Raw genomic sequence first — 497,340 nt, forward strand, 5'->3', positions numbered from 1 at the left:
GAAATAGACTGTCTGTCTGTCCCCTCCTTCCTACAGACTAAATTTTCGCTTCTAGTTCCGGCCCTGGAGTGGGGGTACCAGTGAGCCCGAAATGTGTGAAAATGACAGTTTTACATATGGAATAACATTCTATTGTTCTAACAATTTAGTTCCTTTCTACCGAAATACCTGTGGTCACCCTCCAAAAGAAATTTCTGGCTACGACCCTCATTCTATTCAATCCCGTGTCAAAACTCATTTCTGCCCTCCCCCCCCCCCCGTCTCTTTTTTTTGCAAATGTAAATAAAAAAGTCCATATTTTTCGATTGCCAAAATTGTTTGACTTGGACAGTTGATATTAAGGCGCGTATACATTAGCGCGCGGATCATGCAATGATAGCATTCGAAATTGGTTGTTCAGTAATTTGTACAGTGTTGTGAACGATTCTTGGGCTGTTTTAAAACTGGACCCACCTGGAATCGACTTTTTCGACGAACACAAAGTAAGTTTGCGTACCCACAAACGGATTAGAACAGCTGCACGGGGTCGTACGTTGCAAGATCGGCGCACAAATGTATATATACGCGCCTTTATAGAGGATTCGTTACATAAGAGCGTGCACATAATTAATTGCTACAGTTTTATTATTTTCTGATGCGTTTTCATTGCGGCTGCTTAAATTATGAATGAAATAAATAATTTATAAATAAAATAATTTTTTTTCATTTCGTCCAAATAGGAATTCTTTTGAAAAGATATTTTTTTTCAAACTTTTAATGTAACGACCTGTCAAAATTCAAATTCATTTATTGCATTGGCCCTTCGGCTTTTTGCGCAGTGACAACAATTCCGTATAATTCAGTACAAAAATTCAAAAAAATTTCAATGTACTGTATGTGTTTAAATAAAGAAAAGAAAATGGAATATATATTATTAGAGATTGAAAGAGCACGTTATTTTGATTCACCGACACAAGAAATGGGGGAAACAAAACTCAGGAGTTTTAATTACTACGTTTTCAGGCGTGTTTATTGCTTTCTGTGAAGAAATGTTTTCCTTCGCTTGGTAAAACGTACCGAATTTGGTCAAAGTGATATATTCACGGAGATGTGTGATCCAGAAGCTGTATTGTTGTCAGAGCCAGAACCAGACAGCTTCGAGGGGGGAGGGGCATGTATGTACAGCCAGGCTTAGCCAACACCCACCCAAAGAAGATGTTTTTTAGGAGTGTTGACTTAGTTAGTCCCCTCCGAACTTATCCAAGGCGGCAAATGTGAGGAGTAAATTTCATTTCCAAATAGCAATAACTCCGACGAAAATGTTAAAAAATATTGAAGTTAGTGTTTTCTTCATTATACTCAAAAAACTTGAAATTATTTCGAATGATACACCCTGAGATATTTCTTTGGACAATCAGCGATTACATAATATGCGGGGTGTTTAGCAAACAGGAGATATGGCATTTTACTGGCGAACTGTTGATCCTAGACGTATACTTCCAGTTAGAAAAAGTTTACAAATAACGTGTAGTACTCAGATATGTCATTAATATTTCAAGGGGTTGCGTAGTAATTAAAATAAAAAAAATTAACCTTTTTTTTATATATATGGACGCCCTACGTTCAGAAACCCAATTGGAAAGTTGTTGCATTGACTCTCCTGTTGCCAACAAAAACAATTACACATTCCTCACTGAAATATTCGAAAAATGGAGGAAATTTGGTGAAAAAAACCAGCGTTAAATGCGAGTAAAACGTTTTTTCCGCATGTAAAGATATTTTTTCAACTTTCCTCCGTTTTCTGAATTTGAATATCTCAGTGAAAATTGCACTTAAGCTTGTTCATAATCCGCCACGCTAGGCAGTGTTGGCTGGAGAAAAACCATCCTCCAAATCTCTCTGATTATAGCCTCTTGAAATAGCTCTAATAAGAAAACAAACAAAGGTACCTATATGACGTCATTGACAGGCCGTATTTGTTTTCACCGCCCCCTCCCATTTCGGTCAATCTTTTTACCCCCCCCCCTTTCCATGCCATTACTAATAAATCATAAACAAAAGACAAAAAGTGGTACTGTATATAGTTGCTCCTAAATTTCACTTTTCTGTCCCGTATTCGTATCCTACTCCGATTCTTTGAAAAGTTAATTTAGCACTTAAAAGGTCAGAATAACACATATTTTATAGATTTTCTTCTTTTATACCGAAATCAATTTTTGCGAAAACTTTTTACATGATAGTCAAAAATGAGCCGTGTTTAAAATCAGTGACAAAAAAATGCATCACGAAACTTGTCACGTTCATCAGTTTCCAGACAATTTTCCAAAATTTTAATTCTACAGGTCTCAGTAATCAAATTTGTTAGATTAAATTGATTCTAAATCTACTTCAACGGCAGTCTGTGTGGAAAAAACAAAAAATAAATAAAAATAAACAATATGGCTTAATAATTATATAAGTATATTATTTTACGATAGAAATGACATGGCATTTCCACACATTTACGAAACGTGAATTTGAAAAAAAAAAAAAATTCTCTCCCCTCTTTCTACACCACAAAATTGGCCACCCCTCCGAATTTGCTGGTTTGGACTATAGCTCCCCTGTAAATACACTACTGGCCATAGAGGGAATATAACGTTTGAAATGAACTGGACATGTCGTTGGGACAGGACAGCAGACGCGGAGTCCGGCGCGTCTAAGTAATTTCGGGACACCTAAAGTTTTGGAACCCCCTTTGCCTTAATTTTATAAATTTTGTGGGAGGGGAATCGCCTTCTATTATTTCAGAATATACAGGAATGTTAAGAAATATCCATACAAAACACTTTAAACACACAAATGTAGCTTTATACAAAAATTGATGAAAATTCATCCTGAAAGTAATTTTAAACTAATGAGAGAAACAAGTGTGTGTGTGTTCCCGAAAATTTTTAAAATTTATGAATTAAAAAATAATTGCAAGAAATAATTTCAGCACCAATGAAAATTCAGAATTAACGGAAGAAATAATTCCAAAATTAGTGCAAGCCTCCAATAATTTACCGTTAATGCCTCCCAACCAAGCGCGGGACCCTTTTCGACTGCACCTATCGCATACCCCAAAGAGCGACTCTGCAGCAGATCACGAATATTCCGAATTCTCTGAAAAGGCATTTCTCCAAACGAGGGAGTGATGAGATCCTAAAGTTTGATGGAGTTTACTGAACAACCAACGGATCAGACAGAGCAAGATTAAGAAATTTAGAAGATACTAAATCATGAATGGTTAATAATACAATATGCGTATTTACTGGGGGAAGTAGGACGATTTAAAGCGATCTACCATTGTTCTACAAGTGTCTAAACAGTTGCGCATACCAATATCCTTGACACGGCACATTTTTTTTTGCAGACACATGCAAAAGTATACAAATAGAAGTGGCTCCAAGAAACAATTGTCCTTCCTGGACTTTTTTTTGGGGCATTGTGTGCCCGAATATGGAACGTAATTTTATCTATTCTGGCTGGTGATTTGCATTCGCACTCGTTGTTAATTGACAGTCGCATTTTAACAGCTAAACCCCAACACCGAAGTGAGATCGCGTGACGCTACAGATTGAAATATTCGAAAATGTGTGACTGTAATGTGTTTGTTTGGTTTTTTTAGCACTGACCTTGTCCTTAAATTACGAGACGCGATATGCTGAAAGGAGTACCTATCCAGTTACTGCGATGGTGTCTTATGACCTCCGCACATATATAAGCGCTCGTGACGTTCGAGAAAAAGAAGTGCTATTTACTGCTGTCATTTTAGACTGAAGCACGAGCATCGTATTCCAGAAATACAGATTGAGGAAGTCACGCTTCCCCGAACATGGACGCCAACCTGTAACCAACCACCGCTCGCTCTGCTTCCCTCTCAGTATAATAATGATAAAGCCAAGCCACGTTCAACAAACCAACCGAATGCGTAAGCTTATCCGAGGAAAGGATCGTCTCACTGACACATTCCTCCCTTGATGATGGTGGTAGCCATCGACGTTTTTCTCTTCCCCGACTCGATACTATGTATGTTTGTGATTTCATTTTTGCGAACGCCGACCTCCTCGTACGAAGAGTGGTCATGGTCTGCGGAACCGTGAAACTTTCTCCTCTCGAGTGGTTTCGATCCACCGACTTCATAACACATAACTGGGTCGTACGAAAAGTAAAATGACTTTTCTCTCTCTCTACATTAGGGATAAAGTGTCAATGATAACCCATAAGCCCATCCACAGCACCCCCCCCCCCCCCACTGCAACGTTTCTGAAGTTCCCAGAAGAAATCGCTGTCGACTCTGCGAGAAATAGTGTAGATTGGCAATACAAATACAGTCGGACGAGGCCGCAACTATATATTTTGTCAGCCGGGACAAGTACGCATTTTGGCGCTCCCGTGTAGCCAAAGAGGAATTCGGCACGCCCAGGGCAACAGACCCCTCCCCCTGTGGTAGCCCTGTAGTCGGACCTCGTTTAAGACGAACTCGCTTAATTAAATTGTTACTTAAATCATAATTAATTACAATCATCGAGGATAATTGATTATGAATGATAATTGGATCAAGGTCCCGCCCACTGCCGCATGCGCATGTGCCTAATGATCAAAAATGATAAACCGGAGCCTATTCTACTTAACCACTTACTGTTACCAACACGGTCAAGGACGATATTTCTCGGCCAAACATTAATATTTGTTTATTCCACATTTATTGTTTTTCCGCCTGTGGGCTACACGAATTTTGGCGCCCTCCTTCCATTATAGCCTAATTTTCTTGACTAGTCTTTCCTCGAATTTGCCATCCTATTCAACTCGCTGGGCCTCCACTCCTGCAAGCACACCTGTCACTCTTTTAGTCCTTCCCATGCTTCCACACTGGTTTGGTCACTCACGTACTTGTTCACGCTTTAAATCACTCTTATGCCCACTCACGTGTTTGCAAACTCCCTAGGCAGGGCCGGAACTACAGGGGGGGGGGGACTGTCCCTTGCAAAAAAAATTTAGGGGTGGCAGTTTTAGGTAGGAACAAAGAACACCGAGATATAAGATTATCGGATTTTAAAGTTGTGGGGTGGCAAAAATCCTAGTTACGGCCCTGACGTGACAGACGTGCAACCCTTCCGCAAATTGCTGCAGATTTCAATGCTGGGCCATCAACAAGTGTCAGCGTACGAACCATTCAACGAAACATCATCGATATGGGCTTTCGGAGCCGAAGGCCCACTCGTGTACCCTTGATGACTGCACGACACAATGCTTTACGCCTCGCCTGGGCACGACAACACCGACGTTGGACTGTTGAGGACTGGAAACACGTTGCCTGGTCTGACGAGTCTCGGTTCCAATTGCTTCGAGCTGATGGACGTGTACGGGTATGGAGACAACCTCATGAATCCATGGCCCCTACATGTCAACAGGGGGCTGTTCAAGCTGGTGGAGGCTCTGTGATAGTATGGGGCGTGTGCAGTTGGCGTGATATGGGACCCCTGATACGTCTAGATACGACTCTGACAGGTACGTAAGCATCCCGTCTGATCACCTGCCCCCATTCATGTCCATTGTGCATTCCGACGGACTTGGATAATTTCAGCAGGACAATGCGACACCCCACACGTCCAGAATTGCTACAAAGTGGCTCCAGGAACACTCTTCTGACTTTAGACACTTCCGCTGGCCACCTAAATCCCCAGACATGAACATTATTGAACATATCTGGGATGCCTTGCAACGTGCTGTTCAGAAGAGATCTCCACCCCCTCTTACTCCTACGGATTTATGGACAGCCCTGCCGGATTCATAGTGTCAATTGCCTCCAGCACTACTTCAGACATTAGTCGAGTCCATGCCACATCGTGTTGCGGCAATTCTGCGGGCTCGCGGGGGCCCTACACGATATTAGGCAGGTGAACCAGTTTTTTTGGCTCTTCAGTTTATATCAAACATAAAATATACAAGGATGACGTCACTCTCCGCTACCATACGAAGGTGTTTTTTAACAAGTGGCTGTTGCGAAGACGAACCTACGTCCTTTCACTTTCCGGGTGAACGCACTAGACTGCAAAGGCAACGAATCTCTCAATCTTTCCTTGGAGCTCGTGTACACTGTGCGGGACCAGACTCGGGCCAAGCTCACAACTACTGATGCTGCCACCAGATGGCAACTTCACGAACTCCAAGGAAAGATTGAGCGATTCGTTGCCTTTGTAGTCTAGGGCAGTGTTTCTCAACCTGGGGCCATATGGCCCCCTTGCGGTCCTCGGATATTCTAAGGGGAGTCGTGACAAGCGGCGAAGGGGCCCCGCAGAGAGATATGAAGAAATCAAGTTTTCAAATGTTGGGGGGAAAAAGTGTGCCCAAACTTTCAGAATCCAGCAGAGCTGTCCATGAAGCAGGAGCCATCTAAACCTATGTGGGCATGGCTTGCGGTGCTCATGGAGGCCCTTCATGGTCACATATGGTACTATAATTTTTGAGTGTAAGTATGTATAAGCTATTTCGATTACGTAAAGGGGCACCCCAGAATTTTGCCCGGGGAACCATGATAGTGAGACGGCCATGCATAGAACCACAAAAGAAGGAAGTTCACTGAGCTATTTCGCACATACCTATTATTCCCATTTAATTTGTCCCTTAAGGAAGGTGACAATCTTCCCCCCCCCTCCACCCACTTTGATTGAACTTATCTATAAAATTTTTGCTCATTATAAATTTAGTTTGGATTAAACTAAATTCAGTAAGTTGGAAGTGTTTCGCTCCTTCATGAGGGTAGGGGGGGGGGCCCTACGTAAGACGAGGGGGCCACGAGAAGAAAATGTGGTTCAAAGTGGGCCATAAGCTAAAAAAAGGTTGAGAACCACTGGTCTAGGGCATTCATCCGGAAAGTGAAAGGACGTAGGTTCGATTCCCCGCAAAGACAGTTGAATTTTCTCTCTTTCCAAAATTCCTCTTCGCAACAGCTAGTGCCAGTTGTTAAAAAAAAACTTCGAAACATGAAATAGCGTTCAACATATGTTGAATTGAAAAAGATGTGTGTGTGACACTGCACAAAGTGATGTGTACATTGCATAATATTTCTGTTTGGCAAGCGGTACGAGTTTTACAGTGCATCCATGTTATGCCAAACAACATAAGGATCCATGTTTAATCGCTTGCTTCGAAATGTAAGACTCGTCAGATTAAAATAAACACTCTTTATCATTAGAACTTTTTAACTGTCCGTTATTATGAAGTTCTATCTATATGTATGTACACTCATGTCCATAAATTAAGGATAATGCCAGCTCCTGCAAATAAAGGTTCAGAAACAAAACAAACGTTACTTATTCATAAAGCCCATTTATTAAACAAAAGATAAAGAACAAAAACGATGGTGTATGTATGATACCATTCATAAAAACTACGATTTTTGCTCCCTGGAGCAATTGTAAAAAATATCTCCTTTACAAAAGCTTTCTATTACATGGTTGGTATGATGGTTAATACATTGTATGTCTCCCATGCGATGAAATACAGTCCGTACAACGCCTAGGCATGCTGAGTATCAAATTATCGATCTGATCTTGGGGAAGGTCACTCCACTCAGCAAGCAATGCTCTCCGAAGTTCCGGTACACATGTAGGAGGTGGTTGACGGGATGCAACTCGTCGGCCAAGCATGTCCCACACATGCTCTATCGGATTCAAGTATGGTGAGAATGCTGGCCATTCCATACGGGTTATATCCTCAGATTCAAGGCATTCGTTTACGATGTTTGCTCGGTGAGGACGGACGTTGTCATCCATAAACACAAATTCTGCGCCCATGGCACCCCTAAACAAACGTACATGTTCTTCCAGAATGACGTCCGTATAAATTTGGGCTTTCATGTTCTGGAACACAGTATAATTCCACCCCAAACGAGCAATGCTGCACCACCGTAACGGTGTCGTTCAATGATGTTGTCTTGGTGGTAACGCGGTACCTGGCGTTCTCCATATGAAAGTCCGACGTGAATCAGACTGCAAGCTAAACCTGGACTCGTCGGAAAACATCACGCAAGCCCACTGTGACGATGTCCACATTGCATGTTCTCTACTCCAGGCTAATCGCTGCCGACGGTGAGTTGCCGTGAGCGGAACACATCTGACAGGCCTGCGAGCATATAGACCAATATCTCCCGAACGTCTGTACACGGTTTGTCTTGAAACTGTGGTACCCGTGGCTGCAGATAGCTGACGAGACAGGTCGGATGCTGTGCCCCGTCTGCTTCTTTTGGCAGTTACTGCCAAATACCGGTTTTCATTAGGCGTTGTAACTCGGGGGCGACCTGTACTGTAACGTCTACTGATATTTCCGTTATCTTGGAATCGTTGCCAAAGCCTAGAGATGGCACTTTGGGCAATTCCAAGTTCCTCGGATACTTCCATCTGAGTACGCCCACATTCCAGACGGCCGATAATTCTACCACGTAAAAAATCATCCACATGCGTCCTCTGTGTCATAACTATTCGCTTATGGCACTGAGCGCCTTACAGAACTCTTGTGAGCAATTTCACTTCTTTGCCACCATTCCTTATATACCCCCCTCTTACACTCTCGTCATTGTGACGTACTATCGGCATCATCTGGTGGCTTCCTGAAATTTGCATATCATTCTTGCAGATGTGTGTGATAATTCTACAGATGAAATTTTTACTTTAGATTTCGATCTCCGTGTGATTCTGAATTATCCTTAATTTATGGACATGAGTGTACATTAGATCAGTCGACTCCGTCATTGGTGCTTGGGGAGGGGGCATTGTATCTTTGCCCATGTGTTTAAGTCAAAGTATATTTGTAGTGGTCTCCACACATACGGAAAAATGTAAGAAATTTCTTTGTAACTTGGCTCATAATTTAGATTCTGCCGCTGGGGAATGAAGGTTTTGTAGAATTCTGTTGGCATCTTACCAACTTCATCATGAAAAAAAAAAAATCTTATCACTGCCCCCAAAACAGGAAACATTTCCCGAATGTTCTAAACATTTTTTGTTTTTCCGAGAGAAATTGTGATGTTTTCCTCCAATAACTCCACGCAGAAAAAGTTTAACATGATTTCATTTCTTCAATCACCGAAGCTCGGAAAAAGAAAAGTATAAATGGAATCGCTTCACAAGCATGTTTTCATCTCACCATCGCCAACTAATTATAATCGATAGCGTTTGCCTCTTCGCTGGATGGACGAAATAAGATTTCTTCAGGCTCTCGTTGCCACTCCCCCCCCCCCACTCATTTTAGTCTAATTTTTCAGACCTAGAGGCACCCAGGCTCATCACGCAAGGGGATTTCAGCGCATTGTACCGTGAGAACTAATTCTTTTCACCACTCATTCCTCAAATCTTCCGCCCTAAACTAAATTCCGCTTCGCCCCACCTTGTAAATTGAGTCACTCACATGTTCGTTTCACACATTCTAGGTCACTGTTTTGGTCGCTCACTGACGTGGTTCCTTTCTTTCTAGGTCACTCCCATGCTTGCATACTGTCTTGCTTGCAGGGAATGCTTACACATTCTTTAAACTTCTTTCTGGTGTGTGAGTAAACGATCACACATTCGTTGTGATCGCTCATCGACCTGGTCCTCTTTTTGTCACTCACATGCTTGTGCACTCTCTAGTCGGAACCGTAATTAGTCTGGGGCAACCGGGACACCGAGCCGAATGAGGGCCCCTCACAAAAAAAATTACTTATTTTGCATAGTAATAACTTTTTAGGGGGGCCGAGAGCAGCACCATTTTAACAGCAACATGGGCTCCCGGGCAAAGTAATATTCTGGAGGTAATTATAGCTGAAAGTACCTGCTTATAAATTTCCATGCTCTCTCTTGAGAATTATATAGCACTGAATCTTATTATCACGAGGCCCCTTGTGCATCCCGAGTGGGCCCATGCGTTAAGAGGGCACGCTACGGCTTTGTCTCCAGGTCAGTGACGTCTGAGCAGGAGTTTAGTGGGTGCTCGAGCATCCGCAGTATTTTGTAGTAGTAATATTAGTAAATTATTTATTAGATATTATTTTGTAGTAGTAAATAAATTAGAATTATTAATAATTAATTAATATTATTATGCAATTGTTTATTAATTTTACAAATTTAAAGCTAGGCTCGCGCTGAAAATTTACACAGGACTGTGTAAAAAACGTCTGATGTTAAAAAAAAGGACTTTTATGTGAAATAGTAAATTCCTCAACAAATTTATTCCAAGGTTTATCCCCTCCACTACTATTCATAAAAAGTTTCCTGATGCAATTCAGAAATATTTTTTTCTTATTGCTTTTCTGTAATTAAATTTCCCATAATTCTTTTATTGCTTCAAAGTGGAAACTAGTCAGCAAGAATCCTGGTCTGTCCAATTGTTCGCACAAAAGAAGGAATGCCGGGAATGAATACGAATCATTATCATAGTTTCCGATAGCGCAATGCTGATTTCATTTTTAACTAATCGGTGTTTTGGTGAGCCACGGGTTGAAGACTCTAAGGACTCTTTTAAACCACCAATTGTTGTCGTTATAGCCAAGTTGTAGATAAAACCGAGATTCGACTGTACTGTATTACATATTCACCACGAAATATGTTAGTTAACTAACTGCTCCTCTAATGAGATAAACGTAATTCATTTTCCTGATATGCTCGTTTGTTTTGCATCGCTTGCCTCCCCGTTAAATACAAATATGTACAAAGCCCACAACAGACAAAATGACCAACGAGGTAGCTAAAAAAAATGTGGATGTCAAATATATACCTAAATTATATCAAAAATACAGCAACCCAATACGAGCAATAAAAAAGCAATAATTATGATAAAATATAAATACACTGCCCATTAAAAACTATAGTTGTCTCATCTAAGTACGGATAGCTCTCGATTTATCCCAATATGTCTGTCGCATTTCTTTTTAAACGTGTCAATCGTGTTAGAATTAACGCACCCCGGAGGTAAGCTATTCCATTTATTCTCAACCCTATTAGAGAAAAACTCACTTCGACACTACAGAATATAATTGTCCCTTACCAATCGATACTGATGGTTCCCTTGTCGAAGCAGTTGATTGACGATGTATATAGTCCATTTTATCCATCCCGTTGAAAATTTTAAGCTCTTCGATCATATCCCCCGAAGCCTGCTCTCTTCCAATGTAAACATTTTCAAAAAATCAAGTCTCTCTTCATAACTGGTCTCCAAAACTTAACGCCATACTTCAATCCAGGATAAACTAAGCCTCTGAAAAGTGGAAGAATCACTTTGGGAGAACGGGAAGAAACCGAGTATTCTGCGCTTTTTTAACTACCTACTGAATAATGTTCAGAAAACAGAAGACGCTCGTCAACGAGGATTCCTACATCGGTGATCCTAGTTGCATCCACAAAGACACCATCATCAAACTCGTAAGTGAAACATGGATTGTTCGAACCAAAATGAGTGACCAAAGGTCATGCTCCAAGCGTTACCCCATGCTGCAATCATATTCAAGTTCGCCTGAAGCATTAATTCCCGACCCTGTCCCTTTGGCTTCAATTCCCGATTTCTCCGTAAGCTTCACGTCATCTGCGAATTTGCTCACAATCCCATCGACCCTGATCGAGCTTATCGATAAAAAGTGAAAAAAGAATGGCACCGAGGACACTTCCTTGAAGGACTACTACTAAACCACACATGCACCTCGTCCATATTCCTCTGCGGAACCTCTAACGAATTGGTACATGCGGGAATGTGGGTGTACGTGTAGTGAAACCTGACGTGAAGTTTGTTTGTGTGTAATGCTTGTTATGTGTATTGCTGCCATCTGCCACCAGTTTTTCTAACTATGAGTGAAGTGTAATGATTGAATAATTTATCGTTGTAGGCCTGTTGCTCTTTGTGGCGAGACTTTTTAATGGGGAGATTCCTTGAAGAACTCCTGTGCAATCATAAAATTCCCCGTTCACCATAACCTGTTGTCACCCATCTCTCAACACTACGATTCTATCCGATTCAACAAGTTGCCCAAATCCCAATTCAACTTCCTTTTTACTATCCTTTATCGCTTTCTTCAACGCCCTTCTTTTTTCAGTAAATGATGACAGGTCACCTCCTCCTCGTTTGTATTTTCTGAATGCCCTTCTGTTTTCAAAATAAAGATTATGCACTTCATCCGTGAACCACAGAGTTTACGATGAACAAACCCACATTTTACGAACAAAGGGTATGAAATCATGCAAAACAGAGAAGTTTCTTTTGTTCTGAATGATCTCAATGATACCAATCGGTCTTTAAAAATTAATCCTAATCTTTCCCTCAAAAGTTCGAAGTTGGTTCTTCAAAAACAAGGAACAATTCTTTTGTTCTTCGGTTTATTCGCGGAGAAGCCACAAAAAAAGTTAACAACTCAATGATCACTAGAAGAAAAGTTGTCTCCAACCGAAACATGTTCAACAAGATCCTCGGAACTACTGAGAATCAAATCCGAAATAGAAGTACCCCCCGGTAGATTCTGATGAAAGAAATTAACGATCACCAACTTAAGAAAATCTCTCTCATATTGATCTCTAGCCAACAGGTTCTCCCAATCGATGCCCGGATAATTAAAATATTACTATCCTCTTATCTTTATACATGTACGAAATTTCTTCATGAAGCTTCGGGATGTAGTTCGGATCCCGATTCGGTAGGTTATAGCCAATGGCATATTTACAGAAGGGCTTAGCCCAGGGCGGCAAGTTCGGAGGGACGACAAATTTCAGGAATGATTTGCTAAGAAAATTAGTACATAATGGGAGAAGGATGGTAAAAAATTATAACCATGAATCCACCTCTGCCCAGAAAGCGAGAGACTAAGTCAGTGAGTGTGACATTGGCCTAGAGCGTGCGCAAGCATGTAACTATGTAAGTGACCAAAAGAGTATGCAAGCATGCGAGTGACGAAAAGAGTGTGCAACAAGGGCGTAGCGAGGGGGGGGGGGGACTTGGGGGTCTGCCCCCCCCCCCGAAATGTGAGAAAATTACCCAAAAAAGGGGAAAAGATGGCCAAATCCACTGTTCTGTCACTTTGGTCCCCCCCCCCCGAAATGAGAGTGGTCCCCCCCCCCCCGAACGAAATTTCTGGTTACGTCCCTGGTGTGCAAGCATATGAGTGACGGTGACCAAAAGAAGACACGGGCATATTTACAGGTGCAGGGGAAGGAACAAGCGTGTTATACTACTGAGCGCCGAATTCAAGGAATGATTAGCTAAGAAAAAAATAAGTACATAATGGGAGAAGGGCGGCAAACTTCACGTAGTCCACAGACATCAAAATCATAAATGCGCCTCTGGTTATAACAAACTCCTACAGTAAGGTTATGATGCTTTTTGTTTTGAAGCTCAACTCTCATAGTTTCAATATCACTTGTCTGTACGTTACACTCTCGAGCTTCAAACATGATTTCACGTAAATCAAGACTCCACCCGCTTTCCTATCAGATCTATTTTTGAAAAAGTATCGTATCCCGAGATGTGCAAGAATGATTCATAATGATTTTGTAATGGCTACAAGGTCTAGGCCTTCCACGGCTATCATAGTTTCTAAAAAATCTTTCTTATTGCCCAAGCTCCTGCCGTTAATTATTATACATTTTAATTTGCCTTGAGATTTATTTTCAATCCAGAAGCCATCCAAGTCAGAGGTGGGTAGTTCCCAAGGTTTCTAGAATGTATAGTAGTTCCCTGTCAATACTGCTATCAGTAACTATAACCCACATTCCCATCTACCATGTCTGGGAGTAAAAAACCTGACCTATATAAGCCTATCTTAAACCTCCCAGAACCTCCCTCTTATTCAGGAGAATCCCATCCCAACAAAGCCACCTATCAGTGAAACCAGAAAGCTCCAAAAACGTGGACCTAAGAGAGTAGCAAATGTCTTTCAGGCTTCAGTTGAAATAGTCCATTTGCTATCCATGCACACAGTCATAATCCATTCGCACTTAACATGCGATTCTGAAGAATTTTATGAATTTTGAACTTTTTAACCTTTCGATGATACAGTACATCGCTCTCTCTGAAATGAGCTAGATTACTTGGAACCCCCCCCCCCCCCACCGAACCTCTATGATTAAGAAATTGAGAGTATATAGAGCTGGAGCTAAATCAATAGTTTGTTTACATCACTCGGCGATGAAATTAAGTTTCATCGCCGAGTGATGTAAAAAACAAACTTACAAACAAACAAAGATTTAGTGATAATATCACTAAATCTTCCTTTTCCGACCAGAGAATATGAACAGGGTGTTTTTTCTTAATTCAAATATTCGGAAGACGAGCGAACAAACACCTCTTTCTTATGAGAATACACTCGACCAGTATTTTCAGCAACGTGCGAACATATACAAAACTGGGAGCAGAGCCGTCTTTACAGGGGAACTAAGTGGGATATGAGGGCTCAGGGCGGCAAATTTGAAGAATGAATGGCCAAGAAAATGAGAGTAGAATGGGAGAAGGGAGTGGGGAGCGAAACCATATATATATAAATACGCCTCTGCCTAAAGAGCAAGAGACCAGGTCAGTGAGCGACTAAAAGAGTGACCTAGAACCGAGGCGTCGGAAGTGCTTCAGACCTGTGTGGGTGCTCAACTTTGCCTTTATATATATGAGATTTTGATTTCTTAATCAATTCTGTGGATGAAATTCTTTGCGCTTCGCCCCCCCCCCAAGCCTTTTATGCTTTTCAAAGGGCGATTCTGCGTTCGCCCGATTGGAATTGCTCTCGAGATACATACATAGTGATCATTCTACCACCGTCTGATACTGCTGTAGTGAGCTTTGCTATTTAAGCACGGAGATAATTTTTCACGTGATCACAGACTGAACACTATATTTTTAGCTTGTATTTTCATCTCAGTTTTGAGCATTAATTAGCAGAGTGGCATAGATAGGTAATAGATAGTAAAGATGAAGAATATCTCATATTTTCGAAAAGGGTGGCTGGTGACGTGATCATCATTGAACTCTTCCCTCCCTCCCCCCCCCCCGTCATAAAAAAAAGTAAGCAAATCTGAGACTCCCGCCCCCCTCGATGCTGACGTTTGAATATAGCCCCTTATTTATATTACTCGCATACGGGACATTAATGTATGTAATTATGTACGGGACATGCCGTAAGGTTTTGAGGACCAATTCCTACATAGGCACATAGACTTGGTGGAGGGCGCCCTCTACCAAGTCTATGTCTCTCGAGTAAGCCTATAAGCCCCAGTAGCACACCGATATAGAACGACGTATAGATTTCGATACCGTCCGACGTAGAAATGGCATACATTTGTCGACGTAGTTCGTCAGAAAATCCGGAGAAATTCGGATTATTTCAAAAGAGACTAATTACCGTACAAGATATTCTCCTCCGAAACCAAATGAAAGTAAAAATATTTTAGAGGGGGAAAAAAAGTAGTAGTTTGGCGTTTATTGAGTGAATACATTTTTACTATATCGTTCGTTATCGGACACGTAGAAAATTTTCGACTTTTTTCCGACGTTCGATATTCATTCGATATTGGACCGGGGTCTGTACAATATTTTAACGATATCGTCGTGCTGCTGGAGTGGGGAAGTGCATAGAAGAGCTGCGCGTGTGCTCTTATTGGTACCAGGGCCGTCTTAAGGGCATCATGGGCCCCCGGGCTAAGTGATTTTCTGAGGCCCTGCCTGGCCAACTTTCGAAAATTTTAACCGTTTCTCGTTTTTGTGAGGTCCCTTTTCTCTTGAGGCCCCCGGGCCGTGCTCGGGTGGGCCCATGCGTTAAGACGGCACTAATTGGTACACAAGGCTTGAGCTATTTAAAACTTTTAGTGGGATGGATAGGATGAGTTAATTTGTCATCCAATCAACTGCTTCGACAAGGGGTCTCTAATAGGGTTGTGAATGAATTGAATAGCTTACCTCCGGGGTAGTGAATTCTAACACAATTGGCATGTTTATAAAGAAATGCGATAGACCTAGTGGGATGAATCGAGAAGCTAAAGCTTAGATAATAAGACAACCATATAATCTTTTTATCGGCAGTGTATTATATAGTAGGTATTACTTATTGGTCTTTTTCTTTCGTTGATGTATGCTTTATATTAGGTTTCTGTATTTTGGTTATATTTGACATCCATGTTTTCCATAGTCACCTCGTGGGCCAATTTACCCGATGTGTTTGTATTCGTGTAGCCCATACATACGCAGCAAAATTGTTTTGCTTACGCGTCCGTAAAATGCCTCAAGTTCGGCAGATTCTTTCTAATGAAGCTGGATTTGTGTGTTAAAATGAGCAGCGTACGCGCGCACGTGGAATGAATCAGGAAGCAGCTGGAAAAATCCTACTGACCAGCACTGATTGTAAATAGTAATGAAAGCGATAGTCATCGCACACTCACTCTCACTCGCTGCTGCTTCAAAAAAACGCTACAGATGCGACGTCGATAAGAGTTAGCCCGTAGCGAAAAATGAGTCTGTAATTACGTTTCAGGTCCTTGTTACCGACACCAGGGAATGTTGAACCGCGTACATCGAACCTACCTGGCTGTCAAGTCAAGTATAGCCGGGGAAGGGAGGAAGGAAAGAATCCCATCTCCTCTCCTCCGCGCCGTGATGTGAGAAGAGGCGCAGCAGAGCGCCACAGTAGAACACAAAACATCCGCCGAGGGCGCATCTGCTCTGGAGCGGGAGCAGAACCAACGAAAAAGCTGTCGATCCGCGTCTTCTTCCTTTTCTTTTTGTGGAATTTTTGTTCGTTTTCTCTGGATGGAAGAATAGTGCGAAACGATTATGCCGATGCTGCAAAGATCGGTCGGAAAAATATCCACAATTATGGGAATCGCACCGATTCGACTCGATTCGCGAGTATTATGATTGCACAGTGGTGTTGTTTGATGGTCGGCGCATTCTTCTCTGTGGTACATCGCGATCTGCTCAGGTATCAGTACTTGGGACGAGACGCGCTTTTCGCAGGTAGAAATCATCCCGGAAAAGGGAGCAAAAATCGTATTAATTTGGCTATTTCGTATTGCGAGGAATAATGCGAACTCGATGAGCTGCGAATCGGTTTAAAACTACCGAAACGACATCAAACGTCTTCTCCATTGAAGGATTTCTCTGGCGTGATCGATTCGTGCGGGATCTTCTCTTTTTCTTTTATTTATTTATTTTTATTATTATAATTGAATGCCTTGTGAGATCATCTCGGTTTGTTTTGAAAGATATGCTGCTAGACGGTAAGTTTGTGTTTCGATTTCCCCCCCCCCCCCATTTTATTTAGGGTATTATTTTTCTATTTAGGGGCGAATTGATGCGTATAATTTTCGACAGTTTATCAGATCGTGTTTTATGTACTGTAACGTAGGAAAGTTCATTGCTTTCTCGAAAGGGGGTGTGGTAGATGATTTCGGCTATGGCCGTTTCTGTTATGCGTTTATATTGTGTTAAATGTTTCTAAATTGTTAGAGTTCGCAGATTGTTTTGTATCGAAATTCACATTTCTGTGATGTCCTCTTCTTCCTTCTCCACATCGATTTCTTCGGAAATCTTCGGAAATTCGTGCCCGTGTACGAGTGCATGCACCACCGGTTTTATTTATGGTTGTTTTTGCTTGAGTGAGGAAAATTAAGAATAAATTGTGTGCGTGTAGAAATGACGCGGAAATTACGACGGATGCACTCGCAAATCCAAACAGAATGTTTTATGTGAAATTTTCGCGGAAACATTGTTTGGTTTGAAAAATGTTCGAATCTCTGACAGCTATTTGAAAATATAATAATGTTATGTAAACTAATTCTTTTCTTTTTTTTTTTGATGAAAGACGGTTGAGGGATTTCGAAACTCTTTTTGAACAGGACACTTGGATTTTACTTTCAGAAGTGTCTAAAATTGTCTTAAACTGCACAAAACCTCAAAAGCTAAGTGTACAGACTCGTTTTTAAACCTGCAATTGTTTTTTTAAAAATGATATATAGGGTTGACAAGTTTTTGCCATTGTGTAAATGACCATGTTTTTAGCAACTAAGCTGCTAAAAACCACTTGGCAAAAATTGTTTTGCCATATTTTTGCGCATGAATAAAATTGCTAGAATTTAAAATTTGAAACTTATACTTTTATGGAACAAGTTCAGAGGTTGAACTTGTCTTAACTAACAAAGGTGCAATATTCTAAACTGGAATTTTTCCTGGTAATCCGCTATTTTTCTTATGATCAGACAAAAGGAGGTTTGGGATAAATATGAATAAAAACTGCCAAGAATTGTTTGTAAACAAGTTCATAATCACGCACTTGTTTTTTTCTTAACCCATTTTTGACTCCTCTTACAATTCGTGACAAAATTGTGACCAATTTTTTTTACATACAATGACTGATTACTGGAATAACATGTTTTTGAAGTTTCAAAAAATTAGACATCAATTTACCATGTTTTTCCTTGTAATTAATGTAAATTTCCAATTAATTATGGTTCTAATTAATGTAAATTAATTATCTTATAGTTTAACAAAAATAATTAAAAATCTTAATTTTGGAAAACCTCATGACCAAAAAAAAAACTTTGGGGGATAATATATTTTTAAAACATGTTCGTGGTCAGGAAAAAAAAATTTCATTTTGAAAAATCAAATTTTATTGTAAACAAATTTTAAAAAATACTATGACACTCATTGAACCTCTTAGTTCCCTCCCAAAAAATTTTTAATTTATTACAAAAATTTGAATGAAAAGTATTTGAAAAAAAATTTTAAAAAAAACCATTTCGCAAATGTATCGTCAGTCAAAAATTGGTTAATGAAACATCTACTAACACAGGAGTTCAATGAATATAGAGCAGTTGTTTCTACCTAAGCATTAACCTTAGGACCCCCACCTGTTCCTGGTGAAACATAGAAGGAACCAAGGACCAATGCCACAGCTGCATATATTTCCATTTAAATTTCTTTACTCTAAAACATGCTGCAGACAATCTTTTAAAGCCAACTAATATAGATGTAGAAAGAAGAAATAGTTTTCAAAGGTTGTATCACACAGAAATGAGGGTGTGGGAAATTCTCGCGCATTTTATTAGCTTTGATAAAGTCAGCGAAATTAGTGCTAGTTGCATTTTTAAGTAGTGATCTTAATCATTGACTGAGCGCACACACAGTAACTTTTTGTAAAGACTTTTGTTTAGAAGTTAATTTTTTGTTTTGAATCTTTCTAACTAAAAGAGTGAAGATCACACAATAGCTTTCTATTCTAAACTGATGCAAAGAAAATTAGATAATGTGATAAATGTATTTCTAAGGATTAAAAAGAGATGACAAAATCTTTTCAAAGTGCCAGAAATGTAGCCCATATAGGCTTACAAGGCAACAGAGCTGCTATAGCCAAGATGAAAGTAAGAAGCACATGGCTTACAACATTAAACTGAGTAGGTATTTGATATTTTTCAAATATTAAAATAATTTCCGTTCTGCTTGAGTTGATGATCAATGACAACTAAAATTCAAATTTTCCATCTCGTAAGAAATGTTTTGTACAGCAAATTATATATACAAAAGGTCGACTGATATTGAAAAACGAGTGATACACCTCTTCAATAATATTAATAAGAAGATGAAAAAACATACTAGAAACAGTATCTGTTAAAATTTTTGTTCCAACACTTAATAGTGTCATAACTAGGGTTACCATCCATCTTCTTTTAGGAGGACACTTTTTTATGTCATTTCAAGCATACTCCAACATTTTATAAAATTCATCCTTTTGTCCTTTTCAGGTTTTTGTAATCACTTTCTTTTTTTTTTCAGGGAAATTTTTGCTCACTTTGAGAAACATATCTCTTCACTGGCATGAGTGCTTGTGTGTGATTGTTTTTTCTCACATATTTTTACCCACTTTGAATAACACCCTCGAAATAACCACTGGGGCAGTCCAATGGTTAGGGAGCAGGTCTGGGCTCGAATCCCAGTTTATAAAATCCAATTTATAAAAATTAGGCATGAATGTCTACTAACACTAACAAATTTCCTGGACAGATCTTACGGGTCTCTTGGGAATTCGTGAAGCTCACATAAAAAAAAAATTTCGAACGAATCCAAGTTGCCTCCAACAGGGCAGATGTTATTCTAATCAGGGTTGGTAGATTTTTGACACATGGCAGTTTTTGACGGTTTAAACTGTCATGTCAAAAAACCTTTGTCAAAAACCTCAAATATTGCTTTTCAATATAAAAGTTCCTATTGGAAATGCACACGTTAATTGCATGTAATGTTTAAAGTGACTGTTATACAAAGAATCAATATTTAATATGATTACAAAATAATTTTCTGCTCCCTACAGAATTATATTGGACAAAATATATATGGTTTTTTTTAAATATAAAATATACAATTTGAATAAAGCATAGCATAAACACTGAAGGGAAAACTATGGAATGATTTGACATTCTCTGATTCAAGATGATTCTTGAGCTTCCAAAATTTCTTCAACTGCTTATTATATGTGCTATGATTATATAAACCATCTGCTGTACTCTTTTTACAACAGATAAGTGTTTAAAAAGTTTATTATATCATATGTGTAATGTTGATTTCTGTTATTATTAAATTATCTAGATTATCACTTATTGTGCATAACATCGAAATATATCTAGTGATCAAAATACTAAATTTTAGAACTAAAATGTCATTTAATTTGGCAATGCTAGCTTGTACATGATGCTTAAGAAACTCCTAACTTATTCTTAGTCAAACTTAGTTTTATTCTTACTTCTGCACTATGATATGGTATATTTACTAGCATTTATAATGGTTTTCCAATTGAAGCTGTATTTGATTTTAAATGTGCAAAACAAATGCTTTGGGTATCAAGTCCTGTTGGCTCTGCTTTGGTTGAAAATACTCTTTAAAGCTCTGTGAATTTCTACACCCTGGGCTCTAAGAAATTTTTAGATGAAAATAAATGAGTTTAATTAGTGTATTAACAGATTCTGTGTGAGAATTTTTACATGAAAATAAAATTTGGGGCTGATCAGAAAATTTTAATTATCAAAATAGATCCTCAGTAATTATAATTCCTAATATAAAACCCTTTAATCTACATAAAAGTAAGTGTTTTTTTATTTAGCATATCTATCAGATTAAAAAAACTATTTGACAATAAGTTTTTTTACTGTTTTAATACTGATTTATAGTTTCTGAAATCTAAAACCTAACTCAGTGATGCCCCTATCGTACATATTTTCAATAAGCAGCTCTATTCCACTTAGCAAATTGAACACAGGTAATCAGTAGCTTAGATAAAATGAATCACAAAATTATATTTTATATGCTCTAGACTTTTATGTTGAAAAACTCAAAATTGCAAATTATAATTAATATTTTGTTTAAATTATTGTAATAAATTAGTGTTTAAAAATAAAATATTGTAATATGCAAAAAAGTAAGTTTTTCATCATGTTATATACCTGTTGCATTCAAAAAATTATCAAAAAGCATTCATTTAGGTTTTCGACAGTTTTTGATGGTTTAAACCAGTTTTTGGCAGTTTAAAGCTGTTTTTGATGCTTGTCATGTCAGAAACCTAACCCTGATTCTAACCATGGCCCAGCTTTCTCCAAGATAACATGAAAAAGATGGTTGAAAAAACAGCTCCGGAAGAAGAAAACCGTAATTTACATTTTAAGAATACTGTTGTTTGTTCACCAACAGCAGATGTTGTGTACTGAAGTGGGAGGGATTTGCCTATTCCATTCAGAAATATAGAAAATAGCATGCAAACAATGCACAATGCTGATTCCTTTGGCAAAAGAAGAAAAAAACCTCTCAAAAGATAAAAAAAAAACTTCTGTGGTTATAGAAAGAAAATTCCCTCCTTGCTCCAGGAGAAGTAGTAAAACTGACCAGGAGGTGGGCGCAATTCATTAAAAGCAAGACGTGACAGAGCTTTTTTTTCTGTTAACTCATAATGTCTATGCTAGGCATATAAATCAAAATGTCAAGATATTTCAAGTCCAAGACTATTGTAAGCTTTTTGGTCATCATCATCCTGCTCCTTTTTCCACCTTGTCTGAAATTCTGAAGGAAAAAATATTAGCCAATGAACCATAGGCAGTCTGGGGGGCATGATGATGATGATGTCAATTCATATGTACATATATACATTAGATCAGTCGACTCCACCTTTGATGCTAGGCCCCCCCCCCCCGTATCTCCACCCATGCAATGAACGGCAATGTTATATAATCTCAATTATGCATAACCACTAATCGTTTCTGTAAGTTTGATACATTTTTCTACATTTGCCACTTTCACTGGTAATTTTGCATAATGCCCAATTGAAGTTGGTAAGTATGAAGTATGGATGAATATGGATGAAATCATGCAAAATATGTCTTAAATTCAACCGCTCATGGGTTTCTCCTGTAGGTGATGGGGGCCTTACACATATTTTGTCGTAAAAACTAAATTACTGTACATTAACGTGTAAAAAATTTGGAAAAACGTTTAAAAGATATATAATAATCCATATCTATAATAAACCATGTATAAAAAAAACCTCTCCTATATATTTTAGGAGACAATTTTTGGCAAAAGGGTTCCTTACGTTAAGATACAATAAATGAAAATGCGTTATGTGAATGAAAAGCGTATCAATTATTGTCAGCATTGTAATGTTATCTATCTTCACATTTGTTAACATAAGCAACATCACTGTTCGAATCCATCATCTTAGACTGAAATTTGAGCAAAATTTCCAGTAAACTTAAATAATTTATTGACGATTTATCATATTTACCAATATGAACTGGGAATTACACATAATCACTGGTAAATGTGAAAATCCAAAATTTATTAAACTCACAAGAATGGTTGGTGATTATAAATAATAGCCAGATTTATCTAATTTCTTAACATAGTATAGTGGTTCTATTTTAATTGGGGAAAATTATTGTGGTAGTTGGTTTATTTTTTTTGGAAGAAAAGGTGGCATTATCTGTTGTGAAGATGACGTCATGAATGTTGCGCACGCAGGCATTCACCTCATCCTCCTTTCTCAGTTTTCAAATCTGGTAACCCTAGTCATAATATTCACAATGTAATATGTATTTTCAACCATTTTCCTATTTTTTTAAAATATGAAATGAAAAGTGATAGTTTCTTTATATATATATATCCTCGCGTATTTCCAAGAGATATCTGTAAGTTCTGCTCAAAGAATTTTTGGTAATTCAGTTCTAAAAAAACATCCGCTCACACAGGTAAAAAAAAATATCTGAAGCCATCTTATATAGTAGATCTTCAAAGTGCCCAAAACTAAAAACCCCAGTGACAAAATATGCTTTCCCTAAGAACTACTAGTAATACTTGAAAGGTTTCGCAAACAAATTGAAAACAGTCTGAATCAGAAATCTGTCAGAAAATCCTAAAACTGTCTGAAAGTGTGATTTTGTCTTTGACTTTTGTGTTTTGTTAGCCTTTTTGTCAAGTTGATGCAGGGCCGTCTTAAGGCATGGGCCCACCCGTGCAGGGCCGGGTGCCTCAAGAGAAAGGGGGGCCTCACAAAAATGGGATCTGGTTGAGATTTTCGAAAATTTGCCTGGTAGGGCCTCAGAAAAATCATTTGGCCCAGGGGCCCATGATGTTCTTAAGACGGCCCTGAGTTAGTGTTGTTTTTCGCTGATAAAATCTGTTTAATTAATTAATAGCAGTTATATATCTTGAGGAAATAGACATTTTCTGGACATTACGTTGCGGCAAACTCAGAAAAAAAGTTACTTGGTTTCTTCCGTAAAAAATTGTTTTTCTTTCCGAGTTCACCTCAGCATAATATCTAGAAAATGTCTATTTCCTTGATGTATTGGGCTGAAAAAAGGTTGTCTCACTCTCCCCAGTTATATATCTGTTTACATTAACTACTTCATACTAACTTCACAATTTCAATTTTTCATTTAGTTATAAATATAATTTTTACTTTAAATTTGCATTTTTCATGTATGTACTGTAACGGTTCTCATGTTTTGTACTAGCAGATGGCCATGAAAACACTGTAGGAAAATTCAAAATCTACTTTTAGTTTTTGAATATTTCTGACTAAAAATAAGCATTCAATTAAACAGTTTCACCTGCTAAAGAGATAGACGTGTATTTAATTTCTCTTAATGTATGCAAATGGATACTTCTTTAACCCCAACAAAATCTTACACTATCTGTTCCCCAGTGCCACCCTTTTTTGACCACAAAGAGTGAAGATCTATATATACACCCGTTTCAGTTAAGAGATTAATGGACCCTAAAGCAGAATGTTTTGCGTTGTTCTGCAACGATCTCTCAGCTGGCTTAAAATGTTCTGCGGTAAAAATTTGTATCTACATAATAGCATTTTTCTACACTTTTCTTAAAATTCTTCCAGATTGTTCTGCAACAGCACTGGTTGTTCTGCGACGTACGTCGCACATTTTGGCATATTTTGCTTTGTGGTTAATGGATAATACTTAATTGCAGGCCTACACAGGTTTCTCGTGACAGTTTTAGACAGTTTAAACTGTGATGTCAAAAACCTCAAATATTGCTTTTCAGTATAAAAATTGCCATTGAAAATGCACAAATTGATTGCATGCAGAGTTTAAAGTGACCATGTTGTACATAGAATAAATACTTATTATGATTGTAAAATTATTTTCTGCTCTCTACAGAATTATTGTGAACAATATATGTGTATTTTTCTTGTAAAATATATTATTTGAATGGAGTATAACATAAAACTGAAGGATAAATTATAGAGATATATTCTTCAATTCAAGATGATTCTGGACCTCTTCCAATATTTCTTCAACTGCTCATATAGTATATGTGTATTGATATAAACCATATGCACTCTTTCCACATAACAAATAGGTGTTTAAACAGTTCTTTTTTACGCCATATATGTAATGTTGATTTCTGTTGTTATTAAATTATCTAGATAATCACTAATGCTTAAAATTATACCCTTATTATGCATAACATCAGAATATTTCTAGTAATCAAAATACTAAATTGTCCTTTAATTTGGCAGTGCTGATTGTATATATGATGCTTAAGAAACTCCTGTCCTGTAAGAATTACTAAGTTTGACCATATAGTATATTTACTAGTATTTATAAGTTAATGAAATGGTTTTCCAATCGAAGCTGTATCTTTGGGTGTCAAGTCCTGCCAGCTCTGCTTTGATTGAAAATACTATTTAAAACTCTGGATTTACATAACCTAAGTTAAAGAATTTTTAGGTGAGAATAAATGAGTTTAATTAATGTATTAACAGATGCTGTGCGAGAATTTTTAATATGAAAATAAAATTTTGGGCAGATCAGAAAATTGAAAATACCAAAATAGATATCCTATACTAAGTAATTGTATAATTCAAGACATAAAACACTTTAATCTGTATAAAAGTAAGTTTTTGTTATTTAACATATTTATCGGGTTACGAAACTATTTGACAACATTGACAATAAGTTTTTGACTGTTTTAATACTGAGTTGGTTTCTGAAGTCAAAAACCTAATGCTGATCTGTTCTCACACATATTTTGAATAGACAGCTGTATATCACTTGGTAGATTGAACACAAGTAATCAGTAGTTTAGATAAAATCGACCATAAAATTATATATTATCTGTTCTAGACTCTTTCTATGATTAAATTAGAAATTATAATTAATATTTTGTTTTCTTAATTATATTGTAATAAATTAATGGTTAAAAATAAAAAATTGCAATATGCAAAAAAAAAAATAAGTCTCTCATTATGGTTATATAACTGTTGTGTTAAAAATATTTTCCAAAGGCATCTATTTAGGTTTTTGATGGTTTAAATCAGTTTTTGTCACTTTGACATCCAAAACCCAACCCTACTGATAGATAAAAAAACTGCATTAAATGCGGGAAAACCGTTTTAACTGCATTTAATGCTGTTTTTCCCCCAATTTTTCTCCGTTTTTCAAATTATAATATCTCAGTGAATATTGCACTTAGAAATGTGGAATTTTTTCAGTTCTCATTAGGAGAGATAGGGCAATAACTTTCTAACTGGGTTCTTGAGCACAGGGTTTTCGTGTAAAAAGTTAACATTTTTATTTTCATAACTATACAACCCCTTGCAACATGAATGGCATATATCTGAGTACCACACGTTACTTGGATACTTTTTCCAATCGGAAGTATGCCTCTAGGACAGTGTTTCCCAAAGTGGGCAATATCGCCCACTGGTGGGTGATGGAATGGTCCAAGGGGGCAATAGAAGCTACAGACTTAACATAGGATCCTATGGGTTCGCTTGAGTTGGGGGGGGGCGATGAGAGGAAACAAATTGCTGATGAAGGGGGTGATGGAACAAAAAGTTTGGGAGACTATGCTCTAGGATCAACAATTCACCAGTAAAATGTCATACCCCCTCCTACTCGTTATCTATGCACCCTGTATATGAATTGCCATCATCATCAGGGCCACAAATAGGTACTTTGTCAGCCCTTACTTTTAGTAAGCACACATTTCGGTGCCCCATGTAATGCAGAAGGAGCAATCAAAAGTGGGAATTCTATACCCCTTTTGGCCTAGTGCCCTGGGCACTAGGCCCAGCTGCTCTCCCCTAGTTGCAGCCCTGATTATCATTTTGCCCCTTCTCCCAACCTTTCAAGTATATCTCCACCTATGGTCTAATTCTTGGTCTATATATCTAAGTATTATGGGAATACATTTTGCAACATCTACAAAACAATTTATATTTGTTGTTTCATTTGCTTGAAAAAAACAATCTTCATGATTTTCCAAAGGGGTCATTCATGTATTACGTCAGCATCAATGGAGGGGGGGTGTGGTTTCTGCTTTGCTGACTTTTGATGACGGTGGAGGGGTTTGGAACGATGCTTATATCATCAACCACTGTTTATGAAGATATGAAATATTCTTAATTGCATCTTATTCAGTGCGCCAAAAACGGAAAAAACCTTTTCGATAGTTATTGGGCACCTGAACTAACATTCTCCGTATTGATAAGTCCCCTACAGAGCCACTGTAGTGATCTCTAAATGTTTCATGGATCCTTCAAGTACTCAGGAAATGTGCTGCCTAAGTGCTATGCAAATATTTCCAGACCGCTTAAGTGTTCTGGAAATGTGACTGGGTCACTTAAGTGCTCTGAAACTGTGCCATGAATCACTCAAGTGCCTCAGAAAAATCATTTGGCCCAGGGGCCCATGATGTTCTTAAGACGGCCCTGAGTTAGTGTTGTTTTTCGCTGATAAAATCTGTTTAATTAATTAATAGCAGTTATATATCTTGAGGAAATAGACATTTTCTGGACATTACGTTGCGGCAAACTCAGAAAAAAAGTTACTTGGTTTCTTCCGTAAAAAATTGTTTTTCTTTCCGAGTTCACCTCAGCATAATATCTAGAAAATGTCTATTTCCTTGATGTATTGGGCTGAAAAAAGGTTGTCTCACTCTCCCCAGTTATATATCTGTTTACATTAACTACTTCATACTAACTTCACAATTTCAATTTTTCATTTAGTTATAAATATAATTTTTACTTTAAATTTGCATTTTTCATGTATGTACTGTAACGGTTCTCATGTTTTGTACTAGCAGATGGCCATGAAAACACTGTAGGAAAATTCAAAATCTACTTTTAGTTTTTGAATATTTCTGACTAAAAATAAGCATTCAATTAAACAGTTTCACCTGCTAAAGAGATAGACGTGTATTTAATTTCTCTTAATGTATGCAAATGGATACTTCTTTAACCCCAACAAAATCTTACACTATCTGTTCCCCAGTGCCACCCTTTTTTGACCACAAAGAGTGAAGATCTATATATACACCCGTTTCAGTTAAGAGATTAATGGACCCTAAAGCAGAATGTTTTGCGTTGTTCTGCAACGATCTCTCAGCTGGCTTAAAATGTTCTGCGGTAAAAATTTGTATCTACATAATAGCATTTTTCTACACTTTTCTTAAAATTCTTCCAGATTGTTCTGCAACAGCACTGGTTGTTCTGCGACGTACGTCGCACATTTTGGCATATTTTGCTTTGTGGTTAATGGATAATACTTAATTGCAGGCCTACACAGGTTTCTCGTGACAGTTTTAGACAGTTTAAACTGTGATGTCAAAAACCTCAAATATTGCTTTTCAGTATAAAAATTGCCATTGAAAATGCACAAATTGATTGCATGCAGAGTTTAAAGTGACCATGTTGTACATAGAATAAATACTTATTATGATTGTAAAATTATTTTCTGCTCTCTACAGAATTATTGTGAACAATATATGTGTATTTTTCTTGTAAAATATATTATTTGAATGGAGTATAACATAAAACTGAAGGATAAATTATAGAGATATATTCTTCAATTCAAGATGATTCTGGACCTCTTCCAATATTTCTTCAACTGCTCATATAGTATATGTGTATTGATATAAACCATATGCACTCTTTCCACATAACAAATAGGTGTTTAAACAGTTCTTTTTTACGCCATATATGTAATGTTGATTTCTGTTGTTATTAAATTATCTAGATAATCACTAATGCTTAAAATTATACCCTTATTATGCATAACATCAGAATATTTCTAGTAATCAAAATACTAAATTGTCCTTTAATTTGGCAGTGCTGATTGTATATATGATGCTTAAGAAACTCCTGTCCTGTAAGAATTACTAAGTTTGACCATATAGTATATTTACTAGTATTTATAAGTTAATGAAATGGTTTTCCAATCGAAGCTGTATCTTTGGGTGTCAAGTCCTGCCAGCTCTGCTTTGATTGAAAATACTATTTAAAACTCTGGATTTACATAACCTAAGTTAAAGAATTTTTAGGTGAGAATAAATGAGTTTAATTAATGTATTAACAGATGCTGTGCGAGAATTTTTAATATGAAAATAAAATTTTGGGCAGATCAGAAAATTGAAAATACCAAAATAGATATCCTATACTAAGTAATTGTATAATTCAAGACATAAAACACTTTAATCTGTATAAAAGTAAGTTTTTGTTATTTAACATATTTATCGGGTTACGAAACTATTTGACAACATTGACAATAAGTTTTTGACTGTTTTAATACTGAGTTGGTTTCTGAAGTCAAAAACCTAATGCTGATCTGTTCTCACACATATTTTGAATAGACAGCTGTATATCACTTGGTAGATTGAACACAAGTAATCAGTAGTTTAGATAAAATCGACCATAAAATTATATATTATCTGTTCTAGACTCTTTCTATGATTAAATTAGAAATTATAATTAATATTTTGTTTTCTTAATTATATTGTAATAAATTAATGGTTAAAAATAAAAAATTGCAATATGCAAAAAAAAAAATAAGTCTCTCATTATGGTTATATAACTGTTGTGTTAAAAATATTTTCCAAAGGCATCTATTTAGGTTTTTGATGGTTTAAATCAGTTTTTGTCACTTTGACATCCAAAACCCAACCCTACTGATAGATAAAAAAACTGCATTAAATGCGGGAAAACCGTTTTAACTGCATTTAATGCTGTTTTTCCCCCAATTTTTCTCCGTTTTTCAAATTATAATATCTCAGTGAATATTGCACTTAGAAATGTGGAATTTTTTCAGTTCTCATTAGGAGAGATAGGGCAATAACTTTCTAACTGGGTTCTTGAGCACAGGGTTTTCGTGTAAAAAGTTAACATTTTTATTTTCATAACTATACAACCCCTTGCAACATGAATGGCATATATCTGAGTACCACACGTTACTTGGATACTTTTTCCAATCGGAAGTATGCCTCTAGGACAGTGTTTCCCAAAGTGGGCAATATCGCCCACTGGTGGGTGATGGAATGGTCCAAGGGGGCAATAGAAGCTACAGACTTAACATAGGATCCTATGGGTTCGCTTGAGTTGGGGGGGGGCGATGAGAGGAAACAAATTGCTGATGAAGGGGGTGATGGAACAAAAAGTTTGGGAGACTATGCTCTAGGATCAACAATTCACCAGTAAAATGTCATACCCCCTCCTACTCGTTATCTATGCACCCTGTATATGAATTGCCATCATCATCAGGGCCACAAATAGGTACTTTGTCAGCCCTTACTTTTAGTAAGCACACATTTCGGTGCCCCATGTAATGCAGAAGGAGCAATCAAAAGTGGGAATTCTATACCCCTTTTGGCCTAGTGCCCTGGGCACTAGGCCCAGCTGCTCTCCCCTAGTTGCAGCCCTGATTATCATTTTGCCCCTTCTCCCAACCTTTCAAGTATATCTCCACCTATGGTCTAATTCTTGGTCTATATATCTAAGTATTATGGGAATACATTTTGCAACATCTACAAAACAATTTATATTTGTTGTTTCATTTGCTTGAAAAAAACAATCTTCATGATTTTCCAAAGGGGTCATTCATGTATTACGTCAGCATCAATGGAGGGGGGGTGTGGTTTCTGCTTTGCTGACTTTTGATGACGGTGGAGGGGTTTGGAACGATGCTTATATCATCAACCACTGTTTATGAAGATATGAAATATTCTTAATTGCATCTTATTCAGTGCGCCAAAAACGGAAAAAACCTTTTCGATAGTTATTGGGCACCTGAACTAACATTCTCCGTATTGATAAGTCCCCTACAGAGCCACTGTAGTGATCTCTAAATGTTTCATGGATCCTTCAAGTACTCAGGAAATGTGCTGCCTAAGTGCTATGCAAATATTTCCAGACCGCTTAAGTGTTCTGGAAATGTGACTGGGTCACTTAAGTGCTCTGAAACTGTGCCATGAATCACTCAAGTGCTCTGAAACTGTGCCATGAATCACTCAAGTGCTCTGAAACTGTGCCATGAATCACTCAAGTGCTCTGAAACTGTGCCATGAATCACTCAAGGGATCTGTAATTATGCCACAAATCACTCAAGTGATCCGTAATTATGCCACGGATCACTTAAGTAATCTGGGAATGTTCCATGGGTAACTTGAGGGATGTAGAACCACACTGGGGGGGGGCCACTTAAGTGCTCTAGAACCGTGCCACATGTCACTCAAGAGGTCTCTAAATGTGCCACGGATAGTTTAAGTGTTCTGGAACTGTTTCGCGGGTTACTTAAGTGATCTTTGAATGTGAAAGTGATCCTTGAGGCCTACTTCAGTGAACTGAAAATGTGCCACGGGTAGTTAATTAATTTCACTTAAATGCTCTGGAATTGTGCCATGGGTCATTTAAGCTATTTGAAAATGTGCCACTTAGTTCATTTTTACAAAATTAGGTTTGAGGGGTGCAAGCCACATCAGATTCAAGGCCACATTTGGTGTGCGGGTCAAGGGTTTACCTTAAAGGGAGGTAGCAGTGAATTTCTTAAAGAGAAGTTTTGAGTTCTTAGTCTTCAAATAGCATTGAAATTAACAGAAATTTATTATAATAACATATAAAAGTATTTTCTTTCGAAATTTTAATTTAAAAAATATATATTTTTTGCTTTAAAAAAAAAATTTTTTTTTCATCTGGGGGGAGGGGGTGCAGGAGCTCCCTATGACCCCCTCCCGTGTACATTTCTGATCCCACCAATATGCGTTAGAAGGTAGGGGTCAGTGCTGATGGGGGGGGGGTCAGTTTTGCTGACTGGGAGTGTCAAAAATGGCTAAGCATTTACCGATGTAATACTTGAACGGCCCCAAAAGTTTATTCAGTTCTTTGTAGAAAGACTTATCTTTCAAGGAAAAAAAAAAGCTCCAAAGTAATTAACACCCTAGAAACTAAAGGTTAGTAGGCCAGTAGTATGAAACAAGTATCTAAATATCAGGAAAAAAAGTGTGTTATGGAATAAAATAAAGGTCATTTAGATGATAAAAAAATTTTGGCCATCATTATTTATTTTTGTATGTCTTTATCTATTTGTAATAATAAAGATGTGTGGGGGGGGCGATATCCCCCTCCCAATCTTTCACCATGAATAGATAAGATCTATTGATGAATAGGGATTATTAAATGTTTTTTGATGAATAAGCTGATAGGTCAGCAGATCCATCTAATACTTACTGAATTTAATGTGCGTAATATCTTTATGAGTTCGTTGAGTAAACTGTAGTTTTTTAATTAGAGTTTTTCCCTTTAAGAAAGAAGAATCTTGTGTGCGCTCGCTGAAAATTATCCAACTACATACAAAATTTCAAATTTTGAAAATTCTTTTTTGTTATAAATATGATTTCTGTGTAAAACTCTTGTCTGACCATTCTGTGTTTGTTGATAGCGATCTCTGCGACTTGTACAATGTTGCTGTTGTTAGAGTCTTTTTGTCATCCGCATTTTCTAATAAGAGAGACTGTGGAAAGAGGTGGCAGCTCGATCATCTATTTTCACAGCACGATGAAAAGATCTAACTGATGTCTCAGATGCCCAACTTCTTTTGGGAGATGCTGTTTAGGAAGTCATGCTTTCTTCTCGTTTTCGTATCTGTAGCGTGTACGTGGGCTGTTCCCTCAGGTAAGTGAGGTTATTGGAATTTTCTATAATTTCGGGAAATGCATTTGATGATTTTCATATCTTAGGTTTTAGTACTAGAGATGGGACGAATATTCGGCTGCTATTCTGTGTTCTGCCTATTCTGCCAAATATTCGGTTTGATCGAATAATGCTGAGGTATTCGGCCAAATATCTGTGTAAATCTAATTACATCAAGCTAATTAAAAAAAATTATATTAATTAGATATTTCTCATAAATTAAAAATTTACTGATTATATTTTATTGTGTGGTGTATATCCTCTCCGTGAAAAAAGGCTATGCCAGGATGAATTTCTAGAATGAGAAAAACATGGAACTGAAAATAGAATCCTATTACAATAAGGTGGAAGTTGGCATGAATATACACAAGTTCACTAACTGAAGAAATGTACCTACACAAGATATGTGTATTGAGCTACTGAAATAGGCAAAGAACGTCTAAAGAAAAACAAGGAAATAACTCATAAATGTTATGATGCATCACTAGTTGAGAGTAAATAACTGTTGACATTTTCTCTTAATTAGTTATAAAATTGTATTAAGTGTTGAAAAAAAAGATCCTGTAAGTAATATTAAAATGCAATATATCATCTCTCGTTAAATTTGATTGTCAATATCATGGCAATTAAAGTCTTCCAATTGCTATTTTTTTAATATTTATTTAAATAATAAATTGCATAATTAAAACTCAATTTCAGTCATTTAAAATTACCAATAAATGTTTTTAATTAAAAACATCAGTTTTAATTATAATTGTGATCAATTTTAAAAATTGATATTCGGCCAAAACGTTAGTTGAATATTCGGTTTAGAGAGATAGATGGCTTTTTCTCAGCCCAAGATATCAAGGAAACATTTTATTTTCTGGATATTATACTGAGGTGAACTCGGAAAGAAAAGTCATCTTGTCTCCGCCGGGACACGAACCCAGGTCCTCTTGCATACTGGGCAAGAGGATATTTGTTATATGCAAACTTTGTTATATCTCTACCAGCTTGAAAAAATTATGTGTTTAAGCAAAATTCAGTACAAGTGCATTAAATGCATGCATGATCTAAACATACACTAACAATAATACAATAATTTGAGCATTCTTAAAATAAGTAGAATTAAATTAATATGTTTTAAAAAAAAGTACTAAAATTTTAATTGAAATCTTATGTGATGTTTTTTTTCTCTGGTATCACTGTGAACGTTCAACATTTTGTGTTAAAATCATTTTTGCCTAATAAGCATGCCAAAATGTGTAGTGCTGTGTCTTTTTCCAAGAAGCTGGTCAGTGAAACATTTTTCGTCCTTCTCTTAGAACCATCTAAAAAGACTCCATATCACTATGAGCTTCTTTTCCAAATTTCTTCTTGCAGATTTTCAGTTCATCTCATCTAAAAACTTTCCCTTGCAATTTGCAATTCTTTTGTTCTACAAAATTGTAGATAGTAAACGTCTAGGAATCCCAAATTTCCGTGATACCTCACTTTTCTTACTAATTTTTGGCTTTCAACCAACTGTATCAAGTCTTTTTCAACATGTTAACTGGTGAAATTTTCGACTCACAGCCATTCGGCTCTCCAATAAAGAGAAAAAATGTTCTCTCATGATGGAAAAAACTCTCTTTTTTTTTTCCTGTCAAGGATTATGACTCCCACAACACTGTTGCATACCTCAATTTTTGTAGCAATGGATAGCGTTTGCTCTTGACATTTGTTAAAGTTCACTCGCACACAATAATACTGTATTACCACAACCAGCGCCTGAATCTGGCTAAAGATTGACAAATGTGCACTGAAGGTGTTTTGAAAGTTTGATTCCTGGCTGATATAAATAACCTCATATTTTCTTCCTAATAAGGTTTTCGGCAAGCAAAATAGGATTATACAGTAGACTCTCTGTAACTCGACACGTGGATAACTTGACTATCCGGATAACTCGACATCTATTATTCCCTTGGTTGGCACAATACTAATTTCAATGTAGGAAAACCTCTCTAACTCGACACATGTTTGGCTGAACTCCGCTTAAGTCGACTACGATTTTTGTCTCTTCACCACGACTGGTTTTTACAATTGGTCTTCTATTATCAGTTATAAGAATTTTTTTACATTGTTCATGGGTACTTTGAGAATTCTTTGTTTCTTTATTCTCTATGATGGATCCCTTTTTTGCATTGGGGGCAGAGGGAGGTCGTGTATGTGAAGAATGAAATGTTTGAAATCTGTTGGCTGGCTTATCATTTTAGTGGAGTTTCTAAAAAAGGTCTTTCATTCTTTTCATGGTCAAAAACACGTGGATATTGTCAGCATCCAATAGGGATGAAAATCTTATCAATTGGGAGTTTTGATATCGTTTGCTGTAAAGAATGTTTTCGGTGGAACTCAGTTTCACGATTTCTTCGAAAAAGAGTAAAAGAAAAAGAGCTAAAGCCTAGTAAGACACTGAATATGTCATTTGGTTGTCTCTTGAACTCGCCAAAGAATATGGAGTTGCACGGAACACTATTTCAACATTTGCCAAAAATAAGGAAAAAAATTTTGTCAGCATTTGAATCTTATGAAGCAAGCAGAAAATGCATAAGAAAATCAGACTTCAGTGACGTAGAAGCAACTCTTTTGTGGTTCAAATCCACTCGATCTCACTCAATCCCATTATCCAGACCAATAATTCAAGAGAAAGCAAAGGATTTTGCAAAAATTCTCATTCAAGGTATTTTACTGCGAGCAGTGGATGGTTGACCCGATTCAAAGAGCGCCATGGCATTGTTTTTAGGAAAGATCATATCTGCATCTCAAGAAAATGTTGAAAATTGGAAGAATGATATTCTGAAACAAAAAATGATAGAAGGGTATAAAGATGCAGATGTATTTAATTGTGATGAGACAGATTTATTTTTTCGCCTTTTGCCTAACCAAATGCCTTCGAAGGCGAAAAATGTGAAGGAGGTAAAAAACACAAAGATCGTTTGACAGTTCTTTTGGCTGCAAACTAGAAAAATTGAAACCGTTAGTTTTTCTTATCGGAAAATCAAAAACCCGCAGTTCAGATTAAGATGTATCTACACCATCTCACCAGGATGCATTGAAAGCTGTGATACGTCGATCCCTACGCACTCAGGAAAAAGCCTAACAATCGCGGGATAAACTGAACAGTGTAGAATTTTTGTTTTCTCTGCGGAAAGAAAAACAAATATACTTGATTATTTTTCATGAGGTAAATTTATTTATATGTTTCGATTCTATTATGAAACAACCCCAAATTAGAATTAATGAGAGAATTAGCATTTTATTTAATCGAATTGTTTGAATGCGTATAATTATGTACACATAAACGATCTGACAAAAATTTAGAGCGAAACCCTGCTAACTCGACTTTTTTAGGGTGTCGAGTTACAGAGAGTCTACTGTATATATATATATATATATATAAACAGAAAAGAAAAAAAGTGCATAAAGGATTTTATACAGTACTCAAAAACTCCCAACTAGAATGTTTTTCAGGGAAAGAAATCAACCATTATCATTTGTTCCTCCACATTGTAGAAAAGTAAATTCACCAATAAAAAGATTCAGATGAGATTACAAAGAGATGCCCGAAAATATCCATGTTTGGCAACTAGTTGAAAATTCATTATAGGCATACTTTGCTAAAATCAGTGTTTATTATAAGCTATCAAGATTACATACAAAAGCAATGCAAAATTCACGGGATGTGAAAAAACTTCATTATATGGGAAAATTCAAAATATCCATGTTTGTTATTGGCAGGTCCAACTGTATTATTAATTAATTCATTACTATAATTTTATTTATATAATTCATATAATTTTTTTTATTATTTTATTAGTATAACTGATAAAATAATAAAAAATGAAGGTGAGAAATAGTCCCGAATTAATGAAAATGAGAATGTAATAGCACAGAAGACATAATTTAGAATAAGTGAAAGCTTTTTATAATTTCGGGGCTTTGTAGTTGACACAAGGCCCTAATTATATCTTATTTTATCTTATTTTTAGCTAGTGCAAACCAACTTTGTCATTCATTCATTTTCAGACCATGAATCAATGAAAGCACTGTACTTGAATTTTACAATTTTTTATAATAACATCGCAGTATTTTTAAAATCCATCAATATTGTTTTATTTATCCATGTTGTAAATTTTTTTGCAAGTTTCACTTCAATCGGGCGAGATTCTCACACTTTTTTTTTCAACAGAAAATTAATTGATTAATTGAGCTCATAGGCATAATTTAATACAAGTGAAGTTCTTCCTTCAGAATGAAGATGTGTATCGGCAACATCTGAAAAAAACAAAATACTATAATTTTTTACATGTGCAGCACATTCAATGATACTGGCAAACTGTGAGATTGTACATGAAGTCAGTTACCAAAAAATGGTGCAAATGACTTGTCTGGTCTGGTGTAAATGTTATGAATAAAGTAAGCAAATTTCTAAAATGTTGTTAGCTTAAAAGCCGCTGAATTTAGCCCTTTTACAGCCCTTGTAAATGTATTTACTCACATTCTAATTCGATTTTCTTATTTGGAATGGCGTCAGCTCCATTCATTTTCGATACAGGAGGTTCTTTATTGTTATTGATAAAGTTGTATTGAATTAATGGCAGAAATTTTTAGCTATTCAACCTTTTATTACTGCGCAGGTATTCTTCATTCAGAACCACAATATACAACAGCCTTATTAGGTGAAGATGTTATTCTGCCATGTACATTCTCCTTCCCAGAAGAAACACCAGTTCCATACGTTGTGCAGTGGCAGAAAGAACATGTGAAGATACCAATATACATTTGGTACGATGGCTACCCGCCGCATGCAGGGGATGGGTATGAAGGAAGAGCATCTCTGAGTGGACTTGCATCACTAAATCTTACCGGTGCGAGGGAAACTGACCAGGGATGGTATGAGTGCAAAGTGTACTTTTTGAACAGGCCTCCGGATTCACCAAGAAATGGATCTTGGGTTCATTTGGATGTTTTAGGTATTTAAACAATGTTGAACTGTTCTTGTTGTGATTCTACACATGAAAATAAACATATTTATATATACAGTAGAGTCTTGATAACTTAAGGTTCCAGATAATCCAAGGGGCTGGAATTTTAAGTTCTTCCTCAAAACTTCTCTTCTTGTTTTCACCTGGGATTCCCCTCCCCCATCTTGTTTCATTTTTTTTATGATTGAGAGTATTTTCAGTTTGAAGGTGGTTTTGACAGGGGCTAAAGAAGTCTTGATGTCAAGACAGGAATCTTCAGTGTACTTCTGAACCAGAATGTTTTGCAGGCTCCCTTTATAGGAAATTTATAAGGCAAACAAACAAAAAATAATAATGTTCCTATCAGGTCTCAGGGCTGGAGCTCCTGTTAGCTTCCCTTGTAAAGATGCCATGGGTCTTCGCAGTCCTAATCTGTAATGACATTCAATTAAGAACTAAGCGGGAAGAGTATGTCCACATATATAAAAAGGTCCAAAGAAAAAGTTATTTTTCAACGTTAACTTTGATTAGAATGGCCATGTCTCATAGTACACAAGTGGGATGCTGATAGGGGTTCAGCCCCGTGACCCAAAAACCATAAAAGCAATATAGGAGGCCCTGGCCCCATCTGAAAGTTGTTTTCTATTTTATTTATTTTATTTTTTATTTTTTTGGATAATCAAAGTTTTCAGTGATCTGAGGAGGTCTTGGCCATGCTCTCACCTTGGATAATCAAGACTCTACTGTGTTTATTATTATTATTTTTTAATTTGGTTTTTTCCTGAATGTTGCAAAATGACATCATAGATGATAACCTGTTGTGAAGTTATTCAGTTTTAGTAAATTTCCTGGGTTTTCTTTTTCTTTAATTTACAGTAGATCTGCAATTTTAGAATTTTCAGGGAAGAATACTTTAATATATTACAATATTCAAAATAAAATTTTTGAGTCAGCAATAAATCACTAATCATCTTCTGATTTAATGCTCGAGTTACGTTGAACCAAACTAATGAACTGACTCTAAATATCATCATTAACATACAAACCCCAATTAATATACAAACCTAGTAATCATCATCACCAAAGCAGTTTTGCCAAGCATATGCCATTTTCGACATCTTTTCAAGTTAGATGTTAACTATATAATATAGAACAGGGGTTCTTGAGCTATGGGTCATGACGCAAACTTGATTCACAGGGGCTTTCAAGATGGGTCATACAAATCCACTAACAGTAAGGGATTCTTGAGCTATTGGTCTCAACCCAAACTTTTTTTGCAGAGGCTTCCAAGATGGGTCATACAAATTTGCTTAGTTCTTTTATAAATGTACTTTTTGTTTCATCTGTTTCACTAAATTCGAAAAACAAAAGTTCCCATGGGTCACAAAGCTGATTTCGGGTCACGGCTGAGAAAGGTTCAGAATGAACCCCTGGTATAAACAGTGAAACCTAACACTGTTGTTGTGCATGTTTGATAAAGTGCTGTCTTCTGCACCTTGAGGGCAGAGAAATCATAAAAACAATATAATTAATTCTTTCATTTTTTTTAGGAACAGAATTGAAATCAATATATGTTTAAAAACAACCCACTTTTTTACACCTGTTTTTAGCTAACAGACTTCATAGTGTTCTAAACTTTAGATGAACTCTTGATTAACTATTGCTTACTTTTTTGTGTTGAAAGAACTCAGTGCACATTTTTTTGTTATTTTTAGCACCTCCACACTTCAAATTGAAGCCTCCTGATACAGTGTATGTCAAAGTCGGAGAGTCTGTCACTTTGAACTGTGAAGCTGTTGGCACACCTCAACCCATCATATCCTGGTTTAAGGTGTGATGTTTGTTTCTTGGACGTAAAAAAATTCTTTCCCGCATGAGGAATAATTAAATTTGCATTCAAATAACAGATTGTTTTTGTCTGCTCCTCTCATTGTTATGATGAAGCAGTAATGAAATGTGATAATTGCAGTAGGGCTGTGATAGAAAAGTTTTCTAACAATTAATAGTCAATTTCTCCAAAAATTTGAGGTGATGAGTTCAGAACAAAATCTTCAAAAAAAATTCCATCATCTTCTGAATTTTTTATTCTCTGATTTTTCTCATTTCCATTGATATTAAGCTGATTAAAATTTAAAACATGGGCATTTATTTTTATTCTCTAATATTCATGGCTAATTAATTGCAATGGTGAGTTAAAGAAATGCGTTATTATGTTATTCCATTGATTCTCAAACTGTGTATCACAGCTTCTGAGGGCATCGCTAACATTTGTCAGGGAGCTGGCAACATTAATGTGTGTCTATTCAATATATTGAGGTGGTTCTTTCTGAGACTCTCCCGGTGTATCAAAAAAAAAATGTTCTTTTGACTGGTAGGAACCATTTTTGAGAGAAAGATTCACATAAATAGAAAATAATAATTTTCACTTCACTTAAAATTAGATGCAGTCACTTTTTACTAATCATAATTTCTTAATTTTTCATAATTATATTGACTTTTATCTTCTTTTTTTTTTTTTTTTTTGTAGAAAAAGATGGCCTCTCCACTTGTTAATACAAGATGTACGAAAAAATTAGCTATGTGTAGGAATTATGATTTTTTGTAAAGACAAAATATGAGCCGTTAGCAAGCATTTATGATTATTTTCTCATTTACGAGTCATTAGCTGATTGTTGTCATTGTTCATCGCATGGTGCCATTTACCATTTACACGCTTCAAGGTAGAAATATTCTATCTGCTTTTATAGCTTAGTGGTAGAACACTCGCCTGGCATACGAGAGAGCATGAATAGAGGCAGAGATGAATTTTTCTTTCTAAAAAAATCAGTATCTCTCTCTCTCTCTCTCTACATACAGCCAATTTTCCGTACATCTTGTATTTTTTTTTAAAACAAAATTCAGTCTCAGTTTTTAATAATAATGAGATCATAATTTTTAAGATAATAAGATAGATAGTTTTATTCATTTAAGCAAAATACAGGTACAAAATACTTTGGGAATTTAACTGGCTTGTGTTAACGTCCAGCTATGGCTGTGGCTAAAAACAATCTATTCTGTTTTATTACAAACTTAGTACGTCGAATCTCACTGCCGACTTATTCATATCCCTCTCACTACAACTACTCAACAGCTTCTCTATAAGTTGCTACACTTGTGAGCTCTGAGTGTTTCTTTCTCTATGCTTTTTTTTTGTCAAATGCTATCCAATGATGCAAACATTGTTTAGATAATTCATTAGGAGGTTAATTTAGGATTGAAAGGGTTAAAAAGTTAATTTGCTGTGTTGTTGAAATCAATTTTTTGAAATTATAAAGGTATTTAAAATCAGCGGCCAAAAATACATAGGGATCGGTGAATGGATTTCAGACAGTTTTTCTTGACTTGAAATTTGCAGAATGGCATTATTAAATTAGAATTTTTCATGAATTTTTTGTACATATACTCAGAATTTTGTTTAGTAAAATGCAAACTAAATTTAATAATTAAGCTTTTTTACCCTCAAAAGGACAATCTTCCTCTGCAAGTAGCTCCAAATGTGCAGGTCACTGCAACAGATCTACGCATCAGCAACATACAGCAAACAGACATCGGTGACTACCTTTGCATTGCCAAGAACAAAGAGGGCAGCGTTAGCGCTTTAACAAAAGTGATTGTGGCTGGTAAGGAAGCAACATAAGAAATTTGTTAATTACGAAAACTCATTTGTTTTAACTAGAACATTAATATGTTTACACAAATTAGGATTTTTTGCTGATTTCCTTTTGTTCTCTCCTATATTTATTCGTCTTTTTGCACAAAAATCTTGTTGTCATTCTTTTTTTTCATGTCATGAACAAAATATAATGAAATAATGTTATTATGATTTATATTTATTTTGCATAGTACTAAGAGAGTACTAAGAGATTATTCCCAGAGTGTATCTTCCTGATGATCTTGCTAAGAGTGACGGTAGCGCACCTGACTCTATATTGATCAGCCAATTCCACGAGTTTGTCCAGGTCATTACTCGATATCGAGAGGACAGTTTGGATTTGAGTGGGGAGACGTTGCAGCTACAATGTCTTTAAGAATTGGTTAGTCGAGATCCCGAGATCTGGCGCATTTGCCGGAGCAGCTGTGATGGTTTATCTTCTGCGAGTTGAATTTCTGTCAGCAACCTCTTGATTTTGGCTGACTCAGTTTCGGCAAACTGCTATATCAGCCAGTCCGAAAGAGCCTGGAATTTCCTGGTCTGAGGGGGATTGACGACAATATCAGCAACCGCATGTAGTCTCTCTAAGCCGATATTAGCGACAAGAGTGGCAAATTTGGTATTGTCACTAGTAGTGTGGCTGAGGAGGAAGGCTTGCTCACATTGCCTCACCCAGAGAGAAACGTTGGTTTTCCAGAAGGGGGGGGGGGGTGGGAGGCAGAAAGTAACACTTGAAACTTGGGAAGCGGTGTTGTCCCCTTCTGCTGACATCATCCTGTTGCTGGGAAGAGTACCAAGAGGTCAAGCAGAAGTGACCTTGTAGTGGAGGATGCTCCATGGTTTGCTTTTGCTGGGAAAAATATCCTCCATTGCTGCTGCTCTCATCTAAATGGCAGCTTTCACAGAATATTCAGATGGCATTATTATTTGCGTTAAATCGTCTGTCGTCACCAATGCTAAGGGTGACGGTAGCGCATCTGACTTCGTATTGATGAGGCATAGTTTGAGGTACATGATATTTAATTATGTGTGTGTGTGTGTGTGTGTGTGTGTGTGTGTGTGTGTGAGGTTATAAAGAAGATATTTACAGGTACATATTTACATTAGATTAAGATAGAGAAAGACAACGGGGATGCATCTTGTGTGAGAGCTGGAGCTGATCTGGTGTTCTCACACACATGGTCCCTCGGACCCTCTGAAGGGGCATCCGGTCATGTGATCATCTTGTGTTTCAGTACAGAATGCACTGAGATTCTGTCACGTGACCAGAGCATGCTTGGTAAGAGAGCCAATATGCAAAGTATAATAATAATAATACATATAAGAATATTGAGGCTCTACAATCTAAAAAGCTAACAATTTTTTGATGTTGGAAAACAGGGTTCTTCAAAAGGAAGTTTTAGGATTTTTTAGCTGTGCTCTTAAGTACGGTAAGCTCTTAAGATAAAAATTTTGGCAGAGATTGGTCTGAAATTGTAAATTTGTAAAGAAAACATACACACGCTTGCAGATATGTGGAAAATCAATTATATGTATATACATAACATCGCTTTTGATGAATATTGGATAAATTTTAAACATTAGAAGCATTAAGTTTAGCATAACTGTTGATAAATCAAATGATGAGTTTCCACTTTATGCAACCAGAAATTCCTAATTTTTTCTTAGGTAATTGAATTCATGGTATTTTGACATACATATAAGCAGTATAACTATATGAACAATGAGTTATCGAAGCAGATTTTTTTTTACTATTATGCGAGTGAATTCAGAGACATGGTTTTATTCATTAACATTCACATTTTCAGGCCCTGCTGTGATTACCGTTCCCCCTAGAAACTCCAGCAAATTGGAAGGTGGTAAAATTGAATTTGTTTGTGAAGCTAAAGCACTGCCAGCCAACATAACCCACCGTTGGTATCATAACGGTATAGACATAGCCCAGTTGTCTTGGCTGGAACCAAGAACTTTAATTAGAAAAGATGGCTTGTTATTTATCAATCCGTTGAATGCAGAAGACTCTGGTTGGTACACCTGTGAGGTCTCTAATGGAATAGGCAGCCCAGATTCGGTATCAGCTTATCTCAGTGTGCAATGTGGGTCAAGTAACACAATTTTTATACATTTCAGTTATTGAATAAATCATAATTGCTTGTCATTATTACTCATTGTTTAATGGTAAAATGGTTTGATCCTAATTGTTAAAAAGTTAAATTTCATTTTCAATATTTGATTTGTTTTAGAGGATAAATATCAATTTTGACCCTATATATGTTTTCAAAACAGATCCAGCTCGAGTGACTTATTCGCCAACCATACAGTATCTTCCACTTGGACTGTCAGGTATTTTAAGGTGCTATGTTCAAGCTAATCCACCTTTTCAGTTCATCAACTGGACAAAAGATCGAAGGCCTTTTGATCCAAATGCTAATCCTGGTGTCGTCACGTTAAACAATGGATCTCTTTTGTTCCAACATGTGAGTCACGAACATCAAGGAAGGTACAGATGTACTCCATATAATAGCCATGGTACAGCCGGCACGTCTAATGTTATGGAGGTATTGGTTAGAGGTGAGTTTTGAATTGCTCCTCTTTTTTTCTAGCATCTTTTAGGAATTATGCAATGGTTTTGTCATTATATGCAAACAAAATCACAATACTTCATTTATACATTAGTATTATATATTATATTTAGAGCTGGAAATTGAATGAAATTTTTAACTGGTTAAGCAAACCATTTTAATTGATTTATCAACTGATTAATCATATTTTAATTTCATATTTTTAAATGCTAACCATTCATAACAAACATAGTATTGAGAAATAGACAGTTTTTTCTCATCCCAATATATCAAGGAAACAGATATTTTCTGGATATTATGACGAGGTTAACTTGGATAGAAAAATCATCTAGTCTCCACTGGGACTCAAACCCGAGCTCTCTTGCGAATCGGGCAAGCATGCTACTATCTACGCCACTGGAGATACGACCCTGCCTTTCTTATTTTGAGTTTCTTATTATGGGTTCGAGTCCTGACAGAGACCAGATGACTTTCCTTTCCGAGTTCACTTCTGCATAATATCCAGAAAATATGTTTCCAGAAGAATAATATTGGTAACTATATAACATTAATTTATGTTATAAAAATATTTTTTATTCATATTGTGCACTTATTCACTATATGTAATAGAAATTGACATTAAGAAATTAAGGCCATCACCCTTTCAGTTCTGATGGTACTTTAATGGTACCACTAACTTTTAACCCCATAACACCCCTTACATGCATTGTTGGGAGTTGGTATTTTAAAGTATGTGAATAACTACTTTACAATTTTTGGATCACAGCAAAAGTGAGGGACAACTAGTTTTTTAAATTGATGAAGATTTATAAATAAAAATTCACATTCGCAGTCATCATTGCAAGCAGCTATAGCTGCAACTTTGAAAAGATGTAATGCTAAAGAAATAGTTCAGGTTGAATACGTAATTTTTCCCCCCTTACTCATTATTGATCCATTCTTTGGTTTGTGTCACCATTTTTGTAAAATAATGCTTACGTTTCAAATACTAAGCAAATTTGTGTGTGACTGGTATTTATAAGTACTGTACATGGTGAAGATTGTATGTAAACAACGTTGAACTCAAATTTAATTATAATTTGAATGTGCATCTTTTTTTTATTCTTAGAACTAATCAATGAAATCTCGATATAAGGATACTCTGCAGACTAAAAGAAAATCCTAAAAAAATCTGAGCTAGAGTTGTACTGGGAGGCAAACCATCATCATAGTGCACAATCAGATTTATATTGTTCTTGATATATTTTCTAAATCCAAGTTATTAGTACTAACGTTGGTATTTATCTGTGACCAAAAAGATTATAATTAATAGATTAATTAATAAAATTCAATTAAATGTTTCACTTCTGTGAAAGTGTTTACTGCATTACGCTACACCCCCCCCCCCACAAAATGCCCCCCCCCTACAAATGTATGAAACAAATTATGGTTTTCTTCATGGCGAAGGGAATAAATATTCCTAAAACTGTTCATTCAACACATTTGAGTTTTTTTTATTATTATTGTGAGCCTAGGGTGCTGACGGTACTTTAAACTACCGCATCAATTAATTCGATATATACCAATGGTTCCCAACCTTTTTTTCCTTCCTGTACTCCCAGAGCAATGTGACTTACCTTCTCACACTCCCTTGGATAATATGTTTTTATCTGTTAGAAAATTCTGGTTTTTTCTTCTGCAATTGAATTACATTAATTATCCAATAATTCATTTCTGTGAATTTTTTTACTTATTGTTTAATATATTTTCACCTATGGCTAATATTTCATTTTGGCTTCATTTTTTTTTTTTTTTTTTTTTGAAAATTTAATAAAAAATGAAACAAAAAACATTTTTTTTTAGATTTAGACAAAAAAAGATTCATTGTTTTTTTTCAGTTCTTCACTTATTGATTCCAGCCGCAACAACTATAAATTAATATTCCTTTGACACTTGACTGAATTTTTTTATGTTTCGCTTGATTCGTGTGTGTTCACAACAGTATCAAATCTAAGCAAAACATGCTAATAATATGAGGTGCCAATGTAAACAAACCACAAAATAGTTTAAGTAAATAATGGTATTTTTTCTCAACTGAAATAGAAAACAAGTACAAACGCTAATCGAAAAAGGAACTTTTACTACACCAAATTCATGGGACACATTTCTGCGAGCAGAAGTCAAAATATTGGTATGATTCATATTTTTTAGGAATTGAAAAATTCAATTTATGTGATTTTAATTTTCCAGAATAATCAGTCAATGTGTTGTAATTTCTTTCCCATCTCGCACCCCCCCCCCCCCGGTTGGGAACCACTGCTATATACTAATTTTTAGGGAAATTTTTTTTTTTTTTTTAATTTATTTCTTGGGCCTAATTAGAACTAAATCGACCTACCAAAAAAATTCACCTGATAATTATTCCCTTTTTTTTATTTTGAAATGGTTAAAACGATTTAATGTGTTAAAATATTTGTCAAATCTCCTAGAATTGCTTCACTTGGATCTTTTTCCTTCTAAAAAGTCAGTTATTTTATGTCAGTCACTGGTTTTGAAACTACTTTCTATCTTCATACTGTTGCTTGTTTCCCTTAAAAACTAATTCTATAGGAAAATCTGAGAGTGAGTTTTGCTCCCACAATGGTACTGGGAAAGGGGAAGTGTAATTCCTCCCGAATACAAATAATATTGCTTTTCACAGTGATTTCAGTCTTGTCTTCTAAAACTTCTGTCAAACTCTATTTCAAATTGAAATCATTGTTTTCATTGAATCAACTTGAACTTCTCCAGGCCAAATAATTTTTGATTTAAAAATATCTGAATCAATAGTTTAATTTGGTCACCAGTCTAAAACGTTATGTATTGGAACATAATTTAAGACATCTAATCAGTTCGATCTCTGGTAAATCAAGGTAATTTACAAACTTTTAATAACAAATTTTAGTCAAATTTTAACTGGATCGATTGAGTCGATTAACTCAACGAAATTGTTTAACTGCAATTTACAATAGAGTGATTAACTGACCCAATTAATCAACTAATCAGACAAGCCTTAATTATATTATTATTTTATGTAATCATATTATTATATAATTATTATGTAATAGTACCAATAGAAGTTGTTCAGTACCAGTAGAAGAATGTTTATATACAGTAGAAGTCTGTTATAATGACAACTCACAATAGCAAGAAAACTTGTTATTATAACAGACTTCTTATTATAAGTAGATGTTTTTTTGTAACATTAGCTCTTGGACAATCACCTTCAAATCACTTGTTATATCAAGATTGTTGTTATAAGCCATACTTGTTATGACAGACTTTTACTGTACATTGGCTTCCTGAAGTTAAGTACATGGGGCTTACATGTAACTTACCGGCACCACATTATTCTTGCTCCTGTGGATTTGATGATCAGTGGAAAATAAACAAGTGGTACTCGGGCATACAGTCCCTGTATTGTAAAGTCTTCTAACATAGTACTGGCAGATATTGGTTTACCAAATGATGCTGCAACCATGGATGTAATGGTTGTGGAGGTAGCTCGTCTATTCTGCTTATCTTCTAATACAATATACTGATTGTGGAAACAATTCCAAACTAGTCAAACAGTTTTCCAGATACCTTTGCCTTGTTGACTAAGGATTACCACTCCTTAATCGGTATATTGCTATAGTAGTCAAGCAGAATCGACGAGCAACCTTCACAACTGTTACATCCGTGTTTGCAGCATCACTTGATAAGACAATATCTGCCAGTATTATGTGCCAAAGGCTCCACATGAACAGACTATATGCCTGAGTACCACTTTTTGTGTTCCACTAACCAATCAATCCAGAGGCAACATTAAAATGGTGTCATTGTGCTATGTAAGCTGATGCATGCTTAACTTTTGGAAGCCAGTGTAAAATATAATATGCACTGAAAATGCACTGCCATGGCAACCTGGCATATGGGATTTGTCCAGCCCTGCTGTAAAATCTCATCAGCATTTTGAATATTTGAATATCATTTCATTTCTAAGTAATTTTTACTTTAATCCGAATTTTCTTCCTGGTGGAAACAGAGCCTCCTATGTTCACAGTAAAGCCAAAGGATACTTATCAGCGACCAGTCAACAGTGAGGTCAAAATGCCCTGTGAAGGATCTGGTCAACCCAAACCCACAATAGTATGGAGAAGGGTGAGCAAATTTGTGACTTTTTTTGCTTTATGCGCAATTTTCATGATTGTTATTTTGTAATATGTCTACTGCCACAAAGTGCACAGTCACAACTAACACGCTTTCATGAACTAATCCTCCAGTCAACGATATGTCATTTCATTTAACACTTTTCCCATTTAAGAACATTCTATTTTAATAACAAACTGATTGTTCAAGTCAATTCAACTTTCTAAAAACAAGTGTTTGGCTGTGCTAACACCTTTAAGCTTAGTATTTATTACTTAGCTGCAAATGTAGCTTTTTCAGAATAGCATAATAGATTATATAATTCGTAGGCTGATGGTGAAAAACTTCCCAGAGAAAGAGCTACAATACGAGGTGGGAACCTCACAATAAAAGGCCTTCGGAAAGAAGATCATGGAAGGTATGAATGCGTTCTGGAGAATGAAATCGCCACCCTCATCACAAGTACCTTGCTTCTTGTGGAAGGTAAGCAAATTTTTTTCAAAGTTTAATTTTTCAACACAGTCTTGGTGCTGCCACCTTCTGAGAGACATGGAATTGAATGTATTTAGGATGCCATGAAAAATTTCTTTCTAACAGTTAAAAGAAATAGCGTTTTTAAATATTTTTCAGCCACCTGATTGGGCATTTTGCCTGTTGTGGCCTTGTATTTATATTTGTGTAATATGTGTTTTACGGGATATGAAATTTAATTTGAAATTTGTGTTACAAAACTTTTTGTTCATTTCTGGGAGGTTTTCGTATAGCAATATCATTATCTTGAGTGAAATGTAAAATGTTGTAGCAGTTTCAAGGTGAATGAAAAGGTTTTTTACTATTATTGCAACAAGATTTTTCACACTAATAATATGTAATGACATCTCATCTGTTGATTTCCACTCATTTATCTTTCTCCCCCCCCCCCCCACATTTATTCAGGTACAACTCCTCATGCACCAACAAATGTGACTGTAAACACAAGCTCTTTTGATGCAACCCTGACATGGCTGCCCGCTTATGATGGGAATTATGAACAGACTTATGTTATCTGGTATCTTAATTGTTCTTGTTATCTCTCGCTCTCAGATATTCATTTTAGATATGGCAGATAGATAGTATCCACAGTGTTTCAAAAATAGAAAAAGAAATACAATGAAGCCACAATACACTCTGCAGACCGAGAAAAAATTGTAGAGGAGTTATCATTGTGTGTATCGAGAAATAGAATATATATTATCAGAAGGCTCTTTCAAATTTATCCTTTTTTTGGCATTTCTTCTGAACCCGTGCTATTAGCACTACATAAATGACATTTATGCGTGTTTATTTGCAGCAAAAATTCTGATAGACTTGTTGATGAATAAAATTCAGTTGCATAGTTGTTTCATCCTGAAAGTAGTTTTCCTCGCAACACTTTTGTGTGTGCTACACAAGAAGTAGCTGTACAGTATCTTCACCAACACTTTCGGAGTGTATATAGTGCAAAATACATTGTTGTTAAATATCCTCGAGAGAACAAACACTGGTGATATATTTAAAATTATATTGAAGGTGATTTTGAGGGAAATATGAGTAATATTTTTCTGGCAAAATATCCTCAAAAATATTGTTATAGAGAGATTTATATCATAGTAAAGGATATCGTTGTATTTTGAAGAGTTTAATGTTAGACTATAGACAATTCTAAACAAGATTAATAAAATATATTGTTATAGAGGAATTTATTATTATATCAAGTATCTTTGTAGAGAGGTAATTCAAATAGATAAAAATAAACCTAATTGGCATTCTTTTTTTCAAGAATGGACTTGTTGCTGTGCCCCTCTGTGGTTCTCTGGCTATCTTTTGTATTGTAAACTTGGCCCTCGCATTTGTCTTTTCTCCTCTTTTTTTCAAAAATAAGATGGTATTTTTTATTAAGGTTTTGCATGTTGAGGGTGACCTTGAATGTATTGAGAATTGTATGAGAATTGTTATTAAGAAATTTTTTCCTGTATAAAAATGCAGGTATCGCCTTGCTGACCAAGGAATAAGTGAATGGAGAACCGTACGAGTAGTACCTGAAGGTTCTACTACCATGACATTGTACAATCTTCAACCTGATACTGAATATGAGTTCCAAGTTTTGTCTCGCAACATTCTCGGGGATGGTTTGTTCAGTCCAGTTGTAAAGGCAAAGACAAAGAGTATGAAAACTTTTCTTTTTTGTATGGGTATAATTTTGTCAAAATTGTTTAAAGACTCTAAATTCGGATGTTGTATTTAACCATTAAAGAACTGTGCTATATAAAAATTTACTGTTAATTATTAGCACATCCGTGTCTGGATCCCAGATGTGTCACACACAGACTTGCCAATCTGCAATAAGTTCTAAATCAATGAACCATCATATGTATAAAATGACTGTGGTGTGACCAAATGAAACAGTCATAATTTTCTTATAAAAATGTTGTATACTTTTTATCCAATGTTGCTCACCTTCATTATTTGTCTTTTTCAGCCTGGGACTACCTTGGTGGTGTCTATCCCACAGATGCTTATGGTGCGACTTACATTCCAACAGTGCAAAAGCCTTCAGGTGAAATATGTTACATAACTATAGGAAATAATTGGACTTTACTTTCAAAACATTTTCTTTTTCTAGCAAGAAGAAAATTCGGAGGAGGTGAGCTAAAAAGACTATGTAATGGAATTAACTATGTGACTTCATGGAAATCAGTCATTTTCTAATATTTCAGGAGAATCTGAACCACCTGCAATTTCCCATCCATCACCGTCTTGCTTGAGTGAATGGATCAAGATACATCCTAGACAAATCCATAAACAGAGCTTCTACAATTTAAGAGTTAAGGAAGGACTTCCATGCCCCTCACACAAAGTAGAGTAGCCAAACTGAAATGGCCAACAAAAGAACGAAGGTGCCAATTTAGAAATCATATCCAACTAGTGAAACACTTGGGGCTGGACTTTGAATTCCATGAACTATGAAGTCCCGATTGAAGGGGCCGCTTTCAGGGTGCAGACTGAAAGGGGGAATGATTTTTTTATCACCAAAATATTCGCTTGCACTTGAATAATGTACAGAACTGTGGCCCTGGCAATACCCACTGTCGACAGGGCTGTCTTAATGCATTGTGCATCCAAAATAAAGAGTGCTTTGTTATCTCGGAGTCTCCAAAATGGTGCTTTTAAAAAGTTAGACATCTTGGCATTTCTGATGGAAGGGTTACGCAGAACTTGTTTTAATGAAACTTTAATTATTAGGGTTTCATCGTATGCTTTTTATATAAGGTTCGTTGAGGTAAATGGAATCACTATTTTTGAAGTCAACAAAACTTCTTGAAAACATGGGACTAGATTTTTCAAATCATTCTTTTTTTTAGGACTAATGTTCTGCAGTGTTTATTTTTCAAGATTAATTTTATTGCTAGTTCGCAAAGAGTTGGTTCCATTTGCCTTTATGAGTGGGGGCGAGTGGCTGATTGTGCTTCAGAATCATTCACAAAATAATGATCATAAATTAAAGAAGTTTAAACAAAGGGAAAAAAATGCATTTAAACCAAGGGTGGCCAATCTTTTCCAAGCTTGAGATTGTTTTCTATGTACGTGCTACTTTATGTATTTTAACCAGCAGGCCATACGTCCCGTTTTACGGGACACGAGCATTTTTTGTGTCTGCAAGATATATCGTTCATCTGTCCTTATTTTTGTAAAAATTTTCAGTTCGTCACTCATTATTTAGAAATTGTTTTTATTTTTGAGTCATAAATTCGTTTATCACAATGCAGATTGTGTATGTCTATCTGTAGAAGTTCATCTTATCTTCACCATGTTGGGCATAGACATTGGAATCTGAGGACTCCAAGAGTGCTTGGGCCCTAACCTTTTTCCTAATAAACTTTGTCATAGAGCTTAGTCTTCCCCCCCCCCCCAAGAATTCATGGATATACATTGTAAATTGTATTATACAATGCATGTCTCCTATGAGGACAATCCTGAGTCTTGTACACACACGAGATGTTCAGCAACTATGTCCAAAGATGAAAAACTGAAAAGAGTCATATTGAATGGAGAAAAAGAGTTATCACATATCAATTATTTTAAAATGGCTTAGCATACTAAAAATAGGTTTGGCCGCCCACAAGACAATCATTAATAAGATAAGGATTGTTTAAAAGTGGAAGGGAATTTCTTTGATTGAAAAAATGGAATAGAATTTCTTTAATGCCTTCACAAATGTCAGTCCTGATACTATGGCATGCCGCGGATTGGCCACACTTGATTTAAACTGTAAGAAGCCCAAATATTTTATTATTCTGGTATACAAAGCAAATTAGCAACCATAGTATTTAAAAAACTCAATGTTAATTAACAAGTTTGGTATGTCAAAAACTCACAATGTAATAATACACACCACCCCCTGTAAATATTAATCAAAATTAGATGAGACAAATGAGAAGAGAAAAGTGAATTTCTTCCGTAGACTAGAGACATGAAGAAAATGACGCAGCATTATCATTTTTAATCATACTTTTATCTTGACTATTGGGCTATTTAAAGGTACAGTAGTCTCTCGGTAACTCGACATCTATTATTCCCTTGGTTGGCCCAATACTAATTTCAATGAAGGGGAACTCTCTAACTCAATACATGCTTGGCTTAACTCCGCTTAAGTCAACTACGACTTTTGTCCCTTTACTATAACTGGTTTTTACGATTGCCCGTGTTTTACCATTCTAAGAATTTTTTGACATTGTCCATGGGGCTTTGATAATCCTTTGTTTCCTTTTTCTATATGATGGGTCCATTTTTTGCGCTATGGATGGGGGCATGCATGTGAAGAATTAATGTTTGAAGCCTCTTGGCGGGCCTATGATTTTATTGGCATTTCCAGGACAGGTCTTTCATTCTTTTCATGGTCAAAAGAAGTGTGGATGATCCCTAAAGTGTGGTGTGATCCCTATTGTATGTTGAAATTGTCAACATCCAATAGGGATAAAAATCTTATCTATTGTAAGTTTTGATATTGTCTGTTGCGGAGAATTCTTTTGGCGGAACTCGGTTTTACGATTTCTTGGAAAAAGAGTAAAAGAAAAAGAGCTAAAGTCATTGTGAGTATCAACGGCCATGAATGCAATGGCTCCACGTGAACTTCATACTTGAACTGTAAAATCAAAATTTGAAATTTTCAAAAAATTAGAATCAGGAAAACTCAGAGTGAACTCGCCGGAGAATATGGAGTTGCATGGAACCCATTTCAACATTTGCTAAAAATGAGGGAAATTTTTTTTCAGCATTTGAATCTTATAAACCAAGCAGGAAATGCATAAGAAATCAGAATTCAGCGACGTAGAAGAAGCAACTCTTTCATGGTTCAAATTCCTCAATCTCACTCAATCCCATTATCAGGACCAATAATTCAAGGAAAGCGAAAGATTTCGCAAAAAATCTCAATCAAGGAAATTAGGAATTATCCTAAGTATGAAAACTTTTTACAGAGAATTACTGACAAAAATTTGTGAATTTGTGGATGTTAGAATGGACGCAAAAATTTCTGTTTTAGATGCAGTTGAAATGATTGATTCTGCATGGAACTCAGGCACGAGTGCCACGATTCAGAACTGCTTCCGTCATGTTGGTTTTTGTTCTGAGTCTTTGGAGAATGATTCCAAAGAAAATTAATTAATTAAAATAAAAAGATTATTTCTCTTGAAGATTCCTCCCAGATTAAGTGTGGAGAAAACATAAATAGCACCTCGGATGATTGTATCGACGATGAATTTATGAGTATTGACTCTGATCTTGTAACTTCAGGACTTTTAGCAGACGACGATATTCTAAAACCAATTACCCAAAGCAAGTGCTTCATGTTTCGAAGAAATAGAATCACACACACACACTCTCTCTCTCTCTCCATGATGCACTAAAAGCTCTAGATGTGATACGTCACTTCCTACACAGTCAGGAAAAAGCCGAACGACCGCGGTATAAACTGAATAGTGTAGAAAAATTTGTTTTCTCTTCAGAAAGAAAAACAAGCAAATATACTTGATTATTTTTCATGAGGTAAATTTTTTTATACGTTTTGATTCTAATTTGAAACAACCCCGAATTAAAATTAATGAGAATTGGCATTTTATTTAATACAATTGTTAGAATGTATATAATTACGTACACAAAAATGATCGGACAAAAATTTAGTGAAACCCTGCTAACTCAACATCTGCTTAAGTCGACGCGTTTGTCGATACTTTTGGGGTGTCGAGTTACAGAGAGTCTACTGTAGATGTAGTACCGATTCTTCTTTTTCAAAATTTTGCTTCCAGACGAGTTTTAACTGCGATTAGTTGCTCGATAAATATCTTTACTGACTTTTTATTTGTGAATTTGATGAAAACCCGGTCACCAACCTTTGCTTCTGAAATGGTTTTCACCACTTATACATTATCAAGTTCCATTATTCCTCTATTTCTTGACACTCATCTTTAAGGTCTATAGAAGCTACTAACTTAGAGGTGTGAATGTGAGTTGATGTTCCTGTTAAGAGGTTTTGCCACAGACAGCAGCAGGCCTACAATGGTACAAATATTCAGTCATTGCACTTCACTCATAGATTGAAATATAGATGGCAGCACTATAACAAGCATTACACAGAAACACTTCCCATTAAGTTCACAACACATACATGCACAGTTTCCAGCATGGCTCAGGTCTTCTTCGACCAACTGCTAAAATCTCTTCATTGAGACAGAGCGACAGGCCATGATCTGGTGAGGAGGAGGAGGTCCATAGAAGCACCTAGTGCTGACTCTGGAGCTTTATACCTTTCTTCACATTCTTACCACAGTTGGTGCTGGTCGATTCACTGCCGTATTGGTCGAATGGTCATAGTGATAGACTCTCATCACAAGGTCCCCAGTTCAAACCCCACCCTCACCACAGTGGTGGTCAGCTGAAGATAGTTTTCTGTGGTTTTCAACTTTGAGACATGAATGCAAGCCGATCTCCCCCATTAAAAAGTCTTGCAACAGACCTACAAACAGTACAAATGTAATTCAGTCATTGCACTTCACTTCTGAAATGCAGATAGCAGCACTGAAAAATCAAATTCAACACTAGATATGCACACAGACTGTTAAGTAGTGTGCACTTACACTTCCGGCACAGCTCACTAGGTAGTAAATTGCCCATAGATGGCGATAGACCTGAGTTGTGCTCAGTTTGAAAGAAATAGAAAAGTTGGCAAAGCCAATGCAAGTAGATATTTGGTTAGCGTTTATTCATTGATTCCATCTGTCCCGACACAGGAAGAAACCGGGGGGGGGGGGAACTTTAATTAATTATTCCTAGTTTAATTCCTACTTTATCTAAAGAGATATTTGAAATTTATTACACACATCACAAATAGTACACACAAAAACAAAATATGCATACAATACAGACGCAATACACAAAAAAAAATATGTTATTATGTATGTATTAGCCCAAGGGATTACATAATCCGTCCAGGGCATATTGATACTATAGTATATATTGGGATTGACAACAGACCAATGATGCATATTTCAAGAAGTAATATTCAGTCCTCATTTCATTCGTAAAGAGAAAAAGAAATGCATGTGTAGATTATTATTCAATTTTGTGTGTGTGTGTGCGCACGCTGATTTTGTTTATTATATCATGATCATATTCAAATGACAGACTAAATAATAAGAAAGGAAGAACTTGATGCCAAAATATTGATATTAGATCAATTTGAATTTTCAGAAATAGTCGGAAACAGGTAACAACGTGATCATAAACCTAACTTCTCCATATGGGAGCTCCTTGTATGAACTTTTACTGAAAACTAAAGCAAGTACAAGAGAAATATTTGATAAGAAACTAATCCCAGAAGTTTACAGAATTTTACAAATCATGTGTAGAGCTCCACTTATACCTAATTTCCATGAACCTCAGTGTGTGTGCCTTATTAAATATATTTATTATATTGATGTATTTGTTTTTTGGATCAGGTCCGAAACCTTGGCCACCAAAGAATGTAACGGTGCAAAGTAGTTCTAAAGGAGTTGTAATTTCATGGTTTCCCCCACTAAACCAGACAGTTCCAGTAGCATTTTATTTTGTTGAGCATCGCACAAAGGATTCTTCATGGCAGCGCTGGGGTCCAATCAGGGATGAAACATCTTACATAGGTGAGATACATTTGATTTGAGGTATATTTTGTAAGGTAAAACAAGATGTAACTAATCTTATACGACGTGTGTCTTTTGAATGTTTTAAGGTGATAACATTTTCTCTTTATTCTAATTTCAGTGCCATCATTAATAGGGGGCCAAACTTATCACTTCAGGGTTTACGCCTATTCAATAATGTCAGTTGGCTCAGCAAGTCCAGAGATCTCATATGTTGCTCCAGGTAAAAAAACGTGTACAGTTGTGATCATTATAGGTGTCTCTGTGATAAATTTGAAGAATTCACTTTCTTTTAAACTCAGCTGTTGAATTCTTTTCAAAAAATCATTTTCCATTCGATAAAGGTCAGCTTTTTTATTTATTTCAAAATTTAAAAAAAAATTCATTATATGAAAGTACTGATTCAGCCTAAATTTGTATATTTATGCATAAATATAAAAACGACTGTTACGCAAACCCGTTATCTGAGTATATTCAAGATAAAAACTTTAGTGGTTAAAGGAAATGTTCATGAAGCAAATTATAATGTGTGCTCTTTCAGTAACTTGCACAATATTTTCTCACTGAAGGGGGGTGAGGTACTTATTACCCCAAAACACCCCCATTGTGTTAGCAAGTGCTGGTTTTCGATTTCACCTAAGGGAATGTGGCCACTCCCCCCCCCCGCCAATAGTGCTTTTCCGTATTTAAGACTATTGACTATAGAAATTACACAGGAAACCTACAAGAAGATAGAAAATTATGCATGTACATTAATGCAGGTCTCATGACGGTTGTCAGAAGGAGAAAAATGAGCAAGTGCTTTGCCTGCATCAGGGCAGGCAGTGCATCTGATTGTTTTGAAATCATTCATTTTGAGATACACAACCTCCTGCCTGTGTGCCAATAGTGGCCAGCAAATATGTTCTCAAAACACACAATAATCACTTCTGTTGATGGTCTTCAAGCGATCTCTCATCAAAATTCATCTCCTATCCAGTCATTTGTACGTGTTACAGTAAATGTCTGAAATTCAGGCTTTGGCGATCCAGTTTGTGGAGTGGCTGGAGATCCTCAGCCAAAGAAAAGGCATGATTTGGGATCATCACCAAGTTGGCATATTTTTTGTGATAAATGACTACTTGTAATTATGGTTAACTATGGCAACCCTTAACTATCAAAAAAATCGAAATATCAATATCTTAGAGCAGCAGTTCTCAATTGGTGTTCCACGGAGCCCTTGGGGTTCCATGTGCACTTCTCAAGGACTTTGCACCTGCTCAAGAAAAATAAAAATAAATCAGTAAATTTGATAAATTAAAAAAAAGGGACCTGCAGATTCTGTTGTTGGAATCGGGTTAGATATTAAAAAGGACAGTGAGTCAAAAAAAGTTGAGAACTGCTGTCATAGGGGATCTCTAGCAACTTTCTTCCTATGCCTGAAATTCCACAAAATATTGGAAATTGGGATTTTGGGCTTTGGCCAGAACATATATTGTTCTCAGCATGCCAGGAGCACGAATGTGTAAATTTTCCCTTTTTGGATTTATCAGCTGGTTGGATCCATTATTTTGCTATCTAAGTTTTATCAGAAACACAAATGTTTAACCCCTATCAAAACACATGTTACAAGGCATTTTTGGGAAATGACACTCATACAGTAATGCAGGTAGAGTAAACATTTAAACGTCATTTCCCATGTTTTGGAAATCTGCACATTCTTGCTTCTGGCATGAGGGGAATTGTATACTTTCCATCTCACAAGTTTGACCTGCAGACTGAAAATCAGGCACTGCTTTACGTGTATTTTATCTATAATTCAAATTGCTCTATTGTATGGAATTATTTCTCTTTCCCTCCTAAATTCAGCATAGATCTGAATGTGTAAAGTTTTCTTGTATATTTCTGGAATCGAGGTTATAGGATAGCGTTGTTCTATTTTTTAATGTGAAGTTAAACATTATTCACATCCAGATTTTTGCTCTTGTTATTGCAGAAGACGAACATCATGGTCAAAATAGAGCCATCACAGCAGGCGTTGTTGGAGGCATCCTCTTCTTTGTAGCTGCTATTGTCCTGTCTATTTCTGCTGTAAAAATATGCAACAAACGAAAAAGGAGAAAAGCTGAAAAGGGTAAAAAACATTTATTTGTGTTAAAATTTTAACTGGTCTTTTTTTCTTCTTCTGGATTGCCAATTCATAGCGGACAAATTAAATTTGTTTCCTCAACTATATATATATATCTATGTGTATCCTATTATGATCTTTTCATTATCTCTTTATCTTATTCAAATGGTAGAAGGCGATTAATCAAACTATATATTTTGTACTTTGTAAGATTGTGAGCCGTACAAATAATGGCATGCCTGTTTTTTTTCCAATGAGGAGACAGTTATTAAGAAATTTAATAAAATATCATTCTCAAAATTTGTAGTTTTAATTATTATTTTTATTTATTTACTTTATTATAGAGGGTGGACGAGAAGTCTTGGGGAAAACATTTTAAAAACTAACAACAAATCAACCAATAGATATAGAAAGGTGCGATTTGCACTTTCTTATCATGCAAATCTTCGTGCAAATTCTTATCATGACCTAGAGCAGCGTTTCTCAACCGCCGGGCCCTATTATCAGCCGAAACGGACCATTAGTAATTCACTGTTTCATTTTTCCACATTTTCTGTTAAGCCAGGGCCACACTCATTTCAGTTCCGGCCCAATACGTTCAACAAGACATACGTTCCCAGAACAACCACAGTACCTCCCAGCTTCCAACCCAAGTCAAAGGTGCCACCTTCCTATCCGTTTTGGCCACACATTGGTTGAAGAATACCAACAGTCACAACGCAGTGTTCTGGTAGCAAATATTTGCCAAGGAATACTGGGCCAATATGTAGCCAGCCTATGCTGCTGGTGCTGTGCATCAGTGGAAGGTGAATATTAAAAGCAAATATTTGTGAATGACTATTGGGCCAGGCTTAACACAAGTGTGGTGTGTGTGTGTGTAACCAGGTCTTTCCATGACTAAAAAAAATAAATCAACTACATCATAGGCTTCCAAAGGTTAAGAACCACTGACCTAGAGGTGTTTTTTTTTTTTTTTTGATAAAATTTAAATTCACTCACAGGTGGCGCTGTAAATAAAATGAAAAACTCAATATATCACACAAAATGCAGCACAGACAGTACATAATTAATGTTTATGACAATTTGCATTATATAAAATTATCAAATTTCAATATGAGTGCTTTTTCAACTTCAGTTACATCTAAACAGGCGGAAACGTGCTCATGTTGAAATATGGTAGTTTTATGTTGCAGGAAATTGTCATGTACTGTTTGTGTTACATTTTATGTGTTATGTTGAGTTTTTTGTTTTGCGTGTGTGCGTGCGTGGGTGGGTGGGACTTCTTGTCCACCCTGTATTTTATTTTATTTTTTTATCTTCGAGTCGAGAACTTTTGGGGCACACACTTTTTTTTTATATGTGCAGTATTAATTTTTTAGGCTTTCTTATAAATCAATGAAACATGCTTGAAAAAAATATACATCGTTCCCAACATGGTGGGACATGCTAAATTTCTTGAATGCCACTTCTTTTGGTTTTAGATTCATAAAAATGCTTCTCACTTATCAGTGTAATAAACGATTCATGCATATATGATCTATCTTTCTTTGCTTATCTCATATTCTAGGGAACAATTTCAGATTTTTTCATTTGAAAGATTTTTTTCCCTTTTTTCGTTTAGTCTATACATCAGATATGGTTTTTTTCAATTTTTTCCATTATATTTACTCGAATCTTATATGTACATGTTTCCACCAAAATTAAACTTGTTTATCTGGGCACGAGTTAGCGTCTACATTCGATTTAGAAAATAGAGTACTTTTTGCTCTATTTATACAGAGTGCATAGGCACCAGGGCGTACAACATTTTACTGGGGAATCATTGATTCTAGAGGCATACGTCCAGTTAGGAAAATATCCAAATAACGTGTATTACTCAGATATGTCATTCATGTTGCAGGGTTATATGTTAATATAGTTGTTGAAATACAAAAACTAACTTTTCATACAGTCCCTGTGTGCCCAAAAACCCAGTTAGAAAGTTGTTGCCCTGATTCTCCTGTTGCATACAAAAAAATTCCATGTTTCTAATTGAATTCACAGAGATGTTTAAATTTTAAAAAAAATGGATGCAGGAAAGTTGGAAAAAAGAGCATTGAATACAAGAAAATTGTTTTACCCACATTCAATGCTGCTTTTTCCCAACTTTCCTCCTTTTTTCGAATTCAAATATTTCAGTGAATATTGCATTTAGGAATGTGAAATATTTTTTGCTGGCAACAGGAGAGACAAGGCAACAACTTTTCTAATTGGGTTTCTGAGCACAGGATGTCCATATATAAAAAAAGGTAATTTTTTATTTCAATAGCTATACAATCCCTTGCAACATGAATGCCATATCTGAGCACTACATGCTATTCAGATATTTTTTCTAATGAAGAATTCCTAGAGGAAGTATGCCTCTAGGATCAACGGTTTGCCAGTAAAATGCCATACGCCCTGTTGCCTATGCACCCTGTATATTTTTTTTTGTATTGGACGAGGGACACTAAGGTTTTACCTTTTCGTATGGTGATATACTGTGTTGAAAATATGCAAATTAATAGTTAAATGTGTAGGTTTAAAGTTTTCAGTTAATGAATGTTTGCACCAATTTAAATTATGTACCTAATATTGCATGTGTGTGAATCATTCTGGATCTAGCTTTGGATAACTGTAACTATTTTTTAAATAGATGAACAGCAACTGATGTGTTTCACTTTAACATTTCTTATCCATCTTCGTCCTATGTTATGTTTCGTCTAATGGTTTCTCTGGCATGTGTTGTTATTCATAAGTATGTCCCAAGCTTTATTTAACCCATTCCATTGACTAGTTCATCTTTTGCTAATTCTTGTGTGTTGGAGCCTCATCATCTTCTTTTCTAGTATGGTTACTTGGATTTCTCAATTTCACTTTATCAGTTCAAATTGTTTGCGGAGAAAAGTTTTTGTTTTTAAAAATGAAAATTTCACATCATTGGTCAAGAACGGAACTTATTCAATTAAAACCATTTCACAAAAAACTTTTAGAACTTATTAATTTATAGAGAGTTATTTCTACAGCTTACATGATGGTTACTTGTTCTGTGCCGCCAGATGCCAGAAACGGAGGTCCTTCCCATGTCAGCAGCCCTCTACCCATGAAAAAGTAAGTGACCAATGGTATAACCCATACTTTCTGTGTTTTATATATGCAAATGTATCCGAATCTGTTCCGCAAGTAACTTAGAATTCATGCCACATTGGCTCAGAAACACGACGTAAATAAATAGCCTTTTTACAGGAATATTTTGTTGAATGCAGACAATTCTGTTGAGCATGTTTTGAAATAAATACGGTAGCATAAATCTCTTGATACAGTCAAACCCTGCTATAGTGAACTTGGTTTTTAATGAACTTCTGAATATAAAAACAAACAAAACTTTAGGTCCTGCCCCATTTTTTCTTTACAAATACTCTGCCTGACAGTGAAAATGCAATGCCATGAAGGAATGCATTAAATATGATGAAATTTTAAACATTGATAGAGCAACTTGTTGTAGGTGCATGTGATCCTTCTTATGAAATCTTACATTCGTTAAGAGGCAGAATATAACAGTTGTAGGATATGGAAGTAATGGAGCATCGTAATGTCAGCTTGATTCTATGGCTCATCCGGGGCCTTCATGATTTTTTCCTTCTTACCGGGCCTGCTCCAAGGGTTTGTGACGTCACACAAGGGATCTGACTGTCCTTTCACTTTGCTCTGTTCGGAAGGGGAAAATGTGCCAAGTACACACAAAACATTCGAATCACAATTTTTAATACCTTGTAAAAACCTGCCAAAAAAAGAAAAATAAACCGAAGCAAATATTTAATATTTGCTAATTTCCACCTTTGTCAAGATGTGCATTTAATTTTTAGAATTTTCAATTTTTTTAAATTGTGCAATAAATTATAAATTTGAGGTTCTATTTCAAAAACCACTCAAACCAATTTTTCAAAATTTAGTTCCTACTAATGACTGACCAATTAAATCTTTAATTCAAAGATTCATATAAATGCATCATTCCAAATAAATTTTTAACAAAATAAAGGGAAATAAATTTAAACACAAAACTACAAGCATAAAAAAAATTTATTTACAAGAACAGACACTGCAAGATCTCGGTGACAACATAGCCCTGAGAACAGTCAAAATTCATTGCAAAAAAGAAATTTAGTATTCAATAAACAATTTTTGGTTAACCAGTATTATCAATATTTAGGACATGGTCATTATATGACAAATAACACATTTCATAAATTGGCAAGTATAGATAATTTTCTTTTTCTCTGTTTGTTAGCTAGTCTGTTGTCATTTTTGGCTTTTGTGTAGTTATTCATAAGAATATTTGTAATTACACACAAACGCTTTTTAATAACACTATAAAGAGTACTACCACAACTGCATTGTGTAGCAAAATTGATCCCCAATATTTCCATTTTTCTGTCGTTAGTTGAATCAGTAGATTTTTTTGTTCAGAAAAATTCAAAAATGCATTTTCATAATTTTTACCAATAAGCTTTTGAAACAATTGGAAAGATGTTACCACGACATGTATTAGTAATTTCTGAGGCCATTTAAGTTGACCTCTGTCAGTCAACAATAAATATTTGAAAACTTCATCGGAACATTGCAACTCAAGAGTTTTTTCTTTAATTAAAAAAGATATGCACTGCTCACATTTTAAATTATGCGACACTTTGAAGACTATGTAACCAGCAATATAAATTAGAACGGACATTGTATCTTCTGAAATTTCATCATCATCATAAGTGTTAAAAACATTGTAAAAAGATTCTGGTATTTCTAAGCTTTTCGTATAGTTATTAAGTTCTGAACAATTGAGGTCTTTCAATTTAAAATCTTCCTTTTTCTCTGAGTGCAAGCTAATCGTGCTCATAATCCTCAATTTTTTTTCAGCCTCCATTACCTGCAAACAAGAAACATTGTAATTCCTCCACTCATCTGGCGATATTGCCCAAAACGTGCTTCAAGACTGTCGGTCTGAAATTTCCCCAGCAATATATAGAACAGCCCAATGTGTCAAAAACATATTTGACAACTTCAATTAAGCTTTGAGTTGTCAACTGGAGTGCAAAAAATGTCTCTTTTGATAGCATGCCACCTCTTCCGGGAATACCTAGCTTTTTCTTCTCGGGAGCTTTCAAAGCAGACAATTCGTACCACCTTTTCAACCATGAATTGAATGCTATTAAGGTGGTTACAGTATTATAGTTTACTGATTTAATGGGGTATGGCATCTCATCATTAGTTTGTTTTCCCTTTGAGGGATGTTTTACATTAACTATTTTCCACCACTTGGAAACATAATCTATGAACAATTTGGTATTCATTGCATTATCATTAAAATTTTTGTATACTTCTAAAGCCACACAGTTGCTGTCATGAAACAAATCTAATGCATACTTTACATTCTGCTTCTCAATTGAGTTTGGAAAAAAAATCTTATGTGAAAGTTTCGGAGCTGTTTTTACAACTAAGCATTTCTTTTTTTCGTAAATACCCTTCCTTTAGTTTTGCAGACAAAATTTTCTCACCATCAGGACAAGGAAATATGAAAGTTTGGTCCAAATTTCTTAGATTAAGCCAATTGTTTCTAATAGCTTTTATCAAGTGAACACTGTCAAATAGAAAAAACAATTTTTTATCTGGATGGAAAGGGTTGGGAATAAATGGTTTTGTTTCCCCACCACACATTATTTTAAACATATTTCTATTGACTGAGTTATTATCAGATATCAATGATAACACAGTAAATCCACATTCATTCAATATAGACAGAATACGATTTGTATAGATATGCAACAGATCTGCAGTGAGCTTGCAAACAGGAAATAATGCAACTACGTCTTTATATTTAGATAGCAATGAATTTATCATAAACGTTTGAATAGTTGTTGCAGCGGAATTGGTGTGTTCAGAAATACCAACAAGACTTCCTGCTTTGTAAGAAATTGATGGATTTATATAAATCTCATCAAGCATTACATTGACAATTTTTTCATTTTCATTCAAACTATCAGCTTTGTTTTTTAAATAGGTCAAAGAGCATTATTTCATTGGCATATGTGGGGCTACATAAATGAGTTAACTTCCTTAAATAAGATGGATGTGGTAATGTTAACACTTTGCTGTTTCGAATTAAGAATTATATGCAGAAGGACAGCTAAAATAAATTTTGGATGCCCACAAAATCAAATTAGCAGAATATCTAACTTTTTTCGTACATAAAAGTATAAGTTGTTGTTGGATAAATTCCAACTTAATTTGCATGTCTTCATCATTACACTGATCTAAATTTACAATACCATTTAAATATTCAAGCAAAAAACACAACTTTTGTTCAAATGTTACATTTTTTTCATAAGCATTCAAAATATTTACTATGGTTTCGAATTTAGTCCATCTATCACATATATGACTCGTTCCCAACAACCAATGGAATGAACTCATATTCACGGGTACTTCACCATGAAATACTTCAACTTTGAGATTTTTATATATTTTAAAACTTGCACAAATTTGTGGACAATCTGTTTCTTTCAGTTTGAAGAACCCAACAAACTCGTCACGAATCACTCGCATCCAGTCTGGTTGCAGCTTATCCACACATTGTGAAGCGAGATCTTCGAACGTCCGTATGATGTCATTTGTACACTACAGTTGAAACTCCTGCTCCTCTCTTTCTCTGGCTCGTTCAGTTCGCTCACTTGGATCCTTTCGCTGAGGAGACAGAGGCTTCGAAAAATACTAACATTTTCAAACTTCGTAGGATATGCTTCTGATGTAAGCGTAACTTTTTTCCTTAGAACTACCAGCTCTGTTCCATCACTACGCTTCACTCTGTCCTCACGAACAATGAACTGTTCCTCAAAGTGCTTTATACATAAAACTGCTGTTTCACTGGGGGGAAAATCAGCTCGCTTCAGTGCTCTTGTCCATAGTTTCCTTCTCTCAGGATCAGAAGGAAAAGTGAAGACACTTGTGTATTGGTCTTATGAATCGTAATTTGAAGTGCATCCAGGAGCACAACATTCGCGCCCCATTTGTGAAAAATGACAAATAAACTTCTTAAGTACGTTTGACAAACACAAATAAGGCAATGTTTTAAAGCTGGAACTGTTTGCAATTATTGTAAAAACACACTAAAAAATGATAAAATGTTTAAATTTTTTTATATATGTTTTAAAAACTTTTGGTTTTTCCTCTTCTGATATTGCCTTGAAACTATGTAGACCTACTTATTTGTAATGTAATTATCTGTAAAAATTCTAGGGCTTCGGCCTAAACGAATAAATTATCATAATGATTAGAAAAACATTCTCAAAAATGTAAGATGCGGTTTACACATTGAGAAGGAAAATAAGCAATTTTTGCTATGATAAATACAGGAGAATGAATAAATAAAATTATATCCATCAACATAACTTTTATATATCAATTAATAAAATATTACTAGGAAAATTTTATTAGAAGTTGGCGATTTCTTCACGAGTACGCTTTAAATTCCTGATTCTTTGCAAAGTGGATTCACGATTATTTTTACTGGGTTTGATTAATTATAAATTTGATCAAAGAAGTTAAATGGAACAGCTTCGATATACAGCCCACGGCAAGTTCGCGAGGTTTTTTTTTTAAATTTTATTTGATTTCGGGGGGGGGGGGGGCAACAAACGAATCTTTACTTTAATGTAAGATTGGAGCTATTTCGTACATGCAAAGGATATACTTGATAGTTAAGAAAGATTAATTCTTTCATACAAATAAATATATATATAAGCAAGTTAAAAAAATGAAAATAACACAAAAGTATTACTTACCAGTTCGATAGAAAAACTATTTGACGACTGAGTTTTTGTAGGGTGGATAAAATAAATTTCACTGAACTACTTGAAAAGTATGTGCAAAACTTCACTCATCAACATGGCTCCTTGCAAAGCACGTGAAGCTGTCTCCTTTCTTCCTGCAGTCTCGCGAGGTCAGATCTCGTTTGTGACGTCACGGCTCTCTCATGCTTGTTAGAGCAGGCCTGGTAAGAAGGGAAAAATCATGAAGGCCCCGGCTCATCCTGGTTTTGTGGGCAGGCGAGCAGTACCTCAACATCACATTAATATTCTCACTTAATCAATGTTACACAGAGTAGCTGCATCTGTAGCGCATTATGATGATCCTTCACGTATCACATTGTACATTTGGCTTCCGGACGAGTGTATGATTTCAAAATAAATATCACATGCTTGTAACAAGTTCAGTGTTTTAAATTTTGTCATATATCATGCACTCCTTCATAGTGTTGCCTTTTCTTCTATCAGGTAGAATAACTGCCTTTCAGAATTGGCAATAAATTGCAGACCCCGGTCTAATTAGCTCTGAGTGCAGAAAATGACTGGTGCCATAAAAATAATCAATGATCTGTAAGGTAGAATAATGTTACTCTGCTGTAATAAACCTCAACAAGACTGAAAATCCAATACTGCGAAACCTCGCAACATCGGCCACTAATGGGGCCATTATTGAGAGGTTGCTGTTGTTAAGAGGTTCAGTATTTCTGAGGAACAAATGAAGATTTTTGATTTTACATAAAATTGTTACAATCTTTACTATAATCAATTAAAAGAGAAGTTGTTTTGTATAATATTTGTAATATTTATGACATGTTGAAAGTTTTCAAATTCAGCATGTAGATCTTGGGAACCTGTTAGCAACTACTTGTTTGACCCCCTAGGGCCATGGACCACATTTTGAAAATCCCTGATGCAGCAGTGGATAGCTCTTGGGCTGTACAACCCATGCAGCCATATGGGCATATATAGGGAGGATGCCAAATCAGTGGTAAAGAGAAAAAATAATTTCAGAAGGAAATTAAGCGTAGAAAAAAAAATTTTTGTCTGTGAAATTTGAACTTTCAGTGTAGTGAGAATTTGATCTTGAGTCACCCCTGTGATGTAGGGAAGAATTCATACTTATTTTTGTTTGTAGGGTTCAAGGAATAAAAAAATCCATTTTACAAAATTCCAGAGCAAGTGTTGAGGACTAGTTTTTTTTATGATATGCATCATTTTTCTTTTATTTTCATGTTTTAGGTTTTCAGGTTTTACATTTTATAGTATTTTTTTTTCTGAGTGACCTAGGAATGATTATTCTGTACCTCTGAAATACTTGCTACACATTAATTTGCATGGTTGCCACAATGCTAAATTCAATGGGGGGGGGGGGGGAGAAATCTCTCTAACTTGACGTAGGATGACCACATGCCACTTAAGTTGAGTAGAATGTATACTGCATTTTTAACTGCTCATTTTCAGAAATTGTCCTTGTGTTGATCAATTCGAACAAAAAATTTATATTTTGTCTCATGTGTTTCAAAAATTCTATGTTTCGGTCGTTAGTTTGTTGATTGATATGTGTCAAAAATTCCCCCCTTTCCCCCCCCCCCCCCCACACCTTTGGATAGGGTAACTTTCTTTTGCTCACCTGAAACCTGAAAACTCATCTTGTCAAACTACGAAAGCCACAGATGAATGCGAATGATTTTTGAAATTTTTGAGCTAGAGATGGGGTTGAGAAAGCTAGATCAAAAGGTTTTAAGTGAGGAAGAACAAAGTCATATTTTGGACAATAGCACTGCTCATTCACAAAAAACAGATTGCAATTGCAAATCAAAATATTTTATGAATTTATAGGTTATGGAATATAGAATTATTCAACAATATACAGCAACATACGCATACATAAATGGTTTTTTAAATTATTAAAGATGAAATAAAATAAAACTTGGCTAACTTGGCAACCACTTAAATCAACATTTTTTACTACCCTTCGGGTGTCAAGTCATCGAAGTTCCACTGTATGTTATACCCGGGGGTTTAACTGCAGTTTTTGGTTTCTGTGATCCTCTTCATTGTTACCCCAGATAACCAAGGTTCTACTGTTCAGGGTGATTTCAATCAGATTTTTTTTCTTTTCAAATTTTAACTATTTTATGTAAGTTTTTTATGGTAGGTGGGACTTTGGTCCGATGTATTTATGTAGTTTTTTTTACACACATGATGATTCATATTTTCCCATACGATTAGATGCAAATGGACCTCTGGATTTTGTGAGCCCTTGGATATTTGGTTTTTGAAGTTCGTTATAGCTGAGTTTTATTTATTTTAAATGGAAAAGTTTTGAATTATTCACAATTTAAAATTTTCATTTGCTTTGAGACAATGATTTAAAAAAATATATTAGGGTAGGCTGTGTCCTACTCTAATTTTTAGGTTCTGACTTGAATACATTCTTTGGGGGTAGGTACTGACATACTTTCTTTGTGTGGTTAGGTACCTGACATAATGAAATCGGTATCATCACATTTATCCTTGGAATAACTAACAGATGATACCAATGTTGTCTATTTGTGTTGCAAATTTCTCAAGATATAGCGTAAAACAATTTTGTTACGAATGTGGACCGCTGATCTAATGTCAAGACCGAAAGAGGCATTAAAATCAGAGTAGCATCATTAGATTTGTCTTGATGAGATCCAACCCACAGACATATACTGATGTATTCTGAATACTTCCTGAGATATAAGAGTTTAAATTATTTTGCTAAATGTATAAAAGATGAGTTTTTTAACAACACCAAGGAGTTGTTATAAAAAAATAATGTATAAAGCACTATAAAGTAATAAAAATTGTCAGAAATCTGAGATAAACTTCACAATTGAATGAAGGAGAATTTAAAGGAAGATGAGATATTGGATTTTTCATTTTAGACTATGTACACAACCCAGTCGGGCTCATGGGTGTTCTCTTACGAGATGTACAGTCATCGACTCTACATGCAGATAAGCTTCCAGAATGTCCAGACCATTCAGTTTGTTGCTAAGAGTGTTCTCGTGTGCACAGGAATCGTTCATGTCTAGACTCCATTTTTTTTAAATAAATTTTCTCTTAGCTTCATCTTTTGTTTCACATGAAATGGGTCAAAAGTTGTTTTGACTTCCTTTATACAGTCCTTTTTTTTCAATGAAGCTCATTTGCATTTATAATCACTTAAATAGTAAATGGAAACAATTTTCACATAACTTATAAATTATACTTTCATTATGATAATCATGGTTATAATTTATGCATACTCGTCATATATATTTGCATTGTTTGAATTTCATTTTCCCCCAAACTACATTTCAATCACTACAATTTTCAGTAGCCCATCCATCACTGCTTTTTCAGAAATTGGTGAATTTGTCTATTTAATGCAACATTTTTAGTGATAATTGACAATGTACTTTTTGTCGTTATTCAGATCCCAATTTTCAGTATTTTTCTTTAATGAAATGTAGCCGTCTTGTCATGATAAAAGCTTTTTTTCATGAATACAATTTTTTTTTTTACTTTGATTCACTTCATTTCCCTGTTTCAGTAATAATTTGGGATTGATGGGATTGCAATTTCGTGTAGTTTTCTTGATCAGACATGGTTACCCAAGTATAAAAGTTAAATTTTTTATTAGGATTCCATAAGGTATTGCATGCATCAATTATAACAATTGGATATCATTTCATTCAATTAGAATTACTTTATCAAGTCTGCCTGCGGACCTCCTGTGCCATTGTTGCAGACCAGAGGAGGTCAGCAAACCATATGTTGAGAGACACTGAACCTTCATTAGTGAAATGTGTTAAGGTTTGTTTATGGAAATTAGTTAAGGTTTGAAAACCATGAAAAAAATCTTAGCTAAAAATTTCCAAGTGTGTTCATTAGCCGAAGTTTATCACTGTACAATATCATTGATACAAGTATCTAGAATTAATGAAAATGCGTAACTGAGAGAAAATGGGCAAATGAAATACTTGTCAACAGTTTGTTTCAATGTTTAATTGATTGATATTTATTTTTTACGATGTTTATAAACATGCAGCCAAAAATGTTTGAAACACATAGTGAATCATTAAATGAGCCATTCACATACTACAGGTTAGAAAAGCTTTCTTAAAATAATTAGTTTTTTTTATAGTTTTTTGGACCACTGGAAAAAAAATTAAATTCCATCACGTACAGTTTTGTAGATAAAGTGAAAATTAAATTTCAACACAATAATGCATAGGCAGGCAGCCTACAAATCCCATTAAAACTGTGCATTATTGATAAATATAGTAAATCATTGCCAAAAGATATTTCATTGATTTTAGGACCTGCCATTATAGTGAAGAGCTAGGATATATCCCAATGTATGTATTTATGAGGTAATAAAAAATAAAAATTTCAAAATAGTTGGACTTTGATTATTTCTCCCAAAATATAAAATCGTTTTGTAAATAATGGTGCTTGTGGGGGAAATAGATTGTATGTTTGGTATCAGCGCTGAAGGAATACAAAAAAAGTTATATCAAAACTAAAAAAGCTTTCAAAAAGTATTTTTTGTAGACCTGTGTAATCTGAGTTAATTATTAGATCAAATCGTATCAAAACAATTTGCCGGATTTAAGCAAAATCTTCAGTTTCTAATTTGCTATTGAAATCAAGTGGATCTTAAAACAAATAATCGCTCAAATAATTAGCAGATTTCTACTATCAGGTGAAAATTTAATTTCAGTATTTCTTTATGTGTAGCACCCATTTTGGAAATAGCTTTCTTATATCCTCTCAAGTATAAATTTATTTTCTATATTACTGCTGCCCATGTAAAGGAGAACAGGTAGGCTTTTTCTCTCTCTTTTCTTAGTTGCTTTAAACTGTGTGACTCGTATTCACTAAATGTGTTTTGGTAGCTCTTCGGTTCTCCCCATACACACACACACACATGCTTGTTTTCATGAGTAAAATATACTGCCACATTCAAAAAATTCAGAGACCTATTTTAAAATGGAAGAATGAATACAGATAGAACCTGTTTATTTGTGTTTCCTTCAAAGCAACTACCCTGTGCAATTACACATTTTTGCTGTTGTGCATACCAAGATGTAAATGCTGATTGAAATTATTGTTTTGTCACTCCCTCCAGTGCCTTCGTCGCTGCTGTTTTTCGGAATCTGAGAATTGTTGCCCCTTAAACAAATTTATCTGAGAAAAAAGGAAAAGTCACATGGGGCAAGATCGGGAGAGAATAATACAGATAATCTGACACCAGGAGGGCCTGTGAGCTGGCACATTGTCGTGATGGAACGAACACCCACGACTTGGCTCCAAAGATATGCTGGTCGCTTTCTACCTACCGAATCATGCAGATGTTTATGGACTCTTGGGTTCGTCCTGGTGTCAGATTTTCTCGAAAGATTACCTCTCTGCAAAACATCTAATTTCGATACTTTCACAACCAGCTCTTGCCCTATGTGACTTTTTCCATGTGACAATAATTTGCTTGAAGGGAAATTATTCTCAGGTTCCGAAGAAATGCAGTAAGCAGCAACGAAAGCACTAGAGGGTGTGACAAAAAGAAAACTTGCAATCAGTATTTACATCTTTGCATGAACAATGGCAAAAAGCATAATTCAGAGTTGCCAACTGCTACGGATTGTCCGTAGTTTCTATACGGATGGTAGTTTATACGGACAAACGCAATGGACTATGGAGCTACGAGAGACACTCTCAATATTTCGGAAATAGATTTTAAAAAACTGGGTCTTTGAGTTTCTTGTGGTGTTTTACTTATTTTTATTATTTTTATAAAATTGCATCGATCTTTACCGTAACGATGAATTCGTATACGCATGTGAGAGAAGACAAACTCGGAGCCAATCTGTTTTGTCCGTGTGCGAAGGGCAATCTGTAAAGCCACGTCTAAACCCGCTGCTCTACCAACACCTATAGCAGAAAGCCTCTGCGCGAAGCTCGTGACGTCACTGAAATCGTCCATTTCACCTATAGTCATTGCATATACTGTAAAAGAAGGTAAAGATTTTGCATACGTCCGTCTGCCTGCTTTATCCAATTATTACTGCAGGTGAAGTGGACAACTTCAGTGATGTCAAAGCTTCGTGCGAAGGCTTTCTGCTATAGAAGGTGTTGGTTCTACTCGATGGCCAAGCGCACAAAAACCTGTTTTCCGTCAAAACCGCCCCACGCTGTGGTCTAAAACGGGTTTGTGAATGGTTCAGCGTGGGGGGTCTGGACCCAGCTTCATTTGTATAGTGCGTGGTTGAGCTTGTGGAACTTGTTTCGGAAAGAATGTTTCGTCGTAGGTACCTTAGGAGCTCTGAAGAAGATGGGGGTATCTATGGTTGCTAGACGTCCATATATACGGCCCACAAGGGCGTATGCAGGTTGGGATTACATAGAATATTCATGAATTATCAGGGGACTCGGCGACCTCAGAACATTTTTTCGGTAGATGGAGGGAGGCTCATGTGGCCCGAGCCCTCTAGGTTCCAGTGCCACTGAGGTGCTGTATTCAATGAAATTCGAATTAAAATTAAAAAAAAAAAATTATCCACACTTCATATTTTTTAATGAATCACAGAATATAAAATGTACTGAAAATATTTGCCGTGGCTGTGTATGTCTGTGATTTCCAGCCTTTCAGTACAAATTTGAGAGAGTTTTCTTTAAGAAACATTTGCCACAGCCAACAGCAGCGTAATAAAATTCAAAACATGTATGCTGTAGTTTTTCCAACAATCACTACTACCAATTTAATGCATAATTATATATAGATGACCCATAATATCTCTATCATACAAGTCATATATTTAAGCCTGTGTCAGAAAACCTTAAAAGTATTTGCAGTTTCTTAGAGCAAGTCAAAGAAACACCTTGTACTGAATGAATATTTAAAGAAATGGCTTTGCGTCCGTTGAAATCTCAAGATGTCTAAATCATATATGACGAGTAAGGATTTTGGTTATCGAAGGATATGCGGTGAAAATGACAGTATTAGTTGGGAATATTTGTAGGTATGTCCTGGGTCGTTCAGTGAATGAGTTCAAATTCTGCTGTACTTTCATTACACTATCCACACAAGCACAAGCTTTATTTTGACTTATTTAGAGCGCATGTTTATCAGCAACAATTAGTTCTGGAATTGCTATATTTAATTAGGATCCCGGCTGGCTATCAGCCATTGTTGGAGCAGTTGGTATGACATAGAATAGAACGTACCGAAAGGTTGATGGTTCGAATTTCGCTCGTGTAACGCTATTTTTCCTACTCATCTGCTGCAGAAATAACTTGTCATGTTTGCTTTGCAGAAGGAGCAGAGATACGATGAAGTCTATTATACAACTGTGTTGTGTTTACAACTTGAAATCTGCTTCCTAAGTTCAGAGAAAGATGCTGCACTGATTGATCAATAGAAAGGGAACTGCTCCTTCATAGTAGCGCTTGGGCCCATTCCATTTTATTGGCTCTGTGTTCCTTTGGTTCTGGACTTGGCTGTATGATTGTGCCATCCATCTTACTCGCCTGATATCTCTTACCCCCTTCAGACTATCGTCTGTTTCTTTCACTTGACAATCATTTGCATGGACAGGTTTTTATCCAACTTTCACAAAGTACACAGTTGCTTTGGAGCTGAGGCCCCTAGGATGCAATCTTTGGATTTTGGGCTTTCCATATACTCCTAGGTCATTATCCAGGAGAGGTGCCCTCACATAAGCTCTCCCGAACTGAGCTGGGACCAAGTTACCAGGAACACCACAAGGAAGTATACAACTATATACTTGGCTTATTTGATTTTGGATGGTGTAGCACCCTGTGGCCTGAATTTTAATATAAAAATAATATTTGTTCTGGGCGGGAACCGTTTCAGCCTCACCCTTACCCTTGTGGACCCACGGTATTTTGTAGCGGGTCATTTCTACTGTCTTTAATCGTACACGCTCCCATTTATCTTTCTTCGAGCCAACCACAGAAGGATTGAGTAATGGTGGCCATCCGAAAAGGCTGTCTAAAGACTGTCATACCCCAGAGAGAGAGCAGGTTGTCTTTACCGCACAAGGGGTTTAGCCCTCACCACCACACTCATGGCCCCCACAAGGGGTGGCTGACAAGGCTCCAGCCCTGGGTACCATGAGGATTTTAATCATTTTTTTGTTTTTTCACGCTATAAATTCATCATAATGGGAGCCCCGTGAAAGTCTGGTCGGGGGGCCCGTAAAAGATCCCAGCCTAGGGGCCCTGCTTCAGGATGTGGGGGCCATGACCACACTACAATGAATTCTTCTCTTTTTTTTCTGCATATTGCAGTAGGTGGTTGATAATTACTTCTTTCAGCAGAATTAACTGAAGATGTACGATAAAAGATGTCTTTTTATGTCTTTCCATTTGCAGATGCCAAAAAAAAAAATTAGCGTGATGCCCGTAAAGAAAATCTGACCTATGTAATGAAATGCATGTGCTGCCTTTTTTGTTTCAGACATTTCGTATAGTTACGGGTAATAAAAATTTTCACCGAACCCCATGAATCAATAAATTTGAAATCTAAATTTGCGCCGTAACCAACACGATTTTCAATCGCTTGATTTATGTTTGAAAAAAGACACTGAAAAATACGGAGCGATGTACATATTGTTTTATTTTTCTTTTGCAGAAATGAAAGTGGAATACCGAATCTAAAATTCCCTTGTTTGACCAGCTTAAGTAGATTAGATGTAGCGGCAGGTCCAGATGAACGAACAAGGACCTTTCATGGATGGTCGGGCCAAGTGCGTAACCACAGAGGACTTCGGTACAACGTGCAGATGGAATATTCCCAACCATTGGGCTGGATAAGTAGGTCGGCTGATGGCAAGTTTGTTCTTCGTGGCAACGCTGATGATGAAGAGGGAGGGTTTGCGAGAACACCTATTGCTGCCCATTCCCTGATTCCGTCCAATCATGCTGGTGCCAGGAGCAGCGTTCGCAGCGATGGCAGTGGACAGAGCAGCCACCATCACTTGCATCTAACTCCTTCGTTGGCTATGCCGTACACATCGTACACGACTCTCGGTTCGAGATTTCACACAAGTAGCCCAGGATTCAGCGGGACCTATTTTCCCGAGGATTTGAGTTCGGTTCGTCAGCCATCTTCAGTTGAGCGTTCGTTTCCAAGTACAGCATCTAGCCACCCGACTCCGCATTTTCCGTGTAGCATGCATTTTCGTCCCATTCACAGGGCGCAGGACGGCCCTCCCTCGAATTGGCACTTACACCAGCAAGTGTTGAATTCAGCGCAGCAGTCCACGTGGCATAACGGATGGCCTAGCTCCAGGCGCTGGCTGCCTATGCAGGCTTATCCGCCTATGTCCTCTCTTTCATCGAGAGTGTGTCCTTATCCTCAGGGACCTATTTCTGCTTCCCAACAGAAAAGTTGGACGAACTATCAACGCCCCCTCGCCACGAGCAGTCCTCCAAGGTTCGATCACGGGAATATTGGGTATTCCACTTTACCTGTCAAGATATCCTGCAGTCGTGAATCCAGTGAGAGTAGTGGAAGCGAGCGACAACTTACATACACTAGGGATCGATTGCTCGGAGCCGTAGAGAGAGCTCGGAGTGCCGCCTTGTATCGACAACACGCCAGCGTACCCGAGTTGCCATCTGCATCAGCTGTCGACCACGGTCGTCACGCCGCTCCGAGTCGAACTAGCGTAACAAGTGGCAGCTCCGGGCACGGAAGCAAAGCCGCTTCGTTGGCACACTCGAGTCTCCAGGGCGAACTCGACATGAACAACAGGAGCGGCAGCAGCAGCGGTTTCGCCAGCAGAAACCACTCGGCTTTCGCCACCACCCTATTGCCCAGCAACGGCCATAACCTTCTGGTCGGACTGTCCTCGTTCGAAGCCGATTCGCCTCATTCGGAACCCACGTTACCTATGCACGGGCACCTGCGGCAGCGGGCCGCCAGCAGGATGCCGAAACATTACGACGGAGGCAGCGAACGGGGCCTCAGTGACAGCGAACTGTACATGGGCCTCTACCCATCGTCGAGCAAACCTCAAAAATACGAGAACACGGAAGCCCGGTGCGCGGCTCTCAAAGAGGAGTTCTTGAGATTCCGCCAAAAACAGAAAGAGCGCCAGCTCTCGGTCGAGCTCGAGAGCACGTGTTGATTGATACGTTGTTTAATTAATTAAAGAAATATTGTACAGTTCTCTGAAGAAACCGCTTGACAGAGTACAGACTTGTTGCCAGTGTCATATCTGAGAAGACATTTTCTTCACATCGCACACTTTTTACGATACATTCCGATTCTGAATTGCTGCCAAGAAAAACCTATTTATTTTGCATCTATGTACAAATTTTTATTTCTACTAATTCTATGTACTTATTGTATGTTTTCTGTATTTTATTTTATATTTATCCGTGTGTGTGTGTGTATGTGCTTCATCATACAAGAAATTTCATTTTTAGTAACGTTTTGTTTTTTACTATCATATAATATACATATAATTGTTGAGTCATTTTAATTTTTTTTAAAGATATAGTTGTTCATACATATATATTGGTTTGATGGTTACATTAAAATCTGAAGTTATGGAGGAAAAAATAGGTTCTCTTTTCATTTCTGAAATGAAAAATATTCAATTTTCCAGCCGCGGGTGGTTTTTCAATTTTTCTGTACAAAATCGAGGGGGTTTTTAATTCGCTATGTATATATAGAACGCAATAATAGCGCACCTCGCGAAATTTTATAGAATTCATGTTTCTCGCGGCTAGAGGGTAAAACCTCTCGAATCCGGACTTTTCAGGATTTAAGTCAGTTAACCAAACGTTTTTAATGACGCGAATTACCGTTTAGTGAGATTCAGTAAATCGCGGACCCCCTACAGTAAAAGTAACTTTGGAGCACCATCTCCCCCTCCCCCCCCACGTTAAATCGAAAATTTATTATTTTGTGTAAATCTGCATATCATAAAGTTGTTATAAATTGCAATTTCACAGCACTGAATGCTATTCGTGCAATGGTTATGAATTAAAATTATACCGCGGCCCCTTAGAAGTACTTAGTGGGTCTGCGGGCCACTGATTGGGAAACACTGGGTTAAGCGAATCCGAAATAGGGAATCTTTCAGATTATGGGGATCAACTTTTGTTTATTTCCCAAGTTTTTAGAAGGTAAGAAGGAGGGTAATATGGTTCATGCTGAGCTTCAGTGATTTTTGCTGAGGCCTGTGTATGATAAATTCTGAAAAACAGATAATGTTTAAAAATACTCTGAAATGTAAAAATAATGAGATCCACGGTAGATCTCAACGGAAAATATGAAAAATTTGTTGTTGTTGTTTTCCAAATAATCTACCTCTTGGCCATATTTCCAACAAATAAAGGTAATACGGGCAATGAAGTCATCTACGTAAATTATTTCTCAACAAATTGACTGACAATTTTTTTACGAGAACTGAATTTGATACTGGCACTTGCGCAGTAAATACTGGCTACAAAACCAATTTGTCAGATATTCAGAAGAAACATACAGGGGAGACAGACAATTGACTGTTTATATGGATTTCAGTTTATACGGATTGAAATTACAATGAATCCAGTTGAAAAGGCATTCAAAATTGCGCGCGTCATCATTAACGAATAAAAGTTGTGGAAATTTGTATTTGTCTACTGCATCTGTTCTCAAGTTAACAAATACAAATGTAGCGTGAAAAACAAACGAGATTTTTGGAATGGCACTATGAGGCGAACTGGCGCGAAACTACGTATCAATACTACGCGAATAATTAAATTAATCTATATATATAAAAACGAATGTATGTCTGTCTGTCCATTATGCATTACTATACTATTCATCCGATCGCCATGACAACTTTGGGAAGTTGTTGAGTACAATCCCGGGTAGGTTTCTGGCATAGTATATCTATCCTACGATAGGTGTCGCGCGTGTCGAACGTTCCTGGCATAGTTGTGTTGCGGGTGCTAGACAACGGCGATTTATGTTTTATTTTTATAATCATTATTTAACGGTTTTAAATCTTTTTTATTGATTTATATATTATATTTGATTATTATGTATTATATACATATTGATTTATTTAAAAAAAAGAAATATTTAAAATATAACAAAAATCATCGAGCTTGGTGATACAACAATAAGATAATCAGTACGAAAAAAGTAACTTCCGAAGAAATCAAGTTGAGGTGTCAATAAATATTTTGTTTATAAACATAAAAGGAGTAATAATTAATTATGACTATCATGTTCATCCAGCAATAATACCCCGTGCTACCCAAGTTTTCTTCAGTTACTTGGAGGATTGGAAAAGTGACAAACCATTACAAAGGAATAAACTGTTATACTGGCAGCATTAAAAAAGAGGCAAACAATCGTAAAGGCATACGTGTGTCTGAAACGCATTTTTTGAGAACCACAGTAACCAAAATAATTATTGGGGGCCCAGGATCCATTCATCATGTTACTATCATTATGTTCGTTATCATTATAACGAACTGTGTGGCATATCCATGAACTTTCCCATTTATTTATTCATCGAATTTATTTATTCGATTTTTTAGCGATTATTTATTTTCAGCGAATTTGCGAGCATAGTCGACAGTTATGCCCCCCCAAACGGAAATCGATTGGTCGATCTACATCTGAAGCACGAAAGAAAAAGGCATTACGAGCTTCAGAAACAGACGAACAACGGGAAGCAAGATTAGAAGCGGTTCGAATACAAACTGCTCAAGCCCGTTCTTCTCAAACGAACGAGCAACGAGAATCAATATTGAAAGCCGATTGAGTACGCACTGCACAAGCCCGTTCGAATGAAACAATTGACCAACGAAGAGCAAGACTGGGAACCAATCGAGAACGCAATGTTCAATCCAGACGGACACTTCACGCTGATTTGAATCTTGCTGCGTTACATTACGATGCTGATTATGATTACAGTCTTCATCGAAGTATCGTTATTGGAAAAATGGCAAGTTATGCGAATTTTGCCGTGCATTGAAATTCAAGAATGAAACTCCAGGAATGTGCTGCGCAGGTGGAAAAGTGAAATTGCCAGAATTGCATTTACCACCCGAACCATTTTTTTGTATATACTTATTTTTTTTATTATTTACATAGTATATACATTTTTTACGAGGCGGGAAACGTCGCCGGGTATCAGCTAGTAATTAAATATAATCCAAGGGCGGGGAAACAATCGCCCTTCCCGAGAACCACGAATAACATGGGGAAAATTGGCCTGTCCTTTAAAATAAAGGACAGTCCAACGAGCCTAAACAATATATCGCCCCTCTCGACATACTACTCTGGATCCGCACCTGACTACTCCCACACAAAAAAACTAGGTCATATGTCCAAACAAATAGCTAAACAGCATAAGAACATCAAATTTCAATTAAAGCAGTAATACGCATGGGCGGAGATACGGGGGGAAACATTGCCCCCCCCCCTCCCAGCGTCAAAGTTCGAGTCGGCTGATTTAATGTGTATGTGTATATATGAATTGACATCATTAAAGCGTCTTACAGTATGACCCATCTCAGAATCCCATGCAAGCTAGGTTAGGGTCGCGACTCATAGGTTAAGAACCAAGGACGTGAACTTAAAAATGTTCACATCTTTGAGTCATTAGCGAATCGATTGCATGGTTTCAGGTGTTTTATCTTATAGTTAATTATTATTACCCGTGCGAGACAGTTCGGCGCCTCTCTGGCGTATAAGATGCACCAGTAAAATAACCCCGAAAACTCGCTGCTGTGTTCCCAGACAGATGAAATACGTCAAAAATTGTCGCCTGGCAGTCTAGCGGTTAGGGAGATTGTGCAGGTCAGGGTTCAAATCCCGGTTTTTCCATGTCTACTAACACTAACAAATTTCCTAAGTTTTTTTTGACAAAAAAAACCAATGTCAGATTCAGAATCAATGCTCCAAAAACACCCTAAAATCACTGAAATATCCTTGAGAGAAAAATCAGAGTTGAATAGTGTGAATCAACAGAAAAATTTGAAACCAAAAATTATTTTGAATACTCCGTCAATTCGTAACGTAATAAGTTTGATTAAAAGTTTCTGATTGAATCGTTGTTATTATTTTACTGTTTTTACTAAGTCACACCGTCGTCAAGCTACCATTTTTACATGCCTCGTTGAAGCTTTTTACAAGTAACAGTTTCGATGAAAGTTCAAAAAAAACCAAAAAAAAAATAAAAAATACTGCCGTTTTAGTGATCAACATTGTAATCTAATTAAAACAACAACGTAAAATAATGATCGCGCAGTAAACATGTACGCACTGTATGCACCTTCCCTCAGAAAATTAGACTTAATAGTGAAGGTAAAAAAATTGCACATTTTGGCAAAATGTGTTAATTTGGCTAAAAAAGTTTTCAAACAGATCTCATTGATAAATCTCGTGATAAATTTGCCAACATAGAAGACGCGAAGCTAGACCAGACCAGCATAAGAGTTTTACCCCATGCCCAGCTCCAAAATGGGCTGATAGTGGGATTACAGACGGACTCAAGGCGAGCCTATGAAGAAAGGAAAAGTTGGAAGTCAGTAAATGAGTGTGTGTATGTGTGTCTGGGACGAGATGGTAATGTCCTTTGCAAGCTGAGTCGAGGGTTTACGGGATTTTCGAATTTTTAGGAATTCGGGACACTTGCGATAATTTGCAGGGTGTGGTCCGAGACACAGGACACAGGTCGGTGTATCCCGTCCTCGCACCTTGCCGCATTGCCCGGGCTCATGAGTGTCCGTGCATTTGACACACCTGTAGGCATTGAATGTAAAAAAAAAAAAAATAAAAATAAAAAATAAAAATCCGGGAAGCATGGTCAAATTTTGGTCTTCGAGGCAAAATGCCGCCAATCACACCTCAGGAATCGCGACTTCTCGGCAGGAACACCCCGATTGGCCCAAAAACAGATTGCTGCTATCTGATTGGTTGATAGCTGTTGCGCTTGAACAGACATGATGCAAGCCGAAAATCTTCCCGTTCAGGATGGAAAAAGGGGAAAAAACACCAGCCCTTGCGGGCTGTAACGCAAAAAACCCCTAGTTTTCTTGAAATTCAGTCTTTCTGGATGACCGGAAGCGACTTCATGATGATAGAAGCCGATTTCTTGATGCTATCTTGAAGCTGACGAATAAGCCTATTTAGGCTTAGTTCGCTGTTTTCGCCGATGAACTTGAGAATAATCGGCTCTATTTCCACAGCTAGTTCATCAACTGGATTAGCACAACTGTCAACACTTGTTCCAGGAGAATAATCTGGAGATAGGAGCTCCGTCCTATCTTTTTTCTCCTCTCGAGACGAGGCTTTCGGCAGTTTTCCTATGATACTCACCTTGGGCTTGAGCTTAATAGCCTGGCTCAGCTTGACTTCTTTTCTGGCCTGTTTGTGATGCTTGCTATACGGTGAGAACCTACAATTACGGTAATTTGCCGTATGAAACTGCAAGCAATTACAGCACTGAGGTGTATCCACTCCGCGGACATTGGGACACAGTCGTGACGGGTGTGGAATTATACACTTGACGCATCTTTCCTCAGCCTTGCATCCCGAGCTGTGATGGCCCCATTTTTGACAGCGGTAGCAGATAATGTTCCTCTGACCATTGATGTTCTTAAACTTTTCGACCTTGATCTTTAGATGGTCAATGACTTTAAGGTTGAGGATCCTAGAAGACTCCGGGACTTGCGGGAGGTCGACTCTCCAGATAGGTAGCTTCCTTCCGTCTCGACGTCTTCTTAGCTGCTGAACCCTAGTTGCCTGGAAACCTAAGTCCTGTAAAGAAAGTAAAACATCCTCGTTTGAGGAATCAATTTCCAGTCCCTTGATGACATACGAGTCAGGTTTATCACAGTCCAAAAGATATGTGTGAAAGACAATATTATTTGCCTCACAATATCTAGTGATGAGGCGGTGATCATTAGCACATTCTGGAGTTACCGTGACTTTATTATTCACGATCTTGGCTTGAAATCCAGAGGGGCATATGGCATCCAGTTCTTTGGATATCTTTCTCCAATTTCCCAGACTGGAGATGTGAATGGGCGGAATTTTCCTTTTTTGACCTCGATTTACCACCATCGAGGGTAGCGGATTGTCGATGTTGCCGTCACTCTTCTCCATGTCATGATCAGGAACCGCAGTAGTCAGCTCCAATGGTTGAAGAGGGATGGTTAGATCGCTTTCGCTAGTCTCAATTCTTCCTGGCGAGGGAAAAGGTACAGGAGAGAAAATCGGCGCCACCGATTTGTTTTTTAGCTCCAACCTCTGCTTGGACTTCTTTCTTCGGGCAATATTGCATGAATCATCCGGGCAGACCGTTGTAAGCGTAATGAAGTCCTCAAAAACCTGATTTTTGGACCTTTGGTTGCTCACAGGTGATCCCAAATTCTTCAACTGCATCGCTCTCTTGAACGTCTGTCTAAACAGCAGGTCATCCTTGCATGTGCGTCTTGTTTGAGGTATGTCCATGATGACTTTTGCGTCGGCGTTTAACGACTGAACTAGCCGCATCACCAAATCGATGATACCCGCTTTGTCATCTTCGGCCTCTTTTGTATCTGCATCTCGATGAGAGAAAAGTTTGCATCTCTTGGATAAAATAATCCAATCCTTCGTATGTCTAGGAATTAGTGACTTATGGAGATAACAACAATTTAATATATTGCCGGCCATAATCACAGCAAGATTTTCCAGGAATTACCTTCTTTAGACGCGAAGCTAACACGTAAGCGATACGTAATAGCAAGGTTATAGTATCACACTACATGGAGAGAAAAAGTACCAATCGTGAAGGAAGAAGGCCGAACTTGGCTACTAATGGGATTGAATATTTCAGTTCATTTTTAAAAAGTGACAACCCGCTGCTGGCGGAGAAATGCACTTTGGTTCGGTGTTTGGCAGATAACTGACCGTTAGAAAAATGACACGTCACAAAATTTTAAAAGCTTATAACTCACTTAATATTCGTCCGATCGAAAAACGGAAAACACTTTTCTATATTAGTTTTTCACAAGGAATCACGTGTGTAATTATTGTGCGGTCGATAGTTACCGCCCTGTATATCAAAAAATGTATTGACCAGAGCAACCTCAAAGTTTTTGTTATTAGTCCAGTATCTTTGGAAATGGTCTGGTTATATATATATGCATATGATAAAAATTGTATTAACATCAGAATGCATAATATGTTATAAAGTATACAAACATCAGAATGCATAATATATTATAAAGTATACAAACATACGATTATCATAAAATGGACCAAATCAGCATCAAAGTTCGTGTTGCAGACTAAAACTTCCTATTAGCAATGATTTGGTCCTGAAAATTATTTATACGTGGCGAACAACAATTTTTAATACATTGTGTGTTCTATATTAAGATTATGATAAGCAATATATAACGATGTATGCAAAAATACAATTAGAATGATCACCATAGATTATAGGGCAGTGGTAATACAAAGAACTTCACTGTTTTTAGAATGTTTGTAAGATTACAATGCGATTTTTTGCAATGCAAATTCCTGGTAAATTAGTGTCACGGCTCGAAGTCTGATTCTACATTTGTCCGTTCATTATTCTGAGTTGGAGGTTGTCTAGGAATTATAATACTATCCTGGTTATTTTCCAGGAAGTTGATGAGCTGTTTGATCTTTTCATACAGGCGAGGATTCCCAAGGGTGTTGATTTTCCAAGTCCTCTCATCTTCTGATGGCGCTGCCACATGTTATTTGCTTGTGATCGAACACGATGTAGCCAGATGGTATACTGTCCCCCCTCCCCACTTCTCCACATCTACATCTTCCAGTTCTTTGTGAAATCTAGCTAAGTATACAGGAAATGGACCGTGTTCTGTGAAAAATATTATCATTTCTCTGATCCATTTTCCTCATTTTGCCCTTAACCTTAGGTAGAAGAGCATAGATCTTTCGGGCCGTCTTTCTTTCTTCCGTCCATCGTTGTTGCCATCTTGTGAGTAGTTCTTCATGAACTACCCAGGATTTTGGGAAGAATAGTGAGAAATCAGAAGCTTCTCTTGATGTCGCATCTTTTGCCAATGTATCTGCAATTTCATTTCCTCTGATTCCCACATGTGCTTTCACCCGCGAGAGTCTTATTTGTGGGTGTGTGTATACTAGTATCTTCCGAATTTGTCTGGCAACCAGGTGTTTGGATAGGGAATGGGATCTCTGACGGCGTGGATTGAAGAGAGAGAATCTGAGAAGACTATTGCATTCATTTGTTGTTCAGATGCTTTCCTCATGGCCATGTATATCGCAAAAAGTTCTGCCTGGAAGTTGAGAGATGGCGTGCTGTATCGCTAATGGGAGTCGGAGGATGTAAAGACGTGGAAACTCGTCCTGCCAAGGAGCTGTGTGAAAAAAGTGCTGAAAGAATATCACGAAAGCCCGACCGGTGGACATTTCGCTTCAAGGGGATCACGGAAGGAAATTGAAAAAATGTCCATGACAGGTGGTTTGGAGGGCTGCAGAGAGCTGAGAAGAAAAATTAAGGGGTGAATAAATAAAGCTTTTATATTGGTGAATGGACACTTACAGAATCCAACAAAACTACACATAACCAGGCCATTTTAGGGAATCGACCCACCCGTCTCTCACCGCCTACATTCTGCATTAGGTTCAATAGGATTGGGGTTTTTCGCAAGCCCCCTTTATATTAAATTTATAGTGTGAAAAAACAAAAAATGATGAAAACCATATCAGGGCACCCCCCCCCCCCCACCGGGCTGCAGCTCTGTGAGTGGATCATGTGAGGGGGGTCTCATTCCAAAAAAGACCCCACCTCATCATATTTTGTATAGCACAATAAATTTTGAAAATAAGTAGGGAATATGTAGGCTGTTTATTTCCACCTAAGTCTGGGACTACCATAGTATCATTTTACCTAGAGGCCAATGATGTTGAGACGGCCCTGAATAGAACTCAGACTAGCTAGCGGAAAGTTCAATAAATTCTAGCCCAGTGGTCGGAGACCAATCTTATTTTGAAAATTTTCGTTCAGTATAAATTCACTGAAAAAATCCAGTACGTATAAACGACCTTGCGACTTATAAAGGGAGAGAATGGCCGGTTCAATGTTACAGATGTCAGAGATTTTTTCATAGCCAATCTTCACGCAATAATTCCTCGAGGTATATGAAATGTAACCAGGGCCATTTAACAAGACAATGTACTAAAAAAATTGGAATATGGTCCTGGTGTATGCGTCAATTGCGTAGGAGAACGTGCATGGGCAGGTTAATCCTTGAAACAGGGGTTACGGGTTTACGGCGTGGTCGGCAAGAGCTTACTTGGTATATTAACCGAGTTAACTCGGCCTGGTCGGCGAGAGCGTATTTGGTTTGTTCGATGTGTTAACTCGGCCAGGTCGTCGAGAGCGTATTTATTAAATCAAGACCCGAGGCTTGGCTGCTACTTGGAATCTCGCCAAACCTTTTGGAATCTGATTTAGAAAATACACATGCGAACTTTCTTAAATATTTCATTTACATATGTACTTATTTTACACGTACAAAACATTTTTGTATGCCTCTTATAGTGAATTCACCTAATCCAAATTCTTTACCAAGAGCCGTGGATCCTTCACCTTCTGCTATTCGTTTTAAAATCGTAGTCTTAGTTTCTAAGGAAATTGCCTTTCTCTTCGCTTTGTTTTTGCCCTTATTCATTTTTAGGGATTATGTCTAAAAATAAAATAAAAATAAAAAAAATTTATATCTAAATAGAAAAAATAATAAATTTACCTTCAATTTTTACACTTTGTGAAATGAATCTTATCTTAATAGTCCAGGAAAATGAAAGCGCTTTGACTGAAAGCACCAGGAAATGAAAGTCAATTAAATAATGCGATTATATAATTCAATACATATGTAATGTAATTGGCTGAAGCAATACTTATGTAATGTGATGAAATATCAAAAATCGAAAAAACTAAATGGCCGATCAAACCTACTAATTTTTTTTTATTGATAACTTCGTCAATTATGTTCTAATTTGATTGAAATTTTCATGTACCGCACAAAAACAGGTTTGAGTGTATATTTTAATTTAGCCAAGTTAAACCCGGATAAATGCGAACTGATCTGGCTCACAACGAAGAGAAAGACTATTAATACTTCATTAAGTATTATGGGACACAATATCACACCAACCCAAGAAATAAAATACCTTTTAATTAAGTTTGATAATAGGCTATTTTCGAAATCACACAGTAAATAGAATCAAATCAGCAACAATAACAATGAATCAGATTATAAAATTCTGTTACCCAAGTTCCAAGTTAAGCTTAAAGAATAAGCTAATGATGTATACCAGCGTTTCTCAATCTTTCAGTATTTGCGACCCAATTTTCAATCATAATTTTCATCGCCCCCCCCCCACAAGTGCAGTACAGAGGGGCACCCCCCCCCCTCATGAAATTTTTGGAACTTTCATATGGAATATTACATTCAAATAATTTGCTGAAAATTACTTTTATCAACTTATTTTAAACGAAAATAAAACAATCTTTCCTCTGAGAAAGTCACGAAAATACTGAACAATATGGGATGTATTCTAATTATTAAATACATTGTGCAGTACTGATAAAGTCCTATTTGAAGTGTATTATATCAGTGTAAATGCGAATTTTATTTTTTATTATCTTATAATGCATTTTGTTTTGCTTTCCTTTCATAGTAAAATAATCATTTTTTTAAATAATACATATTTCTTTCGATATGCTAGCACCCCCCCTTTCAGCCCCACAGGTTGAGAATCGCTGATGTATACACAGGTTATAAGGCTATCACTTCTTTATGCAGCTTCACCATGGATATATGCATCTAAAGAAAATAACTGCTAATTTTTCAAAATAAAATTCTTACATGAATCACTGGTGCACCAAAATTTTTTAAATCATCAGATCTTCAGAAAGAGCTTGGAATAGAATCAATCTTCAAATTTGTAAAGAGGACTTCAAAGAATTTTTAAGATACACTGGAAAATTCAAACTTGAGACATCTCCGAGAGATAGTAATGTATGATGAAAATGAAAGACTGAAACACCTCAAACCTAAGAATGTTTTGATGACTTGATACAGGAAAGAATTCTGAAAATTTGGAAAAGGAGTAAGTATTCAAAATGTAAATTTGTACATAGTATATATAGTAGAGCAATCAGGAAGATTCTCATTAATAACCCCGGTATCGCCCTATCCTGGGTTAAAGCCCACGAGGGGAACTGGGGTAATGAGGAAGCTGATGCTCTTGCGAAAGCAACGACAGAAAGAACAGAAGTCGATCGAAACATACCATTTCCGAAGTCTTGGGCGAAGGCAAAGATCAAACAACATCTTCTAAGGCAGTGGCAGGTGCAGTGGGACAGCAACACCAAAACAGGGAGAAAGATTCATCAGGTACTTCCGAGGGTGAGGCTCCAGGATCAGGGGTGGTCAAGAGCAATGATCTTGTTCTTCACAGAACACGGGCCATTCCCATAGGCGTAAACTTCTATATGGCCCATGGGCCCGAGCCCCCCCAACATTTTTGAAGACGCGGCTCAGCCCCCCCAAAAATTCGTATGAATATGGCTTATTCATTTTGCAATGATGAAAATTTTTTTTTTAACCAAAAGTTGTCCTAATTATGAATTAGTTAATGGAAACAATCTGCTCAAAATTTTAGTTCTTTTAAAAAATCTGGATGGTCTTTGGCTTTCTTGTTCCATGACAATACGTTTATCTCATTTCTTCCCTGCCGTTCAATCCCCAATCGCACCCTCCATCGGTTCCAATCCTTACTGCCAGAAGGCACGGCTGAGAGGAAGATTCTTTGAGGTGTTGAGGGGGCTCTTTCTTCTTTGCCTGTGGCAAAAACTGAGTGTCTCTTCTTTTGTTCACTGCGACCGGAGGACGGCCATGGCGCCGACATGAAAATAAGCCCAAAGATGCATGGTGGGGGGGAGGTTGAACATTGGGAAGCAATGATATTGAAACCGAAATAAATTGCACTCTATAAAGAATAGGTGCCAGAACCTAGAGGTAATTACTGAAAAAAACCATTGTGCAATGCATTCTCCCTCTCCTTCGTACACGCTTGAGTCCCGTATATGCGGGAGGACCAATAACTTTTAGGCCCCCCCCCCAATGTTTTTTTGAAAAATATTGGGGAAAAAAAGCACATTCATAACAGATCTTGAGGACCGATGCCGAAACATTTTTCAAGCCCCTTTACAACAAAATTTGACTAGGGGGGGGGGGGTAGAACATAGAATCAAATAAACAACAAGTGAATTATAATATTGATTTTAAAAAAGGAAATGAAAAATAAATGATAATTTTTCAAAGGTCCAAGACCAACCCCTCGACCGGGCTTTTTTGGCCCATTCGTTAAGTCACCACTACATTTTAACAATTAATACAAAATATTATCTTTATAACTAAGGGATTCCTGAACTATTTACGTTCGCAGCACTCATGGAAATTTTAAATGTTGCCCAACACCTCAGCCAACGTCTTCCTAAAGAGTGTAGTCAACACCATAACCCTTGTTTTGTGGAACAGATTTGCACCCTCCACTAATATAATTTGACTGGCTCTTCGTTTTCGTAAGAATGCTCATTTAGGAAAGAAAATTAGAATTTTTTTTTGAATTTTTGAGTAGGAAAACTGAACATCCTAATCTAAATTGTGCATGTGTATCAACAAAAATTGTACAAACTGTATAATTTTTATTGATGAGGTGACTGAAAAGGCAGTGACAGCAACGCCAATGAGGTATGTGATATCCCCGCCCCCTCAACGTTTTCTCCCCATCAAAGCTGCATTAAGATTATCTTTCAAGCGGCTTTGCTCCCCATCTGGTTGGGAATTTCGAAGATGAGAAACGAAACTAAAACTAATTCAATAAAAAGTTATTAATTAGGTCATTGCAAAGATGGCCTACTACACATTATCGGTGGGGGGGGGGGGAGGGAGATAGCCTACAAGTTTGCTACAAGACTCATTCATTCATAAGAAAAATATCGCTCACAAATTGAAAAGAATTTCTTCAATTTAAAAAGTAAAAATTAATCTTCAATTACCTAAGGAAGCAGGTTGGCCACCCCTTTATAAATAGTGAAATGCATGCACAATATCGGTATGTAAGTGCCGCAAAATGTATCTATTTAAAATTCAATAAATCATAAATAGTCAGTCCTCGGGGACCAAATAAAAATGACCGGAAGCTGCGATAACTTGATAACGAGTAATCCCATTTCACTAATTTTGTTGGCAAGGACTATAAAAGAGATGTTATAGGCATCCCCTATCCTGCATCAGGGCCTTTGGTGGATACAGTGAATTTTTCGTGTGAAAAACAAAAAATGATAGGGGAAGAATCGTCCCCCCGCACTGGAGCCCTGTTAGTCCAATACCTTCTAAAGCAGCTTGCTCTAGAAGGTGTTGGTTAGTCCCACCGTTGAGCGGGGGGGGAGGGGGCATGTTTATAGTGCAATGTATGTCTGATGATAATAGTTATGACTTTACAACGAGATCTTTGGTCGAGAGATCTTTTCAAGCCTCTCTCTCGGTCGGTCATCCGTTTATAAGATTTCAAATTGAAAATTAATTCAACAAAGAAAAAAATTATAGGTTTTCTTTCCATGTTTAGCGAGAAAATTCTTTTTCTATGAACACAGGACCATAGCGTGCCTTTTCGGGAGCCCCAGGGCACACTTTTTCTGGGGGCCCTTGGAAAGGATTATTATTATGCAAAATAAATGTACATTATTTTGTGGCGCCCAATTAGGCATGTGGCCCTGGTGCAATGCCCCGGTTGCCCCAGCCTAGTTAGGGGGCCTGTATGACCATATAGTAGTTATTCCAGACAACCAGCTTTCGCGGGTAGATAGGACAAGGCAAATCGCTTTGGGACAAGATCAAAGAAAAGCGTTGGGTCGCAATCAGCATTAACCATTGAGGACAACAAAACCCGTACTTCTGACACGGGCATCAGAAAAGAGCAATCACTAATTTATTTTTTCTTAGGATTTTAGCTGAGGATTGTTTACTGTCTCTGTAGATCGGCTGGCGACAGAAGTAGAAAATGCCATCAGTGAATCCTCTTGAATGCACTTCTGTACTATGCCTGTGACAGATACCCATTATGAGTTAAGAAAAAAAAAAGGAGAAAACTGTTCAACAGAATACACCCCAACTCCCCCCTCACTTGTTAACTTGGGAACTGGTTGACCGGTCTATATCGCTTCCTGTACGATCTCCTTCCTCATTGTTTGTACACCCCTCTGGAGGTAGCAATGTATTATATGATAGCAATAACGAGATCGATGTTGTAGTTTTCTTGTCAGCGGCGCTTTGACTATTTTTGTTCCACTGTAGAAATTTAGTAGCCTTTCTAGAATACAACTGCCCTGAAGCGAGGCGGAGCATACACAAACACACACATATATATAGGCGAATTCCGAACAAAGACGCACACGAATGGGCAGCCAGATGTATTGGAAATTTTTCCCTGAGGAAGCGTGAGAACTTTCCCGAAATTTTCAGTCATGGATACCGCCATCTAACTGAATCATGTGTTTATAGGTGTTTAAGTAACACACATCTATGTGTCCCTCCTTCAGGAAGCTAGCACAGTGTTACATTTTTATGTTGTCCAGATGTACTAACCATGAGAAAAGAACGAAGAATAAAAGACATCCGAAATGGTCACAAAAGATGAATTCGGCTGGTCAAATTACCATTTGACCAGCAGAATTATAGTAGTTACAAAAGGTAATTGCCGACAAATGGTTGCGCACGAAGACGTGAGAAATTTTTCTGTACAGAGTTGACAATACCGAAAACAGGATTGTCATATTAACTATAGCATATAAGAAGAGGAAGAAACATCCAGTTGTTTTTGAATCCAAGTGTCATCGTTGAGTGTTCATGTTACAAATTTTCAAGTCAACGCTGATCGATCGTTGCATCCTTACTCATCCTTCATGATGAAGGAATCATCATCAAAGCCCAATTTGTAGCAGAGCAACAATAATCTTGGTAAGTACAACCTCATTAGCAGTTTCTCTAATTTTTTGGGAATTTTGCGATTGCATAAAATGTTTATACAGATATTCTTGAGGCCAAAAGCTTTTACGACAAACATTGTTTGGAACAAGATTGCTAAAGAAATCTAAAGTACAGTAGAACCTCGATTATCCGAGCGTGGATTATCCGGAGTTCAGAAATTACAAAACTACGAAAGGTGAAAGAAAACCGACCATGAAATTATTGATCAGACAACACAAGAGATTTTGGTAATAATATTCGGTGATAGTGATTAGAAGAATGGGAACAGAGATTGTTATTGAAGTTATGATCAGTTAGATCAGAGTATCCTATAATGGGCAATATCGCCCCTTGGGGGCATGGAAAGGTCCGGGGGGGGGGGGGATTGAGAAAAAAACAAATTCTGAAGAGGAGGACGATGAAACAAAAAGTTTGGAAAACTGCGAGTTGGATTATTCAAATTTGTTTTGCTTAAACAGTGGTCTCTAATAACAAGGAACAAAATAAGTCGAAAATAATTTGTGTAAAAAAAACATCTTATGACACCCAAATTTTTTGGTTTGATATTAATAGCAACTGATCACCTATGTTGGCCAAATAAAATCGAAACCAATGTTTTTATACCCTCTATGGTTCTCCTCCATAAAACGTATTGAAAATTATTTTTTTTCCAGAAACCGATGCAAATTGGCACTGTTAGCATATGTTAACAGCAATTTAATTAATTATACTGGATTTAACTAGCTAAAATAATTAATTAAGGGTAAAATATAGTCTGCCTTAATTTTAATGTTATCTATAAACAGATAGAATTTTGCTCAGCAAAGTTGAATAGTTTCGTCCTTGAATTTTATTTCCATTTCCCTCAATTTGGTGCTATAATATAAATCTCAGAGCATGTAAAATTGGGACAGCTCTCAAATACGACACCAACAAGGAATCAGCTTTTTCTAGATAGATAAAAATTATTGTACTTATATAGCTGTACCTTGTACTGAAATGACACTAAAGGATGTACTTTCTGAAATACCAAAAAACCTGTTTGTGTTTTTTGACCATTTACCATGTCTATTGAAAAATCAACGGGACTATATAGGGTTAATGCGCAAAAAAGTTGCTCTTCCTTCACATTTTTTTAATTGATGCAATAAAATTATTGCATCATTGATTTCATAATGAGATTATCACCATATCCGATATTATCTACACCGAACTTTTGTCATTAATTACGCAATAATAATTTTCTCATTATTAATACGTGAAAGCTCAGTATGTATGTATTTTAATATTTTTGTTTTGTTTGTTTATATTGAATTTTTTGCAAATCAAATACGGTACTCCTGTACTATATTGAAATGCACATTATTGAACACAAATGAAACGAAATTAAGTATTTCTGCTCGAAGAAATGTCGACCAACAAAAAACCAAAATATCAAATCGTAATATTTTCAGTGATTTTGTCCTCTTCACCCCCCCCCCCCACCTCTAAAGCGAAAAGGAAATGAACATGAAGTAAAATCATTTGTCAAACATTTTATAGGATAGCGGCTCTGGCTGCATAAGCCTATATGACCATGCTTTTTGAATTTTTCATCGAGTATAAATTTCAATACTGTTTTAAAACATTGAATGATTCCTGTTTTGATGTCATTTGAATATAGCCGATCTTGACAAATCAAAAACTATGTAGGAAACAGCCATATTCCTGAAGAGCCATGCATGGTTTTTGCTGAAGAAAAACGGTCCGAAATGATGTTTTTTAGATTGTTTCAGGACTTACGGAGACCCCCCTCCCCTCCCATGTTGAAAGCCACACTGTTTTCGTCATCCTATGATTCCACTCTAGCAATCACATGCAGAGAATGTTTGGTGCCGATACCGATTTTCTAGTCGCCATGGTGACCTGGAGCCCGAGATTTGTCAAGCCCTGATATATAGGGACAGGGTTCGTACCCTCCTTGAAAATCTTTCGAGAAAAAGTTCATTTTCAAGTCTTTAAAAGTCCTTGAAAAAAATTATAATAATTTTCAAAGTGTTCCTGCGGATGTGACCACGGAATGGAGGTGGCTTCAACAATATCTGTTGCAAGTTCCGAAATGAACTGACTGCTAACGGAGGTTGATTGTTGACCGTAGATGCACGCAAAACAGTTCTTTAAAACAGAACTGATTTTTTTTCAAAAGAGCTAAACTCGATGCTTTATTGACTTTTTTCTTGAATATAGAAATCGAACAACACAGACGAATTTTTTGTTTAAGTTTATAAATAACGCATTTTTGTATTTCAAATCTTGAAAGGAACATCATAAGAGTGCTTGAGGTTTATGAAACAGCAATGTTATATCAATCTTAGTGCTGTATTTCGAGTAATTTTTTTTGTAATATAATTTTTTTTTCTTGATTTCAATTTCATGAAATATGGTTTTGAATTACAATAATTTTTAGTTTTCTTAGGGAAATTTTTGCGGAAGAGTAAGATAGAGATAACGTTTCAGTTATACGATTTTTGCATTTATACGACGCTTTGACCCGACTGTTCGGCGACGTGCTTAAAAACCTCGTTTATACGACGCGACGAATAAACGAGGTTCCATTGTATGGGGCTTGAGCCCCCCCAACATTTTCAATAACTTTACGCCCTTGGCCATTCCCTACATACCTCAAGCGATTTCACCTTCGGGGTACAGACGCCTGCAGATACAGAATGGTGGGAACACCACTGCACTATGCCACTGAATGCCCATTGACCACCAAATTTCACTTTGGAAAGCCTTCTCAAGAAAACTTGGCCCTTTGGAGAGCTGAGTTACTAAAAAGAACCGACCGAAAAGAAAAAATTGGAAAGCTGATGGAGCGGATCACAACAGACGAGAAGAGGTTCATCCCTGATGGAAAGCCGCCTCGGTCGGGGAGAGCAAGATACTGCAGGGCACTGTCTACAGAGGAGGAGTCCTCGGATTTCGAAAACTGACAGAATACACAATAAAGACACCGCGCCCCACGGGGGCAATTGTATATTTTTTCTGTAATAAAAATCCAGGGGTTTTTGGGGTTGGGTCTCGGGGGTTTGGGTGGGGGTGCTCCGGGCTGTTGATCGGGTTTGTGGGCCCCTCCTGGTGGCTGGGTGGCTGCCCGGGGGGGGGGGCTGCTTATCGTGGGGCCCCCTGAGGACCGGGCCTTGTGCTTGCGACTGTAGTCTTGGATAGAGGGTTGAGGGCGCCTCGGCCCGGCGCCCCTGACTCTTGCCCAGCGCGACCCAACCTGCATGGGTAAAAGGCTTATATCCCGGGAGGGACAGAGCCTGGGTCGTGTCTGGTTTGTCGGAGCAACAATAAGAGAACATACACATTTGCGATTTCGATCACCCATATTTATCTCGAAAAAAATATGGTCAACATAACCCTGTGATATAACTCGGTTTTTTTTTTTTTTGTTCCTTTTCTTTTTTCCCCTTTAGGTAAAAAGACCTCAAATCACTGCCTACCGTAAAAGATATAGTTTAGGGGCGGGGACTTGATTTGTTTACGTATCGGAAATTAATCGGCAAAAATTACTCGTGGTTGGAGCAGTTGGTGAGTGGAAGAGATCTTAAACTCAAAAAACTTTCTTTCAATGTTAAAATCGACTCTGATTATTAATATTTATTCTATTAGGTGTAGAGGGAGATCTTTTTTTTTTTTTTTTTTAATTCATCAAAGATATAGTGTCCAATCATCCCCCTCCCCGAGGGTAAGGCTGCTAGGCTCCCCCCCCCCGGGATAAATAATATTATTTTTGATTTATTACACCATAAATTCACTACCGGTTCTATGATGTGGGGGGGGGGCTCATATGTGTCCAATGATGAAAAATGATTGTAAAACTTTTAATTGAATTGATTTTTCATTATTAGTTTTCAAATTGGCTTTCTCGAATTCTTTTTCGTCGTGAATGGTGTTGCAACTTGTGAGTTGCGAACGCGAGCCGATTTCCGAGGGGTAAACTGCATTTTTTCACACCAATTCTGAACAAGGTGTGGCGCTAGCTCGATCGTGATTATTCCAATAACAGGGCACGCATTTTTCATTGATTGGGTCTAATCATGGCCCCCACATGCTAGTGCCGGGCCCCCTGTCCCCCCCCCCCGAAAAATTGTGTGCACTTCCCTTGGGAAAAGATTATGATGTATTTTTTCAGTAAAAAAAAAAAGAAACTCCTTTCGGGAAGAAGAAAATGTTGAATGCCCCCCCCCCCCATGAGGAAATCCTGCATATGATACGGCATTTGTATATGCAGCAAAACATCGCTACAACGATAATCGATAATAAATACATCTACAATGATATTTTTTTTCAAATCTTGTTTGGAATTGCCTGGTTTAATGTTAAACTCTCGGTACACAACGACATGATCTACTATGATAAACGCCTCTATAACCCGATATTTTTAGGAGAATTTTGAAATCGCTACAACAATATTTTTTATATTTTGTTTAAAATCGTTTTGAATTTAATTTTAACTTCGCCACTTGTTCTCGTTCTTTTGAAGACGTCTGATGACATCAATATTTTGTACTAAATGATCACCGAAAGATAACGTTATTTGTATTGCTGCACTATGTGTACGACACACAAAAGCACTATGTGGTAAGCTTCTGTACAGGGACAATACACATCTAAGTGAATTTTATAAATAAACTAATCAATTACAATTTTTTGTAACGAATAAATACATAATAGCATATTTTCCGATAATATTAACAATGCCGATATAGAAAAAATGACAATAGCATAAATTTGATCACACGTGAGGATAATGTTACCTCTTTAATCTCTCTACCACAATATTTTTTTTTGGTCCGTAGAATATTGTTATATCGAGGTTTCACTGTATATTTAAACTAAATAATAAAATATAATTGTGTGTGTGTGATAAATATTATCACATTTCGAGATATGGTTATGTGATTTGTATATAATTTTACGCAATACAATAGAGCTCCCCTATGAGCCAGTTAAAAGAACGAATTGGTTAGGCGATATGGTTTTCCCATAGAAACTTGTGATTGCCATAGGCATATTGTCATTTTCACGAGGGTGGGTGGGGTTACGTTCTTTTTTCCTGCAATAATTTTATAATAATTTTCCCTATAATCTCGGCTCTGGGGGGGGGGGGGTTAGAACCCTAAACCCCTTTGCATACGCCAATGGTGATCGTGATCCATGGTCGGCAGGGCCGCTACTGGGGGAGGGGACAAGCAGGTATCTTGCCCAGGACCAGAAGAGTGCGCAAAATTCACCTTTTATAGCCTCTTCTTCAAAATTACAGGGGAAGGGGGGAATGTCAATATATGTGCTTACCTTAGCTGATCAAGCATTTAATTGTGGCCCTTATGTCTAGTGTTCAATGTCAAAGTCTCTCGATTAACGATAATACTTCTATTATGGTATTTTTCTTCGTCCGCAGAATATCATTATATGGAGATTTCACTGCAGTTTTATCATGCATAATACTAGCTACAATACCCGGCGCTACCCGTGTTTTCTTCATTTATTGGGAGGATTGGAAAAGTGACAAACCATTACAAAGGAATATATATATATATATAATACTGGCAGGATTAAAGAAGCGACAAGCCATTGTAAAGGCACGTGTAAAACGCATTACTAGGAAACCACGGTAATCAAAGTAAACATTCCGAAAGTGATAGTTGAGGCCCAGAAACCATTGTTGCCCGACGATTTTTCGTCCATTTCGGGTATCTGCCCTTCTCTGACAAACTTTTAAAGTAGCCTATCGTTCAATCCGGGCCCTGTTTGGTATATATCCAAATATTGGCAACGATCGATCTAAAATTGTGGATTTGTATAGAGAACATACACACAGACAGAAAATCAATTATATATAGATATATATGCACAGTATCAAATTTATCCTTAGTTTCTCTCAGATAAGATATCCACCGCATCTCTATAGTTTCGTTGTTCACCAAGCAAGCAAGTATACTCATACTACACCAAATGAAACTACTGTAGAATCTCTACACATGACGAACCAGTTTGAAACGTGTTTTACACAAAACAAAATTTCTATTCAAACGTTTAACTTCAATTTAGAATATCAAAGATTATTCCTATAACGCACGGGTTCTCAAACTGTGCGCCTCCAACCTTTGTCATGGCGTGAGGTTTTCGAAAATATTCTTTGCTAAACAGCTCTGGAGAGCCGGTGGAGCTCGCGGATAAGCATTGAATAGGGGATAAGGGCGCCTCAGGTGGAAAAAGTTTGAGACGCCCTGCTCTAACGTGAAGTTATTCCATGCAATGATTTTTTTGATAAAACGAAGCGATTCCGTTATGCCAGGCGATTTACTACAGGCGTGCAAAAAAAATAAATAAATTTAGTGAATTAAAGAGTTAAAGTAATAGTACTGAAAACTATTTTCATTGGCCTTGGTTGAAGCACCGGCCTGAAAAATTGTGTGTGTGTGAACTGAAATAATTCAAATATTTATGTTCACTTCATCTATTCAACTGAGCAACTTTACAATTCTGTTACAGTCGTTTATACGACGTTCAAAAGGCCGAGTCAAAACGTTTTATAAAACGTTTTATGTATAAGTCGAAGTGAATAACTGCCTTTTTAAAAAATTATTCCCCCCCCCCCCTCATACATATAAAATGTTATAAAATTTTATGTGTTTAATTGCATTCCAATTCTGTTCTAAAAATCATTTCATACTTGAGAGGAAATTAAATCACATTTCAAATCATTTAAAGAAATAAAATTTAGCACAACATCACCTTTGGGACACGACATTGGGTACAACAAAATCTCCTCAACTTGCAAAAATTTCCCCATCTTGGACTTTTTTTTTGGCAGTAGATGATTTTCAATCAGGAGCTTGCTCTTTGATTGTTTCTCTACTTTATAATTGTTTCAAAAAGTTGAAACGAACATATTCAACTGGTTTGCAAGCAGGGCCGTTATTTCAACTTTTTCCGGGGGGGGGGCAAAATTTTTCCAGGGGGGAAAACACATGTACTCAATGTATGTATATATATATATTTGTATATATATATACCATTTTTAGTGTATTTTCTAAAGCCGGGGGGGCCGTTGCCCCCCCCCCTAAATGACGAGCCTGTTTGCAAGATGAACTTTCGTTATCAATTTAAAATTCTTGTTGAATTCTTCCAGAATTTCTAGTTTTTTTAGAAAGAGCGTTTTTTGTTTTTCCGACATTACGAACCCCGAATCACAGTCAGCAAGCAGTGCCGTCTGAACGCATGGACCCACCCGAGCACAGCCCGGGGGCCTCACAAAAATGGGAAGTAACTGAAATTTTCGAGAATTCTCTAGGTTGGGCCTCAGAATAATCAATTGGCCCGTAGGCCCATGATGCTCTTAAGATGGCCCTGTGAGCAAGCAAAGCACCACATCGAAAGAAAGTTCTACAGGAAATGATTGAAAGAACTTGCTGTGCATGTGTACCTATTTTCGGCAGACCTGTACCCCCCAAATGTTTACAGTAGACTTTCTCACCCTCTCGGGATAACGTTGAAAACATAGGGAGAGAAAAAATTCTGAAAGGTCATATGGCCGTCAAAACAATTGAAACCCATTTCTTCGGGACTCTCCACATCTGCGTATTCTCAGAAAGAGGCAATAAACAAATCACCTAAGTGTCCACTCTAAATGGTCATCAGCCATCTCACTGGCAATTTTCATATACATCAGCAATCACCCTAAAATTTATGTTTTTTGCGGTGACAATATGCAAGAACTGTTGCAGCAACGCTTTTTCGCTACATACAAAAATTTTGTGCGCATTTGATGGATATAAATTAAGTTTTTCTTTTTTCAAAAGTTTCAGAGTTTTAGTCGAAGTTAAAACGTCGAATAATTGAGGTTTTACGTTAAATAAATGAATGAAATATTTTAACGTTAAAATGTATTTGTTGTATAAAATGTATTGTTACCACAATTGCTACCCAAGTTAAACGTTGTATAAACATGAAAGTCGTATAACTGAGTGACGTATGAACGAGGTTACTCTGTAATTTGTAGATATGCCCTATTAAAAATAATCGTTTTTAAACTTTATGAAACACAATTCAACAAATATCGCAACTGGCCTCGATGCAGGGCCAAACTCTTCTGACACAGATTTATTATAGTTAACTCTTAATGCTCAAAATAAAAATTTAACAAAAATTCAAATTTTTAGCTTTGCTTACCGTTCTTTTGGGCTAGAACCGTAGGATTCATCTATGTGGGAAAAAAAATTAATCCTTTATGTACGCAAACTCGTTCAACTATTTTACTAAAATATTTCGAACAACTGTATTTTTGCAGACGCGAACCGTAAATATTTTTCTGTGTCACAATATGTCTGTGAATAGAAGTTTTGAGGGGAGATGTGTCCTCAAGACAGTACAGTGAATAGAAAAGGCTGATGCGGAATGTCACCTTTTTTTTCAGAAGCAATGAAAAAACCCCTTGATTTGTTCGGACTGGGAGAGGGAGGGGGTTACTAGAGGGGCCGTGAGTAAAATCACGTGATTTAGTACACACGTCATTACTGTCATTTCGTACAATACTTTTTGTGGGAAAACGCTTTAAACGAGAAATCTCGATGAGTATCAGTAATAAGAGTTGGCACCAGAGAGTCGCAGGACCCAAGGAGGAAAAAGTAATGCGAAATCCACTGTATACAAAAGCTTGCAGCAAAGCTGTCTCAGTATCGTAACCAGCCCACGAGAGTGGGGCTGGCGGAGCTTCAGGCCTGGGGCCTGGCCCATTTTTGTCTTTTTTTTCCACACTATTAGTTCACTATAGAGGGGGTCCACTGAAGAGCGCAGCCTATGGGCTCCTGTTCCAGGATGTTGAAGGGGGGGGGGGAGTTCATGTGCTTTATCGGCACCCAGAGGCAATTTCATTGTGGAATACGACGTCTGTTTACTCCAATTTTCATTCTATCGAGACATTATGGCCTTCTACGAACTGAAACAGCAGGGCTCACGTGGTAGCCCTGTAGGTCCCTACACATGTTCGACGACTAGATAAGGATTATTCTAGTGGCCTCCCTTATTCTAGTGGCTATAGCTCTGAGGACACACAAAATGCTGGTGTCCTTGACGTCTCAGTAGCCATGACCATCACAATGTCTTTTCTTCCTTCCTAGGGGAACGACTGCCATGAGAGCCCGGGGGGGGGGGGGGTTTCGTTTACTTGTACATGTGTATAGTTAAAAAAATTTCAATGAGATCTAAGGTATGTAGTTCAAGATATCCGTCCATACGCGTACAAATTGATATGATTGATATTAAAGAGTCCTGTCTATTTTCCTATGGGATGTATCTGAAAGAAAAAAAATCAAAAAGATCTTTCCACAGGCCCCCCGGACTCCCGGGCCCAAGGGCTGGAGCCCTGTCAGCCCCCCCCCCCCCCATGTGGGGGCCATGGGTCTAATGCACCCGATGAATTAATTTATTTATCACACATTTATTGGATATCAGGTAGGCGAAAGTTTCACAACTGTTAAACGTCTTAGGACATATATGCTAAACTCATGGTCCGGGGACCAAATTTAGCCCTCTGAATCATTTGATGTGACCTACGACCTCAAAACAAATTTTTTATAAAGGAACTAAATGGCACATTTCCAGATCAAGTGCTCTTGCTGCGCAGTTACACATCACTTGAAGTAGCCTGCAACACATTCCCAGATCACTATGGTGATCCGTGATCCATTTACATATCAATTAAGTGATATGGAGTGCTGTTACAGATTACTTAAGTGGCCCAAGAAGCATTCAGGCTTTGATTAAGTGCAATGTATGAAAGCCTGGATAACCAAGCAGAGTTCGAGATGTAGTTCGGAAAGAAAATTCACATTCCTCTTTGGCGAATCTAACCACTAATCTCTCACTGTCTGGGCGAGTGTTCTAACCATTGAACTACAGAGGACAGACTTCCTTAGAGCATATGTATGAATGCTGAACGGGACTGTGCATGGACTGCCTCCTAGCTCAACCAATAGCTCTTACGATCTCGATCTCCGCTTGGTTATCCAGGCTTTCATACTTTGTATGAACAGTGGAGAGTGACATAGTTTCTCTCTATTTGTAGCCATCTGTGGGCTAACGTCATAAGAGCTATTAGCTGAGCTAGGATGCTGTCCATACACAGTCCCGTTCAGCATTCATACATATGCTCTAAGGAAGGAAAATGTCTGTCCTCTGTAGTTCAATGGTTACAACACTCGCCCAGACAGTGAGAGATTGTTAGTTTGATTCCCCACAGAGGAATGTGAATTTTCTTTCCAAACTACATCTCGATCTCCGCTTGGTTATCCAGGCTTTTGTACTTTTTATGAACTGCGAAGAGTGACATCATTTCTCTCTATTTGATTAAGTGGTCCGTGGCACATTCTAACTTCAACTAAATGGTCTGCAACACATTTACAGATCATTTAAGCAGCCTCCGAAAAATTTCCAGATCACTTTATTGACCCGCAGCGCATTCCTGCATCACTTAAGTGGCCCATGGTCAGTTCTGTACTTTGTGGAAGTGATAACATTATCCATGACTCTAATAAATGGTATCCACTGTATAATTTCAACCTATCGTATTGAATCCTTCCCAAATGCTCGTTCATTAATCTTCTTTCTCTTTCAGAAAAACAGCGTGGCTGGTGTTCCTCCAGATGGATATCAGGACCTGGTTGATACTGGTTTTTCACTTGTCAGCTTGCTGCATATATTTTGCCGCAGACATAAGATTTACTTTTAATCCTCTTTGGGAGCAACTGGGAAAACTCACAGTGTGGGACATGGTATGATTCTTTTATCCACATTCTGTATTTAGCCTTATATTTAATGTCGACTAAAAATGAAAACGTTGTTTCATCTTTTGTTGGTTTTCATTTTTCTTAATTTCTTCCTTCCCCCCACATAAAAAAATTAAAGCTAAATTTTTTTTGTAGTCTTACTAACCGTAAACTTTTCAATTTCAATTCATCTACAAATTAGAGCTAAGATTCCATAAGCAGGGTAACGGCGAACTAGCGATTTCCAATTTTGGCAAGGCTTTGGAACCCCCTCCTCTCCCTTAGCAACACAGAATGTTTTTGCTCGCCAAACAACTTCAACGTAATAAAATTTCAAGATGGCTGCTATAGGTTATGGATAATTTCATGAGGAATGCAAAAACAATAGCGAAAATATTTCAAGGAGGAATTCTGGAACCATCAAAGAAAGCATTGACCACAGAATTCATTGAACCATTACATTTGGATTAGAATTCATGAAAAATTCATGATAACAAGACCTATGACCCTGGTGATAAGAATTAAAAATGAGGTGCTTATATAGATAAGGATAGCATGTTGGCTTGAAAAACATTCTTGTTGCCAATAAAAATGAAAAAGCCAAAATGTGCCAAGATAATCTATTGGCAGGAAAGAATCGCCAAACTTGCCCCAACTTCATTTACGGAATCTCAGCTATTAATTGTATTATTAAATAATTATTTAGCGGAAGTGAAATCTTTGGTTATGCCTCCATGTTCCAATGAAAGCGCTATGTCAATTTCAATAGATAATACAGTCGACACTTGATTTTATGAACCTCCAATTCACAAACTGCATGTTTTTACGAATTAATGTCCTGGTCCGAAACAATATACTATTCAAAGAAACAGATATTTTCTGGATATTATGCTGAGATGAACTTGGAAAGAAAAGTCATCTGGTCTGGGTTCGAGTCCCAGCAGAGACCAGATTCCCCAGCAGAGATCCTTTTATTCCATGTTAACCTCAGCATAATATCTAGAAAATATCTGTTCCTTAGATGGCTTTTTTTTGCCCAATATGTAAATCTCTCTAATATACTTTAAACTTTTTTCACAATTACGAAGTTTTGATTTTATTAACTGCAGGGTGGTTATATAGTAAAACTGACACTACTCAAACCTGTGTAATGCCCATTTTGGTGTGCGTATTTCATTTGCAACTTGGTAAATGAATCGGGGGGAAGAAGAAAAAAGTGCAATAAAAATAGTTCAATTTTAGAACAGTGGGTGAAAAAGTGGTGCTTCACAAATTTTAGTGTTTTTCTTCTCCATTGTCTGAAATGTGTCCACCAAAATGGGTGCTACACATAGGTTTTAGCAGTGTCCGTATAATTTTTTTCCTGTCCGTACTGGTTCATGAAAACAAGCATTGACTATATACGAAAATTATTAAGAAATCACCAACGAATAAGACAAATATATAAAAAATACAAAATTCCAAATGCATTTTCCACACACAGTGGGTGTCGTCTTCAGAGGAAAATCACGCTCAGCGTAATTAGTGTTTAAATATTTTTCCCTTTGAAGACTGCAGCCACTGTGTATGGAAATGCATTTTCAATTTTTTTTTTTCATTTGCCTTGTTCGTTGGTGATTATCTACTCTTAATTACTTTGTCTTGTGCCGAAATGGACTTCAGATAGCTCTTGATAAGCTTTAATTCAGTGAAGCTTCTTTCCCTCGTACTGTATTTCTTTGCCTGTCCGCCATGATGCTTATGGTGAAAAACTTTTTTTTCAAAAAGTTTTATTCTAACTCTGCTACTTACCCCATCCCCCTGCCCCCCCCCCCCGAAATTGTAGTGCATATAAATAATGCTCAAATGTTGATTCAGTAGGACCTCTCAAATCTGCACACTTTTTCCCCCTCAACCAGGAAATCTATTTTTTCTTTACCCAAATTCAATTTTGGCTTTTTTTCCCCATTACATTGGCCATTAAGTTGCCCTCAAAGTCCACTTCTCTTTTGCAACTAATGAATTCCTATGCGAATCCGTTCTATATGATCTGTGAAGTGTTGCTACAAAAAAAACAGTTTTTCAAACACAATATTCACAGCTAGGAAATACAGTCGAGTCCCATTTTTCAATGCCTAATTGATTTGAGTTGGTTTGAGTTATTTCTGAAATTTAATCACATTCTTTTTTATTATCTAGAACGTAAGTAAGAAATTTTTCCTTTTGAATCAAATTCTACTACAACGAATTCTTTTAACGAATGTTAAAATTTGTAAAATCAGAAATTCCTTTATGACAAAGTGATTTCTTCAATCCCTTGGAGTCCATTACAGTGGGATTTATCTGTATATTTTTTGTGGATACAATGCTGAGGTATTCTCGAATTTAGTGCTGTTTTTAAACTAATTACATTAGTTATTCAAATGTAAAGATGTAAAACATGAAGTGCCAGTTGAAACAAAATTGATGACGCTGTTTATAGAAAAGGTAAGCATTGTTGCTATCAAACTAGATGATAAATTTTCCAAGATATTATCAATGTTTGTTAGTTTTTTTTTTTTTTTTTTTGTTATTTAAATTTATAAATCTCCCTCCCTTCCTGCTGGGCTGTGATCTTTGGTGGGCCCCTCTATAGTGAACTTGCAGTGTAAAAGAAAGGTAAGGGTCATCCTGGACTAGAATCATAGGTGCCAGAACCTTGGGGCTAAGGCTATTTGAGCTTCCCCAATAAATTTTGTGTGAGATCCTCCCCCATGCCGCATTAATGTATGGGCCTGACAAAAATAAGATAGTTCAAATCAGTGGCTCCCAAAGTGTTGGTCACTACCCCCTGTGGGGGGGCTGCACGAATAAACTGCCAGGTCTTGAGAGATTCTCCAAAATAAAAATGTCCATATAAGAAATTTTTATATTCAGTTTTTCGCAACGTAAATAAAAATTACCAATCAATGTATCAAGTTAATAGGTAAGCTATCCATTCTTAGAATAAGACAACCATAAGTATTCTTTATGGGCATTGTATAATATTTTATCATGTGTATATATTGTTTGTAATTTGTGTTAATTGCATTTTTAATTGGGTTGCTGTATTTTTGAAACATATGACAACCATATTTTTATGGGCATCTTTTTATCAGCCACCTCGTTGGGCATTTTGCCTGTTGTGGCGTTGTATTTGTATTTGTATTTGTATTTGTATGTTCATAGATAGACGTACGCAAAATTTTCTCAAGGGGGAGTTTCAATTTTTTTTCTTCTAAAGGGGGTTTTTATGTTTTTTTTCCTGCAAAAATAACACTATAATCTCGACTTGAGGGGGGTGTTAGGAACCCCCCCCCCCCGTGTTTGTCAATAAATACTTATACAGTGTAACTTGGAAAGAATCATTTGATTTCAAAATTATACAGGCATTTTTCAGAATTAAGAAAACCAGAATAAGTAATATAAAGAGGGACTACTGAAAAATGTCTATGTATTATGAACAATATTATTAATGGTCGATTGCAAATGAAGAATCATCTAATTTCAAAATGAAATTAGATGATTCTTTTTAGAGATGTAAAATTCTCGAGAATAATCTTTTGGAGAATATTCTCTGGCATTACTGGACTACTATTATATAAGTAACTTGAGAATATTCTTATAAGTTCTTGATGAGAATATTCTCCTGTTATGTATAACATAGTTACATATAATATCCTTGAGAATATTCTCTGGAAGAACTACTTTCATAAATTACTGGGGAATATTCTTATAGAAAATAATAAGAATTATTCTGATGTTAATAATAGTCCTTCCAGAGAATATTCTAGAATATTCTCCTCGATGAGAATATTCTTCAGTTACCGAAATCTTTTCAGAGAATATTATCAAGAATATATGTAGTAACATGTATTATAATAATCAATCTCTATAAATAACTTGAGAATAATTATTTTTGATAATATTCTCTAGTAATTTGTAATAGTAGTCCTTTGGGAGAATATTCTCTGTCCCCGTCTCTCTTCTCGTCAAGAAGATGGGTATATTGAAGTTTGTAGACCACAATATTAAAGAGTTTGAAAGCAAGAAAATTAAACCAACAGGGCTGAATTGCACAACTTTTAAAGAAATGCAAGTGATACAGAATATTTAAATGTATGTGCATTGAAGAAGAAAACAGTTCTGTACCGAAAACCGAAAACCGTAATTGGTGAAACGGGGTTCCAATGGATAGTTATAATCCATCAAACCCCCTTCATCATGACTCTGCCAATTCCTGTGCAGTAGTGCGCTTTGCAATGATAGTTAGATTCTAATAAGGTGGGTGAAGACGTAGGTTCACCTGAGACCCAAGGGGTTTTTTTTTTTTTTTTTTTTCTTTCAAAAGTTTTCAAATGTTCATAGACCTGGCAACACAGGTCGAGGCATGTGTAGAAAATTTTTTGGCCTTTTTAATCGTGCTTTGTGTCTACTGTCGTATGATGAAATCTCCGCAAGGTGTGGAAATTCAGAATCGTTCAATTTATCAAATAAGTTCTTTGCCAGTTTCTTTGCATATGACGTTACATCAGCCACTCCGGAATCACGTCTGATATTAACGTTTCTAACGTACCAAGGTAGTCCGGTGTATCTCCTCAGAGTCTTGTTCTGAAATCTCTCCAGAGCGATGATATTCATTTTCTTCGAGAACAACCAGACAGGCGCAGCATACAGAAGAATCGGTCTAATTGCCATCTTATACAGAATAATTTTATTTCGAATTGAAAGACTTGAGTGCCTGTGGCTTAGTCTGTTGAGCATGACCGAGGCCACGGTCGCCCTACGGATGGTATCAACACACTGCCGGGAGAAACTGAATCTCTTGTCCATTATCACCCCCAAATATTTATTGTGAATGACTGGGTTGATTATAACTCCTTGTACCTCTATGTGTGCTTGTTGTGGTAATGAGGACTTGTTAGTGAACCACATGAATTTGGTTTTATCTGCATTCAGTTCAACACGGGTTCGCACACACCAGCGCTCGACCAATCTTACCATTTCTTGCAAGTTTGAAAGGGCCTTGCCAGGGTCCCTATCTGTGCAACAAAGGGCACTATCGTCGGCATAAAGAGCGGTGAAACCCTTAGGGGCAACTGGGAAGTCATTCATATGAAAATTGTGTAGGATAGGACCTAACACACTTCCCTGAGCTATTGATGAACGAATCTGTCTAGAATTAGATATTGAGTCATTTATCTGTACTCGGAAGGAGCGCGAGTCGAGATAATTGCTCACAAATTTTATGATGTTATACGGCATTCCCATGCGAATCATCTTAAACAGCAGCCCATTGTGCCAAACTTTATCAAAAGATTTCTTTAAATCGAAAAAGACTACTGCTGCAGTGTCTTTATAAATTTTGGCTTCTTGAATTCGTTCTACGAACCGCAATAATTGAGTGGTGGTCGAGTGCTTGCTGCGGAAACCGTGCTGCTCTGGACCGATGATGTTATTGTCCTCTACAAATTTGTGTAGTCTGATGGCTACCACTCTCTCAAAAAGTTTCCCTAATGAACTGAGAAGTGAGATTGGGCGCCAATTCTGTGGGTAGTGTAGGTCATGTCCAGCTTTGGGGATGACCTTAACTTTAGCGAGTTTCCATTCTGCCGGAAAGTGGTTTGTACGAAGTAATTCGTTGAATATGTTGACCAGCTGGCGAACCATATTTTCGGGGAGATTCTTGATAGTGTTGTTGGTGATGGTGTCCTGACCAGGTGCTTTTTTCTTTTTGAGGTTTTTGATAATGTTTGTTACTTCTTCAGTGTTCGTAGGAAATAAAGCAGAGGGTTGTTCTGGGGGAATATCCCTAAAGAATACTTGAACTTCTCTGTCAACACTAGCAATAAGCTGAGGAGGAGTGTTATCACATGGAGAGAACTGTCTCTCATATGTGTCAGCAAATATTTCCGCTTTATCACTGTCACTATATACTGTTCCGCTTGTGCCGACAATCGGAGGAATCCTCGAATAAGTGGGCTTACATGTTTTATACACTTTGTATAACGTGCCATCAGCACAATTTGCCTCACGTAAAAAGCTGAAGTAACGCTCACTCATAAATTCTTTGATTTCTCTGGATACTTCTCTTTTTATAGATCTGTATCTATCTTGGTAGTACGGATTTAACGTTCTTTGCCATTTCCTCCTAAATTTGTTTTTTAATTTGATGCGTTCCTTAATCCAGCGGGGAATACCCAGTGGATTATTAGTGGGAGCATCTCGGGTGGATTCCTTAGCAGTGTTAGTGATGGTTTCTGTGAGAAACAATAAGTCAGATTCAATTTGATCAATATTGCCACCCGTGAAGGAAGGCAAGGTGATTCTGGCCAGCTTTCGCTTAAATAATGGCCATATCACTATTTTCTTTGGTTTACATATAAAAGGAATATTGAAATCCGCTACCAGAAATATAGGGTTGTGATCAGAATCCGTGACAGGTTGAACGTGAACCGACATAGTAAATGTAAGGTTCTTAGCAAGCGCTATGTCAAGAATATCTGGTGACTGGCCAGCCTGGTCAGGAAAATGAGTTGGAGTGTATGGTGCATAAGGTTGAATGCTCTTTCTGATACAAAAATTTTCGAGCACCCTGCCTTGGGTGTTTGTAGAGTACGAGTTCCACAGAAAGGATTTAGCATTCATGTCGCCACACATTATCACTGGGTACTGACAATTGAAAAATTCGTTAAAAAGTGGAATGTCTATAGTATTTCTCGGAGGTTTATAGCACACTCCTATCCTAATTTTTTGATTGTTTACGTAGATCTCTATTGCTATTACCTCACATTGTGTCGAGGGAGGTAGCTGAATAATATCATAATTAATGTGTCGCTTTACATATATAGCTACTCCTCCTCCTGGACCAAAGCTTCTATCCTGTCTGATACAGTCATAATTTGCTACTTTGGCAGTGTGATAAGGACGAAGCCAAGTTTCCCCCACCAGTGCCAAGTGAACACCCTCAGTGTCAAGGATGTCCCTGAACTCAGTCATGCTAGAGACCAAGCTTTGGGCATTCCAAGCCATGATCTTCATGTTATGCAACACAACATTTGGTGTACTAGACATTTGTGAGTGTTGAAGCAAATAAGTGTTCAGCTGCAGTTAGAAAACAGTTGAAGAAGATTTCTATTTTCTCCTCGTTTGAAGTAGCTCTGAGGATTTTCAGAAAGCAGTCCTTCGTAATAGATATTAGTTGTTGAATCGGGAAAATTATGCTATTAGAGTTCATATTGATATCGTTATTTGCTATTTTCGTGGGTTCTTTTTCCACACGGTTGCCACCACACATGTCAGATCGTTGATTCGAAGCTGTTGGTTTCACCACATTGCAGTTTACTTTACTGCTATTGGAAGCTGCTTTGGAGACCCGCACGTCTCTAACAGCTGTTGCCGGTGATTCACTTCGTCGAGGAGGGGACCTCAGTATTTTGGCAAAAGGCACCATCTCGTCGGTACCCCGCTGGACCACGACACTCTCGTCATCATGAGTTGGCACTGCTTCGGCCGTTGGTACAGAAGAAGTCCTTTTAGGTTCGTTGAACCTTCCCTTCCTTCCTTTGGGCCAGCCTCTAGCTGAACTGACGCTTGAGCAGTCATCATCATGGTCATCTTGAGATTTATATTGAGATTTGTGACTTGGTCTCAACTTGTCGGATTGTCTATCATTTTCACGATTATGCATACCAATATTTGGTCTGTTTCTTGGTATATCTGGACGTCTTGTCGTGTTTTCATTTCTGGCCATTCTGCCTTTGCTAGTGGGGCACGATAAACAGCCTCTGTAATTTGCACTGTGTTTTCCTCCACAGTTGGTGCATATCGGGTCTTGCTCACCCCGCTTCAGACTGCATTCAGAGGAGTGATGTTCCCCTGGACACTTGACACAGCGTGGATCATTATGGCATGACTTCGATGTATGTCGCCAGGCCTGACAATTGAAACACTGGACCACACCCTGGCGTTTTCTATACATCTCAACTCGAATTCTGATGTAGTTCAAAGAAGTCAACTTATAAATTTCCTTACTCCGATTTTTTCGGGGCATTTCCACTAGCCAAATCGGAATTGGTATTACTATTCTGTCAGGGCCCTGTCCTCTATGGCTTTTTAACTGAGCAACATTTATGATTTCGAAGCCCTCGGCTTCCAGCGACTCTTTGATCACTTCACAGGGGGTATTTCTTTCTAAGTCCTTGATAACCACTTTTATTGTCTTATCTGAATGGAGCATGTATGTGCTATACTTTATGTTATTCGCATCGAACATTTTTGTAATCGCACGGTGGTCATTTTCACAGTTCAAAAACAACATCATATTTTTACCGGCTGTTTTTGCCGAAAAAGTCTCTTGGCAGGTGCTTTTAATTTTTTGCAGCAATTCCATCCAGTTCCCATACTTGGTAAGAGTCAATGGGGGAATGCGAACTTTCTTATGAGAGACTTCTCTCCATTGATTAGGATTATCAGGGTCTGGATCATCAATTTCTTCATTTTTTGAATTATTTCCAGAGTTTCCGATATTTTGTCCTGTATTTCCCGCATTTCCTACGGTACTTGTTGATGGTATAGCTTTAGTGACATCGCTCCTGCGCGTCTTACTGCTGGTTGAGTCCTGATTGACTGTAGCAATGACGTCACAAGTAGCTGTTTGCCCATTGGCTGGAGCGACTACGTCATTACTTGCTGTTACAGCATTGGCCAAATCGACCTTTGATGCGCTGGCCACAGCGTAGGCACTAACAAGTGGGGATTCGTTTGAACCATTATTACACAGGGTACCCTGGGGCACCTCACACCTTTCTACAATAATGGGCTCACAAATAATGTCCTTCGGGCCATTATCTCTCTTCTTTTTCTTCTTATTTCTCTTTTTCTTCTGACCTCCCTTTCCATTGACGCTATTTGCATCGTCATCAGATGATTGACGGGGAGAAGGGCTGTTTTTGCGAAATATACCACAAGATGATGCCTCGGCATCGAGCACTTCACCGAGTTTCCATATCATAGCATCCTCAATTTCGTACTTGTCATAATCAACTTCACAGTTTACGAGCCTAAAGCCCAGTTCAATAAGTTCACAGAAAGAATTGTTACCACTGCACGCGCCTCTTGAAGACGATTTAATCTCTGCATGTCTCGTACGGGACGAATGCATGTCGAGAGTTTTTAGTATGGCGACTATTAGGTCGTGTCTAACATTAGTTTCGTTAGGGGCCTCGTCGTCGTCACTACGTGCGTTCATATCATATTCAAGTAATGAAATATAAGCATTAGATACCTTGTCCCATGCCGCACGATGGCTGGCAAAAGAAATCCCATGCAAAAAACACAGTTTCGACATACTCTTACTTCCCATTTTCAAGCGCACTGACTGCCCAACAAAAATGAAATCGGCATAATCAGAAGACTCACCCCTCACAGCAACCCACGGCGACGAATATTTTCCGACGACGAGGCTGAAGTGAAGTAAAAGTCAACCACACCAGTCCTTGAGCTGCGAAAACGTGAAGAACAATACCTTTTGAAGATCCGCGGCTCACATCACATCACATCACACGACTTGTCTGTTTCCAACTCGCCGAACTCTTGAAATTGCCGAATCCCAAAGAAACAGTTCTGTATCTTAGAATGAAGGTAATTATATAAGAATAGCTTTCTTTATCAATCAACTTTGATTCAATTTCTTTTGTTGTGAACTTATTTCTGAAAATTTATCTAATTTTTAAATAATTTTTCAAGATTTTAATCTAAAGATTTCTAAAATCTTTATATGACCAAACTTTTAAAACCTCTCATCATGACCTGGAGAATATTCTGAAAATATTCTCAAACTAAAAGTTGTCATTGGAGGGCGATTATATCAAAAATTGTTATGTTGTAAATGTTTCAGGCAATGAAAACGGATTTATATTTCCTAATATAAACAAAATTAGTAAAAAAAATCTAAATTATTTAAAAGAAAAATGAATATTCTCAATTATTCTTCAATTTTTACATCCAGGAGAATATTCTCACCTCACATCTCTAGTTCTTTTTCAATCATATATAATATATGAATATAAAAATCAAGAAACATACACCTCCCCACACATTTAGTTTCATAATAAAGCAGCACTGCTAACTAAATAATGAAAAATAATTTGATTTCTTTCATCACTCACTCCGCATATTGAAAAAAGCGTTTTGAAAAATGCTTTTGAGAATGCATATACTAACCAAAAATCAATAATTTCCTGGAAAACAGGGACATACGGTCACCCTATGGGGGGGGGGGGGAGGTCCACAGATAAATATCTTGTCAAGAGGGGTCAAGACAATTTTCGAGAAGCATACATTAAATTTGCCTGATGGGCCTCAGAAAAATCACTTGACCTGAAGGTCCACTGTGCTCTTAAGACTGCTTTGCCTCCCACCCAATAACTCATGAATATACAATGCAAAGCACCACTCCGCCTGTGGCCTTAAGTACCATATATATGGGGAAATAGAGATTTTCAGTCTCCTCAATATTTTCTTCATGTCCGCACCTCTGGTACCCAGTTTCAACTGGGGCCCTACCAAAGATTCTGGCCTGGAGATAAAACTTCAGGATGGGGGGGGGGGGGGAGTGCATGAATACTTGGTGATAACGAAAAAATATTTATTAGCCTATATATAAACTAAATTATCATGGGGCCTCTTTTTTCACCCTAAACACAAGTTCTGGAGCAGGGCCCCCAGGCCATGGGCATCCTTAGATAATTATGTCCCTGGGCTAAATAATTTTTCTGAGTCCCCGACGGGCGAATTTGCATTCTTAGTATGGAAAATTTCAACGAGATCTTATTTTTTGCAAGGCCCCTCATCTCTTGAGGTCCTCGGGTTGTGCCCGGGTAGGTCCATGTGATAAGATGCCACTGCCCTAGGCCAGGATCTTTGGTAGGTCTCCCAAGCCAGACTTTTCACAGGCCCTTTTACAATTTGTAGCATAAAAAACAAACAATTATGGTAATTAACCTGACCTCTGTGGCTAAAGTCCTGTCAGCCCTGCCCCGGTGGGGCCATGAAGCTGGACCCATGAGCTATCAAGGCATAATTTTTTGTGGGGGTTCAGTTGTAAATTTTTGTGTAAAATTATATATATATTTTATATAAACATTTTTTTTTTGTATAAAAATTTAAGTGATTGAATTCTCTGTCAGCTCCTCCCACCTCCCTGCATGAAAGGGGGGTGGCGTGTTTAAAGTTGTTCAAAGAATGTACATAATAGATTAAATATGACCATGGAAATGTATTAATTGAAATCGGTATACTATACCTATTTGAAATTTTACATTCTATGAGTATGACTGAAACTTTAATATAATGGTAATTGGCTATACAACGATATTACTCTCTGGTCTTGGCGCACTCTATTCCATAGTATTAATATATTTCATCGATAACAATAAATTGTGTACAATAATAAACACTTTTCTCTCGATCCTTGAATACCATTTAATTAGGATTTCATTGTTTTTGATATTTTATTTGAAATGAAAGTTATAATTATAAATAAATTGAAAAACAATTAAAAAGGTGATTGATAACTTTTCCATATGATCAGTTATAAACTAGTCAGATGTTGTGCCTTAGACTAAACTTGTTTTAGAGTTGAGACTGATCACAATTATCCATAATCTCGCAATAAGAGATTATTCTACTTGATTAACGTAAAAATATGACATTATCACGTGTTCTAATCTGTAGAAACTAATGTTAAACTACCATGGTGCAAACTTGGATAAAAATGATAATTTTGTATAATTCATAATATATAGTACTTTTAATGTATATAAGGTTCATGCATTGAAAGGTTAAGCTCTAAGTATGGTTTGTGCAGCTTGTTTCTACAGGGATATCATAAAAGAAACATTGCTGGGTTGGAAACTCTCTCTCACATTTATGTTGTGCCTGTGCTATGTTAAAATAAGTTGTTTTTTTTTTAAATACAATCGCGTGTATAAATCCTAGTCTATGTTTTTACATTTATTTCGTAAAACCTTGACATGAAAAGTCCAGGCATAGGTTCCTCAAGAAAAACTAACAAAGAAAGTCATTTGAATTTTATACAATATATTTAAAAAAATTCATTTGTTTGTAACTTATATGAGCAATTGCAGACGGTTTTATAACTCCCAATACAATAAGTATAACATTTTAATATTGATTAAAACAGTTTTGTGAGGCCACAAATAGGTAGAGAAAGATCAAATTTTATGGAGCTTTTATAAACTCCAGAACGGGGGAAAAACTCCCGTAAATTAGGAACCTACTCAAATTTCATGATAAAACTAGAAGAACATTCATAAGTAGGCCTACAGTATAAAATGTTTAAGTTTTTAAAAAAAGTTACAGTATTTCCTGCTTCAGCTGTGCTTATATTTTTGAAAACATTATTTTGGTGTCTTGCTAAGCAAACGTTGGTGCAGCATCTACATTAATTTTTGTTTCATAAAATATATTTTGAGAAATTTAGTATGAAAACTAATTATCATATGACATTGTTTAGTGCAGAAAATTACTTTAAACTGAAAATTATTACAAATTCAAACAAAATATTAGAGATAGGCAGCATTTTCTCAGCCCAACATATCAAGGAAACACATATTATTCTGGATTTTATGCCGAGGTGAACTCAGAAAGAAAAGTCATCTGGTCTCCACCAGGATTTTAACCCAGGCCCTTTTGCATACCGGGCAAGCATACTACTACTAGAGATGCAAAAGGGCCTGGGTTAAAATCCCTGTGGAGACCAGATGACTTTTCTTTCCGAGTTCACCTCGGCATAAAATCCAGAATAATATCTATTTCCTATAATATCTGTTTCTCAGAGAAGGATTTAAAAGGATTTAAAAATTGGAGAATAATCGAGAAAATTCATTTTTCTTTTAAATAATTTAAATTTTTTCACAAATTTTGTTTATATTGTGAAATATAAATCAGTTTTCATTGCCTGAAACATTCACAACAAAACAATTTTTGGTATAATCACCCCCCAATGACAACTTTTAGTTCGAGAATATTCTCAGAATATTCTCCAGGTCATGATGAGAGGTTTTAAAAGTTTGGGTATGGAGATTTAAATCTAAAATTTAAAATTAAATAAGAAACCTTGAGATTAAAACCTTAAAAAGTTATTTTAAAATTAGATAAATTTTCAGAAATAAGTTCACAACAAAAGAAATTGAATCAAAGTTGATTGATAAAGGAAGCTATTCTTATATAATCACCTTCATTCTAAGATACAGAACTGTTGTTTTCTTCAATGCACATACACTTAAATTCTGTATCACTCACGTTTCTTTGAAAGTTGTGCAATTCAGCCCTGTTGGTTTAATTTTCTTGCTTTCAAACTTTAATATTGTGGTCTACACACTTCACTATTCCCATCTTCTTGACAGGAAGAGAGACGGGGACAGAGAATATTCTCTCAAAGAACTACTATTATAAATTACTAGAGAATATTCTTATCAAAACTAATAATTATTCTCAAGTTATTTATTGAGATTATTTACTATAATACATGTTATTACATATATTCTTGATGATACTCTCTAGAAAGATTTCGGTAACCGAAGAATATTCTCATCGAGGAGAATATTGTCCTCGAATATTGTCCATTCAAGAATATTCTCTGGAATGGCTATTATTAATAACTTCAGAATAATTCTTATTATTTTCTATAAGAATATTCCCCAGCAATTTGTGAAAGTAATCCTTCCAGAGAATATTCTCAAGGATATTATATGTAACTATGTTATAAATAACCAGAGAATATTCTCATCAAGAACTTATACGAATATTCTCAAGTTACTTATATATAATAGTAGTCCTAGCTCGATGATTCTCGCCGAAAGATTATTCTCGAAAATTTTACATCTCTAACTACTACTAAACCACACATGCATCTCGTCCATATTCCTCTGCGGAACCTCTAACAAATTGATACATGCGAGAATGTGTGTGTACGTGTAGTGAAACCTGACGTGAAGTTTGTTTCTGCGTAATACTTGTTACGTGTTGTGCTGCCATTTGCCACCAGTTTTTCTAACTGTGAGTGAAGTGTAATGATTGAATAATTTATCGTTGTAGACGCTGTTGCTCTCTGTGGCGAGACTTTTTAATGGGGAGATCGGCTCGCATTTTCGCCTTGAAGTTGGGAACCACATGAAACCAACTTCGGCCAACCATCACTGCGGTGACGGTGGTGTTTGAGCCCGGATCCTCACAATGCGAGTCCGTCATTATGATCACTAGACCACCACAGTGTCAGGCAAGCATACTACCATCTACCCCACTGGGGGTGGGGACCCTGCCTTCCTTATTTCACACACTTTTGCCCTGAATACAAAAGGGCCTGGGTCAGAGTCCCGGCGGAGACCAGAGAGAGAGAGGTCACCTTGGCATAATATCCAGAAAATGTATGTTTCCTTGATATATTGGTCTAGAAAAAGCCATCTATCTCTACCGTCCCACTTGAGGCCATTTGCTGAAGTTATATAAGAAAGACTAAAATGCCTGTACTTCAGCGCCTCATGCTACAGTATGTGAAATAAGGAAGGCAGGGTCATGTCTCCAGTGGTGTAGATGGTAGCCTGCTTGCCCAGTGTGTAAGAGGGCCTGGATTCAAGTCCAACTGAGACCAGATAACTTTCCGAGTTAACCTCGGCATAAAATCCAGAAAAATATGTTTCCTGTTTCCTTGGAGCAAAATATTGTTTTAAATTTCGACCTTGTGTAATAGAGACATTTTTATATGAAAATGGGTACAAGTTAAACAATCAAAGTTAAGCAGAATGTTATGCTTGTGCACATACATAGTTTATTATTGTCAATATTTTACTAAATATTTATCCATTTTTACTTCACAAAACTGAAATTATTTGGAAGAGAACAGAAAAATCCTGGGAGCGAGAAAGAAGAGTTCTGTGTTTTCTATATTTTTCATAAGCATTGGTTAGTTCTGGTGCAGTTTTCACAGTTGCTGTAATTTTTATAGCACTCGTGTAATTGTGTTCATGTCTCTGAAATTGTTTTAACACTACGGAATGTATTTATTCACATCCCCATATATGGGCATAAAGTTATTGAAAATATTGGTGGTTTTAAAATATTTCAATAGATACCTATTAAATACTATCAGGAATTCAACAAATATTGATTGTGGGGCATAGGCTTAAACTGCCCTATGGGCCCGAGTCCCACCCCAACATTTACCATCATCTCCATAGTAACCAATGGAAATATTAGGTTTGAAACCCCCCCCCCCCCACCAACCATTCTGATCCCTCCCAATATTTCTAATAAATTTACACCTATGGATGTAATTTAACCTATAAGCATTCTCTTGACAAATTTATTTTTAATATTGTGAAGGTTTTATCTGCTGTGAAAGCTTGCTGAAATCAATCTTCAGCTGTCTCTTCCATGGCCTGGACAGAACGAAATAACTGTGTTACCATTGAATACTGGGTGGAAAGAATGCTGATGAATGCTTTTTTCATGTTTCGCCTTTCGTGTAGGAGCTGTGACAATAGCTGCAGTTAGGGGGGTGTGCTTAAGTGGTCTCTAGGATCCAATACTTATATATAGCGTGTGTCTGATTATTCAAGAGTCTTGTGTAACTTTATGGACTTATACTGGACTAGAAAAAAGTAATGGAATTAACTTTTTCTGATAGATTCATGATAATTTCATTGCTGCAGCTGTATCAGCTCATATATTTGTGGTAAATTGGTTTTTTCGGACTTACTATAAGATTCGTTTTTGCGTATGAATTTTAATTATTTTTGCTACCAATTAGAATAAATTGCTTTGTTTTAAGCACGACTGTTGTGACTAAATCTTTAAGGAAAAAAATTATTTTTGCATTTTATTTGAATTAAATTATGCTGCAGGATGAAGAAAGGACTGCTTTTTGAGATACAATCGACAGTCATTTTTAGAAATTGGACGGACTTGAAATTCATAAAAGTATCGTAAAATTGGAAGATCGTAAATGGGAAAGACATTCAAAGAAATGATAATAATGTTCAGGACCATAGGAATATGTAGTTGGTAAAAGAGAATCAGTTCCCATGTGGACTGTAGAACCGCATCAGGTCCAGATATAGTTTGATGTTGGATTCGCTCTACATCGAGCTATACAGACTCTCCTAAATTGTTTGCACAGCTAATATCTCTGCAACCCTTGACTTTAGAAACGTGCATTACAATTATTTTTGCAAATGACATACAGTTACTCAAAATGTCAAGTTTCCCATTAAATAGAAAAATAAACTTTTTATATAGACCCAGAGTATGCCCCAAAACCCAATGAGAAAGTTCTTGTCCTGTCTCTCTTGATGCCAACAAAAAACATTTCATGTTTCTAAGTGCAATATTCACTGAGGAAGGAGTGAGGAAAAAATTAAGGGAAGTTGGGAAAACAGCTCTAAATGCAGGAAAAACCATTTTACCTACATCAAACGCTGTTTTTTTCTCAAATTTCCCCTGTTTTTCAAATCCGAATATCTCAATGAATTGCACTTAGGCCGGGATTACACTATAAAAGTTTGATAAAAGATCTTTTATAAAACTTGAAAAAAATCCAACCTATACGTGCATTGATTACATTTGAGCAAATGCAAATGGTGATCTTATTGGTTGAATTTTTCAAGTTTTATCGAAGTGCTTTTACAAAACTTTTATAGTGTAATCCTAGCCTTAAAAGCATGGAAATTTTTTTTCGCATCAAGAGAGGTGGCAAAAACTTTCTAATTGGATTTTTTGGCACACAGGGACTGTATAAAAGTTAATTTTTATATGTATACGGCCCCCTTGGGAAATTTAAGATATTTTTGAAAACCCCACATCATTCAAAAAAGAATTGTAATTGAAAGCATGTTTCCTTAAGTCAATGGTCGCAGAGACAGTTGGTGTGCATGCAATTTGAGACAACCTGTATAGAAAAAAAATATGCCATTTTTATATTGTTCGATACTGTAATATGATGTCGAATGAGATCGAATTTTCTACATCGCTTAACAAGTAATTTCTATATTTGATCAACATTGAAGTACCACATCGAATGATGTCGAGTTCGATCTAGTTCGACGTCAGATTCTCTATATCGAGCTATATAGAAAAAAAAGTATGCCATTTTGATATAGTTCAATATCAGACTTCCCACATCAAAATACTACATCGAACAACGTCGAGTTCGATATAGTTCGACGTCGGATTCTTTACATCAAGCTATATAACAAAATCTATGCCATTTGAATATAGTTCTACATTAGAATGCGACATTGAACAGTATCGAAAACTCTACTTTGTTCTATATCGCTGTGCTACTGGGGCATATACACCTCTGGAAACACAACCCTGCCTTCCTTATTTCGTACACTGTTCAGAAAGTGACAAAAAATAGTGAAAATGGGAGTGATAATAGAGCAAAATGAGTTCCAATTAAACAAGCTCTTTCTTCTTTAGATAGTGTAACTGAATGGAAAATAATGGATATGTTCTGAGCAATGCCTACGCCAAGTTTTCTCTAACTTTCATTGGTTCTCGCAACCCAAGGAAGATTGCACATCATTGAATAGCCTTAGTTGAAAAATTAATAAAAATGTTGTCACACTTTTTCAATCACAATTTGTGTCTTCTATGATCTTTGTTGTATTTCGGAGGATGAATTATATGATTGTTTTTTGTTTTTAAATTATGTACTTATTATTATTATTTTATAAAAATATATTCACAACGTAATGAGAGCAAATAACAATTTATAACACCCGACATATATTTTAGTACTCGTGGGTGTGTTATCAAGGTGGAAAAGCACATTCTATCCCAAAGAAAAACATGGTCAGAATGAGAGAGCGTCTGTGGTGGTCAGAATTGTTTTCTTCGGTTCAATATTTTTATTATCAGTTTTGATGTCATAGTTGTTGTCTTCTGTTGTTAGTGACATGATATGTCCAAGGGGCATATGTTTTTCCAAATGAAAATGTGGTAGGGCAATGGAATGGAGGGCATTGATTTTGTGTCATTTACTAATTGTGTTCATGAAAAGCCTTTATGTAAGTACCCTTAAAGAAGTCTAAAAGAAATGGTGATATATCAAACTTTTTGGATCACCTTAGCCTCTGGAAAATTACAAATTTGTGGTCTTCACTCCAGCAAAAAATGTAAGCTATGTAACTAAAGTACAATGTAAAGCTATTGTGGACCTCTTGATTTTATGTTCACTTAATCTACATTTCAGAGAGCGTTTGGTTTGACCGATGTAGCCTTGGAGACAATCTGTGACCATGTTTTCTGTTGGGACGGAATATGCTTTTCCACCTTGATAACAGCACCCATAAGTGCCGAAACATATGTCTGGTGTTATAAATTGTTATTTGTTCTCATCAAGTTGTGAATATTTTTCTCTAGTTTTTGGCAAAGTTATTCTTTTGATATTATTATTTTGCATCCAAAATTAGTGTCATGTCATTTCAGTGGCTGCAGTTCCTGTTCTTCGGATTAAGTGTCATCATTGACATTGGAACCCTGAGGAATCGAATTTTTCCCAAACTTATTTACTTCAGAGACAGGATTTTTACGTCTTTAGCTGTCCCACTTTCACAGGTTAGTCCAAATGAGGTATACCGCTATTTCCTGTGTGTGATTCATATTGAAAAGCATACAGGTTTATAGACCTTACTATTTGCTGCTGTATATGAATTTTATTTCTTTAGTCTCATATGGAATTACATTGCCAAATTAACTGAATCTTTATCATTTAGTTTGTTTTCATAATGTATTGGGGGCTCCTGGTCACAATGAGAAAGTTGAAAAATCCTCATGCGAAGATTAGCAATTCTTGGACAAACCATGTATCCGTAAGTGGATGAATTTATACTTTGTTTTACTCGTGTATGGGATGTATTCTCATAGAAGTGCATCAAATTTGTTCTGTCCTAAATTTTTCTTAACTTTTCTCGATACCTTAAATATATGGTTCTCAAGAGATTTTGCACCCGTGGCTCCACAGCACTCACAAAGCAGAAACAGTTGTGCAAATAGTCTAAGAATAAAGTCTGATTCCTCCTTAAATGTAATCACATGCAAACATACAAATATTCTCTGCTTGACATGAGACCCTTCAACGAAAAAAAAAGATTGGCAATCTTCATTACGAGAACTACTGTGTATATTCTCGTACAAGCTGACTCACTCACTTGTCGATCGCCAGAATGGAAAACAATCTGTGTTTAAACTGCCACTTAATTAGACACATTTTGAATGTATATTTTTCTCTAAGGTCTAAAAGTTTTAATAAAAAATAATCTCAAACCCTTCAAAATCTTTTTCAAAATCTTTTTCCTCTGCCCATTTATTCAACTGACATTTTACAAGACTGCGAGATGGCTACCGTCAAACCGAAAGTTCATTGGCCATAAACTGGCACTTCCCCAGGTGAGTCTATTCATTAAGAGCTTCTTGATTCATGGGTGGACCCAGAAGGGTACAATCGCTTGTGGTGATCGCCCCTCCCAAAAGCTGAATAATATGGGAAAATTTCTCTCTTCCATAAAATACAGGGTGATTCAACAAACCTACACAGTAAATTGACTCTCACAAGGCATCACCCTAGATCCGTGCCTGCCTCCGCTCCATTCACTGCTGAAAATGTGTGCCTTGACTTCCTTCACAGCTGAAGATGTTTTGCTTCATTCCATTCAGAGCTGAAGATGTAACAGAGCCTGCACTGCTGCATTTGCAGGTGAAGATGGCTGCCTCGACTTAATTCGCAGCTTAATATGTTTTCCTCTGTTAAGGTATGGATCTGAAATAGGCAACGAATATGATAGGCCCTCCCAAAAGCAAAATTATGTGAAGGTGAGCAATTTTGTCTGTCCTGTAAAATATGGTGTGATCCAATGAACCTATATAATAAGTCGCCCTCCTCCAACACATTGCTTTGGACCTGCACCTGGGGGGAGTGGGGGAAGGAAGGAAAGGTTAAGATGACTTTGCATAACAATTACCAACAATCAGAAGTGGCTTAAACAAGGGTTTAAAGGGTAAGGTGCAAACCTAGGCTTTCTTTTAGACAAATAGTTTTTTTTTTAAATTTCGAATAATAAAAATTCACAAGACACCTGCGCTGTCACTCTTTTGAGCTATACCTAGATAACAAAGATGTTGGGAAAACTTGGGCGAACAGACAGAGCCTGGGGCCATAATACCAGAAACAAGAATGGACTCTCACAAGTGTGCATTTTTGTGCCCAAAGGAGTTGATCAAATAGAGGCGAAGAAAGAATTCTCTAGAAAGAAGAAAGAAGTTCTCTCTTGTCCAGGACCTGGAACACCAAAACCCCCTCTTACTCCCCCCCCCCCAGTTTCTACTTTGGGAAGTTCTTAGACTAGGTATTTTTGCATTAACAAAATTCACTCCTATGCTGGAGATTCGAGATCTGTAACTGGAGGCGATTCGAGTAAACTGGGGTTAGCTTTGGGGCAGCACATTATTTTCGGTTTTCAAATTTCCAGCCAATGCCATGCATTTTATTAGTTTGCCACTCCGTTAAAATGTATGGCATTGGCTGGAAATTCAAAAGGTGAAAATAATCAGCTGCTCCACAGTTGCACCCCTCCCCCCACCCAAGTTCACAGTTATTAAAACCTTCAACCCCAAATGGGAGGAAGGAAAATATAATGGCTCATCATTGAGAGCTCCAATGAAGGAAAAGTTATCTGGCATAATTGAGAGTGGTGAAATAACTCTGGACCAAGAAAGCAGAAAAGTTCTGTTAAGCTGTGGTCGTTAACAGAAAGTGTGTGCTTCTGGGGAGGAAGAAAATAAATCAGTTGGCATTCCCCCCACACTCAACAAGGTCATACCTTCTTTCGTAGGAATAAATTTCTCATTGTTTATTTTATGCTGTCTTGTGTAAGGGGCCATTCAAGTATTACGTAAGCAAATTTTTAGCCATTTTTAACCCCCTCTCCCTTGTCAGCAAAATTTTGTCATCAGCTCTGCCCCTCTGAATCCTAACTCATATTTTCATAAAGGGTGGTTGATGACGTAAGCATTATCCGAACCCCCCCCTCTCCCCCTTGTTATCAAAAGTCAAGAAATCGGAACCCCCCCCCCCCCCATTGATGATGACATAATACTTGAATGACCGCTAACCAAAGTTGGTGACCCGGCATCTAACGATGTCCAATCCAACTGAACAACCAACAGAAATGTTTCTGGTTGCTGTCAAAGCCCCTTCATTTTAGGCCAAACACAATATCTATGGTTCAAACAATTGGATTCTCAGTTCCGGGCAAGTGGAATCACTGCTAATGCCACTAAATGCCACACAGCCGTTGCAGCCATGGATTCAAGTGTTTTGGCACATGTGAGTGACCTCATCATGAATCTGCCGGCAGAAAACAAGTACGATGCACTGGAAAGATGCCTCCAAGCTGAATTTACTGAACCAGATGAACGACGCTTGCAATGTTTGATGTATGAACTCGAGCTGGGCGATCTTCAACCTTCTGCATTTCTCAGAGAAATGCAGGATCTATCCACACACACACACAGTGGCCACCTCAACGATGAATTATTTCAAAGTCTATGGATACAATGCTTACCATATCAAGTTCTAGCAATCCTCTCCACAAGTTCAGAAACTTTGGAAAAGTTATCTGAGGTGGCTGACAAGATCATCAGCGTCAGTGGAAAGGCAGAAGTACAGAATATTTCACCAAATCTTGACCACCCACAGCAACTTGACGTGCAACAACTAACAGCAAAAATAGAGACATTGACATTGCAAGTCGATGCACTTCGCCGATCTCTGGAACAAGGTGGAAACCCACAACGTCCGCACAATCAAAATCGCCATGAAGGTGCCAACTCTGCGAGGTTTCAGAACCATCTCTACTGGTATCACCATGAATTCGGATCCTACGCCCATAAATGTGTTTGCAACCATGTGGTTTCTATTCTGGAAATGACCGAACCGACAACTGATGGCGACGAGGAAGTTGGTTCCATACAGCAGTCGCATTTTCATCGCAGACCCGCTAAGCAAGCTTTCTCATCTACACTGGTGCGGACATTTCCATAACACCCCCTTTTCTTCCTCTGATAGAAAGAAACCACAGTCACTACTTACGCAAATGGCAGCAAATGGTTCTACAATAAAAACATATGGGAAGGAAATAATAAAAGTAAGTCTCGGATAAAGAAAAACATTTTTGTGGGTCTTCACCGTTGCTGATGTGTCTTGGTCAATAATCAGTGCCGATTTTCTCAAAAGATTCTGACATACGGTGGATTTAGGAAGCAGTTTTGATCGACAACAGGGTTGAACGGTCAACAACCGGAGCAACAGTTTTTCCAACTGTGTCACCTATAGTGACGGTGATGTGTGGACATGAAATTTTCCACAATCTATTACAGGAATATGAAGAGCTCACAGAAGAAACGTCAAGTCCAATGCAGGCAACTCACGAAATGGTGCATCACATCGAAACTACAGGAGTACCGGTTTTATGTGAGAACTCGTCTATTAGGCTCAGAGATGCTGCAAGCTGCCAGAGCTAAGTTTGATAAAATGATTAGCATTGGTATATGTCGCCCTTCAAATAGTTAGTGGTCCGGTTCCCTCCACATGGTAAAAAAATCTGACGGTTCATGGAGATGCTGTGGCGACTATCGAGCTTTCAGCACGAAGACAGTTCTGCATTCGAAGACTGATAGATACAGCATTCGAAGAATTATGGATTTCTCTATGGATCTGTATGGTAAATGCATCTTCTCTACTATAGACTTGAAACACGCTTATCATCAAATACAATTGTCCACTTCTGATATACCAAAAACTGCTATTGTCACTCCTTTCGGACTGTTTGAATTAAATGTCCTCAGTTTCGGGTTGCAAAATGCAACACAAACATTCCTGTGCTATAGAGCAGACGAAATATTGTGAAGACTTCCATTCTGTTTCCCTTATCTAGATGAGGTGTTAATTGCTTCTTCAAATCTTGAAGAGCACATCTCTCATGTGCATGAGGTTTTGAAACGTCTGTGCCAACACGGACTAAAAATCAATATAGACAAATGTGTGTTCGCCTGCAGATCAATCAAGTTTCTCGGACATTCAATCAATACACGAGGCATTAAACCATTACCAGGCAAGGTTGATGGATGCCATTGACCCGAGACCCAAAACCGGCATGGTCAATTTCAACCGTTAATTTTTACCAAAAGTGGTGCCGACACAATTGCCACTGCATCTAGTACTTCGAAATTGTACACATCATGACAAAACACCTATAACGTGGACACCACATTAAAGCTTTCGATGACACAAAACTTGCTGCTAGAAAGGCAGTTTTATTGACGCATCTGAAGCCCTATTCCCCAATCACACTCGTGACAGATGCCAGCAACATAGCTATCGGCTCAGTGGTACAACAATGCATCAATGATAGTGTGCAGCCACTCAGATTTTTTTCCTGCACACTGAGTGATACCAAAAAGTGATACAGTGCTTATGACCGTGAACTCTTGGCCATTTTCACTTCCGATATTTACTAGAAGGTAAACCATTCATGGCTTTCACTGATCATCGGCCGTTGGTATTTGCCTTCAATCAGAAAGCCGACAAGCTTTCTCCTTGACAAATTAATCAACTCAATCTAATTGCTCAGTTTACGACTGATATTCATTTTTAATTGGGTTGCTGTATTTTTGAAATATATGACAACCATATTTTTATGGGCATCTTTTTATCAGCCACCTCGTTGGGCATTTTGTCTGTTGTGGCGTTGTATTTGTATTTGTATATTGAGGGGGAAAAAGCAATGTGGTAGCGGATGCTCTTTTGCGAGCAGATTTGACCTACTTTTTCCTTCTTCCATGAATTACGATCTCATCACCGAAGAACAGAGGAATGACATCGAACTGAAGCAGTTGCTCGACGGTAATATTGCATTTTCATTCACCCTTGAACAGCTGCCTTCCCCTTCTGGGGAGACTCAACTTCTCAACTTTTTCAACATCTCAACTTCTAAACCATTGCCGTATATCCCTAAACAATATCGTTTGCAAGTGTTCAAAATTATTCATCAACCAGTGCATCCGAGTGTTAAATCCACTGTTAAAGTGATCACCGACAGATATGTAGCAGAGCATGTAAAAAGAAATCCAAAATTGGGTCCAAGCGTGCATCACCTCTGTCAGAAGTCAAAAATTCATCATCATATGAACCCTCATATTGGACAGTTTGTATCTCCATCCAGACGATTTAGCCACATGCACATTGGCATAGTGGGATCTCTTCCATTATCAGAAGGTTTCCGATACTGCCTCACATGCATAGATTGCTTTTCCAGATGGTCGATGCCATTCCAATAGCAGATATTACTGCTGAGACTGTTGCTAAGGCTTTCATAAGCATCTGGGTTGCATGGTTTGGAGTACCAGAAGTGATCATTACAAATCAAGGCCAACAATTCCAAAGTGATCTATTCTGATCTCTCTGAAAACTACTGAGGATCGAACAAAATCGTACCCACTCCATACCATCCGGAAGTGAATGGTGTCATTGAAAGGTGGCATCGCGTCCTTAAAGTAGCAATCAAGTGCCATTCCTCAACAGATTGGGTGGGAGTATTGCCAATCGTTCTTCTCAGTCTAAGAGCGGCATACAAACCAGACCTGGAATGCTCCACATCTGAACTGGTATATGGTGAACCACAATCACACTCCCTGGTGCGTTCTTCTCAGGTTCCAACACAGATGTCACTGAGAAACAGTTGCTCACTGAGTTACGACAACACTTTTCGAAAATTCGGACTGTACCAGCATCTCACCATAATAAATCCAAAACATTTATCCATACAGAACATGATCATTCCATGAATGTTTTCCTTTGCAATGATTCTGTCAAGAAGCCGTTACGGTGCCCATATGATGTCCCCCTATGAAGTGGTCGCAAGGCGAAATAACACTACCACCATCAGATGCAAAGGAAGAAACATATATGTGAACATTGCACGAGTGAAACCAGCACAAATTGCCACAGACAGTGACAGTACATTGTGACTCGTTACGGCAGGGTAAGTCATTCCCAAATCGTCTCATTTTGTAAGTGTGTGTATAATTTCAACCTTATATATATATATTCCCCCAGGGCCGGTCTTAGACCTAGTGGCGCCCGGTGCAAAAACAGTAGTCACCGCCCCCCCCCCAGGCTCAAATCCAGAGTGATGTGTCAGAGGAGGCAGTTTTTGCTAGTCATTACTGTCCCGTAAAATACAGGACAGATTCATCCTACCATATTATCAGACTCTAGGCGTGGTGATCGTCCCCATCGCGTCCCCCCCACCTCTTGGTTAGATATTAAGGGACGATGAAGTCGGAAAAGCTTCTAGAATGGGATTACTGCTATTTAACTAGTAAACAAGCATAAAACCCCAACTTGTTTGATTTAATTACGAAATTTAAAAACATTAAAAAAACAAAACGTCACACATTCATGCAGGATACTCATCACAAAGGATCTATCTCCATCATACTTATTTTAATTGAATTTTATGGTAAAATTCATGTAGTGCACGCATCATGTACGGGCAAAGCTGATAATAAAAGGGGTTAAATTAAAGTGAAATTACATATGATTTCTTTCATATTTATAAGACTCATGAACTTCATTTGAAATTATTCCTTTCAGACCCAGTACTAAGAAACAAGGGGCAGACATACACCAGCTAAAGCACCGGGCCTTGCAACTTGGGCAGGCCCGTAACTATTCTGAGGCAACTTGTGCGGTGCCCCGAGCCAAATGGGAGGGGGGACGTGCTTGTAACTCCTCCTTTTTCTGAGCATAACTATTTCAAGGAGACTCCAAGAAAAGACTGCTCCCGAGAAAGCATGCTACGGCTCTGGGAAGGGGCAGGGCTGTCTTAACACCATCATGCAACCCGCTTCACGGGCCAAGTGGTTTTTCTGAGGCCTTACCTAGTAAATTCTAGAAAATTTTAACTAGATCTCATTTTCGTGAGGCCCCTCTACTCTTGAGGCTTCCGGGCCGCTCCCGGGTGGGCACCATGCATTAAGACGGCACTGGGAAGGTGTTGTTTTTTTCACTCTGTAGATTTTTTTTTTAACCTCAGGAACTTCAACTTTAATTTCAACAATAATGCACAATTCTTGAAGTTTGAGCTGAACATCCCTGATGTTAAAAAAAGAATATCTAAAGTGAAAAGAAGCAACGCACACGTTTGTGCATACAGGGTTTAAAAGGATTATGCATAATCACCAGTAAAAGTGATAAATGCTGCAAAATTTATCAAACTTACCGAGACTATTGGTGTTTGTGAGACTTGTACAGAGCGAACTATTCTCAAAAAGGAGTTCGATCGATGGTTCTATTATTTCGAATTTGTTCAGTTAATCTAACTTCCAACTGTTCTTCCTACATCTTTTAATGACAACAAAAGACCACTCACAAACACACACACACACACAATATACTCCTGGAAAATCTCACATTTCTCTCTTTCAGATGTTATCTTTCCATTTCCTAAAAACTTTTAGTTCCAGAACTTCTTTTTTTCTTGTTTCGTGTCGCCAATCCAAATGTTTTCCAATATGTTTTGTATCCAATATGTTTCCCAAATGTTTTCCATTGTGCCTCAAATCGTAATTAATATAGAAGCTTACCTTACAGTTACAGGCAGCTAGATTAAGTTCACACTATGATTCGTATTCCCAAATAATGTATAACATAGTGGAAAAATTACATGTTTTAATAAACTGGCACACTATTTAATTAATAGATCTATTTGGTGAGACATATCATCGCACACGCTCTTACACCTAGTATCTTACCAAGGTGCAAAACAATGCTGTGAAGCATATTTTAGGGACAACAATACCAATGGAATAAAGCAATACATATTTTGCACCTCAAACTGTTTTCTTAATTTCAAAAACAGAATTGGGGGGGGGGGGTCATGATTGTGTGTGGAATATTAGAAAAATCAAATTGAATTTCCAACATGCGTTCCTCATTAGTTTCTTGAAAGGGAAAATATGTCTTTTTAGAGTCCCATTGTGGCCACACCTTACCAAGGCCTCCTAGACAGAGATACTGTCTAGGAGCCAAGCCTCATAGGAGGCTTTACTGTTACTCACATATTTACTGTTACTTACATATCTGGAACAAGATCCGTGAAACTCCGAAAAGATGTTCAGTTGTGTATGTACGGTTTGTCACAATTTTCGACACACACACACATACTTTGCACTCGAGGGCGGATTGAGACAAAATCTCTACCCGAGCGGGACCCATTTTTGGGCCCCCCCCCTGACCTCCCCAATTAGAAAAAAAAACGTTTGTTTCAATTGCTTTGTTTTGATGCGTTCAAAGGAACAGGGATATTTTATGTCATAACACATCATGTCAAATGTTTTTTTTTTGCCCTTTTACCTTGGCGCTCCTTCTAGAGCGAGCAGAAATCATTTTCCAATTTTTTCGCCCTTTTACTTCAGACTTAACGCTCCTCCTAAAGAGGGCACAAATAAGTTTTCCTATTAATTATTTTGCATTTCTACTTTGGATATGACGCCCCTCCTAAAGCGAACAGAAATTATTTTCTGTAATTTCTTTCACCCTTTTATGCCAGATTTGGTGCTCCTACTAGAGGGGGCAGAAATCATTTCTTCTAACTTTTTTTTGCCCTGTCTGCCTCAGACTTGGCGCCCAACAGCGCTCTTACAGCGGGCACAAATAATTTTTCCTAATTTTTTTTGCCCTTTCACTTCGAATTAGATGCCCTTCTATAGCACACCCAATTGTAATACTTCTCACAACACAGGAAAACACTTTGGCTCTCGTTAGTAGAAAAATTGGGTGACCAAGGATGATTCCTCCATTATTTTTTACTGCACAACGAAAGAGGAAAGAAATTGTGTCTCCCCCAAAATCTCCTGCAGGAGTAAACGAAAAGAGCTCGAGAGAGAAAGAGCGTGTATTTTTATCTGACCAAAATATTGCTATGTACTGTACATATATAGGTGCACTGCCAATCGATTCTTTTCTTTTCGAAAAATAACCGTAATATTATATACACACACAAACCTCCAATTTTTTTCTCATCTCAGCCATTTTTCATGTATATTTTATCGTTATTTTTTTAAATAAGTACCTAAAGATATTTTTCTAGTAATGTATATTTAACGCGTTTCGGCACCCCTTCTTATTTCGCGCCCGGTGCATTTTGGTGGATAAAAAATTAAGTTTATCCCAGGGTTCCCTAGGCTAAAATCCTTTCACCCTCCCACCAGGATTGTATTTAGGGGCATCACATCGGGCTTTGGACCAGGGTAGCCGGTGAGTTTGAGCCGCCTCTGCCTGCAATCATGTCCGACATGTTGCATCACTGGATATGGGGCTACCATGATGCTGCAAAAACAGCTGTTTTCTTGGGCCAGTTGTTGGTAAAACTCAGGTTTCATTTTGACTTCTAAAAAGTTTACCTATATTATGTATATAAGCTGACCTTCCTTCTCCCCACTACAAGAACAAATTCCTGAACAAAAAAAAAAAAAAAACTAGGCCTGTATATATACTAGAGCAGTGGTTCTCAACCTTTTTTTGTCCATGGCCCCCTTTCAACCATTTCTCATTCCTGTGGCCCCCTTGCGAACATGAATAATTTTCTACTCCACTTCCTTTCTCCCCCCCCCCCCCCGTTTTCCCATTAGAAGATAATTATTCAAAAATTGTCTGAAGTGTAAATATTTTTTAATTTAGTTTGATTAATTTTTAATTTATGAAAATAACGAAAAAGCAAAATAAACACAATAGAATACAGTAAAAATAGAATAAATCCCTTGGGGTCACAAAGTGTCTGTATCATCGTAATGTTACTTTTTGTGAAGTTTATTGTTTTGTGTTTTTCTCAGTTTGATTTGTATGTTTTATGAGTTGTGTCAGTCCAATTGAAAAAAAAATATTTTTAATCAATGTAAACTCTGCGCTTGAAGACGGCACAATGTCATCAAGTTACTGTACTGGATGAAATTTTTATTATTTCCGAATTAGTTTTTTCGTGTAAAAGATTATGGTTTCATTGAGAAATGTCAGTTGTAGCTTCCAAAATACATACAGCATTCCAATACAGCGTCCAATACAGCATTCTTATAATGATAAAAATTGCAAAAAGTGGTAGCAAGCAGTTTTGTTAATTTTATTCTCTTCGTGCGGATAAAAGTAGTAATGAGGGAGTAGCCACACAAATGAATCACAATTGAAAAGTTCAACCTTTCACTTCATTTTTAACAATAATACATGTATCAAGGATATAGGTTCATGTTGTAGCCCTACTATGAATTTAAAAAAATTAACTAAAATATGTGTGAAATTTTTTTAAATATTTGTTTGAACCATTCATTCCAGAGAAATCATGTACGCAATGACAAAACTGTTCGTGTGAACATAATAATGATTCATTATCAGGATTTCAAGCCCATCGGAAAATATAAATAATCAGATTTTCAAATAAGAAAATTATCAGTTTGTTGACTTCAATTTTGATACGTGAAAATCTGATATTTCCTTGGATGTGTGACAAGCTACCTTCAAGTGGCTTTTTGGTTCATAATGTGACCGCTCTCTCGCAGGCGAATGAAGCAACGTGCTAGGCTTAAACACATGGCAATATTTCACATAACAGTCCGTACTATATTTAATATACAGGGCGCATAGGTAAAGGGGCATATGTCATTTTACTGGCGAACCATTGGTCCTAGAGGCATACTTCCAGTTGGAAAAAGTACCCGAATAATGTGTAGTACTCAGATATTTGATTCATGATGCCAGGGGTACATAGTTATTAAAATAAAAATGTTAACTTTTTATGCAGACACCCTGTGCCCCAAAACCCAATTGGAAAGTTGTTTCCCGGTCTCCCACAAAAAAATTCGACGTGTTTAAGTTCAAATTTTTACTGAGATATTCGAAGAAAGTTGAAAAAAAAAGCATTAAATGAGGGAAAACCATTTTACCCACATTTATTGCTGTTTTTTCCCAAATTTCCTCAATTTTTCGAATTCGCATATCTCGATGAATATAGAAACGTGAAATTATTTTAGTTTGCATCGGGAAAGACAGAGCAACAACTTCTTAATCGGGTTCTTTGGCACACTGGGACAGTATAAAAAGTGTTTTTTTTTATTTTATAGCTATACAACCCCTTACAACATGAGTGACATATCTGAGTTGGACACATGATTTGGATACTTTTTCTAGTTGGGTATGTCTCTAAGATTAATGGCTCACCAGTAAAGTGTCATACGCCCTGTTACACATGCATCCCCCAAATACACGTAAAAAAAATAGCTTGAGACGAAACACAGGCAACTCTAATTTTAACAAATACCATTATAATGGGAAAAATATAATTTCAGCGAAAACTTTTCTAATCCCTCGGATAGGTTTACATAGGAACAATATAAAAATCTGGAATTCCTTTGTAACGAAATTTCGTTATTACAAAGTGATTTCTCGGGTCGATTGGAGTTCCGGTCTAATGGGGTTTGACCACAGCGTATTAATAAAGGGTCTTTAATATGCTTTGGGTTTCACTGTATTTCCCGCCAAAAAAAATCTGACATTTTTGCAGTAAAGTAATTGAACTTCGGCCATTTGATCTGAAAACAGTCCTTTTTATAATGATTATGTCCTTTTAACTTTTATAAATTTAGGAAGGAAACAAAAGGAAGGGTGGGGAGAAAAAGAAAAATGGGCAAGAGAGATGGGCTCGGTTGTGCGTAAATGCCTTGAAATTCCACTTGTGCGCAAGGGGATTCGTGCCTCACTCTCAGTTTTATGACAAAATTTCACATTTATGAGACGTATGACTACGGGCACGATTAATCTCTATATATATAGCTCTTTCAATATTAAAATATTTCATTTATACGAAGCACAATTTCAATTATTTGACATTTTCATTTTGATTCGAACTCCAAATCTTTGGCATTTAGACATCATTTCCAACTATCAAATCCAAGCAGTTTTTGCAGATTGTGAAAACGCGTCGCTGAATTGGTTTTGCATGCGTGTTATCAACACTAAAAACTATAAATTTTAGGTTGACAAATACAAAGAGACGCATTGAGAGGGTTATGGACATTTCAAAGTGAAGACTTACGTGAGAATTTATTGCACTTTTTTTTAGAAATCAGCAGATGCAGTGAGTCTCTAATCAACGGATTTAAATTGCTTTAAAGGTAGTCATACTCCTTTTTAGAATTTTTTTTCTAATGTCCACAACATTGTTCTTGCAGGATAGGAAAATTGCATTGAAATTATTTGGGATGCTGCAGGCCAGTTAAAAGGAAGCATTACAGTATCGATTAAAAAAACTTTAAAGATGTGGTGTCAATCTTAGAGGAAGTTCCAATACAGGGGCGGCTCGAGCTTACATGCCGCCCGGGTGCGAAGCCTCATGTGCCGCCCCTACTGGCGACCCTGCCAGGAGGCTGATAGGGCTTCGGTGAAGGGCACCTGGAGATTAACCTGATTTTTTTCAGAAGAAAATCGCACATAATTGTTTACAGTGCAAAATGCGTGCAGGCCATGCAACCCATTGCGGCCACACGGGGCATCGCTTAAGAGGATGCTAAATCCGGGGTGAATGGGTAAAAAAAAAAATTCCATTGGCCAAAAAAAAACCTAACTATCGGCTCTGGAGGGGTGCAAAATCTGAAATGAAGGGCCGAAAAAATGTTTTGTTAGGAATTGTTTGGATAAATTGTGTGGGTGGGGCATGACCTTCTAAGGGTAGGGCTGACAGGGCTGCAGCTTGAGGCCCGGGACAAAATCCTTATAACTTTTCTTTTTTCACTATAAATTAACTGTAGAAGGGGTTTCGTAGAAAATCGGGCATGGGCCCCACGAAAGATTCCCTGACGCAGGAGGTAGGGGCTATGGAGGGAGCAACAGGTAGGAGGCGCAAAAAATAAGTTTCACACGGGTACGGATTTTGTCTCAAGCCGCCCAGATAGCTTACATTCTTGTTTCTGGTATTACGATCAGATGCCTTGTCTATTTTCTCAACGTTTCCGTTGTCGAGGTATAGTATGACTCAAAAGCGTGATGTCGTGAATTTTTACTGTGTTAAATTTTGTTGTCTTAAGTAAAGTCTACGCTGCCGCCCCTTACAACCTGCTGCCCGGGTGCGCCGCACCCCTCGCACAAACTGCCCCTGTCCCAATACATTATCACAGCAATGTAGTTTTAAAAAATTAAATTTTTCGCGGGTATTTTTCCTCATGTATGATTTGGTCTCTTAGAGTTCATTATAACTGAATTCGACTTTATTTCTTTTCAGCAGAGGTAATGGATTGGCACCCCCTTTCAAAATTCATAAAAAATACCCCAGAGCAATCATTCGCTCTATTCGATTTTTATAAATATATTCCCCATCAGACCACTCAGTGCTGGCTGAAGATAGCTTTGTTCTAAACTACATGGCTATCCCTCTGCAATTGCATGAAAACGATGGGTTTTTTTACAATTCAGCTTTCATTTTTCACCCATCTACTTCTTGGATTACATTTACTACCAGCACTCAAAAGAATGTCAATGAATGATCAATAAATCTTTGTCTGTTTTCTTTATGGCAACCCTCTTTTAATGAAAAGTCTGAACACACAATTTTCTGTCTTTACAGTTACTCCATTTTGCTTAAACCTCTTCTATAGTTTGTGTCAGGGCCTACTATCACCCCCTAGTCGTAAAACCACTGAGATTACATGAACAACTTATTTTATTTTCTTCCTCATGTTAATGTTACTTGGATGGAGAAAAGTTACGAAAAAGATATTCTATGCATTTTGTTTGAAATTAAATTTTTTTAGTCAGAGTGACTAAAAAAAATTTAATGTCACAAATTTCTTCGTGGCCCCCCGTATCAGTAGCCATGGCTCTCCCTTTTGCAAGATTTTCATCCGTGGCCCCCCTGGGGCCATATGGCCCCTGGTTGAGAACCACTGTACTAGAGTATACAGTGGCATCAAAGCCAGAGGTACTGTGGAATTTGTAGAATGTGTCCACACACACTTGTGTGTGTGCAATTCATTTGAACATCAAAATTTCCTACTTGAAACTCGCAATGAGCACCCACAGATTTGAAACACTTCCAATACCCCTGCAAGTGCATACAGTCTGCCCTCTGTATTCGCGGATTTCATATTCTTTACCATACTTTAGCCATTGCCCCTGTCGAGGAGTGGGACCGTGTAGAAAGTTATGATACTCTAATAAATTAACTGAAATGAAAAAGAAACAGCTAACAGACATTATAATATTCCTTCAGAAAATATCGCCGAGATCAGTGGACACTCCCTTCTACCTCTGCCACAATAAGGATGACTGTACAACATCTGTGTCCTCTTTGCTCGTTTCACTTCAATTTTGAGCAGAGCAGAAAAAAATTTGCATGCGAGTAGAAATTTTCATTTGTGAGAGTTTGAAACAGCCGGAAGCTTTTATTATTATACAAATTTAATTGTAACTGTAAAAGTTTAATATCTTCACAGTTTTTTCTCCATCTATAGTGTAAAACCTGTCAAAAAATTTAGTTCTCGAAACATGAAGGGTTTATCATGTTTTTTTTTTTCAGCACACAATAATTCTTCCGATTGCCTTCATCAACATGAGGCTGTTAAGACATCGTTATTCAAGGAGATCAGATGGTCTTACTCTGTCAGTGCTGTTCGGAATCATGTATCTTTCCATGTAAGACGTTCATGAAGCACTAATCTACCTGGGTTAGAAGATTCTGGACTGAAGATCTGTGGCCCAGGTCAATCGCAACCAAATTTCATAGATATTCTCAGAAAAAACAGGAGCAGAGTCGATGAAATCATCTCTGCTGTCTGAAGATGAAACTGGGGGTAGAGTGTTTTAGTATTTGAAGAACTAGCCCAACTCCACCCTTTGTCATCTCTGGATAGCAGAGAATATCTGATCAGCCCCACTCTCCTCTCCACTGAGAATTTATACTGCATACGTGGACAAAAACGTTTGGTTGTAATTGATGTGAACCTTAGCAAAGCAAAAAGATGATTAAATGATTCTGACCCAGAATCATTTAATCAACTTTTTTGCTTTGCTAAGGTTCTTAATCAGTCATGAAAGTCCATATTCTTCTAGTTACAGTAAAACCTTCTTAATGGACACCCCTCAGATGCGGTCACTCCTCTTTTACGGCCAAATAATATTTCCCCTTATATAATAAAAGCATGCATTTCAAAACCCTAATTAATAGCCACCCCTTACAGGCAATTCTTTTGTTCCACCGGTAACTGCAAAAGAGGTTTTACTGTATCTATCTATTTGTATATGTGTGTGTATACATAGGGCCACTTTTTCGTTGATTTTGAGGTGACTTTTTTTCAGGAACACTAATCATTTTGCTCATTTGCATGTAACCAACTTTGTGAATTCATCTACAAACAGTTTCTCTCAAAATATTCAATTCTGTTTTATGTTTTACTAGCTGATACCCGGCGACGTTGCCCACCCCGTAAAAAATTTGTATATGTATAGCTTATTAATTATTTCTTAATCAAAAACATTTCTGCATCAAGTAAGAAAAAATTACTTTCATTTTTAAATATTTTAATTAAAATCTTCAGGCAATTGCTTGTGGGTACACAATATTTTTTCTTTTTCCATCTGTTGTGTAGATGTACAAATTTTTGCTATTACCAACACGCGAACAGGTGACGAAAAGGTGTCCGTGTGAAAAACAGGGCTCAAGTAAGTTGATACCTGCCACTGCTAACGACTGGCCTTGTGCTTTGTTGATTGTCATGGCAAAAGCTAAAGGAATCGGGAACTGTAATCGCTTGAAAGTGAATGGCATTTCTTCATCGGTGGTAATTGGGATACGTGGAATGAAGACATCTTTTTCTTTGTAACATCCAGTTAGAATCGAAGAGAAAGATTAAGAAATTTCTTAAAAGCATTATAGGTGCTCCGACTTTGAGGGTCAAATTGTGTGGTGGCACTCCCGGAATATCCAAAGGAGTTCAGAAATTCTGCAGGATACAGAACTAAATGTCTGCGCCGTGTTTATGACAGTGTCAACCGATTTGTAAGATGTGGAGTCTCCTGGAATAATTTTTAGGATTTTTTCTTTGATCTTGTTCACACTGTCGTTTTTCGGTGCCAGAATCGCTCTCAGAAAGCCACTCATGGTTTTGGTCATTTTGTTGAATGTTTGGGAAGATTTTGTCTGCAAATTCTTGAACTGAGTTTAACAACTGCAAAATCCATTTGGGAACATAATCGGTCCAGTGCTTGGGTCTACTGGTTGTTCAACTGATGTGAAAATGATAGCAGTGCTGAATCATTTTGCATTTGAACTCGCATGTTGGTGGGTAATGATAATTTTTTTACTTCGTGCCAGAGTGTTGATGATTTGAGGCAAGCATTGAGTTCATCAGTTGGCGTTGAACATTTCTATTCCCAGTTTTGTCAGCGTAGTTGTTGTTCTCTGTTGTTAGCGACGTCATACGTCCAGCTTGTGGAGCGAATATTATTCAAACGCCTTTTGCGCATTTTTTAAATTGAAACTATATCTCTACGATGGGCGGTTGATGAGATAAAGGCCGCATTAGCACTTACAGGCCACCCTGTATATAGGCTAGCTGAAATACCCGGCGCTCTCCCCGGGTTTTCTTCAATTACTGGTAGGATTGGAAAAGTGACAAACCGTTATAAAGGAATAAACTGTTATAATAACAGAATTGAAGGTTTGACAAACCCCATTGTAAAGGCATATACTCACGTCTGAAACGCATTGTTGGGAACCACGGTAACCAAAGTAAACGTTCCGAAAGTGATTGTTGAGGCCCCAAAACCATTGTTGCCCGGCAGTTTTTCGCCCATTTCGGGCATTTGCCCAGCTCTGACAAACTTTTAAAGTAGCCTACGGTTCAATCCCGGACCTGTTTGGTATATATGCAAAATCTGGCGACGATCGGTCTAAAACTGTAGATTTGTATAAAGAGCATACATACATACTTTCACATTTATATATAAGATTTCACCAGCAGAGTGTTTTTATTGTAGAGCCAGTCTTCGTATTTTTGTCTCTTCATGTTAACTGGTCACTCTGGGTCTTCCACACAGGATGCTTTATAATGCTCACCACGTGCTAGCACTCTATAGATGCCTCACTTAAATTGATTTAATTCAATAAAAATTTGAGAAACATTTACTTTGTCACCTTAGTACCCATATTCAGAATACTTCCTTGTTTGAGGACTGGGTGAATTTTGACATGGTGCATGACTCACAAAAACATTCTGGGTTCATGTAGTAACAATGAGAAACACCCCTTTGTGATGTAAAATCTATGTGTCACATTGAAATTTGCATAAATTTGATTCTGTGCCAACACTTTTGAGGCACCTAAAATTCAATTTTTTAATTTTGTTTTCTTTGAAGTTTTACTTTCCATGAAACCTTTCACCTCCTATATTCTAGAATACGTAATTTCTGATCTTTGATAAAATTATTAACAAAATCTATCAGTTATTGAGAAATTGAATTTTCTGGATGTTAATGTGCCAAAACTGATATTTGGAAAAAGTGATTTGCCTCCTCCGGGAATCGAACCTGGGTCCCCTTGCATACCAGGCAAGTGCGCTAACCAATACACCAGAGACACACTTTCAATTCCTTATAACACGCATTAGTAGCGTGAAGCGCTGAGTGGAGACAGAGCAGCCTCCCTTAACTACAGCAATTTTCGCCCCGGTTGGCATTTTGTACCCGGGTTCCTGTTGCATAACCCGGGTTCGTTTCCCGGAGGAGGCAAATCACTTTTCTTTCCAAATATCAGTTTCGGCATTAACATCCAGAAAATTCAATTTCTCAGTATATTTCAGGCCAAAAAAATATCATCTCTTCATCTATCAGTTGTTTTTAATTTTATTAAAGAATATACTCTGTGCACCTATAGACTTTAGTGGCACACTGTAGTTACGAAGATCGATTCCTTTCAAGAGCAAAGTTTAGCCCTTACCTGTAACTGTTATGAGCATGAAGTAAATGTTAGATGTCTGAAATTATAACAATTTTCCTGTCTTTTCAGTGCTTTATTTCAGGGTCATACACAGGGATATTTCCCTTATAGTATTATTGGTGATCTTAATTATGGCACTCGAAGTCTGTTTTTCGTAGGCTGCATAGGACTTATTTGTTTGTTTTACTTGATTGGATGTTAATGTGCCAAAACTGATATTTGGAAAAAGTGATTTGCCTCCTCCGGGAATCGAACCTGGGTCCCCTTGCATACCAGGCAAGTGCGCTAACCAATACACCAGAGACACACTTTCAATTCCTTATAACACGCATTAGTAGCGTGAAGCGCTGAGTGGAGACAGAGCAGCCTCCCTTAACTACAGCAATTTTCGCCCCGGTTGGCATTTTGTACCCGGGTTCCTGTTGCATAACCCGGGTTCGTTTCCCGGAGGAGGCAAATCACTTTTCTTTCCAAATATCAGTTTCGGCATTAACATCCAGAAAATTCAATTTCTCAGTATATTTCAGGCCAAAAAAATATCATCTCTTCATCTATCAGTTGTTTTTAATTTTATTAAAGAATATACTCTGTGCACCTATAGACTTTAGTGGCACACTGTAGTTACGAAGATCGATTCCTTTCAAGAGCAAAGTTTAGCCCTTACCTGTAACTGTTATGAGCATGAAGTAAATGTTAGATGTCTGAAATTATAACAATTTTCCTGTCTTTTCAGTGCTTTATTTCAGGGTCATACACAGGGATATTTCCCTTATAGTATTATTGGTGATCTTAATTATGGCACTCGAAGTCTGTTTTTCGTAGGCTGCATAGGACTTATTTGTTTGTTTTACTTGATTGGCGAGAGAATAAACATCTGCATGTGGGGTAAGTTAACAATATTTATAAGTTGATACATAACTTTCAGGATATCTCGTGCTGAGATGGCGCAAAAGTAGATTCAATGAATAGGCGAAGACAATCTTCCTCCCCCCCCCCTATACATACCCTCTGTGATCATTTTACCACACCTAATTTCTTAAAATCAATTTATGAAAATATCTCAGATAACGAGAAACTTTATTAATTAAGGCTTTGATAATTAGGGTCCAACTTTTCTTTTTTTTTAGCTCTGCTCTCTGTTTGCCATCAAAAGAATTTAAAAATCAGAATGACAAATCCCATCAAAAACATTTCATGTAAAAATTGAAGCCAAGTCTAATGCTGTTATTAACTGTGACACTTCGATTCACAAATCAGCCCAAGTCTGTACACCTTTAGTTGAAGAACATTTTGGGACTTGGCAATTATGCAGCACGAGAATGTGTTGGTCGTGGTTACATTTTATTATTCACGCCATTAATCAAATTCCATCAAATACTGTTTATGTAAGGATATCTGTACTTTTAGCGTTGACTTAATTTTACATAACATAGTAAGATGTAATATGCGCTATGTAATTGCCAAGTCCCAAAATGTTCTTCAACTAAAGGTGTACAGACTTGGGGTGATTTGTGAATCGAAGTGTCACAGTTAATCACAGCATCAGACTTGGCTCTAAATCAAATATCACAACTTTTAACGGCTACATAATCTCGAGACTTGGCTTCAGTTTTTACATGAAATGTTTTTGATGGGATTTTACTTCTTTTTGTAAGTATCTTAGTCCTCTTTTTTGATGTTACATACTTTTTGGACACCATTTTATTTATTTTTTAAATTATATTTCGTACATTGTTTCATCATACAATATAAAAAAAAAACACGAGTTGAAAAGCCTTTTCACTATGGTGACTGCATGATCCGCATTTTAAAGGATATTCAAATAATTTTTCTGTCCCTACCCTACTTTTAAAAATGTGTTCAGGTTTTTCCAGAGGCGCATTTCTGGTTTTGCTGCCTGTTTGGCTACACAAATTTTGCCGCCCTTCTCCCATTCTAGTCTAATTTTCTTGACTACTCTTCCCTCGAATTCTCCACCCTGTCGGATAACCCGCTTACCGCCACCCCCGCTCCTGCAAGTACAACTGTGTCTCTAAGTCACTCCTTTGGTCATTCCCACGCTAACACACTCTCCCTCTCAGCCACACTTTTAGTCATTCACATGCTTGCACATTATTTTGGTCACTCACGTGCTTGCACATTGTTTTGGTCACTCATATGCTTTTGCACTGTTTTGATTACTCATATGCTTACGCCTGTTTTGGTCACTCACATGCTCTAGGTCACTCTTTCGGTTGGTCACTGACATGGTTCTTTGCATTATGGGTCACTCTTTTGATCATTTATACTTTTACACATGCTCTATATCATTTTTTTTGGACATTCACATGCTTTCACTCTCTAAGTCACTCGTTTGATCATTTATATGTTTACACATGCTCTAGATCACTCTTTTGGTCATTCACATGCTTTCACAATCTCTAGGTCAGTGTTTCTCAATCGCTGGATCGTGGACCAGTACCGGGTACTAGTCATACCGAGCCGTAAGTGATTCACGGTTTCAATTTTCTCATTAATTTCTTGTTAGTTGTGTGTGTGAATGGCCGAACTTTTCACTTACACAAAAGAGATATACCGGGCTGCGGGCTTCCAAAAATTGAAAACCACTGCTCTGGGTCACGCTTTTAGTCATTCACATGCTTGCTTATGCTCTAGGTCAATCACTGACCAGGTCCTTTGCTCTGTAGGTCATTTTTTTGGTCATTCATATGCTTGCTCAAGCTCCAAGTTACTCTTGCTCACTCACATGCTCGCAAACTCTCTAGGTCACTTTTTTTGGTCGCTCACTGATCTAGTCCTTCGTTGTCTGGGCAGATGTGGATTTATTGAGAGTTATACAAATTTTACCGCCCTTCTCCTATTCTACTAATTTTCTTGGACACTCATTCCTCAAATTTGCCACTCCTCTGAATTTTCTGCCCTGGGCTATAGCCCGCCTGTAAATATGCAACTGACATTTTTCATAGTAGCTCAGTTGAATTGGTAATATTTACTAAAAGTCATTGGACAAAGATAATATGCATAACTTATTATTATGATGACTGTTACAAAAAAATTTGTGTATGTTCATCTCATATTTTTGTCGTGCATAACAAATATATACATTTTAACATTTTACAGGCCAAATTCAAGTTTGTTTTCATTATTTTTACCCTTCTAATCCCCCTTCTTTAGAGAAATCATCCAAGAAATTCATAAGGAAAAAATATTTCCTGTATGTTTTTTTGGATTCGTCTTTGTCCATGAACCATAAAAAAATTTTTCAATCGGAAATAGGTGATTTTAGGAAAATATATCAATCATAACAGTGTAATGAATAAAATTTTTGTTTTCAAAATTAACACCGAATTTATATATTGACACAGCTCTAAACCAACGCCACTGTCGATATATGTAGAAACCATTTTTTCCGGTCTTCGGCAAATTTTGAACAATTTCAACTATATTTCGCAATCTTGCAATCATTTGGCATTGTTTTTGGTGACAATTGGTAATATCCCAAATTTTCCCGTATTTCCAATCCTGAGAGGAATTTTCCGGATTTTTTAATTTTTTCTTGCTTTGTATCCTGAACACTATTTTCATACCAAATGTCATGTTTCTAGGGCTGCTAGAAGTGCCTGAGAGTGATGATTGGTGAATGAGTCAGTGTCAAAATAACGAAACTTTGAGTTCAAATTTCTCAAGAACTAAAATTAAGATTTAATTGAATTTGTAAAATGCTCTAGATATGACAAGTTTCAAGTCTCTGGGCAGCTTCAATGTGGAGATATGAAGGTCTCAAAAGTGCCAAAGTTGCTTCCAGAAAAGGATGTTATGGCCGTGCTTGTTTTCCTCGACTTGGCGGGGGCACTGCGATGCCCACCAGATATACATTTTTAATTACACACTTATTATTTTTTTAGGCGTTGACGAACCCGAAGTCTTTGAAGATACCAGTGATTCATTCTCACACGATCAAGGTGATGACCTATCCGCTTCTGCTCTGCCATCGCATATAGAAATGACGGAAGTAACTGTCGAGAGTCATCCTCACGTTAGTTCTAAAAATGCTCACGGAACCGAAAAAGCAGAGTATAAACATGTTATTGTTTGACCCACTCTACCCAAGGACCTGTTGTTATGATTAAAATCACTGTCCTGGTTGTATCATGGTATTTATGGGTGGTAAATTGAGTTATTGCGGCACTTATTTATTCGAGTGTATGAAACCAAGCTAATGACACCATTTTACACGATCTCTATTCATTTTATTTATTTTATTGGTTTCACATACTGTTGTGCTTCTCTCATGTATTCGTCTGAAAAATTGCCAAAAATGCTTAAAAAAACTTTCATACAAAGAAAACCAAAGTATATCCATGCTTTATCAGTATTATATTTTTAATACAAATGTTTATATTTTTGCTACTAAGTACGTGTTGAATGTTTCTAATTTATAATGATTCACTTTACAATTTTGTGCTTCCTAGTCTTATATACTAATGTTGTGTATCTTACAATCGGAGCTAAATGTTTTAATATTATATTATTGAATATTAGCCTAAATACAATAATAATAATATGTCAACCTATGTTACACCTCATTAACATTGTCTCGTCCTAAATGTTTTTTCTCAATTAGACACTTTTAGATAACCTTGAAGGAGGCTTTTGATTGCATGGTCTTCAAATAAAATGTTTCCCAGCGAGAGTCACAAATATCAGAAAATAAATATGAATATACAAGAAAGAGTAAAGAAAATCTGCAAATTTACCTCCTTATTACCTCCGCATTACCATAGGAAACGTTTACCTTGACTTGGTTAGGGCATACGTGCTCAACCCATGACCTGTGAGCAAATGTGGCCCATGATCTCAAAACCTAATTTTGTTGAAATAAACAAAGTGGTACATTCTCGAATCACCAAAGTGATCTGTGATGCAGTTCCACAACATTTGAGTGGCCCATCATATTTGTAGACCACTCAAATGGCTCATGGCACATTCCCAGATCATAAGTGACCCATGACATATTTACAGATCACAGCAGCACAGTTCCAGAGCATTTTAGCTGCCTGTGGTGCAGTTTTAGATCCTTTAAGTGGTTTGCGTCACATTTGCAAATCACTTGACAGACCTGCAGTACGAATCTAGATCACTCAGACAGCTCACAGCACATTTGAAGATCACTTAAGTGGCCCACAGTGCTGTTCCAAATCACTTAATTTTCTAGCTCACACTACGTTTTCAAATCAATGAAGTGGCCCACTCTCCCTCTCCTAAAGGTGTTCATCTTCCTCTAACCCAAGAGTGTTCAACCCTTGGGTTAGAGGAACATGATCTGACTGGGACTCGTATGCTTGGAATGTTGCATCCTTCGAGGGACAGTAAATGGCCGACAGGGTGTATTCCAGGAAACAAATCTTGAAACTACGTAACTGCTCATGCAGTGAACTTCTTAGGCCCTGGACACATTAAAGGGATACAACCTCACACAACACAGATTGGTTAAAAACCTGAAATCAATACCAGTTTCATGTTTTTAACCAATTTGTGTTGACGTCAAGGTCATATCGCTCCAGTGAGTGATATAATATATCAGTAAGTGATAATAAATATCAGTAAGTGATATAATATACACAGTCGAGTCACATCACCACAGTAACTACCAGCTTATGTCCAGATTGTCGCTGTGCAGTCGTTTGGGCGTTGGTTCCAAACTTCAAGGCGTGAATATGAGCCGATCTTCCAGTTAAAAAAGTCTCGCCACAGAGAGCAACAGGCTTACAATGGTGCAAATCTTAACATGGCCACACACATTCCACACAACTAATTTGTTAGAAGTTCCACAGAGGAATATGAACGAGGTGCATGTGTGATTTAGTAATAGTCCTTTGGATATTGTCATGAACTAGCATGGCAAGGATCCAGATTTAAACCCTGTTGCTAGTACAGTGGTGGTCAATTGAAGTTGGTTCAGTCGAATCCGTGGACTTGACGGGAGCCTTCATGGTGGTAGACGAGCATCTTACCCCTACAAAATACATCAGCACGAGTAGTTAATGACAGAGAGCTTTCCTAATTATTTTTTGTAATATTTTTTTTGGAACCAGATTAGAATATAAAACATTTTGTGAGGCACTTTAATGGTGCAATAAAGAGTTCTGCAATGTACCTATGACGCTATGTATCTCCAAAAATTTTGTGCTGTTCCGGTTGATTTCATTGCAGTGGAAAAATATCTTTGTGATGATTGATATAGATATACACATAATATTTATTTTATAGATAAATTTACAAGAAATGTATTTATTTTCGTACCATAAGCATTATCTCAAGTGAAATGCAGTCAATGCTTATTATAATGACAACCCCCCCCCCCCCCAACAATTTTGTTGAAAACAGACATTATATCCAAAAAAGAAAAGATATAGAATATTTATTATAAGAAAACATTCTACCTTACCAGTCATTAGAATGGAATGGTCACCATAATGCATTTTCGTGAAAACAAGCATAGACTGTATTACATATTTTGGGGAGGGGAGGGTCTATTTCGAAGAGTGATAAATTATTGGATATATATATTGATAAGTCTTACTCAAATTTTATATGTGATGCAATGTTTCATTAAAATATAGATATATATATTGATAGTATATTTGTTACTTGATTGGTATATTTGCGACTTATGAATTTATGGATTGTCACAAATCTTTACGGCAGTGGTTCTCAAACTATAGACACCCTTGGCTCTAGTCTTTGTCAGGGCTTCCACTCAAAAAATTTGAAAAAGTAAGACAAGGAGAAGACAACAATCATAATGCCATAAAAAATTGCTCAATTTTTTTAAAATTTCCTAGCACTATTTCATTATCTAGTAAGATTGACTGGAGCCAAAGCGAAATGACAGAAATGACGATCACAAAAACAATTTTTGGCCAAAACAGTGTACAAGCAACCACAGATAATTCTTTTCTGTCTCTCCTCACAATATATATTGCATTATTTTTTTCAAGGAGTCTTCCTGGATGCACAGCAAATTATGAAGACATGCAAGTTTTTTTAGAATGACGCTCTTTCGAGACCACTTTCAAAAGTGCTGTGCAAATTAGTATAAATTACAAGGTCTAATGTAAATAATGCATTGCCCATCCTTTTTTTTAAAGGAATTTGTTTGCATTTTAATGTTCAATACAATCATTTTTGACAAATGTAGAATTTCCATTTCTAGCTCTTTGCAGAACTTTATAACGTTGTTTATGGCTCTGCATTTCCTAAAAATACAGAAGACAATTGAATGCTATTGGGTAACACCAGAATCACAAAACCTAGAATAGGCCCATGTACCCAACTGCTTTCTTATGCAAACTGTTGTTTCACCTATACACAAAATATGTGCACCATAATTTTGAATGATGAATGTTAGTTACTGTACAATAAATATTTAAATCATCATGGTCCAAGACCATGAAGTAATAAATGCGGTAGAACTTGGTTAATTCAAATTTTGTATTAATTTGAACTTCTCTACGAACTCCCCTTCAGTTTTCTATCGAATTTAATGTTCAAATTTCTTGTTTAATTCCAACTTTTTTAGATAATTTGATGTTGGAGGGAAAAAAAACATGATTTAAGTTTAAAAACATACAAGCAAGTTTAAAAAAATTTTACAAGAAGTTAGACTTTGTGCTTTTCTTGATCAAGTTGTTTAACAACACATTTTTAAAAGCAAATAAGAGTTTGAAAGTTCTGTTTTTTTCTCTACTTGATAACTAAATAATGTTAAAATTGCCATTAAATTGGGTAGTATCGAAACTGTGTACCACTTAATACCGATTTTATATATATATATTTTTTCAACCTTAATAGATCAAGGTGTACCATTCAAAACCTGTTTTTTTTTGTCTTCATTAAGAATATGGAAAATATCAGGAAGTTCAGATCGTAACATGTTAATGAAAGCAATATTTCCTTGGTAGCATAAGAATGATAAGCAAAATTTGGGAAAAAGTTTCGTAATGGAGATCATGAACTGTTTCCGTAAATCAGGCTTTGAACATGGTCAAGAAATTCTGCAGTGATGCTGATTCCAGAACAGTGGAATAATGTAGTAGCACAGATCAATTATTGAAATTCGGAAAACAGTTTTGTAACCGATGATTAAAACTTTAATAATTGATAATTATTTTCCTATGCAAATGTTGGTGATTAAGTTGAGATTTGTAGTCATTTTACAGAGCCGCTGTGGTGGTCGAGTGGTCATGTTGACGGACTCGCATCACTGTGGGGTTCGAACCCGCATTGTGTGTGTGTGTGTGTGTGCACACCCCACCATCACCACAGTGGTGGTCTGTTGAAGTTGGTTTCCTGTGGTTCCCAACTTCGAGGCGCAAATGAGAGCCGATCTCCCCATTGAAAAGTCTCGCCACAGAGAGCAGCAGGCCTACAATGATACAATTATTCAACCATTACACTTCACTCATAGTTAGAAAAACTGGTGGCAGATGGCAGCACTACACATAACAAGCATTACACAGAAACAAACTTCACGTCAGGTTTCACTACACGCACATTCCAACATGTACCAATTTGTTAGAGGTTCTGCAGAGGAATATGGATGAGGTAAATGTATGGTTTAGTAGTAGTAGTAATTTTACAGATTCAGGATAGATTAACTGGATAATTCAAACTTTTTTCTGGTGACTTTGAACTAACCAAGTTTGACTGTACAAAATTATTTTTCCCATCCAGTTTGAAGTTTTTAATGACTACTCAAAATATAGACACAAAATGAGTTTTTGAACCCTCAAACTAAGCAAAAGAAAAATTAGACTCAAATAACCTGAAAAAATGACTATTTAAATTAAAAAAAAAATCTACTTTGTGCAGGTCTGCTAAAAATAATTTATTACTTTTTCAATTTCAATTCTAAAATTTAAAAAAAAGTTATGTTGCAGTAAAATGCAATAAATTAATAGTTTTTATTGCATCATTTAAAACATTTTACCACCTGTGACGTACCACTTACTGAGATCTGCGTAGAGGGGTTAATTACAATTTGCATTTGTATTATTTGACAATATATCGATGATTCCCCCCTTTTTTTTTTATTTAGGAAAAATTAAATAAAATTTCGTAGAAAAAACTTCGAAGGTAGTTAGACAAAAGTAGGAAATTATACCAGAAACATAGGACAAGTAGTAACCCTGCATTTTTTATCCACAGCTCCCTAGATAATTCTAAAAAAAAATTTTGAAACATACGCAGCAATATTTATATTTTATTTATTTAAAATAACCCCAGAAGGCATGAAATGCACTTATACTGGAAGAAAAAAATAATAATAATAGTCAAAACGGGAAGCACTTCGCATACGGAGTCAGGTCAAAATCCCCAATAGCGGAAGCAAATAGGAGGCACATACAAGTTCTGATGGAAGACTGTTCCATATTCTTGCCACACGGCATCTATATCCGTGAAAGAAGCAATCCCTTCTAGCCGTTGGTATTCTTATTTGGAAGCGATGCCTACGTAGGTTAACTCGCCTGTCTATGATCTCAAAGAAATGCTCTCTCGATGGTAGATAAACAATTTGGTGGACTAGTTTGTAGCACATCTCCAGATCTGCAGCGATTCTACGGCATTCCAGTGAGTGTAAACCCAGAAATTGAAGTCTCTGGCAATAAGATAGACCGCTCATGCCAGGAATTCGTTTAGTAAACGACCTCTGTGGCTTTTCGAGGAGCTGTATGTCCTTGATTTTGTAAGGGCTCCATACTTGCGAACAGAACTCCAGAGTCGGGCGAACGTACACACAGAAAGCATATGACAACGTATGCGCATCACACTTACGGTATACCGTACGTAACATATATGAAATTCTATTAGCTTTGCAGACTATGCCATGATAATGATCAGTGAAATCCATAATGCGGCTCATTGCAATACCTAAATCCACGCATGTATCCAATTGCTGTAACGTTTCATTACCTAGTTGGTAATATTCAGGATCGGTGCGTCTACCTAAATGCATTGATCCACTTTTTGATGATGAAATAGGTAGCTTATACTGACAACTCCACTGGAAAAGTTGTTGGCATGCAATTCTTAGGCCCCTAGTGTTTTCCACTGGAGAGAATAACGTCATCAGCGAATATTGCCAGCAGTTTGCCACAACAACCTCTATTAGCCGCAATGCACATGTTGAGAACCACTGCTTTACAGTATTATTATTGTTTTGTGTGTGTGCCACGAAACAAATTTTATGTATATATTTTTAATTGTTACGTTAAATTTAATGTGATTGTTTTTTTAGCAATAATAGGTAATTGTTATTTTTTTTATCAATAACTTATCTCAAACAAATTATTGTCAACTTAATTACCATGGCTCATTTCAGTAGACGCGAGTTAACATTATCAACTTTTACCATCTACAGTCGATCCACTTATAACGTCTTCCCGCTTAGTACAACTTATTTTTGTGGGCTCAATTCTGAGTAATTCTCATTAGGATTGCCTGTTTGAATCATTTTTCCACTTATAACGTTTTTTGCAATAGTTTTTGAAAAATGTTATAAGTGGGATCCACTGTATATTATTTTATCTGCATTTATTATATCTTGCACATGTGTCAATATATTATTTTATTACTAGTTATATGGTAGCACCCCGACCAGATTCATTCATTTCTAGAAGTGTTACCAAAACTTGTATATCGAATCATAAAGCCATATAAAATAATGGGAATATCTTTTATTTATCTCACATTCCCTCATTATTGATACGCATATAAAAGGATGTTAACTATGCCATGTTGTATACCACAATTAACATGGTGTAGTTCATTCCACATCAAGGGATTCTCCGTAGAAACCTATAGGAAATCGTATTTCGGCTAATAAAGGTGATTTCAGAACGAATTATCTTCGTTAGTAGTGTGCATCATGACAAATTGGGATGTGTGTGCCTATTTATGCTTTGAAGTGATTCTTTTATACAACAGATATATGGAAAACTGGCTGAATGAAGAGATATAGGTGTTTCAGTCAAGTCGTATATGCTGAATGGCTCAGTAAAATGGGTGGCAGCAACATCTTGAAAAATTTGTAGTTTATCCCGCGATGGTACATTCTGCATCAAAGAAAACATATCAAACACATAAAAGGGAAAAACCGAGGATTTTTAGAAATTTCGATGGGCGACTATATATAAAGTCAGTTTTTCCAGGACGCATTTTTCGCTGTCCCGATTTTCTTAGCTATAGTTAGCCACTTTGCTTGCTTTTGGCATCATATTTGGCGATAATTACTAATTTTTCATACTTGAAATCCTGATTCCCCATATTTTTCCTGAGGAAACGGGGTCAGCCTGAAATTGCAAGGACTGGAAGAGTATTTTCTTTACGGATTTTCCATTCAGACAAAGCTCAATTTGATGACTTTTAGTGGTTTTTTCTATGAAGAGATGAAAAATCGGAAAAATTGGATTTCGAACTGGAAGGTTTTAATAAGGCTGAAAAATCGGAAGTCTTCCAGGTAAATCGGAAGCATTGCCACCTATGCAGCAACATTCTGCCTACAGCTCGAAAATAACATCAGGGCCACCAGGTGGTGGCGTATCTGTACAAAGACGTCTCCCTCCACTGTTAATACAGCAGATACAGGAAAACTGGCTGAATGAAGAGATATCGGTTGTTCGATTTTTTCATAAATGCACAATATCTATTAAAAAAGCCACAGATGAACCATGAATAGGGCTAGGAAGCCATGAGAGGAACAAAAGTTATAGAATCACTGGTGTACACCAATACCATGAAACATTGCGCTGTCCAGCATGTTTAGATTTCAGTAAAGAAATGAAGTTACTTCAGAAGTTTGCGCTCTGTATTGACAAGCAGAGAATGGCGGGTCATCTGAAGAGAAAGCATTTCTGAGTTGGAAAAAAAAGAAGACAATTTTGAATTTGATAAAAAATGTTGGACGTATCAAACAAACTTATTTTCTATCGAGCAATTTTATTCTTGAGTTAATATATATTTTTTTTCTATTGTCAGAAATAAGATCTAACGGTGACACCCCCCCCCCCCCAAATAAATAGGTTTTATAGTTTGCCATTTCGAGTGTGCTCATGCTCCTGATCAATTTGATCCCAAATTTAACGAATAAAATTGTCTGTTTCTTCTGATTTGTTAAATCAGGGTTTGATTGTATTTTTCAGCTTGTGGCCTTCATTTTATTGGCACAAAGGGTCCATCACCCACAAAAGGTCCCAAAAACCCTTTATACATACATAATGTACATTTACATCATTTCTTGAGTACAAAAACATATTTTTATCCAAGATCTTATTTCTAGTCTCTCATGATATTATGCACTGAAATCAATAGATTTTTGTTTATTACCTTCATATTTCATGATTTGTCTAATTGTTTCTTTAAATCATTAGCCATGTTGTAATGATTGTATGTTTATGGAGGAAAGGGCTTTCTGGATACACTGACCCAGTTTCTGCATCCAAAACAAAAAAAGTCATCTCTTATGTAATTTGGTGTGCTGAACACTAATTCGGCCATAAAAAAGCTGGGTTATGGCTACGGTTTTCCCTGAAATTACAGATTTGATTCTACATTTACATTTGTACCTTGGAACACAATATAAGTATGCAGAAAACAAAATATATAAATATATAGAAACCACCAATATATAGAGGTACAACATTAATATACATAAAAACACAACAAAATACACAGAAACACAAATGTATTACAGTTCATTCATCGGCGTCCAACACATTACTTTGTTTTGCACTGCGCTTGTAATGGACATAAGAAGTATCTATTACAATTAATTGTCCAACAGTAGTCAAGTCGAGGTGAACCATTTTCCCTTGTAACATTGTATAGTCCTTGGCAAAATACAATGTCGTTCAAAAAAGTGTTGTTTGACTGTAACCAAGGTAATATCTCAAAAATAAGAGCTGATAAAACTTTTTTATGGTGATATTGGTGTTCAGCAGGTCAAAACCATTCGGAATTGTATGTTTTTATGTCAGTTTCATTGTTGTTCAGAGATACCGATTTTAAAGCACTTTTTTGGCATTTAACATGGCAATACAGTGATACTGCTTGGCTAACAGAGATGATGCTCGTTGATGCTAAGAATCTTGCACTAAAAGAATGCGTGCTTTGAAATTATAGCTACTTTTTTTCAGTGCATTTTTCATTAGCCAAATTTTTTATTTTACGTGAAATGGTTCTAAAATTTTCAAAGTGAAGGTACATCTGAAAATGATTCCGAGGCGTACATGAGCTCAAGTGATCCTGATGATTATTGGCGCTAAAATTTAGCTCATGACGTAGCTGTTTCATGATGGTGCACGGATCTATATTGAAGAAAATGTTTATTAGGTAAATCCCCATTCGTTAGAGGAGGCAGAAAAAAATTTTTGTTAGCCAAAAAATTTGTAAGCTGAGGTATCATGGTGTCTTCAAAACGAGAGCCAATAAAACCTTTTTCATGTCGCCATTTGTGTTCAGCAGGTCAAAACCATTTGGAATTGTATATTTTCATGTTTGACACAACTTCACTGTTGTCTAGTGCAGCGGTTCTCAACCGGTGCTCCGCGGAGCCCTTAGGGCTCCTTGTGCACTCAAGAAAAATAAAAACGACAGTAAAATTGAAAAATAATTATAAAATATTCTTAAATAGTAAAAATAAACCAATAACTTTGATGAATAATTAAAAAATTTCCCTATATATACACACACAGGACTCCGCCATAGAATTATTTTTCTAAAAAGGGAGTCAAAAAAGGTTGAGAACCGCTGGTCTAGTGATATTAATGCCTAGACTTCAAAAAGAAAAGTTGATAGTCTCCTCCTCCTGTGTAGCTTATCCTGGTCCTCTTTTGATCCAAACAAGCACACTAAGCAAAATACCACAGACACACTGGCATATCTTTATAATGCACACATTAAGCACAGAATGGAGACATTTCAGCCTGCCTTACTTATATTATGAGGAATAAGTCAGTGTGTCTTAGTAATATACTGTTGAGTGCAGAACGGAAGAGGATTATGGGTTTGATTCCCAACCGAGACTACCAACTGTTTTTTCCAAGTTTGTCTCGGCACCAATATCCAGAAAGTCTCTTTCCTCAAAGTGTTATGACTGTGAATTGAGGGAGAGAAAACATCTCTCTTGATCGTTTGTAAAGTATTCAATAATGATTATATATATTTTATCAAATATCTGTATCAAGTTTAACGAGAGAATGATATGCTTGCATGCTTGATGTGCATTTACAGTTAAAAATCCAGTCAATTTGAATCACCATTATTTTTATTTGGTTGTTCATCGAAATATATTTGTACTGTTGAGCTTTTGTTTTATCAGCTTTTTAATTCCAAATAAAGTGATTGAATATGCTTCTCCAGTTTGGAAAAAAATTGCAATGAACATTCATTTTCTTGATGCAGATCTTTGTGTGCTAACTTTCCTTATTTTCATAATGGCAGCTGCTAATTTTGAAGAATGAGAATTAGGAGGTTTACTTACGGAGGCAACACATTTGAATGATCGCTATTAGAAGTATCAGCGATAAATCTGGTAGCCTTGTTCACACATTAAAAAAGGAAGAAAATCATCTTTTTGGGCCTGAAACAGGCAACCAAAGCAGATAAAAGTAATCTCGCCAATTTCAGATATTGAAAGGCTAAATTGATTTGCTGGCTGTTTGGAAATTTTTGTCTTTCTCCCTCCCCACTGAAAAGTAAATTTTGTGATTTGACACGATGGCAACAATTCATATTACGCTATTAACAATTTAGAGATTTAAAAAAATGAGTTTTTTTTTCAGGTAAAATTTTTCAAAAAAAAAAAACTTTCATTCCTAAAAGTAGGGATTTTTTACAATCATGGTTGAAATTTGGGTGTTCAGGAGATGGGGTAAAAATTTGAAAGCCTCCCTGAAATGGAAAAAGCCGAGGCCAAACTTGTCTCCAGCCCAGCCCAAGACATTCCAAGGTTAGTCATGGGCGAGTAGTGAATACGAGGTTACATACCAGGTTATTTTTACTTCAATATCATTAAAGTTATGTAAAGGAAAAACTAAATTTAAATTTTGAGATTCAAATCAATGATTTTTTAATTTTGATTTCCTTTTGACAAACAAAATCTTACAATATTGAAGTCATTTATGTACTGAGTTAATTTCAACTAATCTGCCAAACAAAAGAGGGTGATGAACGAGCCTAAGTGGAGCATGAAACACAATAGCAACTCTTTCTTATCTTTAACTATTTTCGAGTTATGGTGGATGTGTCGTCTGAAAAAACCCAAATTTGTGAAGTTTCTGAAAGACATACACAAACCAGGTACATTTAAAAAAAGCAGAAAAAATCCTATGTGACACCATTTCCATCTGGATTTAATGGTGAATTACAAGTGCTTGAATTGTTGCCAAAATCTGTAACTGCCAATTCTGCAAATGCGCTTCTAGATACAATTTACCAAAAACGTTCATTCAACTAGCTTTTGATAGTGCCTATAACAAACCATATCAGTGTTCTAGTTCAGGAGAAATTTAGCCATTGTTTGCAATGAATTGAATTGGTGTTCGTCAAAGTAGACATTCGACAAACATTGGTAATTGGCTCTTAAAGAATTTGGCCAAAATTTTGTATTTTGACAATTTCTCAGTGCTTGCAGCTCGCCATTAAATCCAGACATCCTGACAGAGGTGGTCTCTCTTTATAGGATTATTTTCTGTCAAAATCTGCATCAGCCAATTCCAAATGTTCATCAAATATTCGCCATACTTTATTTCTATTTAAAACCAACACATCGCAGCCTCACATCCGAAAACAATGCAGCAATATGTTGATACACAAACAGAATTCATTCCCGAATCTCAGCGAATCGGCTCCACAAAATAATCTCGTTAACTTTTGAGCAGGGCTTGAGAAATTGAAAATGTATTTAGGTGCCAGCCTATTGTGTTTAGGAGCTAAGCATTGTGCTCAAGAAAAATTGTCTCAAATATGTTTTCTTTTACTTTTCCCATGTGTTTAAAGACATAGCGTATTGAAGTCTGAAATTTTTGTGTCACCCTTAGGGTCCAATTCAGCAACCACATTTAGAAAATTTTAGACGCCAATAGAGTTTCTAGCTGATAGTCCAGTACTGCTTTAAAGTAAGTGTAATGGGGATTGGCAGGGAGGTTTCTTCAGAATGAGGATTTAAAAAAATTTAGATTACCCGGCAGTAAAAGAAATTTCCATAAATGAATTATTCTAAATATTGTAAATTAATCTTGAAAATTCAGAACCTCGCCAAATTTGCAGCTGAAAATTAAAATTTTCGTGTGGATCCAAATTCCTTGCAAAAACTGTACAGACAAAAAATATGAAAGCAATTTTTGAAAAACAAAGGAGAAAACAGATTTTTTTTGCCCATTGGAAAAACTTGAAATCATGGCACAACATCGCGAATCATTGTCCAACAGAGGGAGAAGATTTAACTCTCAAATAAAAATCATGCTAACAAAAAACCACAGATTTAACCATCAGATAATTGAAGAAAAATTCACTTCATACAATTGTCACATTGGTATGGGAAATCATGCAAGTCACAAAAATCAAATTTTACAGGACAAGCCAGTCTCTATGCCTTCCCCCAGCGTGGTCCAACCCTTCTGGGTAAATGGCTTACATCCCATCAGGGACAGAGCCTGGACCGCGACTGGCCTTTAAGTCTCTATGCCAAAGCCATCTTTGGAGAGCTAGAGAAACTACTTTTCTCTTAGCGACTTATTTGCTTTGTATGCCACTGTCATGGATTCTAATCACCTTATCCAAGAAATTTTTTTATATTTTTTGTGACTTGCATGCTTTCCCATGTTAATGCGACAATTCACTGACAGCAGTTTGTCACCAGTGAGTGAGTGAGCGAATATGTAAGTGAACAAGATGAGTTGGTGAATGAGCAACCATATAAATGATTATATGAATAACTATTAGTGATCAAGTGATTGAATGAAAGACTAAGTAACTGTATTAGTGATCAAGTGGGTGAATGGAATGAACGAGTGGGTAAATTACCGAGCATAAATTATCCCTGAGCACTTACTGCACCTTTGACTTACTCCTCGAGAACTAGTTGGCCAATCACATCCGACGTAAAGTACAGGCATGAAACATCTTACAAGATATACAGAAGACTGGATGTTGTGAAGATATTTATTATTTGAGATGTTAATTTTTTAAGGAAGGAAAAAAACTCATCTCTGCCTCTACCGGGAATCGAACCCGGGTCCCTCGATATGTTAATTTTTTAAGGAAGGAAAAAACTCATCTCTGCCTCTACCGGGAATCGAACCCGGGTCCCTCGATATGTTAATTTTTTAAGGAAGGAAAAAACTCATCTCTGCCTCTACCGGGAATCGAACCCGGGTCCCTCGATATATACGCTCTAGCGAAGGAAAATCTCCTCTGTAGCTTAGTGGTCAGAGCACTCGTCCGGCAATCGAGGGACCCGGGTTCGATTCCCGGTAGAGGCAGAGATGAGTTTTTCCCTTCCTTAAAAAATTAACATCTCAAATAATAAATATCTTCACAACATCCAGTCTTCTGTATATCTTGTATTAACAAGTGGAGAGCGACATTCATGTCATATGAAACATCTTGCATGCTTTAGGAAAAGTCAGTGCTGCTCCTCCTATTGGTGAGTGGAATGTCACGCTGGGTGTGATTCACGTTCAGACCTGCCAACCTTCAGAAGGTAAACAATCTTGTAACTTATGAAAATCCAGCAATTTACTTAATTAATAACCCAATAAGTGTATGACCTTCAAATGTTGAAAATTTTCTACGGGAATACTAAGTGGAATTACCCATATTTTACGAAACAAATTCATTTTAAGCGTCAAGTGAGAAATTTAAATTTTTGAATCAATGCTGCGGGTGCTCGGACCCCCATGGCTGTGACGCCACTGCTGGACATTTTTGCTATGTTCTTTTTTTCCCCATGAAATCATAATTCACAAAGATTTATAGAAGGCCTCAATTTGCTGCCCCATTGGCAATTTTAAGCAATAAATTAAAATTTTTGCCCACAACTGGCGATGTTTTGTATTTCCCAGTGTATGCATGACTTTTTGTAATTTCCTAATTGCTATGGAAATATGGTTAGTATAGTAATACAGAGAAAGGTGATTGAATCATTAACCAGCAGTTTTACGATTAAACACGTACATAAAAAGAGTTTCATGTGAGCGGGCCATCATGTTTGTTTACATTCATACATTTAGGTGGTACTACCTTTCATACAGGCTACCTTGCCAGGAGTCTAGGTAATGCAATTGCTTTTTCATGTCATATGGACAAGGGTAGCTTTCTAAAAAAATAACAGCAAACTTGATGTTTATTTTCTCTCATGTTTTTTCTTTCTTTTTATTCGTTTTAAGTTGATAGCAATAATGGAAAACTGGCAATATGAATTCAGGAGTCAGAGAATGATGTAAAACCAGCACTGCTGGGCTAAATCCCGAAAGCTGGCAGCTTTGCATGCAACACAAAACTACTCCAAGGAAAATGGCTAAAGAGTGGAAATCTGGGACTTGGCAGCTATGAAATTCACACACACATATATATTTGTATCACATTTACCTTATCATTCACCAGTCTTTAGATTTTAATTCAAAAAACTTCACTAAAACAGAAATGCATCAAACAAGATCTTTCATTTTATTCTTTTAAGAAAAAGTTTTGCAAAAGAAATTAAAACCCTAACACAGTTTTAGAATATAGCCGCAATAATGACAAGAATTAGTACATTACGTATACACATATATATATATTTATATAAATATAAAAGACTCGATCAAAACACCTTATTCAATCTGGAGAAGGAACGGGATTGTGAACGCCCGATTCCATATTCTGATAAACCAGGAATACAATGAAGATGACCAGAGCAAAAACCACAGTCTTAAAGAGGAATGATTTTGATCCATCGGCTGAATCTTCTGGCAATGGCTGGGCTTGGGTGACTATATTATCAGCAAGACGGAAGGTTTCCCAACTAGACAAAAAAAAGACAATTTTTTTTTTTTTTTAGTTTCCTTTTCTCCTATTTTAATCGCAGAAAAATAACATTTATGACCTCTCAGTCAAAAAAAAAAAAAAAAACACTCAGAAAGAATAGTCAAATCGCTTCAAAAATTAACAGGCAGTTATATCACGCGCAGGGGTCTGTCCATTTTTCCGTAGAGTCCTGTTTTTGTGAAAATTTTCCTTATTTCTGAGAAAAGAAATCATTAACTTTGTGAAAATAATTTTGTGGGAAGTTAAATAATCTAGTTAATTTATCGCAAACGAAATGAAATGCTAAATTTATGGTTTCATTAATATGTATTTTGTAAAGGGACCATTTTTCAGATCCAGAATTTTGTGAAGGGTCAGTAACATGAACCGAAATTTTGGCTGGACAGACCCCTGATGCGGTGTGCAAAAAAATATACAAATATTCCTGCCACAAGAGTGTGTGAAAGTATTTCTCCCATTTGTTCTTCAAAACAGTCTCAGACTGCTCTCTCAAATTGTACATTTTTTGCTGATAAATTACTGTTGACTGCTGAAAATGCTTCTAATACACATTCATGGACTTCTTACGCCACTGCAGGACTTTAGATGAGGTCGTGTCATTAGATCGAGCCAAATAGAATTGAAAAATCAATGTTTTGCCCTCAACTTGTGTGTGTGTGTGATTGTTTTGACCAAGCTGTTAGGAGATACTGGGAGCAGTGGACGTGTGAGGCATGCACAAGCAGCAAACAGGCTCTGGGCTTGTTAGACAGCTCAACATTGGAGAGAATCGCTTCATCTGTACGCAAACTAGAACATCAAGAATGACTGCACAACCATCCAATCGCAGATGCTGTATTCTTCAAGGAACCTTGTGTCGCACCAAACTATTTTCAGATAGGAAGGAGAGTTGTTTTCCACACCGCCCGTTCAATTTGTGCCATTTAAAGCCAGACACCATCAGCTTCGTTTTCAGTGCTGCTGTGTAACAGTACAGACCCGCAGCAGGTGGAAAAGGACCACCTTATTTAAAATAAGTGTTCTAATAGAGAAATTTGTCTTTAATTGAATAGTTCTCACCTAAATATCAAAAGTCAGGTCATTTGGTGTCAGCCCAAGGTCAGATGTCGTGGTGTACATCGATCCAGTATGATAGATAAAACGGCAAACTTACTGTTTATGACCGCTGCTGCCACATCACAATTCCATAGCGATGAAAGAAATATATGCAAATCAGTGATATGGTGATTGGTCGCCTCTTCAGTAAAAAAGCAGCAAAAGCACTGTCTCTTTGTATTTGTATTTCACTTGCATTCAGCTGTACTTTACTACCTCGTTGGTTAATTCCACTTAGGGAGTCAGTCTTGGAATACTTTTCCAGCCCATGTTCCTGAACTCATAAGGTTACTTCTTCATCACGTAAGGCCTACCGAGGTAAAAGAACAGACGAGTTGACTCTTCAAACATCAAGCTACGATGAACTGACTCCATGATTGGAGATATGGGCTGACAACTTAGTGATATCAATTTTGCCAAAATTTGTGTAAAATTTCTACATCTAATTGTTAAATATTCTATGCAAATCAAAAGTAATTGTATGGAGTTCAGTTCTCGACTCTTGCTGTGTTGTCTCGTGATGCTCATTCATGATCCCGGTTGTGGGACATGTGGTCCACAGTTGGCAATGACAAACCTGAACAGTTGTGGATTGGTACCATATTATCTTCAGTGATAAATCATGATTCTCTTTGGCGCCCAATCATGGTATGCTTGACAATGGCTCCCCCCCTAGTGGTCAGTGGATGAATAGTGTGCATTCTTTGGAAAGGCACATGACCACAACTGCAGGTGTGATGGTCTGTAGGGGGGCAGCATGACCCAACCCAACAGTGTAAGGGGCTTATATCCCTCAAGAGACAGAGCCCTGGTCTTGGCTGGTCTGGAGAGGGGGGGGGGAAGCCATTTCTTATCAAAGCCAGTCATCTCTAGTCATGGTACAAGAAACGATAAAAGATAGACAATGTGTCCAGGAAATCTTACAGCCACACGATTCACCTACTTACTCACCCGATGAATAGAGCATTCAGAAACCAGCTGAGATGAAGACACCCATGTGAGTGCAGGAACTAGAGGCCCATTGCAACAAGCATGGACAAACCTGCCTCAGATTAACGTACAATGTATGTGTACTGATATTGTAATCATTTACACAATTTACTACAGCAATTACACATGCAGAGTTTCATTAAAATCCAGTATTTTCTTCTTGGCGAGTTCTTTTCTCCCTTGAGCAGGAACGTATGTCATATCCCTTGTGTTGAAATTTGAGATTGTTTTTTTTATTTAAAAAAAAAATCAAAATCCCTATCTGGCAGGAACAGGACACGCCTCTTCAAAAATATCCAACACACAAGTCATCCTGCCGATTCATCTCTTGAAAAGTTGAATTAGCCCGGACTATTTGTTGAATTTCATCTTTTCTTTGCCAAAATGAACTATTTTGTTATGATTTTATGTAATAACATCTAGCAGTATGCATGTGACACCATTTTTTGAGAGAAAACAGTTCACTGAATTTCCTGGGTTAGGAACAATTCCTTTTCCCATTTGGGTAGAGGTTTTTTGCGAGCCTGGCAGACAGGGTAGAAATTCAGGAGACTTGGCAGCTATGATGTGATGATCAACACTGTTCAGCGAAATCTTTTGATAAATTTTCTGTGAACCGATTGCTACAATAAAAAATGACAGATAGGAATCCTGGACAAATAAGTGAAATGTAAAAAAAAAAGAGTGATTTTTATTTTTTAAGTGATAAATCGACAGCGATCAACCTTAAACAAAATCTAGACCATTATTTTTATCTATTTTGGTAGATGTCACATATTCTATGAATCCCAATTTTTGAATTCATATCAAATAAATATTTATTTTTGCTCACCTATCTCCTTGGGCGCGTGGAAGAGGGCGTCGCTTCAATTCTTCATACCTATAGAAAAGAAATATACTATTTCAACATTGCACCATCATCAATAAGAGGTTGAACCACAATAAAGTCGACGCTCGTTTTTACAAACCCATACAAACTTGATAAATAGTTCCCGCAGTCTGTGATTCCACAATTGATTCTGATTCGTGGGAATTCTATGATATGGAAATGGCATTCCCATGTCACAGAATTCCTCCGAATGTCATATCAGAGTAGAGTGTAGCTGCCTTTAGTCACTCACCTCTATTGATGATTTCCAAAATAAATTGCTTATATTTGTTTGCTTCATTGCAACATTTTGATAAATTTAAAAGTCCATGGAATTTATATAAGATAACATTTAAATTTTTCTGACAGATCCATAATGCACAGAGTGAATTATGTTGTCTTCATTATGTGAATTATTCTTCATAGAGTGAATTATGTTGGTTACTGCTGCAACACACATCTTCACTTCATGGTCACCCTCACCAACAATCCCCTTCACTTCATGGTCACCCTCACCAACAATCCCCTTCACTTCATGGTCACCCTCACCAACAATCCCCTTCCTGGAATGTGTGCGAGATACACCCCTCAAAAGATAAGATCTTATCTTTGATGGGGTGGAGGGAGTTGCACATGCTCACAAAACACCTGCATGTTGGTGATGGCAAAATGTTTAACTTTTTGACCCCCTCCTCTATAGTCTCTTAAGACAAGTAGAAAATCCAAATTCATTGGTTACAACGAACTCTGGAGGTGGCTGGAAAAACAAAATATAAAAAAAAAAGCTTCAGAAATACAGAGTTAGTAAAATAAAAAGTTAATAGAAATGATAGTTTGTGAAATACAGCCAATGTTAAAATCTGCTCTATGGCATGCTGTTTGGGACAGAGGGCAGCCTAGTAAAAAAAAAGAGTGTGTTCATAAATCGGAGGCTCATAAAATTGAGTGTTGACTGCAGTATGAATTCAATTTATAATCATCAAAGTGAAATATCAAGTCGCACATTTTCTTTTCATTCAATAAAAAATAAGGCTGATGTTCTAAAATTGAATCTGAACAGAAATTATACATTTTAATAAGCCTATCTTCAGTCCTTGCACCAAATAGATGGCAGCACGATATTCATTCTGAAGAGGAAACCGGCATCAAAGGCAGACACCACTAATTCTGCCTTTCTTCCCTCAGCGAAACAATTTCTAAATGTTAGAGAACTCTTCCGAAAAAAGGATGATAAACCAAGAAAGGTGGTCCTGATATGCCTTTAATTTCTGGTACAGAAACCAGTTCATGTAGCAGACATTTTTCTTGATACAAACATAATGCAGGCAGATTTTCCGATTCCAACCGTGCCATTCACCCCACCCAAGGTAACACTTAGTGGATGTGAACACTGTGCAAGTAGAATTTCGGCCACACTCATTTTTACTCTGATCACTGTGAACCGTCCTAATTAAAAAACCTACCTGCACTATGTTCATGCCCAGAATATTGTCATTTACATTGCTTTGCCACCATTTCCCTTCAATGGAATAATAGTTTTCCATGTTTTGGTGGTACGCCCCCCCCCCCCCACAAGATAAACACAGTAAAAACGTGAACTCAAAATTTGCCCTCAGTCATCTATATTCTCCATTGATTGGCACTAAAACCAATCATTGTTGATTTCATGGATCTAAAACTGCCTTTACCAACCAAGGGGCCCCTCCAGAAGATGGATTTTAGCATATTCTTTATACTTTTTCAGATTTTTTAAAGGCTGATATTAGACGATGCTTGTTATTTGCTCTACCGTCATGCTCTGGTGTTGGCCTGGATTACAAATTTGTTACCATATCCCTTTAAATTCAGCCACAATGAGTCACAACACTCTTAGTGGCGAACGATTCATAAATTTGATTACGACCCTATTCTAACCAAATAGGTATGTCTTTCACAAACTCTCTCATTTTGTCATATGCGTATATGATTTGGTCACAGAAAAAAAACAAGTGACAAAAAAGAGTAAGTGAGAAAGTGACCAAGTAAGCAAGAGGTTAATAGATCATGTAGCTTCTTTACATCCCTTCTCACTTTTTTCGCACCCAAATTTTTTGTCAACTTTTCTGTGGTCCCTTAGTCATCTGTCATGGCTCCCCTTCAATCCAATTTTCCCTGTGGTCCTATTAGAATATCCTGGTACCACGACGGTACCCTCAGGTTGAGAAACACTGTTCTAATGTATTCAAAAACTTTCATATCATTTTTTGCATAATCACTTGCTGCCTAATGATGGGAAAAAACAAGAAAATCAATCAAAAGACTAATTTTGAAAGCACTGTAACCTCACAATTTATTACTAGCATGAATGAGAAATTTTAAAAAGGGTATTCACCTGAAAGCTGCTGGAGAATTCAGGCCAAGAACAGATTTGCTGATGTTACATTCTTCTCCTGAAGACTTATCTCCTAGATCATCATCCTCTTCTTCCGGTTCACTCATATGCAAATCTTCACCTCGCATAAATCTTGCCAGTTTTCTCTGGTACACAGTTCTTGTCGAGTCTTTAGATTTAAAAAAAAGGGATCTTATAGTGTACATAATTCTAATAATGCTATTTTTTAAATAATTTGTATAGTGATAGGGGAAAAAACTAGAAAAATCATTACTTATCAGATTCTGCAAGTATAATTTTTGTTTGGAACTATTTATTCATAATCAAAATATTTTCTGTCAAGATGTCAACGGAAAATTAAGATTTCAATGTCTACCACATACTGAAAAGTAGATTCACTTCTAGCATAGTTGCCAACCTAAAGCCGGGTTCCCACAACACCAGTCACACAACACGATTCTGAGTAGAGATGGGACGAATATTCTGATGCTATTCAGTATTCTTTTGCAGAATATTTGGTCCCGACAAATAATGCTTAGGTATTCAGCCGAATGTCTGTAAATCCAAGCACAATGAAGTACTTTTAAAAAATTATAATTGGAATTTTTTCCATAAATTAAAAGTTTACTGATTATATTTTATTGTTGTATGGGTGAGTATATATATATATAGCCCTTCCTCTGAAAGACATTATGTCAGGGCGAATATCTAGGATAAGGAAAACACTAAACTGAAAATTAAATCCTACTGCAATAAGGTGGAAGTGAACATGAATTACACAAGTTCACTAAGGCCCCTTTCACACGGAGCAGACGCGGGTTCGCATGCCCTTTCACACGAGCACTAAAGATACGGGCGATCATCTTTAGTTTGAAATTCGTGCATAAAAACTATTTTTTTTTCACAATATTTGTAATTATTTTTTCCTTTATCCCTGATTCAGTGCCCTTAGGCAGCCACGAACTATTCTTTGGTGGTTTAATCTAGAGCCCATAGAATATGGGTATAAAGATGCCTTCATTCCGATCCTGACAAGTAGTCGATGGGAGAAAATATCTTAAAATATTTTCAAGATTTTGAAAAAAAAAAAATCTTCTTTTGGAAAATATGATAGAAAAATTCCAAAAACATCCAATGATGTTCCAAAAAAAGAAGAAATTCAGGAGATATCAAAGACTTTGCAAGTAGAAAAAAGGGGTGGGGGCGGAGGTTTTCAAACTGCCTGTGCTTAGAAATATTCGCATCACAATTCTGTCTTAGGCTGGAATTACACTATAAAAGTTTTATAAAAGCTCTTTGATAAAATGTGAAAAATTCAACCAATAAGATCACCGGTTGCATTTGCTTGAATGCAACCAATGAGAGTATTGGTTGAATTTTTCAACTTTAATAAAAGATCTTTTATAAAACTTTATAGTGTTATCCCGGCCTTAAGCCCAGATTACACTATAAAAATTTTATAATAATTATTTTGCAAATGCAACCAAACAAATTGCAAAAAATACATTAAAAGAAATCATCATACCAACAATCGGACCGTGAGAAAATCCAAAATCGTGAAGCCTTGACGCCAGCTCATCATCAGACAATTGCTTGATGTCTACGCCATCAACAATCATACTATGATCCATATTTTAAGCCTAATAAAATAAATATAATTAAATAAAGATCAGCGGGAAATGACGGAAAAAACACAAATGAACATTTCCACAAAGCTATAGAGTAATCTTTTTTATCATTGCCAACTTGTTTTTTGGGGGTTTTTTCTTCAACCTGTTGTCGCTTATTTTCCTTCGTTGGCATTTTTTCCTGTAGGCTATTATTGCACATATTAACTGCACATATTTAGATTGATTATTGCATATTTGGTTGATTTCATGTTATAATTGAATTTTTTGTGCAATTGTATGTGTTGTCAGCCGCCTTGAATTAACTGCCACAAAAGCCACGATTGCTTGGAGCGAAAAGAAGTTGCCAAGTTGGTGATGACCATGCTTATAGAAAAACTGACCATATCCAAGGCCGTCTTAAGAGCATTATAGGCCCCAGCCAAGTGGCTTTTCCGAGGCCCTAACAGGTAAACTAGAAAATTTCAACCAAATCTCATTTTTGTGAAACCCCGGGCACATGTGTTAAGACAGCACTGACCATATCGTCATATGAAGTCAATGTACACATACAAAGCACTGTCAAGGTGAACTGTGTTCCACTGCAGTGGAACGGAAATGCAGCAAAAATGTGATTGCCACAACCACCCGCAAGACCTTCAAAATCTCATAAAGCAGGAACTGTCGACCTCATGCCAAGTGTGATTATGGCAAACAGGCATAATACCATTCGATGAGTTGCACAACGAAACAGGATTTGTTCTAGGAACATTGCAGTCAATTATCCACAGCAGTGTATCCGAGGTCAACAACTGCAACGCGACGGGAAATTACAGGCAATAGTCAGTGGATGGTGCAACAATATACCCACGGAATGGTTCGCACAGTCATTCGGAAACTCCCAGAAGTGCATAGACTTAAAATGGGAAGTTTGTCTAATTAATGTAATATTGTTTTTGTGAATAAAAATATTTTCCACCCACCCCCTTTCCGACTGTATTTGTGTCTAAATAACATAGCCCAAAAGGGAGGGAAGGAGCTTGGCTTAAGCAATACTGCAACAGAGAACCGTTTTGTGTACAACATGCAGTTTTTTCTTCTCTCATTATTTTGACATGTCGCGTCAATCTTCGTTGAGATGATTCGTGGACATTTGTGGCACTGCCGCCCATCGCGAATTGCACATCAATATTAATAGCGTTAAATAATCAAAGGCAATATTGATTATGTCAAAATGACACTTGAAGAGTTAGAAACACAAAGACACGAAATACAAAGACAATATCAAAAATTTGAGGAATTGAATTAATTTCGAAAGACCTTGCACTACTTAATTATGAAAACGAATAATCAAATGGACGTTCCTCCGCTTCGATTTCAAAGGTCTTTGAATGAATCACTTTCTTTTTCTTATGCGTCTTCTTCAGCTTCTACTTAAAAAAAAGAAATGCTTGTTGAAATTTCATATTTCGTTGTACATGCCAGAGTTGTTATCTTCATAACTTTAAAAAATACGATATCAAACTACTTGACCATATTTTAGAGAAACAAATACGGGTTGCCTTAATTCCTGATAAACACGTCATAATCATCATCACTTGGTTACTTATACACTCATGTCCATAAATTAAGGATAATGCCATCTCCGGCAAATAAAGGTTCAGAAACAAAACAAACGTTACTTATTCATAAAGCCCATTCATTAAACAAAAGATAAAGAACAAAAACGATGGTGTATGTATGATACCATTCATAAAAACTACGATTTTTGCTCCCTGGAGCAATTGTAAAAATATCTCCTTTACAAAAACTTACTATTACATGGTTGGTATGATGGTTAATACATTGTATGTCTCCCATGCGATGAAATACAGTCCGTACAACGCCTAGGCATGTTGAGTATCAAATTATCGACCTGATCTTAGGGAAGATCACTCCACTCAGCAAGCAATGCTCTCCGAAGTTCCGGTACACATGTAGGAGGTGGTTGACGGGCTGCAACTCGTCGGCCAAGCATGTCCCACACATGCTCTATCGGATTCAAGACAGGTGAGAATGCTGGCCATTCCATACGGGTTATATCCTCAGATTCAAGGCATTCGTTTACGATGTTTGCTCGGTGAGGACGGGCGTTGTCATCCATAAACACAAATTCTGCGCCCATGGTACCCTTAAACAAACGTACATGTTGTTCCAGAATGATGTCCCGATAAATTTGGGCTTTCATGGTTCCGGTTTGAACATGCAGATCTGTTCTGGAACCCAGCATAATCCCACCCCAAACGAGCAATGCTGCACCACCGTAACGGTGTCGTTCAATGATGTTGTCTTGGAGGCAACGGGTACCTGGCGTTCTCCATATGAAAGTCCGACGTGAATCAGACTGCAAGCTAAACCTGGACTCGTCGGAAAACATCACACAAGCCCACTGTGACGATGTCCACATTGCATGTTCCCTACTCCAGGCTAATCGCTGCCGACAGTGAGTTGCCGTGAGCGGAACACATCTGCCAGGCCTGCTAGCATATAGACCAATATCTCCCAAACATCTGTACACGGTTTGCCTTGAAACTGTGGTACCCGTGGCTGCAGATAGTTGACGAGACAGGTCGGATGCTGTGCTCCGTCTGCTTCTTTTGGCGGTTACTGCCAAATACCGGTCTTCATTCGGCGTTGTAACTCGGATACTTCTATCTGAGTACGCCCACATTCCAGACGGCCGATAATTCTACCACGTGAAAAATCATCCACATGCGTCCTCTGTGTCATAACTCTTCGCTTATGGCACTGAGTGCCTTTGAATACAAAGAACTCTGTGAGCAATTTCACTTCTTTGCCACCATTCCTTATATACCCCCCCCCCCTCTTACACTCTCGTCATTGTGACGTACTATCGGCATCATCTGGTGGCTTCCTGAAATTTGCATATCATTCTTGCAGATGTGTGTGATAATTCTACAGGTGAAATTTTTACTTTAGATTTCGATCTCCGTGTGATTCTGAATTATCCTTAATTTATGGACATGAGTGTACATTAGATCAGTCGACTCCGTCATTGGTGCTCGGGGAGGGGGCATTGTATCTTTGCCCATGTGTTTAAGTCAAAGTATATTTGTAGTGGTCTCCACACATACGGAAAAATGTAAGAAATGTCTTTGTAACTTGGCTCATAATTTAGATTCTGCCGAGAGAGAATTTGCATATTTTATCAAATTTCATGAAAAGAACTGAACCGAATGTAAATCCACTGCTTCTAGACAAAAATGCAAATCTTGTACGTCAAATACGGAAGCGTACACATGTGTGTAGGCGGAGCCAGTAGAGAAAGAGGCTTTATAAGCGCGCGTAAGTTAAGACGCATTTCGTTCGCTAGCACACCTCCGCGAATTTCTTGGTGTTATTTTGCAGCAATCGGTTAATTTCAAATTGTAACAGTAAAAATGAGTAATCACCAACGTTTAGATGATGGAGTGGGGAGGCTAGAAGCAGGCCAATCTCAAGTCCAGATTTGTAGAGAGTTCAATTTAACGCCCAGCGTCGTGTGTAACTTATGGAAACAGTTCCAGGATACCGGATCCATCGAGAGAAAGCCTGGGCAAGGTCGTCCAAGAGCCACGACGGCCAGAGAAGATCGTCATTTGTCGATTATAGTGAGGCGTAACAGGAGTGCTACAGCTTCTCAGCTCTCTCGTGACTTGCATGCAGCCACAGGAACCCGTGTATCAAGGGTGACTGTTTCCAAAAGACTTCGTGACAGAGGGTTGTTTGCAAGAAGACCTGCTGTTTGCGTCCCGCTCACTTCTACGGACAGGAGAATCCGTTTATCATGGTGCAGAGAGCATAGAGATTGGAGTATGAATCGATGGGCAATCGAGCCTAAGCACCAATTCTCGCCGTACGTTCATATGAAGAGAACCAGGGACCCGCTACCTATCCTTCAATATCCGCGAAATCGACCATTATGGCGAAGGAGGTTTAATAGTCTGGGCAGGCATCATGTTGGATGGCCGCACACCTCTCCATGTCTTTGAAAGAGGCACTGTGACTGGTGTGAGGTATAGGGATGAGGTCTTGGAGCCCTATGTTTGCCTTTTCAGGGGTGCAGTTGGCCCTGAGTTCATTTTAATGGACGATAACGCGAGGCCACATAGAGCTCTTCTGCTCGACGATTTTCTAGAAAGTGAGGATATTCGCCGGATGGATTGGCCAGCCAGATCTCCAGACCTTAACCCTATAGAGCATGTCTGGGATGCTCTGGAGAGAGCAATTGCAACTCACAACCCCACTCTGGGAACCATCCAGGGAATGAAAACAGCGTTGCTGAACAAGTGGGACCAATTGCCACAGGAAATGATAAACTGCCTTATTTCAAGTATGAAATCACGCTGCGAGACCTGTATATCTGTAAGAGGGGGCCATACCCTCTATTAACCCATTTTTTTGTTTATTCTGCAACCGCTGTTTCATACCTTTCAGACTCCAACGAGTGTTACGCACGATCATGCGTGTGTATTACAATTATTGAATGGTTATTTGTTTTGTATTGTATCAATGTATGTACATATCAAATTTCATTAAAATCGTTACAGTAGTTCTAGAGATAATCGACCAAGTCTACAAATTCTCTTAATTTCTTACACCAGTGTATTATAGTGGCTATATAGTTAGTTATTAACCGAAACGGGGTCCCAGTTTATCAGCATCCCTTTGGATGATCCCCAAGACGCAGGATCATCCCCACAGAATAATATAAAATTTTTACTGTACAAATGCGGAAATTCAATAGGACTCGTCACGACAACTAAATTTTAAAAATTTAATTTAATTCTTGATTTTCGAAACATTGAGTTCACCAGAGACATGACGGGTTCTCGTTTTAGAGATGTGAAATAAAAAAGAGAAAAAATTAACCTCTTTACGATCAGGGAGTCGTAATATTGCGTCCAAACGTCAGCGCCAGTGAAATAAATTCATCTATTCCTTCAACCTCTTTTTTCCTCATCGTGAAGCATGCCCGTAGCCAGAAATTTCGTTCGAGGGAGGGAACACTTTCATTTCGGGGGTCGGAATTAAAGTGACAGAACAATAGATTTGGCCGTCATTTTCTCACATTTCGGGGAGACCGGGCCCCGGCCTGGTCGCAAAGAGTTACTATAAACATATGAAACGGAGTTGTGTGTGTTTTTCCCATATAGAGGAGAAAAAAATTTATATTATATTTCTCCTCAATGGTTTCCTCCTCCCTTGTTCTCTCCCCACCATCGTGATATCTCAACGGGTCAGCTGATAACGATGGTGGTGGTCCGCCTCACGAAATTTCCCCCTTACCCTCACACACACACACGCAACGTACTCCTTCTATTATATGATACACATAGAAGTGAGGAAGAGAACAAGTAAAAAGCAAGGCACTATACTTTCTTATCTCTAGTCGCTCACGTCGTTATTCAACGAGGTCGTTAGTGACGTCACGCCCTTAACGCAAATTCTCAACGAGCCTAATAACGCAAATCTTAGCGACCATCGTCAAAAACTTGATTTTTCTCAGCAACCCGCGGTATGTCGTTATCTATTTTACGAAAAACTCCCTGGTCTGAGAGTTGCGTTAGCTCCGAAAGGGATGGACCAATCGGATAATTTTCTCCGCTGCTGATAATCATCATCACTATCAACGAGTGCTGCAGCACGTGCGGTATTATTATTTTATTATTATTTATTTGTGCGCGTTTGTGTGTGTTGATTGTCCCTAATTTTCTAAGCTACATTTTTTTTTTACTTCATCCGGATTCTTTTTATTTTCATCAAATATTTGAGAAAAAGGTAGGCTATGCACGCACATGAAACTGGCGCGGGTAAATTTTCTAAATTATTACATTTAAAAAATTATTTTCTATTGAAGTTCAATGATATGAATTTCCAAAACGACTATCAAAAATATCATCATATATTATCATGTTTTTAACAAATTTATCTACCGCCTTGATATTAAGTCCAAATCAAGGACAATAACCTTTTATTTACATCATTAATTAGAAAATTGGTTTCCTTGTTTCACACATGGAAAATGTGCCACCAAATTTACACTGTTGTTGACATCTTTTTATACTCCGATCAGAAAATGCACTCAAGGATTAGAAAAAATTTATTTGTTGATTAATAAAATTTACTTTGATTTTTTATAGTGTACTTTTTTAGTGCGCAGAGTATAGTGTGTGTAATGGTGTTTACTGCACAGAAAGTAGCAATACTTAATTGATATCACAAAATATCAATGTTATTAAACGAATCAAGAAGGGGAAAATTTGGAGACGTTTAAATATATATTGACGTCGATTTTGAACGAGATGTAAAAAAAATATTGAGAGAATTTCAAAATGTCTTGAAAACATCGCGATAGAGAGATTTATCAGTTAAATAATATTCTTATACTGAGATGAGTTTAAGATTAGAATAAGGCATTTCTATGCAAGATTAAAAAAAAAACCGTTTTGTAGAGTGATTTATCTTTGTACCGAGTATAATAATTTATAACGATTTATCACTATGAATAATTTTTTCCAATCAGTATGTGTACAGATAACATTTTAAACAATAATGCTGTAATAGACCCCCAGTACAGCAGTGAGGAAGAGAACAAGTAAAAAGCAAGGCGCTATACTTATACAATTATCTCTGTCTATTACGCTCATGTCCAATTTTTTCCAATCAGTATGTGTACAGATAACATTTTAAACGATAATGCTGTCTCTGAATCGTGTTACTAAATTAAGGAGCGTAATTCAGAGAATTATTATTCATTATAATGAACAACTTGATAAATTAATAATGAATGAATAATTTCCAATTCTAACTAATTTATCTCCGTTGCTCTAACCATCGAAAAATCCTTGAGTGCATTTTCTGATCGTATTATAAAAAGATGTCAACATCAGTGTAAATTTGATGGCACTTCATTTTCATGTGTGAAACAAGGAAACCAATTGTCTAATTAATGATGTAAATAAAAGGTTACTTGTTCTTGATTTTGACTTTATATCAAGACGATAGGTAAATGTTTTGCTAGTCGTTTTAGAAATTCATAACATCATTGAACTTTAATAGAAAATCATTTTTTAAACGTAATAATTTAGAAAATTTCCCCGTGCCAGTTTCATGTGCGTGCATAGCCTACCTTTTTCTCAAATATTTGATGAAAATAAAAAGAATCCGGATGAATTTAAAAAAAAAATGTAGCTTAGAAAATTAGGGACAACCAACACACACAAGCGCACACAAATAAATAAAAATAAAATAATGATAACGCACGAGGGGGGCACCCCCCCCGCACCGTTCCTTCCAAAGCCTCCTAGATACTACTTCTAGGAGAACTTTGTTCCTTCCCGTTCTCATTTCTTTTTCTCTTTTTTACCCTTTTTTCCTTTTTTTTAACATGGAATAAGGCTACCACATTTATAGCCCATGCGTCTAAGAGGCCTTTCACATGGAGCGGATGCGGGTCCGGAAGAAGTTTTAACAATTGGAATATTTCCTTTCAGACGAGCCGAAAAATCTCCGCACCTAGGAAATGTTCATGCGGGTCCGCATGTGTCAAAACCTAAGTGCGGGCTCCGCATCCGCGCATAGAAGTTTTGGCAATAGGTTTATTCGGCGCTATTCACACGATGCGGATGCGGAGCGAATTCGTCCGCATCTTTGGCTACTTTTTAACGGAATTTTGCATGGGATTTTTTAAATTATTTTGCCATAAATACCCTTAAAAACACCATATGAAGGTCCCTGTTCATCAAATATTATGTACCCACATACATCTATCCCTTTGTTGCAACTTTAACTGCCTTTTGTCCATACTTTACAATTTTATACAACAAAGCCTGCCAACCACGGCCACTGACGGGACCAAAATTATAAGCCGTTCTGTTCATTACGAATATTCAATTGACTACATACTTTAATAACTTTTAAATTTAATTTAAAAATTTTAATTTTTTCTTTTTAAAATTATTTAAAAAATATAAATATTTGAAATATTTTTTTAAATATTTAATCTTTTAATATTTTTAAACTTTAAGAAAAATACTTTTATTAAACAATGTTACCCACGTACGGTGTTCACTCAGGGCCGGATTAAGACGTTTGAAGACCCTAGCACTTGGATATTTTTGGTGGTTCCCCGATACCTACAAGTATATTTTACTCAATATTCAGTCTATAAACTGAAAAAAAAATGAAATTTTATATTTCAGAAGTGACTAATCTAAGGATGGAATTTCACTATAACTTTCAATAACTTTATGAAAGTTATTTCATAAAACTTGAAAAAAGAAAAAGAATTTTAAAAGAATCATTATAAAATTTTTATACTGTAATCCGGACTTAAGGCCAGGATTATACTATAAAGTTTTATAAAATAACTTTTATAAAACTTGAAAAATGTAACCAATAAACACGTTACATTCAAGCGAACTTAACTGATCCGCCTATTGGTTGCATTTTTCAAGTTTTATAAACGAATTTTTATAAAACATTTATAGTGTAATCCCGGCCTAACACAGAATTGTGATGTGAATATTTCTAAGCTCAGACATTTTGAAAGTCTCCACCCCTCCCCTTTTTTTCTACTTGCAAATTCTTTGATATCTCCTGAATTTTTTTTTTTTTTGGATTTTTCGAATATTGGATGTTTTTGGAATTTTTCCGAAAAGACAGATTTTTTTTCAAAATCTTTTGAAAATATTTTAAGACATTTTCTCCCATCGACTACTTGTGAGGATCGGAAAGAAGACATCTTTAGACCCATATTCTATGGGGCTCTGGACTAAACCACCAAAGAATGCCTCTAGGCTCTGAATCAGGGGTGAAGGAGAAAAATAATTACAAAAATTGTGAAAAAAATAGTTTTTATTCACGAATTTCAACCTTAAGATGCGGGCGAAACACCCTCGTCTTCAGTGCTCGTGTGAAAGGGTATGCGGACCCGCGTCCGCTCCGTGTGAAAGGGGCCTAATATAGAACATTCAAATTTATTGCCAACAGCATGTACGTAAAGAGGTTAAATATTCAATAATTATCCGGAGTTGGATATATTCATTCAATAACATTGATTTCAACTTTTTATTTATACCTTCTCAAGTTATGGTGAAAATTTACGTCTCTGTATTGTTTTTTGATATTCAACTGCATCAATGCATATAGTTTACGTCTTTTTTTTATATTAACAATGGCTCATAAACTAAATTGAAATAATTCCGCAGCCAATTTAATTGGACACAGCCAGATCGACAACTTCAACTTAAAAAAAAATCAATTTCATTTCTACATTTCTTTGATCTAGATTTGTTTTTTCATAAGCTTGCCGAGAAAGTCGCCATGTTGGTTACCTTGGATACGGTTTATATGCCGAGCCGCCTTAAGAGCATCATGGGTCCCCGGGCCAAATGATTTTTGTTAGGCCCTACCTCGAAAATTCAACTACTTTTCGTTTTTCTGAGGCTCAAGAAGGAGGGAAATATGTTACCCAAAAGAGGACCGTAATCAGGCTGAGGCAATCAGGACACTGCCCCGGGGCGCCGAGCCCAATGGGAGTCTCACAAAAAATTCCTATTTATTTTGCGTTAATTTTTTTCCTTTTTAAGTGCTTCAAGAGAATGTCTGCCCCGGGAGCCCGAGAAGTTACGCTACGGCTCTGCAAAAAGCCTCATTGTAGACAATAAAGTTGCCCGATAGTATAAACATCCGGTGCTCCAGATCCACTTGCTCGTCCCTCCCCCATTTGCGGCTCTGAATATTTAAATAAATTTCATTTGCCACAAAAATTATAAAACAGTTCTCGAGAAACTGAGTATGTTCGAATGTCGAAATTTTTTCTCTCTCTCTCGTTTAGATTTCATCAAAAATAACTATTTTTCTAATAAATGCGTTACAGTTCATGAATCGGTGGGCCTGGCAGGGCTCCGACTTGGGGGGGCCAGAGCACGACCACCTAGATAACCTGGTTATATAGGAGGTCGTGGCCAGAGACGAATCTTTTTTTTTTTTTTTCCACAAGAAATTCAGTATTGAGGGATCCGTGAAGAATCTGATCTTAGGGCCCTGTTGCTAGATGTGGGGACCATGACTGGCATACTGGGAAGAGGGTTTTTCCAGTAAAAAATGAACCCCCAGAAAAGACAATCCTGTGTGATGAGCAGTGAAAAAGCATCTTTTATTTTCCACGAAATTCAAGCACATTTTTTCATAAGGTAATTTGTTTCCCTATTTTTTCTGCCACCTCATTCGGTAAATTTCCTAATTTGCCAAAATAATAATTTAAAAAAATTGGAATGTTTCATTGGTGAGAGGAATTCAAACTATGAATGGGCAATGAATATTGTTTTGAAGATGAAAGAGAATATAATGTTCACAGTGTAAAAGCCAAATCGAAACTGAATTTTTTTTTTAAAGCTTTTTTCCTTCCCGTCGGTTTGGCGAGGGAAAAATACAGTAAAAAGTACCGAAGCGGAAAACTGGCTGGCACTAACTCCTGACACAAGTAAACTACCTGATTCGGAAACCAGGATGCACTATGTTGATACCCTACGAAAGGTGGTGTGAGATGAATAGACTTTGACACTGAAAAACATTATAAAGGGTGTTTCAAAAAGAATCATCCGATTTAAAAAAATCAAATCATACTATTCAGCTTTTAATCCGTTTTGATCAAATAATGTATAGATAGAAAGAGGGAAATCTCGAGTTTCAGGCAGTTGCCGACAGGCAGTGCTAACGGTCTTCCTTCGGCTGCCACTTCAGTGTTTGTCAAGATTGTGACTGCACAACACAAATTGTTTTGTGTTGCAAGCTTTGCGAAGTGCGAGTCCGTAACAATTGTTCGTGCTTTTCGTCGACAATACCCTGGGTTAAACTTCCTACCGCTCAGAGCATTAAGCGATGGTATAAACAATTCCGAGACACAGGTTGTCTTGTTGTAAAAGGAAATCCCCTGGCCGTCCCCACATGTCAGACCAAAATGTGGAGCGCACCCAACAGTTTCGCACGTAGTCCACAGAAATCCTCTCGCAGTGGATGCAAACATGCTCGCAAAAGTTTGGGACGAATTTGACTACCTTATAGACATATGCCGTGCATCCCAAGGGGGACATATTGGGCACCTTTAATTTGGTTTGAAAACGAAACTTTTATGATTAGCCATGTAATATAAAACTAAATTTAACCGTCCATGTGTTCAATATTTTTCGTAATATACGCATTTCAAATCGGGTGATTCTTTTTGAAGCACCTTGTATTTACCTGCGTTTATATTTTCAACTCACTTTCCCTTCAAAATTATTTAGATGTGTAAAAATTTCCGAGTGTGAAAACAATGTCATAAGAAATCTTCGATAAAAAGAAATGTCATCCCTGTAATCATGCCATCCGTCTCGTTGTCTCCTGCCTGCATTCACACTTCTGGCACAATCCACTCGGTAGTAAAATGCCCATAGCGATAGACCAGAGTTTTGTTCGGTTTGAAAGAAAAGAAAGGCCACTAAAGTTGTGTCTCTTGAGTGACCATTAAATGTGCCGCAGGTCACCTAAATGATCTATAAATGTAGATAAAGAGCTAAGGCCCAGGACAATACACAACATTGTTTTTCATGATATAAATTCACTACAGAGCCCCCACTCCGTGAAAACTCTAGCTTGAGGACCCGTCAAAAGATCCAACAACCTTTCGCCCACATCGTGTGGAGCAGAACTGTGACCTTTACTCAAATTTTGGGACTTCTGTGACCTTTTTCTCACTCTGACTTTCCCATGATGGTAAACACCATGGTCAGCTCTGCAATCAATTAACTTCTATATTCACAGAACTATTGCACCACACAATCAATTATTTCCACCAAACGTAAGTAACCTATCATTTTAAAAAGTCCTCACTTTAATAGAAGAGTTACTTCCAACCTGCATCCAGAAATGAACAACATGGTACAGAAAAATGAAAATTTATTCAAGTACAAACATGATTGCTTTTATTTTTGCTAATTTTTTCTTCTTTTTTTCCAGTTAGCCAAATTCCTACTACAAAAAACACAACTAATATTTCAAATAGATAAATTGAATTTTTTTTTAAAGATTATACAGAAAAATTGGTTCATGATACGTGAACATGTCAAAGTATTTCAAGAGCTTCTGTATAAAGGAAAGCCTTGGAAGAACGAAATTTGTTTAAAAACTGATAGCTGATTTGAAAAATAAGCAAAAGATTTAGATTCATAAATTAATTTCATTTCAACTTGATTTGAGGGGGGGAAAACACAATCAAATAGACATCACAACATACAACATTCATCTCACGCACGTTCTTCTTTTTTACCTTCTTCCTTAAACCAGACATCTGCCAGCAGAGCTTTCCCCTTTTCCGAAACTGGATGCCAACAGGTCTCACTTTACATAAGAATGAGTTTTAAAAAAAAGGAGCCGATCGAATGCAAAAGCTCGTCCTTGACTTGTCTCTCAAACACACAGACTCGTGACTTTGTTCAATTATTTTTAAATTACTTAAACAGCACTGTGCATTAAAACGTTTTGGCATAAAATAAGTTTTTTTAACGAGATGCAAGAGGAAGAAAAAGAATACACATGAAAGATATGATTTTTTTTGCCTTGACCTTTTCTTTTCAACAGCTAACGTTTAGAAACCACGATCCACAAATACCAGCTGCTACTGTTCAATTTGATACACGCAATGGTCAAATGGACAAAAAAAAGGTAAGAAAGAAAAAAATGTTGATCTCTTTCTCAGATAAAAACTCGCAGCAAGTCGGGGTAGGAAGAAAAAAAGGGGAAGGGTAATACGCAGTTACGCATGCAGACAAAAAAAAAAAAAAAAACAACCACACACACACTTAAATGTAGGGGAGGTTAAATGATTGGGAAAAAAACAACTAAACCCATAGTTTTATGCTACCACATTTCCCAGGCATAACCAATAAATCCAGAAAAGTTCTTGTATATGAATTCGCCATCTCCTAAAGAAGTTGAAATTGGCAAAAGAAATTATGGAGAGAAAAAAAAAACACTCTGCACCACTGATACAAATGAACATCAGTTTTCGCCATCATCTGAACCTTCCTCTTCTGCTTCTTCCAACCAAGTTAGCCACTGGTTCACCTAGATGAGGCAGAAAAAAAAAGTCAAGATTTTCACAAGGATTTTTGTAGTATTCCATAAGGATTTTCAGAAACAATGCTAATCATCAAGAAAAAAGTTACCTCTACTGCATGTTAACTCCCTCTATAGCAGGGTCCATACAAAATTTTCAAAATGAAAATGAGTATTTAAGGAGTCATGCACTCCCCCCCCCCCAAAAAAAAATGATTACATCACTAGATTAAAAACAAAGGAATGGCCCACATGCCAATCGATTCTTTCTAATGTCATTTTTTTTAATTTCTAGTTCAATGATTCCAAGATTTAAACGTTCAGAATTAAAAGTATATGATATGTAGGAATTTATTGAACAGCTGTTGAAAAGGAAGAAATATACCATGACTATACGCTAGTACCAAGCGACTGTTTGAGAACACAAATTTGAACAGTAACAGAGCATTATGATGAGAATTAGGTATTGAGAAGTTGAGTAAGAAAGAGCGAGTTGTGGTAGTAGTAGTATTGAAGTGATTTAAAGTAGTCGGAAGTGAGGTTTTAGATGTACTGAGTTTGCAGTCATTTTTATTGTAAAAAGACCTGGATTTCATTGATTCAGCCACGGCCATTCCTGAGAGAGAGAGAGAGATGTTAACCAAAAATGAAAGTTAAATCTCACTGTAAACTGTCAAAAAAATATCCTCATAAGCTGCAAATTAACTAAAAATTTCATTTTCATTCAAATCTTTTCATACACGTTATTCTTTTTACGGAGCCACAAAATGTATTTCTTCTACAGAAAATGTATTTCTTCTCTTCTGGAACGTTTGATGAAAGAAAATTCATCGGGGAATAAGTATCTTTAAAATTGATTAAATATGTTTCTGCTTATCAGTATTCGTGCTTTGTGACGGACTCGCGATGCGAGGATCCGGGTTCGAACCCCACAGTGGTGGTCGGCTGAAGTTGGTTTTCTGTGGTTCCCAACTTCAAGGCGCAAATGCGAGCCGATCTCCCCATTAAAAAGTCTCGCCACAGAGAGCAACAGTCCTACAACGATGAATCATTCAATCATAACATTTCACTCATAGTTTGAGAAACTGGTGGCAGATGGTAGCACTACACATAACAAGCATTACAGAGAAACAGAAAACTTCACGTCAGGTTTCACTATAGGTACACGCACATTCCCGCATGTACCGATTCATTGGGGGTTCTGCAGGGGGGTGTGGGTGTGGGCGGGGTGCATGTGTGGTGTAGCAGTAGTAGGTAGGGCCTCCAAAAAATAGCTCGGGGATCCATGATGTTCTTAAGTCAGCCACCTCGTTGGGCAATTTGCCTGTTGTGGCGTGGTATTTGTATTTGTTATATCGCACATACGTAACTTCAACAAAAGAAATTTTGACCATATGCGCGTGACTATAATCTTCAATTATTATCCAGGACTATTGGCTGCTAAGCCATTTCCCTGCACAATAAGACAAACAACTTTCTTGTTACCATCAGAGGGTTTGTAAAACTTCCTTAAAAAGGGAATTTCCCCATTTACGACGTGTGATGTCATTTCGAAAGGGAAAAAAAAGAGGCTTCATGCCCACAAGAAATTCCTTAGGGATTGTTTTCATAAGCGGGGATTATTTTTTATGAAGTAGGGAATTTTTAGGGATTTTTGTGATTTTCGTAAAAATTCGGGAGACTTGGCAGCTATGACTTCCCCAGGGGACCCTGACGGAGGCCTGTCAGCAGGATTGGTATAAACCAGTTTTTTTTGGTTTTAATAACATTTACATCAAAAGCAATAAAATTTCTGAAAAATCATTCAAACTTGTACTAATTAAAATAAAATGTTTGTTAATGTAATTAACACAATTCCCATATTAGTTAATCTATAAATATTTCTTACATTTAAATAAAAAACTTTTGCAATTTAATTATTTTATAGCTTAACTCAAGAAATTATTTTGTGTTTGAGAATTCTAAATGTTATTATTAACCCTATAATAAAGATGTTTTCTTTAGTTACTTTCTCTCTCCCTCTCTCAATACGCTTAATGAGGACGCTATTTTGCAAAAACTATGATAAAAACTAGGCAATTACAATGTCTTTAATGAAGCCTAATTAATGCAATTTAATTAGCAATGATTTACAATATACAGGGTAATTGTAACTAAAGTTCTGATTTCAAAACACTGTAAAAAAGAGGAAAAAATACTTAAAAATGTAAAATAGATGACACTGTACTCATCCGAACATGGGAAATTTGCTCGCAGAATGGATATGACAGCCAGTCAAGGCAAAATGATAATACAATTAGCATGGCACGATTTCGGAATTTATGGAAACATCCCAAAAATGAAGTCATTTAAACAACCAACTACAACTTACACAAGAAATGTTAAATATGTTGTCCACTGTGTTCTGACTGTAAGGTGAAAGAACAAAAGTGCTTGTTCAACAACAGATCAGAGTAGGCCTATGCCATCATAATTATGTGGAACTGCTTTCAGTTAACCAAAGTTTGGAATCGGACCACTGCACATAACATTTTTGGGTATTCCCAAAGTCAAAAGTTGCATTTTTGACTTTGTATCATTCACCTGTCAGGTGAACACCGGTGAACATGATGGCCAGGTGTCATGTTATCTTGTTATTGTCAAAATGTATTCTCAGGGGGTCTTGTCCAGCCAAAATTTGAGCCTGTTTTCCAGATCCTTAACAAAATGAAAATTAATGAAACCATAAATTTGGAGAAGTTCATTTATTTTGTGATAGATTTAATTAGATTACTTCACTTCTTACAAAATTACTATTAATTTTTCCACAAAATTGATCCTTTTCACAAAAATAAGGAAAATTTTCACAAAAAGTCTAGGATAGACCCCTTGGTTCTTCAGCAACTGCTTCACTAGTGTTGCAATGTGCATCTTGATAAAAGTTGTGCTATCCACAAGGGCTGACGAATAAAAAAAAATTATGTGCCAGCCAAATTCGTTAAGACCAAAGCATGTTTTTTCCCCCAGAAAAACAGTCCTGAGTAATGTTTTTTTTATTAGGACTTTATGACCCAGTCTCATGTTGGAAGACACATTATTACAAAATCAAAAAAAAATTGTCTCATACTTGCACTTCATTTTAGCAATGATGCATATAAAATTTTAGGTGCCAAAACGGATTTTCTAGTCACCCTGGTGTCTGAGATTTCTCCAGCCTTGCTATTCACACACTGATGCTGTTGAAGTGCCGAAATGATGTGGTTGCACAAAATAAATTATACCGCTGGCCAAGTACAGCATCATCTACTAGTACATTTAAAGTGGTTTTTTTTTTTCTTCCGCCACAGAAAATTCCATTGCTTCATGCAATGGATCCATGCAAATTTTCAAGCCATTCTGACCATCAGTTTTTATTGGTGTTTTGGAATCAGAACTTTTAATTATAATCACCCTGTATATAGCTGATTATTTTTCATAAATCACTTACTACTGTACATCCTAACCAAAAGGTGACCCAGTCCATATTCCAAAGACCTAACTGAAAATTATTTGGACAGGGATCACCAGCCACTTCGCAAACTGGTCAGGCCTTTACTACTGTACAGTAGAACTTTGATTAACTGTGGGTAATGCTGAAAATATGTAAAAAAAATAATTCAATTTTAAGCCTAGTTGTGATATACAGTATGAGATGTGCTGCTTCATATGGAAAGAAAATGAACATGTCTGTAAGGTAATGCAACTACTAGTAACTGGTCTTTGTCCTTGAGGGGCAGATGGTGTCTTTATTGGATTATAAAACCACCTGCCCCTAGCATGATGGTGTCACTACTGTTGCTGCTTCTTTGTGAAGGGGAAAAAAAGCCTGTGAGATATAACACACCACCACCACATACGTGTGATGCAATCTTCATTCATGAATTTGCTTAAGATAGAGTATTAGAATGTAGTGCAAAATTAGAAAAGGCAGTAAGAATGACAAATTTTGATACTGTATATAATTTTCAGCAACTAAGATACATAACATGAAAGAAAATTTATATTCAGGCCACTTTTATGACTTTTTGGGGAAAAAAAGAAACCACTTATACCATCAGAATGTACAAGAAGAGAAAATGTGGTAAGAATAAAATAAATTGGCTAATAATGAACCAATGAGGTATTTTCAAGGGGGGGGGGGGGGAGAATCATATTTAGGTCACTTTAATGTGATTTTTTTTTAAAAAAACCACTTGATTAAACATGGTTTGTACTCTTTCAACGAAAAAAAATTCAAGGACTATTCAAGCACTTTTCAAGGTAAAACTTAAAAATTCAAGGCCTTTTTTACAAAAGCATATTTTTCACATTAATAGGCGCATCTTTAATTTTGATTAAAACTTTATTTCACATCATCAGTAATGAATAAAGGAGGCCACATACACATATATATCATACAAAACATATGACATATTGAATAACACAGTTTGTGCCTGTCAATTTCCTCATTGAAACATAGTTTAGTCTCTAAATATTGCAATTAATTTCCTTTTAAAGACTGAAAAAAAGAACTCTTCTAAAGATAGAAAAAGATTAAATTATTTCTTTCATTAATTCTGAATTTATTTATTTCATTAATGCTGGAATAATTTCTTTCATCAATTCTGGAATAATTTCTTTCAACAATTCTGGAATAATTTTTCACTACTTTTGGAATAATTGCTTTCATTACTTTTGGAATAACTGCTTCAATCAATTCTGGATTTGTTTCTTTCGCTAATGCTGAAATTCTTTCTTTCGCTAATGCTGAAATTCTTTCTTTCGCTAATGCTGAAATTCTTTCTTTCGCTAATGCTGAAATTCTTTCTTTCATTAATGCTGAATTCTTTTATTGATTCTAAAATTATTTCATTAATTCTGGAATTATTGCTTTATTAATTTTTTTTTTCATTAATTCTGGAACTATATCTTTCATTAATTTTGGAATCATATCATTGATACTGAAATTATTTCTTTCATTTATTGTTTTAAACTCCTTTAAACAACTATGGATGCCATTAGAAAATAACGGAGATGCGCTGACATTCAACGCGTCACGTGATCTTCCAAGTAATGATGTAGACAGACCACTGACGTCATACCAGCGCTGGTACTAGAACGCAGGAGGGGGGGGGGGGCAACTGTCCCGGATGGCAATTTTTAGGTGAACACCGTTATAAAAATATCGAATTCCGAATTGGTGGGGGCGGCAAGACAATACAAAAATCCTAGTTATGGCCCTGCGCCATACTCCCTCCAGTAATATAAGCTCAATGGATTTCAGCTCCGATTCACCCATTGAAGTACAGCTTGCATTTGGCGACATTTTTGTCTGCCACACTCAGCAACCAATCTTGATAGAAGGGATTTTTCAGCCACACAAGTAATTAAAAGTACACACACTTGTTACTCATTTTTTGTTTTCTTTCTTTAAAGAACCTTATACAACCTTAGACAGCATGGGCGGAGATACGGGGGGGATGTGAAGTTGACTGATCTAATGTACACATGCATATATGAATTGACATCATCATCGTGCCCCCCCCCCCAGACTTCCAAGTCAATCTCCGCCTATGGTTGACAGTAATCAGAGGAAGCTTCGCTCACTTACGGACCGAAAGGCTGAAATTATTTCGGCAAAAATTATGACACGTTTTTTAAGTACTCCAGAAAAAATACCTAGTACAAAAGTTTAATGACTTCGAACGACTCCAAATACGTCTACATACGATCACAGGATACATGCTAACATAAAGCCGGGTTTTCCAAGAAGTGGGTTGTTGCAATACCTTCTAGAACAGAAGGACTTCTACTCTAGAAATAGGTATTGGTTGGTTGTTGGGGGCCAGAGCGTGCCAACTGAGCTGAAGAAAAAAAAACAATGATCGGAAGTTCATTTTGAACTCTAGCTTTTATTCCATAAAAGTTGCAAGAAAAAAAACAAGATCATTTACGATCATAAAAGAAATAAATAAAACGGCCGACAAATAACAACCGGCAATCTCAGGGAGAAAAAAAAAACAATCCCGACATAGACGCGGAAAAAACCAGCCTACAGCACAAAGCTGAGCTCCCGTGACGGCGAGAGCATGCCGCCAGAGATTTACATATTGCGTCGGGCCGAGCGGTTCCACGTGCACAGAGAATAAAAAGGGAAAAAACATTCCAACGTAGGTTTTTGGCGCCGCATGAACCGAACTGGATCATTTCGCGTCAACAGAAACGTTTTACATAATCACACTACGCATTTGTGTATTCCTACTGTGGCGCATCAGTTCACGGCCCTGCTATCAGCTACTCTGTCATCTGCATGCTCCGGTTTGAAGGGAAGCATCGAGCTCGATGAAGGGAAGTGAAAGAAAACAAAAATGAAGAGTTTTCTCAGCCACCTCGTTGGGCATTTTGCCTGTTGTGGCGTTGTATTTGTATAGAAGATTGGTAAAACGAGTGGCGCACAACGCATTTGACTCCTCCAGAAACAGTCGGGCAATCACGCCGACGTAAAACACTGCCGTGTGAGGCTTGTTGCACTCTCTTGAAAACAGTGGAACTTGTTTTCTTATTATTGGTGAGTGGACGGCGTGTCACGCTGGGCGATTCACTTTGCACGCGGCACAAAAAACCTGCTTCTACGAAAACCCGGCTTAACAATAATGGGGGAAGACGTGCTTTAAATCCAATTATCCAGGGTTATTGGCTGCTAAGGCTTTTTCCCTGTGCTTTGCACTTTTTTTAAGGACGTCACTTACGAAGTAAAAAAAAAAAAGTGGCGAAAACTATTTCAGAAAACAAATTTTTCAAGGACTCTCACAGAATTCTTAAAAAAAAATTCTTTTTCAAGGACTCTTATTTATTTTCAAGGCCTTGAAAATGAACTTTTTTTTTTCAAGGACTTTTCAAGGTTTTCAAGGACGGTACGAACCATGTTAAAAGAAAACAACCCTGCCTGTTAGACATCCCTCTGTAAGGGCCAAGAGAGAAAAATTTTGATTTGTAAATCATGTATCCAAGGAACTAAATCCAGGGCCCCAGACTGGATTTATCTTGGGCTTCCGCTGTTGCAAATTTTACAATGTCTAAAAAAATGAAATTCATTGGGGAGCCTCCTGAAATGAAACCTGTCAACTTCCCTGAACTGGAGCATAAGCGGAGATAGATGTGAAAGTCTGAGGGGAGGGGGGCATGATGATGTCAATTCATATATACGCATATACGATCAGTAAGCTCAATCTTTGACATTGGGTGGGCAATGCCCCCAATGGCCCCAGCCCATGACTGAAGCCACGAAAATTTTTCACTTGTATTCATCTTGTCAACAAATAAATTACAGAGCCACCCGACTAAAGAACAAAATCTTATGTTATCCATAAAAAGCATAACATGACCCATTTTCTAATTCACTAAAAATACTAAAAATTCATTAGGGAGTTACATAATTAAAATCAGAAAAAATAATTGCAGCATGAGAAAAGAAGTTATGGTTTAATTTAAAAAAGTAAAACATTCTTGGGAAGAGAACAGCTCACATTAACAAAAAAATTGTTTGCTTGTATCTATCTTTTGCACTACCATAATGTTTTATCTAAAATGAAATATGATTTTGCTCACTGGGACACAGAGTCCTCCGATCACGTGAAAAAAAGATAAAAATTCATTAGAGAGATGCTGAAGGGTTGAAAATCATCCGATATTCATAACTCAAAATTAAACATTCTAGCCACCTGAATGATCAATATTAATAAAACTATCAAGTGCATAGTGCAATATTATTTTTTGTAGGAAATTTCAGACCCCGAATAATTCAACAATAAAAAGTAATTTATAAATTTCATACATAAAATTTTTTTGATGATACTCAAATATTGTAAAATACTGGTCTATTAAGCCCCGTTCCCATGTGCAAGATTGGGGGTCGCTTTGGTGGTAGTTACTGGCATGACAACTTTTTTCCCCTAGGGAAGAAAAAGGTGGGAGAGAAGCTCATAAAAAAAAACCCATCTTTCTTGGGGTGGATTGGAGGTTGACCTTTTCTCCCATAATCCTTTGCCCCGCGAAAATTGCTATAAGCTCCTTCGTCAACCATATTGAATCAACCACTTCCGTTCAACCTATGTAACTAGTGAAGACTTCCGGAAAGAAGAGTGGGGGGGGGGGGGATTACCGGCATAAACTTAATGTCATGTGAACGGTCTGTAGCGAAAATCCCCGTTACTGGGAACTTCGCGGGATGTTTTATTGTACATGTGAACGGGACTTCATTGTAAATCTATCGAAAATGCATGAACTAGTTCATTTAGAAAATTTGGTCTGAAAAAAATAAAATGTTGCATAAAGGGTTAGGATGACATGCAAATTTAGGAAACACCAAAAGAATGGTAACAAAGAATAACACAATTTAAACTGCTCATTATTTTTGGGTTTGCTGGACTGAGCAAAATTTGAAGGTGGGGAGATAGTATTGGTCATGCTTTGAAACACGAACACTAATGATACCCGTTGAGAACACTTTCTAGTCACTAAAAACCTAATAGTGAAATCTCGCTAAAATGATTTTGTTTTGAATTACCAATAGTCTAATGTTCAAAATCTTCTCTATAGAGCAATATCTTTAACCATGATAAATCTCTCTATAACTATGATTATATAAACTTATTTCATCTGCAGTTCCCTTCGCCTTATCGTTCATCCAAAAATAAAAAAATTCCAAAGCACTGAACAAGCACAAATCATACTAATCCCAATAAAGGTTGGTGACACCCCATAGGAGTTTCAATTCACACGTCGAGAGTCAATACTCTATAATGATATTTTTGAAGAGATTTTGAAACTAGATTGATATTTTTTCTATCGAAATTACTGTTAGTACAATTTCAATTCAACGCTTTTTTTTGACATGTAATTATTGGTACCTTGCTCCAACTGACCACTGAAAGTGTTAACGAAGTTATTTCATCAATCGAATCAGCAATTTTCTGCTTTGAATAAATAAGTGAATTTTCTGGTGAAAACAACAATGTTGATCCCGAAAAGATGTCTAGAATAACACAAATTTGGTAGCATATGATGATAATGCTGTCTCTAACTACAATATTTTATAGTAGTCCTCAGAATATTACATCAAGATTTCATTATAAAATGAACCAAGCTCTCAACCCTCACTTCTTGGCGATGAACCACACCCAAAACAATATAAAAAATATTTATAAATTGTTTTATTTTAGTTTGAAATCACTTTTTGGGCTGCATTCGTGGCTCTCCTGGGCTGGCAGTTGGGACACCCACGGTCTAAGACACTCTTCCCCTCTGCAGCTATGAGCTACACTACAAGTTTTTCAAAGTGAGCAAATGTTCAAAATGAAGCCACATTTTCAACTAACAAAATGAGAGAAAACTATACAATTTTTTTACTTATTTATCAGTCTTTATACAACAGAACTGACTCTTCAAAAATGAAACTAAACAAAAAAAAAATCCCTCAAAAGCAAAGATGAAGCTCAGAAGACAAGCTGAAATTTCGAAGTAGTGACGAGAATGTATCTTACAAATATAGAATTGATTCTGCGAAGGTGTACTGCAATCACTTAAAATAAAATATTCATAATTTTAAGATATATATTTTGACATATTTCGAGACAAAATATAAATATATTAAAGTGAAATTACCTGAAAGAGAGCTTTCCCTTTCCCTGGGTAATCGTCGTTCACATCTTCTTTCCACTTCAAAAAAGCTTCTTCTTCAATTACTTCAGAATCATAAAGCATCATAAACCATCTGAGTAGCATACCTTTATTTAGAGATAATATACGAGACATATAATTTTAAAATTAAACTTCCAACACAGTATAAAATATTCCATTTCTCCCTTACTCCTCCAAATCGTCAACAAATAATCAAGCAATTTCATGTGAAAATGTGTCATAACCGTATAAAGTACTATGTGGTTCCCAACTTCGAGTCGCAAATGCGAGCCGATCTCCCTATTTTAAAAAGTCTTGCCACAGAGATCAACAGGCCTACAATGATTAATTATTCAATCATTACACTTCACTCATAGTTAGAAAAACTGGTGGAAGATGGCAGCACTACACATAACAAGCATTACACAGAAACAAACTCAGGGCTCAGCACGAATCATGGCCTCAAAACTAGTGAAAATAGTGACCAAAATGTTTAAAAAAGTGACCAAAATAATTTTAGAAAGAGACCAAATGGACATTGAATTTTGATTAATGCCAAATTGAATGAATTGAAATTGAATTTAGTTTTTACTAAACTTTGTATTTCAATGGAACTCATCCAAATTGCTTTTTTTTACAGAATATTGTGAAATAAATCTAACTCAAACACATTCTGCTAACCAGAAAAGTTTTGAATAACTTATCAAATTTATCAACAACTATGTGTGAGAGAGTAACATTACATCCTTTCTAAGTAACAGTAGCAATGCCTTTCTCCCATGTTGCTTTCCACAACCCATCTTAAAATCAATTTAAGCAGGAAAAACTTCAAAACTGGAAAAAGTTTTCACATTCAAAGGAGGAAAAAAAAATGAAGTAACACAAAATTTGATGAGAGAATTTGTCCCATCTACACATTCTAGTGCATTTTTCATTCATGTTATGCTATGAATGACAGTATACAAAATGTACTCAAACTTTTTTAACTAGTACAAATTTGATTTACATACCTAGGTTTGTATAATAAGTTCCAACAAATTTTAAGAAATTTACTATAATGATTTTTTAAAAAAAACTATAAAATTACATTTTTAAAAATATTTTAAATTATTAAATTAAATAAATTATTTAAATTACTAAATTGAATAAAGTATTTAAATTAAATAAAGTATTTAAATTATTTAAATTATTAAATTAACTAAATTATTTTAATTGTTATATGTTGAGGGAGGGCAATCCCCCCCCCCAATGTCAATGGCAGAGCCTACTGATGTATACCTGATGTATATCAATTGTCATCTGCCGCACCCCTAAGACCTTCAAGTCTATCTCCACCTATGGCTGAACTGGGAAGGGTGGGTGAGTCAGGCGGAGGAGTACCAAAATAATACTGCCCTTGGATGAGGGAGAAAATAAACCAGTTTCGAAATTGTTTGGTTTTTGAGAGAAAAATATGTAAATATATATTTTTCTTTTTTTTACACACAACATACACCCCTGCAAAAAAAACATTTACTCCTTTACCCCAGAAACAGTATAATTTTGGCCCCGCTCCCCGTAATTTTTAACAGAAAAAGACTCCACGGCCTTTCCCGGTAAATTTCCCATGAACCTTGTAAGCGCCAACGTGGCGACTTTTTTCTGCGTCAATCAATCGTCGTTTTGTGGTGGTCAATTCAAGATGGCTGACAAAGGGCACATAAATTTAAAAAATATATATAATTTATAATATGAATCAACCTAATATATGCGAAAATCGATAGGAATATATCGGGAAAAACGGAAAATTAGGATAAAATTAACACAAAAATCGAATCAACGACATACAAGGTTTATGGATGCTGCTGTCAGGGCATCGCCACGTTAGCTCTGACTCCTCCCGTAATTTTCAATGAACAAAAACAGTCAATTTCCCCCCCCCCCACCCGGGACACCCGATACACCATGGTCGTAATACGATGGTTTTTTTCTGGAGGGGAAACATAATTTTACTGCCCCTTGACTGTGAAATTTGATAATTTTGCAAAGTAATTTATTGCCTTTTCTTAAATACACCATTCCATCAAAAATGCCGTTCGAGGCATTGCTCCCCCCCCCCCCAGTTTTGGATCTGATCACAGTATGTAGCAACCCGTGCCGCAAGTACGAACGCAAATTTACTATCGCCCGGGGCCAGTATCCATTTTTTTTTAACGGAGAAAGAGTAAACTCTGCACCCTTCCTCGTTCAACACCCGTGGAACCAGATCCCGTATTGCGGTCATAACAGCGACTCGAGACAAAAACGTTTTAATAACTTCCGAGGTCTAAAAGGGGATTTTTTTACACAACACCAAGAATGGAGCGCAATATGTCGATATTCAACATATATATATAGTCAACAATCAGTATCGTGCAAATGCTCTAAATTAAGTTACGGCCAGAAGCGGATAAAGGCCAGTTGTTGACGGCCCCAGGCATAAAAAAAAAATTATTAGGCCCCTTAAATTTTTAAAAAAAAAGTGTAAAGTAGGGGCCAAAGGCGTGCTCGGTGTGCCCACCATTAAATCCGGGTTTGCCATTTACGGTTTGCATGCATTAACTGAGTTTTTATCAGCCTGATGACCAATTTTCATATGATTTGGAAACCCTTGTGTTAAACTAAACTTTGAATTCCAGGATTCTGTGATCTTATCATAAATAGTTCTCCTTTCGATCATATCTGGGCTACGGTTTCTTGCTGAGATTTAAATCCAGTTATAGAAAAATAATACGCATTTTATTTCTAGATAGATCGCGATTTTCAGTCGGATGATTTTTTTATTGTAAGTAAATTCAAAATACTTGCAAGCTTCTTTAACGTTGGCCAGCTACAAGAGTATTCTCCAAAGCGTATTAATAATACCCTTAATACGTATTAATAATACGTATCTTTAATATTCGCGCTTTGGTATTCTCCCGCTGCTCGTAAGTTAGTTTCTGCACGGGCTCTCTTAAATCGTCATTTAAAATATTTTAAAAAAAGTAACGATAGAACAAACAACAAATGTAACTTGCTCGATGCTCCAAGAAAGGAATTCGGCCCTTAGGACTAAAACTTTTTAAAACAAATAAAATAAAGGATCAATTTTAAAATAAGATGGAAATGAAAGAACGAGTGAGCACGCGTGGGGGAATAAGAAAGAATGGTAGTAGAGGAGGGGAAAATTTTTTTTGTTGTAAGTACGCCTTTTACGCCATCTTTTTCTGACCAATACTGACGTCACACGGTATGCTCCCCGGAAGATAAGATGCCTTCATGTATAGGGGGTTCTACGGGAAGGCAGCTAACGATCGTAGTTCAATGAAGGGAGGGAGAAAATTAACGACCTTAAACCGGTAAAGTTCCTCCTTGAAGAAAACAAAAACACTGACAGCAGAAAAGCGCGGGAGACCGAGGTTTTTTTTGATAAAAAAAAGTGGAAAAAGTGACTTGGGCCTGAAAATACGTAATAAAAGTGACCAGTTTCTAAAAAAGTGACTTTTAGTGAAAAAAGTGACCCGTGCCGAGCCCTGCAAACTTCACATCAGGTTTCACTACACGTACACGAACATTCCCATATGTACCAATTTGTTAGAGGTTCCGCAAAGAAATATGGATGAGGTGCATGTCTGGGTTTATTAGTAGTAGTATAAAGTACTAAACACCTCCTAAAAAAAGTTTTACTGAAAAGTGTTTTATCATAACGATAAGAGAATGGACTGCATCTGAAATATTTCCACCATATGTATGGAAAAAAAACAATATTTTTATTTCATTATACATAGATCTACAAATTAAACAAAAGTAAAGGTGCATTCCTGCCAAGCATAATCTAATTACAGTAGACTTTAGCTAATCGCCATCAGACCAGACACGACCCGGGCTCTGTCCCTCCCAGGGTCCCTGCCTTTTACCCGTGTGGGTACTCTAGCTAATCTGGCACATATCAGACCAGGGAGTGCTAGATTACCAGAATCCCAGAATTACTGAAAGTCAATTGCAAAACCATATTTAAATAATCTTCTAATTAAAAACTTCTATAATTAAATCTCCTGTTTAATAACTCCTGCGAAAAGACATGCCGAAAAAAATGCACAAAAACATTCTGCGCAAAGACTCTATTATCTGAGAAAAATAACCAAGTTGGTTTATCTCAGGTACTTTTCATAAATTTTTTTTGAAATTAGGTGGAGTAAAATGACATGCTACAAGCCAAGTGACATGACAAACTTCTTCACATAATGTTGCAATGAGTTGCAGACCCACCGTCGTCATAGTGGAGGTCGGCTGAAGTTGGTTTTCCATGGTTCCCAAATTCGAGGTGCGAATGCGAGAGTCAATCTCCCCGTTAAAAAGTCTGGCCACAGAGAGCAACAGGCCTAAAACGGTACAATTATTCAATAATTATACTTCACTCAGTTAGAAAAATTGATGGCAGATGGAAGCACTACATACAACAAGCATTACACAGAAACAAATTTCACGTCAGGTTAACAACACACACACACATTCCAACATGTACCAATTTGTTAGAAATTCCGTAGAGGAATGTGAACGAGGTGCATGTGTGGTTCAGTAATAGTAGTGTGTATAAAAGAATTCACGAGTTGTGGAAGTTACACCAGTGTTTCTCAAAATAGGAGATACAGGGCTCCCACTCGAGAAATTAGAAAAAGTAGGACTAAAAAGCAGGATGGGGAGGGCACCCCCAGACAACATAATCATAGCACAATAAATAAAAATCCTTAATTTTTTTTCTAATTTTTTAATAATTTTAAAATTAATTTTTTTTATAGCACAATTTTAATATTCTGTGAGATTGACTCGAGCCAAAGCAAAATTACAGAAATGACTTGGCTACAAAAATAAATTTTGGTCAAAAAAGCATACTTAGCCAGCCACATATAATTTCTTTGTCTCCTCACAATATATTACTTTCTTTTTTTTTCAAGGAGTCTTTCAAAGTCACCTGACTCTTCAACAATGCACACAGCAAATTATGAAGACATATTAAGTTTTTTTAAGAATGACACTCTTTTGAGAACACTTTCGAAAGCAAGGTGCAAAATTTGTAAATTACAAGGTTGATGTAAATGAGTCAAGGTGAACCAGATGGTTTTACAGCATCATTTATCTTTTTTTATAGGGTTTTGTTTACATTTCACTGTTCAATGTCAGTGTAATCGTTTTGGACAAATGAAGCATTTTCATTTCTAGCTCTGTGCTGAACACTGTAAATTTTATATTGTTTAAATTTAAATATTGTTTATGCCTGTGCACATGCCCTAAAATACAGAAGACAATTGAATGCTACCAACCTAGAAAAGGCCTATCCAACTGCTTCGTAAGGCTAACTGTTGTTTCACCTATACACACAATGTGCACCATAATTTTAAATGATGATTGTTAGTTACTGTCCAAGACCATGAAAAGTAAATACAATTTTTTTTCCCCACTCAGACAATTTTTAATGATTACTCTACTCGCTGAACCCTCAAATTAAAAATTAATAAACCAAATGGTCCACATACATCCCCAAAAATCTTAAAAATGATACAATTTCTACTTTGGCAAAATCCTTAATTGCAATCGATTACATATATATTGTTTGACAATATATCAATGATTTCCTCCTCGATTAAAATTACACAAATTTTATAGATAGGATTTGGTAAAAAAGTAGGATGAAAACTAGAAAGTAGGGCAAAAGTAGGACATTTTACCAAAAAGTAAAAAAAGTAGGACAAGTGGAATCAGTGGAGATATCGTCCTTTAGGGCAGCAATGAAACCGATCAGGGGGGATGGTAGAAACTAGATACGAGAGATCTCATGGGTTGGCTGAATCAGGGTTAAGTAGCCATTAATTTTTTTTTTTAGAGAAGGGGGTTCAATTATAAAAATAAGTTTGGAAATTCTTGACTAGACAACTATCTTAAGCATGGTGCTCTACAAGCATTGAAGAATGCTGATGAAAGATGACATTGAAAGACTCTTTAAAATATCATGCATAATGTTCAAAATGTTGTAAAATGTAAATACACTAAGTATATCTAATGCAACTTAAAACATTATTGCCTTTTAATCATTTTGTGGCACTTTACATCAATTAAAAACAATTTTTTGTTTTCACAAATAATTCTTCATTTCTCCTATTTATGGCTTTATTTAATGCAAAAACTCTCTTCTAATAGGATATACATTATACAAATAGAATGCACATTACAACTTTTCAATAGCTTCAAAAAATTGTTTCTTTCAAATTAACAACATTCCGTTGAGGGGTATTGGATATGGGAAGACAAAAACTTTCGAACGTGTTGGCTAAACAACCACAGAAAAAACTATGAATTTTTTCATTACCATCCATATTTTTTATGGGCATCTTTTTCCAGCCACTTTGTATGGCATTTGCTTGCTGTGGTCTTTATATTTGTATTGAATAACAGCCACGAAATCCTTGTTTGTTTTTATTAATCTGTGATTTTCATCAAGTTTAAAGCCACAAGCAGACATGCCAACTTTTGAAATCCAGAGATTCTCCCAAGGGGATGATAAATGATTGCCGATAAACGCTACGAAAACGAAGTCGCATCTTTGCCAGTTGCTTAAATGCGGTCACACTCTTTTTTTTAAGGCTGCTCGTTGGAAATGACCATGGCTATCCTCTATGGGTGTTTTCCCTAACGACGACGGTAATCATTGAAGCCACGGCAATGTGAAAGCTTGCGTAAAATCTAATCACCTGCCAAAATCCGGAGAAATTTGAACAAATCCGGAGAGCGGGAGGAAGAATGAAAAATCCAGAGTCTCCCGCCTAAATCGGGTGAGTTGGCAGGTCTGCACAAGTTTATCAACAGTAGTTTATCCTTTTAAAAGGGTTTCTTACTTTTTTGCTTATAGAGAAAGCAAGGGTAGTGCTAGGTATTTCTGCTAAATGACAATATAAAACTATATACAAAAAAAAAAGAAAAAAAAAGATGACGGCATTGCACAAAAGCCGCCAAGTGTATAATTAGTGAAACTCACCTTTTGGAAAACACGCATTATGACAATGGACTTGCAAAGCATATAAGGCAATCAATTGCAGGTCTGGTTGTTCATGAAGAAAAGCCTGGAACACTGGCTGAAATTAATAAGTTAAAAAAAAATTACTAAAATAAGTGGGAAGAAAAACTTTAAATAAGAAGCTTTATTTAAAAAACATCATACCAGTTACCAGCTCAATAGACCCTTGAATTTCACCCCATTCTTTGGTCTTCCCACAGTAACAGTATGTACATGATGTAATTAAACTGGAACCAGCAAATTTTACTGCAGTGCATACCACTCAATGTGATCACATTATGACTTATTCCTGATAACAATAACCCATTTCTATTAACTGTATCTGAAACAAATGGATGACTACATATCACCAGGGCTGTATAATAAGGGCTACCTCAGCTGGAGTTGGTATCAGCTGATATCATCCCCCTGACATAACCAGTTATTTGCCACTGGCTACATTGGTATTTCAAGGTTGCACTTTAGTTGAAAAGCATTCGAGCAGTGACATCACACACCTGATCCGAGATGGCAAGAGTAACTTCAAAGGGATGAGACAGTCTTTACTATATGCCTTGATCTATCCCATTCTTGTAAAAACAGTAGATTCAAATTTTTGTTTACACAGAACTGATTGCAGAGAGTTCAATCGCACTGCTGCACCCCAAAGCAGAATGTTTTGCGATGTTCTGCAACGAGCCCTCAGCTGACTGAAAATGTTCTGCGATAAAAATTTGAATATACATAATAGCGTTTTTCTACACTTTTCTTAAAATTCTTCCAGATTGTTCTGCAACAGCACTGGTTGTTCTGCGACGTACGTCGCACATTTCGGCACATTCTGCTTTGGGGCTGCTGCATTCCACAGACTAATTTTTTGGTTCATCATACTGCCATAGAATAACATTTACCCCTTTGAGCTTTGATTTTGCAATTTTATTCACCCATTGTGAAGAGTCAGAGAATAGAACTATGTAATGTGAATTACTACACTTTTTAACTGTGCAGTATGTTCCATAGATCTTTTGAGAAAAGTTTTTCTATGTCTACTGAAAGCATGCTTACAAATTCCATAGAGGAATGTGTATAAGGTCCATATAGGGTTAATTAATAGTAGTAGGCGTCTACTGCCAAAGTGGCCAAGATCACCCCCTGGTAGGTGATGTGATGGAATGGTCCAGGGGGGGGGGAAATGAGAGTGATATTAGCTGTTGGCATAAAGTAGGATCCTATGGGTTCGCGTGAGTTGGGGGAGGGTGATGAGAGGAAAACTTTTCTCAGAAGAAGGGGCGATGAAACAAAAAGTTTGGGAAACTATGGTGACATGACAAATCAAACTGTATGTGACATTTTTTTTTAAATCGAGAAACCGTGTAAGAATTTAAACTGTCATATTTTTTTAACATGACAGTTTAAATAGTGAACCTTTGTCCATTAAATCAAAGATTTGCCATATGAAAAAAATGAGCAGCAGGAAGGAAATTATGCCACTCATTTTTCATACAGCAAAAATTTAATAGACAAAATTTCACTGGGTTTTTTTTTTGAATCCTAGATGAATGTTTCATTAAGCTTATTATGATGTGATTTTTGTTATTTCTGTTCCTTCAGACATATATACTCTCCTATGCAAGTGTATGTATGTTTTGACCCTTAAATGATCACTAATATTGGTAAGCTAATATCCATGCAAAATACATCCACCCACTTCAAACTGCTGGTCTTCGTCAGTCTTTTATAGCAGAAACTAAAGCACCACCTCAATGCTTAATATCTCACAATTCATATTCTCCATAAACCTTGCTTTTCAGAATCCTATGGTCATCTTAACATCGACACTTCATATATTTTATTGAAATCTATACATTTTTCTAATGGAATTGACCGATTGGGTAAATCAAGTGTATAGTTTAAATTTTGATACTATTTTTATAAACGTAAAAAATTTGAGAATTCCTTGATTTTTGTTATTGTAATATTCTAACTTTGTATCGGATAGTATAAAAATGAATAAGTGATAGATCACTAATTATTTAGCTTTTCGAGGACCAGATTGCATTCACCAGGCAAATTAAAGTTTACAAAGTCATAGGAAAATACAGGAGTGGGACATCCATAGTAAGAAAGGAAAATGTGTTTTCCCAATCCATCAACACTTATATCTGTATACTGAAGATAAGGGCGCTGTTTCTATTTTCATCAATCATGGCTCGTACTCTTCCAACGAAAAAAAATTCAAGGACTATTCAAGCACTTTTCAAGGTAAAACTTAAAAATTCAAGAACTTTTTTTTACAAAAGCATATTTTTAACATGAATAGGCGCATATTTAATTTTGATTAAAACTTTCAGAGATTACATTTGTACCTAATTTATTTCACATCATCTGTAATGAATAAAGGAGGCCACATACACATATATATCATACAAAACATATGACATATTGAATAACACAGTTCGTGCCTGTCAATTTCCTCATTGAAACATAGTTTAGTCTCTAAATATTGCAATTAATTTCCTTTTAAAGACTAAAAAAAAAGAACTCTTCTAAAGATAGAAAAAGATTAAATTATTTCTTTCATTAATGCTGGAATAATTTCTTACATTAATTCTGGAATTTTTTCATCAATTCTGGAATTATTTCTTTCAACAATTCTGGAATAATTTTTCATTACTTTTGGAATAATTTGCTTTCATCAATTCTGGAATTGTTTCTTTTGCTAATACTGAATTCTTTTATTGATTCTAAAATTATTTCATTAATTCTGGAATTATATTTCATTAATTCTGGAATTATATTTCATTAATTTTGGAATTATATTTCATTAATTCTGTAATTCTTTCATTAATTATGTAATTCTTTCATTAATTTTAATTCTTTCTTTCATTAATTTTAATTCTTTCTTTCATTACTTCTGTAATTCTTTCATTAATTTTAATTCTTTCTTTCATTAATTTTAATTCTTTCTTTCATTAATTCTGTAATTTTTTCTTTCATTAATTCTGGAACTATCTCTTTCATTAATTTTGGAATCATATCATCGATACTGAAATTCTTTCTTTCATCAATGCTGAAATTCTTTTATTGATTCTAAAATTATTTCATTAATTCTGGAATTATTGCTTTATTAATTTTGGAATTATCTCTCATTAATTTTGGAATTATATTTCATTAATTCTGTAATTTTTTCTTTCATTAATTCTGGAACTATCATCGATACTGAAATTATTTCTTTCATTTATTGTTTTGAACTCCTTTAAACAACTATGGATGCCATTAGAAAATAACGGAGATGCGCAGACATTCAACACGTCACGTGATCTTCCAAGTAATGATGTAGACCACTGATGTCATACCAGCGCCGGTACTAGAACGCATTAGAGGGGGGGGGGGGGGGGGGGGGTCAACTGCCCCGGATGGCAATTTTTAGGTGAACACCGTTATAAAATTATCGAATTCCGAATTGGTGGGGGCGGCAGGATAAAACAAAAATCCTAGTTATGGCCCTGCGTCATACTCCCTCCAGTAATATAAGCTCAATGGATTTTGAAAAAAGTCCTCCAGAAAAAATACCTAGTACAAAAGTTTAATGACTTCCATTGACTCCAAATACGTCTACATACGATCACAGGATACATGCTACCATAAAGCCGGGTTTTCCTAGAAGTGGGTTGTTGCAATACCTTCTAGAGCAGAAGGACTTCTACTCTAGAAATAGGCATTGGTTGGTTGTTGGGGGCCAGAGCGTGCCGACTGAGCTGAAGAAAAAAAAACAACGATCGGAAGTTCATTTGGAACTCCAGCTTTTATTCCATACATGCTACCATAAAGCCGGGTTTTCCTAGAAGTGGGTTGTTGCAATACCTTCTAGAGCAGAAGGACTTCTACTCTAGAAATAGGCATTGGTTGGTTGTTGGGGGCCAGAGCGTGCCGACTGAGCTGAAGAAAAAAAAACAACGATCGGAAGTTCATTTGGAACTCCAGCTTTTATTCCATAAAAGTTGCAAGGAAAAAAAACAAGATCATTTACGATCATAAAAGAAATAAATAAAACGGCCGACAAATAACAACCGGCAATCTCAGGGAGAAAAAAAACAATCCCGACATAGACGCAGAAAAAAACCAGCCTACAGATTGGTAGCCAAGCTCCCGTGAGGGTGAGAGCATGCCGCCAGAGATTTACATATTGCGTCGGGCCGAGCGGTTCCACGTGTACAGAGAATAAAAAGGGAAAAAACATTCCAACATAGGTTTTTGGCGCCGCATGAACCGAACTGGATCATTTCGCGTCGACAGAAACGTTTTACATAATCACACTACGCGTTTGTGTATTCGTACCATGGCGCATCAGTTCACGGCCCTGCTATCAGCTACTCTGTCATCTGCATGCTCCGGTTTGAAGGGAAGCATCGAGCTCGATGAAGGGAAGTGAAAGAAAACAAAAATGAAGAGTTTTCTCAGCCACCTCGTTGGGCATTTTGCCTGTTGTGGCGTTGTATTTGTATAGAAGATTGGTAAAACGAGTGGCGCACAACGCATTTGACTCCTCCAGAAACAGTCGGGCAACCACGCCGACGTAAAACACTGCCGTGTGAGGCTTGTTGCACTCTCTTGAAAACAGTGGAACTTGTTTTCTTATTATTGGTGAGTGGACGGCGTGTCACGCTGGGCGATTCACTTTGCATGCGGCACAAAAAACCTGCTTCTACGAAAACCCGGCTTAACAATAATGGGGGAAGACGTGCTTTAAATCCAATTATCCAGGGTTATTGGCTGCTAAGGCTTTTTCCCTGTGCTTTGCACTTTTTTAAGGACGTCACTTACGAAGTAAAAAAAAAAAAGTGGCGAAAACTATTTCAGAAAACAAATTTTTCAAGGACTCTCACAGAATTCTTAAAAAAAAATTCTTTCTCAAGGACTCTTATTTATTTTCAAGGCCTTGAAAATGAACTTTTTTTTTTCAAGGACCGTACGAACCATGTCAATATTGGGATAACACTATTAATGTGCAGTAATTTTATTACACTACACACAGGTATAGGACACAAGCCCTATTTCACTAAATAACAGAGATATTCACTTTATAAAACAAGTGAGCTCTATAGGAATACATACTAAAAATATTTTTAACCAGCTCTCTGTAAAATTTTCCTTTTGTGAAATGGTGCCTTCACCTCATACAGATATGTATTTGTATGCAAAATTGTATCCTGACTTATACAGTTATTGCCAGTCCCGCCTATCATATAACTTCAGGGTATTACTGCAAATATGAATCTGTGTAGCAACTAATAGTGCAAATGTTTTGTTTTATCACTATTAATATTGGAAATGATAATTTGCATTCAAAAATAAATTGTGATTCAACAACCATCAAATTTTCATACCTTTATGCCACTCTTCATGAAATATCCTGTATACACCAATTTTTAATTATTCTCTTAAACCCCAGACAGAGGTGAATAATGTGAAATCGGATTAGATCACAATCTTGAGCAGGAGTGACTAACTTCCAGGGTTTAACTCTATAATGCCCAGATTGCCCGAAGTCGGCCGAGTAGGTTAATGCCCATAACCGCCTCAAGTCGGCCCAGCTAGGGGATATGGGTATGTTTTGGTGGGCTTTTGTCACCTATGGGGAAGGAGATGAAAGCTCTTGTCAGAGGCGGGAACGGAAAAGACAACTGCAACGCCCTATCAATGGGATTTTAAAAAAGCTGATGTACTAGAATGTTCCTTGAGAATGGACTAAGGGTACTCAATGCATTTTCAAAAGAGATAATACTGTGAGGAAAGGGATGTTTTCAGTAGACAAATTATCTCCCGAAAATCCATTGAAATGAAAGGGTGAACGTCAATGCAAAGGGTGGCATGAATAGAAACTCATGGAGAAAGGGTGGGGAGAAGGAAAGTGGCCGAAATTTGGACGAGTCCACTTCGAACACAAAAAACTTGGTATTTTCATGACCCTCCCAGGTTTTCTATCTGGGCATTAAAGAGTTAAGCTATGGTAGCATTTTTTGCAAAATGCGAAAGAACTAGTAGCAACTTTTGCAAAAATATGTACAGGAGGTACGAAACGAGAAGACATCCAACCATAAATCATTAGCATTGTAGCATTTTGCTGAAGCTTTCCCCCCCATTTTTGCTTTTTTGCTAAAGGAATTTTTTATCTAGCTTAAACCCTGCTAACTTTTCTCTATTCGAGAGCTAACATAATGACCAATCACAGCTGAAGGTCGCGACTACAGCTCAAAGGAGAATAAAATTAGCATGCTTTCAAGATAAAATACATGACTATAAGTAAACTCGGGCAATGAAATTTGCATGTAAAGACAAGAAAAAAAGAAAACTATGGAAATAGTTGGAGCGTGTGCTTGTATAAGCTGACCTTTAATCCTAATTACATCCTGATCTGATCCAAATTTGTTGCACTGCATAACCTACAAAGACACTGCAAGCATGAACCAGTCAGCCTTATGAACTGCCCCTTCTAGTTAACATACGCAATCGCACCAGTAAGACTACTGAATGATTTGTATGCTAAATAGACACTTGAGATACTGAATTATATGTTGGCAGACTTCAGGAGAAGCCTTACCCTCAGGTTGAAAGCATGCCAAAAGCTGGTCTCTGGAACCATTCTGTTAGATCAGGCATAATACCAATCTCACTATCAAGTGTAGCATATATATTTTTCCACTGCAAATAGCATTAGTAAGTTTTGAGCACAAGATGTGAGTCGACATCTACACCTAAAAAGTTTCATCACAGTCATCATCATAGTACATACATCAATACAAATACGTACATTCATTAAATATTTCATCATTGATCATTTTTCCCTCTTCCATTGCAATACTAACTATAAAAGAAATAGGAACAATATAGAACATTCTGCACACGAAATAAAAGGTCAATAAATGATTACCTTAAATTTCTCAAGCATTTCTTTTTCCTTATCTAACATGGCCTTTTCTGGTGTAATGGATTTATCCATTCCATCTGCTAAAGTGGTCTCTTGAGTAATGTACTTGATCATGCTAAATGAAAAAAAAAAAAAGACATGTACCGTAGGAGAAAAAAAAGAAAAATCCCAAGATGTAAGGGTGACTAATGATTTCAAGACATAGTAGAACCTTGATTATATGGAAAGCAGATCAACCAGTGTACAAAACTTCATAAAAGGTAAAGGGAAACCAAGCATGAAATTATTACACAGATAAGGTTAAGGTTGAGAAAAGTATGGCATTATGTGGATCCGCTAAGTATTGAAAGATCACTAGAGTGGCTCTATAGGGGACTCAATAGGGAGAATGTTAGTTCAGGTGCCCACAAACTAGTGAAAAGTTTTACTCATTTTTCGCGCACCGAGTAAGACGCCATTAAGAATATTTCATATTTTTTATAAAGGGTGGGTGATGACGTAAGAATCATCCACCCCCCCCCCACGTCATCAAGTCGGCAAATCCCCCATCCTTGCTGACGTAATACTTGAATGACCCCTAACATAAAGATACCCGAAAGTTATTTTCTGAAGGTTAAAAAAAGTGGGTTCAGCTATAGCGGCTGATCGGCTCATCCCCCCCCCTCCTGTAAAACCAGACGTGACTCAGGCTGTCACTTTTAAAAGCCGGTTTTTAGTAGCAGGTTTTCTATGCCGCGCGCAACGTGAATCACCCAGCGCGACACGGCGTCTATTCATCAATATGAAAAACAGTACTACTGTTTTCCTACAGAGCGCAATACGGCTCACGACAGCGCTTTACGTCGGGCGTGATTGGCAGACGCTTCTGGGGGAGTTAAGCGTTGTGTGCCGCGAGTTTCAGCGATCTTCCCTTCATTTTTGTGTTGTGTTTCTTCCCTTTAAACCGGAGCATGCAGCCGATAGAGTAGATGACGCCAGGGTCATATACTATATAGCCGTCCTGAGCCGATGCGCCACGCTTGGAAAACGCAAATGCGTAACCTCATTATGTAACTCATTTCTGCCGACACGAAATGATCCAGTTAGGTTCACGCGGCGCAAAAAGCCTACTCCTAGGAAAATCTGGCTTCAAGGATGAACGTTCGTTACGGGATCCCAAGAGAGATAAACCCATTGTGTCTCTCATGGAATCTCTTGTGTGTGGATAGAGCCTGTTCCTTTTTTTTTTTTTTTTTTTTTTGCCTTTTTATTTACGGCAACCAATCTGCGAAACAGATTCGCTTTCTCCACTGGACTTCAGTTTTTAGCACTTTAAGGCGCGGCGGCGAAAAGATACACTTTTCGTCGTCCCTTACTCCAGTGGAACTGAAATTTTTTTTCCTTTCTTCTTTTTCAGTAGCTAGTTGTAATGTGAATAAAACACATAAAACACGTCAAAAAACTGCGGAAAGCAGTGACATTTTGCGGTTTCTCGGAATTTTAGTAGTGAGATATTGGCTGTAAGCAAATGGGAAGGAGGGATAAAATAGGAATAGCAGTAGAGAATTGCGGTTAAAAAAAAGACGATTGCGGTGAATGTAAGAAAAATAGGAAAGCTGCGAGGTCTGCACTCAGTATACTGTGTAATATAGGAGGTTCGAGACATTGTTTCGCTGCATAAGTAAAAACTTAAAAAAACTTTCTCACCACTGGGCATGGGGGAATTTTCGCTTACTGGTTCAGCGGAGTGATGTCGTTCTATGGACCATCGATTTCCAACGCTGACCAGTTAGCGACATAGGCAGGAAAACACGTCAAAACTAGCGATTCGGTAAAAAAATCGTATTTTTAGAAGCAAAAGCGTATAATAGTATTAATTTACTAAATACGACAAAATCGTAACGGTTGGCAGGTATGCACAACCATTGGATGTTCCAATCCCATCCCCTGCTTTCACATTTCCTATTACAAAGGGAGAGAGCGTATTTCTTTCTATTTTCTTCCTCTTTATATTCGGGGGAAGTTTCCTCTTATTTTTCTAGGCAATGCTATTCATCACCATGGGGAATGCCTATTCTAAGAAAGATCCCTTCAGAGAAAAAAAAAAAAAAGGACCTTTTCAGGCGTGGCTGCAAAAAGTAAGGAGTTATAAGGGCCCTTCCAGAGGGAAATGAAAAGTTAGGAGTTTTTAATGAGTTTGTAAGGATGTGCGAACCCTGATTACTTACACACTAGTCATTAATCTATGCTTTCTTTAACCCTTTACCGATTCTTGAAGGATACTGGGAGGTTCGTGAAAATAACCTATTTTTGCTTTCTGAAATGGACTCGTCCAAACTTTCACCTCTCACCTAATCCCCCGTCCTTCCTTCCATTCAGTTCTTATTCATGCCGGCCACAGCGTTGCTGTTCATTTTTTCGTTTCAAGATACCCTGTGGAGACAAATTGTAAACTGAAATCATCCTTCTTTATACAGCATTTTTCTTTTATGTAAAGGAGTATTCACCCAACTCTTTTTTATTCATGAAAGACATGTATATACGCGTACGAGTCAATTTTATCCCTGTACGCGTATACGGGTCCAGCCGAAGGTCCGGTTAGTTATTTATTCGTGAGCGGCGGTATATCGCCCTTTCTCTTCAAGATATTCTCGCCAACTTTGCCAATTATTTTTTTCCTTTTCTCGATTTTTTTTTATTTTGTAGAAGTGAACTATTAATATATGAATTTTTAATTCAAAAGACAACTTCAAAAATTAGAAAAGACAAGTGCTTCCAGATATAAACTTTCGTGTATCTCGATATGAAAACAAATAAGTTTTACCAAAAAAAATTCGGGCCCCATTCCAATTTTACGTTAGCATCAGGAGGGGGAGGGGGTGTATTCGTTGATTTTTTGATTACGAGAAGGGCGACAGTACGAAGCTTGTAAAAACATGAAATTGGGTCCAGCCTGGTGTCATTTTTTTGAGTGGAGTGTCTATGCTACGCTGACTTTTAACAAAGACAGAGGAGTAAAAATATTGGCAAAATTCTGCCGACAAAAGAGGAATCTAATTTATTTTTGGTTCTGTCAGAGAAATTACGAATAACTGACGTTCTACCCAGGGCCGCAACCAGATGCTTGGTCACCTGGGGCAAGTGCGCATTTTGGCACCCCTTTGTAATGTTGAAGGTAAGGTTTGAGAATGAAATTTGCGCCCCCTCTGGTCCAGCGCGCAGGGCACGAGATCCGTCTGCTCCCCCCTAGTTACGGCTCTGGTTCGCCTCCTCCATTAGAAAACAAAAAGTGAAGAAGTAACGAAATATTTTCGCACACTTGTTGCTGGTGATGCGTTGAAACTTACAGGCGTACAACTAGGAACATGATCGCAACGTATTGGAGGTGAGGGGATAAACTTAATTTTTCCGCTTTCAAAGTTGCAAAAAGTGCTTATGCACAGTATATCTCCTTGAAAAACTTCACCCTGCTACTGTGCCTCTAGTTCCAGCCATATTGAACTTCCTCCAACTCTTGTGATTGGGGGGGGGGGGTGATATGAAAGGGCATTATGTTTACCCATGCATACAAAAGCGACATGATATTCACAAATATACGGATAACCCTTCAATCATAATTCAACCTCCCTCCTCCCAACTGTGGCCCTCTTGCATTTTCAGTGTATCTCCGTCATAGGCGTCTGCAGAATTTTCTCGAGGGGGTGGGGGTTCAAAATATTTTCCTTCTGGGGGGGGGGGGTGTTACGTTTTTTCCTGCAAAATAACACTATAATCTCGGTTTGAGGGGAGGGATTAGAACCTCAATATCCCCCCCCCCACGTACGCCAATGATCTTATGCTTGTGATAAAAAGTAATCAGAGAGAGAATCCCCTTCTTATTGGTTAACATAGCATATAAAAGGTATTTAGTTTCGATATAGCATTTTTTTACCGAAATAATTTTTTTCTAATTTTTGGTTGACTTGGAGGAGGGGATACAGACCCTCTATGCACCTCCCTGCTTACGCCTCTGCTTATGACGATATATTATCCACTATCTTATCTCCTTATAGCTATGATATACGTGTACTTGTGGTCTCTTGTTCGTGACTATATACTCGCTGTCGGAACTTTCAATTGGAAAATCGGAATCGCCTGAATCCTCATCAAACAAAATACGACGAATTTCTTCATACACGAGACTTTCTTTTGGCATTTTCCAAATCGAAAGTGATGCTTCAAATCGATAATTGACAACTTAAACATAGAAATGGTAAACATTTAAAATTCTCAAGAGTAAGGAAAAAGGTCAACCTATTCACGTTTGGATAGAAATGGAATGTGAGTTTTGAAGAAAAATATCTATTAGTAAAACCAACGTTGACCTTTGGATAAGATCGTATATGTGGGGAAGAAAAGGGGCTGGCCATTTTCTGAATGCACTACCTAGAAGCGATAGAAAACTCGATTTGGGAGCCATACGAAAACTTTACAATCAATTTTGTTGTATGTATTCACGTACTAATCCGGTGCCAGTGTACTTTATTTGGAACACTCCCATAAAAACAGCCCACTTATAAGGTATTATCTGCTTCGTAAGAAAAAGAGGTAAAATCACTATGTGGAATTGTCCCTTTTGCGAAAATGAGTTTTTCAAACTTGACAATGAAAGGACATAAATCCCCTGAACAAATTACAGCCGTGCCTTTTTTGCTCACGTTGACTGTCTTCTTATCAATAATTCTAACCCCAGTTGGTAGTAAACGCAGATGTTTATCTAAACGCTAGATCTCCGTAGAAAATGAGGAAGTCATATACCACTACAATCGGGCAACAATCAGAGGCGTATTTACTGTTTTGCCTCTCTTCTCCCATTCTATTCTAATATTCTTGACCACTTATTCCTAGAATTCACCACCCTGGGAAATATCCGTCTTGGACTCCCACTCTTGTGAAAACGCCTGTGTCTGTAAATCAGTAAATCACGCTTTGGGCCACTCGCATGCTGGCATACTGTTTCGGTCATTCACGTGCTCACACAATCTCTACGTTCCCCCCTTTTGGTCACTCACATGATAGCATACGCTCTATGCCACGATTTTGATCGCTCACTGACCTAGCATAGTCGCTCTTTAGGTTACGTTTTGGTCATCCACATGCTTGCACCCGATCAAGGTCACGATTTTGATCGCTCATTAACCAGGTCTCTCGCTCTGTAGTTCTTTGCTTGGTCATTAACACGCTTGCAACAATTCACGCTTTTGATCGCTCACCGACCTGGGGTCACTCGCTTTCTCTTTTGGCCATCCACGTACTTGCACACGCTCTAAGTCAGGGTTTCACAATTCCCAGGCACCAGGTCACTATGACGAATATAGAAATTTGGCATTGGTGCCTAAAATGTTATATGTTTGATTGCTAAATTGAAGTGTTAGGATAACAAAGTTTTTGGTAATTATGTCAGTGTGTCTACCAACATGGAGAAAGGTTGCTGATTCCTAGATAAGCTGAAAAAAAACATTATTTTCAAAATAAAGCCATTATTTAAAAAAAAATGCTTGGCTCCTATGAAATTTGGTTGGTGCTTAAATTATTTTTTGATTTGTCAAACCCTGCTCTAGGTCACTCACTCTAGACAGAAACTGATTTATGATTTTGCCACTCTTTTCACATTCTACTAATTTTCTCGGCCACTCATTCCTCAAACTTGCCGCCCTTTGCTATAACTCGCTAGGCTCCCCCGTAACAATGTGTTCCCCCCCCCACATTCTTTATTTGGGTGTTTTTTTTTATCATTGCACGGCCATTTTATGCACAAAAATGGGCGTAATTGAGCCTGTGCAGTCTCATGGTTCGTACTCTTCCAACGAAAAAAAATTCAAGGACTATTCAAGCACTTTTCAAGGTAAAACTTAAAAATTCAATGCCTTTTTTACAAAAGCATATTTCTAACATGAATAGGCGCATATTTAATTTTGATTAAAACTTTCAGAGATTACATTTCTCCCTACTTTATTTCACATCATCTGTAATGAATAAAGGAGGCCACATACACATATATATCATACAAAACATATGACACATTGAATAACACAGTTCGTGCCTGTCAATTTCCTCATTGAAACGTAGTTTAGTCTCTAAATATTGCAATTAATTTCCTTTTAAAGACTAAAAAAAAGAACTCTTCTAAAGATAAAAAAAGATTAAATTATTTCTTTCATTAATTCTGAATTTATTTATTTCATTAATGCTGGAATAATTTTTTTCATTAAAGCTGGAATAATTTTTTTCATTAATTCTGGAATTTTTTCATCAATTCTGGAATTATTTCTTTCAACAATTCTGGAATAATTTTTCATAACTTTTGGAATAATTGCTTTCATCAATTTTGGATTTGTTTCTTTCGCTAATGCTGAATTTTTTTATTGATTCTAAAATTATTTCATTAATTTTGGAATTATATTTCATTAATTTTGGAATTATATTTCATTAATTTTGGAATTATATTTCATTAATTTTGGAATTATATTTCATTAATTTTGGAATTATATTTCATTAATTCTGTAATTCTTTCTTTCATTAATTCTGTAATTCTTTCTTTCATTAATTCTGTAATTCTTTCTTTCATTAATTCTGTAATTTTTTCTTTCATTAATTCTGGAACTATCTCTTTCATTAATTTTGGAATCATATCATCGATACTGAAATTCTTTCTTTCATCAATGCTGAAATTCTTTTATTGATTCTAAAATTATTTCATTAATTCTGGAATTATTGCTTTATTAATTTTGGAATTATCTCTCATTAATTTTGGAATTATATTTCATTAATTCTGTAATTTTTTCTTTCATTAATTTTGGAATCATATCATCGATACTGAAATTATTTCTTTCATTTATTGTTTTAAACTCCTTTAAACAACTATGGATGCCATTAGAAAATAACGGAGATGCGCCGACATCCAACGCGTCACGTGATCTTCCAAGTAATTATGTAGACCACTGACGTCATACCAGCGCCGGTACTAGAACGCGGGAGGGGGGGGGGGGGGGCAACTGCCCCGGGTGGCAATTTTTAGGTGAACACCGTTATAAAATTATCGAATTCCGAATTGGTGGGGGCGGCAAGACAATACAAAAATCCTAGTTACGGCCCTGCGTCATACTCCCTCCAGTAATATAAGCTCAATGGATTTCAGCGCCGATTCACCCATTGAAGTACAGCTTGCATTTGGCGACATTTTCGTCTGGCACACTCAGCAACCAATCTTGATAGAAGGGATTTTTCAGCCACACAAGTAATTAAAAGTACACACACTTGTTACTCATTTTTTGTTTTCTTTCTTTAAAGAACCTTATACAACCTTAGACAGCATGGGCGGAGATACGGGGGGGGGGGGGGATGTGAAGTTGACTGATCTAATGTACACATGCATATATGAATTGACATCATCATCGTGCCCCCCCCCCCAGACTTCCAAGTCAATCTTCGCCTATAGTTTACAGTAATCAGAGGAAGCTTCGCTCACTTACGAACCGAAAGGCTGAAATTATTTATTTCGGCAAAAATTATGGCACTTTTTTTATTAAGATATTGATTTCTCAAGTCCTCCAGAAAAAATACCTAGTACAAAAGTTTAATGACTTCCAACGACTCTAAATACGTCTACGTACGATCACAGAATACATGCTACCATAAAGCCGGGTTTTCCTAGAAGTGGGTTGTTGCGATACCTTCTAGAACAGAAGGACTTCTACTCTAGAAATAGGTATTGGTTGGTTGTTGGGGGTCAGAGTGTGCCGACTGAGCTGAAGAAAAAAAACAACGATCGGAAGTTCATTTTGAACTCTAGCTTTTATTCCATAAAAGTTGCAAGGAAAAAAAAACAAGATCATTTACGATCATAAAAGAAATAAATAAATAAAACGGCCGATAAATAACAACCGGCAATCTCGGAGAAAAAAAAACAATCCCGACATAGACGCGGAAAAAAACCAGCCTACAGTACAAAGCCGAGCTCCCGTGAGCATGCCGCCAGCGATTTACATATTGCGTCGGGCCGAGCGGTTCCACGTGCACAGAGAATAAAAAGGGAAAAAACATTCCAACATAGGTTTTTGGCACCGCATGAACCGAACTGTATTATTTCGCGTCGACAGAAACGTTTCACATAATCACACTACGCGTTTGTGTATTCCTACCGTGGCGCATCAGCTCACGGCCCTGCTATCAGCTACTCTGTCATCTGCATGCTCCGGTTTGAAGGGAAGCATCGAGCTCGATGAAGGGAAGTGAAAGAAAACAAAAATGAAGAGAAGATCGGTAAAACGAGTGGCGCACAACGCATTTGACTCCTCCAGAAACAGTCGGCCAATCACGCCCGACGTAAAACACTGCCGTGTGAGGCTTGTCGCGCTCTCTAGGAAAACAGTCGAACTTGTTTTCTTATTATTATTGAGTGGACGGCGTGTCACGCTGGGCGATTCACTTTGCACGCGGCACAAAAAACCTGCTCCTACGAAAACCCGGCTTTATAATAATGGAGAAAAACGTGCTTTAAATCCAATTATCGAGGGTTATTGGCTACTAAGGCTTTTTCCCTGTGCTTTGCACTTTTTTAAGGACGTCACTTACGAAGTAAAAAAAAAAAAAGTGGCGAAAACTATTTCGGAAAACACAAATTTTTCAAGGACTCTCACAGAATTCTTAAAAAAAAATTCTTTTTCAAGGACTCTCACAGAATTCTTAAAAAAAAATTCTTTTTCAAGGACTCTCACAGAATTCTTAAAAAAAAATTCTTTTTCAAGGACTCTTATTTATTTTTAAGGACTCTTATTTATTTTCAAGGACTCTTATTTATTTTTAAGGACTCTTATTTATTTTCAAGGACTCTTATTTATTTTCAAGTACTTTCAAGGCCTTGAAAATGAACTTTTTTTTTCAAGGACTTTTCAAGGTTTTCAAGGACCGTACGAACCATGAGTCTGGTGACAAATCCTAAAGGCAGCCGTCCCAGAAGGAAGTCAAATCGTATTGCTACAGGTTTGTGTACTAACCTCTCAACTAACAATCAAAAACCTTAGTAATACGCTAAAGAAATAAAACAACACTTGCAAAATTGTGCACAAAATGAAATATACTACTAGTATTATACTACTATCACGGGCTCAGTTCATGTGCATGTTAATGTCCCTTTGCAACATGCCTTATGTTTTTTTACACAAAAACATAAGGCACTAAATATGTTTTTTTACACAAAAAAACATACCGTAATTTTTTTGCTTTTTACAAATTTTTTTGTATTGCTTTTACAGTCCTAGTAAATGATATCGGTCGGCGATTAGTCATGTTTATCCAAACATAGAAGGTTTTCTTTGTGTGAACTGAAAATATGCGTATTGATGACCAGGGCCGCAACTAGGGGTGGGGGACAGGCGGACATGGTGCCCGGAGGAGTGGGCGCTAATTTTTGCGGCTTGATTTTCCAACTCCCAGAATCACAACAAAGTGCTTTTATACATTTTTGTCACTAAAATTGCCACCCCCTCAAATTTTCCGTACGGGGCAGCTGTCCCTCTCTAACGCATGATCCAAATATATAACCATTAGACAAAGTAACAGAACTTGCGAAGCATATGGCCGTTAGGAAAGGAGTCTCAAGGTTGTGAACGTTTTCAAGCAGGACCGTTCCCAGTTTCCTAGTAAAAATTCATTTCAGCTCATGTAGAGAATCTTTTCATGCTTTTCATTCGATACGAGGGGCATCATCCCCATAACAATAATTGTTACAATAGTACATTAAAATTCATTTTCACTTCTAAAAATCTTATTAGGAGTAAAATAATTCTCCGAATTTTGGGTAAAGGAAAGTTCTTTTCATGAGAGTATCGACATAATTGTAATAAAAAAGAATAAAACATTTTCTGAAAATTTCAGAAGATGGAGGCTTTCAGAAGTTCAGTACGGATAACATTACACAAATGACACCGAACTTTCGGAAATGTAGCAATGTTCCAATTAATAAATTGCCAGGATTTTGTTCAGATAGAGCACCTGTTATGACAGGCTCAATAAATTGTGTTGGTATGCAACTAATAAAACAAAATTATTTGACGCTGCGTGTCCTTTTTTTTGCACATAAGCTGGCTCGAATTGTAAGTCAAGTTCCAGGAAAACGCAACAATTGCAGAAGTACAAGATACCATAAATTCTAAATATCTAAATAATATAATCTATTATAAGCAATAAAATTTAACACATATTGATAATTTTAAAATTCTTTTCCCAAAATTATTTCGCCAACGTCGTGGGTAACAACATGATAGTGTAACCTCTCGTTTTGTTGTATTGTTGCAAACAACAGTCAGCTTTATCGAAGTGGAGCTTCCGGAATACAACTGATGGGGCGTATACGCTTGTCTTTCTCGTTCCCGCCTCTGACGACAGCTGTCAATCATCCCTCCCTGCCCTTTCACAAAAATGTCTTATATACCCATACCCCCCATCTCGGCCGGCTACGAGCGGTTTGGCTGTTTGCATGTAGAGCCGTCTACGGCCGGATTGGTTTTTATAGAGTTAAAGAATATAAAATTAAAGAAATTTTAACTTACAAAAATAATGACTATTTATAAAATATATCATAACTAAAGATAAAGAATCATACTTGTGAAATATTTCAGAACATTTTATTAAAAAAAACGGAGGAAAACACTTCTTGAATAGATTTACATCAAGTATTAAATAATTTTACCCTTTGTGAATAATTGTCCATTTGTTTCATTAGAAACACTAGTTTGAATGCTTTGTCTACTCTTAATCTGTTTTGCTATTTGGAATGAACTACACCTTGAAAAAATACTTTCAACACAGGCATCAATGATTTGGCTGTAGTTCGTGTGTTTGCAAATTACATATCCAGGCCTCGAAGTGAAAATTTGAAAAAAAAAAGTAGGAAAAATAGGAACACCATTGAGAAAAAATAGGAAAAAAATAGGAGGGAAAAAATGGAATTCCCGAATTATCGTGGCATTTAAAAATGTTGTTCCATTAAGATTCACACCTTATATACTTTAATTATAGTATTATCTATAGATATTTTAGGAAACTGAAGTTCTAATGAATTTCAAAATAGTTCATTTCCACAAGAATATGGACGAGGTACACGTGTGGTTTAGTAGTAGTTCATTTCCACAGCCGCTGTGGTGGTCGAGTGGTCATCATGACGGACTCGTATCGCAAGGATCTGGGTTCGAACCCCACCGTCACCGCAGTAGTGGTCAGCTGAAGTTTGTTTCCTGTGGTCCCCAACTTTGAGGAGCAAATGCGAGCCGATCTCACCATTAAAAAGTCTCGCCACAGAGAGCAACACGCCTACAACGATAAATTATTCAATCATTACACTTCACTCACAGTTAGAAAACCTGGTGGCAGATGACAGCACGACACATAACAAGCATTGCACAGAAACAAACTTCACGTCAGGTTTCACTACACGTACACACACATTCCCGCATGTACCAATTCGTTAGAGGTTCCGCAGAGGAATATGGACGAGGTGCATGTGTGGTTTAGTAGTAGTAGTAGTTCATTTCCACAGATCGAAAACAATGTAAATAGCAAAACTAAAAAGAAATTAATCAAATTACCACAGTTATTTGAAAAGTCTAACTATTGATAGTGATTCCCCCCCCCCGTTCTTTTCGAAGAAAGAAAAAAAAACCTGTCTAGGTGCCATATAAATGTAACCCATTGTCCACAGGCTGAACGTGCCCCGGAGTCATCTGTTGTGGCTCACAACTTCAAATCTTATTTTGTAAAAATGAACCAAGCGACACTTCCATATCGTTCAAGAGACCCTGCGGCACAGATTCAGGTCATTCAAGTGGCTCGCATCACATTCGCAGATCACCGCAGCACAGTTCCAGATTACCCAAGTTACCCCAGCTGCTGTTCTATTTCACTTAAATAACCTATGGCACATTCCTAGATCAGTAAATATGTCGCAGAATATTTACAGATCGCCGCGGCACAGTTCCAGAGCACTCATTTGACCCATGGAACTTGTAAAAGAACACTCAAGTAACCTGCATCACGGTTTCACATTCTCTAAGTATACTACTATTATTAAACCAGACATGTAAATCCTCCATATTCCTCTGCGGAACCTCTAACGAATTGGTACATGTTAGAGTGTACGTGTAGTGAAACCTGGCGTGAAGTTTCGTTTCTGTGTAATGCTTGTTATATGTGTAGTGCTGCCATCTGCCACCAGCTCTTCTTTAAGTATACTGCGGCACATTCCCAGATCATTTAGGTGACCCACGGAAAATTTACAGATCACCGCGACACAGTTCCAGAGTACTCAATTGACTCAGACATATTTACAGGTCAGCTTTAGTGACCCGCGACACATTTCGAAATCAATGAAATGGCCAACACTCTACTGAATGTTGAACACTGCTGATGTAACACCTCCTGGAGTTACATTACACCCGAAGGATACAACGATTAGAATGGCCTGCATATTATGTTCATGAATTTTTTTTTTCATAGACAACTGCAGTCGTCAATAGCATACACATGAACCTAGTTATGCCTTAAAACAGACATGCTAACCAATGGCACCTCAGAGTTACCTTATGTGGCCCAGGACGAGTAACAAAACCACACAAGTGGCTCGCAAACGACCATCCATCAAATCATTTAAGTAGGACTCATTTCCAGATTACTTCAGTGGCCAGCGGCACATTTCCAGATCATTTATGCTGCCAACGGCATATATACAGGTCACCTAAGTGACCCCAAGTGCATTTCCAAATCACTTGAGCGACCCGCGGTAAATCCCCAGTTCACTTAAATGGCTCGTAGTGCAGTTGCAGATTACTGTAAGTGTCTTGAGGCACATTTACATATCATTTGAGTGGCCCGCGGCACGCTTTGAGATCATTTGAGTGGCTCGCAGCACACATATCACCTAATGGTCTGCAATACATTAACACTTTAAATGGCTCGATGTATTTTTTATAGATTATTTTAGTGGCACTCTTGACACATTTTTAGACTCCTCAAGTGGCCTGCTGCACACTTTCAGATCATCCAAGTGACTTGTGGCACATTTCCAGATGACTCAAGCGGCCCACGGCACACTTTCAGACCACCTGAATGACTCGCGGTACATTTCAACTTAACTCAATCTTTTGAAGTGTGCGGGGCTACTTCATTAATTTGAAAACGTGTCGCGGGCCACTTAATTAAATGATCTAGCACAGCATCTCAGGTTATAAGCGTGATCTGTGAATGTGCTGCGGGTCACTCAAGTGATATGGAAATGTGCCACAGGCCACTTGAGTGATCTGGAAATATGCCGCGAACCACTTAATTTATCTGCAAGTGTACCGAGGCCACTTGAGGCACGCCATATTTAGGCCATGGGTTGAGCACATGCTTAAAAAAGGGGGCCGTTCAAGCATTAAGTCAGCAAATTTTTAGCTATTTTTGACCCTTTCTCCCCTTGTTAGAAAAAGTCAGCAAAACTCTTATCCTCCCCCTTTCAGCAAAATTTCGTCAGCGCTCTGCCCCCACCTCCTAACGCATAGTGGGTGGATCAGAGATGTAAGAGGGGCTCGAGGTCTCCCCCCCCCCCAGATGGTCAAAAATATATTTTTTTATCAAAAAATAATTTTTTTAATAATTAAAATTTCGAAAGAAAATATCTTACTACAATGAATTTCAGTTAATTTCAATTTTATTTGTGGTCAAGAACTCAAATTTTTTAAGACATTCATTGCGACCCTACCTATAAGCCCATAGGCAACCCTTGACCCGCGGTAAACACTTGGCCTGTCCCTTTCAAACCTAATTTTGTAAAAATGAACCAAGCGACACATTCACAGATCGCTTAAGTGACCCGTGACATAATTCCAGACCATTTAAGCTATCCGTGGCACATTTATAGATCCCTTGAGTAACATGTGGCACAGTTTTAGAGCACTGGCGCGGTTGTAAGTGCTGTTCTATAACACTCGAGTTATCCGTGACCCATTCCCAAATTACTTAAATGATCCGCGGCATAATCACGGATCACTTGTGTGACACGCAGCACAGGACCAGGGCACTTGGATCCGCTAAGTATTTAGAGATCACTAAAGTGGCTCTGTAGAAGACTCAATAGGGAGAATGTTAGTTCAGGTGCCCACAAACTAGCGAAAAGTTCCCTTCAAACCGGAGCATGCAGCCGATAGAGTAGCTGACCCCAGGGCCATATACTCAATATAGCCACCCTGATCTGATGCGCCACACTTGGAAAACACAAATGCGTAGCGTGATTATGCAACACATTTCTGCTGAAGCGAAATGATCTAGTCAACACCCCCTATAGAGGAAGTGTTGATTCAGTTGGGTTCACGTGGCACGAAACTAGGAAAACCCGGCTTTAAACGATCATACGAGATACCGGGAGAGAAACCTATAGTCTCCAATGGAATCTATTGTGTGTGGACAGAGCCTGTCTCTACCCCTGCCCCTTTTTTTGCCCTATTTACGGCAACCAATCTCCCAAACAGATTCGCTTTCCCTACTGGACTTCAGTTTTTAGCACTTTGACTATACGGCACAGGGGTGAAAAGATAGTTGTCGTCATCCCCTGCTCCGATGGAACTGAAAATTTTTTGTTTTTCCCTCTCTTTTTCAGTAGCGGATTGTGAATAAAGCACGTCAAAAAGGGACGGAAAGCAGTGAAATTTTTCGGAATTTTCGTAGTGAGATATTGGCCGTAAATAAAAGGAAGGAAGGGATAAAATAGGAATAGTAGGAGAGAATTGGAATAAAATAGGGCAACTGCGACGAAAGTAGGAAAATAGGAGGACATTTCTAAAAAATAGGAAAAGTAGGAAAAATAGGAGGTCTGCGAGGTCTGCATATCACTCTCTGTAATTGTTATCTTTACCAAAAACATTATAAAAACTATTCCACCACTCAAACTCAGGCATTGTATCAACAACCTTAGAGTGAAAAAAAAATAATTTTTTTTAGCATGAAAATGGTTCCAACTTTTCCAAAAACCAGAGTCAAATTTTTGTTTGATTAATTCAAGACCCTTATTTCTCTCTTCTTTTGTGACATTAATTCCCTATTAGAAGTTAACACTGATTAGATTAGAATAAATGCATCATACATGGTTCGTACTCTTCCAACGAAAAAAAATTCAAGGACTATTCAAGCACTTTTCAAGGTAAAACTTAAAAATTCAAGAACTTTTTTTTACAAAAGCATATTTTTAACATGAATAGGCGCATATTTAATTTTGATTAAAACTTTCAGAGATTACATTTGTACCTACTTTATTTCACATCATCTGTAATGAATAAAGGAGGCCACATACACATATATATCATACAAAACATATGACACATTGAATAATACAGTTCGTGCCTGTCAATTTCCTCATTGAAACGTAGTTTAGTCTCTAAATATTGCAATTAATTTCTTTTTAAAGACTAAAAAAAAGAACTCTTCTAAAGATAAAAAAAAGATTAAATTATTTCTTTCATTAATTCTGAATTTATTTATTTCATTAATGCTGGAATAATTTCTTTCATTAATTCTGGAATTTTTTCATCAATTCTGGAATTATTTCTTTCAACAATTCTGGAATAATTTTTCATAACTTTGGGAATAATTGCTTTCATCAATTCTGGATTTGTTTCTTTCGCTAATACTGAATTCTTTTATTGATTCTAAAATTATTTCATTAATTCTGGAATTATATTTCATTAATTTTGGAATTATATTTCATTAATTATGTAATTCTTTCATTAATTTTAATTCTTTCTTTCATTACTTCTGTAATTCTTTCATTAATTTTAATTCTTTCTTTCATTAATTTTAATTCTTTCTTTCATTAATTCTGTAATTTTTTCTTTCATTAATTCTGGAACTATCTCTTTCATTAATTTGGAAATTTAATTAATAATTAATTAATAATAATAAATAAAATTAATAATGTCATTAATTTTGGAATCATATCATCGATACTGAAATTATTTCTTTCATTTATTGTTTTAAACTCCTTTAAACAACTATGGATGCCATTAGAAAATAACGGAGATGCGCCGACATTCAATGCGTCACGTGATCTTCTAAGTAATTATGTAGACCACTGACGTCATACCAGCGCCGGTACTAGAACGCGGGAGGGGGGGGGGGCAACTGTCCCGGGTGGCAATTTTTAGGTGAACACCGTTATAAAATTACCGAATTCCGAATTGGTGGGGGCGGTGTAACGTATCGGGATCCGATCCCTCTACGTTAATGGTGGTCTTGTCGTTATGTGGGAAATTCCTTCTTATTTTAGACCCCAGGGACCTCTCAGTTACCGGAAACCACCCGAGGACCCACTGGCGAACCGGTAAGGGCCAGAGTGTTCGATTAGTTCGGCAGTCGGCGGGTGGGGTCTTTCGGCTGTCGAACGAGAACGGGCCAGAGGTCGGGCTACTGATGTCCCACATAAATTAATTCCCCTCATGACGACGATGCCGCTATTTTCGTGGAGGGGTTTGATCCAATATATGTATAGTTGGGCGAGGCTTAGCCCAGTTTAAATTATTTTTATCGAAGAACTTCCCGGGGGAGTTGTTGCAAGTCTCGTTGTGCGGATACGAAAATATAGTGTTGTACTCACTTATTTTCGGCGGGGGGCTGCAGACCTCCGTCGGAACAATTCATTTCATATTGTTATGTTTACATAATCGGGAGAGTCTGATCAGCTCTCCGGATTATGTCATGTTGCCAGATTCCAATGTAATTAAATTGTAATGTTTATAATAGTGACGCATGAATATGCAAATTCGATAAATTTGTTGAGGCGAAAAGGCCATGCGAGGACATGTGGTCCCAAACTTCTTGTAAAAGGGGAGTATAAATTCCTCCCTCTTTGTCTCTCACATTGCGTTCGTCTAATCTTGTTCTGTTCAACTGAAGCCCTCTAGTAGGACGGTTCACCGTCTTACTACCGTATCTATTGGCCTTAGGCTGAATTGTTAAAATGCAATAATCTACATTATTTGAATCCGTTTTCCGGCAGGTCCGGAATCAAAATATAAAACAATCTTCACAGTCAAAGTTCTTCATTGCTGATCGAGGTGGTCCGGCCCTCAACCGAGAGGCCCCCGGAGCTGATCAAGGTGGTTCGGCCCTCAACCGAGAGGCCCCCGGAGCTGATCAAGGTGGTTCGGCCCTCAACCGAGAGGCCCCCTGGAGCTGATCAAGGTGGTTCGGCCCTCAACCAAGAGGCCCCCCGGAGCTGAGCAAGGTGGTCCGGCCCTCAACCGAGAGGCCCCCAGGAACTGATCAAGGTGTTCCGGTTCTCAATTGAGAAAACTCCTCTGGTATTTACGGAAAAGCTAACAACATCGGATGTCCGATCGCTGCACAGGTTGACTGTTGTTGATCATCAATTGGTGAGCCAGTATCTTTACTGCTAACGTCAAATAGAGGGCTCCAAGATATACTAATCCATTGTTAAAATTAACTAACCCATATAATTGAATAAATAATAATATTTCATGCGAAAGTTTGTTTCTAATCATTTTCCACTTGTCGTTTGCCACTTTATTGCTGGATATTTCGAACCGGGCAAGCAACTCCCATAAGGGACGTTGCAATTTTGGGGGCTCGACCGGTTCTCAGTAAGTGTGGCAAACCGCGGGTGGAAAGTACTTTCGCTAAAAAAAAATTTTTTTGATATTTAACATTGATTTTAGAGATGAATTCTAATAATCATAGTACGCCTAGAAATTTAGGTGATGATGTTCGTGTACAAATTGAACCGGAACCAAGTGGTTCACAATCGAATAATGGTTCACAAATGAACTTTACTTATCCAACAATGTCAAATCCTTATAACGAGACGCATGTAATACTTCCCCCGGCATTACCTTTAAATCCCGCAAATGCTTTGGTTCCATTGACCCAACGCAGTGTTGGTAGTCTTATATTTTCAGGTAGTGGAGAAGACGTTAGAAGCTTTTTATTAAAATGTGAATCGTATTTTAATCTTTACAGTGTTCCTAATAAGATCGAGTTAGTTGTAAGCACGTTTGAAGGTCGTGCTCAGGCCTGGTGGCAAACGATAGGCAGGCACGAATGGGAAAAATGGGGCCCCCATAAATCGTGGGAAAGTTTCAAGGGCTTGTTATTACAAACCTTTTCAAGGTATCATACCAGGGTTGAATTAGCTCGTGCTTTATTCTCTGAAAAGTTTTCGACGGGCTCGTACCTTGATTTCGTATTACATAAGTTAGATCTTTTTCAGTCGTTCGATTTAACCGTTCCGGAGTCGGACAAAATTGAACTTATAATGTCACAATTACCCTATAATGTGAGAACATTTTTGGAAGTTAGGAAGCCTAATTCTTTGCAACAATTATTTGTAATGTTAGATCAATTTCTTGCAACGCGTGAAAATGTTCAAATTGAATCTCGTAAAAATTTTGAATCTTGTGAAAATTGTGTTGAGAAATTTCAACCTGAAGTTAGAAAAAATTGTGTGGGACCTACACAAAATGTAGTACAACCTTCAAGACGGCCTTTTAGGACAAATAAATTTTTTCGACAAGTTACCTGTTTTGGTTGTGGTCAAATCGGCCATATTGTAAAAAATTGTAAATCAAATGGGAATCAGGGAAACTAGACCTGGGATACATGAGAAGGGGTAGTGTATCCATGGGTAAAAAGACCTCTAGTAAAAAATTTAGTTTTCTTAATCCAGTTGTGAGAGTTAACAACAAGATTTTGACAGCAAAAATTGATACCGGTGCCGATTGTTCAGCGATCAGTTTCGATCTGGCTCGGCAGGTTGGTTCACCCACTAATCAAGTTAGACCCTATCACGGTGATAGATTTCAGTTGGCATCCGGTGAGTACTGTCAGCCTGTGGGGATTCTTCGGGCCCAAGTGGAGATACGAAACAGTGTCGTGCACACAGATCTGATAGTGCTCGCCAGGGTCCCATTTGGGATCTTGATCGGCAGTGATATTTTGAGTAAAACTGAAATTATAGTTGACTTCAAAAACTTTGAACTTAAAGGAGGATTGTTGTCATATAAAGGAGATGTTGATCAGGAAAAAATGCAAAATTTAGTAAGTAAATCGGAATTTGATTCCGATCAGAAAAAAAGGTTGTTTGAATTGTTAAAACAATTTCCGAATTTGTTCAGAAACATTCCCGGTAGAACTCACGTTGCTGAGCATAAGATCGTGACTGACGGAAAACCGGTTTTTCGATCCCCTTTTTCTCTTCCGCGATGGAAAAAACAATTAGTAGAAGAGCAGGTGCAACAGATGCTCTGTGATGACGTCATTGAGCCTGCCTCCACAAACTGGGCTTCCCCGTGTTTTTTAATCAAAAAGAAAACTGGTGATTGGCGATTTGTCGTCGACTATAAAAAGGTGAATAAAATTACGGCACCCGATCGGTACCCTTTGCCTTTCATCGATCAAATTCTACAACGAGTGGGTGACGCACGATTCGTCTCTACGTTCGATCTGGCCTCAGGGTATTGGCAAGTTCCAGTGCGGCTAGAGGATCGGGACAAAACGGCATTCATAACCGATTCTGGAATGTACCGATTTAAGGTAATGCCCTTTGGACTCAACAATGCCCCGGCCACGTTCCAACGCATGATGACTACAATCCTGGGCCACTTAGTCGGTAAGTGTGCCGATTTTTATTTGGATGACATTGTCGTTTACAGTTCGAATTTTGAGGAACATTTACAAAACTTGAAAACAGTATTTTCGTGTTTGGAAAAAGCAGGCTTAACTCTTAAGCCAGACAAATGTAATCTCTATAAAAAAAATTTGGAATATCTAGGTCTCTGTTTGACCAAAGAAGGATGGCACGTAAAACAGGACCAAACCGACGCCATTTTGAGTTTTTCTAGGCCTAAAACAGTAAAACAGGTGCAACGTTTTCTGGGACTCTGCGGGTGGTACCGGCAATTTGTTCCCCATTTTGGTGATGTCGCTAACCCCCTTTACGGCCTGACAAAAAAAGGGCAAAGGTTCAAATGGGACAAAATACACCAACAGGCGTTCGAAAAATTGAAACATCTCTTGTCTTGTGCTCCCGTTCTAACCACAAGAAAAAAAGATTGTGCCTTAAAAATTTACACAGATGCCTCAGGAATTGGGCTTGGAGCCATTTTGCAGCAAGTTGAGCCTGACGGGGAAAAGCCGTTAGCCTATGCCAGTCGTACCTTGAATTCAGCAGAAAAAAATTATTCGGTAACAGAACAGGAGGGACTCGCTGTTATATGGGCGTGTAATAAATTTCGAGCCTGGTTTTCAGGAGAACCTGTTACTATAGTAACGGATCACAGGGCAGTCGCCTGGTATTTTGAGGCTAAACAATTGAAGGGGAGGTTAAGCCGATGGGCTCAATTACTACAGGAATATCCTTTAAAGTTTGAATATAGAAAAGGTTCGACCATGCAGGCCCCTGATGCCCTGTCCAGAATGCCCGCTGTTGTCACCGCCGAAACTGATTTCGAGGAAAAAATTGATAATAAATTATATTTGTTCTCGTTTTTGGAATTACCTGAGTTAATTGTTCAACAGAAAAAAAATTACCAAGATATTATACAGTATTTTAATGATAAATCTGTCGGAAGACAAAAAATTGATGAAAAAATTGAAAAGTATTACCTTTTCGAAAATCAAAAATTGTTTTTTAGATTCAGGAATAAAAAATTGCTAGTAATTCCTCCACCATGTAGAGAGAAATTTTTGACTGAAATGCACATGCATCCCATTTCAGGTCACATGGGAGTCAATAAAACTCTTCAGCGATGCCGACAACGCGCGTTCTGGCCCGGTATGCGTAAAGATATAAAAAAATTTGTCCTGTCCTGTAAAAAATGCCAAACATGCAAATTCGACAATACGAGGCGATGGGGAGGCATGGTGTCAACCTCTGTTGATCATCCAGGAGAAATGGTTGGGATTGACACCATGGGTCCCTTTCCCGTTTCTTCCAGAGGGAACGTGCATCTGTTAGTCGTCGTCGATTATTTCACAAAGTGGGTAGAGTTATTTCCACTAAGACGAATTACGACAAGTGCAGTTGCTAAAAAGTTTGTTCATGAGTACTGTATGAGATATGGCTTTCCAAAACGATTAGTTTCCGATAATGGTTCTTGTTTTATATCAAACCTTATGAGGGAAACTTGTAAAGTTCTCCAGGTCAAGCAAAGGTTCACAACCCCCTATCATCCTCAATCAAACCTTACCGAGAGATTTAATAAGACAATTAAACAGATGATCTCCTGTTATGTTGGTGATAAACATAAAGACTGGGACAAAAATTTAACCTTTTTTGGTCTTGCTATTAGGTCGGTTCCCTCGGAAACTACGGGTCAGTCGCCAGCTAAATTGTTTCTTGGTAGAGAATTAGTTTTACCATTTGACTGGGCTATGGACATACCGGTTTGGGAAAGGGTGAGTTTGCCCGAAAACTTACTTAAGCAAGTTAAGGAAAATGTCAAAAAACAACAAAGGAGACAAAAAAGATATTATGACAAAAAAAGATTATTGCACACCTTTAATCAGGATGATTTGGTATTAAGGAGAACGCATTTCCGTTCTAGTGCGCAAGGCAATGTTATGGCGAAGTTGAAACCACGATGGGACGGCCCGTGTAGAGTCCTGGAAAAAATTTCACCTATTGTCTACCTGATAGTGGATTTATCCAATGATAATGTCTATAAAGTCAATGCTTGTGACTTGAAAAAATTCGTTAGTAGTGACCAAATCGTTCTTGAGCCTGTCCCGCAGTCACCTGAGAGTAGAGAGGTCCTTGTACAACACACTTCCAGTAATCCGAGTCGACATCATGTTTCACAAACGCCCTTAAATAGTGCTAATTGCAATAACTCTAGTACGTCCTTTAACCGGCAAAATCCCGAGGAGGACACCACTCCTAAGATGGTGAAAACGAATTTCATTAAATCTTCCGTAGGTTACTCTAAGTTTTTGGTTCCGATTCAGAGAGGGTGGCAAAGGGTTCTCGTTAAGAGGAAAAAAGAACCTCGTATTGACGTCTATTATTACTCTCCCGAAGGGACAAAATTCAGAAGCAGTGTTGAAATTTCGCGATACTTACAAAATCGGGATACTGATTTGGCTGTCGATAACTTTTCCTTTAGTGGGAAGTTTAATATACCAGGTGATATGTTAACATAGTTTTTGCAAGTATTTCTGTAAATTAACTTTTTTTAACCTATAGAATTTTTTTTTTTGGGAAAAATTCTTCCGTGGTGAGGGGGAATGTAACGTATCGGGATCCGATCCCTCTACGTTAATGGTGGTCTTGTCGTTATGTGGGAAATTCCTTCTTATTTTAGACCCCAGGGACCTCTCAGTTACCGGAAACCACCCGAGGACCCACTGGCGAACCGGTAAGGGCCAGAGTGTTCGATTAGTTCGGCAGTCGGCGGGTGGGGTCTTTCGGCTGTCGAACGAGAACGGGCCAGAGGTCGGGCTACTGATGTCCCACATAAATTAATTCCCCTCATGACGACGATGCCGCTATTTTCGTGGAGGGGTTTGATCCAATATATGTATAGTTGGGCGAGGCTTAGCCCAGTTTAAATTATTTTTATCGAAGAACTTCCCGGGGGAGTTGTTGCAAGTCTCGTTGTGCGGATACGAAAATATAGTGTTGTACTCACTTATTTTCGGCGGGGGGCTGCAGACCTCCGTCGGAACAATTCATTTCATATTGTTATGTTTACATAATCGGGAGAGTCTGATCAGCTCTCCGGATTATGTCATGTTGCCAGATTCCAATGTAATTAAATTGTAATGTTTATAATAGTGACGCATGAATATGCAAATTCGATAAATTTGTTGAGGCGAAAAGGCCATGCGAGGACATGTGGTCCCAAACTTCTTGTAAAAGGGGAGTATAAATTCCTCCCTCTTTGTCTCTCACATTGCGTTCGTCTAATCTTGTTCTGTTCAACTGAAGCCCTCTAGTAGGACGGTTCACCGTCTTACTACCGTATCTATTGGCCTTAGGCTGAATTGTTAAAATGCAATAATCTACATTATTTGAATCCGTTTTCCGGCAGGTCCGGAATCAAAATATAAAACAATCTTCACAGTCAAAGTTCTTCATTGCTGATCGAGGTGGTCCGGCCCTCAACCGAGAGGCCCCCGGAGCTGATCAAGGTGGTTCGGCCCTCAACCGAGAGGCCCCCGGAGCTGATCAAGGTGGTTCGGCCCTCAACCGAGAGGCCCCCTGGAGCTGATCAAGGTGGTTCGGCCCTCAACCAAGAGGCCCCCCGGAGCTGAGCAAGGTGGTCCGGCCCTCAACCGAGAGGCCCCCAGGAACTGATCAAGGTGTTCCGGTTCTCAATTGAGAAAACTCCTCTGGTATTTACGGAAAAGCTAACAACATCGGATGTCCGATCGCTGCACAGGTTGACTGTTGTTGATCATCAATTGGTGAGCCAGTATCTTTACTGCTAACGTCAAATAGAGGGCTCCAAGATATACTAATCCATTGTTAAAATTAACTAACCCATATAATTGAATAAATAATAATATTTCATGCGAAAGTTTGTTTCTAATCATTTTCCACTTGTCGTTTGCCACTTTATTGCTGGATATTTCGAACCGGGCAAGCAACTCCCATAAGGGACGTTGCAATTTTGGGGGCTCGACCGGTTCTCAGTAAGTGTGGCAAACCGCGGGTGGAAAGTACTTTCGCTAAAAAAAAATTTTTTTGATATTTAACATTGATTTTAGAGATGAATTCTAATAATCATAGTACGCCTAGAAATTTAGGTGATGATGTTCGTGTACAAATTGAACCGGAACCAAGTGGTTCACAATCGAATAATGGTTCACAAATGAACTTTACTTATCCAACAATGTCAAATCCTTATAACGAGACGCATGTAATACTTCCCCCGGCATTACCTTTAAATCCCGCAAATGCTTTGGTTCCATTGACCCAACGCAGTGTTGGTAGTCTTATATTTTCAGGTAGTGGAGAAGACGTTAGAAGCTTTTTATTAAAATGTGAATCGTATTTTAATCTTTACAGTGTTCCTAATAAGATCGAGTTAGTTGTAAGCACGTTTGAAGGTCGTGCTCAGGCCTGGTGGCAAACGATAGGCAGGCACGAATGGGAAAAATGGGGCCCCCATAAATCGTGGGAAAGTTTCAAGGGCTTGTTATTACAAACCTTTTCAAGGTATCATACCAGGGTTGAATTAGCTCGTGCTTTATTCTCTGAAAAGTTTTCGACGGGCTCGTACCTTGATTTCGTATTACATAAGTTAGATCTTTTTCAGTCGTTCGATTTAACCGTTCCGGAGTCGGACAAAATTGAACTTATAATGTCACAATTACCCTATAATGTGAGAACATTTTTGGAAGTTAGGAAGCCTAATTCTTTGCAACAATTATTTGTAATGTTAGATCAATTTCTTGCAACGCGTGAAAATGTTCAAATTGAATCTCGTAAAAATTTTGAATCTTGTGAAAATTGTGTTGAGAAATTTCAACCTGAAGTTAGAAAAAATTGTGTGGGACCTACACAAAATGTAGTACAACCTTCAAGACGGCCTTTTAGGACAAATAAATTTTTTCGACAAGTTACCTGTTTTGGTTGTGGTCAAATCGGCCATATTGTAAAAAATTGTAAATCAAATGGGAATCAGGGAAACTAGACCTGGGATACATGAGAAGGGGTAGTGTATCCATGGGTAAAAAGACCTCTAGTAAAAAATTTAGTTTTCTTAATCCAGTTGTGAGAGTTAACAACAAGATTTTGACAGCAAAAATTGATACCGGTGCCGATTGTTCAGCGATCAGTTTCGATCTGGCTCGGCAGGTTGGTTCACCCACTAATCAAGTTAGACCCTATCACGGTGATAGATTTCAGTTGGCATCCGGTGAGTACTGTCAGCCTGTGGGGATTCTTCGGGCCCAAGTGGAGATACGAAACAGTGTCGTGCACACAGATCTGATAGTGCTCGCCAGGGTCCCATTTGGGATCTTGATCGGCAGTGATATTTTGAGTAAAACTGAAATTATAGTTGACTTCAAAAACTTTGAACTTAAAGGAGGATTGTTGTCATATAAAGGAGATGTTGATCAGGAAAAAATGCAAAATTTAGTAAGTAAATCGGAATTTGATTCCGATCAGAAAAAAAGGTTGTTTGAATTGTTAAAACAATTTCCGAATTTGTTCAGAAACATTCCCGGTAGAACTCACGTTGCTGAGCATAAGATCGTGACTGACGGAAAACCGGTTTTTCGATCCCCTTTTTCTCTTCCGCGATGGAAAAAACAATTAGTAGAAGAGCAGGTGCAACAGATGCTCTGTGATGACGTCATTGAGCCTGCCTCCACAAACTGGGCTTCCCCGTGTTTTTTAATCAAAAAGAAAACTGGTGATTGGCGATTTGTCGTCGACTATAAAAAGGTGAATAAAATTACGGCACCCGATCGGTACCCTTTGCCTTTCATCGATCAAATTCTACAACGAGTGGGTGACGCACGATTCGTCTCTACGTTCGATCTGGCCTCAGGGTATTGGCAAGTTCCAGTGCGGCTAGAGGATCGGGACAAAACGGCATTCATAACCGATTCTGGAATGTACCGATTTAAGGTAATGCCCTTTGGACTCAACAATGCCCCGGCCACGTTCCAACGCATGATGACTACAATCCTGGGCCACTTAGTCGGTAAGTGTGCCGATTTTTATTTGGATGACATTGTCGTTTACAGTTCGAATTTTGAGGAACATTTACAAAACTTGAAAACAGTATTTTCGTGTTTGGAAAAAGCAGGCTTAACTCTTAAGCCAGACAAATGTAATCTCTATAAAAAAAATTTGGAATATCTAGGTCTCTGTTTGACCAAAGAAGGATGGCACGTAAAACAGGACCAAACCGACGCCATTTTGAGTTTTTCTAGGCCTAAAACAGTAAAACAGGTGCAACGTTTTCTGGGACTCTGCGGGTGGTACCGGCAATTTGTTCCCCATTTTGGTGATGTCGCTAACCCCCTTTACGGCCTGACAAAAAAAGGGCAAAGGTTCAAATGGGACAAAATACACCAACAGGCGTTCGAAAAATTGAAACATCTCTTGTCTTGTGCTCCCGTTCTAACCACAAGAAAAAAAGATTGTGCCTTAAAAATTTACACAGATGCCTCAGGAATTGGGCTTGGAGCCATTTTGCAGCAAGTTGAGCCTGACGGGGAAAAGCCGTTAGCCTATGCCAGTCGTACCTTGAATTCAGCAGAAAAAAATTATTCGGTAACAGAACAGGAGGGACTCGCTGTTATATGGGCGTGTAATAAATTTCGAGCCTGGTTTTCAGGAGAACCTGTTACTATAGTAACGGATCACAGGGCAGTCGCCTGGTATTTTGAGGCTAAACAATTGAAGGGGAGGTTAAGCCGATGGGCTCAATTACTACAGGAATATCCTTTAAAGTTTGAATATAGAAAAGGTTCGACCATGCAGGCCCCTGATGCCCTGTCCAGAATGCCCGCTGTTGTCACCGCCGAAACTGATTTCGAGGAAAAAATTGATAATAAATTATATTTGTTCTCGTTTTTGGAATTACCTGAGTTAATTGTTCAACAGAAAAAAAATTACCAAGATATTATACAGTATTTTAATGATAAATCTGTCGGAAGACAAAAAATTGATGAAAAAATTGAAAAGTATTACCTTTTCGAAAATCAAAAATTGTTTTTTAGATTCAGGAATAAAAAATTGCTAGTAATTCCTCCACCATGTAGAGAGAAATTTTTGACTGAAATGCACATGCATCCCATTTCAGGTCACATGGGAGTCAATAAAACTCTTCAGCGATGCCGACAACGCGCGTTCTGGCCCGGTATGCGTAAAGATATAAAAAAATTTGTCCTGTCCTGTAAAAAATGCCAAACATGCAAATTCGACAATACGAGGCGATGGGGAGGCATGGTGTCAACCTCTGTTGATCATCCAGGAGAAATGGTTGGGATTGACACCATGGGTCCCTTTCCCGTTTCTTCCAGAGGGAACGTGCATCTGTTAGTCGTCGTCGATTATTTCACAAAGTGGGTAGAGTTATTTCCACTAAGACGAATTACGACAAGTGCAGTTGCTAAAAAGTTTGTTCATGAGTACTGTATGAGATATGGCTTTCCAAAACGATTAGTTTCCGATAATGGTTCTTGTTTTATATCAAACCTTATGAGGGAAACTTGTAAAGTTCTCCAGGTCAAGCAAAGGTTCACAACCCCCTATCATCCTCAATCAAACCTTACCGAGAGATTTAATAAGACAATTAAACAGATGATCTCCTGTTATGTTGGTGATAAACATAAAGACTGGGACAAAAATTTAACCTTTTTTGGTCTTGCTATTAGGTCGGTTCCCTCGGAAACTACGGGTCAGTCGCCAGCTAAATTGTTTCTTGGTAGAGAATTAGTTTTACCATTTGACTGGGCTATGGACATACCGGTTTGGGAAAGGGTGAGTTTGCCCGAAAACTTACTTAAGCAAGTTAAGGAAAATGTCAAAAAACAACAAAGGAGACAAAAAAGATATTATGACAAAAAAAGATTATTGCACACCTTTAATCAGGATGATTTGGTATTAAGGAGAACGCATTTCCGTTCTAGTGCGCAAGGCAATGTTATGGCGAAGTTGAAACCACGATGGGACGGCCCGTGTAGAGTCCTGGAAAAAATTTCACCTATTGTCTACCTGATAGTGGATTTATCCAATGATAATGTCTATAAAGTCAATGCTTGTGACTTGAAAAAATTCGTTAGTAGTGACCAAATCGTTCTTGAGCCTGTCCCGCAGTCACCTGAGAGTAGAGAGGTCCTTGTACAACACACTTCCAGTAATCCGAGTCGACATCATGTTTCACAAACGCCCTTAAATAGTGCTAATTGCAATAACTCTAGTACGTCCTTTAACCGGCAAAATCCCGAGGAGGACACCACTCCTAAGATGGTGAAAACGAATTTCATTAAATCTTCCGTAGGTTACTCTAAGTTTTTGGTTCCGATTCAGAGAGGGTGGCAAAGGGTTCTCGTTAAGAGGAAAAAAGAACCTCGTATTGACGTCTATTATTACTCTCCCGAAGGGACAAAATTCAGAAGCAGTGTTGAAATTTCGCGATACTTACAAAATCGGGATACTGATTTGGCTGTCGATAACTTTTCCTTTAGTGGGAAGTTTAATATACCAGGTGATATGTTAACATAGTTTTTGCAAGTATTTCTGTAAATTAACTTTTTTTAACCTATAGAATTTTTTTTTTTGGGAAAAATTCTTCCGTGGTGAGGGGGAATGTAACGTATCGGGATCCGATCCCTCTACGTTAATGGTGGTCTTGTCGTTATGTGGGAAATTCCTTCTTATTTTAGACCCCAGGGACCTCTCAGTTACCGGAAACCACCCGAGGACCCACTGGCGAACCGGTAAGGGCCAGAGTGTTCGATTAGTTCGGCAGTCGGCGGGTGGGGTCTTTCGGCTGTCGAACGAGAACGGGCCAGAGGTCGGGCTACTGATGTCCCACATAAATTAATTCCCCTCATGACGACGATGCCGCTATTTTCGTGGAGGGGTTTGATCCAATATATGTATAGTTGGGCGAGGCTTAGCCCAGTTTAAATTATTTTTATCGAAGAACTTCCCGGGGGAGTTGTTGCAAGTCTCGTTGTGCGGATACGAAAATATAGTGTTGTACTCACTTATTTTCGGCGGGGGGCTGCAGACCTCCGTCGGAACAATTCATTTCATATTGTTATGTTAGTAATGTTTACATAATCGGGAGAGTCTGATCAGCTCTCCGGATTATGTCATGTTGCCAGATTCCAATGTAATTAAATTGTAATGTTTATAATAGTGACGCATGAATATGCAAATTCGATAAATTTGTTGAGGCGAAAAGGCCATGCGAGGACATGTGGTCCCAAACTTCTTGTAAAAGGGGAGTATAAATTCCTCCCTCTTTGTCTCTCACATTGCGTTCGTCTAATCTTGTTCTGTTCAACTGAAGCCCTCTAGTAGGACGGTTCACCGTCTTACTACCGTATCTATTGGCCTTAGGCTGAATTGTTAAAATGCAATAATCTACATTATTTGAATCCGTTTTCCGGCAGGTCCGGAATCAAAATATAAAACAATCTTCACAGTCAAAGTTCTTCATTGCTGATCGAGGTGGTCCGGCCCTCAACCGAGAGGCCCCCGGAGCTGATCAAGGTGGTTCGGCCCTCAACCGAGAGGCCCCCGGAGCTGATCAAGGTGGTTCGGCCCTCAACCGAGAGGCCCCCTGGAGCTGATCAAGGTGGTTCGGCCCTCAACCAAGAGGCCCCCCGGAGCTGAGCAAGGTGGTCCGGCCCTCAACCGAGAGGCCCCCAGGAACTGATCAAGGTGTTCCGGTTCTCAATTGAGAAAACTCCTCTGGTATTTACGGAAAAGCTAACAACATCGGATGTCCGATCGCTGCACAGGTTGACTGTTGTTGATCATCAATTGGTGAGCCAGTATCTTTACTGCTAACGTCAAATAGAGGGCTCCAAGATATACTAATCCATTGTTAAAATTAACTAACCCATATAATTGAATAAATAATAATATTTCATGCGAAAGTTTGTTTCTAATCATTTTCCACTTGTCGTTTGCCACTTTATTGCTGGATATTTCGAACCGGGCAAGCAACTCCCATAAGGGACGTTGCAGCGGCAAGACAATACAAAAATCCTAGTTATGGCCCTGCGCCATACTCCCTCCAGTAATATAAGCTCAATGGATTTCAGCTCCGATTCACCCATTGAAGTACAGCTTGCATTTGGCGACATTTTTGTCTGCCACACTCAGCAACCAATCTTGATAGAAAGGATTTTTCAGCCACACAAGTAATTAAAAGTACACACACTTGTTACTCATTTTTTGTTTTCTTTCTTTAAAGAACCTTATACAACCTTAGACAGCATGGGGGGAGATACGGGGGGGGGGATGTGAAGTTGACTGATCTAATGTATATATGCATATATGAATTGACATCATCGTGTCCCCCCCCCCCCAGACTTCCAAGTCAATCTTTGCCTATAGTTGACAGTAATCAGAGGAAGCTTCGCTCACTTACGGACCGAAAGGCTGAAATTATTTCGGCAAAAATTATGACACTTTTTTATTAAGATATTGATTTCTCAAGTCCTCCAGAAAAAATACCTTGTACAAAAGTTTAATGACTTCCAACGACTCCAAATATGTCTACATACGATCACAGGATACATGCTACCATAAAGCCGGGTTTTCCTAGAAGTGGGTTGTTGCAATACCTTCTAGAACAGAAGGACTTCTACTCTAGAAATAGGTATTGGTTGGTTGTTTGGGGGGTCAGAGTGTGCCGACTGAGCTGAAGAAAAAACACAACGATCGGAAGTTCATTTTGAACTCTAGCTTTTATTCCATAAAAGTTGCAAGGAAAAAAAACAAGATCATTAACGGCCGACAAATAACAACCGGCAATCTCAGGGAGAAAAAAAACAATCCCAACATAGACACGGAAAAAAACCAGCCTACAGTACAAAGCCGAGCTCTCCCGTGAGGGTGAGAGCATGCCGTCAGCGATTTACATATTGCGTCTGGCCGAGCGGTTCCACGTGCACAGAGAATAAAAAGGGAAAAAACATTCCAACATAGGTTTTTGGCGGCGCATGAACCGAACTGTATCATTTCGTGTCGACAGAAACGTTTCACATAATCACACTACGCGTTTGTGTATTCCTACCGTGGCGCATCAGCTCACGGTGTAACATAGCCTTGTTGACGCTCGCCTGACCTTTGCCTCTGATGTTATGGAAGTGCATGTGTTATGTTTTATTATTGCATTTGTGTTACGTCTATTATATACTTTATGTTTATAATTATTTCCTGTCGAATAAACAAACTTGTTACTTACGAACGTTTTCGGTGCCGATGTGTCACGAACTGTTTTAGGAAGAAAGGGAAACTAGTTTCCGAACTTGCCACTTGGAACGCCGATGTCGATAGGGGCGCATGTGCGTTATTCCTCATTTGCATGCTTAGTGATTTGGGAGCTATATATAATCACGTCCGTGCTTCAAATCGGTCTTCAGTCATATAACGCTAGAATCGCTAATCATCCGAACAACTTGGCTGAACCGATGTTCCCGTCACGCAAGTTCCCGTCTGTTGCTCTCCAAGACTGCCGTTCAGGGATGTCTGCTGGTGTCCGTTCTCGATCTTAATGCCTTCGTAGATCTTGCCGATTGCGATCTGGCGTTGGCTGGCATGGTCAATAACAGTGATCTGATAGTTTCCTCGTATGACGCTGCAATCTGATGCTACCCTTTCGTCACGACGTCCACCATCGGACTCCACCGCTTGAACACCGAAATCCACGTATAGCACGCCGATGTCCTCGATCTAATGACTCCTCTTCGTCAACGCCCTGGGTTCGTCGAGATATCCGTTAACTGGACTCCATCACTTGATTGCCGAATACCTTGTGTGGTTCTACCGGTGTTTGGGATATAACATCGCCTCATCTACTACGCCCTGGGTTTGTCACGATATCCGTCATCTGACTTCTACTGCTTGATCGGTGAAGACAAAGTGTGGTTGTGTCGACGTCCGTGATCCGATTCCGCCGCCTCGTCGACGCCTTGGGTTCATCGCCGAAGTCTGTGTGATTCTACTGACATCTGTGGTCGAGCATCGTTTCTTGAAGACCATAGCTGAGTGTCACCTCTGCCCTAATCGTTTTACTATAAGTATACTTTGCGATTTTCCTACTAGTGAAGGGTTTGCCCTTGAATTGATGTCTTAACTAATGTTTTAATTTGTAATAATAGAAATAAATAGTTGTTCGAAACTGTTTTGTTCATTGGCAGATAAAGACATACGTTGCAACGGCCCTGCTATCAGCTACTCTGTCATCTGCATGCTCCGGTTTGAAGGGAAGCATCGAGCTCGATGAAGGGAAGTGAAAGAAAACAAAAATGAAGAGAAGATCGGTAAAACGAGTGGCGCACAATGCATTTGACTCCTCCAGAAACAGTCGGCCAATCACGCCCGACGTAAAACACTGCCGTGTGAGGCTTGTTGCGCTCTCTAGGATCTAGGTTTTCTTATTATTGGTGAGTGGACGGCTTGTCACGCTGGGCGATTCACTTTGCACGCGGCACAAAAAACCTGCTCCTACGAAAACTCGGCTTTATAATAATGGGGAAAAACGTGCTTTAAATCCACATATCCAGGGTTATTGGCTACTAAGGCTTTTTCCCTGTGCTTTGCACTTTTTTTAAGGACGTCACTTACGAAGTAAAAAAAAAAAAGTGACGAAAACTATTTCAGAAAACACAAATTTTTCAAGGACTCTCACAGAATTCTTAAAAAAAAATTCTTTTTGAAGGACTCTTATTTATTTTCAAGGACTTTCAAGGCCTTGAAAATGAACTTTTTTTTTTCAAGGACTTTTGAAGGTTTTCAAGGACCGTACGAACCGTGATCAAAGTGTGCATCTGTTAATGATTGTTCATATCTATTTTTATACTCTGATTTTTATACTCAAAACCTTTCTATTGTTTGATGTTGATGCTTTCATCTTCAGTTGCAGCTTTTTCCATGCCAATACACATTCAGATATAGAGCAGTTGTGTGTGTGTTCCTTTGTACAAAATCCATAATTTTAGCAAATGGCTTCAGAATTGCAATTATGTCCTTGACATTTCTTTTTGAATCAATATTTAAGATTTCACTAGAGATGTTACTATCTGAGATCTGTGGTCTTCACAAACTTTGGTAACAACTGACGAATTTTTAACATAAGATTCAAGAGAATCACGAAAAGTATTCCATCATACCTCTGCAGGAAGACTAATGCACTCCCTCCTTACATCTGATATCATGCTTTTAGAAATGATTGTGGAAGTATCTAAATATACTTGTAACATACTTTGTTACATCAGTTTTAACAAAATTGTCGGCTAACAAGTTTAAAATGTGGGCACTGCACCAATATGTAAAAGCCAAAATACGAAAAGCCAGGCTTTTTATCCAGAGTCTTTCTAGAAGAAACCATACTTGAAGTAACAAAACTTGATATGTTACATTAGAAGTTTTCTCTTCTGTTGACTTCACTGAACTAAAAACCACATTTGCTAAATAATTTCCAGCATGTGATAAGCCGGATGTGTCAATAGTATGAACATAGATGGCTTTACCACACCGTTTGATAATACATAGAGTTTATTTATTATGTATATCCATCCATCGCCATGTAATTTCATTTTCTAAGTCAATTTTACATTCTCTAACTTAATCATTGTAAATCTTGGGTATACGGTATATCTAAAATATATTAAAATTAATCGATACTTAAAATAATTTAATAAAAATTTAAATCAGTTCAGAGCTGCATAAATAATTTTATTCAATTACAACAGATAATTTTTCATATCTGAAAAAAATTGATTTAAATCAGTGATTTTTTTTAAAGAAATCAGTTGATTTAAATCACAACCCTGGACAGAATGCTAATATTTTGCCACCAGCACCCCTTACAAAATCAATTGTGTATGTGATCTTGCACACAATATCAGTTTCCTTGGAAATCTCAGAGATAATTGAATTCAAATCATTCTTCAACATATAAAGGTTAAAGGTTTTCTACCCATAGGCAGGAAAAAAAAAAAGCAAGAGCATAAAATGTTTTTATAGAAAAGAAGTTAAGAGCTGGTATTGGCTTTGTTTTCAACAGTAGAAAATAGGGTCTCCCCACTTTAGATCCCTTCATCTATTTAACTCAGAGGGCAGATTGTTCCTTGGCCAACATTGTTTTCCAGTATGTAAAATCCCACCCTTCAACTGATAAGGCATTTCTCTCAGTAGGGGATCTGAAGAAAAATGCTGATAAGGATTTTTTTTTGGTCTCCCTGGGGATCTGAAAAATAATCTTCAATGGAAAAAAGTGAAGGTAAACCACTTGAATGTAGATTCATACTCTTGATCTTTTCCCCTTCAGATTTTCCCCGACCGTTTTCAGATTTCCTGATTCTCCAGACATGCACTAGTCTGGCCTTTTCAGGCTGGCTCCAGCAAGCAAAAGAAAAACGTGTTACGGCAAATATTTTTAGTGTTTTTTCCTCACTCAGAACTTTTTCTTGACTTTTATCAAATATTTGCATATTTCCCTTTTGACTCTTGCCAAACATTTCGCATCTACTCTGACTGTCTAGGTCACCAGGACCCTGCATTGCATTTTACAAACATAATAACAAATTTAGAAAAGCTTTGCACACATATGAAGCAATTTAGCGCTGCATAATATGAATGATATTTCTTGATGAAAGAAGCAATAACTTACCAGGAGACAAGTGCACTAACAAACCCAGGCACAGTGTGTTGTGAGCTATCAATGGTATCTTTGATCCACCTGTATAAAGAGTTTGGACTGGGGTCAGTTTGGAGCTGCTTCCAAAGATCAGCTTGGATCCTCAGCAACGGAAATAGGAAACTGAGACCACGATCTTCAAGAATATCAGCTAGTCTTTCCTTCGTTCTATCAATCTCTGCAAAGCAATCAACATCAATGAAATGATTTCCGAGTCATACAATAACTTTCAAAGTGAATGCATCTTTTAAATCATCGCAACAAAACATAAGCAAATACTTTAAACACACCCCCATATCTCAAATAGTACATAAATCAAGTGTTTCATATACCTAAAGATAGATCTCGTTAAGACAAATTCAATGGTATTTTATCACGTTTGATACGTCATCTGATTTGGAAACAAGTGGGGTACACTTCCATAAGAAAATCATTTTAGGCTTTATCTCAGAAAATAGGAAACTGAGACACACCAATGGTGTTGGATAAGACAAATTCAATGGTACTTCATGAGTGTTTAAATTTCTTCTGGTTTGGATAGTAGGAGCTTTGCACATTTTTGTAACAATCATTTTAAGCTATTTTTCAGGAATTATAAACAAGACTGAGATATATTTCATTTTGAGACATATCCCCACAATACCCTATTTGTATGAAGTTTTCTCCTGTTTTGGTTGGCAGACCAAACAGGTTATATTACACTGTGATGATATTTAATGGTTTGTGTTGTATTTTAAAGAAGAGGTAAAGCAGTATACTGGAGTTTAAACAAGCAGGCATTATGTAGGCTTCCCTAAACCTAAAAATATGCAGGAACCACATCGGAAAAATGAATCATTATAACAAGTTCATTCCTGGTTTTTCTCAAATGCCAGTTCCTTTGAAAAAACTGCGAACAAAAACTGCCAAAGTTGAGTGGAAGCAAAAACAAGATGAAGTGTTCCAGAAATTAAAAGATCATATTGTTAAAGTTACCAGACTAGAGCATTACAACCCAGAATTTCACTGATTCTAGCAACTGAGATGCTTCATCTTATGGCATAGGCACTGTGATTTCTCAAAATTTTACAATAGTTCAGAAAAGCTGATTGTGTGTGCATTTGCTTCCAAGACATTGACTGATACACAAAAATTCTACAGTCAGGTAGAAAAAAAAACTTTGGCCATTATTTGTGATGTGAAGAAATTTCATCAGTATTTGTATGGTAGAAAAATTCGAACTCCTCACTGATCACCACAACCTTTGGTATCCATATTCTATCCCAACAAGCAACTTCCTGTGATGACTGCTCAGAGACTACAATGTTGGGCAATTATTCTCATGGGATACATATATGATATCAAATACAGACCAACAATAAAGCAGAGAAATACTGATGTTCTATCAAGACTTCCAGTTGGTCAATATTTGGTTCAGTATCTGGTTGATTACAATGCAATACAAGCAGCAACTGCTAGGGACAAGACTCTAAAAAAGGTTCTCCATTATGCTCAGGAAGGTTGGCCAAAAGACTTGCCTGAAAATAATGAGAGAGAGAGAGAGAGAGGGTGTAAAACCATACTTTCTAAGAAAAAATTAATACTATGTCAATCGAGGTATCTTGCTACTTCAAACAGAATGTCTTCGTATAATCATTCCAAAGACTTTGTTATCCCAATCAGTTCTCAAGACTCTTCACATTGGTCATTAGGGAATAGTTCAAATGAAGCAGATGGCTCAAAGATATTGCTGATTCCCACAGATCGAGCAGAAGATTGAAACTAATGCCAATGTGCAAAAGCTAGTCCAAAAGCGATGTTTCAAGATTGGCCAAAACCAGATGATCTTTGGAAAAGAATTGATATAGACTTTGCGAGATGATTCAAAAATTCCATGTGGATTTGAAGATATCATTGTGGATGCATACTCCAAACTTTCTTATATGATAGAGATGAAATCTACTACTTCAAAAGTAGCTATTGAAGCTCTAAAGAAGGTATCCATCATTTAAGAATTGCCGATCACACCTGTGACAGACAGTAGCATACAATTCACTAGTACAGTTTTTGAAAACTTTTGTATATTGAATGGTACTGAGCATCCTACTACTGCTACTTCATCCTGCCTCTAAAGGCGAAGTGGAACGGTTTGTTAGGACATTCAAAGAAACTATGAAAAAAGCTTTTTGGAGAAGGAGACCACCAGTCTGAAGTACTCCAAAAACTTCTGATAACATACAGGATAACACCCAAACCTGGTTGTGATAAATCTCCTACAGAACTATTACATGGCAGGCAGCCTAGAAACCTGCTCCCCCTCTTATTCCCACCAAAGAAGAACATAGCACTTCCACAAGTTCAGTATCAACAGAAAAGTATTATGTAAGAACTGAAGTGGGTTAGTGCCAAAGTCCTCAGACATTTTGGTAAAATGATGTATTTGGTTCAGACGAATCGTGAAGTATGAAAACAGAACCAAATGAGGAAATCTCCATACTTCAGAGAAACATCCTACAATACCATCTTCAGAGTACTATGCAGACTGTCAATTCTTGCTGCCTACTTCTGCTGAGGTTTCAAAGTATACGAAAACAACCTGAACCAGGTGATGGTAGTACTGTTGTTACCGCCAATACTTCTGTTGGGCATCCTGAATGCTCTGCACTGGTTCCAAGTCAGCCCTCTGCTGTTCATCAAAGGTCAACTTGTGGGAGAACAATGGTCAACAAATTTGTTCCCTTGCGAGGGGAGGAATGTAATAAAAACTACAACTACTATGAATTTAGCAGAACCACAGTCAATATCTCACCACATGCTTCACACACATTTACTTTGTACTTCAAAACCACAATTTATTATTCCTTATCTGACCTCTCTTTAATTCTATTTTATTATCATGTTTTGTTACAATAAATGTATGGTTAAAAATCCAGTATATACTGCTCCACCTCTTCCAAATAAAACACTTCAGAAATATAAATTGTCAAAAATCACCTTTCCATATGCATGAGAAAAAATTCAGCCCCTCCAGTGTTGTGAATCACCAGAAAGCAATTAAAGAAGGCATGATGGTAACAGTTTAAGGGTTACAAGATGTTTATATTTAAAGTTGTGGCTGCGTCAAATGCATAGCCCCTGCCCATATTTATTCTAGACTAGCTGTAATACCCGGCACTGCCCGGTGTTTCTTCAATTACTGAGAGGATTGAAAAAGTCACAAATCATTACAAAGGCATGAACTATCATGCATAATACTGGCAGCATTAAAGAAGTGGCAAACCATTGTAAAGGCATGCACAATTGCACATGTCTGATATGTATTGTTAGGGAACCACGGTAACCAAAGTAAACATCTCGAAAGTCATTGTTAAGGCTGAAACACCATTGTTGCCCATCAGCTTTTCGCCCAATTCCGACACTTGCCCAGCTCTGATGAACTTTTAAAGTAGTCTATGGTTCAATTCCAGTCCTGTTTGGCATATATGCAAAATTTGCTGACGATCGGTCTAAAATTGTAGATTTGTGTAAAAAACATAGACATACATACATACTTTCACATTTGTATATAAGAAAGAAATTGAATTTTTCATTGCAAATACATTAAACCTTTCTTTCACAGACACCAGCGGGACAAAACAATTCATCCGTAAAAGAGAGGCGACAATTAATCTGGGGTTTGAAATGCATACTTTTACTATACAAGGGGAAATTATTTGGCCGTAAAAGAGGGGTGATTACATCTGTGGGGTGTCCATCAAGAGGAGTTTTACTGTAATAAGATTTTCTAATGTGATGCACTAAGTGCACACAAGTCTTCATATGATTCAGGTTTGAAAAACAAAAAAATAATAGTTCAAGTTATTTAAAAGATGAAAGTAAACTCACTACTATCTCAATTAAACTCAGATTTGTAACTTTTACAATAAAGGTTTTCTTTTGTTATTCTAATGCATGACAGTTATTTTTTCATGCACATGTGCTTACATACATGTAAAATGACTCTCATAACAGGGCTCGACAAGCACCATTTGTCATTACGGCAACTACAAAATCTGTATCGATGCCCATAAATACTGTATGTGTCTTCGATGATTTTAAATTGAATCTTGAATGACAGCGTCCAAGGATGATGAAAAAATTACTGAATTCATTACATAACTGCTTCTCGTGTTGAAATACATAATAAAGTCTAAAAAAAAAAAAGTAAAAACATTATTTAGGACTGATGATTGGCCTGAAGAAATTTGGCTGGTGCCTAAACATTTTTTACATTTGTTAAGTCTTGATTCCAGGAATCAAGGTTGACAAATCTAAAAAATCAGTTTTCCCTTTTATAAGGTGAAAGAGGGGGGGGGGGGGGGGTGAACACTATAAAAGAAATCGAAATAGTTTAGAATCACTATTCTAAACTATTTTTATTTCTCAAAAATGATTCTCAGTGGATAAAAATTACTGATAATGTCAAAGTCAATGTCTACCTGGAAGCATGGTTAGGAGATTAATCTTGCTCTGGTTGAAAGCAGTCTGAAGTAAAGTGCGACCCTGGGCTTTGTGCAGTTGCTGTAGGCACAGCAGGAAGAGTGGGTAATGTGCACCATTCTCCAGAGGTTCTGCCACCTGAGCAAGGGTGACTAAGTCACTGGCAATACTGCGAGCAGCAAAGCCTGCAACATGAGATTTCACTCGAGGTACTTCTGCCTCCATATCAGACATTTGCTGGAATATGCTCTTCAAAGACTGTTTTGGAAAAAGAAAAAAAAATTCTTCAAAACAGGAATGAGAAATATATACGACATGGTCCATGAGCTTGGATGAGAAAACAGTTGAATCAATATTAACTGAATATTTTTCTATAAAAGGGTCCATGGCTATTATCTTATTGGGCCTTATTAATCCCTTAACTGCCACAGGCATATATATAGACCTTACGGAGTCTATGCGTTAACTACCACAGGCATAAATATGCATCTTTACAACACATCAGCGAACAAAGGTGGCACTGGAAAGCAGACTGTGTAAGATTTAGTCTGCGGTTAATGAAAAATACATTCTCACAAGCAAAATTGTTAAAGTAAAAGCATAAGCTTAAAGTAAAAAAATAAAAGCAAATCCTTCAATCCATATTTATAATGATTACCTTTAATTCACAAGTAAAAAGGTCAAATATTTTATATGTATTTTTATTTTTTAAAAGAATTTCTAAATACAATATTTGTTTGCACACGCAAGATCAAACTGATCAAGCTCCATGGTATAATCTATAAGTATATCCAGTAAAACCATTTTCATTTCTGTACTAAAAATTAATACGTTAAGCTTAGAAGAACAATTATGAAACTCTTTTACAAACATAGTTGTTTCGCAAACAGAATTTTGATCTACAAGGGGATCACAAAAATTCTCTGGTTCCTTCATTAAAAAGTGTCTAAAGTTTCAGAATTTCTTTGAGTAGTCAAAGCAGTAGATAGTAACTAAACTTACTGTCAATTTAGTAAGTTTTACTGTAATTAAAATTCCTCAGCTCAGAACTCAACAAACTTCAGAGAGAGAGAAAGTTGTGAAACTCATAAATGATTTTTCTTTCACTCTGTTCAGCTCTCACTGTTAATAAATCATTTATTCGTTAAATTTTGGTTAACTTATCACAATAGAAAAGTTTGCAAAAGAGGAAGGTGATTTATTTCTATGGCTCCCCTTCGAATAAAATATGATAACAAGATTGTGCCATATATATATTTATTTATTCAAAAGCAACCATAAAAGTCATGTACCAAAGCCAAACAGCTCAAGTAATGATAAGGAAGGTGTGGCAGAACGGGATATACCCAGTGCTTTAGGGTTTATAAAATCAACAATTATGTTTGGAAATTTTTGAAGGGGGAAAAAAATTACATTTTATTGTACATTACTAATGTTCATAATATATAAAAATGAACTTATTTTCTATTTTTAGTTAATTAAAAAAAAAAGCTTTTCGATTGAATAATAAAATCTCATCTTGCCACATCTGGTAGGACAAGAAGATCGCTGGTGAGGCATGATGAAGCTAATCTTGGCATAATGCACAAAGATGAACTAATTCTGCATCTCCATCTTTTTGACCTGCACATGTGCAATAGGCCCATAATTTACTCTTCCAATACTGAATCCAGCCATCAGCAGGCTAAGAGTATAAATTACCACAGGAAAAACATGAAGAATCGGAGCGAAACCATTTTTAGTTTGTATTGTTCACTTTCGCTTCATATGGCTAGTTTTTTTTAAATATTTTCTCCATTTTTTTTAATATTCATTTTTGCCAGAAATTCCCTTTTACATGATAACTTGTCAAAACTGCAATCTTGCCATGCTTTCTAATCCCTCCCTTTTTAAATAAAAAACCACTGCAACTAGGAATTGGTTAATTTCTTCTCGCGTAGAACATGTAGAATAATTCATGTTTATTTCATTACTTGTAGGGGCATTGATAGTAGCAGCAAGTTTAGCGGTGATATTTAAATTTAATGCCCATTTAAACATTTTTCAGCTAGAGTGCATCGAGACTGTGTACCACTTAATAACGATCATGTTGTTCAACTTATAGGATCAAGGTGTAACATTCAAAATCGGAATCATTTTGACGTCAAAGAGTACGGAAAGTATAGGAAGACTTCAGATTGTAATATGTGTAGGAAGCTGTTGAGCAGCCGCTGAAAAGGAAGAAATGTAACGTGACTTTGTGCTCGAGCGAACGAGCGATTTGTAAGAACGTCAAGCTTAAAAAAGAGAGTATGAGAAGTAGTAGGGCAGAGATTGAATTAAGGGATGGTAGAGGACAGTAGTCGTATTTAGGCTACGCTTGTTAATGTTCTGAATTCGAATAAAGTCTGGTTCTTTGAAAACGTTAGTAAAATCCCGGAATACTTGAATTGAAGCCGCGGCCATTTTCCTTAGGAGCCAACAGATTTATCAGAAGCGGGATATAAAACCGGACTGCGATAGAAGAAAATGTCATTTCTCGTGAGAGGACGAAAGAAAGACTTGGAGATGCTGGCATTGGAGTTGGGAGAGAAGCCGTCTTCAGATGACAGAGTCGCCGATCTGAAGAATCTCATCGTCATGTCCAAGAACTATGAAGAGGACTTTGTTAGAGGACTCCTAGAGCAGATCATCGAAACCCGTCAAGAAGAAGCCGAAGCTCTGCGACGGAAAGAAGAAGCCGAAGCTCTGCGACGGAAAGAAGAAGCCGAAGCTCTGCGACGGAAAGAAGAAGCCGAAGCTCTGCGACGGAAGAAAGAAGATGAAGCTCAGCGACAGGAACGAGAGGCCGAGCGGCAGTTCGAACTGGAGCGTCTTCGGATAACATGTGCGGCGTCGCGAAATATCGATGATGACACCGAAAGTCATCGCATCGTACCGTGCGATTTGACCAAGAAGATACAGAAGTTCGACGCGGATAACGGGGATTTGAGTCTGTATTTACAGTACTTCGAATGCCAGGCCGAACTTGCGAGAGTACCAGAGGAACAATGGGTCACTAGCTTATTAGTGTTACTGCCTTACGAAGTGTCCGAAATCGTGATCCGTGAACCCAAAGAGAGGATTAACGACTATGGTTTCGTCAAGGGACTGTTGCTGAATCGATTCAAGCTGACGACAGAGAAGATACGGCAAAAGTTTATCCAGCACTCCCGACGTCTGAAGTCGACTTGGAAGGACTTTGGATATGAATTGAATGTCTTCTTTTCCGAGTGGCTATCTCTTCTGAATGTTACCGAGTTTGAATCATTGAAGAAACTGATCGTCACAGAACAGATGAAATCGCGGGTACCGACGAAAATTCGTGAACATTTCATCGATCAATGGTCTAGTTTTGTGAACCCTGATGAATTAGCGAAGAAGCTCGATGAATACGAAGTCGTGAGATCCGAGATCGAGGATGTAAAAAGTCACAAGTTCACCGGGACTGATGAACGAAAATCCGGATTTTGGGATGACCAAAGGGTAGATGCTCACCGAAGAACCGTTGCTCAGGATCGAATTGTGCACGTGGATCCAAGGAGAGACATGATGATGGGAACGACTTTGAACCGGAACAATCGACCTCGTATGAGTGAAGTTCGTGACGGCGAGGGACAACGTGTCAGGCCAACGGTTCCGAGAGACAATAAGCGGCAAGACTGGGAGCCCAGATGTTTTTCGTGTGGATACCTGGGTCATGTGTCGCGTGATTGTCCAAGAAAGAAGAATTTAACATGCCGCCTGTGTGGTGTGGCCGGTCATATTCAAAAGCACTGTGATCAGACTACAACGAAGAAAGTCAACTTGGCAGCAAATGGTTGTGCTGATTGTTACGAAGGGAACTGCATCAAAAATGCTAGGATCAATGATGGGCGTCTCATCTCATGTTTGATCGACACTGGAAGTAGTGTGACATTGTTGAAGAAGTCCGTAGCGGAGGATATGAAGCTCAAGTATGTGCCGAAATCAGAAGAATTATTCGGTTATGGAGATCTGGTGAAGCCATCAGCAGTTGCACTTGGGAAACTTAACGTGGATTTGGAAGTGGATGGTGCAAAGTCAGCTGTGGATGTGTTGGTCGTCGATGATAATGCACAGTCGTATGATTTGATAGTTGGACGGAACTATCTGATGCCGCCGGAAATTGAGTTTGCCGGGAGTGGAGGAAGACTGCGCGTGTGGCACGCAAGTGAGTTGCCATGTGTTCGAGATGTCGGAGTCGAGGAGAAAAGGATAGAGCTGATGACCATGAATCCAGAAGAAGTTGATGGTGCAACGATGGAGGTCATCGATGCCAGAATAGAAGATGTGGAGGACGGACTGGTGCTGATGAAAGGAAGCCAAGGAAATACTGATGTCTTGCTAGAAGTCGTGAAGGGGAAAACGAAGGTTCCTATTTTGAATTTAGGGAAACATGTTGTGAAGTTTGGTGAAGGACAGTGTATCGGTCGTGCGTCAATCGTTGTTGATAAACTGAGCATGAGGGAATTAGAAGAATCTGATGAAGCTGTAGGAAACCCCGAAGTCAGAAACGCTTTTGTGTGTGATGAACTACGTGAAAACTTGGATGTTCTGGTGGATGAAGAAGTGAGTCCTTCGACTGATTGCTGCGTGAGTGAGGCCGTCATAGGATCAAGGGACATTGAAGTAATCTGTGAGGATGATATCATTTCAAGTGTGGCCTTGAAGGATGAACTGTGCGATGAATTACAGTCTCGCGGTAAGAAATTTGCTAATGTGGGTACTACGTGTGAGGGACGAGGACGTAAGAGAAGAGGAATTCGTTTAGATGAGATAAAGTTCGACGATTCAACTGAGAAAGAAGAAAAGCGTGAAGTTTGGTCATTGGTGAATGAGTATAGAGATGTTTTTGCATTGTCCATTGAGGAACTTGGGTGTACATCGTTGACTAAGATGGACATTAAGGAAGTGGAAGGCAGCAAACCTATTTGTGCACCGCCGTATAGAACAAGTTTGTCTGAGAGGATGGCAATCAGCGATATCGTGAAAGAATGGAAAGATAATGGTATAGTTACAGAAACTAGGTCACCGTATGCTAGTCCAGTATTATTGGTGAAGAAAAAGACAGGTGAAAATCGATTAGTTGTGGACTACCGTCGATTGAATAATCAGACAGTGAAAGACAAATTCCCATTGCCACGAATCGATGATTTACTGGAAAATTTGGCTGGGTGTAAAGTGTTTACGACGTTGGATCTAGCTCATGGATACTTGCAGATACCGCTAACGGAGGAAGCGAAGTTGAAAACAGCATTCATCACTCCAGATGAAACAGGACAGTTTGAACGTATGATATTCGGGTTAGCAAATGCACCAGCAGAGTTTCAAAGACTGATGTGTCAAATGTTGGGTCCACTCATGAACACTAAGGTCTTATGCTATCTCGATGATATCTTGATACCAGCGAAGGATTGGACAGATATGATGGAGCGAATTAGAGAAGTGTTTGAAAGACTGAGAACAGCCGGATTGACGCTGAAGTTGACAAAATGTGAATTCGGGAAAAGAGAACTGGAGTTCTTAGGATTCGTTGTCAATGCAGAAGGCATTCAGCCAGGTTCGAGGAAGTTGAAAGCTGTCAAAGACTTTCCGATTCCCGGTAACGTTCATGAACTACGTAGATTTCTAGGATTGACTAGTTATTTTAGAAGATTCATAAAAAACTATGCACAGAAAGCTGATCCATTGACTCGATTGACTCGAAAAAACGAAGAGTTTACTTGGAAAGAGGAACAGTCAAGAGCTTTTGAAGAACTGAAGTATGCGTTGATGTGCCAACCCATACTATCACACTATGATGCAAGAGCGGAAACCGAAGTCCATTGTGACGCGAGCTCAATTGGGTTAGCGGGAATGTTGTTGCAGAAAGGAACGAACGGCAAGTGGCATCTAGTATATTGTGTGAGCAAGAAGACCACTGAAACTGAGAGTAAATATCACTCGAGTAAATTGGAATTGATGGCGATTGTTTGGACGTTGGACAGATTGCGACAATTCTTAATTGGGATCAAGTTCACTATCGTCACTGATTGTCAAGCTTTGGTCTACATGAATACAAAGAAATGCATGAATCCACAGATAACCAGATGGTTTGATCTAATTCAGGAATATGACTTCGAGGTGAAACATCGATCAGGATCAAAAATGGCACATATAGACGCACTTAGTAGAGCACCTGTTGCAGAGTCAAAAGATACTCTAGACTCATTTATCGATCAGAAATTAGAGATATGCTTAACTCTCACTGAGGAAGATCAAATCCTAATGATCCAGCATACAGATGACGAACTGAAGAAAAAGATAGAAATATTACAGAAAAACGATACGGACCGGACCAAGGAGGAAAAACAATTAGTTCTTGGGTACGAGCTGAAGAATAACCGACTCTTCAGGAAGGTGGACGATAAAGAAAAATTGAAACTACTGTATGTAATTCCGAAGTGCATGCGGAAAGGTACTGTAATCAAATTTCATGATCTTATGGGGCATTTCGCCACAGACAGAACAGTTGGGAAGATCAAGGAAATGTACTGGTTCCCATACATGAAACGCTATGTAAAACGTCATATAGCTATGTGTCTGGAATGTTTGGTCAATAAGTTACCAGCAGGTAAGCAACAGGGATTGCTGCACGCAATCGAACCCGGAAAAAGACCGTTTGCAGTGATACATATGGATCATCTGGGACCTTTTGTCAAAAGTTCGAAGGGAAATCAGGAGCTACTAGTGATCATTGACAACCTTACCAGATTCGTACGATTATTTCCAGTTAGAAATACTTCAACTACTTGTGTAATGAAATCGGTCGACATCTTTGTGAATGACTTTGGACTACCGGACCGAATTATAAGCGATCGTGGTTCTTGTTTTACGTCACAGGAGTTTGAAAAGTACTGCAAGGATAACGGAATTCACCATACGCTCAATTCAACGAAACACCCTAGAGCAAATGGGATGGTCGAAAGAGCAAATAGGACTATATTGTCGTCGATAACTACAGGTATGGAGAACAGAGACCATAAGGACTGGGACGTGAAAATCAAGTTGGTAGAACGAAATCTGAACAACTTTGTGAACAAGTCATCTGGTAAGACACCATTTGAGATGTTGCATGGATATTCTCCAAGATTCAATGATGGAATGTTGAGACGGTTAGCAGATGAGGAGAATAACTCGTGGATGGATCCAGAGGAAGTAAGAAAAGAAGCTCGAGATATAATCGTGGAGAATCAAAGAAAAATGAAGAGCACCTTCGATAAGCGCAGATGTGCTACAATAGTGTTCGAACCAGGCGAGGTTGTTGTTATGAAGAAAAGTCCGAGAGCCATGGGGCAACCGACGAAGACTCAACCGAAGTATAGAGGACCCATGACTGTCACGGCTGTATTACCAAATGACACGTATCGGGTGACTGAATTGGAATCAACAGTGAAAGGTCATCTATACACGACAACAGCGCACGTGAGCCAACTAAAAGCTTGGAGGTGTGAGTCTGAGTCCGATGATGAAGACATTTCAATGCAAGAAAAAGATGAGCCAGTGTTACCAAGACGTAATCCGAAGAGGTCGACATGTAAAGACCAGTACTGTGGGGCAATCGGGACGATTGCAGGTCAGGATGACCGAGTGTAGGAAGCTGTTGAGCAGCCGCTGAAAAGGAAGAAATGTAACGTGACTTTGTGCTTGAGCGAACGAGCGATTTGTAAGAACGTCAAGCTTAAAAAAGAGAGTATGAGAAGTAGTAGGGCAGAGATTGAATTAAGGGATGGTAGAGGACAGTAGTCGTATTTAGGCTACGCTTGTTAATGTTCTGAATTCGAATAAAGTCTGGTTCTTTGAAAACGTTAGTAAAATCCCGGAATACTTGAATTGAAGCCGCGGCCATTTTCCTTAGGAGCCAACATATGCAAAGGGCGCGGTAGCCCAAGTCGATAAGATACTTGCCTAAAGTACCAAAGGATGTTTAGAGTTGTCGCAAAACTCATACTCGGTTTGTCCTCATCAGAAACTTTTCTGATACAGGGGTGAAACAGAAAAATAACCACAGAAAAAGACTGCTACCGCAGGAGTCCCATATCGAGGGTGCAACGTTTTCCATTGCATTAAGGGTTTTTGTATGCATCGCTGCAAGTGACCAGGCAAAGACACATTGACAAAAAGGGGCCATTCAAGTATTACGCAAGCAGATTTTCAGCCATTTTTGACCCCCTTCCCCTTGTCAGCAAAACACTGACCCCCCCCCCTTCCCCCTCAGCAAAATTTTGTCAGCAGATTAAAATATTTCATATCTTCAAAAATGGGTGGTTGATGACATAAGCAACCTTCAACCCCCCCTCCGTGATCAAAAGTCAGAAGATCCGAACTCCCCCCCTCGGTGCTGATGTAATACTTGAATGACCCTTAAACAAATCATTTATTAGGTTTTCTAACAAAAAATTCTGAACTGAAAAGTTAATCACCTTCACGAGTCGGAGAATTTGAAGGGGTCAAGGTAAGTCCACGAACAGTCCTCTTGACGACAAGTAGTAATAAGTCTGTAGGGTCTGGTCGTCGGAGATAAGTGACGATGAGTTAGAGGGATCCACTCTGTGGAGACGGGTATTTGACAATGAGTCTGTACTTCTGATAGACGGCTCTGAATGATCGGTGACGAGGTCATAGGGTCCGATAGGCGACGATGAATGATCGGTACCAAGATCATAGAATCCGGTCAGCAGAGAACAATCAACGGCGAATCTGTAGGGTCCCGGGCAACAAAGGCGAGCAATCGACGACGAGTCAATAGGTTTCAGTCTGTGGCAATGGGCACGTAGGCTCCCTATATTGATTATTTGGTCAATCTGATGATGACGAAGCAAGGGCGTTCAAGAACGGTAGGTAGGTCCAGCGTAGCAGATCGAGAAGAGAATCTGACAACTCTGCGTAGGCAACTTTTGGTGGAGGTGACCCTCAGTGAAGAGGGAAGCTCAATCCATTATTTCTTAGCAATAGCTTGGCAGATCGCTTCCAAAGATGGAGAACTCTTAGCACACCAGCAGTGCTCACGTGCTAACAAATCACAAAAAGCCACTAGTAAGAAGGAACTGCGCCTTCTTATACGAGTTAAAGTGCTCCAAGCGCCATCTAGGTTTACTTGCATACTAGGAAGAAATTCTCTCCACACTAGTGCAGTGACGTAGCCGAAAAATGTACGTCTACGCGAGGAAGATGACATCACTCCTCAGGAGACGTACAATCTGGGATCGGTGTTCAATCTTGGATCGGAGATTGTCACAAGGGGTTAGCGCATATTTCTCTGTGGTATAAAAAAAAAAGAGGATTCTGTTTGGAATAAGTGATAAATTGTAGGCCCGATAATTGTGAGGCAATAACTGTCATATAATGCGTTAATGAAAGTATATTTCCTCGATAGCATAAGAATGACAAGCAAAATTTTGGAAGCAGTTTCATAACGCATGATCATGAATTGTTTACGTAAATCAGGCTTTGTACAAGGTCAAGAAATTCTGCAGTGATGCTGATTCCAGCACAATGGAGCAACTAATATTAATTATAATTAATAAATTATTAAAATTTGATAAAGTTTCTTAACTGATGATAAAATTTTGATAACTGGTAATTATTATCCAATGTAAATGTTGATGATCAAGTTCTAATTCGTAGTCATTTTACAGATTATCCAACTTTTTTTCCAGTGATTTTGGACTTTGCATTAACCAAGTTTCATTGTAGTTTCTAGAAGAGAGAAGTGGGAGGAGAGAGTGAAAAGTTTTGCGAAGTGAAAAGTTTTTACAGATATCGCCAAGAAGCGTGAGAAGTGATGAGTAGCCAACTGTAGCCATTTTTGATAATTGGTTGCTGCTTTAAGAATTGCACTCCTCCTCACTTTTTTAAAACTTTTGTGTGTTTCTGGTTCAGTTGTACTTTCAGTTTCATTGTTTAAAAAAAAATAAAAAAGTTTCTTTTTTAATATATAGATTTTGTTAATATTGTAATTAATAAATTTCAAATTTATATGCTTCTTACACATGACTGTACATGACTAGCGGTACTTTACTCAAGCCCTAACAATGCCTTGGTCCCTTGAGTGACAACTTATCAAGGGTTTACTATGTCACTTCGTATGCAAGTAGAAAAATAGTTCTACAGAAAATGTGACAAACAACACATCCTATTATGTGGGATGTAACATTATTTCATTTATTGCAGAATGAATCTTGAATATGCTGATACATCAACACTGCAGATTATACCGTGTTCTACAGAATACAATTTTTAAAAATTAACTTATAAAAAAATTTTTCAAAGCAAAAACGAATAAAGATCTTGTAAAGAAAAAGGTACCCTTATGTTTGATTCTAATCATATTTACATTCAACTAATATTTTACAGTACAGGGAGAGAGATACTCACCTCAATAACATGAATTCCATTCAAGTGACCTTCCTTTTTCAATTCTGTAAGCAGTTGGCTCAGCAATTCACGTTCACTCTCAGTTTTCTCTAATGTACTTCTCATCATTTTAATAAGAACATCAGACATATACCTAGAGAAGTTTATGTTTCATTTAGTTTTATTTTGTTTGGTGTTATTAAAATACTGCTATTGAATTGGGACATTTTTTTTATTAACAGGACTTCCAATTATAAGCACTGCTTGCAAATAAATCCCTCAACTAAGGAATAAAAAAATTACTCACTTTTTCGGAACTTTAATTTCTTTGAAAGTTTTCACTGCTGCATCGATATTCTGTGAGGAAATGACTTCCGCCAATAGCTCCTTCTGATTTTCGAAAAGAAATATTAAAGTTAAAGGTTAGCACATAGAAGTAATTTTTTTTAGGTTTTTTTTCTCTAATGAATCACTGATGTATTTCATTACCATTTTTTTCATAACTTCCTCTTTCGATGGTATCTGTTTGTTGGCCTTGTTTTTATCCTGTGTAACTTGTTTCACTATAACAGGAGGCTGAAAGAGAATCATGAAACTGTATACAGCCTATATCTCAGGATAAGTTATAAAAGGGAATAAAATTTTAATTTATTATCAAATTTTAATCTTGTTATAAAGATTTTGCCACAAATATTTAATGAAAACATAATCCCTCTTGCCTATCACAGATTTTAAATAAAACATGGATAAGCATATGTGGCTATACTTCTCTTTAAAAAAGTTATTCAATTATAAATACACAAATACAAACTGTGTTATAACGACATTGAAAATTTCATCACTCAGGGTTCCCAGCGAAATCTGCTAGATCATTTTCCCAGACCATAATTCAAAAGTTTCCCTGACTCCAGAAGAAATGTAATTGAAAACCTTAATTTTGAATTTATTTTTATTTTTTGTTTTTCTCTGCATAGAATTTCCTCCCAAGTTTTGCCAAATATTTTACATTTCCCCTCACTATTTTTCTTTTCCCTGACTTTCCAGGTCGCAAGGAACCTCATCCTTATAACCAAGGTTGGTATTACCAGCCTTTTGTGGCAAAAAATATAATCAGATGCAATCAAATACCACGCATGAAGCTATTTCATTACACTTAGGGTCACCATATTTGATTGAGATATGCAAGAGAAATTTGGATAATAAATGATACATTTCTGATTCTTGCCAAAAATATTGCTAACAATAATCCTTAGTGAGAAATATTGCAACAGCAAGTCTGCAGTTATTTAAAATGTACTTCATGGAAAATATGCTAGATTAATATTTATAATACTATATTCCCCCACATTAACAGAAAATGCCAGGAAAACAGCAAGGGGGGTGACAATCACCAAAATTGTTGTTGAAAACAACAGCAATCACCATGCGGGAATGCCCATTTCACAGATTCAGGAAAATTCTTAAATCTCTTTATTATAAAAAACCATTGAATTAGCTGAATGCATACTGCGATTCTTATTAACCCTCACTTTTCCCAACATGCTGAGAACAGACCTGCCCCAACATTCAAAGCTGGTGTCCCCTGAGATCTATGGCATGTCAGCTAATTCAGAGAAACATGGTAACTAGGGTTACCAGATCCGAAGACTGAGAAAGGAGGACGTCTGCTCATGCATATTTAGTGACGTCATTTATCCCATTTTCCCCAACAGATTGCGACCAATAAAACCGGCCACACATTAATTTTTCCCGACTCAATTAGAACTGCTAAAAAAAAAGAAGCAGGAAAAATTCTGTGAATTTCGACGGCTATCGGTGAATGCATGCGGGAAGGGGGGGGGGAGGGGAAGAACACTCATATCAATGAAGAAATATGTTTCAAAGTAGAGGAAAAAATTAAACATAATTCCGGGAACCTGAAGAGGAGAAAAAAAGTGAACTTTCCAGAACTTAAGAGGACGCTTGAAATGATATTAACAAAAAGATGGATGGTATCAAAAAAAGTCAGGAAGGGCAAAATTAAGAAAAAATATAAGATTATCTATGAGCATGTTCGAGCATCAAGCATGTAATAAATATTTTCTGTATTAGGCATGATAGAATAACAAACAAGTGCTGCCTTTTTCTATGCTGAGCTCCAATTCTAAAAATCTTTTCAGAAAACATAAAACAGCATAAAAATGTGAAACGTTATATCTGAGGTTGATAACTCATCAACATCAGACTCATGTTCATTAGCACCATTCGGTATGAGAATCAGCCAGGACAAGCAGTCATTGACATTATAGTGTCATTATAACCGAGTTTGACAGCATATGTGCAATCCACATTCTCAAGATACAATATTATCTCAAAAAAAAGTTGCTATATAATTTGCAAGAATAGAACTTGTTTCTAATTTTCAATTTGATGCTAGTCTTATAGTTCAGGAGTAATTTGAAAGATTCAGTGCACAAACGAATGGGAAGCAAAACCCACAAGATTAAACATATTTAAAAAACCACAAATTTGAATATTTATTTCAGCAAACAGCAATTTAATGAAAATTAACAGATTTCCAAAAAAAATTTCCCATTTTCAATGCATGTAATTTTTTTGTGTAATCCTGCCTTTCTTTTAATAAAAAATGATATGCGATTTCGCACATCACATTAAGTTTCAAATCAACCCTGTACAATATAGAATTGTTTTTGCCACAGCTAGGTAATTTCTGTCCAATGAGATGCATTTGAACACTGATTTAATAAGTTATAGTTATAACAAGCATATCACACACTGGAACAATTAAATATTTTTAAATTAAAAAAAAAAAATCATTTTCTAAACCAATGGATTGAATACTTATATACTAAAGGGAAAACGTAATGTTTTTATAAAACTTGAACGGTACGACAAAAAAAGACTTCAATGGTAGTTACCTCTTTTTGCAAGACAGAGTTAGCAATAGAGTTTGAGATGACAGAAGAATTATCCCGAAGAATAACATTATTTGTCCCAGATGAGGGAACTGAGGACATTGACGAGGATTTTGTAAAAGGAGCACTCGCTGGCTTGGACTTCAGCATCATAGAGTTCTGAGCAGGACGAAGACTTATCTATAATATTCACAAAACAACGATAATTTATGTGAATATAGTTACTTTAATATAATTCACTGCAAAGTTCGTGGCATGGGGAAAAATAAGTCTACAACTACTATGGCGTTTCAATAAATCAAAAAAATTTAAATTATGTTAAAAGTTAAGTTACTCTATTCAAGGAGACAAGAAAGCATATGGAAGTCGAATTTCTCACTATTTCTTTTAAACACTTTGAAACCGTCTTGATTATCCTGTGATTAACACTTAAAACAAAATCAGGCCTAGGAAAAACTGCAGAAAATTGGACAGGCTATTCAAAACAGGATGTTGGTCAACCAACAAGAGCCATCTCAATGATTTCCATCGAGAGGCTGAGTAGACAGTGGCTTTTCGGTGCATCTGAGCATTGCCAAATCATTTTGTCATCATTTGGTGTAATGGCCATCAACATTGTGAATGCTGGTTGTGGTGTTAAGCATGTGTCAAAATTTTGGGGGACTGTGGCAAGACTTTTGCCAGTTAAGTAATTTTTCCTTCAAAAAAGAAGAATCTTTCGTGATTGCAAAATGAAAATTCTAAAAATTTAAGAACTTTTCAGGAGTCTGAGAGAAAGTATCAGTCCTATTTCGGTTCTAACACAATTACAAACCTTGTAGAAAACATGGGAAAATTGACAGCTTTGGAAAGAAGTACATTGATTCCCCATACCTTGATATATAACAGCCACCATCTTTTCTCCTGCTATTTCATGAAATCTAGGTTTTCATACTTTGCAGTCAAGCATTTACACTAGAGCTGGTCCAATTAATTGGGTTGGTTAGTCGATCAATTGTTAATAACAGTTAAAAATTTTAGTTGAATTAATTGATTCAATCAATCCGATTAAAGTTCAAGAAAAAGTTGGTCATTTGACTTGATTTACTTAACAAAACAGATCAAATGTCCTAAATCATTGAGCCAATATAACATTTTCGATATAAGTGTAATTAATGTATTTAAACACATTTGAACTAATATTTCGATCAAATTTTTCGGCTCCATTAAACGAAAAATTGTGATCATTTTGGTTTCAAATTTAGTTTGATAGGATTTTTAGAATGCAAGACCAAAATTTATTGTCTCCACCAAGAACAGTAGTTATTCGTATTCTTGGAAGTATCAGTTCCTCTCCTCACAAGCACAATTTGGGAGGAGTTTGAAGGAAAACAAGTGACGGAATGACCAAAGGCAGTTTTGAAATCTGTGACTAACCTAAAATAATCGATTTTAAAAACCCACAAGATTGAAATGTGAAGAAATTCCAGGTTTTAACAAAATACGTTCAGCATACGAGTATTACATTGCTTCAAGTGGCAGCCTTAATTTCTTCCTATACTTGTTTACATCTAGCAAATAGGTGGGTGAAATGAATAAATTACATTTTTATAGTATCAATTTATATTATATAGTTATGAAAAATATTCAATAAAAGTTTGATTAATCGGTTAAAATTTTTGATTAACCGGTTTAAAATTTTAATTGATTCTTTGCCCTGATTTACACTGATGTATTAAAGTGTATAAAATATCTGAAGTTTCATAGAAGTATAGAAACATAATTCAGGCATCCCACTACACACTTTCACGGGTATGAGAAAACAGGTTTTTCCAAATCCCCTATACCCAAGCGAGTTAGAATATTATGATTTACTGCCGTGTTATATAGATTAGATTATAACGCAAGTGTAAATTACTTTTCCGGACATGCATAATATATCAGGGTTCCACTCTATGAACAGGAATACACTACAAATGGTTTATACAAATTCTTTTATAAAAATTGACAAATATAACCAATAAGCTTATTGACTTTATTTTTCAAGTATTATAAGAGAAACTTTAATAACTTTTATAGTGTAATACCACAGCTTATGGTACAAGTATATCAAGGCTGTATTAAAGAGTGAATGCACCAGCTGCTAAAGCATGAAGCAAAAAGTGTGTCAGGAGTCATAACAGTAGTTAATTCTACACAAGTTCTTGAACATAATACGGTCAACACTTTTTCTTAACAACCCTTTTAAATTTGAGGGGTTCACAACCATAGTAGACCAAGTCCATTTATCTTTATTATGGATAATAAATAACACCTTAAGATTATTGTAAAAGCTGTGCTTTTGCAAAATTTGTAAAAGCAGGATACTAAAAAATGACAGTTTTAACTAAACTTTGATATATTTAATTCCTTTACATTACTTGAACTGAATTATCTATCAAAAACTTAATGGTGGTATTATCCCTAATAAAATAAATGGTGTTCTACTATGATTGTGAACCCCTCATTTCAACAATACAATGCTAGATAAATACATGAGCTGGCATCATACATTTGAAGCAATGGGACAGAAAACGAAATCAGCATAATCAAGAAGAAACCAATGATAAAGGCGAATGACAAGAGAAGCTATAAATTCCTTTGGAGGAAAGATACAACCATTATCATATTGACCAGGGTACTTTTGCTGAGTGACCAGAAGTTTATGTATCAAGTCCCTGGTCAATGTAATTGTGGTCATATTTTTCCTCTAAAGACAACCATTGCGTATTGAAATCTATAAGGGATTTCAAGTTCTCCTTGTGGTTTGTATATATATAATTGGTTTCTTCTTTATTTTGTTAGTATCAGGCAAAGCCCTTCAATTTCTCTATCAAATGCTGTTTGGCAGACCAGATTGCACAGAGGTTAGAACTATAAACATCTGAACAGAAACCAATGATGGTATACAATTTATAAACCTTTAAGTGTATGTTAATCTGTGCTAAGCAGCTTTATGCTTCAATACCTGCCCGGATATATCTTTATTTTAAAACTAGTACGAGGAAATAAAGACAAAAGAAGATTACCTCCTCTGTGTTGCCCGACTGGGGCTGTAATGCTTTTTTCAAGAATCGAGGTGGCAACTCTCTGGGCAAAGCTGTAGTTCCAAAACTAAGATTTGTCTGGTTTGGTTGCCGTTGCTGTTGTTGATATCCTGAGAATAAGTCATGGTCACGATCTCGATTCGCAAATTGCTTATTGCGATTATTATTGAAAAATGGTTGATTTCCACCACCACTTAAAAATCCACCTGAAATGATTTTATTTTTGATAGATAATAACTTATTTCTAATTTCAAGATCTAAAAGTTTAGATCTGAAATTCAAATTTAATGCATATTTCACAGAAGCAATTAAATTGTTTTAATAACCAATACAACCTGCCAACCTTCAAAAGGGAAAACTGCAATTTTCTTACAAAAATCTGCCAAGCGTACTTTTGCATGCCACATATTTGTCATTATATGGCAATAAAATTCAAAGACGTGACAACTTTTGGAATCCAGAAATAAATATTGTGATAATTTTTTTGAGAAAAAGTGCCCCCCTTCCTAGGCAGGGTCTTGGGTATACCAACTCTCAAAAGCAGTTGTATATTTCCTTTTTGAAGACATTTGATCAGAAAAAGAAAAAACTTCAAAATATAAGGCTGCCGATGAAAAAAGCTCCAGTGGTATCACATATAACAGCTCTGTTATTATGTTTGCCACGTGGTTGCTGATAGAGTACAATAATAATTAAACAGGGAAGTTGATAAACAAGACCACCCCCCTGATAAATGGTTGCCCATAAATGCCAGTTTGCTTAAATACAACGCCACAACAGGCAAAATACCCAACGAGGTGGCTGAGGATGCAGTCACCAAGACATTTTTTGATAGCTACTCCACGGAAGTGAGATCTTCAACCACGTAGGTAGGTTCTACAAACTACGGCTACCCTCTAAGGTGTTTTCCCCAATGGCAAACTATGTCATGATATAGTGAAAGTTAAGGGAAAATCTAAAAAAATTTGATCTAAAAGGAATAAAAAAAAATTTTCTTCTTCCAAATCTAATTTTCTACTAAAATCTGGACAGCTGGAAGAAGGGCAAAAAATCTGGTCTCCGGCCTAAATCTAGAGAATTGGCAGGCCAGGCATATTAGCAATACAGTGATTCCTAGGTTAAAGATATTTTGTTCTGGAACCATATTCTCTTTAACCAAAATTTTCAACAAACAACTTCACGGTTGGATGAAAAAAGAATTTAAAGGAACATCAAAAACCAAGATTGGCAGGGTTTTGACGCATGACAGTTGAGACGGTTTAAACTGTGGTTCAAAATGCCATGTCAAAAACCTCTGGTGAAAACTGTCAAATATTGCTTTTCAATATAAAAATTCATATTTAAACATTACATGCAATCAATGTGTATATTTTCATGTCATTATGTCATACAAAGAATAAATACTTAACATGAATGTAAAATTTTCTGCTCTTGATATAATTTATCGTAATATATTATCTTCAAGTGAGTTTGACGAGCACCCTCTCGGAAATTTTTGAAATTATTATCAAAAGGCAGTTGATGAAGTGTATAGAAGAGAATAATGTATTGTCAGATAATAAGCATGGGTTCAGGAAGGGGAAGCCATGTGTAACTAATCTACCTTGCTTCTATGATCACGTGACTAAGGCTTTTGATAAGGGCAAAAATGTAGATGATGTTTACTTTGATTTCCAGAAGGCATTCGATCAAGTCTAACATGGTAAACTCTTGAAGCATTTACACAAGATTGGGATTGGGGGCAACTTGCTGAATAGGATAGAATCGTGGTTGAGAGACAGATCACAATGGGTTATGATGAATGGGAATTCTCTGATTGGACATGCGTCACTAGTGAAGTTCCTCAAGGGATTAGTTTTTCTCGATAAACTTGATCAGGGTATCGATGGGATTGCTAGCAAATTCCCAGATGACGTGAAGTTAATGGGGGTAGTTGGGAATCAAAGTGATAGGGAGTTGCTTCAGACCCAAATGAACAGGATTGGAACATGGGCAAATGAACGGAGCACGAAGTTTAGCATTGACAAATGCATGGTTGCTCATTTTGGTTCGAACACCACACGTTTCTCTTACGAGTTGAATGGTGTCACTATCCCAGATGCAACTAAGGTGACCAATTTGGGAATTCTCATTGACGAGCAGCTTAGGTTTTCTGAACATTGTTCAGCAGTGGCCAAAAAATACAAACAGAATGCTCAGTTTTATTTTCAAAAAAGTTTAGTGTTCGCCGAAAGTCATTCTGACGCTTTTTCGAGGCCTGGTTCGTTCTGGACTGGAGTATGCTGTAAGGTTTTAGAGACCATACCAACAGAAGGACATAGACTTGGTTGAATGGGCGAAGAGAAGAGCTACGTGTATCCTTATTGGCACATACGGGGCTTAAGTTATAAAGAGAGACTTCATCTTTAGAATATGTTTACATTGGATGAACGCAGGTGTCGGGGAGATATGATCAAAGTGTTCAAAATTTCCAACGGGATGGATAGGATGGACCATGATTTATTAATTCACTGTCAATCGACTGCTTTTCAAAGGGGACACCAGTATTGATAAGGGGCAATTCTAGGTTATGGTGTCGCACAGAATTTTTCTCTAATAGGGTTGTTAATAAATGGAATAGCTTACCTCCAGAGGTAGTAAATTCTAACACAATTGACACATTTAAAAAGCAATACGATAAACATGTTGGGGTAGATCGAGAAGGTATCCATACTTAGAATAAGACAACCATAAATACATTATGGGCATTGTATAATATTGTCATGTATATATATATATTTTGTTTATAACTTTTTTGATTGCATTTTTAATTGGGTTGCTGTATTTTAGTGATATATGGACATGCATACTTGTTATGGGCATCTTTTTCTCAGCCACCTTGTCGGGCTTTTTGCCTGTTGTGGCCTTGTATTTGTATTTATTTTAGACAATATATGTGTATTTTTCTTGAAAAATATACAATTTGAATACAGCATAATATAAAGCTGAAGAAAAACTACAGAACTCTATTTGATACTCTTCAATTCAAAATGATCCTCAACCTTCAAAAATTTCTTGAACTACTTATATATGTGCATTGATATATACCCTCCCCCCCACAATCTGGAGTACACTTTTTCTATCAACCAAATCATCAACTAAAATAATGTTTGTTACCTTTCAGATTCTATGCATTATGAAAGACCATAGATGAACTGTTTAGGGAAAGATATTATAATCAGTGTATGAAATCGATTGATATTAATCCATTACAAATTAAATGTTGTTGGATTTGTTTGAAAAGAAATTTCACCATAAAAAAATAGATAATGCATACTTTTGTCATTCATTAATCATTAAACTGTAAATTGTGGATGAGCTAATCAGGCATATTGATGATTTCTGATGCTGAAGATGAGATGCTGATAAAGGTATTCAACTTATTGCACAATTTAAGTGTTAAAAGTTATAATATCAAAAATAATTTTTAATCATTTGCAGCCTAATTCCTACAAATAATAAATTAGCATATCAACGCAATAAAAATATTACTTACCAGTAGTATTCATACTTCCTCTAGCTGGACGACCCATGTTGCTAGAATATGCTGGAAAAGTATCTGCAGAAATTACACCTGGGCCGGTTCCAAGAGATCCCACTCCTGTCAACATAAAAAACAGTCATCAATGTGCTCGTTTTCATCCATCATTAACACATTGTTTGCGGATCACATAAAATTAAGCATCTATATCAGTGATGGTGGGATACGGAAAATGTAAAACTATGGGTTAGATTAGCTTGCTTATTCTGATATTAGTAATTTGTTTGCTTTTCATTTTTTATTGCTGATATTTGTCAGTCAGATCAAGGGGCATAGTTTATCACTGGCCTTCCCATGCCACCAATACATTTTAATTCTTAGTCATTTTTCAACTCGTTTTATAGGCAAGTATGAATTTCAATTTCCCTGGTTTATGTGTTTAAGCCTTGCAATGGAGACAGATTTTCAGAATAATGTGGTCTGTCTCCCTATTGCAAAACTGAAATATTTACCCCCCCCCCCCCCCAGCAAAAGAAAATTTATATTTCTTTAAGAAATGTTTAAAAATTTTTGAACCAGGCAACATCTTTTTCATATCATAATAGATTTTTTAGTGAACTAGAGGGATTGCCCTCTTTGCCGTAAACTCCTCCTCAGAGATGCCGCTCCCATCTGATTTACCTGGGTCCCTGGACCCAATTTACTGGCAATATCTGCGTCCTTTTTGGGTGAAAATGAGCTGCTCTCCAAAAAAATTAAAATAAAGTTGGGTCCCCCCCCCCCTCTCCATCTCTCATTTACAGGTACCCGTGAATCAAACAAATAATAATTTCTAAAAACATGTTCAATCCAAAGATTTACTAACAAAAAAGTTCACTTTACTAGTATAATTATGTTTAGTTATACTCATTGCTAAGTATTCTCCTAGTAGAGAAAAGTTGTACAGAGAACCATCAACACTGAGAAATTAACATGTATATCAAATTTAAAACAAGTGTGTGTGAGTATATAATTAAAGGAGAGGAGAAAATCAAACTGGCCAATGGACATGCATTTTACTACAGAGGAACAGATAATGGAAGAACCAGTGGAGTAGGATTTCTCATTCATAAAAAATGGAAAAATCACATCGTTGAGTAGTACATCTGATTTGCATTAGATTACATTTGCAAAGTTGGCTATGCAAATATCAAGCACATACTGGATACAGATTATACAAGTCTATGCACCAACAAGCTATTCTGAGGTAGAAGTAAAAGACTTTTATGAAGAACTAGTTTACCCGTCGTGCGTTGCTGCGATCTCAGAAGAAAGGAAATTCAAGGAAACTTGTTATGATAACATTCAATTTACATTGTGTCATTTGTATTGAAACTTATTAATTTCTATATGGAAAACATTTCAAAGCGTCGTTTTAATTCTATTTATTTATTAGAGTGCTTGTGGATATACTATATTTTTTGCTTTTCCATCTGATGCGTACACAAATAAATCAGAAGGTTTTCCGACGTGTGAACTGGCCACATACAGTTGTCCATGTGAGATGCACGGATTCTCCAATTCTAGCCCACACACTTGCAGCGATTGTCCTCGTGGTTTGTTGATGGTCATTGCAAAAGCGAGTCGCACAGGAAACTGTAAACGTTTGAATTCAAATGGCATATCTTTTGGGATCATTGGAATACGTGGCAACAATACATCTTTCCCCTCCCCCTTGAATTTCCCATTCAAAAGTGTAGCTTCGATGACATTGTTCATCATCTTTTTCACCAAAAGTCTTGTACCATTGCAAAGTCGTGGTGGATTGATGTTTCGGAGAAGAATGATAGGAACGCCAATTTTCAATGTTATCGAATTTTAAGCAAAGGTAACAAAGGATGCGGGCATGAGTTTTGGCGTAAGCTATAATATAATAGTCGTTATAAACTGTGCAATGACGTCAGCTGCTGACATCTACCGTAGGATAGATGTACTATGCCAGAAACCTTCGCGGGAATGTACTCGACAACTTCTCAAAGTTTCATGGCGATTGGATGAAAGGTGTAGCAATGCATAAAGGACAAACATACATTCGTTTTTATATATATAGATTAGACAAACTACATAGTAAAGGAAACCATCATATCAAAATAGTAATGGGGACTTCAATGCTAGAATCGGAGAAAGAAGAAATGATGAAAGCTCAGTGTGTGTGTGTGTTGGAGGTCATGGTTACAGTGTACGAAACGACAGAGGGAAACAGACTCGTTGAATTTGCAGAGAGTGAACAGTTATGCATCATGAATTCATTTTTCAGGAAGAAACCCCAAAGAAAGTGGGCCTGGAGAAGCCCAACTGGAACAACAAGTGAGATAGACTACATCCTATCTAATAAGAAGCATATGATACAAGACTGCAGTGTTCTCAACAAATTCAATACAGGAAGTGATCATCGAAAAGGTGAGATGTAGAATAAGGCTTAACACTAGAATGGAAAGAGCGAAACTTATCAAAAATACAAAAACTGTTATCGATATGGTGCTTCAAAAACATCAATATAAATTCCAGTTAGAGCTGAAGAATCGATTTGATTTGCTATATAACACCACTGAGGATGGACAAGATGTCACCACAATGAACAAAACTTTAACCACTATCCTAAACGAAGTAGCAAAAGTCCCTGGAGAAAAAGAAATCAAACCGGTGAAGAAAATATCAGAAGAAACAAACTATGAAAGACCGGAGAGAATTTCAGATTAAGAATGACCCTAAATCAAAAGTGGAATATGCAGAACTTTGTAAGACCGTACGAAAGCAGATTGCAGGTTTCGTCAGGAAGTTTAATTGCGATATTGTAAAGAAATCATATGAAGATAATAGGAGCTTTAAATCAGCAAAACGAAAACTGTTGTGAGAGAGGACATTTTTGCACTAAAAAGAAAAGATGGAACCATCACAAAAGATGGAAATGAAATCATTAGTATTATTGAGGGATTTGATACTCTATACAAACATGAACAGGATAAGGACAGAGGAAAGGAAGCAGAGGAAGAAAAGAAAATGGAGTAGAATTTATACAAGTAGCACCTGTGTTGAAAGAAGTCTACAAGGCTATAAGATGTATGAAAAAAGGTAAATGCCCAGGTGAAGATGGGATTTCAATAGACATTATTAAAGAAGCAAGAGAAGAATTTGCCAGTATGCTTGCTGCTTTGTTCACAAATTGTCTCACAAAATCGGATGTGCCTGAAGACTGGAATAACGCAATGGTTTTTCTTTACAAAAAATGGTGAAAAAGAGGATATCAAGAACTATCGATCAATCAGTCTCCTATCAGTAATTTATAAAATCTTCATCAAAGTGCTGACATATAAAATTGAATCCAAATTGGGCGAAGCCCAACCAAATGAACAAGCAGGATTTTGAAGTGGATTCAGTACAATGGATAACATCCAAACAATCAGGGAACTTATAGAGAGACACAAAGAATAGGAATTACCATTGTGTATGGCCTTCTTTGATTTTGAAAAAGCATTTGACCCAGTCTTCACATCTGCTGTTGTTAAAGCTCTAGATATAATTGGAGTAGAGAAGACTTACAACAATATCAAGAAAATACATGACAAAGCAACTGCAATGATTCGTTTGGATAAAGGAAAAGCAAAGATTAAACTTGAAAAAGGAGTCGGACAGGGTGATACTATCTCACCAAAACTCTTTACCACTGTTTTAGAATAGGTATTGAGAAAATTGGATTGGGATAAAAAAGAAAAAAAATTAAAATAAATGGAGAATTTCTCAACCATTTGCGTTTTGCAGACCGCATTGTTGTTATCAGCAGCAATCTAGAAGAAATGATACAAGAACTGGTGAAGGCAAGTATTCAAGTGGGCTTGAAAATGAATCTGCAAAAGACTAAAGTTATGTTTAACCCCTTTGAGTCTAAGAGGACAATCTTGCTCAACACAGAGATAGAAGTAGAAAGCTATGTATACCTGGGGCAAGAAATTACCATGTGGACAACAGAATCATTAATGAAATAAACAGAAGGATCAGGATTGGATGGAGCATTTTTGGCAAAAACTAACTCTGAAGAGTCACATGCCATTATACCTGAAAAGGAAAGTTTTTAACCAGTGGTTGCTACCAGCACAGACTTATGGAGATGAAACATGGACACTCACAAGCTAGACGATGCAAAGGCTACAGACAACACAAAGGAGCATGGAAAGATGTATGCTAGGCATCACAAGGACAGACAGAAAATGAATCACTTGGATAAGGAACTTCACAAAGGTATATATCATGGAAAGAATTAAACGTTTAAAATGGAAATGGGCTGGACATATTGCAAGAAGACAGAACAACAGATGTACCACAAATATTCTACATTGGTACCCCGTGGTGTTAAGCATCCGAGAAGGCGTCCCCACGCAAAATGGATTGACGAGATCAGGAAAGTGGTTGGTCAATTGGATGGCTAAAGCATCAGAGCAGAATGGAAAAATTTAGAGGAGACCTTCATTCAGCAGTGGATTGAAAATGGTTGTTAATGATATAACTAAGTTATATATATAAGCACATTATATTTACTAATATAAATCAGTTTTTTAATTTTTTTCTGATTTTTCATTTCAGAAAACCTTAGCTCTTTCAATAATATATTTTTTAATATCTTCTGCATAAATTTAAAGCAAATGATTTTTGAGCAATTTCAAACTGGAATGATTTTCCTCTCCCTCCTGATGGTCCAAAACTGTGGTCTACTCCCATTAAACTGCAGCATATTTCACCTTTGAATATGGGAGCTATGTCAGATTTATAATGGTGAAACCCAACAGTGTGCTTGTGTGTGTGCAGCATTGTCTCTCATGTTCAGTAGGTGGTGCAATCCATCCTCCACATCGCTGTGTGGATTTGCAATTTCATGTGTATTTGTGTTGTAGGTTTGCTGATCATCATGGCAAGGACTCAACACACAATCTTGACCTGTGCAGGACCTATTTTTGGCACCCCTCTCTCCATCCCAATTTTTCCCTATCCAGCAATTCCTAAAAAAATTTTTTTGCCCTTTTACCTCAGATTCGGTACCCTTGCCAGAGCGGCACCCCACATGGCTGGGTAGGATATCCCACGAGTGGCCCCTGCATCATGGCAACAATGTTTTTTCAAAAAGAATAACTCAGTCAGAAAACCTCTAAAAATCGTATTTAGCTGACCACCACTATGCATTAGTGGCCAAGTGTGTTCCGAACCCGCATTTTCACAATGTGAAACTCAACCACACATAGCGGCTAGATGACAAAACTAGATATTTATTATCACAAGTTTTTGCAGATTGTTTTTTTTCCTTCCAACTATCTCACCTGGAAAACTTTTTACAATTCAAATGGGTGATGCAATCCTATACCATAAGGCACATGCACAATCTTGTGGGAATAAAGCTAATTTACGCGGTAAATAGACTGTCTCTGAATGTGGAAAAAACCGTAATTCCTCGGAGAAGAAATCAAAAACAGAAACTTGCCGGTAAAATTGATAAAAAATCTGTGACCTCTCTTATTTCGCTACCTTTTCTTCATTTTGTCACCTTTCTATGATCGTAGATACCCTGAATTTACTGACTGGATTTTGCATTGCAACTCTTGATGGTGAAAAATACAACAGATTCATCATTGACATTTTTCCAGTGTGAAAATATGCGCTTCCGCAAACTTTTCCGTTTTGTTAAAGGATATGCAAATTTTCGTTTAAGTACAGCCCGTCAGGAAAAATGGATGCAATTTCAAAAATAATTAACAAGGAATGCATAAATCAAAGAAGTAAAAAAAAAAAAATTCAGAAAAAATAACAGGAAGCAGCAATTGAAGGGTATTTTTTGTTGTTCCATGGATGAATTTCAATTCTTGTAGTTTAACCTCATTTTATAAGTTGTCGGAACCCTAGGCACCAAATCCTGGGGGGACACTCAACCAAATTCTATTTCTGGCTCCAAGAAATAACATTGTACGGAAAACAAATGACATCATCGAAAAGTCTACTTTTTATTATGATGTGACTTCCAAGTTTCTTAAAAGAAAATTTTGTTTTTTGCGCAAGATGGGGCAGAATTTTGACATTTTTGTAGCAGAATATAGCAGACATCGGAAATTGTAGTGGTTTGGGGCAGATTTTTAATCTATATGCTTCCTTTCTACTAATGACATTGTGGTAGACGGTGGGGAAGGAAAAAGAAAAAAACTTGGTACACAGGTTTTTTTTCCCCCTCTTAAAAACTTTTTTCCTCAAAACTTAGAAAGTACACATCCCATGAGATGCATGAATGAAATTTTTATGCATCCTTTTCTGAAATTCTGGGTATTTGGCATGCTATAGCGGTATCCCTGCCTTCTCGCATCTGCCTACAAGCATGTGTGTCAATAAGTTCTGAATAAACTGATTTTTTTTTGACAATTATGAATTTTTTCAGTTTTTTCAAGCCTTAGTATACATGCTATATATTCATAAAGATAAAATTATGAATTTTTTGAAATATTGCTCAATACTCAAATCTTCGCATAATTTTTTTCAAAGCAAATCCAAGAAAATTCATAACTTGTTTTCAATACATTAAGACAAAATTACTCACCCATAGGGACAGGGCTAAAGACATCATCTAGTCCACTACGAAGTTTTCCCATGCTGCTTACTAAGGTGCCAGGCAGAGATGGATTTCGCCCTGCAAGCAAATGGGGATGATGCATGTATACACCAAAGTCACGGGCAGCTTCTTCACGGACCTGCTGTATAGTTTTGGGGCCGTGATCAGCAAGACGACGGCGAGGTATCCACTAAAATTAGAAGAGGAATGCCAATTGATGAGAAAAAATAATTACTTGATATGCTCCCCTTTCTGCAAATTAATAAAGGAAGGATGAAAATAAGGTTTGCATAACAGGAAAAAAACCCCATAACGATCACAAAATTAAAGTCACAGCATACGTAACTATTGAGAGAGAAAAGTAACTTGCCCTATTCTGTCTGAGCTCCAGAACATCTTGTAACATGAAACGAATGCGGGATGGCAAGTCCACGCTGTTGGCAAATGTCTGCATCCGTTCAAAGTACTGATCCATCAGTGCCTGCAAAAAGAGTAACATTTCTCAAAGATATCAACATACACACATTCTTTAACAGATAATTACCACAGGGTTCAAAAATACTACACTGAAAATACAATTTTATTTTACTACAGGAAGTAGTTTGGACACTCTGCCAATTTATATTTTGGCTGCCTATTTTGCAAAGCATATTTTTCTTAAGAATTAAATATTTTTTAACTTTTTTAGAACTTGACCTCTCTTCATTTTGGGAAAGATACTGATATAACTTTCGAAAATTTTATGTTATCCTCAGACTCAAATCTAAAAATCACACACATAGAAACTGTTATGCATCAGCTCTAATGTTTTAAATTGTCATGGTGCCAGAGATTTTTCAAGCTCTGGTCTAGATGTCGGACACTGACAATAACACTTAGAATCTTGTGGAGATCTGTCCTAAATTGTAGATTTGCATTGACAAAAAAAAAATCAATTATATATATAACAGGGCTGGAAAAATGCCAGGTCGCCATGGCAACTAAAAAATTAGTATTGACGAGCCCTGGTGCTCCTCCAACCTGGTCACAGTTCCGTGGCACCCCTGACAAAGATTTTTTTCTAAATTATTCTTTGTTAAACAGCTCTGGGGAGCTCGCGGATAAGCATTGAATAAAGGAAAGGGGTGCCGTGAGTGGAAAAAGTTTGAGAACCCCTAGATTGATACATTGATAACTAGATTGATAAGTACATTGATAAGATGAGAGATATAACATCCATGTCAAGCTACTACAAAAATATTGACTTTATTGTAATTTTCTTCTAACATTCACACATATGTTCACATAATACTCTTGAACACCAAAACATACACCCCTGGTGCAAAATTGGTTAATAAATAAAATACTGTCACCATATTAATTATCACTTGTATCAGCTGTTAGAAAATCTAGAAATTATTTCTATTTTTTGCAGGTCTGCAAATTATTCCTCCCATTTCTTCCGGCCCCTGAAATTTTTCAACTACTTCCATTGGCCCACAGGTGTAAAAAGTTTGAAGGAAACTATCATGAGTGGAAAAATTTCAGACTGATCAGAAAGAGCAAACAAAACACAAAGTTTCGACTGCACAAATTTACATGTATCTTTGGGAATCATTTTGATCAAGTTTGATTTTCATTTTAACTTTATTTAAACTATTCAACTAATTTGGAAAAAGTGACAGCACATACTTTAGCTTTATCAGTGTCCAATCTATTGCCCACTGTCTTCATTATCTGGCAGAGGCACTCCAGGTCTTCGGCCACGTCTTTGTTAGTCTGCCTCTTCTTTTTCGCAAGAAGCTGCTGGACACATTGGTGGAGGATAGCTTCCTGCAATAATCCCTGCTTTCCCAGCTCTCCAATGAACTTGATGTTGCCCAACATCTTGTGCTTGGCAAGGCTTCTTTGCTCTTCTTCTTCAGCACTGAGTACGCCATCTTTTTTGTCAAAAGCTTTTGCAATTCAAAGAAAAAAATTTCTTTAATGATAATTAAAACTCTCATACCCTTTCATAACAATGCCCTCACTAAAAAGAATTTAGTTGAAACAGTTGAACACACAATTAAATTTTGAAATCTCATTACCATACTGAATGAATTCTTTAACACGTAGCATTAAAGTCTCAAATATTGAACATCATACTTATGGGATGGATGCGAGTAAATGAAAAAAAAAAGGTAGAGAAAAATGTGAGAGTATTATTTTTTTATCCTTTGCATTTCCCAATCACAGATGTCCCTCGCTTTACATGATTAATTAGTTCAGTGGAGTAATCCTGTAAAGTTGAAATTTAACATGCTTGAGATGACAGTAGAAATATCCTTCAGAAAAATAAAAAATAAACTTGACTTCCAGCAAATAAAATAAATTTTTGTGAATTAAAGCTTTAAAATAATAAATGAAGCAAATTTACACTATATAAATGAATTTGATTCTGATGACAGTGCCAATGGGTTATCAGATTTTCATTAATGAGACATGGTGAGCTTGATTTGAACATTTCATCTGCATTTGGGTAAAATCCAATTGACCTTGTCAATTTCAATTATGGCACATCTTTGATTTTAATCCTAAAAATAAGCTTGTGAATTCCAGGCTGAACTTTGCAGGTTGCAATGGCTCAAATCAATTTCTCAAGTGAGATAGTGTAAAGCAAGGGATACCTGCATATAGTTTGAAAATATTGAAGATAGGTATAAAAATGTAGACCAAATTTACAAAACCAATCATTAACATAGATATTCTATCTTCCACTTACTTTCTTTTTCAAAATTAAGAACATAAAATAACATTTCCTAGCCAAAAAATTTAAAAATAAGAAATCTAAAGGTAATATTGAATAAATCAATAAACTTTATGGACCTTCACTCGCTTTTCTTCGATTTTCAAATTCGTCCTGACACTTGGCTAACAAAAGGCGACGGAATGTCTGCAATGAACAAAGTAAAAAATTTCAAGCAAAAAAAAGCAACTAATATATTGGCTATAAAATTTCCTCATTTGATACATAATATGGAGAATGAATGAGATTAGCTGAAAAAATAAAATAAAAAAATGTAATTACATAATCTTAAAAACATTTTTGTCAATTTACTCAAAATTGTTGATTACTTATCAAATTTTCAATATCAAGCTATTAATATTGAGACAAAGATGAGAAAATAACCCCCCCCCCTCTACTGTCACTAACTGGGAAGCCTAGAGCTGAAATAAGGGAGGCTACTATGTCTCTACTTAGCACATAATACCACTGTGCATAGAATAAGAAAACAATTGCATTTCTGGAATACATCAATATTAATAGGCTTGCCAGATTGCATATTTGGTCTTGGTTTTATTCAGAGTAGTGACCACTAAGTTTTCACCTAGGGCTGGTCTAAGACGCGAGCGATATGTGTAGCTATATGAACGAAATTGAAGAAATTTGCAGAAATGACCAAGAGTGAAAAAAAAAATTCAAAACACAGATTTGTGTGATATTTTTCCTCTGTCACTACTTCTGAACAATGACAGATCATGTAAAATATGCAAAGGTGACAACACCTACAACATTGTGCATTGGCACAAACTTCATTCTTGCCTTGGATGAACGGGTGAGTTTTTGTATCCAGTCTCTGGTGAAGGAAGAGTTACCAAGTTCTATTTTTACAAGCACAAAAAATCACTTTTTACAGACCAGCTTCAAGATATCTATATTGACTGCTAAGTTTTTTTATTGTTGTTGGATCGCCAATTATGATGAATATTTTTGTACCAACAGAGCATTGTTAATGAACCATGGAGTTATGCAAATGTTCAGAGACAGTCTTTTGAATGAACAAGAAATTATTCCTTTTTTCTTCCTCCTATATTGTAAATCATAAATAAGTGACTTAGCATCCTACTAGGTACATATTTCATTCACAATGGGAGCAGTGTAAAGATTAATGAAAACACCTTATCACACAATCAGATAATCACCACTTGGAAAACCTCCAAATTTTGAATGCAGATAATATTCAAGGAATTATGTGCCAAAACAAGCAAAATAAATTAAAAAATTTTATGGTTAAAAAAAAACCTTGCAAGTACTTACGTTATTGTTGTGACTGCCAGTATTTTTAGAAGGGGGATCAAAGTTGGGAGCTTCTTCACATAGTTTAAGACATAGCAAAGCATACATAGAACTGTACTTGGGTTCATCTAAAGCTTTATCGAATATCTGAAATACAACACATGTGTGAATATTTTGCAGAACATGAAATCAAAATTCTAATGAAATTCACCTTGATCAAGAACCAATAAGCAATTACATAATTACTAAAAATCAAGAACTGTATTTAGTCCAGCCATAGAAAAATTCTCCTCTATAAAACAGGGGGGGGGGGCGAGATTATCTTACAAGAGAAGAAAAATGTTATCCTGATGCTTCACAAGTGTCTTGTGTGTTCAAATAAATGTTTTCCAGAGTGGACAGCCGAGATATAGAAGAGGCACTAATAAAGTCACACTGAGAGAAAATTACCATCAAAATATCCCAAAACCGTATGTTCTTGATTGACAGCATGTCTATAAAATTTACTTATGCATTACACCAAATTCAAAGGTTCATCTTACAGTTGGGAAAATACAGTAGACTATCTGGCAGTCTCTTTTGTACTAAAACATCGCCAAATCATTGGAGTAGTTGCCGATTCGGCAATATTTACATAGGAATGCATTGATTTTCATTTTTACACAAGATAATGACTATTTGCAGGTGAAAAATGACATAATAAATGATAAATAAGAACTATTCACATAATTTTTATAACAATATTTGATACTCTTGGACTTTCTTTCCTTTTTTTTTTTTTTTTTTTTTTTTTTTTTTTTTTTTTGTCAATATCTTTGAGATGAGAAGTGGGGTGTGTCCGGTCCTTCACAATGTTCAATATAATAAATTTTTTAAACGTACAGTACATAACAAGCATTTACATTATATATACATTTATGTATAAAGTACTGACCTGCACCAAAACTTTTTGCACTCTTAAGATTTCCTTTCACATTTTGTGAAAAATGTGACGGTAGCTTCAACCCTGATGTTTTCTCAACAAGAATTATTTTTATGCATAATCCTATTTTCAAACTAAAAAATTTAGAAAAATTGGCACTCACCAGCAGAATTACACCTTTGAGAATTTGAGTAGAATCAAGTCCTACACTGAGCAGCTCTTCACTCAGCTTTTGGAATTTTTCTGGGGTAAGTTTGTTGAGAATGCTACATTAAAGAAAAAATAAATATCTCATTAGCATTGAAATAACTGCAAATAAGTAAGGTGCCAAGTTCCTGTAGTAATCAACACACCAAATTTTATTATATAGAGGTAACACAATTTTATTCATAAGGTTGAGAAAACAGATGCCGAATCAGTGACACACTAAAGAGTAGAAATTCACAATCTTTCAAGTCTGGTGGATATGTGACATAATACAGCTATTGAGCTATGAACTGGTGTAATTATCATATTGAGTTGATTGATAGATCTTCAATAAACACCTTTCACACACACAGACCATATGAAACCCCTTGATGGCCACATATTCCCCGCATTAAGCATCATAACTTGGAAAACACTAGCTTTTTGAATGATTCAGGTCTATTCTCGACATAGAAACAAACCCAATGCGAAGTTCAATAAGGATCACAGAATACATTCAAAAGACCAATATCAATTTGTATCAATTACACAATAACTAGGTAAAATCTGAAAAAAAATAATGGTTTTAACTGATCCTATTTTCTCCCAAGAATCTGATAATAATGAAAGTTGAGCTTTTACTTATCACTCTAATATTCTTATTACGATCAACTCAATAAGAAATACAGATACTACATTCTCTGAGTTTTTCAGCATTTTCAAAGATGGAAGAAATATGCTGTCACTCTTGTATCAGAACATAATGTTCCGCAGTGCAATTCCTCAATTTATTAAACTGTGCATCCTACTTTTACACACATAATCAAGGAATGCAAAAATACTTAGCAATGGACTTATGTTCCGGTTTAACTTATATAATTTTTCTGCGTGAATAAATATGATTATCTGTATCTTATAGTCAAAATTTGTGTTACCAAAAGCACAAAAAGTTCAAACTATCTTAAACTAATTTCGTAAAACAGAAAGAAGCCTAAACTGCAAAGAACAGATGAGATTCAAATCAACTAATTCAATCAATTCTTAGTCAGATGTTTAAGAGTAATCCGGAATGTGCTACTTAATTTCCTACCATGCTAACTAATGCGGGGGGGAGGGAGAGAGAGAGGCAGTATATAAATGTGTGCAGAAGCTTATGTGCTATCAAGAAAAAAAATTACAAATTCAATTATACTCATAAATAACTTATGTAGAGGCTCATATAATGATAGTCTAACTATTTTTACTTGCATATTTTATAACCTGGAAATATGCTCCCACAAGTAAGATTAGAATGGACTTTGCTCTCATGAATGAAAAAGAAAATTTTCATTTTCTGCAACCCCTTTTAAGCCTATCTATGTATTTGTCAATATTTTCAGCAAACCACTAAATATTTCACAAGTCATTCTGGGTTTTTTTATTTGACTTGCATTCTGTTAGAAATAACTTCACCTTCATTACTTTGAGAATAACCACATTTCCCAAAGTAGAATATGCCAAAATCTGCAAACGTCGCAGGACAATTTGGAGGAATTTTAAGAAAAATGTTGAAAACACTATTATGGAAATTTTTACTGCAGACATTTCCAGTCAGCCGAGGATTCATTGCAGAACAATGCAAAACACTCTGCTATGGGGACCACATTCTCAGGGATGCGTTCTTTCCTAGTTCCAAGAAGAAAAAGTATAGAAAAAACAAACCTCTAACTTTTTTTCCTTCTTTTTACCACTCATCATGATTGTGCAACCTTGAAAACCAGTTCTACTACTTTGAAGTACAGATGAGAAGCCTTTTTCTGTATTGTATTGATATAATTCGCAGGTTATTGAAGAATTAGATGACAAGGCATATCCAGTTGCATCCCTGAATGAGGGGCTGTGTAACGAATTTTCCAAATCCTGAGAGTTTCTTCCCCTGTGGGTTACATACCAGCAATTACAATACTCTTGCGGCTAACTACTGGCATTCAAAGACGGCCTATATGGCATAAATTCGCTTTGTTCCTACAAGATTACGAATGTAAATTATTTGCAAAACCTTAAATGTTTGGAATGCCTGTTAAAATTGTAAAAAATTCTCCAAGATCATTAGGGAGGGGGCCAAATCCGTAAAAACTCTACATTGAATATCCACGGTTTTGTCTAGCCGCTACGTGGTCGTCACAGTTTTGCATCACCAAAATCAGGGGTGTGTATGCAGAAGCAGTCTGGAGGGGCACAAGGATTTCTTCCACAGAAATTTTGGGTCACCAACTCTCAAAAAGAATTTTAAATTAACAGATACTATAAGAATGCCTTTTTTTAAATATTTAAATTTTCTGTAAAAATACTTTTTAATTTTTGATCAGGCACGGTAGCCTAGATCGATAAAAGTAAAAGGTACCAAGTACCGAAGGATGTTTAGAGGTGTCGCAAGTTCGATACCTGGTACATCATTGTCAGAAAATTTTCCTGAAAGGGGTACAACAGAAACGGCGACATGACGGCAGAAAAAATTGCTACCGCAGGGAGTCTCCCATTGAGGGGTTGGTGCGCTAGCCCCCTGTCTTAGTATAAAAAACAAGCCTGCCATTCGGAATCGGCAATAAATTGCAGGTCCCAGTCTAACTAGCCCACGTGTGCAAAAAATAGAAAATGACTGTGGTGCATCTCCCTGGGGATGTACCCTCCGTGGATTTTACATTCAGTGAGAAAAACCGGGTTTGCAACCCATGATTGCACAGTGATAATCAATTAAATATGATTTTCTAAGGTTTTTCAACTTTGAGTTAGCTATCACTTTGAAAAAAACTTTGTTGCCATGACGATCACACAGACCTACAGCATAAATATGTATTGCAGAGTTCATTACATTTACATTTCAAATCCACACATTAGCAATTTGGAGGATAGATGGCACCCTACTCAGCACAAAACACGACAAATGCTGACAAACACAAGCACACTGTTAAGTTTCACCAACAGAAATCTGACAGCTCTCCATATTCAGGTGTGAAAGTATGTGGAAATTAAGATTAGAGTGGTGTACCATCAGGGAGGGAAAAGAAAATCATTCAACCATAAACTTCAGAATCTCATTTGCTTTAAATTCAATCAGCAGATATTGAAAGAGCTAAGGTTTTCTGAATTGGAAAATCAATCAGAACATAATTGGTAAATTGACTAGCCAAGTGCTGCCTGGGTTTTCTTTAATGAGGCTTTTTGAATTACGTGATATCTCCCTCTTTGGTTGAGGGACGTACAAACCGGTGTTCAAGTTAACTAATATGGAGACTTCCTGCGCAACTCATGAAAGAAACAAATCTAAGATTAAAGAAGCATAGAAATAAATATATGAATATATATAGAAACATAGTAGGGACTGTCTGGATTGCAAGAAGACCAGGGTTCGATTCCCGACAGAGACAACAAACTTTTCTTTGTAAAGTGCATCACTGAATGAATATCCAGGATTTCCCCCCCCCCCACTTATGTGTTACCCAAGTAACTTTTTCAAAAATAAGTTCATGAAATAGCCTCTTTCATGCACTAAATTTCAAGGATGTTTTCTGGACCCAAATTTCAAGTTGAGCAGACACAACAGATACTCATTTACTATTTATGTACAATCTGTTGGTGAAAATATTTGGCTTGAACCTAAATTCTTTTTAATTTCTTTAGCTCTGTTTCAATGAATAACATATTTTCAACCATATTAATCATACACATAAAATTTTAACAAAGACTTACCCCCTGACTCGACGGAACACCTGGTCATTTTTTTCTTCTGGGGTGATTGCATCTCGTTTAATGCTGCTTGGAGGTACCCATCTGCGAATGGCGGCTGAGCCTACGCTAGTGGCTGCTGGACGAGGAGGTTCGTCCCTATATGGGGTATTAATAATTACTGCAATTTGTGACAAATATATATTTTTCATTAACTCTTTTGCTACAATTAATGTTTATATAACTCACATAAAAAAGCAAAGAACCAGTATTAAAGACCAGTTAAACACAGTAACATTAAATTAAAAATTAACTTTACCTAATTTTCCATGCATTAAGTCTTGAATTAATAAGACTCAAGCCGATTTCCCGCATTTTGGTCAAGAAGACATGATAAGCCTAGGATTTTGATTTTCTTTAGGGATTTTATAATTTTGGCAAAACACAATTTGATTTTCCGGGACTTGGCGATAAAAATACGAAAAACTGGAAAAAAATTTGATATTTGACTGGAGATAGCACCTAACATCAAATATAGATGGAAAACGATACTCCTAGTTTTAATTTTATAATATTCATTAGGTGTGTGGCTTTGAATGGGGAAAATCAAACCAGGAAAAAAGCCACTGAAGTAGCACACGTAATGTGTCATCAAATTAAGTGGTTAGGATCTCTCTAAAACAATTATCAACTGGCCATCACATATACACAGCACAAAAACATTCATTTAAAATATTAACCAAAATAAAACCATTAGGGCATATTTCGAATTCCTAACCCAAAAATTGGAAGCCAAGACAGCTTTGGGGAGGTTCCCATCAAAATCTGCTTGCATCATTTCCCTGACTGAGAGAAAGAAATACAATTCAATATCTCAAATTCCAAATTTTCAAGTTCATTTTCTTCTCTTCAGAGAACTGTCCCAACTTTCATCAATTTGCATATTTTCTTTTGTGTTGCGTGTGACTTTAGTCAAATATTTTACATTTCATCCCGATTTTCCAAGACACTAAGAATCCTGTTAAGGGTCTTTACTTCACCAAACAACCGACTCCGGCCACATTGCTAAACTAAACTGAAGAGCCAAAAAAAACTGGTACTGGCATGCGTACGCAAATAAAGAGATATGGAACCAATCAGAATACAGTGCTGCGGTCGGCAACGCCTATATAACACAACAAGTGTCTGGCATAGTTGTTAGATCGGTTACTGCTGCTACAATGGCAGGTTATTGAGACTTAAGTGAGTTTAAACGTGGTGTTATAGTCGGCGCACGAGAGATGGGACATAGCATCTCCGAGGTAGCGATGAAATTTGGATTTTCACGTACGACCATTTCACGAGTGTACCGTGAATATCGGGAATCCGGTAAAAAATTAAATCTACGACATCGCTGCGGCCAGAAAAATATCGTGCAAGAACGGGACCAACGACGACTGACGAGAATCATTAAATGTCACAGACGTGCAACCCTTCCGCAAATTGCTGCAGATTTCAATGCTGGGCCATCAACAAGTGTCAGCATGCGAACCCTTCAACGAAACATCATCTATATCGGCTTTCGAAGCCGAAGGCCCACTCGTGTACCCTTGATGACTGCATGACACAAAGCTTTACACCTTACACCGACATTGGACTGTTGAGGACTAGAAACACGTTGCTTGGTATGACGAGTCTCGGTTCCAATTGCTTCGAGCTGATGGACGTGTACGGGTATGGAGACAACCTCATGAATCCATGGACCCTACATGTCAACAGGGGACTGTTCAAGCTGGTGGAGGCTCTGTGATGGTATGGGGCGTGTGCAGTTGGCGTGATATGGGACCCCCTGATACGTCTAGATACAACTCTGACAGGTACGTAAGCATCCTGTCTGATCACCTGCACCTATTCATGTCCATTGTGCATTCCGACAGACTTGGACAATTTCAGCAGGACAATGGGACACCACACATGTCCAGAATTGCTACAAAGTGACTCCAGTAACACTCTTCTGACTTTAGGCACTTTCGCTGGCCACCTAAATCCCCAGACATGAACATTATTGAGCATATCTGGGATGCCTTGCAAAGTGCTGTTCAGAAGAGATCTCCACCCACTCTTACTCCTACGGATTTATGGACAGGATTCATGGTGTCAATTACCTCCAGCACTACTTCAGACATTAGTCGAGTCCATGCCACGTCGTGTTGCAGCACTTCTGCGGGCTCGCGGGGACCCTACACGATATTAGGCAGGTGTACGTTTTTTTGGCTCTTCAGTGTATCTTGCAATTTTCATTAAAAAGTTGGATTGGAAATGAAAGCACTATCCATCAGTGGTGGCCCTCAAGGTCTTTAGGGAAAACATCTTACTTATATCCGAGATGCAGCTCTCTAAATTAAATCGGTGCCGGGACCCAGGTTATCCACCAAATCTGGATCCTTTTTGAATAAAAGTGGGTCCCTCTCGAAAAAAATTAAAGTGTGCTCTTCCCCCACTATCATTTACTGGTATCCCTGTGAATCAAATCAATGAACATGTTTTTAGAAATTTATTTCTAAAAACATGTTCAATCATTCATTGTCAAAAAAATTATAAGACAATGACGTATCGGGTGGCGGACGATTTCTATACACTCAATATCGGAGGGATCTCCAATTAATACACAAAACCCCGGAACCTAAGAAAAAACACTTTATTGTACTACCCACTCATACAACACCACCTTCCACAACAGACGTCCCATTACAACTCAAGCTCTCTTCTCATGCTGAAGATAGATTTCTTCTCTCTCCTTCCTTTAACAACACATAAACAAAAAAGTGTTATCTGGTTTAAAACGACAGAGAAAATGTCCATACGGAAATGAAATAGATTCATTGCATGATTAATTTACCAGCTAGGTTCCTTTACTTTCATTGCCGACTACTAAAGAACACATCCCACGGGACATGTGAACCAAATTTTTGTCTTCTTTCCTTAAATTCTGGACATTTGACACACTATAGCATGTCAGCAATATCTAACTATATTCTTCCCCGGGTTTGATGTTGGGACTGTGATGGCAACCTTCGCGGTATTAGGAGAGCATCTTACCACCATTGCCACTCAGGCATTGCAAAGGGTTTCTGATCGCCAACATTTGAAACAAAAAAACTCATTCATTTGTTATCACTAATTGTTATATTACAGAAATCAAATTTGTATCTGGATGTATATGGGTATTACCTTCCTCCGGAGCATCGAGAAGCACCCCCCTGTCCTCTCTGTCTGTCCGTTGTTACGTTTATTGTAACCACAAGAGAAATAAAATTTCAGCAGCAAAATCAGAGAGGAGCAGAACCAGTTAGATTCACTGAAACCAAAACAAAAGGATATATCAATGATAATGCATGCATAAACATAAAATATTCCATCGCAAGTGAATACTTCATACAAACATTTTCTTGATCAAGGCAAAAAGGTTGTTAAATTTACATAAATAACTTAAAAATGGGTCAACATCAATGTACTTCCGCATTGGTCTTCCCCGGTCCTCAACTGCAAAACATTTCTCCCAATTCATGTAGCCACTATCAAATTTCGGATTTAATAAATGAAATATTGTCAGGGTTTGGTAAATCAAAAAATAATTTAGGGGCCAAACAAATTTCTTATGAGCCAAGAACAGTTCCCCCAAGAAAAACTGCCCCCCAAAAAAATGAGTTTTCTGACATTGCCAAGGCTTAATGATCTGTTCTATGTTGAAGAGACATTATGCAATCAGAAAATTTTATCATTAGACCCCAATTTAACAAGATATTACAGAAAATTTTAGGCACCGATAGATTTTCTAGTCACCATAGCAAAATGGAATTGTCAAGCCCCTGCTCTATATATTGGTTTTTATTTTTCTTAGTCATCATCAGGTCTGGGTTAGCGACACTGCTTTACCTGCTAATAAATGAAATGCAGTCCGAAACGAAACATGTTCAAAACTCTTAATGAAAAAAAATCCAAGTTTAACTATATTAAGAGATAGGAAAACTGCCACGAGTCAGATTTCTCTTCCCCATTTCAAAAACTTATTTCCTATCTATGCTTGATACTCGAAACACGTTCAACCTATTTTGGTAACTCATTTTGCACTTGGACAATCATTAATACTCTGAACAAGTTATTTGTCAATTATACATTTGCTGTTTTTTCCATCTCTTTTTCGTCAACTTCTTGGGAGACAACAGATTTATACACTCCACACCCATGATAAATAGGCATAACTGTGATAGGCCTATATTGTATTTTAAGCAATCTTTTTTTTCTTCACGACTTGTTACAATTTTACATCTAATAAAAAGAATGTCAACTATTATTTACCCTCACCTAGCAATGCAGTACGAAATTAACCACTCATTTTCTTGTTTTTTTCCTCTTAACTCCCTTTTGCCCTTTTCCAGTAGCTTAATACAATGATACCTATGATTTAGATTTTCTATGGTAATAGTCCACCGTGCTTAATATGATAATATTGGAACTCTCGATTTCTGATAACAATAACCGAATGATAACTATGTGATCAAAAAAGTCTTGTTTCAAGTATAGTGACCATACATCCTGTTTGGTCGAACTGGATATATGGCAAATGGGTTTTGGTAAAACAGAACAATTGTTTCCCTCCCCCACAAAATTGATTACAAAATCATTGCGCTGTCAGCAGCACGTTTGCGTATCGCAAACTAGAATTAGCACAATTTAATCATTTTTTTCGCACCACGGTCATTTTCTGCCCACGAGGGCTAATTAGACCGGGACCTACAATTTATTGCCGATTCCGAACGACAGGCTTGTTTTTTTTTTATACTCGTCGAGGGATTGGTGCGCTAACCCCTCGATGGGGACTTCCAGCAGTAGCAATTTTTTCTGTGGTCATGTCGCTGTTTCTGTTGTACCCCTGTGTTAGGAAAGTTTTCTGACAAGGACGAACCGGGTATCGAACTCACGACACCTCTGTATATCAGAATTAGCACAAATGTACAGGGAATCTGCACCTTGTAGCAAAAGAGCCATTTCCGCACAGTTCTTGTATCCCTGTACTGTACAATACATTTCAGAGATCCCTTGAGAAAGTCTCTCAGAAAAAGAATCTGATCAATCAACTGAAAGGAACCAGGGTTGGCTTTTTGACACATGCGTGCATGTGTGACAAGAGTCAAAAACATCAAAATCCTAAATGAATGCTTTTGTATAATATTTTGAACACAATACGCATATAACATGATGAAAAACGATAATTCAATATTAATTTAACGATAATTAAAAAGAAATATTAATTATAATTTGCAATTTTGAATTTTTTGACATGCAAAGAATCTAAAAAGATTATATAATTTTATGGGTTGTTTTATCTAAACTACTGATTACCTGAGTTCAATTTACTAAGTGAAATAGAGCTGTTTATTTAAAATATGAGTGATAGGAGATCACAGAGTTAAGTTTTTGATCTCTGAAACTAACTCAGTATTAAAACAGTCAAAAACTTATTCTCAATATTTTCAAATAGCTTTTTTTAACCCGATAAATATGTTAAATATCAAAAAACTCACTTTTATACAGATTAAAGTGTTTTATGTCTTGAATTATACAGTTACTGAGTATAGAATATCTATCTCGGTATTTTCAATTTTCTGATCTGCCCAAAATTTTATTTCCAAATTAAAAATTCTCGCACAGCATCTCTCTCTGTTAATACATTAAACTCATTTATTCTCACCTAAAAATGTTTTCGCTCACATCGTATAAATCTGGTGCTTTAGAAAGTGTATTACTTATTTCAATCAAAACAGGGCTGTGAAGACTTAACACCCAAAGCATTGTTTTGCACGTTTAGATACAGCTTCAACAAGAAAACGGCGAAAAGCAATGTATTATATAAATGCTAGTAAATATACCATATCATGGTCAAACTTAGACATTCTTACTTTTGCACTAAGAATGAGTTGGCATCATATACAAGACAGTACTGCCAAATTAAAGGATTTTATATTTTACAAGAAAAATACATATATATATATATATTGTCTAAAATAAATTACGTTAAGAGTAGAAAATTTTGCATTCATATTAAGTATTTATTCTTCGTAAATATAAGTGATATGAAAATATACATATTGATTGCATGCAATGTTTAAATAGGAATTTTTTAAATTGAAAAGCAATATTTGAGATATTTGATGTTTCAGTCTAAACAAGGGTTTAAATCGACAAAAACCTGCCAACCCTAGTTCTTGAGAACTTCCTTTAAATTCTTTTTTTCAAACATTTTGCGCTGCTTTCAGCCTGCAATTTAGTAACAAAAAACATTTTAAAAGAAAATTTTTTTATTAAGAATTAAAGTATGCACTGAAATGATTCAAGTCAAAGGCCTTTTTTTTAAAATCGTCATGGTGATCCAGTCCTGCTATAAAAAATTAGAAACTGATCGATGGCCGAGATAAAAGCCTTAACAAATGAATAAAGGATAATTTAAAGAAAGATGAAAAAAGCTAAACATCTTTTCATATTACAATATGTTCGTGATGCAGTCTGGTTCGCGAGCCATAGTAAAAAAAAAAGTTAAGATATTGCGCTATGTGATATATTCAGCTCATTTCTCTCACACACATGCAGATGGAAAAGATCCTAGAATGTCCAGACTGTTCAGTTTGGTATTAAGAAGTGAAGTAGAGATGTAAAATTCTAGAGAATAATCTTTCGGAGAATATTCTCGGAGAAATACGCTCATCAAAGAGAGGACTATTATAAATAACTTAAGAATACTCATAATCTGTCTGAAAAAAGTGACTCTGAGGTGGAAAAATATTAATCTAGTTAAAGTTACTCTAAATTTGATTGGCACAGAAATTTAGTTTTTCAACAAGCCATTTTTATGAAAGCTGATGCAGCCAAATCAAATAAAATGCATGTTAGCTGAATCAGTATTAGAGGAGGCAGAAAAATATCTTTGCTAGCCAGCTCGATGTATCTTGTCTACATACATCCTTCAGTAGTGAGCTTGACTCATGTATATATATATATTTTATGTTCACTGTGACCTGATTGGAATAAGACTATTTTCAGTTAAGTGTTTTTCCCCATCCAAAAAATTCACTCAGACAAACCTCTTTCAGAAAAGAAATGTACACCACACAATAAAATATAATCGGTAAAGTTTTAATTTACGCAAAATATCTGCTTAATCTAAGCATATCTGCTTAATCTAAGCCTATCTGCTTAGATTAAGCAGATATTTGGCCAAATACTTAAACAATATTCGGCAGAAGAGCTGAGTGGTAACAGAATATTAGTCACATCTCTTAATATCAACCTATGTACATACCAAGCTTTATGAGAAAGAAAATTGTTCAGAAGTTCCGAAAATAATCAACCAAAAGTGAAAATTCTCTCAACTTTAAACAGTGTACATTTAAAATCAATTTGATGAAAATGTAACAAAAAAAATTTATTTTCAAATTCATTTTGTTAATCAATTCCTCTACAAATATGATTTGAAAAACTGAACGACTTCGACAATGTATTTGAAGGGTGTTCCAACTGTTAGGATTGAAAATGTATAGGGAGCCACTTAAGGCCCCCCTTTTACATGTGTCAAGTAATTAATTAAATTTCAAGTCTGCAACTACTTTAAAATGTATGCAGGCATTAAAGGCTATTTACAAGCTGCTTCGTTGTCAAGTGATTTAGTTGACAAGTTGATAAAATGCTTGTCAAATAAATCACTTGACAGATGGATGAACCACATTGTATTTTTTTGGACATTTTATTGTAAGTAGGAGCTATGCCCATGGACAAGTGAGCGTAACGTCGTACTATCCAATGAGCATTGTGATAACTATACATATCATTTACATTGGGATGGTTTTTCAGGCACTTGATAGCTTAAAATTTCCCTAACTACTAAACTACTTGACGCATGTAAGTGTTCTTTCAATTCAGTGATCTGTAACAGCGCCACAGGTTACTTGAGTATCTGTAAATGCTCTGCGGGTCGCTCAAGTGATCTGAAACTGTTCTCTGGTGATATGCAGCAGGTCACTCGTGACACAGAAATGTGCCATGGGCTGCTAAAGTGACGTGGAACTGCATTGTGGCCGCTTCAGTGTATGTGCAGTGGGCCACCCAAATGATCTAGAAATGTGTCACTCAGTTCATTTTTGCGAATGCGGGGTCGAGGGCCATAGGTTGAGCATGTATGCAGTATCTCATACAAAAGACGTTGACAATCATGATTGTTTTTTGTTTTTTTTTAAATCTCGCCAATCATTTGATAGAATTGATTTTTATGGATATAAAGAATAGGAGACAATGAGATTTTTAGGTATAAAAACAAAGATAGAAGAAACAGTTCGAACCAAACTATTCAGATCAGTTTGTGACAACTCGAGATCGCTCGCTCGGTTGATTTGACGCATCAAGCTTGTCAATCACGAAACGAGCTTCAATCAATGATAACAATTAGAAACACCGCGGTCTGAGATTGATTCATTCCGTGAAATTCAAAAGCAAATTCATCATTCGACAAATTTTAACCCCCGGAGTCGAGCGTCATTGAGAAAACAAAAAATCAAAGATGGCAGTCGACCAACAGTTCAGTGATCTCTTGAACATTTCAAGTCAAATTAACAACTACGACAATCACGAGGGGTAAAATGATCGCGGATTCCGATAAAAACGATCATGCAAACTAAAGAAAGCCAGAAATTAAATACAAAAGACAAAAAAAAAATTTTTTCCTTACAATTAATATTTAATCCGTTAAAAGACTCAGTAAAAATACTCACACACAATGAATGCCTTTGTCCGGACAGCTGCCACCTGAGGCCGTCGGGATGAAAAAAAATTGAAATACCTATGTGATGCCATCTCGGACTCACAAAACATCAATGAAAGACTTATCTGACATCTAGTGAATAAAATTGTAAGTTTTCAATAATGTCGAAAATATGAATTCCACAGTGAAACTTCGCTGCAACGATATTCTATTCGAGATAAGGGGTCATTCAAGTATTACGTCAGCATCGGGGGGAGGGGGGGAATTTCGAATTTGCTGACTTTTGATGGCAAGGGGAAGGGGGGTTTTGAAGGATCCTTACGTCATCAATCACCCTTTCTGAAGATATGAAATATTCTGAGCTGCTGACGAAATTTTGCTGACAAGGGGGAAGGGGGGGGGGTCAAAAATGGCTAAAAATCTGCTTACATAATACTTGAACGAGATAAATCCCTCACGCCCCTAACGAGATAAATCCCTCAACAACAATATTTTTTCAGATCTTGTTTGGAATTGCTTCAAGTTTAATGTTAAACTCGTCTCGATACATTGAGCATTGAAGGAACGGGCCCACCCCGCTTTACATCTCAGAAAGATATCGAGGTATCAAAGCGTTCCCGAAAGATGGATGCATCAATACCACACTACAGTTATACATATATTTCTAGTGTGGTATTGGATGTATCCGGAAATTTATTAATTTATGTGGAAATAACAATAATATTAATAATATAACTCTGCAGTATCACGATATTTTTTGAAATTTCGAAACTGCTACAACCATAGCCCCCACATGGGGGGGGGGGGGCTGACAGGGCTCCAGCCCTGGGGCCTGGGAGTCAGGGGGGCCCATGGAAAGAACTTTTTGATTTTTTTCTTTCAGATATATTTTTCAGATATATATTTCCTATTTCATAGGAAAATAGACAGGACTCTTTAATATCAATCATATCAATTTGTACTCGTATGGACGGATATCTTGAACTACGTACCTTAGATCTCGAAATTTTTTTTAACTATACACATGTACAAGTAAACGAAAAAAAACGATAAAAAAAACCGGAAACGAAGAAAAGAACATTGTACAATGCCCCCCCCCCCCGGCTCTCATGGCAGTCTTTCTCCTAGGAAGGAAGAAGAAAAGACATTGTGATGGTCATGGCCACTGAGCCGTCAAGGACACCAGCCTTTTGTGTGTCCTCAGGGCTAAAGCCACTAGAATAAGGGAAGCCACTAGAATAATCCTTATCTAGTCGTCTAGCGTGTGTAGGGACCTACAGGGCTACCACGCGACCCCTGCTGTTTCAGTTCATAGAAGGCCATAATGTCTGGATAGAATGAAAATTGGAGTAAACAGACGTCGTATTCCACAGTGAAATTGCCTCTGGTTGCCGATAAAGCGCATGAACCCCCCCCCCCCAACATCCTGGAACAGGGGCCCGTAGGCTGCGCTCTTCAGCGGACTCCCTCTATAGTGAACTAATAGTGTGGAAAAAAGACAAAAATGACAAGAATGGTCCTGGCCCCAGGCCTGAAGCTCCGCCAGCCCCACTCTCGTGGGCGGGTCGATACTGAGACAGCTATGCTGCAAGCTTTTGTATACAGTGGATCCCGCGTTACTTTTTCCTCCTTGGGTCCTGCGACTCTCTGGTGCCAACTCTTATTACTGATACTCATCCATATTTCTCGTTTAAAGCGTTTTCCCGCTAAAATTATTGCACGAAATGGCTGTAATGACGTGTGCACTGAATCACGTGATTTCGCTCACGGCCCCTCTAGTAACCCGCTCCCTCTCCCAGTCCGAACAAATCAAGGGGTTTTTTCATGCTTCTGAAAAAAAAGGCTACATTCTGCATCGGCCTTTTTTATTCGCTGTACTGTCTTGAGGACACATCTCCACTCAAAACTTCTATTCACAGACATATTGTGACACAGAAAAATATTTACGGTTCGCGTCTGCAAAAATACAGTTGTTCGAAATCTTCTAGTAAAATAGTTGAACGAGTTTGTGTACATAAAGGATTAATTTTTTTCCCACGTGGATGAATCCTACGGTTCTAGCCCAAAAGAACGGTAAGCAAAGCTAAAAATTTGAATTTTTGTTAAATTTTTATTTTGAGCATTAAGAGTTAACTATAATAAATCTATGTCAGAAGAGTTTGGCCCTGCATCGAGGCCAGTTGCGATGTTTGTTGAATTGTGTTTCATAAAGTTTAAAAACGATTAGTTTTAATAGGGCATATCTACAAATTACAGAGTAACCTCGTTCATACGTCACTCAGTTATACAACTTTCATGTTTATACGACATTTAACTTGGGTAGCAATTGTGGTAACAATACATTTTATACAACAAATACATTTTAATGTTAAAATATTTCATTCATTTATTTAACGTAAAACCTCAATTATTCGACGTTTTAACTTCGACTAAAACTCGGAAACTTTTGAAAAAAGAAAAACTTAATTTATATCCATCAAATGCGCACAAAATTTTTGTATGCAGTGAAAAAGCGTTGCTGCAACAGTTCTAGCATATTGTCACCGCAAAAGACATAAATTTTAGGGTGATTGCTGACGTATACGAAAATTGCCAGTGAGATGGCTGATGACCATTTAGAGTGGACACTTAGGTGATTTGTTTATTGCCTCTTTCTGAGAATACGCAGATGTGGAGAGTCCCGAAGAAATCTGTTTCAATTGTTTTGACGGCCATATGACCTTTCAGAATTTTTTCTCTCCCTATGTTTTCAACGTTATCCCGAGAGGGTGAGAAAGTCTACTGTAAGCATTTGGGGGGTACAGGTCTGCCGAAAATAGGCACACATGCACAGCAAGTTCTTTCGATCATTTCCTGTAGAACTTTCTTTCGATGTGGTGCTTTGCTTGCTGACAGGGCTGTCTTAAGAGCATCATGGGCCTCCGGGCCAACTGATTATTCTGAGGCCCAACCTAGAGAATTCTCGAAAATTTCAGTTACTTCCCATTTTTGTGAGGCCCCCCCCCCCTCTTCTCTTGAGGCCCCCGGGCTGTGCTCGGGTGGGTCCATGCGTTCAGACGGCACTGCTTGCTGACTGTCAAATTCATCATTCGTAAAGTCGGAAAAAGAAAAAACGCTCTCTCTAAAAAAACTGGAAATTTCGGACGAATTCAACAAGAATTTTAAATTGATAACGAAAGTTCATCTTGCAAACAGGCCCGTCATTTAGGGGGGCGGGAACAAAAGCCCCCCCCCCCCCGGCTTTTGAACATACATTAAAAATGGTATATATATATATACATATAAAATTCCACAGAGTTAATTAAGCATTTTTGGAAGTTGAAACTGGCAGATGGATAACTTGAAGTTCGGGGGGGGGGGGGTCGAAATACTGAGCGACCCTTGAATTTAGAAACAACTCATATCGTACATATAAAAACACTCCACGATATCTAAATCTTTATTTACTTTCAGTGCCTTTGAGTAACATTTTATTTAAACACTTATCTAACGTGAATACTGCAATAAAAAGCCAGATGATGATTAATAGAATAACAAGTGATGTGCTATTTGAAACTATCATAATTTATTTTTTTTAACGATACGTAGGAGAAGATTTCAATTTATTGCAATTTAAATTGAATTCAAACAATTTAATTTAAAAAGTACTACATTATTTTTCGTCATCCGTATAATCTGTATCTCTATTTTATGATACAACAAAAAACTCAAAGAAAATTTATAATATGCTAATTCATTCAATTGCATTAAAAGTTTTTCTGATTTCGGAACATTAATTATGGGGGGAAAAACTTATAAACACACACGCAAACCGACATATCATTTCCACGTTTCGTTTTGCAATATTCCATGTTTTTGCCTACAGAAATATGAGACCAAGCACACCAACCTCGTACCAAAAGCTTAGACGCTAATGAAAACTGTGTGAAAATATTCTATAAATCTATATATAAACAAATAACTAAATGAAATTTTATATTTACGAAGTAATTAATCTAAGGCAGAATTAGTGTGAATATTTCTAAGCATAGTGCCCCCCCCCCCTCATATATGAAGTATCTTTCTATTATATACAGGTTGGGTGAGAAGAGAGAAATCTGCTTCGCATATACCTTACTCTTATCTGTACTTATTCATTATACTGTTCCTTTAATTTGTTTTTTCTCTCTTCTACAACTTCTTTCCTTTTTCTAACGTGCGATTAAGTTAGGACAAGGTTACCGTATTTATCCCCCCCATTCGCGAAATCGAGATGATCCGAATTTCTTGTCAATTTTTTTTGTGTGTGAAAGGGTTAAAGAAAATTTTTTTCCACTTTTTGACGATCATTTTTTTTCTTTATTGGCTCCAGACTGACTCTCTCGGCGCCACTCATATAGTATCTGCCCCGTGCAGACGCCCCTGTTGACAAGGAGTGAATAAATATGGTTTTGAAACCATAAAAACCTTAACCTTAAATGTTCTTCGTTCATTAAGCAGTGTTTATATGCTCAGGAGGCGTTAATACTTGTTCCAAAGGCGATTTGGCATTCGTTATATGGCGAAGTTTCCAAATTAGCATTCGTGATTTGGCAGACTAGCTCTTTTATCCGGAATGAAATTTTTTTTTTCACCAATCAACGAGATTTGACGCAATGACGATCGACCATAATAATTTCTGCTGCTTGCAGTGGAAGACTTTTTCTTTCCTTTTTTTTTTGAAAACAAGAACTGACTCGCATTTGCGCTTTATGAAGTTAAAAGACCATTGTAAACCAGCTTCAGCTGCACGGCCACGATTATCTGGGTTCCGCGATGAAAAGCCCGATGAGCAGCTGATAATTTAAATAAGGGGCCGTGGTTATCCCAATCCGATTTTCGGGGACAAAGTCGAGAAGGAACTTGGTGAAAAAATTTGAAAATTGATTCGGAAACAAAATAAATAATAAAACCTAACTTTATATCCGTAATTTCGTAAATTTTTTTTCAAGGAGAGACCGGATGGATGACCGGTTCGATATGTGTTTGTGGCACTTGAAGAAAAAGTTTTGTGGTAAAGGAAAGGATAAATAAAAATTAAATATTTTTGGATTGAAAATTTTCATTCAAATGGGAAAAAAATATCTTTGTAGTGCAAAGCACGCATGGTTAGCCAGCGAAGTTTTTCTTTCTTCGAATACAGTACAAGGTCACGAGATAGCGCGACTGTGGGAGATGGTGCTAAAGTACGGAAGAATAAAATACGCACTCTCAGAAAGAATCGTTTCACGACAAACAAGAACAAAATTTTTTAGCGTCCTTTTCCGAATTCCCGCACACACCAAAACAAAATTGGCTATTTGGTGCAGTAAAATACATTATTGGGGAAAGATGTTAGTTTTGGCACAGAGTTCCCTTCTCTGCTTGTCTTTCAATTGTAAGAAAAAGCAATACATTTCAACTAACACCCCCTATACATGAGAAGCTTTTCCTGGCATCATCTGCACTTGGCTATCAATCTTCAAATATCCATCACTCTGGGGCGATGCTCAGAGCTGTTGGCATGAGATTTCACCTCTGAGAATGGGAGAGGGCCTATGAAAAGAATGGAGAAATCCAGCAGTTATACGTAATGGGAATGCTTGTTTTCATTATCAACCTTCACAAAATCTTATGTAACCAAAGAAAAAACACCACTAACAACAACACAGATAGAGAACCAAACACGAAACCAAAATTTTCATAGCATGGTTAATCTGCTTCACAGATAATCGAGGTTCTACTGTATTTGAATATAGTTCAGAAATTTTCAAAAATTTCATGATTTTATTTACAAACATTTAACGAAGTCACATGAAATAAACAGATTTACTGAAGTCATACAAACATTTCAGTATTACAGTTCTGATAATTTTACATTAGGAGGGGAAAAACTAGCGTTGGCTGTTCGTTCTTTTTTTCTTCTTTCGATTCTTTTCAAATTTCTTCTGCTTTTGCCCTTCTTCAGGGTTTGATGGAGGTTTTGCAATGCTACAGAAATTGGAGATAAAATATATTTTTTTATTACTGTAACAGGAATGAATATTACATACATACAGATTACATTAGTCTAAAAGAAATTAAGCTAATAAAATCAAGGCCCAAGAAACAAATTTTGAACTATTAATCAGTGTTTCTCAACCTGGCACATGAAAAAAAAAAGTTATTCAGGGATATGTCAAGAGTAAATCAAAATTAGAATTTTTTTTTTTAGTAAAATTCAGTTCAAATATCCATGTTTCCTTGTAAATAGAGTTAGGCGACATACTACACCAGTTGGATGCTGACGAGCTTCTGTCATTGATGGACCTTGTTTCCTCCCCCCCATTAATTTTCCCCCCATAAATTGGTACATGCCGAAATATATGTTCTGAGCATGTATGTGTGGCCCTAAAATGTATTTATGTTGCTGAGCTTGTTTTACATTTACGTTGGTGCTGCCATATGCTTCCATATTTTGAAGTGGAAATAACAAATGACTGAATTTTCATGTTGAAAGTCTGTCTACTCTCCTGCAGAGAGACATTTTCAAATGGAAGATTGAATGTAAATATAAAGGCCCCCCCCCCCGAAAGTAATTTTCCACCCTGTTCAACTTGGATTTTCAATAAACCCCTTATTGGCAATTTAGGATCTTTTTGATTATATTTATGTGCTATTAATAACAAATGAAATTACTACAGCTTCACCTTCCAATAAATTATTATTTATTGGAACTGACTCTCACGGTCCAAGAGTACTTTATAAGGGGCTTGTAGTATCATATTAATTCACTGCCATTATACACAAATTACACATTTGGTGCTGCCAAATTACATTTATTACATCAATTTGTTGTGATATGTGAATCACGCAAAACAATACAGTTTGGATATTATGAGGGAGTGCTCCAAATTGATCTTCATTGCAAGAGATTCACGGAAAATTGGTCCTTTACTATATACGAGTAGTGAAGCATCACATTTCATTAGGGGGGGGGTCTATATCAACGAAAACTGTTCTATACAATACGGAGCATAGTTGAAAACTCCATGACTCACCTTAAAAATTTATAAAAAAAAATCAAACTAATCAGCCTGAAAAAGTGAGATTTGCAGTAAAATACTTATCATATTTATCATAACAGTTTTCTCTTGAGAAATGTTTTCTAAAACGTTCAAAATGCAGACATGCCAACATTCACTTAAAGCTCATCAGTAGTGATGAATTTTGGCTTTGCCATGGGAAGGGAGGGGTACCCATTTTAATTCAAAGTTCATTAAACACAGCACCTCAGTGGCACTGGAACCTAGAGGGCTCATGTCACATGAACCCCCCCACCCCAACCTTCCAAGGTCGCCGAGTCCATTAATAATTCATGAATATTCAATGCAATACAAACTTGCATACGCCCTTTTGGGCTGCATATATACCCCCATTCTCGTTTTCTTCAAATCATAGATAAAAAAAACTAAGCTATTTGCTGCAAACTGCACTTTCTTCATGTCAATAGGCTGATTTTTTTAATCAATTTTTAAAATGTGTCATTCTCGCCCATCTTGTATTTTCAATGTATTCAAGTTATATAACTCAAATTTGAGATACTAATTTTTAGATAACAAAATTCAACTGTAAGGACCATTGTGTCTGTGCTTATTTCGTCAAAGCATTTATTATGTGAAATTGCTATAAAAGTTAAAATAAAATGATAAATAAGACGTATGGGAAAAATTAGCACTGAAAATTACCTTTTTATGCTCACTAGATTTTTTGCTTTACTCTGAAGAGCAGTCTGCCATTCCTGTTCGGATCCCTTCACAGCATACTGAGAGAAGTCCATGTCTTTCAATTTTTGCATCTCTAGTTTTTGCTTGAATTTTATTTCGCTCTCAGCTTCAGCCTGAAAAAAATATTCATTCAAATGTAAAAATTACAATATACAGTTGCCCCCCCCCCCATATTCGCGGTTTCCGTATTCGCGGGTTTTTTTCCCTTATTGGAAATTTTTTTCGACAACACTCAGCAATCGTTGTTCACGTGTTTTGTTTACAAAATTTAAGTTGCGCTTGTTTAGGATGGCTCATTCTTCTAGTGCTACTGATAATGCTTTGAAAAGGTAAATAAAAGTGAAAACTTAACAAAAAAAATTGAATATATTGACTATGTTGGCGAAGTCAATACCTGCTGTGATCCGCCATCACGGAATCAACGAATCTACGGTGAGATATATCAAGAAAAATGAATCTGAAATTCGTTCAGCTGTAGCTGCACCCGTGGCAGTCAAAACTTTGCAGCGCCTATGGGATCCGTGTGTTTCACATACACAAAATGCTGTTTTTTGTGGGTACAAGACTGACACAAAAAAGGGTAAAGGTATCCAATTGATTGTAATATTATAACAGAAACGACAAAAAATTTTACTCTTCCATAAGGAAAGGTCTGGTGAAACGTCTATTTCATCAGAATTTTATCAAGTAAAGGTTGTTTCATAGGTTTAAGAAACGATTCGGATCAAGCAATTTAAAAAGCACTGGCGATCAAGCCTCTTCCGACCAGAAGGAAGCTAGAAAATTTCCAGACTTAAATTATTGAAGAGAAGGGTTATACACCTCAGCAAGTGTTTAACGTTGACGAAACTACACTATTTTAGAAGAAAATGCAGCAAAGAAGTTAAGCAAGAGAAAAAAAAGTGAGCTCCTGGTTTTTTAAGGTAAGTAGAAATAGACTTACTATGTTGTTTTGCGCAAATGCATATGGGTACATGATAAAGCCCACCATCATTTTCAAATCTGCGAGCGTTGAAGGGAAGGATAAGCCAAAGCTCCCAATATTTTGGACGAACAGTGGACTATGAAAACACTTTTCTTGGATTGGTTTAAACAGTTTCTCGTTCCGGAAGCCAGGAAGTACCTTGAGAGTGAATGCAAGCTATTATCAAAGTTCTTTTGATACCGGGTTGACCGAGGAGGAGTTAATGCAGTTGACTGATCCTAAAACTGAAGCAGAACCCAGATGAAGAAGATCGAGATAAAGAAGTAGAAGTTCACATCACAAGTAACATAGCGGAAGGGAATCGCAAGCTCAAATTAGCAATCAATTATTTTCATAACATAGATCCTTCCATTTTACGTTTTTCACATGTAGAAAAATTAGTAGAGGAAGCCTTGTCAACATACTCCAACATACTTGATGATATGAAGAAGACACGGCAAACAGAAAAATCATGACGTTCTTTCAGAAAACATCACCAACAATCGCTGCACCCTGTTTTACATTCCCTTCTACCTCACCCTGCTTTCTCATGATGTTCAATAAACGAGATATACGATAAAAAAAACCTATGGTTTCTGTTATTTGCGGCTACTCCCGGAACATAACCCCCGCGAATACGGGGGGGGGGGGGGAAGGACTGTACATGTAATAAAATCAAGCATATCAACTGAAGGAAAAACAAAAGCTCTTAAAGTGTGAATATACAGTGTAGGCAAAAAGTCCTAGACAAATTTTAAAAATAATAAAAAAGATCAAGGAATCACCACAAAAGGTGCAAATTGCACTAAAATACTTATTTATCATGGTATACATTTTGTTATTTTTGATTAATTTCAATTTTTTTCACTCATAGATGACATTGTACCTCAAAAATAAATAAATAAATGACATAAATGCAATACACACAGCGTATAATTAATGTTATGATTTGTGTTACATAAGACAATCTACATTTCAATATGAGCACCTTTCGTATTTTCAAATTATAATCTATTTTAATTTCTGTATCAGTTGACATAAAAAAACAGAAGAGGCTTTCTTAATTACTTTAGAGATCCTTGTTTTCAATTCTTTGATGGTGTTAATATGTGTTGTGTAATCTTTGTCTTTTGCAAATCCCCCTAAAAAGAAATCAAGGAGCGGGGTAAATCTGGAGACCAAGGGGGCCATAACAGAGGGCCATCTCATCCAATATATTGGTCAGGGAATTTCTGATTGAATGACTCTCATATAATTTTTCCCCAATGTAGGGGAATGCCGTCCTGCTGCCAAAAGATGCTTGTCTGCAAAGGGAAAATTCGTGGAATGGCAAAAATCTGAATTTTGTCCTGATAAATCTCCTTTGTTACAATAATAAGTTTTATGTGACACAAATCAAAAACATTAATTATACATGGGTTGTGTGTAATGGCCAGTTTTTCCGCAATGCAGCACTATCTATGAGTGAAAAAAAAACTCAATGTTAAGTGTTTTAATGCAAACCACACTTTTTTGTGTCAATTGGTTGATTTTGTTTCAAATCATGTCAAGGACTTTTGCCCTCCATGTATTTTTTATTTCCACTTTTTCATGTTTTTAATAGTGATAAAAATCTTAATTAACAAGATACCCACCAGTTCCTGATTCAGAGATACATCAGTAGGTTCCATATTGACATCTTGCATTTCGATCATGGTTGCTTTTACAGCCGTTTCTGCAATGTCCATAAGTTCCTGAGTGATTTTTCTCATAGTTCGATTGAATAATCCAAGAATCTGAGTAGATGGCAAGTCAAGTTCAATAGACAGCTCATCAACTGTTTTATGCTGTAATCCCAAAGAAATCAGGATAGCCTGATGGTAACGAAACAAAGTTTTAAATAAGAAACATTACATTACATTATGGAAAATAGAAAAAATTAATAACCGTTAATAGGTGCTATACACAGTTTTGTAACAAGCATTTCCCCAGCCGAATACCCCAGAAATAACATTTAATGGTATCTAACAATATCATTAAAGAATAGAGATTGATAAAATAATAAAAATTTAAAAGTAAAACCACTCACCCAATCATAGAGTATCAAAAGAGATCAGGGTTTTCAAGCTTCTTATCATCATGGCTACCTAGCGCTTTACAAATGTTTTATTTCTATAAAATTTGCATTTATAAAAAACTCATTATGGAGTATTGTGTTTTGGGCCTCAACAATCACTTCCCGAACATTTACTTTGGTTACCGTGGTTCCCTAGCAATGCATTTAAAACGTGTATATGCCTTTACAATGGTTTGTCATTTCTCTTATCCTGTTACCATATGTATAATAGTTTATGCCTTTATAATGGTTTGCCACTTTTTCAATCCTCCCAGTAACGAGACTTTTTGAATAGATGCCATAATCATTATCAGCATCACTTTGACAGGGTTCATACAAAATTTTCAAAATGAAAAGTAAGGAGTTTTTAAGGACTTTTTAAGGAGTTTCAAGCAGTTTTTAAGGAGTCATGGCAAACTTCATAACTTACAAGTTTTACAGCAGAAAAAGGGGCGGGGCACATATGCAAATTTATTTTGAATTTGCAAACATATTTTCCCTCTTCTCAAAAATATGGATGTAGAAGTGGTTAAAAAATTACAAGTTTTGATTTAGAGAGAGAGAGTTGCGGTAGTATATAGTATTAAAATGATTTAAAGAAATCGGAAGTGATGTACTGAGTTAGCAATAAATTTTGTTTTTATCTTGCTTGAGCTGTGGTCACTTCTGCCAGAGAGAGATACAAATACAACGCCACAACAGGCAAAAGTCCAATGAGGTGGCTGAGAAAAAGATGCCCATAAAAATCTCCCCCCGCTCCCCCAGGAAATCACTCTAAAAAATCTGGGAATGTGCCTCGGGCTGCTAAATTGAAGTAAGAATTTACCACGAGCCACTTAATTCATCTGTAAGTGTACCGGAGCCACTTGAGGCAGGCCACATTTAGGCCATGTGTTGAGCACATGTGTGCTTTAAAATAAGGGGCTGTTCAAGTATTATGTCAGCAAATTTTCAGCAAATTTTTGACTCACCCCTCTTGTCAGAAAAAGTCAGCAAAACTCTCACCCTCCCTCTGTCAGCGCTCTGCCCCCTTCTTCCTAACGCTTATTGGCGAAATCTGAATCTGAATTGGGGGCTTTCCCCCAGATGATCAAAAATTTATTTTTTTAATCCACAAAATATTTTTTAAAAGAAATACCTTTCAAAACAAAATATATTTTATTATAATCAATTTTTGTTAATTTCAATGCTATTTGAAGGCTAAGAATCCAAAATTACTTAAGAAATTCATTGCGACCCTACCTCTCTAAGCCCTTGGTAACCCTTGACCCGCAGTAAACATTCGGCCTGTGCGGACCAAATGTGGCCCTGGCGTTATGATGTGGCCTGTCCCTAAATCTATTTTTGTAACAATGAACCAAGTGGCACATTTACAGATCGCTTAAGTGACTCGTGGCACAATTCCAGACCATTTAAGCGATCTGTGGCACATTAAGCGATCCCTTGAGTGACATGTGACAAAGTTTTAGAGCATTGGTCCTGCAACCAGTGCAGTTCTACATCACTCAAGTTATCCGCGGCACATTCCCAGATTACTTAAGTGATCTGCGGCATAATCACGGATCACTTATATGATGTGCGGCACAGCTCCCGAGCATTTGGATCCGCTAAGTATTTGAAGATCAATAGAGTGGCTCTGTAGGAGACTCAATAGGGAGAATGTTAGTTCAGGTGCCCACAAACTAGTGAAAAGTTTTACTCGTTTTTCCCGCACAGAGTAAGACGCCATTAATACAAATACAACGCCACAACAGGCAAATTGCCCAACGAGGTGGCTGACTTAAGAACATCGTGGATCCCCGAGCCATTTTTTGGAGGCCCTACCTACTACTACACCACACATGCACCCCGCCCATAACTCCTCCCATCCCGGAACCCCCCAACGAATCGATACATGCGGGAATGTGCGTGTACGTGTAGTGAAACCTGACGTGAAGTTTTTGTTGTTTCTCTGTAATGCTTGTTATGTGTAGTGCTGCCATCCGCCACTAGTTTTTCTAACTATGAGTGAAGTGTTATGATTGAATGATTCATCGTTGTAAGACTGTTGCTCTCTGTGGCGAGACTTTTTAACGGGAAGATCGGCTCGCATTTGCGCCTTGAAGTTGGGAACCACAGAAAACCAACTTCAGCCGACCACCACAGTAGGGTTCGAACCCGGGTCAATCCCATAATTTTTTTTCATATTGTTGTGAAACAGGATTTCCCCCCTTAAGCTGAAATTTTTTTTTCCAGCCATAGTAAGGAGTTAGATTGCAACTGCTTAATGTTTCACAAATTACTATATGTACTTTTTCCAATGTTCAGTATGTTCCATAGATCCCCTGAGAAAGTCTTTCAGCTGAGAAATTGTGAATATGGATTACTGAAAAAAACTGACCACAAACTTAAGTGGAATAAAGTGATAGGTACACATTTTAAGCCTCAGCGTGTTTCAGAAAAAAAATTCCCTTCCTAATAATTTGCAATGCACTTCAGTTTTTTTTTATTGGGTGTCGTAATTTTCAAATTGTATGTTATTTCGAGATACTAAAATGTCATTTGTGGTTCTAGGAATCCCTGATTTTTCTCAAATGTTGCTTTGGCCATCCTAAATTGTTCAATCATATGTTTGTTTTTTAATATAATTATTGTTTAAGATACGGGAGGTTTCCAAGTAGAATTTTTGAAAAATTCTTTGAACAAAAGTAAGTAGCTGATAACACATGATGTCAAGATGGCATTGATATATGTGCATGCACCAACGTGTAGGGGTAAAAAATTTGAACAATTTTTATACAGCTTCACAATTAATGGTATATAATGATGGCTTTTTCACCAAGAGTAAAAATATAAAACATGTTTTGATCAAAAAGGATTGTTTGGGAGAAGAAAAGAATTTTTTACACTAAAGCGATAGCAAAGCAAAATAAGATTGAAGCACCAACTAAGTAACAACACGTATCAGGGTGATGCTAACATTACTATCAAAAACTCATAAAGAGGATTCACCGTATTAATTAAAAATATAAGAAATAGATTACTTACAGCCTGCACTTGTGACAATGAGACTTTGCTCAAGCGTTTGAGGAAATAAAATCTTGACACAACAGGAAGCAAATCCATAATGAGATGGTAGTCTGAAAGATTTTGTGAATATGATTCGAGCCTTTTCATATCATATGGGTTGAGAAAATAATCTAGCTCTTCTTTTGCCATATCTAAATAGAAGAAAACATTACTCTATTATTGAATACATAAAATCATAAGAATGAGACATAATCAAAAACATAAAAAAAAAAACTTTTGCATATAGGTTATATCCATAATGAAGCTGTTCAAGAGCATTTGCATTATACAGCAATGGTGAAAATTGCGTAAATATTTTGTATGAAATTACTTACTTTCTTTTAAAAACCTTGGTTTCACTGATACAAAAAAAAAAAACAACAAAAAACAATTTTGAAATTATTTTCAAGAAATTATCATTTAACAGTAACTACTCACTTTCTGATGAAGTTTCCCCAGTTGACTTATTATCGAGTATACTAAGAGCAAGTGCTGGACGAAGTGAACGAAATTGATAGGACAGTAAATAAGCATAACGTTTCCTGAAATCTATCCAGAAATCTTTCAGCCATGAGGATGGAGCGCTTGAAAACCCTTCAACAGCTTTTAACATTATACAAGAATGTTCACCAGTCAATTCATTCTAATGTAAAGAAAAAAAATCATTTTTTCTAGTAGTCTTCTAGGAAAAAAAATCTTTCTACTTCTTACTCTAGGAAATGAATCAATGCTATTTTCAAAATTAAATACTAATTCATTAAATTCTTCAAGGACTTTCACATTTATTGCAGAGGCAAATGAAAATGAATATACAGTAAAACCTGCCTATAATGATACTGTAGGAACCTAGAAAAAAATATTGTTATACACTAGTTTCATTGCATCGGGCAAAAATTATTTTAACATTAGATTCCCCCCCCCCCCCAGATGGTCCTATGAATATTTTTAAATTCTTATAACATTATAAAAATTGATATTTGGGAAGTTTTTTTTATTTTTTCTCTTTAAAACAATTATGCAGCATTCTTCCACTCAACTGCTGGTACGTGGACCAATGCGGATTAGTGAGAATTTCCTGCTGGGCCAAAAACATTTCATTACAGCCCTTGCAAAATTTCAGGCTTATTATTAAAATATTATAGTCTCTATATTTGTTTTGTAAGACAAACATCTTAGCCACAAGCAGGTCTGTAAATTATATTTACATTTTTATCTTTTCTCAGATTATTTCTCTCATTTATTTATTCTTTGCTGGTCTGCAAAAATTATGTCTTCCATTTACAGTGAAATCTCAATATAATGACATTCTGTGGAGCAAAAACAATTATTGTTGCAGAGGGATCACAGTTCAGGGTTCATAAAAAATTTCCTAAATAAAAATTAAGGAGTTTTAAGGACCTTTTTTTAAAAAAAAAAAGGTGGGGCACATATGCAAATTTATTTTTAATTTGCCAAATTTTCCCTCTTCTCAAAAATATAGACATAGAAGTGGTTCAGAAATTACAACTTTTGATTTGTTACCCAGCATTATAAGAATTCATAAAATAATGAATCCACATACAGATAATCCATACATTTCTGTTGTCACCAAAGTGTTCTAAAACCTTCAAGTTTCGGTCAAAAATATAACTTAGAATTTTGAGAATTTATGTGATACTGTTATAAGTGATATTCATTCCCCATCAATTATTCAAAATTAAAAAAAATTCAAAGCTGACAAAGATTTTTTTACAAAATTATTTATATTTGTCGCAACTCTTTATTCACCTCTCGCTTAAAGAAAAGGCGTGGTGTAATTCTATAAAATTATGTTTTAAATTTTTTCGGCACGATTCCTGCTGCCTTCTTGTTTTTCAGTTATACTCAGAAAGACATTGTTGCAAAATGGGAGCAAATTTCAGAACATTCAACAAGATGTTTGGCAATTTAGCACTCGTTATTTGGTGACATTGGTGATTTAACACTCATTATTTGGCAAAATTTACAAATTAGCACTGGTCGACCATAGTAATTTCTGCTGCTTGCAGTGGCTTTTTTTCCTTTTCTTTTTTTAAAACAGAAACCACTGTCGGCAATTGAGAAACACTGGACTAGAGTAAACCATCTCCAGCTGCCCAATCCAGGATATGATCGGGTTTCACAGTGAAAAGCCTGATGATGGGCCAATAATTTGAATAAGGAGCTGCGGTTACCTCAATCCGATTTTCGGGGACAAAATCGAGAGCGAGAACTTGCCAGGAAAATCTAATATGCATCTAAATTCAATTTCAATCCTTCAAATTTTGTAGAGGAATGAAAATACTCTATCAAATTTTGCATAATTTTTTTTTCATAAAATAAAGCTTAAAAAAATAAAAAAATTAATGATAATATTAATAAAAAAAAATTTTTTAATACCTCTTAAAATTTTGGAGATGAGTGAAATTACTTTTCAAAAAATTATTTTCTCTGATAATTCTAATTGCGACTATGGAAGATGGGAGGAAGGGGGTGGTGCTGAAGTACGAAGGAATAAAACACACTCTCTGGGAAAGAATCGTTTCATAGTACGTGAAAACAAAACTTTTGTTCTTTTGTGCCCTTTTCTGAAAGTGTGAGAATTTAACACTGAGCGCATCATTGTACATACTATAGAGGAGAAATATAAGCATTTCTCTATTTCTCCTCTAAGGTGCATACAAGGCAGGTATAAAAGTATTTTGAGGAGTTTCTAAGTACACAAAAAAAAAAAAAACGCCATTTGATGCAGAAAAATATGAAACACTATAGGAGTAAGACATTAATTTTGGCACAGAGTTCCCACCACTGGTAGTAGCATCATTTTCTGACAGGAATGATAGTTAGAACTTAGTTAACTTCTTTATTTCAATTTCATTGTCAATTTTTCGACAGCACAACAATCTTCTTTTCCTTTTTTTCTCAGCATATCAGAAGCTGGTGTGGCCACTGTAGTCCGACCAATCAGGTATCGTTATCTCTTAGCTGCGCTTTTCGTCGGCAGAGCTGTTCCCACCTGCTACAGGGTTGCCTTGAAATCCCTATAAAGAAATCTTCCTCCCTCCCCCACCACGCCTTTTCTTTTTCCTTTTTTTCAGGGATCTTCTTTCAGCATCAAGTAATACTCATCATCAACCATTCATCAACCTTAGCCGGAAATATTCCAGGGTGGGGGAAAAGTCACGACTTTTTTTAGAAACAGTTGGAAGGATTTTAAGGAGTTTTTAAGGGTCCTTAAAAATGGAAATGAAAATTAATGCCTTTTAAGCACTATATGAACCCAGTTGTTATATCGAGAGACTGCAGTTGAAGAGACATCGAGAAAATGCCATAGGCATTTTCAAACAAGACTAGAAAAAGTATCGTTGTAGAGGGATTTATTATATTGAGTATCATTGAAGGTTTCACTGTATTTATTTTTTATTGATCCTCAAATTATTTCTCTTATTTTTTTGCCAGTCATTGTATCGAGATGAGTTCAACATTATATTGTTCAACTACTTTTAGCACCCTACAGCTGTAAAAAGGTTGAAAGAACACTGCCCTACAGTGAATAAAAAATAAAAGCATCCAATATGTAAATTTTAATTTCAAGTTCTTACAGATTAATTCCCTAATGTATACTTTTAAAAAGATAAGCAAACATTGAAATTTTACTACATACTGGGGTTTGACGAAGATATACAGGTACATATCCAGCTTTTTTCCAGAACCTATGAAAACAAAAGATTAACTTTACAAATCAAATATATGATATTCATTTATTGGAAGTTTTCTCACGTTCATTGAATTCTCTTGTAATTGAATATTTTAAATTTGAAATAATGAATTGCAGCATAGAAATACATAGATAGTTTGTAAACATGGGACAAATAGTGATTCAACTAAATACCCTGCAGTCGAATATGGCCTTTTCTTAACATCCACTACAATTATAAATAAAATAGTTTTCAGTTTCGAATTCAAAAAGAATTAAATTTTATATCATTGAAATTAATTTTTATTAAAAAGAAAACTCTACAACTTTCTTTTTACCACTGTCTACCATAATAACACTATCTCATGATCTTGGAAAAAGTAATTTTACTAATTTAACCTTCTCATTCATGAGATATCTCGCCTCCTTAAAACCTTCTTATTCCAGCAATGATGCGCCCAGATACTGCACTGTGTTTTTCCCACTGCAGCATTTACCATTCCCCCAACCTGTGAGATCAACTGCCAGTGAGTTGGCTTTTGTTCTCGTTTTGATAACAGAAAAAAAAGTGGCCTTTTGAGATATTCCCTTTTCATAATAGTGTAGGAATGTGCATACAGTAGATGTGTGCTTGCAGAGGCAAATGACAATAAATGTACAGTAAAACCTGTCTATAATGATACGGTAGGAACCTAGAAAAAATATTGTTATAAACAGTACTATAATACACAGGTTTCATTGCATCACGCAAATCATTTTAACATTAGATCCTTCCCCCGATGGTCTTATGAATATTTTTAAATTCTCATAACATTATAAAAATTGATGTTTGGGAAGTTTTTTGTTTTCTTAAAAAAAAAATTAATATAATTATAATTAATAAAAGAAGAAGCATTCTTCTTTCTTGGTTCATTATTCTAGGAGTTTTTTTTAGGGGGGGGGGCACTATGACCTGCCAAAAATAGGAAAAAAAGATGTGTTTTACCGAGTTTTTGGTCATTTTCCTGTGACAGTTTTAATGCTGATCCGTGAAATTCATGAAACAGTGGAAAGGGTTTTTTTTAGAACTGTTGTATGTCTTACAGATAATTCATGCCATATTCATCCTCGCCTTCCTCTGTCCAGGAATCGATAGTTCAAATCTGCAAATGAGGGCAAGGTCACAACTATGGGGAGCAGACAGGTCTCACTCCTGGGACATCAAATTCATTTTTCTCTTTAATGAACTGTACTGTCTCATCAATTCCTTTCTAGCTAAAAAAAATTGTTCCCATTGTCCCCTTTGCTGAACCAACCCATTGGATTCCATTTTGTATCTGAAGAAGATTCTATTGCTTCTCCATCAATCTGATCCATTACTCTCAAAGTGGGCAACATTGATTCAACCACTTCTTCAACATTATACTGGAGATGCGAAAAAGGAAAGTTTATCCTGGCTGACCAACTATCCATTAGTGGCCCTGGATGAGGGCTTTACAATTGTGCAGGCTATATACACAGGAAATTATGGTATTTTTGTAGCTACCTACAACCATTCTAATAAACTACAGTATAAATTAACTTTGTTTCGACAAAATTGTAGCTGTGTCTAAGTGAAAAATAGTACACAATTGGGGGTTGATTATTGAAATTTTCAAAAATTTTCGGACAGTGAAGGGGGGGGGGTGGGGGGTGGGGAGAGAGAGAAGAGAAACAAAATCAGTAAAAATTCAAGCTAAAATAACAGCAGTTTTGATATCTTAGCAGAGTCCTACAACACAGACACACTTTCAGATATACAGTCAAATCCCGTTATAGCGAACTCCAAGAGAACGGACAAATCCCGTCATTAAATTGAAATTACGTCATAATTTCATGGAATTCCATGTTTTTGAATTGTTCTTATGTAAACTTATCTGAAGGATTAGAAAAGTGTTTGTTAAAACGAGAATTTCACTATAATGGTATTCGTTTAAACGGGATTTGACTGTATACCCACTCCTTTAACTTGAAGATAGATGGAGCCACTTACTGAACACAAAGCATACAAAACACTGCTAATTTTCACTTTTTTTTAACACTAATCTACCACAGCTCCACAATGTGGATGCGCCATAGTGGACACAGAGGGGTGAAGCACCCCCCCCCCCCTTCAATAAAACATTTATATTATTGGCACAGGTGAGAAGGCCAAGATGGAAACACATCTCATTTACTATATACAGTAGTGATTGTATCTGCTTAATGCTGGTGTGAAATATACAGCAGTAAAATGTATTAATAATGATAGATTCAGCTGATGCCAATAGAGGTTTCTCTTGCATGATGAAGGTTAAAATTTTTACCACAAAGAAAAAATAAATAGAAACAAAATGCGTGTGTTTATGATGATTGGCTTCCCAAGGATTGAAATGGATCAGAAGATATTATTGAAAGAGCAAAAGTTTTTTGAAGTGAAAAACGGATCAAGGAAATCTAAAGATAAATTTATCAGTAAATGTATTGTCAGGGGTCTGTCCAGACATTTTTCATAGGGTCCCATTTTAGTGAAAATGATTCATAATTTTTGTGAAAAGTAGGTAAAAAGTAAAAGTATATAAAACTTGTGGGAAGTAAAGCAATTTAGTTTATTTTGTAGAAAAGAAATTAAATTGAAAATTATTGGTTTTGTTAATGTATATTTTGTGAAGGGTCCGCTTTAGATATTCGAAATTTTTTGAAGGATCTAAAAAAATGGACAAAAATTTTGGCTGGACACACCCCTGATTGTTCCCAACTTAACTACATTATATATCTTTTTTTCCATACAGAAAATGTGGAATTTTGGATAATAATCTCCCTTATAGTCTATGATCAGCATGCCCGATCGAAAAATGTGAGCGTGAGTTTTCAATACAAAACCAGTTGTAGCATTATAACTATGTGTATGTGTGCTTAGTATTTTTATTCTGCATCCAAGTGTAGTGACTGACCAGTTGTCAAAGAGATTGTGTCCTTGCGAAAGATTGCGAGACTTCACAAATTGCGAGATCACAAATGAACTAATGGATCTCCATTCCATGCAACCACAACAGAGCACATATGAATAATACCTCATTTGAGGAGGAATCCTTCTCTTCAAATAAGATTAGAAAGATATGTAAAATGTGGCAGTTCTGCAAAATTTTAAAGAAAATAACCACCCAAATAAAGTCGTAGCAGTGAGAGCAATGAATCTGGTCAACGACAATGGGATTTCAATTTCATAAACAATCTAAAAAAAGAAAGTATCATTGGATACTTGTTTTTTTTTTCCTTCTAAGTAACACAAAAATATAAGTTTGCAGACAAGTGAGACCATAGATTATCCTAGTCTCATAGTTTTCCTCTTATTATTAAAAGTAAGTTAACTTGTAACATGTAAAATGCTTGTAATATGTTAAACCTTATTGTACTTTATGTAAAAAAATTTTATGGCATTATTATATTATTTATTATACTATTATTGGATTGCATTACCCCTTGAAAGTCATTTTTACAGAAAAGAATAACTGGAATGAATCACCCCAGAATCCCATAGGAAACAATGGAACAATCAATATGTTGATTGTAAAACAACCAAGTGACACTTGTGAACTTGCATTACGAATTTCAACTTGGATGAGTCTGGTGAATGAGGCATGCTGGAAAAGATCAGCTGAAACCACTTCACGAAAATTGAAATAGAAAGTTTGATTTGAGAGATTTGGATAATGAGCACATTCACAGAACAAATTACACTTGTTAGCCAAAGTTAAATAACTGCATTAGTTTGATTCACAATTCTAGCTTGAATGATGAAAAAGAACTAAACAATTTATTTAAAGTGGGGGGGGGGGGGAAAGGTGTCTCATTTTTATTCAAAAAGGAACCAAGTAAATGAGAATACAGCATCACCACTGATAGAAGTGATGTTTCCAAACCGACCCAGATGAATGGTTTTTAACCTTTCGAATTTTTATCTGGTTGAGTTCTCAAAATAAAGGGATTTCTTAAATTCTCTTGCGCATCAAAACAATATTCTCATCAGATTGCTATCATTGGCCAGTCATTTTTACCTTTACAGCACACCAGTCTAAAACAGCAAGAAAAAAAAAAAGTTATAGCACCGTGTATTCTATTTACCTCAAAAGATCTGAGGTCAAACCGTAGGAGACTCCTATGTAGTCGATTGGTGGGGGTCGCTTTTCACTCAGCTTCAACAATAGTGGAGGCAACGTTTTTCTTGGCTGATATTCTTCAGATTGTTCATCTCTCGAAATTTCAGTAGCAACTTCTTCATCTATAACTAGAATTTTACCTTCATAATACTGCTGAAGTAGTTCTAGAGCTCGATGGCCATATCCCATCTGCAAATTATCAGAAAACTGACTGTCACACATATGTACACACACGCATAATGCAAAATTTGTGCATTGTGTATGTGTATAAATAAAATTAAGCATTTACCTTTTATTTATGTTAATTCCTCAAAAGGTTTTCTTGAGGTTTGAGAAAAATCTAAACCTTGCAAATATTTATTAACTTTCATCAGCTCTTCAGCTAAAGAAATGTGACAACATTTATCTCGAAGATAGGTAGAATTTAATCTCCAAGAGCATGTAAAATTACATTTTACTTTCAAATTATAAAGCAATGGAGATTACATTGAATGTAATTTGAACTAACATTAAACTTTGAAAACTGATTGCATCAATTAAAATACTACACATGACAACATGACTACAAACAATGCTTAATGCAAACAACCTTGGTAAAGGGGGAAAAAACTCACTCTCTGATAGTCTGGATGAGTAGCAATCCTCACAATGCGAACACCAGACAGAGAAGGGAAGTCTTTATCTTGAAACTAGATTTGTAAAAAAAAGAAATAAGTTATGTTCATACAGTAGCGTTTCATTTCAAAGCATAGTAACCCCCCCCCCACACTTCTTTTTTTAGCCAAACAATAATTTCTCAGGGACACAACCCCCATTTAAATAATGCATTTTGAGCCCCTGTTTAACAGTTGCCCTCAAATACAGTCACAGACACTATTTTCATCATCCATTCAATTGGGTTAAAAATTCTAACCCAATTAAATAAATTAATAACTCAGAATCCCTGAAAGGAACACAAGACACACTTGCTGTGGCTGAATATATTACTCATCCTGTAATTCATCATATACATTTCTTGTAATAAAGCTATGGCTTATATAGCTTCAAGAGTTAACTTTTCGCTCTTGCCACTCATTCAAACCCTGAGCCTTATTTAATAACTTTTTTTTCTGACTAAGCTGTGCTACTATTGCGACTATATAGAATGAGTGGGCCACGCTGAACAAAAAACATGTTCTAATTTAGACAACAAGATCTTGTTCTGCATATTTTGTTAATACAATTCAGCTGTCTCTTTTATAAAAATTATAGTTTTTATTTTTCCACTTAGTGGTATTTTTTCAACAATCATTTTCTCACTTTTCCCAGAAAGAACATCTTAATAAGTATTTTTGAACACACAAATTCTGTCATCGTAATGCAAATCATATACATGTATCTATTCAGGGAGTGTACCACCTTCTGAGTCTTGATAAGAATCCCCTTTTTAACTACGGATCTGATCTTTAATTAAGAAGCGAGTGGGAATTTTGCAACCACATTCTTAACTAAAAATTGATTACCCTCTGTTGGTAAGAATAGAGTTAAGAAGTGGATGACCCCACTTAACTTGATTCTCAAGGAGACAATTTTTTTTTTCTTTTATTCAAGACGGTGTCAATTCTTGCTTTTATCAGTATTCTTTTTTTATAATTCTGATAATCATATGTAAAAAAATGAAAATTAACATTCAATAGATGCATTTTTATTGTCAAATAAGGAATTTATCCAATTTTTGAAGTTCTCAAAAAGAATATTTGAAGGTTGTGTGGAGAAGTTGAAGATATTTCTCTACAAATGTTTGGGCCAGTATTGTCCGAGACCACCTCCTCATTAGACCTTGCCTCCTTCCCCCTTGTCTGAGTCGTAAGAAATTCTTGATCTTCCTGCAGCAAGTCCTGCAGGAGCTTATCGAAGAAGCACATGTTCCTCAGTCATTGTGCCGCTTAATGTGGTTTCAACATGATGGGGCTCTCTCCCATTACACCAATGATGTCCAGCAACACCTAAACATTGCATTTTGACATTATGGGATTGGTCGTGGTGGTCCAGTTCATTGTCCTGCTAGATCGCTGGATCTATCATTCCTGGACTTCTGCTGGAGTCATATGAAGTCATTAGTGTATGAGACCCCTGTTGAATCAGTTGACAACCTATTGGCTCACATCTCTGTAGCTGCCAGGGAGATCTGAGACATGCCAGAAATCTACCAGAATGTTAGGAATTCCATACGGCACCAATGTGAGTGCTAATGAGTCGAAATTTCGAACACCACTTGTAACATGTGTGTGTTTTGCTAAAGCTCTTTTTCCCATTTTTGCTTAAGGAATTTTTTTATCTAACGCGTGAATTATGAGATCAATTTTTGGCACATTTTTGGCCAAATTTTCTAAATGGAGAGGTACGGTTTATATATATATAAACCATACTTAGGATGGCATGCAAATTTTGAAAAAATATTGATCCATCAAATGGGATTGAGGCATCAGTCAGTGTACTGTTTAAAACAGAGGCGGCTTGAGACATCGTTTCGGAGCATAAGCTGACCAGTGAAACTATCATAGATGATTTTTAACGCCAACTAGTTCGCGACATAGGCAGGAATACGCCAATATTAGCGAGATTTTGTAAAAAAAACATATTTTAGAAACAAAAGCGTATAATCATATTAACTTGTGCTAAAATCGTAACAGTTGGCAAGTATGGATTATGCATAATTCTCAAATTTTAAATTCAAAAATATCATGATTGATGTGTCATAAATAGTTTAATTACACCGGATAAAATGAAATATGCAAATATAAAATACAATAAATAAAAACAAACACAAACCAAAAAATAAGTAAATGGCAGGCCAATATAAAAATTATGGATCACATAAAATATGTAAGAGGAAGATCTAATTGGCCAAAATATAAATGTGCATAGAGAAATAGAAAAATCATTGTTCACCTGCAACCTTCCATGCTTCCAGATATGTAAAAAAGCCAACATTACAGAAGTGATAATTTTTATATTATTGTATTATCTGATAAATATTTTTTATTTAAGCACAAACTAATCATGCCATACATGTACAGTACCACATGCATTTTGCCATGAAAATTAAATTAAATGCAAAGCATAGTATAAAATTATTGTTAGTCTTTTAATGTTAGCTTTACTTATATACATAATATATACAGTAAAACTTTGATTAACCATTACTCATTTAACCGTCATCATCTAAAAAAAAATACAGCCCCAGGTTTTAAGGTCTAAAAAAGATTGGATCACTGCTATGGTCTGTGCAAATGCCACTGCCAATACCCCTGCTTGTAATTGGTATATACAAAAAACCAAGTGCTTTCAAAAATTTTAACATGAACGCATTGCCTGTGAACTATTATGCTAAAAAAAAGCGCTTGGATGGAGCAAACAATTTTTTCAGAATTGTTCCACAATCATTTCTCCTCAACCATAAATTCATATATCCTTAAATAAACACAATTTTTCTGCCATACCATTGTTCTAAAATTTGTTTTCTTCCATTTTGCCAACAATACGTTAATTTGCAATTGCTGATTGGTCAATGGTGAAATTCCGGTGAGAATGTTTCGGCCTGCCCACCATCATGTGACCTTAGGAATTATGTTTACAAATCACATTTTGGCTGCATTCCCAATTCTTATCAATACCCAATATTCCCAATTCTTATCAATACCCGATATTCCCAATTCTTGATTCTTAATGAGCTCCCTACAAACTGATTCTTACATATGGATGATAGGCTATTAAGAATCAGTTGGTGCTATATCCCCTGGTTCAACTTACACGGACCTGTTTTCTTCGTTTTTCTGTTTGAAGTAAGACAATATGTAATATGCATTGATGGTAATGACTGTGGAACATTGTTTGCAGCTAGCTTATAAAGAAAAAAAAATTTAGATCATTTCTATGAGTGATGCTATAACTGCACTTGTAATACATTCTTTGAGACCTTACAAGCATATTGCACTTACTCCTGAGTTGTAAATTGAAATAACATTCAAAACTTACTTGCTGCGAAACTGTCCATGGTATAAGGTCACCTGATGATCGCTTGCCTCTTGACAATTCAAGTGCTACAGTGCTCTTAGACAGCTGGCCTTCTAAACAAACCTAAATTAGAATGTAACAGGTGATAATGAGAAAAAAAAACACCACAAAACAAGGATTCATATAAACAAAAAGTCAAAATAAAATTATTCATTAAAAAAAAAACCAGCAAAATTTTAAACCGCCTCTCAATTCTTTCACATCTGATATAACTCTTGCACAAATATTTTTTAAAAGTGTTGATATGGTATTTAGTCTTACTTTACAATTATGAACTTTTTTTTTTAATTAGAATTTCTTTCCATTGGATTTATAATTTGCTACTTCCTTCAAACTTAAAACTTTCACTAAATTCTATGCACAATCAAGATTTGTACCAACATTTGAACACTGCATTCGCTTGCAACTAAGCAAAAGCGAAATGGCAATATCAGCATTACCAAATGTGCAGAAGTAAAACAGAAGTAATTAAAGTGCAAGTAACGATGACAAAATTTTAATTGGTCAGTGTTTTTCTAAAAAACTGGAAAGTTGGGGGGAGAAATTCCATGAATTATGCATGGCACACCTTTAATCCCTCACTAGGAGGGCATTTTTTTTTTTTTTTTTTTAATTTCATCTCATACCTGAAAATTTTGACTTGAAGGAAGAAAATGAGTTTAGGAAAACACTAAAATAGTATTGAAAATTCTAGAGCTTCCACTTGAAAAATATTTGACACTAAAATTCAACTTATCGCAAAATTTACTTCTCAAATTCCCTGATGCAGTGACTCTCTTCCAAACTTTTCAACTTGTGTAGCCCACCCACATTGAAAGCTAGAGTGACAGTTATAGTGTTTATGATAGTTTTAGCATCTGTGGGTTTGCCTGCTTTCTGCAGATACTTTTAAAAGATAGTTTTGAACAAATTTTGTAGGGATGAAAAATTACAAATGTGTGATAACCTACATGTATAGACTAAAAACAAAAATCAGGAATGATTACAACCAATATATAAATTTGTAATGCCGATTATTTGTATCTACTTTGATCTTATGAATGTAATGAAATGTATTGTTACATTTTTAGACATAGGTACTGCAGAAGAAACAAATTAGTTGATCATACCTGTACAACACACAGAATTTCCGGCAATGTTCTCATATTGCTGTCAACAGGAGGAAGCAAACAAAATAAATGATGTGCTGGAGCATCTGCCATCATCAGCAAATCATTTGGTGAATTCTTGTAGTGAGATGCAACCAAGAGACCTACGAGTCGTTGAAGAAATGCTTCAGCAGCCTTGTGATAACTGAACAATGTATCACGGCTTATGTAATATGTAACCAAAATTAAGGGAAAATCAACATATAGCACAGGATGAAACGACTGCATACATGCATGAACAGAAAAACAACTATAATAGAATCTAAATTAACCATGCCTCTATCACCTGACTGGATTAAAGTAAGGTGCTTGCGTAACCTCCATTTTATAGTTGTAGCCTGATGATTTACAAAGTAGAGAAGTCGGGTATCAATAGGAACATTTGAAATCAAGATAATCAACATAAAATATGGTTTCATACAAATGATATAGTTGGGGATTGTAAACTGCAAGATGGCAATGAGAATTGCTCTGAAGTCATGCTAAGATCAACTTAAGAAAAGCCAAGAAAACAAAATGCAAGTTTTTAAAAAGTCAGACTTGCTGAGATTGATGAAAAAGTTTGTGTTTGGTTTAAACCTCGACCCTAAGCCTAAGGAGTTCTGATCTCTCTAGTGCCATTTTACAGAAGATAATAATCTTCAATAAAAACTGAGTGGTGATGAATAGTTCAAGCATATTATATCATAGCTGCCAACTTTTGAAAATGAAAATTCGGGAGATTTTCGCGCAAACCCGTATTTTATGCTAAAACCACTCCTTAATAAATACAATAGGGATTTTTCCAAATAAAATAGGGATTTTCCAAATATAAAAGTTAGAGCGTAGGGAATAAAATACCTACTCAAAAACTGAAGTCAAATTAAAATAGGGATTTTACACACATGGAAGTTAAACCCTTGGGAATAAAATTCCTACGCAAAAAACAAGTGAAATTGGAGGCCAAAACTTCAATGATGTAAAAATAAATATTGTGTTCAATCAGAAACGCTGTGAACAAACATTCTCCGCGAATGACCCCAAAATCATCGGAAGATGAAGGAAAACACCGTCAAATTTTGAAGAACACTGACTTTTTGTGACACTTGCTTGATGTTTTTTTTTTCATTTCACGAGTGATGATGGCAGTCTTTCCATGACCGATGTTTATGTCCGTAACACAACTTGTACAAAAAGGAAAAGTCGGCCCTCTTCTGGAACGTTTGATGAAAGGAAATTCATCGGAATAAGTATCTTTAAAATTGATTAAATATGTTTTTGCTTATCAGTATTCGTGTTTTGTTATATCGTACGTTATAACAAAAGAAATTTTGACCACATCCGCATGACTATAATCTTCAATTATTATCCAGGACCATTGGCTGCTAAGCCATTTCCCTGCACAATAAGGCAAACAACTTTCTTGTTACCATCAGAGGGTTTGTAAAACTTCCTTAAAAAGGGAATTTCCCCATTTACGACGTGTGACGTCATTTCGAAAGGGAAAAAAAAGAGGCTTCATGCCCCACAAGAAATTCCTTAGGGATTGTTTTCATAAGCGGGGATTTTTTTTAATGAAGTAGGGTATTTTTAAGGGACAATTAGGGATTTTTGTGATTTTCGTAAAAATTCGAGAGATTTAAGAACTTTTCGGGAGGTTGAGCGATGAAGCTAAAATTCGGGAGACTTGGCAGCTATGTTATATAAAAATATGAAACTGGTACTGTAGAACCTTGATTATCCATGAGCAGATTAACCATGCAACAAAAATCGCATGCGATCCGTGTTGTTGGATAGCATATCCTCTCTATTCGTGTTCTTGGATTTTTTTTTCATTGGTTTGCAAGATTTTGTGAAGGTTGTGAGGAAAACTAACATTTCTATTTTGTAGAACTGCAATTCTTCATTCTTTTACAGACCCCCCCCCCCCCATTTTAAGAGCTGAACCAACATAGTAGACCACTATAGCTGGTGTTCACTGAACTCCCATGTCAAAGAAATGAAATGGCAGCCCCCCCCCCATATCCACACATAAGAACTTGACATTGTCATGGGGCCATTGGCACTTCAAGATTTACAGCCACTTACAGGAAATGTTGCGAGTTAGTTGATATATATTGTTTTTTGCAAAACAAAGATAAGGTGCAAAAATGGTGCAACTTTGGATGCAGTTACATGAACGCAGGTGTCGAGAAGATATGATCGAAGTGTTCAAAATGTTCAACGGGATGGACCATGATTTATTAATTCGCGCTCAATCGACTGCTTTTACAAGGGGACACCAGTATCGATTGGTGAGGGACAATGCAAGGCTATGGTGTCGCAGGGAATTTTTCTCTAATAAGGTTGTCAATAAATGGAATAGCTTACCCCCCGAAGGTAGTAAATTATAACACAATTGACACGTTTAAAAAGAAATACGATAAACATGTTGGGGTAAATCAAGAAGCTATTCATACTTAGAATAAGACAACCATAAGTATTCTTTATGGGCATTGTATAATATTTTATCACGTGTATATATTGTTTATAATTTTTATTAATTGCATTTTTAATTGGGTTGCTATATTTTTATGGGCATCTTTTTCTCAGCCACCTCGTTGGGCATTTTGCCTGTTGTGGCGCTGTATTTGTATTTGTATTGTTTTTGATGAATCGAATGGCTAACTGGAAAAATGGCTGAAATAAAAAAATTTCTATCAAACACACATAAATGTGTTTTATAGAGACATATAAAAGGTAGAGAAAATTCAAGGATATAATTGACATTCTTGTGGTTCTGGACAACCAGAAGACAAGCGAGAAACCACTGAAGCTTCAAGACACAACAATCGATTGAGCCAGGCTTCTACAGCATCTCCATTTGCATATCGAATTGACTCATTCAGTGTAACTTCATGAAGAAGCCTCCCTGGAAAGTAATAAACAAAAATTAAATAAATGAACGAAATCAAAGGTGCGCCTAAAAAAATTATAGGTCTGATCCTTCAAAATCAGATAAATGTATGCTACTTTATCACTAAAACTTTTTACACCTCAAAATTTCAGCACAATAATGGCTAATTATGACTATCAAAAAGCAGTGACAATGAACTAACATACAAAGAACTGAAATTTATTTTATCGCATGGTAAAGAATTAGACGATTAACAATGTAGGGAGAATCCAAAATATAGGGTGTCCAAGAAAGATCTTTATCATTTTAAAAATTAATAATAAAAATACGAAAAAGTGAAATGAAATGCAGTTTGCGACAAAAGAATGAAGAGATCTAAAAGTTTTTTTTAGTATAAATTGCCTGAGGTAGACGGCACTAGTTGCTTGACAGCTGTAAGAAGAAATAGAAATTCGACAGCGCAGGAGAAAGTGCAATGTCTTTGGCAATGAGATCACCGAAAACCATGCAAAGAAAGTTTTGCCCGATGTGTCATAGAAATTCACCAAGCATGCCTTTAATTTATGCATGAATGCAGAAGTTTAAAAACACAGGAAATGTTGAGCATGGGAATTTCTCAATTTCTCACCAAGTGTAAATTACGTTGTGTAAAAGACCACACCAAACACTACATTTGACTGAAATGCGTCTCTGATTCGCTCGACACTTTCTTCTGATGTCAATGGTGGGCCGTAATTTCTCCACATGCTCAAAATTTTTGATGTCTTTAAACTTCTGCACCTATGCATAAATTGAAAGTATAATTGGTGGATTTTTACGGTTTATCAGACGAAACTTTCTTTGCCCGGTTTCCAGTAACTTTGTTTTCATTGACCACAATACACACTGCGCTTTCTCCTGTGTGGTTGCCATTTTTGTTTATTATTGCTGCTGCCGAGCAACTATTGCTGTATACCTCTGGCAATTCATTTACAAAAAACTATCAGATTACTTCATTCTTTTGCCGCAAACTGCATTTCATTTTTTATATTTTTGTTATTAATGTTTAGAATAATAAAGATCTTTTTCGGACACCCTGCATGGTAAAACCAGATTCCTGTATACATTTCAGAAGTTCCATTCTCAGCACTGTGGGGAATAGCAAAAAATTATTAATGTTAATGGTTTATCATTTCTTTCCTACCCAGCTGCTTTAGCTCAGCGTCGATATAATGGTTTCTTATATAGTTTTTTCATTTAACTTTTGAAAAAAAAACTTGTACTCATATACAACTGATATACCTGTTGCAGATGGATTATTATTGTCTGTGCTCCCCATAGATGCAGATTGTTGACGAAGTTGGTTGAGTAGTTTCAGTGAAAGTGAACGCCCTGTTCCTTCATACCTATTCGAAAAGAAAGAAAACTGTCAAGATTTCCAGATTTGAAAAAAGAAACCGTGAAATGACTTGTCCTAAATTGAAGTCTGATCCATTAGTTAATTAACATAATATCACACAAGAAACAAGGCAAATAGGAAAAAAAGTTTTCCTTTCATATTATAGAATTCTCATATACTGAATTACCCGTTTATAGTTGATGCCATGAAAACCAAGTAAGGCCCCAACAAGCTTTTCACCAATGGAAGTGGTATTGCAGCTGCTTCATCAATTACAACAAGTTCTGCTTGCCCCAGCTTGTTAGCATCAGATGGATGAATGTACTGCACAGTCTGACGATGATCCCGGAAAATATTGACTCTAACCACAGCTTTGTTAAACTGGGGATTTGTTGACTGGATAACTTCATAATCGACATGATCCTGAAAAAAAAATTCAAATATTATTCCCTATTCTGCATGGTGTCTTCGTGTTGTCAAAACTCTGGAGACAATAATTTTTGGGACTCCGGGATATAAAGTAGAAATTAGGGAAACTTAGCAGATATGGTATGGGAGTATGAAATTGTGATTATTTTTTTAGCAATGAATTTCATGAAATGGTTAGGATAGAGAAGCTCTTATTACTGTTTTAATTAATCCCTTGTGAAGAAAATTAATAACAAAAGCTATTATGTGCTTGGTTATGAGAATTTGAACAATAAGGTCAAATTTTTTGATGAGAGATCAACACGGATTGGTAAAATTCAGGTTTTTAACCAATCTATGTTGATCTCTTATCCACAAATTGTGACTACAATTTAAACCATGCCAGTGAATATGGCTCTAAAGGAAGCCATTAGGCGTAATGCTGTTGCCTGAGTTAAGAAATAAAAAGTCATGAGAAACTATTCAAATTGAGATATCTACATTTTTCCAGACATGGATAGTGATGAAGCAGAAGGCACAATAAAAAATATATGACCATAATGAGAAGGACACAATCTGAAGACGATGTGATGCACAACATTGTTGAATTTTACTTTAGCTGGGATTACACCATGAAAGTTCTTTTATAAAACTTTCAATTTAATTACCAATAAGCTTATCAGTTGCATTTGTGAAGTTTTATAAACAATGAAAAACTTTTAAAGTGTAGTCCTGGCTTTAGAAAATATTAAAAATAATTATGAGATAATGCTCACAATCATAATAAACACATTTTTTTTACATGAAAATATTATAAATTGTTTTCAGATAAGAAATTTCTTTCTAGCTTAATACATCTCATCTGATTGCATTAGCTTAACAGATATCCGTAGTTCAACATAAAAAAATTCACAAACCTCATATCCAAGGGCATCAAAGCCTTTAAACAACATGAGAAACAATGTTTTCAAGTTTTCTGGACTAGGTGATGTCACAAAAATATTTGAATAGTTGAAAGCTACAGCTCCAGCTATTGCGAAACCCATGGCAGCAGATTTTCCCCTTCCCCTGGCTGACGTTAAAGACACCGTAGTGCGTAAAGTTTTTTCTGACAAAGCATCAACAAATTTCAATACTGCTTTTGCTTGGTCAGATGTGACACACAGCTTAACAAGGGAGCCTACTGGTGGTGTATCCTGGAAAGATTCTTTCAATTCAATCAGTTCCATTTCTTCTGGGCTTTTAGGATCATCCTATACGAAATATAATATGAATCAAAATTTTTGTTTTCAAAAAACAATTTTAACAATACCTGCTGTATTTTGCAGTTCATAATTCATTGAAATTAGAAACAAAAGAGTATATTTTATATTAAAAAATATTTAGTCAGAATTATTGTCAAATCATCAATTGTGAATACAGTAGACTCTTGATAATCCGGCCCATCAAGTAATTCAGTGGTTTTTAGGTGGGTTTTCTTCAAGCATAGATGAGAAAAGCATGTCACTGCACGCCCGTGTGCAGAAATTTATACTACTTAAATAGGATTTTTAAACAAACTTCCAGTAATCTGACACACCCTGGTTTGATGTATACCAAATCAGTGAGTGTCTACTATCTTTGAAAACCAGAAATTACTCTGCAGAATAATCTTTATTAGAGTACAATAATTTTTTGTACAGAACTGGTGGGTCATCCCAGAACTTTTTTAAACTCTGCGGGCAATGTATTTAATTTCAAATATAAACAAAAATTCTATCAAATTTTTACTAATCTTTTTACTTTGAAAATAGGTCCGGGAGAAATTTTTTTACCATTATCACATTTAATTTTTACTAACTCACCCTCAAGTTTTTGAAATAAAGGGTACAAACAAACAAATGTGGGCTATAAAATAGTGAGAACTGTACACTGATACCCTGATCTACATCACTAATTCTTTCTGACTGACGTTGTACATTGAAAAAGACATACACTGAGGTAAACTATTCCAATTGTAATACTCACCCCTCAGGAGGAGAAGGGAGGTACATTTGCTGATTTTCTTCATTCTTTATCTATTAGTGCTTTTATATATAGAATGAAGCGCCATAAGTTCAAGGTGAAGTAAGTTGAGACAGTACTGTATATAAAACTTTCTAATTTCAATAAGCATTTTGTCTCTTACAGGCTTTTTGTGTCTTACACAGAAAGTTTTAGCAGTCTATAATTATGAAAAACAATCAATGAAAAGTCAGAAATACCATATTTTTGGGTGGGAATGGCTTAATTGATGACACATTTGAGGATATTGGCAAAATATTCAGCTGATCATCAACAACCAAACAGTTATGACAAGAAGCTAAAGATAAGATGAAACGTTCGTTGAATCTTGCAACAACATCCTGATGAGCTTCAGTCCTGTACCTGGCATGTACATCCTATATGTGATTGAAAAGTGACACATAACCATGAATAAACCTTGTACATAAAGCAATAATTTTCTCTCAAAATTTCCAAGTGAATTTTAATATCAAAGATTTATAAAATATCATTAATGGGGGTTTTTCTTTTCTAATTATTTAAATGAATTTCAATATTTTTAGACTATAAATTAATCATTTTTATCACAGCTTATTAACTTTATTAGTTTATTTCTACTGTGTGAGATCAAAATTTACTCGCCATAGCCATTGCGTAGAGTTGCTTGAGGGATGTCAAGGTCTGTAGAAGAATGATAACCATTCCTCCACCTTCAACTGTCTCAATTGTTCGAGCCAACAAATTTGGTGTGATTGCTTCAAAATCTTGAAGAATTGCCACTCCAAAAGTTTGTCCTAATATGGTATGAGTTTCACTGAAATGAATATAAGCAAGACCATAAGACAAAAAGAAAAGTGAAAATACAGTAGCTTATATGAAAGCTGTAATAATCTTGCTTCATACTAATACACAAAAGAAGAAATGAAGATAAATAACAAGAAAATCTTAACATATAGTTGTGGTTTTTTGTTTTAAATAGTACTAACATTGAAAACAATAAAATCTCTGAAAAATCATTCAAACTTCTAATAATTAATTAAAATAAAATGTTTATTTAATCTGACGGCAATATGAAAGTTACAATTACAAAAGGCCATTTATTGCTACTATAAGCATGCACAAACCAATTAATATTAACAATCGATAAAACTTTATATACGTGATAGGGATCATTCAAGTATTACGTCAGCATCGATGGGGGGGGGGGGGGTTTCCCGATTTCCTGACTTTTGATAACAAGGGGTGGGGGAGGTTGGATGATACTTACGTCATCAAACAACCTTTATGAAGATATGAAATATTCTTAATGGCATCTTATTCGGTGCACCAAAAACAGAAAAAAACCTTTCGATATTTATTGGGCACCTGAACTAACATTCTCCCAAACGATAAGTCCCCTACAGAGCCACTTTAGTGATCTCTAAATGTTTCACAGATCCTTCAAGTGCTCTAGAAATGTGTCTGGGCTGCCTAAGTGTTCTGGAACAGTATCACGGATCACTTAAGTAAACTGGGAATGTTCTGCGGGTAACTTGTGATGTAGAACCGCACTGGGGGCAGCTTAAGTGTTCTAAAACTGTGCCACATGTCATGCAAGGGCACTAAATGTGCCATGAATCGTTTATGTATTCTGGAACTGTGTCGCAGGTTACTTAAGTGATCTTTGATGCCTACTTCAGTGATCTGAAAATGTGCCATGGGCCACTTAAATGATCTGGAATTGTGCCATGGGTCATGTAAGCAATTTGTAAATGTACTGCTTAGTTAATTTTTACAAAATTAGGTTTGAGGTGGTAAGCCACATCAGATAACCTTCAATGCCACATTTGGTCTGCGGATCAAGGATTTACCATATATGGCTTAAAGGGGGAAAAAATGAGAAATTTTGAGTTCTTACCCTTCAAAGAGCATTGAAATTAACAGAAATTGATTATGACAACATATAAAGGCATTTTCTTTCAAATTTTAATTAAAAAAAATATTTTTTGGATTAAAAAGAAAATTTCATCTGGGTAGAAGGCGAACGAGCCCCCTATGCCTCCCCCGTACATTTCTGATCCTACCAATATGCATTAGAAGGTAGGGCAGGGGCAGTGCTGATGAAATTTTGCTGACGGGGGGGGGGGGGGTAAAAATGTCAAAAATTTGCTGACATAATACTTAAACGGCCCCCATAGGCAATAATTTTGAATAGCTTCTTGTATTTTGCTTGGCACTTGAATTTTCTTTTGATTTGTTCAAGCCCAACTATATACCCTAACTGAGCTATCAAATAATTGTGTAAATAAATGATTAATCAACTCATAGCTTTTTGCCCCGTGTTACTTTCACTAAAAGAAAATCCTCTAGTTTCACGTCATATTATAGCATTTCGCAATTTTGAACATAAAATACCATGTTCCTGGTCCAAAAAACCCTAATTAAAACAAAATAAATGACTTGGTACCTGTAATAGCAGTATCGAATGTTAGTAGATGCAATAAATAGTTCAAAGGGATCATCTTCATTGATTGAAAGTTTTCCACCTTGAAGCTTTTTTTTCAGCTGCCGCATCCGTTTCTTTCTATGTCTGTGAACAGAAAATTACATGTTAAAAATTTTGAGAAGCAAGTAAAACATTAAGATGAGACAAATAAAAAAAAACAATATATCAGGTTTTTACTACAAAAATTTCAACCAGAATACACTTACGTGCTAAATCCCAATTCTCTCTTATAGCACCATAACACAGATGGTCTTGCTTTAACTTCAACCTTTGACAGCATATGATGCAAAATTACAATCTGAAAGAACAGCATGGAATAAACATTAAAAAAAAACCCCAGTAAATGTTAGATTTTTTTTGTACACAAGTTAAAAATTTATAAACCCTTGTGTGGTATTAATTTATAAAAATTGCTATATGGATGTGAATCGATAAAGTTTTCTTTGTGTTCATTGTTGTTAATTGAAAAAAGATATCTGTTATACAAAAATCCAGGCATTTGTCATTCGATAGATGCTAACTTTCGAGAATGAGAATTAGGGAGTTTTCGTGTGTATTCAAATCCTATAAAATAATGTTTTTTTTATTAATAAAAGTAAAATTGAAGAGATTTTTGGCAAAAATTCCCTTTTAAAAACCATGTCATCAGGCAAACCATTGCCATCCAGTAGGTTAAATTAACTGTCATTACTATCCTTCAAATCAAATCTCACTAACAAAAAATCACCATCGGTTCCGAAATGGGACAACAGATGCAAGAGGATATATGATTGAAGCAGACTGTAAAATTCTCGAGAATAATCTCTTGGAGAATATTCTCACCAACGAGAATATTCTCTGGAAAAACTACTAATATATACTACTGGAGAATATTATTATCGAAAATAATAATTGTTCTCAAGTTATTTATAATAGTCCTTCCAGAGAATTCTCTGTCCCCACAAGTTAGTAGCCAACAATATTAAACTTTAAAAGCAACAAAATGAAACCACTATGGCTGAATTGCAAAGAAATAGGAGTGATACAAAATGTAAGTGTATGTACATTGAAGAAAATAATAGTTCTGTACAGAATTAAGGTGATTATATATGTAAGAATAGCTTTTTTTTTTTGTCAATAACTTTAGTTTTACTCTTTTCTTTGAACTAATTTTTGAAAAAATTTAAGGTTTTAATCTTAAGGTTCTAAAATCTTCATAACCTAACTTTTAAAACCACTCATCATGACCAAGACCATATCCTAAAACTAAAAGTCGCCATTATGAGATGATTATGTCAAAAATTGTTTTGTTTCAAATGTTTCAGGCAATGAAAACTGAATTATATTTAATAATATAAATAAAATTAGTAAATTCTTTTTCATAATTTCAAAGAAAAATTAATATTCTTGATTATTCTCAAATTTTTATATCCAGGGGAATACTTTTGCTCTCCGAGAATCCGGAGAATATTCTCATCTCACATCTCTAAAGCAGATACAAGTCATCTCACCACTTTCGGATGTCCAAAGGCTGAATTGATGCTAGCTATTTGGGGAATTTTTAAATGAAACTTTTTTTTTGTGATTTGACGCAATGGCAACTGCTATTATATTCTGCAAAGACAAAATTCTATGGGAATCTATTTTATATATTTTTTCGAATTTACATGCATTGAATCTATAAGATATTTTCCCTCACAAGCTGGAGGCACCTTCATTTCCAACCCATCTCATTAATGGCAATAAATTGTGATATAGCAATATGGCCAGAGTTGGTGTTTGGTGAAGTAGCGGGATTGAATGTAAAATGAATCTTCATTGATCCCATGTAAATCGACTGAACCACTAGCTCCAATATCACATGACTGACTGGATCTCTGCACCAAAAAGTTTGAGATTTCCACATTGATTATTAAATTTATGTATAAGTACTGTTTTATAAATCAAGTTTACTGTATTTGACATAGTCCAGGGGTGGAAAATGAAAATTTGGTTTTTGTAGCAAGAAATATTATTTTCATAGCAGCAATATCAGTTTTGTAGCACTTTAAAACTAGCAGTAAACAAAATATAGTTTTTATGTACATAAATGAGGTAGCATACACAGGATTACTTTTTACTTCAAAAAACAGTGTTATCTCAGCTCAGAAGAAGGGGGTGCTTCCCCCTCTCTCAAGGTACAAAATACATAGAGATTTCCTCGAGAAGAAATAATAATTATTTTTTAATTTTTAAATCAAAAAAATTTCGAGAGACTTCTTGATATCTATAATATATCTATATATATAAAATTGATTTTCTGTGTGTCTGTCTGTGTGTATGTTCTCTATACAAATCTACAATTTTAGATCGACAGTCACCAAATTTTGCATATATACCAAATGGGAACCGACTTGAATGATAGCCTACTTTAAAATTTCGTCAGAGCAGGGCAAATAACGGTTGGGCAACAATGGTTTTTGGACCTCAACAATCACTTTCCGAACGTTTACTTTGGTTACCGTGGTTTCCTAGCTATGCGTTTCAGACGTGTTTTATACCTTCACAATGGTTTGTCACTTCTCTAATCCTGTTGGTATATGTATATGTAAAATATTTTATGCCTTTATAATGGTTGGCCACATTTTCAATACTCTCAGTAATGAGGCTTTTTGAATATACGTCATAATCATCATCAACATCGCTTTGAGGGTCAGGAAAAGGGTAATCCTCATAGAAATCAGTGTTAAAATTGCCGATTTTACTGTAGAAATGTGGAAATTTGGCGGGGTTTTCCGCCAAACATCAATAATTTTAAAATTTTTTATTGAATTCTAGATTTTTGAAATATTGAGTTCGTTTAGAGATATACAAAGCCCAGGAGATTAAATATGAAGTGATTAGCCAGACCTACTTTTGAGTTGAGATCCATGCAATAACATTGATTTCAACTTTTTATTTGTATCTTCTCAAGTATGAAAATTAATGTCTCCTTATTGTCTAACTGCATAAATTCACATAGTTTAAATTGTTTTAAAATAAATTATATGGGCTCATAAAGTACATCGAAGAAATTCCACAGTTTTAATATTTTTTGAAGTAGAAACCGGCAGATGAATAACTAGAACTTTGGGGGGGGGGGGGAGTGAAATACTTGGCACCCCTTGAAAAAGAAAAAAAATATATATTCATTTCTATGTTTCTTTAAATCTAGATTTGTTTATTTCATGAGTCGCGCAGTAAGTCGCCATATTGGTTCAACTTGAACATGGTTTGCATGTCCGTCAAAGACAGAGGGAGATATCACGTGATCCAAAAAGCCTCATTGAAGAAAACCCAGGCAACGCTGGGTATTATAGCTAGTTTATATATATTTTTAAATTCTCTACAATATCAATAAATGAGAGGCTACCATATGGTATTTAAGAATTATAAAATAACTTAAAAATGAGTGTTTTTAGATTTAGCTTAGACTTGGTAATCACTAATTTAAAAAAAAAAATCACAAAATTAGAGAAAAACAATTATTTTTATTGTTTTTGCTGCTGATGCAAGTCTAAGTAGTGCTTTTGTTCTCTTCAATTTCAAACATTTTTGAACATTTGATCTTGCTTCTTTTATCAGAATTTATCCATTTCATATTTAAAATACTTTTTTTTTGAGTTTGCTCTTGATCATTATATACGAGTTTGATTCAACATACTTTGAGATGGCTTCTTTTCCTGGGTCATTCTTAGAATATTTATTAGAGAAATTCTCAGAAATTTACTGTAGACTTGAATGATTCTATTTTCACAAAAAATTCAATTAGAGTGCATCTGTTTTCACTCTCTCTGTTCAACTCATTCGTGATTGCTCCATGTATTTTATTTTCCAGCATCTTCAACAGATTTTCAATCTCTCATTTTACTTCCAAGTTTTTTATTATTCATTTTCTACTATTTATTCCCTTGATATATTATTTACCAGCATGTTTAGTATTCAATGGAAAATGGTTTCCAGATGAGCATTAATTAAAATTACTTTGTCTAGTCTCTAGACCAGTGTTCCTCAACCGCCGGGCCGCAAGTATATATTCATTACCCTTTCATTTTTCAAAGCATTTCCATGAATAACAAACTGGTTTATTTCACTATTATGGTACATATTATTTTAATTTTTCAGTCTAAAATCATACAAGGGGAAAGATGAAAAACCCTCCTCTAAAGTTCCAGAACAAAGGCTTCCAGCCGCAATTATAGGATCCCTCTTTCCCTAAAAGTAGCCTGAAAATATCGCACTGAAAATCCTTCGTTTTGTTGCTAGACCCAAAGAAAGGGGAACATGTCTCTGGTCCTCCCTCTCCTCGAAACTAGTATTGTTAACTATATTCTTTTTTCTTTACGTATTTTTGAGTATCCATCTTCATGAGACCCAAACAATACAGCAGGGGTTGGGAGCGTTTTTCTATACTCTCCGTGCTTTTCCCTGGCAAATATACTACTGCTTCAGGGCTCTCTGTTGACAACCAAATGACCCTGTTGTTTGCGTGTTCACGGTTTGCCATTGTCTACACCACAGAAAATGTCCCGAAGACAATAATGCCATGAGAAAACTCGGTATTCTACGCTTATTGGAGACTGGAAAAACATCTGTGCTACTCGCCATTGACCATGCCGCATAACTTCGAAGGGGAATAATTGTGAGTGATAAGGAATTTCCAGGCAATATTATAGAAAACCACCTTTCAACCATTGGACCCATTATTTATGGCCAGTGGTAAAAACCTCTAGCGGTCATTATAACGATTAAGTTATAATGACTAAACAACTCATAAGTATTTTACATATGCGTGGCAAATGTCAGCGACTAATCAGTGAAACACCTGCTGCACACAGAAAATAGTATGTTTCGAATTGGTCATCAAGGTGCACATAACTACTGGTGATAACTCAAATACTGTTTTCTTTGCAAAAACGAAGTGAATTATGTTGCGAGGGTTTTTGTTTTGATTTCTTTTCCAGTGTGTATAGGTTCACAAATCTAAATTTTTGTTAAAAAATAGAGAAAAGTTTAAGTTTTAGAGTAGAAAAATCTCAATCAAAGTTTTGAAATTTATCAAGCATGTATCATGAATATACCAAAAAGAGTGTCTCGCCCAAAACTGAACAATTTTCTGCTCTCCAGTGCACTTTTTTATGGTGAGTTACAATATATACATTTTTATTTTATATCATTACCTTCTTCCTAGCTGAGATTAAATACAAAGTTTGATCGTAAAATATATTTTACACTAATTAAGTCATTAAAATAGTGCTTATAAATAAGTGTTGTGTCGATGTCAGCACAAAAAATTCCATTGCCACTATGAACGAAAACTTCGTATTTTTACACAATATGCGAAATTATTCTATAAAATTGAATATTAAGATATCTTAGATTGATTTATGTATGACCAATTGAATCTTTTAATGAGGTAGAGGCGCCGAAATGAAGAAAAAACATTGAGGGGGGCTAAAGTTGCTATTTGTCCCGTATCTACGGGCTCAAGCTCTTGTGCAGGAGAGGGGGTGGATCGTTGCATTGTATATTGGTGGCTCAGCTATGTACCCAGTACCCAGGTTTTGGTGCTTAAGCAATGAGGATGTTTACTGCAGTTGCTGATGAAACGCTTCGTTTATTTGTCTACACATTATTAATACACTGCTGGCCACCCAAATTGCAACACCAAGAAAGACAAGAGATATCGCAACAATATTTATTTTGTAGATAACATGTTGACCAAGCATCAAATGATTAAATTTATAGACTTCTGTGAAGTGTGGTTCCTGCCAAAATCAGTAGCCAGAGTAGCCGCCATTGTTGGAGATCACCGCTGCCACACGCCTCGGCATTGATTCAAAGAGACTTTGGATGTGTTCTTGGGGTACAGCAGACCAAGCAGCTTCCACGCGTTGCCAAAGTTGATCTGGTGTGGCAGCTGGGGATGTAATCTGGGTCAATCGTTGAGCAACCATGGACCACATGTTTTCTATCGGCGAAAGATCCGGAGAGCGAGCTGGCCAGGGAAGCAATTCAATCTGGCGATTGACGAAGAACCTTTGGACAATGCGTGCCACGTGTGGTCACGCATTATCCTGTTGAAATATGGCTGTGGGCAAGCCCTGAAGGTAAGGAAGGACAACTGGCTCCAACACCTCGGAGATGTAGCGCTAGCTTTTTAAAGTACCGGCAATGCGTACTAGAGGAGTGCGAGAGTGATATCCAATACCGCCCCATACCATAATACCCGGTGCAGGACCAGTGTGGCGGTGCATAACGCAGCTGTTGAGCATCCTCTCTCCACGGTGTCTCCAGACTCGAATCCGACCATCGTGGTGTTGCAGACAGAAGCGTGACTCGTCAGTAAAGACAATTTCATTCCATTGTGCCGTCCACATCCTTCTTTCATCTCACCATTGGCGGCGGAGACGTCTGTGGTTCTGCTTCAAGGGTAGACGAAGCAATGGACGTCTTCCGGACAGACCACTCTGCTGTAAACGGCGTCGAATGGTACGTGCAGACACTGGATGATGCGGTACAGACTGAATGTGCTGTGCTATGGTTCGTGATGTGGCTGAGCGATCCGTCACTGCCATACGCACAATACGCCTGTCATCACGTGAAGTGGTGCACTGAGGTGGATGCGATCGAACACGTCGGTCCGTCGCACCCTCCTGCATCCAACGATCACATATCCGCATTACAGTTGTTTGGTTTCGTCCAACACGACTACAGATTTCCCTGAAAGATAATCCACAATCTCGGTAGGCCACTATCCTTCCTCTGTCAAACTCGGATACTTGATCAAAAGATGATCGCTGTTTTCTACGAGGCGTAATTGATTGTTTTTTTGAAAAACCACAAGAAAAACACAATTGCCGTACTTCAAATCGTCGAAATCTCCAAGCCTTAAATAGCACTTTGAAGTGGCGCCACAGGCGCGCGTGATGTGCGTCTGCGCTGAAATTCTAATCATTTGTACATCTCACCTCCGCTAATGCATGTTGCAAATTTCATATTATTTGCATGCTTCCTTCAGGGTGTTGCATTTACGGTGGCCAGCAGTGTACATTACCGAAAAAAAAATGCTGTATCCCTCCATAAGTTAATAATGGATTCAATTAATTAAATGGGTTTTAATTAATCAACTAATTAAAAGGGTTTTAATTAATCAACTAATTAAAAGGGTTTTAATTAATCAACTAATTAAAAGGGTTAAATTAATTATTCAATTAGAGATGAATTTAATTAATTAATTGATTAAGTGAGTTTTTAATTAATTAAATAATTAGCTCACAATCAAAAGGTAATTGATTGTTTATTAATTATTAACTTATGAACGAGTATTCCAGACCGGGCCGTAGACTCATAGAAATTCGATTCACTGGGCTGCGGTTCCAAAAAAGTTGAGAACCACTGCTCTAGACCATGGTCATGGTTGATTTCAAAGGAACGAAAAGATAATTTGTTTAAGCGTTGCGCTTGTTATGTGTTTAAGTGTTGTATATGTTCACCAGTCTTTTTAATTTCTACCCTTCGTAACATTGCCTCCTCCTCTACAGTTGCTCGTCCCGGGCAATGCAGTCCTCAAACCGGTGAGTCCTCCATAGTCCTTGTGATAATAAGTAAGTCTGATGACACAAACCACTTTGAACTTCAGTGTCCTTTGAACCCACATCACAACCATGTTCAGTCTCTTCCTAAAGCAATGCCGTCCTTCCCATGAAGTCAGGAGTTTCGGACACCATCCTTCACACGCGATCCTTTCCGTCATTCCAGACGCCTTTTTTTCCATCATTTCGGACACCCTTCTTTCCTTCGTTTCGGATTACAAAGCCAGACAACGCCTCTCTCCTTGAAGTCGTGACACATGGCCTTCACATTGTAGCAAACTCCCACCCTCTCAGAGTCTATGTTGATCTTGTCTATGGCAATTTGATGCATTTCCTCAAGGTGCTCCCAGAGTTCCTCAATGTATTCTTCCAAATGAAAAGGAGGATCTGGCGGTAGTCCAAACAGCAGGTCACTCGACAGCTGAAGACCTCGTCCCATGATGTAACATGTCACCCCTTTGGGTCTCCAGTTACGGATTGCGTTACTGATGTCCCGATAATCTCCCCCCCCCCCAGCTAACTAGTTAACACTAGGTCTTTCCCCGGTCGAGGATCCGGTTGTGTCATCAACTTTTGATGATTATGTTCAATATAAGTTGTTATTCTTTGTAAAGAAATATTGTTATCAATTACCTTGTTATTCTTTGTAAAGAAATATTGTTATCAATTACCTTGTTATTCTTTGTAAAGAAATATTGTTATCAATTACCTTGTTATTCTTTGTAAAGAAATATTGTTATCAATTACCTTGTTAGCGGTGGGCCACAGACTTCCACTGATTATGCACAATTCATTGTCTTGGTCTCACCCTCAATAGCCTTACAGATATTGTGGGTAAAGTCCGGCCAACTGCGTTCACGGTTATTGAACTATTGCCAACCAGAAATACACAATATCCGAAATAATCCCTATTGTGTTACGATATGTAGATTAACAGGAATGACGTCATAGTTTTCCAGATGCGCTGGAAGAGACTCGTTCACTCAGTGTAATAGGCTGGATAAACCTGAAACTTGGCATTCAACCTCCAAGCAGTACAATCTTCTCACTCCTCCCAGTGGGGATGATGGCTGAGTAATCTTAACTAACAACTATATGTTGTTGTGTTAATACTAATATCGTAAAAACGTGATTTACTAAGCTAGGCTACTCCGGCTGGTGCGGGTAGTTGGTTCAACGTAATCCTCCAGTCATTAATAGTCAGTTACTGTATGTTCTAGATGGAATGCGATTCCTAGAAATGGTCGGGTGAACCCTACAATGATTCAGCAACCTGCACTTATGTAAATAAGTCTTCAACGTGGCGCCAACGGTCGATAGGATGTTTCGCCAACTGCTGTAATTCAGCGAGGTCTACAAGTGCTGCACTGCTTAATGGTGCTTCGATCCCTATAGGTTCCTGAGGTGAACTATCTCGAGAGGTCAACTTTGTCGGTGAGATCTAATCTTGTTGTTTTGCGTATCGTTGTTGATTTCAGAATTAACATGTAATCATTTGAACTATAACGTATAACTTATTCGAAGTACTTGTAACAATAAATATTTGATCTGGAACTTGCCTAGTTCATTTATTGCCTGTTGAATTGTTGGATCTTTGAATCACAGGAATGTAGCTAATTTAACAACATCCCTACAATGAGCATCTGTGACAGTGAGAATCCAATGTCCCACTGACGGTACTCCTACAGGCTAGCAAAGGCAGCAGTAACTTCGAGTCCCAATCTTGTTGGTATTTCGACACAAACAGCGAGAGGTGATTCAGGATGGTTCTGTTGAATCTAATCCACCATCCCATTGTAACGTTACCATTTAGGCCCCACCGGAAATGGTCCTTTTCTAGTCATTTTTATATTTTATTATCTTTAACATTGATTCTGGGATCGATCGGCGTGATCATGCGGCAATCGGCCGCCATGTTACGATCTTTTGCGCTGCCAGATGCCGATTGTCATGCAATATTTTTTAGTTCATGTGAATATGTAAATTTTCAAATGTTACGTCAATTCTAGCACAGCCGGGTCTCGATACGGATTGGTTTCGGTAAGGCGAGATGGGAAAATTTTCCCTTATATTCTGGTAGTGTGCAATGAACAGTAACGTTAGTTGTTGGTCCTTGGACGTTGAACGTTTTTCCTTGGACATTACATTTCATTTCGCCTCGTTCCATCCATGAGTTGATAATATAGCAGGGTGCCTCGGCACTGATTGATCCGTTGATCGTCCTCTTCATCTAGTCAAAAGTCGCTCATCCTGTGTTGAAGTGTCTACAAGATGTCGGCTCTCATCCGTGAAGGGTTATTCCTCGGGTTCACCTTTTCGGATGCCTCTCCAGGAGACAGCACGAATAAATGAAGAAGTGAACTGTTCGCGTTCTTGTGACAGTGACATCCAGAAGGCTGTAATCGATGGACCGATCAGGTGAGAACGTTTGAAATCTGTGATATGTTAATGCTAAAACTCTAAAGCAAATTTACTGTTGGCTTAAAATGTTGTAAAATATAAAGATTAACGCCGAATTAAAAGTCTTAAGAAAACGGAATAGTTGTTGAATCATTGTTGTCATCTGTCTAGCGAAATTATTATGGAAGATAAAAAAAGAATCCGGGAAGCAATGTTACATCGTTACACCATCAGATTCCAGATAAAGCGAAGTAGACAGTCTTTTCCATTCCTAGGAAAGTTTGCCCATTCTCAGGAACACTGCTGATGTAAAGTTTCTTTCCTGATCAGAATTGATCAACATGGGGACTCCGAATCGAGACACCCAATTCTGCACCAACACTTGTGCTGCAACGACACTGTTTTACCGTTGTTACATCCCGGATTCTATTTTCCGGTGTCCGAGAGGTCCCTGGGGCCTAAACTAGAATTAATTATTGAAATAAAAGACTTTGTGAAGGATCCCAGGTCGTCATGTTACAGTGCCAGTGTCTTGGCCTAGTCATCGGGAACGGGAAATGCTCCTGGCCACTTGGTGAAACAGTATCACTACAAGTATATATTTGCTACCATCGAGGGTTTCAGATAAGTCCTAGGATGTCCAAGGCAATTCTCTCGAACAGTGCACCAACGTTGTAGCATCGAAGTCCACTTCAGAGGTATTTTTCGGGTGACACTGGTGTCACAGTTATCACACCACTTTTCCACATCTGTCCCGAACTTGTCCCAATAGAATCACGCACGAATCCTCCTTAGCATTCTGGTGATGCCAAAATGTCCATCAGTCGTACTTCAGTGTGACTCTTTCAGATCTTCCACACGGCCTCCGAGTATGATGAGTTGCCATCTGAAAGTCTCTTTCAGGCCTCTGACTCCCAATGGTGGTAGAACATGCCATTCCTCAACTCGAAGGAGTCCCAGAGGGCCCAATATCTCTTCATGGTCGTACTGGAAGAGGTGACGTCTTGTCATGTTGGTCGGTTCCCAGTGGATTATTTCCAATGTATGACCACTTGTATGTCCGGATCGTCCAGTTGTGCCTTTTGAGTGTTCTCGTTACTTAAATCCTGAGACTTTAGCTGTCTCACAATAGGGTCTGCAGATCAGTATTTCCCTTCTGCCTTGAGGCAAAGACGGCAGTTCCACAGGCATGGTCTCCTCGATAAGGCACCAGCATCTCCCCGCGATGCTCCCTTACAATGCTGGATCCTTTTCTTATAGCTTCTCTCTGGCCTTCACAAAAGAACAGCTCTGATTCCACCATTGTCCATGGCTGTGTCGGGGATTCCTGCTTCTGGAACGGCCATCACTTTCAGAAGAAAGAACTTTGTCCTGACAACCTCTAAGTAGGACGATGTGTTGTTCTTTCATTGTGCGCAACCAGTCACTCCGAATGTCTGAAGAGAGTGTCCAAGATGACTGTAGCGATGTCTTGCATCATACCGTCGATGGCTGTAACAATGTTATTGATGTTTTCCTCGACGACGTTGATTGCTTGTTTCACTCTGTCGACAATGCCCGATTTAATGGCAGCGCCATCCTCCATTGCAATTGCTCACCAGATCCCGTCTTCAATGCCCACTTTCATTTGGGACATTATGGCCATCAGCTGTTTGAGTTGCGCTCTCCCACGTCGTCCTTTTCCATCCTTCTTGTCTTCACCATGCCTTGCGACGTCGTGCTTCTAACACCAGTTTATTATATTATAGAGATATTAGTTATTATATCTCTTGACAAACCTCCCGCCAATTTTATTTCCTTATCTCATTGCTACTCTATTATTTCTATGGAACAGCTATACAGTTGATTCTCGTTTTAACAAATACTGTTATAGCAAAAATCTCTCTAGCGAAAACTTTTCTAATCCCCCAGATAAATTTACATAGGAACAATGGAATCTGGATTTCTTGTACAACATATATATTCATTATAATGAAATGATTTCTCTAGTCTCTTGGAATTAGGTATAACAGGATTTGACTGTAGTATGATCCCTTTCGGCAATGTCTTGATTTATCCTTTGGTGAGAAAAACATATGAAAGCATGACGATAAGTTGCCAAGAGTGAAACAGAATAATGCTTCAGTGATCAGATACAGGATCCAGAGGCCCCAGTGGGGTAGTGAACAAGATGCTTGTCTACCACCGTGATATTTTTTCCATTATATATTTTCCAGATATTTTCCTTAACGAGCTTGAGGTAACCACCAATAGATGATGCCTTCATTTCCCACCAAACTCATTAACTGCAGTAAATTGCAATAGATTGATGATGAAGCAGCAAAATATAAAATAAACAATGGGTTATAAATAGACATGATTTTGAAATAGAAACGTGCAATTATAAATTTAAAAAACCAGTACTCTCTTTTAAATAATACAACGGTCTCAGGGCAAAAAAAAAGGCTCTCCGGGTACGATCAAAAGCGGTCCAATAAAAACATGATTGTGGCTCTGGATTAAAAATATATATGGCTAGTATACCAAGAAATAATAATATGAAATGCACATCCTAAGAGAAAACGAGATACAAAATGAGATATTCCAACAAGAAAAACAAGATGTAACATACTGGGAATACCAACTTTGAAGAATATGAATTAGGGAGGTTTTACGCAGATCCAAATTCTATATAAAAATTAATATAAAAGGGATTTTTTGGAAAACAATATAGAGATTTTTCATTAATGAAATCTAGGCCGCTGGCGACAACAAGAAATGTAAATGGCGCTGAAATAGACAAGGATAACATGTTGGCCTGAAAAACATTGTTGTTGTTGTTGCCAATGAAAAAGCCTAAGCATTAAGGTATTCAGTTGTCGAAAAAAAACCCACTAAATTTGGCACAATCCCGCTTAAGGAATCGTAGCCCGGAAATCGCCAATTGGCGGCAGCCCCGCTCAAGTAATCTGCCCAATGAATTATAATCTAGCAATAACATACCTGATCACGACCTTTTTCACCAACAACTATAAACATGGATCTATGGCGACTAATGACACAATTTTCGATTAAAACACGAAGTCTATTATCAATTTTTTTCCACGCCATCTTTAGACGACTTAACTACTTGAACTTTTTCTCAATTAAAATATTTCGGCGGCTCAACAAATGCGTGTGATAGAATAATCACAATATACGAACACATGCGTTTCTTCTTCTTCACCTTCAGTTATACAGGGCTATATGCCGGCGGACCATCCCCTGTTTGCGCACGTGTGTTTCGTTTACAATACAATACAATAATAATTATACAGGGCTCTCGGCTACTATGACCATCCCCTGATCATTAAAAAAAAAATTGAGAATAGAGATGCCAGGATCATAACAAAAACATCTAGGAAATTAGAAAAAAGAAATTATGCCTATCAATTATACATTAATAGTCAATAATAATAAAAAAAAATAATTGTCAAAATTGAATGATAACAAAAACCATGAATTGTCGCAGGTGATGACAACAACAAAAGCATAAGAATCATAGCACAAATAATGACAACAATAAAAGTATTGAAACAAAGCAAAGAATAGTAATACTGAAAAATTTATACACATACATATATATATACACACACACACACATATATATATAGTGAGTATCGATAGGATGAAACCTGAATACCAACAACTAGACGAAACGGGAACTACGAGTGACGAAACGTTCAAAGAGAGGAATAATAATATTAGGAGGAGTCGACGCAAAATCTCGCCAACAAGAGACCGGAAAATGAAGATTGCGGAAAGTAGCATTACGCACAGAATCATAATGACTGCAATAAAAAAGAAAATGAGAAGCAGTTTCCAAATTGTTACAATGGCTACACAATGGACTATCCGCCCTATTAATGCGATGTAAATACTCAAAAAGAGGAGCCCTGTTACAGAGGAGCTTGTAAAACATATTTTCAAATTTACCGGACGAAAAAAAGGATGAATACAATTTGCAACAATCATAAAATGGACGGAAATCAGGAAGTGTATTTTTAAGTGATTGAGTGAAATATTTTTTATATCGGGATTTAAAAATTGAGATCAGATCTTCTGGGTAGAGGCTGGAAGGGGTTACACGCTGAGAAGAAGCCGCAGTGCGAACGTGACTATCAATAATCTCATTAAAAGTAATGCCAGAGTGACCAGGGACCCAGATAATAGAAATGTGATTAGAAAGAGAGCTTGTGAAAACAAGCTGGTAATAAAGAAGAAAAATGACTGTAGGAGAATGGAATGAGAACGCTCGTGCTGCAGAAATAACAGATTTGGAGTCTGAGATTATGACAATGGGTTGCCGAGAACCAGGAATAAAAAATCGGAGGCCAAGAATGATTGCAAGAGCTTCCCCGGTAAACACAGAAGAGCTAGAATTGATAAACCATGTCTTGACGACGTTAGTTAAGGGACAGAAAGCACCGCAGACAACTTGATTTTTCTTAGAGGCATCCGTGGCGATGATGATGGAAGATGGGTCCAAGGAGTCTAAATAGTGCTGGAACGAAAGTTGCAAAGAACCATGGAGGAAACTTTTCTGAAAATCCAAGTCATCAGTGATGAAAGAAACGTTTTGCAGATGCCAAGGGTAAAAATCAAAAATAGGTTGAAGAGTGCTTGTAAGATTGAAATCAATAGTCTCGGAAAAATTTTCCATTTTCATCCTCAGAGGGGGGGCTAAACGTCTGAAACCTGAGTCCCACAGATTAGAAGGGCCCTGGGAGGGTGACGCCGTTGACCGAATGCAAGCAGAGCCACATCGAGATGAAAGGAGTTCAGTAAGAGTCGGTAATGCCAAAATCATTCTCATTTTGTCAATTCTAGTAGATATAGGTAGACCTAAAATCGAACGCAAAGCAGAGTGATAAATAATATTAATTTTAGAAAGAGATGAGCGAGAGGAATTGAACCAAGCATGTGCACCATAGCATAGAAGACCAGACACCATATTTAAGATAATGGGTTTCGTATACCTGCAAGGAACATTTCGAGAACGGAATGCGATGGACCGACAAATATTTAAAATAAAAGTGCCTTTAGTTTTAATTGTACTGAGTTGTTTCGCCCAAGTCAGAGATCTATCAAAAAAGACCCCCAGAATTTTTATGAAGGGATCAAAAGGAACAGACACTCCACCAATTGTAAATGTAGGAACATGAAAGGAACGTTTCCTAGTAAAAATTGAAAATTTTGACTTGGGAAGGGAGATAGTGAGACCACTGTCTTCAGCCCATTGCATGGTCTTAGATACAGCGAGAGTAAGAGAAGATTCAGCGGAGGATCCATCCGAACTACTTGCGGCCAGGAAAATATCGTCCGCATACAAGAAGAGATGAATGTTAGGAGGCAAGTATGAAGGTAAATCAATCGTAAATAAAGCGAACAGAAGAGGCGATAAAGAAGAGCCTTGAAGGAGACCAGTAGTAGGAGAAAACGTACTGGACTTCCTGCCTCTCCAGTGAATAAAATGGAGACGGTTGATGAGGTATTCATAAAGCCACGATAGAAATTTCTTATCGAATCCCATTCGTGCTAATTTGTTAATTAGAAGATCATGACGAACCGAATCATACGCTGCTTTCAAGTCTAAGGCAATGAGATACAAGACATGAGAGTTCTTGAAAGCATCCCAGATAGTGGACACAATGTCTCGTAAACATGATTCTGAACCAGTTTTGGGGCGAAACCCATAAAAGCAGGAAGAGAACAAATTAAATTTGAATGAAATCCAATTTAATCTAAAAAGAATGAGGCGTTCGAAAATTTTGTTCACAGTGTTAATCAGAGTGAGAGGTCTAAAAGCGGAAGGTTCCGATGGTGAACGGCCAGGTTTTGGAATAAAGACAATTCTGCCTTCCTTAAATGAAGGAGGGATATAATTTGATGACCATAAATCATTGAACGCATGTAGAAATTCCAGACCTTTTTTTGGAAGACTTTTATAGACACGTAGTGGGATACTGTCTGGACCCGGAGTACTCGATCTACCAGTCCGAAGAGCTCGCAATAATTCTATATTTGTAAACGCCATATCCATATGTTCACCGAATGAATGAGGGGGCCCCACAAAGACATGAGGGGGAACCCTACGACCGCACGGGAAATGATGATCTCGGAAGAGGTCAATTTGATCAAGAGCGTCGGCATAAGAGTTTTGGGCAATGACAAAAAAAAGATGAGAGTTATCAAAAGATTTGTTTGCGACGTATCTATGACGTCTTAGTGTTGAATAAATCTTGGAAGGCGGAGAGAAAGGAAGTATCTCATCTGAAAGAAGTTTGACTCTCAGAGTGCGAAGGTGGCACCGGAATTTAGCAGACAACCGTTTGTATGAGATCCAGTTGTCTTGCGAAGGAGAAAACCTAAAATGACGAAAGGCCAGTTTTTTCTCCTTAAGGAGAAGACGCCCATCTTTATCAAGAGAAATACGAGGGTAACGAGGGCGCCTGGTGATAAAGGAATTATTTTGAACCATTTCAGAAATGGAAGCATAGAGAGTATCAAACGGTGCGTTAGCGGAAACCCTACTTAAATCTTTAAGTAAGGATGCCCAACGAATTTTGTATGAGTAGTAGATATTGGAACTTGACAATGAGGAGAATGAGATCATAGCAGGAAGATGATCACTACCAAATAATGATGACAACGGTGACCAGGATAGTGAACGATGAACCTCAGGCGATGAAAAACGCAAATCCAGATAGGATTGCGTGGTAGCACCATAATAGGTAGGGCAAGTAGGAGGAGTAAGGCAAACATTATTGGATAAATACCAGTTATAAAGAGCTCGGCCAGCAGTTGAATCAAAATGCGAATTCCACGCAGAGAAATGGGCATTAAAATCACCAAGAAGAACAAAGTCCCCGGAAATAAAATTGAAAATTTCATTAATAGCTGTGAAAGAGAAAGGAGATGAGGGCCGGTAAGCATTGATGAGGTATAACGGATGATCTGTAAAAAATATTTTGACAATAAGGAGTTCAAACGATGAATCCACTCTTTTCCAAATAAATTGGGAGGGGTAGATTGAACGAACTGCAAGTACAAGACCACCCCCGAAATCGTCAGGTCTATCAGCACGATAGATATGATAACCCGGAAGGAAGAAATTTTTTGATGGCTTCAAAAAAGATTCCTGAAAGCATAAAGCATCATAATCTAACATATAATTATGTATCGCTAAATATTTAGATGAAATACCCCTAACATTCCATGAGATAATCTTGATATTACTGTCAACATTATTCATTATATAGCAAATAGTAAAAAAAAAAAGGTAAGGAAAAAACATAAAAATAACCGACTTTAGGGGAGGGAAAAAAAAACAACAAAACAAGTTTGAGCACAATAACAATGAAATCTTTTCACTGAATGCAGAAAGAAAAACAAGGGGGAAAAAAAACTACGCACATAACAAAGGCAAAAAAGACAAAAAACATCGCTATCTACTTGATAACGATCGGGTGCGGGGGCACTCAAGTTCAGGATTGGGGCTCAGACCCCTTTTTTTGTCTTTTAATTGTTCGGCGTTGCTTCGCTCTTTCCGCGGGCGAAATGGAGAAATCATTACACTCGAATTCACTAGAAACATCGGAGATTAGACCTTTCTCAGATGATAGTGTGTCATTAACGTTTATACCAGAAGGACCGGAGGCCTCCATGTCCATAAGTGCACCGTCTGAAGCTGGCATGCACGTATTTCGGAGTGATGACTGAATTGAGCTCACGATCACCGGTATCAAGGATTTAATTGAGTTGTGGAGAGATTCTTGGAGACTGGCATTTAGCTCCTTGAGAACGATTTCTCTAAGAGCGTTTACCTCTGCTTGAACAAGGGATCTGATCTCCTGTTTCAAAGAGTTAATGTCCGACGAAGTTGAAATATTGGCTCGACCAGCATACGACGTATCATTGGATTTGCACCTGGCTCGCGCAATGTTTATGGGGACATAATTTTCAGCTTTGTATTTGAGGACTTTCGCTTCAAAAACAAATGTCGGGCAATTACGGTCAGTGGCAAAGTGAGAAGCTTTGCAGTTTATACAAGAAACAGAGTTTTGACATTGGTCATAGTCATGGTTATCGCCACCACACTTTTTGCAAATTTGATTAGTAGCTCTGCAAAACTTTTTTCTGTGCGAATAGTTAAAACACTTTTGGCATTGTTTTGGTTGATCTATGAAACGGCGTGGATGGAAAATTAGGAACCACAATTTAACCTCACTTGGTATATTTTTACCAAGAATCGTGACTAATACCGTCTGCAAGGGATTATTGTCTTTGATGAAACGACGGACACTGATAACCTGGAGGTTTTCACTTTGGAGCTCATCTGCGATTTCGCAAACCGGAATATCAGTAGGGACATTATTGAGAACAAATTTAGATGAGATGGATTCTGTGAGAAGGAAAGGTTTGACAGGAATATCAAATATATTGACTATCTTCAAGATCTCCTTAGCTATTTGTGGATCACCTGTGGTAATCAGAAGCTCACCGGCACGGGTGAAGCGAATTTCATGAATATTTTTGGGGTTTGAAATTTGGCCACAAATGTATTTCTTCAAATCAATGGGTCTTGTTTTCGGAATAGCTTGCGGACCGGAAAGTTTGAGAGTAAAAAGACACGCTAGTTCGGAATGATCGATGATATCCATGTCGCAAATCGAGGACGACCAAACATTAAAAGGGTTAGGCACCTTACCTGTGCTAGACGAAGCGAAGGTCTCTGACTTGGCAGAATTCATGGTTGTTTGGAACACTTTAATACTATTATCCAGAAAATCTATGAAATTATCCTTGTTCTTGCGAAGGGCATTGTAACCACGTGGGGGAACATAGCCCTTACCTTGAGTCCGAACTTTATAAGATTTCACTTTAAATCGAAAAAATAATTTACGAAATATCAAAATAAATAATCACCGAACCACTAGAAAAGTATAGAATAATTCAAACACGTTGAAAGGAAAAAACGAGAAAAAAACAATTTTTTTTTTCGAAAAACGCGAATTAACACTAAGGAACTACCACACGTGCCTTCCAAAAAAAAACCGTGTGTTTCGTTTGATTTGGAGCAAGAGTGGCTTTGTATCAAAGCCGCTTGAAAGATTTGCTTTGTATCGGCTAGCAATAGTAAGGGAAAAACATTTCTGGCAACACTGGAGACCTTTCGATTGCTTCTTTCCCGCGTTATGCCATCCCGCAGATGTGGCGTTGAAATTGTATTTTTGATGGATAATAATTAATTGTTTAAAATAAGTCATACATGAATCATGGAGCCGGAATGTTGCCGTATTTGCCTGACGATATTCACGTCCCAGATGCTTGGTGTTTTGGAGAAATGCAATCACCGTTACTGTTTGGAATGCATCCTCAAATCATCAAAAGTGAGACAGATCCTTTTATTTATAATTAGAAATTTTTGAATTTAAGTTTATTGTCTTTCAAGTTAAAATGTGGCTGTCCACCAAATTATTTAACAGGCCAAGAGTACACACAGCTTGACTGGTTCTTAACGATCATTATGTGAAAAATAACGTAGTTTGGTTTGGAAAACGTTCTTTGATTTGGGAACAGCTAGAGTATAATCTCTTATGGCGATTTCTCCTTTGGCTAGAAAAACTTCGAAAGCATGACGAGAAGTCGCTAAGAATGAAACCGAGCTATGCTTTCAGACGCATCTTTCTTGCTGAAGGAAAAAAAATCGCCAAAAAGGTATAACACAAACATGTCAACATTGGCATGAAGTGTGTCAATAGTGATGAATGCTGAGCTTTGTTATAGGAGGAGGGGTACTCCCCTAAAACAGTAGAAACCGTGAGACACCCAGGCTCTGTCGCATGAAGCAATATGAGCACTTCCCCCGTCCCAAAGAAAATCCGGGCGTCACTAGCAAAACCAGAAATTATTGGTGTGTCAAAGATTGCATATACTGCATCGTAATTAAAATTATGTATATTGAAAAATCAAATGAATCAAGTGAAAGTGCAACAATAATAAACAATTATAGGAAGTTGCATGATAGAAAGACGGAGCATCCCATTGCACTCTGACAGTTCAGTCCACCCAGTCTAATTACTCTTGAAGGTCTTGCAAATTTCTTTAGGGGATTGCTCGCAAACAGTACCACCGGGTGAAGACATTGCAATCTCTTTAACGCAGGCAATGGTACCAAACTTACAGGAGCTGGAGGAGTCATCCCCTTATCTTCTCTGGATGTTGCTCAAGGAATTTCACCAAATTTTATTATCTTTCCTTTCGATATCTATCAACGTAATATGCAGAGTATCTATGGAGATAGGCAGCTCGGCGAATAGAACTCAAAAGGCATCATTTCTAGATAGCATGTGGCATTAATTTTTCAGTGCTGCCATTTATATTTCAGAAGCAGGGTTGGCAGGTTTTTGACACATGGCAGTTTTTGACGGTTTAAACTGTCACGTCAAAAACCTCAAATATTGCTTTTCGATATAAAAATTCCCATTGGAAATGCACACGTTAATTGCATGTAATGTTTAAAGTGACTATATTATACAAAGAACAAATATTTAATATGATTCTAAAATAATTTTCTACTCTCGACGAACTATTTTGGACAATGTTTTTTTTCGTATAAAATTTGAATGAAGCATAACATAAACTTTGAGGGAACGATTTATTCTTTGATTCAAGATGGTTCTTGACGTTCCAAAATTTTTTCCTTCAACTGCTTATATATGTTTGCATTGATATAAACCGTCTGCTGTCCTCTTTTTACAGCAGATAAGTGTTTAAAAAAGTTTATTACATCATGTATGCAATGTTGATTTCTGTTATTAAATTATCTAGATAACCACTGATACTTAAAACGATACTCTTATTATGCATAACATTGAAATATATCTAGCGATCAAAATACTAAATTGTAGGACTAAAATGTCATTTAATTTGGCAATGCTAGCTTGTATATGTCAAACTTAGTTATTCTTACTTTTGCACTATGATATGGTACATTTACTAGCATTTATAATGCAACGGTTTTCCAATTGAAGCTGTATCAAATGTGCAAAACAAATGCTTTGGGCATCAAGTTTTGTCAGCTCTGCTTTGGTTGAAAATACTCTTTAAAGCTCTGTGAATTTATACACCCTGATCCTAGAAATTTTTAGGTGAAAATAAATGAGTTTAATTAGTGCATTAACAGATGCTGCGTGAGAATTTTTATATGGAATAAAATTTTGGACGGATCAGAAAATTTGAAATATCAAAATAGGTATTTTTTCTCAGTAATTATCATTCTGAATATAAAACCCTTTAATCTAAATAAAAGTAAGTGTTTTGTTATTTAACATATCTATCAAGTTAACAAACTATTTGACATCATTGACAGTAAGATTTTGATAGTTTTAATACCAAGTTAGTTTCTGGGGTCAAAAACCTAACCCTGATGCCCTGTCATACATATTTTGAATAAGCAGTTCTATTCCACTTAGCAAATTGAACACAGGTAATAAGTAGTTTGGATAAATAAACCATAAAATTATATTTTATATGTTCTAGGCTCTTATGTTGAAGAATTCAAAATTGCAAATTATAATTAATATTTTGTTTTAATTATTGTAATAAATTAATGTTTAAAAATAAAACATTCTGGTATGCAAAAAAGTAAGTTTTTCATCATGTTGTGTACCTATTGTGTTCAAAACATTATCAAAAGGCATTCAAAACATTATCAAAAGGCATTCATTTAGGTTTTTGACGGTTTAAACCAGTTTTTGACGTCAAAAACCCAACCTTGTTCAGAATTGAAGTGAGTGATGTGTTATGATTGAATTACATTTGTATTGTTTGTATGTCTGTTGCTGTCTGTGGTGAGACTTTTTAAAGGGGAGATCAGCTCATATTCGCGTCTTGAAGTTGGGAACCACAGAAAACCAACTTCAGCCGACCACCACTGTGGCGATGGTGCGATTCAAACCCAGAACCTCACGACGCGAGTCCGTTGCTATGACCACTCGACCACCACACCAGCAGACCACATATGCTGTATTTCTGCCACTTGTGGACCAGTAATTTGTATATAAAGAGTGACCGTATGTCCTAGGCCTATATTTTACAGGATATTCCCATAATTTTGTCCATCCAAACTTTTTGTTTTATAAAACGTCAAGTTTTTTCCTTGGAGTTAAGATTGTTTTCATTACTAATAAATTATATCATGATTGCAGTCATATAAATATATTCATCTCATATATTTGTCAACATATGCATTTTTCTTTATTCGAATTAAATTTTGAATTGAGGTGTTTGTTTTTTCAGCAATAGTTTACAACTTTACTTGCCTTGACAATTTCTTTAGTGATAGCCCGTATTTTCATGAAAGAAACATGGTCACCCTAGGTACATATTAATACTTTTCTACTGGAACAACTTTCACTGGCCGAAGGTTGTTCGGCCACCCTTGGTCACGATCAATGCAGTAAAAGCAATGCATCAAAGGTATCTAATTGTATTGTACAAGAATGGTGTTTTGAACCAGATAACAAACTTCTTTTGTTTAATTACTTATTTAGGAATGCAAATTTTTATTTTTCTTCTAGAAAATAACAAATTGTTCTTTTTTCAGATGACAAATCGTTGTCCTATCGATAGGCTACAATTTGACAAAATAAAAGCTGTAGATAAAGGGGAATTCATTGCACAGGTAAGTTTCTTTTTATCCTTTTAGTTATTCCTAAACATTTAATATGAAAATTTGGCTGTAGCAGTTTTTTGTTTTGCCAATTTTTATTAAATTCTTAAAATTTTAGGACAATGGGGGTGAGGTTGTACCTGCTTTTCCTGGGTTATAAATTATAGATCACGGGACATAAAAAAGAGGAAAACATAAAGGAAAATCTTCGATTCTGTTAATGTAAGGTGTGGCACAGTTCAAAGCACGATACAATCGACATTAATAAAATAAATTTCAATTATAAAGTGAAATGGAAAAAAAAAAACAAAATGACATTATAGCTCATGCACGTACACAACTTACTCTCTGCAAATACACACTCTGATCCATCACTGGCACACAGACCTACCAACTCGCCAGATTTAGGTAGAAGACTATATAGTTGTTACCTTTCCTCCCACTTTCCAGAATTAGTGGAAATTTCTCCCTATTTTAGCCTAAAATTAGATTTTTTATATATTTTAGTGGAAAAGTTACGAATGAATACACTTCATTTTCGACTTGGGGAGAGGGGCGAAGAATTTGATGCTGAGTCTTACGCTGAAACAACGCATGCTCTGAAAACATTGGCTTCTTTTTTGTCATTGCATTTTCTACTAGCTGAATCATTCTTTTTACATGAAATGCTGCAGGTAGACGCGAGTTAATCAGACAATCAGATTAATTGAAATATAGAAACAATAGTGTTCTTTTACGCATGGCAATTCGTATCAATCCAGTGTCCCCTGTCTGAATGAATAATGTTGCAATGAGATTGACATCTCTATCAAATACTGAAAGAGAAATGGCAGCTTTATTTAATATAAGGTGGATTTTTTTCACCAGAAAATACTGGTGGTATCTTGCCATTGCACACATTATATGCCCAATGAAATGGATAATGTATGACATATCAATTTTTTCGAGTTTCAGGGGATTCAAAGCATACTGGGTAATGTGGAAGTACAGCATTATTAAAAGTTATTATTTTTCAGTCTTGCATTAAACATTGTATGCCAAGAGTTATGATGTTATTTTGCCTGTAATTGCTCGATGTATATGTACTGTATATTTACGATTTACTTTTGATTTTTCATGGACATAGATTCCAGTGAAAGAAAGAAAGAAAAGAAACGGCCCAATCTTTTATGATTTCACCAGGAAGTGCGAAAAATGTCATGAGGAGGGAAAACAGCTCATCTTATGTGATGGGTGTGACCTTGCATACCACCCACAATGTTTAGATCGCAAGTTAAAGAAGATCCCAAAACACGAATGGTTCTGTCCTATTTGTGTCATTGTGTTCGACAAAGTTGGTGAGTGATTTTTATGTGAATTTGTAATTCAGGGGAAAAAAAATTGTTTTCATGGCATGAGGGGCATGGGTAGTATTTCAGACCTGTGCTGTTGGTGATCGTCTGATAGCAGAAGAAGAGAGTGTGTTCCCCCCTTTAATTTCAGGTCAGCACATAATAGAAAAATATAGAGTATTTCTCTTTCTTTTTTATTATTCTTGGTGTTTTGGAGGAGGTCACTTATCTGCTGCACAAAATTGGAAAAATTAAATATGGTTTTTGAAAACGTGTGTGGCATTTTGCAGAGTTTGATGATTTCCACTGTGCCAGTTATAATGCATATCAGAGAAATTCTAAAAACCGGATTAAATAGTCTACTTCCGGTAACTGTTGTTAGCATAAATTTTGATATACACTAGTATTTTAAGAAACACATTTGCATCCTGATGTATTTTTCTCTATTTTTAAAACAAAAACCAGAAAAGAGGAAAAAGATAAGATTTGAAGAAAGAAAGAAACAGATGTTGAGTAAAGAAGAGGCTCATCGTGAAAGATCGCATTGTGTGCAGGCAAAGGAGCAAATACAGGTCATTGAAAACGTGGGTATTTCCCATTATTATGGTATTTATGGGTAATTTCTATTATTTCATTTAGAACAGTATATTCCATGCACTCATCTTATAGTTTCGTAAAATACATTACACTGACATCAGTTATAAGTCTTTTATATCATTAACCAGTTGATGATAACACTCCTCAACACTGATTTTATTCTCAGTTTTTTCAATGACTTCATGGTATTGATTCTGAATCTGGCTTTGGTTTTGTCAGATTGACTCTAGTTTTTGAGTTAAAGTGGACATTAAATTTCAATGGTAATACATAAGCAGCATGCAAATCACATTTGAAGTGTGCAAAATGTAAATCAATAATAAACTTAATATAGATAAGTAAGGACCACTGATTTTTGATCATGGTATAAATGAAATAATATATTGAGTAAAATAGAAAAATGAATGAAAAATTAGAAGTAAAGATTTGATGCAAAAATTAGTGGCCACAGACTGTATAGTCTGTATGTCGAAAAAAAACACAAGGCACGAACACACAGAAATGTAGAGCCTCTCATACACATGGTTTCTTGCCATCTACTCTGAATTCTATTTCATTACGACATTCTATTTTCTTCGCAACTTGCATTGCTAGGTAACAATCATTTTTCAAGGCGAAAATGTGAAGCATGATGTCATCATTTTTTCACTGTGGGTAAAAGTTCAAGTAGAGGTCTACACTATTATGTTGTCTGGGGAGGATCTTCCCCATCTTACTTTTCCAAAAGTTTTGAGTGGGAGCTTTGAATATGGTGAGATACTGGAATTTGATCATTAAAATTTTACCCTGAGCTTTACTTCTTCATAAACTGATAAATATTCATTGTTTATCTGATTGTGTTTGCAGTTGGATGCAATGCATCAAAAATCCCTCTTTCTTCTGCAAATTATTCCACCCATTTACATCCATAGTTAGAATTTTACAGACAAAAACATTTTTCCAAGGATGATGTCATTCTCTGCTAATATAAAAAGCTTTCAACAAGATTTTTCTGACTGATGTGAAGATGAATTCTGGAAAGAAAGAAAATTCAACTGCCTTTGCGGGGAATCGAACCCATGTCCTCTCACTTGCCTGGTGAGTGCACTAGGCTACAAAAACAACAAATCTCAATCTTTCCTTAGAGCTCAGGTGTGCTGAACGGGACTGTACATGGGCGGTCTGGCTTAACTCTTGCCGCAGCTCAAAGGTAGCGGCAACTGGGATTGCCAGCAGTTGTGAGCTTTGGGTTAGGTTCGACTGTTCGTGTACCATTGCTCTAAGCTCTAAGGAAAGATTGAAATTCATTGCCTTTGTCCCCAAAGCAGAATGTGCCAAAATCTGTGACGTATATGTCGCAGAACAATTAGCGCTACTGCAGGACAATTTGGGAGAATTTTAAGAAAAGTGCAAAAAAACACCACTACATGTATGGGGATTTTTACCGCAGAACATTTCCAGTCAGCTGAGGGCTTGTCTCAGAACAGTGCTAAGCATTCTGCTTTGGGGGCCTTTGTAGTCTATTGCACTCACCCAAGCAAGTGAGAGGATGTGAGTTCGATTCCCTGCAAGGTCAGTTGGATTTTTTTTCCTCAATTCGTCTTCACATCAGCCACCTGTTGAACATTTTCAAAAATGGTTTTTCCCCCACATATTTTTCTGCAATTCAAGGGTTTGCTGCAAGAAGACTTTGGAAAACCAATGTAGTCAACATAGCCCAAATTACATGCATTAAAAAAAATGTTGAAATAAAATATGTCTTAAAAATATGAGGTTATGGGCACTGAAGAAAATTATGACAAACAAATAGAGCACCCATTCGTGTTCAAAGCCCATTCAGTCCATTGTTAAAAGTTTCTGAGAGTTAAATTGGCTATACTTTAGCTCATTATATTCATCAAATACATTTAAAAATACTGAATTTTCCGTACTTGTGTAAATAATTCAACCCGAATCTATAATATGCTAGTTCTGATAGAATAAGTGATAGTGTTAAAATTTACTGAAATGCCAGATTTCCCAGGAAACACAGGTAAGTCAGTCACCCTAGTAGTAGTGTTAATTACAATTTATTATTTCTTTATCCATACAGTGGATCTCGCTTAGGTTTTCAAAAAACCACCATGAAATAATGTAAGCGGGAAAACACTTTAAATGGGAAATCTCAATGAGTACTAGTAATAGTTCGACCACACATGACAATAGGTCATTTTCAAGTGGAAATGTATATGGCATTGTATAAGCAAAATCCAATAGTAATTAGTTCTTTTAAATTTACTAAGAAAAATATCTGTTGAAATTTTCATTCACAAGGTTTGTGAATTAAATTATGATTTCATTCAACTGTAACCATCTCTACTTTCATAACATGTGGAACTCCCATTACAAACAGTAGTATTCTTAAACTTTTCATTCTGAAGATGTGTCTGTGCATAAGCCATGGCCATATTCGTGTCAAGGCTGGCTCAATAGTCATTTGCAAATATTTGCCTTTCCCTGATGCAAAGAAGCAGCATAGGCTCTCTACACACTGGCCCAGCTTGGCCCAATATTCCTTGACAAATATTCGCTAAGAACAAGAATAGAATCAGTTTTCCCAGAACACTCTTCATGTTGAAACTGACTGGTATAAACCGATTCATTAGAAACTCTTTAAAGAAATGTGCATGTACAGTTAAGTAGTACGGTCGACGCTTGTTACAATTACTCCCACATTATAACGACCATTCCATTATAGCAACTGATAAGGTAAGGGGGCCATTCTAGTATTATGTGAGCAGATTTTCAGCCATTTTTGACCCCCCCCCTTGATGACGTAAGCAACCTTCAACCCCCCCCCCCCCCCCGTCATCAACAGTCAGAAAATTCGACCCCCCCCCCCCTGATGCTGACGTAATACTTGAATGACCTCTTAGTTGTAAATATTTTCATATAACGACTATCTTTTTTTCTAATGTTTTTCCTTTCGATACGTTTACTGCCTGATATAATGTCTGTTTCTTACAGAATGATAGCGGGGTCATTTTTACGAGCGTCTACTGTGTAGTAGCATTCTTGAACTAGTTTGTCGTATCACTAGGTGTTTAGCACGTTGTTTTACCACCCTTAATTTTTTAAAGTTAATTGAGGCTCAAATTATCGAGATCTGGATTCACTTTTCATAATCAAGTTGAATCCTTTTGTAGACTTTTAAAAAGTCAATGTATGAATGAGAGTTGCCCAATGTTTTTGCAGATATCACTTCTTTTTTGCAGGGTTGTTCGAGTTGTTCATCACTCCCAGCTGAGGCATCAGTGATTTCTCAAGCAAACCAAAGTGATTCATATATTCCGCTAACAGAGCTGAAGGAAGATCTTGTTGGAGCTGGTTCTTCGAAGGAGAGTTATTCTACCCTTAGTTCTGATTTGGACTATATGGCTTCTGTGGAAGCCCATTCCATTCTCAGTGGTCCTGATTCGGTGGCTACAGTTGAAATCTCTTCTATCCTTGCTGCTTCCAATTCTATAAAGGACAACAGTCCCAAACTGCCCAAAGCTCGTCCAGTGCATAAACCTCCCTTTGACAAACCAATCACTTTAAAATATTTAAAGAAACATGTCTATTTTCTACCTACTGGATTACGTTTTGCTCGCAGTGATAGAGAATTTAAAAAATTCTTGGAAAACAAAGAAAGGAAATCCTCCTAAAAGTTGAAGAAAATCATACATTGACAACTTATGAACAATGCTCAACAAACAGATTTCCGTGAATTTTTTTTTTTGTTTTGGTCAAGGACTAACTCTCTATAATATCAGTTCTGATGAAATGGTTAAATCTGTAAATGCATAGAATATTTCATATGTATTGCGATTGGCCTATTAATTGATAGGTTATAATGATCTAAAAGGAAGAATATAACTAGAATTGGAATTCGTTCCAGTTATAGAATTTAATCCTTTGATGTTTGAGGTGCCAATACAGTAAAAGTCTGTTACAACAACTCAACACTATAGTCTGTTACAACAACTAGTTCACAAGTTCACAATCCAAAGAAAATTTTTTGTTATAACAGACTTTGTTATAAACAAATTTTTTGTGCTGTAGAATAGGGAGAAAAGCAAGCTGCAGTGGATCCCACTTAATAACGTTTTCCAGCTTAGTATACCTATGACTTATTTTCGTGGTCCCGATTCTTACTTCCATCGAGATTTCCTGTTTAATGTGTTTTTTCATGGTGGTTTTTTTTTTAAAAATTATAAGAGGAATCAACTACATAAATTTATCTTTCTTTTTCCTTTTAATGTTGCACTTTGTGCAACTGGAGTATTCGTTGCGCTATAGAAGTGTTCAATAATATTTAAAGCTGAGAAAATGTTTAAAACCTGTTTGTCCAATTTCGGAAAATTCCAGGAACACAAAGAGAGGGTGAGAGGATTTTTTCAAAGGAAATAACAACAATGTCAAGACCAGAGGTCATGCCCAACCAAAACACCTACATATAAAATGGAGTGTTTTCCATCTTCTATATAGATAACAAGAAGATAAGATACAGCATGTGATCTTGTCTATGGGGAGGTGTTGCCATTCCCTGTTCATAAACACCCGTGGGTGAAGAGATTTTTAAAAAAAAAGTCACTCTCTGGTCCACATTTTATACATTCTTAATGAAAGGAAAATATTCAGGGATTTCCATTGTCGTTATAGGAAATGCGTTTCGATTTTCATTCATAAGTAGCTCGCTATATAAGCAAATATTTTTTGAATCTTTAACAATCACTTGTGAATTGCGAGATTCATGTTATAACAGACTTATGCTGTATATTGGCTTTTCCTGTTTGAGTGTGTGTGGGCGAAGCCTTAAGTAGTTGTTTAAAAAATACATGAATCTATTTTAGTAGTTTTTGAATGAATTCTTTGTGTAAAAATTTGATCACGTTTCATAGCTGCCAAGTATGATTTTGATCTCATCTCCTGAGCTTCCAAAAAACTTATTTTTCCTGCATTTTGACTACATTGCAGAAAAAAAAAATTGCTTTTGAGGGGAAGTAATTTTCGAAGAATTCATCCATAACAAGTCCATTACCTGTGTTCCCCTCCCAAAATGACCACATGTGTAATAAATTATCGCCGTTGTATCAACAAATCACAAGGAAGTGTTCCACTTTAGCAAGGAAAAGACAAAATTCACTAAATGGCCTCTGTGATTTTGGCAATACGACCTGGGTGACTATACTGTTTGCCCCATTTTTCATATGATTGCAGCAATGGTAGGTAATTCAACTTGCTGCTGGTTAATAATAATAGTTACTTTTGCACTAATTGCAGATGCAAGGGCTATCACAATAGTTTTTCCAAAAGGGGAAAAATCCCCACAATTTTAATTTCATTAATTAAAAATCACCAGAGACAGATTTTGCCACCTCTGGGCTATAAAAATTTTGAGCCCTTCTCCCATTTCCTTCCTCTCTCGTGATTTTGCATAATTTTTTTTGAATAATTAAAATAATTATTCCAAAAGAATTTAGCTGGAGAAAAAGTTGGTTGGGTGTGTTTTTTTTCCATCAAAATGATGTCACATGCATAAAAGAAATTGTCGCCAATTGATCAAATCACAAAAAAGTGTGTAATTTTGGCAGGGGGAAAACCAAAATGTGCCAAACACCTAAGTTCATACTCTCTTTGGTCGGATCGGTGGTGTGTATCATGTCCATATGACCATACATCCCGTTTGGTCTGTCTTTCTGACCCAATGTTGGTTTTAATTCAAAGGAAACTTTATACTACAGTCAAACCTTATGTCCCCCCCCCCCATGTCTGGGTTGAACAAATCTTCCATTTCTAAGCTTTACATGTGTTAAACCGTGATTTGATATAATGCTGAACTTGTTATACCACCAGAATTCTGCTAAATGAATGGTGGCCTTAAATTGGGTTTGAATGTAGTTTGTGGTGGCCAGCACAAGTTCTCTAGAGGGGAAAGTCTCTACTGTAAAGAATAATGTTTGGTGACACTAAAAAAAACATTTTTGAAATAAATTATATTTGATTACATTACACAAATATGGAAAATGTGATGGCAAACAAACATCTTCCTCCAATGATGTCCTAATGTACACTCCCCCCCCCCAATGTTGTAAATTCCTTTTTTTCTTCCAGGTGCACATATGGGTCGATAACAGCCCTTTCTGTCAGAAGGCCATTAAACCTTAGGAAGTTCCACCTCTTTCCCACGCTGCTTTGTTTTTAAAAATCCCTTATAATTGTGTATGAGGTATGTTCAAAAAGTATCCAAACATAGCTTTCCATTCGTGAACCAATGAAGCTGGGGATGCTTGGTTTGGTGCATGTATGTAGGCAATCCTAGTGCACATGCTTGCATTTTTTCCTGCCTTCCAGCAGACCACAGATGAGCAAGAAAGTAAATGAGCTGTGTTGCATTTTGTTTTTGACAAAATGGCAGGAAAAACTTGATCAATGCTACTGAATTGATAATGATAGAGCTGCTGCCAATCGTGACGCAGAACCTCTTAGTCAGTGTTGTCAAATTTTCTCTCCAGGTAGATACCCATTTTCCCCCTCCCCCGGGGGCTAAATTTTTTAGGCTGAAAAAACCTGTTGTGTTTTTTGTTTTTTTTTTTGGAAAATTGTTTTTGAAGAAAATGTGTTGCTTTCAGGTTGAAATTTTCTCTTGAGGTTAGTTTATGTATTCCAAAAATGGCTGCATATCCCTATTTTAGGTAAGCATTTAGGTATGAGATTCACATATTAAAATATGTTACAAGCAAGAAAGTGCAAGCAGATAATGTAACTATGGACCTTAATTTAGCAAATATACCCGATATGTAATATGTGATAAGCATATCCAAAGAAATTATTACTTATTTACGTATAATGCACAATAATTTTTCACACACACACACAAATCCTTGTATAAATAAATTGAAGCCTCTGTGAAGAAGTAAACCAATGTATGTAAACTGAATTTTCATTCAAAAAATATTTACATGTTTGCATTACATTTTTATAAGTTTTATACAGGTACATCAGACTTTCATAACTGAAATATCAAGTGGCAAAAATAGCATTATCTCATAATGAAAAGAAAATAACTTTGTGAGATTCTTGAATTGAACATTGGTAATGAACACCTTCAAGTGAAACAGATCAAAAAGTATAGTTTTTCTCCGAAAATAAGACCTAACCAGAAAATAATTTGATTTAAAATGAAGCCTGATTTTTCAAGATGCTCATAATATAAGCCCAACTCACCAAAAATTAGCCTGTTAAAATCGTCAGCCAGATGAAGGCATTCTGTTACTATACATGACAGGTTGTCTTTTACAGTGATATTAATATACAATAATGTTATTGACATTTGTATTTAATGATAATTCACGCTGTTCTGTAGTTTTAAGTTCCCAAAAATGGCTAATTTGGACAAGTGGAAAACACTTCCAGAGTAATGAATCTTCAGAATGACTGCTATCTCCTCTTAACAAGATCATTTTTAATTATTACTGCTCTTTTACAAATATTTCAGAATTTAATTTAATGAAGCAGGGATATTTTTCAACAGTGAAGAATTCAAGAAAAATAGAAGCACGGTACTAGCTCCTGAAAGTTTGGGTTCGATTTAAAAAACTTTTTTGAAGATTCTGGTCACATAGCTAAAGGTTTTATTTTTGATGGATCAGGACACTTTTGAATAAATTTTCTTCGGGGTTTGAAAAATTTGGGCACCATTGTGATTTCTCAGAATTTTCATTATCCAAATTCATTTATTTTACCACAACCAATCTTCTTGCTACAGCTCTGCATACAACTCAAGGTTCAAATACAGTTATGCAGAAGTGGGTGTGTTTGTGTTTGTACAATTATTCCCTTATTGTATGGTCAATTTTATTAATCAAATACATAGTTTAACATGCACCAAAAATGTATATTCAGACATAATGTAAGATGTACTGAGTTAAAGCAGAACGTGGTCAGCATGACTTTAACATTGCATCTCCTGAAATTGTTAATCAAAATAGATCCAATTCTAATGTTTGCCTCGTCTGCAAGTCCTCTGATCAAGATTTGATGATCCTTTATCACCAGGTTTTCACTTGAGCAATACCAATCTCATTTCTGAATGCTAAGGCCTACCAGAACATCATCCATTTTCCATTGATGTGTGGCTATCTTTGAAGCGGTTGTACCACTCCTTTATTGGGGTGGTACGGTTGTTTGTCTCCGAAAGTTTGTTAAATCTTGAGGATTGTTTCCACTCTCTGAATATGCCAAGCTTGCCACAAAATTTAATGCAGTAGCATTGTTCTGCTGAATGCAGTAACAAGTTTTTGCTGCCATTTTCTCAAAAATGAAATGCAATATGTTGGAAATAACAATGAAAAATTACTTAAACGAAAATAAACAACACACTTACACATCTCATCTATCATGGTCTGCTGGTGAATGGCAGCTTCTGTAGGCTGGTAAAAATGCATGCATGTGTACTAGGATCCCCCTACATATATGCACCAAACTACAACTCCCTAGTTTCACTGGTTCACACATGAAAAATTATGGTCAGATACTTTTTGAACAAACCTTGTATAGGTAAGGAATTCTGACCTGCTTAATCTCTTGGCAGCTATGGTATGTATAAAATCGTAGATTGACCAAAGTCTGTCTCTCAAACTTTTGCAGAATGAAAACTAAACAATGTATATTTGATGTAATGCGCTGCATATTACTTCTGAAGAATCCTTTTACACAATACTAGTAAGAGAACTTATAGCTAGGCCAGGGGTCTTCAATGCATAGCTCTGGCCCTTTTGGTGAACCAAGCTTTTTGATGTACATGTGTATGCAGGGCTGTTTTAAGAGCATCATGGGCCCTACCCCAGGCCAAGGGATTTTTTCTGAGGCCCAACCTGGCAAATTCTTGAAAATTTCAACTAGTTCTCATTATTGTGAGGCCCCCACTTCTCTCGAGGCTCCTGGTCCATGCATTAAGGCGGCACTGTGTATGGTATAGCTGAATGGGCAACAGTTAAAGTCATCCGAGGTAGGCTATTCCCAAAAGTTCAGTTTCCTTCAAGACAGAGTGCGTCAGAATCACATATCTCATGATGTGTTAATAACTCAACAAAAGTCATTTGGCCATTTTGTAAGAAACAACATATAATGAAGTTTGATTGACACCACAAATGAATTTATTGAAATGTCAAAGCTCAATATGGAATTTGTTAATTTTTGTTATGTAGTGATTTGGCAGGAAAGGTTCTTGTATTCTTTGCCATCTTTCTCATGAATTTATCTCTTCGCTATTTTTATTTGAGCTTAATTTCATGCTTAATGTATACGTGTGTTCATGCAATGTATATACAAGTATTATATATATACTAAAACCTTTTTTTTTTGGTATGTGTGATTTATGAGGCATTGAACATAAATAATATTCATGATGAGACATGTAAGATCTCATTGGTCAGTTGGCAAAAGTTGATAAAATTTGAAGTGATAACACCGTTGAATTTTTTCTTCTAAAGAACAACATGGTTTATGAAGTTGCCATCCCACAGTATTGAAGTATCATATACAAGGTTTGTTCAAAAAAATATTCCACTATAATTTTTTTGTGCATAAACAAATATAGCTAGGGAGGCATGGTTTCGTGCACGTATGTAGGTGAGTCTAATGCCCATGCTTGATTTTTTTCATGCCTGCAGAAGCTGCCAGTCTCCAACCGACTGCCAATGAATGCGGAAGTGTAAGTGAGCATTGTCACATTTTTGTTTAGGACAGAATGAAAAACCTTAAACAATGCTACCACATTAAATTTTGTATGAATCTCAGTGATTCTCAAGTAGAGACAACCCTGTAGATTCAACAGGCCTTTGGAGACGAAGCAATGGGTACTGCACAGATAAAGGAGTGGCACAATCATTTCAGAAGATGGCTTCACATCAATGGAGAGTGAAGCATGTTCTGGCAGGCCCTTAACATCCAGAGATGAGATTGTCATTGACTAATTGAGGACTCTGATAATGCATGATCATTGATTCACCATCAGAGAACTTGCAGTTGAGGTGCGCATCAGTGTAGGATCTGTTCATTCTATTTTGGCTGACAATTTGTTTTTCAGGAGATCTCAAGCTGACAGTATTCTTTGACTCCAGTGGTGTGGTTCATCATCAAAATGCACTGCACTGCTACTACCAAGAGGTTCTGCATCTCAGTTGGCAGCTTGATTAATACAGTAGTGTTGTTTTTTCTGTCATTCTCTGTCAAGGAGAAAAAAAATGCAACGTTACTCTCTTCCTGGCTCGTCTGTGACGACTGGCAGCTTCTGCAGGCAAGAGGGGAAAAAATGGTCCAAATCTCCCTAGCTTCATTAGTGCATGCACAAAAAAATTGTAGTCTGATATTTTTTGAACCAGGGTTGGCAGGTTTTTGACGCATGACAGTTTTTGACGCATGACAGTTTTTAACGGTTTAAATTGCCATGTCAACTTTCAAATATTGCTTTTTAATATAAAAATTCCTGTTGAAAATATACACGTTAATTGTATGTATTGTTTAAAGTGGCTGATATACAAAGAATAAAACGTAATATGATTTTAAAATCTCTACAGAATTATTTTGGACAATATATATGTGCTTTTTTTAAATAAAATATACAATTTGAATAGAGCATAGCATAAAAGCTGAAGGAAAAACTATGCAACTATTTGATGTTCTGATGAAATTCAAGATGAAATTCTTGACCTTCAAAAAGTTCTTGCTTATGTAAGTGAATTGAGCAATATAAACCAGGGGTGTGTGGCCAACCTTTTTCCAACCTGTGGACACAATCAAGATTCTTTTTGACATATTGTGCCACTCGACAAATTTTAACACACGGACAATACTTCCCATTTTTACAGGATATGAGCATTGTCTAAATTCCTGTAAAATATTGTTCGACTGTCCTCTTATTTTTGTAAAAATGTTCCATTTGTCACTCTTCTGAGTTTTAAATTGTTTTATTTTTGAGTCATAAATTTGATTATCGCAACACACATTGTATTTTCTTATGCAATATTGTTCATCTCACCTACCCCATGTTGGGCACAGATACCTAACCAGTTCATAGCCTGCCACTTTGTCTCAGTGAAGAGATTTTATCAGTTGGTCGAAAACTAGGACCATGGAAAATGTGCACTTATGTGTTGTGAACCTAACGTGAAGCTTGTTACTGTGTAATACTTGTTATAGTACTGCCATCAATTTTTCAAACTATGAGTGAAGTGTAATGATGGAATAATTGTATCGTTTTAGGCCTATTGCTCTCTGTGACGAGGTTTTTTAACAGAGAGATCAACTTGCATTCACGCCTTAAAGTTGGAAACCACGAAAGGTGGCATACACAGAAGACTGAGGTATGGGGGGCCCCTCCCATCAAATTTTATAAGAGGGTTTAGTCCCCCCCCCCCATCCCACAAGAATTCATTGATATAGAATGCATGTCCCCCATATGAATGATCCCAAATCTTGTACGCATCCAGCAACTATGCCCGAAGATGAAAAAACGAAACCTATGGAATTTTTAGAGTATCTGTGACATACTAAATATAGGTCTAGCAGCCCATCACTCACAAGAAAAGGATTGTTTAAAAGTTAGAATTTATTTTTGATTGAAAAATTAAATAGGATTTAATTAATTTTTGAAAAGCGCTCGTGTGTCACTTCTGGTATCATGGTGTCCCACAGGTTGACCACCCCTGATATAAAGCATCTGCTTTACTCTTCATTACAAACAGGTGTTTAAAAAGTTCTTTTGTTCCATATGCGTATGTAGTTTTGATTTGTGTTATTAGATTATCTAGGTCAGCGGTTCTCAACCGGTGTTCCGCAGCTCTGCTCAAGGGGGAAAAAAAGTAAAGGCAGACTTGAAAAAATAACTTTGATAATTAATAAAAAATAGGCCTACGGGGCTTGGTAGAAATTATGTATCAGGGCTCCAAAAGTCATCCACTCCAAAAAGTTGAGAACCATTGATCTAGATAATCACCAATAGTTGAAACCAATACCCCCTATTGTGGTGGTCAAGTGGTCATAGTAACGGACTTGCATCGCAAGATCCCGGGTTTGAACCCCACTGTCGCGGTTGGCTGAAGTTGGTTTTGTGTGGTTCCGAACTTCGAGGGGCAAATAAATACAAGCTGATCTCCCCATTAAAAGGTCTCGCCACAGAGAGCAACAGGCCTACAACTGTAAAATCATAACATTACACTTCACCAGGGCTCCCACTTGAACTACTTTTTCGTAAAATGTCCTACTTTTGTCACCAAATCCTATCTACATAATTCGTGTAATAGGTTTTAATTGAGCAGGGAATCATCAATATATTGCCAAATAGTACAAATGTTGTAGATTGCAATTAATGATCTTGCCAAAGCAGAAATTGTATCATTTTTCAAGTTTATTTGGGGGGGGGGTGTATGTGGACCATTTGGTTTATTAATTTTTCAATTGCTTAGTTTTGAGGGTTCAACAAGTAGAGTAGTCATTAAAAACTTGTCTGGATGGGAAAAATAATTTTGTATTTACTTTTCATGGTGTTGGACAGTAACTAGCAATCATCATTCAAAATTATGGTGCACATTTTGTGTATAGGTGAAACAAGTTTGCATTACAAAGCAGTTGGATACATAGGTCTATTTTAGTGATTCTGATGCCACCCAATAGCATTCCTTTGTCTTCTGTATTTTTAGGGCATACAGAGACATAAACAATGTATACAATACTCGGCAAAGAGCTAGAAATGAAATTCTTCATTTTTCCAAAACAATTACATTGGTATTTAACAGTAAAATGTAAACAAATATCTTTAAAAAAAGGATGGCAACGCAATTCGCTTATTTACATCGGAACTTGTAATTTACATATTTTGCACACTGTGTTTTTGAAAGTGGTCTCGAAGCAGCGTCATTCTTAAAAATCTTACATGCCTTTATAATTTGCTGTACATTGTCAAAGAGAGTTGACAGCTGTGGAAGACTCCCAAAAAAAATGTAATTTATAATTTGAGGCGAACAGAAAAGAATTTTCTGTGGTTGCAAGTGCACTGTTTTGGTTGAAAGTTGTTTTTGCAACCAAGTCATTTCTGTCATTTTGCTTTGACTGATATAGGATAACTGAAATAGTGCTATAAAACAAGAAAAAAAAAACTTGTAAATAAAAATAATTTTAGGAATTTTTTTATTCTATGATTATGTTGTCTGGGAGGGGGGAAATACTCGCCCCATCCTACATTTTCTAATTTTTTGAGTGTGGGAGGCTTTCACTCATAGTTCAAAAAATATGTGGTAGATAGCAGCACTATAACAAGCTTCAAGTTAGGTTCACAACACGGACAGAACTGTTTCGTGTGACTGAAAAGCTGATGACAGATCAAGGTGGGCCAAGTGTAGAGATTCCACCACCATGACCTCCACAAGGGTGGGACCAATTACTATAATTTTTGTTTTTTCTACAAATTTGTTATAAAAGGACCCGTGAAAAGTCTGGTTTGGGGGCCCTGTCCACAGCAACATCAAAGCCTCAGATATGTCTTCAAAGGTAACGAGCACTGGACAGAGGTTGTACCGACAGTCCTGTTGGGGCTATGTTCCAGCATCAAAGAAGACATGTAATATCAACACCTGAATTAGTATATGACTCGCCTTCCTGGGCAACTCTTCCGGCACCCGGATGAGAGAGACGTCCTATATTGATAATACTTCTTACGTAGCCAGAGAGACCCTTTCTCCTGTGTGAGACCTACCACCCCCATCACAATTTATCTAAGCATTTCATCTCAAAAGACTTGCTAACTATATCAGTATTCGTCCAGCAAGACTGTGTATGCAAACCTCTACAACCATACATCGGACCATTTAAAGTTATTTCAAGAACTGAGATGAGTATTTTATGTTGAACATTAATGGTAATCATAAAAATGTATCCCTAGATCGCCTTAAACCACGCTTTGCGTTGAATAATAATTTGTGATACTTTCTAAAATCAGTATATTTCCAAATCTGGCCGAAGAATAAGCTTGACTTGTACCACTGTTATGTGAACATGGCTTCCTTCTCAATGTATATTAATAAATTGTTAAGTTTTTTTTAATGTGTTTGATCTTGTGACTACAAGCGTCAGATTAGCTATGATATTCATTTTGCAAAAGAGCTGCAGAAGAAAAAAAGAATGTATGTAAAGATGTACAAATTTTTTTTAATGCTGGAATAAAATTCACATCAATTTTTGCAACGTCTAACTTTTCCCGCAAGACATTTGCAACTGAAATTACTAAATACATCTTGAAAAAAGCAGCAAAAGAGTATAAAAGCTATAATACACCAATTAACATCCTCGATAACACATTATACATTGATTTTTTTTTGGTGTTTATTGGTTATGAGACCCAAAAAAATTATGTGACTTTTCATCCTTGTTCTATGTTAAACACAAGTCGGGAAAAAGAGCAATTAATCGTTTAGGTTTGTAGGATTATCCTGAATGACCAAATTTTTCCCACGTTAAAATTCAGCCTTTGGGTTTGTAGCTAAGTGGGTTTTTGCAACAACTTTCAAAGGTCTTGTTTCGTAGCATGGAGATTAATTGGAGGGGGGGGGGGCTGATGCCTTGTCTTGAAGAGTGTGCACCGTTTCTTTTCATTATCTTTTGTTTTTGTAATTTAGCTACGTTATGAAACATGCATATAGAATTGATAGATTTAATATAAGGGTGCTCAGCTCAACCTTTAAGAGAGTGGAGGGGGGTAATTTATTGGTTTGAGAACATATCGCAGGCCACTTAAGTGATCTGCAAATATTCTATAGGGGTGCTCTGGAACTGTGCCACAGGTAACTTCAGGGATGCCGAATCTTGCCACATGAGTTGCTCAAGTGCTTTGGAACTGTGCCACACATCACAAGTGATCTGTAAATGCATTGCAGACCACTTGAGTCATGTGGAAATGTACCAGGGGTCTCTGAAATGGTGTCATGGGTCACTTACTCGATCTGGAAATTTCTCGGGGGTTGCTTAAGCACTTTGAAACTGTACTGCAGATCACAAGTGATTTGCAAACACGCCATGACTTGTGTGATTTTTAAATTTGCATGGGCCACATTTAGCCTGTGTACCATCGGTTGAGCATACATAGCTTAGGCCTAATTAGAGTTTATGAGGGAGATCAAATACGGGATTGGCACAGCTGTGTGGCTGCACAGGACACTGCTTTATGAGGGTAAAGTTGGGGGGCCGTAATTAGGCTGCAGCAACCAGGACAGTGCCTTGAGCCACATGGGGGCATCACAAAAGTTTACACGTGTTTTGCATAAAAATAACCCTTTCAAGAGGGGGCCCAGAAAAGGCACACTATGGTCCTGGGTGAAGTATACTGCAGGTCATTATTTAAGTGATAGTACATGTGCAGCAGGTCACCAAAGTACTCTAGAATTGTGTCGCAAAGATCTGTAAATATTACAAGGGTCATCATTTTAGTGATATGGAACTTAACGCTGGTCACTTAAGTGATCTGTAAATGGGTCATTTGGCTGATCTGAACTGTGTCATGGGTCATCTGCTAATGTACTGTGTGGGTTGCTCAAGGGATCTGGAACTGTCTGTATACCTAGTTCTATGTATATATATATATCTATAGTTGCCCTCCCCGCATATTATATCTCAAATTACTCGATTTGGTAATGAAAGGAAAATTTGACAAAACCTGCTACCATCTAAATTAGCAACAAAGGAGGAAAAGGTCACAGAATTTCCTTGGGTCCTACAACCAATAATTAGCTATTTCTAAAGGTGAAACGTTTTTGGAGGGGGGAAAAAGTCAGTCTATGAGAAGTCTCTATCGGTAAGTACCGCGGGTGCAATCAAGCTCCAGATGTACAATGACATGCAAACCCAACTGGACACAGTTTTCACCCAGAACGAGGCTTCGTTCGCCACAAGTGCACCTCCTTCGCTGCCAGGATGATACCAGTCAGTCAGCGTCATCATGACGTACAACGAAGCCAATGCAAACATGACATGAAAGAACGACCAACTGTAAGCAATGCTGTCTTCTTCATTATCCCAAGCTTTACCCTTTTCAACATCAGTCGCAGTTTCTGCTGAATTATCCTTGATCAATATCTTCTCGGTCATCGTGATCTTACTGACTTGGCTGTTCGTGGAGGTACGGATACTAGAATAGAGCACGCACGCAAACCAAATGACCAGACCTATTATACTTTGGGAATCAAAGTCGCCTTCGGCTGATTTGCCCCATACCTCAGGTTTGCATTCATTTTTAGTGGAGTTATTCAACGCAGACCAAGTTAGATACATCGTGTACAGCGTGACTATCGATGACTGCAACAATCCGGAACGAGGCTGGGCTTCCTGGACTTTTGGAAGGACAGACAACACGGACGCTATGATGCAAAAAATCATGTTGAAGCTTATCAAGAACTTTTGGAGAGTGCAAGCGCCACCTTGAGTGTAAAATATGTACATGAGAACCAATCCGGTCAGGGCCAGCAAATAATGCAAGAACGTGAACCCTATCAGGGCTCCGTACCACCCTTTGGATTCGGTCTCTTCGTAGTTGCCGACCCACTTCTCTGCCCAACTGTGGGCGAAATCGATTATCAAGACGAGCTGAATGAGGATGAACAGGAATCCCCCGATCATCCCGAAGTACATCCACGTCGAAGCGAAAGGTCCGTTACCGGGGATGAAGAAAGCGCCGATCATGCCGCCGATGAGCACGAGGTACTTGAGGCCCCAGAACCCGTTCTGTATGCCGGAGCGAGGATCCTTGGTCGAGTTGACGCCGATCATCATGACGGCGAACAGGACGAAGAACAGCGTCAGGGCGAAGCACACTCTGTACACGGCCAGGTATCCGACGGCCTGGTCGCACGGGGACGCGTTCTCGTGGCAGAACGGGACTTTCTTGAGCTCGGTCTTCAGTCCGGGCGACAGCATCACGCAGGCGACGATGGTCGTCAGCAACAGCATCACTGCGTACATTATTCGAGTCGAGGTGGAATTCTTGCACGATGGACACGCCGAGCAGCACAACGAACAGGCGGCACTGCCGCAACAGCAGGCCAGCTGACCCACCGTGCACAAACCCAACACTGCGCCCATGGTTTTTTTTTATCTAAATTAAAATCGCTTCGAAATATCCAAACACTTTTCCCGGATATTAACGTCCTCTTATTGCTTATCTCGAACAGACGATATGTCACTCACAACAAAGGTAAATAACTTTGATAATAACAACAAAGGGTTTTACTAGATTCGGAGAACGAATATTACTCTACCAAAATGACCATATAATTAGGCTGACCATATTCCCTCGAGATAAATACGGGACATCGCCAAAACCAAACAAAGTTGCTAAATATTGTTGAAATTACGGAAAAATCACAATGGCTGGAAATGATGCATCGCTGCAAATTGCAGTGGATTAAAATGTATTCCACGAAAAACAAACATTCAAGGCAAATGTGGGAGATTAATATTCCCATATATAGTTGTAATTATCGTAATATAATTGGCATTTCACCAAACCAACACACATTACCATTCGAATTCATCATCCTGGACCACAGTTAATTAAGTAATCAATTGACACGGTTTATGATATTTACCAACACGAACTTAGGATGAAATCAGTTGAATATGATAAAAAAAAAATTCTCGGTTTATGTCCAAAAATCCATGCCAAAAATCTGTCTATAGGGGGCCCAGCCCCTGGACGTGGGGCCATGGGAAGAGGACATGTTCTTTTGCGTGATTTCACTTTCGTTGGTTGTTTGGTGCTTAACTGACCGCTACAAAAATGACACGCAACAAAAATTATAAACCTCATAACAGGCGTACGCAGAATTTTCTCGGGGTGGGGTTTACGTTTTTTCAGGCAAGATAACACTATAATCTCGGCTTGCGAGGGGGGCTTACGCCAATGTTATCACTGATTAAATATTCGTCTCATCGCAAAAATCTTTTCTCATTAGTTTTTCACAAGGAATCACGTGTAATTATTAGGGGGGGTTGATAGTTACCACCCTGTATACACTTGATTCGAAATATTCATGATTCTGTATTTCTTAATAATGGGCTATAAATTCGGATGGGTGACAATACACATTCCTCTGCGGAATTTCTAACGAATCGCTACACACAGCCGGGCCGTCTTAAGCGTATCATGGGCCCCCGTGGCAAGTAATTTTTCTGAGGCCTTCCTTGGCGAATACTCAAAAATTTCAACTAATTCTCATTTTTGTGAGATCCTCTCTCTTGAGGTCCCCGGGAAGCGCCCGAGTGGGCCCACGCATTAAGATGGCACTGCATACAGCAACACGTATGTGTGGCTCTGAAGTTTTAGTGTTGTGCTGCCACTGATCTTTAAAATGTTTTAAAATGTTAAATATGCAAACTTCTCATTTGCCCGGTCCCTGGAGCAGGGCCGCAACTATTGCTTGGTCAGCCGGAGCAAAAATGAATTCTGGCGCATTCCCCACTTGTGATGTTGAAAGGGTCGATTTGCGTCCATTCTGGTCCAGTGCCAGGGGTACCAGACCCGCCTGCTGCCCTCAAGTTGCGGCCCTAATCGGCCGCGTAGTTCGCCGGATTCAAGATCCGGATCTGGTTTACACAATAAGATTATTTATAGAAGATACATACATTCACGAAATTAAAAATCGTAAAAGTTTACACAAAATTTTCGGAGTCCCAGGAATGGATCAAGTTAATTCACTTTGTACTGATTCCGATGGGAAAAATCATTTCGGTTTACGACGGACTTCAGCAAGGGCGTAGCCAGGGGGGGGGGGGACTTGGGGGTCTGGTCCCCCCCCCCCGAAATGTGAGAAAATGACCGAAAAAAGGGAAAAAGATGGCCAAATCTATTGTTCTGTCACTTTGGTTCCCCCCCGAAATGAAAGTGGTCCCCCCCCGAACGAAATTTCTGGCTACGCCCCTGGACTTCAGGAACGAACTAAGTTCGTAAACTGAGACTTGACCTTAAACTTAGTTTTAACAAAAAAGTGGTACTGTATATTGTTGCGCCTAAATTTTACTTTTCTGTCCTGCATTCGTATCCTATCCCGATTCATAATGATTGAATTTTTCTGAGAAATCCTCTACCAGGCTAGAAATGACTGCCTACCAATTAACATGCTTACTGTCAAATTTGAACCAAATCTCCTGTTCATGAGACCCCTTTGTACTTGAGGCCCACGTGTTAAAACAACACTTCTTAAATGGCCGTGACCCACATTTTCCAACCAATGAACTCACTCTCCTAAAGGTTGAGCACCTTTGTTCTAAGACATAATACAACCCCCCCCCCCCAAATCATTCTAACATTTCACCGATTCAAAGAACAATTCAAATTCAAACATGCATAGTTTTGAAACTTTCACTCAGTTTTGATTGAAGGATCAAAACAAAAATACCAAATCTGAAAATCTCAAACAATATTTTGTTTTATTTTCTGATCTGACACTATAATTAAAATAACAATCCTTTTCTTGTAATTTGTATCAAGGCTGTATTAATAGAAAACCATTTTCCAGCAGTTGTTAATACAAATAAAGACAGAAGTATGAGCTTTAAAAAAGAAAGGTATGAGTATCAATACGAACAAAGAAAATTAAAACAAAGGTTTTCAGAATTGATTAACAGCAAAATCATCTGGCAGTTTCTTCAAATCTGACAGAAACTCAATGAAATTAAGATAACCATTGAAACCACCATTAAAAGAAAATAAGAGCCTGCTATGGAGGCATTCGTAATATAAGTAGCAAATTACGTTTAAATTAACGTGAAAGAATCAAAATGCTTCAATTATGGAAATGAGAATTTTCAAGGAAGAAAAAAAAAGTATTTCATACACATAAACATGTTCAATACGAATACAATTAAATAAATTTTAAAAAATAAATATTTCGACTCAACAGGGAATAATAAATTCAGCCGATAAACTCTCATAAACAATTTTGTTCAAAATGAACAGATTGAGGAATTTGTCATCCCTTTTTATTTAGCAAGCGTATAGTATATGTACCTCTGATGCAGAGATAATTCACAGACTCATTAAAAAAGTTTGAGCACACAAAAGACATTAATAAAAAGCAAAAAAAAAATTGTCAGAGTTTGTTACCGTGATGTGCAATAGAATATAAAATACTTTTGGTAAAAAAAAAGAAAAAAAAAAAAATCAGAAAAAAAAAAGTACAGCAAAAAAGTTCATGTTCAAATTAACATGTATAGAAATGTTATCTTAAGAGGAAATTTATATAAGCTACAGAATATATTAATCCGCAGAAAAAGGTTGGAATGTTCAAATATATTCATAATCTAGATTACAAAAAACATGCCCCGAACATACATACAGAGCGATTATGGAAGGAATGAGCACATGCAAGAATATCTCAGATAGTAAAAATTAAATAACAAATATATATATAGCACAAACAATTTTTTTTATCAAAAAAGATTTCTCCAATCCCCCTCATTTGTGTTAACAGGAGGCAATGACTAGTCCGCTGTTCACAAAAACGATTCGGCAAAGATCATCCCTCGATGGTTTAACTGGTCCTTGATGCAAAACATTAACGATAAGAGTCTGATTGGTATTCGCTGAACATTTTTTTTTTTTTTTTTTAACTGCGCAAAATCAGTTACCAATAGATTTATTGACAGCAGACAACAGCGCTCACACAATCATTCACACTGAATGTGATAAACGTGTACTGCGTGTTTATGGCTACACTCGTAATTAGAAATTGTCCTCTTTCAATGACTCCAGGCAGTTCTTTAACAGCTGTGCTTGAGCCTGAAAATAAAATGCAAAGGAAATGTCAAGTTTGAATCATAATACAAGCAGATTATCATCAAAATTATGATTTTAAAACTCTTTTAAGTAAGAACCATGGTCAGAATGACTTGAAAATTTGCATGAATACTCCTGAAACAATGGAATTTTGTTTGGTGAAGGAAGAAAACTAAAATTTACAGACAGGTGGCCCTGTACTCATGAAACATAAGAAATTTGCTTGCAGAATGGAAACAATAGTCAGCCAAGGTAAAATGACAATTTAACTCCTTGACTCCCAGGCTATATTTCACAGGTGTGCGACTATACACCAGGCGGCGTTGGGGAAAATTCATTTATTTTTTTCAAATGGCTTACATTTATTGTGACATGTTAAAATTTTTTTATAAATGTAACATGTATCATACTCCTGACCAGGATCATGATATTTGAATTGCATATCACAGGTTTAACCACTCAGACATTTTATGAAAGAAACAACTGAGGGGGCTGACAGGATATCTTAGTGTCATGACTAGAGCCCGGATTACATGCATTTGCAAATTTTGGCCTAATGCATATAAATGCATAAAATCAAAGAATTTTCAGAATAAGTGCATATTTGTGAAGGTTTATTGAAGCTCAATCACACTTTTTTATTATTTTCTCAAATGAAATATGAAAATATTGAGAAATATTTTAATAAGTTTTTTTTCTCGCATGTGGGATTCCCCCCCCCCCCCTAAATATCAACTGTTTCATTGTAACGTTATTCCTAGAGATAAAGTCAAAAATGTTCAATTCTTTTAGAAATAGCCTCAAAATTATTTTTTATTGTTACAGTCGAATCCCGTTTTAACGACTACCGTTATAGCGTAAATCTTGTTTTAACGAACATTTTTCTAATCCCCCAAATACGTTTATATAGGAACAATGCTAGTTAACTTGGAATTCTTTTATAACGAAATTTCGTTTTAATGAAGTAATTCCTCCGGTCTCTTGGCGTTCATTATAACGGGATTAGACTGTGTTTCATTAATAACCACAGCCACGACAAAATAGAAATGAAAAATGCTTAAATAAAAAATATTAGAAGTTATTTGTATATGCAGTATATACAGTCGCCCCCCCCCAATTGTATTCATGGGGGTTACGTTCCGGAGGTGACCGTGAATAAGAGAAATCCGCGAATAACAGAAACCATAGTTTTTTTCTTGTATATCTCGTTTATTGAACAGCACGAGGAGAGCAGGGTAACGCAGAGGTATAAGGGAATGTAAAAGAGGGTGCAGCGATTATTGGCGATTTTTTCTGAAAGAACATTGTGTGTGTGATTTCTGTTTGCCGTTTCTTCATATCATCAAGTATGTTAGAGTATGTTGACAAGGCTTCCTCTACCAATTTTTGTACATGTGAAGAGCGTACCACAGACGGATCTATGTCATGAAAGCAATCTATTGCTGATTTGAACTTGCGAAGCCCTTCCGCTATGTTACTCATGGTGTGAACTTGTCTTCCACATCTTGATCTTCATCTGGTACCACTTCAGTTTCAGGAGCATTCAACTACATTAATTTCTTCTCAGTCAGTACCTTTGAACTTTGAATTGCTATTAATTATAGCTGTTCGACTTCTTTTACATCCATATCATTGAACCTTTCTCCTCCCCCACCCCCCACCTGTTTTGCTATTGTGACAATGTCTTTTATAGTCTCTTTAGTTGGCTCTGTAGAAATGGTTGTGTCCTTTAGCGCACATTGTGGCCAAATGTTAATCCAACCCGAGGTGACCGTTTCTCTCTTGGGAGCTGCCACGGCTCTAGTGATGACAGTAATGTCTTTAGCGAGCCATATCCAAAAATGAGCCATCTTAAACATGCACAACTCAAATTTTGTAAAAAAAAAAAAAAAAACATGAATGATGATTTCTGTGTTGAAAAAAAAAATTCCAATAAAAGAAAAAAAAAAATTCCAATAAAAGAAAAAAAAAAACAGCGAATAAGGAAACCGCAAATACAGGGGAACCCGACTGTACATATATCGGGATATTTTTTTGTAAATGAATATGCACTAACAAATAGAAAATATGCATTTTAAAAACACATTTGCTTTTTTTTGCATAGTGATTTTAAACGCATATTTTCTCATTTTTGCTACATATTTTGGAATTTTTAATTTTCAGGATTTTTTAAATAGAAACACAAAGGCTACAACAGGCAAATTATGTTATGAGGTGGATGAAAAAAGATACCCATAAAAAATATAGATATGTATAAAAGATAAAATATGCACTTAAAAATGATGAAATATATACTAACTTTTTAAGTGCATATTCTAACATTTTAAGTGCATATTTTAGCATTTTGAAGTGCATATTTGCATATTTTGCCACTTGTGCATATAATCCAGGCTCTAGTCATGACCTTAAGCTGCTGCGGTGGTTGAGTGGTCATAATGACGGACTCGCGAGGATCCGGGTTCAAACCCCACCCTCACCGCAGTGGTGGTCGGCTGAAGTTGATTTCCTGTGGTTCCAAATGGGAGCCAATCTCCCCATTAAAAAGTCTAGCCACAGAAAGCAACAGGCCTACAACGATAAATTATTCAATCATTACACTTCACTCATAGTTAGAAAAACTGGTGGAAGATGGCAGCACTACACATAACAAGCATTACACAGAAACGAACTTCCCATCAGGTTTCACTATACGTACACGCACATTCCCGCATGTACCAATTCGTTAGAGGTTCCGCAAAGGAATATGGACGAGGTGCATGTCTGAGTGTAGTAGTGATGACCTTAACCCTTGCAATTCTAATTGCGGACATGAAGTCATGCATTACACACCACATCAACAGCATTACCACTGGGACACTCTGACCCATTGGGGGAGATGTAGTTATGCACTTCCAACTCATAGCAGAACAAGGGGACAACATACATGGGCAATACAAAATATTGGGCATATGCTCTGGTTACTAAATATCTGAATGAGAGGACATATGCTGCGTACATTGCAGGAGTCAAGGGGTTAATTAACATTGCAAAATTTCATAATTCATGGGAACATTACAAAACAAACACCCATGACTTATGCAAGAAATTTTCTATATGTTGTCCACCGTGTTCTGCTACGAGTGGAAGTGCATGACTGCATGTCCCCCAATGGGTCAGAGTGTTCCTGTGGTAATGCTGTGGATGTGGTGCACAATGTAAGCCTTTAACTCTTTAACGCCCAGGTAGAAAACCTGGGAGGGTCGTGAAAATACCAAGTTTTTTGTGTTCGAAGTGGACTCGTCCAAATTTCGACCACTTTCCCTCTCCCCACCCTTTCTCCATGAGTTTCTATTCATGCCACAATTTGCATTGACGTTCACCCCTTCATTTCAATGGATTTTCGGGAGATAATTTGTCTATATATATACACACACACACACACACTGAAAACACCCCTTTCCTCACAGTATTATCTCTTTGTAAAATGCATTGAGTACCCTTAGTTCATTCTCAAGGAACATTCTAGTACATCAGCTTTTAAAATCCCATTGATAGGGCGTTGCAGTTGTCTTTCCCGTTCCCGCCTCTGACAAGAGCTTTCATCTTCTTCCCCGTTGGTGACAAAAGCCCACCAAAACATACCCATACCCCCTAGCTGGGCCGACTTGAGGCGGTTATGGGCCGATTAATCGGCCGACTTAGGGCGATCTGGGCATTATAGAGTTAACTAAGTCAAGTTCGTGATCTGACCACTGTACACAAACTTCTTGAGGTACCTCCACATTGAACATTGAAGGACCGGACCCAACTGGCTTCACATCTCGGAGAGATATTGAAGCATTCCCAAAGGATGGGTGTATCCAAAATTTTATTAAAAACAAAGTAACAGCCACCTCAGATGAAATATAAATATACATAAAATCATGAAAAATCGTCATTTGAAAATCATATAAAAGATAGAATATCTTTAGATAGAAACTATAGCACTGGGCGAACAAAATTATGATTATAAAGCAATGGCATGTAGCCGCTCATCTTATAAGAATCTAGTAATCGTCAATCAAATGATCGCCAACAATCTTGGTATATGAAATATTGAATCAATGAATCAGCAAATCACAGTCATTCAGGTTGTCATATCCCTCTTGTGGAGGAGGTATTTTCACAACATTACTACCAGATCTATGTGGAGCACATACTCTGATCTGTGGTGGAACATGCAGTTTAGAGCTTTCACTTTATAGCAGAACATGGTGGGAAAACGTATCGAACGTTTCTTGCATAAGACATGTTTGTTTTGCGACTAATTTTTGTGCTCTTCCTATGAATTATGAACTTAGCGATGTTAATTAAATTGCTCTTTTTGAGCCCAGTATGCAAGAGGGCCTGGGTTTGAAAGTCCCGGCGGAGACAAGATGACTTTTCTTTCTGAGTTCACCTCAGCATAATATCCAGAAAATAAAATATTTCCTTGATATCTTGGGCTGAGAAAAAGCCATCTATCTCTCTAAACTGTCCCACCTGGGGGCCAATCCCTGAAGTTAAGAGAAGATACTAATGTGTCTACTTCAGTGCTTCAAGCCACAGTGCGTGAAATAAATAAGGCAGGGTCATGTCTCCAGTGGTGTAGATGGTAACATGCTTGCCCGGTATGCAAGAGGGCCTAGGTTCAAGTCCCGGTGGAGACAAGATGAGTTTTTTTTCCGAGTTCACCTCAGCATAATATCCAGAAAATAAAATGTTTCCTTGACAACATAGGTTTGTCGGGAAGTGGGGGGGGGGGGGGAGGAGGGAGTGCAGAGAAGAGCTATGTCCTTTTGCAGATATTGTGTCTTCAAAACTTTTGGCATGCTCTAGGCTAGGAGGAACTAAGCTTACGAAAAGCGGAAGGCTTTTGAAGAACGCGCAAAAAGATCTTTTCAAGAGAAGCTGGGCATTCTGTTTAATTTTTTGACCACAGCAGAACAACATTCAGCAAACATAAGCCACTTGCCGATTAGAATTCTCAAATCAGTGAGCCTATAGTTGCATCTAGAATAATTTTACCATTTGAGTTGTAAGCGAAATGAGGGGTTGTTGGAACCAAAATATGTGACCATGCACTTAGCACTGAAGGTCATGATTCATTTGCCCCCCAGCTGAAATCATATTTCGGGTAGTCTGGAGCAGCTCTCTATTGCTTAGATTCTGAGAGACTCCAATTGTGATATTGCCACCATGGAGGCGATATTTGACTGAAAAGCATATAACCACACCGAATGAGGCATCTGTTTGCATGGCGGCAATATTTGAGAGCTGCTATGCAAATTTTGTAAATTTATTGCTATTGTAATTTTTCCCCTTTTTTGCAATTGTATTTAAATTTTTTTATTGTGTGTGCATATATGAAATTTACACATGCATAATAAAGCATCGGACACTGTCCAGCCCCTCATCCGGAGCAGTGGCTAAGATTGACAATGGTCGATAGAGCCTGGCGATGTATGAAATGAAATTTTGACCATGAGCTGTGACCTATCCACGCAACTCCTATTCATAACAAGTTGCTTGTAATCACTTCAAGAGTTTACTTCATCGAATGTCATTTGAATAACCAGATAGACGCCTTCGTCCAAAGCCTTGGTCATATGATCATAGAAGCAAAGGAGGTTGTTACACACCGCAAACTATAGTCGGTAACATAAATGTATCATGACATGAATAAAGGTATCAGTAAAAACAATGGCAATACATTTTTCTTGTGATCATTACTTACTTTGGCATGCTTTATTTCTAGTTCTGCAAGCTCTACCAGGTTTTTACGAAAGGCGGCAACTTTACGAGCTTTAAAGTCTTGCAACTCTGTAATTAGAAGAGAAATATTTCATAAATTATAGCACTTGAAATTCATCCTTTTATCTCTGTTGCTTAATGTAATTTTGTGTTTATTTGCTCACAGGCTTTGGCCTAAAGCAGAAACAAAACATTTATTGCATCGGATCAAATTCCTTCTTTAATCACAGTGACATCACAGATTTATAATGCACAACCACTTCCATGTCTGAACACGTCAGATTACTGGAAGAACAAATTATAGAAAGTATACTGTATTCATTCTTGGATCCGAAATCAAATGTACAATCAGAACTTTTACCGTTATCTAACAGAATACTGAATATACGAGAGGTGATGAGGTTAAAAAATTTAATTTCTAGAGATCATGATGCTTCTCAAACCAAGACTATACCCATGTGTGCTGACGAAAACGTGTAGAGTAACAAAATAATACATTGACTATGGATGTCACAGCAAAATAAGACAGTTACTAACCTTGTTTAGCTTGCTTTGAAATAGCTTCAAACTTCTCACAGGCATCTGTTTGTGCTTTCTCAGCCTTAAAAAAAGAAAAGAGTAATAATGAGAATCAACGTGTTGAACAAAAGTAAAAACAAGATAATTTTCAGTCTTTTATTTAAAAAACAAAATACTATTCCACAGCGATGATGCATCATTTTCTAAGGAGAGCCTGTCAAGATATGGTATTTTCTAGCTCTACGGTCCAAATGTTGACGTATTTCCTCCATCACATAATTATGGAGGGTAGAAACATGTTCATCGAATTATCATTGTTCTCCAATCTTCTTCGTGTAATGACATTTGCAAACATTGCTTCATATTAAAAGTACTACTATTCACCACATTGATGATTGTTCTCACTTTCGTACCACAATATCTGCTTATTCCAAACAGAATTATTTTGGATTCATTCACAGTGGAACTTCAGTTTATCGACATAATTTGTTCTGTAAATGTGCTTGTAATCTGAAACACTCGTATATCAATTCTAACTTTTTTCATACGAAATAATGGGGATTCAAAATGATTCATTCCGTAACCATTCCTCCCTCATGCCAGCCAGAATGAATCTAAAAAGTGTAGGTTAAATTATTTTATTTTTACTTATTTTGTATTGAAGGCTTGAGTATTTCCAAAGTGATATGGAAGAGCATGAGGTTGTGCTTTAGAATTTTCACTTGCATTAACACCAAACATGAAGTGCGAGACAGTGTTTCATGGGTTTGTACTAAGAATTCCACTCCAGTAGTCAGTGACTTTTTAACGAATGGAGCTAAAATCAAACAAGAATCCTCAAACTATTTTAGGATTTTGTTAATTTACATATACATACAATATAACATTTACCTTGATCTTTTGTAAAAATAAAAAGCCCTGGGTCCTTAAAGTTATTAAAATGGCCTGCAGTGAGAGAAAGTGAGCCGTAGGATTCACAGTTGACCAAAATCTAACAATGCGAATATGCAACGCCTCATATAAGAGTTTTTGGTACCAGAGAGTATAGGTACTAAACGAGGTATTCCTTGCAATATGTGTATCAAGTCAAAATGTAACAAATTTTTGTCTGTCTTGCAAATCACTTGTATATAAACCGAGTTACTCGCAATACAATTTTTTACTATTCTTTACACATCTCAACAAAATTATTTTGAATCCATTTAAATTTAATTCACAAGCAGAATGAAAGCCTCACCAAATGCACATCCTTGTTCTTAGCTCTGGCTTTCTCTAAATTGCGATTAGCAGCTTCATAATTGGCAAGGCACCTCAATCTCCTGTACAACAAATTCTGGAAGAACAAAATAAAAAAAACTTTGATGTCTCATACATATTTGCTCAAAGGTCCTATGACCAGTTGCCACATGTATAAAATTGATTTTCAATGAATCTTGATACATATAAATCCAGCTCAATGCAATATTTGTTTTTACACATCAGATTGATTGCTCTATAAATCAATTGTCAGACCATTTAAACAAGGATTAAAAAAATAGACCAATCAATGGATGCGTAGCATGTTTTCAATAAGCTATAATTTTATATTGTAATTCAAACTGGAACAATTATTCTAATTATACAATCTTATAAAAACATAGTTTACCATAAATTTCAATACAAATTAGAATCAGAAATTTATGATCAAGTTTACAGAGGGGGGAAAACAATCTTATTTGCGAAGTTAAACAAGATATTTTTTGATGCAAATCTCTCGATAGTTTAAAAAAAAAATAAGTTAAAACTGCAACAGATTAATATTTTCAAGCCCTACTTAGAAGAAAGTAAAATTTATTATATTAATTGAATTCTATAATCAGAGTAAAGTTGTCACAGCACTTGCGAGTTTTGTGATTTATCAAATTTTGCATTGGTCATATTTCGATGAGAATGAAAAGTGACTCAGTGTACTCTGAAAAATGATTTCGTAAAATGAAAATCAAAAATGACAAAACTGATAATACAGATGTCTCACAATACTCAAGAATTTTGGAATTTATAAAATTTGGTATTGGCTGTATTTTGATGAAAATGAAAGGTGTTTCAATAACCTGAAAAATGATTTCACAGATTTTTCATTATTTATATTTTAGCAATTTAAATTTTTCCCTAACACAGTAGTTCTGGAAGTGTGCATTGTAACTTATAAGAAAAGTGGCAACCATTGTCACGGGTGTCACTAAGCTGCTGAAATATAGATGGCAGCACTGAAAAATCACAACACAAGATATGCACTGAGACTGTTAGGTACACACACTTACACTTCCGGCACAACTCACTAGGTAGTAAATTGCCCAAAGATGGCGATAGACCCGAGTTGTGTTAAGAGCCAGTTCGATGCTTTGAAGTAATACTTTGTTAGACTATTGTGTGTGAGCAGCTTTTTCTTTTTCTTTCAAACTGAGCACAACTCAGGTCTATTGCCATCTATGGGCAATTCACTACCTAGTGAGTTGTGCCGGAAGTGTAAGTGTGTGTACTTAACAGTCTGAGTGTGTATCTTGTGTTGTGATTTTTCAGTGTTGCCATCTATATTTCAGAAGTGAAGTGAGTGAAGTGTAATGGATGAATTACATTTGTACCCTTTGTAGGTCTGTTGCTCTCTGTGAAGAGACTTTTTAAAGGAGAGATCAGCTAGCATTTGCGCTTCAAAGTTGGGAACCACAGAAAACCAATTTCAGCCAATCACCACTGTGGTAATGGTGGGGTTCGAATCCAGGACCTCGCGATGCAAGTCTGTCACTATGAACACTTGACCACCACAGCGGCCATTGTGGGGAGCCTGCAATAGATGTTGGCTAGGGTGAAGGAGCCACAAGTGACATAAGTTTGAGAACCACTGCACCAAACTGTACATTTTTTGGAATTGGCTTATTTATACAGGTTTTAAAATTTTTGCTATTTTCATGGTTTTCAAATGGGGGAAATCAGATTATACATGAGTATATACCGTAAAATGTGAAAAATAATTTTTTGGAATATTTCTTTGGCATGTGAATTTTCCAAGATCAGTCAAACCCTGTTAAAGACAGTGTTTCTGTTCACTCTTTATGGCCTGGAATACAACAAACTTCTGTACTAGTCATAAGTTACAGAACAAATTGTCAATGAGCACAAATGTATTACCGGAGATCATTCCAACCATGTTATTATGTAAACATATCATTAATAATATGACATACTAGCTATAACACCCGGCGTTGCCCGGGTTTTCTTCAATGAGGCTTTATGGATCACGCGATATCTCCCTCTTTCTTTGAGGGACATGCCAACAGTGTCTAAGTTAACCAATATGGCGACTTCCTGCGCGACCGCTCATTATTTCAATTCCCTTCTCCCATTTTGAACTTTAAGTTATCCATCTGCCGGTTTCAGCTTCCAAAAATGCTTAATTAAAACTGTGGAATTTTTTCGATGTTCTTTTTACGGGCATATAATTAATTTTAAAATATCTTAACCCACATGAATTTATGCAGTTGAATATCAAAAGACAATATGGAGACATTAATTTTCATGCTTGAGAAGATGTAAATAAAAAGTTGAAATCAATGTTATTGCATGAATGTCCAACTCAAAAGTAGGTCCGGCTAATTACTTCATATTTAATTTTCTGGGCTTCGTATATCTCTAACCGACCTCAATATTTCAAAAATCGAGAATTCAATACAATTTTTAAAATTATCGATGTGACAGAAAACCCCACCAAATTTCCGCATTTATACAGTAGAATCGGCAATTATAACACTGATTTCTATGAGGATCACCCTTATCTTGACCCTCAAAGCGATGCTGGTGATGATTATGACATCTATTCACAAAGCCTAATTACTGAGAGTATTGAAAATGTGGCAAACCATTATAAAGGCATAAACTATTATACATAACTGGCAGCACTAAATAAGTGACAAACCATTGTCAAGGCATATACACGTCTGAAACGCATTGCTAGAAAACCACGGTAACTAAAGTAAACGTTCGGAAAGTGATTGTTGAGGCCCAAAAAACAATTGTTGTCCGACAGTTTTTTGCCCATTTGGGGCATTTGCCCTGGTCTGACGAAATTTTAAAGTAGCCTATCGTTCAAGTCGGGTCCCATTTGGTATATATGCAAAATTTGGCGACAATCGATCTAAAATTGTAGATTTGTATAGAGAACATACACACACACAGAAAATCAATTTTATATATATATATATATAGATTATCAACTTTATTTTTCCTAGTGTTAAGATCTCGGAATCACTCTTTCAAGTCCCAACAAGTATTTTAAAATACCAACATCTCTCAGTAGCTTGATCTAACACCCAGAACGACACTAAACTTGGTAGAGAGACTAATAACACCAGAAGGATTCTGCAAAAAACTTTCAAGTTAAAAATAGTTCCAAACACTGCCGAAAATGAAAACGTGGTGCTGTTTGTCTAAATATCAAAGCATTTTCATAAAAAGCCCTATATATATCAATGCTTTGAAAAGCGTGATTCAGAAGCTTGAAAAAACAGGCTCGCTTACAATTTGCACTACTACTACACCAGACATGTACCTCGTCCATATTCCTAAACGGAACTTCTAACGAATTGGTACATGTTGGAATGTGTGTTCGTACAGTGAACCTTCTGTGAAGTTTGTTTCAGTGTAATGCTTGTCATATGTAAGTGCTTTCACCTGCCCTCAATTTTTTTAACTATGAGTGAAGTGTAATTACTGAATAATTGTACCGTTGTAGGCTTGTTGCTCTCAGTGGCAAGACATTTTAACAGGGAGATCAGCTCGTATTTGTGCCTTGAAGTTGGGAACTACAGAAAACCAACTTCAGATGACCACCACTGCAGCAACGGTGGGGTTTGAACCCGGTCACTCGCAATGCGAGCTCGTCACTATAACCACTCAACCATTACAGCGGCTTACAATTTGGATTGAAACAGAGGTGTGTGTATGAACAGACTATTACAGATGTTGCAACTGTAATCAAAGGCACACAGGACCAGACCATTGCTGGTACTAACAGCAATTTGGTATGTTGTGTAAAGGATGCAAAGTGTGGTCCATGAGGACAGTGGTCATATTGAGAGTGGTCGATATCCTTGACAGGGAGGTAAATGTGATGAATAAAGCATGATATTTCACTGCAATTTTAGTCTTTATTCAGGGGCAGCTCATGAAAGAGATACAAAGGCATGCACCCTCCTTGAAAAATGTTAAGTCATTCATTTACTTTTAACCCTTTGCACTCAAGAGGTGACTTTCGGTCACCACTTGATTTGATGCAGTAACTTGAGAAGTGACTTTCGATCACCACTCGGTTTGATACTATAATTCGAGCAGTAACAATGCTTATTTAGGTTTGGCTTGCGCAATATCACTTCATGAGTGTATTCAACAATACATGCATATAAAACAACTGTCAATCTTTAATCTTAAATATGTTTTTAGATTTATTGTTACATACGAGTCTTCGCATTAGTTCGAACTCCACAGTTGTGGCAATAGGAATATTTTATCACAAAAATTAGAACTTCGGTTTTAATTCATACAAAAATTGACCCGTTTTCAAGACAAGTGTCAATTTTTGTATGAATAGGAATATTATTTTCAAAATTACGGAGCCCAATAAGCATGTAATATGATGAAGGAATCAGTTCAGGTGAAGATCAGTTTGATTTTTCGCTGATGAAGAACGAAATTACGTCTTTGCATAGACTACTTGACGATAGAAAGGAGGAAAGCAGTGATGAAAATATCGATGGAGAAATATAAGAAGGCTAAAAATCAGGGTAATAGATAGTGGATGTGAAAGTGACAGTGATTCTGCAGAAAAGATAGAAAATTCAGAATGGATAACGTGCAGAGAACCCGAAGAAATACCGCAAAGAATACCATTTATATCCGACAAAAAAGCAGCAGGACTGCAAGTATCTTCAGACATAAAAGAACCATTAGATTTCTTTAAGTTATTTTTTATTTATTTATTTGAAGTATAAAGATATGTAAAATGTTAAATTATAAAAGTTTTAAATGTCAAATTGTGTGAGAAATCCTTTTAAGTTAGCTGTAAGAAATTCACCAAATATGTGGAAAATCGTCTCGAATTGCTGGTTCGCCCGAGCAGTTAAAATGGATTTCATCCCAAGTTAATACGGTAGCCCAAGTCCATAAGATACTCGCCTAAAGTACCAAAGGATGTTTAAAGGTGTCTTGAGTTTGACACCTGGTCGCCCACGTACGCAGGAAATGAGTGGTGCAACAAAAATGATCAATGATCAGCCAACCTAATACCATTGAAATTTTTTTCCCAAATAAATTTGATAAATTAGAAATGTTCTCAGAAGCACTGTTTTAAAAAAAAAATGTCACATAAAATACAGGTCATATGGTCTTGGTTTGGCAGTGCTTTACATGAGAAGAGGTATTATTCTTTCCTCTTAAGGCACTTTACGTTGTGCGTCAATATGAGATACCTTTAGTGGTTAGAAACACATGAGAAGGGAGGAAGGGAATGATCAGCACAGGTTATTAGGCTTGTTTTGGCCACATAGACATATCCACAGACAAACTGATGGATCTCCATCGTGCACAACAGCAAGAACTTATGCACGGGATCTCATCTGAGGAAGACAGAGAAATGACGAATCCCTCACTTCAAATGAGGTTAAGAGATGTGTAGAACATGGGAATCTGTGCAAGACTTTGTAGAAGAGAACCACCCGAAATAAAACTGTAGCAGAGTGAACAATAAATCTGTAATGATAGTGCGATTTCCCATTTCCGAAAAATTAAAAACAAGTGTCGTAGATAGTCCCACAAAAAGAATGTTTACAGGTGGTGAATGCAGGGCGCAAGTCTCGTTCTAAGGGATCAGCAAGAGGAAGACTAAGTCAATTTATAAACATCATATTCATTGTGTGTTTAGTTATATGTTCAGTTATTATTATAATTTTTTAAATACTTTATATATATTGTGCTATTTACTATACTATTGTGTTGCATTATTAAATGAATAAATGAATGATGTTTTTATTGGTCATTTTAATGTGAATGAATAATTGTAGAACAAATTTTCCAAATTTTAATTATTTTCTATGAAGAAGTTTGATTTGAATAATGAGCATGTTGGCGGACCAAATTAACCTTGTTAACCGAAGTTCCACTGTATAACTTTTTCATTAGAGAGAGAATATAATGAACCTTTTAAATTATAATGTTATATTGAAAAAAACATATGAATTTTCACAATTTGCAAAAAAAACCATTGCCGATGGCAACTGCTGAACTCATTGCGCAAATTAATTATGCTAATGTTGTGTCGATAGAGCATTATTAATAGATATACAGATAATTTGAGAAATATAAACAAAAATGTTTTCAATGCAGTACAATACTTATTAATTATAAATACTAGAGTACATATTTTCACCAAGAGATGGCAGTATATTTTTAAATCTGTCCCCTTTCAGAATATCCGACCACGAGCCACCACTGTCTGTTATTCATTCATCTATTCTTTGTAACTCCTTTTTTACACTACACAGAGCACATTTCCCTCTCAGCATCGTTTAGAACTACAAGTTTCACTTTCACAATCCTTCTTCCCATGCTTTCATTAGTTCTCCCCCTCTATAAAATTTGATGTTATCCCGATTGTTAGATCGAGCTAGACAGTCATCTTTAGCTTGAGTGGTGTCAGTTTAATTACGAACACCCTGTACTTTCACACACTTACATAGTACTTTTACATATAAACTCTAATGGAATTTCTCTTTTTCCAAAAATTGATTAAATGGGCTTTATATGGCTGACATATTGATTTTATATTCACAACTTATTATAAAAAACACTTGCATACCTTTGCTGCAGAAGTGTCACGCATATAATACCTGAGTGTGTCAGATAGTTTCAAATCTTCATCAGTTGCAACACGTCCTTCTAAGCGCTATGGAGGGGAAAACATTCAATTTAGATACATCATAAATGCTGTAAAATGTAGTAAATGCTATAAATGTAGCTAGAACTATGTCCTTAAGGAATGTAAAAGACAACTCACCCTCGCTTTCTCAAACGTTTCAGACACTTTACTGAAAAACCTACAGGTAGGAAAAAAAATATTAAAAATGATAAAAAGCACTTGATTTTCTGATCTAACACTTATATTTATTCTGAAGAGTTGAAACTATACCCATACTTCTCTAATTCTAGTCCATCTATGGTCGCTAGCTGAACCAAAGATGATGATATCTTGATGTAAGTATCTGCAACGCCTGCAAAATTAAGTGTTCATACTGTCAATTTGCAAGAACATTTGTATAAAATCATTCGAACATGTTACGGTGAGAAATTCATACACAAATAGGGGAACTAGCAGCACGGCATATAGAGATTATACCCAGATATATCCAGTTCTGAGCAGCCTAAAGTCAACTATTCTTTAGGAAGGAAATTGTAGTATGCCTCCAAGAAAACAGAGGCAAAAAAATAGAGAAAAAAATTAGTAGTAAAATTTATCACTAGAGATTTCTTGACCTTCTGAAATTATGAGGCCTGATTGATTTTTATTTAGGGCTGGTCTGATTTATTGATAAACTGTGAATCACAGTTAAAAATTTTAGTTGTTAATGAACTTGATCAATCAGTTTAAAATTTTTATTAAAGTTTAATTTAATTTGGTTAATTTGATGAAACTGATTAGATGTCTTAATATGTTTTAATACACAACACTTCAGATATATGACCATATTTGGATCAATTTTTACAACATGAGAAAATACAAATAGATTAAACAAAAACTGGAGATGATTTTAGTTTCAAATTAAGTTTGATGGAAGTTTTAGAAAACAAAACTAAAATTTATTGCCTTTACTGTGAATAACGGTTTTTGTACACAGGAAACATCAACCTCCCCTCCCCCCCATTATCATTTGGGTGCAATTTCTAGGGAAACAAGTAACAGTATGAAGATCCAATGTAGTTTTGGAATCAGTGACTAAATAAAACTGATTTTCTAAAAAAGCTATCAAGATCTAAGTAAAGAAACTCCAGGATTCGACAAATATGTTCAACATATTAAATTGCTTCAAGGTGACAGCCTTAATTTTTTTAATCTATTCCTATATTGTTTTCACATCTAGCGAACAGGTGCATGAAATGAATAAAAATATTTTTATAGCATCAATTAATATCACATAGTTATAAATACTGTGTTATAAATGGTTGGCATTTGAAAAGATTGTCAAAAGTGTTGCTATTTATAGCAAAAAATTGTCAAAATTAAGTTGTCAATTTTAAGAAAAATCCTTAAATTAAGTTGTTAATTAAAGCTAAAAAATTGTAAGAATTAAGTTCCGATTATAGAAAAAAATTTCCAGAGATAGTTTAGTAAAGTTACTAAATTTTCTGAAAAAAAAATGTTGGGAAATATTTTAAAAAAGTTGCAATGAATTAGAATGTAATTCTTCATTCTGGGTAAAGAATAAAATTCAAATATTATCTTCATCCAAAAATACGAAAATATAAAAGGGGCATTTTTTAATACAAAAGTCCAGATAACAAAACTATGGGAATGTCCCATACCATAGTTTAAAATATGGATCATATGGTCACTACATATATATATATATATATATATATATTGTATATACACACACAAGTTTCTGGCCTGCGAGTGTTAATAATATCACTTATTTGACTCACGGACTAAAAAGGTTGTGCGCCCCTGCCCGAGAGTATCGTTATAGACAGGTTTTAGAGACCTATACATTAGTTATAAATTTTACATTAAAAAGTAAACAAACAATAAAATTAAAGTAAAAAAAACAACTCATGTTTGCTTTCAGGTTAATAATTGTCTAAACAGTGCTAAGCTCTGGACAAGTGTTTATTCACATTTAGGGTATTATTAAATCAACTACTACAGAGATGCTGTCAATTTGAATTTGGGCGACTCCAGTTTACTCAGTTTGTACACCACATCTGACATGCGTCTCTGATTTAAATTCAACTAGCCTAAACATATACTGAACCTTACATTGTAGCATTCATATGTTTTTATATACAGCTGGAAAAGCATCTCAAAGCAACAATTGAAAGTGCACAACCTTAGTACAAAATTTGGAGCAAAAAAAAAAAAAAAAAAAACCGGAGTAATATGCTATGGACTGTACAGCACTTTCATAACTAAGCATGAGTGGTTCCCTCAGCATAAGCCATTATTTTCTGATACTTTTAGACTGGACAATCTGTATATTTGTTATTTTGCACATACATAACATCCAGTGGTGAAGCTTGAAACTAGTTGTTTTTGCACCTTATTTCTTTTCCTTCACAGGACCGTAACTAGGATTTTTACCACCTGGCAGGGGTGGAAAATAAAAATTTGATTTTCGTAGCAGGAAAAATGTTTTTGTAACAGCATTTATCAGTTTTGTAGCAATTTAAAATTTTGACAGTAAATAAAATACACAGTTTTTATATACATATAAGCAGTAGCATACACAGGATTAAATTTTTTTACTTCAAGGAATAGTGTTATTTCAGCTCAGAAGGGGGTGTCCCCCCAAGGTACAAAATACATAGAGACTTCATCTAGAAGAAATAATATTTTTAAAAATTTTTAAATCGTCAAAAAAATTTTAAGATTTATATTTTTACATTCAATTATATTTTTACAATATCAACAAATGAGAGACTTCTAACAGACATTTTAACACATGGTGTGTTTCAGATTTCAAAACTAATTTGAAAATGAGTTTTTTTAGATTTAGCTTTGCAGACTGTAATCACTAATTTAAAAAAAATCATTAAAGGAGAGGCTTGAAACACTCATTAGAAAAGTAATTATTTTTCTTGTTTTTGCCGCTGATGCAAGTCTAAATAGTGTCTGTTCTCTTCAGTTTCAAGCATTTTTGAACGTTTGATCTTGTTTCTTTTTCCAGAATTTATCCATTTCATATTTAAAATGTGTTTCTGTTTGAGTTTGATCTTGATTATATTACCTCAATTTGATTCAACATACTTTGAGATAACTTCTTTTGCTGGGGCATTCTTAGAACATTTATTAGAAATTCTCAGAAAATTTAATAGTGATTAAAAACTAGACTTAAATTATTTTCAACTTAAACTATAGTAATTTAAACTAGAATTAAATTTTTTAAACTACAGAAATAAAAACTACAAAATAATGATTAAACTATTAGAAATTTAATAGAATGATTCTATTTTCACAAAAAATTCAATCCAAGTACATTTGCTTTCACTCTTTATTTTTAACTGATTTGTGATTGCTCCATGTATTTTATTTTCCAGCATCTTTGACAGATTTCAGGCTCTCGTTTTACTTCCAAGTTTTCTATTATTCATTTTCTACTATTCATTCTCTTGATATGCCATTTCCTTTTACACCATTCACCGACATGTTTAGTGTTCAATGGAAAATGGTTTCCAGACGGAGCATTAATTAAAATTACTTTGTCTAGACCAGTGTTTCCCAAAGTGGGCAATATCGCCCCCTGGTGGGCGATGGAATGGTCCAAGGGGGAGATAGAACCTACTGATCTAACATAGGATCCTATGGGTTTGCATGAGTTGGGGGGGCTATGAGAGGAATAAATTTCTGATGAAGGGGGCGATGGAACAAAAAGTTTGGTCGTGGTTGGTTTCAAAGGAACGAAAAGATAATTCATGTAAGTATTGTGCTTGTTATGTGTTCAAGTGTTGTGATCTATCTTCCAATTTAAAAATAAGCATGAAAATGAAAATCTTTTCTGTAAATTTCAAACTATGACTGTATTGGATGGAATAATTTGCAGAGAGAGAAACCATTGTAATTTCTGATTCATTTCATGTAGCTGGAACACAACTCAGATAGTATACAATAAATATGTGTAAGTTTATGACGTAAGTGAATATAAAGCCCAGGATAAGCTTTAATGATCAAAATGCCTATGTTATCTCTCACAGGCGCGGACCTATGGGGTATGGTTGGTCACCCTGATCGCCCCCATCCCAAGCGAAATGTGAATATGATATTGCATTAAATAAATCCGTTGAAAAGTACTCGCATCAATATTTTAATTAAGGAACAAATTCAAGAAAACTTGGCCTAAAAAGTGAAAAAAACTAGGGCATTTTTCTCAAAAACAGTCAGAAGAAAAAGAAAATAACTTCCTTGGAAATACTGGACGTATGGTCACCACATATCCACAACAATGTAAGTGGGCGAAAGCACCCCTTCAACAGCGAGCTATAGATCCGCCCGATCTCTCACCATATTACTCATGGCATATACAAAAATCTGCGCGAGTTTACCTCAGATAATTTTACTCATGCAGCTTATATGCCAGAGGCACCAAAATGGTGTCTTGCACAGGTGAGAATTTTGTCTCAAGCCTTCCCTGCTCCTTCACATGATTACACAGGAGACATTATATATTTTTTCAATAAAGAGACCCGTGAAAAATTATGACCTGGGTGTCCATAGAAAATAACGACCTAGGCAAACCACATTCCGAAATGTGGAAGTCCCTGGCTGTTAGTATAAGTGCTCTTAGAGCAGGCTACAGTGCTCATAGATAGAGCCTCTATCTATGAGCACTGTAGCCTGCATGTGATGGCTGTTAAAAAAAAATTGGCCCTGGGCAATTTATTTCATAGGTTTGTTAGATAGATCAGCTCATATTTTATGATACAGACCAATGTTTCTCATAGTATTCTGATCTTGGAAGGGGCGATCACCATCTTCTGGAACTGTGTTTTGGAATCGACTATAAACTGTAGATACCAATACAATTAGCCTTGGTATGCAGAATATGATAATGATGAGACAAAAATTATCACTGTAGCTGCGAGGGATGCTAGCTTGTTACTGTATCATTTTCATCATCAGTGTCTACCACATACCCAAAGAAAAGTTTTGTGAATTTTTGTTGAAATTTAAGTTAAAACCTCTAGATTGTCTGCCTAAATAAGCTTTGCTGGCATCTTACATCAAACCAACCATGGCCATGGTCAAGACGAAGTAATTTTTAATTAATGCGCAGCTGGAACCCATTTTCCATTGAACACTAAAGATGCTGGTGAATGGTGTAAAAGGAAATGACATATCAAGAAAAAGAATAGTAGAAAATGAATAAGAAACTTGGAAGCAAAACGAGAGACTGAAAATCTGTTAAAGATGATGGGAAATAAAATACATAGTGCAATCACAAATTAGCAAAAAAATAGGGAGTGAAAACATGTACTCGCATTGAATTTGTGAAAATAAATCAGAGGAGTCAACTTTTCTTTTGAAAAAATAATTGGAAACAGTGATTGAAGGGTTTTTGGTTGTTTTGTTGTTGTTCCGTGGATGAGCAGTAATTTGCTTAGTTTGATTCCATTTCATACATTATCGGAAGTTTAGGCACCAAATCCTGGGGGGGGGGGGCCTCAAGCCAATTCCATTTACGGCCCCCCCAAGAAATAAAATTGCGGGGAGGACAAATGGCGTCATCGAAAAGTCAGCTTCTATCGTGACGTAACTTTAAAGTTTCCTAAGAGAAAATTTTGTTTGTGGTGCAAGATGGCGCAGAATTGAAGTATTTCTAGAGTTTTTGTAGCAGTATGGAGCAAATGAGGGGAAAATTGTCAAAATTGTAGCAAAATTTAATAGACATCAGAAATTGTAGCAGTTTGTAGCAGATCTTCCACTCTTGCGCAAACATTATTTTGCTCTGCCCCCACAACTCTAAAATTAGATGATCTTATAACAGTGTTCTTTGTTCCCACCTGAAATTGTAACCCCTAAATTATTTTGTCACCTGGGACAGTTGACCCCGCCTTGTTCCGGCCCTGCCCTTTATTAAGGAATTCTTAAAGTTTGGTTTCTCTGATGAACAGCTGTGGCGACAGACACCTCAAAAGAGAAAATCTTTCCCAGCTATACCTTTGATTTTGATAATATTAAATCATTTTAAGCAATATATTTCATGTTTTGTGAACTGCATTCTTATCGTCCCCCTGGTAATGCAATTTCACATGAGCATATGGGGGAGGGGAGGAGGAATGTCATGTGATTTATGTATGTCAAGAAATCCAATCACAATTGTTGTGTGTAAATTAGAGGCAGAGGAAAATATTCACAAATTAAGAAATTCAAACTGAAGAAAAGCACATAACTCAAAGACATAATCGGGAAAGAAAACTTACGATGCACTTTGGAAAACAGGCAAAGAAAAAGAAACAGACAATAAATTTTCAACAGTACATGCTATTCTCAAACTTATGCCAAATGATTGGAAATTTCAATTAAAATCAACGATGAATGGCACAATTATCAAAAAGGTTTCTTACTTTTATGGCTACGAGTCATCTTATCAGATTTCATCGTTGCATTTTTTATATGGCTAAAATAATCAATCAGAAATGTTCGTTGCTGCTCAAAAAATTCATCAACATCCTGTAATACATAAAATAAAAGAAATTCACACATCACAAAATTTCAAGAACAAATTACAGCAGAAGAATATAAAATAATGAACCAATATGATTGAGGAGACATTACTGCACACACCTTCTGGGTTGTAGAGAGCAACAGGTCATCCGCCGATTTACCAATGTTGGTGAACAAATCAGCTATCATTTCCCTTTTGTTTTTTGTCCTAACAGAAAGCTAAAGTGAAGAAAACAGAAGTCACAGAATGAAATGCAAATTAAATTAGTAATGTTAAGATTACTTGAGAGAAACAAATACAGTGAAGTCTGTCTTAAACAGAATCAAAATATAGTCTGTTTAATGATTAGTGCTTTTATTTGCACTTTTATAAAATAGAATATTATTTGTCTGTTGATGTTCCTTTTCGTACAGGTTTCACTGTATTTTTAAAATATACATCAAAAGGTTTTTTTTTCAACAAAATAAAAAAGAACGAGAAACTATCAAGTACAGTAGTCTTGAAAAATCAAAGTTTCATATAGAGTAGAATCTCTTTATAGTCATCCCCAGGGGCCCAAAAAAAAGTGATAGTATAAGCAGTGTTTTCAACTCTTGGTACAAGGAAGTAAATGACACCTTTAGCATTTTAAAGTAAATAAAACATTCTGGATTTTATGGGGGAGTGTCATGTAAATTTACTTTTGCTGAAGGAGGAGAAGTCCATGACATCAAAAAGGTTGAAAAACACTGGAATAATTCGAGTGATGGTAAAATAGAAATGAAATAATTCATGAATATGCAATGTTTATAATTCTCCCTTACTGTATACAACCCCAAATCCTGTAATATACCTCAATGTTTTCTGGTGTTGACATAAGTTAAATTCTTCAGTGAAGATATCTTGCTTTTGAGGATGAAAAAATTAAGCAGCAGCAATGTAGCAGGCTTCTCTCTCAATATGGTTCACATACTTTTTGAACCTTGAGTGCTTCAACCAAGTGCTTCAACTGCCACTTCCTTTGTTGACATAATTTTCAACCCGATCTTGAGATACAGAAATCTTTAAGGGCTGTTCTATGAATCCCTTGCTTTTTTTTCTTTTTTTTTTTTTGCAAATGGTTTAGACTTCTTGCATTGTTTCAAATTTGTTTTTGTTTTTTTTGCTCTTTTAAACTAAGAGCTTTTCAATAGCTTGATTATCCCTCTTTACATGTGTAAGATTTGGGTTTGTATGGGAGGTGGTTTGATGAATATAAACCTGATTGGAATATTTTCCCCCCCCATAAAGAAGAAAAAAAGATTAACATCCTCTTCTTTAGTGGATTTTTGAGTTTTCATGCCTCTTTCTCATAATCGTTTACATTTTTCCCCTATTGCAGAGTGAAAGAAACAAGTTCTTTCATTTCACATGTAAAAATGGCTTTTATGAGTGCCAAGAAAAAATAACTACACTGATCATTCCATCAGAAACTTTTTTTATTGGAAAAAGTGAAGCAAGAAATATGAAACCAGAACTAATAAGGCTTTGAATAAAAGATATAAAGCTGATAACGACTTTATAGAGAACGCAAATTTTGAACCAATTAGCTTCAGAATAGGTAAATAGGTGATCTTCTCCAAGACTAAATATTTCAATCAAACAGGATTATTGACTAGAGCAGGTTTAATCAGAGGAGAAAATAATGAATTTTCATACTGAAAGTGAAGGTATATTGGGATAAAACATGACAAATCAGGGTGCTGTTAACATTAATTCACCTATTCTCCAGACAGGACTACTAAATTTAATATTCATGGTGTAAATAAAGTGACGGTATAAAGAAGTTCTGCAATTTAGGGTGCTGTTGCCATACTTAAAATTTTTTTCATCTTGGCAACTCCTGCTTGTAAGGAATTAAAAACAAAACTGATAAGAAAGTCTAACGCAAAGAACTCAATAACTATAATTCACAGCTACAGTAATCAAGTTTTTAATGATCCCATTGTCAATAAGAGAATAAACTACAGATTTTTTTTAAAACTCAAATAAAAATAGTTTTTCTTTTAAAACAAATATCATGAAAATGGTCTAATGTCCCCCCAACCCAAATGTATTTTCGGTATGAGGGTATTATGGATAATCTATGTTTCTGCTCTTGGTTACAGGTTTAACTATAAATATCAGGACTCAAATGTTCACACAAATAAAAAATGACCTACATCTTGTTCGTATTCCAAAAACACCCGTAAATTGTGGTCACCTCTGAAAGTGGGATGAGTGGCTAGCCGCTGTAGAAACACCTCATGCATCGCAACCGTTTTTTTAAAAGTAGCTAGATACTCCCTGGAGAGAGAAAATTGAATAAGTTAAAAACACAAAATACACATTGTTTTCTTCAAAAATCAGGAGATCATAAAAATAAGCATGCCTTTCCAAGTTGTGCAAATGGATTTTTGTTCTCATATTTTTAAAAACAGACACAACTGGACCTTTGAAATAGGGTCCTTTGATAATAATAAACACATCAAATGTACAACTTAAATCGGAATATGTGCAGAAAATGTAAATTTAGAATTTCAATTTAGTCATTTACATTTCAAGTTCTTGCTTCATTTTGGCAAACTCTTCTTTTGTCATGGTTCCTTCTCCTTCACTTAATTTGTGCAGCTTCTCCCTTGAAGCATCAAAGTCAGGAAATGGTGGAGCAGGAGGAATCTTGATTTTAATAACAAAAATATTAGATCAACTTGAAAGTGAGTGGTGGTAAAAGAAAAATTAAAACAATTTATTTATATATGTATATATAAAATGGCATGTCCTGACTCATTGATTCATTATCGCCAAGTTGAAACCGCTGAAGCTATAAATATGAAATTTGGTCAGTAGTTTTTATTACTCACTAAGAAGGGTTTTTTCAAAATTCAACCCCTAAGGTGGTTTAAAGGTTACATAGAGAAATCACGCTGAGCCAAAACTGCTGAAACCACAAATTTGAGATTTGGTCAGTAGTTCCATTTCATGATGCACTCACTTACTAAAAAGAGATTTTTCAAAATTCCACCCCTAACAGGGTCATAGGGGGGAGGGTGTCTAAAGGTAATAGAGAAATTGTCCAGTGCCGAAATAGCTACAGCCATAAATATGAAATTTGGTCAATATTTTTATTTTGTAATGTACGGATGCATTAAAAATGGATTTTTTAAAATTCAATTGCTAAGGGGGTCACATAAGGGGGCCTTTAAGGCTATATGAAGCAATCATGGCTGAGCTGAAATCGCTGAAGCTATAAATATGAAATTTGGTCAATATTCTATTTCATAATACTCACTAAGACCTGATTTCTGAAAATTTAACCTCTTAGGGGGGGGGGGGGGTCATGAAGGGTTCAAATTTTACATGGGGGAAATCATTGTTGAGTAATTTTTTTTCAGATTAACAAATCCACGCAAGGAAAGCCATGAGTAAAAGCTAGTCATGCATGAAAGTTCTGAATATGTAGGTGTCTGGGCATATTGCAAGAACAAATTATCGTAGAAATCGTGAAAGTAATAACAAGTCCCAGAAGTAACTCAAGACAACATCTTATCTACCGTGTACAGCAACCAGTATGGAGATGGAATTCATTAAAAAAAAGCTTAATGATCAAAAACTTTTTTGCTTGATACACTTGCAGGGTTATGAACTATGGTAAACATACCAGCAGAAATTAATATTTTCAAGAGCAAAAAGATTCTTTTATCAACTATACATATAAACAAATGACTAATTATATGTAAATGAATCCTTTTGACACTTTTAATCTCATAAATTTCGATTTTTATAAAAAATTGAAGCACCAGCCAAATTTTAAGAGCCAAGCATAACTTTTTTTAGAAAAAAAAGTCCAAAGTATTGTGATTTTCCATAATATTGAAACAGTTTATTTAGCTTAAGTTAATTTTTAGCTCTTGCAGCTAATTCAAAGCTGGGACTTATCCAATAATTTTTTTCCTTGTAGTCTGATTTCAAAAGTCAGTGTTCCGAAACTTTTGTGACCATGGCTCTTTAGTCAAAGTTTATTTGCCGCTCCCTGGAATAGCCAAACAAAGAATTATTTCAAAGCACAGAACAAGCACACATCAATATTGCCAGCTCAACAAGGCATCCCGACAAGGTTTATGATGCCCCTTAGGAACTATGATGCATACTTTGAGAACCAATGCTCTAAGTGGTTATAATTAAGTGTTACGAGAAATGTTTTATGCACTTTTTTATATATATATAATAGTCAAAAAATTAAATTTTTACTCAAGAATGTCTAATGTAATATACCGTCAAATTTCCAGAAAAAATTAAACAAGTTATAAATGAACATTTAGCTTCATATCAATGTTAGTGTTTTTAATTGAATAAAAAGGTAGTCTTCCATTATAAGCACACCACACATTTTCAACACCAAACTAGTGCATTTTGGCTTGTTTCTTTCCACATGCCTTGTTTTGAAAAAGAACAAATTTATGAACATTACACTAAAACAAATATTTAACACTAAACTGGAGGTATAAATTTAAAGAAAATTCAATAAGATAACCAATGTTTCCCATGATGCATGGAATTTAGTGCTGTTCAAGATAAGTGTGGATTATTAAAAGCTATATATACAGTATATAACAATCTATAAAATTATTTTTGAATAGAACCCATACATGCCTATTTCTTCTGAGAAGGTATTGATTAGAAAGTAATTTTTAAAAAGAAAGCAGTCGAAAAATCTGAGAACAGGAAGATCATTTTTACATGTTGATGCATATTTGCATATGTTTGAATTAGAAATTTAATCAACTTACAACGTATCCAGCATATTTTTCATTTTCTTCAAAGGCCTCATGCAACCAGATGAATTCTTCATGCTGTCGAATTACAGAAAACTCAGGCTTTTCAAACTCTGGCAATGTTGTCTAAAAAAATATCAATTTTTAATTCATTTTAATGACAAATATGTATGTGAGCAAATACATAATACATACATTTAAATTATTAATACACTCACAATTGGGTCATTCTCATTAAATTGGCCTAAAGTACGTCCCCATTAATTTATGTTTAATATATTTGGTATAGAACTTTTTTTTGGTTACTTTATATTTATACCCATGTATCTAACATGCCGCAACTCAATTTTTTAGAATTTGAAATTTAAACAAATTTTCATTTTTTAAGGAAAAGGTCTTTCTCCTGGCTGTCCCCAGCCCTTTTTCAAATTTTAAAACTTTCTATCTTAAAACATAAATGTATTCTTATTTTCAATAATATAAGGTCTTAAAAATATATTTTCAGTACCAATATACTTTCACACTTCCTTTTAACAATTTTAAATATTATATTTGTTTATAGCCAAATGAAAATTTTCCCCCTCCTTCCATATGTGACAACTAGTGTCATAGGACTTGAACCAATCAAATTTTGTGTGGAAAAGGTGAAGTGTAACCATCACTTGAACTTTCTTTCAAATTAATTGGAAATGAAATGAATTCGGTTGAGACTTCTTATTCCTGAAAAGCACGTGTTTTCAACATATTTAGTTTTTGATCAGCATTGGAAAAACATAAAAATCTTTCTCCTGGCATTAGGTAACCAGAAGGGAGATTTGATAAGTAAGTGAAAAAACCCAGATTTCTTGACAGCAATATTGAGATGTTGCAATGTTTCATCAGCACATTTACTTTGAGAATCGCTCTCCTGCTCTAGTAAAACAAAAGCAAATTAAAAAACTTCTCCCCCATAAAATTGATGAAAAAAAGAGTGAGAAACACATAAAAAAACAAATGCAATCAATAACAATTTTTTTTCACAGTACCAGTACTTATCCAAGTTGATAATGAGCTACCAAAATAGATAGCATGTTGAGAGTGTCAAGCATACATATTGAGTCAAGGGCTAAACAGGCCAAATGTCACGTTGGATGTGTGTGTCAGGGTTTAAGCTAGATAAAAAATTCCTTTCGCAAAAAAGCTAAAATAGGGGTAAAAGCTTTAGCAAAATGCTACAATACTAATGATTGATGGTTGGATGTCTATTTGTTTCGTACATCCTGTATGCATTTTTGCAAAGTGGCTACTACTACTTTCGCATTTTACGAAAAATGTGACCATAGCTGAAACATATACGTACAGTGTGCGTATCTCTTAACATGGTTAAACTTTTTTTTTTCACCATGAATTTTGAACACACTTTGCTGCTGACAATATTTTATTTATTGACAGATAAAGATATTTCTCTAAGAATTTTTTATTAACGTTTATTTTTGATAATTTTTTGCCCAATATATTTCATGAGAATGACGCAACTATAGGGCATTATATTACCATAAATTACATGAAGATGTTTTGTACTGAAGACATCACTAGTTACAATTAGAGCACACAATATTTTTCCCGTGATCTTACGCTTCATAAATTTGACAATATTTACATCATTTTTTATGCATGATGCTCTTTTTATGTCTTGATGTGCATTCCCTTTCTTCTGGCTGGTTACTTTAAGCCGTTTTATTCAGAACCATCAGGCTTCACACAATATCTAATATCCTCAAAACATCTTCTGAAGTTACAATAATTTTTTTCTTATTAATATGCTCAGTTGAACCTCACTATAACACTCTTGATTAAACACCAGAAAATTTTGTAAACAAATCCAGGGCCAGAACTAGAGTAGGGTAAGAAGGGGCAACTGCCCCTGCCAGCAAACTTTAAAGGACCTGCCACATACGCTGGCTGTACTGTTAAATTTTGGTTCGACTGACTTTACATAATATCACTTATTTATATGACTTTGAATAACAAAAAATATTTAAGACAAACAAAAGTTTCGCTAGAAAGATGATGCAACTACTATCGCAAGTTAAATTTCACCCGATACCAAGTTTATAATACAAATAATGAAATGAACATGAAAATTAACACATGTTGCCAACTAAGTGCATCATTTGAAGGTAGATTAACTAAAACGCCTGCTCTTTGTTTGCACACTACTTTTAAAGGTTTTCCCTAGGGTGAAATTTCACTAATAGTACTCTAAGGTTAAATGCTTTTTGATGTATTAGAATTATAAACAGAAACTGAGAATTACTTTTGTATGAACAGTGAATTTTACTTTGTCCCGTTCACTAAGAGCATCTGATATATCCACCACGAGAGATTGATCAGTCAAATCGACGGTATCTGATCGAACCTAAAACAAAAAGAAAACTTGAAAAAAAAACCACCATACAGGATAGAATGTCTTCTAAACGATCAATATGATTGAAAATCCATCTGAATGACATGGATTGGTAGTACCTTTGTACGTGTATGTATGCTCAGGGGGAAACCTATATGTTCTCGTTGTTCGGGAAACATGATAAATTAACTATCAACTTATAGGTAGAGATTCCAGGCGAGAATATTCTGAGAACAAGAGTGAACGAATAGAGAATTCCAGAAGAATATTCTCTCGAACTTACTATTATAAAATTACTAGAGAATATTCTTATAAAAAATAAGAATTACTCTCAAGTTATTTATAGAGATTATATTTATTATATATAGTATTACAAATATTCTTGAGAATATTTTCACAATTTTAGTTGACGAATAAATCACTTAATGCGTGTAAACGAGCCTAAAGTCTCTCACTGGATTGGTGCACGAATTTAATGAGATCTTTCTTTCTCTGTCCCCTTGCCGGCATTTATGATGCTACATATACTGTTCCATTTATGTGACGTACATCATGTATGTTTTTTTTACTGCATCGATCACTGCTTCATGCATAAAACTAAGTGTTGCCATTTAAATTTTTACAAAAAAAATTTGTGTGATCATAGCCATGAGAGCTAGGATTGTTCCTAGCTTCATTTTCAAGCGCATACTTTGAAAGGTCAATTCCCAATATAGGGTATACCGTTTTGTTGCCAAATTTTTGTATGCGCCAAAATAGCAATATGTTGCCAACATAATTCTTTCAGGGCCAAAAACACAGATGGCACCACTGCATCTGATTTTCTTTTCCAGCTTATTGTTGCCATTTCGTTTTCCTCAAAGTTGATTGTTTTTTCCATGAAACTTTTCCACGCTATTTCCTGGTTTTTCTGTGTTATGACATTGCATAGATTTAATGTATATAAATCATCTACAATTTGAAGGGCAGAGAAGCGTTATTGGCTTCCATAAGATGAACCTGTGTTAATCGAACCTTTTCAATCGTTTTTAGGTGTTTGGGCAGTAATCCTAGCACACAGCACCTTGCCATAGCCGTTTTTGGTGGCCTGAGATAGATACTTCCAGGTTCGGGGGCAGGGACCACCCTTTATCGGCAGGACAAACGTGAACTTGGTGGCGAATCAGTTTGTGTGATACGCCCATAAAAACTACGGCCTACAGGCGTCTATTGATTTATATTGATTAAATCACAATTATTAATATATTTAATATGTATACAATATTTTTCACACATTTTTAATATTTTTTGGGTAACCCTAGCCAGGGTTGTCAAATTTGCTTCCCGGGTAGATACCCATTTTCCCCCAGGTTGGGTTCTTTGGGAAAAATAGTTTTTTTTCGAAGAAAATGTGGGGTCCCTAGTGCTAAAGTAGGTTTGGCAATAAAAAAAAGTCACAAAATCGCTGTATACCGTACATTGGGAATTTACTCTTCGAAATACTTCTATCTCAAATTTCATTCACATTTGCGGACTTTTGTGGCCGCTAGGGGGTTCGTATATCAGCATACATCGGCAAAGATATTTTAAGACCTGTATATTCATTAATTATTAGGGTGGCTCACCCCTCCCCCCCACTTGCAAAATTCATGGGGGGGGGGATTCAAACGCCCTCAGCCTCAAGGTTCCAACACCTATGGTTAGGAACGCAAATAAGGAAACAAGGGCACAATATGATCCAAATAGATTACACCCATTAAATTTTAAGTTCTATTCATGTCTTCTAAAAAAACAATGAGGAAACTACTCATTATACTGTAGTCCATTTGGTGAAAATAACACCAAAATAATTGAAAATTTTGTTTCAAAACAATGAAGTGAACAAATGCAGCGAAATGAAATGCCGTGCAACGGACTTTCCACAATTATTCCTTCACCGTTATTATTCCTTTTTTTTAATTAGAGACTAGATTCGGCGGCCAGTTGAAGAGAATAAAAGAGGAGAAATTACCTTGGCGGTAGTATCTCCTGTCATGGTCGAGTCTTCTTCTGTACCGTCCTGAAGGGTAAGCATTTAAGAAATTTCTAATGGCAACTACAGACTGCAGACGACAGGAAAATAACCAACTAAATTGCCAACCAAAAAAATGACGGTGGATTTAATTGAAAGCAAACACGGGGACGGGAAGAAAAAAAAAAGAGAGCTGCCGCTTCACAACAAACACACAGCACAGAATTTTAATCCCGACATCAACAGCCGGAAACAACCGCCCCTCTGTGAATATACAGCGCAGTCTCAAAACAAGAAGGAAAGCACACGATGAAAAACAAAATAACAAAAATAGTGATAATCTTCTGACCATATTTTACGGGACATTTTCCGGTAAGGGACCATTCAAGTAATACGTAAGTAAGCAGATTTTTAGCCATTTTTGACCCCCCCCCCCCCGTCAGCAAAATTTCGTCAGCAGCTTAGAACATTTCATATCTTCAAAAAGGGTTGTTGATGACGTAAGCAACCTTCAAACCCCCCCCCCTTGTCATCAAAAGTCAGCAAATCCGAAACTCCCCCCTCGATGCTGACGTAATAGTTGAATGACCCCTAACTAAGACGCCTTCATATATTATTATATGAAGTGTATTAAGGAGTGTATTAAGGAGTTCTACCCCTAACGGGCGGTTCAAATATTACGTCAGCAATTTTTAGACCTTTTGATCCCTCCCGTTGTCAGCAAAAGTAAAAAAAACTGTGCCCCCCCCCCCTCCCCCCTATCAGCAAAATTTCGTCAGCTCTGCCTTGGTACCTCCTAACACATAGGGGCCATTCAAGTATTGCGTAAGCAGATTATCAGCCATTTTTGACCCCCTCTACCTTGTCAGCAAAACACTGACCCCCTCCCCAATGTCAGCAAAATTTCGTCAGCAGCTTAGAATATTTCAATATTTCATATCTTAAAAAAGGGGTGGTTGATCACGTAAGCAACCTTCAAACCTCACGCCCCCATATGTCATCAAAAGTCAGCAAATCCGAAACCCCCCCCCCTCGATGCTGACGTAATACTTGAATGGCCCCATATTGGTGAGATCAGAGCATAACCTCACAAATACAAATACAACGCCACAACAGGCAAAGTGCCCAACGAGGTGGGGCTGAGAAAAAGATGCCCATAATAAATATGGATGTCATATATTTCAAAAATACAGCAACCCAATTAAAAATGCAATTAAAAACAATATATATATATATATATACACACACAATAGAATATTATATACAATGCCCATAGAGAATACTTATGGTATTGTCTTATCACTAGAAATATCTTAAGTGGTGCTGTTGATCAGAGACGTACACACGATTACACATTAAAAATGAAAACATAACATTAATTAAAATATCAAGTATGGGGATGCTGAAAAATAATACCGTTTATGAAACGTTAACACAAAGGAATAATAAAAAAATCAGAATTGATGACAATTCGAAATTAATGAATAGTTAAAAATTAACTAAAAATTCAGAATTAGAAATAATTTATTCCGGGGGGAGCCATTGAGAAGAAATATAATTTATTATATCTACATATAATATAGATATAATAAATTATATATCTATTATCCTAGTTCTCCCCTATTTCTCCTCTGGGGGGGGGGGGGGCCCGGAACCTTAAGAAAAACTAAAGGTAGATTTACATAAATTAATGGAAATTGAAGATGAATAAAAAATAATGCAAACTTACGATGGATAAAAATTAAAATGAAAATTCTGAATTTTCGAAAGTTAAATATTTAGAATTTACGAAAATTCAAAATTTAATATGAATCACACAATTAATAAAATTAAATAAAGATTATTGTACATCATTATATAATAAATAGAAGTTGGAATGAATGAAAATTCCGAAATTAATGGAAAATAATCCCATAATGAGTGAAAAATTGAAACTTGTGGAAAGTCAAAACAACTGAAAGGATTGATAACAATTAAAATTAATAAATAATTCAAAAACTGAAAACTCATATTTAATGAAAAATAACTAGATCAATGAAACACCAGAATTAGTGAAATTAACAATTGCGACGGTCGGTATGGTGTATACGAAGCGGCGAACATGGAACATTCCTTTATTATACATTAATACAGAATAACTGTAATAATTAGCATGCGAAACTGACAACCCCCCTCGTCATGAAGGTTAAAATCGAGCTCCTCGAGAATGTCTTCGTATCCTGCCTTGCGTCGTGTCGCGAACGCTGCACGTGGCTCAATTGGCGCTTTGCCTTATTTCCTTATACAGACACAGTAGCGTGACTTGCTGTAGAAACATTACAGATTTTTTGCTGTCTGAATATTATGCCGAGGTGAACTTCGGAAAAAAGAATCGTATATCTCTATGGTCAACCAGAGATGCATCTGCTTATATCTCTTCATGGAGACAGAGCGACGGGCCCTGTTTGGGTTAGTAGGTCAGTAATGATCAGTGAGCTAGCCCGGTATGCAAGAGGGTATGGATTCGATTCCCGGTGCAGAGAACACTTTTTTCCGAAGTTCCCCCCTCGAGTTAATGTCTAGATAGCATATCTAGATTTCATGAATTTTCAACTGGGCAAAAAATCATCATCCACCTCTACTGCCGCAACTTGGAGGCCATTAGCTGAAGTTAACAGAGGCTGTAATGTCATTACTCATCAAATCATGCTACTGTGCGTGTTTTAAGGGAAAGGGGGATTGTCTCTTTCTGTGGTATAGTGGTCGGAGCGTTTGCCTGGTATGCAAGAGGCCGTAAGAGTTCGATTCCCAGTGGACACTTTTTTCCCGAAAGGGGCCGTTCAAGTATTACGTCATCATCGATGGGGGAAGGGGAGGGGGTTTTCGATTTGCTACTTTTGATGACAAAGGGGGGAGGGGGTTTGGATAATGCTTACGTCATCATCCACCCTTTATGAAAATATGAGTTAGGATTCAGAGGAACAGAGCTGATGACGGAAATTTTGCTGACGGGGGGGGGGGGGAAGGTTGTCAAAAATGGCTAAAAATTTGCTTACGTAATACTTGAACGGCCCAAATTCACCACGTCATAATATACAGATGACCTATAGATTTCATCTTACTTCATTCATTGTTTAAAAAATAGATGGCAGCTTTAAAAATTAAAAATGAAAGCACGATTAAGTGAGTTTTTAGCGCACACTTTCGACACAACTCAGTCGGTAATGACTTGCCCATAGTAATAGATCGGTAGATAGCTCTCATTTCAAAAAAAAGTATTTGAAGGCATTTCTCTTAATGAAATATGGTCAGCGCATTGTGAAACTACTGTGTCTCGAAGCTCAATCCATAACCGGAAACGGAAAACATTTGTAATCGTAATTTTCCTGACTTGTTTACATCCTGCATAGTGGGACGGGTCCATACATCGTGAAAATCGGTTTGTTTCCAGCACTACAAATGTGTTCAACCAAACCGGCAAAATGTGGATAGGAGTGGATTCAAGACTTCTTGTCTAACAGAAAAACATTCACTCGCATGAAGTTGGAACCAAGAGCGTTCATAGAATAGGAGTGGATGATCGACATATGATCCAGGAGCACGTGATCTGTGTTTACGCTGGGTATTGTATGTCCATCAATCCCATTGTTATGGATCTATGAGGGTGTCTTTTGGACACGGAGTCTTTTGGACAGGAGCAGCGATGTCGAACATCCAGTTTGATTATTCCTGTTTGTCCACGTCGATCAGCCAAGGGGATTTCACGAATTCGGGCATCCACAACATGATCGAAGGCATAGCTGAAGAAACAATCTCTTCGACGTCCGAGGAAAGCGTCGACGGCACCACCGCTGAAAACAACATTCCTGACCCACCTGTTGACAGGTTTAAGTCGTTTCGTCGTAATACAGTTTATCTAGTCAACACCCCCTATAGATAAGATGTGGGATAATATCCCCTAAGATAATATCTTATCTATAGGGGGTGTTGATCTAGCTCGGTGTTTCTTTATCTGTCTTCGCTCATGGTGGGGCGCCCCCTCCCACTTTTTGAACCATATTCACTTCTCGTGGTCTCTCAGAGGCGTATTTACGGAGGAGAGGAAGGGTGTAGTGGGCTATAGCTGAAAGTTGCAAATTTCTAGAATGAGTGGTCGAGAAAATTTGTAGAATTGAGAGTGGGGGGGGGGGGTACAAGGGCAGCAGTATTTGTATTGTGGGGACCCGGGTTCGAGCCCCACCGTCACCACAGTGGTGGTTCGCTGAAGTTGGTTTTCTGTGGTTTCCAACTTCAAGGCGCAAATGCAATCCGATCTCCCCATTAAAAAGTCTCGCCACAGAGAGCAACAGTCCTACAAACAGTACAAATATTCAGTCATTACACTTCACTCCTGAGATATAGATGGCAGCCCTGAAAAATCACACACAACACTAGACACGCACTCAGACTGTTAGGTACACATACTTACACTTCCGGCACAACTCACTAGGTAGTAAATTGCCCATGGCGATAGACCTGAGTTGTGCTCGGCTTGAAAAAAAAAAAAAGTATTTGTATTGTGGTTTAGCAGTAGTATTTGTATTGCCACAGTGGTGGTTAGGTGAAGTTGGTTTTCTGTGGTTCCCAACTTTGAGGCGTGAATGTGTGCCGATCTCTCATTTAAAAAGTCTCGTCACAGAGAGCAAAAGGCCTACAACGGTACAATTATTCAATCATTGCACTTCACTCATGATTAGGAAAATCATTAGGTTCACAACACATACTCGAACATTCAAACATGTATCAATTCGTTGGAAATTCTGCAAAGGAAATGTGTGGTTTAGTAGTATTTGTATTGCCCACAGGCAGTAAAACCATAAGTCCTGCCTAGAGCATAAGGGACTAGGTTACTGAGGGACCAAAACAAAGTGCAAATATGTGTGTGACTAAAAGAGCAAGGAACTAGGTCAGTGAGAGACTAAAATACAGTAAAACCCTCTTAACGGGCACCCATGATGTGGTAGTTCTTTTATGGCTAAATAATTTCCCCTTGGGTGGCATAGACTTTGGATATCTAGAGTGAGTGATATTATGTGTGAGTGGCCAAAACAGTCCTAGACCTAGAGAGTGTGTAAACATAGTGACCTAGAGAGTGAAGGACCATGTCAGTGAGTGACGTAGTGAATGTGTGGGGCATGGGAGTGACCAAAAAATTATCTACAGCATAGTTTCCCAAGGCAGCAAAATTTGTGCAGCCCTCTAGCAGCAAAACCATAAATCTGTACATTGTTTAGTGTCTGTTACCTTTCATCCAGTACCTGAAAGACCAATAAAGTAATCTAATTAGTGGATAAATATTGTAGTGAACAAATCATTTTTTAAGTGAAAGTCTATCCTTGGACCCCTGTGCTCACTCCCATGGCAAAGGTTGTTCTGAAACTTCTTACTTAGTGGAAGAAAAAGCTTGGACAGTAGCATTTCTCTCTAGAAAAGTATAGTACCAGATCTCATCATGTAGTTCCCCCCAGGCCATGCTTGGATTGTCTTTGTGCATTAAGATGGTCGTGGGTTTTATGGGACAGTTCTGTGAATTTTAAAAATAGTCATAATTCTCCTGCCATTTGCTCCCTCCCCCAGCATTAATGATGGATCCAACTGATCTAATGTATATGCATTTCTATGAATTGCCCCCTTCCCAGTCTTTCATGTCTATCTTTGCCTATGCTCATGGCTTCCTCTTAGATATGATTTTCATCAGTGGCCTGCTTAGAATATCCCAGGATGAAAAATGGGCTATACGGTCCCAGGTTGAAAAACACTAAGCATACTACTCATCAGGGCTCATCACCCACCAGGTTTACCACTCATCCAGGGCCCGTTTTTTATTAATTCATTCTTCATAAATAGCCCCTTATATATATATATATATATATATATATATATATATAGTTGTCTTTAAGGCAGAGGTGTACGCAGGGGAAGAACTGTGCCTGTGAAATACAAAAGACAGTCAATTTTAGGGCCTTAAAAATTTGTGAGTTCTTGGCACATGCCCCATTTGTCCATGCAAGAAATAGACCCTGCATGCACTGATATAGCAAATCAAATTCACATCATAAAGATAGAATTCAAATTCACATTTTAAGGATAGATTAGGGAAACTAGATTTGAAAATTGGCATTGTGGATGCCTGTGCTTGCACCCTTAGTAACTTCAATTTTCACTACAGATGGGACCACTATACTGACTGATAAAACAGGTGGACCATAACAATAATTTTTCCAACTGAAACAGCACCATTTGAAAAAAGCAAAAACAAAAAATTCTGGGAATTTCGATGGCTATTGGCCAATGCCTGTGAGAGAAACATTCATGTCAAAGAAAAGATTTTCAGAATGGGGGAAAAAATTTCCCCCGAAAAAAAGAAATATAACTCCCCATAAACCTCTGAAAAGTTCTACAAAAGGGTGAATTTTTCCGAAACGTAGGAGGGGGGGGGGCGTGCGCCTAAAATGACATCAACATTGAAGAATTCTGGTAACCCTAGGATAGATGGCAGTGGGATACATAGAAAAGTTTATTACAAGTGTCAGTTTTTGAGTAGTCAGTAAAGAGACCAACAGTTGACAGTTTTTAAAAACAGTATGTGTGTGTGTGAAATTGATTTGGTGAATTTTCAAATGTAGCGTTTTTGTTTGTGTATTATTTATTGTTTCTGATACAAGTTCATATGATTGGTTATTTAATTGTTTTGCTTTCAAATTTTTAGGTATTCCATTGTCTACATTGTTTTTGGATTGCTGGGGATCGGAACTCTACTTCCATGGAATTATTTTATCACAGCTCATGATGTAATGATTTTATTTTTAATGTGAAGTTATTCGTTCAGTATTTTTGCATATCTGGTGGCATCAGACAATCATTAAAAATTTAAAAAATTTATTGAAAAAGAACTAATGATGACAAGAAAGAAATGGGGTTTGCATGAATGCGATCAATTAGTTCCAAAAGCCACTGACGGATGGCATTAAGATGCAACATCAGAAGCTGATCGTGCCGCAGAAAATTAGATGCGTGCACGTCCATTCTTCACCCAGATTTGCATAATCAGTTTCATATATTGCATGTAAGCAGCATCTATTGGTGACTTTTGGAATTTTTTTTTTCTCCATCCTCCTTTTCGTGCTGGCTTTTGGCAACAAATTTGGACTATCAGTATTTGAAGTATCTGCGGTAAATCTCTTAACTAGTTTCCTTGTTTGGTTGTTAGAAATACAAGGGCAAGAGGAAAAATATGAGTGCGATATATAGATTTCTTTTTGAGAGAAAAATCCATCAAGCAGTAAAATTAAACAGTTCGTCTAACAAAAACGATAATAGGAAGGGAAAAAAGGAATTTTCATTCATAGCCTTAAAATGAAGCTTTGCAATAATGGGAAAGAGTGAAAAAAAAATAGGAAGAGCTAGAATGAATTTCTTTTATTCACGTTGGGCCGAGATGTCTTGTCCGTTAAGGAGTTAAAAAAGCCTTTGGAAACCACAATTTTTGACACATAATTTGTTTCTTAAAACTTTAACAATTAAAAAATCTTGATTATTAGAATCAAGTACTCGCAGCATCAAAAAAAATTAAAACTTTAACAATTAAACTTTTTTTGATGCTGCAAATACTTGATTCTAATAATCAAGATTTTTTTTTTAAATTAAGGCTAATGCATTAAATCAGTTTTAATTCTGAAAGTAGTATGTGCAGCTTACATCGGATATAAGCAAAATCTACATTTGTTCCATCAATAAGAAAATATTTGTCATATGAACCAATTTTTGACTGCTATTCTAATTTGTGACCAAGTTACACTATTTTTTATATGTATAGGCTAAAAAATAATTAAATTGCAAAAGTTGGTTTTTGTTAAAATGTAAAAAATATTTATTGATTAATTAATATGGGAATAGTGTTAATTACATTAATAAACATTTTATTTTAATTAATTGTTAGAAGCTTGAATGATTTTTCAGAAATTCTATTGTTTTTAATGTTAATTTATTTAAAACAAAAAAAAACAGTTTAAATCAAAAAAACCTGTTTTTTGGTTTTTTTACCAACCCTGGTTACCATAGTTAGCTAGCAATGTATTTCAGACATGCATATGCTTTTTACAATGTTTTGCCACTTCTTTAATGCTGCCAGTATTATGTATAATGCTTTATTCCTCTATAATGATTTTTCACTTTTTCAATCCTCCCAGCAATTGAAGAAAACCTGGGCAGCGCCAGTATTATAGCTGGTTCCAAATAAAACTGTCGAATACTTGCAAATAATTTCATTTCATTGAATGTCTGAGTGTGTAAAGAAAAAACTGGGATAAACCAGGCATCCTAAAATCATTTTTTGGGACAGTGCATTTATTAGTTGAAAACTGGGGATGTCTGGCCACCCTAGACTTACATTGAAAAAAAAACAATTTCCAAAGGAAAACTGCATAATGCAAAATTTTAAAACTTACAGTGAACTACATTGAATTCCATGGATAGTTCTTCAGCCCACAGTCTCTTCTTATACTTTCTCCCCTTTTGTTTTAAGAGATACCAATCAGAATACCCTGTTTTAGTGGTATAAAGAAGGGTATTCTGATCATTCAATGTAATCACATAGTGTTAAATACGTTAAATCAGGGCTGTACAAATCCCAGGCTCCAGGTCACCATGGTGACTAAAATTTGGTATTGACGCCGAAAATTTTCTTTCTGTAGAACTACACAATTTAGTAACTTTGCTAAATTGCAAGCTGAGAGCAGCACAAAATGCTTGGAATTTATAGCAGCATATCTGCTAACATATGAAAGAGGGTCACTATGCCTTAAAAAAAGTCAAAAGCAGCATTATTTTGGACTTTTTTATTCATGTAAACATTTTTTTGGTGCCTAAAACTTTTTTTCTGGTGCCTAGATTGTTTTGCATTTTCTCCAGCTCTGCATTAAATGATTAATTTTTTTGTTGTGGAGACATGAACTTTAATCAATTATCTTTTTTTTAACTTAAATCTATCAGATTAACTTAGATACTTGTATAATTGCATGACTCCTTTGTTTTTTTCCTTCAGTACTGGATGTACAAATTTCGAAATGAATCAGTCAATAAAACTTGCTTTGATCCTAACCAAAGAACTGAACTGCAGTCGCTTTTCACGACTTACTTGACAGTTGCCACTAATGGAAGTTATGTGACTTTCCTCATGATTTGTGCTGTCTTCAACGAAAGGTAGTCAGTTTACTTATTTTAATATTTTTCGTGATGTCACATATCATAACTATGTGAAAGGTTACTTATTTCTTCTTTTTCTTCATTCTTTTACAGTGATAATATGTGATGTACATAAAACGGGAATTTATCCCACTCAACTAAGGTTATATTTAATTCCAAGGTGCTGGTAAATATGCATTCCAGACATGCATACCTTTAAAATATTTTGTCACTTTAATTATATATGTATAATAGTTTATCAACTCAACTGTTTAACTCAAACTGCTCCAGCCCCAAAATCCAGGGCCTATGCAATAAGGATGTTTGCTGCAGCTGCTGATGAAATGCTTCGTTTATGTTTTGACTTCTGCGTGTTATTAATACAGTACCAAAAAAAATATTAAAATCAGTCTGCCAAGTCGATAAGATAATAATGAATTCAATTCATCGAAAGGGTTTTAGTTAATTTATCTAAAAATTAGCATGCAATTAAAAAGTAATTGGTTGTTGTAAATTATTATCTTATGAAAGGGTAAACTGAGTAATGTAGACTCAAAGAAATTTGATTCACCGGGCCACAGTTCCAAAAAAAGTTAAGAACCACTGCTCCATGCAGTCAGGTTTGTGAGCCATAGTGAAACGAAAAAGTGTATGAGGTGGTTTGCTGTGGTGGTCTTTTTCTCCTTCACACATACGCAGATAGAAAAGATAAGTTTCGGCTGTTCAGTTTGGTATTAAGTTTTGCTGTATACACTGAAACTATTGAAGTTTAATTTTTTTTAATGTATTTTCTTTTAGCTTAATCATTTATTTTGTATGAAATGGCTCAAAATTTTTCTGAAAGAAAGAGTTGTATCTGGAAAACGATTTCAAGGTGGAAATAAATTAATCTCGCTTGAGTAACAGTTACTCATTGGATTAATTTTTATTTCCACAAAAATTTAGTTCATGACATGCCTGTTTTATGTTTGCACATGTATTCATATAAACCAAAATGCTAGTTACCAGAATCTGTATTCATTAGTCGAGGGCTAAAAAACATCAAAAAATATTTGTTTCAAAAGTTGTTACAAAAATCGTAATCAAAAGTCATTAGCCGGGGTATCACTATAATTTGGCAGGATTTCTGTGTCAGTCTTTCTTCTATCACTCCCCTATTGATAAATAAATTGAAAATAAAAAAACAGGAAAATGTCTGAAAAAAGAAGGTAGGCTTTCACAGCTGGAGTTTATAATAAATTCCATACCTTTTGGGCTGTTATGCCATGTTCCAAAATGTCTAATTTGAGAAAATGTCTGTCATTGCTCTGATAATTATTAATTAATTTTAATTCTTTCAAAGAGAGGAGACGGAAGGTGCAAATCACATAAACCGTACTGTGAAATTGGTTTTACTAAGTTGATCGGGAATTCTAATTTTTTTTAATTAACATGTTTTTTTTAAAATTCTCAAACAGGTTTCCCCAGTTTCAGCGTACTGTAACATCTCTATTGGCAATGATTATCACTTTTGTTGCTATGACTGCCCTAGTGGAAGTAAACACAGATGATTGTAAGTTATACATTTCTCTTGTTATTTTTTGTCTTCATATTTTTGTTTAAATACCTTTCCTGGACCTAAATCTTTTGAATTTTGATAGATTTATAATATATAACTGTATTAATGTTTAACTAGTAATAAAGCTACTTATTATTGATTTTAATGGGACTCTTCTTTTACTGAACACAAAAATTACACTTGCCATAAAAGGTCATTAATAATTCATTATGTAGTCTATCACTTAGTTTTAGTTTTTAGTTAAATTAGTTGTTTATGAATTACATAATGGTCTATGTGTTGTCCGCTCATAATTTTCTTTGAGCATTGACTGATGGTAATATGTTGAGCCAAAACTTCTCTGGGGTAAAAGGTTGTCTTTGGTATGAGTCATTTCAGTCAATCTTTCCTCAACAACAACAGTTGTCATCGCCAGAACCTTTTTTTTCAATCAACAACGGCAGTGTAAACCTTATCAAGTACAGTATAGGATTGTTCATTGCGCAAAATCAGTTAGTTGCTCAATAAGGAGAAATTGAGTGTCTGCGTAAGAATTGCCAATAGTTTAGTGGGATGTGTTTCAGAACAAAGCATAAATTACAACAAAATTATTGTGATTGACTATGATAGCCAAACATGTCTGGGTTTCCTTCTGTGTTTGACCAAGTGCATATTTGGTCACCCAAAGACTACTTGAAAAAAACCCCATCAGACCATGTACTGTTCAGATTTCTGTGCTCAAACTTTTTTTAGTAAAATAGGTCCAGTCACCAGTTTTGATCTAAATCTGTCAGATTTTGTGAAGGCTCTAAGAACCATCACATGGTCTTGACCTATTAGAGCAGGATGTGGCCTACCAAGCTCTAGTGTTTAATGTAGCTTAGTGGTGCTCCTACCTTATTAAAATGTCAAATGTGACTTGCATGGGTGTACCCAGCGAGGGGCAGAGGAGAGAAATTAAAGTATAGTAATTGGCACACAGCACAGACATGTCAATTTGGTATCGGTCAGAGATGCTATTGATACGTTATAGCATGTCAAATACCCAGAATTTTGGAAAAGGTAGAATTTCATAAAAATTTGGTTCACGCATCCTCTGGGACGCATTCTTTCCTAGTTCCAAGAAGAAGAAAAAAAACGTCCCCAACTTCTTTTCACAGTCCATCAGGATCGTGCGACCTTGAAAAAGTGATTTTACTATTTTGTATACTGTACTGTATTGATATGCATGTGGGTTGTTGAAGAAATTTAGTTGCTTCCCTTAATGGGGCTGTATACAGAATTTTCAAATTTCTGAGTTTCTATTTCCCTGCGGATTTTCTCCCTTCCGGTTACATACTGGAAATTACGGTACTTTTGCGGCTATATACCAGCATTCAAAGATAGCATCTACATGATGTAAATTCATCTTGTTTCTACAAGATTGCGAATGTACATTTTTGAAAAATCATAAAGGATTTGGAATGTCTGTTCAAAGTATAAAACATTTTCCGAGATCGTTTAGGAAAAAAAGAATCTGTAAAAACTCTACCTTGAATATCCATAGTTTTGTCACCTAGCTGCTATGTGGTAGTCATCATATCTTATCGTGGAAATCACTTATGTGTACGCAGAATCAGCTTTTTGGAGGGGCAGAAGGATTTCTTCCACAGAAATTGTGGGTCACTAACGCTCAAAAAGAATTTTAAATTAACATAATATAAAAGACTATTTTCTCCAATATTTTAATTTTCTTCGGGGGGGGGGGAAGGCTTCGGGCCCAAGTAAATTAGAGTGCAGCAGCATCTCTGTCTATGAATTTCCCCCCTCTAGTTCAGATCCTGGGTATGCCCTTAGTGGCTTGTGCTGTATCAGTGATTAAAGGTGTCTGTCCTAGGGTCTTTTAATTTCATGATTTCTGATTAATTTTTTCCTGCCAATGTTTGTCAAGGCAGACACAATGCAAGCGCTTGATTTGAATTTGTTCTCAGTAATTTGATTTTATAAACCAGTGGTTTTAATAGCTGCATGTACTGTACTAATACAAAGTTATGATTTTGTATTAAGTGTTCTTGTATTCAATGAGTTCATGCATAATATATTTATTAATTACTCTTTATGTGCAATATTGTTATGTTTTTTTTCAAAATTTCACTAACGTTGTTTTTACAGGGCAGAATCAATTTTTCGCTGTTACTATGGTGTTGGTAGTTTTGATGGGAAGTAAGAATTTTTTTACAGTTTTCATATCAAGTTTGAACCAAATGAATGTGTGTTAATGTCAAACAGATATTTAAAATACAGTGCATGCCTCTTAATATGTGACACATCAGACTTGCAACCAAGATTTGGGGAAAATTCTGTTTTTCTTTTCTGCATAGCTGATTGTAAAAGTTTTTTTCTTCCATATTCTAAAACAGGATTTTTTTTCTCCTTAAATCCTTTGAAGGGCAAACATTTTTCCAAAACCCATAAAAAAGCATGAAAACAGATGAAACACCATCTGATCCACCACCCTTCAATAGGGTTAAGCTGAAATCCTGCATATTTTTTATTCAGCCATTTTGGGGTGTTAGAATGGAACACTCTAATATGTATCATGAATTATGATATTTTTTTTATGTTTGGTACATTATGTAGATCTCTTGAGAGAGTTGCTTGGAAAAAGAAATTTGAATCTGATCATCTGAAAGAAACTGAACAAAGAAAGGGTTTTTTAAATTTTTATACACCATCTATGCGGGGTGATTCAGAAAAGATGGAAAAACTTTAAGAGGTGGTAGTACACACCAAAAACAAAAAATTTTCATCAAAGAATGCATGGTCTGCCATGAAATGCAAACACGCGAGTACGTTTTGAAATGGCTGCTCCGCATACGTTAAAACAGCATTCCTGTTGAAATTTATCGGGAGAAAAAGAACACCATGCATGCAAATGTAACCTGGAAAGAAACTGTATGCAAATCGCTGTCACAGTGAATAAAAGGTGTGGACGCCAGCCCTGTACAGTTATTAAAGCATTCAACCATTCTAACAGTTGTACCGTATGGGATAATGGCTCACTTTAGTAATACCGATTGGGCAACCAAGTGTGGGGGGAAAACACTCACTGTACATTCATGCTGCCTCTGTGGTACTCTTGTTTGCAGCTTCGTAAATGAAATGCATGTCTGATTTTTCAGTATTACTAAAGTGCGTCGTTATCCCGTACATTACGACTGTTAGAACGGTTGCACACTGGAATAACTTCACAGGACTGCCATCCTCTCCTTTTATTCGCTGTGATGCAGATTTGCATATGGTTTCTTCTTCCCCAGGTTACATTTGCATGCAGAGTGTTCTTTTTCTCCCAATAAATTTCAACAGGAATGTTGTTTCAACGTTTACGAAGTGGCCATTTCGAAACACGCTAGCGTGTTTGGGTTTCATGTTAGACCATGCATTCGTTGATGAAAATTGTATTTGTGTGTACTATCACCTCTTAAAGTTTTTCCCATCTTTTTTGAATCATCCTGCATATAGGAAGAACATTGTAAACACAGCTCCACATGTATGTGAATCATAAGGAATACTCCAGCCTGATTACAAGTACAGAAATGTTTGTCAACAATTTGGGGGGAAACACTTTCTAGCCTCCTATATAGTCTTGCAAGCTGATAATGATAACCTCACAGGAAAAAAATAAGTTTGGCTAAACCTTAGCTTCAAAATGAGCAAAAAAACATTCAGTAGAAGGAAAAAAAGAGAAAATAAACAGAGTCCGATTTTTTTCAATGTTATGATATTGGTCTGTTCTCTTCTTTGCAAAAGTTGTAACAATACCTGAATGATAACATTATCTGTGATTTTAATAAACAGCATCTACTGTAATGATAATTTTTCCTTCCCCCCCCCCCATGTGTGAAAAAATCATTTCTAGTAGCTGGAAATGCTACTTCAAAAGAGTACCTTTCATACTTCAAGTCTTACCTTATCTCTCTGCAAGAGAGTAAGCAGACCTTCAACACAATAATTGCATAACATGAAAAAATTCAAGCATTTACCATTTTTTCTTCAAAATATGAAAGAAAGGTAGCAAAGCGCCAGAAAGAACATGAAATAAGCACAACTCAGACAACATAAATATGTTAGTTAGAGCAGGACATGACAAATTGAAAAAATATGTTTTCACCAGCCAAATTTCTTAGTAGTCAATCATGGTATTTTTTTCGAGAATAACAGTCTTGAATAATGTTTTCTTTTACTTTTCCTATGTTAAAAGATATAGCATAATGAAGTGAGAAATTTTTTTTGTCAGCCTTAGACTCCAATTTAAAAATTTATTTAAATTTAGCAACCACATTTAGAAAATTTTAGGTGCCAATTTTCTAAACACCATCATGACCTGGCTCCTGGGATTTGACTAGCCCAGCGTTAGAGGCCATATGTACATTCAAAAGACACATTCTGACATGTAATGATTCGTTAGAAATTTTGCAGAGGAATATGTACAAATATTTTTTTCTTTATTAATTTTTTTCCTTATTGCTGCTTATTTTTTAAGTGCCCATGATTGGCGCATAAGTGCACCCCTGGCATACACATACTGCTGGTTGAGAACAGGAACGGTTCAGGGGTGGCAATCACCTTTCCCCAGAATCTAATAATTTGGGAAAAACTGGTTTGTTCTATAAGGTATAGGACAATCTCCAACGAATCCACATAATAAGTTGCACCTCCTGGCACATCGCCCTGGATCTTCACCTGGTTTGCTTTTATGGTTAGAATTTTCTGTTAAACTTGGCTACCTGACACTTCTACCTATCCCTGCTTCTATTATAAATATTGTAAAATACCAAGAATCTGAAATCTATGTATACATTTTTTTCATAGTTTCGAGTGCCATACTTCAAGCTGCAGTCGCTGGTGTTGCATCAGTTCTTCCACCGAAATATATGCATGCTATGGTGCTGGGTCAGGTGAATATCTATGATAATTGACATGGATTGTCATCAAAACATTCAAAATTTGTTTTTCTAATAATATTAGTGTAATGTATTCTCAAGCCGGAAGTTTATATTTAAGCATTTTAATGCATGAAAGTGATCAGGATATCATTGATAATTTAAATTTTTTAAAAATTGTTCATTTATAAATCATTTTTCAATAACGAGAATATAAATAGATATATTTTTTACATATATTGAATTTCTTTTAATGTTTCAAATTGTTATCAATCCATTTTAAAGAAATACTTCAGGATTTTAAAAAAAATAACTATATTCAGTAGTTATTCAATTTTATGAACATAAGAAGTTTAATTTATTTATAGGCTTTAGCTGGTATTGTTGCCACTATAACGCAAATAGCAACACTGATGGGACATTGTTCTGCTATCAAAAGTGCATTCGGCTACTTTCTGTCTGCTGATATTTATTTGCTCATTATGCTGCTCTCTTATCTCTGGATCCAGAAATCTGTACGTATTTATCAGTTGGATTTTCTGTTACTTAATGAATTTTTATCTCCATCAACAGTTTTACTGGGGCTACAAAATTTACAGTACAGTGAAACTCTTCATAATGGTAACCCTGCAGATGCTGTTTGCTGAATAAAATTTTTTCATTAAAAAACCTATATGAAATATACGTAACATTCACTCTTGGATACAGTTCACAGACACCATTTTCATCATTCATTCTATTGGAAACAGATATTTTTGTTTGAATATTTATTTATTTCTCCACACGAATAGTGAATAGGATGGAAAGATTGTAATCTGCTTAAAATAAGCCATTTGGACTTATGTAGACAAAGCTGTTCAAAGTAATCAATTTTTCCATAAATTTACAAATACAGTAGGAATTTTTTTTTGATTGGTTTATTGTAAATTGAATTTTGTTTTTATGCAAGTATGTTCCTTTTCCACGCACAATCTGTAACTGTTAATCTGCTATTAAAATTGCATTTACAGTAAAACCTCCAAAAAATGCCACAAATGGGATTGAAGAAAGGTAGCCATTATTGGGAGTTTACTGTTGTTAAGAGGTTTGGTATTTGCAAGAAAAAAATGAAATTTTTGATTGCACTTGAAATTATGACAATCCATCTGAGTTGAAGGACAAACAGACATAACACAAACATGTGTCATGTTTTTTATAGATATAAACAAAACTCTACACATTAATTTACTGTTCTTAGAACTCAAATTACAGACCATTATCCTGTACTGGGATACAGACTCTTTCTGCAGAAAAAAAATCAATAGTATAAATCAGGAAAGTAAATATATAAAAATCAAATTATGAAAAATGTAAAACTTTTATCTCGAAATTGAATCTCAAGAATGTTATTGAAGATGATAATGCCTAAAACAAATACAGTAAAACCGGTTTTTAACAGAACCTGCATTGAGCAGAAACCTGTCTTCAATGGGAAAAAAATCTTGGTCCAGTGATTTCAATGTTAAAATACACATTAAAAAACTTGGATTGAACAAAACCTGTCTAATACGGAAAAGGAAACGTATGCTTTTAATGGAAAATTTCCCACAATACAGTGTTTCCCAAACCAATAAACTAAAGCAATCGCACAAAATGTTGAACAGCTCTACTGAAATTTTTTAAGCAATCTCTGCTTGTCAATGTAAATTCTGCATCAACCATCCCTACATTAGCAAAAACCGTTTCCGCACTTGATGATGTGATTTTAATAAGCCATATGTAGTAAGACAGTTGCTTCCATTTTCACACTGAAAATCAACTTAATAATAATAAAAACAAATCATATAATATTTGACGTAGTTAGAAGCGTAGATTATGAAACCATTTTGTTCAACTGTATGAATGTATAATATATTATATACTCCATTTTGATGAGTATATAAAAACAATATTGAACAAAGTACAAGGAGAGAGAACAAAAATACATTTGAACACATATCTAATGAATATAATAATTGCTGTTGTAAAAATAATATTTAATCTTATAAAATTTGCATATATTGCATATATTTGCATATATACCAAACAGGACTGGGATTGAACCATAGGCCACTTTAAAAGTCCGTCAGAGCTGGGAAAATGCCCGAAATGGGCGGAAAAACTGTCGGGCAACAACGATTTTGGGGCCCCTCAACAATCACTTTCGGAATTTTTACTTTGGTTACCGTGGTTCCCAACAAATTATGTATAAAGTATTATGTATAACAGTTTATGCTTTCACAATGGTTTGTCACTTTTTCGATCCTCCCAGTAATTGAAGAAAACCCGGGCATTTCCGGGTATTATAGCTAGTAATAAATATTAATAACCTTTAGGGCTGCTAGAAGGACTTTTCAGTCCCTAGAGGCTACAAAGTGTTTGTATTATGTGTGTATATATTTTCTTTATTATATGTTTGTATTATATGTGTGTATATATTTTCTTTATTACAGGGTGATCAGCGAATAAGCCCTTATTTCAAAATTAAATATATCTACAACAAAGATCAATAGAATTATGTGATAAACGGTACGTTTATTAGCAAAACTGTAAGAATGTTGTACATAAATTTCGAAAATTTAGTTACAAAAACTGTTAACAGATGGTGCTGTAATCGGAATGATACTTATAAATAGCCTTTAAAATGTGCTTCAAAGTCTAAAGCGATCAGTACGACTGTTGGATAGTGAAAAGAGGCTAGCGTGTAGAAATTGAAATAATGTATTCCATTGAACAACGTGTTTTTTTATTACTGGAATATCACAGATTAGAACACAGTCCTATGGCAACAAGGCACAGTTTTCAAAACTGATTCAATGTTCCAGTTGGACCTGATGCGAAAACCATTCGCATGCTCTTCGCCAAATTCGAATGGACTGGCAGCGTGGATGATTATCGAAAGGGAAATGTTAGGCCTAGGCAAACTGTAGTCACTCCTGAAAATGCAGCCAAAGTTTCTGGAATTGTTCAGCAAAATCCTAGGAAAAGCATCCGAAGAATTGCATCAGAGACTGGTTTGAAGTACACGAGCACGCAAAAAATATTGAGAAATAGCCTACGGATGTTTCCATACAAAATCCAAAGTCATCAGGCCATACCCATGAAAGCTGTTCGACAAAGGGTTGACTTTGCGAATCAGATTCTCACAATGATCGACAACGAAGGATTTGATGTGGGCTGCATCTGGTTCACAGATGAATCACATTTTCACTTTAATGGATTCGTAAATAAACAAAACTGGAGATTTTGGGGTTCCGAAAATCCTCATTTGTGTGAAGAGAAACCACTGCATTCACCTAAAGTTATTGCATGGGCTGTGGTATGCGCCAGAGGCATTATTGGCCCCTTCTTCGTGCGAGAAACGATTACTACTGAACGTTGTGTTACAATTTTGGAACAATTTGTCAGCACACATCTAGCGTTGGAGGATCGACCAGGTATCGACTGGTTCATGCAAGATGGGGCTCGACCACATCGAACAGTTTTTCGCTTTCTTCATGAATACTTTGGGAATAGAGTAATTGCGTTAGATTATCCGAAATTTACTGACACAGGAATAGATTGGCCTCCATATTCTCCCGACCTGACTCCTTGTGACTTCTTTCTGTGGGGCGCATTGAAAGACACTGTCTATCAAAACAATCCCGCTACTCTGGATGAGCTTGAATCGTTGATTGGTGTTGCATGTGATTCCATTTCCGTTGAGACATTGCAAGATGTGATGTCAAATTTCATTGTTCGTTTACGCCACCTCATTGTTACGAACGGTGAACATTTTGAAAAATTGTGTTCTGATTGCAAAGACTGCTTGACTTTATTATTTTTTTTGTTTTAGACTCCTTTCAGAGAAAGAGTTTTCAGCGCAGAGCGCCATGTATTAACAGTTTTTGTAACTAAATTTTCGAAATTTCTGTACAACATTCTTACAGTTTTGCTAATAAACGTGCCGTTTACCGCATAATTCTATTCATCTTTGTTGTAGAGATATTTAATTTTGAAATAAGGGCTTATTCGCTGATCACCCTGTATATGTTTGTATTATGTGTGTATATATTTTCTTAATTATATGTTTGTATTTGTGTAACATGTCTACATTTTTGTGTATTTGTTTGTATTTGTGAAATTAAAAAAAAAATTAAGTAAAAGCAACATTTATGAGCTAGACTTTGGTCTAAGCATATAAGTATAGAGCTGTACAATATATTATGAGTTGAGCTCATCATGTGTTGTTTTAGAAATACATAAAAAAAATATTGCCCTTGCACAGATCATCAAATTATACAAATTTAATTAATCAAGGTAATTAAAATTAACATGTTTTTAAAAATAAAATTTAATCTAATTTTGTGTTTGTTTTAATATTATGAAATCTACATTATTTTTGAATGTGACATTTCTTTTTTTTTTTGTACTTTTAGGCCTTTTTCCAGTTTCACTTGCATCATTGTCAAGGTGAACATGTTTTATTATTCATTTGCAAACATGTATATAATTTATTTTAATTTATTGTTTTTACTAATATTAAGTTCTTCCGAAGGGGGTTAATGTTACGTATCTGTTCATGCATGTATATGTTGAAGAGAAATTAATGATTGCAAATATGTTCCTGTCATTTCTGGTAAAGTGAAACCTCAATATAACGATACTTTGCAGACCAAGAGAAAAAATGTTGTAGAGAGATTGTCATTATATGTCGAGAGGCAACACTTTAACATTTCCAAGAAAGAGTATAAACATTTTCAAACAAGACATGAAAAATATTGTAGAGGGATTTATTGTTATATAGAGTATCGTTGTAGCAAGGTTTCACTGTATTTAAAGTGTAATAGACATACTATTTCTTTGCAGGTAACCGAATCCTCAAAGATGTAACTAGCTCGAGTGTCATGGCAAACATTTCAACAATTACTGTATTGAAAAGGGTTAGTAAAATTCCTTATTAAAGAATTTGACTTGCATCCCAATACAGTAAGGCCTCTGTAAAAGACTATCTGACAGGGCAGGAAAAAACTACAAGACAGAGTTTTTTTTTCAGAAATTTTTTTAAGAAAGGAAAAAATTTTGATTGGGAAAAATTAAAATACTTTAATAATTCTATATGTAGTAAAATATAGTGGTCTCTCTAAAAAGCTAGATTTAGAATTGAAAGAGAGATTATCAGAATTTTTTTCTCTACTGAAAGTCTGTTAAATTTTGGTTTCTCTGCCATTTTTCAACATGACACAAACAAACAGCCAAACAGTATTCACCTATGGCTTTAAATAACATGTGCCTCGTTTGTGTACAGGTGGAATCACAATCCATGTTTAATATAAACCCCAATATGCTTATCAGTTTTGCAAACATTTGTTATGATCATGAATGAATACAAAATCTTTAAAGGAGAGACAGGTGGTACGATCTCTGAATTCCGGCCTATTTAAACTACACTACTATTGCTACTATACTTTTGAAGTGAACCACACCCCTCCCGTCAATCATAGTATCGCCTATGATTTACAACATCTATCAACACAATAGATTGTAACAGGGCCTGGATGTTGATAACATTTCTGCATTTTTTGCACTTTTTAATATTTTTTCCCTACTTTTAAGGCATTTTTTCAGGTTTTGGTGCATTTTCAGGATATTTTTTCACTTTTGAAATTTTTCAAAATAAAAAGCACGCTAAATTTTTTTTTTTTTAAATTACTTTCATGACTTCATTTGTATCTTCCTTTGCAGATGACAAACAAAGTTTAGAATCAATTAAAGATGAATTTGGTATTTAGTGAAAATTCCAAGAGCTACCACACTTAATCAAACAATAAATGAAAATGAATTCAAAATATTTTGATCTTATTGATTCATGCAGTAACATTGCATAAGTTTTTTTTGCCTTGGAAATATTGAAAAACTGATGAGGACATAAGATTCAGCATTCTGGTTTTCACCATTCAGTCTCTGCAGAAAAGTATAAAGCTTACTGATGCTATAGATAAAGTAAATAAATTGATGCTATCGGGATAGGCCAGTTTGCTATCATGAAATTCGGAAAAATAATGGAAAAAAAACTGACTTATTGCCTTTAAAAATTTTTTGATGTCTTTATGGGAATGTCTACAAGTTTTGAAATCGAAGATAAATTAACATTGGGAGTAGATCAGTTCCCCTTCCCCTCCCTTAAATATCCCCAGCAACATCTGTTGATGTTGAGAGAAGTTTATTTTGTCTTTTCAGAAATTTCTATTTTGTCTTTAGATATCTTAACCCACTCATATATTATGGAGTGTTTATTTGCAAAATTTCATTGGCAATTTTTGATTTCTAGTGTTTCAATCTAGTGTTGAGAATGAATGTGATTTGCAATAGGGGTCATTCAAGTATTACGTCAGCATCGAGGGGGGGGGGTTTCAGATTTGCTGACTTTTGATGACAAGTGGGGGGGGGGGAGGTTTGAAGGTTGCTTACGTCATCAACCCCACCCTTTTTGTAGATATGAAATATTCTAAGTTGCTGACGAAATTTTGCTGACAAGGGGGGGGGGGGAGAGGGTCAGTGTTTTGCTGATGGGGGGAGAGGGTCAAAAATGGCTAAAAATCTGCTTACGTAATACTTGAATGGCCCCCATAGATATTGATCCGATGCTTGTAGTGACGACATAAAACGTAATGAAAACTTAACGATTTAATATATGAAAGAAACATAACGAGAAGGATGACACGTGTATACAAATCGGTGGTACAATTCCAACTGACATTTTTTCTTTTTTTTTACAATCACCAGGAGCGTGAGGAGGGTGCGCCATCTATACAGATAAGAACGCACTACAGCACTCCCCCTCCAGTCGAAGACGAAACATTTAAGAGAAGAAAATTTGAATAATAATCATACAAATAATAAAAAAAATTGCAATATATATATATATATTGCATATATATACATATATATATTGCATAATATATATATATATATATATATATATATATATATATACCATACATAATTACGAATCATATAGCTAATTTTGAAGGTTCGAAGGGTCAATACGAAATCGCACTCTTCGGCCAGACCTGGAAATATACTGATTTTTGAACGTGTCACATAAATTATTATTTAACATAAAACATGGCTTAAGGCGATCTATGGATACATTTTTATGATTGCCATTAATGTTCAACATAAAATACTTATCAGTTCTTGAAATAGCTTCAAATGGTCAGGTGTATGGTTGTTGTACAGTCTTGTCGGACGAATACTGATGGAAAAGTTAGCAAGTCTGTCGAGACGAAGGGCTTAGACGAATTGTGATGAGAGGTTGGTACTGGTCTCACACGGGAGAAATGGTCTCTCAGTCTCTGCAAGAAGTCATATTGAGGTAGGACGTCTCACTCATCCGAGTGCCGGAAGAGTTCACCGGGAAGGCGTAGGGCTGTGCCGTATACCAACTCAGCGGTTGATACTTGGAGGTCTTCTTTGATGCTGGAACGTAACCCCAACAGGACTGTAGGTAGAACCTCTGTCCAGTGCTCGTTACCTTTGAGGACACACATCAGAGAGGCTTTGAGATCGCGGTGGAATCTCTCAACCTGGCCATTACACTTTGGATTGTAGGCAGTGGTGCAGGATTTTTCGATGCTGCACAGCCGTGCAAGAGAGCGAAATAGATCACTCTCAAACTGACAACCTTGATCTGTGGTCAACTTTTCAGGAACGTACAAACCGACACACCCAGGTAGAAAAGAATGTCTCAGCTGTAGTTTCAGCGGTTTGGTTAGACATTGGTACCGCTTTAGGCCACAGTATGTACCGATCAATGCATGTCAAGAGATACGTGTATCCTTTAGAGGGAGGCAAGGGTCCGACAATGTCCAGATGAACGTGTGTAAAGCAACGTATGTTTGATAACCTTCAACTTCTGGCAAGCGATGCAAGTACGACACCAATCTTTGCAGTCTATCGCAATCGATTTCCAAATAAATCGTTTGCGTACCATAACTAGAGTGGCTTTTATCCCAGGATGAGACAGATTATGCACAGAGTCGAACGCTTGACGTCGCATTGAAAAGGGTATATACGGGCGTATATCGTCAGTAGACACATCGCAGTAGATATTAACACCGGAGATATCGAGGCGTTTTAGCTGAAGCCCAGTTTCACTTTGAAGCAAGGTATGCAATTCGTCATCATCTGCCTGCGCCCATGCCAATTCTGCATAATCGATTGCACAAGGAGTGTGGATTTCACAAATTCTTGAGAAAGCATCAGCTATGACGTTACTATCTTCAGGCAACTATCGTAAATCTGTCGAAAACTGACTAATATATTCAAGATGTCTAAGTTGTCGGGGAGAACATTTATCGTTGCGTTGTTTGAAGGCATACGTGAGAGGACGATGATCACTGAAAATTATGAAGTTGTGTCCCTCCAAAATGTGCTTGAAATGCTCAACAGCTGAATATATTGCTAAGAGCTCTCTGTCATATGTACTGTAGTTTTTTTCAGTCGAACTGAGCTTGCGTGAAAAAAATGTTAATGGTTGGGTTTTGTTTCCTATTTGCTGTTGAAGGACTGCATCCAATGAAGTGTCTGAAGCATCAGCAGTCAAAAACAATTTTGCATTCGAAACAGGATGGGCCAGAAGTGCGGCGTTGGCAATTGATTGCTTGCATGACAAAAAAGCAGATTTGGCCTCCTCAGACCAGACTATTTCAGTTTTATCTTTTTTTATCTTGCTTTTTGCTAATTCATGCAAAGGAGCTTGCACCCTGGCGGCATCTTTAAGGAATCTGTGATAGAAATTTACAATTGCCAAAAAACGCTTCAATTCAGTCACTGTTGATGGCAATGGATAATTGAGCAATGTTTGTACTCGATCTGGTAAAGGTGCAATCCCATCGGGAGAAACAAGAAAACCCAGAAAATTAATTTGACGTTGACCGAATACACATTTAGATGGATTGATCACGATACCATAGACATTTAGTCTTTGAAAAACACGTTTTAAGTCAGCTTCGTGAGATTTTTCGTCAATGGAAGCGATTAACAAATCATCGAGATATGCGTAACAACAATCTAAGTCACGAAATGCTTCGTCAATAAAACGCTGAAACGTTTGAGCTGCATTTTTCAGGCCGAAGCACATATAAACATATTCGTATAGCCCAATGGGCGTAATTATGGCGGTTTTGAGAATGTCTTTAGGATTGATCGGTATTTGGTGATATGCTTTTAATAAATCAATTTTTGAAAAAATCTTTTTACCACTCAAGTTGATGGAAAAATCCTGTATATTTGGAAGCGGGTATCTATCTGGGATGGTTACCAGTGATCCGATGCTTGTAGTGACGACATAAAACGTAATGAAAACTTAACGATTTAATATACGGAAGAAACATAACGAGAAGGATGACACGTGTGTACAATTCCAACTGACATTTTTTTCTTTTTTTTACAATCACCAGGAGCGTGAGGAGAGTGCGCCATCTATACAGATAAGAACGCACTACAATATTCTAAGAATTTTTTGTTCTTTGATTTGCAGTCAACACAATGACTGATATAGTTTCCAAAGAAATTTGTTTTCTTGTTTTAACTGCATTTTTTGTCATTTTTGGGGAATATTTTTAGTTTTTAAGGTTTTTTTTTTTTAGTTTTGGGCCATTTTTTATGATTACTTTTCAGGATTTGTTTAGGTCAATAACATTCGGCCTTACTTATGATCATAAGCGGATACAGGCTTTTTGAAAGAGAGACAGGTGGGCAATATAGTTCACCTTTGAATTCCTGCCTATGCTACTACACTTTTTTAAGTGAACTGCTTTCCTCCCGTCAATCATAGTATCTGCCGTAACATATACAGGGTGATCAGCGAATAAGCCCTCATTTCAAAATTAAATATCTCTACAACAAAGATCAATAGAATTATGCGATAAACGGTACGTTTATTAGCAAAACTGTAAGAATGTTGTACAGAAATTTCGAAAATTTATTTTTTTAGTTATCTCCTTCAGGAATAAAACTCGGGTCTTGCATATCGAGCAAGTGCGCTAACCAATACACCAGATAAAACTTTCCTTATAACACATTAGTAGCATGATGCCCTGAGTGGAGTATTTCTAATGCATGTTATAAGGAAAGGAAAGTTTTGTCTCTGGTGTTCTGGTTAGCATATTCACCCGGTATGTAAAAAGACCTGGGTTTGATTTCTGGAAGAGACAACTAACTTCTCTTTTGAAAGGTTTGTACCAGCATGTAAACTTTCCTAAATAGAAAGTGTGTTTATATTAGAAATTTACATAATTGAAATTAATAACTTTGTCTGAGAAAGAATGAAAAAGACAATGAAGAGACAATGTATTTCAGGCAAATAATAAATTTATAAACACCGACAGATGTTTCAGCACTCGTTGGTACCATTTTCAAGGCAGAAAAAAGAAAAATTCTGTGGTCAACTAAAAATGTGATCAGAATGAAAGAGTGTTTACAGAAAGAGAATTTTTTGCTTCAGTATTTAATTCTCATTCTTGACACCAAACTTGTTGCTATCTGAATGATATTTGATGGGACCAAGTTAAGTACCAACCATATGTTGCCACTAACAATAGATGGCAACAATAATGCCAAAAATTAGAACTAAATACTGAACTAAAGCAAACAACTCTGACCTCCCAGCAGACACTTACTCATTCTGACCATTGAGTACAGAACCTTTCTTGTTTTTATCCTGAAAACAGCATCCATAAGTGCCAAAATGCATGTTGGAATTTGTAAATTTATTATTTCCCTTGAAATACAATTGTCTTTTTCATTCTTTCTCCTCTAGATATTTTTCAATGTAATATTTTCAGTAAAACCTGTGCATAATGATAATAACAATATAATAATATTTAACAATAATATAACAATATAACAACATCTATAACAATATTTCCTTTGGTTCCAGCGGAATTTCTATTCAATAGGAAATAACGCAAATGTTGAAAGTGTCTACAATGATAACTTGTCTATAGCAATATTTTTTTAGGTCCTTACAGTATTGTTATAGACAGGTTTTACTGTGTATCAAACAAATTTAGAAAAACCATTTCACTTAAATTTTGCATGACTGAATAAGTGTGCTAAAAGTGGGTGTTCTACTTTCAGTTACAACAGTTTCACACTAGAAGAAGTTTGACTACACCTCAGGTGGGGCTTGACAAATCTCAGGTGCCAGGTCGCCATGATGATTGGAAAAGTGGTATTGACATCTAAACTTTCCCGTGAGCTATTGCTAAATTAAGTTTCATGACTACACAAAAGTTTTGGAATTTACATCAGCATGTCTCCCAAAACAAAAAGGGGTGGATAAGCCCTTGAAAAGAAAAAGACTTGCTTTAGGCCAGGATTAGACTATATAAAAGTTTTAGAAAGGTTCTTCTGTAAAACTTGAAAAATGCAATAAATAAGCGTATCAATTACATTCGAGCAAATATAACCAATAGGCTTATTGTTGTTTTTCCAAGTTTTGTAAAATCTTTTATCAAACTTTTATAGTGTAATCCTGGCCTCAGGCTGTTTTCAGGAAAAACAATGTGTTTGGCTCTTAAGAAATTTGGCCTGCTCCTAAATTTTTCTTTGATTTGTCAAGCCCTGCCTATGTTGTTTAGATTTCAAATAACTCTTTTTTTTTTCTTTTTTTTTTGTTAATTTATGAAAATATATTTAAATTATACATTTCAGTAATTATTTTTCAAATATTTATCAGGTCTGGCCTTATGCTGTTACGGTATTAACCGATTTTTGGGTAACCATAGGAATTTTTCCAGGAGTTGCAGTGCTAGTAGTTTCTGCTAATTATTCTACAGAAAGTGCATGGACCAGTATGTCATTTTTATTTATAAAAATATGGTTATTCATTGGTTGAATGAAGTAGAACAAGTTTCTTGGACAAGATATTTAGTACATAATTTAATTTGCTTGTTTCAGGCTGGCTTTTTATTCCTATGGCGTGTTTCATGGTTTTCAATGTTGGTGATTTTTGTGGTCGCATTGTTGGAGGCTGGTTGCCATTTGTAAGTCTTTTCTCTAATTATTTAAAATAATCTATATGGGCTTAATTTTTATTTTAGCCATAAAACCAATATGGCCTTTGTTTTATAACAGCATTGTGACCTTGAACTACAAAGATTCAGAGAACATCTCAACAATATTCACTCAGCTATTAAATTTATGATGAAGATAGAAAAAGATGTAAAACTAGCATTTCTGGATGTTCGAGTTAACAGAATCTCAAACAACTGCTGAAGGCACAGTCTGTTTAGGAAACCCATTCGCACTCACTGCTACCTCCACAAACACTCCAATCACCATCTGCGACAGAAGAGAGCTGTGCTGAAGATACTAAGAATACTTACTTTCTGTCAAATCGAGCATAACTTTGGCCTTTCGCCATGGGCAATTTTCTGCCAAACAAGTTGTACTGAGAATACTGGTGAATCGTGAGCTGCAACATCTGGACACGCAAACATGGGCGGATATATTGGGATGCACCAAAGATGTGTGCGAGTGATCTGATATATATAGTGATCTCTCTCATATACACCCTCTCACTTATATGTTTCTCCCAGTTATAAAACTTTCTGCACTCCCAGTCAAAGATATATCATAAATAATACTATTCACTTGTACGTCTCTCTCACTTATGCTTCATTTTTCCTTGTTCCCCTTGCAAGACACATACGTGAGAGAGCACTGTATGTGTGTTAATATAATCATCGTGCTCCCCCCCTTCCTCCCCCAGACCTTTAAGTGTAACTCTGCCTTTGCACAAAACTTATTCTGTAACCTCCCATTGGATTACATGCCCAGGTTCAAAATATCCATGTTAAACAGACAACAAGGAAGACAAACAAAGATTTCGCCTTAATTACTTTATTTACAATTTTTCAAATAAATTTAAGACAATACATTTCTTTAATCAGAATTACAATTGAATTTAGTTTCGTTAAAAACAGAACTTTTATTAACACATCTTTTTTAATCAAATTTACAAAATAAATTTAGTAATTCGAGACAATGAAAATGGGCGGTTCTGAAAAAACTGGGAGTTCATACACCATCGAGTATCACCTTTCCTTCACACGATCAAGAAGTTCAATGTTCTAGTTGATTCAACACAATGTTGAATCAACCTTTCCAAGATGACGAATTGTAGAAATATATAACATAGATCAAGTCCAATCAAGAGCTATCACTATCCAATAGATGAGTAAGAAATTGTCTGTGAGTGCTATGATGTGTACCAGCCAAACCAATGTTGCTGAAGGAATCACCAGATAATCATTTAGTCATCGAAGAAGTGTATTTATATGATTACAAATCAGTCTTTTTCTCTGAAGCCAACCGACGGAAAGACTTCATCTCTTGACAAAAACTCTGACATCACAACAACATCATCATTTACATATATAACAATACTTCAAAAGAAAACACAATTTCAGAATGGCAACAAAAATAAGATAACGTAGGGCAAGCTGGCCAAGCTCTCCAATCATGCCAATCACAACATTATTATATGATGGAAAATGTCAGCAAAATACTGTTATCTCGGCGGAGCTCCGCTGCCAAACACCAAAAGCAAGCAAGTAAGTAATGAAAATTATTTCAACATTGCAAAATATACAAATAGACAGTGACATCTCACCCACGGAAATTTTTCATTAAAAAGTAATAAAAAAATATTTCACATGAGAAATGAATTTTGGTGGGATATCAGCAGCCCAACCTTGGTCTTGTCCTCATCAAACAACAGCAAGACCCCACCTTCAGCCATAAGACTAAGCAGACTTCTGGCTCATGATGGTATGACAGTGAGACTTCCGGGTGATTCCTGTAGCTGAGCGGTCCCTGGGGTCTAAACATGTGATCATCTCTTATATAACTCCAAAAAAAAGTAATGGAAAAGGATCCCATCCTGATCCATTACAATCCATCTTCAGACAGTCTTCAAAGTCAATGGTTGTATGCAAAAAGATAGCCATACGACCCTGCATGAATAACAACAACATTTACAAAGAAAATAAGAAATCCTGCTCTAAAGCTTTTTTTGCTATATATCCGAAGGTCGCATATCGAATCAGGAGAGTTTCAGAAAAGTTCAACATTAATCTCATCTTCAAGCTTACCAGAAACATGACAAAGGTGCTTTGTTTGCCAAAAAACTGCAGAGGCCCACTTTGCATGGCAGAAGTTTACCATATTCAATGTTCCTGTGTAAAAAAATTTATTGGGATGGCCAAAACAAGATCTGCAAAAAGAATCAAAGAACATCAGAGAAGTTGCTGCTTGAAATGAAGATGGGTTGGAAGAGATCTCGGCAACGAGATAAGTCCAGTGGCAAAGTTCTGGCGTTCATTCATTGCTGCCTGAAGAAACGAGAAAATTCAGCCATTGTGGACCACATGTTGGAAACCGAGCATGAAAAAAAAAAACCTAAAAACTCCAAAGACATATCGTCCAAAGTGCAATACCATGCCTGCCTTCATACAAAAAATGATTTAAATTTTTAAGCGCAATAAAAATATAAATCAAGAGGAGGAAATGCTGTGAGCAAATCCTATTTGGGTTCCATTGCTAGCCGAGATGTGTATATGATGTGAACCTGAGGGGAAATAACCCCAACAGCCAATTGCTGCCAGACTTCATACATAGCTAATCAAAACCAGACACATTCAGTCAAACTGGCGAATAGAACTCTTTTGCTCTTGATCAAACCCCAACCATCTATATAAGGAACAACTTGGCAGGATTGGCTGTATGACACTTGTCACAGAGACCAACACATTATTATTAAACTTTTGAAGATGCCTGACACAAATGTGAGGGAAACATCAGAAAGGAAATTTTTTGGACCGTCACCTAACAACCCAAAAACTGCATGTATTTTATTTAAAGCTAGTCACAAAAGCCTGAGATAGGATGCCCCATAAATTTGTAAATTGGTTAAATATTTATAAAAATTAAAGGAATTGGTATATTTGTATGCAATTGGCAAAAAAGTTACTCTCATGGAAGGGTTTTTTTTTTCGCACAGAAAAAAAAAATAATTAAAGTTTTTATTGAGGGCACTGCACGAAAACAAATCGCAGCATTCCATGGAAAACTACTACTTCAATCTGTTCTGTGTACGAAATGCTCATGAAGCTTCAGCTGGTGATTCGTGGCTGAGGTAAAACAACTTCACCAATAGTGCTTCATCCACTAATGTCAACATCGCAATGGAAATCTTATACAACTATTTTTATCAGGAAAATTCAGAAATGAGTAGCTAATTGTGCACCCTGCATTTTATAAAACTCTGATTTGTATATTTCTAGTGATTTACTTTCATGCAGCGCAGATTCTGTCGACAAAAATTTGAAGTAAATTTTTTTCTGTACCAAAAAAATCATCTTTTGTGAGACTAACTTTTTTGCAAAGAACTGCAGTAAAATATACAAATTCTTTCCGTTTTTATAAACTTTTGAACTACTTACGGATTTATAGGACACCCTGTATATGTCTTATATTTGTTTCATTATACAGTGAAGCCCTGTTATTATAAACTTCAAGGGAACGAAAATTTGGTTCATTATATCTGATCTAATAAAAAAAATTCTGGGATAGGGACCAACGATTCTGTTATAAGCCAAGTTCGCTATAGCAAGGTTTGACTTAATTGATATTTGAAGTTTAGTGTGTGCTCACTCGTTTTGTTAGGTAGTATCTGTCATTCAAGTGCTGATCGGAAGACTATCTTTATAACACTTGCTTTTTCTTTTTTGTGATTTAGAAGCCAAAATGGAGATTCTATTTACTAGCCATATGCGTCCTTAGAATAGCATTTGTGCCTTTGTTTCTACTGTGTAATGCTCAACCTCGAACTCACCTGCCTGTGATTTTCAACGAAGATACTTATTACATCACCTTTGTTGGTATTCTGGGCTTCACAAACGGGTGCCTTATCACTGTGGCCATGATAAATGGAACAAAGTAAGCAACAAAATAATTTAAAAAAATTAATTCGTGTCAACCTTTAATTATTCAATGATTTTCAATTTCAAACTATTAGTATCACACACAAATATCAGTTTTTATATACTTTGTTTTCAAATTTGGATGTTGACTAAATTGAAGCTAATAAGAGTATGTGAAAATATTTCTCAGTCAGACCTCTAGTAAACTTTTCCCCCAACTTCTTATTGGTTGTACATCCTCAGCTGTACTTCTACTACGATTTAAGGGCAAAATAACTGGGTTCTAGACTCCCAAAAGAAGAAAACAACACTTTATTTCATTTATTATCCAACATCCCCAACAAAACCATCATGTCTCTTCAGTACAAACTTTCACACCATATCTCACTTTTCCAAACATCTCAATTCATTTTATTTTCTTTCTCTCATGACTCCTGTTTCTCCCAGGCTCCCAGGCCTTCTTTGCACTTTCTCCTGAACCTTACACCTCTCTACCTTGAAACTGACTGGACCAAATAAAGTTTTTGCACAAGAAAAGAAAACTACTCCGAAAAGAAAATTCCAAAAATTTCAATTGACATAAATTAAAATACTAAATTTTACTTCATTTTAATTAAAGTTTTTGTTAAGTCATACAATTAATGTTCAATTAAACTATATGCAAGTACATTAAAGTCTGCTAGAATTTTTTATTTGCTCCATTCCATTTTTATTTACATACAATCAATAAGCTTAGATTGATGCATATTTTTTTCACTTTGAGCCATCATGGTGTAACCTATACTAGCAAGAGCTGCAAATAATTTAAGCCCTATTTTCTGTTTGCTTCAGAAAATTATGCTACATTTTTTCAGCATGTTCAGCCTTCTTTACTGACACCTTTTTATAATTCCTCTGTATCATTTTCTGCAGTATTTTTGTCAACCAAGTTGACCTTTCATTCAGCAATAATTTTCGAATCAGTCAAGGTGAAATTTGTAGTAAATATACAAATACAAGGTCAATATGCCAGAATCTGTGACATATGTTCCAGAACATTCAGTGCTACTCCAGAACAATCTGGACTATTATGTGAACTTTTGGTGCAACTAATTTTCAGTCGGCAGAGAGTTCGTTGCAGAACAATGCAAAACATTCTACTTTGGGGGTGATACACCGTCAACCTTAGATCATGATATAATGATATATCGATGTGCAGGGCTCTCACTCAAAAAATTAGGATACTCAAAAAAGTAGGACAAAGGTGAGGGTACCCCCAAAACAATAGCCTTGGGAGAAAAAATTCAAAAATTTATTTATTTTGTTTTTAGAAATTTTTAAATTAGTTTTTTTTTTTCATAGTACTATTTCAGTATCCTGTAAGATTGATTCAAGCCAAAGCAAAATAACGGAAATGACTTGGTAATAGAAACAATTTTGGGCCAAAACAGTGTACTAGCAACCGCAGATGTCTGTCTCTCTGTCTCTCCTCACATATATATTGCATCCTTTTTTTCGAGGAGTCTTCCTAAGTCCAATCTGTCAACTCTCTCCGACAATGCACACAGCAAATTATGAAGACATGCAAGTCTTTTTAAGAACAACTCTCCTTCGAGGTGACTTTCAAAAGCACTGTGCAGAATTTGTAAATTACAAGGCCCAATATAAACAAGTCAAGGTGAACCTGTGCTGTCCATCCTTTTCTAAAGGGATTCATTTACATTTTACTATTCAATGCCAGCAAGATCAATTTTTACAAATAAAGCACTTTCATTTCTAGCTCTTTGCAGAGCTTTATAATATTGTTTATTTTTCTATATGTCCTAAATTTACAGAAGACAGTTGAATGCTATTGGGTAGTATCAGAATCACAAAACCTAGAATAGGCCTATGTATCCAACTGCTTTGTTATGCAAACTGTTGTTTCACTTATATGCAAAATGTGCACTGTAATTTTGGATGATGAATGTTAGTTACTGTACAATGAATAGGCCAATACCATGAAACAATAAATACGAAAATTGTTTTTTTTTATATCAAGATTGAAGTTTTTATTGTTGTGTCAAAACATTGACACAAAATGAGTTTTTGAATCCTCAAACTAAGCAAAAGAAAAATTAATAAACTACATGGCCCCACATACACCCCCAAATAACCTGAAAAAAAGATACAACTTCTACTTTGACAGAATAATTCATTGCCATCTATTCCATTTGTATGATTTGGCAATACTCGTACTTGACACTCGTTATAATGACCCCCATGTTATAGCAACCATTACATTACAACAACTGGTAGGATAAGTCTCAAATGTTTTCATAGAACGACTGCCGTATATGGTTTACTTTTGATATAATGACGCTCCCAATATAACGTCTGTTTTTGATGGGATGAAGAGGGGGGTCGTTATGTCGAGCATAGACTGTATTTTGATGATTCCCTTTCCATTTAAAAAAGTTACACAAATTTTGTTGAGAAAATTTGGTGAAAAAAGTAGGGAAAGTTAGATAAAACCTAGAAAAGACAAAATCTAGAAAGTAGGGCAAGTGAAGCCCTGAGATATGCCATCCTGACCATGAGCAAATAAAGGCTTCTTGTATAGGGGAAGGGGTTAGCAAATCACTGAGTGTGTGTATATTATATACACAAACTCTGTACTCTCACTGTCTTGTAATCACAGTTCACTACATTGCTTAATAAAACTATCTGCAGAATATTTGCAGCACCAATAACACAGCACCCTAAGGTACTGTGGCACACCGTTTAGAAATCAAAGCCCTGCCATCATCTCCTATGTAATTTAATTCAAAACATATCTCACGACCCTATCACTGGCATACCTGGGAGAAAAGAGGTAGGCCGAAATTGAAGTAGTTTTCTTTTTAGAAGAAAAAAATTCCCTTGGGAAGAGAAGAAGGTGAACACCCCTTTCAAAAAATCTTGCATGCATTACTGCCCCTACCTTCCAGTCACTGACCGATTAAAGGGGGAGGGCAGAAAGGGGGGTGCTAGTTGTATCTTCCAACCAACCAACCCACAAAATTACATCATTAATCCGTCACTGCTTCTAGTGCCGTGGCACACTGTTTGGGAATCAGTTTTACTAAAGCATAACTATTTTTTAACAAACTCAACTGTGTATGTGTTAAAACATTGTGCAAGAATTATGTGAGGCAGAATAAAAAAAATAATAATTAAATATGTGAATATTTTTTTTTCCAAATTCAATCATACCCTTTAAACACTAAATTTATCAAATGGTTTTTTAAATTCCCTGTATGTTCTCCCCCCCCCCCTTCTCAATGCCAATCTCCTGGCGTTCCATTTCGTACAGGTTTCACTGTATTTATAAGAAAAAAAATTGTATTTTCGAAAATATTTTCCTCTGCACGCCCATTTGAGTAACATTTAATTTCAATATAATATTAACAAGAGAATATTAATAATAGTTAATTAATATTAACAATATAATATTAACAAGAGAAATAATGCTTAGTGGCCCTGGAGAAATTCCACTTCCGAAAAAGTCTAATAAGTTGATATACTGCTGTTTTCTTCTCTTTTTTTTCCTTACCCAAAAAATCCACTAAGTGTTGCTTCATAATCATTTGTTTTATCTTATTATTTTCAGATACATTAGTCCAGATTTGAGAGAAATGGCAGGAGTCGTGCTATCAGCTTTTCTAGCTGCGGGATTGCTGCTTGGGGCAGTTTCGTCTTTCATTTTTGTCAAGATTTTGTAGAAAGAAGTCTTGCTTTCTGAATGCCAAACCAAGTGATATTTTTGAGTTATTTTACTACCAGTTCAATCATAGATCTGTAAAAAAAATGGTCTTGGAAGTTTCATATTTCATTTCTCACTTGTCTTTTTGACATGGAAATATCATATCCTAGATCAGTGGTTCTTTACCTTTTTATCACACAGCACCACTAGCAAATTTTGCTTCGAATTGTCTCATCTCAGTGGACTTCAGTTTAAATTCTCTCATCCCAGTGAGCTTTTATCAACAATCTTGCACCCTTCAAATAGTCAATGTGTTATTGTAAATGTGATGAATCGTAATTATGCATAGTCGCTTGTTATTATGCGTAATTTCCAAATGGAGTTGGTAAGTTGTTTGATAAATATGAAAATATCGTGTTCATATAACCACTTAACAGTTTTGCCCTTTCATAATGCACTACATGTGTTTTAATATAAAAATTAAAATAAGTGTGAAGAAGATAGAAAAATAAATTTCTCTATGTACCAGCCTTGTTAATGTTGCCTTTTTTCATATTTATCAACATGTGCAAACATAGCCAACATTACACATAAAATTTATCATCCTTGAAATGCATAATGGTTCATGCATAATGTCTGGAAAATTTAAATGATTGATTGATGATTTATCATATTTACCAAAATATGAGCTGGGGAATTATACATAATAACCAGCGAATGTGATAGATCCACAATATTTATAAAATGCACCAAAATGGTCATGAAAATCACCAGATTTATCACATTTACCATAATAAATATACGTGGAACCAATAACGTTTATCATGGAATATTTACTAGCTCGAACCCTCAAGATTGCTTTCTCTTGCACCTCCGATTAAGAACCACTGCTTTATGTTTATGTGGAATCATTCTGTACATATATTTGGTCCATGGTATTTTTATTATCAAGTGTTATTTATGAAATTTTGACATATATACTTGTATTTTGATATTTTCAGACGGTCTCAGAGTAAAATGTTTTTCTTTTTTCATATATGTATGTACAAAGATATATTTTTGGAATAGCACCTGTATCACTTTATATGTGTCAAGAGTAAAATTGTTCTTGCTCAAGTGCAAGCTCGCTTCTGCTGCATATCTTTTGGAAAACATATTATTGCATGTAAGTGCACTAAAAGTCTGACATAACAAGTGTGGTTTATAACCAGAATCTCACAATAATCTGTGATTTGCAAGTGATTGTTAGAGACATAATATAAAAAATACGGAAAAAATTTTGGTTACACAGCAAGTGGAAAGCTTCCACTATATCGTCAAAAAAACTCAAAAAAGCCAGTTTTTCTTTCTACTTTTTTGAAAATTAAAACGTCATCACATATGATTCTCGTAAACATTAGTCTGAGTAGGTGCGGATCCAGAAAATATCTACCGGTGCTGGACCTATTTTTGAGATACCCTTGAGAAAAAAAATCTCTACCCATTCAGGACCTATTTTTGGCACCCTGACAATGTTTTTTGGTTGACAAAGCTTTCTTTTGTCATTTTAACTCGATTTGGTATTCCATTCTAGAGCGGTGCTATGTGCAGCAGCACTGCCCATGAGCTGCCCCCGAGTCTTAGGTGCTTCTCACAAAGACTTGACATTTTTTGTCTGCAGAAAAGACACATTTTTTTGTCTGCACTTCCTATTTTAATGTTTTCCCCACTTGTACGCTAGGGGCATGTCATGATTTCATTTGACTTTTGTCTTTCCCCTTGAATTGATGCTACCTCCACCATGCTCCTCTTCCACTTGATTTTCATCCTTTGTCTGCGCAGAATGCAATGGTGCCATATCACTCCAGGTCAGGAACCAGTGATCTAAAGGGACACCTATGTTAGTTGCTCACACACCAGCTAATTCAAATCAATAAATGTGTCCATGTGATAAAAACTTCAGTAACTGTTGTTCTCTTGGCCTTATCCACCATATGGGCATAAGCGATTGGAGGCAGTTTTACTGAAGCATCAAAACAAATTTTTTTACCCTCACCACTTCAAATATAAACAAAGTAGACAAACTTTTTTTAAGCTTTAATGACTAACAATACATAATCAGTGATTTCACAAAAATTTCTGAAAAGAATTCACAAAAATTTGGGGGGGGGGAGGGGGGGTTCCACGAAAAATCTCGGCCTAGGGATTTAAACTCTTTGAAAAAATGAAATTACATTCATTCGAACAGTAAAAAAAAGATGAAATAAAGCATGTGCTTTGCAAAAAAATATAGAAAAAGGGGGTATGACACAGAATTTTTTCAAATTCCAGCATCTCGAACTTTTGGGACTCCGATTATTGAGACTCTACAGTACATCTATGACCACTCTGATATTATTGTGCAATATACAAGACAATACAAATAAAATAAATATTCGACTACATCAAAACTATTACTGGATGTACAAGAAAATACATACGAATCAGATTAAAAAATTAATCATAAGTCATAACAGGAAAGTAAGACAATGTGTAACTTACAAAATTCAAAATTAATTCACAAAAACTCACTGAATCGGCAAATTTAGATAACAGAAATCACAAAAGTCACATTGTTTTTACTTGATTATGGATAGAAAATCACTGGCATCGTGATTCCACAGCTCTAAAAAAAATTATGGAAACCAACTGAACAGAGGTGAATCATCAACTTGGTGATGCAGATCACTGAGTTTTAACCTCGGTTTCTTCCCCTTTGTGACCTGAGGATTGAAGACAGTACATACATATGTATATGACTGTACATGATTCAAAATGATTGTCAAAAGAAACTCATATTTACCTATATTATTTCAAAAAGGAAGTTACCTGAATAATATACATCAGCACTGTTGCGTATAGTAGGTGCTATGATAGATTGGAACCGAGATTGCAGTGGTTCTAGTGGCAGAGGCAGATTTATGGCTTTGCCATCTAAACAAATTAAACATTTTTCTGCCCTTCTCCCATTCTTGTCTGGTTTTTGTTTTTGTGACCATTCATTCCTCGAATTTGCCTACCTGTACTATAACCCACTTGATCCCCCAACCCTATAAATACGTCTATAAATGGGCCTCTATCACTCTTGTGGTTACTCTCATGCTCATACTCTCTCTAAGTCACTGATTTCGTCAATCGCATGCTTGCGCACTGTTTACTGTTTTGGGCACTCACATGCTTGCACACACTGTAGGTCACTCTTTTAGTTACTCACTGACCGGTCTGTCACTCCCAAGATGTGAGTAATGCCCAAGTGGTACGATGTTTAGATGCTCATCTACTGTAGTGAAGGTTGCAGTCAGGTTCCAGGTTTTGTCTGAGGAAAGAATCAAGATAAGATATTTTCCTTAACGAGCTTGGGGTGACTACCGAGAGATGTTTTCCTTTGCAAATCAACTGTATAACAGACATAAATTGCAGTGTAGCCATGTGGGCAGAGATAGTGTGTGCTCAAGTAGTGGTCTGTCACTTCAAGGTCATTCACACACTATACTGTTTTGATCACTCACATGCTTGTACATGCTCTAGCAGGTCAATCCCATGTTCTCACACTCATGTTTACATATTCTATGTAGGCCAGTCCCTCACTCTCTAGATCAGTGTTTCTCAGCTTTTTGGAGTTCGCAGCACCCTTGGAAATAATGTCAAAATTTGAGGCACCCTTCCTTGAATACAGAGTTTACTCATTAATGTGAAACTTTAGACTGAGGCTTATAGCACGAACACTTGATATCAGGCCTTACAGTTAGCAACGAAACACCCATATCGTTCTCAAGGCTTTGCAGTGTATTTATTGCTTTGTATGACGAGAAATGTAAAAATTGTTGTCTCCATAATCAGAAAAGGCTTGCTCGCATATAATTATATGATGTTGAAAAGGGTGAAAGTGCTTTAATTGCTTTCATTAGATTAAGATACTCCTCTCTCAATTCAAGCCAAAAAACTGCCATCGACGCTTCACTCTTGGTGAACTTACCTTTGAGTGTGGAATCAGCGCAAAAATCAATAAATTCATATGGTTCGGCAAGCAGTGAAATCTAGGTTCTCCGCATTGTTTGCGAAATCAAACTGTGAGACAACCCAGTCGAGATTCTCAGTGGAAAGAGATGGAAAGTACATATCTATTGCATCTTGCAATCTTCATAAGTGTTGAAAAATGAAGTCTTTCAGCTTATCCGAAGATTATGTCACCCACCACTATTATTACAAAGGTTTCGACAGCTGGCTGATGCGAAGATGAATCCTAGAAAGAAAATTCAACTGTCTTTGAGGGAAATTGAACCTACGTCCTCTCACTTGCCGGGTGAGGGCTCTAGACCACAAAGCCAACAAATCATCTTTCCTTAGAGCTCGTGTGCTCTGAATGGGGCCGTATATGGACAGGCGGACTCAGGCAAAAGCTCACATTACTGCAACCATAGATGGTGACTTATCTGATAAGTCTATCACGCATGAGAGTAATTTATTCGACTAGATTTATTTTAAGACCTTAAGTGGACTGTAATATTTTTTATTTATCTCCATAATATCTCGCGGCACACCAGTTGGGAAACACTGCTCTAGATCATTTGGTCACTCATTGACCTAGTCCCTCACTCTCTAGGCATAGGCGGATTTATGGTTTTACCACCTGTGGGCAGTACAAATTCACTGCCTCTCCAAACTTGCTGCCCTGAGGGATGGGCCAACTATGCCCCCTCCCATGAATATGCCACTGCGTAGTAGCGAAATTTGAAAATTGGTAAATCTGCTTGGAAATGGAAGATGATGTCATTGAAGTAGGGAAGTGAAAAAGAACAGAAATTAGGAAATGAGGGGTTTGACATTCAAAATGGGCTGAAGAGGTGTAAAAATTCGGGAAGAGCAGAAATTTTAGAAAAAGTGTGAAGGTGGGGGCAAAAATTTGGTAAAGAGCAAGGAGGGACACAAACTGAAAGTCCTGAAAACATGGACATAACATACATGTCTCATTACATATATGTACATCCATAGGCATGTGCAGGATTTTCTTAAGGTGGGGTGGTTTATTTTTTTACTTCCGAAGGGAGGGGGAAGGGTTTATTTTTTATTGCAAGAAACACTGAAATCTCGGCTCAAGGCAGGTACGCCAGTATGTACTACATATATGCTCAAACCATGGCCCACAGCCTATATACAGCTATTGGAGTCACCTGATGTAGCCTGTGACCGCAAACTTACTTTTGAAAAAAGTGAATTAAGTGGCACATTACCAGATTGCTTAAGTACGTGGTGCAATTCCACATATTTTAAGTGGAGTGCAGCACAGTCCCAGATCACTTCAATGACCCACAGCACAGTCCCAGATCACTTCAATGACCCACAGCACAGTCCCAGATCACTTCAATGACCCACAGCACAGTCCCAGATCATTCAAGTGGCCCGCAAAACATTCTACCCTAAATTAAGTGGCCAGAGGCACATTCCAAATCACTTAAGAACCAATCAACACATGAACAGATGATGGAAAGTTCATTCAAAGTGACTCATGGAAAAGTTCACTTGAGTGACCTTGACCACATTTACAGATCATTTCAGTGACCTGGGCCACATTTACAGATTACGTGGCCTGCGGCACATTCTCACTTTAATTAAGTGGCTTGCGGCACTTTCTCCCTTCACTTACTTCACCCAAGGCATATTTGTAGGTCACTTAAGTGACCCAAGGCACATTTGTAGATCACTTAAGCAGCCAGCGACACATTTGTAGATCACTTAAGCAGCGAGCGACACATTTCCGGATCACTTTAGTGGTTTACGACATGTTTTTAAGGTGCATATACATTAGCATGCACATCTTGTAACCTATGACCCGCTGCAGTGGTTCTAATCCATTCATGGGTACACAAAATTCCTCTTTGTTCCTTTTCTTTCCTTTGCGTTTGTTGAAAAATACTGATTCCCAGTGGTCCAGTTCAAACAGCTCAAGAATCGATCACAACACTATAAATTACTGAACAATCAATTGCGAATGCTTACATTGCATGATTAATGTGCTAATTTATATGCACCTTTAAACCAAGGCTTGGTTTTTGACATGAAAAGCATCAAAAACTGGTTTAAGCTATCAAAAACTTAAATTAATATTTTGAACACTATAGATATATATAACATGATCATTCTTATGCATCATATACAAGCCCAGCACTGCCAAATTTTTAATTTGGACATTTTAGTCTTACGATTCGGTATGTATTTTGATTGCTAGCTGTATTCTAATGCTATGTGCAATAAGGGGTACTATTTTAAATAATCTGTGATTATCTAAATAATTTAACAATAACAGAAATCAACATTACATATATGGTGTAAAAGAACTTTCTAAATACCTATCTGTATGTTATGAAAATAGTACAGCAGATGGTTTATATCTATACACATATATAAGCCGTTGAAATTTTTGAAGGTTGAGAGTCTCATCTCGAATTGAAGAATATATTAAATAGTATATATTTTGTCCAAAATATATATAATTCTGTAGAGAGCAGAAAATTATTTACAATCATATCAAGTATTTATTCTTTGCATTACATTGTCACGTTAAATGCAATAAAATTACACACAATTAATGCTTGCATTTCCAATGGAAATTTCAATATTGAAAAGCAATGTTTGAGGTTTTGACACGACAGTTTTAACAGTCAAAAACCTGCCAACTCTGCTTTAAACCAATGAAGTGTCTCAGACTCTTGAAAATATTGAGCACCCTTGGTGTACTACATCCAATAAAAACCCATGCTTTTTTGAACTCAACTGTGTGGTGAAATGCAGGGACAGTATATAATGTAAATGAATATGGCACTGGACAGCACAAATACTTACTGCATGTGGGAATGAAAGTGAAATATAATAAACTTTTAGGATAAATTTCATATTAATGGAATGTATAATTTTTTTTCCAAAATTCAAATAAACAAGGCACTCACCCGATAATGACAGGGACCTCGTAGCAAAGCAAATTCCTGTTCTTCGGTAACGAATATTGAAATCGAACTTTGAGACCCATCTGCCAATACAAATACAGTGTGTGAAAAATAAACCTAAGTGTTTAATTGCTCCATACAATACTATCTTACTTCTAGACAAAGGTGGCCTATACCAAAGGTTCTTAAGCTCGTCAGCTGTGACCCAAAATCAGCAAAAAAACAGCTTCGTGACCCATGGGACTGTTTGTTTTTCTAAATTAGTGAAACCACAGTGAGGCAATAAGTCCATTCACTACAGGACTGTAAGTGGATTTATAGGACTCATCTAAGAAGCCCTTGAAAATCAAGTTTGGGTCGTGACTGATAGCTCAAGAATCGCTGTCCGTTAGTGTATTCGTACGACCCATCTCGGAAGCTCTGTGGGATAAAGTCTGGGTCACGACCCATAGGCTGGAAACCCCTGGCCTATATGAATACTGTGTAGATAATATATCAATATTTGTGTGTATAATCAAATTCATACTGCACATTATCTTACTTCGGGATAAAGTGGGCTGACCGGGAATTCTGCTACGTGGTAGTAGGCGGTTCCTTTTTTGAAACTCCCTGCACTCGCAGAGCAGCTGCTGCCATCGGCGACCTTGATGGAAACTCTGCAGACGTCTTTTGTGGTCGAATATGGCACTCGAACTGGTCCCAGTAGACCAAAAACTCTGAATGTTGTCGCTTCGGGAACGTTGATGGCAGGTACTGCAATCAAACGAAACATTGATGAAGTGAATGCATCATCATCATCATGAATCAATCCAAATTATTCATTATAATTGTTTCCCTGTTTCGAAATCCAGAACAGAAAATAGTTGCCCGAGTATTTTCATGACCATTTATTTGGGTTTGGTTTATTGTGCGCATTTGATCTCGTCTTTTGTAACATCGCGATCATTTTATGCACGCGAGGACGTGGGGGGGGGGGGACCTCCGTAGAGAGAGGTGCAGATTTATGGTTTCGCCGCCTGTGGGTTAGACAGATTTGTTGCACTTTATTCTTCTATGAAGAAACTCCCGCCATTCTTATCTTACCCGTGTTAAATTCAACTCACTTAACGCGATTTCTTCTCAAGTGATTATTTTGTGGAACCAATTAATCGCGTAAAGTGCGGGACGAAAGCTTAAAGCAAAGTATTTGAAAAACGAATCGAAATGTTTTGTCAGAAGTGTCGATACATTTGTTTCAAGTCAAAATCGGGCTCGAAAATCATGGACGAAATGAAACCAATTGCTTCCTTTATTCACGATGATCGGCTTGGATTCGTTGCTTCAGGTTTCGATTTCGTTATAAAAGCCAGAGCATTTCGAGGACATCGAACTTCGTTGCGCTCTCGTGACCGTGACCGAGTCGTACAGCTGAACAAAAAAAAAATTTCTGAAGACTAAAAAAAAAAGAACGAGACAAAAAATTAGTCATGAACGGGCAGTTATCATAAATTTCACAATCTGGTCGATGATATTTATCAAGTTGAGTTATTCATCTCGAAGAAAAAGTGGCATCATGATGAAAAAAATAAATTCCCATCGTAAGTTATTTATCCCATTATATGTCTTTCCGAATGTCTTCGACATCCGGACTCGACTCGTTGGCATTTTACATTCGCTTATCCCTACACACGCATTTCATGAGACTGAAATAAAAATAAATAAATCCCCAGTGATTTCAATGACGCAAAGCCGCTTTTTTTTTTCCATCAAGGCCTCGTGATTCGTGTTTTTTCTCCAGCATTTTACGAGTAATAACACACGAATATCTTGTTTTGACGTTTACTTTCCCTTTATGCGAAAGTGATTTCATTAAATGACGAGCGGCGACGTTGTAGTACGTACCTAGCTTATACGGCAATAAATAAAAAAAATCCTTTCTCTCTTCCACTGATTCAATGATTTCGACGAAAAGAATCGACTCCGCATTTATAAAAGAATTATTTATATCGTTAGAACACGAGTTTTTTCAAAGGTAAATTTCATTAACATCCCGATGCTTGGATCCACCTCGACTCCCGTAAATACGGAATTATTCATCCGTACAACATGCATGTAGAAGCAGGGTCAGAACTAGAGAGTGGGGGGGGGGGGCGACTTCCTCGGGTGGCAAAATTAATGTGGGAACAAAGAACACTATTATAAAATTATCAAATTTTAAATTGTGGAGCGGCGAAACAACACAAATATCTTAATTACGGCCCTGGACAGCGCGAAGATTCCACTCTGTGAATTTTTCTAATACAGGTGTACATTACCTCCGGACCGCAAAGGGGTTTCCATCAGAAAAATATTATTGAACATACGACAAATACTTAGGCTGACCATATTTTTTTCATAAAGATACAGGAAATCAGGATTCATACGGGATATTGCCAATTACAGCGAAAATTTTCTCAGTCAAATGCAAATGAAGTTGCTAATTACCGTAAAAAAAAAAGTCAGTCAAATGCAAGTAAAGTTGTTAATTACCGCTAAAATTGCTGAAAAATTTCCAATAGCGGGAAATAAAGGGCGACTGCAAGTCGCAATGGTTAAATATGTAATTCACAAAAAAAAAAAAAAAAAAAAAAATACACGTTTGACAAATATATGAGATGAATATACAGGATCATGGATCATGTAGAACTGAGATATGTCATAAGGGTTGTATAGTTAAAAATGTTAACTTTTTATAAGAACATCCTGTCCACAAAAGCTCGATCAGAAAGTTGTTGCCCTGTCTCCCCTGAAGCCAGAAAAAAAAACTTGTCTGTTATATACATATAGTTTACGCTATTTTTTTTTTTCGAATTTTCCTCCGATTATTGAATTTAAATATCTCTGCGAACATTGCACTAGAATTTTTTTTTCTTAACTTCAGAAAAGACAAGGCAACAACTTTTTAATCAGGTTTTATTATTATTTTTTATTTCGATAACTATACAACCCCTTGCAACATGGATCACGTATCTAAGGTGTACACGTTATTTGGATAATTGTTCTAATTGGAAGTGTGCCTCTAGCATAAACGGTTCACCAGTAAGATGCGGCAAAGGGAATTAAGTAATCACCCTGTATTTATATGACTATAATTAATTATGATAGTGACCTAATTATCGTAATTTAGTTTATACGTCGTGAAAATAATTATAATTTTTGATTTTTTAAACGGGGGGGGGGGAACATGGGATATTTTACGGAAAAGTTGGGAGGGCCAAAATCACCGGAATATCCCGTGAAATACAGGTCATGTGGCCACCCTTTATATTCTGTACAAGTTTCTGGCCCGCCAAGCCAAAAATATCGCGGAACGAAAAAGTTGCTGATCTCTGTTGTACAATATCGTGCAAAATACAGCATGTATGTGAGTACTTGTATAGACATACGAGAAGGATGTTGCATGCATCAGTCTGCTCCCACTGCAGTGCTCGCGCGGCATATTGTTCCGTTAAAATAACAAGGCGCGTGGCGTCTCCCACGCAAGCACTGCAGGGTTGCATGTCCCCCGCATCAGTTGACTAATCGATATCTTTGATGGAAGTCTGATTTCTTTTAGCCTGTCATCAAACCGTAGTTTTTTCAATAACAGGCTCAAAAGAACTTGTTTGCGTCAAAAATTGATTGACATCAGCTCCAAGAGATTCCAGTTAGTACTGCTGAAGCGATCAAATCGTCGCATTCCGATTTTCTCGACTGCTTTTGCCTGTTCCGCTTATCGAAAAATGACCAGATGACGGGCTGGCTCAATTAACACTTCACCATGTTTCGACCCAAAAAGAAATTGAAAACTAAACCGTTCGCGAACCCTTGCGCGGCTCAAATAGGTCGTGTCTTGGAAAACTTCGCAAAGCATTATGACTATTTCTGTTGCTGATTTTCCCCGAAAGAGAAGAGTCTGAGTCTGAGCTGTTAGACTTGTGCATGCTTTGTTTACGATAATAAAGAGGTATATCACCTATTATGAGCACCGCGGTGCTCACTGAATCACACATAGTTGATACTTATGCTGAATTTTATATTCTCGAGGTAGGCCTATTAGGAGTCGTACAAAATGTATTAAAGCCCTGTGGGTACTCGGCTTGAGTTTCAAGTAGAATTTTTTGTTTTCTAAATTGATTGTGGAGTTGCTCGGCCCTGTATTATAAAATACTTCTGTGATGCTCGAGCAACTTCAGTAACCCCGGCTCCAATGCCGATGCGAAGTATCGAGATCGCTACTCCCAAATTATACATCCCTTTCAAGGGTTATCGTTACGGTGATTTGAAATTGAACATGTGTTGGAGTTGCCTACAAAGAAAGTACAGACAATTGGATACAATTACCATTCTCTTCTGAATGATGGGCCAAAACGATGAGCGACGACCGTTCACACGATAAATGATGGGCTTCTGCTGCAATGTTCGAAAGAGTGAATGTGCATTAATTAGATATTGTCGACAAGTTAGGTGATACGTACCAAAAGTAGTTTTCAAGTAATGAGTGGTTCCCTTTATGAGAGTGCAGTTTGTTGGAACGTTGCAGTTCGAAACTTCCACAGAGTACCTAACCACGTTGTTCGCTAAACCTGCAAAGAATCACTAAATGTAAAGGCACATCCTAATTCTGTATAGAGACTAGAAATTGAGACAGACACACATTAGTTAATCTTTCTTTGAAAGATGCAGAATGCTATTAGTCATAGCCATGATTCCTTTATCCATTAATCGTCAATTACCAGTCAAATTACCAATTAAAATTCGTCATTAATTACAATTTACAATATAAGATACAGCGTGATAAGTGCTTATACACCCTTTATCTTTTTAACTCGTAGTTATAGTGCCTATATAAAGTCATGCCGCGTTTCTTCCAGAAGTAACAGTATTTAAGTTTTACGAATTGTGTGTATTGTACTACCACTTTTCATAAATTAACAAGTCAATGTGGCATTCACACCGAGCATCGGCCTAAAGAAATAAATAAATCGGTCTTATATGTGCATTCATTTTAATTACTGTAATCCGGGAGGCTTTGCACCACTCCTGAAAAAAAGGATTCAACATTACCCAGCGGCTATTCTGATAAATATTATCAAACAGTTTCGATTCCGACGGACAGGAGACGTTATTGGTCAACTTATGTACTTAAGTTACTGATGCATTCCTCATTTTTTGTGACTGAAATTGTTCTTGACAAAAAGTTCCAGCTGAAATCGAGCAGCAAAAATATGTTTAGCATACAGTAACTTGAATATATACACTGGTGTAAGAAATTAAGAGAATTTGCAGACTTGGTCGATTATCTCTAGAACTATATTATCTCTAATCTCTGTACCGATTTTAATGAAATTTGATATGTACATACATTGATACAATACAAAACAAATAACCATTCAATAATTGTAATACACACGCATGATCGTGCGTAACACTCGTTGGAGTCGAAAGGTATGAAACAGCGGTTGCAGAATAAACAAAAAAATGGGTTAATAGGGGGTATGGTCCCCTCTTACAGGTATATACAGGTCTGTATATACTTAGATATACAGGTCTCGCAGCGTGATTTCATACTTGAAATAAGGCAGTTTATCATTTCCTGTGGCAATTGATCCCACTCGTTCAGCAACGCTGTTTTCATTCCCTGGATGGTTCCCAGAGGGGGGTTGTGAGTTGCAATTGCCCTCCCCAGAGCATCCCAGACATGCTCTATAGGGTTAAGGTCTGGAGATCTGGCTGGCCAATCCATCCGGCGAATATCCTCACTTTCTATAAAATCGTCGAGCAGAAGAGCTCTATGTGGCCTCGCGTTATCGTCCATTAAAATGAACTCAGGGCCAACTGCACCCCTGAAAAGGCGAACATAGGGCTCCAAGACCTCATCCCTATACCTCACACCAGTCACAGTGCCTCTTTCAAAGACATGGAGAGGTGTGCGGCCATCCAACATGATGCCTGCCCAGACCATTAAACCTCCTCCGCCATAATGGTCGATTTCGCGGACATTGGAGGGTAGGTAGCGGGTCCCTGGTTCTATCCATATGAACGTACGGCGAGAATCGGTGCTTAGGATGAACTGGGACTCATCAGTGAAGAGAACGGTCGCCCATTGATCCATACTCCAATCTCTATGCTCTCTGCACCATGATAAACGGATTCTCCTGTCCGTAGAAGTGAGCGGGACGCAAACAGCAGGTCTTCTTGCAAACAACCCTCTCTCATGAAGTCTTTTGAAAACAGTCACCCTTGATACACGGGTTCCTGTGGCTGCATACAAGTCACGAGAGAGCTGAGAAGCTGTAGCACTCCTGTTACGCCTTGCTATAATCGACAAATGGCGATCTTTTCTGGCCGTCGTAGCTCTTGGACGACCTTGCCCAGGCTTTCTCTCGATGGATCCGGTATCCTGGAACTGTTTCCATAAGTTACACACGACGCTGGGCGTTAAATTGAACTCTCTACAAATCTGTACTTGAGATTGGCCTACTTCTAGCCTCCCCACAATTCGCCACCTCATTCCATCATCTAAACGTTGGTGATTACTCATTTTTACTGTTACAATTTGAAATTAACCGATTGCTGCAAAATAACACCAAGAAATTCGACGAGGTGTGCTAGCGAACGAAATGCGTCTTAACTTACGCGCTTATAAAGCCTGCTTCTCTACTGGCTCCGCCTACACACACGTGTACGCTTACGTATTTGACGCACAAGATTTGCATTTTTGTCGAGAAGTAGTGGTTTTACACTCAGTTCAGTTCTTTTCATGAAATTCGATAATATGCAAATTCTCTTAATTTATTTCACCAGTGTAAGTTGACCAACAACGTCTTCTGTCGCGCATAATCGAAGCTGTTTGAAAATATTCATTAGTAGGGCTAGGATTTTTATGCCCCAAAACTTGTCAAAAATTGCTCTATAAAAAATGCATTTATGCCCTTAAAAAACAGTAAATATGCCTTATAAAACAAAAAACGTGGAAATTTTCATTCCTATCTCGGATAACATTAGTTTTAGCAAAATAATATGATAATCAGACGTGTTGATGCAGTCTAAACTATTTTAAACGATTACCTATTGTATGAACAAAAATTCTTCGTTTTACTAACTACCACGAGTATCGGAGAATCAATAACATAGCTTTCAATTTTTTTTTATACAGTTAATGTACCAAACACACACACAGAAATTTTTTAATGTATAAAAACGGTAATTTTTTTTCCCGCTCTCTAGTCATTGAAGACCTCGTTTATATTTTTCGGTATTGATGTGCTGCAGCAATGTGGATTTCCTTTCTGCGGCAACTTTAGTATAACACAGTTTGCAAAACAATATTGTTTCATCTGTACGGAACACTTTCTCACCATATTTCAGGAGAACGAATTTCTTCAGTTTCTGTAAGTTGTCTTCACTTTAGGTATGTTGAAAATTCGATCTCACAATAATACACAATCGGTACAAAAATTATTTACAGTTACTATAAGGGTAAGTTCAGAAGAATTTTGAAAATTGAGGCCTTATCAGTTTCGGATGAAAGTCGGTCGATGCCCCTGGCGCAAAAGAACATATTTGGCCCCTTAAATTGGAAAAAAGTGTGAAGTTTGGGTTTTTCGGGGCCGTTAGAAGCTGGGGCCCTGGGCACGCGCCCGGTGCTCCCACCGTTAAATCTGTCTCTTGGCCCTATGGTTTTTGTTTCTGGACCTGCTCGAACTTCATTAGATGCAGTGTGATGGTAATCTCATCTCGAGCCAATATTTCCCTTTTGAGTAACTTTTTCTCCACAAATTTAGAATTAATGTACCAACATCTATAGGTAAAAACAACTAGCCTAGTATTTAGCTTTAGCATATAAATATAAAGCTTTGCATAAAATTAAAAAAATATTTAAATAATTTTTATTTGATAAAAACTCTCAAACTTTCCCACAAACGCTAAAAAAGTTCCCCCCCATGGACCAATTTTAGCCAATTTGCGGCTCTAGCGAAGGCGCAATAGCAAGTCGCATAGGCGGAGATAGACTTGAAAGCCTGGGGGAGGGGGCAAGGGTATACATTTATATTAGATCGGTTGACTCCAATTTTGATGCTGGGGGGGCAATGCCCCCCCCCTCCCCGTATCCACGAATATCGCCTGATTTGATTACTAAATGACAAGCTTTCAAATTTATAGCAGCTCTCCCCCTCGTGAGTGGTTCAGCATTTTATTTTCCCCATTTACTTCCCAACCTCATAACTTACGAGTATTATAATTATGTGTACGACCGGGCACACAAAAATCTATCAATCGGACTGCGGTTCTTTCGGAAAAGTTTGTAATCATAAACATTTGTTTTTCCCCAATTAGCGAATGGAATCGGTCATTACCAACTTAAAGGAATGAAAATTAATAATATGATATCATGTAAAACAAAAAAATTCTATCGAATTCCAATTGGGTTGGGAAAATCGAAACTAAAACGCGATACTCGTGTTTTTGAAAGCTGTGTTCGCAGTTTTTGAAATATGAAAATCTTTTATTCAGAATCAGCAAAAATAAACATAGAATGAAAAATGTCCCCGTGTAGTATAGCAAAGGGAAGGGGAGTTATCTGATCCAATCATTTTTTTTCCTCGAAACTATCAGTTGCTGAAATGCCGGATAAAACATTAATAGAAGTTTTATCCGAGGGATGCAATCGGTATTTAGGGGCGTCAAACGGAATCGTGAATAAATTGCGTAAGCGGTGTGCAAAAAAAGATAAACAAAATAACAATAATAAAAATGAACGACTTCAGTCAAATTTCAGTAAACATGGTGGTAAGGGTTGCAATAAAGTACAGTCGGACACTAATGAACGAAATAAAGCTTAGGCTCGGTACTTCGAAACGACGGCAACGGCAAACGAAATAAAATTTAACAAAGCCCTCGATTTAACGAATTTCTTAGAAGTTTATTGTGTATATATATTTGTGTCGATCTCAACCTCGTTATAACGATTTTCTTTGATTTAACCAATAGAAATATCGATTTTATCTGACTCGTTAAATCGATGTTCGACTGCGTGTATTTCAAACATTACAAAAATGCGCGAGACGGCGATTTGTCAACTTAAATGATAGCAACCACTCACATAATATAGTTGAGGAGCTTATTTTCAAAAGAGAACATTTAAACTTTTTTTCGAAAAGCTAACGGTTTCTGAATCTTTGACGGATTATGCAACAAGGTTTTATGAAAACAGGAATAATAGTCTTGGTAGAAATTACAATAAAAGATGGCCATTTCTAAAAAGGGAACATATCAATCTTGTTCATTCACTTCAGTATTTTTCATTCAAAAGGATAACGTAACAAATCGGTTTTCCTACTGGCATTCGGGGATTTTTTTTTTCCTTCAAAACGACACATTTTCAGAACCGCTTCAAAAATCGCATTTTACAGTAGAACCTCTCGATAACGGACACCGACGAGACCGAAAATTTTTTCCGCTAACGAGGAGTGTCCGTTAATGGATATTAACACATCCCGTCGATACGATTCAAAAAAAGTGTCCGTCGGTGGAGTTGTCCGCTATGGGAGGTTCCACTGTAGAATGATCACTATTTTAATCAAAAGGTATAGTGTGATCATGAAAAGATGACCTCTCACCTTGTATGACCCTTAGAGGAGGTATAAGGGTAATGATAGGAGATATTAGAACATATGCATTATATCTATTATACCTCCTCTAGGGTATGACCTTCATGACGAAAAGGGAGTGTTCATTCTTCGGTAGGGAGAAATTGGGAAAAAAGAAAATAAACAAGGTTGCTGCTGAAGTTCTTCCCCCTATTGAAGAACGAATCTTCTCTTTTCGTGGCCATACAAGGTCAGACACCATCTTTCCGTGCTCGCACTATAACATATTTTCATCGACTTCCTTTTAAAAGGGATTTCGAAAATTTAAATGTAGATAACTGCCTTGAATGTTGAATAACTCCCTATAAGAATCATAATACACTCATGTCCATAAATTAAGGATAATGCCAGCTCCGGCAAATAAAGGTTCAGAAACAAAACAAACGTTACTTATTCATAAAGCCCATTTATTAAACAAAAGATAAAGAACAAAAACGATGGTGTATGTATGATACCATTCATAAAAACTACGATTTTTGCTCCCAGGAGCAATTGTAAAAAATATCTCCTTTACAAAAGCTTTCTATTACATGGTTGGTATGATGGTTAATACATTGTATGTCTCCCATGCGATGAAATACAGTCCGTACAACGCCTAGGCATGCTGAGTATCAAATTATCGATCTGATCTTGGGGAAGATCACTCCACTCAGCAAGCAATGCTCTCCGAAGTTCCGGTACACATGTAGGAGGTGGTTGATGCAACTCGTCGGCCAAGCATGTCCCACACATGCTCTATCGGATTCAAGTCAGGTGAGAATGCTGGCCATTCCATACGGGTTATATCCTCAGATTCAAGGCATTCGTTTACGATGTTTGCTCGGTGAGGACGGGCGTTGTCATCCATAAACACAAATTCTGCGCCCATGGCACCCCTAAACAAACGTACATGTTGTTCCAGAATGATGTCCCGATAAGTTTGGGCTTTCATGGTTCCGGTTTGAACATGCAGATCTGTTCTGGAACCCAGCATAATTCCACCCCAAACGAGCAATGCTGCACCACCGTAACGGTGTCGTTCAATGATGTTGTCTTGGTGGTAACGGGTACCTGGCGTTCTCCATATGAAAGTTCGACGTGAATCAGACTGCAAGCTAAACCTGGACTCGTCGGAAAACATCACACAAGCCCACTGTGACGATGTCCACATTGTATGTTCTCTACTCTAGGCTAATCGCTGCCGACAGTGAGTTGCCGTGAGCGGAACGCATCTGACAGGCCTGCGAGCATACAGACCAATATCTCCCAAACGTCTGTACACGGTTTGCCTTGAAACTGTGGTACCCGTGGTTGCAGATAGCTGACGAGACAGGTCGAATGCTGTGCTCCGTCTGCTTCTTTTGGCAGTTACTGCCAAATACCGGTCTTCATTCGGCATTGTAACTCCTGGGCGACCTGTACTGTAACGTCTACTGACATTTCCGTTATCTTGGAATCGTTGCCAAAGCCTAGAGATGACACTTTGGTCAATTCCAAGTTCCTCGGATACTTCCATCTGAGTACGCCCACATTCCAGGCGGTCGATAATCATAGACTAAAGATATAATAGACCGCGCACGCTATTCATAAAACTTGTCGAACGTGAAGAAAAGATGAGCTGTATTGTCGGGGAAAGAACAGGTTCTGCGCTGTTACATTTGGCTCATTTTCGCAGAACATAGTGATTTCGTGTTAATGCTAGGATGTTGTTGTAACGAAATTTGACTCGATCGAGTTGATGAAAACTTTCCTTCATTTCTTCAATGAATTTCGTTCATTCTTTTGTAAAATATTTAGGGAATGAGGGATTCGAGAAAAAAAAAATCAATTCTATATAATATAAACAAATATTGAAAAACGAAATTTTTTTATTTTCCAAAAGGGATAATTCCTAATAATTTAAGACTTTTGAGTTTTTAAATCTTATTATATATATAACCTATCTCTTATATATACAGCCTATTTCATTTATATTTTTAAATATTCTCTTCTCATTCACTTTGCCACTTTTAATTTCGAAAATTTATTTTAACTAGGGATTATTAAAACATAAAAATTATCTTCCAAGAACATTAAAATTACTTTAATCATACATTTATTTTGAGTATATAATTATAATGCATCACATTATGTTATGTAATGTAACACATTCTCACTCATACCATATTCAGTCATGAAATATTTAAACAATAAGTAAAAGTCATTCTTGAAAAACCTTTTATAACCTTATCACACAAAAATGTAAACACTTACATAATATTTCAGGAATAAAATGAATTTTTCAAGAAAATTGCAAAAACCTCATCGTCAGTACTTTTCTAAATTATAAGAAATGAAATTTCGTGTAGCGTATATATGTAATAATTTAGAGTACGTAAATGTATGTTACATGTGACATATGTGTAACCTCTTCGCTCCAGAAGTATACATATGTGAATCTTCATTTTTTTAGGCATTAAGTAGTTTTTAGAATGATTCTTTCTTCAAGTTAACATCTGAGGTACACATAGTGACTTCAGATCTTCAGATCTAGAGGTAGTTATACATTTTTATGCAAAACTGCCATTGTCTAGAGGGTGCGTTTTCATTACATTCTATTTGAATAAAATATTTGCCATAAATTCCTCATTATGAAAAGCTTATTTTCTTCAAGTTGAGCGAAACTCGAATAAACTCACTAGCTCGCCAAATCTCGCCAAATCTTGCGGAGACGTATATTTCAATTAAAACTCACTACTTCAATCATTTATTACCAAAAATTCTATTAAAACATTTAATAATGGCTCATGACATTTGAATTTTACCAAAACTTGGAACTTTAATTGAGTTAAATCCAAAATGGAATCGTTAAAAACTGAGACTACGTCAGAAATCCATTGAATCGTCAATTTAATATTCCAATTTTTAATTTATAAGAAGGGGAATAAGCAAAAAAGTATTCCCTTGTGAAAGGATACTGGTCCCCCTTTTCTAAACCGTTCAGAACATCCGAAAGCTGCGCAAGTGTTGGCCATTCTAATCAAAAATAAGACAGCGCGTGTAGATCGTCATACGAATAGTCATAAGGAAAGCATTGAAAGCGAGATTCCCTGACCAGCCTTTTGACCGGAGACACGTGACTCCGGATCTTTGCTTCAATTGTAATCCCTCGCGCGCGCTCTATATTATTCTTACTCTGTGCCGATAATTCTACCACGTAAAAAATCATCCACATTCGTCCTCTGTGTCATAACTATTCGCTTATGGCACTGAGCGCCTTACAGAACTCTTGTGAACAATTTCACTTCTTTGTCACCATTCCTTATATACCCTCCTCTTACACTCTCGTCATTGTGACGTACTATCGGCATCATCTGGTGGCTTCCTGAAATTTGCATATCATTCTTGCAGATGTGTGTGATAATTCTACAGGTGAAATTTTTACTTTAGATTTCGATTTCCGTGTGATTCTGAATTATCCTTAATTTATGGACATGAGTGTATTTAAATATTCTTATACCACTCCCGTACGCTACCTGTTGAACTACTTTCCTCTTTTGTAAAGCAGCCCATTTTGTAAATGCCCCCGGAGAAAAGAAAAAAATAATTCTATTATAAATTTAGTAATTTTTTGTAGAAATGCTCCTTTTTGAAAAGTATACATATGTCTCAAGAAATTAGTTGAACGTTGGTTGCTTGTCTGGTGCCACAACAACAACAACAACTGAATTTCCATTATTAGGATTGTTTGCACAGGCGTACGCGGGATTTTTTCAAGGGAAAGAGAGCGTGAGGAGGAGAGAATTCATCTTTTTTTTTTTCTTCTGAAGTGAGTGGGAAGGGCTGTTGCGTTTTTCATTCCCCCTACTAACATATTTACTGACCTTTTATTTGGAAGTTTGACAAGAACCAAGTCACCAATCTTTGCTTCTAAAATGGTTTTAGACACTATGTCTGTGAAGTTTCTTTCATTCTTCATCTATTTTTCATCATTCATCTATCAGGTTTAGAAGAGAAGTTAGTGCAGTCCACACAAGCTACTTAATGTCATCACATCGGGACTCTGCGTTTCTGATAATAATAGCCGAATGACAACTATATCCGAAAAGTCCCGTTAGGTCTAACGGGATGTATGGCAAACAAGTATTGGTAAAACGGGACACCTCTGTTTTTCTTTCCCACATAATTGTTAGCAAAATGTTCAATCTCTCTCGTTGCTTTTATTCTATTCTAAAACGGTACTTTTTTTTTCTTTGAGCTAAAATACTGCATTTTTGTTATTCAGCCATTGCAAGGCATTAGAATAGAACTATCTAATGTATATCACGAATTACGATTTTTTTTTAAAAAATGCACTATGTTTTACAGATTCCTTGAGATAGTCTCTCGCAAAAAGAAATTTGAATCTGATCAACTGAAAGAAGCTGATCAAGAACCGAAGGAAAGGGTGGTTTTCGTCATACATTTGCCTTCACTATAGAAAGGTTAAGGCCACTATATGGTCAGAGCAGCTCCACGCCATAGGTGGAGATAGACTTGGAAGTCTGGGGGGGGGGGCACGATGATGATGACGTCAATTTATATATACATTTATACATTAGATTAGTCAACTCCACCTTTGACGCTGGTGGCTGGGGCACACGTCTCCCCCTCCCGTATCTCCGCCCATGCTCCACGCGTACATGGCTCACAGCGAATATACTGACTGATTACGGCGGATTAAGTCATCACCTCCTAGAGATAGAAGGCCTCTGCAGTGTTTGCCATAAACGTCATTCAGACTACCTAGCAAGTTTGCCACACAGCATCGTATTTCGTTTCTTCTTATTTTGGCGTCGAATCTTCCTGATTGCCTCACAAAAGCCGCATAGTGATTGGATGTGGGGCATAGAAATCGCCAATTCTGAGCTCGATCATTTCTTTTCCTCACAACATTGATACTGGCACGAGCAGGGAATTTTTTTCCCCTGAATATTCTGAGGGAAAATAGACTACTTACTGACGTCACAGGCAGAGTGTGGAGGCCTTCTATCTCTAGGAGGTGATGATTAAGTACGGAAATGTTTATCAAAAAGGGAGGGGGGAGAAAACACCTATCCTCCTACATAGTCTTGAAGCCTGATAACGATAACCTACAAGAAAAAAAAATTGGTTAAATCTCTTAGCTTCAGAATGCACAAAGAACACTTTCGACGGGGGGGGGGGGATGATAACATTATCCAAAGTTCCGATAACTACAAACGAATTTTCCCCCCATGCTATGATATCAGTCCGTTTTGTTCTTTGCAAAAGTGATAACTCGAATAATATCATTATGCGTGGTTCTAACAAGCGGCTCGACTGTACTACGTAAGGACTATAGCCCTTTCCTAAATGATTTTTCTGAGGCTCTACTAGGCAAATTCTCGAAAATCTGAACAAGATCTCATTTTTGTGAGGCCCTTTTCCTCTTGAGGCCGCCGGGCCGTGCCTGGGTGGGCCCATGCCTTAAGACGCCACTGTCTATAGGTATAAAATTGATTGTCTCTCTGTATATGTATGCTCTCTATATAAATCTACAATTTTAGACCGATCGTCGTCAAATTTTGCATGTATACCAAACAGGACCCGGATTGAACGATAGGATACTTTAAAAGTTCGTCAGAGCAGGGTAAATGAAATCGTCGAGCAGCAATGGTTTCTAAGCCTCAACAATTACTTTCGGGGTTCCCTAGCAATGCGTTTCGGACGTCTATATGCCTTTACTTGTTTGTCACTTCTTCAATAGTGCCAGTATTACGTATAATGGTTTATATATAATGGAACCTTTATACAGTGGAACTTCCCATAATGGACACTCCTCGTTAACGGACACTTTTCTGATCCCCGGTCCCGTGGAATAGGTCTTTAATCTATTTCACCCCCCCCCCTTTAGCGGACAGCAAAATCAGACAAACTCTAATTTATTAATTTTTAGTCATAAAACGGGAATTTCTCATATTTAACTACGATTATATTCAATTCCAAGGTCATGCTGGTAAATATGATAAATTGTCAATCAATAACTTTTTTAATACTTGATTAACTGAACATAACTATGGACTGGGATGGTGAATTCGAATGGTAGTGTTGGTTTTGTTTGTTGATACGTGTGAAGAAAGCCAACATTACAAGACCAATTTATCTTTTTTCGCTTTTTTTAAATTTCATTTTTATCTCAAAATACGTGTATGCATGTAACATGCACGGGTAAAAATAATTAATTGGTTTAATCAAGAAAAGATTATAAATTTTTTTCATATTTATCATACCGCCGGTAAAAGTGATGAATGTAGTGAAATTTAACGAAACTTTTTTTTACCGAGACGATTGGTGAATATGCATAATCACCGGTATATCACTTTTGCAGTATGGGGCCGTTCAAGTATTACGTCATCATCGATGGGGGGGGGGGGAGGGGGGGGGGTTGGATAATGCTGACGTCATCAACCACCCTTTATGAAAATATGAGTTGGATTCAGAGGGGCAGAGCTGATGACGAAATTTTGCTGACAAGGGGGGGGGGGGAGGGGGTCAAAAATGGCTAAAAGTTTGCTTACGTAATACTTGAACGGCCCCTAACGTAAAATGTATATATAAGAACTAAACTGCGACTGTGTGAAGTCAGACGTCGCGTCGTATAAATGTGAAAGTCGTATAAACGGAGTCGTATAAACACCGCCATCAGCGGACAAAATTTTCAGTCCCGTGGGTGTCGCACGTACACGATTCTTCGTATTCGGTAGGGGTGTTTTAAAAATAAGCAATCATTTTAATGGAGTTCGCATTCTCTTATGAAAATTTCATAAGAGTAATAATATTTATAAATTATAAAACAATATTTATAAATTATAAAACAATATTAACTATTATTAGAACAATATTAACTATTATTAGAACAATATTAACTATTATTAGAACAATATTAACTATTATTAGAACAATATTAACTATTATTAGAACAATATTAACTATTATTATTAACTATAACTATTATTAACTATTATTAGAACAATATTAACTATTATTAGAACAATATTAACTATTGTTTAATCTCAATGTTATTTACATAAACGCGGTATTATCAATTATTTCTTAAATTAATTCCTGAATTATTTTATTTCTTTCTGAATTTTTATTAAATATTATTGTTTTTTCATTCGTTTCGACTTTTCATTAGCTCTAAATTTTCATTCATTATGGAATTATTTTAATTTCGGAATTCATTATGGGATTCATTAATTTTGGAATTTTCATTGATACACCGAATTTTCATTAATTGTGTGTTTGTTTAAAAATCCTGAATTGTCATTAATATTTATCCATCCAGAAGTTTCATTAATTTTAAGAGAAAAAAATCCACTTTTTTTATTAGCCTACGAAATAATTTTCATTAAATTTCTGAATTTAGCTTTAATTCCGAATATGCATTAATTATGATATTTCATTGATCGATGGAGGAATTATTTTTCATTAAATCTGAAATTTAATTATTAATTTCACTAATTCTGGTGTTTCATTAATCTAGTTATTTCTCATTAAATATGACTTTTCAGTTTTGAAATTATTTATTAATTTTAAATTGTGATCAAAATCCTTTCATTTGCTCTGACTTTTCACACAAGTTCCAAATTTTTCATTCATTCCAATTTCTATTAATTATATAATAATGTATAATAATCTTTATTTACTTTTATCAATTCTGCGATTCATTCTAAATTTTGAATTTTCGTAAGCTCTAAATTTTCATCTGAATTTTCATAAATCCTAAATTTTTATAAATTCTTAATTTTCATTAATTTTTGTCCATCCTAAATTTGCGTTAATTTATGTAACTCAGCCTTTATTTTTTTTAAATTACGGAATAATTTTCCTTTATATACTTGTGAATTTTCATCAATCAAGGAATAATTCATCAAAAAAATCTGATTTTTCAATAATTTTTTAATTATTCATTAATTTCGAATTGTTATCAATCCTGATTTTTTTATTATTATTTTTTTTTGTGTTCACGTTTTTATAAACGGTATTTTAATAGATATTTTTCAGCATTCGTGGAATTTATATTTTAATTAATGTTATGTCTTCATTTTAATGCTAACTTTTTCTTTAATGACTAACATATAATATCCAGGCTCCTGGAGCCTACCAAACGCCAAGGTCCCGTGCCCTCCGAAAACCCTCTTCCACTCTGGGGCCTGCGTTCCAAGTATGAACTGCGTTCCAATATGCGCATCCCCTCGCTACGCGTGGTGAGTGTTGGCGTCATCGCGCTCGGGCCCCGCCCACTCGCGAACGCTGCACACGACTCAATTTGCGCTTAGCCGTAAAGTTTGTCAGAGCTGGCGAAAAACTGTTGGGTAACAATTGTTCCTGGTCCTCAACAATCACTTTCGGAATGTTTACTTTGGTTACCGTGGTTCTCAATCAATGTATTTCAGGGATGTATATGCCTTCATAATGGTTTGTCGCATTTTTCAATATTCTCAGTAAGATAACCCGGGCAGCGCCAGGTATAATAGCTAATAGTTGATAAAGCCAATGCAAGTAGGTACGGAGAAAGTGAATTCAAGAGAAACTAATTCTTACTTACCCTTGAGAAATATGGTATTATAATTATGTTATAGTGACACATTAAAAACTAAGAAAGGGTAGACGGTGCCATTAAGGCCAAAATGTTGAGAATTTACCTCTATCTTCTTCTCCTCAACTTTGTGCTATTTTGTAATTCCACCCTTGAATTCCAATTTTCCGTTTGTTTTATAGCTGTGTGTCTATAAAATATTTATTTCAATACTGATAAAAAAAAAATACATCGGTAGCTGCAAAATGCACCTACAATGAACGCTCAGAATTTTCACAGGACAACTTGATAATAACATATTCTGTAGATATCGCAGTAAATTTATATTTATAAAAGTATAAAATAATATTCATATACCTTTGCAAGGATTTGTTTGAACCGTGGACGCGACCGACGAAGAGAAAAACGGTCCGAGAATCAAGAAAATAAAGATCATCGTGATCTTGGGTGTTTCTTTTTTTGACTCGCTCTGTTGACCAGGCAGCTGTGCAACCAACCACTACAGCTGCTGGACTGAAACCGTAGTTATTGTGATCCGCGAGAGGAGGAGTTTCGCATCGTTATGCAATATTCCCTTCGGTGATTGGTCGCTTCCAACCTGATAATGGGAAAAAGTCAAGTACGTATATACAAGGTGCATTCCGTGAGAAAACAGAGAAAACAAAAAATGCAAAATTACAACAATAAACAGTTTATTCTTTTTCAGAATATCTTCCCTGATATGAGATCCCATCTTTCAATCCAGTTTTCAAAGCAAGTTGAGAAGGCTTTTTCTGGAAGCTGCCTCAGTGAACCCTGCACAATTGAAATTTTACCAGTTTACGACACTTTCTCGATGTGTTTTCACAAACTTTTTTGAACCGAAACATAAAAACTTGAAAACTGATTTCAAAATCGAAACTGTTGGTTCCGGCGTCCCTGTTTTTGACCTTTTCTCTACTCCGACCAATAATTCGATTTTCAAGAAGGTTGTTTTGACTCTGCTCAAGCGAGTGTACTGTATCTGAAGGCTATCGAAAACAACTTTATTCTTATGCTATTAGAACATTACTCAAGAGAGCGACGGAAGGCCCGTGCTCTTTCTCTCGTGCTAAGGCAGCAACTCTCCTCTACTCCCACGCAGTGGGAGGGTTTTGGCGCATGGCGCAGCTTGGCGGTCTTAACACTTTATGAAAATTAATTGTGTTGGGTTTTCGACTGTGCCGATTCGAATGAAGTAAAAATTAATGTATGCTTCTATTCACAAATTTTTAAAATATGTTTTAATAGTTCAGAGCTCATATTAAAAAAAAAAAGCCAAATTCAAAATGAGTAATAAAATTATGTTTGGCCCGTTAGAATCTATCATTTAAAATAAAAAGTAATGATACCTACATTATTTTTCAGCAATTATGCTCAAAAACAAGGTGTTTCTGTTTAACGTTACGTCACTCTTTTTTTTCAATAATTTATATTTCGCTTACTGTTCGTTCGAAATTGATGAAATTTGGTATTTCGGCATTTCTTGAGATTCTAAATCCAAATATGGAAGAAAAAAAATGGGGTTACCATTGAACTTTCAAAAGTTGGATCTTGTTTCAACATCTAGATGGCCCCTTAAGAAAAAATTAACTTAGTACACTTATGGAAGATTTTAAACGAAGAAGAATACTACCTTTCTTTTTTTTTACAACAAATACAACCCGAGATATCGCCATCGTTCGGTTAAAAGTTGTGGGTACTGTACATTTTTCAGACATGTATAATGTCTTTACAAGGGTTTGTTACTTCTTTAATGCTGTCAGTATATATATATATATATATATTTGTATTATATATTGTATTTGTAAAGATGGGAAAAGAATGTACTTTACGGGTCCATAATTAATTGTAAAACATCCTAAACAATATGAATTCATGCAGTTGAATATTAAGAGTGAAATAATATTATGGAGAAGTTGATTTTCATGCTTGAGAAGGTATAAATAAAGAAGGTATAGTTTTAAAGGAAAATATATATAAAAAAAAGAAGTTGAAATCAATTTTTTTTTATTGCATGGATATCCAATTCAACTAATTATTTCATATTTAATTTTCTGGGCTTCGTATATCTTTAAGTGAATTCAATATTTCAAAAATCGAGAATTTAATACAATTTTTAAAATTATTGATGTGGCTGTAAACCTTACTAAATTTCTGCACTTCTAAAGTAAAATCGGAAATTTTAACACTGATTTCTACGAGGATCACCCTTTGCCTAACCCTAAAAATGATGCTGATCACGATTCTGACGTCTATTCAAAAATCTCTTATTACTGGGTGGATTGAAAAAGTGGCAAACCATTATAAAGGCATAAATTATTATACATATGTACTAGTAGCATTGAAGAAGTGAAAAACCATTGTAAAAGCACATACACGTCTGAAACGGATTGCTAGGGAACCACGGTAACGAAAGTAAACGTTCCGAAAGTGATTGTTGAGGCCCAAAAACCATTGTTGCCCGACAGTTGTTTTGCCCATTTCGGGCATTTGCCCTGCTCTGACGAACTTTTAAAATAGCCCATCGTTCAAGTCGGGTCCCATTTGGCATATATATGCAAAATTTGGTGACGATCGATCTAAAATTGTAGATTTGTATAGAGAACACACACACACACATACACAGAAAATCAATTTCACATATATAGATCTCTTCCAAGCGTAAGAGATATATATATTCCATGTCCCTGACCTACGAAAGGTGTCGGAAAAAGTCCCACCAAACGACTATCATCGATATGAGAAAAAAATTTCATACTCCTCACCGAAAACAGTTGTCAGAGGAATGGGGTGCGATTCAATGCTCTTTGTGGAAAGACTTTATAAAATCGGCTAGCATTTGTGCCTCGAAGTCGCAAACCACAGAAACCAACCTCAGCCGATTGACGCAGTACGACGCTAATTACTGACACCTAAGCTTATCGGAGACCTCAGCTTATCTCAGCCAAAATCGATCGAGTTCTACCGAACGCATTGCATAACTTTTCCGTTCGAAGGGACCTAACAAATCCTAGGGGAAGGGGAATTACTTGTGGGGAGGGGCTAACCATTCATTTCACCCAAACCCGATCGAGGAGCTCTACTAAAAACAGGGGGAAACACCGGAACAATCCAACGTCGATATCCATTTCACCTTCGTCAAATGTTGTAAAAAAAAAGTTATACGTGTATATAAAGCGTTACAACCATCATGCGACTGTATGTTGTCTTACGAGAGTATAGGTGCGAGTAAATACGGATACTAAAGGCGGAAACACACTACACTGACGTGACGTGTAACTTCGCCACGTCAGATGGCACGGGATCATACAACACCACCTATAGAACAAGGCCTCCGCACGAAGCTCGTGCCGTCACTGAAGAAGGCCATTTCTCCCATTGCCATTGGATGTATTGCAAAAAAAAGGTAAAGATATCGCATGCATCGGCCTGCCTTGTGCTATAGGTGGTGTTGGATCATATCAGACATTATATGGTGTGTACACTGGTCTGATGTTTTAAGAGAGGCATGATGATGAATTTGTGAAATCTTATTCGTGGAAATTCTGTGACGTGCAAATTATGTGACGTGGAATTTCCACGTCTCTGGCATGACGGGAATTCCCGTCACGTCAGTGTAGTGTGTTTCAGCCTTTACGCCATCAGTCGAAGTGAAGTCAATGTGTGTGTGTGTTGGTGGTTGTGACTTTTTGGATGTGACACGTGTTTTTGGATGACCTTGATGAGGAAGAAATTACTGCAAACTACTTGCATATTACTGCATACTCTTTTTCGAGAAGAATGTGCATGCATCTCATACAGGGTCGCCTTTACCATGCATAGGGCGTATCGCGAAAATAATAGCTGGGCCCCTTAGCCCCGATTTTTTTTCTGTAATAGAGAGGAATCGCAAATTCAGAAAATGATAATCATGAAAATTCGGAATAAATGCAAGGAGAAATTTTTTTTTTTTTGAATTGGTGAAAATGTAGAATAATAATTTCACTGAAATTCCCGCCAAGCTCCCGGCTCAGGAACTAAATACCATAGCTACCAGAACCTTGATGAAAGTAATTTCGGCATCTTCTAGCGAAGAAAAAATGAATGCCCTTTTTGAAAGCATTAAACTAGCTGCTAGAAAAATCTTTGGTACAATTTTTAATGTCTGGTGCTCTGGTCTGTGAAACATAGCTGAAACCACATCACACTGCCAAAATTGCCAACTTCGACTGCATCTGAAAGGACAGACGTTATGACAGAGGCGGTGGCGTAGCGATCTACATCAAACGCCACCTCTCATACAACCTTTTAACGCTTCCAGACTCTTGGGATTGCGAAGCTCTAGTCGTAGATATCTATAAAAATAGCACATGCAAAATTCGGGTCGATATCATATATAAACCCCCAAACAATCCCATTGATCTCCCTCTCTTAGAATTCATATTCCAGGGGCGCCAACCGACAATTCTCGCAGGCGAATACAACTGTAAGTCGAAGCTATGAAAGAAGTCCTTAGAAAGCCCTGGATAACATACAATACACAATAGCTGAGGTAGAGTCATGGTGCGAAAGAAGCCGTGTTGTTCTAAATCCAACAAAATCATCATTTATGTGGGTGACCCATCGGAATATCCTTCCAACGAACACTCACATCACTATCGATGGAATTAACATTTTCCCGTCAACGCAAACCAAATATCTCTGCTTGATAATAGACAAAAGACTAAGCTTTCAAGCGCACTGTTACAGTGTAGTAAACAAAGCAAAAATTGCTTCAGTAATGATCCGTCGCCTCTTCATGGCCAGATCTACACTTTCGATCAATAATAAGTTAATACTCTATAAAATGCTGATCCGCCCCACACTCCTGTATGCGTCACCTGTGTGGATGTACAAAAAAATATAACTTGATAGCACTCGAGCGTGAACAAAATAAATACGTAAGACGAGTCACGCAAGCGCCATGGTCCGTGCGTAACGTTAATATCAGAGCGGACACAAAGGTCCTTACGATATGTGAATATGTCAAGACAGGGGCGTAGCCAGAAATTTCGTTCGGGGGGGGGGACCACTTTCATTTCGGGGGGGGACCAAAGTGACAGAACAATGGATTTGGCCATCTTTTTCCGGTCATTTTCTCACATTTCGGGGGGGGGACCAGACCCCCAAGTCCCCCCCCCCCGGCTACGCCCTTGTGTCAAGAGCTTAGCGAAAGGTTCCATGACAGGATGGACAACTCGGATTTCGATCACACACACACACATTTGAGGGAAATCTCCCCATATAGTCATAGAGAGTTTCTTGAGTTCCCCAGACTTAAGAATGGACTTTTGATGGTCATGAAAGGCCTGTAAATATTTTGTAAAAAATAACCATCTTTTCTCCAATCACCATCTTCGGTGGAGGTATAGGGGAAGGGTGGGCATAATGGCCATGGCGGGCAAAATTGCCACTGGCTATTTCCACCCCGTAAAGTCCTGCCACAAAGCTCCAAACGCCTCAACTGCTCTGCTAGTACACCATCATTGTTATATGGAAGTTGGAAGCTGTTCAGACCATTTGTTTGGAAATCATTCAACATTTTCTTGTTTTTCACTGTGTTGATGTAAGATAAGCGTGTTTCATTAATGTTTTTAACTGAATACAAGCTCCTAATACATGCGATTAGCATTCACTCCTTGAAACTACAAGTTTTAAGCTATAAATATATATGTCGAAGTAAGAGTTAGGGCTAGTCGTTTATGCTATGGAGTCGCATTTATATAATGGTACCGAAGAGGGCAAAATGGCCACGGCAGTGGTCATCAGTGGCCATTTTGCCCTTAAACATGGTCACTTTGACCGACACAAAATCTTGTGCATTTTTGTACAAAATATATAAATAAATTATTATCATAATTAGATTTTTATACTAAATTTCAGTAAATAAAAATATTTATACTTTCACAACGGTAAATATATATATATATAGGCCTATATATATACAGCGAAATCTCGATAACTAGAACCTGGACTTGATAACAGAATAAAAAGACTCCCAGTTTCGAAATTTATTTTAATCGTAGAAGATTTAATCTAATTATTTTAATCATAGAGAGATTTAATTTAATCATTAATAAAAATAGTTTTTGCACTTAAAGGTAGACGTCAAGTTGACTCCCTCACATCTGTCGAAAGAGGTGTTCTCTCTACTTTTGCAGTTTGTATGTCAGCGGGGAGAATTTTTATACCTCCTTTCGTCATATTTCCCAGGCAGCGGATGTAAGAACTTAAAGATGGTGCTCCACTTGGGACAGATTTCGTTTGTCAAACTTCAGGGTGGATGCAAATTGAGATATTCTCCCAATGGTTTGATCACTTCTTGAAATATGCCAAACCATCAAAAGAGAAGACCCAGTATTGCTAATACTTGTTGGACACCGTACGCACACGAGGAACCTCCCCTTCATTGGAAAAGCTAGGAATAATCATACCACTGTAGTTTGCCTTCCAACTCATTGCTATCAAATTAATCGTTGTAGGCCTGTTGCTCTCTGTGGCGAGACTTTTTAATGGGGGAGATCGGCTCGCATTTGCGACTTGAAGTTGGGAACCACAGGAAACCAACTTCAGCTGACCACCACTGCGGTGACGGTGGGGTTCGAACCCGGATCCTCGCGACGCGAGTCCGTCATTATGACCACTCAACCACCGCAGCGGCATTCACTGTAGATTGCGGAGATTCCAACAATACAATTTCTTAGCATCATCAAGCCCTGTACCTCATCTGCTGTAAGCCTTCATCATGATATTGTCCCAATCCTTAAAGCAAGCATTGCCAAACAAAAAAATAAGCGAAAAAAGGGATCAGCAGCAGTTTTGACTTCAAGACCTTATAAAAATGATCTTATAATAGCGAATTAAGAAAAGAGAGAAAATGAAAGACGGAAGAAACTCAAACTGGAATTTAAAAAAAAGAAAAAAAAATTATGAAAAGGAAAACGAGGTAAAGAAGAAAAAGTTATAGGGAAAAAGAAATCCAAAGTGGCTAAGCGTGCTTTCTTTGAGGACTCTGATGAGTGACGTCAGTGATGCTGATTGCTTCCTCTGTGGACACTATTTTTCCAAGTCCAAACAAAATGAAAGATTCATCAGATGCTCAAGCTGTCTACATTGAGCACACGAGGCTTCTGCCGGTTGCGAGGAAGAAGACAATGAGTTCATCTGTGATTTTTGTAAATAAATTAATAAAAATACAATAGCTAGCAAAATGTGAAATAATTTTAAAATAAACTGAGCAATTTCAGTTATAAAATGAGTTTAAAATGTACAAAAAAGTTTTACAACCTTTCTATTGAATGATAATATTGCTTTCATGAGAGAGAATACACATTCATATTATTTAAAATGCAATAAAACAATTATTTTTTATATCGGGCAAATCAGCCACTAGGTGGCCATTTTGCCCTACCCCGTCGGGCAAAATGGACACTTGGTAAGGTTGCGGGAAAATATTTTTTCCAACAAAACTAACCGATATAAAGTCAAAATAGTATTTTTTGCATGAACCTAAATATCTAAACTATCTTATACAAAACTTTCATTTGTTTTTTTCAATATCTACTTATCGAAAAAAGCTATTTTTCCTTAGCGTGGCCATTATGCCCACCCTTCCCCTATATACAAAATTTTTCATATTCTTTTTCTCATAATTCATCATCATAATTGGTAAAGGGAATCATCATTATCGATAAGGGGCTCTGCATTCACCCACTCCTCCTTCTTGTCATCTGATTGAATCACACGCACTATGATCAGGCTGTCCTTTCAGGGGTACATTCTTCGGTCCCACCTCCTCACGAGTTGAAGCTGGATACGCCCTCTTCAAAAGAATGGGCCGTCCCCTTTCCTATACGCTTTTTTCACGTATAAACTCGCCGTTAGATGTCGCTCAGCAATATTAATATATTGCAAAAATTAACTTTTTTTACACACACCACGGCAATTTCTGCACAACTGCAAAAAAATCGGCAGATTAATGATGAAGAGGTTATAATGTACCACAAGGGCACCGCGGTACTTCGGTCAGACGAATTATGGCGTTGGTGTATATCACTGGCTAACGCAAGCGCCGTAATACGGCAGAGATAGTAAACCAATCAAAACAGGATCGGAAGGCCAAGCCCAATGCTAAGGGAGCTTTAGCATACGGTTCTAAAGGGTGTTCGTCTCCCAGAAGGCTTACTGTGCGATGGACTCTCTGGTGCTGGGAGCGATGTCTTCGGATGGTACGGTGCACCAGGGCTTCCTATGAGATTCTCATCATACCACGCCTGCCTCTCTGGGACTCCCCAGCATACCGCTGGATTGGAGTGACGTCTTCAGATATTACGGTGCGCTATTTCCGAATCATCAATCATCCGATGGTACAGTGAGCGTGGGAATCATCGTGTCCCGACCGTCGTCGATACCTGTGATCAGTGCATTCGGTCATTGCGACGTTGTCGTAACGCGAGCTGCTATTATGGTTGTGTTGAAAGTAGCAGTTCAGAGGGTGGGAAACCTAGCGATAGCTATACTCTCAGATATCGGTGATTGGCTCCGGGGTCACCATCTTAATGTCGCTATGGAAAAGTTCTTTTTATGGATTTCGCCTAAAAAGACCGGCCCAAATTCGATACAATAATAAATTCATCAAGATGACAAAAGAATTAAAATTGTTGGGACTGTACATCGATGAAGACCTCAATTGGAAAAGACACGTCCTCGAGCAGACGAAGAAAGTGAATAATTTCCTGGCCAAGATGTCACATATGGGCGGACACTGCTGGGGCAACAACTCGATGGGGAGAACGCTGTATGTGGCTGTCATTCAACGTATAACAGCATACGTTTCTGCTATTTGGGGGACCAAATTACCAAAGGGCTTAAGACTAAGCTTCACTTCAGAGAGTATTCTTGAAGTACATCTCCAGGGCATACTCTACTACGCCGAACAACACTCTTCAAGTAATCCTGGGTTTGCTCCCGTTGAGTCTCTGGGTGGAATTCAAAGCGAAGGCGGCTCTACTAACAAAGCTGTATTCCTCCAGTGTTTTTGGATAATGACATCATCCTTTATCCCGAAGAATTCCAACATGAAACACCAGGATAGTCTCATCACTCTGCTTTTTCAATACAGGACCAGGTCTCGCTGACAGAATCAGCCGATCCGCTATCACCTACTAGTTTTTATATCTACAGATGGTTCGAAAACCACAGAGGGAACCGCAGCAGCTTTTGTGGTAGTAAAAGGTCACACCATCATACACAAATGGTTGAAAAAATTACTACCCTCCAATAGTGTGTTTCAAGCTGAAATGTTGGCCGGCCTCAAAATATATGATTAAAGATGACATCGAAAAAATATTCACTGACTAGCTCTCCTCCCTACACGCTATTCTAGATCCATTATCCCCTCACCGTATGGCAAGAGACACCAGACTTCTCTGCATCGAGAATAACCGAGTCTCGTTTTCATGGGCTCATGCCCTGAATGGGGAGGAATGAGACTGCGGATCTACTTGCGAAGGAGGCCAAAGTGTTGGTTTAATGATAAGGATAACCATTGTTACATGCACAGGAGCTGCTATTAAGAGTTCACTCTAGAAATCTTTGGAGTCCCAAGAATGGACTACACTCCAAGAATTCTACACTGATTATTGTGCGAAAAATTATTTCGGTTTACTAACGGACTTCTCGAGGTGTCTGTTGACAAATAACCATCGAGCTTATATTACTGGAGGGTGCATCCAGTAACTGCCGCGACGGCAGCGACATCAAATGCAAGAAAATGACGCGACTCTGTGAAAACAAAGTTCGTGCATGGCAATTTGCACATAGAAATGTATAGTTCGGTTTGAAATATTGGGTTTTAAAGATTAAAAAGAAGGATAGAGAACTCATCTAAAGATGGGATAAAAAAGATTAAATTATTTATTTTTCATTAACATGGAATCATTTCTTTCATTAATACTGAAAAATTTCGTTCATTAATTTCTTAATTGATTAATACTAATTCTTGAATTTTCCTTCATTAATTCTTGAATTTTTCTTCATTAATTCTTGAATTTTCCTTCATTAATTCTGGAATTTTCCTTCATTAATTTTTGAATTTTCTTTCATTAATTCTTGAATTATTTCCTTTATTAATTATTATTTCCTTTATTAATTATTATTTCCTTCATTACTTTTGGAATAATTTCATCATTTCTGGATTTGTTTCTTTCATAAATGCTGAAATTATTTCTTTCATAAATGCTGAAATTGTTTCTTTCATAAATGCCGAAATTATTTCTTTCATTGATTTTGAAATTATATCTCATTAATTCTGGAATTATCTCTTTCATTAGTTTTGGAGTTATCATTTTTTTATCAATGCTGAAATTATCTCTTACATTAATTGTAGAATATTTTCTTCATAATTCTTTAATTATCTCATCGATGCTGAAATTATTTTTTCCTTTATTGTTTCAAATTCCTGTGGATGAAATAAGAAAATAACGGGGGGGGAAAGATTATGTTTTTTTTTCACCGAGTCACGTGATCTTCCGACGAATGATGTTGGGGTCACTGAGCTATAAGTAAAGTTTACTCATAGCTCAGTGGTTGGGGTACATCGTTCTCAGCACTGCCAACGCGGAGATGTCCCATGTCTATTGAGAAGAAGATATGGTCACAATGTTTCTAAGTATTCACAACTTCGAGCAGGAAGTGATCTCGAATTCAATATGCTTGCATAATAAAGTCAGCCGTGATGAACGAACATGTGAGAAATGTTTTGGGTGTATAGAAGTCAAGTCAAGTCAATGTTTTGGGTTTTAGTTTCGGTTACTATTGAACCGACGCTAATGCCCCCGATTTGTTAATGTTATTAGTGCTTTCGTGCGTGAGTTCGAATGAGGGTCGCGTTACCAGTTTCCATTCAAATCAATTGCTATCCGTATAAAAGGTAAGCTTTGTTCGACCAATAGTTTTTCGATGAGTTCTTTTCATTGGGAATTAAGTTAACAGCTAAGTTACAGCTCTAAGAGCCTTGGCCATGTCGGTTGTGCCTACATTTGCTGTGAGGAAACATCTTTCAAACTACCAGACTACATTCTATATTTGGAACACTATATTTATTCGGCGGAACTGTATGCTATCTTTCAAGCCATATACCATGCAAACACCATTTATAGTGACTCTCTCAGCGCATTGCAAGTGCTGTGTTCCTTCAATTTTCACATTCATCCACGCCATCTTTCGTGAATTACATTATCTTAAGCATCATGGTACCAGGTCATATGGGAATGCTGACCAATGAAAAAGTAGACACACCACAGCTCAAACTACTTCTAGCATTGACAGTAGCCTTGTGGTGCTTGCCAGTGATCACTTCTCAATCCTCCGAGAAGTGATGCATCGCTGCTGGCAAGAGTACTGGAATATCCAATTAAATGAATAAACTACGTGCCATCGAGCCCACATTCTGCCATTGACGTTCGAGCTGCAGTACTAACTGAAAGGAGGAAGTTCCGCTCACCTGGTTGCGCATAGGACACAGTCACCTCATGTAATCATTATTACGAGAGAGCCAACCTGAGTGCCCACATTGTCAAAGTCCATTGACCATTGCTCATACTTTTACTTGTTCACATAATCGTCATCACTTTACGACCACTTTTGGTCCAAATCATCTTTCACTTCGTGACATTTAAAATTACCATTGCGATGCATCTCACATTTTTAAATTCATCAAAGCCGTTGGTTTATATGACAAATTATAGTTTTTTACAATCCAAAGAGTGACTGGAGACAGTGACATATTTATGGAGGTAGGAAAGTGGAGTGGGCCGTAACCCAAGGTGGCGAATTTGAGGAATCTGGACAAAAAAATTAGACTGGAATTGGTAAAGGGCGACAAAATTTAAAAAGTCTACTGGTGATAGAATCATATATCCACATATGTGTGTATGAGTGCTTCGGATTACGAGCATGTTCATGGAAGGAATTGTGCTGGTAAACCTAAGTTCTACTGTACATAGAAGTCCTAAAAGGTTTCAGTCCCTTTGATTGAAACTCTGCAGACCCAAAGCAGAATGTGCCAAAATCTGCGACATACGTCACAGAACAATTAGCGCTACTGCATAACATTCCGGAAGAATTTTAAGAAAAAGTGCAAAAAACACTATTACATGTATGGGGATTTTTACCACAGAACATTTTCAGTCAGAAGAGGGTTCGTCGCAGAACAGTGCTAAACATTCTGCTTTGGGGCTCTGCAGCATGTTGCTTCATATCATTTAATGTTGCATTTTTCATTGATTTTATAATCAAAATAACGTGTTTTGTGTGTGCTCTTCATGTTTCAGGCTGATGACAGAAGAAGAATAATCATGCCCAGCATAACTTCAGATCTCCTCTGGCTACCCACAGAAGAAGAGCTTCAGAAGCTGAGGAAGCTGAGTGCCAGCATAAGTGGGCTGAAAAGAAAAGAGTATTTTACTCAGAACTCGATCAGGTCGCTAAAGAGCTGGCTAAAGAATAGTCTCGGGGTCAACATTCGTTTCGATGAAGTGAAGCCTCACATCGGCAACGAACTCATAGAGGAAGGCACCCAAAATTCCAAGGATAAAACAAATGCTGTGGTATTCCCAGCAATTCTCTACAGCATAACTTGTACAATTGAACTCGAGAGTTCCCTAGAGTCTGCGAAGGAGAAGTTCATACGCACGTATTGTTCCTTGAAGGAAAGAAAAGATGTTCCTGAAACGTGGTTCTTCTGCGACAATGAGTCCATTTTTGGTTCTAGGGAAGTGAACTTGGAAGATATGAGGACATACATTAATTTTGATATCCATAGCTTTTGTCTGGGTAATTTTGTCGGGTTGAGTACATTTGTGAAACATTTCGACAGTACAAATCTGACGGGGAATGATGCATATAAGATCAGGCCGGAAAAAGTCCAGTTCTTGCACATTAAAAGCGAATTGAATGTGTTTTTCACCGTGGCCCAATCAGCAGTTCAAAACAAGCGAGGCAAAGAACCAAAGACTCGCAAGCTTTTCAAATTGGTGATTTATTTCTCGTCCATCAAGAAAGTCATCCTGTGCAACGAGTCTAAGGATAGCTTTACCGTTTACATACAGTACCTTGATAGTCCCTTGCTGTACGAAGCCAAATGGAGGGATAAAAAGGTAGCAATGGATGATAACGAGAACGAGAGAAGCATCTCCTACTGTGATCTGGCATATGTGAATTTTGTCAGGACCCTAGATCTGTATGATAAATGCCCGTCAGAACTGAAACAAGATTTCAGCAAGAACTTTGTTCTGCAGTTGAAATTCAAAACGATCGAATACAACCTGCTGAAACTTTTCTTCCATGTTCATAAGCATGTGAGTGTCTACATCGCTCCCATTCGCACGGTGCCTTCGAATAGCAAGGGGTATTTCCCGATTCTGGATCCGTCGTTCTTCGATAGCTTTTATGCTATGAACTGCCTTCTATCCCGTAGTTACGAGGTGTTCGATCAACTGGAAGTACGTAACGAGGTCAGTCCTTTCTGTAAATACGTGCAGAAAAAGTGCGCTGAGAATTCAGAGTTACTCGCCAGCGTTCTCCTTCGTATTTATCGTGCAATGGACAAAGGAGACACTGTTCTGCTCTTTTTTATGTTGAAATGTTTCTTTGAAGACAATGAAAATGAACCAAAGGACATTTATAACGGAAAGAAGAAATCGAAGGGTGGCAGTGATGCTACGAACAATCAACTTGATTTGGATTTTTCAGAATCTTTGGTCGAGGTAAACAGAGCTGTTCTAACTCCTACGCACGTCCGTTTCCTTCCCCAGCAGCCGATGCTTTACAACAGGATGTTGAAAGAAGGCAAAATCGACTATTTCTTGCGGGTGACAATCAGGGACACCAACAACATAAAACTCAACTTCACCACAAAGAAAGGTGACGGTGACGCAGCCGGGTTTTTTGACAACACTATAAAGCGTCTAGTTCTGAAAGGTATAAAGTTGGGCAACCGCACTTATGAATACCTCGGTGCTTCATCGAGCCAGTTGAAAAGTCACAGTTTCTGGTGTTATGCGAAAGATGACAATTTAGTGAGCGCGTTGGACATAAGCAAGAAAATTGGCAGTTTTGACGAGATACAGAGCGTGCCCAAATTCATGGCACGCATGGGCATGTCATTCTCGCAGTCCATGGGACACTTACGCGTGCCTCAAGAGGAGACCAACATCGACGACCCTGAAGATGACATCACAGGCGGCGTGGTGATATACCTTTCCGATGATGACGAGGACAACAGGCCATTAAAGGGGAAACGTCTAAAGGGAAAATTAGTTGACAACTGCACATCTGCATCAATGGATGGTAGCAATAGCTCTGGCAGCGAAGAAGAGAAAAATAAAACATGTGATAGGGATGATGATGATGATGATGATGAAGCTGAAGAATACACCTTCTCTGATGGAATCGGACGTATGTCGAGTGAAATGGCTGAGGAGGTATCTGCCATTTAATTTTTTTCTTTTTGATCTGCGCTGTTTGGGAGGGCTTGCCCCATTTTTATTTAAAAAATAATTAAAATGGCTAAATATTTTTCTCTCATTTTCAAGTTCATAACTATATATATTATAAATTTCCCAGTTGCAATGACTGCATTTCATAGCAGTTGAGTCTCTCAAATTCCTACTCCTATATCTACTATCTCCTGGACTGCTGAAAAGTTATAAATTTTGACCGCTATTAGCACTTGACTGACGTGGTGGGATCATCTTGACCCCATGCATTGTTTATCGTGCCATCCAGAAAGAAATACATCTGAACCATCCTATTTTCAGTACCTTTCAAGCTAGTTGTTAGCACGTGTTCGACAAATTTATAATTTGTTTGATTTCAATTTTTACTTTTTCCTCTCTCTATTGATCAAAGTGAATGACACCACTTGCGTAATGCTTTTTTGTCTGATGGCTGAAGTGTTTAGATCAGTGGTTCGCAACCTTTTTTTCCTTCCCCCAGTCAAGTATATGGGCCTCTTAATTTCTAAGGATAGAATAAAAGCTGATCCAAGCCACGTGAAGACAATTATGGAGTTTGAAAAACCATCCAACAAGAATGACATACAGAGATTGTTTAGTATGGTTAATTTTTTAGCGAAGTTCATTCCAAACGTGTCTGTTGTGACATCTCTAAGGGAACTGCTAAAGAAAGACATTGAGTTTCAGTGGAAACATGATCAAACCTTGCTGAAAGTCTTAGAAAGAGGTCAAGGGAGAGATAATGGAAGAATGAAGTAGTGCCTGTAATAAATGCCCCCAGAAGAGTACCCCAGTCGCTATATAAAAAATTGGGCAAAACATTAGACGAGCTGGTACAATCCGGTGTTATATCGCCAGTTCACAAACCAACTGATTGGGTCAATAGCCTAGTAATAATAGAAAAACCAAATGGGAAATTACGAATTTGTCTTGACCCCAGAAATCTCAACAAAGCCATAAAGCGGGAACATCACATTATCATATCAGCTGATGAAACTATCAGTAAGTTAGAAGGTAAACAGTTTTATTCTGTGCTTGACTTGAAAGAAGGATTTTGGCAGATACCTTTGGACGAAGCCAGTTCAGAACTATGCACTTTCAATTCGCCTTTTGGGTGGTTTAAATTTAACAGGTTGCCATTTGGAATTAGCTATGCTCCAGAGGGTTTTCAGAAAGCCAATCAAAAACTGTTTGGTGACATAAATGGGGTTGAGATCTATTTCGATGACTTGATAGTAGCAGGCAATGACAAGAAAGAACATGATCAAATCTTGCTGAAAGTCTTAGAAAGAGGTCAAGGGAGAGATAATGGACAACATAGGTACATAACACCCCCGCACCCCCAGAGCAATGCAACTTACCTGCTAGAATATTCGTATCTTTTTTCTGTAATTTATTACATTAATTGTCCAGTAATTAATTTATATGAATTCTTTTACTTATTGTTTAATGTCTTTTCGTCTGTGGCTAATATTCTTATTTTTAATTAATTCAAAAACAAAACTAATCATTTCTAGTGTAATTTCTAAAGCCTCCCCCCCCCCCACTCTTGGTGGGTGTCTGGGTTTTCCTGAACCATTTTTGTCAGCAGAAGATGAAGCATTAAAATATTGGTATTATACATATTTATTTAGGAATTGAAAAATTCAATTTTTATCATCATTTTAGTTTTTTAGTTTTCCTGAATAATCAGTCAAAATGTTGTAAATTTTTTTTTTCATTTTGCACCCCAAAAATGATCTCCCACACCCCCGGTTGGGAACCACTGGTTTAGATCAAAATGGCCTTTCGGGAGAGCGATAGTTTTCTCGATAATGGTTTCAAATTAATTGTGAAACATCAGATATCCTAGGTTAAGCATGAGGATAGAGCTGTTAGTGAATTGTATATAAGATCACATTGTGATCAACATGCTGTGGTGGTGTTTGCAACGACTGTGTTTCCAACTTCGAATAGTGCTTGTGAAAATATAGTAAATACTATTTTAATTTGTAAATTTTATTTTCTGGGTATATTTAATCATATCTGTTCAGTTTTTTCATCATGAAAATCGCGTTCAAAAAAATGTAATACATAGTTTTAAAAAATTTTCAAAGGTCACGTATCCCTCCATTCCTTTCGAATGTGTGTGTCTTAGTAAACGGCCATTTTTGAGAAAATAATTAAAGAAATTTGGAAAAATTATTTAGTGAATTAGTTGATAGATGAATGGAGTCATGTGAAAAACCCATTGCTTTTATGAAAACTTCTTTCGTTGATTTTTAAATGCATTAATACTTCCTGGGGTCAAAATGGCACCATGATGCCAGTTACGCACAGAATTTTCACAATGCCTGTTAAAAGTTTAAAAAAAATTGGGGAGGTTGTTTCTGAAGAATTTACTTCAGGGAAAAAGCCTGTCATCTCTGTCTCCCAAAAATAATAATTTGGCATTTATAAATTGTTGCCATTGCTTCAAATCACAAAGAAATGTATAATTTTGTTGAAAAAATTGCCAAAATTCAACAAACAGCCAGTATCAGTATGGTGGGGTACAGTTAACGCCTGGTTTTGAATAAGTTGGTTTTTTTTGTGGCAGATAAGTTTTCTGTTGCCAAGATTTGAATGTAGTCAGTGGTGCTGGAGCTGCTGTGGGTACTTGTGCACCCACAAAATTTTGAAGCATGGAGATGAGCACCATAAAATAAATTCAGAAATCAAAATATTCCACGTAAAACTCAAGTCGAGCACCCAAGGGTTTGAAACACTTCCTAACATGCTCCTTTTTTGCCAATCCGCAAATGATTTATTTTTTACTGGTTTGCAAATTATTTCTCCTGTTTATATATTTCTTGTCAATCTGCAAATTATTTCTGTAGTTTATGGTTTTTTTTTTGCAGATTCACAAATTATTTCTCATTTTTTTGCATATTTTTTTCTCCCGCACCAGTCTATTTCTCATATTTGCATATTTTTTCTGATAATTTGCAATTTTTCAATTTTTCCCTCTTATTTATGTAGGCCTATATGGGTCATTCCCAAAAAAAGTGTACATTCCACATTTTTGAAATGAAAAATTCAAAGTTGAATTTTCAAAATGAAATTGGCCTCAGATTATGGCCAATCACTTGAAGTTTAATATTTCATAAATATTTTTCACTTTTATTTTGTAATGATATTTTATTTTTTGGGTTTTATGACTGAAAGTCATGGATTTTGTCCACTCTGTTATGAGAACAAATATCGTTATAAAAAAATGAATATTGTTATTTCTGCTGTTTTTATCTCTTAAAATAGTGAAATCAGCTTATTTCTTACACATATGCTGGTTTCAAACAATTTTTTACTTTTTTTTCTGTCGTTTTGATGGTTTTTCATGATTTTTTTGAAATAACACATGGAAAAAATCATTTTTTACTATATTTAGCTATTCAAAATCGAAATAAGTTACCATAGATGTTATCTAAGATGCTAAATTTATAATTTAACATCTTAGTTTGAAGTGTTCCTTAAATTTTTGGCCCGTGAACTCATAGGTGGAGATTGACTTGGAAGTCTGAGGGGGGGGCAAGGTCATTATTGCTGGGGGGAGGCACGATGATGATGATGTCAGCTCATATACACATTAGATCAGTTGACTCCACCTATGACGCTGTGGGATTCAATGCCCCCTCACGCCCCCTGTATCTCCGCCCATGAGTGAACTGCGAAAATGCTTCCCGTAACAGAGTGGACACAGAGTGTAAAAGAGTTTATATTACTGTAACAGAGTGTGCAGAAATGTTTAACTGAGAGAGATATATCTCAAAAATTCTAAATAGACTATGCAAATACTTTTATTTTCTCAAAAATTATGTTCAAAATGTGATAGATGACCCAGATACTCCTCAGATAAACCTTTGAAAAATGTCCACCCCATGAGAACATTCAAAAAACATCCACCGAGGCACTGGACTTGTATATATTGTATCATCAGGATGATTTTTATTCAAATTTAAAATTTTTTGTTCAAATTGAATGGCAATTTAATATTGGTATAAACTTACGTTTATGTCTCTCCCCTCTGGAATGTGGAGCCTGGCAGTGATTTTAACAATCTGTACAACTTTACTTTCGTATTTAACTGAAAAAATAACATGATGGAGAATGTGGTAAAGGGTTTAAATTGAATAGATAACTTATTAATTTTAACTTGAACCTTTAAAACCTTTTAACTGAGAAAACTTTACTTTAAATCATAATTTTCATTCTGTTGCGCTTCTTGCGGTTTTGGAAGATGTAACAGAGTGGACAAATTAGCCTAAATTATTTTTTCATTATGAATTTAAATGATTGATGAAAAATTTTATTATATTTTGAAGCATATCTCCATGTGCTATCACTTGATGCTGATATAAAAATGTCGGAATTATTTATGATAATGATGTAAGAGTGGACATACGACAGAAAAATCTAGTACTAAAGACATAAAGTGAATATTGAGTCGTTTTGCAAAAGTCAAATATAAAATTTTTTATCAAGCATTAAAAGTGAATGAGCTCAAAAGTGTTATCAGATTCAATCTGGTATAAAAATATATATTTTTCCAAATGACCTTAACAGAGTGGACATTTTAAAATGGGAAAAATGTCGGGACATGAACAAATAGTTTTTCATAAGAGAAAAGGTTTTTTTTTTCAAAATTTTATTGTCAGTTTTGTTCATCTGTGGCACATATATAAAATGTGATTTGATGTTTTTTGAAAAAAAAATTCCAGGTTTGCAACCAAGTCCCTTTGTTTAACACTTTTTTGAAGCTGGGACACAAATATTTTGACGTTTTGCTACAAACAATGATTTAAAAAAAAAATTTGATAATATCTGAAACAAATTAAGAAATGCCGTATGATAGAGAATTAACTGAAGAACTAGAAAAAAATTAAAGTTACTACCAGAGTGCTCTGAAATTTTGTAAAAAATATTACAAAGTCTCAGAGAAACTGTTCGTACACTTTTTTTGGGAATAACTCATATATATGCCAGTCTACAAATTATCCCCCCCCCCTCTTTATGTATTTTTTGCCAGTCTGTAGATTACTTCTGTGATATATGTATTTTTTACTGGTTCACAAATCATTTCTCCTGTTTATGTATTCATTTTGTTGATCTGCAAATTATTTTTCCTATTTATATGTTTTTTGCTGGTCCTCAAATTGTTTCTGCTGTTTATTCTTTTTTTTTTGCCGGTTTGCAAATTATTTCTCCTTTTTATACATTTTCTATGGTCTGCAAATTATTTCTTCCCCCTCCTCTAGTCCGCAAATTATTTCTATTTAGGTATTTTCAGTCAGTCTGTAAATTTTTTTCCTGTAGTTCACAAAATATTTCTTCTAATCATTCACTTTTTGTCGATCCACAAACTGTTTCTACCATTTCTGTCGTATAACAAAATTTCGAAACTATTTTCACTAGTTTTAAAAACGTTGAACATTGTTTTGCACCAGTTTCTCCTTGGTGAAAAAAGAAATTCTCAGCCACTAAAAAGTTTTGCCATCATCTGAATCTCTATTCGTATTAGCCTATTCATTTTATTTTATTACATTCTGTTTTTCAGATATACAAAGCTCTCAAGCTAGAAGCAGAAGAGAGGCCTTCAGCCGTTCAGATTAGGTATGCAGGTTGCAAAGGAATGCTGGTCCTAGATCCCAGAGAAAAGAGTAAGAAAATCATTTTCAGGAAGAGCATGAAGAAACTCAGCTCGGAGCATGATTCATTGAATATTTTGAAGATCAGCAAACCGCGTGAGTATTTTCAAGATTGTAAATAAAACCATATTAACTTAGACTGTTTAGATACCTATATGACCCACCTTTTTTTAACATTCCATAATCCACAGTACTATACTTTGCACTAATTTCGAAAAAGGGATTCAACATTACCTAACGGCTATTGTAATGAATATTTCCAAACAGTTTTGATTCTTCCTAACAGGACACATTATCGGCCAACTCATGTATTTGATCTTCAAGTTTTGGGTTTTTTTGAAAATCTTAATTATAAATTTTTTTTTGTTAATTTTCAAACGGTATGATATAGCGGTTAATATATACTTATAGTTGTCGTGTGAATCTAATTTGATTGAGCGGAGAAAGGTATTTCAAATTACAAAAAGTTATTGATGAAAAAAAATTATTTATGATGTAATATTGAGAAATTACGAGAAGAAAATAAATTTCAAAAACGTACAAATAATTTTTTTTTCATACAAGGTTCAAAATGCATGTTTAAAAACTACACTGATGGAGCGGCAGAAACGACTTAGTGATTAAAATCAATTTGCGCCAAGACAGTGTACTAGCTATCTGTCTCGTATTGAAATGGGCCCTCTTCACAGAGGGGCAGTCCGAAAATGCTTCTAATGGTTGCACCACTATATATTAGTTGACCGATAACATCTCCCGTCCAAGCAGAATTGAAACTGTTCAAAAATTAAATTAGAATAGCCACTAGGTAATGTTGTATTCTTTTTTTTCAGCATTGGTCCCCATAGACCATATTTTCTTCTCGTGCCCCCTCCCGTCGTTCCCAGGAGCCCTCTACCCTCATCCAGGAGCGAAATCATTTATACTTATTGAATTGAATTTAGTGAAACACTAAATTTTTATAATGAACAAAAATTTTATAAATAAGGTCGATCCTTAGAACCCTGTGCCAGCCATCGGTTCAGAATGGAAAGGGAATGATCATTCATTCCAAGAACCAAATTATGCGGGAAAAATAAGTCTGTTTAAAATATGGGACGATCCCACAAACCTACATAATAAATCACCCCTTCTGACACTTCATCATAGGTCCCTGGACTAGAGTTCAGTGAGCTTCTTTCTTTTGGGAGTTCTATGCCTGGCCATCTCACCATCATGGGTCCCCAGGCAAAGTGAGGTTCTGGGACCTGACACTAATCTGAAAATATGTATACTCAGCTTACATATCTACATGTTTTCGCTCGAAAAATGATAGTACCAAATCTTGTTGTATATGACTCCTGTACGATATGAGAGCCATGCCAACATGGATCAAGAAGGCCCTGGGTCGTGGTTCTGAGTGGTCTTATTTTTTCCTAACATAAAACTTTATTTCATCATAGCTGTCTGTGCCCCTCCCCATTCGTAACTTTTCATGGCTCCCCTTTCATCAGCTTTTCACCCTTAGAATATCCCGAGACTGCAAGGAGGACCATGTGGGCCCCAAGTTGAGAACCACTTTCAATGGAAAAGATTTTTCGTCTCAGGCTGAGGGGCTGTTTTGAGTATCAACTCAACCACAAATCTGTGGTTTCTTATGATGATGTCAGTTGTTTGTGTTGGAGTCGATGTTAAAACTTATGACATCATGATCCCAGATTTCATTTTGTTCTCGATCAATCTAACAATTATGCATAATTCTTCAAAAGCTTGATTTCTCTAGTAAACAAATTTCGCTTATTATTATTATTTTTCCAGGTTCCCTTTTTCTGAATCGATCATTCATCACTATCCTAGAATTCAAAGGGATAAAGAAAGAAATATTCATTCGCCTGCAGAAAGAAATGGTGCATTCCTCGATCAAGAGCATGTTCCACGACGAAAATGCCAGAGACCTCCTGAATGCGAATTCTCATCTACGACTGAACTATGAAGAGTTGTGGAAGTGTGGGATCAGCTTCACTGAGGATCCTTGTTTCCGCTCCATGATTCTTTCTATTTTCAGGCAGCAAATATGTGAGTGTACATCAAACTAAATATTGCAATAATAAGGAATATTTAAGAGCCAAGGGCTTTTTTTGATGTTCATTATGTCGTTTACATGGGGTCACAGCTAATTTTTTTTTCAAATCTGACAATTCACAAAAATTACGCTGCAACAAAAATCGAGGCGACTCTATGGCATCCAAAAATGCCTGCCATGACACACTGTTTGGGAATCATAGCCGTCCCTGTTGATCATTTTAATGCAATTTCATCCCTGGAGTAAGGTGACACACCATAAGCTTCGGGAAGCACTGCTCTAGCCAGAGCTCCTTGAAATACCAGGCTGATCCATCTGCCATCCTTGAGCAAAAGTGTGACATCAATATTATCGTTGCTGCCCATCATACTTTGTTTTCAAGGATTTCCCAGACATTACTTGGAGGCCGAGTGGTGCAGTGGTAGGATAGGATGCTTGTCTTCCAGTATGAAAGATGCCGTCAAGGTCCACGGGTTTGAATAGGGAAGAAAACATTGAAAATAAGTTTTATCTACCGATCTTGGGGCAATCACCGATAGATGGTGTACAGTTTAAGAACATTCCTGGTTTTTTTGTTTACCCAACATTTATTTCGTCAGCGGATGGCAATAAAGTATGGCAACATTTGTTTCCACTTAAAACATTTATTCAACAATATTAAATTTACATTTTTACACAAAAATTTTAAGCTTAATTATCGCAGAGTATTAATTTTTTTTTTTAGTTTAGAGGTCTTAGCATTAAAAGTTCAACATAATGGTGCTGTCTCACCGATTTAGTCCGTCAAGGCACCTTTCACAACTTCTCGATTTTTAGTGCTACTACTTCACCAAACACCAACTCTGGCCATATCGCTGTACTGCAATTTACTGCCATTAGTGAGATGGGTTGGAAGTGAAGGCGCTGTCTATCGGTGGTCGCCTCGAGTTCATTAGGGAAAATATCTTATCAATATCCTCCTCCCTTGGGTTCGAACCCGGGACCTTGACAACAACCTTCACGATGGTAGACGAGCATCTTACCACCATGCCACTCGGGCACCGATTTTTAGTGCTGGCATTCATTTTTCAACCTATAAGTGAAGTGTAATGATTCAATTTTTGTAGGACTGTTGAGTATTTTATTGCTAGTCATTTAATGAGTTTGTTTCGCAGGATTAATTGAGAGTTATTTTACTAGACTTGCTGAAGACAAAAGCTAGAATCGCTGTGCCTGAAAACGAAGCCAGAAATATGTTTGGCGTTTTAGATGAAACCAACACTCTGGAGTACAATCAAGTTTTTGTGCAGTATACCATCATGAATAGCAAGGAAACAATAATTCGTGAAGGTAACTGCAGGCTGTTGATTGAGCGTTTTTATTTTAGACTTATCATAGCTGATAACTGTATTATTTACATTCATTGAAATATAGACGCAATATATATGTACAAAATTGATTTTCTGTCTGTGTATGTTCTTTATACAAATCAACAATTTTGGATCGATCGTCACCAAATTTTGCATATATACCAAATAGAACCCAACTTGGATGATAGGCTACTTTAAAAGTTTGTCAGACCTGGGCAAATGCCCGAAATGGGCAAAAACTTTCGGGCAACAATGAATTTTGGGCCTCAATGATCACTTTCGGAACGTTTACGGGAATGAGAATTAGATAGATTTTCATGCACATCCGAATTCCTATCATAAACAATAATTTTTTACTTTTCCTTACTAACATTTTACACTTCTTTGTGATTTTATGCAAATGGGGGGGGGGGAAGAGAATTGAGGCAACAGATGTTTTCAATTCTGTCTTTTCCCCAAAGGAAGGATTTTTTCAGTCATGGTCAATTTTGGCGGTATAAGAACTTTTCGGGAGTCCGAGAGATGAGTAGAAATTTGAGATTGCACTTGGATGAGAAGAGAGTAGAAAGATGGAACTGTTGCATTCGGTTGCAAAGAGAGTTGTTTAAACGTCATGCACCAAATAAAAAATTTGTTTCACGTTGGTATACGGTCCAGTTATCTTTCAAATGCCCTACACATTTCTAATCTTTTGTCTGGTTGAAGTTGTGAAAATCGTCATCATGCTTATCCCATTTTTGACTGATGTTGCATTTGCACAACGCTTTGTTACAAAAAAAATTTTCAATTAATTTCTATTCAAACTTTTTGTATGAAATTAACATTTTTAGAACTTAAAGGTTCAATGAGTGCTATAGTATTTACATTTTTCTTTACAAAGAAATTTAATTTTTTATGGCTTTTCAAAAATAAAATTTTTGGGGAATTTTATCCCAATTTTTGATCTGGAATTTTTTTCCCCCCATCACCATGGACAGAAATTATTTTTTAAAAATAGAAAAAAAAAATTTTTTCTTGGATTTTTTTTTTGTCACGTGATACACGAGGTTTCCCAATCACTAATTACTTTAATTAAATTAAGTTCATTAATTTATATTAATAAAAAAGTGTGTTTACTAATTGTAAATTCACATTGATTACAAAGAAAAGCATGCTAAATTAATATCCAATTTTTTGAAACTTCTCAAATATGTTATTTAAGCAATCAGTTATCATACATAAAATTGTGCAATTTGATCATGAATTTTAGGAGCGGTCAAAAATAGGTCATGTATTATTGTATATTTTTTAGGACCAGTTGTTGTGACAAAAAATCCTTGCATCCATCCTGGTGACGTGAGGAAATTCATCGCTGTTAACGTGGAGGGGCTTCACCACATTAGGGACTGCATAGTATTTCCGGCTAAAGGAAGACGACCCCACCCAGATGAAATGGCTGGTAAGAAAAAATTTTATCTTATCGCAGGGTATGCCGATTGATTTAAATAGTGATTTAAATCACTAAATTTAAATTTTTTTCTTTGTATTAACTTCAATGATACTGAAGTAACCGAGTATGGTTTTCATGTTATTGAAATGTTGTATTTGATCATTTTTGTCGCACCACAGTCATTTTTTGCACACGAGGGCTAATTATTGAAATGTTGTAAAGTTCATCATTAAAAAAATATAGATCTGGTAAACATAAACCTGAACCTAAATTCTAGATACTAGTGCAGGAAGATAGCTATTCTGTTTCTGGATTTTGTGCATTGAAAAGATTGCAGAAAAATATAGGGAAATAAACTTAGATATTAACTTGGATTGGATTTTGATTTTTTTTGGCACAAGGACCATCTAGGTCAAGCTGTGCCAAAACAAATGCCCATATAAAATTAATACAAGACTAGTTCTTGTCATGTTAAAAGGTAAAAGTATGCATGAAACTTAAAACAATGACATAGATTGTAAGAACTATTAATTTGTCATATAAACCAATGGCTAGATATTAACTGCTCAAGTATTTGCAGTGCATTACAATGGGGACACTAGTTTTCCCAATAAAAAAAACCCCCAAGGAAATTTAGTTTTTGTCAAAAGCCTTGAATTTTTTATGACATGATTAAAATAAGTGAAAAAGTCTGGAGTTTGTTCGGTTTTTTTCAAAATCTGTGAAAGAATAAAAATGTGTAAATTATAAAGAAACGTCATGCAAGTTCAAAACACATTTTATTAGAATGAAGCAAATGGAGATTTGGCCGTACAGCTGAATATTAAATCTTATTAAAAATCATCGCAGTTACAAATAAAATTGGTGTTTTCAATTTAAAATAAAATTGTTATAAAGTTAAATGATTGAAATTAAATTTTAAGTATACAATTTCATTTAAATATTAAAAAACTTGTAATTGAATGAGTTTTATTTCCATGATATTGACAATCAAATTCAACAGTGATATATAATGATTGATTTCAAAGTTTGTTTTTTTCAACATTTTTTGCATTAAAATTAAGATTAGCAACTTTATTGAAAGTGTCAACCATTTATTTACTCTCAACTAATAAATCATAAAATTTATGATTAATTTTCTTGTTTTTCTTCTTTAAATGTTCTTTGCCCCCTTTTTCGGTAGCTTAATACAGTGATACCTCAGCTAACAAAGATCATTTGTTAGCCGAAATACGATTATCTATAGGTTTCCTATGGAAAATAGTTTAATTTGTTCTAGAAACTGCCAAAAATTTCAAACAAGCAACTTTCATAAGATACTAAGAAGCTCTATCAACCCGCGAGCACACACGGTGGGTCTTAGAGGCCCGGCCATTCTAAAACCATACCGTAGAAACACCCCCTTTTCTCGAAAGTGGTCCAGGTCTCCAGAATGTGAATAAATTGTATTTTTTTGTAATTATTTATTTTTAATATACACTTAGTGTCTGTTCTTTCATAGAAAATGCATTTAATGTGGTAAAAGACATTCTCGGTGGTATTATTTAACAAAAACGGCTGACTGGGTGTGATAGACCCACCACGCGTCCTTGCATAAGTACTTATAGCACGTGTTCCCCCGGGTTAAAAAAATAGAAACTGATTGAAGGCAGAGACAAAGAACTTCACAATTGAATAAAGGATAATTTAAAGGAAGATGAAAAGCTTAATATCTTTTAAATTTCGCACTATGTACTTCTCTATACAGTCAGATTCGTGAGCCATAGTGAAAAAAGTGTATGAAGTGGTGTACTATGCGATATATTCAGCTTATTTCTATTTCACACATGCGTGCAGATGCTAAAATGTCCAGATTGTTCTGTTTGGTATTAAGAATTGTAGTATGCAGTGAAACCATTCAAGTCTAACGCTTCTTTGTTTAATCTATTTTTTCTTTGCTAAATCATTCATTATTCATCAAATGGCTCGAAATCTTTCTGAGAGATAAGGGTATCTATAGAAAGCGATTCTGATGTGGGAAAATATCAATCTGGCTTAAGTGACACAATTACTCATTGAATTCATTTTGGTGGGCAAGGAAATTTAGTTCACCATTCGGCTGTTTTATGAGAGCTGATGCATCCACATCAACTAAAATGTCCATTAGCTGAATCCAAATTCGTTAGTTGAGGCAGAAAAACGTTGGAAAAATCTTTGTTAGCCGAAAAATTCCTAAGCCGAGATGTTCATTAGCCGAGGTATCACTGCATCTTGTCTAGATACATCAATAGTGAACTTGATTTGTGTAATTCATGCTTACACCACTTCCACCTTGTTGCAGTAGAATTCTATTTTCAGTTTCATGTTTTCCTTTTCCTAGAAATTTACCTTGACATAACCTCTTTCACAGAAAGGAATAGGTATACACCACACAATAAAATATTATCAATTAATTGTTAATTTATGTAAAAAATTCCAATTAATATAATTTTTTAAAACTTGTTTGATGTACGTAGACATTTGGCAGAATGTCTAAGCAACATTTGGCCAAACCGAATATTTGGTAAAAAACCTGAATACTGAATACTAACGTAAATACAGAATACTAACTGCATATTCGTCCCATCACTAATCATAATAAATGAATCTGCCAATTCCGCAACAATCTCATCAGTAGAATTTTTTTAGTTTAGTTGATGCTGAATGATTCTTTGGCTGTACGTCGAGGGAATCGAGAAACATGCACCATATGTGATACTAAGTCGCCACCAGGCAGTTACTGTGACAGGGGGAACTCTTATGAATATAAGCATTCTACAAGAAAAATGTTAACCCATGAAGTTAATTCGGGCTCAACGACCTTTCACATGTTCAATAAGCACAGATTTTTGGTGTTTGTATTTCTTGCTCATAGTTCGTTTGTTTATTATTAATTTCTTGTTGTTTGTCTATATTCATTAATGTAGAATTAAATTTGTGGGATTAGATGAAGAAATATGCATTCTTAATGATTAACAAGATTTGTTTTAATCAAGCAGTCCATTGATTTAAAAAAAATCCGATTTTTAAATGACTTTTTCATACCCTGTCTAATTAATTGTCTTCAATAGAACGTCTCCAAAGCACTTCTCATTATTTAACTCCAAATGAAGTGTGCGTCGTGACTAGCTACGGAAGGTGCTGGGATGAAATTGAAGTGTGTACTTCAACTCTTAAATTGTTTATAAATTTGAATTCCTACTTGACCAGTCTCGACCACACTGCAAGGTATGTTCAGAATTGAATGCTGTGGCAGAATTCTGGCGTATGAAGGGCAGTGAACCAAAAAATGTTGGGAACCACAGAGTTAACCCATTCGCACTCTCGATACCCTGCTTACATCTTGTATGCATCGCAATACATTTATAACAAAACTGGTGTAGTGATACCGATCTTGGGGAATCTAAACTTCAGTGAGATTTGAAGAGGAATAGGGAAAGATGAATTAAACATGCGTTCTATAATTTGGCTTGTATTCATGAATCAAATGAAAATGGAGGAAACAAGTATGCTTTTTTTTTCTTTCAAACCGAGCATATCTCCAGTCTGTTGCCATGAGCATTTACTACAGATTAAGTTGTGCTAGAAGTGTGAGCTGTTTTACCTAACAGTCTGAGGACGTATATAGTGTTATGTGTGAATTTTTAGTGCTGCTATCTATACTACAAATCGTGAGTGAAGTGTGATGTTTGAATATTTGTACCACTTGCAGGTCTGTTGTGTTTAAAAGAAAGATAATAAAATCACACACGCACAAATCTATATATGTAAATACGATTTCTTTTCACTGCTAAAATTGTCATATTCAGCCAAAAGTAAAAATAAAGAACCGTTGGCATGAGCTGTTTATTTTTGCTTCTGGTTTAAGGGTTAGTCACCATTTTTGGAGTATTTCACACAGGGTTTAAGCTGGATAAAAAATTCCTTTCGCAAAAAAAGCGAAAATGAGGGGGAAAGCTTTAGCAAAATGCTACAATGTTAAGGGGCCATTCAAGTATTACGTCAGCAGATTTTTAGCCATTTTTGACCCCTCCACCCCTTGTCAGCAGCTTAGAATATTTCATACCTTCAAAAAGGGTCGTTGATGACGTCAGCAACCTTCAAACCCCTCCCCCCTTGTCATCAAAAGTCAGCAAATCCGAACCCCCCCCCCCCGATGCTGACGTAATACTTGAATGTCCCCTAATGTAATGATTGATGGTTGGATGTCTACTTGTTGTGTACCTTGTGTACGCATTTTTGCAAAAGTGGCTACTACTTTTTTTGCATTTTGTGAAAAATGCGACCGTAGCGTAAACCCTGATTTCACACTTTGGGTGTTATTAAGATTGGTGGATTTTATTCTATGCTTAGTGACAAACACCCTTTTGTCTCTATGCATGTAACTCAGTTACATTGACAGCTCAACTATGACGTCAAAAATATTCTATCTCGGCTGATTCCCATAGTGAATGTTAATCAACCTTGCTTATAATCAGGAGCAGCTCTAGCTCATCTGTCGCCATGTGCAAAACCTCATGTGCTTCCCTAAAACCGTCCCTATGGGAAAGCTGAAAGTGTTTTAGCCAAGGGGACTCTGAACCTGGTTTTTCATCCGTCCAAAGCTGCAGACCATTGGTTAATCAACAGAAACACATTTGACACGTTTCTAAATAAACTGGCCCATTTTTTTTTGGTCCAGAATTATTTCACTGTTTTTAATTATGCCAGCTAGAGTTGAACCTTGTTAATACAAAAATACCTACTCCAAGTTACCCAAGGTGGAAATTATGAGAGTGTGAGGGGTTTCTGGTGCTTTAGACCCTAGACAAGTGAGAACCCAATTTTCCCCCCACTATCCAGCCTTGTGAAAAATCTGACCTGGAGGCGCAAAAAAAGATCCCAGCCTAGGAGGGAGGTGTATGGCCAAACCAAAATGCACATTTATCCCATGTGATAGTCTATTCTTGTTTCTGGCGTTACGGCCCCAGGCCTTGCCTATTCCCCCAAGTTTTTTCACCATTCCTGTTGTCAAGGTATGGCTAAAAAAAAGAGAAATAGTACTTGGTGTCGTGCAAATTTTTATTATTCCAAAGTTTTGAAAATTTATCTGTCTAAACAAAAGCTTAGGCTGCCGACCCTTACAACTTGGCCCGGGTGCACTGCACCTGTTGCACTCTCGCTTATGCTGCCTATAATGTTGATGAAAATACATTTAAATTTAAAAACATTGTTTAATGGCGACTTTGCAAATAATTGGTTGCATTTCTGGAAAAATTTGGTGATGTACCATATTTATTATCTCAATTTCTCATATTTTTTCTAGATCAAATATAGTCACTTTGTAATCAAATTAAAACTTTATGTACAGTATTTGGTTGCATCAGATTATATTTCTCATTAAAAAAAGCCAACCCTGGTTGTAATGGCATCTTAGTTATAACTGCAAAATTTCGCGGAATCTTGAATGTCGTACAAGTACAAAACCACAACAGGCAAAATGCCCAACGAGAGAAACTAAGTTTCACTGAATATGGAAATTAAGGATCTGATGTTAGTGAAATTTTTAACAGCTGTGATAGTGAAAAGTGCGAAATATCTAAATAAGCATTACAACAAGGCACTGTTGCAGTGTTTCTCAAAGTTTGCTTCACGACTCCAAGGGACATTGTCAACTTTCATCAGAGGCATCGCTATGAACTGTCAATATAGATGTGTACCTGTTCAGTACTATGAACTGACTCATTTGGATATTATTCTGGGTAGCCATGCATAAAATATGATTGAGGCAATGAAGCAGCCACTGGCAAAAGTTTGAGAAATTTGAATTGTTGTAAAGGTATATGTTATCGATATGTTATGTGCACAGAGCAGCCATACTCTGTGCACCTTTTCCAAGTTAAATATTTTTATTTCGAATGTTTCGCTTGATGTTGTGTCCTGTTTTAAGCAGAACACTATATCATGTCATAGATCCATTGCTTTTAAAATGTCACAATCATGCAGACTACACTTGACTGACTATGGCTCAACATTGCACTGCAAGCCACATATTTTCTCTGCGACAGGAGTTGGTATGGACGTGTTCTACTGTGTTCTCAATATTGTTGTATTCGAGATGTCAAGAAACTTTCCTGGCACACAAAATTTGTATTTATTATTTATCAGCTCTACGTAATTTGAGGAAGGATCCAAATTATTTTTTATCACAAGAAATTGTTTTAATTTAGTGGCAGTTTGAACTGATAAGTGATTACTTTTTTAATGTTTGGTTTTAATTTGAATTTTTTTCAGGGTCTGACTTGGATGGTGATGAGTATTCCGTTATTTGGCTCGAAGATCTGATATTTGAAGAAGGGAATACATCAGCCATGAATTACGCTGTTCGAAAAGTGAAAACATTGGAGCGTGAAGCACCAATTCAGGCAATTATTTCCCCTACTTTTTTATTTTCAATTTAGAGCAGTGATTCTTAACTGGGGTGCCCATACCTGGGGAGAGGGTGCGAAAGCATTTTTGTGGGAGTGCGAGATGAAGAAAAAAAAAATTGTAGCATGCTGATTGATTATTCAGAGAAATTGAAATGATATGGAAAAATTTAATTTTTCAGTTCAAAACTATGAATCATAATGTTGCCAACTGCTGTGGATTGTCCGTAGTTTCTACGGATGGCTACAATAAATTACATAGCTATGGGAGACACTCTCCATATCATACTGGAGCATAAGTGGTACAGTTGTAGGGATTTTGTATATTTTCATCAAATTCACCGGAGCAAGTGATCTCAACCCAATAAAACTGATGCTGGCTTCTAGTCCACAAGTTATCAAACCCATTTGCTCACCAATAAGGTGTTAAGCGAGATGATACGATCCAATGGATATTTTATATTTCACAATAAGATTCTCATTTTTCCCCCTTGTATCCTGTGTATATAATATGACAGGTGTAAGATAACAGATGAGATGGCCTGTCCCCCCCCCCTCCAATTGCTTTTATATACCTCCATCTCAATATCTGTACATTCATCCATCTTAACGAAACCCAAAAACATTTCTCCAACTCCCAACCCCATCTTGTCTGTAATCAATGGCGATCACCTTATTCACGAAAAAATTGTATTCTTCTTTGCATAGCTGGAAAGGCAAAAGTAAACAATCTCCCTCTATCACTAAAACCCTGGGTGATCTGCCCCCTCCCCCATTAGAAGAGCATGTATTAGCGTCCATCAAATCACTCAGGAGTGTACACAATACAGTATCGCAGGTATCCCCCCCCCCCCCATAAGTAAGACAGGATGTAGGAATAGTCTATAGAGGACTTATCTGTAGGAATATTATAAGTAAGAATCCTTCATACTTTCATAAAGGGTAGTTAGTTGATGACGTTATTATCATTCAATCTCTCTCTCTCCCGACATCATTAAAAGTCAGCAAATCTGTAACCCCTTATCAATGCTGATGTAATACTTTAATGGCCTCTTATAGCTGACGCCCGGGCTATATCCTATTAAGGATATATGTCTTTTGCCCAGTTGGAAAACCATGCTGGAGAGAATCAAGTATGCTGGGCTGAGGCACCCGCGAGACAGTCACTCTCGAGTGCCCCAGCCCGGCACTCCCAGTCATCTGTCTGTGTCCCAGTGGCAGGCGCTAGGCCTGGTCCTTGGGTTCGCCCCCCCCCATCTCTCCCCAATGACAGTCTACATTCACCTTGTCTGGCACCAAGGGTTGTACCTGAGTGCTACTCTTGCTCCTCCAGCTGGGCCCCAGTGGCCGTGCAACAGGGGTTTTAGCTCCATCCTGATTCTGTATGCTTCCTTATTCCCAATGGCTAATCTTTCTGGGAAGTGGTGGGGGGGGGGGGGTAATATATTGATCTGCAGAAGAGAGGTGACTTTAAAAAGAGGAAGAGGGTTTTTATTGGATAGTTTAATATAAAACTTTATTATTTGGCTGTAAGTAAAAGAGTGGGGGTGAGCATTTTGAATGGTTTAAATGTATTTAACACATTTTTATATATATATACACACATACATGTATATAATTTACTTGCTAAACATACAGTAAAACCTTGTTAAGTCATCATTTTTCTTCAGACCCTTTCAGCTCTCATAGACCACAATGTTATTAAACCCGTGTTTACTCGTCACTAATTTCGATTAAGTCGTCACTACAAAAAAGTATGAGAAAGAGGAACAGACTATTTTTATGGCTTCCATTAAAAAAAGAGCTTGTGTGTTAACAGCATTGCCATATGCTTAAAAGTCACCATAAAATCCTATATACCAAAACTGAACAGTTTAAATAGTTACGCTGGGAAGTTCATTTGCCGACTAAGGTTTTGGGACTGTTCAAGCTAGATCTCATTTCTGCCTGGGCTCCATTGGAGAAACCGTGAGACACCCAAGCTCTGTCGCAAGAAGCAATGTAAGCACTTCAACGCCCCCCGCAGGAAAGGGGGCCAGCGCTCATCTCCGGCAAAACCAAAATTTATTGATACGTCAAAGATTACATATAGTGCAAGGAAATCAAAAATTATGTGAATCGAAGAATCAAATTAATCAAGTTAAAGTGCAACGGCTACGGATAATATATTATCATAGAAAGCATGGACTCTACTAATTTAGGGCTTGAAATTTAAACAAAATATCTTTGTTGAAAAAAATCAGTCATTCTTTCCCGAGTTGAGGTCTTCTGTTTACTTTTCCCTGCCCAGGGCCCCTCCACAAAGTCAAAAGTGTTCGAAATTATTTCGTAGTTGTATCATGAACTACTGGTGAAGAATTAAAACACTAAAATTAAATTTGATGTATATGTGAAATTAATGTGCAATAAAGAGTTCTATTATGAAGAAAAGCTACTTATTCTAACAGTTGCTCTGTTAGTCTAAATTAAAAATTAAGTATAAATCAAAGTGTACAGTACATTTTACCACAATAATTTAAGTAATAAGAGATAAAAAAGATAAAAAATTGCTATTATTTTTTCTTTCGCAATCTGTAAATTTTATTAATATTGTTATTTTGATTCATACTTTAATATAAATGTCATATTACTTTAAATTTATACGATTTTCACAACATTGCGCATTAAAACTGACGGCACTCCGCTTAAGCCGTCATAATTTTTCGATAAATTGAGGTGACGACTTATTGAGGTTTTACTGTATTTGTGACACGTATGATGTTGTAATTGCTTATTTTTATATATTGCTTTTCTTACCATTAGGTAAGCGAGCAACTGGATCATTTCAGAAATTTCATCCTCAATGACAATGTTGGCCTACTCGCAAATTCGCACTTGGCTTGGGCAGACATAGAGGGCCCAATGAGCGAGAGGTGTGTCAGAATAGCCAAAAAAGTTGCAAAAGCCCTTGATTTCGCCAAGACCGGTAAGACAGCCAGAATGAAAGACTATGTCACAAAATATCCAGACTTCATGGAGAAGAAATACGATAAAAACACCTACATTTCCAAAAAAGCACTCGGACATCTGTACAGAATGTGCAGAAGCTTGGAGATCGACCTGGGAGTGACGACGGATCAGATGGAATACAAGCCAGACGAAGACCTGATTTGCGAAGGGTGGCAGAAATACGAAGCTTCGGCGCAGAAGATGTACGTTCAGTATTCAAAAAAAATATTCTCCTGGATAAAGTATTACAAGTTCGACAATGAGGGGGAACTGTTGTCTGGCAATTTCACTAAGAGCGGAAACTTGTGTGTCGAGCAAGAAGACAAGCACCACCTGTTGGATATTTTGGAGCATCAAGTTGCTAACCTGAAGGAAACCTTCGAGAAAGAATTCTTCAAGGAGTTCGGAGGCAAGCCTAAAACGACTGCTGGATTTTCGCAACAGGTGATGCAGAAGGCTAGTGCCTGGTATATGGTCACCTATGAGAGAAACGCAAACAAGAACATTTTCGGCTTGCCTTGGATGGTCTCGGATGTCTTGGTGGTGATGAAAAAGACAAAATGGACACCCACCAGTCCGGGTGAGAGTATATTCGTGAAAAAAGCTAGCTACGTTGAAACAGCGATTGATAACTACGTGCATGAGCACATGAAGAGTTGTGAAAACAGTGACCTCATAAATGATTACAAATACGAGATATTGGACAATGCCAGGACCATTCTATCGAAGTGGCTCCATATGCAGAAAGATAATGTGTGCACAGATGTGAAACGAATGGAGCAATTGATGGACAAAGAATTCTGTGTTCTGTCCGACAGGTTGCTCGCTTGTGACGGTGCAAAGCTCGAGTCCATCTGGAACACGAGTGAGGGTAAGAAAGCTTTCTCACCAGGATACTACGTCCTTGAAGCCTTGATTCGCGTTTCTGAAATTGGTGTCAGCCCTAATCCGAACGTTGTGTATAATGACACACTGACAGAATTTGGTCGATTGGCTTGGATAACCCTCATACACTTGGCCTGCACTTGCAACGTCAAGTATCTCGGACTGGTGGATTCTGCGGCAGAGAAGAAAACTTACCAGGCAGAGAAGAACAATGTGATCTCAACGATGCAGGTACCCCTGGACCCGCGCATGAATGAGGAGAGGAAAACTGGGATCATCCGGTTTGAGGAAGAGATAAGGAAAGCCATCTTGAATGAGTACACGAAACTGAAAGACTGCATGCTCTCATGGGAATATGACCACTTCAAGAAGGGTAGGATCAACTTGAAGATAACAGTTGAAGGACCACGGCACACGGTCGACCAGCTGCAAGAGTTCTTTGCTGCCAGAACTTTCCAGACGTTTCTGGATCGCACGATTGATATCGCACAGAAACACGCAGACCTCAAAGAATCAAAATATGCCAGCGAGTTGGCATTACAAACCAAAGAGAATGCTGACGAGTAATTCTGTGTGTGTCTGTTCATATGTAATCTTCGTAATCGACAATTTCGTTGGTTTTTTTGCTCTTTCCTTGATTTCCTGTCAAATGTCCTTTAATGTTTGAAATTATGTCCCTTTACTTATTCTTCATACGACTTATGGGTTTTCTTTGCATAAAATAACATTTCAAAATCGATCGCCAGGATTTGAGGACTATTTGTCTAACAGCTTGTCATTTAATTTTGCCAATCTACTACTACGTTCGAAATGTTATTTGATTACCAAAGAATATATGAATACAGATGAAACTATTTTTGTGTTTCTTTGAAGAAACTACCTTGTGCAATTATGCATTTGCCATTGTTCATACAAAGATGTAAATGCAGATTGCAAGCCTTTTTTGCCATATCCGACAGTGCCTTCGTCACTGCTCTTCTTCGGAACCTGAGAATCGTTGGTCATGGAAGTATCAGAATATGATGTTTTGACAGGTAATCTAACACCAGGCGGGACCTGTAAGTCCTTAAGCATTCACTTGATTTGGTGAGACGCAAGCAACCCGATCTTTATAAGGCCAAGTCATGGGTGTTCCATCACAATAATGCGCTGGCTCACAGATCACTCCTGGTGTCAGATTACCTGTCAAAACACATTCCGATACTTCTACAACCAGCTTATTCCCCTTAATCTTGCCCCATGTGACTTTTTTCCTCTGATAAAAAATTTTCTTAACCCTTTGAACGGATTTTAAAACTTTCTCGATATGCATTATAACTGCCATAGTAGAAATCACAAAGCCTTCTAGAACTTGCCAACCTTCGATTGGGCATGATAAATGCTTCATTCCCCTACAACGCTGAAAATAATAATAAAAAATAGGAAGAGGAAAAACTATTGTTTTCTGTTATTTATGCTGTACGCAACAATACTACCTTAAAGGAAAAAGAAAAAGTTTTTTTTTTCTTCTGTTGTCACTCAGACTTAAATCTGACTCCGCCCACTGGCATTTCATTGACAGGAGGGGTGGAAAGAAAACATGTTATCAGGGAAAGACTTATAGAGAGCTTGTATCTAAGCTTGTCAATGCAGAAATGAGCGTTTTAAAAGCCCAAGATATTTTGGGATTTCCAACGTAAGGGGGATCAGGTTAGACGAGATATTTCAGGATTGCTGCTATAAGGGACAATGAGTGTCTGGTTCTGAAGAAGAGCAGCGACAAAGGCATTGGAGGGTATAACAAAAAATGCTTGCAATCCGCATTTACATCTTTGTAAGAACAGTGGCAAAAATATATACAGTCGAATCCCGTTATAATGAACTCCAAGAGACCAGAGAAATCACTTCGTTAAAACTAAATTTTGTTATAAAGGAGTTCCAGGTTTTTGCATTGTTGCTATGTAAACTTATCTGGCAGATTAGAAAAGTATTCGTTAAAACTAGATTTTCGCTATATCGTATTCGTTAAAACATGATTCGACTGTAATTGCACTGGTTAGTTACTTCGAAAGAAACAACAAATACACATGTTCTATCTGTATTCATTCTTTCATATTAAAATAAGTCTCGGAACTTTTTGAAAACAGTAGTATTTATGTGCGCCAATTTATTTGTTCTTCATACAATGTATGGGCTTTCTTTGGTTTTGAAACAATATTTTATGCAATTGCCATGATCTGAGAACTATTTCCTAACATCTTGCAATTTATTTTTACTTTTGTAGACTAATAAATTTACTTGTATATTAATTTTATGAACTGTTTTATTATATATTTTTTTTACGTATTTTTTTTCTTGGTAATTTTTTCCCTCTAAGTTTAGAACAGGAGACGTCAATGCATGGCCTGTCATACGAAGATTCGGGAGGGAAAAGGTGGAACAGATGTGCTCCTCCTCCAGTGAAAAACTTTAATATTGCCATATGCGGAGGTGGACATTTGCTACCCTCCCCCATTTAGTTTACATACCCTTGTTCAGAAGCGTATTTACGAAGGGGGTGCTTAGAGGTTATAGCCCAGAGCTAATCCAGTTCAGAGGGAGGGGCGACAAATTTGAGTAAAATGGAAGGAGGGTGGCAAAAGTTGTACATCCCACTGGCAGAAAAATCATGAATCATCTCTGCCTAAAGAATAAGGGACTAGGTCGATGATTGATCAAACGATTGACATAGAGAGTTTGTGAGCATGCAGGGGGTGGGAACTCTCTGCAGCAATTGTGCAACACTACATCATTCTGCTCCAATAGCGAATTTGCTCAATTTTTCTGCACCAAATAGAGCTTACATAAATTTTTTTCATATACCCAGAGCAGGGTTTTCCAATGTAAAAGCTCTCAAGGAACCCTTGATGGTTATGAGGCTGTTCTGCGAAACCCTTGTGGATATTCAGCAGAATTAAATTTTTTTGAATATTTCAATATTATACTGGATGTCCCGTAAATTTCACATATCTTACGTTGCTCAAGAAAACTCACTCACAGTGAATAAAATTTTTTTTAAAAATCAATCGCTCTCACAATTTATACTGGAATGTCATAAATTATAGGTGATATAGTCACCCTGATTTTCAGATAAAACCGAAAAGGGTATTTATGGCTTCATACCGAAATGGTTATCTTATTTGTTCAAACATTTTTTTTTCTCATCAAAATCGAAAGTAAAGAATAGCTCATTTACAAGAATATTTTTTTTTTATTTGCAAGCTCTCCAGGTTCTGGTAATTTTGAAATTTCCGTGATGTTCAATTCTGTGGAACCGCCAAAAAAAGCTCTCACAGAACCCCAAGGTTTCACGGAGCACCAGTTAGAAATCTATAGAGCTCCTTGAAACATTTTTTATATGTGCCTTGTATATGTCACATGTCCATAAGTGAACTGTAGGTAAGCCTACTGGTAGTATCTTAGGAGACTTTGCTCGTATACACTACTTGATTTGTGGCCACACTCCATGAAGATGAGTATGTTCATTAATAATATTGAGGAAATATTGAAAAATGAGAGTTTTTGAGAAATGGATCCAGAGGACCTGTATCTATTATGTGCATACTTAATGAGGCATCTGACAAAAGTCTGGGAAAGGGGTTTGTGCTGTGAATGAATAATATTTAATCTATTAAAACTTTCTATCTATTAACTAATCACAACCCATGAATGGTAATCAAATTTTCAGCCTCCACGTTCCCCTCATGCATAAGTGGATACGGGGAGGGGGGGGGGGCAAGAGGAGGCAATACCCAGTGGAGCTGGGGGTGCTCACCTCCAGAATTAAATCACAAATAACAATTTCCTGCATAAATCTCAATCTAACCACCCACAGGTCTAAAACATTTCTGATGCCTATGCACATACAGTGTTTAACCACAGAATAATTTCGTTCATAAATTGGTTCTGGAATTCGGGAATCTTCATAAATACAGGTAAGCTTCTTGAGAAGAGAAAATTCAACCCAAGTTTTATTCATGATCTTGTGAGTATATTAGGAGTGTGCAAACTCCAGTCCGTAGGTTTCTATACAGAGATTTAAAGCAGGGTTTGTCCAGTTTCTCAAGTTCTCATTCAGGGCTGCTGGTAGATGTTGGTCAGCAGGGACAAGCATGCATTTTCCCACTCCTTCGTAATTTTGAAGTGGTTACAGGATGAAATTTGCACCCAGTGTCCGGGAAAATAAAAGTTGTTTCACTGTTCTCATCAGTAGGGTAAATGCAGCCAGCAAAAGCAGAGCCATTTTAACAGTATTGTGGGGGGTCGAGCAATGCACTGAGGCATTCTGCAATTTGGAGTAAACTGGTAGTAATTGCTGTGCAAGGTCATGTGAGGACCCATAGCCTATGCCTTAAGATGGCTCTGCACACATCTATTCATTTCGCATATTTAGCTAGCACTCTTAGAAGGCTGTGCAGCTCCTTGCCGCCAAGTTATCCATACAATTGGTCCACAAGAAAAAAGTTAATGCTATCTCGTGAAACAAAAAGTTCTGAAAGTGAATTTTTCATTATTGACTCTTTTTAAATCTAAAACTTGTCTAATTTTTCGAGGAATCTTATACAGGGCTCAGAGCCATCTTGAGCTTAATCTAGCAACCAGAATGAAACCAACCTTGGTAGGAGGGGGCTAATGACCACATGGAAATGAGGATCCTGCAAAAAATTTTAGTTCCAAGCATCACCAATAGTGAAGAAAATGTGGTGCTGTGTAAAAAGATATATTCACTTTAAAATATGGAAATGAGATGGCAGCACAGAACGAGACACAGGCACAACTCTGACAAGATAAATATTTTTTGGGATAAAAAATACATTACACCACACATACACTCTGGCCACAGGTTCTGGCATGTACCGATTCCTTAGAAATTCCAGAGGAATGTATATGAAATGCATGTACGTAGTAGTAGTAAGGCATGCCAATTCAAATAACGATTTATATCACTTGATTAAAAAAAATTTATTGATTTAAATCCCAAAATTTAAATTTCCTTTATGTTTTTCCTTTACATAACTTCAATGATATTGAAGTAAAAGTACTCGCCTGGTATAGTATGCATGTTATTGATATACAGTAAATTTAGTAATTAAAAAACTATAGAAAATCTTTGGGGTAA

At 36.7% G+C, this 497,340-nt stretch overlaps 11 protein-coding genes and 1 non-coding gene across 16 annotated transcripts; 6 read left to right on the forward strand and 6 right to left on the reverse strand.

Annotated features, from left to right (window-relative positions):
- The first annotated feature begins 16,535 nt into the window (after positions 1-16,535).
- Positions 16,536-76,634, forward strand: LOC149081172 (protein turtle-like). 2 transcript variants are annotated; one of them, XM_089237954.1, is made up of 17 exons: positions 16,536-17,216; positions 32,211-32,443; positions 37,120-37,455; positions 39,162-39,277; positions 40,952-41,105; positions 42,946-43,233; positions 43,424-43,708; positions 47,765-47,880; positions 48,198-48,351; positions 48,805-48,916; positions 49,873-50,051; positions 50,366-50,443; positions 55,881-56,060; positions 56,182-56,283; positions 58,036-58,173; positions 61,212-61,296; positions 74,707-76,634. In XM_089237954.1, the coding sequence occupies exons 2-17, from the start codon at positions 32,344-32,346 to the stop codon at positions 76,205-76,207; spliced, it is 3,924 nt and encodes a 1,307-aa protein (XP_089094080.1). In that variant the 5' UTR covers positions 16,536-17,216; positions 32,211-32,343; the 3' UTR covers positions 76,208-76,634. The 2 variants fall into 2 exon arrangements, with proteins under 2 accessions (XP_089094080.1, XP_089094081.1); XM_089237955.1 differs by having other exon boundaries at positions 16,621-17,216; positions 61,245-61,296.
- A 17,984-nt stretch (positions 76,635-94,618) lies between these two features.
- LOC149081173 (androgen-induced gene 1 protein-like) lies at positions 94,619-145,457 on the forward strand. The gene is made up of 7 exons (XM_089237956.1): positions 94,619-94,703; positions 101,794-101,950; positions 120,455-120,583; positions 120,742-120,837; positions 135,643-135,758; positions 139,793-139,944; positions 142,965-145,457. The coding sequence occupies exons 2-7, from the start codon at positions 101,822-101,824 to the stop codon at positions 143,153-143,155; spliced, it is 813 nt and encodes a 270-aa protein (XP_089094082.1). The 5' UTR covers positions 94,619-94,703; positions 101,794-101,821; the 3' UTR covers positions 143,156-145,457.
- Positions 145,458-156,530: 11,073 nt separating this feature from the next.
- On the forward strand, positions 156,531-156,602 carry TRNAA-GGC (transfer RNA alanine (anticodon GGC)). Its single transcript has one exon. It is a non-coding gene; the product is annotated as a tRNA-Ala (tRNA).
- A 1,163-nt stretch (positions 156,603-157,765) lies between these two features.
- LOC149081175 (uncharacterized) lies at positions 157,766-166,547 on the reverse strand. The gene is made up of 5 exons (XM_089237957.1): positions 166,400-166,547; positions 164,998-165,112; positions 163,473-163,641; positions 161,066-161,113; positions 157,766-158,125 (listed from the first exon to the last, which is right to left on the reverse strand). Exons 2-5 carry the CDS (start codon positions 165,101-165,103, stop codon positions 157,939-157,941), a joined length of 510 nt encoding a protein of 169 aa, XP_089094083.1. The 5' UTR covers positions 165,104-165,112; positions 166,400-166,547; the 3' UTR covers positions 157,766-157,938.
- Positions 166,548-177,044: 10,497 nt separating this feature from the next.
- Positions 177,045-285,020, reverse strand: NAT1 (N-acetyltransferase 1). Of its 2 annotated transcripts, none has more exons than XM_089237959.1 (21): positions 284,932-285,020; positions 279,344-279,470; positions 276,158-276,292; positions 272,406-272,508; positions 271,342-271,467; positions 270,129-270,195; positions 268,956-269,218; positions 267,655-267,765; positions 267,273-267,474; positions 260,681-260,785; positions 257,128-257,351; positions 254,084-254,260; positions 251,655-251,741; positions 251,473-251,555; positions 251,187-251,319; positions 240,731-240,989; positions 236,247-236,451; positions 201,871-201,982; positions 194,922-195,018; positions 187,880-188,001; positions 177,045-178,228 (listed from the first exon to the last, which is right to left on the reverse strand). In XM_089237959.1, exons 5-21 carry the CDS (start codon positions 271,426-271,428, stop codon positions 178,163-178,165), a joined length of 2,400 nt encoding a protein of 799 aa, XP_089094085.1. In that variant the 5' UTR covers positions 271,429-271,467; positions 272,406-272,508; positions 276,158-276,292; positions 279,344-279,470; positions 284,932-285,020; the 3' UTR covers positions 177,045-178,162. The 2 variants fall into 2 exon arrangements, with proteins under 2 accessions (XP_089094085.1, XP_089094086.1); XM_089237960.1 differs by having other exon boundaries at positions 284,889-284,943.
- A 5,770-nt stretch (positions 285,021-290,790) lies between these two features.
- On the reverse strand, positions 290,791-334,286 carry l(1)G0020 (RNA cytidine acetyltransferase l(1)G0020). Its single transcript, XM_089237961.1, has 19 exons — positions 333,989-334,286; positions 321,221-321,312; positions 320,976-321,098; positions 319,172-319,343; positions 318,751-318,927; positions 317,425-317,760; positions 316,287-316,522; positions 316,003-316,106; positions 314,582-314,736; positions 311,808-312,017; positions 310,660-310,761; positions 307,257-307,331; positions 306,608-306,831; positions 302,453-302,501; positions 299,230-299,434; positions 298,771-298,943; positions 295,283-295,501; positions 292,646-292,797; positions 290,791-290,909 (listed from the first exon to the last, which is right to left on the reverse strand). Exons 1-19 carry the CDS (start codon positions 334,094-334,096, stop codon positions 290,813-290,815), a joined length of 3,009 nt encoding a protein of 1,002 aa, XP_089094087.1. The 5' UTR covers positions 334,097-334,286; the 3' UTR covers positions 290,791-290,812.
- Positions 334,287-340,160: 5,874 nt separating this feature from the next.
- Positions 340,161-358,430, forward strand: LOC149081178 (uncharacterized). 3 transcript variants are annotated; one of them, XM_089237964.1, is made up of 6 exons: positions 340,161-340,416; positions 343,328-343,507; positions 343,635-343,712; positions 344,827-345,037; positions 345,497-345,615; positions 348,862-358,430. In XM_089237964.1, the coding sequence occupies exons 3-6, from the start codon at positions 343,635-343,637 to the stop codon at positions 349,291-349,293; spliced, it is 840 nt and encodes a 279-aa protein (XP_089094090.1). In that variant the 5' UTR covers positions 340,161-340,416; positions 343,328-343,507; the 3' UTR covers positions 349,294-358,430. The 3 variants fall into 3 exon arrangements, with proteins under 3 accessions (XP_089094090.1, XP_089094089.1, XP_089094091.1); XM_089237965.1 differs by having other exon boundaries at positions 340,289-340,416; positions 343,368-343,507; XM_089237963.1 differs by lacking the exon at positions 343,328-343,507 and having other exon boundaries at positions 340,163-340,416.
- Positions 358,431-359,813: 1,383 nt separating this feature from the next.
- On the reverse strand, positions 359,814-362,888 carry LOC149081179 (putative serine incorporator). Its single transcript, XM_089237962.1, has one exon. It carries the CDS (start codon positions 362,753-362,755, stop codon positions 361,454-361,456), a length of 1,302 nt encoding a protein of 433 aa, XP_089094088.1. The 5' UTR covers positions 362,756-362,888; the 3' UTR covers positions 359,814-361,453.
- Positions 362,889-365,076: 2,188 nt separating this feature from the next.
- On the reverse strand, positions 365,077-396,596 carry Snx6 (sorting nexin 6). Its single transcript, XM_089237966.1, has 14 exons — positions 396,327-396,596; positions 394,247-394,348; positions 391,966-392,076; positions 389,733-389,854; positions 389,359-389,482; positions 387,298-387,396; positions 387,078-387,183; positions 380,938-381,013; positions 380,800-380,839; positions 380,602-380,688; positions 373,957-374,052; positions 372,738-372,801; positions 372,184-372,269; positions 365,077-366,452 (listed from the first exon to the last, which is right to left on the reverse strand). Exons 1-14 carry the CDS (start codon positions 396,387-396,389, stop codon positions 366,396-366,398), a joined length of 1,233 nt encoding a protein of 410 aa, XP_089094092.1. The 5' UTR covers positions 396,390-396,596; the 3' UTR covers positions 365,077-366,395.
- A 2,907-nt stretch (positions 396,597-399,503) lies between these two features.
- LOC149081181 (equilibrative nucleoside transporter 3-like) lies at positions 399,504-432,803 on the forward strand. The gene is made up of 13 exons (XM_089237967.1): positions 399,504-400,190; positions 403,054-403,135; positions 405,388-405,545; positions 406,985-407,079; positions 409,216-409,266; positions 411,916-412,001; positions 412,355-412,501; positions 416,423-416,456; positions 416,853-416,926; positions 423,730-423,844; positions 423,951-424,036; positions 427,795-427,994; positions 431,589-432,803. The coding sequence occupies exons 1-13, from the start codon at positions 399,964-399,966 to the stop codon at positions 431,698-431,700; spliced, it is 1,467 nt and encodes a 488-aa protein (XP_089094093.1). The 5' UTR covers positions 399,504-399,963; the 3' UTR covers positions 431,701-432,803.
- Positions 432,804-433,527: 724 nt separating this feature from the next.
- Positions 433,528-457,382, reverse strand: LOC149081182 (NPC intracellular cholesterol transporter 2-like). Its single transcript, XM_089237968.1, has 5 exons — positions 457,208-457,382; positions 443,116-443,223; positions 439,182-439,393; positions 438,644-438,723; positions 433,528-434,422 (listed from the first exon to the last, which is right to left on the reverse strand). The coding sequence occupies exons 1-5, from the start codon at positions 457,284-457,286 to the stop codon at positions 434,395-434,397; spliced, it is 507 nt and encodes a 168-aa protein (XP_089094094.1). The 5' UTR covers positions 457,287-457,382; the 3' UTR covers positions 433,528-434,394.
- A 10,252-nt stretch (positions 457,383-467,634) lies between these two features.
- LOC149081183 (uncharacterized) lies at positions 467,635-494,483 on the forward strand. The gene is made up of 8 exons (XM_089237969.1): positions 467,635-467,819; positions 469,222-471,372; positions 476,978-477,164; positions 478,863-479,120; positions 480,307-480,456; positions 481,768-481,914; positions 488,197-488,327; positions 491,133-494,483. Exons 2-8 carry the CDS (start codon positions 469,246-469,248, stop codon positions 492,768-492,770), a joined length of 4,638 nt encoding a protein of 1,545 aa, XP_089094095.1. The 5' UTR covers positions 467,635-467,819; positions 469,222-469,245; the 3' UTR covers positions 492,771-494,483.
- The last annotated feature ends 2,857 nt before the right edge of the window (positions 494,484-497,340 follow it).

This window comes from Pholcus phalangioides, unplaced genomic scaffold, assembly GCF_987345545.1.
Source record: "Pholcus phalangioides strain wild (caught in Gottingen) unplaced genomic scaffold, Ppha-v1.0 ptg000010l_1, whole genome shotgun sequence".
Taxonomy (NCBI): Eukaryota; Metazoa; Arthropoda; class Arachnida; order Araneae; family Pholcidae; genus Pholcus; species Pholcus phalangioides.

What these genes read in the sequence shown, in the direction of transcription:
- LOC149081172 (XM_089237954.1), top strand. Translation starts at nt 32,344, where the DNA reads ATGTCTCAGATGCCCAACTTCTTTTGGGAGATGCTGTTTAGGAAGTCA. An exon ending in TGTAAAGGCAAAGACAAAGA is followed by an intron (nt 50,052 to 50,365) that starts GTATGAAAACTT and finishes TGTCTTTTTCAG; the next exon opens with CCTGGGACTACCTTGGTGGT. An exon ending in AGCCCTCTACCCATGAAAAA is followed by an intron (nt 61,297 to 74,706) that starts GTAAGTGACCAA and finishes TTTCTTTTGCAG; the next exon opens with AAATGAAAGTGGAATACCGA.
- LOC149081173 (XM_089237956.1), top strand. Translation starts at nt 101,822, where the DNA reads ATGGATATCAGGACCTGGTTGATACTGGTTTTTCACTTGTCAGCTTGC. An exon ending in AACTCACAGTGTGGGACATG is followed by an intron (nt 101,951 to 120,454) that starts GTATGATTCTTT and finishes ATGTCATTTCAG; the next exon opens with TGGCTGCAGTTCCTGTTCTT. An exon ending in CTTGGACAAACCATGTATCC is followed by an intron (nt 120,838 to 135,642) that starts GTAAGTGGATGA and finishes TTTTTTTTTCAG; the next exon opens with CACACAATAATTCTTCCGAT.
- LOC149081175 (XM_089237957.1), bottom strand. Translation starts at nt 165,103, where the DNA reads ATGGATCATAGTATGATTGTTGATGGCGTAGACATCAAGCAATTGTCT. An exon ending in AATTCTCCAGCAGCTTTCAG is followed by an intron (nt 161,114 to 163,472) that starts GTGAATACCCTT and finishes TCTTTTCTATAG; the next exon opens with GTATGAAGAATTGAAGCGAC. An exon ending in CCACGCGCCCAAGGAGATAG is followed by an intron (nt 158,126 to 161,065) that starts GTGAGCAAAAAT and finishes TTTTTTGTCTAG; the next exon opens with TTGGGAAACCTTCCGTCTTG.
- NAT1 (XM_089237959.1), bottom strand. Translation starts at nt 271,428, where the DNA reads ATGTATGCTTTGCTATGTCTTAAACTATGTGAAGAAGCTCCCAACTTT. An exon ending in TCTCCTAACCATGCTTCCAG is followed by an intron (nt 236,452 to 240,730) that starts GTAGACATTGAC and finishes ATTGCTTTGCAG; the next exon opens with AGATTGATAGAACGAAGGAA. An exon ending in AAGGGAAAGCTCTCTTTCAG is followed by an intron (nt 178,229 to 187,879) that starts GTAATTTCACTT and finishes TGCCTCATCTAG; the next exon opens with GTGAACCAGTGGCTAACTTG.
- LOC149081178 (XM_089237963.1), top strand. Translation starts at nt 340,303, where the DNA reads ATGGAGCCGGAATGTTGCCGTATTTGCCTGACGATATTCACGTCCCAG. An exon ending in AAGGGGAATTCATTGCACAG is followed by an intron (nt 343,713 to 344,826) that starts GTAAGTTTCTTT and finishes TCATGGACATAG; the next exon opens with ATTCCAGTGAAAGAAAGAAA. An exon ending in CATTGTGTTCGACAAAGTTG is followed by an intron (nt 345,038 to 345,496) that starts GTGAGTGATTTT and finishes AACAAAAACCAG; the next exon opens with AAAAGAGGAAAAAGATAAGA.
- LOC149081179 (XM_089237962.1), bottom strand. Translation starts at nt 362,755, where the DNA reads ATGGGCGCAGTGTTGGGTTTGTGCACGGTGGGTCAGCTGGCCTGCTGT.
- Snx6 (XM_089237966.1), bottom strand. Translation starts at nt 396,389, where the DNA reads ATGCTTACCCTTCAGGACGGTACAGAAGAAGACTCGACCATGACAGGA. An exon ending in TTTTGGAATACGAACAAGAT is followed by an intron (nt 387,397 to 389,358) that starts GTAGGTCATTTT and finishes TCTTCACTTTAG; the next exon opens with CTTTCTGTTAGGACAAAAAA. An exon ending in GATGGACTAGAATTAGAGAA is followed by an intron (nt 380,840 to 380,937) that starts GTATGGGTATAG and finishes TCCTACCTGTAG; the next exon opens with GTTTTTCAGTAAAGTGTCTG.
- LOC149081181 (XM_089237967.1), top strand. Translation starts at nt 399,964, where the DNA reads ATGAGGGTGTCTTTTGGACACGGAGTCTTTTGGACAGGAGCAGCGATG. An exon ending in TCACTTGCATCATTGTCAAG is followed by an intron (nt 416,457 to 416,852) that starts GTGAACATGTTT and finishes ATTTCTTTGCAG; the next exon opens with GTAACCGAATCCTCAAAGAT. An exon ending in TACAGAAAGTGCATGGACCA is followed by an intron (nt 423,845 to 423,950) that starts GTATGTCATTTT and finishes TGCTTGTTTCAG; the next exon opens with GCTGGCTTTTTATTCCTATG.
- LOC149081182 (XM_089237968.1), bottom strand. Translation starts at nt 457,286, where the DNA reads ATGATCTTTATTTTCTTGATTCTCGGACCGTTTTTCTCTTCGTCGGTC. An exon ending in TCAGCCCACTTTATCCCGAA is followed by an intron (nt 438,724 to 439,181) that starts GTAAGATAATGT and finishes TTGTATTGGCAG; the next exon opens with ATGGGTCTCAAAGTTCGATT. An exon ending in GAGGTCCCTGTCATTATCGG is followed by an intron (nt 434,423 to 438,643) that starts GTGAGTGCCTTG and finishes TTCAATCCTCAG; the next exon opens with GTCACAAAGGGGAAGAAACC.
- LOC149081183 (XM_089237969.1), top strand. Translation starts at nt 469,246, where the DNA reads ATGCCCAGCATAACTTCAGATCTCCTCTGGCTACCCACAGAAGAAGAG. An exon ending in TATTTTCAGGCAGCAAATAT is followed by an intron (nt 479,121 to 480,306) that starts GTGAGTGTACAT and finishes TTATTTTACTAG; the next exon opens with ACTTGCTGAAGACAAAAGCT. An exon ending in AGCGTGAAGCACCAATTCAG is followed by an intron (nt 488,328 to 491,132) that starts GCAATTATTTCC and finishes TCTTACCATTAG; the next exon opens with GTAAGCGAGCAACTGGATCA.